The 576,716-nt window shown below is 43.3% G+C and overlaps 4 protein-coding genes and 2 long non-coding RNA genes across 17 annotated transcripts; 3 read left to right on the plus strand and 3 right to left on the minus strand.

Moving 5' to 3' along the window:
* Positions 1–15,262: 15,262 nt before the first annotated feature.
* LOC128351518 (uncharacterized) lies at positions 15,263–18,083 on the minus strand. The gene is made up of 2 exons (XR_008319817.1): positions 17,907–18,083; positions 15,263–16,895 (listed from the first exon to the last, which is right to left on the minus strand). It is a non-coding gene; the product is annotated as an uncharacterized LOC128351518 (long non-coding RNA).
* Positions 15,868–61,002, plus strand: SLC15A1 (solute carrier family 15 member 1). 6 transcript variants are annotated; one of them, XM_053311104.1, is made up of 23 exons: positions 15,868–15,994; positions 22,955–22,983; positions 23,616–23,700; positions 24,258–24,399; positions 27,023–27,142; positions 27,879–27,978; positions 28,221–28,311; positions 31,949–32,032; positions 33,403–33,485; positions 35,033–35,119; positions 36,435–36,524; positions 37,035–37,079; positions 37,343–37,375; positions 37,481–37,569; positions 39,731–39,812; positions 41,343–41,465; positions 43,310–43,456; positions 46,368–46,417; positions 49,808–49,915; positions 52,738–52,831; positions 55,074–55,220; positions 56,745–56,852; positions 60,298–61,002. In XM_053311104.1, the coding sequence occupies exons 1-23, from the start codon at positions 15,991–15,993 to the stop codon at positions 60,484–60,486; spliced, it is 2,130 nt and encodes a 709-aa protein (XP_053167079.1). In that variant the 5' UTR covers positions 15,868–15,990; the 3' UTR covers positions 60,487–61,002. The 6 variants fall into 6 exon arrangements, with proteins under 6 accessions (XP_053167079.1, XP_053167084.1, XP_053167080.1 ...); XM_053311109.1 differs by lacking the exon at positions 15,868–15,994 and adding an exon at positions 16,437–16,813 and having other exon boundaries at positions 23,620–23,700; XM_053311105.1 differs by lacking the exon at positions 15,868–15,994 and adding an exon at positions 16,438–16,813.
* Positions 61,003–71,463: 10,461 nt separating this feature from the next.
* STK24 (serine/threonine kinase 24) lies at positions 71,464–121,105 on the plus strand. 3 transcript variants are annotated; one of them, XM_053311110.1, is made up of 11 exons: positions 71,464–71,826; positions 80,917–81,147; positions 98,310–98,366; positions 100,329–100,437; positions 100,525–100,682; positions 101,309–101,494; positions 104,398–104,543; positions 105,713–105,836; positions 106,859–106,927; positions 108,767–108,903; positions 114,587–115,054. In XM_053311110.1, exons 1-11 carry the CDS (start codon positions 71,782–71,784, stop codon positions 114,702–114,704), a joined length of 1,380 nt encoding a protein of 459 aa, XP_053167085.1. In that variant the 5' UTR covers positions 71,464–71,781; the 3' UTR covers positions 114,705–115,054. The 3 variants fall into 3 exon arrangements, with proteins under 3 accessions (XP_053167085.1, XP_053167086.1, XP_053167087.1); XM_053311111.1 differs by lacking the exon at positions 114,587–115,054 and adding an exon at positions 115,580–121,105 and having other exon boundaries at positions 71,649–71,826; XM_053311112.1 differs by lacking the exons at positions 71,464–71,826; positions 80,917–81,147 and adding an exon at positions 85,662–85,754 and having other exon boundaries at positions 114,587–115,051.
* An 8-nt stretch (positions 121,106–121,113) lies between these two features.
* FARP1 (FERM, ARH/RhoGEF and pleckstrin domain protein 1) lies at positions 121,114–389,281 on the minus strand. Of its 4 annotated transcripts, none has more exons than XM_053311101.1 (28): positions 388,558–389,281; positions 359,104–359,191; positions 328,387–328,581; positions 218,234–218,338; positions 215,204–215,246; positions 208,020–208,098; positions 203,060–203,157; positions 196,461–196,575; positions 193,291–193,438; positions 192,567–192,662; positions 187,239–187,402; positions 174,423–174,491; positions 173,159–173,234; positions 171,396–171,630; positions 157,616–157,806; positions 155,477–155,566; positions 154,594–154,727; positions 142,513–142,594; positions 140,936–141,173; positions 137,921–138,051; positions 135,180–135,248; positions 132,939–133,028; positions 130,618–130,700; positions 130,229–130,341; positions 129,067–129,230; positions 126,019–126,126; positions 123,962–124,113; positions 121,114–123,204 (listed from the first exon to the last, which is right to left on the minus strand). In XM_053311101.1, exons 3-28 carry the CDS (start codon positions 328,555–328,557, stop codon positions 123,123–123,125), a joined length of 3,126 nt encoding a protein of 1,041 aa, XP_053167076.1. In that variant the 5' UTR covers positions 328,558–328,581; positions 359,104–359,191; positions 388,558–389,281; the 3' UTR covers positions 121,114–123,122. The 4 variants fall into 4 exon arrangements, with proteins under 4 accessions (XP_053167076.1, XP_053167075.1, XP_053167074.1 ...); XM_053311100.1 differs by lacking the exon at positions 359,104–359,191 and adding an exon at positions 379,553–379,616; XM_053311099.1 differs by lacking the exon at positions 359,104–359,191.
* On the plus strand, positions 388,333–400,130 carry LOC128351517 (uncharacterized). The gene is made up of 3 exons (XR_008319816.1): positions 388,333–388,539; positions 394,526–395,591; positions 399,379–400,130. It is a non-coding gene; the product is annotated as an uncharacterized LOC128351517 (long non-coding RNA).
* Positions 400,131–418,687: 18,557 nt separating this feature from the next.
* Positions 418,688–530,522, minus strand: IPO5 (importin 5). Of its 2 annotated transcripts, none has more exons than XM_053306531.1 (26): positions 530,269–530,522; positions 528,183–528,263; positions 525,764–525,956; positions 524,569–524,671; positions 523,955–524,051; positions 523,291–523,395; positions 511,359–511,481; positions 511,139–511,259; positions 496,486–496,573; positions 492,237–492,343; positions 480,310–480,434; positions 480,136–480,225; positions 479,884–480,057; positions 479,473–479,691; positions 477,449–477,532; positions 476,372–476,504; positions 476,172–476,293; positions 475,466–475,562; positions 464,645–464,817; positions 454,446–454,557; positions 451,877–451,932; positions 447,463–447,585; positions 446,039–446,258; positions 433,791–434,019; positions 420,593–420,734; positions 418,688–419,397 (listed from the first exon to the last, which is right to left on the minus strand). In XM_053306531.1, the coding sequence occupies exons 1-26, from the start codon at positions 530,362–530,364 to the stop codon at positions 419,311–419,313; spliced, it is 3,300 nt and encodes a 1,099-aa protein (XP_053162506.1). In that variant the 5' UTR covers positions 530,365–530,522; the 3' UTR covers positions 418,688–419,310. The 2 variants fall into 2 exon arrangements, with proteins under 2 accessions (XP_053162506.1, XP_053162508.1); XM_053306533.1 differs by lacking the exon at positions 530,269–530,522 and adding an exon at positions 529,600–530,076.
* Between the last annotated feature and the right edge of the window lie 46,194 nt (positions 530,523–576,716).

The following is a 576,716-nucleotide window of genomic DNA, read 5'->3' on the forward strand; positions in this document are numbered from 1 at the left end:
AAATTGAAAGGCTGTGTCAGAAAAAGACCAAAATAATCCCAGTGGTAATTGGCGCCCTGGGTGAAGTTCCAAAAGACCATGAAGAGCATCTCAACATCATAGGGGCCACAGAAATCATCATCAGCCAATTACAAAAAGCAACCTTACTGGGAACAGCCTATATTCTGCGACGATATCTATAACAACAACAACAACATTGACAATAAAATTCAGCCATCCCAGGTTCTTGGGAAGGACACGATGTCTGGATAAAACAAACCAGTCAATAACACCTGTCTGACTGCGTAAATAAATAAATAAATAAATAAATAAATAATAATAGCCCCACAATCTGCTGTCTCCATGTGGTGGGAGAGAGGGAATGTCCCTGTTGGAATTCCGATATTTCTGATAGCCCTGGCCTATTGGGAACCCTGGGGTTAGTTATTTCCATTAGTTTCTTCTGACTCTGGCTAATGTCACTTAGGATTGTTGCTAAAATTGTTCTTAATTTTCTTATATAAAAATGTCTATGTTTAGAAAGTTTTGGAAAGAGTGCCTTTAATCGAAGTAAAATCACAAGAGTGTTTTGTACATCCCTTTCCTAATAAGCTGTGGGAAGTTCAAGGCAGCTTCCACCATGTGAGCTGCCTTTGGAAAAGAGGGTGCAGGAGGTGAGGGTGCTTTGTTATGATCTAATGATAAAGGTACTGGTTCAGAAGTCATTGCAGGGGCATAGGATCACACAGAGAAGACCACACAAGTCCCCTAGAATCCCAAATTGACTTCTCTCACTGCCAAAGTAGCAAATCTCTAGCAACTTTGGCAAACCAAGTAAAACTGCTTGATTCCATCCTCTATGCAAGTTGGTGGGTGTTACTCAAAGTACATTTCAGGTGCTTGGAACAAAATGTTTCTTGCTGCAGCCCACTGTGTCCACCCAAAGCCTAAAAGGGAGGGCCATGTTATCACAGGACAGCATGGCTTACAGTACAATACTGTGGGGCAGAGCTGAGATCTGTGTGCCCCTGAAGACATCCATTTTCTGCAATAGGGCTAACAGAGTACATCATAAATTAAATCATTGTCCTTTGGACTGCCACATGTTCCACACTCAGCAACTCTCCAGGTGCCGGATGGTCCTGGGCACAACATATAGCAATGAAAAATAAATAGGAGTAATGTGGAGCAAGCGAGCCCTATTCCTCATCTTGATTATTGTTCTTGGCAATAAAAGGTGATGTTTCAGGAAGTGTGAGGCTTTTCCCCAGAAGAGCAGAACGCCACCTGAGAAAAATCACCTTTCACTGGGATCCCTCCACCTCCCTCTCCCCTGACAAACACTTACCAAAAGGTTAAGGGGATTAAGAATGATCTGCACTGAAACGGTATTATCTGAAAGCAGGACACAAATGTACAGAGGTGGTTTCCCCATGAGGCCAGGGCCTTTCCCAGACAGCAGGCTTTACCGTGGAATTAAGAGTGATGAAGTACTGTGAGTTACAGGGCATGCCAGATATTTTGAATTTGCCCAATAAACCAAAATAAAAAGCGATTTTTTTAAACTCCAGACATGTATCGGGTAAAACTCCAATGTGCAATGAAAAACCTGAATCGTGTGTGGAGTGCTCCTCGATAGCTCGCAGGGACTTTGATGTAAATCTGGACGATATGTGAACACACACCTGCCTTTCCTGTGGTGAAGGAAATTAAAATCACCGTCTGGGAATGGCCCAGGTGAGATGACAGCCTTACACAGGAAGTGCACAATGAGGCATTGGATGTGGGCACCCTGTCCTGCTCCCTGCCACAGGCCCTCTCTCACTTGCCTACTCAAGCCACCCCTGCCTCATCTGCACTGCCAGGGCCCGATTTCTAGTCTCTCTTCCCGCCCCCCCACCAGCACTCCATCCCCTTGCTTACCCCACCCCTCATTAGCTCTGTCCTCACCTCCTGTGCTGGACGTGCTGCTGCCCACTCCTCTTTTTGCACTCCACCTAGTCTCAGCTACTGGGGTGCCGAGAGAAGGAGAACTACCCCTGGTTTTTTCTCTTTTCCACTACACTGCTAAAGGAGAAGTCAGCAATAGCTCTGCTTCCCCCCCCTCCCCCCCCCCACCTTCCATGGTGTCTCCCCTCCAAGCATCAAACTTGTCCACTTTGGCTCTAGACAAATTTAGTGCTGAAGGAAAGAGAATGCAGAAAATAAAATGGGGAAGAGCTGCTGAAGACCAAGGAGAGGCCAGCTGGCATTGCCAGAGGCACCACACTGTGCAAAAAGCCAGCAGCAACAGTACGCCTCTGAAGCTGAGGTCTGGCATTGAGCTGGGAAGAGGGTTGGGCAGTGCCTGAGCTGGTGAAAGAAGTGAAGCCAGTGAAGGATCTGGTAGTATCTGCGCTGGTTCCTGCCCAGGGGTAGAGCCTGCAAGGGGGCCAATGTAGCTCACCATTTGCCTCAAGCAGCAAATGGCAATGGGCTAGCAGTGCAATGTAGCTACTGCTTCAGTCTGTATTTCTTCCAAGCCAATGGATGTATAATTTCTTTCTATAGTTCACTGCAAAAAAAAAAAAAAAAAAAAAACCAACTCTGCTATTTAAATATATGATTTGGATCATTAATAAAAGCCAGAGGGCTTTTATCCCCTCTTACACTTGCACAACATAGTAGTGCTTCCCTAAGTCACGCATGTATCTAAAAGTGCCATGAGATAACATATTCATACTGCTGGCAAAGTCATGGGAATTTCAGAGTCGCACCTGCAGCATTAGCCTACCTGTGTGTTTGCCAGAGGTAATGTTACTAGGCATACATGTTTCTGTATTTAATATCTGCCTATCATTTTACAATATCAAGTTGATCTGTTGCTGGCATGGTCTTAGATTGGCATGAACTGTTACTTATTTCAGGTCAGCGAACATTGGTTCCTTGACAGGGATTCAGAATGTAGAAAGTTTTTCAGAAACACAGGGTAAACAAATGATATCCACATGTTATGACTCATGGAGCAAAAGGCTGCATAATTGGAAAGGTGCCTTATATGATTTTGTGATATCATGGGATACATCAGATTGTTAAAAAAAATATTTGCTTCATCTTCCTCCTCCAAGATGGTGTCTTCTAAATGCAGCTTACCAACTAGGAGCTAGGCATAGAAGAACACACTCCTATTTTCCCTTCTCCTCATGATCTATTGCCTTCTTTCTGTAAAGTTTTAGACATAGAATTTGGATGTGGGAGATTTCTTATGACAGAGAAAAGGGAAAGTAGAAAGCTGATCCCATTTGAAACAATACTTCATCATGCAATTGCAAAAAAGGGACATCTGAAATGACTTACTGCATTGAGGCACTGAATCTCCAAAGTCTAGAGTACAAGATGACAATAATGAAACACTGTTGAGTCACTGTGCAGATACCTCTTCCAAATTTCACTTCATGAATGGTGAGTAAGCACAGATTTAAGAAGGGAACTCCTTTGTGCTGTATTAGTGGTGACTGGCCACAGGTAATGACTGTTTTTAATATTTGATTAGCAGCCTGCTTGTTTAGGACTCACAACACCCCAAGATGTAGGCAGACATAATTGCCGTCTTTCCACAAGTGGATATTCTGGTTCATGCATGAAGAAATTAACACCATGCCACAGAGTAATTGATTTCAAGAACTACAGGATTATCATCCAGGTAAGAGTGCTTCAAACATTCCAAAGTCTATGCCAGAGCTGAGTCGGGTGGCAGTCAGCTCTGATCAGCTGTTAATGAACAACTTGAAGCAAGAGCCAAAAGAGCTTCTGCAGAAATGATTTATTATACATCTTCAGATATGCCATTTGGTGAAGGCATAGGGGCCCCCTCTGTGTGTCAGGTGACAGGTCATAGTGAAGATTCTTCAGAAGCACCTATATTTTTTATCAGTTCATTGGTTCTGCCTGCAGAATGAGTGCTAATACCAGTTCAACTGAACTATATATTAAAATGGCGCAATGGGGAAGTACTTGCCAAGGGAGCAAGAGGTTGCTAGTTCGAATCCCTGCTGGTATGTCTCCCAGACTATGGGAAACACCTATATCGGGCAGCAGTAATATAGGAAGATGCTGAAAGGCATTGTCTCATACTGTGCGGGAGATGGCAAAGGTAAACTCCTCTTGTATTTTACCAAAGAAAACCACATGGCTCTGTGGTTGCCAGGAGTCAACACTGACTCGACGGCACAATTTTACTGTATATATTAAGTGTGCATGGTGAAAATACACATTTTGCTTAAAATGGGGTGACTGACCTGATTTAATAACATTGCTATAACTGGGGATGCTTCCTTGTTTAGGAATGACACTGGCCTGGGTTCCATTTCTGCCACTCACTTGGCCTGGTTTGGGGGTATCAACTCTCCCCAATGCTGTAAACACGACTTAGTTTTTAAAACAAAAGAAGTTGGAAAGCTGGCTTCGGTAGACTCCGCCAGAGAAAGCCTAACAGTTTACTTGGTGGCAGTGGTTAAACTTAAAAATCACAGGGCTAGTGCCGACCAGGCCGTGACACGTGGTGGCAGCATGATGCGATCTGTGACATGCCCCTGAATTCCTTGATGAAAATAAGAGTTACAGTACCTACTTTCCAGACCTATGGGTCAGAACCTGATGGTAGGGACAAGTTACATATTTTTGCTAGGAGATCAGCAATTTTACATCTGAGTTCCTTCAGAACTTTTGGGTGGATGCCATCTCACCCTGGCGATTTGTTATTTCTTAGTTTTTCAAGACAGTTGAGAATATCCTCTCTCGTCACCTCAAATTGGCCCAGTTCTTCAGCCTCCAAACCTGTGAAGCACCATTCTGAAGCGGTCAGTATCCTCCGCTGTGAACTCAGATGCAAAGGACATATTCAGCTTCTCTGCAATCTCCATATCCTCAATAATCCCTTTCATGCCCTCATCATCTAAGGGCCCAACCACCTCCCTGGCAGGTTTTCTGCTTCTGATATAGTTTTAAAAAATGTTATTCCCCTTGAGATATATGTTCATCAAACTCTCTTTTAGCATCCTTTATTGTCTCTTTGCATTTCTTTTGCAAGAGATTATGTTCCTTTCTGTTCTCTTCATTTGGGCAGGACTTCCATTTTCTGAAGGAAGTCTTCTTTCCTTTCATAGCTTCCCTGGCTTTAATTGTTAGCTTCACTGGTGGAATCCTGAACTTGGTGGTACCTTTCCTCCTTCTTGGTATACATTCCAACTGAGCTTCTAGTATTGTGGCTTTAAATAAGTTCCATGTTTCCTGGAGTAACTTCCCCTTTCAGCTTCATTATTACCAGTCCCCTCATTTTAAAGAAGTTTCCTCTTCTGAAGTCCAACGCATCCGTGTTGGGCTTCCTTGGCAATACTCCACTCGCATATAAGCTGAATTGGATCACACTATGGTCGTTATTCACCAGTGGTTCTACAACTCTGACATCTTGCACCAGGTCCTGGACACCACTCAGGATTAAGTCCAAGGTTGCCTTCTATCTGGTTGTTTCTGCGACGAACTGATTTAAGGCACAATCATTTAGCATGTCTAGAAAATCTGGCCTGTCAATACCCACACATGAATTTGCCCAGTCTATGTGAGGGTAATTGAAGTCATCCATTATTACAGCTCTGTCTCTCTTTAATTTGCTTCTCCAACTCCAGGTAACTCTCAGTTTTTTGATCCAGGGTACGATAGTATATCCCTAGTAACACATTTTCTTCCAGTCCTCATATTCTCACCCATGTTGTTTCTATGGAGGATTCCGGTCCTCCTAGGTTTTTTAGTTTGTTGCATTTTATCCCTTCTTTAACATACAGTTCTATTCCACCCCCAATCTGCCCCCGCCCCACCCTGCATTCTGTAGAGTTTATATTCAGGAATAATAGTGTCCCACTGGTTCTCACCATTATATTATTATTATTTTACATTTTATATCCCGCTCTTCCTCCAAGGAGCCCAGAGCAGTGTACTATATAGTGAGGTATTATACCCACTAAGCTATGTTTTCATTAGCAACCAAGCACTGCAGCTTGTCCATCTTGGCTCAGAGGCTTCTGGCATTGGTGTATAAACATCTATACATTGAGTCTCTTACCTGGCATTGACCTGTGCTATCTCCCTTACTGGCATTTGATCTTTTTGATAAACTGTCATGTACATCTGTCTGCTTTACTCCTGGTTCTGCTCAGTCCCCTTCATTTCCATTACACCTGAAATGCACAGGTGTGTTAATTTAAATTTTAATTAATTTAATTTAATAGGTGCCCTAAAAATTGACCTCACCCCCCCCACACACCAAGTCACAGTAGGTTCGACCCACCAGGGCATTTGAATTGTGCACCCCTGACTTATTACATGCAAAGGCATTCCTTATGGTGTATTGAAATGAAAGTGTTAAGCATCTCCACAGGCAGTAATGTCAGGAATCAAGAGCATTGTCCTTGGAACAATTACCCAAACTTTAGATGTGTAGACATCATGGAACCACTCTGCAGAACTGGAAACATGTTGCTGGCCCTCAAGGTCTCCTTACATGCACGCTTCATTAGTCAGGATATCAGCCCATGTTACCTTCAGTTGAAATGCTACCAAAAGCGCTCTTATTAACTTTATGGGTTACAAAGTTCTTATATTCTAAGAACAACTTCTATACATGAAAGAATTGTCATTTGTGTAAGAGGTCTGCTATTGCAGATTATGTCTGCAATTTTTAAAGATGCAGTTCTGCTTTCCATGGCAAATGTGAACAATGTATGTGATACTTAAAATGTCTGTGGTATACATACTTGGTGAACACTTCTTCACTGCTGTCATGCAGAATCCATCAGATCATTTACAACAAATTTATTTCATTGTGTTTACCAACTTTTAGTTTTTCTTTGCTTGCACAATAAAAAGGTATTTTTATTGAGAGTTATTACATTAAGAGCAAAAATCAATCATCAAGTGTACTCAGCAAACTATTAATTGTATATATTGCTATTTACAGATAAATTCTTTATATAGAAGCTGCTAGCATCTATTTCACGAGACAATGGCTGGCATACAGCATGTTACATGCACGTTGCAATATAACATTCACACAGTTATGCAAGAGCACTCTTGCACTATCACAAAAATTACAGAGTCTGTGTCATCGTGCAAACACTATTCTTGGAACTTGTCTGATTAACTGTAGAGGTCTAAGCACATGTAACCCCTGCTAACTTGGCAAAGAGGCACCTTTTAACATGATAATCAGGGGCATATCTAGGGGTAGGGCAGGCAGGGCACGTGCTCCGGGCGCCACTTGAAGGGGGGCACCATTTTGTAAAATTAATTTAAAAAAAAAAGGCTCCCAAAAACAAAATGGCCACCGTGCATGCTCAAATGGCCTCTGTGGGGCTCTAGGTCATGCCAGGCTTTGCAGAGGCCATTTGAGCATGCGCGGTGGCCATTTTGTTTTCAGTGGCCTTTTTAAAATTTAAAAAAAAGATTATTTTTAAAAACGGCCACTGCACATGCTCAAATGATCCCTGTGAGGCCCTACAGGTGAAATTCGGAAAATTAGAATAGCGTACAAGAGTCCATTAATTTCAGTAATGCAAATTAAAAGGTGAAACTGATATATGAGACAGACGCATTACATGCAAAGCGAGATAAGTCAAGCCTTAATTTGTTATAATTGTGATGATCATGGCGTACAGCTCATGAAAACCCCAAATCCACAATCTCAGAAAATTAGAATATTAAATGGAACCAAGAAGACAAGGATTGAAGAATAGAACAATATCGGACCTCTGAAAAGTATACAGTGCTTGATTGTCCAGCAAACTCGCCTGACCTGACCCCATAGAGAATGTATGGAGCATTGCCAAGAGAAGGATGAGAGACATGAGACCAAACAATACAGAATTGCTGAAGGCCGCTAATGAAGCATCCTGGTCTTCCATAATACCTCATCAGTGCCACAGGCTGATAGCATCCATGCCACGCCGCATTGAGGCAGTAATTGCTGCAAAAGGGGCCCAAACCAAGTACTGAATACATATGCATGCTTATACTTTTCAGAGGTCCGATATTGTTCTATTCTTCAATCCTTGTCTTCTTGGTTCCATGTAATATTCTAATTTTCTGACATTGTGGATTTGCGGTTTTCATGAGCTGTACGCCATGATCATCACAATTATAACAAATTAAGGCTTGACTTATCTTGCTTTGCATGTAATGCGTCTGTCTCATATATCAGTTTCACCTTTTAATTTGCATTACTGAAATTAATGGACTTTTGCACGATATTCTAATTTTCCGAGTTTCACCTGTAGAGGCCAGTGGGGTGAGGGGGAATCTTTGCAAACCCCCCAGCCTTTAGGAAGCCCCCCAAAGGGGCTACAGGTAAAAATAATAATAATAAATATTTAATATAAGACACTGTACACATATTCAGATTGGCACTATGTACAGAGAATCAGGGCTTGTGAATACTGAGCTGACGCTTAAGAACTAGGATTGTATTCATTTGCTCTTACTTTGCTTCTTGTGATAAGTGAGTTAAATGTGATGTCTTGCTAATATGGCTGTTAATGGTGAGTTTGTCTTTGAATCAGTGTGAAACCCTTAATATTAAGGCCCACTGGGAGTTTCTTGCTCTCTTTCTCTCATTTTAACTTTCAGAAAGACTAGAATATATTCCAAGCAGTGACACAGTTTACTCTGCATATCCTTTAATTATTTACAGAGTATCTGGGAAAAGTCAAATTCTCCATTGATTTTTAAAACTTGTGTAATGGTGATGCTACAATGCATAGGAGAAAATTAGACAGGCACTTCTGTTTCGTTTTCCAAGTACATCTCCACATAGTATTTGGGTATTTCATGAGCCCCCACATACTGAAATTTCTAGTTTTCCAGCCCTTTTTGGTCTGGCTAAGTCCACTGCTAAATAGTTTTTGAAAGATAAAAAGATTAACAAGCTTGACTTGTATTTTTCAGCTGATATTATGGTAAAGTTATCTGAAAGATGGGTGTCAGATGCTTGGACAGGGGGTGCAATTTCAGTGTTTGCCCTAGGCGCTATTTTCCCTAGATACGCCTCTGATGATGATTCTCTTTATTTAGCAGGGGGAGAGTAACTGGCCCTATCCACCCCCAGCACAGTACTTCCAGTGACTGTTGCTGGTGTCTGTCTTATGTTTCTTTTTAGATTGTGAGCCCTTTGGGGATAGGGATCCATCTTATTTATTTATTCTTTCTCTTTGTAAACTGACCTGAGCCATTTTTAAAAGGGAGCTATAGAAATCGAATAAATAAATAAACTAAATAAGCTTACACCTTGTGGTGAAACAAATGATTAAAAAATGGTCTGAAATCACTACACCACACATTATTTCCAAGGCACACGGGCCATTTCCTGGTAGATAAAGCAACAATATCTTGTCTTTCTCCGAAAATAAAAGATGGAATAGCTCATCACTCACAATGTTGACAGTTTGCTTTCTGGACAAATTTACCACAGATAATTTTGAAATAATTTGGTATTTATATGAATTTGATTGGGATGAAATAAAATACTTTCCTTTTCATGGAAATCTGCAACATATTTCTTTTTATCATTAGCACTCACACACCAGGAGGGATAGCCTGAGTTGCAGGCAAGAGTGTATTTTGATGTAAGTAGAAAACAGCACATCAGACTTTCAAAATGCTACACTTCAAAGATTTTCACTGTTTTGTTACAGCTAAAGTGAGCTCCACAGTGCACCAAATCCCCTTCATAGCTCTCTCATCACAGTGGGCACTAGTTTGCAGTTATGGGTTTTCAGCCCACGACAAAAAGGAAATATTAGTTTCCCACACACCCTGGCAAGTAATACAGGAACCACACTGAGGGCAATTCCAAAATAATTTGAGAAGGACCACATCAAGTGTGCATAATTTTAAGGTGGCCAATAGGGTCATTTTTCATTTTTTTGATAAATGGATGAATGCTAATAAAATTGTTCTAGTGTATTTCCCCCTATTATTTAGTCATGTCTTAGAGGTAGTTAGCACTGTATGTCCCCCCCACCCCCAAGAGAGCATCTTTCAGTACTAGAGGCTCTGGAACCTGGGATGTGTGTGGGTAAAACAAAAGCAGTCATCTGTTTTTAGCATGCACTTCCACTCATGTTCCCAAACACATCTGAGCCCATAACCTCTTGTTTTCATATAATCTCCCTTCAAGTCATCTCATTAAAAAAACTCTTAAGTTGTACCTGTCATTGTATTTACAGGGGTATTTAAGAGAGAGTCTCCTTTGTCATGAAGCCTATTAAGATCATCTGAGGAGGTCTGGTTACGGTTGCCACCAGCTTGTTTGTCTAAGGTGAGCTTAGGAGTCCTGTTCTGACCTAAGCAAAGTAATATCACAGGGCTAGAGGCAGATGATGTGCACTGGCATAGCTAGGGCAGCATGGGCCTATGTCCAGCCCTCTTCCCCCGCCACCAGCAGCACAGGTACCCTCTTCCTGTTAGGGTGCACGCTCTTGGTGCATGCCTTTCTTCCTTAGCAAGGCCGCAGTGATGACGATGATAATGACGGCAATAGATATTTATATATTGCTCTTCCACCAAAGTTCTCAAAGCGGTTTACATAGAAAGATAAATAATACATAAATAATAGGGTCCCCTGTCACCAAAGGTGTCACAATCTTAAAAAAATAATTAGGCAACATCCACTGGAGAGATGCTGCCCTGGAGGGGCTGGATAGAGCCAGTTGTTCTCTCCCTGCTTCATACAAGAGAATCACCATTTAAAAAGGTGTCTCTTTGCTGAGTTAGCTGTGGCTGCCCTGCTCTGCAGGTGGCCACCACCCACCCACCATTCAGCACCGATATCCAGTGCCGGGAAGTAGGGAGGATCCATTTTGTTCCATTCCTCTCTCCAGAGAGTAATGGAGTGGAACCTCTCTGGCTCTCAGGGCCTGACATGCTGTTTTTTATAGTGTCAGTGGCTGGAGAAATTTTAGAAGTCATCACTGTGGCTTCTGGAGCTTTAGGAGCCATTGCAATGGTGGCGGCGGCTCCTAAGCCTTTTCTGGCCACTGGCACTATAAAAGCATCATGGCATCGGGTCACGATGTCTTAAGGGCCAGCAGCTGCGAAATCCGGCTCCTGGAGCTTTAGGCACCAGTGGTATTGCGATGGCTCCCAATGCTCCAGAAGCTGCACTGATGGCTCCTAAGCTTTCCCAGCTACTGGCCTTTTAGAGACATCACAGCCCAGCATCTGTAGCCTGGCCGTGGTGGCAGCAGCTGGGGATCGCTTAGGAGCCATCACTGCAGCACCTGGAACTTTAGGAGCTGCCACGGAGGTGGTGAGTGAGCAAGTAGGGGGGACTGGAGGATTGGGGGAGGGAAGAGGCAGCCTAGAGTACTGGAGGTGGGGGAGAAGCAGCGTAGCAGGCAACCAGGGAATGGAAGGGAGATTTAAATATATGTGTCTTTGAACTTGCTCACGGTTTCAAAGGTTTTGGAGAGCATTTTTGACATAGTGCAAGCTACACCTCAAAACAGGAAGCCGGTAAGAAATGGTGTAATCATTTTCAACAATCGTTAGATTTAATGAGATTTTAGTTACTCTTGTATTCTAGAAATAGTAGAAAGTACAGGACATAGTTTCCGCAAAAGACCATACTGGATTTTAATTAAAGGTTCACCTTTCACTGACAAAGAGGCAAACTAGCACAGTATTGATTTGTGTGAGTGTTGAACACAGCTCAGCAACAGAGAGCAGATGGGATCAGCCCAACTGTTTCAAAATGAGTTATTAAGCTTTGTTTGGAGTTGAGAAAGCATCTTACCAGCAATATATACATGCTTAGGAAATATCAAAATACTTTTGCAATAATAGTCTACTTTTGCTCCCTCCAAATAATATACTATATACTGCTATCAGTGAATGGCCTCGTAGAAGTTTTAAAGTATACAACAGTAGCAGAAGCCCATTCTTAAACCACCTCTGTTTCTGAGCATATTTATTTATGAACTCATTCCACCTATTTCTCATGCACTAGAGCAGTGGGTCCCAACCTGGGGGCCTCCAGAGGTTGCTGAATTACAATTCCCATTAGTCCCAGGCACAGTAAATTGTACTTAGGAACATAGGAAACTGCCATATACTGAGTCAGACCATTGGTCTATCTAGCTCAGTATTGTCTTCACAGACTGGTAGCGGCTTCTCCAAGGTTGCAGGCAGGAATCTCTCTCAGCCCTATCTTGGAGAAGCCAGGGAGGGAATTGAAACCTTCTGCTCTTCCCAGAATGGCTTCATCCCCCGAGGGGAATATCTTGCAGTGCTCACACATCAAGTCTCCATATGCAACCAGGGCAGACCCTGCTTAGCTATGGGGACAAGTCATGCTTGCTACCACAAGACCAGCTCTCCTCTCCTTTAAATTGTAATTGTATAGTCACCTCCAGTGACTGTTGCTGGTATCTGTCTTTTGGTTTCTTTTTAGACTGTGAGCCCTTTGGGGACAGGGATCCATCTTACTTTTATTTTTTTATTTATTATTTCTTTATGTAAACCGCTTTGGGAACTTCTGTTGAAAAGCGGTATATAAATATTAGTTGTTGTTGTTGCTGCTATACTGTCAGACCTTTGGTCTATGAAGCTCCGTACTGTCTACTTGGACTGGCAGCGACTCTCCAGGATTTTAGATCTGATCTTTCATAGTTTTAGCTGGGAATGCCAGAGACATGCCTGGAGCCTTCTGTATACAAAGTACATGCCAAGCACTGAGCTATGGCCTCTACCCCACCAGCTTAGTCTCAGCACCCTTCAGTCCTGCAACCGTCAGGGAGGCACAAAGGGATTGGCAAAGATCACTCCTTCACTTCTGTGCATGCAAAACGTTTTTCAGCGCATACAGTGCTAGTCCGACTTGATGGAGTTCCAGTGCATTGACCTTTTGCACCAACTATCCTAATGACCACTAGGGGCATTGGGAGTAGAGATTGTGAGTAAGGGTCTCCCTAACAGTTCTACCTGTCTCTACTCTATGACCCCTGATAGGACTCTACAAGTATTTCCTGTGCTGATGAGTCAGAATCCCTTCCTTTCCTCTTAGAGAGCACTGCAGAGCAGATGGAAACATTTATATATCTCCCCACCACCACCTATTCATTATGTCGTTTCTATAGATTAGGATTAGGTATTTCCTATCCAAAATGTACTTCACCAATAAATAATTAGTATTTAGTTCTACAAGAAACTCCAAGTGTCTTCTATAAATAGCTGCAACAACTAAACTCTGCATTCTACTCTGTAACTGGAGTGGGTAGCTTCTTTAGTGCTCTGCTAATTAACTGGGGGATAAAAATTACACCCCTCAACACGAATGGCAGCCAGTGTCTTTTTGTTACTAATTCTACCTCAGACAGTCTTTAATAACAAGACAATGACTGGGCTCATTTTCATTTATATCCTGTTTTATGATATCTAAAATTTTGATCCAAAATGTATTAATAATCTAGCAAAGTTGATCACAGTGGTACTTACCCCTTCCAACCAGACACCTTTTAAAGTGGTGATTCTTATATTCAGTACACGGAGAGCAACTGGTCCTATCCAGCTCCAGCACAGCATCCCTCCAGTGGCTGTTGCTGGTGTCTCTTATGCTTCTTTTTTCAATTCTGAACCCTTTGGGGACATGCAACCATCTTATTTATGTATTTTCCTATGTAAACCACTTTGAGAACTTTGGTTGAAGAGTAGTATATAAATATTTGTAGTTGTAGTAGCAGTTGTACTAAGGGTAAGCTTTCTCTTTATCAGAGCAATATCCTGCTGACCTTAAGGTGATGATTTTGGAAAATAAATGCAACATTTACACTCAGTACATAAAGCAAATTTTGTAAATGCACAGTTAAAGCCATTAGATCTGTTGCACTTGTTAACAGAGCACAGACTTGATGACTTGTTTCCAAATGTTTGTGTTAGCTTAAGAATACTATTAACAATTCCAGCAACAGTAGCTTCTGCAGAGAGGTCATTTAGCAAACTCAAGCTGATTAAGAATTATTTAAGGTCTACAATGTCTGAGGAGCGTCTTGTGGATTTGGCCAGGCTAAGTATTGAATCAAACATTGCCAGAACAATTAATTTTCATGCTGTCTGTGATTCAAATTTTTTCGCAAAAAAGGCTAGGAAAGCTCTTTTTTTTTTTTTAAAGTAAATACTAAGCCTATCTACCTTATTTTTTTTACCATCTGTGACCATCTTGTTTCAGACCTACCATGAAGAGAACAACCAATAGGGTTTTGTAGTAATTCCCACCACTTAGGACTGGAACTCAACAGGTGGTACACAGTTTGAATCATTCTGGAAAAGGTTATTGCTTCAGGTATGCATTCAGCAGCATCATTTCTACATAAGTTGAGTGTGTGACAACCGCAAGGTGAAAACATTGCTGTTGAGCATTGTTCTTGTATTTTTGCTTGTGCGCCGTAATATTTCATACCTATTTAGCATAGCATACCTACTTAAGTTTCTTTGTAGGATAAAATCATTGACTTATCAGAACATACAATATGTGATGCCTGATCTTTTGAATAGGCTTAGCCAAGCAGGCGATCATAGTTATCATCATTAGGCCACAAAAGTTCTATAGATAAGCTATGAAATGTTGCAATAATGTGTAATATAGGTTACAGTTAATACTTTGGCTCCCGGGCACGATGTACTCCCTGTGCCCCCCTAGCATAGGCCCTGTCTACATGTGTTTTCTTCAATATCTACATTTCCCCTCAAATTAACTTTTTCTTTTTTTCGGTGGCCATATGCATTTTCTAACTTATGTTACTCTTAGACAGAGCTACCAATGGGGGAGACAGACTGCGAGCAGCCCGTGTCCGGCCGCTGCAGCGGCCCCGCACTCCCCACCCCCTGCGTCTGACATCAGATGCAGGGGGCGTGGTCCAGTTCCCGAACGGGGCCGCGTGGCCCCATTCAGGAGTTAGACCCAGGCCGGCGCTGTGTTCACAGCGGGGCCAGGAGCGGCTCTTCCCTCCCTTAAAGGTAGGGAAGAGCCCCTCCTGGCTGCGCCACAAATGCAGCACTGGCCATTTAACTCCTGAATGGGGCCGCGCGGCCCCGCTCAGGAGCTAAGCCAGCACCCCCTATGTCTGACGTCAGACGCAGCAGGGTGTCGGGCCCACGAGGCGCGGCCCCTGAGGGGCGGCAGCCTAAGTTCTTTGTACCCGTTCGCCCAATGGTGGCTTCGCCCCTGAGAGCTACAGACAGAATTGTAAAATAAAACCTCTTCGATACGCTTGTTTATTTCTGAAAAGGAATTATTTGTACATGCCTTAAAAAAAAATTACTTTCTGTCTACATGTACAAGCACATTTCTTTACTGTCTCTACCCACCCCCGTCTCTTGCCCACCTTATCCCCTGCTTTGCACTTATAGCCCCGATCACCTGTATTCCCTTGCTAGGTAGGGTCCCTGGATGACAGGGTGCCTCAATTTCAGACTCAGTGAGGGAGAAACTTCACTTCTTGAATTTCTGTCCATCATAATGTTGGTAAAAGAAGCAGGACAACTGCCAGGGGGGAAAGCGGAGCACACTATGTGTCATGTTTCTGCATCTGAAATTTCTAATCTCTTCCCCAGCGATGGTGTGGTGTTCCCTTTTTTGTAGCCCTCCACCCTTTCCTGTGCTGCTGATTTCCCTTTCTGTCATTTTCTTAATGGCCGTAATAGGTCGCTGAGGTCAAAGAGGACTGCCACCTCCCATTCTCCACCTCCTGCCCTCGAATTGAGAAAAGTGCTGCCTTTGGTGTGGGCGTGTGTTGCCCTCGGGAAGAGGGCAAAATCCAGCCCCTTCTCCCTCTTGTCTCCTCCCAGTTTCCTTGCCCAGGTAGTGGGGTAGGACTTGGGCTAAGGCCAAGAGTGGAGGCTTTAAAGAAAAGCCTTCGCCCTGACCTCCTTCCCTCTCCACCTAACCCTTGTTCAAGCAAGACAAGCGGCACCATCATCGGCAACACAATGGGTATGTATGGGAGATATGGGTTATGATGGGAATGGGGCAGCTGTGTGGACGCAGGAGGGCTTCCAAAACGGGGGGTCTTTCTGCCGGTGGTGGGGTGGGAGCTGACAGACGGGAGTCTCCGAGTGGCTACAAGAAGCACACACACTGACCAAGTGGTAGCTTGCCGCGGTGTGCACGTATGGGGGAAGCTGGCAGGTTGCATTCGCTCGCCCAAGCGTGAGGAGACTATGTCTCGGCGGCTTCAGAGAAGAACTCTTGGGAATCAGAAGAACAGCCTCCCTCACCGCTTCGTAAGGCACGCAGCAGGCTTGCCGAGGGACTCCGTGTCCGTGCACCGCCCCGTGCTAAGTTACTGCTTGGTTGGTAAATGGCTCTCTGGCTTGGGAAGGGATTTCCTGCTGTGTGTGCGGGGACGGGCTGGGTGGGTGCTGAAGGCAGCGCTGCGCATAAGACTACGGAGCAGGGGCGCTCGTTGCAAGTAGTACCCGCTACAAGAGAGCGCGGGAATGGACAGAAGCGATGTACTCGACCTGTGCCGCGCAGAACTGTCGGGTGCACGGAAGGGCTGTGAGAGGAAGACCACGGCCAGCGGCACCTAGGTCTGCGGTGGCTGCCCAAAGAAACGCTCAGGCAGGCTAGCAGCGGGGAAAGCGCGGGTTCGGGGCCGCTCCGCGTCTCGTCGAGGTGCTCTGCTGTTGTGGAAAGCGCCTTTTTGCCTCGCTCCTGCTCCGACGCAGCTATTGGATGGCGCTGTTGTTCTCTTCCTCCGAGTGCGCGACAGCCTCTCCGCAGAAGCGAAGAAGCCCACACACTGAGGAGGTGAATGCTCATTTCACTAAGATTGATAGCGGTCCCGCACGCACTTCTTGCCGGGCCTCTGCTTCTTTAAGAGCTGCGGGACCTGTGGAGAAAGTCGTCAGGCGGAGCTGCAAAACTTCGCCTGTTGGATTTCTGCACGGCGCGCACATCCCCCCCCCCCCACAACTGCTGGAAGGTACGGCAACCTGGCAGAAGTGGGCCGTGAGGGGAGAGGGGCTCATGATAAGCCAGAGCGAGACGGTGTCGCATTCCCCCCTCCCCAATGTCACCATCCTTCTTTAAACGAACGCCACGACGCCCGGAAGCAACTGCTTCCCCCGCGTTGCCTTTGGTGTGCCACTGCCAGCTTAAGCGGGAATGGGTGGGCTTGGGGAGCCGCAGCCTTACTTTGCTAAGGAGACGTGCACGAGGCACTTCCTTCGCGCAGGGCTGCAGACTGGCTGGCTTTTCGCTTTCTTTTTGCACCGCCGCGGCGCCTCGGATCTTTGAGCTCGCGTCTGCTGCTCTGTCGGCTAGAATAGCTGACCACGGGGCTGCCACCACCGCTTGCCAAGCGGTGAGAGACCTGATGGAGCTGTTTGCATCAAACAAACTACCGGCAAGGGGACGGCTCCAGTCCTACACACTGTAGATAATATAAGCTTCGCTGAAATCAAGGAAACTGCCTCCCACGTAAGGTATGCCAAGGATTGCAGTGTTGGTTTTCGCGTGCTCACGGATCCATGCATTTCCATTTCAATCTCTCCCACAAACGAGGACGCCTCGATAATTAAAGGCGGAAAGGAGGCGTGCCCGTGTAGCCTGTGAACCACAGTTTCAGGCTTATTGCTAGGTATGTATTTTAGTGCTCCTATAGGTAACTTAAAAACATCCCTCATTCCTGCCATTTTTTTCCTTGTTGTTTTCGCTTTTAGTTCAGTTAAGTAAGTTTAAGAATCAAAGCACAACTCGGTGAGAAACTGCACGTTTTAATTTGTTCGGATTCCGGAAAATAGCCCAGCCTAGGCAGAGCATAACCAATCCTTAGAAGACATGGGGACTGAAGTGATGCCACGCTACCTATCCCAAGATAATTTTGCTTTGGCACACTGACCTGGTGCATGCAGGGTTGCCATAATTCTGGCAGGGCTTCTGTGTCTTCGACATCTGCGTGATAAGCATAACCTAGATCAGCCAAGTCCTGTAGCAGACACACTCTCCAGTAGGGTGGAGGCAGCATCGGCTGAGTTTCTACCTGCTAGCTGATAAGGATCCAAGAGCTTGACTGGGGAAGTCCTTATTGTGGAGCAAGAACGGTTGCCAAATCCCCACTACCTGTCTCCTTAAAAACAGCTGGACCTGCAGCAATTAATGGGTGAAGATGTTAGTGTGATTAAAAATGTCATCAGCTGAGTTTGGTTTACTACGCCTCTGGTGAAAAGAGAGTAGTAGGCCAGGCTGTTTTCCTTCTTTTGCTGGCTAGTTGACACAAGCCTAATGGCCAGTACCATGAAATTTCTTACACTACATGTATGAATAAAATTCAGTGGACTCCAGTTGCATTTATACTCATTCATGTCTGTTTTGAACTGCACCAAAACCTTGTCTTAATAAGATCTATGCTCTTATAAACTAATAATATAAAACAGTAGGCATGAGCACAAACAACAAAAACAGGATACAATTTTGACTGATTTGGGGGCATATTTGGTTCTCTTCAAAACTTGAGTGCAGACCTTCAGGGAAGATGCATAGGGGGAGAGATTCAAATATTGGTTAAGGCTACAGGCCAAAGCATATTGGTTCCATTGGTGGGACTTCTGAATAAAAAAGTTTGGGTTTGATCTATAAGGAATATACCTTGTGTGCACTTGTGGGATCATTTTGTTATTGGATTGGATGTTAATAGAGGCTGTACTTCATGATGGTTACTTCAAAGTGTTATACTGCAAATTCTAAGTTGGAACCCACGCCTCAGCTGTGTAGCACTTCGTGCAGACTGATTGTGTGTGTGTTCTTAAAGATGCTAGACTCAAAACCATCTACTTGTTTAAATGTATGTAGAAGTGAACTTTTCTCCTCCCCTTTCCCATCAAGTATGGGAGTGTAAACACGCTCATTTGTTGTTCCTCCTCCCTGTTTCTGCCTGCTTGTTCAATGTTTTCCTCCTACACCGTCTTCACTGTTCTTGTACATGCAATAATGTCAATGCACTCACAGTTCATCTTGCATTGTGGTGGCTGATGAAACCTATTGGTGGATACAATTTTTGAGGAAGAGAAATGAGTGTTTTCTCTTTGCACTACTGCCAAGTATTCTAGTGATAAACTTTCCTCTCAGCATCCTGCATATTTGTATTCCTCCTCTTACCTCATTAGAATGCAGTGGTGAAAGAGCCCTAGATTTCAGCTAATGCTATCCCATTTACAAGAAATACTTAACATCAGATTTTATTTTCTTGTATCAAAGCAGTGGTCCATATTGTGCCTGTTCAAATATTTGCCAAATATTTTTAAAAGAGGCCATTTACACACACACACCCGGGAAAAACAACAACACCAAGCTCAGACGCTGCCCTTCTATGATAAAGATGGAAACTGAACAAGCTCTGTTACCATGGTTTTCATTTTAGCATATTTAAGAGTTCTAAAGTGTCATCAGGATGTTTTTAGCATGTGGTAGTTCGTGATGGGGGAAACATGTTCTTACTTCTCAGACATTTGCAATGGTGTGCCAAAAGTGCCCCCCTTCACTTGCTTATAGCAGGGATACCCAATCTTGGGTCCCCCCAGTTGATGATGTTGCTTCAGCCTTTGTAGCCAGGAGCTGTAGATGGGAGCTGTAGTCCAACAACATCTGGGGTTGGGACCCAAGACTGGGAACCTCTGTGTTAGAAGATGCCAACAATTAGCTTTCCATGGGCTGGGAAGTTTATGTGAGTAAGGCTTCTTCTATGGGCACCATCTACGGAAGAGGTTATCATGTACTGAAGAGGTTAAAGAGTAGGATCTGAATCTCCCTTAATATTTTAGTTTTGGTTTTTTGTTTGCACAGCATAACTCTGTACAGTATAGAGTAGCCCACTGTACTGCCAGTTTGTGTATTGTGAACTATGGACTATATGCTACTGGAATAAGCAAAAACAAAGCTTTTATTTCATAGTGATAGCTACCTATTGCAGATAAGCTTAGTTTACAAATTAGAGTTCTAAAGTACAAGTCCTTCTTGTGCTTGAGATTTATCTTCAGGATAATGAAGCTGGGTACATTGCTGACATCAGTTTCACTGTCATGCAAACTTTAACAGCAAAAAAAAAAAAAAAAAAAGAGGGAAAAAAACCACCCAACAACCCCAGAGGCTTGCATTCCAGTTCACCATACTATTTTAGCTGAGCTTTGCTCACTGGAAATTGTAAAGCTTGAGAGATCTTGGGGTGGGAGGGAAGTAAGACTATTCTAGCACATGACCAAACACAATGGCCATGGTCCCATTAAAGTCTGTCACTCTTGAGTCTCATTGAAATGTCAGAGACAAATTGGCCAACTTGATTTTCAATGGAACTTGAGTATTACTACCTTTAGTATAACTGGGGCAATGAGTGGCAAAGGACATCAGTGTGGGTAAATTCTTTTTCTTGGGGATATTAAAACTGGAGTTGCAGTACAAATAAGCCAACTGTATGTAGAGTGATTTGCATGCGCGATGTTCTGCACAATCATAATCCACAGTCGGACACCTGTATTCTGTAATGTAATACAAAGTTAGGTATTGGTTGCAGTAACCCTGCCTATACAGCAGTATGTAGTGAATATGATGGGTGGCTTCAGAGAAGGGTTTTTCTCCTTTCAGAAGCAATAAATATAGTAGTATTATTGTAGTTTAATCGCCTAGAGATGTAAGTTTGGGCGGGGTATAAATTTAATAAATAAATAAATAAGCTCTGAACTAATGATCAGTTTAGCGTAGCTACAATAATGTTGAACTCAAACCAGTGAGATCTGGAGTTCAGATCTTCACTCAGGCATTGGGCTCAGGGAGTGACCTTGTATGAAACTCTTTCTCAGCCTTGCCTTACCTGTCTTACAGGGTTTTGAGGATAAAAGAGAAGCCAGGGGAGAAAACCCACCCGGAGTTGAGATGGCTCAAATTTGCACAACATATATAGCTCACAGAATTTGGCTTTTCATGGTTCAGTATCTTGAGTTTTTGTGTCAGCACAGTGTTTTCAGATGCTCATGATCAGATGTTTTTCAGATGCTCATGATCTGCACTGGCTGCAAGTAGTATTTCCTGTGGAGCTTTGCCGCTCTTTTCAGTGGAGAGACAGGCAATTCACAAGTTGGGTTGTTGTTGCATGCAGACCTTTTAACCATTCAAACAACTCCTTTCCTGCCACATGTGTTTGCCTTGTATTTCATATTTACAGAAAATTGGCGCTGATATAGTGTTCTAATGCAGAATTATTTTGAAAGGGGTTGATGCTACTGTAATTGCTGTCTAAAATGGATACTTCATGTGTATCAGCTAGTTAATGCACCAGTTAATTTGCTAAAATTGGGAACTGAAGTAACCTCGGTGTTACAGATGGTGGTGTCAGTCTGTGTATGGAGAGCAGAATATTTATATCACACTTTGCCAATTTAAAGTGTACTATAGTCTTTTTGCTACAGTACACTTTATAGTCCATGTCCATAAAACCATTGTCATGAGGTAGATAAATCTTATTTTTAGCGATGATGAACTGAGCTTGCACATAGTAACTTGCCAAAAGCAAAGGAGCCCATAACTGATACTACTTTAAAACGATTATTTTAGTTTTAGGGAGCCAGCGTGGTGTAGTGGCTAGAGTGCCGGACTAGGGCCGGGGAGACCCGAGTTCAAATCTGCATTCAGCCATGAAACTAGCTGGGTGACTCTGGGCCAGTCACTCTCTCTCAGCCTAACCTACTTCACAGGGTTGTTGTTGTGAGGAGAAACATAAGTATGTAGTACACCGCTCTGGGCTTCTTGGAGGAAAAGCGGGATATAAAATGTAAAAATAAATAATAATAATAATAATGATTTTTTTAAATTTTAAAACTTTCTGTGCAACAATTATTAATGCCTTAATTTCCCATCATTTACTCTTATCCACAACTGCTCATTAAAATGTTCAGCCCAAATATATGCAAACATTGTTAAAGTATGGAAAGGAACCTGTAGAGTGGGTTGAGAGTTTCGGGTGTTTATACTGAACACCTAAAGACTCCTTTATTTTTCATATGGGTTCAGGAAGACCAATCAGATATGTTCTCTACTCTCTCAAACCTCCCCAGGGACTTTTACATACAGCAGGCTTTACTGCGGGTTTACTGGGAGGCTTTACTGTGAACTCAAAGTTGTCCCAAAAAACTGACCCCAAAAAGTGGATTTTTTTTACCCTGGATATAAATCAGGCTACACTCTAACGTGTGGTTGAAAAACCCAAATTGTCTGTGAACTGCTCCCCGATAACTCACAAGGACTTCGGGGTAAATCTGGCCGATATGTGAATGCACCCCCTCCATTCCAGAGGAGATGCGAGTTAAAAGCCCTGTGTGTAAAACGTCTAGTGCCATTTCAGCTTTTTGGTAATGGAGATGAAATATTTTGGGGAGAACATACAAGATTATGCCCTTCTTAAGACACATCCATTTCACCAGGCATTTACCCTTTAATTTTTAAAAAATTGATTGTTGTTGGTATTTCTGTTGTTCACTGCCTAGAGTCTTTGGAGGAGGCGGTATATAAGAAGTTTCAATAAAATAAATAAATATTACAAATATTTATATACTGTTTTCCAACAAAGTGGTTTTCAAAGTGGTTTATACAAAAGATAGAAGATGGTTCCTGTCTCAAAAGGGCTCACAGTCTAAAAATAAGTACAAGGTAGACACACGTTGGAGTTATAAGTTGGTGGCATTTCTTATAGTTCATGAATTTCACATATTCTTTATTTCATTAGTAGTCACACTTTTTAGGAATACATCATAGAAAGACTCTCTTTGAGGTCTGGTTTATTTGTCTATAATACAGACAATCTCATTTTCTCAATAGTAAAGCAATGGCTTGTGTGTGCTCTATTGTCTTATTTAGGTTGCTTCCCACCCCCTAATTTCTTCTCTCACTTTTTTTCCAACCTAGAGAAAAATAAGGGACCTGGCAAACATGTGGTAAGTGTTTTACATAATTTGGAAGCCTCATATTTGATAGTAGTTATTCCTCTCTCTCTCTCTCTCTCTCTCTCTCTCTCTCTCTCTCTCTCTCTCTCTCTCTCTCTCTGTATGTCTATATGAATGTCATACCTCTGTGGTATGTTAGTGTCCTGTTGCTTTCCAGGCAAAATGGAAAGTGTTGCTTCTGATGCATAGAGTCCTAAATCCCTTGGTTCTTTTAGGGATAGCTTCTATTGTGACTTGTCATTGAAACTGCAGTGTTTTATAGACTCTCTTCACAGTGTCCCCAATACAGCACATGTGAGTGGCAAAGTGTTCTTTTTGAGTTCTACTCAAATAATACTAGCTGCTTTACAGATCTGAAATTCTCTTCATTTAAATCTCTGCCAAAGGTTAAGCACAATAATGCTTCTTTGAAGTTTTAAACAGGCTGTTTTAAGGATAAGTTTGGAATACTTACAGGTCATTGACAGAAGTGAAAACTGGGTCCTACCAAGCTTTGGGAGCTGTATGTGCTGGAGATTACAAAAATCTATTTCACTTTGCTGTTCTGTGCTTATCTATTTCATCTCCCCACACCTTTGGAGTGACACTATAGTTTATCTTCTTCTGTTTTTCTTCTCCATCAGCCAGGTTGCTGTGGCTACCCACTCAGCATTTTCTTCATTGTCATCAATGAATTCTGCGAAAGATTCTCCTACTATGGAATGCGAGGTGACTCTCTTTTTACTGTGGTTAGATGCTTGTGGCCAGTTCTGGATTCAAGCTATATAAGCTATATGGTTGAATCCAGCTCGGGATTAAACCATTTTTTGGCCTCTGAATACCAAAAAAATGACTAAACTAAAAGATTTACCTAAGTGATTGAAAAATAAAGGAGAAAAACCCTCTAAAACTTATTATGCTAAGATAAAAATACAGTATATGGGAACACAATTATTTATCATAATTAGTATATAAATCTGTGCAGAAATAACTGTAAACTATATTGAAAATTTCTTAGTCCAGGGCCCAGTTTAGACCAAATGCCCATCATCATGGTTGCAGGCATGGTTAACCTCTTCAGATGAATGCTGCTGTAACATGAGCAGCACAGGGAGTGGGCGGTGAGTGACACACCAGGGCAGTTCTCTTGACTGGTTTTGTGATGCTATGGGAGCTTTTAAGCTTTATATATTTTAGGACCTCCGCATGTCATAATCCAGCCCTGCTTGTGACTACAACTGCAGAGTGTTGCTTGTCTAATTAGTCTCATTGTTTCCTTCCTACAGCTGTGCTTGTCCTCTACTTCAAGTATTTTCTCTCATGGGATGATGATCTTGCTACATCCATTTACCACACATTTGTTGCCCTCTGCTATCTAACGCCTATCCTTGGAGCAATTGTAGCTGACACCTGGCTGGGAAAATTTAAGTGAGTGCAAGTATGGAATACCAGTGCAAATCTGAAGATATGAATGATTGAAGATATCCAAATTACTTCATTTGGACACGAGTATTTTTTGGAGGGGTCATTGGAGTGAGTTAGTGGCTGATATCCAGACTTAACGTGCACACCAAATAGTGTTGTGTGTGCAGTGGGGAAGGGGTAAGTTTCATCTGTCTCCTTTCCCTATGCAGCTCTCTGTCTCTCATGAAAATTAGTTCTTGAAGGTCCCTCTACTCTCAGACATATTTTTGGGAGGCACAGAGGGCTGCAGAGGGAACTGGGACATTGGTGAAAATCAGCCCTTCCTTACTATGCATGCAAAACATTATTCAATGCATGTAATATTAATCTGAATGTAAACTAGTTTTATTCACTCCTATAAGGAGTCATCAAGTATTAGCCAGTTTTTAAAAAGAGAGAGTTCCCTTTCTGTCCCAGTAGATGCTCTAAGTTCTTTGCCAACTGCAAAGCAGGCAAAAAGGGAATCTAGTATACCTTAATCTAGTATATCTAGTATGCCCTCATATAATCTAGTATACCCCATCATACCAGTGTAATGATAGAATTAAACAGGTGTATTCCCTCGTCTATCTTTCTTGCTTCTGTAAAGGTACAGAGATAACTGTCAGAAAAAAAGGAGGCAACCTTAAATTTGCTGCTTCCTTCATGGAAATGTATAGTTTCATTTATAATGGCTCATGGGGCTACTTACATGCTTGTTAGGAATCCTTTAAAAATATCTTTTCAAACTCCATGTTTCAATTTGTAGCCCACTACATATGTTATGGTAAGTTTTTGTTATGGAATATAACATAAACGTCTTGTTTTATTCATAAAATGTGCTTCTTTACAATGTCAGAGTGTATTATTCAAATATCATATACATATAGAAATTTATTTAATTGCAGTAAAGATAACTAAAGAATTGTATTGAGAAGAAGGTAGAATGCAAGAGCTTGTTAATTATAATAATGAGTATCAGGCAAGTTAGCTACAATAATTTAAAGGATTCATTGGTCTCATTTTGTCAGTTTCTTCTCTGTTCCACTTATGTAACCTCCAAAGTTGCTCCCACACTATAATTTGATGGACTGGGAATTCTGGTTTTGTATTTGACAGTGGATGCCATATATGAAATCTGCTGTGTTCAATTTGTACAGTAGCAATTACATAAGAGATAGTCTATTTAGATATTTTTGTTCTTGTTGTAGCAAATAATGTTCAACAATTTATTTATCTGCTTCCCCAAAGTGACCACTCATCTTTCTGAAATGTTTTCTTTAAGCATTTGAGTACAGGTAGCCCTCATTAACCACAGGGGTTCCGTTCTGGGCTCTAAGCATGAATAACGAAATTGTGGATAACAAGACTTTGAGTCAATGGGAATTGGGGGTTAGGTTCCTTAAGGTTAAAAAAGGGCTTAAAGGTTAAAATAAATAACCTTTATTTTAGGCAGAAATAAGTGAAATAAAGTACCATACAATGCTCTCCAGATGTCCAGTAATACTCCCCTCAATTCATCCAGTTTTCTGCAAATAAATAAATAAAATAAAAATCATGGGGGTGTGTGTTTTCTTTTATTATTATTATTTTAAAGGAAGAGCCACAGAATGGCTCTGTCCTGCAAAATGGTGGCCGGAAATGATATCCTGACCACCCAGGAACCACGGATAGGCAAATTTTGCCTATTTTTAGAACTTCAGATAGTGAGTTTTGTATATCCATGGTCAGGTATATCCTGACCATGGATATACAAAACTGCGGGTGCCGGGACCTCAGATAATGAGGCCCACCTGTAGTAGTAAAACAAGCAAAGAAGATGTAACAATGTAGCAAGCAAACGAGAGAGGTTTTCCTTCCTGTATGCGGTAACTTCTGTTTAGCATTTACTTTTAGCGAGATACGTTTTGAAAGTCCCTTCTTAAGTATGATTTTGTGTAAAACAGTCCTTCTACAGAGTTGAAAAATCACTCCAATGCAGCAAATGCAATCTGGGTGCAAACAAGCCAGGGTTCCCAGATGCATGTATATGGGTGTTTAAACAAGCACAATGAGATTAACAGCTCAGCCATAACTGTGCTTGCTTGCTGTAAGTATACTGGTGTTTGCTGCAGGAAACACCAGTATATATACAGCAAGCAAACATGATTAGGGCTGAGCTGTTAATCTCACTGTACTTCTCATTTAGCATATTGTATTCACATATAAAATGTGTGAGAGCACAGAGGGATACTGAGAGCAGAAATAATACAAGAGTCAGGTATTGAAATGACATTTGTGTCTGGCCAGTAATAACATGCTCACATCTTCTTGTCATGGTTTACTTGTTCAAACAGAGTTTAGCACAATCCAAATAGAGTTAAATACAGCTTACCCTAGTCCAAATAGCGTTAAATGGCTTTCAGATTGCACTCTGAAAACCACATGCAAACGATCTTTTTCAGTATGTAACTTTTGTAATCTTTAGTATAATTTTAGAGAGAAAATAATATATGACCTGCCTACCTGACAATTGCCAAATCAGGTTACTTTAATGTATCCAAGAATGCAATGGGAGTTGTACTGTGTGGCTAAAGATGAATTTTCTGTCTGCTTTTTTAAATAACAGGACCATTGTTTACTTGTCGATTGTGTACACAATTGGGCAAGCAGTCTTGTCAGTAAGTTCTATACATGACTTGACAGATTCCGACAGGGATGGAATTCCAAATCAGATTCATGTACACGTGTAAGTTGCTATACTTATTTCTGTCTTTCACATGAATGTACACTGGAACATTTTTTGAGATTAAATGTTCTACAAATCCTATGTTTACTGTGGTTTTAACTACTGGAACCGTGACCTCTCTGTTGGCATCATCATATTACCCTATTGTGTGGCAAAGTACAGAGCTTTTCTCAGATATATCAATAAGGGTGCATATCTGCCCTGTCCTGGAAGGACTTCAGTTCTCATATTTAATTGTAAAATTAATAGCATGCTTTTAATTGGGAACTGTGCTGTTATTTAAGGAATTATTCCTGATGATGATCAGATTATCTGATATTTTGTGTGTTTGCTATCTCACACGAAGACATGAGTCAAAACATATTTAGATCATTTTGAATTATTCTTGTGATAGATCTGGCCTTGTGGGCCCTCCACATGGATCCTTCCCAGTCCTAAACACGTAACTATACATGCCATTATGGGACTTATGGATTCTATGTAAGATATTTAGGATCAGGATGCTAGTTAATCATTTTGTTAAATAGTACATTTTGCATTTCATAGAGCTGCTCCCTCGCCACTTGCAGTGATGTATACATATCTTATGGGGTCATAACACATGGGATCATAAGAATACACATGTCTGAGCTATTTGTTCACATAACACATGCATCCTACCATCACAAAATTTTGTGGCTGGAAGAAAACATCAGGTGAATAGACTCATGTTCCTCCATCCTTTCTTCTGTTGCAGCATTCTCTCTATGTTGGGCTTGATTCTTATTGCTTTTGGAACGGGTGGAATCAAGCCCTGTGTAGCAGCATTTGGTGGAGATCAGTTTGAAGATCATCAGGTAAACAGTATATCTAAATGTGCAGATTTTTTTCACTTGTCATGGTAGCTCTGCAAAATCATGCTTATTTATAGCAGCCCAGTACTTTAGCATCTCTGATGTTGAAATTCATACAGCAGACACATAACCTTTGTTTTCTAGTTAGCACTAAGTAAATGCTGAATTGGACTCCTGTATTCTCTATATGGAAAAATAATTTCCAAGAAATATGTCTTATGCTAATTTTCTTCTTTGCACTTCAGGAAAAGCAAAGAAACAGATTCTTCTCTATATTTTACTTGTCCATCAATGCTGGAAGTCTTCTCTCTACTATAATCACCCCAATTCTCAGAGGTAAAACTTGTGTAACTAAATCTCCTATACTCTTTCTACAGGAATCGACCTCCTTTCTATTACTTTTCTATTAACTTGATTTTTTTCTCCTTAAAAGCAAGGAGTTTGGAAAATGTGTGCTTGAAGGTTGGGAAATTTAGGACTGACAAGAGGAAGTACTTTTTCATACAGTGCATAATTAATCTATGGAATTCTTTTGCCATGGGATGTGGTGATGTCCCCCAGCTTGGATGGCTTTAAAGGGGGCTTAGACAAATTAATGGAGGACATGTCTATCAATGGCTACTAGTCTGGTGGCTGTGGGCCACCTCCAGCCTCAGAGGCATGATGCCTCTCAATACCAGTTGCAGGGCAGCAACAGCAGGAGAGAGGGTATGCACATACCTCTTGCCTGTGCACTCCCCAGAGGCATCTGGTGGGCCACTGTGTGAAACAGGATGCTGGACTAGATAGGCCTTGGGCTTGATCCAGCAAGGCTGTTCTTATGTTCTTATGTAAGGTATTGGTGGTACCATATAGGGAGACCATGGGAGTCTTCCCTTTGTGTTAGTGGTGATTCCTCAGAAGTACCTTTTTGTCTGTAACCAACACAATCCTAAGAACTGCAAGCAGATGTCTGCTCACAGAACAGCATTCTTCCCTCCTGCTGCAGCCCTCTGTGCCTCTGAAAACCTGGGGGGGGGGGATTTGGCATAATTCCAAAATCAGAAATTATCCATGATCTGATTGTGGTTGAGGGAGACGATCTGGTGTGCCTTACAAAGACTGGGTTGGGAGAGGCGAGTGGCCCTGTTTGGTTCCAGCTTCTCCCTACAGGATATTCTGTTGTGGAGCAAATGAGAGGATGTGGGTGAGGAGGTGGAGTGGCCATGGTGTATAAGAACAATATATCCCTTACCAGGATTCTTGTCAGAGCAGCCATCGATATTCCATCGAGTGTGTACTTGGATCTTGGGACCAGGGATAGATTGGGACTTCTGTTGGTGTACCAATCACCCCACTGCCCAACAGAATCCCTAACCGAGCTATCAGATTTGGTTGCAGAGTTGGCATTGGATACACCCAGGTTGATGATGGTGGATGACTTCATTGTTCACTTTGGGACTGAATTGTCAGGAGCAGCTTGGGAGTTCATATTGGCCATGACAACTATGGGTCTTTCCCAAGTGGTCTCAGGTCCGTGCATGGGGACTCCTATGATTTCCCCATTGTCATGGATGGACCACCACCTGGTGAAGGTTTAATTTGCAGCAGCTAGTCACCTCTGCAGGGATGAAGGGCTTATTAGGATGGTCCGCCTGAGGAGACTATTTGATCCAATAGGATTCCAAGGAACCGTGGTGCTTTTTAATGTTGGCTCTGCCAGTGATCTTGTTGTCACCCTGGTGGAATATTGGAATAATGAGCTCACTAGGCTGATAGATTCAATCACTCCTAAGTGTCCTCTCTGACTTGCTTCTAAACTAGCTCCATAGTATATAGAAGAACTATGGGAGCTGAAGCCGCTAGGTAGATGACTAGAGTGCAAATGGAGAGGGACTCGACTCAGATCTGACAGATTATAGCACAGAGCACAATTAAAGACCTATTCTCTGGCAATGTGTGTGGCAAGGACACAATTCTTTGCTGCACATATTTCGTCCACAGGTTCACGTGCAGCAGAATTGTCAAGGGTGCTGAGGGAACTTATACAGGCCCCTTCTGCTCCATCTTTGGAGCCATCAGTTAGCCGCTCTGAAGCTCTTAATAATTTTTTTGTGGACAAAATCTCTTGTATTCGAGCCAACTGGGATTTCATTGTTGGTGCAGAGTCTATAGCAGCAGGTATCCCGTAATTCCTCATGTGTGGTTAAATTGGATCAGTTTGTGATTCCTGAGGACATGAACAAGCTGCTTGGAACTGTGCATCCTACCACCTGTTCTCTTGACCCTTGGCCTGGTTGATATCATAAATGCTTCTCTGAGGGAAGGTAGGATGCCTCCTTGTTTAAAGGGGGCAATTATTAGACCTCTTTTAAGGAAGCCTATGCTTGATCCCTCAGGGTTAGGTAATTATAGGCCTGTCTCAAATCTCCCGTGGTTGGCCAAGGTGATTGAGAAGGTGGTGGCCTCTCAACTCCAGGCAGTCGTGGATGAAACAGATTATCTAGACCCATTTCATACTGTCTTTCGGGCAGGTTATGGGGTGGAGACTACCTTGGTAGGTCTGATAGATGATCTTCAAAGGGAAATTGACAGAGGGAGTGTGACTCTGTTGGTCCTTTTGGATCTCTCCATGGCTTTCAATACCATCGACCATGGTATCCTTCTGGATTGCCTGGTGGGACTGGGCATAGTGGGCACTGCTTTGCTGTGGTTCCTCTTATACCTCTCAGGAAGATTTCGGAAGGTGTTACTTGAAGACTGTTGCTCTATGAAGCGAGAGCTTTTGTATGGTGTCCCTCAGGGCTCCATCTTGTCTTCATTGCTTTTTAATATCTACATAAAACCACTGGGAGAGATCACCAGGGAATTTGGTGCAAGGTGTTATCAGTTTGCTGATGACACCCAAGTCTGCCTCATCAGGCAATGGCATGACTTTCCTAAATGCCTGCCTTGAGGCAGTAATGGGCTGGCTAAGGAATAACAAACACAGAGACTGAATCCACACAAGATAGGGGTACTCATTGTAGGAAACGGCAGTTCAGGAAATGGGATAGATCTGCCAGTTCAGGATGGGGTTATCTTGTGTCCACCATTTTTAGCTGTTTTACAACTGTTTTATGCCCTATAGGAATGCAATCCCCAAATTTACATTGACTCAATGCATCATTATTCATGGTTTTGTCATCTGTGGAAATCGGCAGGAATAGAACCCCCACAGATAACGAGGTCCACCTGTTTTCAGCTTCAGATGCACACTTCTGGGGCTCATAGTGCTCTCCTCCAAAAAGGGGTTTGTGCATTGAATGCCCTTTGAAATCTTCTCTTACAATCCAAGCTAGAACAGAACTCCTGGCTTTTCCATCTGCTCTGCTCCTCCCTCTTCATTTTAAACCCTTGCAAGGGTGGTAGCACTCTAGTACAGTGAAGGGTGTCCCCTCTTTGCCATGCTCATAGTAGACTTCAGAGAGAATGGGCTTTTGGAGGTTATGCAGTATTCTCAAGGTGGAGGTGTTGATTGATGGAGTGAATTTGGATTTGCTTGGATAAAATAAACGAAGCTATTTCTGTGTTGGGTTGGGGCTTGGCTTATTTCTGAGCAAATCCAGTGTCATTGAACAGGCCTGTATTTCTGTGTAAGATAAATAGCACTGGCTTTCAGTCACACTAAAGAAGCACTAGTCCTTCATCAGAAGTGCTGATGCTGCCATGCTGCAGAGGAACATGGCGCTTCTGGTCACCTGGGGGGTGGGTGGAGGTTCTTGCTGGCCTCCCCCAGCTCTAGAAATGCTCCCTGTGACCTGGAAGTACATTGTCATGCAGCCTCTGGTGCTGGGGGAGATTTCAAAAATCCCTGTTGTGAGTGCTACATTAATCCAGAATGGGGCGGCAGCAGCAGTAGTGAGGCACTGGCGCTTCCTCAGTGTGGATTTCAGCCTGCATAGGCTTCTGTTCCAGGTAATAGTCATGATGTCTACTGCCCTCTCTTTCTTAGGTGAAGAATGTGGAATTTACACCAAGCAAAAATGTTACCCTCTAGCATTTGGTGTTCCTGCTGCACTAATGGCAATTGCATTGAGTAAGTTACAACTTCCACCTGAATTTACCATACATATTTGCTTTATTCTAATTTGCACTTTTAAAAGAGAGAGAGAGAGAGAAATTGAATTCAGAGCAAATATCATGTTGCAAACTGGATTCCAGAGGGAGTAGTCACGGCATTGATTTTCTGTGTTGCGTTTCTGCTGGGGGAACTATTGGTAACTAATTAACTGTATTCATATTGTGACTTAATGTCAGTGCTACTATATAGAAAGATAGATAGAAATATGTCGCAGTTTAAAGAGGAGGATTTTAAAAAAACTGTAGTAACAATATAAAACTAGATAACAGTTTAAATCTGTAGAAGATCTGGTTCATGTTATTATGCCATGCAAATACTGAAAGGCAGTTACATTTAGGGCACATTCTTAAGAACTGTATGAGGATGCTTGCTAATAACACAGTGTTCTATTTGTTGTGTGGTCAAGATAAATATATAACAGCTAAGACTGCTTGTTTTCTGTCCACAGTGATTAATGTTAGAAGTACTTGAAGGAAAATGCTGTTGCTAGTTGGGGAGGATTCTGAATTATAAATTGTGCTTAATCTTGTATGCTATTTTAATTGTATGTTTATGTAATCTGTTTTTTTAACTGTGTATTTACTAATGGCCTGCGTGCCCTTTTTTGGTATTTTTGTGTACATTGTTGGATTTAGTCCATTTGTTTTGCTATGGTCTAATGAGTAAATGCATCTCTATTACTATTACTAAACTAAATAACAAAGATACATACCATTCATGTTCTTGTAGTATCTCCTCGCTGAATACAGGAGCTATCTAAAATTACCAAGTAAGGATTTGATTATTATGCCTTGTTCTGAGAAAAGGCACATCAAATCAGCTTCTGAAAACTTATTGGTGATGAAGCTTATGGTCTGCCTATAATTATTCCTAAATGGCATGCAACTCCTATGGTGTTCATCACATATGATCATGTGAATATGTATTTTGTTGTTAAATATCCTGCTGTATGATGATGCTTCACAGACATACTCTAAATGTAAACTGTTGGTCGCATATTAAGCAGGTGTCGTAAGGGGATTCCCTAGTTCTCTGTTCTTGTATCTGCTGACAAATTTGTGCCTGTATAATAAGCAATGTGTAACAAAAGGTGAAGTCCATCTGTGCAAGTCTTCCTTTCAGCCCCAAATGTGCATGAAATTGGTGCAGAGTTCCAAAGTCATTTGTTCCCTAAGACTGCTATATTTTCTTGGGGGTGAGTGGGCGGGAATCATGGGAGTACTGTTGTTTTTCCCCAGTGGGGGAAAATTGTATAAGGTGTTAAGAAGGGATGTGTGTGTGTGCCTTCTCTTAAAATTGATCTACTCCGTTGTTTGTTTCTACAGTTGTGTTCATAGCTGGAAGTACAATGTACAAGAGAGCTGAACCTCGAGGCAATATACTGGTCCAAGTTTCTAGGTGCATAGCGGTAAGCAGTATACCACTTAATGCCAGGCTAGCATTTTCAAGGAAAAGAATATTCTGGGGAAATGTGTACCTCATCCTTTTAATAAATCTTTAATCTAACAGTAGTGATATACACTTGCTTTATTTTATTTTTTAACTTAATAGGATGCATTTTATTCAGTTGTATAATCTGGAAATTAGGTAAGGGGAACTTAAGACAAAAAGAGGTATTGGCAGACACAGATGTGACTGATTAGAAATGCAATTTAGCCACATATAGTAAATATTATGCCTGAAATAATACAACATTCTTTGTATTACTGTCTGAAAAGTGAAGTTGTGTGAGTTTCTGCATTTGTTCTTGAAATATGTAGCTTGATCACTTGTCATTTAAAAAAATATATCAAAAGGCATTAAAAAAATTGAAACAATGATTTCACACTATTGTCTTAATCAATTTAGTATATTTATATATGAACAAATTGGTGACTTTAGCTAACATTGACACTGCTTTCCAGATTAATTGCATTCACATTGGCAATAGCTATTTGTTGTCTGTAGTTACTGCAAAGCTGGTGAACTGCTTAATATTAAATTTCTACAGTGCAATCAATTTGCTTTAAAAGCCCATTGTGGTTGTGTAACACTAGGAGAAGTGGTACAACAGGGTAAATTCAACTTCCTCTCATTTCTGTTGTATAACTGACAGATTTACATATTAGCAGATCTAATAGGAGTTCAGTTGTCAATGTTGCTGCTTTCTACATGCTTCAGGTGGACTGTCCACTTAGCTTTATTTATGTGTATTTAAATGTTCACTCATTTCCTAACCACCCCCTCACCCTCAAAAAAAGCATGTCCAGTTCAAAAAGAATTGCAGAACTGTTTTGAGAATGGGAGTGAAGGGTTTTTTAACATCAGGGCATTTTCCAGATTACATGCTGCCACGTGTCCCATAAGTGCCCCTCCATATTGCCAGTGTTTTGACATAGCGCTCGCTGCGCTGTCATCAGGGTGCCAGCATCCATATTTCCGATGCCTTGTTTCAAATTTGAGTCCTCGATGCTGAAGAACTGTTGATTCCATATTAAGCAGCCCACCCACTGAGACCTGGGGAGTCCTGCTCAGAGTTCCAGTGCCTGCTGAGGTGAGGCTGGTGGGGGACTCAGAACAGGGCCTGCTCTGTGGAACTCACTTGCCCTGAGGCCTGTCTGGCTACTTCCATTACCCTTTCATGGATTGTGAAAATCTTTCTCACGGAGCCTATGGCTGGGTGTAACTGCTTGCTTTTGTTTTTTGAGCTCTGTAGCTGCACACTTGTTTTCATAGGTCTTTTTTTCAGCATTAATATTTTGGTAATATTTTCATGTTGTTCACTGCCCCAAGTGTCTGCAGAGGTATGGGGTGGTATTCTAATAAATAAATGATCACTGAGTAACCACATCCAATTGGCAGGTGGCTTGCACACCATTTTGCATTTCAGTCGGTTAAACTGGGAAAACCTACTCCTTTTACTCAGTTCAATTTTTTAAATGCTAAATTATTCATTCACACATTGTTTCTTTGCAGTTTTCCATTGGAAACAGATTTAAGCATCGCAGCAAAGAATTCCCAAAGAGGGAGCACTGGTTGGATTGGGCTAGCGAGAAGTATGGTGTAAGTTGTGCTATTTTGCTTCATAGAGATTGACTTTTATTAGAGAATGTTTAGCATATGGTTTACAAAAGCAACAGTGAATAGAATTTCCCGATAAAACAAGGCCGCGTACTAATGAATGTGTGGTTGCAATGGTAGAGAGAATATAGCACTGTATGCGAGTTCCTACGGGTTTGGGTTACTATACTTGATCTTAGCCAAAAGGCCAAGAAGCGATACTTTATAGAGAGCTTTAGAAACAGAACCCATTATAAGACGTTGGATTTAGACCTTGTGTGAGCGGAAGAAGGCTAATGCAAGCAGAGTTGACTTCTTTATAAGATAAATTGGTGGTTGCCTCTGAGGGCAAATTACTGGGGGACATTACAGTACTCCAGTAGTAGTAGTCCAGTAGTAGTCTGTAATCTATTGGTCTACAACTAGTAGGAGAGCTGGTCTTGTGGTAAAGGTAAAATGTGCCATCTAGTTGGTGTCGATTCCTGGAGGCTTTACAGACAGGGCTTCTACTTATTCACACACCAGCCAAACTTACCCCGAAGTCCCTTTGAGATCCTTGGACCCACTCCACACACGTCAGGCTTTATTTTTTGAATTCTAGCTTATCTCGAGGTATTTCTGGGTTTTTAAAATCCCCTTGGGGGATGGGGCCATAACACAGTGGAAGAGTATTTGTATGCAGAAGGTTTACCAAGTTCACTCTCTGGCACCTCCCAGAGCTTTTTGGATGGAGACTTTACCACAATTTTACTTTGGGAGGGTGGGTGTGCATTCACATATCAGCCAGACTTACTCCAAAGTCTGTGTAATCTTTCAGAGAGCGCTTAGCACACGATTCGGGTTTTCCCCTCCATATTGAAACCTAGCCTGATTTGTGTCCAGGGTGAAAAAAATCCTCTTTTTGTGTTGGAGAATCTGTTATTCCCCAAACGCACATTAAACCTGTGGTAAAGCTTGCTGTTCGAAAAAACTCCGGGAAGGAGTGGGAGAGACTTCTGCCTGTAACCTTGAAAGCCACTGCCAGTTAAGGTAGACAATACTGAGCTAGATGGACTTGATCTGACCTTGATATAAGGCAGCTTCCTATGTTTCTAAGGCATGGAATGTAATGAATCAGCCCCTCCAAACTAACTTCATTTGACAATGATAACTGTGAAAACTTTTTCACAGTTGCTACTCCCTTCTTGTACGCCTCTGGGTTAGCAGCTCCTTAGAGGGTAAGAGTTGTTGGTATCTACAGTAATCTCTGTATGAAGAATCTTGTCATTTTACAGAGAGAATGCTTAATTCATTTTCTGGAATTCTTCTCTTGTCACAGAAACAGCTTATCGCTCAGACTAAGATGGTCTTGAAAGTGCTGTTCCTGTATATTCCTCTTCCCATGTTTTGGGCACTTTTTGATCAGCAGGTAACTGAGGGAGGGAAATTATTCACTATTTGGGGTTGAGTGTCAAAACACTGTGGAGAAGGTCTCTCTCAGCACAATTGCATTTAACAGATGTACTCTTTATTTTACAGTTCTGTTTTTTGCAGAAAAACCTTTATTTATTTATTTATTTAAACACCTTATGAAGCCCCTAACAGACATGCTCATGTGCAAAATAAGCTTCATCTGACAATGTTTCCACAAATGCTATTTGCCAGTGTTTGGATTTATCTGCAACATATCTATGCATCAGCAAAAGCTTATTAAAGTGAGCTTTTTGTCTTTGCTGATTTTAATTAATAAACATTAAATAATTTAAATGCCGTATATGTGTTTCTTTAAAACACAGACCCAGTGGTTGTGGGGCAGTGTGTGTGTGTGTGTGTGTGTGTGTTTGTGTAATTGTGTGTATAATTACATTTGTGTGTGTGTATTAAAATTGATATTCTGCTACATATTGAGGATATTTCAGGTTGTATTTTTGTGTTTAAGGGATCAAGATGGACATTGCAAGCCACAACTATGGATGGAGATTTTGTAAGTTTACTTTTTAAACTCATGTACTCCAATCCAATTTCAGTCATGCATTTATAAAAGTATTTAGGTGTGACTACCTGTACATCGTACTGAAAGTACATTTAATGTATGTGCTTGGTGCCTAATCCAGCAAATGAAAAGTCTGCTTATTTGCATGAATGCCCTTTTCTGGATTGGTGCAATGATCTTTAAAACTTAATTTATTAGTGTATATAATCTCTTACAAGTAAAACATCCATATCTTTTCCCCCCCTCCACTTTAGGGCCCTGTTCAGATTAAGCCAGACCAGATGCAGGTACAGTATGCTTTTACATCTGTGTTGTCCTTTTCAGCTATTTCCAATAAATATTTTAAATCTGTCTTGAAAATTCCTAACTTTATTTGTTGTTTTTAAAAACAGACTGTAAATCCAATCCTCATTGTTATAATGGTCCCAGTTGTAGATGCTGTGATTTATCCTTTAATCAAGAAATGCCACATCAATTTCACGTAAGCAATATATATTTTTGAAATAGCTTTTAGGTTTGTGCTAACAACTTGCATTTAATTCTGGTGTGTATAAGAAGTAAGTCAGTTAAACTCAGCACTGAGTGCAGAGGGAAAGGTGTGTGAAATGATTTTTCAAAGCATTCATTTGTAATTGGATAAAAACTTCACAGGGGAAAGTGGCAAAGGAATCCTTATTTGTATCATCATCAATTTTATTACAGCCATTGGCCAGCAGAAATAGAAATAACAAACATATCCAATACAATACTAAAACACAATAAAACAAAATACAGTCATTTATAAAAAATTAGTTTAAAAAGCCTAAATCCTTATTTGTAGCTAACTGAGCTACCTTTTTCTACCCTATTAAACACACAGTTGTGCTGACCTAATTTTGTGATGTTTTTGTCTGGATGCAATTGCTTCCTCAAAGACCAGCTTGGTTTCTAACATATATAAGAACAAAAGTGTACATACAGACCAAGCATGTGGGCAAGATTCTCCCCCCCCAACCCGCCCGCCACATTAACTTCAGTGTTTCGGTTGACTCTTGAATGCGCTGGGAATGAATAGAACTAATTTGATAGTGAAGTAAATCTGAAGTTCATGCAGTATCTCTATATTCATCCTGGAGCTCTGACTCAAGCTCTGCAAATTTTACTAATAGTAAAATAGTAAAATCCCTGTCAGGTCTCAGGTAATTGTAAAAATACAGCTTCGTTGCTGAGGGCCACAAACTAAAGCTCAAGTACCTCTTCCATGAGGCAATGCAGCACTTATCTAGGGATGATTTTGCAGTGTTGGGAAGTGGCCTGAGGGGAGTCTTCAACCTGCTGTCATTAGGGTCATATTTAAATCCTGTAAAAAATGTAGCTGCTTCAAGAGTTTGACTTAATAATGAGGTTAGAACTAGATTTAGGGGCAGACAATTGCCTAGGTGTTGCAGGCATTTTGGTGTTCTTTAAATAAAAAAGCTTCTATAAGATCGGAGGAAGTTATTTTCTTTGCTTATGTATAGTATGAACAAGTAGAGGTTTACAGATCTACACATGCAAATGTATCATCTTGTATGATAAACCATGCATAATTTATTCCTGTCATTTATCAGCTATAAGATTTATTGCATATATACAATGCAATGAAAATTTCAGGTATTCAGAAGTTGAGGGATGTTGAGGAGACTCCTCACCTGGGCACAATTTGGGCTATAGCTGGCCTTGAATGAGCATTACATCAAGGGCCAGACTACATGTTAAACATGTCATTTGCCCCCCATGATGATGGTGGTGGTGGTGGTGTTAAATAGCCAAGGTAGGGGTGGAGTTGGGATCAGGACTATGGTACATCGGGAAAGGGTCTTTAAACTTTTGCACCCAGGGCTGTCCTTGGAGAGCCCTGGTGGAGTGTGGGGCCCAGGGCAAATCAGCCAATGTGGGGCCCCCTTCCAGTTAGTTCTAATGAGGGTTAAAAGAGCCGGGCCCGGGGTGGTCGCCCTGCTTGCCATGCCCTAAGGACAGCCCTGTGTGTGCCATGGTCTTGATGAAAATCATGCCTTTGTAGAAACTGTTGGCCCCAGGAGGGAAGCTGAATATGTGTGAGGGCAGCACATGCAATTCTTTATTGCTCACAGCTCACTGGAAATGCCCAGGGAAGAAAAACTTAGGAAAAAAACAAGTACAGCTCATCCGAGAACTCTCTGTAGTTTCTGGTGCATCTGGACCTGAGCCCCTGAGGAGTTTGGTCAACCAGTGCAAAATAAAACTGTGTTTTCCAGTTCACCCACCTGACTCATCTGGAGGCCTTTTGAAAGAGTTTGCCTTTCAGAGAGGTAGTGCACAGCAAGGCCACAACTTAAGAAGGAAGGTTTAAATATCCCCGATATGATTTTTCCCCTGTGGCTGCTATTTATCCTAAAACAAAAATCCAGGGCCAGCTACGCATTTAACATTGCATAGTTTGGCCCCAGGCTGTGGTGATACACTAGTGACTGGCTTCTTGCAAGCACAGCAGTTTAGTGCTAAGAGGCTTGTAAGATTACTATATGTGACCTTAAAGGGAAATTGTGGTCCTACTTCAGAGACCTCATAGCAGCAGCATGTTTGATCACAGCTGAAAGTCAGCATGTTCCTAAATGTATGCTTCCTCCTTCTTCCTAAGCCAGGCCTCTGAGGAAGATGACAGTTGGCATGTTCCTGGCAGCTGTAGCTTTTGTCATTGCTGCTTTGGTGCAAATTCAAATAGACGTAAGTAAAGATTCAACCAAGTGGCTTTCTGTTTAGCTTTCAAAACTGTAATATTGGTGTTGATTTCAAAACATAATTTTAAGAAAGCAATTTAGTTTTGATCCTGGGGTGGGTGTGTGTGTGTGTGTGTAACGGTGAGACTGATGTCTTTTAAAATGTAAAAATTCTGCATTTGGAACAAAACGTGCAAATTAGAGGTGCCAAAAACACACAAATATGTGTCTAGAGGTTAGAGTAGATATTCATGCAGTTGCATGCTGGAGAGGTAGCCTTCCAACCAGAAATGTGTTTTTCACCAGAAGTAGCCATTGCAGCCTCATTTCTAAGCAGGACAGTGGGGTGTGGGAGGAGGCGGCCAAGTCCTTCTCCTTTGTACTGTTTTTCTTTCAAAAGTCTCTTCCCTCCTCTTGGTGGCTGGTTGCAGCAAATAGCCTGTTCAGAGGACTTTGTCTTTTTTTGGGGTGGGACAGCAGTGCAAAGGGGAAAGTTAATCTTCCCCCTTCTCGTGGTTCCCAGCAGACTCACCCCGCAATGGTTGTTTTTGGTGAAATAAGAGCTACTTCTGCTTGGAAGCATGTGAATGGGTACACATTTAGTTTGATCCTAGAACTGCAGCCTAAAGTGAACTAACCGTTGGTTACATCTAGATTTATATCTACTAAGCCCTTTCTCTAAATTGTAGAGGTCTAGTCTTATTCTATATGCTTTATTTATTGATGTAACTGCAGATAGGTTTTTTAGGCTGCTATTTTTAATTGCATTTTATTAGTAAATTTCTTTTCTTCTGTTTTGTTATGCTTGGTTTTTGCTGTGTTTTAATGTTTTCTTGTGTTTATGACCAGTGGTTACAAAAATAAATAAATTTACTCAACCATTGGTTTATTGCCAGGAATATTGCTAGAAGTGGCTCTATTAATGTGTCCACCCATGCCTGCAGTTCTCCTGTCTCCCTGACTGCCCCCTAGTCCAGTGAGAAATGAACCAGTTCAGCTTCCACAGCACCTGAAGCATGGTTTTAGTTAGAGGCAACATATGTGACGTGTTATAGTTTCAAGGCAGTTATACCAAATGACCCATGGAAACGAAGGAAGCATATAGAAGCAAAAGTTGTAAACTTGTGGTTTAGCACATGTTTGAAGTAATAAAGCTTTGCCCTTATTCTTTCTCGGGAAAGAAATGTGGTGACAATGAATGTTGCCATCAGTAACAAGAGGCTTACTACTTTGACTATCCTTAAGAGCTGGTTTGTTTCCCAGAATATGGAACACACATACATCGGGGCAGCAGCGATATAAGAAGGTGCTGAAAGGCATTATCTCGCACTGCGCAGGAGGAGGCAATGGTAAATCCCTCCTATATTCTGCCAAAGAAAACTACATGGCTCTGTGGTCACCAGGAGTCGACACCGACTCGAGGGCACAACTTTACCTTTAAGAGCTGATTAGAGAGATACAATCCTTCATCTGATCAATATAATTTTGATAAGCCATATTTGACATAGTGACACCACTTTTCCCCCTCTCTCTACAGAAAACTCTTCCCAACTTTCCGGGAGCAGGGGAGTCCCAAATCAAAATAATAAATCTGGGGAATGCTAATGCAACAGTTCATTTTAACACTGGGACGTCTTTTAGTGTGAAAAACCTCGCTTCAGTAAGTTTTTAGAATTAAGTTCAAAAACATCAGAATGAATATTTATATTTAGTGAATTAAGCTATATTAATTTAAAACCAATGATCTTACTTTCTTACAGTTTGAATCTCTTACATGTACTGTCCTGTGATCTTAAGTGATAGAACAATTTTATATACTCATTCATGTTTTATTGTGTGTTTGCTGCTTTTAGGATTAAATAGGCAAAATGTGACCTGTAACAATAATAAAATTAATTTACACTCCACCTCTGTGCCCAGTAGTTCCTGAAGATGCCATGAGGGCGCAAACATAAAGCAACTGTTGTTAATCTTCCCTGTTACAACTCAAACATTTCTAGACTGTTGTTGGCTGGCACCCCCAGGCCCCAATAAAGACAGGACACATAATTGGAGAAAAATAGGGCCACTTTATTAATATTACAACATAGAACCTGCAACAAGGAACTTAAACTAATCAGAGTGCAGGTACTCCACCCATGTGGGTCAACCTCATAAGGAGGTCTGTGCCACAGCAGGGTGAAGGGCCATGTGCCGATTCAGCCAGGCACCAAGTCCTGGCATCGTCTCACCACGGGGTTTATCCCCACTGAGGGGAGGGCAGCCTGATCCACTGTCACCCAGGCTGCAAAAAACTGAATGGTGAAGCCAAGCCACCCTCAGAGTCGGGGTGGATCCCAGCCAAAGGGCCACAAAACCTAGAGTGGCTGTTTCTCGGCCCATTTCCACCTTAAATGGTCCTCCACCCCAACAGCATTACCAAAATAACCTACCCCAAACCTGTACTCTCCTGCCAAGTGACCAAAGTTCTTAAATCCGGTGGAACCGCGATCATCAAACTCAGTGAGAAGTAGGCAAAAAAAAAAAAAAGCCTCACCTAGTGCCAATCAAGTTTGACCCCCCAAAAATTCCTACTTGGCCCCAGATGGCAACCGTATAGCCCTCACTGAGAACTGGGTGGGAGGGTGGGTACCTTACCCGAGAGCAGCTGACAGAAATTATTAAAAACCTGCTGCTTATACAAGCACTACCCACTCCACATTGGCCGGCCTGCATCATATGCAAAGGGGTAGCAGGGAGAAAACAGCTTAATTGGCTGGCTCAAATCACATGCCAGGGGAGGCATGATGGCGACCCCCTGTGTCTGTCTATGGAGCTGGGAGCACAACCCCACCCCCCGTTGGTATGGCAGTAGGGAGCTGCATTTCAAGTCTAAGCCTCTCCATTTTTTTAACCTGTTCTGTGATCATTTGACGTCTGAATTATTAAACATCCATGTTGTTTTGCAACACCGTTCCAAACTGACCTTAAAATGTGATGATTGAAATGTAAGCAGAATGTCCTAAATAGAGCATAACCACCTTGTACCTTGGAGTGGGAGCTTCTGTTGTTAACCATGTATCCCAAAATGTATATTGTGTTGCTTCTTTTTCTTCATGGACTCCACTGTAACTTCAGGATTTTCCCAGCTGAATTACAGCAAATCTGTTTTTCCTTCGTTTGTGCATGTATGTGCTGTGAAAAGAGTGGCCTGAGTGTCAGTTTAGTGCCCCTCAGGAAAGAAGACACAAATGCAAAACCCTTTAGAACTTTACAGTCCTCTTGTGTTGCAGCTGAAATGCTTAGTATGTATAGCATTAGAAGCAAGCAAAGATTAACAGAATGTTCTACTGGTTCAAATTTCAACAATTCTGACAAACCACGAGAGTGAGGATTTTGTTTCTAGATTTCACAACCAAGTAGGAGAACTCATAATGGGAAGAAATCCTATGTACTCGCAAGACAAACCCATAGGTATATGAAAGGGATAACAGATGTTTAATTGTACTTTGCTCTTATTTACAGACGGGCTACACCACTTTTGAGACAGCACAGTTAAAAGACATCAATGTAACCTATGGAAATGAAACTTGGAGCAATAAATTTACCCACATGGAAAAAGAACGCCGCACTCTTGAAATAACAAATAGAGGCCATATCATTGCTGATCTGGTAAATCTTAAATGGCCTCCTAGTTCACTGTTATGTGTTGGTGTGGATGTGAATGAGAGAGAGAATGTGGCATATAATATACGTGTCTATGTGAGGCTTGGGAATCAAACAGGTGCTTTCTTTCAGGAACAGTACCACTGAGACTGGGTGCAAATGATAGCTTCTTAGCAAACTGAAGAAGGTATGATAGGGCCGCTGTTGCCTTATGTGTACACATGTAGTCTTTAAAGCCTGCAAAAATGTTTCTACGGAGATCACAGTGGAGCACTATGAAGGTGCATGTGCAGTTGTGCGCCCATCACACTATCTTTAGGCTTGTGGAAAAACTAACTTCTGTACATGCCCCAAGAGAAGCGGAGAAGGGGTTGCTGCACTTGCAGTGCTCCTGGCTAACTCTTTACCTGACATGAACCAATGTTAAGGCTAACCAGGGCTCTTTTCACCAGGCTTTAAACCATGATTTACCGCTGGCTTCAAATCTCTATTAAGAAAGCAGCCTGTTTGCTCTAACAGTAGTTAATGTTGGTACTTATGTATGTTGCCTCACCATAGCTGAGATTGGTGTTCATGTGTGTATGGCTGCATTCAGGGGCGTAGCAAGGTTGGAGTGGGCCCAGAGACAAGATTTTGGTTTTGTAAATTGTGAATGATGCAAGTCATTTAATGGTACTAAAGACATGTTGTTCTGGTAGTTCCAGGTCTTAACACTCACATCAGTTTTGGAGGATGAATACAACTGAAGGAAGCCCGGGTGTGCGGTTGGGGGAGTCAGTCATGTGACGTCTCTGGGCCTCCCCCCCCAAGGCAGTGGGCCCTCAGACAACTGTCTCCCCCTGCCCTATTATAGTTATGCCCCTGGCTGCATTCCAAAAGGGCATGTGCAGCTTTAATCCCACTCGCACACGTGTATACAACATATCTGTGCACCTATGCTTTTGGATCAACCTTGGGGACTATTCTTGAAAACAAATTTGCGAGCATGAATAACAGACTACAGTCTAAACAGAGGCAAGTTAGGGGTAGCCCAGAGGAGCAACAGATTCGGAGGCAAAACCTTTGACAACAAGATAAAGTTTGTGCCTCTGCAGCTTACAAATAAAATAGAATATGGTAATTGGCAATATGGTACATTCACAGCTGTTCAGGGAGTGAAGACAGCTCCCATGATAAGATAAGGGGGAAGGGAGGGGGAGTGAAGGGTTTAATACCCTGGTGGTGGTTGGCAAGTGTTAGAAGGTGAGAAGAAAGAGGAGGAGAAATAGGGGTTGGCTGAAGAGCAGCTTTGATGCCTGTCCTCAGTCTGCTTTTGAGCACATTGACTAAAAGGTGACCCAGGGAAGATCAAGAGGGGTCCCACAGCTGCAAAGGTTTTTCAAAAGTGGAGGACAAGGAGAGGCAGGGAAGTGCTGGCACGGCACTGTATTCCCAGGTCTGTGGCAACTCCACTTGCCCAGTAGGGGTAGGCACGGAACCGGCTGGCCTGGTTCGGTTTGAGTGCTAACTGCACTCAAACCTGACCAGACCAGTTTGGTCCGGCCCCCCTTCGAACCTGGCCCCCCTTTGAACCCACCGCGCCCCCCCCCCCGTTTGTGAATTTTTAAAAAAATATATCAAAAAAAATTTCTTTACCTCTAGCCCCTTCGGGGGGCTTTCTAAAGACTAAGGTGGTGGTGGGGTCCGTGAAGGTTCCCCCTCCCCCTGTGGCTGCACTTTCTGGCCCGTTCAGGCCTCCATATACCAGAGGTCCTCACTCAAGCCTAGCTGATTCACAAACGACACAGAGTGGGTATTTTGGGCCTCTGAGCACGTGCAGAGGCCCCAAATCATCCACTCTGTGTCATTTGCAAATTAGCTGGGCTTGAGTGTGGATTAGCTGGGCTTGAGTGCCCAACCTCGCCTCCTGTGATGGTTTAGGAGGCAAGCGGAGTCTCCGCCACTACACAGTGGCATTTTTAAAGGTTAAAAAAAATTTAAGTTTCTCTCCCCCAGGAAGCTACCTTAGTCTTGTCCCTGGGGTGGCAAATGTTTGGCTGCCTATGGTCAGCAAAAATATTAATCCCCCCCTGAGCACAGCATGTATAACCATGATAAGATTTCTCACAGAAAGCCAAGCAGAAACGCCACAGAAAACAAGCAACATATATGAGCAGAAAGGGCTTTTTATAGAGTGGTTTGCTCTGTGAGGTTCCAGAGGCAGGAAAACCTTGAAAGACAAAGGGGAACTTCTCAGTGCTGGACTTGAAGAAAGCCATGCGTGAGGTAGCTGCTATTCAAATGAAACACAGAACATAAGGGCTGCATTGTGCTGAATCTCCATAACTGGTTTGGGACTTGCCTTTGATTGCATTATGGGGCGTGCTTTCCATTTCTCAGGATGGTCCTTAATCATCTTTGCTGTGTCAGGAACTCTGGCTTCATTTATACATGGAATTTTCTGGGATTGGGGGTGGATATGCATTGCCGTTTAGTAGGTACTTCTGTACCAGTTTAAGATTTGTATGAGACAGCTTGACTCAAACAGGCCAGCTTCCCTCCTGGCATCAAATGCATGCCCATGCTTATTTAGGTCAGCCTTGCTTCTATGGGAAGCTGGAGTTTCCAAAGTGGGAGCAGGGAGGCTGTCTGGCAACACAACCTGTGGCCTCCTTCCAATTGCATAAGCGTTAAGTAATTGGAAGCATCATAAATGCACTGATTTGGAGTGGCGCAGTTAGAACAAGAATTATTTATATATGCTTCATTTAATTGGCCTTTGTGTAATACATTCTGTTCAGATTCATCGCAGTATAAAATATACTTGATTGTGTTTAAAAAAAATAAAGGAGATTATAAATATTGAGAACTCAGCTATCCTATATATTGCTAGAGATTTTGGACACTACTCCATTAGCATACATTTCTTTTTCACCAGCTTGTGGATGATGTAACTGCAAAACCAGAACAAGGAATGAATAAGATCAGGTAATATATTTTTCAATTTTATGCTTAAGTCTAAGGCTGGAACTAGGTGTTATGGTATCCTGGCCAAAGTGGTGGGAGGTAATATGAGAGAGCCTAGAGATTCTAACTGCTGAGAATGGCAATAAGGCAGTGCACGAGTGTCCCACGCAGGGCTTATTCAGAGCTAGTGATTATCTCCATTTTGGATCCGATGAACCAGGATTCCAGCATGGGTTCTGTAGCCTACTGACTTCAGCTCAAGGGGGGAAGGATTAAGAGCAAAACTGGCTCTTGGTATACCCTTATGCTAACTACTGCCCCAGAATCAGGTCATCTATGTGAATTTTATCTCCTGATTTTTAATAGCTTTTTAGTATATGCTTGTGGTGGTGTTCACTCACAGGCTTTTAATATTTACTCCTTTATAACCATAGTTTTATTTTGAATTTTACTATCTTGTATTCAGTCATTTATCCACAGGCTTTTAATATATGCTCATTTATGTAATGGCCCTTTTTACTTTATGCTGGTCTAAGACAGTTATATTGATTGATTGATTGATTGATTGATACTGCCCCAGAGCAGCATGGGCCACTGAATTCCCACAAATCGGCCACATAAGAAAGCTGGGTCTCAAAAGCAGCATAAAGGAACCATGTCCTGACCCAGAGCTTCAAGCACTGACCAAAGAAGGCTGGATCTTTTATAGGGTTTTGGGCTCGGGGTAAATCTAATAGTGGTGAAAACCTGGAGGTTCAGTCCCCTGCTCAAACAACCGTAGCTGGAAGAGGTGTAGGCCCTGGGTCTCCATTTGACTGATGACCAGAACAGGACAGGGTGCTATTGTTCCCACTCAGCATTCTTAAGGAGAGCTCCTTAGGTTGATGATGTTTTGAAGCTTATCTGAATAGGCAGGGCTTCTGGTAACCTTGAATAGGCTTGGGACATTAACATTTCCTTTGACCATTGGAATCTTGGCTTCCTCTAGGATGCTCTGGCAACTTTTAAAAAGGTGCTGAAGATACATTTATTCACCCAGGCTTTTAATTAGATTTATGGATTAAATATTTAATGCTGGTTTTAAATGATTTTAATGTTAATGTGTTTAGTGCTTAAATGATTTTAATTGTTTAATTCATTTAGTTTTGATTTTAATTGTTTTTATTTGTTGTAAACTGCCCGGAGCCATTTTTGGAGGGGCGGCATATAAATAAAAAATAAATCATTCATTCATGAGTGAATGAATAAGTAAGTAAGTAAGAATGACAGACTCCATTCAGGTGGAACTTTCATTCGGCCAAGCTCCTGCTGCCCAAATATGGCTATATAATCTGACCCTTTTCAAGGCTAAAGTTCTTAGGTGTCAAATGCTGAATCTTCCTGCTAGCCATGCTCCTGGGCCAAGCTTCTGGCTCCCAATGGGGACAAAGCAATAGGAAGAGGAAAAGCAGGCTGCCCACTAACAGTTGCATTAAGCGTGGTACCAGCTGAAAAATAAAAAGTAAACTATTCCTCTCTTTATGAGATGGCGTAAAATAACAAAGGAGGCACTGGAGTACATGGCACACCCAATGTTGTTGGCATTATTCGTGCAGAAATTGTTTGGGGGCATAATGTACCTCATCACTTTTAAATATCAAAAGACTCATATGTGTTCCTGTGTGTGTTAGTAACACAAGCTGTAACAAATGGGAACTTACTTTGCCCATGCTAAATAATCAAAACACAAAGAGTACAATCACCACTGCGTTAATTCTCAAGTGGAGTATTATCAGGGACATAGCAGTTCCGTTTTTGAAAAGCTTCAGCCAGCTCTGAAGCAGGAAAAGGTGCTCCTCGCTGCTGCAGCAAACGTGGTGCTGGCTCTAATTTACTCGCAAACAGGGAACGCAGCCCTATTTGCAAACGTGACCATTCCCCCTTCACGTCTGTTATCAGACACAGAGGCATGGCTAAGAGGCTGCTGGCTGTCGGTGGCAGCTGAACACAATATCATCTGCCCTGTTCCCTTCCAAGACAACATGTCAGAGTCGAGTGAGGTATTGTGATGTAATTATGACTCTGATTTAACCTCCAGCCCGGGAGAGTAGAATCCATAGTGAGCTTTCTGACTGAGAATTGCATACCTTCCACATCACATTCAGAACTGACGTCAGAACTTTCTTCATGAAATGACTGTTCCAGTCATTCAAGTTCAGCATGCCCATCACTTCTTTCAGATTCAAACTTACTGTCTTCATCTGTTACCTCCTCAAAGCCTTGCAGATGCATCCAGGTCCCTAAACCCCTCAAATTCTGATTGATATTCACAGAGTTCTCCTCTGTGAATATCTTTCTAAACTGTTTGCCATGCTTGTTAGAAGCCACATGTAAGTGAAAATGGGAGTATGGAAGACTCACCTGTGTTTGACTTGCTGGAGAGAGAAGTTCCTATTTCCCTGGGGAAACTAGTTTTTATTCTCTGGCAAGCTGACTGGCATCTCCTTCCCAAAACATCCTTGCCAGAAGTTCAGGGTGATTTCAGTAGTGTTAATTGCTTTCATTATGGGTTAGGATTCAAAACACTTTGTCCAGGGATAATCACTATGTAAAGAAGGTGGAGTTCCCTTATGGCCCTTCATTGTTAGGTGCCAGAGAGCTGACTACCTGGAGGTTTTACAGACAAGGCTCCCTCCTCTGTCCACTCCTGATTAGAGTGTGCTGGTCCACATATTCGCTGGATTTAACCTGATCTCCCTATCAGGGACCAGGACAGACAGGGCTTTGTTTTTCTCCGAAGGGAGGTTGCGAATTCTGGCTTAGCCTGAGTTATGTCCAAGGTTTAAAAATCCTCTATTTCCAGCAGCTTTTGAAAAAAATTCTGGGACTTCTGCTTTCTCGGAAGGTGTTGATGGAGGTGCCGATGGCTATGTGAAGGAGGTGCTGATGGCTATGTGAATGGTCCATCTAATCCCTCAAATTAAATGCCTCGAATCTGCTGTGAAGCAGATTCGCTCTTCAGATACCCCGAGACATAGAGCCATGTGTGAAAAACCTCCTGGTGTTAATTTGGGTTGCTCCTATGGGTTTGCAGATGCAATGGGGTTGTGCTTACTCCAATACCTGAATGGTTAACATGAAATCTGTGAAGAGCTATGATTTAAATAACAGATTTTGATAGTTCACAGGGAAGGTTCTAACTACATAAAAACGTAGTTGGAACCTTCTTTGAGGTGCTATTTGCCCTGAAACTGTTTGTAGAGATATTGAGATGTGTGAGCACTTGGTCTATTATAAATCTATAAAAGTTCTTGTGTGTTCAGTCTCTGTGCTCCTTTGCTACAAGGCTTGGAAGGAAAAGAAGCAAGGAAGCTCCTTGCATATCTTGTTTTGTTTTTAAAAAGCAGTTCTGTTTTTTTTTTTTTTTTAAAGGTTCATTAACAACTTGAATACAACAATTAATATCACAATGGATGGCGTTGAGTTTGGAGAAGTAATGTATTTTGCTGCCACAAACTATACCTCTTTTGAAAGAGGAGCGTAAGTATTACTGCTATTTAATAGTACCTTTTAATACCAACATCCATCTTATTAAGTGGGCCCTAGCCCATGAAAAATTATTATGCTTCTGAACAAACAGTTCACAAAGTGTTTTACAATGCAAAAGGAATGAGAAAATGCTTCCTTGTCCCAAAGAGACTTGGAGTCTTGAAAAGAAGGGGGTAGGGATGTGCACAAACTGGTTCAGAAACCATTTTAGAAGCCTCCGAACTGGTTCGAACACCGGGGCCAGTTTGAAGTTCGAAGGCCTTGGGGTGCTCCTTTAAGGGCAGGGAAGGGTGCACTTACCCTTCCCACTGTATTTCCCCTGCCAGCACACGGTTGTATTAAACCCCCTCGGGGCGGCAGCATACCTCCCTGCTGCCCCGTTACCATCCTCGACGGGAAGTAGCCATAAGTACCGGGCATGTACACGCTCATTGCGTGCGTGCGTGCCTGAACTTCAAACCGGCCCCAATGTTCAAACCGGTTCGGAGGCTTCTAAAATGGCCTCCGAACCAGTTTGTGCACATCCCTACCCACTTCTTTTCAAGACTCCAAGTCTGAACCACGGAGGAGCGGTTCCATGCACATCCCTAGAAGGGGGTGGGGTGGGAAGATGTGTGTGCGCACACACTCACCCACACCCCAGAACAACTACTGGAGGGATGCTGTTCTGGATTGAATAGGGACAGTTGCTCTTCTGCTGCTGAATATGAGCCACCACTCTGAAAGTTGTTTCTTTGCCCAGTTAGCAAAGGTACCACAGTACACTTGCTAGTATTTAAGGTAACATAGAACTCACAGAAATATTTGACCAACCACAAACATTGGGCCAAACTACATTATATGTGGAGAGCCATGATTAGATTTTACTGAACTATGGCCACAGGGTTTGGACTAGTGCTCTGAATTTGATTAGAACATCGGCACTGGAGGAGTTGGCTTTTAACCTTCCTCCTTTCACCATTTTTCACAGTATTAACTATGTGCCTTTTGGAGGTTTAGAAACTGAAGGGAAACGATGTGGGGAAAGGCTTAAATGCCTACTACTAGATAGTACTTCTGCTACAATCAAATTTTGAGAATCAAAGGTCAAGAATATATATATATACACACACACACACACACACACACACACACACACATTAATGCTTGTACTGAGAAAAATCACAGTTTCATAGAATATTGTACATAAGTGCTTTGGGAAAATATGTGTATGCAACAAATATTTATATACCACTTTTTAACAAAAGTTCCCAAAGCGGTTTACATAGAGAAATAAAAATAAATAAAGATGGCTCCCTGTCCCCAAAGGGCTCACAGTCTAAAAAGAAACATAAGATAGACACCAACAACAGCTGGGGATGGATAGGGCCAGTTGCACTCTCCCTGCTAAATAAAGAGAACCACCACTTTAAAAATGCTCAGTATATTTGTAAACATGAAGATATGAATTGTACTATTCTATTGAGTCAAGTGGGGAGAGACAGAAAGAGCCGTTACTTTATATAGGCTTTGGAATGCGCTCCTTAGTAAAATAAGAGCCTCCCCATCTCTGACATCTTTCAAAAAGTCTCTGAAGATGCATTTCTTCACCCAGACTTTTAACTGATATTGTTTTGATTGTTTTATTGTTGTTTTTAGAATATTGTTTTAGAATTTTAAATTGTGTTTTATTCTTGCTTTTAATTTCCTTAATGGTTGATCAGGATAGTCTTTTATTTTAAAAATATTTTGGAACGTAACTCAGTCCAGAAGGGAGCTGATGAGGAAAGGTTGCTAAGAAGTTCCTGTACAGTGTTTTATTTTATTTATTATTACATTTATATCCTGCTCTTCCTCCAAGGGACCCAGAGCAGTGTACATGGTTATGTTTATCCTGACAACAACCCTGTGAGGTAAGTTAGGCTGAGATATGCATGACTGGCCCAGTCATCTAGTGCAGGGTTTCTTAACCTTGGGCCCCCAGATGTTGTTGGACTACAACTCCCATCATCTCCAGACATGGCCTTTGTGGCTGAGGATGATGGGAATTGTAGTCCAACAACATCTGGGGGCCCAAGGTTAAGAAACCCTGATCTAGTGACTTTCATGGCTGAGTGGGGATTTGAACTCAGGTCTCCCTGGTCCTAGTCCAACACTCTAACCACTATACCACACTGACTCCACACTGACTTTTAAGGATCTTGTGTGGACAGTTCAGGCTTTGGGTTTAGCATGGCCTGAAGAGTGTTATTTGCTTGTGTGTCCCCCGCCCCACCGCCATTGGCTCAACCTGTATATTTGTAAACACACACCACAAGTATGTAGTAAACATTCCTCTCAAGGAAAGCAGCTTGACCATATCAAGCTGCTCTTGATGTTTGTACCACTCATAGAAGTCAGAAATGTGCAGGGCTACAGAGAGTTGACCTAAGGCAAAACACAGTCTTGGAACTCTTTCCCTGCACCCCACCAGATGCTGTCAATATGAACGAATATGTTGAGGATCCTCAGCCTTGTGAACTCCCAGGGCAGTTTGCCCACTCTTCTTTACTGCACCCTTGGGAACATGGAACAATACAATCCACTTCAATCACTAACAATATCAGTACTGTGGTCAGTATATACCACCCTCCACAACTTCCTATCAGAGCAAGTTCTAGGATCAGGAATTAAATTGATTAACTTTGTGCACATGCATAATTAGGTTTTGGGTAATGCACATAATATGAACAAGCCATGTGTCTGCTCTTAATAATTCCTTCAATCTAAAAGTAATCTCATTTCATTTATAAGTCTTATGTACATTGTCTGAATTAGCTTCATTTCCCTCCCAGAAAAGATATTGTTGTTGACACTGGTCTTCAGAACTGCACAGCTAAGTCTCGGGTATTTGGTTATGGCAGTGCATATACCCTTGTAGTAGAAACGGTAAGTTATTATTTTTTAATTGGAATATGACAATTGTTTTGTATACCTTTCCTTTAGGAAAAAAAAGTTGAAACATAACCAGCAACTGACTGAAAGTGGGTTTTTAAAAATCTGTTTATATGACTTGGCCTTCTCATGTTCTGTTCCTAAGACTTGCTATACCACCACACAATTGGGATGTTAAAGGCCATGCCATAACATAACAAACCTAAGCAAATCAAAGGATGCTTTTTTAAAGTATTACTGTTATTTTAAGTAGAAAAGGTTAGGACTGAAGTGTCAGTTTAGTTTTATGTTAGAAACAAGTCAGTAAGAATGGGATGTATTTGTGTTTTATTTATTTATATTTATATATTTTCATTCATTCATTTATTATTAAATTTATACCCCGCCTTTCATTAAGAAAATCCCAAGGCAGCTCACAATAAAATTTAAAAACAAGATTATAAGAGTATGTGGTCACCTTTTTGTAATGCAAAGGCTTTTGGTTTCAAACTAAAATATACCTGAACAATCTGCCACACGCTGAAGATTTCAACATTTGAGTCTCTGTCTGGTAGTCACTGATTTTAAAATTCGATGAATCAAGGTCACCTGTATATATTCTGTATGAGTTGGCATCATTTCCTTTGAGGGAGTGGAAATATTCCTGTAGTACTTGCAGAACTGTATCTAGGGAAAATAGAGCCTAGGGCAAGCACTGAAATTGCGCCCCCTGTCCAAACATCTGACACCCATCTTTCAGATAACTTTACCATAATATCAGCCGAAAAATACAAGTCAAGCTTGTTAATCTTTTAATATTTCAAAAACTATTTAGCAGCGGACTTAGCCAGACCAAAAAATGCTGGAAAACTACAAATTTCAGTATTCTGGGGCTCATGAAATACCCAAATACTATGTGGAGGTGTACTTGGAAAACTCAACAGAAGTGCCTGTCTAATTCTCTACTGTGCATTGTAGCATCACTATTACATAAGTTTTAAAAATAAATGGAGAATTTTACTTTTCCCAGATACTCTGAAAATAATTAAAGGATATGCAGAGTAAACTGTGTCACTGCTTGGCATATGCTCTAGTATTTCAGAAAGACAGTTAAAATGAGAGAAAGAGAGCAAGAAACTCCCAGTGGGCCTTAATACAGTGGTCCCTCGACTTACGAAGATAATCCGATCCGAACGCACGTTCGTAGGTCGGAATTTTTGTAAGTCGAAAAGCGCATCCACGGAGGTCCAGAACACTCTTAAGTCGAGGAAAGCGCATCTAAAGATTCGTAGGTCGAGGAAGCCGCATCTAAACCAGCAATGACTTCCGGTATTTTTTGTCGTTCGTATGTCGAAATCTTCGGATGTCGAGTGCTTCGTAAGTCGAGGGACCACTGTACTAAGGATTTTACACTGATTCAAAGACAAACTCACAATTCATTGCCATATTATTAAGACATCACATTTAACTCACTTATCACAAGAAGCAAAGTAAGAGCAAATGAATACAATCGTAGCTCATAAGCTTCAGCTCAGTATTCACAAGCCCTGATTCTCTGTACATAGTGCCAGTCTGAATATGTGTCTGAATATGTGCTTCCTAGAGGCCGAAGCGGGGGGTCTGTAATGGTTCCCCCTCCCCTCGCTGGGCTCTAGGGCCTCACAGGGACCATTTGAGCATGTGCGGTGGCCATTTTTTAAAAAAAAATTTCTAAGTGACCGCTGAAAACAAAATGGCTGCTGTGCATGTTCAGATGGCCTCTACAAGGCCTGGCATGGCCTAGGGTCTCACAGAGGCCATTTGAGCATGTGCAGTGGCCAGTTTGTTTTCGGTGGCCATGTTTTAAAAAATGGCACCCTCTTTCAAGTGGTGCCCGGGGCACATTCCCTGCCTCCCTCACCCTAGATACGCCCCTGAGTACTTGTGTATGTAGAGCTGTATCTTCCAGTAAAATGATTGTGGAGTCGGTGGTGGTGTAAAAGTTGCGTATGCTTGCCTAAGGGGTCTGTGCCAATCTGGAGTCCTTGAAGAGGTGCATCAGAAGTTATTTTGTTGTTGCTGTTAAATGTATTTGTTTAGCAACTTGGAACTTTAACTTTTCTTGCTTTTGGCTTAAAAAGAGCTATGCTTCATTTGTGATTCTGATGTCTTGTTTTCATGACTCCCTCTTTTTCCGTGTTGTCTCTTTGTTGTCTCGCAAAAATATAAGGTGTATTAGTATTGTGGTCATTCATGTGATGTCTGGCTTTCCTTTCAGTGTAATAGCAATGGAATGACTCTCACATACATTGAAGATATTCAGCCCAACTCTTTCAGTATGGCTTGGCAAATTCCCCAGTATTTCGTTATAACATGTGCTGAAGTTGTCTTCTCAGTCACTGGTCTATCATTTTCATACTCGCAGGTGAGTTGACTTTGCTTCACAAAGATCTCGGTTGCAATTATATTTCTGAGATATTGGTAAGCAAGTAAACATTTAGTTCATTTCCAAGAAAAGCTGTCAGTAGGACTTGGAATAGGTTTGAGGCACCTGTTTCCCATAGATCTTAACCTATTGTCCAAGCACAATCCTAGTAACTCCTAGTGAAATTAAGCATTTTCCATGAAGTTTCTTCTTCCTAATTTAAACTTACTTTATTATGGACTTTGACCAATAACACAACATCTAAAACAATATAACATTTTAAACATAGCCATATTAATAACATAACTGTACATTGGATTTAACCATTAACGAGCAGAGTGCAATGAACTCGTATTGCAGAACAACAGAATTTTGCAACTGTGTATGAGATAGACGAACTCACATCTATAAGCAAATACTTGATGTAGAATTCATCCAATCGGCCTGGCAGATTATGTAAAAGAGGGTAAATTAACCTTCACCTAAGGTCTGTATAGAAGACACACTGCAGGAGCACATGTGCAACTGACTCAATCTCATCAGTTACAGGGGCAACATCTCTGCTCATTTGGAATTCTACTGTACCTACCAGCTAAAATTCCCAAAGGGAGTGCATTCATATGGGCCCTAGAAAAGGCCCATCTGTGTTCGGGGAAAGGAGAAATAGATAATCTGCTGGGCGAGTACTCATCCCACCACTGAGCAGGAGGAATTACCTAGATGTCCTCAAGAGGTCATTCTGAAACTCACTATCTCAGATCCTTCGTTTAATAAGTTCTTTGGCCCTATCCAAACCCACAGAGAGGACTGCCTCAGGCGAAAGACCATAGGTACTGAGTTTCCTGACACAGTTCTCCCATCAGCACAAGCAGTCCCTATCCTATAGTAACAACGGAAGGAGACCAGAGGGCAATAAGTTGATTTTTGCCCAGTTAGTATTACATACCAAGCTCTGGCTTCCATCGAGATAACACTACTTCCTAATTTGTGTATTGTGCTAGGCATAACTTGTGCCATGTACAACTAATTTCAACAAGGGCATGAGAAAATAAGACTATGCTATGTCTGCACATTCTGCCCCTTTTAGATTTGATCCCATATTTATGCTCTATTCAAGAACATTTATTATTTATTATTTATTTATTAAAACTTTTATACCACCCTTCCAAAAGGCTCAGGGCGGTTTACATGAAGATTCTTCTTCCTAATTTAAACTCACTTTATTATGGACTTTGACCAATAACACAACATCTAAAACAATATAACATTTTAAACATAGCCATATTAATAACATAACTGTACATTGGATTTAACCATTAGCGAGCAGAGTGCAATGAACTCATATTGCAGAACAACTTGTATTGCAGAAACATGTTTCTTAGTTTGCCCTACCTTTGGGGGCAACAGGTGGGAATCTCCCAACCACCATTGGGATCCATTGTGGATCAGAAACAAAATGCTTTTATTTTGAAATATTGTATTAGTGTACAAAGCAATGCAATTAAATTTACTTTTTTTGTGTAGGCACCTGCCAACATGAAGTCTGTGTTGCAAGCTGGCTGGTTGTTGACTGTGGCCGTTGGCAATATCATTGTTCTTATTATAGCTGGAGCTTCAAAACTGAATGAACCGGTAAATCAATATCAATACAAAAGTTTTAATAAATGCTGTGTTAGAACACAAGTTATGTATTTGTATGTATTAGTAAACACTAAGATATGAGAGAGAACTTTCTCAGCTAAGTCACAAACACAGCTGTGTTATGTCAATATGATATGTGGCACAAAACAAACCCAACATTGCATCCTTAAGCCCCAACATTGGTGTAGGTTCAGTGGCTGACATCCTAATGAAGCACACACTCGTGCAGTGTTAATCTGGAACTCTGCAGAAGCACTGATGTTACACTGGTGCTTCTCCTGTTACACTGGTGATCAGCATTCCTCCAGTGGCTGTTGCTGGTATCTACCTTCTGCTTCTTTTTAGCTTGTGAGCCCTTTGGGAACAGGGAGCCATCTTTAGTTCCTATTTTTCTATGTAAACCACTTTGAGAATTTTTGTTCAAAAACAATATATAAATATTTTTTTGCCAGAACTTAGTATTGTCATACTTTATTTTTATTAGTTTTCTGCATACCAATGTGACTTCCAGTTCATCTTTCAACATAGTTATACTAAAACATCCATATTTGCTCTGATGTAAATATTTTCTTCATATTTATATATCTAGTTATTATGTCCTAGTTCTTGTTTTCACCACCATAGTAATCTTTTAGTTTCATTACTATAACAAATTCCCCAACTGTTATTTTTACATTTCAACCCCCATTAATAAATCCAAATTCACATTGTTTTTCTTATGCCGCAAAAAGGGTTTCCAATCTTCTGCAAAACTTTCTGTATGACTATCTCTTACTAATACAGTAAGTTTTGCCATTTCTGCATATTCATATGCCTTCATCAACCATTCTTCTCTTGCTGGAATTTCCGCAGATCTCCATTTCTGAAAAAGAACCATTCCAGCCGGTGTCGTAAGATATAGAAATAAATTTCTATTTTCTTCTGAGATTTCTTCATTAATTATGCCCAACAGAAAGGATTCAGGTCTCTTGTGAAATACACATTTTAGAATCTTTTAAAATTAATCATAAATCATATCCCAAAACCTCTTTACCTCCCTGCAGGACCACCACATGTGGTAAAAGGACCCCTCGCTTTCTTTACATCTCCAACACTTATTAGATACATTTGTATACATTAAAGCTAGTTTCTTAGGTTGTTAAGTACTACCTGTACATCATTTTAATGTAATTTTCTTTTAAATTATAACATGCTGTAAATTTAAGGTCTTTCTTCCATAGCTTCTCCCAGGCCTCTAAATTAATATTAAGACCTACATCTTGTGCCCACTTTACCATTGTTGATTTTACCACTTCATCTCTTGTTTCTTCACATAATAACAGATTGTACATCTTGATAATTAGTTTTACATCACTTTCACATAACTCTATTCAAATTTTGATCTCCGCTCTTCAAAGCCTGTTTTCAAATCTTTTTTGAAAACCTCATTTAACTGATAATATTGAAACCAGTTAGTCACTATATCTTTTAGCTCGTCCTCCTTTTTCAATTCCCATTTATTATTACATGTATTCAACACTTTGTTATATGTCAGTCATCTGGTTTTCATATTCACTTCTTTACACATAACAGCTTCTAGCGGAGATAACCACAGAGGTACCTTGTTTTCTAAGTATTTCTTATTTCTTTCCCAAACTATTATCAAACTTCTTCTAATGAAATGGTTAAGAAAGTCCCTATGTACTTTGGTCTTATCATAAAATAAATATGCATGCCAACCAAATCTTCTTTCTTAGCCCTCCAAATCCAAAATTTTCGGGTTTCTTAACACTATCCATTCTTTCATCCATACCAAACATTCTGCATCAAAATACAATCTCAAATTTGGGAGGGCAAGACCTCCTCTTTCTTTAGCATCAGTTAAATTTTTAAAATTAATTCTGGGTCTTTCCCCTTGCCAAATAAAATTAGTAATATCTTTCTGCCAACATTTAAAACTGGTCAAAGTATTTATTACAGGTATCATTTGGAATAGAAATAACATCTTTGGTAGTACATTCATTTTAATAACAGAAATGCTACCCAGCAGCGATAATTTCATCCTATTCCATCTTTGTAAATCAACTTTCACCTGACCCCAAATAACCCCATAATTATTTTGAAACAACACTGAGTTTTTATCAGATAACGAAATACCCAAATATTTTACCTTCTTTTCAGTTGACTTATTTCATACAACTTACTTTTGGCTTGCGTGTTCATATTTTTTGTCAGTACCTTAGTTTTTTGCCTATTAATGAAAAACCTGCCAGTTGACCATAAGAATCTATTTTCTCTAAGCATTTGCCCAACCTTTCAACTGGATCTTCTAAAAAAAAAAACTACATCATCTGCAAATGCTCTCAACTTATACTCTTGTTTACCAATTTTTAATCCTTGAATCTGATCATCATTTCTGATACTCCTACAAAGAACCTCCAACACCAATATTAAAAGTAAAGGTGAAAGTGGGCACCCCTGTCTTGTCCCTTTGTGGACTGAGCATTTTTCCGAGAGTTCCCCATTCACTTTAATTTTCACAAATTGTTCTGAATATATTACCCCTATCGCTTTGTTAAATTTCTCCCCAAAGTTCATTTCTACCAATACCTTCTGCATGAACTGCCAAGAAATATTATCAAATGCCTTCGTGGCATATAAATATTTGTTGTAGTAGTAGGATGTCAGCCAGTGCTGACATGCTATACAGGCTTATGAGGGTAGAATAAGGGGTCCATTTTTGCAAACATCCAGAAAACTAAATGTGTGCAGGCTTGCCTCGCAACACTGCACATGGGGAGGAGGGAGTTATTTCTCAATTCTCTGTCCTTCCCTTTTAAGAAAAGCCCTTTTTGCATCCAGGAATATGTCCCATGATGGCTACGCAGCCCTCACAGATATATTCCTAGATGCAAAAAGCACTTTTCAAAGGAGGGGAGAGGAAGTACGTGAAAATATCTTTTCCCCCCTCGTCCCTGTGTGGTACATTGCTAGGCAAGTCTCACACATTTAGTTTCCTGGCTGTTTGCAGGGACAGAGCTCTTGTTCCACGCTTGTAAGCCTGCATGGTATATCGGCCGTTGTTTTTATTTATTATATTCACAATAGCATTATTCCCTGTACATTCTCTGCTAGTTTACGTGTGGTAAATTATACCTCAATCAGTTAATAACTTATTGTTGTGCATAACTTTGGATGCTTTATCTTGTTATATGATTTGCAATCTATGGTTGGAATATCGCAGATAGTGGATCAAACCATCCCCTATTTTGGGGTTGGGGGTGAGTTTCTAGTGAGCCAGCAGTATCTTCATCTGAAATTAATTTTAGCCCTAAAGTATGACTTCTGTTCATTTTTTTTTAAAATTGTCTGCTCTTTGAACTAATCCAAGAATGTGTATCCATTAGCAATAAAACACCATTTCGTATATTTACAACATCTTTTCCTTCTTTCACAGTGGGAAGAATACATTCTGTTTGCAGCTTTGCTTGTTGCAGTTACTGTTGTGTTTGCCATCATGGCTTATTTTTACACCTATGTGGACCCAGCTGAGGTTGAAGCTAAACTTGTGGAAGAAGAAAAGAAGGAAAAGCAACCACCTGTTTGGGGAAATGGAACTGGACCTGTTGCACAGACTCGGATGTGAATATGTATTTGGGCTGAATGAGAATATAAAGGTTAATTGGACAACTGCATTGCCGGTCTGAGACCCAGAAATTCCAGTCATTGGACAATCTGTCTTACCGGACGCAGCTGAGTAGAGAGCCTAGTCAAAAATACGCACTTCCTTCTGAGGGCAAAGATCAGGAATTCTCTTCTCCTGTGAAGAAAATAAGAAAACTCCAGAAGCTCATGCTTGGCAGAACTTGCACTTTTAAAAAAATGTAAGGGATCTGAATCTACTTGCACTTGGCCATATTGAAGAGGTGTTAAAGTATTATTTTTATAGGGTACTACTTTAATTTTATATTGTATAAAAAGTACTCCCATATAAAACACTTCTTTCCCATACAATGCATTGGCCCAAGGGACTTAGAACTGTTGTTTTTTTTAATGATGCCACACAAATGATGAATGTATTTATATTTGTAATTCTAGCAAATGCAAACCTGAACCAGCTGAATGTTACCATCTTGTATTGCATTAGAGACTTCTTCCTTCACGTTTCTCTGTGACAATCTGCCAGGGGGGAAAAGCACGTGCAAAAAAGGTTTTAGGTGGCCATTGTGGTGGAGATGAACAAAGAGGAATTGCATTGTGAAGAAGCAATGCAAAGTGAAATAAAACTTAAATTATAAAAAATTAGAGTTGCTTGAGTTTTATGAAGGAAAGAAGAATCTGGGTGAAGCTTCAGGCTGGGGGAAGGTGGTGGAGGCGCATGATAGTTTTATATCCCTGCTCTGGGAAACACACTTATATGGTTCATATATACCCTGTATTAACATCTAAAGCAGATACTTTGCAATTGAATTTCTTCTTGAATGGAGGTAGAGCAATGTGTTTTTTAGTCATTCCCCTCACCCCCCACAAATTTCAGGTAAGCTACAGTGATAGCAGGCAAGAATTTTAGGAGACTGGTTCTTCTGGCCTTGTCAATATGCTGTGGCATCTCTGATTTGTCTTTGGATTGAAGATGAAAATCATACAGTTATCCACGGGGGGGGGGGGGGGTGAGGGGTTATGTTTTCAGCTGCAACAGCGAATAATGGAATCATGGATAATAAGACATTGAAGCAATGGGAATTGGGAGGTTAGGTTCCTGGAGGTTTAAAAAAATCAGAGAAATAAAGTGCTATATAGGGATGTGCCCGAACCATGCTTCAAAGCATGGTTCGAGCACTTTTAGGGAAATTAAAAAGGGGACTTTAAGAAAAAGGAGAGTAGGTGCTTGCCTGCTCTCTGCTGCCCCTTCCTGGTTCCAAAAAGCCCCTTGTGCCATCAGCACACACATGGCGTCTGCACCATGCCCCTGCAGGAAGCTAGAAGGGGTAGGGGAGAGCAGGTAAGCACTTACTCTCCTTTTTCTTAAAGTCTCTCTTAATTTCCCTAGAAGTGCTTGAACCATGGTTTAGGTACATTCCTAGTGCCATACCATGGTCTCCAGCTGTCCTTCCACATATTTCCAAGGCCAGTTCTAAAAGTAGGCAGCAATGGGAAAGCATGAATAAGTAGCAAACCATTGTTGAGATTTAGAAAAAATTACATCCAGTTTCACTTCTCAGCATACAATACTATTGATATTTGCAAAAGAAAGAATCCATTTTAAACACGTGTGGTTTCTTTGAAGCTTATTTTTGGGCTCAGAATCCTACATCCAAAGCAGTTCCACTGAAATTAACATACTCTCTCTGTACTTTGAGCAAAATATGTGCACAGTACAGGTGAAACTTGGAAAATTAGAATATCGTGCAAAAGTCCATTAATTTCAGTAATGCAAATTAAAAGGTGAAACTGATATATGAGACAGATGCATTACATGCAAAGCGAGATAAGTCAAGCCTTAATTTGTTATAATTGTGATGATCATGGTGTACAGCTCATGAAAACCCCAAATCCATAATCTCAGAAAATTAGAATATTACATGGAACCAAGAAGACAAGGATTGAAGAATAGAACAATATCGGACCTCTGAAAAGTATAAGCATGCATATGTATTCAGTACTTGGTTTGGGCCCCTTTTGCAGCAATTACTGCCTCAATGCGGCGTGGCATGGATGCTATCAGCCTGTGGCACTGAAGAGGTATTATGGAAGACCAGGATGCTTCATTAGCGGCCTTCAGCAATTCTGCATTGTTTGGTCTCATGTCTCTCATCCTTCTCTTGGCAATGCCCCATAGATTCTCTATGGGGTCAAGTCAGGCGAGTTTGCACATGTTGCTGGTCATACTCTTGATCTGATCTTTCATTCTGATCAGGGTGGTGTTCCGTGGGTGGGGATTCTTGTGATTTCCCCATTGTCATGGACGGACCACCATCTGGTTAAGGTCGGACTCACAGTTGTGTCCCACCTCTGCAGGGGTGAGGGACATTTTAGAATGCTTCGTCCAAAAAGGTTATTCGATCCAATAGGATACCAAGAAGCCTTGGAAGGATTTAATTAATAATGATTAATGAAGGATTTTAATGGGTTTTATCTAGACCCATTTCAAACTGGTTTTCGGGCAGGCTATGGGGTGGAGACCGCCTTGGTCGGCCTGATGGATGATCTCCAATTGGCAAATGACAGAGGAAGTGTGACCCTGTTGGTCCTCTTGGATCTTTCGGCGACTTTCGATACTATCGACCATAGTATCCTTCTGGGACTTCTGAGGGTGTTGGGGGTTGGAGGCACTGTTTTACAGTGGTTCTGCTCCTACCTCTCAGACAGATTCCAGATGGTGTCAATAGGAGACAGTTGCTCTTCAAAATCTGAGCTTAAGTATGGTGTCCCTCAAGGCTCCATACTTTCTCCAATGCTTTTTGATGTCTACATGAAACCGCTGGGAGAGATCATCAGGGGATTTGGAGCTGGGTGTTACCAGTATGCTGATACACCCAGATCTACTTCTCCATGTCAGCTTCTTCCGGAGTTGGCATATCCTCCCTAAATCCCTGCCTGGAAGCAGTAATGGGCTGGAGAATAAATTGAAGCTGAATCCAGATTACTTATTGTGCGGGGTCAGAACTCTAGAGATGATTTTGATCTACCTGTTCTAGATGGGGTCACACTTCCCCAAAAGGAACAGGTTCACAGTCTGGGAGTACTTCTGGATCAACGCCTCTCCTTGGTTGCTCAGGTTGAGGCGGTGGCCAGGGGTGCTTTCTATCAGCTTCGGCTGATACGCCAGCTGCGCCCGTTTCTTGAGATCAGTGACCTCAAAACAGTGGTACATTTGTTGGTAACCTCTAGACTTGACTTCTGTAATGCACTCTACATGGGGCTGCCTCTGTATGTAGTCCGGAAACTTCAGTTGGTTCAGAATGCGGCAGCCAGGTTGGTCTCTGGGTCATCTCGGAGAGACCACATTACTCCTCTGTTGATGGAGCTACACCGGCCGCCAATAGGTTTCCGGGCAAAATACAAAGTGCTAGTTATAACTTACAAAGCCCTAAACAACACAGACCCTGGGTATTTAAGAGAGCGTCTTCTTTGCTATGAGCCCCACCGCCCATTGAGGTCATTTGAGGAGGTCTGTCTCCAGTTGCTGCCGTTTGGTAGCTACACCAAAATGGGCCTTCTCGGCTGCTGCCCCGAGATTGTGGAATGTGCTCCCTGCTGGGATACGAGCCTCCCCATCTCTGGCAATTTTTAATAAACTTCTGAAAACACGTCTCTTCAACCAGGCTTTCTCAGTTTTTTAAAATTTGTTTATTTAACTATTTAACTGTTGTTTTATGATGTTTTTAATTGTTAATCATTGTTTTAATGCCTTTATAATTTTTGTTTTAATTATTAACTGATTTTAATGGTGTTTTATGTAAACCACCCTGAGCATTTTGGAAGGGCAGTATAAAGGTTTTAATAAATAAATAAATAATGTTGGCCCTGCCAGCGATCCGGTTGATGCCCTGGTGGAGAATTGGAATAATCAGCTCACCAGGGCAGTAGACATGATCACTCCTAAGCGTCCTCTCTGACTCACTTCAAAAATGGCTCCTTGGTATACGGAAGATCTGCGGGAGTTGAAGCGGCTGGGTAGGCGACTGGAACACAAGTGGAGGAAGACTTGACTCGAATCCGACATATTGTGACATAGAACATATTTAAAGATCTATGCTCTGGCTATACGTGCAGCAAAGAAGTGTTTATTTTCTGCCCATATTGCTTCTGTAGGCTCTCGTCCAGCTGAGCTATTCAGGGTTGTGAGGGGGCTAGTAGGGCCCCCTATTCCTCTGAATCCAAATTTGGAACCATTCAGTTGCCCGCTGTGATGCTTTTAATGAGTTTTTTGTGGACAAAGTCTCTCGTATTCGGGTCGATCTAGATTTAGACTCCACAGTTATTGCAGTGTCCGATGCAGAGATATTCAGCAACTCCTCTTGTGTGGTTAGACTGGATCAATTTCAGTCTGTGACTCCTGAGGATGTGGACAAGCTGCTCAGAACGGTGCGTCCTACCACCTGTCTGCTTGATCCTTGCCCAACGTGGCTTATACTATCTGGCAAGGGAGTTGTTGTGGAGAGCATGGTGGCAATTATAAATACATCTCTGAGGGAGGGCAGGATGCCTCCTTGTTTAAAGGAGGCAGTTATTAGACTTATTCTTAAGAAGCCTGCCTTGGACCCCTCGGAGTTTAGTAGCTACAGGTCTGTCTCCAACCTCCCATGGTTGGGCAAGGTGATTGAGAGGGTGGTGGCCTCCCAGCTCCAGGTGGTCTTGGAGAAATCTGACTATCTAGACCCATTTCAAACTGGTTTTCGGATGGGCTATGGGGTGGAGACTGCCTTGGTCGGCCTGATGGATAATCTCCAATTGGGACTTGACAGAGGAAGTGTGACTCTCTTGGTCCTTTTGGATCTCTCGGTGGCTTTTGATACTATTGACCATAGTATCCTTCTGGAACGTCTGAGGGAGTTGGGGGTGGGAGGCACTGCTTTGCAGGGGTTCCACTCCTACCTTTCTGGCAGATTCCAGATGGTGTCATTTGGAGACTGTTGCTCTTCAAAATCTGAGCTTTTATATGGGCTCCCTCAGGGCTCCATACTGTCTCCAATGCTTTTTAATATCTACATGAAACTGTTGGGAGAGATCATCTGGAAATTTGGTGCTGGGTGTTATCAGTATGCTGATAACACCCAAATCTATTTCTCCATGTCAGCATCATCAGGAGAAGGCATATCCTCCCTGAATGCCTGCTTGGAAGCAGTAATGGGCTGGATGAGGGATAACAAACTGAGACTGAATCCAGACAAGACGGAAGTACTTATTGTGCGGGGTCGTCACTTGGGAAGCGATATTGATCTACCTGTTCTAGATGGGGTCACACTTCCCCAGAAGGAACAGGTAAGCAGTCTGGGAGTGCTTCTGGATTCACGCCTTTCCCTGGTTCCCCAGGATGAGGCAGTGGCCAGAAGCGCTTTCTATCAGCTTCGGTTGACACGCCAGCTGCGTCTGTTTCTTGAGGTTCATGATCTCAAAACAGTAGTACACTTGTTGGTAACCTCCAGACTTGATTAGTGCAATGCGCCCTATGTGGGGCTGCCTTTGTACATAGTCTGGAAACTGCATTTACTACAAAATGCGGCAGCCAGGTTGGTCTCAAAGAGACCATATTACTCCTATATTACAGGAGTTGCACTGGCTGCCAATAAGTTTCCGGCCAAAATACAAAGTGCTGGTTATAACCTATAAAGCCCTAAACAGCTTAGGCCCACGGTACTTAAGAGAGCGTCTTCTTCTGCATGATCCCAATCGTCCACTGCGTATGTCAGGGGAGGCTTATCTGCGGCTACCTTCATGTCGTCTGGTGGCTACCCAGAGACGGGCCTTCTCTGTTATCGCCCCGAGACTTTGGAATGTGCTTCCTGTGGGAATAAGAGTCTCCCCATCTCTAGCAGCTTTAAAAAAGTGTCTAAAGACTTATCTTTTTACCCAGGCCTTTTAGCTTTTTAATTTTTTAACTTTTTAAATTTTGGATTATTTATTGATTTGTTTTAAACTGTTTTTAAAATTTAATTGATTTTAATGTTTTGTTTTTATTTGTTGTGAACTTCCCTGAGACCTTGGGTTGGGGCAGTATGCACTAAACAAACAAACAAACAAACAAACAAACAGTGGGGACAGAGACCATTAATCTTTTTTCCTAAGGAAAAAAACACTCCACTACCCTTAAATATCTCAAATGTACTGTTGTTCATACATAACTACTATGTGGTCTCTAAAAGGAAGAGCAGCTGCTTCAGGTCTGATCTTCTAGTAAGCTGGAGCATATGTGTTTCATATGTATTCCATTATCCAGCACTCTAACCACTGCACCACACTGGCTCTATTAGGAATGTATTGCATAGATGCCCTTCCTGCTTTGTGCTCCCTGGCTGGTGCCTTTTCTACTTCCTTTCTCATTGAGCTGTAGAGCTTTTTCACTGTGTTTAAAATTGGGTTGCGGGAAATATTTCCAGGAATTCTCTCAGTTTGAAATTTTGTTGTAGGAAACAGCCAGTGACTTATGCTAGATGAAATACAGAGGGAAGAGTCCTATTAGAAGTCAAAAATCATGGGCTATATTTTGAGTCTAGATTACAATATTGTGAATATCTTAATACGTTTATGGAGGAATGCCAGCTAAGAAGTATTATACTGGGTTGTAGCATTGCTGCTCTCTATCCTTTTGAAATGGTCATTGTCCAGTCGACAATCTAGCATAAATAATACAGATTCTTGGCATGAAAGAGGATGTTAAGATTATTCATGAACACAGTGAAGAAGGGTGTTGCTATACATTTCTTCCTTGGCTTCATCAAGCCTTCCCTGGTCCCATTAAGTCTTTGCAACCTGCTGATCACTGCCAATTATTTTAATTGTGAAAGAGTTCAGGTTGTGGGTGTAACACAAATTCTAGGTTAAGCAGAAACTTATGGACTGATCATCCCAAGAAAGGAATGTGACCTAATGAAGAGCTGTTATGAACAGGCACAGATCTTTTTCTTGCTTGCATCTATACAAATACATACATTGAGAACTATTTGGGCCAGGTCACGTTTTCCACTATTTTGGCTGCCTTTGTTAACTTGGCCAATAGAGAGCAGCAGAATGGGAAACCTGATGCAAGTTTACTTCCCTGAAGCCTACCTGTATTTGGGAAGCGATTAGTGTGATCCTACCCTCCCTTCCATCTGTGCTTTCCTTTCTGTAATTGCATCCTCCTTTTGTCCTTTAGGTAGTGAGTGTAAAGTAGGGTTGCCATATTCTGGCATTCCAAATCCGGGTACTTAATTTGCATATTATGTAAATTGGTTTGAAAATAGTTTTCGAGCAGAATAATGTCTGCACGTTTTGCTCCATAACTCTGCTCCTACAAGGGCTTGAGCTTAGGTTTTGTTTTTGTTTTTTTAATGAAAACTGAAATCCAGGTGAATCTGGGTGGGCTAAGCAATTTGAGTGAGATGCTTAAAATCCGGGTGAAACCCAGAATTTTGGGGTGCACAGCAACTCTAGCCTGAAGAAACTCTTATAAGCATGGACAGCAGCTGAAACATTATTACTAAGGCAGGCTTGCAAATAGCCACTTGTCTAATCAACTGTAATGAGCAAAATCAGGCAGAAAGTTTTACAGTAAGTTAGATGGTTATTTCCTTTTATGCCACACAACTGTTTGGCAGAGGTAGGGGTGGTCTGCGCAGGGCAGGGAGGCAGGCTGGCAAGTATTATTTGTGTTAAATTTTTGCAAATAAGCTTGCTGTAGGGGAAAACATCTGCTGACAATATGAAAGAATCTTATAGATTCTCTAAATCTGAGCTCTACTCAGACAACATGTTTTATATTGTAACTGTGTTCAGATGTTTGTACATATATATGTGTTTGTGTTAATTACTGTACTTGTGTCCATTTTAAAAATGAATCTGGGTACAGAGAAGAAGTGTACTGTACCTGCATTCAGCATAATATGTGCATAACTGTACAGATGTACAATCCACATAGATTGTATAAATGTTGAACATAATGTGTGAAGTATTATTTTAATATCTGACAGTAGCATCTTATTTAACCCTACTTGAATTTTTTTATTTTTAAAATGAGCTTAAACAAATAAAGTTATACATCTACTTATCACACAAATCCAACTGTAAACTGTATTGCATACCTACATGTAAAAATCCTAAATAATGGAAAAGTATAGTTCAGCAGATCCATAACAACAAAAAAGCATTAAGTCTAAAGATGTAAATTCAGATGTAATAAATCTTTTTGTGCTTGCATGCAACATACAATGCACAGCATACTAACTATACTTTTTATACCTCTTTTTCTTTCCATCGGTAGACATATCAGATAACAGCATTATTTCTATCTCAAAGTTCCCACCACTACACTCTTCTCACATTCCCTGCAGTACATACTGCAGAGATCTTTTACCCTGCAAGTTCCCATACTGCTTTCTTCACAGCTATGTAGGCAACTGCCCCCAACTTCACAATAATTTCTATTTATTTCTCTCTTAAAAGCTGGATGACAGAAACATGTCATGTAATTGTTGCTGATGCAATACTAAGAGAAGGTTGTGGGGTTTGGAGGCTTTTTTTTTTTTTTTTTGCATTTTTGAAAGTTATCCCACTTAAAAGTGACATACAGATATAGAGTGAATGAGGTGTCTTCTGGGTGAGCAATAGCTGTACACATAGAAAGACCCAGGAAAGGGAAAAGACTCCTGTTCCCTTTGACTCAGCTGCACGTACTTTCTTCTGCATCCTGTTAGTGGTTCTGATAGCATTATCTTGTTAGGGAGAGTGTTCAGGAAATAAAATGATCAATTTATTACATCCCCAGAGATTACCAAGGTGCTCCTGCTTTAGGCTGTGTCTGCATTTCTGTGCAGGCTATCTGAAACAGAAGTACAACCCTTACTATACAGTCTGCTCAGTGGCCTACTTCTATATTGCATCCTCCCATTAATGTCTGTAGTGGGTCAGAGTTTGAGGAGGTGATGTAATACTGCTGGTATCAGGGCACAATTATGTCTCACTCTACTGTATTGGTTTAATGCTTCCCCCAAAGTAAATAATGTATCCTCTCCTTCTCCAGATTTGATAATGGCTTAATGGAGGGTGGGGTGTGTGTTTCTGTGGGTTTGTGGGGTAGAGCCTTACATCTTCTTGATAAGCACAATTCCCCATCTTCAAAGGAGCCCTGTTCAGCAAAACAAAAAACTGCTGCAGATCCTATCTGCAATCACCTGAGGCCTGTCTGGTTTAGCTCAGAGCTTACTCTTGGAAGTCATTTCACAGATTATGTCAGGATTCCTCCCAAACATAGGAACATAGGAAGCTGCCATATACTGAGTCAGACCACTGGTCTATCTAGCTCAGTATTGTCTACACAGACTGGCTGCAGCTTCTCCAAGGTTGCAGGCAGGAATCTCTCTCAGCCCTATCTTGGACATGCCAAGGAGGGAACTTGAAACCTTATGCTCTTCCCAGAGCGACTTCATCTCCTGAGGGGAATATCTTGCAGTGCTCACACATCAAGTCTCATTCATATGCAACCAGGGCAGACCCTGCTTAGCTAAGGGGACAAGTCATGCTTGCTACCACAAGACCAGCTCTCCTCTCTCAGGTCTCTATTCTTTCTCTCTGTCGTGGTTTGAGACTCCAGTACTCTCTGCTATACTGACTATGATGGCCAAGGGCTTATCTAGCTTTAGTGGCTGATGTGTATGGTAGTCTTATTTTATTTAAATAGAAGGGGCGAGTGAGGCTGCAAGTTTAACTGGAGAGACTGCTTAACTCTTTCCCATTCTGTTCATTTCCCCCTCATGAATTGCTCCTGCCAAAGCTGCTGTTCTCCCTATGGAAGAAAAAGGGGGTTTGGGTGTTGTTGTTTTTTAATGAATATCTTAGAGACTACCTCCTCCCATACACATCTGCACATCTTTGAGATCTTCTGTGGTGGCGGCGGAGGCAGGTGTATGTCTTTGCTCCAACTCTTCTCCCCACTTTGAGGTACACCTTGGCGTGTGCACTGACACCGCCTTTTCACTGGTGGTAAGTGTGTAACCCTGGGTGTAATGCTGGACACCTGCACTTGGGAATTCACGGTTCCTTGAGGTTTGCCAGGTCCCGAGTCATTTTCCTTTTGCAGACAAGTTGGGACTGCAGTTCTGTGTCTAGCGTTTTTATCTTGGAATATTTTGGTCTGCTGCTGTGTGTATTTCAGATGCGGTTGGTTGTATATAGTTGGCTTTAAATAATTGGTTTGGTTATATTTTACACTGTAATTTTTAAAGGCCTATTGTACACCGCCCTAAGTTCCAATTGTATGAAGAAAGTTCGTATATAAATATAACAAACATATAAAACAGACAAGTCTGGATCTTACTCTTCCCGAGCAAAAGAAAGACGCCGGTCCATATTATAAAGATATAAATAAATCAGGGATGGCCAGTAAATTGTAGCGCGGATGATGAGAGTTTTAGTGTAACAACAGCGTGAAAGGCTCAGGTTGGCCATCCCGTAAATGGGCTTCGGTTTGGGGGTCAACTTATTTGGTGGAGGTCTCTAATAAATTGCCCCTCAACGTCAATGGCTGAAAACTCTCGCAAAGATTTTTTCTCCCGAATCTCGCGAAGAGCGACGAGACTTCACGAAAAGACCATTCCGAAAAGATGCCGAGCCCCGCCCATCGGCTCCTCCCAAGAATCGGAGAGTCATCCGGCGGATGGCTCCGCCCCCTTCCGAATGGCCCAGGGTCAGGAAAGGGGAGGGGGGGCGGTAAGCGGAAAGAGCGTCATGTGCCTTTATTTGAATCTACTAAAAGCACAAAGCAGCGATCTAGCTTTCACGTAGGTCTTCCTAGGGGCTCGCTGATCACAATAGCAAAAATATGAAGGGAACGAGGGTGGGGAGAAAAGTCGTTGGCATTCGCTTGGTGGAAGGCGGAGCTCTGACAGCGATGGGGCGGAGCCACAAACTGCCGTGTGAATAGGCCCAATGGGCTGTGAGAAGAGTTTGACTCCTCCCCGCCTCACCGCGGAGGCTGGACGGAGTTAGCTCCGCCTTTTTCGCCTCCTTCCCACCCGGCTGTTCTCGGCGCGCGCCTGCGCGTACAAGCCGTTGGCCGCACGTTCCTTCCGTAGTCCGTTGGTAGCCTTGGTGGTGGTGGTGGTGTTTGGGGGAGGAGAGGAGGGGGTGATGGGGCTGAGGTGAGTCTGTCCCTGGTGCTGCCTAAGGGAGGGCGCGAGCGCGCGCGCGAGCGCAGAGGAGGGGGGCGGCGCCGGCGCGCGCTGCCTCTGCCGCTTCCGTCATCATGGCTCATTCCCCCGTGCAGCAGCCCGGCCTGCCGGGGATGCAGGTGAGACACCAGCAGCCCCCCCTACCCCCGCCCCCGCCCCCGCATTATCTCCCACCCCTCCCTCTGCTCTCCTCTCCTCCGCTTGGGCTGGAAACGGCTCTCGAGGCCCCGCGTGACGAGGAGGAAGAGGGGTAGTTGCTTCTCTGCCTTCTGACAGGGCCAGGCGCTGGTGGGGTCTTCCCGTAGACCACACTCACTTCTCTCCCCCCGCCCCCCCGGCTGCTTGGGGGGGGCTTCTTGGGGGTGGTTGTGATGGGCAGTCGCGGGAGATGAAGAGGGGAAGCTGGTTCGGATCTAGGGAAATCGGAGGGGAGGCTGAGGAGCCCATCAGGGGTGGCGAGAGGGCAAAGGAAATGGCTGGGTGTCGATGGAGGAAGAGCTCCTCACTCAGGCTCCCTTCCCTCAGCGTGGGGCGGGAGGAATGGTGTGTCATCCTGCCCAGTTTAGACTCCGGGTTATCTACTTCTTATCTGAAAGCTAGGGCCCCCTTTCCTTCTATTGACTCCTGAAGTTCCATTGGTGTCCTGTCCGCTTCTGGGGCCTCCAAGTAACTTAATGGCAGTTTTGTCGTAAATATTATTCTTAAAGGGCGCCCCACAGAAACACTGCTTTGATCTAGTGCACTTGAGGAGGATGGCTGACCTTCAGGGTGTTCTGTGGTATCCATCTCGGTAAGCCAGGGGTGCTGCCTGAGGAGGAGGAGGCGGCAACTTGCAGCTGATCTGTGGAGTGGTGGCTTGCCTGTGTGCATCCATCTCATTTTTCTTTCTTGCTGTAGGGGTTTGTTAAGACTAGTTTCTTTCCCCTGTTCTGTTTTTGTTGTTGAAGTCCAGATATGGCAAGTCACCACTGATGGCAGCTTTGAAGTAACTGTTGTGATTGTGTAAAATGGTAATTTGTAGGATAGTTAAAATGTCAGCTGTTTCCTCCTTTTTCCTCTTGTGTCTTAATAAAGGGCTTGACTTTGATAGTATTTCTAGTTACCCATGACTTTATCCTTTTGTGAGCAATAACTCGGTTGCTCAAAATTTGTTTTGCCTACTCATTTACTATTTGAGTGGATAACAAAAAGAGAAGTTATAGTTAGAAGCTGTGTACTGTATTTCTAGTATCTTTATTTTATGATAAATCTTAGTACTTGTGTAGTTCTTCTTGAGTGTGCAAAGTGCTTCATGTGCTTGCCCCTTCAACCACTCTGTAAGGTAGGTAAGTATGTAGTACCACCCGCACCCCCATACTGCAACTGATGAATGGAGACTTGGAAGGAATGGCTTTCCTAAGGCCATCTAGTGAGTTTGTGGCTGAGATGATATTTCAATAAATTTGAAGTGGCAAAGTTCTGATTTGCAGCAATCTGTCAGCCAGTGTATGGTGACTCAAATTTCTCAAACTCTTGAGCATTGCCTTTTGATGGGCAAATGGAAGGTGTTGGTGAATAGCATACAGGCTTTCTCCTTTTCTCCCTCTTTCCATACACAGAGAAGTCTGCTGATGCTGCTATAGCCTGGGAAGCAGGAATGGTGGTAGGAGGGTCCATGGCAGTGTTCCCTCTAAGGTGTGCACACATGCCTGCGCTCACAAGTTTTTTGCTGTCCGCTCAGTTCATTTCAGATCCCGCTCAGCTTGAATCAGGAAGGCCCCATTCTGAATGCATGTGTGCACACACTGTCTTGATACTCCCACCCAGAACAAAACTCATTCCACACACAGACAAAAAAAATATTAGAAAGAACACTTTGGCCATGATCCATCATATAAAGAAGTTAGTATAGCTAGTATTTGAGGGTAATTCTGGAGTGGATTAGGGTGAACAAACTGAAGCTTAATCCAGTTAAGACAAGTGTGCTGGTTGAGGATTCTAATTATCTGGGTGGAGGTGCTCAGCCAGTTCTGGACAGGTTTCCATTTCTCCTGAAGGAACAGCTTTGAGCTTGGGGGTACTCCTAGATACTGCATAATTGCTGGTTGTTCAGGTGGGAACAGTGACCAGGAGTGTCTTTTATAAAATCTGGTGTGCCAGTTGTGTGCCCCTTTCCTGGAGGGAAAAAGATCGCACTGTGTTAATTCTTGCCCTAACCATTTCCAGGTTGTAATAAATTCTTTGTGGGACTTCCTTTGAAGACAGTCTGGAAACAAGTCTAAAGTGGGATGGGGTGTGGTGCCAGGTCAGATTAAGCCTGTCCAATGTCAACTGCATTGACTACCAATTTGTTTCTGGCGATGGCTTTGGTCTTTAAAGCTCTAAATGGCCTGGTCCCAGGCCAAGTCAAGAATCACTTCTTCGTATATGATTCTGCTCAAGAATCTTGATCTGCTTATGAGGCTTTTCTCAGTGTCTCTATGCCTGCAAAGATGTGACTGATGTATAAGAGACAAGACTCTAATTGTGGTACCCAAATTGTAAAGTGATACCCCAAGTGAGGTGTCTGACCCCTGAAATGCTGGCTTTTAAGTGTACATTGATGTTGTTTTATTTCAGGCATTTTCAGTTAGAGCCTTTTAAATATGTGTACTGTCTTGCTGCTACTTTATGATTTATTTTTGATTGCTTCATTGTATTTTCTTAAACATTTAAGACACAGAAACAAGATATAATTTATTTTATTTAGCATATTTATATTTTCTGCCCCAAACTTACATCTCTAGGTGGTTTACAATAAAATAACAGGAATTAAAACAAGAATTAAAATATTAAAAATTAAAACACTTTAAAACAATGACAGATTCTGTAAATCTAATTAAAAGCCTGGATGAATAAATGTATCTTAACAAATATTTTAAAAGCTGTCAGAGCCGGTAGAAAGGCTCTTAGTTCTGCAGGGAGTGTATGCCAAAGCCTCGGGGCAGCAACAGAGAAGGCCAGGCGAGCTGGTGCGAACTACAGATGGACCTCCCTGGATGATGTCCGTAGGCGGCAGGCTTATAATGGAAAAGGCATTATCTTAAATAATGTGGGACTAAGCTAGAACTTTAGAGTTGGAAGGGGTCTTATTGTCCATCCACTGACTCAAACTGCTACAGCACCCCTGACAGATGCCTGTCCAGTCTCTGTTTGAAAATCTCCAGCGAAGGAGAGCTTATTACTGTATGTATGTTTCACTATCAAACAGCTCTTACAGTTAGGATGTGCTTCCTAATGTCTAGCCTAAAGTTTCTTCTTTCTAATTTCAACCTACTGGAGCTTTGCTTAGGCAGGGAGAGAGTAGTCTTTCCCCACTCACAGCAGAATCTGATTTACCTCTACTTTGATTTCCTGCTCTTCATACGCTATAGCAGGCATGGCTTGGCTGGTGAGAAAAGTTAGGTGTCTTGCCCTGTGCAAGGTTAGCCACCCTGAAATATAAAATATATAGTCAGATTGGGCTGAGGAAAAGAGTGTGCCATCTCACTCTGAGTACCTGTGCCCTTGTCTAACAGCTGGCTTGCACAAAATGGAATGTAGCATCTGTCTTCATGAGATCCAGTACAGGGGGATATTGCAGAAATCAGAAGGCAATTATGCAGTACTAGCTTCTGACCAACTTGAGCAGTCCTAGGAATATAATACATGATGCTTGTGATCAACTGGATTAAAGATCACAGAGCATTCAGTGGGGCATGTTTTGTATTTTAGGTGAATATTGTTGACCAAAACCATGATGAAAGTTGCATTGCTGCAGGTCCAGAAAACAAATAGGGTCCCCCTAGGGAAAATATAATTAAGAAATTCTGGTATTGCACAGGTTTTGTTTACTGGATTTAATATTTGTCATGTTTCAGGTATTGAAGTTCACTTTAAGTTGCTTGTTTTATTTGTATTTTTAATCCACCTCATCTTGCCAAGCGAAGGATGGGGGCCACTTTTAAAAAAGCTTCTCTGGAGGCGATTTTTACTTGCAGCAGGCAACAGGCTAGTTAAAAATATAAAAAATACGAGCACAATGGCTTTCATTAAGCTATGTGTATCTGCGTGTGATTCTCTACTGTTCTGCTGTAAAGATTTATTTATTGCTGTTTATTTTTGTTTGTTTATTGCTGAAACTTTATTGCTGTTCATAACAGAAACCTTGCTTACCTATAGGAAATGCATATGTTGACTTATTAGGATCATTGTAGATCTTTTTTTTAGCATTTTGTGTTGTCTCACATTGAAGTTCTAGATCTAGATAGCAGATAAACTTTTATGTGGGTCACTTTTAAAAATGGATGGGGATATGGGTTGGGAGGTACACACAGATCTTCCATTCTCTTTGATACTCTTGTGTGTTGCCTGCATGCCCATGCACTCACATTGTTGGGGAGGATTGGGGGGAATGCATTCTGACCTCTGTGGTCCTCTGTATGGGGTTCTTATTTATAAATCAAAACTGGCAGACATGTCTTCGCTTCTTCCTCTGTTGTTTCCCCTGTGTTGATTTAGAAATTGTAAGTCCCTTGAGGCAAGGACCTATCCTTTAAAGTGCCTTCCACATATATATCAATAATACATCAATTATATTAATACTAATAATAGTGTATAGGATGCAATTACTGGTCCCAAGATAAGATGTGAAGGCACATGGTATAGCAGCCTTGCTGAAGATAAGCATGTCTGGAAGGGAAACCACCAGAGAACCCTTTATGTGATGTCTTTCTTGATGGAAGATTTGAATTTTATTTGATTTTTTTAAATAAGTTGGAAACTTCAGCAGAAATTAAAAATTGGTTAATGAAGCCTAAAATATGTCAAACAGTCTCTTTTCATCTGTTTTGTGTTATGAAACTATTCCTATTGCTCATAACCACAAACTCTAACTTCACCTACACATTTCATTAACATTTTCCGTTCTTCTTTTCTGTTTTTTCTTACAGTCTGCTTGAGCATTTAACAGAGCAGCTGCTAATAATAGTTTCAGAAACAAAGGTTGTCTTCTAGAGCAGAATGTGTTTTTCTGAGACCCTCTATTCTCATTTAGAATTCTACTATTCTGTAATTTGATTTATTAATGTCAAGGATGTTGTATATATTCTCCATGTTCTGTGTGTAGAGTTGGAAGCTAACCAATAAAAAAATTATGTTCAGTCGATTGGTCAAATAATAGATACTGAAAATATTAAATTATTTGAATAGTAAAGATAAAATTAGACTAATTATATTTTGTGCGGGGGGACCTACAGAAGATTCCAGTTCTTCTTAGAAGCTTTAGGGTACTATGCCAGACCTCATCAGGGTTCTTCTTCTGTACAGCAAATGCAGTTGACACAGTGGGAGTCCTGACTGGCTAGGGGCTTGTGACCTGTGCCACTCTTGTTTGTAAACAAGTAGGTACCTTGGGCCCAGTATTTCTGAACACATGCAGAGCTTGGCGCCAAAGCATGGAGGGTTGCTTTTTTTAAAGGACCAAAGTCATTTTGCCAGAAGGCAAAATGTCCCAGAACGTTTGCAGAGTATCTTTCTTTTTGAAGGAAATACTTGTGAAATCTCCTGTTGTATGGCTCAGATACTGTGCTACATAAGCAGCAGTCATTTGAACGAGGGAAATAGGCTTAGATTCTACTTGGGGTATGGTGGTTTGGACTATATTCATCTGGGACCAACATGCAGTCTCTTCAAAATAGTGTTAGTCACATCTTGCGGATATAGTGAGATAGAGTTGAGTCTATTATGGAGACAGAACTTAACACATCAGAAATGAAAAGATGGAAATCCAGTCTGAGACAATTGCTTTTAGAAAATGAATGCTCAGGCAGGCCATTCATATTCAATAGAAGGAGTTCAGTTTATGAGACTAGCTGTTTATTGGGGGCTTAGGTGCAGTGAGCAAAGTCTGTGTCTTTGGGGGTGCAGAATGTGCAGGCTCTTTTCGCAGTAGGGTGCAGTATTACATATTATATTCTTACACCACTATGCAGTACTTCAGGGGTGCAATACAACAGGGAGAGAAAGAATAATTGGCAGTGCTATATTCCGGCACTGCTTATGTGTCCCTAAGGATTGGTGTCCTAGGTGACTGCCTAGGTCTGACTAGTGGACGGACCGGCCCTGGCTATTATCTGGGGGAACTAAGCTGTTCTACTGCATTTTGTTTCCCTGTAATCCTGGCTGCTTTTGAAAAAATGGAAGTTAGATTATAGGCTTCATGGTTTTGAACAAAGGCTGATAACGTGCTGGTAGTGTATGTTGAAGGTTCCATAATCCAAAGTAATTTAGGGGGTGGAATTGTGATGACTAGAGCAGAAAAACCTCTCTGCCTACACAGTGTTCTTTTCTTTGCAGCAACTTTTGGTCCCTGGCTGCCTTCTACCATCATACACGTTCCTTGCCTAAATCATCTTTTTTTTTTTTTTAACCCAGTCACAGTATATTGCAATTTGTCTAATTTTTAAACATAGACTGAGCATAGAAATTTGATTTTCATGATACATCATGTGGGTTCTTTTAGGGTCTTTGTTGTGTCATTCTTGCAGTGAAACGTGCTCCCTGTATTGTGGACCTGAGGCTTAGTTTCATAACCTCAAAGGGAATTGATCAATTCCAGATTGCAGTAGGAAAAGTCCATTGTGAATAGGCTACTGGAAATAATGGTGCAAAAGTGTGTGTGTGGGGGGGCATATCGACCTCGCGGGTTGGGGGTGGCCAGAAATGACCACAGAGGTCATTTCCGGCAACAATTTTGTGTTTCGGAGCCTCAAAATGGCTCCATAAGATTAAGATTAGGAGGAGGATAAAACTGACAATTTTCAGCTGATCTGGGGGCATTCCAGGGCACAGTGTAACATGGGGGAGCAGCTAAGTGTAGTAGGCAGCTTCCCACTGCATGTCCCCCACCTCAACTAAACTTGATTTTAGAGATCCCCCCCCTTGCTGGTAACATAAGCCACAATTCCCCATTGCTGCAGTGACTCGATATTCATGGTTTCCATATCTGCAGTTGTACCATGGAATGGAACCCCTGCAGATATTGAGGTCTTCTTGTATTGTATTGTATTGTATTGTACTTGGATTTCATCTCTGCACTTACTTCAGTATCTGATGCAGAGGTATCCAGTGACTCCTCTTATGTGGTTAGGCTGGATCAGTTTCAGTTTGTGACTCCTGAGGATGTGGACAAGCTGATTGGAATGGTGCGGCCCACCATCTGTCCTCTTGACCCTTGCCCAACATGGCTTGTTCGATCTAGCAGGGAGGCTGTTGTAGAAGGCCTGGTAGAGATCATAAATGCATCTCTGAGGGAAGGTAGGATGCCTCCAAGTCTTAAGGAGGCACTTATTAGACTGCTTCTAAATAAGCCTATCTTAGATCCCTCCGAGCTGAGTAATTACAGGCCTGTCTCCAACCTTCCATGGCTGGGCAAGGTAATTGAGAGGGTGGTGGCCTCCCAGCTCCAGACAGTCTTGGAGGAAACGGATTATATAGACCCATTTCAAACTGGCTTCCGGGCTGGCTATGGGGTGGAGACTGCCTTGGTCGGTCTGATGGATGATCTCCAACTGGGAATTGACAGAGGAAGTGTGACTCTGTTGGTCCTTCTGGACCTCTCGGCAGCTTTCGATACTATTGACCATAGTATCCTTCTGGAGCATCTGAAGGGGTTGGGGGTGGGAGGCACTGCTTTGTAGTGGTTCCGCTCCTACCTCTCAGGCAGGTTCCAGATGGTGTCCCTTGGAGACTGTTGTTCTTCAAAATCTGGACTTTTGTATGGTGTCCCTCAGGGCTCCGTATTGTCTCCGATGTTGTTTAACATCTACATGAAAGCGCTGGGAGAGATCATCAGGAAATTTGGTGCGGGGTGCTATCAGTATGCTGATGACACCCAAATCTATTTCTCCATGTCAGCATCATCGGGAGAGGGCATAACCTCCCTAAATGCCTGCCTGGAGTTGGTAATGGGCTGGATGAAGGATAACAAACTGAGACTGAATCCAGATAAGACGGAGGTACTCGTTGTGCGGGGTCGGAACTCAAGAGACAATTTTGATCTGCCTATTCTGGATGGGGTCACACTTCCCCAAAAGGAACAGGTATGCAGTCTAGGGGTGCTTCTGGATCCAAGTCTCTCCTTGGTGTCCCAGTGGCCAGAAGTGCCTTCTATCAGCTTCGGCTGATATGCCAGGTGCATCTGTTTCTTGAGTTAGATGACCTCAAAACAGTGGTACATCTGCTGGTAACCTCTAGTCTGGATTACTGCAATGTGCTCTATGTGGGGCTGCCCTTGTACGTAGTCAGGAAACTACAGTTGGTGTTTCCGGGCAAAATACAAGGTATTGGTCATAACCTATAAATCCCTAAACAGCTTGGACCCTGGGTTTTTAAGAGAACATCTTCTTCGTTATGAAACCCACCGCTCATTGAGCTCATCAGGAGAGGTCTGCCTGCATTTGCCACCAGCTCGATGGGCCTTCTCCGTTGCTGCCCCGAGGCTTTGGAATGCGCTCCCTCGTGAAATAAGAGCCTCCCCATCTCTGACATCCTTTAAAAAGTCTTTAAAGACACATTTCTTCACCCAGGCTTTTAATTGATATTGTTTTGATTGTTTTAAATGTTGTTTTTAGAATATAGTTTTAAAATTTTAAATTGTGTTTTAAATATCTTGCTTTTTAATTTTTTTAAAAAATTAATGGTTTGCTTTTTAATCTTGTTGTAAACCGCCCAGAGACATAAGTTTTGGGCAATGTAAAAATATGATAAATAAATAAATAAAATAAATAAATATTTTCTACGCATACTGGCAGTGACTTCTCCAAGGTTTGTTTAATGTTGGTTTGTATGTCTGAGTCTCTGCCGATCAACAAATTGTGGTCTGTCTTGGGCAGTCAACCCACTAGTTGAACTCAAGATTTGAAACTGATATGTTTGCCCTAACCATGGTCTTGTGTGATATCTGAACCTGCAGTTTATTTTATTTTAGTAGCTCTACCTTCAGAATGCTCTTGTGTAGAGTGAGGCAAACCTAGATCATGGGAGGTAAGGAAAAGGGATGGGACCTGAACCAACCAAGATGTGGTTATCTGTTAAATAAATCTTGGTTGAAACAAACTGTAGTTCTTCATGATGTCTGAACATATGCATTGGAAATTAGGATATTTTATTCAAAAGATTTAAGTTGTCTGTCTTTTCTGTATTTCTACCAGAATCTGAAAGTGGATCCAGAAGAACTTTTTACAAAGCTGGAGAAGATTGGCAAAGGTTCATTTGGTGAAGTTTTTAAAGGAATTGACAATCGAACTCAGAAAGTTGTTGCTATAAAAATTATTGATCTGGAAGAAGCTGAAGATGAAATAGAAGACATTCAACAAGAAATCACAGTGCTAAGTCAGTGTGACAGTCCATACGTTACCAAATATTATGGATCATATTTGAAGGTAAAATGCTCTTTGTTCTTAAATATTTAAAATATGCGTATTTTATGAATCAAGCTATGAAATGGAATAATTTCCAGTGAAGGAGGACCTTCTTCAGACAAAAATGACTTGTCAGATTTGTGGTAAGAGTTTAAAAAGACAGTATTTGTATTTTTTACCTTGTTTGTAAACCGAACGTTTAGTAATGTTGGTCAAAAAGAATTTTGAGTATATCAAAAAGCAAAGTGCACACATTCTTAATAAGAATTGAATATTTTGCTTTTAAGGGTATATATTGTATACACTACATTGCATTTTATAGTAATAGATTTATCTTTTAAAAATACAAAGAGAGTGAATGAGTATTCTCATACCAGTTTAACTCTTATGGCTTTCCAAAACATGTCCAGGGATTTATAGTTAGAGAGTTCTGAGAACTTTGTTTCGTGACTCTGTTTTGCCCGTATGCCATGAATCTGATGTTTAGAAGTAAAAAACATTGGAGATTTAGCTAAGATGATGATGATGATGATGACCTTTGCTTTGGCTTACATATTCTGTTTGAAGAGATTTATCATTGGATTGTTACAAAGCTTTTAACATACCATTGTTATATTTCTCTTTTAAAGTTCTGCTTATTGGCAAAAATTATGCTTGTAAATAGCTAGTCTCCCATTTCCACAGTGCTGTTTTTGTGCCTGGGTCCAGCTTCTCCCAGTAGCTGCCTAGAGCTATCAGCAGCAATACAGGTGGGCATGGCAGGTGCAGTTGCTGTACTGTACCTTATATTAAACATGGTAACCCTTTGGGGGAGCTCATCCTTCTAACCTTCTGAAGAGTGATGGTATGTTCTAAGGCCAGAAGGTAGAGGATAGGCATTGTACTTTGAGGGCTGTGATTTCAAACATAGAGCTATATCTAGTTGCTTAAATGAAATTACCTTTAAGGTAACTACCCAAGTGTTAAACACAAGACTGTACAAAAATATATGTCTATTAGTGTAACAAATATCAACTAGTGGGTCCGGGTGCAGAGCATCTGTGCCTCTATTTTGGCCCAGCCGGTGCGCCACCCCCCACTCCCATGCCGGTGTGCCTGGCTTTCTGGCCAGTCGGCCAGCCGACAGGGCGTTCCACCCCCCCCCCCCCGTTTCTCTCCCCACTTTTTTGCGGGCCGGCTGCCCAGCCTGCTTCCTCTGCCCTGTCCTCCTCATCTTGGTGGCCAGGCCAGGGCCCGCTGCCGCCTCCTCACCCCGGCGGCCAGGTGGGCCAGGGCCAGGCTGTCCCGCCACCGCCTCCTCCCAGCAGCCAGGTGAGGCTGGCCCTCTGCTGCCTCCTTCGGGCGGCCAGGCCAGGGCCCGCCGCTGCCGCCTCATCCTCACCCCAGCGGGCCAAGGCCAGGCCAACCTGCTGCCACCTCCCACCTCCTCCTCCCAGTGGCTAGGTTGGCCCGCCGTCTCCTCCGGCTGTCCGGGCCAGGGCCCTCTGCCACCGCCTCCTCATCACCCCGGCAGCTGGGCTGGGCCCACCGACACCATTATTTCTTTCTGACAACGGCGGCAGCTACCTCAGGAACTCTCGCAAGTGGTGCCGCCACTCTCACGAGAGGTTGCCATACATCCAAGACGGACCGTCTTGTAGAATTAATTATATAGATATTTGTATGGGAGTTGTGAGGTTGGAAGGCTTTTTAAGATCACTTTGCATTTTGTTAAGAATATTTTTTAATAAATACAATTTAGATTTTTTTTGTTAATGTCAATAATGTTTTAAAAGTAGTACCCTCCTACAAACTTGTAATATCCTGGATTTGCCACTTCATAGCTTGGACTGCAGAAATATAGAATAACAGTGGTGCACCTAGGTCCTGTTGGAGCCTGAACCTGAAGGTAGCATTGGTTTCACAAGCAGTGTACAGATACCAACTCTTATAACTTCTTATGATGTCTGTCTGATACTAACAAATGAGAATTTTTTTGGCACAGGCTGGCTGTTGGTTGATTATTTTCCTGTCACTAATGATCACCCCAAGCAATACATCTGGTTTATTCAAATTTTATGCAAGAAAAAGTATAATAATTTCCTTGAAGCAAACTGATGGTGAATGTGAAAATAAAGGGACTGTGTGTAGTTCTTTTGTGCTGTCTGACATATTGCTTCAATTAGGTGACAGAATGTCTAATGACATGTTGGGTTGGTGTGTGGGTAGGATGATGAAAGGATTACACCTGCATATAAGAGCTAACTGACAGTTTTTACACTCATCTCTTCATCCTCGCTTTCTTTAGACTGCTTGACACCAAAAGGGCTTGCTTGACTCAGACACTTTTCCTAATTTGCTTTTTATAAAAACTAGAGCAGTGTTCTCTCTAATTTTCTTCATCTGTGTGCAGAATGAGTTTTGTTCTGGATGGCAGTATCAAGGCAATGTGTGTGCACACATGCATTCAGAGTGGGGCCTTCCTGATTCAACCTGAGCGGGATCTAAAATTTACTGAACAGGCATCCAAAAACTTGTGAGCGCGCAAACACGTGTGCATGCCTTAGAGGAAACACAACTAGAGCAAGCTTGGTGCTGCACGTTCAGGAGATGCAGCTCCCAGAGAGGAGGAAATCCAACCAGAAAGAGGATAGGCATAGGGAACAAATACACTGGATGACATTCAGACTAACATCACATATACTGAATAGTTTTACACATGCAATGAGGAGGTGTGAATTTCGCTGATCCCCTGTCCTTCTGCAGCCTTCTGTGCTTTCTCAAAGTGTCCCTGAGTTGCAGGACCATCGAGGACATATTTTTGAGAATGGGGATCAGCAATAATGCCCACCCCAAGTTGCTTATGCAAAACTTTATTTGGCATGCACAGTTTTAATCTGGATGTCAGCCATTAAATGTAACTATATCCCATTTTTGTTGCATTCGTATCCTGCCTGTCTTTAAATGAAGAAGGCTTATGAATAAGAAATACAGCTTAAAACCCCTGCTAAGAGCAAAGAGGTACCTTTTAAAAGTGGTTATTCTCTTTATTTAGCAGGGGGAGAGCACCTGGCCTTATCCATCCCCAGCACAGCATTTTTCCAGTGCCTGTTGCTGGTCTCTCCTATTTCTTTTTTAGATTGTGAGCCCTTTGGGGACAGGAATCCATCTTTATTTATAAACCTTTGGAAAATTTGGTTGAAAAGCGATATATAAATATTCATCGTATTTGTAAAAACACAATGGAAAATAACAGGTTAAAAAATTGGAAATTTAAAACATCTAGAAGGTAACTTGGTTATATCTATACTTAGCCTCATCACTGCTGCTTTCTCAGCTGTGTTGGTAGTTTCTTTTGTTGTTTTTAGTTCACTAAAAACTGCTTACTGTTAGGTTCTGCTTTCCCCCCATTTAATATGTTGAATGATCAGCAATAAAATTGTGTTTTTTGTGTGTGAGAGCGCACTGTAGGCTATACAGTAGATAAGTGATTCTGTTGCTCTTCTCTCCCCTAGTGAGCATGTTTAAAAAGCAATGTAAGTCATGACTGATGTCCAGTCATAACAAGTCCAAACTCGCAGGAAAAGTGAGAAACTGGTGCAAGAGTTGGGTGGATAGGATGGGGAAGAATCAGGTTATGCTCTCCTACAGTATCCTGGAAGCAGTACTAATTTATTAAAATACATCATATGGATCTTCTGGGCTGTAAGGTGGAATCTCCTCTGTCAACAAAGCTGAAGTTATAATCGGCTGCCTTTCAACTAATAGATCTGGATCATGATCCGTTGACATTCATAATAGTGGGTTCTGTATCTGCACAGGATCATTCTTGTAGAATTTGTTAGCTCCTTGTGGTGCTTAGAACCGCCCCTTGCACATGTTGCATGTTCGTTACCTTTGGCGATTCAGTGCCATTTTCCCCAGTTCCTTTTCGACTGCCAAAGCATTGGTACCTCGGTAGCATGGCTCCTCAGATTGGTTCATTTCTGTTCATTTAAGAAAAATAGTTATCAATTCTTCGCTTTTAACATGCTACTGACTTTGGACTGCTTCTGTTTACTCTGAAACTTAATGGACGTTGGCATCGGTAAACTGTTTGTTGCTTTTGGCCCTATGGACTGCAAAAAAAACCCCCTTTAAACATTGCGAAAAGTGTAGGGAAAATCTCCCCTCAACTGATTGGCACGATCTGTGTCTGCTCTGCTTAGGGGAACACCATAACACCAGCATGTGCAGAATTTGTTTATCCTTCTCACACCAGACCTGAAAAAAATTGGGCTTTACATTTAAGGGCTGCATTGTATGAGGATACCTTAAGACCGGGTACTCCGGTGCCTTGATGTTCAGTATTATCTCCATTGGTGTTGACATTGAAGTTGGTGCCGAGGGCTGCATCCTAGATGCAGTCTAAATCCTCAACATCCAGAACTTCCAGTTCATATGCAGACTCAACTCAACCTATTTCCCCCTTCTTTATTCATGATAAAATAGGGGCTTTAAGGGATAAAATAGGCAATTTTGTCGCCACTACAGAAATGAGTTGCCAGCAACCAGGCACCATGTCACCAGCTGCTACTATTGTCCAGAAAAGGAGAAGCTGTAGATAGTAATACTCAATCAGCCAAAGACGTGCCTACTGCTAGACTAAGGTAAAACTCAAGAGCTAGTTAGTTAATATTTTTGTATTTTGTTTTGAATTCCTGTGTGCTTTTATTTACTACTAGTTTCCTCTGTTCCCCAATTTCTTATTCTGTGTGTAACCCTTGTTAAATAATAAAGTTAATATATTTAGAAGTGACTTCAGTCTGATTTAACAGGTTCTGGAGGTTACTAGCAGGACTCTTCTCCATGTGCCTCATAAGGTCATTTGCTACAGTTGAGTTGTTTCCTGATTAATATATTGTCTACAGCTGGGCTGTGGTGACTCCAGCTGTACTGTGCCTGTAAGTCCTAAACCAGACAGTTCTAGGTTGTTGAATTTGTGTCTAAGCCTAGTCAGTGGCTTTAGATCAATCTTCAACTGGTGACAGCCTGCCTTGAATGAGCGGTGTGCTCCTGGATTGGGATCAGAGCCATCTCTCTACAGAGGGTAGATCCCAGGAAAGCGTAGTAATACCCATTTCGTGTCACACTCCCTCTGTCAATTCCTAATTGCAGATCATCCATCAGGCCGACCAATGCAGTCTCCACCCCATAGCCAGCCCGGATGCCAGTTTGAAATGGGTCTAGATATTTGATTATTTTATTTATTTGATTTGATTTGATAATCAGTTTGCTCCAAGACTGTCTGGAGCTGGGAGACCACCACCCTCTCAATTACCTTGCCCAGCAATGGGAGGTTGGAGAGAGGCCTATAGTTGCTTAACTCTGAAGATTCCAATGCAGGATTCTTCAGAAGATGTCTGATTGCCTCCTTGAGACAGGGAGGCATCCTGCCTTTCTTCAGAGAAGCATATATAATCTCTTCTAGGCCTTCCTCAACAACCCTGCTGCTAGATAGTATAAGCCATGCCAAACAAGGGACTAGGGATGTGCCCAAACCGGTTTGGAGGCCTTTTACAAGCCTCTGAACCGGTTCAAACCCTGGCTGGCTCAAAGGTTTAACGGGGGTGGGGGATGGCTTTAAGCGTGGGGGAGGATGCACTCCCCCCGCCACCGCATTTCCCCACCAGCGTGTGATTCCCCAGAAGCCTGTTGGGGCAGCAGCATACCTCCCTGCCACCCTGTCCCAGTGTTGACCGGATATAACCGGAAGTACTAGCTGCACCTGCATGCATGTGTCGTGCTCGTAGGCGCAGCTAGTACTTCCGGTTATCTGTTCAGAGTCGGGATGGGGCGGCAGGGAGGTTCGCTGCCACCCCAACAGGCTTCTAGGGAATCGTGTGCCAGTGGGTGAAATGTGGCGAGGGGAGGGTAAGTGCATCCTCCCTTGCCCTTAAAGCCACCCCCCTGCCATCGAACCAGACCCTGCCGGTTCTGTGCACATCCTTACAAGGGTCAAGAGAACGGGGGTAGGCCACACTGCTCCAAACAGCTTGTCCATATCCTCAGGAGTCACAAATTGGAACTGATTCAGCCTAACCACATCAGAGGAGTTGCTGGACACCTCCTATTCAGACAATGTAATAATTGTGGGGTCTGAGTCCAAGTCAGCCTGAATACAATAGATTTTGTCCAACATTAATGACCAACAACTCATTAAAAACATCACAGTGGCTAACTGATGACTCCAAATTCTGATTCAAGGTAGGAGGCATGCACTAGCCCTCTTACAACCTTGAACAGCTCTGCTGGATGTGAGCTTGTGGATGCAATACAGGCAGAAAAGAATTGCTTCTTTGCTGCACGTATTGCCAGAGCATATCTCTTTAAATGCACTCTGATGTGATCTGTCAGATTTGAGTCGAGTCTTTCTCCACTTGCGATCCAGTCGTCTACCTTGCTGCTTCAGCTCTCATAGATCTTCCATATACCAAGGGACCAATCGTGGAGCAGGTTAGAGAGGACACTTAGGAGCGATCATGACTACTGCCCTGGTGAGTTTGCTGTTCCAATTCTCCACCAGGGCATCAACAGGATGACCAGCACAGCCAACACTAAATCCTTGCAAGATTCTTGGAATCCTATTGGATCCAATAACTTTTCCAGGCAGACCATTCTAATAAGCCCCTAACCCTTGCAGAGGTGGGATGTGATTGTGAATCCAGCCTTAACCAGATAGTGATCTGTCCATGACAATGGGGAAATCACAGGAGTCCTCACCAATGGAATATTGCTCTGATCTGAGTAAAAGACCAGATCGAGTGTGTGACCTGTAACATACGTCGGTCCCTAGATCACTTTGGATAGGCCCATAGTTATCATGGCCGTGATGAACTCTTGAGGTGCCCCAGACAAATTGGTCCTCAAGTGAACATTGAAGTCCCTCAGCACCACAAGTCTGGGAGACTCCAATGCCAACTTGGCAACCAAGTATGTAAACTCAGGGACTCTGTCCCTAGTAGGGTACATCAAAAGAAGTCCCAATCTATCCCTTATCCCCTGACTTAAGTATGTACAATTGATATGATCAGATACTTCTACAGGGAGCCCGCTAAGGGAGATGTTACTCTTAAAGACCACTGCCACTGCACCTCCCCAGCCATGTCCCCTCACATGCTCATAGGAAGCTGCCATGTACTGAGTCAGACCATTGGCCCATCTAGCTCAGTATTGTCTATCCAGACTGGCAGTGACTTCTCCAAGGTTGCAGGCAGGAGTCTCTCTCAGCCCTATCTTGGAGATGCCAGGGAGAGAACTTGGAACCTAGATGCTCTTCCCAGAGCGGCTCCATCCCTTAAGGATTAAGACCTTAAAGTGCTCACACATGTAGTCTCCTATTCATATGCAACCAGAGTGGACCCTGCTTAGCTTAGGGGACATGTCATGCTTGCTACCACAAGACCAGCTCTCCTCCCTACTAATCTACAGAGTACCCGGCGGGGAAGAAGCTGGGACCAGGCTTGTCCACCAGCCTCCCCCAGCCAAGTCTCTGTGATGCACACTAGGTCAGCTCTTTCATCCATAATCAAATCATGGATGATTTCTGGTTTATTCTGGACTGACCTGGTGTTACAAAGGAGCAAGGTGAGGCTCTGTGGGTAGTTAGCAGTGCTCCCTGAGGTCAAAATGCTGGCAGGACAGCTGGAACAGGAAGCAGCTATTAAATTTTTATTTCCCTTCCCCTGTAATGGCCTGCTGACCTGCCCATGTTACTTCTTCTATTTGCCGCCACCACTGGAATAGCTGCTCCATAGTCAATGGACATGCCCCTTGTCCCTCCATCTCCAGACAAATGCAAACACATTACAGACTAACTTTGCTCAAGACTCTGACAAAAGCTAGCTAGACAGCAGTTTCAGGTCCTACAATAGCCATAAAGAAATATAATTCTGCTCCAGCGCTCAGTGATGGCCTACACTGAAGGCCCAGCACTAAAGATTGGCTGCTGGCCGAGCCACTGGCACAGCCCCCTTCCTTATAAGCCCCCAGTATCGCTTCTCTCAAAGCCAGGGGAAGAGGAGTATTTCTCCTCTCAAAGCTGGCGCAGTGGGGAAGTAACTTGCCTTGGGGGCAAGAGGTTGCTGGTTCGAATATCCATTGGTATGTTTCCCAGACTATGGGAAACACCTATATCAGACAGCAGTGCTATAGGAAGATGCTGAATGGCATAATCTCATACTGCACGGGAGATGGCAATGGTAAACCTTTCTTGCATTCTACCAAAGACAACCACAGGGCTCTGTGGTTGCCAGGAGTCGATACAGACTCGAAGGCATAACTTTACTTCTTACTTTATCTCTCCTCTCACAAGAGATTCTGAGGCAAGGATGGCCCACAAATGTTGATTATCAGGCACTCAGGATGTGAAAGCCCCAAGTCAAGGCTGCAGAGCTGTGCCAATGTTCAGGCTGTCCTGGCCAAGCAAGAAGTGTGGAGGCCACACTGTTAATCTCCTGACAGTCTGGCAGGAGAGAGTTGATTGGCAAAGTCAAGATCCCTCTGGTCTAGTACTCAGACTGTTGAGAGGGGCATTCAGAAGGTTGCTGCAACATCCAGATCTTGGGGCTCAGGAAAAAGGCCAAGTGCTACATCCAGACTTGTGAACCTTATGCCTAACAGAGTGGAGAATAGGCTTCTAAATGAGAGTATCTTAAGTGACAAGAAAGCTTCCACTATATGAAATTATAACTGCAAGTGGAAGTGTTTCAATGAGTATGCATCAAAACGTAATTTCTTACCATACGCAGCATCCATTTGTGATGTACTGCTTTATTTGACTGACTGTAAAATTAGTTTTGGCTAATGTTTCCATCAAAGTTCATCTAGTCGCTATCTTGGCACATCATTCTGGATGGGATAGTAAAACCATATTTTCCCATCCTAACTCCAAGAGATTTTTGAAGGGTATGAATAATTTGTACTCTCTTGTTAGGAAGCCTATGGAACAGTAGAGTCTCCCTTTAGCCCTGCAGCATTGACTACGCACCCATTTGAACCAATGGAATCTGCTCCAGCCAAACTAGTGACTCCAAAAACTGTATTTTTAATAGCTATAACCAAGAGTGAAGAAATGTTGGTTTAGTTTCAGTCAGACAAAATATTTTACTCATTAGAAGGTTCCTCAAGCTATATTGGTACATTACCCATCAGGTCTTTTTTCACATGTCATAGACTAGACGACTAGTGGATTTCCTGGCTATAACTGCAGTTGGAAGAGTGAGTGAAATCAGTTCTTTGTGTATCGATGTCCCCTACACCAAATTCTATCCAGAGAAAGTAATAGGATGGACCCAGCCGTTCGGCCAATGATTATGACTGATTTCCACATAAATCAAGATATAATACTACCTATGTTCTTCAGACATCCAGAAATGCTGTTAGAGAAATCCTTGCATTCTTTGGATGTGCATAGGTCCCTTCTCTTTTACTTAAAAATGACACATTCATTTTGGAAGATGAAATATCTTTTTATAGCCTATAAAGGGAAAGTGCAGGGTGGTAATATTTCCAGACAGACATTCGCATTGGATAGCTGAGTTAATGTATCTCACATACAAGTACTAGAAGGTAGATCCACCTAAAACTATTAAAGCCCATTCCACTAGGGCCTATGCATCTTTTGTGATGCATCTGTCTGGCATAAGATTGAGGGACATTTGTGAGGCAGCCACTTGATCTTCGGAACACACATTTATCAAACATTATGCACTGGATCTTTGCTCTGCAGTGGAGGCTAATTTTGGGAGGAGTGTTCTTAAGCGGGTACTCCCATAACATACTGCTTCCTCCTCCAGAGTGACAGCTCGTTAGTCACCCAGTTTTATGAATGCCAAAGGATCACGATCCAGATAAACAGGTTGCTTACCTGTAACTGATGATCTGGAAGTGATCCATTGCAATTCATAAGACTCTCCCAGCCACCCTGCTGCAGTAAGTGAAGTCTGACATTTGAACTGATATATTTTTAAAAATAAGAAACCTCTGTGTGTGTGTGTGTACATGTACATATATAATCTCTGTCTTATGTGGAGTAGCACTTACCTAGAGTAGCACTGTTGACTGCCACTTTGATGGGCAGCCTCCAAGGAACTGAAGGAAAATGGTGCTGCACTGCTGAAAATAACGAACTTGCTGCACGTGCAAGGGGTGGTTCTAGGTGCCATGGGGAGCTAATGAATTCTTCCCAAATGGTGCAGAACCCACTAATGAATGACCACAGATCGCTTCTAGATCATCAGTTACTGATAAGCAACCTGTTTTTTCATGAAGCATCTCTAAGGCAGAAGTTATACAGCATTCTTGGAGCCCTATAGCATTTTGAAACTTGATTACCTTCACCACTTGGCTGCCTGAAGAAAAAGCAGAATAACAGGCTTATATTATATGTCATCAAATCATTGCTTTAGGGATGGGGTCGTAGCTTAGTTGGTAAATCTTCTCCTTGGTTTGCAAAAGGTCCCAGGTTCAATCCTTGGCATCTCCAGATGAGGCTTGGAAAGACTTATCCCTGAAACCCTGGAGTCTCACTGCCAGTCAGAATAGGCAATAATGAGCTAGATAGACCCACATTTGCACTTGGTAGAAGGCAGCTTCCCATGTTCCTAGGTTACTTATGATATACAAAATCTTCTATTGGTTCAGTGTTTGGTGTAAAGATATTCAGGCTTTTGTCTTGCAAAAGTATTTTTCATTCAGCAGATCAAGTGGATTAGAAGTCAGTGAAAAAGTAGGTCCAATGAAAGCTATTGCATTATCTGTTCTATCTTACTTATTATTCAGAGCCATCTACAGCAGTTTCCATCAAACTACTATAAATCTATTGACAGGGCTAGAAATATCACCATAGCTAATAGCCTTAGGAATATGGCATATTTGTGTTGGTATTTGCATCCCTAGTGCAAGTAATAGCTGCTTCTGGGTGGGCACACTGTTACATGGTCAGCACAACCAGGAGATGACTGGGTCGAGAGACCCCCACTTCGAGAGTAGGAAAGTAGGTTGAGGTAGGAAAGTAGGTTGAGTAGGTCGAGAGTAGGAAAGATCTCCTTTGCCGCTTAGGTGGACTGAGGAGGAGCTGTCCACTCCTGATGCTATGCTAGACTTTGGATCCTCCTTTCCTCTTATGCCTTTTCTTCTTCTTGAGCTCCCCATTGTGAACTATTTGGCTTTATTTTTTGTTTCACTCTGGTTCTCAAATTAAGTGTTACAACTTAAAAATGTAGTAGTAGTAATCGCTGAATCTATTCACAAATAAATGCTTTGCATCTCAGTGTGAGTGTTCTGTGGTGAAGGGGACAGAGTATGCACTATCCAGACTTGTTCTCCAGGAGATAGCTGGAGACAGAATCAGCTCTCTAATTTCTAGAAAGAACTCTGGCTTTTTGTATCTTTGCATCTCTAAGATAAAATTATTTTTAACAGCCCTGTATTTTATTTTATAATCCTCATCATTTCCCACAAGTCAGACTGAAGAAACCTGTTAAGACACCAGAGTAATACTACCATTTCATCACTAGATGGCCCAGAATTGTCAGCACATTCTATGCAAAAAGGGTTTAACATCAGCATTATTGACTAGCCAATTTCCTTTTAAAAATAAACTTGTATCACTTTATACTCAGATGGAGAAAAGGCTTCAATTGCTCATTCTGTCTAACCTTTAAGGTTCAGGGTGAGTCACAGTAAAGCTTATAAAACTGTTGAAAATGCTACTCAAAACCACGACTGAATTCCAATAGGTCTAAGGCCCTAGCTGATTGGAACCAGCCTGTCCACTGGATAGATGGTAAGTCTCCTATCCTGGAGACTTGCTGAAGGAAATCAATAGCTATCTATCAAGTGGAGCAAGATAAAAGGAAAATTCATAGTCTTAGGAGTGGAAAGCAGAGGGATTGTGGTTTCTAGGGGATAGGAAAGGGTTTTTTTTTTAGAAAAATGACACAAGTATACACAGGAAAGTGAGAGAAGGAATTTGGGGTGCGGGGGTGGATTGTTGAATATTGCACTTGTGCAGTTTGGTGCAAATAGCTTAAAAGCTATTTGCACCAAAAGCTATTTGCACCAAAAGCTATTTGTAGCTTAAAAGCATACTGTGTAAGTGGCATCTTTATCAGCCTATCAGAAGATGTCATTTCCTTAAAAGTAGTAACAAAAATCAAACAAACAAACCCCAAACAACCTATTACAAAAGTGTTAAACAGTGGCAAATTTCATATACTATTCCCAGAATACACAAGGCTTACTTGTCTCTGCTTCACAACTTTTCACCTCAACAGATTATTTTTGCTTTTGTATGCAGTTTTTGGCATGCCTGGTTACTCCCACCAGTTGGAGGTATTTTATTTTGTTGTTTAAGTAACTCTTTCCCATAGTTGCGGTTGTCTAGATTAATGTCAGCTAGTTAGGAACATTAAATATTGGCAGAATTTTTATACTTTGCACCCCACAAAAAATTCTGCACCAAGGAAACAATGTTAAAGAAAGATTGTTTCCAGCAAATTGTATGCAAAGAATCTTCAGGGAATAGTAAGAGTGCCATCTACACTATGACATGAGGTAGTAAAATCAATGGAGGCAGGCTGAGGTGGTCTGTCTCAGGCAGCAGGTTATGGGGCACCCGAAAAGGGCAGCAGATATATTTTACTTATTTATCAAACTTCTGTACTGCCTAACCTTTCATCTCTGGGCGGTTAACCTCTGGGAGGTTTCCTCCAAGACCGTCTGGAGTTGAGAGGCCACCACCCTCTCAATTACCTTGCCCAACCATGGGAGGTTGGAAACAGCTAAAAACTGATTAAACAGAAGCCCTTTAGCCCTCACCCTCATTCTCCCCCGAAGTGGCTCCTCCAAAGGGGTGACCCCACCGGTGGCGGACCCGCCACTAGAAGCAGTGTTCCTATAGGAACATAGAAAGCTGCCTTATACTGAGTCAGAGCATTGGTCCATCCAGCTCAGTATTGTCTTCACAGACAGGCAGCGGCTTCTCCAAAGTTGCAGGCAGGAGTCTCTCTCAGCCCTATCTTGGAGAAACCAGGGAGGGAACTTGGAACCTTCTGCTCTTCCCAGAGCGGCTTCATCCTCTGAGGGGAATATCTTATAGCGCTCACACTTCTAGTCTCCCATTCAAATGCAACCAGGGTGGACCCTGCTTAGCTAAGGGGACGTCATGCTTGCTACCACAAGACCAGCTCTCCTCTCCTATAAAGCCCAAGGCTGAGCAGATGAGCCGAGGAACAGCTGAGTCACTTAGGGGCTGGTCTCAGTCCTGTACACACTCCCCACAGATATTAGCTAGAGGCAGCAGCCTGACAGGGGAAGCAGGAGCTGGCAGGCAACAGCAGAAGGAGCCCTCAGGACCCACCTGGTCTCTCACCCCAGGCAGCACTGGATGGGAAGCAGATGGACTTCTTTCTCTCCTCCGCTGGGCTTCTAGCACCCAGAAGTCACAAGCAGCATTCCTATAATGCTCAAGGCTGAGCAGATGACCCAAGGGATGGCCGAGTAACTTAGGGGCTGGTCTCAGTCCTGCACACGCTCCCGACACACTCCCCACAGAGAGAGAGATAAGTTTATTTGGTCATTGACCAGCAAATACTCCCCACATATGTTACTAGAGGCAGCAGCCCCACAGGGGAAGCAGGAGCAGGCGGGCAACAGCAAAAGGAGTCCCCAGTCCCTTGGTCTCTCACCCCAGGCAGCACTGGGTGGGAAGCAGATGGACTTCTCCCTCTCCTCCGCTAGGTTTCTAGCACCCTGAAGTCACAAGCAACGTTCCTATAAAGCCCAAGGCTGAGCAGATGTTACACTCCCCACAGATGTTAGCTAGAGGCAGCAGCCCCACCTTATTTATTTATTTATTTATTTATTTATTTATTTATTTATTTATTTCGATTTCTATATCGCCCTTCCAAAAATGGCTCAGGGCGGTTTACACAGAGAAATAATACATAAATAAGATAGATCCCTGTCCCCAAAGGGCTCACGATCTAAAAAGAAACATAAGATAGACACCAGCAACAGTCACTGGACGTACTGTGCTGGGGTGGATAGGGCCAGTTACTCTCTTATTTATCATGATAGTGGCCACTATTTGTGTTTTTCTTCTTGGAAACACAATATCAAAATGTTAGTCCCATCTAGCTATGAATAGAGGGCCTATCACAATCATTTAATAGTTTGCAAATTTAAAGCTTCAAAATAACGAGCCAAAATGTATGACATGTTTTCATATTATATTGTACAGCTATTTGTATTTATAGATACATTGTTAGCCTATAATTTTGAGCTTCATCAGTATTCAAGTGAAATTATTTCTGCCATCTCAAGTGTATTTTCCATTGCTTTTCAAGGTATGTGTGGACGTGTTAGATGGTTGGAAAACTTTAATGAAAAGGATGCATTTGCCATGTGCAAAGTGATAATGTTTTTTTTAAATTGCAGGGATCTTTTGTTCAACTTGTAGTAAATATTTTTGATTAGCAGATAACATTTGAGCAATTTGTTTCTTCTTCGAAGGAATGCAATCTAGGGGCCATTAGCATTCATCATGATACCAAGTTTCTTCAAAGGATATAAGCATCTCAGAAATGCTTACTGGCCAAATGCTTTATCAGTTCTGCATCATGTCTTGGGAATGATCACCAGCTCATAATCATAAACATTTAGAACATTTCTCAAATGGCTCTTTTGGGGGAAGTAATATAATTCCTATAAACCTCGATCATATTTTTCTGGTTCTAGGCCTTTTATTGTTCAAGGTAGTAAGCTTTATTATTGGCTCACTTAATCCAGCCACCACAAAGAAAAGGAATTAATTGTTTCCATATTTTAAGTAATTGAAATATTCTTGGCATTTGTATTTGAAACAAAACGTCATCTTTTGAGTTTGGATTTGCCTCTTGGATTATGCATCTTGCACTATAAATGTGGAGTCAGAAAATTAGAAGTGAGAAGTCATCTCATTAGCTGCTTTTTGCTCTCTCTGTATCTCCTTTGACCATTTCAGTAGTACTGGACATGGTGTTTCAATGGTAAAAACAGAATAAACATTCAGTTTACTTGTGCATCTGATGGAATAGGCTCTTTCATACAAAAGCATATCCCAATAAATCAGTAACTCTTTAAGGAACTATTAGCCTCTGTATATGTGTTCTGCAAAACTCTAACATGCTATTACATAAATTAACATAACATAAATTAGTAACTCTAACATAAATTAGGATGACTTTGTTTAAGGTGCTATGTTACTCTGTAGAGGGGTGGGTGGGAAGATAGTGTTATCTTGAGAGCTGAGATTCAAAGCTTGAAGATATTAATCCAGGGACATATAAAGAGGTGACTAAGAATTAAGTAATCTCTTAATGTATTATCAGATAATTTGGAGGATTTAAGTTATTTATGAAAAACATGGAAATACGAGGGGCTTGTTAGTCATCTGGTGCAGGGCCCCATCTAGCTGCAAGAACTCTTGTCCAAATCAGATTGGTTGGAAAAAATGATCTACTTCCAACCCCTGAGACAGATTGCCTTCTAGAATACAGGACTGTAACTGACTTTGAAAAAATCAGCCAAGATACTCCTCTTGCCTTATGGATTGAGTTCACTTAATTAACTGTGTTTAGCATGTGTTTACACTTCTAGAGCTGAAGATTTGACATTGATTCAGGCAATGTGCCTACTTCAATCTTTCAGTTCAAAAATGCTTCCTAAAGTTCCACACAAATATTTCTTGCCTTGCCTGTAAAAGACACAGAAAGCTCATTCACCATGCTCTTTAAAACAACATTGTTACAAAGTCCTCTGTCAGATTTTTCTTCTCTAAATGAAAGCACAACTCCTTGGGTCTTTGATCCAAATAGGTCATAACCTCCAGACCCTGATTAATTTTTGTTGCTCTTTTAATTCTTTTCATTTAATTAATGTCTTCAATTTTCTTCATTGAAGACATGAAGATATAAAATGAAGAAGAAATAAATATGTTTAAAGTAAAACCAACCTGTTTTTAATTTGTCTGGTTTTATTAGTATTTTAATAATACTGTAGGTTATTACTTCTAAAGGATCTGAGAGCTCCCTGGCAACTATACAGGGATTTCTCAGAAGTCAATGTGGGGAGGGGTCCCTAAAGATAAGGATGAAAACTTCTGCTTTAGCATGCTACAGAGTATCTAATTCTTTAATGATGTAAGTATCGAATGCCCTACATTGTGCTACAGAAGTAATTCTCATATATTTTTCCAGGGACCTCTTCCTACATTGTCTTGTATGTTGAGAAATCCCTGTATCTCTGCCAGGGAACTCATGCATGTTTCAGATCATTCTGAGAAATGTTTTTTAGGGCCTCCACTCAGCTCATTCGGGGCACTGGTCAGGCCTGTTGTGCCATGCTATCATTCTGTGGGAGCTGAGAGTGAAGCCTAGAATTCACACAAAACGCTGCCTAGAATTCACACAAAACGCTTCTGTGTAGCTGCTTACTACAGAGGGAGATGGCTTGCTGTGTGCAGGTACAGGTAAGCTGTCTTTCAGGGACTTTGGTCAGTCATGTCAAACTTGCTCCTTGAGCAACCCTGGTAAGCTGTTGGGCAACCCCATGGTTTCCTGGAACATAGTCTTAAACTGCAACTCAGCACTGAAGTAATGAGACTTTAGCACAGTGATGCTAGAATACTGAAAAACTACATTTTAAAAATGAGATTTAAGATTATTGTCTTTAGGATGAAAGGGAGAATAGCATGGTACATATGACTATAAATTGTGCCTTCTGACTTATCACTTATTATTGGATTGGTCCTGCAATGAAGTCAAAGTATCTGGTGATTTTTTCTAAACCAAAACACATTTTTTTCTGAGATTTGTGGTACTTAATATGATTACTTTATGGCATGCTATGCTTTTTGACTAAAAGTATTTTGATAAGTTTTGTTTGTCTTTAAAACATGCATTTTGAAAAGAGTAAAAAGGAAATGTGCTGTTTACAATGTTAATTATTGTAACTTTTCATCTAACTTCTCATTTGCTTTGCTTTTTCAGTCTGTTCAGATTTTACGTGTGTAACACTTTAGTGGGAGATGAATTGCACATCATGTAGCAAAACATTATCTGAAATAACATAGAACTTTTACAGTTTTTCTCACCATTAAACAGAATTTTGTTTATTTAAAGGATACAAAGTTATGGATAATAATGGAATATCTTGGTGGAGGTTCTGCTCTTGATCTTGTAAGTAATTAACTTTAATATAATTAGAGATTATTTATATTTCATTTGCATTTGTTCCTTTGGGGCATTCTGAGCTTCACAAAGTCATTTTAGGAAAAAAATCACCCTAATTAATTAGTAAGAATGTACAAAATCTTTTGCAACCTTTTAACATTCTTGGCTTAACTGTATTGCAAACTTACTCTAGTTGGTTGGGGTTTTCACTTTTTTACTTTTTGTCACCACCCCATTATTTATCATGTTTCTTGGACAGTGAAGAGGCTCTGCATAGGCAAGGAAAGGAATCTAGTAGTTGCACACAACCCCAATCTAAGGCCAAAGCAGGGCCAAGGCGCATGCCCTAGTTTCCCCATAACTTCCATCCGCTGTAAAAGGAGAGCCCTAAGAAATTTGGGGAGGAGCTACTGAGAATTATTGGGACCAGAGAAGGAAATGTGGAGGTTACCTCCAGAAAGATAACACTTTCATATGCGGTGGGAGTTTCTGCTACAAGCATTTTGGAAAGCTGCAGCTGCACAAATGGAATAATAGTGAAACACAATATAGAAATTAATCTAGCAGGATCGTCTTTGAATTAGAAAGAATTATTCAGCAAGGATGCTCATTTAGCAACCAATATGTGGAAGAAAACAGACCGCGTTATTAGATATTAGAAAACAAACCACGTTATTAGATATACTAGTTATTTCAGGCCCGTTAAAATAACGGGTGCTAGGGGAGTTGTGCACTCCAGGCCCTGCGCCTCCATTCCCCCTCCCGCCGCCGTCAGCCTCCATGCCGCGGCCGGTCTCCCGGGCCGGGCAAGGGCCCCCCGCCACCGTCGGCCTCCCCTTTTCTGCTTCCCCCGCCACCTCCTCACCACGTCCGGCGGTGGCGGCTCTACTGCCGCCTCGCCCGGCTTCTTCCTCTCCCTTCTTTTTTCGCCGGCCAGGCAAGACCCGCCGCCGCCTCTCCTCTCCCCGCGGCTTTTTTGTGGCTGGGCTGGTTCTGCCGCTGCCGCCTCTGCCCTCCCACGGTCTCCGCTTCTCCTCAACTGTTTTAGCGGCAGGGCTGGTTCCGCCGCTGCCGCCTCTGCCCTCCCCGGTCCCCGCTTCCAGTTTCTGCTGCTGCCAGATGGGAGCCAACATGGCCGCCGTGTCCCTGCGGCCGTATCTTTCTCGGACGTTCTGGGCATGCGCTCTGCGCATGCCCAGAACAGCCGAGAAAGACACGGGCAGGGACACGGGATTACACTCAAGGGCTTTATTATAGAGGATTAGATCGGTATTGTTGACCCAGACTGGCAGCGGCTTCTCCAAGATTGCAGGCAGGAGAGTCTCTCAGCCCTATCTTAGGAATCTCAGGGAGGGAACTTGGAACCTTTTGCATGCAAGCGATCTTTCCAGAGTGGCCCCATACCCTGAAGAGAATATCTTACAGCGCTCACACATGTCTCCCATTCAAATTCAAACCAGGGAGGACCCTGCTTAGCTAAGGGGACAATTCATGCTTGCTACCACAAGACCAGGTTAGAAAACTGACATGAGATCAAAACTTGGTGGAGACTGGTGTTCCCTCTAGCAGGGATTCCCAGATGTTGTTGACTACATCTTCTGCAGTGACTTTTGCTTGGGGATTATGAGAGTTGTACATCGGTTGCAATGACTTTTGCATTGTAGTTGTCAACATCTGGGATTCCCTGTTAGAGGGAACACTGGTGGAGACTAAGGAAAACAACTCTGTAAGTTAGCCTCTGAAAGAGTTTTCATTGCTAAGTAGGAAGTCAGTTAGAAGTTAGAGGCTTTCTGTGTATCACTTATATTCCAGGAGAGCATTAGAAAAACTGAAGGAAGGAGAAACTTAAGATTTGTAAAACAATGAACTTAGAATGTGTTTGTTTGTTTTTTAGTACATTATGTGGTTTAAGATTTGTTACCTCTTATTTGATGTTGCCTTGATAATAATCAGTTGTTTTTCTTCTAGTTAGAACCTGGTGCTCTTGATGAAATCCAGATTGCTACAATATTAAGAGAGATTCTGAAAGGACTTGATTACTTGCATTCAGAAAAGAAAATTCATAGAGATATTAAAGGTAAAATTGTAGGGTCTCAGCCCTTCAAGCTTAAACACTGAAGCCTAAACATGCACATTGCAAATTTCTTCTTTTAATATTTTCCAGCTGCTAATGTACTGCTCTCAGAACAAGGAGAAGTAAAACTTGCAGACTTTGGTGTGGCTGGGCAACTAACTGATACACAAATAAAGAGAAACACCTTTGTGGGTACGCCATTTTGGATGGCTCCAGAAGTAATAAAGCAGTCAGCTTATGATTCAAAGGTAATATTAAGGTTGGCTGCTTAAAATGTTAGGGCACCACTGTGATCCCCATCCTTCTATTTTTATGGTAAATGAAATCCTCTCTGCTAAACTGGGTGGGAATTTGCTTTATGCGGGTTTTTATGACTTAACTGGACCCCTTTGTATGGTCGTTGTTTCATTGTGTGTCTGGTTACAATAGTCTCTCTTTTCCCAAATGTGTGAGGTGTTGTAGACATAGCCTTGGATCTAAAGCTGCATTTGCCTCAGTAGAAAGGCTCTTCAGCTTGTGAAAGGTGACGTCTATTTCTCTTGCTGCTGCAGTCCCTGTGCCTCATTCTTCACCATTCTGGAGGGCCCCCCAACTCTCCAGAGAAGCTTGCAGTGGCAAGGGGGTTTATGGAGCTGTAGTGTGAAGAAACGGTGGGAAGCCCCGATTGTACAAGCAGAGTTGCACTTTTGCAACTTTGGGTCCAAGGTGTAATCAAGTAGATCCCACATTTAATCTTAGTGCTCTGCCTAAGATTGAGATGCAAAGGGAAAATGGGTTTGTTTTAAATAATCAAATGAAGAAAATCTTGTATTTGATTTCAGTGGAAGACTTTCTTTTTCCTTTCTCCTATTGAAAGATTGCTTTTGCGTTACAGGCAGATATTTGGTCGCTGGGCATAACTGCCATAGAACTTGCAAAAGGTGAGCCACCACATTCAGAACTGCATCCAATGAAAGTTTTATTCCTGATTCCAAAGAACAACCCACCAACACTGGAAGGAAACTACAGTAAGCCACTGAAGGAGTTTGTTGAAGCCTGTTTGAACAAGGACCCAAGCTTTGTAAGTGTCCTCTCTCTGTTCCCTCCCCCCTCCCCCATTCTTAGGCGTTTTACTTAAAATGGAAGAAAGCAGAAGACTAACTGTGGGTTGCTCTTGAATGCAATAGACTACCAAAAACATTTTTTTTTCTGCTGCAGCCATCATTTATCACAGAGCTTAATCTTGGAAGTATATACAATTATTTGAATATATTTCTTCCTGCTTAACATGTCATGTTTATTTGAAAATATATTTCATAGTGGTCTATGAATGAACTTCAAAGCAGTTCATTAACAAAACCTTTCACTACTCTTTTCTTTACTGTTTAAAGAAAAAAAAGAGAACCGAGTGGGTTTCACATTTAAAAGCTATATAACAAGTAATGCCATCTTCACCTAATGTATTCCACTCTCTATCACAGCCTGTTTAATGTTTCTGCTTTGTCTTTCTGACCATATTTTGCCCAGGTTGCATGTGAACTTGATGACAAACTGTCATCACTTGCACAGAATTACATAGTTTTAAATTTAGGACCCAGTTACCAGAAACCAGATGAAGTTCTGCTCACATTAAAAACAAAACAATTTTTTTCCTGAGCTTTCTATACAGTGAGGGAAATAAGTATTTGATCCCCTGCTGATTTTGTCCGTTTGCCCTCTGACACAGAAATGACCAGGCTATAACTGGAATGGTAAATTTATTGTAGCTGTGAGAGACAGAATAACAACAAACAAACCCTCAAAAGCCCAGTGCCCAAAAGTCAGCGATGGATTTGCATTGTAGTGAGGGAAATAAGTATTCGATCCCTTCACAAAAGATGTCTTAGTACTTGGTGGCAAAACCCTTGTTGGCAATCACAGAGGTCAGACGTTTCTTGTAGTTGGCCACCAGGTTTGCACACAACCCAGGAGGGATGTTGTCCCACTCCTCTTTGCAGATCCTCTCCAAGTCAGAAAGGTTTCGAGGCTGATGTTTGGCAACCCGAACCGTCAGCTCCCTCCACAGATTTTCTATGGGATTAAGGTCTGGAGACTGGCTGGGCCACTCCAGGACCTTCATGTGCTTCTTCTTGAGCCACTCCTTTGTTGCCTTGGCTGTGTGTTTTGGGTCATTGTCATGCTGGAATACCCATCCACGACCCATTCTCAATGCCCTGGCTGAGGGAAGGAGGTGCTCACCCAAGATCTGACGGTACATGGTCCTGTCCATCGTCCCTTCAATGCGGTGAAGGTGTCCTGTCCCCTTAGCAGAAAAACAACCCCAAAGCATAATGTGTCCACCTCCATGTTTGACGGTGGGGATGGTGTTCTTGGGCTCATAGGCAGCATTCCTCCTCCTCCACACACGGTGAGTTGCGTTGATGCCAAAGAGCTTGATTTTGATCTCATCTGACCACAACACTTTCGCCCAGTTCTCCTCTGGATCATTCAGAAGTGCATGGCAAACTGCAGACGGGCCTGTACATGTGCTGCCTTGAGCAGGGGGACCTTGCGGGCACTGCAAGATTTCAGTCCTTCACGGCGTAGTGCAGGCCTGCTCAACTTAGGCCCCCCAGCTGTTTTTGGACTACAACTCCCATAATTCTCAGCCACAGCAGCCAATAGCCAGGAATTATGGGAATTGTAGGCCAAGATCTGCAGGAGGGCCGAAGTTGAGCAGTCCTGGCGTAGTGTGTTACCAATTGTTTTCTTGGTGACTATGGTTCCAGCTGCCCTGAGATCATTGACAAGTTTCCCCCGTGTAGTTCTGGGCTGCTTTGTCACCGTTCTCATGATCATTGCAACTCCATGAGGTGAGATCTTGCATGGAGCCCAGACCGAGGGAGATTGACAGTTATTTTGTGTTTCTTCCATTTGCGAGTTATCGTGCCAACTGTAGTCACCTTCTCACCAAGCTGCTTGGCGATAGTCTTGTAGCCCAGTCCAGCCTTGTGCAGGTCTACAACCTTGTCCCTGACATTCTTCGACAGCTCTTTGGTCTTGGGCATGGTGGTGAGTTTGGAAGCTGAGTGATTGCTTGCTTCTATGGACAGGTGTCTTTTATACAGGTACTGTAACAAGCTGGGATTAGGAGCACTCCCTTACAGAGGGTGTTCCTCATCTCAGCTCGTTACCTGCATATAGTGAAAAGACACCTGGGAGCCTGAAATCTTGCTGGTTGACAGGGGATCGAATACTTATTTCCCTCACTACAATGCAAATCCATCGCTGACTTTTGGGCACTGGGCTTTTGAGGGTTTGTTTGTTGTTATTCTGTCTCTCACAGCTACAATAAACCTACCATTCCAATTATAGCCTGGTCATTTCTGTGTCAGAGGGCAAACGGACAAAATCAGCAGGGGATCAAATACTTATTTCCCTCAGTGTATTTTATTTAATATATTTCTATATTGCCCAAAACTTGTGTCTCATATCCCTTTCCAGCAAATAGTTTTACTATTGAACCACTTGTGGAGTGGATTGGGTTTACGTCACTGGAAATTCAGAGTAAAATATTGTTTCCTTCAGTACTTCTTCCTTTCCACATCTCTTCCTTTCCATCTCTTCCTGTTGCCTGAATGGTTGTTTCTGGAAAGTGCAGTAGGGAGAATTTTGATTGGCAACTCAGGGATTCCAAGGTGTTTTCCTCCAGATGCTCTGGCCATATCTTGCATTGATGAATCTAATCATAAATAGTAATGACTCTATACTTAAAGGTTATTATAGTCCATCTTCCCCTCTGTAATTATGTTAACTGAAAGCAATATGCTTGGAAGGGAAGAAAATGAATACTGAGGAAGTATTTCTTCAATAACTATGAGCAAACATCTTTCAAAATACTGTGCCTAATGTTTAGTATCTGTGGACTTCAGTCTTTCTCTCCCAGTATATCCCTGCAAGTTAACTGATGTGTATTTAGTAAAAGAACTTATTTTTATCTTAAAGAGACCAACGGCAAAAGAACTCCTGAAGCACAAATTTATTATACGAAATGCAAAGAAAACCTCTTATTTGACGGATCTCATTGACAGACATAAAAGATGGAAGTCTGAGCAGAATCATGATAACTCCAGTTCTGAAGATTCAGATGGGTAAGTGTGAGAGCAGGAGTGCTGTTTCAGATATTGTGGTGTGTTTGGAGGTGGGGGATGTTTCAGCCACCTAATGGCTCAGCGGGGAAGTAACTTGCCTAGGTAGCAAGAGGTTGCTGGTTCGAATCCCTGCTGGTATCTTTCCCAGACTATGTTTCCCAGACTATGGGAAACACCAGCAGTGATATAGGAAGATGCTGAAAGGCATCATCTCATACTGGGCAGGAGGAGGAAGTGGTAAACCCCTCTTGTGTTCTACCAAAAAACCCCACATGACTCTGTGGTCGCTAGGAGTTGACACCAACTCAACGGCACAACTTTACCTTACAGTATCCACAGACTTCCATTGTCAGTGCTATTACTGCTTTTTTTAATGGCAGCCATAAAGCTGGGTTTTTATGGTTCCTTAAGGAACTCTTCTCACTGCCCATGATTTTAGAAGGCAGGGCATATGGTTGTATGGTAATGGGGGCCATCTATTATCTTGCTGATTAACAGTTTATGTCCACTGGCCTGTCCTTATCCTGGCTTGTCCTAGAATTGCCTTATTATCCCACTCCCAAGCTATGTCTGGTTTTGGGGGGTAGGGAGAAAACTTGAGGGATTTAGCATCCGATTGTGGGGTGGAGTGGTGGGTACTAGCTTAGCGGGATGTCTTCCAGGCTCTTCCCCACAGTATAATCAGAGAACCGCTTTAATAGGCTTAGACACTGGCAGTGTATTGTGGAATACAACCTGACTGAGACTTTTTGTGGGATCTGGCTTTCTGTGAGTATACCCGATAAAGGCCTAATTTGAGCTTGAAGAACAGATTGGGGGAAAAGATGACATTGGAACATATTTGGCATATTTAAAATGTGCATGCTTTAGCTTTTTTCCTTTTCAGAAATGGAGTCTCTGTGTTATAGGCTGCTAAGGTGTATTATGGTAGAAAAAGGTAATGGAGAGAGTCTGTAATTTGTGCTAAATAAAGTTGTCCTAGCCCTTAACTTCTAGAATTGTATTTCAGATCATCTCTTGCTTCCAAAGTAGTTTAGAATTTTGCTAATCAAATGTTTTGCTTTCAAATACTCATGCTTGAATTTGCCAACTTGATGGCATTGTCAGCTGCTATTAATCAGCTAAGGAAAACTACTTTGTAATAATTCATAAACTTATTTGTGTTAAAGTGAAACAGATGGTCAAGCCTCAGGCGGCAGTGATTCAGGTGACTGGATATTTACAATCAGAGAGAAAGATCCCAAAAATTTAGAGAATGGAGCTACCCAGCTACATGAGTGGGAAAGAAATAAGGTATTTTTTATTTTAGATGTTGCAGGAAACTAAAAACTGAAATACATTTTCCAGTGTGTGTTGGTGTAACTTGAAGTGTTTCAAAGTCTGCGCTGAATTGTGCACATTCAGAACTTTAGTCTCTGTCAACGGCACCATAAATTAGTCAAAGTACAGATTCCACACACATTCCTTTGAAAGGAGTCATGGCATTCCAGCATCAGCACTGATGGACTGTTACATATTATACTGTGCACACAGGTAAATTTCCAGCATCTTAAATTTAGCAGTAAGGGTGCCCCTCTGTTGCTCTAACCTCCCCTGTATTTGTGCATACTAAGTTGTGTGAGTTGGACAGGGCCAGCCCACTGTGTTCTTACCTGTAATACAGTTGAGAATAGATGCATACTAAATTAGGCTGGGATCCAAAAAATTACAAGTCTGCCTTTGTGTAGTCACCAGAGGACTCTCAAGCCGCACCCCCTCCAGTAGTCTGCCCTCTGAAAGGCCTTTTCTGATTGCTAACCTCCTCTTCCCTTGAGCACAGCATTTTACACAGCAGATGTAAGCAAAAATTGGCAGAGTTCTGTGTGTGCACTTATGAATTAGGCATGTAAAAAAAGTAGTGCTGAAGTACTGTAACTGACACCACGGTAGCTGCAGTGCCTTTAGGATGCCTGGTACATGAGCTATTCTCAGTCCTGCCCCACTAACACGTAACATCTCTCCCCAAATCTGTGTCTCATAATAGCTCTGTGGAATACTATGCTTGAGAGTCGTAGCTGTGAGCATTGTAATAGTGCTACTTATGCATATTCCTGGGCCAGTATAATGCTCTGGGTTGACTGCTGCTGCAGCCACAAGTTGTGATGTGTGGCACTGGTATAGAGGTTGTATGCCATCCTCAGCACTTACTTGCTGGTTCATTTGTATTGTGTACAGATGTGTGTTCCTGCAATGATTTCCCATACTTTGTTTCTTGCCAATACAGATTTGCCAATGTATTATTTTCACTTAGTTTGTTCTACCTTTTTTCCTTCAAGGAAAACACCATTCAGAGGCGGCCTTTGTCTCGGTGCCTGTCTACAATTATATCACCTTTGTTCACAGAGGTAAGTTATCATTTGGATTCATCATTGGTTTGGAGATTATATGGACATGTAGGAGAAGGTGCAAGAAAACACCTTCAAGTTTGCTCAGACAGGGAAATGCAGTGCTGTGGTGATCCTTTTCTCTTGCCTCCCATTCCCTTAATGCCTGGCATTAAGGCCCAGGGATGGGGAACTAGCAGCTATGGTTATCAGCTGCAGGAAAGAAGCAGTGCCAGCCCTTGATAAGGCCACATGAGAAAGAGAAAGTTCCAAGAGTGGCAACTGCTGTGGTTCAGCCTGCATTTCCCCAAAGAGGATGCTAGGGGGCGTGGGGAGATAGGAACACTGTGGTGTGTGTGATGAAGTCACCCACTCCTGAAAACATAGGTGCAAAGCTGTTTTAGTGTGTTTTCATGGGGTATTTCATTTTGCAATGTTCAACTTTTGAGTTCTCTGCATGGATAGGCAACAAATGAATGTTCTCATATGAAGGGGTTACTTGTAAACTTCTTCCTGTTGCTCACAGTATGAAGACACCTTCTTAGCTTAGCCTGAATATTTGTAGACATTTTAGGTAGCCATGTTGGCCCATAGAAAAAATTTGTAAAAGCCATAATAGGAATGCTCTTGCTAGTAACCACATGACACACCATCTTGGGCAAGCTTTTGAGTTTACCAGAACTTTATAGCAGTCTGGATAATAAGACAATAATAAAAAGGGAGAGGGGCTGGGAAGCTGGGCCTGGTGATAAGATCTCCATTTCAAAGTCTGAAGATGGTCAGGATGGGGTTTTGCAGACTCCTGTTGATTCGCCTCACTATGTTGCTAGATAGAATAACAACGAATGTACCCTTACTTTTAGAAAATGTAAAATCAAGACATTTACTCAGTTCTGTCTTTAGCAGTAATTGAAACGAAGAGTAGTAGTAGAAGAGAAATGATGTGGTCTTTTTTATAACGAGCAAAGATGGAGATTAATTTCGGTGTTCAATAGGTGAAAAGTCAATAGGAGCCACATTGGTAGAATTAGTCATGTGAGGGCATGCCATCCTCAAAAAAGTGAAGTTCCATCGTCAGGTAGCTGGATAGTTAAATGTGTTCTCCATAGTCCATAAAAATTGTAGGTAGCCATGTTGGTCCATAAGAAAAAAAAAGTCAAAAAGTGACAATCTAGTAAGTACTTCAGTTATCTTTGCAATGGCATGAGCCTATCTTCGATATCTAGTGGAAGCAGGCTTTGTTATTGTAACTAATAACCATTTACATGGAATTCAGATTTTTCTTATTTCTTTCTTGATAGTAGATAATGCCGTCAGAATAAATGAAATCATTGGTTCTCAAACTTAGATCCCCGTTTGTGGTTGCTCAACACCCATGGGAACTGTAGTTTGTTTATTTTATTTTTACATTTATATCCCACTCTTCCTCCAAGGAGCCCAGAGTGGTGTACTACATACTTGAGTTTCTCTTTCACAACAACCTTGTGAAGTAGGTTAGGCTGAGAGAGAAGTGACTGGCCCAGAGTCACCCAGCTAGTTTCATGGCTGAATGGGGATTTGAACTCGGGTCTCCTCAGTCCTAGTCCAGCACTCTAACCACTACACCATGCTGTCCAAACCACATATGTCCAAACTGTACTAGAAACTGTAGACCCAAGTTTGATAACCCCTGCATTAAATGATTGAGATTTATTCTATACATTAGCTTTTGATTGATTAAGTGCCGTCAAGTTGGTGTCAACTCGTAGCGACATAAAGTGCAGCTTATGATGATGATTAATGTGTTTTCCCCTACGAGCATTAAATATATTACATAAATATTTCAGATTGTTACATAGCGAATACCATTTTGATTTTTAGCTGAAAGAACGGAGTCAAGCTTGTGGGGGGAACATGGGTTCCATAGATGAATTGAGAGAGGCTATTTATTTAGCTGAAGAAGCGTGTCCAGGCATTTCAGATACCATGGTGACAGAGCTTGTACAGAGACTTCAGAGGTAAATTACTTTGAATTTGGTCATATAGAAAACTGCTATACAAATGTGTACTTTTTGTCATAAGCTTGATATAAGTTAGGGCCAGTTTGGACGAGACACAGCTTAGCGCACGTGATCAGAATGGGGTCACCCTGATGTCGAGAATGTGACATGCTGTATGACACCCTGACGAGACCAACAGATATTTTGAGTGTGTGTAAAGGGGCAGTTCAAATGAACACCCTCCTCACACAGTTAAAGGATGCTGTGACAGAGCATCCAGATGCCCTGTGTTGTTGGGGGAGCAGTGGTGGGTTGCGCCCTGCCAAACTGTCCCTGAAATGGCTCAAGGGCATGGTGTAGGTTCAGTTTTCAGAAAATCACAGGGAAGGTGTAGCTGCTTAGTTCTTATATTAAACTCAAATGCACATCAGGAAACTTGTTAAAATGTATGGAATTAATATTTTCATATTCATTTTAGTGGGAATAATCTAATGAGATAACATAATCAAATTCAGGATGGCTCTAAGATGTATCAGTTTTAGGTACTTAATCCCACATAAAATAATTTGAAAGTTGAATAGTTCCTAGCTCAGGAGATAGGATTCACAGGTTGGATAATGTCATGCATATTTGATTTAGTTACTGAGCTATATTTATGTAATCAAGGATGTCACAGGGTATGAGTTACTATCAGAGCCACTTACTGTTCTTTTATATAATTTAAAGGGAACTGCTAAGTCATGTGACCTTGAAGTTTTAATTAATGTATTGTGTGGTGCTAGAATGAGTGTAGTGGAAGGTTAGGGAAGTTCATAACCCTGAGTTGTGAAGCTGTCTTACAAGAAGATAAATTACAAAGATGGTTTAATCATCAGACTATAGTATGTGATAGATCAAGGTGGCCAACTTGTTGAAAATTGAGCAATTCTTTGTAAATCTCTGGAGTAACATATAAGCCAAATGAGGAAGGAAGGAATCCTGGTTTCCTAAACCAGCTTGATTTCTGAATTGGGAAACTCTGGTTTAGGGATGTGCACAAATGTTTTGGTGGGACAGGAAGTGGAATCTTTAAGCATGAGAAAAGCAGGTCCCTACGTGTTCCTCTGCTGCACCGCTGCTTTTCTGGGCACGTTGCTGCACTGCTCAGAAGTCTGCGTGTGGCCGCGGGGCTTTACCCAGCAGCTTGCTTGCAGCTGTGTGTGGAAGACACATAGCCACCGTGCATGTGCAGCGGCCATGTGTTTAATCAGTGTGGTGTTGCTGACCATGCTCTTGGCCACTGCACATGCACAGTGGCCATGTGCATCTCACCACTGCACGCTTGCTGCTGGGTGAAGTCCCGTGGCCGCACGCGGACTAATGTGTGGCACAGCAGGTTGGTGGAGAAGCAGGTCCTTACTGCTGCGCAGAATCGATTTGGCAGGCCCCGACTGGACGCGCTGAATCGATTCATGCACATTTCTACTGTGGTTTTAAGCACTCTGCCCAAATCAGAATCAAATTATGGTTTGACCATAGTTTATTGCATCAGGTTAATTAAGTCTGCTTTCAGCTACAGAATGACGGTGTTGAGACCTTATAATTATTTAGAGACATTACATAGATTTAAACCTACATCTGTTTGTTTGCATTCATCTTAAAACGTATGTTGCATTCCAATATTTTCTTATATAGCTTTATAAGTAAAACTCTCAACATTCCTAAATCTCAGAATACCTAGAACTATATTTTTCTGTTTACACAATTTCTCCCTTTCGTTATAAAGAGTATCTTCATTTAGAATCTGCCTAGAACTGAAACACTACCATAACTTATTGAATTGTTTCTTTAACAAAAGTTATTGCAGAGTACTGAATTAAAAAACAAAACGGAATCTGGGAGAATAGAGATTAGATAGCCAGAAGTGGTGGTTTAGCTGCCAGCTTAAAAGCTGTTTTAAAGCCATTCATGAGTCAAGTTTGTGTCCAATGATAAATTTAACAAAACGAAATGGTGTATTCACATTGGATCCATAATGATTGCTCCAGATTTTAGACCCATTTTGATTGCTTCAAATTTCAAGATATTTCTGCTTGAAGAAATGGGTTCAGTTATTTGTTTCATGTGTAAAATATATATTTATTTTTATTATGCCACTTTTCAGCAAACAAGTTTTCAAAGCAGTTTACATAGAAAAAGAAATAAAAATGCTATACTTGCCTTTCTGAGTTAACGCTAGCAGGATTAAGTTTCTACATCTTTAAGTCTAGGATAAGGATCTGCTGAGTAGCTAGCCCTGTTTGGACATTATAAAACAGAGGTGTTAAATGTGCTTATAGCACTGAAAGCAGGTCAGAAGTCCTGCCTGGCACATCACTTATTCCCACTCACCCCGCCCCCATGCGCTGCTCATGGTTACAGCAGCATTTGTCTGAAGAGGGAGATCTGCCATAACCACGATGGTGGCTTCTTCCATAATCGACAGCTAGAGCTGATCAGGCTGCTGATCATAGAAGCATCCACCAGCGCAGCTACTGCGTTTACCTATTCAGATGAGCGCTGCTTTAACTGAGCAGTGGGGTGTGAGTGAGAGGTGCACTGGGATGGGACCTCCGACCCGCTTTCAGCACCTTCATTTTATAATTTTCAAATAGGGCTCACCAGATAATGTAGAATCAAGGTTATATACACATCCCTTCCATTTGAATCAATTACATGTGTTAGAGGCTTCAAGAGATGTACTCTAGTGGTAGTTATCACATTTGTATAAATAGACCTTGAATGCTGCATATTCAAAAATTGTGCAAGTACATCTGAACTTTTCTGTTTGCATTCTGTGTTTCTTTTTAATCATCTGTTTGTTTGTTTGTTTGTTTGTTTAACATATTTTTATACCACCCAAAACCTGTGTCTCTGGGCGGTTTACAACAAAACCAAAAAAGTTAAAACAGATAAATGACAACAAAGAAATTAAAACATTGGTTAAAATAAATGACAGCAAAAAGTTAAAACATTACAATTTAAAACCTTAAAAGAATATTTTTTTAAAATGTTAAAACTATTAAAATGGTATTTAATTAAAAGCCTGGGTGAACAAATGTGTCTTTAAATATTTTTTTAGAAGTTGTCAGAGATGGGGAGGCTCTTATTTCAGCAGGGAGCATGTTCCAAAGCATCGGGGCAGCAACTGAAAAGGCCTGTCCTGAGTAGCCACCAGACGAACCGGTGGCAACTTTAGACGGACCTCTCCTGATGATCTCAATAGGCGGTGGGTTTCATGATGAAGAAGACATACAAAGGCAGTCCCACATAGAGCACATTGCAGTAATCCAGTCTGGAGGTTACCAGCATTACCACTGTCCTGAGGTCGTTAATCTCAAGAAATGGACACGGTGTATCAGCCGAAGCTGATAAAAGGCACCTCTGGCCACCGCCCCAACCTGGGACACCAGGGAGAGGCTTGGATCTAGAAGCACCCCCAGACTGCGCACCTGTTCCTTCTGGGGAAATTTGACCTCATCCAGAACAAGCAGATCAAATCCATCTCCCGAGTTTCGACCCTGCACAATAAGCACCTCCCTCTTATCTGGATTCAGTCTGTTTGTTATCCCTTATCCAGCCCATCACTGCCTCCAGGCAGACATTTAGGGAGGTTATGCCTTCTCCCAATGAGTTGACATGGAGAAATAGATTTGGGTGTTATCAGCATACTGATCGCACCCTGCACCAAATCTCCTGATGATCTCTCCCAGTGGTTTCATGTAGATGCTAAACAACATTGGAGACAATATGGAGCCCTAAGGGACACCATACAAAAGTTCAGATTTTGAAGAACAGTCTCCAGAGGACACCATCTGGAACCTGCCTGAGAGGTAGGAGCGGAACCACTGCAAAGCAGTGCCCCCCCTTCCCAACCCCCTCAGTTGCTCCAGAGGATACTATGGTTGATAGTATTGAAAGCCGCCGAGAGGTCCAAACGGACCAACAGAGTCACACTTCCTCTGTCAATTTCCAATTGGAGATCATCCATCAGGTCGACCAAGGCTGTCTCTACCCCATAGCCCTCCCGAAAACCAGTCTGAAACGGGTCTAGATAATTGGTTTCCTCCAAGACTGTTGGGAGCCACGACCCTCTCAATTACCTTGCCCAACCACGGAAGGTTGGAGACAGGCTTGTAGTTACTCAACTCTGAGGGATCCAAGGCAGGCTTCTTTAGAAGTGGTCTAATAATTGCCTCCTTAAGGCAAGGAGGCATCCTTCCCTCCCTCAGAGAAGCATTTATGATCTCTACCAGGCCTCTTACAACAATCTCCCTGCTAGATAGTATAAGCCATGTTGGGCAAGGGTCAAGAGAACAGGTGGTAAGCCGCAGCACTCCAAGCAGCTTATCCACATCCTCAGGAGTCACAAACTGGAACTGATCCAACCTAACCACACAAGAGGAGTTGCTGGACACCTCAACATCAGACACTGACATATTTGTGGAGATTAAGTCAACCTGAATACGAGAGATTCCCCCCCCCCCCAAATTCATTAAACACATCACAGAGGGTAATCAATGGATCCAGATTCTGATTTAAAGGAGGAGGGGCACATACTAGCCCTCTCACAACCCAGAACAACTCTGCCGGACATGAACTTGTGGATGCAATATGGGCAGAAAAGAATCTCTTCTTTGCCACACGTATTGCCTGAGCATAGATCTTCAAATGCACTCTATGTTGCAATCTGTCGGATTCAAGTCAAATCTTTCTCCACTTGCGCTCCAGTCATCTACTTTGCCACCTCAGCGCCCATAGTTCTTCTGTATACCAAGGGACCAATTTTGTAGCAGGTCAGAGAGGACACTTAGGAGCAACCATGTTCACTGCCCCGGTGAGTTTTCTGTTCCAGTTCTCCACCAGAGTATCAACAGGATCGCCAGCATAGCCAACACTAGTAGTATGTTTATTGTGGTCACAGAACAGATTAACAATAAATAACAATTAATAGCATGGAGCCAACACTAAATCCCTCCAAGGCTACTTGGAATCCTGTTGGATCCAATACTCTTCTTGGGTGGACCATCCTAATAGGCCCTTCAGCCCTGTGAAAGTGGGAAATGATTGGCTAAAAATTGCAGTTTTCCCCACCACCACCACCAAATGACCCCCGAAGTGCCCTACCATGCTGAGTAAAAATGGTACCAAAAATCAATCGGAAATCACAGGTTTTGCCATTTCCCCCTCAAATTAGCAAATTAGCCACAGAATGGCTCTGGTGCTCAAAATGGTGGCTGGAAATGACCTCGTAGGTCATTTCTGGCCACCCTTGACACGCAGATATGTGGGTCCCCACATGCTTTTTTCTGCATATGCTGAGGTCAGGTGCTAATTATCTGACCACAGATAACACGAAACTATGAGTACTGGACCTGCGATTAACGAGGTCCTCCTGTATTCCATCTTCTAAAGCCATAATATGGGCATAGGAAAAACATCACATGAACTGTGACAAATAGTAACATAACTTCCCCATGCTAAATATTTGGAACATCACACAGAAGTGAAATTGTGCTGCTTTAATTTTCAGAGATCCACCCTAGTTGCTTTTTAGGGGTAAGATAACATGTCACGAGTCAAGTGAAGTAATGTGGTGTAACCCTGAGAGAGCAGAGCCCACAGATAACCCATGGGTTTCATGCCAAAGTGAATACGTACATACCTACCATGTCACTTTCAGAACTGTCGTCAGAACTTGCTTCGTGAAAGGACTCTTCCACTTCAGCATGCCCATCACTTCCTTCAGAATAACTTCATCTGTTATTCTTCAAAGGCTTCAGATCCAATCAGAATCCTGAACCCCTCAAACTCTAATTCAGAGGTTTCCTCTGCAGATATCTTTGAGCTGTTCTGACATGCTTGTCAGAAGCCAAATGTAAGTGAAAGCTGCAACAATTCAGGTTTGTAAATAGAGTACTATTTCCATCCTTGAAGCATTTGTAGACAGAGAGGAAAGGAACAGGTTCTGGTCTAAGTATCTATAGACATACCTTTCCCTGCAAGATCCACACTGCTCATTAAGATAACCAGGAGAGGTCTTACTTGGAGTGCCACCAATTCATCTGGTTGCAACCTGAGATTAGGCCTTCTCAGTTGTGGAATGTGCTGCCCATGGCTATAAGAGGCTTATCTTTGGAGGTCTTCAAGAGATCCATAAAGACTGATCTTTTCAGCCTGGCTTTTAATAATGTTTACTTGGGCGGTATAAAAATGAAGCACACGTTCACGCACACTAAATAGTACAACAGTATTATGTGGGGTCTCTTTGATGCTTAGTGCCATAAATGCATAGTACTCTAATTTTCCCATGCAATAGGGACTGTTGATACCCCAATATCCATATTAGTATAAGTGGTGACTGTAGACAATATTACAAGGGTGTGATAGATGAAACACTAGAGGGTACTTCACCTCATTGAAGCTGATTCTGACCTAGAAAATTGCAGGACACTGAACAAAAAAATATTTTATGATTCTACCCCGCCCCCCTCAAATGAAGTACAATCCGCTCTGATTTTGATCAAGAGTTAAATCTATGATGGGATTAAAGAGAGAATGCTGAGACATTCCAAGATTCTTTCAGTCTTAATGGTTGTTCATATCTCTAGCTCTGAAGAATTTACTGCCATAATGAAATAATAATTTGAGCTCTCTTGCTGTCATTCCCACCCAGGTATTCAGTAACTGGAGGAAGCACATCATCCCACTGAAGTGTTGTTTACATTGCTCAGTTGGTGGCGCTCCTGTATGCATCTGCACCTTTCCTAAAGGCCTGCCACTGTCGGTCAGTGGTGTGATTTCCAGTATGTGGACATTCCTGAAGGTGCAGCAACAGAATTGGGTGTCTCAGCAAGGGCATTGTTTTTGAGCTCTGTACTGTATAGTTTTTTAAACAATAATGCACATATTCAAAGGAGGTATCTTTTTAAATCTCTGAGATGTATATTTAGGATTGCAGTTAGGAAATTGAAGCTATTGTGAAATCTCAGGTATCTTGCTTTAAGTCATTGGTCTTCAACTAGTGGATCAGGACCCATAAGTCGGTTGTATCCCAGCCTAAGGTGGGTTGCACCAGTGGCACTACCACTATCTTCTTTGTTTTTAGGGTTTTATTTTAAAAAGTGGATTAAAAAGAGAGTGCGGAGTGGCAAAAAACTAAGTGGATCCATATTATAGGTTGGAATTAAAGGTGGATCCCCCAGTTCTCAAAAAGCTGAAGACAACTGATTTAAGTCGGTGAATCTGTGAATTGGAAAACGTTCTATTGCCCTGTATGTACAGATTTGTATATAGTCACTTTTTTTTACTGAAACTTGATCAATGTGCATATGGGATTCCTCTGTACAAATGGCCAAGTGCTTCTGTAGATAATGCTGGCAAGGTAAATATTTTGGCAGATCACAACTGATTATTGGCTTGCCTTTGTTATATGAACATTTTGAATTATGACAATGGGTTTGATTTGACCTTGTATTTGTAGGTCAAAACTAATTATAGCTGTGCTACAAAATTCCTGTTTGTACCTCAGATGCGGAATTTCATTTTGTTTTGTCAAACAATGTTCTTTGTATAATTGAGAGTTTATTCTCTAATCATGGTACGATTTTAATTTACTGCATTTTGTTTGAAAATTCTCTAATTAGCTTTCTTTGGGTGGCTTATATCTATTCAAAATTGTGCCAATTCAAACTTTGAATTTACTTTTAGTAGTTTTATTTGAAGCTAGGTGTAAAATTTGAACATCCTATACTACTAAATTAAATTGTTGTTTTGATATACCTCCTAGAAATCCTGGCTGAATTCTGACAATTTTGTAAGATGCTGGTCTTAAAAATTATTGAAAATATATCAATAGCTTGTAATCATATCTCTCGCTGTAATAATCACTGAGATAAAAATTTGGTTTTAACTTGGTATCCAAGATCCCTTCTTGACGGGGGAAATCCTTGACATTTCATCAAGACTTGAAATTGAAGTTCTCACTTTTGTGGCTTCTTCTGGATGATTCAGTCAAATATTGTATTTTGGTTGTTGGATCTTCTTGTGGTTCATTACTACCATCTTTGGTCTACAAAATTTGTCTGCTGCAAATCACTTTTTGTGTGAAGTATCTGACTAGTTGCTCATTTAACTTAAAAAAGAAAGAAATTAATTCCTGGAGGCAAGTGGATACCATTAACAGTAGGGATGTGCACCAAATTGCTTTGGTGCACATCCAAGAGTGGCGAGGGGTTCCCTTAAGGGGCAAAGGGGGCAGGTCCTACCTGCCTGTCCTCCAAGCGCCCGCCACGGCACTATTACAACGGAAATACCTCCATGCAAGCGGCAACTTGTGCCGCTTGCTCCTTTAAAATGCCACACTGCAGTGATGGGATGCATCCCTCGGTATCCCTTGCGCGTTAGCTCGTAAATGGCGTTGGCACATGTGTCAATGCCATTTGCAGGGTCAGCAACAGCATGCGCCGGTGCTGCATGAGGGATGCCTGATGCATCCCATCGTCACGGCGTGGTGTTTTAAAGGAGCAGGTGGCACAAGCTGCCACTTGCACGGAGCTATTTCTGTGCCATGGTGGGGGCTTGGAGGACACGCAGGTAGGACCTGACCCCTTCCCCTTAAGAAAACCCTGCGCGGAAACATTTCAGCACCAGGGAGCCAAAGTGTTTTGGCACCTCTCCAAAGAGGGCTCATCCTTAATTAACAGTGTAAAGAAGTGGTTTCTCAAGAGTTGCTAAAGGATCTCTTGTTGTTTCCAACAGAGCAACAACGAGCTGTTGTCATTGACAATGACTTGGTTCAGGGCTGCACAACTTTGGCCCTCCTGCAGATGTTGGACTCCAACTCCCATCATCCCTGATTATTGTCTGCTATGGAAGATGGGAACTGTAGTTCAACAACAGCTGGAGGGTCAAAGTTATGCAGCCCTGACTTCGTCAGTGAGCAGAGCCCAGACTAAGTTGCTCATGATTTAGCTCCATTGAAATAACTAACTTAATCAGTGTAAGTCCCATTAATTTCAGTGGAGTTTAGACATGACTCCATTAGTGTGGACCCTACCCACTTTAAAAGTAAACATGAACCATAAAGAATACTTTAGTCTTCAAAAATATTGGTTGACCCTCTGAGAATTGGGAGACATTTGGGTAGATAGTTTTGGGAGGCACAAGTGGCTACAAAGGACAGAGGAGATTTTCACAACTTCCCCCTCTGCAGTGGGAAAGACCTGGCATGTCATTGGGAGGTCGGGTTGGTTAGTCTGCATGTCAGCCATTAAAAACACAACTTAATGTTAGAGTCCATCTTGGTCTCAAACTTACCCGTTTGAACTAAATTATTCATGATCTAAACCTTGCTTCATGATATTATCTTGGTAAAAGAATGGAAATGGATGAAGGGTACATAATAACTTCAGTAGTTAGCCTGCTATGGAACTGTTCTCACTACATTTTCTGCACATGTACCATCTTCTCCCAGAGATTGAGTTTGAAGAGGAGCCTGTGTTTCTGGCTTGAGCAGAAGTTGGTTTGCACGGTACTGATTGTCCAGGTTTTGTGTCTGTCTCTGAGATGGGAACAGTGTTAATTGGTTCAAACTTGGGTCAGGCATGAAGCTGCCTTCTCTCTCAGCCTTGTCATTGGAGCAGTTTAAAAAGTGTAAAGTTTTAGCGGGGAAGGGCAGACAGCTGTTCAGGGGACGGGGTCGGGAGGAACTCAAAATCTAAGTGGATAGGCCCCCTGAGGCATGGAGGAGAGCAGACTCTGGATCAGAGGCGAGACATGTGCCAGGAGTTAAGGGGGAAAGAAGCAGAGCTCATCGCACAGTACACATCCCACCCTGCCATATCTGTGTGTGCCACTTAAAACCCATCAGCTTCTTTCAAATGGAGCGAATGATCTACTGCTGTGAGAATAACTCATTTTGTTAGGAGTTTCTGTTTGAAATTTCTTAAATGGGAGGCAGAAAATTTTCCTTGGAGACTTTATTTTCCAAAGAGATATTTGCTCTCAGCTTAAATTTTGAATCAGGGTTTTGTGTGTGCGCTTGTTTGTATAGTTTGACAAAATTAAATTCTTGCACCAAATTGACTATAACAAATGGGGTTTAGACAAAGGTTGGTTAAAAAATGGTGAATATTCAACCAATTTGTAGTCCAGTCCTATGCCTCTTTACTCAGAAGTCCCACTGAATTCAGTTAGAGGGTCTTCCAAGTAAATAAGCATAGATATCAGCCTCTGAGTTATTGTTTGATACAGGAAGTTATATACGGCACATTTTCTTTTCAGTGGACTTGAATCATGGTTATTTGAAACTGCAGTTCTGAGCTGATTGTGATAGAATTCAGATTGCTTAATCCCAATACATATTTTGAGCTTACATATTTACTTTGGACTTTTAAATTAACATTTATGAGCTTTAAACACAAGTGTCCTCTTAGGAAATGGAGCACTGGGAATGTATGTACGTGGGCTGACCTATGTGATGGTTTAGCTAATGCAGCTTTTTGTTCTTTGACTAAGAAGATGAGGGTTCTGTCCTAAAAGCTCTTTCTAGGAAGCATCAGTCTTTTTCCCTTATAGATCTTGGAGAAATTTCCCATTTAAAAAAAATTAAGGTGCTAAGCAAAGCTGTAAAAGGTTAACCAGGTTTTCAGAACGGAAAAGCGCCCTATTTTAGGTGTCGGGTCACCTTTAAGTATTTTAGCTAGAAATTGATTTCTGTTGCAGTTGCGCTCTTGTGGTTGAGCTAGAAGATATAGATGGCCGTTGTGTTGGTGCACAGAACTTCTAGTGAAATAGTGAAAGTGTCGCCTAGTTTCTCACTAACTGCCATGGCCTGTTTTGGCTCCCTAGTAAGTGGGTCTTGGTCTTGTTTGTCCTCGGTCTTCATGTAGCATTTTGTATTTTTGGTACCATGCAGCACTGATATTTTTGTAACCGTTTTAGACCCAGTTTAGTAATATCCTACATGCAGCATGGCAGACTTTGGGACTGCCCGTCAGTTTCTGCATATAGGAGGCAACAAGTGTACTGGTTTATGATGAACACTTGATTAAACACAAACTACCATTTTTCTACCCACTCCGGAAGAGGAAGAAGTATGGCAATTGAATGAATGTAGTGCATGAAGTCTATTCCTACACCCCACCATACAATAGGCCATTTGTCAGAAGCACAAGTATTTGAACCTGGCCCTTGTATTTTTATTCCTTTGAAGGTTTGCTACTGGATTGAAATGGTAAACGCACAATAAAGTGGCAAAAGCAACAGATGACTAACAGATTTGTTTTTGCATACGCTTTTGTGGACTAGAGCCCAAATTATCAGATAAACGACGCATTATCCTCAGTTAGCAGAGAGACATTTTAAAGAGTGGGGCAAGAGACCATGAAAGGCAAGAAGCAGCAAGCCTGAGTCTTCCTCTTGTGTTTAATGGTCTTTTGGCCCCACTGTTCCATTTTGCGTTTTGTTTATGTGTAACTCTGTAACTTCTTGCATCTGAAATTGGCTCTAGTCCATGGAAGTTTATGCCACAATAAACCAGTTAAAATGCCACAATACTCTTGTTTTTGCTACAAGAGACTAAAGATGTACTTCTCTGGACAGTAAACCTTTAGGGTGTTTTCATAAACACAAGTATAAACAGATGTTTAGGGCCTTGGAAAATAATTTTTTTACCTGTTTTTGTAAGGCAGGTGGGTCTTCACATATCCATTTGTGTATCAACCGCTATCATATGCTAAGAACATGTTGCATATAAGGAGTAATTACTTGTGTGGGAAATAGGAAGTAATGGATAAAATATCATCAGGTTGCTGCCCTCCTCTAGGCATGTATTGATACTTTTAAAAAAGACAATAATTAAATCTAAGAACATAAGCATTTCCTTGCTGTGTCAGAACAAAGGTCCACTTAGTCCGGCACTCTGCTTTCAGCAGTGGCCATCTAAGCTGCCTTCATTAGCCTGTTTTCCCAAACATCCAGTAATTGAATATTTACTGTCTTTGTACATAGAAGTCCCATTTTTAGCTATCATGAGAAGTACTCAATGGCGCACTTATCCTTTTATCAAGCTCCGTTTTCTTCTGTAATACTGCTATCTATTTATAATCCTGTGTAAAACTTTGCTTCTGTCACGCATCAAGATACTCTTCAATTCCTTGTAAGTTACATGACACAGAAATAAAGGAAAAATGAAACAAAATACTGATGTCTGATTAAATCATTTATGGGGGTCTACTCATGAAATCACCATGTCTGTGTGGTGTCCCCTCCCTCCCCAATAACTTTTGCATTTACAACACAATACAAACACTCTCCTATGGAACTGTGATGGGGGTATTTTAAATGTCCATATATTACTGCCAGAAAAACCCATCCTCATAGTCATGGGACAGGAGGAGTCCCCTTCCCTGTCCCTCCAAGCTACTTAATATGGCACAAACCTATTGAGTGGTGATGATCTCCCTGTGCCCTGGCCAGAGAAGATGAGGCAGTTACTAATTGAGGGACCATAAATGCTGGGGGAAATGTGGAGGGGAGGCCGAGTGACCATTTTTTTCATTCAGTAAAGCTAAGCAATGGGAAGGGCAGAACTAGTCTATGAGTAACATTTCCCCAGAAGGGAATACTTGATAGTTCACAGTTTACTATTGTGCATGTTCTCTGGGTTCTTGCAGCAACGAGGCAATGGTGCAGCCTGGCTAACATGGCATGGCCTGAATAAAATGGACAGCTGCATAAGACACTAGCAACCTAATTGACTTACGCCTGTTTATGCAGCAGTGAGTTAATTGAACTAAGCATGAGCAGGCTTGCAGCCATATGCACATAGCCAAGGCATGAATGCAAAACGTATGACCGATCAGCCAGTTGTCTCCCACGCTGATACACCATTGTTCCTACCATTTGAAAATTATACAGTACTCTGAAAATATAAGACAAGTTGGTTGCTTTAGAAATGCAGTGTGAATTTAGGAACAGAGAAAAGCAGCAAATTTTTATTATCTTAAAACTGGGGCGTTTCAATGTGTTGAGGTATTTTATTCCTGTTTATAAATTTTAGCCATTTTCATACATTGTCGAAAGGGCACATTTCCGCATAAGCTACTTAGCAGAACAGTAGTTAATTGAGAGCCTCATTCTCTTGGCAGGGTGTTTGTAACCTTTGTTTTCTCTTGTTGCTGAATGACACTCTGTGTGGTACATGTGGCTGGAACCTGTGTTTATAGCAAAGTAAATGCCTTAAAGATATATATATATATAATTGCTCCTGTATCTGTATACATGAATTGTGAACTGGTTTGTATTACCATTGATAATAAAGGTGCAGAAATACTATTATGACAATACTAAAAGTAGTTAAACACAAAGATGCATTACACATCTGCACTGGTCCTTACTGAAACACTAATTTACTTGAACCACAAATTAGCGTCACAACTTTTGTACTACACAGGTGGTGTCATAGACCAGTAACCACAGCTTTTAGATTCCCCTTATACTCACCATTCACAAGACATCCATAGCCTAAATATTGCACAGAGTTATTGTGTAAACGGTTCACTTTGCAAGTTTTTACATAATTTCTTGCACCATGGAGTAGACAAAATCTTCGGACCATTTTAAAAGTACTTGTAGCTTCAAAGAGTGAGACAAAATGAGTAAGCTACACACGTGGTAGTTTAATTTTTAGAAGCAAATTGTGTAGAAATACTGAGAATAAGGTATGACAGTTAACCTCTTTGCTTTGAGACTGCTCCTTAACGCACACTTATGCTGAAGGCCGTTGTATATGTAATACAGAGGAAATACATTTTAAAAAATCAGCAGTCTATTAAGTAATCATTTTGAGGGCTTTTCTTTCAAAGAAGAAAAGGCATTTTGCTTTCCAGAAGATACCAAATATGAAGTTACTACAAAAATTGTACTATATTTCTGGTGCAAATTTTGAGGCAAGGAAATGTCTTTTGGCATTTGGCACTCCAAGGACAATATTTTAATACTGGCACAAGCTAGAAAACCACACTGAAGGACAAATACGAGACATGAAACCGTCACTTGGCCGATAATAGTAAACAATTCTGCTGAGGCAATATTACAAAAAGCTGCTCCAAAACAATTTAACAAATTCATGTTTTACTAAACTTTAAAAGGAGAAAATAAATTCAAATATCCTCTATAAAAGCAGCAACTGCTGGAATGAACTTGGAGTTGAGTCGTCAATAAACATGTGATTCTTCATGACTTAAAACACGGATGCGGGAGGCAGGGCTAGTGGCACTTCGGATCACCTCCATCCACCTAAAAGGAAGATGCAGAAAAACAAATGCTTATCCTGAAAGGTACATTTGAGTGACTGTTTTCTGTTCATTTTGCCACCAAGATGCCTGTTTTACTGGGCACAGTTTGAAGCAGTGAAAGAGGAATGAATTTGTTCCTCTAGCAAAAGGGTTGCTTGTGTGCTTTTTCACTGAACTCTTGAAGACGTGTGTGAGTGTGTGTGTGTGTGTGTGTGAGTGAGAGAGAGAGACAGAGAGAAAGGCATACTCACACACTCGCTATCTACCTGGAATACTATAACAGTGTGGTGAGTAAAGAAGAGTTGGATATAATGAGGAATCTCTTTAGGTTGTCATTTTGACATCTCAGCTGTGGGACTAAGAAGAAGTTGTCTGTGTCTACCACAACTACTGAGAAGGCTGAGTGGAGCCTGTATTAAATTTTCCCTTTCAAAGAAGTGAATGCATTTTGCTCAAGCGCTGACAGATGGTCACCGGTGAGGCTGTTTTATCTAGTATGTTTGCTATTGAATTCCAGATTGTACAGAATGAACAGAGAGGAGGACTGATATATGGTGCATCCATTGGCCCAGCAACAGGGGCTTCAACAATGGCACGTTGGAGCCTTTTATGACAACTTGCTTTTGCAGCTGTTTTTTAAGATAACCCAAATCAGTTAGCTTAACTATGTTTAACAGAGTTTATACAGACTCTTGTTTAAGCATGTCTGACTGTACAGCATTTTCCGGAATTTCAGTTATCACAGAAAATCCACGTACCTTTCAAATGTATATTCACTTTCTGCCCTGAAATAGTACACATGGGATTTGAAGTGAAGCTTAAAGACATAGTCTTTATGAATGTTCTCGGATTCAGAAGGAATGGTAAGAGAGTACCCCAGCAGAGGAAGGCTAGCTAAAGGATGATTGTCCTAAAAATAAAAAGACAAAGGGCTGTGAGAAGAGTTGGGGGAACATTCTATGCCATGGCCTTTGCCCCAATAGACAAGGCTGCATGTGGGTTTATTTTAAAATGGTCTTTGTGCTCCCAGACCTAAAAATGCCCTCCTGAAAGCAGGAAACTGTGAGTGCTGGAGGAGGTTATGTCTGTACTGGGTTCGAGAGCAGAAGCGTGTCATCAGGGGCATAGCAAAGTTGGAGTGGGTCCTGGGGCGGAAAGTGAAGATGGTTCCCTGCCCACGCCCTCTTCTTCGGGGTGGTGGTGCAAATACCCGTAGGCCTTCCTCTCTCATGCCCAGAAGCATTTTTCCTACTCAATTACAGATATGCCCGTGCCTCTCATAACCCCACTGATCTCTCAGGTGGGAAATAGCTGGGGAAACTGGACATCTGGACTCAACCAGGAGCTGTCTTTTTTATATCAGATCAGCACTATAGGGGGCATCACTGTCAGCTGATTGGTGAGGTCCCCCTAGTTCCAGATGGCCAGGTATCCCCTTGTCCTTGCTACGAGGAACTTCAAGGAAACCTCCCACTCTACTGATCTCATATCAAGGACAGGTTGCACAGGCTACAGCTCCAGTGTGTTATGTACACATGGAAGCAGGTTGCTGGAAATGTGGCATTCATGCCTCTAACAACCTGTTATTCCCATGTTCAAACAGATTTGCAAGTGGAAACCTGTTGCTACAAGTACTTCCTCTTGTTGGACACCATAAGGGATGTGAGCTCCACAGAAATAATTGTCCTGCTATTGGTTTACATTGTTCTGTGTTTATCTGCTAGGCCCCACTACTTTCCATGAACAACATAGCTGTGTTGATTTCAATTTGGACAGGTAATTTCAACTTATCTTTCCTTCTTATGAAGCACCTAACTTGGAAAACAAGGTGTGGGACCTCCCCCCTCTCCATGAGGTGGGTGGTGGTGGTGGTGGAAGTGGGGTGGTGGTGTCTGCTGATGTTCCCCCTCCCCCTGCTGGCCTTCCCACCTTAAAAAACAGCCCCGTTAGAGTTCTGGCCTTTCCCCATGCGTCGGTTCTGTGCACACCCCTAGAAAATACTAGCAGGACTTACGGAAAATAAAACCCAAATGTCCTATTCAACCACTCTAGTGGTTTGGCGCAGCAGGGAAATGGCTTGACTACCAAGCCAGAGGTTGCTAGTTCGAATCCCAGCTGGTATGTTTCCCAGGCTAAGGGAAACACCTATATCGGGGAGCAGTGCTATAGGAAGTTGCTGAAAGGCATCATCTCATACTGCGCGGGAGGAGGCGATGGTAAACTCCTCCTGTGTTCTACCAAATACAACCACAGGGTACTGTGGTCGCTAGGAGTTGACCCCAACTTGATAGCACACTTTACCTTTAGCGGTTTAAAGTATTGTACTATTTAATGCCCCCAACTCTCTTATGAAGTGCTTCAGCAGGATGGTCTGTCAGAATTAATGTTCTCTCCCCATATGGTTAAAATAATGGGCAGTGACCAAAACTAATAGCTGCTGGTTTTTCTTCCAAATAGTACAGAGCTGACCTTTTTGCTGTGAAGACACTGGGATGGTTTAGTTGTTAGAGCAGGACTCCATACAGTTGTGACACAAACATTCTGGGGCTCACACTGATGTGAAGAACTGAATGGTATTCCCTTCACTGGTATACAGGTACTTGCTCAGCTACAATCATGGTCACACAGTTTCCAACTCCTCTGCTTACAGAGATTGCTGCCAGAAAGTTAAGGCCAGCCTTGGAGGCTTCAGTTCATACCATTCAGCTCTCCACATGAGGGATTTTGGTAACAGTCAATGGTGTATTGGGTCGGTCTTGCACATGTGGGAATGGTTAATAATGGATTATTCTCTGGCCTTGGAAAATCAGTTTACCTGGTGGGATTTGTAGAAAAACATGCAGAAGTTGGTAAATACTACCCAGAGCTTCTGCCACCCATTGCTGTTCTTGAATTTTCTCAAAAGGTTTCCAGAGAGTTGATTCTGAAAATAAGAGAAATAGTGCAATAGACTGAGTAATTCACATGCAGAGGATAACAGACTGATGGAATGCAGACAAGCCTCATGTAAAATGGTATTTTTCTATTGAAACTGGATAATCCTTTCTCTTTTGGTCATTTTAACGTGACATTCAGATTCAGAATTTGCTATCATTCTTTAAATGAGGCTTGCCTGTAAATTGATTTGCTAAGGAAAGAAATTATCTGCTGTTACCTCATTAGATGCAGAATTATTTTTCTTGGGGAGGGAGGGGAAAATGATAGTTTGATAGATTCTCCTAAATTACCAAGTTAATGATCTATTTAAAGTTAATTATGGGACAGGTTTCTACACAAATGATTTAAATCCTGCACATAGAAACCACTGTTTAAAATTGAAAGGAAAAACTGAAACGTCTCCCTTTTAATTAACAGAAAACACCAAATAGAATGTTTGACCAAGGTTACACTAGGAGTTAGGCCTTTCCTCTCTCTAGGCAGATGCACTGCAGATCAACAGAAAGGCAGCTTCAGTGGGTTGGCTTTATCAGCCATTTCCTGAGTATCCACCTGCAATTCCTTCTGCCCCTCCTCCTCTCGAGGGGTGAGCCTGGGACTTTGGCTATGTCATTAAGGGTCAGGGGCCAAAAGAAAATACTCCCATACACATGCATACGCATGCCCCTAATAGTTTGTTTCACTGGATTTTAATTGCAAGTTGCTTTGGGAGCCAGCCCTTACTGAGAGTGGGGCATAAGTATACTAAATAAGAACATCCACCTTGGCAGTGAGAAAAATGGCAGACCGTGCCTCAAATATACATAAACACCTCAGTTTCCTCTCTTAAGAAATGAAGCAAGCAGCTGCTAATTTGAGAGGCTTTTGGTCTGGTTAAAAGAAGCTGTGCAGTACCTTTGGGCTTTCCAATCTTTATTACGGTCATAGACCAGAGTACAGTATCTTTGGTGGGATGGTGACCTATCGGATACTGAAACATGCAAGTTGTCTGACATACTATGACAAAGTAGAGATTCTTCCTATTAATATCTTTTGTTCTGCCCTGTAAGCTGTGTCTGGTGGAAGAAGCTATACTAGTGGAAATTGCAAAGGGATTAATTCCATTTTCCTCTATCTTTCATAATTAGCTATCAATAACTGACAAGATTTTATTTTAGTTCTTTTTAAAGTCTTCATTTTAAACCAGGCCATTTTAAATATCTGATGGAGTGTGTCTATTAGCATAAAATTGACACACAAGTGAGTATTCCTTTTAGTTGTCTAATTTCCGTTTTGGTTACCTCATCACTCTGGAGGGTATCATAAAAGGAGAGGCTTTGCATTCGGTACCAGCAGACATATGAAATGGAAACAGACCGCTGATCACTGATCAGTCCAGCAGGTAGGGAAGAACAGTCACTGACAGTGAGAGGATCTTCTACCACAAGAGAGAGAGACAGAAAGGAGGGAGAGACACAGAGAGAAAGCATAAACTATAATGCTGATGTGACATTACCCATTGAATTTGGCAAGTATGATTGAAACCTGTCTGCTATGGAGACAGCTGTGGAATTGAAGACAGATGCTTAACGTGTGAGGATCTGCTTCTAGGTTGCTTAATAGTTCATTATGATCTCAAAATATATCATGAACTTAATGCATAAGGCAAAGCTTTCTCAAAGCAATCAAGATGAATATTTTGTAGCCTGTTTATTAACAAACAGAGCTATCAACTAAAAGATACATTGAACCTAAAGATTAAATGTCCCTATTAGACATATTACACAGTATATATAACTCAAGCAACCTAGAGGCATTTTCTGGGAAATGGGTGTCCGCAGGTACCTTGAAGAAGCTAAACCAATTTGCAATTTACTTCAAGTTTGGTGATACTCTTTCCTCTAGAATCAGTTTTACTGATGATATATTTCTGAATGGTTTCTTCATTCCATTCTGCGGCCATATTTATGTGCTCTTTCTTTATGGCAGAGTAAATTATCTCTTCAAATAGCCTCTTTGCCCTTTGTACACCCGTTGAACCCCAATCGTGATGGGGATCGGGGATTGCAATTATTCCCCATGAACGAGCCTCTTTAAATTGGAAGAATTATTAAAGTACCACATGAAAGCTGAAATTGGCTTTATTCAAATGTAATAAATGCATTCTGCATTTCTATGAGCCAGATAATTTTTATCCAATATTCCACTGATTTGTGCACAATTGGTTTAGCTATAGTCAAATGTATCGTCACACACACACACACATCTCTGTGACAGAGGAAACAAGTGAGGAAGGCAGATGAAACTGAGAAGAGAGCATTCTAAGATTCCAAAGGAAAATAAATGGCCTAAAATAGAACAAAACTGTAGAAATGTAGGTTCCAAACTGCAGCAGCCAGAGTCAGGGCCAACATCCTTTCTCAATATGGTGAGGTAAAATAAGTTAACAGCAATAAAATGTTCCAAGGAAACTCACTGACATGATGCACAGCATGGTGGTGACACTGTGCCCTGGGGCTGCTGCAGACTCATAATGCAGCCCTGATGCTGCCCTGAATGGCTGGTTGCACAGTGGGGAAACCAGCTTGTGCAGCTGCCTATTCACAGTGTTGAGGCTGCCTTAGATGTCTGCAGCAGACCCGAGGCACAGTGCTAAGTCTCTAATGTGGCGTATTATGTGGGTCACGCTCCTTATCTCAGTATCTAGGAATTAATTTAGACTGTGAAGAAGGCCAGAAAGGTATCAAGATAATTAACATTTGCTAAATAGTTAATTAAAAAGATGTAAAATTTAACATCATTTGAACGGGTGCTGTGCCACTGTCCAAGAACCCACGGAGCTCACTGACGGATTGATTGCTGCTTCCTAACATGAGGGAGAAAGGAGATTGTCACTGAAGAGCAGTTCTCTCTGGGGCTGCAGTCCAGGTTGTTCTGTGGCAGATACCTCCACGGCAATACTAAAGTCGACCATGGAAACGCTGGTATTTCTGTGCCAGCAAACGTGCACCGTAGTGTTGCCACGGTGAGGAGCCTGACGTTCAAGAGAGGTGCGGGATGCATTGAGGTCATCTTCCGATTCCAGGTCTACAGTGGATTCTTCAGGGGACTCTATGAAACGCAGGAAAAACCATCTCTTTTTCCCCCTTGTATAAAATATTGACTATAAAAAACATTACGCAAAAGACTTGATCTGATGAAGCTTATTTTGCCCTAACTGTGAAAGGACAGTGTTTTATGGATGTGGGGGGGGGAGAGGAAAAGAATTTGGGGGGAAATATCCCATGTTCTACAACTAGATATAACTTATGATGACGCAGCACAGAGCTGAGTGTGCTAACAGTCTCACTTCCCATGGAGGCATGCTTAATTCTATGTTGTACTGTAGCAGACATAAAAAAAAACTTGCATACATGTATTTGTTGTCAGTGGCTGACAAACCGCAGACGGGATCGGGATGTCCATACTGTGTGCGCGTAAAAACCACGACTGGGGCTGCACAGCAGGGTAGCGGTGCTCTTCCATAAGTGCTCCGTGAACACAGTTGAGTGACACACCTATTGGAAACCATGGGTGTTGCACTGCACAAGTGCATTCACAGAGTGCTTACAACAGAACACTGCTGCCCTGCAGTGCAGTCCCACTGGCGGTGGGCACCTGTGCACAGGGGTGCGGATGGTGCTCCAGGCACCTGCATCCCTTTGTGCAGCATGTCAGCCTGTGTCTGGTTCTGAAGTCCAGCAGATCCTGTACGGAACACGCCAGATTCTGACCAGCACGAAATTCTGATAAGTTACAGAAATGTATGCGAGAGGCGAAAAAGAAAAAGAGAAAAGAGAAAAGGAATAGTTTCAGAACAGCAAGGGTATCTTTGCTTTTCCCTTCCCTAAAATGCACGTTTGAAATAACTGAATAAAAACAAGCAAGACAATTTCCATGCAAGCTACCTGAACTGAAAGCAAATAAGAAAATGCTGTAAATCCATTAAAATGCACTTAGATGGAAGAGCCAGTTATAAATGCACTGTTAAGCGCTAGATGTTATTCCTCTATGGTTTTAAAGACGTTCTCTGCATTCTGCAGCCTTGCCTTGCCTCATTCTGTACTTACTAGTGTCGGGCGGGCTACTCCCTAGAAATTCAGCAGCCGGGCCATTACAATTCTCTGCCAAGTCAATTGCCATCTGTATGTCCTCAGTCCACTTGTCCATTTCAGTGCGGCTGCTAAGAACAGGAAGGCAGATCTCATTCAATTTATTGCAAACAGCAACTCACTTCATGAGCTGGTCAGATATAAACTGAATTTAGTTTTAATCCTATATTCTCATGCCATACTTTAACCAAGTTAAAGTTGCATTAAAACAAAAAACAAAAACAAGGTGATTTTGCCACACCTGTCCCGTCACATAATGATTTAAAATGTATCTCGAACTGCTTGTGGATTATTCCCTAGAATCGCTAACAAGGTGCCAAGTGAAGTGCACACTAGAAAGGAATTACCTTGCAGCAACAACAATGGACTGCTGTTGACCTCTCAGGGTAAAGCAGTGAGGGACTCCCCATTCTTCTTCACTCTCTTCTATCTGAGAATATGAATACAGACAGCCTCACACAACAGGCACAGCAACTGGCTGACACATGCATGACGACAGTCTTTGCAGAAGGCAACCCCAACTCAGCAGTGGGTGATTTTGTTTCTGTTGACATCCTGCCCCAGCACTAAAGACCTTTCGGCAAGAAAGGTGTGGCAGGACTAAACAAGCCATGCTCTTCTGACCTTACTAGCCTTCCCTAGAAACTCCAGAATGCCAGGCAGGAAATAGTACAGGTAGCACTATTATATAATAGTACAGGTAGTATTACGAGGAAATAGTACAGGTTTTTCTGAAGCAGTCCATATGGATTGGGGTGGGTGGGAAATCACGATTAAAAAACAAAAACAAATGGGCTGCTGAGGGTGTAGTGCTCAGTAGCAGATAGACAATGAATGTGCACATCATTAGCACATCCCTGACACCGGCTGAAATAGGCGGCCCTTTTGTCTCAGTGGAGAGTGTCAAATTAAGGCAAGCTTTTGGATCTTTAAAAACAAATATTGCATGTTTAAAAACAAATATTGCATGTGGATAGGGCCAGTTACACTCCCTGTGATAACTTGGCAAAGAGGCACCTTTTAACGTGGTGATTCTCTTTATTTAGCGGGGGGAGAGTAAATGGCCCTATCCACTCCCAGTACAGTATCTCCAGTGACTGTTGCTGGTGTCTATCTTGTGTTTCTTTTAGATTGTGAGCCCTTTGGGGACAGGGATACATCTTATTCATTTACTATTTCTTGGTGTAAACCGCCCTGAGCCATTTTTGGAAGGGCGGTATAGAAATCGAATTATTATTATTAATAAAGATTGCACAGACTGACTACAAACAAAGGCATGGCAAGGTAGCAGGGATGATACACTGGAACATCTGCAAAAAATACAAGCTACCTGTAGCCAAAAATTGGTGGGACCATAAAATTGAAAAAGTTGAAGAAAATGAAAATGCAAAAATATTATGGGGCTTCCAACTACAAACAGACAAACATCTGCCACACAATACACCAGATATCACTGTAGTTGAGAAGAAAGAAAAACAAGTTAAAATAATCGACATAGCAATACCAGGGGATAGCAGAATAGAAGAAAAAGAAATAGAAAAAAATCACAAAATACAAAGATCTACAAATTGAAATTGAAAGGCTGTGGCAGAAAAAGACCAAAATAATCCCAGTGGTAACTGGCGCCCTGGGTGCAGTTCCAAAAGACCTTGAAGAGCACCTCAACACCATAGGGGCCACAGAAATCACCATCAGCCAATTACAAAAAGCAACTTTACTGGGAACAGCCTATATTCTGTGACAATACCTATAATAACAGCAACAACATTGATAATAAAATTCAGCCATCCCAGGACCTTGGGAAGGACTCGATGTCTGGATAAAACAAACCAGTCAATAACACCTGTCTGACTGTGTGAATAAATAATAATAATAATTAATCTATTTCTAGTGAATCCTCTAGGTCTACACTTTGCCTTGAATTCATCAATTGCTGTCACGTGGGTCCCATCAGTCAATGGAACAGCAGCAGTCTCCACCAACACAGATTCCTACAAACTGAAAGGATGGCAGTGGTTTAACCCAGACTGCTAATATTCTAAGCCATTCAGTCCCCAGAGAAGGATGAGGTTCTTGGTTTTTAACGTGCCTCTCAGAAATGCTTGAGGCAGTTTACATGTCACTAAGAACATATGTAAAATCATTAACAAAAAAAGCAGCCAGACTCAGAGCCACTGAAATCAAGGAGACAAGTTAGTTATGACTAGTAACTAAGTTCCATACATTTTAATGGGACTTTTTCTAGATGCTGCCCATTAACCAAACTACTACAACCGAAGAGGCAGAGCAGGGTTTCTTCTCCATTGAATTTTTATGTTTTAAATCGTTCTTTTGAGGCCAAGGTGAGAGTTCTATGGGAGGTTTGAGGTTCATTTTTTTCTCTGACGATTAAGATTTAGTTTTCTAGATGTACCCCCTATTTCTTACAGATTATCTTAACTCATTCAAGTATACTTAAATATTATTACTTTGCACAAGGCTTTCCCCCCCTCTTGCTTTCCTTGCTGAGGATGAGCCATTGCTCTAATTCATGTATGATTATGTCAATCTCAGAGATGTAACCGGTTTTATTTCGATTACTAATAAAAGCAAAAATTCTATTAAAAAAAAAAAAGAGGCAGAGCAGGGAAAGGAGGAAACCAACAGCCTCCGCTCCACTTTTACTTACCATCATACCATACAGCAGGAGCTGCCCATGGACTTTAAACTGATTTGAAGATGTCAGGCCTCTGCTTGTGTACATCAAGACATCATTGAACTAAAGACAAAAGCAAACATGAACAACACTTGGTTGATATTAACAGATTTACGGCTGGTTCGTTGATTGGCCAGCTGGAAGTAGCACCCAGGCCCTACCTATACTGGATAGTCCCATGCTGCAATACATGCACTATTTCTTGAGGGTCAATGCTGTGAGCCAGCACTTAAAGGGTATGAAAAATACAACCTAAAAGATATCTCCTGTACTGGCCTTTCCCTCCCCATCCAGGGGCATAGCTAGGGGAGAGGGGGCCCATGTTCGCCCCTCTCCCTGATGGCCCCTCAGAGTGAGGGCGATAATGAAGAAAATAGGGAGGAGTGGACCTGGAGGGCCCTGAGGAACTGGGGAGAGGGGCTGCGTTCTTTGAACCCATCCGCTCAATTATAGCTACGCCCCTGACCCCATCCCTTGCCTACATGAACCCAAATGGCCCTCAGCTCTTGAACTCCCAACTAGTGTTGCATTAGGACAAGTTCATAGCATAATGACATTGTACAAAGAAAGCAACCTCTTTTCCAGACTGGTTGTAGTACTAGCGGATGTTGTTGAAACCTTACACAACCATTGCTCAAGCCCATATATGTCCTAGAGAAGGTTCTTCACTAGCAGTTGCACAACATTGTGGAGCATCACAAGTTGCTTAGAGGTCCATATCTTTTCAAATTACATGACTGCACAGTTAGTCTCAAGACAGGTTACTGAACACATGTTCAGAAAGACCTCTGCTAACTCATCATTCACTAGAGATCCAAGCGCTAGAAAGCCAGCACACACCCGCCCCCCGCCCCCGCAGAAGGATTTGGTTTTTTGTCTTAAGTGTTGCACATTAATGAGCTGGCAAATTCTGGTCATATTTCACCTTTTGAATCTCACAGCAAACAACTATGAAATCCAATGGTGAAAATCACGGACAGCAGACTAACCTTCTGTTAGAGGAACCATATAAATGTGTGACTGAAAGATAGAAATAGCAGCCAGTGGCTCAAGGGGGCGCGGGTAGCCTAAGCACAGCCCAGGCCCCTGTGCGCATGTAAACAGCTGTGAGGAGACTGTGCTGCAGGGCAGCAGCGCTCAATGGCAAGTGCTCTGTGCACAGAGCTGCATGCTGCACCAGTAGAAATTAAGTTTATGAAACTACTGGATTGTGACAAGTAGGAAAGAACAGATGATGATCCTAGGGCTGTTTCGAATGGTATGTGTACTGGCCCTCTCAAATACATGGGCAAGCACGTCTCTCCCCCATCTGGCATGCGGTCTCACCAACGTTCAAGTGCACAGAGAGTTTTTTCTGGACAGCTCCTCAATGCATGGATAAAATACGACTTTAAAATAGTATTTTATCTGTGTGTTTAGGGACAGTTTGTATGAACCGCCCCCCCACCACACACCCCCCCGGGATTAAGAAGCAACGAGACAGTAGGCCAGATTGTGGGGAGAGACATGCGTGTCCATTTTCCTGCTCCTCGTTTGAGAGCATCAGCGGACATATCGTTCAGCTTGGCCCACTGCAAACCAAAGAGCTGGGATTTAAGCTGATTTAAACCCAGCCACATCATCACTTGCACCTAAGTATTTTAACTCTTTTTCATTGTTCTGTTCATTGACCCTCTTCAGTTCATTAGCCCTCTTCACTCCTAGCCAAATATACAGAGCTGTATACACTGCACTATTGTGTAAAGTGCAGAAAAAGCAGGATGTGGTTTGGGATACCAAATTCAGCTCCTGAGAATCTTACCTTTCCATGTCAAATCAAAGGCAAGCCATACAAATAATGGAGGTTTCAAAAAAACTGGAAATAGTTCTGTAACACTGGAAAGGGGTGCTAGTCAGCATTCCCTCTAATAGGGAATCCAAGCTACGGTTGACTACAACTCCCAGCATTCCCAGCTACAATGGCCTTTGGCTGGGAATTATGGGAGTTGTAGTCAACAACATTTGGGATTCCCTGTTAGAGGAAACACAGGTGCTAGTAAGCTTGCATTTTTCTTTTACAAGGAGCAGAATGCACTAAGCACACTTCCTTGGATTCTTTCACCATTCACATCTAACACCTTTTTGATTATTTGTTTTATTTATTTATTTATTTATTTATTTATTTAGCAAAACTGTACATAATTACACAGAACACAAGGCATTCCTGTCACTTACCAGGAAGAACATCCGCTGTTGTAAACCTTTTCCAGACAACTTACTAAGGCTGCCTAGTCTAATAAATTCCTGTATAGGAATAAACACAAAACAGGAAGTATCAGTGCTTTTTTCAAACATCTGGCTGACAGTCTGGGACTAATGTTGCAGCTCTGACTTAACTATGTTAGTTGCTATGCCTGCCTGCTTCGTTCAACTACATTCAGGTGATGTTCAAAAGGCCCTTTTAGCCTTTCTATTCAAGATGGGCTCCTTCTGATGTAACCTTGGCATGGGAGCTGCTACAGTGTCTATTCTCCTCATTCCAGTCGGCAAATATGAGAGCTCCAAGATCCCTAGGGAAGAGCTTACACCATGGCTCTTCCCGCAGTAATTCTGGGGAGGGGGATGTTGGTGTGTGGAGCACCCTGGTCTCAAAGGCTATTATCTAGGAGTTCTCGTATCACCAGAGTGACACAGGAAGGGACACACGGCAGCTTTCATACTGTACCCTCTCTTGGTGGGTTTCAAACTTTCTACCTGCAAGGAACACTCTTCACACTGACTGATTAGCAAAGGGACCCTGCATGGCTGATGCAGAACTCCTGCGCTTTGTGGACAATCCTAGTAGAGTGTGCTCCTGTCACACTACTGCCTGGGGGCTTAATCGCTGCCTTGCACAAACTGAGAGTGTGCCTCAAAAACAAACAAACAAACAAACAAACAAACAAACAAACAAACAAACAAACAAGGTTCCTCAGAGGCTGCACACTGCAGGGGATATGTAGTGTGGTGAAGAATCTTCCCCCCACCGCCCCAACATAACACAATAGTTCCAGTGTGGGGTAGAAGTGCAATAAATAACTGAGAACCAGGGTGGCACAGTGTTGTATTGCAATGGTGCTGAGGAAACTTAGGCTTCAGAATTGCACAAAATTAGGAAAGGCTACATCCAGGGGGGAGCAGCAAGAGGCTGTGAAGGGTTGAAGAGTAAGTGAACTGCCAGTTTCTATTCTAGGCATTGAATAAGGGGTGGGAGGGGGGAGAGAAATCAGAGGACAGGATGGATGCAATTCATCAATAAAAGAGATGGTAATGAGCAATAAACTGAACCCAGGGACAGAGTTATTACAACATAATCTCATTTAACAAAACTAAGTCAGAAGGGAACCAAGCAAACCAATCCTTTCTGTACCTCAGTGAGAGCTTCTGCAATATATTAGAGAGGAAGGCTGCACAAAAAGCTTTGCTGAACAAACGCCAGCTCAGTTTGGTGATGAGAACAACGGTCTCATCCTCAAAGGGTACATTTACATCAAGAGTGCTTCTGCATGTTCTCCTAACAGCAGCAGCAGCAGCGAGACAGGATGTGAAACAGGAAGTCTCTCATTAAAATATATTCTGTGATGTAGGCACTTAGAGCTCTGCCTTCTGCACTGATCCTGTTAATCCATCCGCACTTGCTAACAGGTAGACCAGAGGCCACTTGAAACCCTCACTCAGCCATGTAGCGGGCCATAGGCAAGTCAGCGTGCCTCAGTTTAATCTACCTCACAAAGTTTTGGGGAAATAAGTAAAGAATGGCAAAGCACTTTCTACACATGCATGGGTTAAGGAAATGGCAAATAATGAAGAGTGAGATACATAAGTACAAGTTTAACTGCACAATAATCTGTATAATATACGAACAAAAAGTTAGGGGAAATGTGCCAACAGAAATGTGGCAGGTGCATTCTATGAAACGAGTGCTCTTTCCACCTTAGCACCATTTCTATTTAGAATGTCAGTCTATTATACAAAACTCCCCCTGACTTATTCCAGATGTGCCACAGGGCTAGAATGTCCTAAGTCTGTTCTTTCTTCATTGTCCTATGCAATTACAGAAGCAGTGTGTTTTTCCAGTACATGGCATGTTGCCCTATTTTGCCCTAGGAAAAACATCAGCAGCAAGGAAATACCTTGCACCTGACGGAACTCCATAAGCTAAATTAAGTAATTCAGGTTTGTAGCTTATTTTCAATGTGATGCTCACCACTTCCTAGAGAAAAGCCACCTTACACAGACATTTAAGCTCCTAAATCAAAAAAGATCAACTGGCGAAGAAGATTGTGATATAACTTCAAGTGTTTTCTGTCTGCACTGGTTTGCCCTTGATTTGTTTTGGCTGAAAGAAAACAGAGAGTAGCCAATCTAGATATTCAGGAAAAAAACTGTGTGCTTTTTATGTGGGACCGTAAACTTTCAGAACATACACAGAGGACTACATATTTTTATGGGTTCTCTCATGAAAAACTTCCTCTTTCTGGAAAACTAGCACGTGAGAGAGAAGAGTTCTAGTTCAGTCTTCTTCCTGATATGCAAGTTCTCTTTAACACATGGGAAACATCAAACATGCTATCCGTCGCTTGTGGTTTGAAATGGTACAGTCCCCAATTGGTTTGTTGAATAGGTAGACAAGCTCTCAGTCAGTAATCCACCGCAAAGTTGCTAGACTTGCAGAAGTCTGAAGCACCCCCTTGAAACATATTACCAGAATCATATTTATATAGCGGTAAAATATATATTTCAGGATTTATACCCTGCTTCTAATTAAATTTCAAAGCAGCATTCTAAGCTTGTATTATTTCATTTCCATACATCCTAGTCAAAGAGCACAACCTATTTTAACTCTTCCTCATCTGCAAAGACAGTGGTATACTAAAATAATTCTTTTGACGTCTATCCTGAATGTACTTTATCCTAAGGGGTATTCTTTCACTTACCCTTCCTGGAACCACCAGATTGTCAATGCCTATCAAATCCTTTTTCAATTCATGCAACTTCTGGAAATTCTCCATCTTTAGCATACTGCTGTGGAGTTGAGCCACCATTTCTGAAATCTCTGCCAGAGCAGCTATTAAAGGGCGAGGGGAGGCGGGGGAAAAAAGAAAAAAAAGAATTAACTAATTGCCTGTGCTTGTGTCTCAAGTACTGCAATATATAAGGAGCCTGTGCTATAATTCGGACAGGAGATTATTCTTACTGCAATGAGTTACAAATGCACAGGGTTTCCAGTTGTATTTATTTATGTAACAAATGTCTATACTGTCTTTCCTCCAAGGACACCAGGGAGGTGTACAAAATAAAAAGATGCACAATTTAGGCTGAAAATACTGCAACCAGAATAGAACATTTCCCCATGCTAATCCCACTGCTTCCTACTGGGAAGCTTTACTTCCCAATGACACTGCAGGTTTCATGTGTACTCTTTTATTATGCTGGCACCCAGATCAATTTTCAAGAAGAGTTAACTCTTGGCAAGTATCTTCAGGCTTCAAGATTAGGAGATATTTTCACCCTGAACCTTTTGCTTATGCTGAAAAACATAGTACACACAATTCCTAACTTTAAACACACACACACACAAAAACTTTTTTCTTTGCAACATTTTGAGCATGTTTCAAATCAGAACAGATAGCTTCTGTTCTATATTGAGCATCTCATATTTAAGCTACCTTTCCCATCCACTGGTAGCCACATTTCTCTGGAGGGCTGCCCAGAAATTTCATAAGAAGCTTGAACTGATAATACACATAAACAATGATTTGCTTTGTGTGTTTTTAAATCCTGGTGAAGCCCAAGCTGCTAGGTACTTAAAAAGCCCGGGCTCACAGGCCCTGGCTCAGGCCCAAAGCCTCCCCACACGTTGATAAGAAACCCTTTCATGCTCTCCAAAGGAATCCAACACTCTTTCTCAGTTTTCGAAGACATTAATCAGCAGGATATCCTTGTCTTATCTGGCACACTTTGGCCAGAGGTACTGCTAGGGTTCTATTAGGACTAGGTCCTGACCCACAGTCCTTGCTTAATTTTCAATTTTCCCTCCTCTTTGCTATTACTTCTTGAGTGGTCTTGTCACTCTGTAAGGCTCTACACACGACACATGTGTAGAGCCTGGGAGGGTTCTGCAGGCTTAGCCTGCTCTCCCTGCAGAGAAGCAGTCACTTGTTGCTGGGCGGCTGGATCGGCCACTCACACGACTACTGGCTCCGTCACAGAGCCAATAGGGGCTGCAGGGATAGGAGGCTGCCCGGCAAGTGCACGGGGCATCCTGAGGAGATGCATCGGGAAAACAGGGCTAGCAGAGCACTCGCTCTGCTAACCCTGTTCAAGCCCAGTGGTTCTCACGATGGGAGAAAACCAGGCTGGGCTCCTTTAGCCCAGTTTTCTCCTCTTGTGAGAATAGCCTCTGTGTGAAATTTCACTGACTAAAATTTGAGAGACAGTGAGGCTCTCCACATGAGCAGTGTGGAGACCCTAACCGGGCTCTGCAGGGAAAGCAGACTTAACCTGACTCTATCTAGAATCTTGGCTGATCTAGCAGGGAAATTGTTGGAGACGGCCAAGTTAAAACCATTAACATATCGCTGAGGGAAGGTAGGATGCCTTCTTGTTCAAAGGAGGCAATGATTAGACCACTTTTAAAGAAGCCTTCCCTATATCCCTCAGTGAGGGACAGTTATAGGCCAGTCTCCAACCTCCCATGGTTGGGCAAGGTGATTGAGAGGGTGGTGACGAACCAGCTCCAGGCAGTTTTGAAGGAAACTGATTATCTAGACCCATTTCAAACTAGCTTTAGAGCAGGCTATGGGGTTGAGTCTGCCTTGGTCGGCCTGATGGATGACCTTCACCAGGGAATTGACAGAGAGAGTGTGACTCTGTTGGTTCTTTTGGATCTCTCAGCGGCGTTCAGTACTACCGACCATGGTATCCTTCTGGATCTCCTGAGTAAGTTGAGGATAGGAGGTACTGCTTTGCAGTGGTTCTGCTCCTATCTCTCAGGCAGGTTCCAGATGGTGGAATCTGGAATGACTGTTGCTCTTTGAAACGGAAACTATTATATGGAGTCCCTCAGGGCTCCATTCTGTCACCAATGCTTTTTAACATCTACATGAAACCACTGGGTGAGTCATCTGGATATTTGGTACAGGGTGTTAGAGCATGCTGATGACACCCAAATCTATTTCTCCTTATCATCACAATCAGGAAATGGCATTCAGATGTCTGTACACTCATACATCTGTTTGTGTGATTGACTGCACCCGTGTTCATTTTAAAAGTGAACCTGGGTACAGATGAGAAGTTTACTTCTGTACCTGCATTTGGCATAACATGTGAAGACTAGACCTGTGCACACTCCACCTTAAGTGGCGCAGCAGAGAAATGCTTGACTAACAAGCAGAAGGTTGCTGGTTCGAATCCCTGCTGCTCCTATATTGGGCAGCAGCGATATAGGAAGATGCTGAAAGGCATCATCTCATACTGAAATCATCTCATACTGTGAGGGAGGAGGCAATGGTAAACCCCTCCTGTATGCTACCAAAGAAAACCACAAGGCTCTGTGGGCGCCAGGAGTCGAAATCAACTTGACGGCACACTTTACCTTTTACACTCATTGTACAAGTGTTGAACATAAAATGTGAATGGGTCTTATGTTACACACAAATGTGTATACTGTAATTGAACCCTGCCAGTCTCCCTTCCTCCTTAAACAGGGGAAAGCTGCTTCGGAAGGGGACAGTTTTGAACAGAGAAGCAATGTCTATATGTGTGTGGGGTGTGTGGCGGTGCTTAATCCTTTCCTCATGCATCATTTCTCTGCTTCAAATCAACCCCCTCCAGAGACAGTTTTTCATTCCAAAGAAAGGCTATCAGGATTCCGTGACACAAATTTACATGCAGCTTGTACCTAACAGAGATGAGTCTGCTGCCTGGGGGTGATCTTCCCAAATGCTCACCTCTGGAATCCCTGAAGTCCACATTATTTGGTGGATAATGTTTACAGAGCCTTTCCATTATTTGTTTGTAGTGCATAAGCCTGTGCAGGGGCCTGAGCAGGAAGGTATTGAGGGGCAGGTAGCAGACTTTCTGCAACTCAAAGTCCCTGCACAAAGTTTCCAGCTTGCGAGAATTCTTGATTGCATTCTCCAGCTCAACCAGAACCTCACTGTGCTTCCACAGATGAATTGTCAGTTGCTGAAAGAGAGAGAGAGAGAGAGAGAGAGAGAGAGAGAGAGAGAGAGAGAGAGAGAGAGAGAGAGAGAGAGATGAGCATACACAGGAATAGGACCATGTTGCAGTAATAATGAACAGCAGTAGTCCCTTCTTGTCATGTCTGCACATACAATGCAACTACCATCAACTCCTGTCAAATGGGCTAGACCAGGACTGCACAGTTTTGGCCCTCCTGCAGATGTTGGACTAAGCTCCCTTCACCCCTGACTATCGGCCACTGTGGCTGGAGACAATGGGAGGTGTAATCCAACCACAGTTGGGGGCTGAACTTCTGTAGCCCTAGTCTAAACCCAGGGTCTATTCAGCGATCCTCCCTCCCTCTGGTCCTTTTAGAACACCCGGTGAGGTCCTCCCAAAGTTTGGCTGGTGACAGCAAGGGGCAGGCCATTCTCTGTCGTGGCACTCTTCCCGCTCAGGCTCATATTTGGCAGGATTTTAGGAAGGTTGTGAACAACCTTTGGCACAAATGCACGCAGTCTTTCCACACCAGTGCCCCATGCCCTGACTACCTTTGCAATGGAAGGAGCTGCTTTGTGGATTTAGCCCACCACATGGTGTAACACATAAGGCCCAGCATTACATCATGTGGAAGTGCTTTACCGCAACCACTGCATGGGGCTCGAGATGTTTAAATTAGCTATTAAAGTCAGACTTAAGTCAAGGCAATCTTTGTCCACACTGCATGTGATGTCTCAACACAGACATGGTTCTCTGGTGAAAAGTAAGGAAAGGTGGGAGTGTGGTAGGCACATCAGTACTCTTTCTGTTCAAGTCTCATTTCAGCAGGTCTCACTACTAAGTCCAGTTCCTCCTGGCTGCCCCAGTAGACCACAAGCCCACTCATCCTCATGCCTATGAGCCCAGAAGCATGGTGGGCTCTTATCAAACATCTTTGTTCTGCATCTCAAAAAGTTAACTGTACGGTTCCATAGATATAAAACTGAGATGTAAAGGAACAATCTTATCCTACTAGCAGGTCAATACAATGTGAAACCTTAACATCAGTTTTTAATGGCATGTGTTTAAAGCCTCATAGAAGAAAGGTGACTTAAACATGTTAAAAACAGCATTTCTATGAAGTTTTGGACAGCCACAAAATCCAGAGGTTTGCAATTGCAGACTCTCTAGCAGAAATTCATTTTCTGTTCTAGTGCACCAAAACAGCAGCAACTGCATATGAGAGAGAGAAAGAGAGAGAGAGAGAGAGAGAGAGAACGAACACACACGCATGCGTATATATGCACCCCACTCCCTGGATTGAACCCATCTACAAGATTTAAAGGCTATATGTAATTTATACCTTCATACTCTGAATATTCTTCAGCATAACATCCCCAATTCTTTGGTAATCTCCTTTCAAGTGGGCATGAGAACGGCCTTCCCTGCCAGCAACAACAGAATGAGCTATGTCAGTCAAGCATCATAACAGAAGCATGATACAAGTGTCATCACTCACAGAATAAATACTGCACTTGGTCTCCCTACACACACCTGATTTGTGCTGCAATTTAGAATAAATCTTCTTAATGTGTGATTAACTCCCGCATGAAGCATGCTCTTCATTTGCAATAACTGGTCCTTGTAACACTGCAGAGGCCAGCAACTACAAAGCTATTAAGCTTTGAGGGCAAAAGGGAAAGAGCAGCAACGCTTTGAAATTGACAAGCACAGACAACCCGAGGGATAGAAGCAGAAATTGGGAGCTTACAATGCCACACACCAGGAGAGTTGACATACATATCTCAAGAATACTTTTAATGTTTGATTCAAAGATTCAGTCCAAAAGAATCACAGACTATCTTGGAGAACTACTATTATGAGAAGACTCCAGGGTTTCTCCAAACTGATTTCTTGATTTCAATCCATATAACACATTATGTTGTATATGCCATGACTTTCAGACGCAATGTTTGGTCCTTTCCAATGACCCCATCTGGGCATCCTATTCACCTAGAATCTGAAACGCCGAAAGCAAGCATTATCCATTTTGAAATATTAGTCTATTCTTAACCGTCATAACTTAATAGTGACAAATATAAGTGAACCAAAAGTAAAAAATTAGGATCCTTCTTTCTTGACACTACAGCCAAACCAGGCCTGCTGTGAATTAGTGCAATTCCAGAGTGCAATTCCTCTTTACTGAAGATCAAAATGGTGATCAAAATGCATCAAGAAAACTAAGAATGATTAGGCATTTGCTTTAAAACTCAACTTAATGTGATAATCATTAAGTTTATATGATAGACAGAAAAGTTTAAGGAAATGTCTATTGCAGTAAAAATGAATGCCAAACCTACCTAGCATGATGTCTCTCCTTAATGTGTAAATTCAGTAAGGAGAATTACTGAATCTTTCTGGCCAACATCCAGACTAAATGAAGTACCAATGCAGTGAGTGAAAGTACAGCATATGCTTTAGGGGAGGAGCGATATTCATCAGCCTCCTCTTCCCTCCGTAGCCAACTCTGGCTCCCAGAAATATGCCCCTGAGGGCTGCACGTCTCTCAGGGACATATTTTCAGAGTCGGCTACAGAGGGAAGGGAGCTTCATGAAAATGCCCCTTTCTTGGAGTATGCATAGTGTTGATACACATGTACTTTACTGGTCTAGATGCAGGACAGTAAGTGGATGAAATATTCCTTCATCTACCTGGGGCCTTGCTGCTAGAATGCAAAATCAAAGCTGCAACAATAGCTATCAGTGGCTCCAGACCACAGCTCACCACCATCACCACCATACTGGTTTGGCATACAAGTGCCATACTAGGGGCACTGGCAGAGGAAAGGAACTTGCAACAGCTCTGTACACATCATTCGCATAATCCTTTTCTGCTTTAGCCAAAGGCCATTGCCGGAGGGGGATTATGCACACACATGATCCTAAAAGCCTTCCTGCCCCAGGGTTTGTTCACTGGCACAACCCTCCATTTTTTTTCCCTTAACAGTGAGCAGATTTAATACCAAGTGAATCTGAGATGTACGACTCCAACCAAAATAAACTGCCTTAGTTCCACATCTTACATCTTGGGCAGCTAAAGCAGATTTTAGAGGATCAGAACTTAAATCCACAACAGTTAATCCAACACCTATGGATTTATGCTGAATTAAAACCCAATTTGCAGTAGTTCTCAGTGACTCTGATGGGGACAAATGAGCTTAAATTCAAGTCCTTTAGTTCAAAGTTCCAGGATTAGAATGCAATACTAACCACACCTACTTAGCAGTCAGTTGGAAATATGATTTATGGTTTTCAACACAAGCAAAATCCACAAGGGAAGGAGCTTCAAATACCTATGCTTAAGTGGCTTAAGGTCACAACCAAGAAACCAATTTACACCCCATCTTTAGCGTTAGTTTATCACTAACGCAATAAAACACTGTGACTGGAATCCAAAGAGCTTGTCTAGGCAGGCTCAAGAGCTGCCCACCTCTTGAAATTTGTGACTGTCTTCTTTGAACAGAACACACCCCTTGTCCAGCCACAAACAGCTATTGCAGGTCCCATCAGCTTCAAAAGGTGATATTGCATGGGTTGGGTAGATGGCGGGTGTGTGTCTGTGTGAGTTGCTGTTCAAGAAACAATCCAAATTCACTTGGGCACACAGTACTAGTTGCTGGGTTGTTTGACCCTTATTTATTTCAATAGGGCCAACTTCCAAATAAGTATTCTCAGAATTGTGGTACAAGCTCTATTTTCTCTTGAATCCAGATGGCCAACCCATGAAAGAATAAGGATGTTCATGCACTTCTTGTTAGTGAAGGAATACACATGTGTTGCTACAATTTACTACACAGTCTCTGGTGTACTGTTTTCTAGCTGGAGAAGCAGAAAAGAAAAAAATGATTATCCCAAACAGAAGCAACTACTGAATTATCTCCATACAGCAGAAAACATTTTCAAAAATCCATACATAATAAGTGATGGTGCTAAACTGCTTCATGTTCATTTTTAGTGGACCAGAGCAAGCAGCCAGCTGTTTCCTAAGTCGACTGTCTTATATCCCAGAATATTGCATCTCCAGCTTTATCATCAAACACTCTGAGACCTGAGCAAGCAGAACTTCCATCTATAAAGAATGTTGTTATCTGAAACCAAAAGTGATGCTTACATTATAAACAAAATCTAGTTTTGTGCGAATGTTCTTTTTTAATGTAACAAACGTCAAAAGCTTGTCCTTCGGTTCAATTCCACTCAAGCAGCTGAAGCATTAAAATCTGAGTTCCCCTCTGAGACAGATTCATCAGTATATTTTAACTGTTCTGGTCAGACAGCAACTTTAAAGAGTGGTTAACCAATAACCAATTTATATGCAGAATAATATCAAACCCACAATAGATTTAAATTTATAAGAAGGTGATTGAAATTGCTGTTGCTGTTTTTGTCCCCTCCTATACTCAGGGTCAGCTACAGTATGCACCACCCTCAAGCAAATGCTGGTGTCTCCAAAATACCAGGAGGGCCTATCATGACTGATTACCCTGTTAAATCTTTCCTACTGATGTATTTCAGGGGACAGGGCATGGTGAAATGGCACCTCCAAATTCACTGTCACTGAAACATGGGTAGGGTAGGTAGAACTAATTTGCCTCCTTGCACAGCTTTTGTAAATAGAGCTTGCTAGCTGCTTGCAACATCATTTAAAGTAATTATATGTCAATTTTTGTTTGTGTGGTATAGCATAATACCAGTCCTGCTGGAGGCAGGACTTGCAGGTACACTCAGGAATGATGTACACGGGTGTAGCAATCCTCCTCACCCCACCCCTGCCGCCATCTGAACAGAGTTTAAGGGATGAATGAAAATGATTTCCTTCCTGTTTCTCCACTGACTTTTAGCAGAGCAAATGTGCTGATATGGGTGTGGGGGGGGAGATATCTCCAAAGGTCTATCATTACTTCAAGAATAGAGTCCTTTCTCCTGATTAAATAAATGTTAGTCAGTTTGTCAATCCATTCAATTTACATACAATATATTTGCATATGGGTAAAAACAATAGGCCTGTTGCTATAAGCATACTTTGTTTTTTGATGATGTATGCATATGCCATGGCTGGTATGATCCTTTGGTGTGAGAAAAGGGGGAATCACCTTCCACCTGCATCTTCTGTAAGTGGCTAATATACTGAGGAAAGTTATTCAAAAGTAGTCGCATGGAAATTAAAAGGACAAGTAAGATGCGTGAGCACAACTCTCCTCTCCTTCACGGATAGAGCTTTTACCAGTGTGTGAAGAGTCTGGATGCTGCCTAGTAACTTTTAAAGAAGTCTGCTGCTTGTTTAAACAGAATATCTTTTAAGTCCATAATTTAAAAACACACACACACAAACACAAAAACTTAGTTGTAGTGAATAAGAGTTGTCTCCAGGTGACCAGGCAAGGAAATGTTAGTAAAACAAGGAGGAGATTGGTCCTTTCTTCTTTTAGACATCAGTGTGTCACAAATTGTGAACATGGGTACGTGTGTGTGTGTATTGTGTGTGTGTAGGCTAATACAATTGGGAGGGGCTAATAAAAATGTTTACGGGCTAGTCACTTTTGTGGACTAATTGGCAAAGCTGGAGAAGAAGAACAGAATGTTAAATATTTTTTAAATATCCATGTAGGAAGGGCGGGGGGAGAGTTCTCTCTACGGTTAGTTTATTCTGGAAAGTCACCAGAATGCTTCTTACTGCCACTGTTTTGCTTTGGGGTTTTTGTTGGTTTTTTACATAAGTAAGGATTAGCTGGAATCAAATAGTGAGTAATAAGATTATAGAAACCATTAGCTTCTTCTGGCATTATTCTACCTCTCTTTTTCAAAACAGATTTGCAGTTGAATGTGTTCTAATTACAACTAAGTAAATATGGGAGTGGGAGCATGGGGTAACTCGGACAGGGATTAGAGGCTTACCAAATTGGGATGAACTCAGAAAGAAGCAAAACCATTTCCCTTTGGGGGTTATTTCCGAGCCAAAACAATGAGTGTAAGGGAAGGGTCACCTCAGTATCAGTGGCATAAAGTAAACCTGTTAAAACTGTAGCAGCCACCCTGGAACAAGCTTCATCACTCAGTAGCAGAACATATGTTTTGGATACATAAAGGTTCCAGAGTTCTATCTCTAGCATCCCCTGTTTAAAGGATTTCATGCAGCAAGGCTATCTTTGCCTGTGACTTTAGGGAGCTGCTGCCAGTAATGGGCTAAAGTGAAAGCAATGGTCTTACTAGGCAGCCCGTTTTAACAAGAAACTGAAAATGAGTTTAACAGCTGCAATGGTACTTTATGCACATCCTTTGAACAGTTCTTCTTTCTTATCTGCTTCTAGGCGGGCTTTTGTGCAGTAGCTTGAAGATTGTGACAGTTTTTAATTAATAATTCTAGTGCTGCCCTATAACCTTTTAGTTATAATATTATTGGTGGGGTAGACTGTGTTGACTTGTTATCTTTTTAATTGTTATTTATATTTTTATTTTAATTGCACTTTCCCCCCCTTGTTGTGCTGGTCATAGACCATAATATGAGCCCCTGGTGGCGCAGTGGTAAAACTGCCGCCCTGTAACCAGAAGGTTACAAGTTCGATCCTGACCAGGGGCTCAAGGTTGACTCAGCCTTCCATCCTTCCGAGGTCGGTAAAATGAGTACCCAGAATGTTGAGGGCAATATGCTAAAATCATTGTAAACCGCTTAGAGAGCTCCGGCTATAAAGCGGTATATAAATGTAAATGTAAGTGCTATAATAAACTTTGAACTGAACTGAACTATCTGCTTCTAAAACTATGACAGCTACTTTTAATTTTGACCTTCAGGGCAATCCGTTCACATTGATTCATCTGCCTAGACCCATCTATTATGGAATCCCTCCATGCTGCAGACAATCATGTTCCAGGTTGATCCAGCTAGCGGGGACTAGAGATAGGGCCTTTTTATTGTGGCCCCTCATCTTTGCAACACCCTCCCAGGAGAACTTCACCATGCTCCCTCTTTCAGTGCTTTTTAAAAACAATTAAATACATACCTTTGAAAAGAGCCTTTTAATGTATTATCTGCTGCTCATATCTTATAGGTTTTTTAGTTCTTTGTTGTTTAGCTTTTTATTAATAACATTTAATTGGAAACTTTTAAAATATTTTAAATGTGGGTTTAGCTTGGCCTTTTAACTTGTTTAATCGTATTAATCTTTAACCTTATACTGTATCTATTTTATTAATGTTTTGAGCCGCCCCAAGCAGTAGTGTATTGGAGGAGTGGTATAGAAATATTTTGAATAACTATGAATGAATGAATGAATGAATAGGGTGCGTGCAGGGTGTTACTGGATTTCGTGATCAGTAGTGTTCCCCGTAACAGGGATTGTTGACCACAACTCCTATTATCCTCAGCTGCAATGGCCTTTGGCTGGGGATTATAGAGTTGTAGTCAACAACATCTGAGAAGAATCCCTGCTACAGGGAACACTGCTCATGATAGCCTCCAGTAAACTGAATGGACTGTGAGCTGAATGGACTGAGTTGTCTACAGCTGCATCTTGCAAAGGAAGATCAGTAATGGTGGATTTTCTAGGCAGCTTCCCCACCATTACTGATCCTCTCATTGGGGAACCCAATAAACCTCCAGGTATCATAGGAAACCACTGCCTTTGAGTGACCTGACAGCTAGGGTAGAAACTTTAAATAGGACTGTGGTTTCTAGTGGATCCTTTTAATAGGCCCTTTTAGCGTCACTGTGGCACCATGCACTTTCTGGTTTTAAGGATGACTGCTTGGCAATCAGACCAGATCTGTCAAATGAATATGCCAATAAAAAATGCTTTATAGGTAGTTTTTATCCTCCCACATTGCAATAGTGTAGAATTATTTCTTGAGACTGTGCAATGGAAATAATTATTTCTGGATAGGTGTTTAACATACTGCAGTAAAAACTGCAGCTGTTTGTGGGACTATGAAGGCATATTCTCAGGGAATGCCTAAAGAACCAAATTCTTCTTCAAGTCCTTGCAGCAGAATCCCACTAGGTCTCAACAAGAATGGCCCTGAAGGACCTCGAACTTTAAGACCTCAGACTCCTCTAACTTTGCACTGCAAAGACTTCCCTTTTATCACCACCACATCAGACATATGGTTGCAGTTAATCTACATCTTAAAACCTCATCAATCAGCAGCTCTTCTTTCTTAATACCTGGGAAATCCTTTGCAGATTATGAGAGCTCTCTTGCTTAAAAACAATGCCATTGCTCCATGAAATTGGATGCAAGGTACAACTTATACAAATCAGGTACATGTACCCATTTTCCTACTTTATTCCAACAATGAAGTCTGGATTTTTGTAGAAGTTGGACATTTTTGGCAGGAAGGGACACACAGAGCATTGAAGGGTGTGGAAGGGTGTGGTGAAAGAAGTTAGAGGGCAATGGATAGCACAGAGAAGTATGCAGATAGCACATATCTTACCTCCTGATCACTAGAAGGTCCACATTGACCTCTTCTGGTCAATGGAATAGTCCTGCCTCCAAAAAAGATCACAGAACCACGTTCCTTAGAAATCCTTCAGGAACAGTTGGAATAAGTATTTGGCAGAGGCAGTTGAAATGAGTCCTCTTACGTGCTAATGAATGGCACTGCCATGCAACTGGGAACACTATAATGTACCTATAAGATTCTCTGCAAACCAGTAAGCAAAATACTTTGCAGAAGACTAACTAGCTTGCAAAGGGCTTGTCTGAGACGTTGGAAGGGTCTCCCTTTGAACTAGTAAAGCAGGCAATAGCAGACAAAGGCACAGGCCAAACCTTTAATAGGTACTCTTAACAGCAACTAGGAAACTTGTGCACTGCTTTGGAAACTTCTAAGGTAAGTTAAATTGAAAGAGAACATAGGTAAAGATGGAGAGCAACAGATTGTGGGGGAAAGGAGTTAAATCTTAAAACTGGGAAAGCAGGCAAGCATAATTCCTGCCTCAATACAGAAAGTTGAAATAATTGTACTTGAGTACAATTCTGGACAACACATCTAAAGGAGGACATTGTAGAACTGGAAAAGGTGCAGGAGAGGGCAACCAAGATGATCAGTGGCCTAGAGCACCTTCCTTATGAGGCAAGACTACAACATCTGTGGCTTTTTAGTTTAGAAAAAAGACGACTGTGGGGAGACATGATAGAGGTCTATAAAATCATGCATGGTGTGGAGAAAGTGGCTAGAGATAATTTTTTCTCCCTCTCACATAATGCTAGAACCACGGGTTATCCCGTGAAATTGATTGCCACAAAATTTAGGACCGACAAACGGAAGTACTTTTTTACACAACACATAATCAACGTGTGGAATTCTCTGCCACGAGATGTGGTGACAGCCAACAACCTGGAAGGCTTTAAGAGGGGTTTGGATAACTTCATGGAGGAGAGGTCTATCAATGGCTACTAGTTGGAGGGCTTCAGGCTACCTCCAGCCTCAGAGGCAGGATGGCTCTGAATACCAGTTGCAAGGGAGTAACAGCAGGAGAGAGAGCATGTCCTCAACTCCTGCCTGTAGGCTCCCAGAGGCCTCTGGTGTTCCACTGTGTGAAACAGGATGCTGGACTAGATGGGCCATGGGCCTGATCCAGCAGGGCTGTTCTTAAAACTCCTTTTCATCCCTTTAGGTACCCCCAACACACACTTCTTTGTAGATCTGAACACGCTGTTAGACAATTCCCGCCTCAGGATTCTGCCTGGATTAAAAATGGACTTTAGCCTTAAGGGCTCTTTGCCCATTCCTTAAATAAAAAAAAAATAACAGAGCCGTGAATGATTAAATTAGGAGTGGATTTAATTCTGCAGTATCAAACAACTGGTTTACTCGCTCACTTTTAATAGTAAGAGCAGCATGGAGAAAAGTGCAAGTCGACTTCATGTTTGATTTCCCCCAAGATGCAGTGTCTGAGTGGGGGATGGGGGGAGGGGCACAATCTGAACAGGGGACAGTAGCATTCATGAAGCAGAGGAGTCAGTCATCCAGATTAATGCTGCAATAGCACAAACATGTTGCACTGGCTAGTTCTGCTAAACTGGGACCCAAGTTCCAGATTCGTGTTGCATTGCTACAATAGGACACACTAGTGAAACCTGTGACACACCTCCAGCTGTGAAACCTCCTCCCCATACATGTTGCAGGGAATGATGCAAAGCTATCCACTACCCTTGTGGCGCACAAGTGCAATGCTTGTGCAAGCGGACCAAGAACACAAGAGGCTGAGCTACTCGGAGCATCTGCTCAGCTACAGAACCTTCTTAAGTGGGTGCATCTTTGCTTATTGCACTAGTACAGCATTTGTCTGGGTGTCAGCCAATATCCCCTTATAACAGTCAGGCTCTTGTGGTGTGGAGGAGGAATATTTACAACAGGGAGGTCAAACTGCCAGCCCACGGACTGGACCAGGACCGATGAGCTCAGCGGTCTGGCCTGCGTGAAGCAGCCCTGGGGCAAGGCCCTGTGACCACCACTGTTTTCTTCCTCTGCGGCTCACCAAAGAGGCTTCAATGTCTCCCTCTCTGCCAGCCCGCCAGCCTCTTTCCTCCTTCTCTCTGCCATCACCACCACCAGTGGCAGTATTTTATCTCTCTCTCCATCCTGGGCCACTTTCCTCCTTCTCCCTGTCTCTGGAGGGAGTGGTATTTCTCTCTCCTTCTCTCCCCTCCAGGCTCTGCATGGGCTCTCTATCTGCCAGCCCAGATAGGAGGAGAAAGAAAGAGAGTGAGTGAGTGGGAGAGAGATGGAGGAGGACGAGGAAGAAAGAAGGGTGAGTTGCGGGTAAGGGAGAGGGCAAGAGGGGTTTCTGCTTTTCTTGGGACATGAAGTTGCTTTGAAATTATTTTGTGGTTGGTTTTTTAAGTCTGATTATTGATCTGCTTGTTGTGTGTTAAAAATCTGTCGAGAACACTAACAAAATATGATGGTTATGTTCAGAATTTCTTCTTCTTCTTCTTTCAATAATTTCCCTGAACATATTCTACTATATTTAGCCAATTTAAATGGCAGGGCAAGGGAAGGAAGAAGAAGGAAGAGGGAAGAAGAAAGGAAGAGAGTGAGAAAAAGAGGGTGGAGGTAGAAGGAGACAGAGGGTGGTACGCCACGGGTGCAAGAAGGTGGTGTGAGAAGCTGGTGCAAGGCTGTGTGCAGCCACCCAGAGGCGCATTGGAATCAAATCCAGATTTGGGTTTGACACCCCTGATTTAGAAGAAACGTTTCGTTAAAAGGTGACATCCCCAAGAAAAACAAAATTTAAAAAATGCAATGCCTACTCAACATCTTAATATTTCACTTTTAGAAGCACTAGACTCATTCACCTTTGTTTGCTTTTGTTTTGAATCATTGATTAAAGCAGCATTAACTTGATTAGGATTTGTCAGATCTGATTGCAAGTGCATTGTGATATGAAGTGAACGGCAATCTTACAAATGAGGGCTGGCAGCCTCTCCTATTCTATAGCCACACCAGTGGCAAGAGAATAAAGCTTATGAAGAGTGATGGGATTGCAAATATGTTCCGATAATTAATTAGATTTCTGCTAGCACAGAAACATCATCTTTGATAAATATTTCTTACAAGTGGAGTGTCTCTCTGGATGAGTATTCTTCCATTGCTATTAGGGCTAACAGGTTTTTCCCCCAGTTGATTAACTGTCTTGCTTTTAATCAATACAATAAAGAACTAATTGAAACACAGTATCTTTATAAAGGCAATTTTGAAGATATTACAAGTAACAGTTTTGGTGTATCAAATAATGCAGAAAAATAGTACTTGGAAAACAATCTTGTCTGAATTCAGAGATGTGCACAGATACAATTGAATCAGTCCTGGAAAGCATTTAATAGAGCTTTGACTAAATTCAGTCAACTCCCATTTTATAATCTAGAGTAATCAATTTACGGATTAATGCTTTCATCTTTAATTGCTATGCTATAGCATTACATTCTTATGAAAAACCTAATAACTTATTCCAGATTATTCCTACTGTTTTCAATGGGACAACATCTAAGACACTGCTTTTAGCATGATGGTCTCCAAACACCTATACCTAATTATTTTACTCTTGGTAAACATCATATAGAAGAGTGAAGAGAAGGCACAAGACGTTAGCAATACTGCGTCTGTGTCTAGGTAAAGACACAGATATTCAGGGTAAAGAGCCCAATATTCAAATCAGTGCAGTGTAGCTTTGTAGTTCTATCTGAAGCATGCCTGGAGCAGAGAGCGGGAACAGAGGCCCTTCTGTGGCTGTCCTGCACCAAATCGCTAACAAGACCTCAACCCACATACCCCAAATATCCCAAATCTCTCATGTTCCCTTCTCAGCTACCTGACTCTCTCTGCCTCTACCATTCTTTTCCTGGAATAACTGGGGACAGCAGAATGAGGTGGCAGAAGGAACCGTAACACTTCCAAGACTACAGGTGTTACTGTTGTATTTTACATGTTATACTCCCACATAAGGAACTTACTGCACACAGAATGTTAGCACATGAGAGACAAAAGCTCTAGTTTAGCTTCTTTTGTCTTCTATGCTTGTTTTCTATTTGCAGGAATTTTTAATGCAGCAGGGCATTCAAAATGTGATCTCGTCCTGCAGTCTAAAATAGCACAGTCCAACCTCACATTTTTATTCTAGCCCTAGTCATCCAGTCTATGCACATGGGCAGAGTGGGATTGTGGAATCAAGTGTTGCCCTCACCACACACGGGTTCATTTGCATGCTGGCTATGCATGCACAAAATGTATACCCACAAGTCAGGGACTGTGCTTTTTGCAAAATTCCAACAGCACATCTAAGCTTACATATGTAGGAGACATGCAGACACACAAAGGTGTAGGTTGTAGCCACAATCCTGCTCCCCCTACATGCTGACTACTCACATGTAGGCTCATGGGAAGAGAACTACTACTGCAGAGGCCAGATTTTGGAGAGGAGGAAGAAAGATGACAGAGGAGAGTGGGCCAAAAAACATGTTGTGGGCTACAACCAAAAAGGGGATGACAGAACAGACTACTCTAGAAACTTGAAAGTGTGGCACTGGTCCTCCTTTCATAGAGAATAAGTGAGGGGGGGGGAACCTGGCTGAATAGAAACATAACTTTTGCCTGTTTGGCCTTTTTTGCTCCCATCCTACTGGGCAAAATTGCTTTGTTTGCAAAGTCTGCATGATAAAAGTTGCATTTTAAGCAAGCAAGTAAAATGTTTTCGCACAATTTGATATGGCTGACTCAGATCATATTATAAAGGTATTTTAACTGCACAGATTAAAAAGCAACTTTTAAAAAATTGCATTAACACTTACAATTTATAACAAGCTCCACACGGAAAAGTAGCCATCCCACTTTGAAGTTAAAATTAGAAACACATAGCCCCGCAAAGTAAAAGGACTGGAATCTTTACCAAAGGGCAAGGCGCTGCTCTATTTCCTTTAGAAAGTTGGTGTGAAATTTGTGCAATGGTTCAAAGCTGGAAAAGATGAGATTCTTCAGTGCTTCTGGCATGCAGTCATCTTTACTCACTGTGCTCTGGAACCACTACAAAGACCAAGCAAAGTCATCAGGCAGTCCCTTGAGATGGAGTCTTTTCAGTTCACAGGGTCACAGGGACCAAGATGGCCGGCAACCTGCTTACTGTCACATTGTGACCACAAGTTTGTATCTTATTTTGTTGCATTAAGTGACAAGGAGTGTCACACATGACAGAAAACAAGCACAGCAGCCCTCAAACAATATCAACAAACTTCTACATTTAGGATGCCTCAAGCTGCTAATGCTGCAGTACACTAACCAGCGCTATACTTTTGCAGCCTATAAGATTTAGAGGGTATTGTTAGATCAGTGTGGCAGACATTTTCAAATGTTCAAGTGATTCAAAAAGTGGCGGAAGATTTCCTGATGAAAACAGCAGCCGATAAAAAGTACAAAAAACACGGCTCTGAAGGTGGATCAGCAAGACTGGAAGAGAAAATTACAAAGAGGGTCCAGCTGAATGTAACTCAAAGTTCAAAATATTAAAAGAAAAAGGAAGGCAGTGAATAGCACTTGTAAAATGAAAAGAAATTAAAATAGTACAATGTATATTAAAGAAATAGAACCATACAAATGAAACATTTGTCTCTTGTTGGTTGGGTTGCTGAAATTCCTACTTTACCACAAACTGCTTCTGGCTGCAGCACCCATGATGTAGTCAGAAAATAAACCTACTGTAAAAGGCGAATAGACACTGTTGAAAGGGACAATGGACAACAACTACAGGTTTGTTTGTAATGCAAAAACAAACATACCGATGTGATGACTTCAAGGTCTTTCAGGTAAGTTCGTTCTGTGGTGGAAACTTCTTTAGCAATGAAGTATGCTTTGTCAGTTGGAAACCTCTGAAAATTGCAAGGGGGTGGGGGGAAAGGGACAACAACTTTTGATCTGTACTCCAAAAGCCAAGCTCTAAATAGTGGATAAGTCACAAGGGCAAAACCAACAGGAGCATTACAAACTAGGGAATGTTGTATGAGTATAAAGTGTGGGTTACTACAAAATTGTGGAGAAATACAAAAAAATCTTGGCTAATATGACAGACTAGTATTAACTCCCCCCCCCCCTAGCAATATCATGAAATCTGAATTACAAAATGATACCAGGATGATATTTTTGGGCATTCCTCTTACTATCTGTTTCTAGAGCAAGGTATGTTTCCAAAATATACTTGGCTCTGTGTGTTATCTTCTTATGGAATAAAAAAGATTTCTGAAGTTCAAGACATTCTTCCATATGGAAGATAATGAACATAAATAATCATGGAATCTGGTGTAAAGTTATCCATTGTGGCAGCTCCAGAAAGTATTGTTCCCACCACAGCAATAAAGTGTAACAGGATACATACACTTAGGCTGTTCTTACAAGCACCCAAGACCGGGCTTGACTGCCCGTGAGAACCGCCGGTAGCTGCGAGGCTTCCGAAACTGCCTTGGTGGCAAACACACCTAGGGAGCCCACCACTTAGCCAAGGTTAAGGGCATGTACCCTGAGGCTAACTGTCTGTGTGTCAGTACTGCCTGCTCCCAGAATCTTTCCACAGAGAGATTGTAATACAATCATTGTATGACCAGATGCTCTGCACACTGGTGTCTGCAAAGGCCAGAGGAATCCACAGCTGGCTGGCAGAAGTGCCAACAATATGCAGGTCTGAAAATCAGCTAGCAGGCTTTGGTGTCATTCTTCCCCTCTTACCTTGCTAGTCTTACTAAGGAAAGAAACTGAACAGCTACTGTATGTGCACCATTAAAATGATCTAGTCCACAGGTTAAGATTAGTCCAGTTGTAGCTGGCCACTCAGGATAGCACTTCTGCTTCTCAAAAGGAGCAAGTTACTAGAAGAAGAGTGTGTGTTGCTATTAGGTCAGGAAGGGACAGACAAGGGGGATCCCAGTAGGATGGTAACAGAAGAAAGCAGGCAATGCATCTGAACGGTTCAGAAATCTGTGTACATTTGTGGGGTGGGATGGGGAGGTGTCTATTCCCTCGCATGCTATTTTTCTATCTGTAGGGGGTTTCCCATGCCACGAGTCTGAAATGGTACAGCCCAGTAAGAGCTGTAAGCCTGTACCCTACTGTTTGTGAAACTCACCACCAGAGGATCTGCCAAAGATTCTTACATCCAATGTCCTGACTGAACCATCACAGCCAAAGGTGGTGGCTTACATACTGTGCCATGCAATGTGGATGGTTGGAGCACTGCTCACACGGCTGTGCACCTATAAACACACTCAGCTGTACTGTGCAACTGTATTTGTGCAACTTTATAACAGAGCAGAACTGCCCTGGGATGCAACACTGTATACACAAGTGCAGCAACACAGGCAGTGCTCCAACCACCCATAAGCTGGTCTTGTGGTAGCCAGCATGACTTGTCCCCTTTGCTAAGCAGAGTCTGCCCTGTTGCATTTGAATGGGAGACATGTGTGAGCACTGTAAGATATTCCCTCAGGGGATGGAGCGGCTCTGGGAAGAGCACCTGCATGCTTTAAAAAAATATATTATTTTTTAATTTTTTTTAACATTTATATCCCGCTCTTCCTCCAAGGAGCCCAGAGCGGTGTACTACATACATGAGTTTCTCTTTCACAACAACCCTGTGAAGTAGGTTAGGCTGAGAGAGAAGTGACTGGCCCAGAGTCACCCAGCTAGTTTCATAGCTTGCATGCAGATGGTTTCAAGTTCCCACCCTGACATCTCCAAGATAGGGGTGAGAGACTCCATAACCTTAGAGAAGCTGCTGCCAGTCTGTGTAGACAATACTGTGATGGACTAATGGTCTGACTCTGTATAAGGCAGCTTCCTATGTTCCTATGCATAATTTGGCATGTGAGCAAGCATTGCCAAGGATTAAGAGGAAAAAATTATCATGAGCGCAGAATCAGCATTATTACCTTTCTCCTGACCTCTTCTTCATCATCAGTCCGGACACCAGTTTGGTCATTCAGCAGAGGGCTGACCAATGGAGAAGCCTGCCTGTTATCAGGACTCAAATTAGGAGACAATGTCATATTTGCCACAGCTGTTCCTCCTTGGGAATTGATTGACAGTTCTGAAAGATGAGGGCTGCCAGCAAGGGAGCCTGCTGAAGGAACAATACAATACAAGTTAGAACAGGGACACCTGGAACAATCCAGAAGCATGACATCGTAACATTAAAAATATGAACAATTAGATCCTGGATCCTCTGCCTGTGCAAACGGACATGATTCCATCAGCAGAGCCATTACCCTTTACAAGTGCTAAGTTCTCTTTGAGGCTGGTCCTTTTAAAAGTCAGTTTGCACAATTATCTGTGCACACAGAGAACTGTTTTGAATTTGGTCTACACTGAATGTGGCAATGGTGAAAAAGAGATCTGCTTATTTCAACACCGGCCAGCTTCCTAATATGTAATGAACAGACTTAAAACAGTTCCAGACATTATGGGAAAGTGGCTATGGATGATGCATTCAGTTCACACTTTGCTGTAGACTTAGGGTTGTGTGAATTTGGCCTGAGCTCAGCAAAGTAATAAAGTTAGCTGATCTGCAGCCAATTGAAAAGTAGATAGGTAGACAAATCAATTCAGAAGGTGTAGAAGTGAGTTTAATATTAATGTTATGATTTAGAATATCCAGAGAAACATATACTGAAAGACTGTTGTCCTGTTTGAATTTTGTTTGCTCCACCACCTCTGTGGCTGGAGGGAGTGGCAAAAGGTTTCAGGACTTCTCCCTGCCTTTGTGCATTTGAGAATACAGGGACTCTTTGATCACTGACTTCTTCCTGGAAAGACTAGTGAGTTTGGATTAGAAAGTCAGAAAAAGCCAAAATTTAAATATAGCTAAATATTCAGATTGAGGCGTAACCTTCTATGCAGGTGGGAAGGGCAGGGAAAGAAACATCCATGTTTGCACTCATCCTACATAACACTGCATGTAGTTTAGGGAAATGAATAGTGCCTACACAGAATCTTTGTCAAAGCTGTTAATTTGTTCAGTGTTCTACTATTAGTTTTAGTACACAATAAATGTAGCAATAAAGTAAGTTACCCTACAGTTACTGGAGTTTTGTCACACTCCTACAAATTTAAATTCCAAAAATGCAACTCATTACTTCACTGGGTGCTAAAGAAGAGGCATTAGAAGAGACAGAGTCTAGGGGAAAATATGATTTGCTATGTCAAAGTCACATCTAGAACAGAGGGAGGAAACTACTGAGCCCCCTCTTGCTACACACAACAGAAGTGAAGGACAGTGTACCTTGTCGAGTTATTCCATGCTCCTCTGGGGTGGAAATGCTAGCATTACATTCACATAAAAGCTGTTATTTTGAAAAGCATGTAATAGGACAACTTCAAACAGTCACAGTCACCAAGCCTCATTACATTTATAAAACTGAAGAGAATGTACCATAGTACACTTTGATGACTATGTGAAATACAAGTCTAAGAGATGCTTTGAACGGTGGTTGCACTTTCTGAGAAGGCGGTCAGGTCATGGATAGTGCAAAATGGATAAATAAATAGTCTAGAGCTTAGTGCGGTCACAATTAAGCTAGAAGACAACTGAGGAGATAAACCTACATGTCTTGTATCAGTTTTGATTACCCTTTGTTTTTTCTTCATGCTTAAAAAAACTTTATTAAATAAAAAGAATACACTGTCACGCTAGTGCAATTAACAATACTCAGAGTAAAACTGTAGGTAATGTGTGCCTGCAAGAGCAAATGCTCAAAAGGGATAGGTCGTTTTCTAAAAACGCATTTAGAAGTTTAATCTGCAATTTGAAACACCAGTAAATCATGACACAATACCAGAAATTTACACAAAGAGAGTAAATTAAATATATTTTTCAGCAAGGCAAAAAGTAAATACATTTTTAGTCAGCCCAGTAAGATTATTTATCGTATTACCTTTAGCAGCATCAAGTCAAATTTTAAATGCTTAGAATATGTTATCAGTATTGCAGCTTATAACGTAGAGCAAACAGGATACATGCCTGAAGGAAAGACTTTTTGTCTTAAATGAAATACGTTTACCCATAGTTCCATGCTAAATGGATGCTCAGAAAAATCTGAGAGAAAAGTCACAGCTTGTTACACAATGTCAATTTTATTGACACTAGTACACAACTGTATACAATATTTTCATAATAAAATGAATGCATTGTTAAAAAAAAAGAGGCAGAGGAACCCCTAGTCATAAATTTTACTTTCTAGCTTTACAGAAGGTGTGTTTCCAAACTACATATACAAAAGACCTACAGAAATGCTGGTATTCCCTCAAATATGAAGTAAAAATAGGAAATTCTGGCACTGTGCCTGTCCCATGACAGAAGATTAGAACATCAGCATCTGTGTGTGAAGTTACCTATTTGTCATGCATCAGCATTTGGAGCCTAAGTTCCTAACCCTTACAGAATAGCCAGAGCTCTCTAAAGTGTCAAGTGTAGGTGACTTTTAAAATTCATTTAAACCATATCCACATTTTTAGCAGTGTACTGGCCATGATTGATGAGGTTACCCACACTGTAGCCTTGTTCAGATATTCCGTAGGACCCACACCAACACTTGTATGAGTGTATAGGGCTGCTGCCAGGTTCATTATCCAACTGGAGGCTTGAAATGCATGAACTGGCAGCCCCACATGGAGCTATATGTGCAGCCATCACAGCCTATGGCCCTAGTTGCCACTAAATTAAGAACTGGTGTTTAGCAGTTATCTGAAACATCTGTTGATGTTTATAGTGAGTTCAAATCAAACCCATCAAGGAGGTCTAATTACTTGAGCACTTCAATAACTATGCAAGAGTATCCAGTCACTGCAAAGTGTAATTAAGTTGCATTTCTAGCTACTTATTGCAATATTTAGCACCTTTCAAAAATACTGGCCAGCATAACGATGCGCTGGTGCTTCGTTAGTTTGGATATTGGCCACCGAGGCAAGAGGAGACTGATAAAGAAAATGGAACATTAAGGTAACTGAACTATGTGTACAATGAGATTTTAAAAGAACCCTAAAGGTCAAATATTAGAAATTAAAATTGATTAAAAGGTACTAATTTCCACCTCCCACTGCATATGAGTCATGTTAAAACTTGCCATCCCTTTAAGCAATTCTGTTTATTCCTTGCATGCCAAACAGATGCACTCCTTTGCTCTTATCAAAACCGTCAAAATGACAAGAGACAGACATTTTTCAAACCCTGGAATTTCCTCTTGTAGATAATCATTATATAAAGAAAACACATTAATAATATATGATTTGAAGTGTACATTGGTGCACTTTCTGAGAGGTGGGGAAAACATAACCTTTGTGCAGTACTTCAAATGATGCACACATTTTAAAACCACATATGTAGATAATCTCTCTGGAGAAAACATTTACAGACAACCCTAAAATAGCCTTAGAGCTATAAGTAGAATTTGAACTCTAGCCTTGAAATGGTACACGTTTTTCATTGTAAGAATGTAGAGAAATCTACCATGGAATTAGAATTCCTTGGAACTCTTCTCCCTCATTTCGTGATAAGCAAATACTCAGCTGACAAAGGACTTATAAGGGTAAGTTAGCACTTAACCTCAAGTGATTTAGATTGCAATTACGTATGTAAATACACTGTCATCTCAGCATGTTATGTCTATACCAAAAGAAAAAGAAAAAAAGAAATGTTTTATATTTAATTGGCTAATGTAGATGAAGTATAATGGACAACTATTCTTTCAAAGAGAAAAATTTATGAAGCTTCAAAATAAGGTAAAATATTATTTTTGATTTCTACAACTAAAAAAATGTACATAATTTCAATGGATCTGGGACTGGACTTTGCATGCTTATCTTAAAATACTTCCCCTAAACTTTAGTAATACAGCCTCTCATCATGTTTGTATTGTTTATGGAAATGAATAAAATACATTTTTAGAAAATCCTAGATAATGTTACGTTGGACCTCATAAAAATTTCAATTAAAGTTATTCCAAATTTTACTTGGTATATACTAGACACATTCTGGCTAGACAAAGAACATTGATAGAAATCTTTGGGAATATTTCCAGTAAATCCAGTGGATTTTGGATCAGGTGCACAACTATTAAGTGGCAGGTGAGGACTTATTTTGGCTGCCAATCAAACATGATTCTACAGCCTGAAAACCAAGCTTTGTTCTTGTCATTCTTGATTCACCAGCTAGAAAACAGGGGTTTCAATCAACATTGGAAGTGTCAGGATTGAGGGGTCAGGACAAAATCCACCTTGCTTTCCATTACTTGATTGGCTTCCATACAGCTAGTTTTAATGTAGAAAAGCAAAGCAAAAGCCTAATGAAAATTTCTTTTAAATGTGGAACTAAACACATACTAAAAACTGAATAGAAAGTGGAAACATTCTGTTTTAGGAAGTAGCAGCTACAAAACCAGAATGGAAAAATACCAAACAGTCTCTTGATGACAGTAGCTAAGAAAGTGGTTTTCTTAAGCTCCTCACTGACCTCAGGAACACATTCTAAGTGTTCATTTATTTCAATGAGTCTCTTTTCAAAATAATACTAACACTAATACTACTACTGATAATAATAAAAGAAATCTGCAGGAGTTAAAAGGAAGGGCAGTTTCACATGGTCCACAGAAATGAGAAAAGAAGCATGAATGACTTGAGCATTCACCCTCAAGACCCCCTTCCCAAGTCTTGTGCAAAGGATGAGGGCCAGAAAAGAGTTATGCATGTCTTTGGGGCAGATGCCTACTTTGTCCCTGAATCAGGAGAATATGCCTCTCCCCAGCCTTTGCCTGAGACCTAGAAGCTGCACACTGGGCAGTGGAGAACATGGGTGGGGTGCTTCCTCTCATCACTTTCATGGAACAGTTTCACCCTGGATAAGTTCCTGGGCATTTAAGTTTACCAGTGAGAAACAGAGATAAATAAGTGTTACATTATTTCTATATGAGCAACCTTGACTTTAACAATAAATCTTAAAAAAACAAATCATGCATTTCCAGCATTGATAAGGAGCAAAGGCTGTTCTGCCCAGGGAAGCAGAAGAGGAAGGAAGAAAAAGTTTGCTTTGATTCTGAAGGCCTGAAATAAACTCCTATGGCAGCCGTGAAAGTGAGTGATTTGTGAAAATGTATCATAACAATGAACATGTTCTTGTGTATTTCAGTCAAACTTTTCAGCCAGCATCCGCAATTAAGCAAGGGAGAGTTTAACAGCACAATACCAGTTAGAAAGGGTAAAAGCCTTCAGTACAGATAATTAAAAAAAAGCAAAACAAAATTAATGTCATGCATACATAGGTAAATATATAACTTTGGTTTGACATGCTTACAACAGTTACCAAATTCAGCATTAGGTTTAGTAGTGAGGAACCCCTCTTCTTGGGTACAGAGTCCATGCTAAATTGATAGATAATAGTATTAAACAGGACAGGTAGAAAACTGGACAGTAACTGCAGCTGCTGACCAATAACAGAGCATTTTGATGGAAAAAATATAGACATTACAAACTGAGCAACAGCGTGGTAAGGTTGGGCAATTTTAAAGGGATGGGGGTGTTCCTCTTTCCTATCTTTGCTCTTTCCATCACTGCAAATACAGAACAAAAAGGAATGGAAAGGCTACAATCCCTTAAAGCACACATGCATATGAAAGGATTATTTATTTTAAATAAAATGCATTTTAAACAATACTAAATATAATTGCCTACACATTCTAGAACGCTCACCCTATCCATACAAAAGATCACGCTGCAGCTACTGTCCATTTTGGCTTAACATCTCCCCAAGATAGCAGTGATCCTGCTTAAAAGCAATTTTTAAATTGATTCAATTATTCTAAGTGTTGTCTTCACTGAAAAGTGAAGGGCAAGCTGGTTCCATGTCACCACTGTGCTCCCAATATTTGTGATTAAAGTCACCTCCATTTGCCCATTGATTCACCCATACTTGTTTCTATTTTTGAAATGTGCAAAGTAGGTGACCGGGGTGGGGGGAATTCTATATACAAATGCAGGATCACTGTAATGGGAAGATACAGATGTTTCCATTATCAACTGGGCTATTTCCACCTCAGGTAAAGGTACACTGGGGTAGTGTAGCCAATAATGCAACGAACAGAAGATACACCATGCTTTGAGTATAAAGACAGAACAGTGTGGCAGGAATGGCTTTTTCCTCCCACAGAGGTACATGCTCACAAAATGGTGCATACAGTGAAATAAAAGGTTTCTTAGAACATTGTTAAACAAATGACAAGAATGAGAATGAAGACCCCAGCAATATTTGAATTTGTCTTTTTTCATTTTTTGACACCCACACTTATGTTTTAAAGGGGTAAAATATTCCAGTAGAGTGTTGGATGATGGAACTAGAACCAAAGTTTCTGTATTTATTCTTTTTAAATTGGTGGTTCAAGTCAGGATCATCATAAAAAAGCTGGGGGGGGGGACACACGGTATTGTAGCGGTTGCATGAAATATTTCATGCCCTTCCTGAAAAAACAAATGTTTTGACTTAGGGGACTATTTCACATTTTAGATTTTCTAATCCAAAGATTAATAATCACACCAGAAGTTCTGAGAAAAAAACAAAAACAAAAACAAAAACAGGAAATGTTTCAATGGTGGTATGAGTATTTTGGTGCGGTAACAGTAAGCTTGCATGAAAACCTGCTTTCTAATGTCTGTATAAAGATTAATAGTAATTTTGCTCTTTACATGTTTCTATCATGAATGTTAAAGCTATTTTGACTGAGATAGAACAAGGGTGATCTCTCTCTATAGCTTTAGAAGTAGCTTCTCATCAATGAAACAGCAAGCCATTGAAAGGGTGGGTGAACCAACTTACTTTACAAAAAAAACCAGCAGAAAAATTATTCTTATTGGATATATGCCTAGGTTTTGTCAATTTTTTACTGTAAAAACACTTGTAAAATGGTAACACTATAAAAGTGTTTACATGTTTTAAAAAGTATCCTCTCTGATGTTGTATTAGCACCCAAAACTGCAGGTATTTCTAAGCAGCACCAGACTGCGTGCAACTGCACATGAGAATCTCCATATCTGTATAACAGATTGCTGGTGGAGCCAAAAGAGAGACAAGTATGAGGCATTGCTACTTGAGTAAAACAAACTCTCCAAACAGCTGAAGAACAAAGTATCTTGATATCCACAGCTATTGCCCTAATGGTTGAGGAAACTACTTCCTTACAAGGAAGTGCCATTTTAAAAAGTTAAATATGGAAATGTACTGAAACATATTTTACTTGATGGAAGATGCCTTTGTCCAAGCACTACAAAGTATACAACAGACTCAAGGGCAAACTTCCAAAAAAAAAAAAAAAAAAGTAGCCCAGTCAAAATTTGGGGTTGCCAGAATCCTGCCTCACTTCTTCAGTGCTATCTCTATACATGTTCACTTGCAAATCCCACTTTATTCAATCTGGCTTAATCTCAAGTAAGCATACACAAGATGGCTGTCAGTCTCAGCTCAGGGACAATCTCCTGCAAAGGGTCTAGCATAACTGCAGGGATGATCCTCCACTCTCTCAGCTCCAAACCTAGTAGCCAGATAGAACCACTGGGTTTGTTCTGGAGGTAGGTGGGAGAGGCACTCTTTGCCACTGCTGCATACCACCCAAATGAGCAGGCCTAACTTTCTCCTTTAAAGCCCTTGAAAAGCTGGGGGGGTGGGTATTTTGGTGTTGTAAGAAAAGGTGCTCCGAGTGACACTGCAGGCCACCATCAAAACAGCCAGTTTGCCTTCCTCTCCAGCTTGAACCTGGGGGCAGGGATGGGTATCTTCCTTGTGGGTGTACTGTTCCCCATCCCCTTCTGAATACCAAACTAGCCAGGAAGGTGGGGCTTCTCCAAAGGGGGATGGGACACCATGGGAAACAAAATGTGGAACCCTGCTCAATAGGAAAACCATGTTACTCTAAGGAAATTTGACTGACGGGCACTTTTGTATATTCAACAGGTGACGAGAGGAAAAATGAGTGAGTTGGGTTTCTTCTCTCCATGCTTCTGAGTCTCATGTGAAAGTGGAAGTGGTGCATTTTCCAGATGATAGGAAAGAATATGCATCTTCCTCCTGGGCATATGTTCCCTACCCCTCTTCACACAAGACCCAGAAGTGTGTAGTCAGAAACTACAATTCACTAACACTTCCTCTCTTGCCACTTTCACAACATATTCAAAGTGACCCTGTGATCAGAATTTGCCCTAGCATCAAAAGTAATTATTATGTGCTTTAGAAAATTTTTTTGATTTGACCCTAATTCAAAAAATATATATTACAGAAAGTAGCCTGATATAGACAAGAAGAATTGTAATTGGCAACAAGCCCTCATTTTTCATATTTACAAGTTACGAGCGGGGATTGGTTGAACTTAAGTTGATACCATTCATATTTTGTGTAGGCCACAATGCTTAATGTGATGATAAATTTAAGTTGACATGAGCATGATTTATGTGGGTGAAACAGCAAACACCAACTGTGATCAGTGGTGGGAGAAATGCATTCAGATTGTGCTGATTCTTTCTAGGATATTCTCCTGAGAGTCTATGGATGCAATACACTGTTAGCAGGAAATTAACAGCTGTTGCAAAAGATCAGCTGGATTCGAATCTAGTTATGCAGCTAAAGTCAGCTAAAGTCTCCATCATTTGTTACTTTTAAAAACACAAACAAAATACCAGTTCTCTTTTGCAAAGGAACATCACAGCCCCTTGTATTGTTTTGAAATGTTTGATCAGTTTCCATGTTAAAAAACTTGTGTATGAAAAAGCAGGTGCTTCTTGCCAAGGATGAGAACATGGATCTGCTATATGCATCATGACTGGCTACTTACATGTCCCACACATTAAAAATACCATGGTTTTTAAGACACGATGAATCTCTTTGTTAGTAAAACGTACGGCAATGTTTACCTAGATCCTAACTAGTATGTTAGAGACCCAAGAAAAAGTAGAAGGATGTAAAACAGTCAACTAGGCTTAACTGTAAATCACAGTAGAGAGTGAAGAAAGCTCTGATGATAGTATGTGTTAGGAACGGGTGGGGTGGGGGTGGGGACTATATAGCAGCATATCTGAATTAATGTAAGTTGAATGGGCAGTATTCATAAACTGGCACAAAACACACTTACCTAAAAGGATGGAGAACAAATAAGTATTAGTAGCATGGACAGGGAAATACATATATTGTACAGTAAATGTGCATAACCTCCAAGGGATGTTTGATATATTTCACATTCATGTGCTAAATGTGAACAGACCCCAAGTGGAGTAACTGGGCAATGTATGAAACACCCTGTTTATGATGTGAACTGTGCACATTGTCCCACTATCATTTGGAGACTATCTACGTTGACAGGAAAATAAGCAAAACCCTGTCCCTGCTATACATTTCTGCACATTCTCTACAATACTCAATCAATATGCACAATAGCTGGTGTTTACATATATTCCTGATTCAACCACATTAACTACAACACATGCATTTCACAGATCAATGGCCACTTCTAATCACTATAAAATTAAGCTTCCTCCCCCCCCCCAAGAATGAAATTAACTGCTATATAAACTACTCAAGAGTGCTTGGAGGTGGGGGGGAACCCCTGAAGCAACTAGTGCTTATGTAAGCCATATCACAGGGTATTGCTCTACAACACATTATTTCTTAGTAGGTCAACATTATCATCATAAAAAATCAGCATACAAACCAATAAAGGACACACTGCATACGATCTAACTACACTTCTAAAATGGGCCTCTATCTTTCCACACTTTAATTTTAAACATTCAGAAGATAAAGGCAATGGTCTGAGAAACTATTCTAAATCCATAATACAGACCACTCTCGGCACACTATTAAATAAAACCTTCCCTTTAATCTATTCAACCATGCTGCTATCTACCCACACAGGTTTTATTATTTATTGTTTTGTCTACTGTTTAAACAAATATCTGAACTGCTTTTTCTATACATTAGTATGCATTAGCATAATACAACAGAAATGAGGGGGGAAATAGACCAGATTAAGACTGGGCAGGTCAAATTCTATTTATATATGGGTCTTCAAAGGGGTGGACAGCATGTGGCAAAGGCTTTTTAACACACACACACACACACACACACACACACACACACACACACACACACACCTAATTTCTTTTGATTTTGTTAAAATCCTGAATATTCCATTATATAAAAAGTAATTTTCTAGCCCTCATGATCGCAGAAGTTAAGTTTGCTTATGCAATGACAAACATTCTGAATTTCTGATGCAGTCTTTAGTGCAAACATGTTTCTCATCCTTGGTTTACCTTGTTCAACAGACACGTGAAATACCAAAGAGAACTAGACAACTACAGAGTGGGCTCTGTCAAAATATTATCACACACAGACTTACCACATAACATGTCTTGATTCAAGGCATCAGAGAAAGGTATAAACATTGCTTATTTTTGTTCCTATAACAATCTAGCAAATCTAAAACCATTAAAATATAGAATGGCTCAACTTTATAGATATCCTGTAACTGCATCATCTGCTTTCATGTGGATAAACACATGTTTAAAATCAACTGCATTCAAAAAACCCTCCTGTGTTACATGATCTATCTGATACCATTGAATTATTTTAGATATCTCTATAAATGTACATGGAATGGTTACTCACTACTTGCCTGTCACTTATCATCCTTGCTTTCACCCTGCATTTGAGAAAACCCATAAAAATTATCTATGGAAATATTAGTTAGACTAAAAAGTGCTACTTTACTCTTTTTCTGCTCTTTTTGATTGTTTTCTATACTGTAACTACATTCTGCATCAGTTAGGCAGTTTAACAAAAATTCTGATTGGAGCATTCAGTTGCAGATATGCAACTTTCAGGGAGTACTTGATCCACCTGTATAAGTATGCAGCAACTGGTCAGGGTTGCATGCTTAGGTTGTTCTCACAACCAGACTGGGGTAGGAGGGGGGCGGGGAGGCAGGCTCCTACCTGCCTCCTCACAGACAACCGGCGGCTCTTCCTTACTCTGCTGATTGCCACCAGATAACCAGCATGGTGGCAATCGGCAGAGCTGGGGTCTGGGGAGGAGGAAGTCCTCTGGTATCCCACACTGCGGGAATTCCATGCTTCTGAGTGCTCCTAACGCCCAATTCTATGAAAGCTCTGGCTGCCAGCAGCCCAAGCTTCCACACAACTGGGCGGTGAGGGAAGAGAGTGTGTGCATGCCCTCCTATCTTACTTTTAGCTGGGGTACAAAACTGCCAGAGGTATGCCGGGATCAGGACTGATCCCAGTGGTTCTCATGATCAGCCCTACCTGTGCTAATGCTTCCTTACTTGGGTAGGGCTGGTCGTGAGAATGACCTCGTAGCCTTTTTACAAAAGCAGCAAGAATACTTAGCAACCATTGGGCAGTCAGGTAACCTAAATCCAGCATCCTGTCTGACCAGCTGATTGGTGCTATAACTTTTTCTTGAAAGGACTGGATTAGGATATAAAATGCATGTGTGGAACAACTGGCACATATGGTTCCACATCCAGCTAGGAATGTGGGTACAGAACATCCCTGCTTCTACATATGCATGCTCCTCAACTGGATCAGGGCACCTGTCTACAGCTAGCTCCATTATAGTACTACAGACAAAAGAAAACGTGCTCATAACCTTGTACCCTCTGCAGTCCTCTGGGCCTCCAGAAAATATGTCCTCAAGGGCCCCACAATCCTCAGGGACACATCTTTGGGTGGAACAGGGGGAGGGGATTGGTGAAAACAGTTGACCTTCACTCCCTAGCATGTGCAAAACTTTATTTATTATCTGTACACATGATGTTAGTCTGGAAGTCGGCCACTGATATTTAAATCAGACAATTAATACTAGCAACAATATCCTACAGAGTTCAACTGAGATTGCTTCCAAGTAAGCAAGCTTAGACGGGCAGCTTAAAATCCAAAGTGGTTCCAGCTATCCTGTCACTCACATCTTTTTTAAAGTTCAGATATGACATCTTCTCTCTTCAGCATGTCTAAATAGGTTCAGTGTTAGTTTACTGAATAAAAACCCAGCTTTTTATACTTTCAGCACATAAATAATTTGAGATATTAAAATGAACAAAATGTAGCAGTGGTTCTTGCAAAAAGGTGTCAATAAGCTTTTTTAAAGGATTCACCTAGATATGATATGAAATATCAACTTTCTTGCAGTATAAAACTTTAGCTCTAAACTTAATGAGGCACTGAAGAACAAGCTCTCCTTTGGAAGAAGAGAAAAGCACACTTGTGTACCATGATTTCAAATCATGTCAAAAAGGATTAAGACGGCTTCTTATCTCATTCAGTATCTACCCTGCACACACTTCACTAAGTAAGATATACAATTAAGAATACAGAATTTTTTCCTTCTTAATGAAAAATCTACTACAAAGGCTATTGTATCAGGAATAGTCCCGTCTTCCAAAAACCAAGCAACACCATTAGATTTTGTTGCAAACTATAATATCACTATCACCATATTAGCAAGAGCTCCCCCTAGCTTTTCAAGAGGATCATTTTGCTTTTAAAACATTGGCATGTTGTTTTATTTATACTCCCGTGAACAACCTTCTAAGACGTGGCCTCACAGGAACACTCCTCAATCTATACCTGGAAGTGCTACTCAGATTGCTCAGCAACTGAAGACATGGATACCTTCTTCCTCACTAAGGCCTAAAGACACATCCTCCACCTCCTCATCTAGTTGGAGACTGCCAAAAGAATATTTTTTCCTTGACATAGGAGATGAATTCAACACTATGGGATTCCCAAACACAAGTGGGTGGGTGAAAGGATTAACCATTTCTGAATCTGAATCACTAGATTCTGTCCCACTGCTGGTAGAACCTTCCATCATTTGGATGGTGGACATATGGTCCATCATGCCCCTAGCATACAAGGATTGCATAACTGGACTTTGCTTTGACTGCACAGTAGCCGGTGCACCATTTGCCATACTTTTGCCTTCTAAAGGAACCATTTTAACCATTCCCCCTTTATAATACCTGTCTGATCTATATTCTTGACCTGGAGTTGAAGACATCTGACTCAAAATAAATGGATCTGTTTCAGATCTGTTATGTGCATGCTGAATCATTTGCAAATGTGGCCTTTGCATGATCGGGGAACATTTGCTATAACTATGGCAGCTATATGTGTGCATATTGCCATTGTCACTCTTAGCTCTGGTATCATGTCCATTTTCAGAGATAAAGTTCTTGGAACCTGCTCTACTAAAACTCATGTGAGGGCTTGAGCCTTTGCCACCAGAAGGCAAGGGAGTAGCCAAAGGACTACGGGTATCTGGACCTCTAAACATCTCATCAACCAGAGTGCTGTGCCGTGGGATTCTGGGGCTCCCTCCAACATAGAAGGACATACTAGTAGGGCTGTCATCAGTAAAATCTTCTGTGATATGGTAGGATGCCTTTACAGAGGAGGCAGAGGAATCCCTATATCTCTTCCTATTAAGATTTTCATCTCTATAATCAATACAGGCACCACTGGTTGAATCACCCTCATAATTGTCATTTGTTTGGGAATGTGACCGGGTTATTTGCCCTCTGAGGAGATCATACTCGCTATCTACATCACTGCAGTCAATGAAAGGAATTGATGTGCTACTGCCACGAGCAGCTCGGGATGCAGGACCTGTGCTCGGTTGCTGTGTCTGAGATCTATTGTGTTGTGATCTGTCCTTTACGACATCCTCTTCCTCCTCTGTTGTTGCCATCACTGCACCATCCAGTCTCCTGCCTTCCTTTGGGCTCTTCTTTAGGGAAGGGCTTGTGCCACCATCTTCCACTAAAGCTTTTAATTCCTTTCCCCGCTGGCAGCTTTGCACCACCGGGGAGTCAGCACCATCTCCATATGTAAAACTACAGCTCTGGAAAGGAAAAAGGAAGAGGAAAAAGGGGATGAGGAAAAAAATAAAAACAGCACCATCTTAACATCAAATGTTGTACAGTCATGCTTCATGAACATCTGCTACTATCCCTGATAGCACACTAAATCAAATGAGTTTCAAGTCAAGAGAACAAGAGGCTAACATACTTCTTTGACCTTCAAAATCAACTTGCTATGTGGCACAGAGGACTCTTGTTATAAAAAATGCAAAACAAAGTCAAAAGTCCTACTTATAGATGTGGGGTTTGTCTCTGGATCATGGTCTGTCACCAGGAGTCATGAGAGCATTTAGTCTGCTCTATTATGACTATTAATCAAACAGTTCTCCTGAGCCAAAAAAAAAAAAATATTCTGAATTAAAAGGCTTTAGCCAAAATGTTTATAAAGGTCACAATCGGCCCTTTTCTTAGCAAGATGTTCTGGTTTTTTTCCACCTGCACATAAGTGGAGTCCCATCACTAACTTTTTCCCTTCTTGTAAGCTGATTCTAGGCAACAGATCAAACTGTGTTCAGAAGCAGGTAGTCTAGACCAGGGGTTCTCAACGTTAGGTCTCCAGATGTTATTGGACTTTAACTCCCATAATCCCCAACCAAAGGCCACTGGGGCAGGGGATTATGGGGGCTGAAGTCCAATAGCATCTGGGGACCCAACGCTGAGAATCCCTGGTCTAGACCACAAGTTATGAAGAAGATGGTGCTGGTCTTCTTAAAGCTTTCTGATATACCTTGTGGCTTTTTATTATGTATGTATGTATGTAACATATTTTATACCACCCAAAGCACAAGTTCTCTGGGCGGTTTACAAAACAATAAAAACAACCAATAAAAAGATTAACACATTTCAACAATAAAATTTAAAAAGTTAAAACTATTAAAACAAAATTAAAACACAATTAAAACAATATCTAATTAAAAGCCTGGGTGAACAAATGCGTCTTGACTGCCTTTTTTAAAATTGTAAGAGATGGGGAGGCTCTTGCTTCAGCAGGAAGTGTATTCCAAAGCCTACAGTTCCAAAGTTTAGAAAATAAATTTGGAGGCAGTTTCTTCTACCTTATTGGAAAGTATGATGGTATCGCTTACAAGGGTCATAATGACCAGTCCAAGTAGCTCTTTGCCTTCTATTGATCTCCATTCACTTCCCTGATGCATCCCATAGACCTTTTCTGTAAACCCTGGAGATTGGAAACTGCAGTCTGCTAATGCACATTATGTACAGCAGTGCATATCTGCATAATTTAATTAACTCATCAACGGGTAATATATGCATTTGATAGGGACACATTTTCAAAATTTTCATTTATAAAGTTTCCCTAAATGCTTACACTTTGGTCATTTGAGAGTATTTCAAACCTGAGAAAAAGATAAGACTGCTTAAAGCCACAGCATTGCTATGCATTGGCCTCTCCTCACTGTGACAGCACATAATACTGTACTAACAAGGCCCAGGCAAGACAAAAAAGGGCTATCAGAGCTATTGCTTGCAAACACATGAAATACAACTTACTTGTTTGGGCACCTCTGAATGCTGTTCTGAAGGCTTTACAGTCAGACTCCTAATAGAGTGGATCTTGCTGTGTTTCCTGGGGAGAATTTTTTTTTTTTTTTGCAAAAAGTTAAAATCCATATAATATTTCCCACACCAGCCACCATGTCTAAATTAACTGCAGACCACTGCATAGCTAATCAAGAGCTCTCACTTCAAACAGCCTTCTTGCCCAGAAACAGATTTCCTCTCTTATTGTGTATTTAAGTTTAATATGAATTACGTAAACTTCATAAAAGGAAAGGACATGGGAACTAAGAAATAATTCTAAAAGATGACTCAGACCAAAAAGTCTGTTGCTATGGTCATTCTACAGTTCAGCAAAACACTAAAACTGCCAGGACACATGTGTTTAGAAACAACTGGGCAACAGCCTGCAGGAATCCACCTTTCCATTGTCTTAACAATTCACTACTACAAGTTAGTTGTGTCAAGTTATTGTATATCTTCTGTCTGTTGTTTTCTCTTGCCTTTTTAAAACTAAGTAAAAAAAACCCACATACAGTATATTAGTACCTTCATATAGTCGTCAGTTCTCAAAGTATAGGGGCTGACACTCGAATGAAGCGCTGGTGCTTTGGACATGGTGAGATGTGTTGATGCTGTGGATGTGATTGACTAACTCAGCGGTGGCAGGGGGGATTTCAATGACATCCCCTGAAGCCCCCGCCCCGTCACCTGAAAATATGTCCCTAAGAGTCATGTAGCCCTCAGGAACGTATTTTTTGAATGACAGAAGACTTCCAGGTGAAGGTGTTGAAATTACATCCCCCACCTACCATGTGATCATCACTGCCGAGTTAGTCATTCATCTCCACAGCACTGGCACTTTGTTAGTCACTATGTTGGACAGGGTTTTTAAAATTAGGGAGTATGTGGAAAATAAAAGAGAGCATGAGAACAAGAGTGCTGCTCATTGGCAAGTGCTATTCTAAAAAAATAGCTTATCCCCTGTATGTTCATAGTCACAGCAGCAGCAATTTGAACAGGTTTCATGGGACAGGGACATAACTGGAGCAGGCCCAGCTAAGATGCTCCAATTAAAATCTTAGATTCACAGCTAAAATGCTCTAATTAAAAATCAACAAGAATTAAGCAGGAGTTATTTTACCAATTGAGAGTTATGTGAGTAATTCGGAGGCAACAGCAATATAATTAATTGTTAAGTACACATACAAAAAAATCAATCCCATTAGACCCATTATTGTTATAAAGTATCTCTGACCTTTCAAATTGTACTTTTTTGTGTCCTCCTTCTTTAACATAGTCAAGAACCTGCTTCTGTGTCCGACCACTGGGAAGGAGATAAAAACAGAGTTTAAAAATAACCAAATTACAGGGTTAGTTTGCAGCATCACTTTGACAACTATAAGGCATGATCTGTCTTGCAGGCAAGTGCTTAAAGCATTTACTTCTGGTGCAGATTTAAAAAAATAATTCATCAACATACCTGGTATAAGAGCAATCTAAATTAGATTAGACTTTTAAGGGAATAAACAATACTTGTTTCTTTCTTCTCCACAAAGTTTTGCACAACAAAACCAAATGCTTTTATGCTTTCAAGAGTTCCATCTAATTCATTACATTAAAGCAGGCATTCACCACTGGTGACTCACCAGGCTATGTATGGTGGGTCCACAAAAACAGAGGGTTGTCAAGCCAAATATACAGCTGGATTTGGCTACATATTTATATATTTGGTGCACTATAGGTTCTAGTTCTCATCAGCATTCTATCAGGAGATATAACTATATCAAAATTAATAATTATGCTATTAAAGACATCAAGTGATCTGTTTGTGAGTATCCTAAGGCAGGATACATTTAACATAGTAGAAATGTTACTGATATATAATTTAACCTATTTTGAAACAGCAAAAGCAAACCTTGGTAACTTTGAACATTGTCCAGCCTCTCTCAAAGAGCTGAGAAGCTGGGTGATACTCAAAACATTAGCAAAATCTTGTTTCTTGCCATTCAAATCCCTTGTTAAGTCAGCGGTAAACTTGAAGTACAATGCTATCTTGCACTCTGCATACAATATCCTGCGGTCACAGAATGTTGGGTGTGGATAGAAGAGCTCTGTGTTCAAATCCCCACTGAGGACTTGCCCATACCTGGGGCATTTCACACTTGACCAATGTTCTATAAAAATAGGAATACCATGTAGGAAATGTAAGTTATTCTACATGCAAAATATCATATAAGATGAACCAATGAACACATGCCTTGTTTGGACTGTAACCTGTCATTTATATGACCAGGACAGATTTCCAGGTCTATGCTTTCTTCTCTCACCCCCATGCTGATTTAAGAATGGTTGTGGATTTCTAAGAATACTGCTGTTAGAATTCTAAATTCTTACTGCTCCAGGTTAGAAAATGTCCTAGCTGGTGATATTCAGTAGCTGACATCCAGAGAAACTGAATGTGGACATACCAGGAAGATGTGTCCATAATAGGGAGAGCTTCCCATGACTGCTGAACCTGTGTGCACAGTGGCGAGTAGTGAATGTTGACAGTCCGCTCTGCTCCAGAAGTACTCTGTCAGCCAAAAAATATCCCCAAGGGCTGTGCGACATATCTTCAGGTGACAGAGGGGACTAACAGAACCATAGCAAAACACTGATATTCACCCCTGCACTCCTGATGTGGATGAAGCAGTAGTGGGAAGCTATCCACAGTGTGGACATGTCCTCCTGGGGTGTCTGCGCTCAGTTGTACTGGATGACAACCATCGTCTCTGATTTTGTTTTCTTCCCACCACCAGCAACATTCAATAGCTGAATATGCTTTACTGTGTTATGCTACAGGAACAGAAAAACAGAAATTTATTTTAATAAATAAATGGTTTTTTAAATCATGTCACTCTGCTTTACTTGCTGCTCTCTAGCAGGCTTATTTCGGGCTTGAAAATATGCTTAAGTTTTCAAAGGAGAAAAGAAATCACTACATCATTAAATGCTATTTTAATCATCTATATATTTAATTCTCTTGGGACATGCGTGCCTAAGATTTGGCGGCGGAACTCTCGCGACACGCTGCGAGAGTTCTGAAGTGAGGATTGAGGAGGAGAGGGGGAAGAAAGTGCTGGCGGTGGCCAGCCGGTGGGCGGAGGAGGGGGGAGAGAAAAGCAGCAGCGGGCCACGGGCGGGGAGAGAGAAAGGCGGAGGCGACTGGCGGGAGAGAAAGGTGGCAGCAGGAAGTGGGCGGGGGGAGAGAAAGGCGGTGGTGGGCAGTGGGCGGGGGGGGAGAGAAAGGCAGAGGTGTGCCGCAGGCGGGGGGGAGAGAAAGGCGGTGGCGGGCAGCAGCTGGGGGGAGAGAAAGGCGTCGGCGGGCAGCAGCTGGGGGGAGAGAAAGGTGGCGGCAGGCAGCAGCTGGGGGAGAGAAAGGCGGCGGCGGGCAGGGGAAGAGAAAGGTGGCGGTGGGCAGCGGGCATGGGGAGAGAAAAGTCGCGGTGGCAGGCAGACGGGGGAGAGGAAAAAAGGCAGTGGCGGGGCCCGTCTTGGCTGCTCGCTGCGACTCTGTGTGTGGGGAGGAACAGGAGGGGAGGAGGGCTGGAGAGCGCAGGGACAGAGGGAAGGGGAAGAGAGGAGAGACCGGGGAAGGAGGAAGAGGGAAGGGGAAACAGCTGGCCCCAAAACGCCACACAGATGCTCTGTGCGGGGTTGGCTAGTAATCAATATATTTTACATGGGTGTCCCTTTTGCTCCTCTGCATCAGTAATGCTTGGTGCCAATGGCAGTTGGTGCCTTCATGGCTGAGGGCGGGGCATGGAAGGCAGGGCATAATAGGTTGCAGCTGGGTCTCTCTTTCACTCTTCCTGCCCCACCACAGCTGCCTCCTTCTGTCTCTCTTCCTGGCCCAACTTCAACTTGAGCTGTGCAGGCTGGTCATTCACTGGGTTGAGTCATGCTGGGTGTTCATTCACTGGGATAAACCCACCAGATATCCAGCATGTGTGGCTCAAGTTAAAGCTGGACTGGGCTGAGAGAAGGAGAGAGAGAGAGAGAGATAGCAGGGGTGGGAAAAGAAAAAGAGAGATGCAGCTATGGCCCATTCTGCGCTCGCCTGCCCTGCCCTCCACTCCCCGGCCCTGGCTGCCACTGCTTGGGGCACATGCACCCACTGTCTCACCCTAGCTGCACTATTGCCTGTTTCACCACCTGTATTTAGTTGCAGAAGCCAGCTATTATGCTGGGCTTCCTGCTCAGGTACACACGGCAAAAAAAAAATTAAAAAATCCATATCCATTCATGACACACAATGATGTACATGTTGTTGCTTACAGGGACACAATATGTCCACATGTGAAGCAGCTTTCAAAGTTTAGTTCTTTGGATAAATAAAATAAAAAAACAGCAAAGGACTCTGTTTATGGTACTATCAAAATTTCCCCAAATATTTTTTGTTTCTTTTGCATCAAGCAATCACTTATTCGGTGGATAAGAAACTGCAGGTTACTCACCTGTAAGGTTTGTTCTTCTACTGGTCATCTTTACCCTTCTGATCTCTGCGCCTCCTCAGAGACCATGTCAGAAACTCCCAAGCTTCATCTCCTACTTTGTTTGGTGGGAACTCCGCCCCCAGACACTATATGCAGCTGCGCCTCTCCTCATCCCCTCAGTCACGGAGTCTGGCTTCAGTAGACCCAGTGGGGAAGATGGGAGGGTGTGTAAAAGGACAGATGACCACTAGAAGAACAAAACTTACAGGTGAGTAACCTGCTGTTCTTCGACCTGGTCTCTGTCTTTTACACTTCTAGGTGCATTACAAGTTGTTCTGGTGGTGGGTGTCAGTCGAAAACAGACTGCAGAATCCTGCCAAACATCATGTCTGCCAAAGATAGTATCTTTACATGCCCTTGCATCAGTAGCATAACACTGAATGAAGGAATGCAGCAAGGCCCATGTGGCAGCCTGGCAGATAGTCTCGAGAGGAACTGCACGATCAAAGGCAACTGAATCAAGGGCAACTGAAGAAGCCATCGTTCTTGTGGAATGAGCTTTGACTGTTACAGGGAGTGGTTTATGTGCTAAAGCTCAATAGTAGAGACTATCCATCTTGACAAAGATTGGGCCAAAACCTGCAGGCTTCGCCTAGGACCATAATAGAACACAAGAAGGGAGGTCGCCTTTCTCCATGCTGCAGATCTCTGAATGTAAAAGGCTGTGTCCCTCTGCACATCCAGGCGGTGCAAACTTTGCTCAGCAGGAGAGGAATGATTCTGGGAAAGGGCTGGTAATTTAATAGGCTGGGAACGATGGAAAGTTGAGACGACCTTAGGTAGGAACTGGATGTCTGGGCGAAGCACCACTTTGTCCAGATGGAACTGCAGGTAAGGAGGATCGGATCGAAGCACCTGGAGCTCGCTCAGGCCAAGCCGAGGTTATAGCAACTAAGGCGGCAACCTTCCAGGTAAGCAATTTTGGTTCGATCATGGCCAGTTCTATTGTGGCCAACCGTTTTTACCTTCTGTGGTCCTCCTTGGGCTAATGAGCTTGCCAACCAAATGATAGTGCGGATTTGTGGTCCTGGTAGAAAGACCTTCTCTTGGATGGTATTGAAAATAAGGGCTATGAACTGTAAATGTCTAACAGAGGTCAAGTAGATTTCTTGAAATTGATTTGTAGGCTGAGGGTTTCCAACGTGTCTACCGTAGCACATAGAGCAGCTAGTGTAGCTTCTGGAGAATCTGCCACTAGCACCCATTTGTTCAAAATTGGGAAAATTTGGACACCTCACTCTTGCAGAAAAACTTCAACTGGGGCCAAGCATTTTGTAAAGACCCTGGGGGCTGAGGCCAGACCAAAGGGGAATGCCTTGAATTGGTATGTATTCCTACCTGTTTTGAATCTCAAGAACCATAGATGCTGCTGACAGATTGCTAATATGTGTCAAGAAGGTCTAAGGAGAACATTCACATGCCCTGATCTAGGAGAGAGAGAATTGTTGGAATAGAGAGCATGCGAAAATGCCTATAAGTGACATATTTGTTGAGTTCCCTGAGGTCCAATATAGGCTGGAGACCGCCATCCGGCTTTGGTACTGTAAAATACCAGGAGTAGAATCTGGCAGTTTGTTCGTTGGTAACCTTCTCTAATGCATCGTTTAGGATGAAGACTGAACCTCTTCCTCCAGGATAGGAGTGGAGGGAGTTGTGATCACCTTTGATGGAGGAGGTGTCTGCCAGAATTCCAGTGCATAGCCTAAGGCATATGATGGTGAGGACCCACTGGTCTGTGGTAATCCTGCCCCAGGCTTCAGAAAAGGGGGCTAAACGCATCCCGAAAGTCCAAAGACTGGAGTCATTGCTTCTTCTGAAAGGAAGATGGCCTCTGTTACTGTGGAGCTGACTTGTTAGACTGATAAGCTGGTTTAGGTCTGGACTGGAATCTTTTGGGTCGAGAGAACCAGTCCATAGAAGATTGCTGGGAATACCGAGATGGTTGATAGGGAGCCCATCTTGATTGTTTCTGCAGCTTAGTCATGCTGGAGGAGTAGGACACGGACTTAGCAGTGTTTTGCGACTTCTGCATGTTTTACAGAGTTTCATTCCCCCCACCCAATCGAAGAGGTCTTGGCCCTCAAAGGCAGGTCTTCAAACCTTCTGCGGGCCTCATAAGTCAAGCCTGAGGATCTTAGCCAGGTGTACCTCCTGACAGCCACTGAAGTGGCCATCACCTCTGGATTACATTCCGAAGTGTCCAACTTATCCTGTGGCAAGAGATCCAAGAACGGAGCAATCTTTTCCCACAAGAAATGACTGTAGCGAGCATTATAAGCTTGATAATTTGTAATCTTCAGATGCAGTATAGATACAGTGTAGAAGCATCTCCCAAACAAGTCGAGCTTCGGCCTTCCTTATCTGCAGGGTTGGCGTTACCCTCAGCCCCTAGATTTTGCCAGGGATGTTTCTGCTGCAACTGAGTTAGGCGTGGGGTGGTTTTGTATGAAGGTTGTGTCATCACCCTGCATCTGCACCCTATAGAAGTCTTCTAGTTGGAGAGTGGGTTGTGGTAGTGTAGAAGGCTTCTTCTACCTCCAGAAGAGCCTTATTCAGAGGCAAAGAGGAAGGGACTCTAGCCTCCGTGTCAATCAGGCCGAATAACCGGTCCAAGTTCCCTTTTTGTTGAACATCAAGGTTGAAACCAAGAGCTGTGGCCATCCTGGCAACACAATCCGAATATTATCTAAGATCCTCAGAAAGCAAAACCGGTTTATTGTCTAATGAAGTTTCCTGCGAGGAGGAGACCAGGGATGCATGTTCTGAGTTAGAAGAATGGTTTTCCTCCTCCCCGTCCTCCCTGGAGGACTCCTGAGGTGTAGGATCAGGGTCCTCCAACTGAAGAGGCTGCTCGGGCAAGGGTTTTAGAGCAGGACACGATGGTTGCAGTTCAGATGCATTTAGTAATAAGAGCCTTGGTATCACAGCTGGTACCAAGGGAACAACCCTCACAGGTTTCTTAGGAAGAGAGATCTTCTCCCTTGGCTGCTTGAAATGGTTGTGCAGTGGAGAGCGAGGTCTAGCATACGGCCAAGAAGGGCTGTGGTGGAGAAAACTACAGTGATCCACATGTCTCCAGTCGTAATACTCCTCCTGGTACCGAGGTTTGTAGAGGTATCTAGGCGACTCAGAAGAGTGGTAAGCAATAAGCACCAGAAGATCTAAACAGGTTATGAGGTTCCCCTTCTCTGTGCCACCTACTATGGAAGGGGAATATAGCAGGAGAAAAAACAAACTGAATAGAGAAAAAACAAACAAAGCTTCCCTTCTACTCTCTGTCTTAAGCCTGAAGTTTCCGATGAAGTCTACTGAAGTGTGGACTATGAAAGACTGAGGGGATGAGGAGAGGTGCAGCTGTATATAGTGCCTGAGGGCGGAGTTCCCAACAAAAAAAGTAGGAGATGAAGCTTGGAAGTTTCTGACATGGTCTCTGAGCAGGCGCAGAGCCCAGAAGTGTAAAGGACAGAGACCACGTTGAAGAACCATGACTAAAATGCCATTTTAATCGTCTGCTATGAAGCTGTCTCCATAAATATCAAATGAAAGTGTTACTAAAGAATGGGGGGGGGATCTATTTCTGTTGCCATGAAATTAAAACAAAGCAATATGGCACAAAAAATGTGTGGGATAGATTTCAGTTTACTAGCCCATATGTTTGGCAGTGTTAGGAGGCAGAACAAAAGCTGCACCCGTGCAGTGAAGCTGCTGCAGAACTCAGCCAACGGCTCACCCTACAGGAGTGGGGAGCAATTTTTAATGCTCTCCTCTACTGCCAAAAAAATTTGTTGATTTTTATAAATATGTGCCTAAGGGTTGCACAGCCCTCAGGGACATTTATCTGGAAGCCAAAAAGTACTTTTAGAGGCAGGGGAGAGCAGCAAAGCTCACTCCCCACTCCCACTCCATGCAGACTTGGCTGATCTCCACAGCAGCCTCCCTGTGAGCTCTTGTTCTGCCCTCCTAAGTCTTTGGAATATGCCAACCACTACTTTGATGTCTTTAAAAAAGAGAGAGAGCATGCTAATTTCTTACTAATCTCTTCAGAATACTACAGAGTACTATGTATAGACGAAAACAATTTTATTTAGACAAACAGCTTAAAACAGTGAAAAACACTCTCAGATATGAACCTGCCCTCCTTATAAGTCAGACCAGTCACCAATATTGTGTGGCCAGGAAGTAGCTCTCTCAAGTTCTTCTTCAGGGTCTTGGGCAGAGGTTGTTAATAGACTAGCTACAGGAAATCCATTAACTGGTCATTCAAATGAACTTTCTATATACTAAGTCTGTGCTCTATCACTCAATCTCTTCAAGTTGGGGATAAAGTATCCAGCAGGCAATAAAACGGTCCCTAGATGTCAAGATACTTAAAGCAGACTTTCACTATGACACTGAATAATTTCTAGGATATTCAGTGAGAAGTGTCAAGATCAGCATAAAATGGCTACCACAAATTACATGCTTCAGAAATTGCATCCTCAGCAATCCTGAAAATAAGCATGAAAAGCTCAGTATGCAAACGAACAATCACAGGTCAAGATATACTGGAAGAAGGGAAAGCAACATATGCAGTGTTGCTGAGATAGCAAAGCAGATACAGAAGGTCAGGCACAAAAGAGGCTAGAAGTGAGGCACAGGGTTTTTAAAAATTAATTTGAATTTTTATCCTGCCTTTTACTTAGGCAGGTAGGATAATTTTTTAAAAAGCTACAGCATACAAAGTAATTTTTAAAATATACTCAACAAAGCACAGGAGTCCTGCCTCCAAATAATCACTAGGAAAGATTTAAACCCCAAACAAATTCTACTCCCCACAACCTACTCCCAGTCTAAAAGAAACCATTCCCTAAAGCTGTTCACATTTGCTCAGGCCTGAACTCAGGCAAGCCTTAAGAGGAGACAATTGCTTTTATATAACTTTACAGCAGGGAAGTAACTTGCCTTCGGAGCAAGAAGTTGCTGGTTCGAATCCACGCTGGTGTTTCCCAGACTATGGGAAACACCTATACTGGGCAGCAGTGATATAGGAAGATGCTGAAAGGCATCATCTCAGACTGTGCGGGAGGAGGCAATGGTAAACCCATCCTGTATTCTACCAAAGACAACCACAGGGCTCTGTGGTCACCAAGAGACGACACTGATCTGACAACACAACTTTACCTTTGACTTTACTATATGAAGAAGATCCTAGGGCTGGGATAGTGATTATTAATTGATCGTTCAGATATCTTCTTTAATGAGCAATACAAGTTTAAAAACATTCAAAAGTTTAAAACTTAAAAACTAAACCACAGATGTAACAAAATAGCAAACGTTTTGATGTAAGACATAATCTTCAGTGCTATACAAAGGTGGTTGAGTCTTTTTCTTAAATACATCTCCACACCATGATTCAGCTAAAGAACTGAAGGCAATCAGCCAATCCTGTGCTGCTCCCAATATCACATACAGAGGAAAAAACAATGGAAGGAAGGAAAAGAACACAAAAGCATGATGAAGTACATGCACTCAATAACCAATGAATTTCATTGCTTCCATTACCTCTTTACATTTACAGTTGGGTGCAATTGTTCTATCTATCTATCTATCTATCTATCTATCTATCTGGCTTCTCTGATTTTTTCGTTTCCTCACATCTGTCTCCACAGCCAAGGTAACTATCTTTGTATTCACTGCTCTGCCTTGATATTGTTCTTTAAGATGCACTGCCCATGGTTTTGTTCTATCTCTATGGTGTATGTCTGCCAAATGTTCCTTATATCTTTTTATCAGGGGTCAACCTGATGCACTCCAAGCATAACATTTTATATATCACCCCTTTTGTCTGTCACCTCCCCACTTTATTCTCACAAATTAGGCAGTCTTCAACTTTACATTTATTATCATACAGTCTTGATTTTACTAAGTGCTGTCTCAAGGTCAATGCAGACAAGCTGCTTGGAGCGATGCGGCCTACCACCTGTTCTCTTGACCCTTGCCCGACGTGGCTAATACTATCTGGCAGGGAGGTTGTTATAGAAGGCCTGGTAGAGATCATAAATGCTTCTCTGAGAGAGGGAAGGATGCCTCCTTGTCTAAAGGAGGCAATTATTAGACCACTTCTGAAGAAGCCTACCCTGGGTTCCTCAGAGTTGAGCAATTATAGGCCTGTCTCCAACCTTCTGTGGCTGGGCAAGGTAATTGAGAGGGTGGTAGCCTCCCAACTCCAGGCAGACTTGGATGAAACTGATTATCTAGACCCGTTTCAGACAGGCTGTGGGGCTAGCTATGGGGTGGAGATTGTCTTGGTCGGCCTGATGGATGATCTCCACCTGGGAATTGACAGAGGAAGTGTGACTCTGTTGGTCCTTTTGGACTTCTTGGTGGCTTTTGATACTATCAACAATAGTATCCTTCTGGATTGTCTGAGGGGGTTGGGGGTGGGAGGCACTGATTTGCAGTGGTTCCACTCTTATCTCTTGGGAAGATTCCAGATGGTGTCTCTCAGGGACTGTTGTTCTTCAAAAACTGAACTTTGGTATGGTGTCCTTCAGAGCTCCATATTGTCTTCGATGTTGTTTAACATCTACATGAAACCGCTGGGAGAGATCATCAGGAAATTTGGTGCTGGGTGTTATCAGTATGCCAAGGACACCCAAATCTATTTCTCCATGTCGACATCATCAGAAGGCATAACCTCCCTAAATGCATACCTGGAAGCAGTGATGGCTGGATGAGAACTAACAGACTGAGACTGAATCCAGATAAGACAGAGGTATTTATTGTGCAGGGTTGAAACTGGGAGATCATTTTGATCTGCCTGTTCTGGATGGGGTCACACTTCCCCAGAAGGAACAGGTACGCAGTCTGGGGGTGCTTCTGGACACAAAACTCTCCCTGGTGTCCCAGGTTGAGGCAGTGGCCAGAGGTGCCTTTTATCAGCTTTTGGCTGATACGCCAACTGCGTCCATTTCTTGAGATAAATGACCTCAGAACAGTAGTACATCTGCTGGTCACCTCTAGATTTGACGACTGCAATGCACTCTATGTGGGGCTGCCTTTGTACGTAGTCCGGAAACATAGTGCTGATATGTTTCCGGGCAAAATACAAAGTGCTGGTTATTACCTTTAAAGCCCTGAACGGCTTAGGTCTGAGTTATCTAAGAGAGCACCTTCTTTTACATGATTCCCACAGTTAGTCCAGAATGCAGCAGCCAGGTTGGTCTCTGGGTCATCTCGGAGAGATCATATCACTCCTATCTTAAAAGATCTACACTGGCTGCCGATAAGTCTCTGGGCAAACTACAATATCTTGGTTATAACCTATAAGCCCTAAACAGCTCGGGCCCTGGGTATTTACTGTAAGAGAACGTCTTCTTTGCTATGAACCACATTGCCCACTGAGATCATCTGGAGAGGTTTGTCTGCAGTTGCCACCGGCTCGTCTGGTGGCTACTCAGGAACGGGCCTTCTCCATTGTTGCCCCAAGGCTTTGGAACACACTTCCTGCTAAAATAAGAGCCTCCCCATCTCTTACAACTTTTAAAAGGGCAGTTAAAACGCATTTGTTCACCCAGGCTTTTAATTAGATACTGTTTTGTGTTTTACTAGTTTTAACTTTTTAAATTGTAATTGTTGAAATGCTTTAATCTTTTTATTGGCTGTTTTTATTGTCTTATAAACCACCCAGAGAAGTTTCGTTTGGGGTGGTATAAAAACATTTTAACTAACTAACTAACTAACTAACTAAATAAGTTCATTGGAGCTGTACAAATAACATTTACCTCCAAGCCATGTTTCTTAAGAATCCGCTGTGCCTCCCAGGTAAACCTTTCCGTCACATATGGGATTTTAGTACTGCATACCCTTCTCTAAATTTAGTATTAGGTTGATCGTTTTTGAGGGAGCCATTTAAGATAAAGAGATTGAGTCTGGTAGCCATTTGAGCCAGGCAGTCCTGCCTAGTTTTATTTAAGGTAAATGTTAACAATTAGTAGGGAGAGGTGTCTGAAAAGAATTGTCATTGCCATGGCGTAATGCTTAAATGGAGGGAGTCTTGCTGATGTTGCACATCAGGTGGTAGAGATTAGCATCCCCAGTCCACCTTTGGGCCTTCCCCATCTTCTGCTCCTAATGAGTATGAGCTGAATCCACTGAATGTTAGATCCCCCATTGTCCAGTTTTCCTACACCATTATGATGTCATGTTTGTAGATGTTTTGATGTCTGTGAAGGAAACGTCTCTGCAGCTGGCATGCCAGGCTGCCACATTCCAGGACAAAAGGGAAACCCTATGCTTCTCTTTTGAATGTCAAGAGCGTAATGCTGTGGGCTGGAGCCAGTATGGGAGTTCCCAGTGTAGTATCCTGGGTAGAGGTGGGGGGAGTGTGCAGGGCCATTAGATCACTGGGAATATTCATGGGGTTGGGCTCTGAAGCAGTTGTGGCTCCAACTGCATTCCAGTGGGCACACTGGGCGACTGTTGCTATTGTAAAAATGGAAGTGGTGATACGCATGCATGTTGTTGAGCTCTCAACTTGGGGGCCGCCAAACCTCTCTCTGACCATGAGGACTCCACAGAGGAAGTCGGCAGCTCCCGCATCTCGGGCAAGCAGACTGGGGTGATTAGTGCAGTGATGTCATCAAAATGGGGATAATTGGCAAACAACATTTCAGGGCCCACGATCAACAAGGCAGCATCCCTGGGGGAGTGTTTTTAATATTAACCCTGAAGGGACTCTGAGACATATGGAGGGTGGGGGGAGAATAAAACCAGCTAGTATGGACTATGTCTACTTGATTCCATCCTGCTCTTTAAAACAGAAATCACAGGGTGTAGCTCAATGTCACTTTCAACTTCTATTCCCATCTCCAAAAGGTTTTCAGCAGTTTCCCCCCACTATACTTTAATGAACGTTCATCAAGCTAATAATGACAAAATCTAAGCCTCGTGGGCATTTATACTGAACAGTAAATTAGGGACATTAGCTGACATCCTGACTAACCAAGTGTGCGGGGTAATGAGGGACTGTGGGGATGCGACTGGGGTTCCCTGAAGTCCCTCCCTCATTCCCTCTATATGCGCCCTGTTGCACAAGTGGACAAAATGGCCCTGCTCTGCCCACATTCCAGAAGAGAGGAAACACTGACCCTCAGAGTGACCTCAGAATGCTTCTAGAGCATGGGCAGAACCGGAACATTTGGCCTGCTTACACAACATGTGTGTAGAGGCACTGAGGCAATTGCGTGTGAGCCCCAGTCACATCCCCAGAGTCTTTTATAACTCACGTGTTTTGTTGGTCAGGATGTCAGCCACTATCACTTTGGATATCATTTTGGATACTAGCGTGTGTGTGCACACATGCTAGCATTCAGTACAACAGACCCATGTGATGCTTTTTGAAGTTCAGTCCTTGGCCCAGAGCTGATGGGTGATGGGATAATTAAATACAAGTTGAATAATAAACAAAACAAAAATCAGCCCTCTCTCTTCTAGTGCCTCCAGGTAAACGAACCCAGCTTCTCATGCAGTACTACAGAGAAGCAAGTATTTCTTACCTGAACCTAAAGGACGAACCTCTAGTAAAGAGAACAGGTTTAGGTTTTGGTTTGGGTTCTTCAAATAGTCTGAAGAAGGCATGGTGTTCTACACAGATCTTCCAAAAGGCCTTGCAAAAATCCCGACTGGCCATCAGGAATTCTAATGTGTCTTGGAAAGAACTCTGAAAGAGAATGGAGAAATATGTAATGCTGGGTTGAGGGGGTGGGATGCAGATTGTACATAATTGTAGCACATTACCCTTCAGACTCTCTGGCCTATGCAGATTTTCATATATGCAACCTTTCTGAACAAAACCCAACAACTTTCCATTAGACTACGAACATGGAGATTATTCATACTGGCTAGATTACTGATATGCAACAAAGTTAAGACACCTCTTCCAAAATTATTTGTTTTAGAAATCAAATAGCCATTATAAGTATGTAGTACACTGCTCTGGGCTCCTTGGAGGAATAGTGGGATATAAATGTAAAATAAAACAACAACAACAACAACAAGGTCAATATTTGCACAATATAAGTGGAAAATCAGACATCACCAAGACCTGGCAATGGCTTAAGAATGGTTACTTGAAGAAAGAAACAGAGGGTTTAATACTGGCCGCGCAAGAACAGGCACTAAGAACAAATGCAATAAGAGCAAAAGTCAAAAAATCCACCACAAACAGCAAGTGCCGCCTTTGTAAAGAAGCAGATGAAACCGTGGACCACCTAATCAGCTGTTGTAAAAAGATCTCACAGACTGACTACTAACAAAGGCATGACAAGGTAGCAGGGATGATACACTGGAACATCTGCAAAAAATACAAGCTACCTGTAGCCAAAAATTGGTATGACCATAAAATTGAAAAAGTTGAAGAAAATGAAAATGAAGATGTAAAAATATTATGGGACTTCTGACTACAAACAGACAAACATCTGCCACAGAATACACCAGATATAACTGTAGTCGAGAAGAAAGAAAAACAAGTCAAAATAATCGACATAGCAATACCAGGGGATAGCAGAATAGAAGGAAAAGAAATAGAAAAAATCACCAAATACAAAGATCTACAAATTGAAATTGAAAGGCTGTGGCAGAAGAAGACCCAAATAATCCCAGTGGTAATTGGCACCCTGGGTGCAGTTCCAAAAGACCTTGAAGAGCACCTCAGCACCATAGGGGCCACAGAAATCACCATCAGCCAGTTACAAAAAGCAGCTTTACTGGGAACAGCCTATATTCTGCGACGATATCTATAACAATTGACAATAAAATTCAGCCATCCCAGGTCCTTGGGAAGGACTCGATGTCTGGATAAAACAAACCAGTCAATAACACCTGTCTGACTGTGTAAACAAGATAATAATAGCCGATTCGAATGGTCCGCCCCCGGAGGCTTATGAATCCGCTTGGATTCTAGACGGCCCTCGGGGAGTTTCCAGTCCAGAGCTGGTGACCCTGTTAAGGCCCTAGTTGATCTCTGGAATGGAGCGACAGCCTAGGCTGTTGACACGGTTGCTCCTAAACACCCTCTCCGGCTTGGTGGAACCCGTGCGGCTCCTTGGTTTTCCTCGGAGCTTAGGTCGATTAAACAACTCGGGCGACGGCTGGAACGACACTGTAGGAAGAGTCATGACGAATCCGACCGAACACGGGCTAGAGCCCATTTTAGGGACTACTCTGTGGCGGTGGGGGCAGAGAAGAAATGCTTTTTCTCTGCCGCCACTGCATCTGCTCAGTGTAGACCAGTGGAGTTGTTTCGTTGTTTCGTATAGCAAAGATACTGCTGCACACATCTCCCCAGGTAATGGGGGATGAATCATCTACAGCCCGCTGTGATCAGTTTGCGTGTCACTTTGCAGATAAAAGTTGCTAGTATCCGTGCCGATTTGGACTCCAGAGTTTTGGCAATTCCGGCAGATGTGCCTCTGGTACCATCTGGTCCTATTGTGTTGTATTATTTTCAGTTGGTGCGGCCTGAGGATGTGGACAAGATCCTGGGCAGTGTGCGGGCGACATCGTGTGCTCTTGACCCTTGCCCTTCATGGCTAATAAAAGCTGCCAGGGAGAGGACAGGTAGATGGTTGGAGGGGATTATTAATGCCTCATTAAGGGAGGGCAGGATGCCATCGTGCCTCAAGGAGGCGATGGTAAGACCATTATTCAAAAAGCCCAACCTTGATCCCTCCAACCCGGACAACTATGGACCGGTCTCTAACCTGCTCTTTTGGGGCAAGGTAACAGCATGGGGTGGCGTCCCAGCTGCAGAGGGTCTTGAATGAAATGGATTATCTGGATCATTTTCAATCTGGCTTCCGCCCCAGATATGAGACTGAGACTGCCTTGGTCGCTCTAGTGGATGACCTATGCCGGGAACTAGACAGGGGGAGTGCGTCCCTGTTGGTTCTGCTGGACCTCTCGGCGGCTTTTGATACCATTGACCATGGTATCCTTCTGGGCCGCCTCTCGAGTATGGGAATCGAAGGCACTGTGTTGCAGTGGTTCTGGTCCTTTCTTGGGGGGAGGGTCCAGAAGGTGGTCCTGGGGGACTACTGCTCAGCTCTGTGGCCATTGGCCTGTGGGCTCCCACAGGGTTCAGTCTTGTCCCCCATGCTGTTTAACATCTACATGAAACCGCTAGGAGAGGTCATCCGGGGACTTGGACTGAGTTGTCAGCAATATGCAGATGACACTCAGCTCTATCTCTCCTTGTCACCTGATCCTAGGGAGGTGGTGGATGTCCTGAATCGGGAGACTGGAGGCCGTGATGGGTTGGATGTGGGCTAATTAACTGAAATTGAATCCGGACAAGAAGGAGGTAATGTTGGTCAGTAGAAGAGCCAATCGGGATGAGCAGATTTTATCGGTTCTGGATGGGGTTGCACTCCCCTTGAAGGAGCAAGTACGTAGCTTGGGGGTATTACGGGACCCGGCTCTGCTTTTGGAAGCTCAGGTGGAGGCGGTGGCCTGGGGAGCCTTTGCACGGCTTCGGCTAGTGCATGAGCTGCATCCCTTTCTCGAGAAGGCAGATCTGGCCACAGTTACCCATGCCTTAGTCAAGTCATGGCTGGATTACTATAACACGCTCTACGTGGGGCTGCCCTTGAAGAATATCCGGAAACTGCAGCTACTGCAAAATGCGGCAGCTAGGGTTTTATCTGGAGCTGCCCGATGGGAGCACATCACACCCATTTTGAAAGAGCTGCACTGGCTGCCAGTTTGTTTCCGGGTCCAATTCAAGGTGCTGGTTTTGACCTTTAAAGCCCTTTAATGTTTTGGGCACTGATGGTATCTGATGGACCGCCTGCTCCCAAAGGTTGCTGCCCGCTTGATGAGGTTTGCAAGAGGTCATCTGAAGGGGCTCTGCTCCGGGTGCCGACAATGAGGGAGGCTCGGTTGTCATGCATGCAGGACAGGGCCTTCTCTGTTGCTGCCCCTAGACTCTGGAATACTCTCCCAGTGGTTATTCCTTCCTCAGTCTCCATCACAGCTTTTAGAAAGCATGTTAAATCCTGGCTTTTTACCCAGGCTTTTATATGATTATCTCTGCTGTTGCTCTTTCTACTTTGTATTTTGTATTGTTTTAATGCTTGTGTTTTAAATTTTTTAATCAGATTTGTTTTCTATTTTTAGCTTAATATTTCAATTGTGTCATTTTTACAATCTTGTTTTTAAATTCTGCTGTAACTCGCCTTGGGATTGTTTTAATGAAAGGCAGTATATAAATTTAACAATAAATAAAAATAAAATAAATAAATTAAATTTACTCGGCTCTTTGTTATTGTTTTCCAGACCAGCATCCACCCCCTCCCAAAAAAAGCCTCCATAAAAGGTTAAATGTTATTCTTTATGGTGCAAGACAAGAACACATGGTGTGTAGTAACTTTCCTGACATGGTATTATAGTGGGAATATCTAGTATGAAGCCTTTCAGCTAGATCAACACATCTGTCACTACTAAAGTAGTGCTTGATAATTTCTATTGCTGATCTATTTCATCTTCCCTAAACCCTTTAATCTGATTTGATGCCAGCCTCAAAACATTTGTTTTGTGTAGTGTAACAGAAGTGACACACAATATTTTAGAATGGTGAGAACTCCATAAGCCATGAAGGTTTCCTGGGAATAAGAATCTGCTGAAATACTAGATCTTCATATTCAGGATTAAGGCAAAGACACAAAGATTTTGGTCTAGTAGTCATTGAGGTGGTAAATCTGTGTGCTTTAGACTTCAGGTAGGAGAAATCTAAGTCTCATGTGATTTAATGCTTCCCTGTACAAAACCATTCCCTCTGAATAGAAAACTAGATCCAGGAGAGAAGGATTCTAGGCTAGTCTTCTCACCTTTATCTAGTTTTTCTATGTGCAGAGAATTGTTTTATTATTCAGCCATGTGAGGCACCAGCTGCAGTATGAAATCTAAGACAGGCATAGGGTTGAGTATTTGTACTCCAATTTGTCTGCAGGTAGTTGGACACTATGTTTTGCTCTAGGAGGAGATCACTATCAAGATAAAGAGGAGGAAAAGATTAACCCACACTTGGTTTTGACAGCAAGGGGTATGAAACTGAATGACAGCAACTTGCCCAAGGCTACTCAAGTTAATTTTCAGGACTAAATAGAGATATACACTTGTATCTCCCAGAGGACCAAGTACATGCCCTATAATATACAAACAAAATCCCTTCATTATTAAATGTGTATTTGGGTCAAATAATGCTTTTCTCCATGAGTAGGAAAGAATATTAGCTTCTCTCACCTTCCTACCTCTGTTCCTTCCTAATCAGCCTTAATCTTTCAAGACATCCTTGTCTCTTCAATCAACCCTCTCATGTAATGTGCTCCTGCACCAGGGAACATTTTGCAAGAGGAATTGAGGGGTCTAGTCCATGAAGGCTTATGCTACAATAGATTTGTTGTTGTTGTTTTACCAGTAGACTAACATGTTCACATCCTGCATGTTTAACAGAACAATTGTGGGAGGTGATATTATGGGAATATAGCAGAGATATCTGAGATGGAGATGACCAGCATATCAAAACAGCCCAGAAACTGACTGGCATAGAACAAGAAGCTCTCAACTGAACCCAGAAGCTTGGGGTGATCTTTTGGTGAGCATACATGAACATTTCCTAAGCAAATGTTTAACAATCCAGAGCTCATGGGATGGAATGAGAGAAAATTTCTTCCCCCCCATATGTAGAGGATTTAAAGAAAGCAAACAGTATGAAAAACTGCATGAAAACAATCAATTTTAGAATTATTTCAAGTGTCTCTACAATGAAGGAATTTTCCAAGGAGCACTGCTGTTCCAAACTGTCTTGTACCATCCTAGGGACTTACATTTACATCTGGCCTCAGCTTAATAAGAAAACGCTTCCTCTTAAAACTCAGTTTTCGAACTTTAGCCCAGTTGAAGGCATTGATCTTGGTGTGACCCTATAAATAATAAAGAAAAAGAACATTTATTCTAAGTTCTCCCTCCCCCCGCCACTCCCCCCAGCACCAAGTACACCAAACAGTAATCTGAAAAGCTAAGAACAGTGGCTGACATGATGAGGAAAATTACTCTTAAGTATTCTAACTGAATTTTAAAAACAAGCTAGGCAATGGGACTACTTTGAGTAATTTTCTTCATTCGGTCAGCCAGCATTTTTAGTTGCAGTTCAACATTTTGCTCTAGTTTTTTTTAATCTGACTGCCTAGACAGTCCAAACCAAAAGGGGGAGGGGGGAACCACTTTCAACAGTACAGGGAAGGCAATGCTGGTTACGATGGCCTAATACCATGTTTTGCTTAGTCAGGCAATAATAAGGCAGTAATAAACAGATGGAAACTAGATGTCTAGGTAGCCTTGTGCCCCGCAACTATGTCCCAGTGAACCAGGAGATGATTTATGAGACCTCTTCAACAACATTATTCCCATTCTCCCCAAGTCGAGCTAGAAGAGCTGAAGTATTTCTTGCCATGAAATTTTACTCTGGGGTTCCAACAGGAGACAGCAATTATGAACTGACAACTGTTGTAAGCAATTTGGACTGAGCTATGACAAAGGCCACTCACATACCTGAAACACCAAAATGCCTGTATGAGCAACTGCCAAGTTGATCTTAGTTCCTTCTCTGTCCTTGGCTGGATGCAATCGAATTCCATACATTTCCAAACGACGGGCAATCTCAAGCAGCTGAAAATCTGATTCTGCTGGTGTTTGTCCACTGAAGGAATGATAATTGATTTTTTACACAGGATGAAGAAGGTTTTAAAAACCATTAGAGCTTTTCATGGCAGATGTATTTCCTGCTCAAAACTGCATACACTTAGTTAGGCACTGTAAAACGGACTCTAGGAGCAACTTTATTGTTTGCATGACCTACGGCAAAACATAAAAACTGTTGTAGCTCCCTACAGAACAAGGGTAAAGTCATACTTTGTAACTTTTCTGTTGGAGCAGCTAATCTGCACAACTGATCCTAACCACGTATATGCTATACACTAATAGCTGTAACAGACACAGAATCAGCAGGAAGTACAACCACCTTATGCCTCCTGTTGTTCTTCAACAGTCCTTCATATGAAATACAACTTTGTAGCTCTCTCCCAACGTTAAAGATGCAGACTTCCAACTTGGGATATGAGCTTTCTCCCAGTAATGATTGAACATCATTTTTCATTGGCAAGCAAATTTTGTTTTTATGTGATGTGACACCTACATGTGATTTTTTTCTAAAAGTGATGAGCCTATAGCATTCTGAAGCCACCACAGAAAATAACGTGCCATAGTTTATTAGGTTTTGACTGTCAGTACTTATGATTACATAAAGGCAAATGCCTTGAGGGTCTGGGTAGAGCCATAAAAGTGGGGATAAATTTGAAAAACAGCAGTAACAAATATGCTGGGGGTGGGGGGGGAATAAGCTGACTCCCCTATCTTCTGTCCTACTTCAGCACTAGCCTTTATGCTTCCTAGCCTGCTAGTCCCTACATCTAGAATTTTCTCCTTCTCTTCATTTGTCATATGTTGTGTCTCTCTTTCTCCAAATTCCTCCCCTAAACCCACTGCAAAGTCTTACCAGGATCTCCTGAGTTTGCTGCTTCTGTGCTTTCTGCTACAAGTTAAACCTCCTCTCACCTAATGGAGCAGTGACAATGCCGACAATGAGGGAGACCCGGCTATCGTGCACTCGGGACAGGGCCTTCTCTGTTGCTGCTCCTAGACTCTGGAATGCTCTCCCAGTGGCCATTCGTTCCTCAGATTCCATCACGGCTTTTAGAAAGCTTTTAAAGACTTCGCTTTTTACCCAGGCTTTTACATAATCATTTTTACTGCTGCTTCTGTGTGTTTTTATCTGTTGTATTGTTTTTATGCCTGTTTTATATGTTTTTAGCTTGATGTTTTTATTGCTTGATGTTTTTATTGCTTTTTATTGTATGTTTTAATTTTTTGTAAACCGCCTTGGGGTTTTCTTTTAACAAAAGGCGGTATAGAAATGTAAAAATAAATAAATAAATACATACATACATACATACATACATACATACATACATACAGTATGGGAGGTGGCAATGGTAAGCCCCTCCTGTAGACAACCACAGGGCTCTGTGGGCGCCAGGAGTTGACACCGACTCAACAGCACTCTTTACTTACCCTATCTTCACTACTTCATAATCAACTCTTGTCCAATCCCTGTGCCTCTTTCCTTCCTTTCTTAGATGCAGAGAAGTGGGGTTCTTAAGCAGAGGAGTGGGATGGAAAATTTTCTATTTCTAAAATTTCTACTTGGCTACTTGAAAAATGTTTGAGATACAGCAAGGGGAAATTATATGATGGAGTGTTCTAGTTCTAATGCCAGGGTGTCAAACTGTTTGCCCAACTGAGCTCAACTAACTGGCTAGCATGAAGGCACCAGCTCCAAGACAAACCACCACTTTTCTTCTTCCTGCTGAAGATATCCAGAATTTCTTCAAAAAACTACTAAAAAATTATTTGAAATTTCCCTGAGCATATTCTAGTGTAAAAGTAGTACATTCAGCTAATTTAAGTGGCAGGGCAAGGAAGGGAGGAAGAGAATTAGAGAAAGAAGGATGAAGAGGAGTGTAACTGGGCCCCTGCATTCATTAACTGTGGAGCTTTAGCTTCTAGGTTTTGCAGCTCCCTGCAGTCAGTGTTTAGTCTAAATGTTGCAAGCAATGCTTTAGCTGATTTGACCAGTTCTGTAATAATAATGAGCCCTGCTCAGGAGTGTTTGCTGTGTCCCAGGGAAATCTGGCTTAAAAGGAGGAATCAGGCAGCTTGGAAACACTGAGGTGCTTCACATGACATGTGTGAAGCGCCTGATGAGGTTCTGTGGGCAGCCCACAGCAGAACGAGCAGCCGCTCGCAGATGGACTGCTGGATTGGCTGCCTACACAGCTGCCGGCTCCATCACGGAGCCAGCGGGGGCTGTGGGGGGTCGGGGGCCATGTGCCTCCCGGAAGTTCCAGGATGCCCTGCGCAAGTGCGCAGGGCATCTTGGAGAGACCCCCAAGCCCGGGAGGCTGCTTGCAGCCTCCTGGTCGGGGGTCTACTCATGTGCCACTGTGCGCTGCTGCAACACACGAGCAATGAATGAAGTTAACAGAGAACTCGCTCCGTTAACCTCATTTAAGGGGAGGGTCTTCTAGGCGGGCTAGCAACCTTGGGAGCACCGATGGTTCCCACGATCCACGGAAAGCGGGCTTAGCCCGCTTCCCATTGATTGTGGGAATAGCCTAACTGAAGATTCAGCAAGACCTCCTCCTGAAGTTGAACACCAGAAATGGGAATGTTAGGCTAGTTAGTGCTTTAAATATCCTTTGGTTTGTTGCACGGTGTTGTTAACCTCTCCTCCTCCCTCTCCACTCCTTTTAAACCCAAACCCTTATCCCTTTGTTCCAAATAAACTACCCTTCTGTTAGTAACTCTTGGTCTGACTCTGGCTGCCTGATTCTAAATCTCCATGGCCTAGCAGCTCAGGGCATGTTTTAAGGGCTGTTACAAGGAGGAAGACAGAAGGTGGTACGAGGAAAATCTGTACAATAACCCTCTGGAGAGAAAAACTGATGAACATTCTATGCAAATGAGGGGGAACTTTGCATGGGAATTTCAATTCAAAATATTAAGGAAAATCCACATCTCTGGTATTAAGTCCTGGATAAAATCCATACTTTATATTCCACAGCACTGAACACACCACTGGCACTTAAGTGTTAAATACTTACATATGAGTACAATGAAATTCCATGATTTTGTCTTCTAATGCTTCTTGCTGAGGTATATACTTGTTCTTTGCTAAGTGTTCACGATCAATGGTTTCATCAAAATCTCCAATCTCAGCTAGAGAGAGAGAGAGAGAGAGCACTCAGTAGGTGTAATTCAGATCTAGAGAACACATTTAATTGCCACTGCAGTGTAGAAGGCAATATTTCTATGCATGTGTCATTGAGAATTAGGAGTGTAACATGTTAAATTATAGAAATAAATTACTTATAATATGTAAGTCTGGTTCTTCAAGGGCCAACTTGTCTTTAGTTCTAAGGAGCAAGGTTGCATGTAGCAGCCATTTGTTCCATTCTAGGAACTGTATATGTCCAGACTTGCCCTGCTCTAGATCCTAAACCAGAGAAATATTAAGAAAGCAGGCTATTGCTTTTGCTATGGATTCTCTGTTCCCATATAGATATAATTACTTGCCTATTGTCAGCTAGGACAATTATTAGAAACTGGAACCAACATTTTGCTCCATTCATTTCCTTGACTGCAATTCTATCTTCTTTGTCAACTGGTGTATTCTGAACCAGGGGAAGAGGAGGGAGGATTCTAACATCTTATTTCATTCCACATTCACCTGTTGGCCCACTCAGCTGAATTACTGAAAACGTATACTAACACTGTTGGGGAGGTGGGTGCTTTGAGAAGCCAATGGAGATGCAACTCTCTCCCACTTCATACAGATAAGTTCTACCATTCTTTAACTTAGTAGGTGGTCAGTTATTAATTCTTTGAGTATTTTAGGATGGATTCAGTCTCAGTGGTAAAGCTGGATCAACTAGGAAACTCATCTAAGTAGGCTTATCAGTGATTCCCTGCGGTGCTAGGTTAAGGAGACAGATAATGACCGCAGAGATGTCACATGCCTGTATAGAAGCCTGTATGCCTGTTTAGAAGCAAGCTCACTCATGTTAACAAGACTCCCTTCTAGATTGTCAGGATTTTTATGTCAGGGTGACACAAAGACATTAAACTACTGGAAGATGGTAGTAAGCAACAGATAGCAGAGCACAGCATTACTGATACATGTTTATGTACACTTCATGTGAGGGATTCACAGCAGGGATGAAGGAACTCAGGCTAGAGGGGCTGTTGTAAAATAGTACAGCTGCTGTCTCGTTTTGTTTTTACTAGCTAATTAAAAGGTTTCCCATTAGGATTAGATTGCAACAGTGTTAATTTCCACCAATGATTTAGCAAATTACACAACCACCCCTGGTAATGTAGAGGTTCCCAGCTTATTACAAAGCATGCTATACAACTGCTCCTCTCAAATCTTCAGTATTCCTTGTTGAGGTAAAAAATCCAGACAAAAATTGATCTTTTTGGAAGTTGTAAAATATAGTAATAAACTATATAATTGACAATTTGGTGCCTTGTAACAATGCCCGAATATCTGCTGACTTGCCCTGCTTAGGACTGGCCTGAATCACTATAAGCTTCGTAATAGCTTCAAGTTAGTCCCTGCTAACTTGGCAAAGAGGCACTTTTTAATGTGGTGATTTCTCTTTATTTAGCAAGGGAAGAGTAACTGGCCCTATGCACCCCCAGCACAGTACCTCCAGTGACTGTTGCTGGTGTCTATATTTTTTCTTTTTAGATTGTGAGCCCTTTGGGGAGAGGGATCCATCTTACTTATATTTATTATGTGTAAACCACCCTGAGCCATTTTTGATAGGGTGGTATAGAAATCAAATCAAATCAAATCAAAAAACAAACAAACAAATAAATAAAAGCTTCCAATTTAACCCTAATCCTGAAATAATTGTGTATTTCACTTCAGGGGAGTGCAGTGGTGATCCCCTCCCATCCCAAGCATTGTGCCCTGGGTGGCTGCACAACTTACTGAGAACATGAGTTGCTAGATAAGAAAAATGAACAAATCCAACCCATCACTAATGAGAATGTAAACTTCAACATCTCAGTTCTCAGGATATCTGCCAAAAGGACACACTGTGACTTACCGAAAGGCAACCATCATAGGTCTGGTACCTGGTCAAGTACATTCTACAAACCAGGCTCCCATGATTATCACATAAATGTTTTTTTGGTTTCCAGTCAGCTATCTTTGGGCATACACTTCTTGGGTACATACAATACCACCATCTTCTGCCCTTTCAAATCCAACACAGAAAACACAGTGGTTTTCTTTGTTCCCTTTGTGAATATAATTGCATCTCAGGGGGGTTATGTCTGGCTTGTTGTGTCTACTTGGGATGTGCAGAAGGTTCCAAGCTCAAAACATTCTGACTCGAAATGGGCTGTTTTGAGTGTTCCAAGCTAAAATGGAATACCCTTCAAATGAAGGGCTGTTCCCGTCAGAACAATCGGCTCGACCAGTTGTTCTGACGGAATATTCTGTTGTTCTGACAGAATATTCCGAATATTTGCATTCTGTTTCAAGTTCAGAACGTAAAACAAATCCTGTTCTGTGCACATCCCTAGTGTCTACATAGATCAACGTTGCTCGGGAGAGTCTCTGCCAACTGTACACTGGGGGGGGGAATATCCACCACAATCCTCCAGGTGTTGTTCCATGGCTGTACAAGTTGGTGTGCAACATGCAGGCCTACTTGTATTTCCTGTGGTTCTCCAGCTTGCTTCCCAAGGTAAACATCTACCTGTCAGCAGATGGAATGTTTCTGCATCACAACATACTTTCAAACTGTACTTCTTTGGTTTGCTTGCCATGTATAGCCAGAAGGGACTGCTCCCTCAGAACTGCTCAGCAACTGTTAGATTGGACCCAGGAATGTACTGTAGCACCACTGCAGCTACTGCACAAACAAGATCTAGATACTACTAATGGGTGCTAGCTAGAATCACACTTCTCACCTGTGTTGTGGCTTTGTCATCAAACCTTAAATAACTTTTGTGATGCCCTGAAAGCATGTCAGCTGCATTGTTGCACAGAAATAGGGATGCTCCAGACATGCTGCCTGCTGCCCCTGCAGAGCTTCATGACTGGCATGAAACATACTAGCCAGGATTAGCATGCCAAGATAAGTGTTCAGTTCTATCAGATTGCGGGGCTTCCACATTCATCCCACCCACCCCACCAGATTGTTTTCATTCCATTGAGTGAATGCTCATTCAGTCTCTCTATGGATTCCCTGGGAATGATGTACAACATATATCTGGTGACCACAAACATAAATGTCTCCTCTTGTGTGTCTCTGTTTCACACACTCCCCCTGTGTGCTCATGTATAATGTCTGCAATATGCCAGTGATGGACTGGTTGTGATCCATCAATCTTCTGCCATTCTTGGCTGTCATGTTACCCATGATCTCAGTATCTTCAGTGTAAAGTGAGTGAAGTTCAGACAACTCAGTGCTACACACTGTACATCTACATCTTTTTGCTCTCTCCACCTGGAACCAAGTTCCATCTCCATTTCATTGGACCATATTCCATCAGGAGAAGTGGTAAAAGACCAGAGATGATGCCAGGTTTAATGAAGCGGAGATGCTGCATGTGCTGCCTGTTGTGATCCTCCTGCCTTTGTTCTGCTGGCTAAAATCCCTGCTTCTGTGCGGTCAGATGCTTCTGAATGATTTACTCATTCCAAACACTAAATGTGACATTCTGGGAGGGGCTGCTTTAATCTACCCAAACAAGGGAGCACAGAATTATGCAGTGCTTCAGACTATTGGCCAGATACATATTGACTTTGTAGGATCAATTGAGCTTGCAAGGAGAAACAAAAATTAAGTTTCCAAAGAGAAACAGGACTTGCACTCCTATTCCAATTTACTTAACAGGGGAATGGGATAGAAACCACTCCAATGGAGAAATCCATGCAGTTTGGGGTGATTTTTCTCTCAACTGACTTAACACAGGCTGAGAAGGGAACTACCCCTCTGTAGAGAGTCCTACCCTGTGTCATGTTCTTAACAACAACAAAAATATCATAACTGGTGAGTGGCCATTCTTTAGGATATACCGAGGCTATGCACACAACCGGAGGTGGGATGGGGTGGGGTGGGGGGAAGGCCATGCTAACCTTACCCTCCCCCCTCAGACGATCCTAGAATGGTGGTGGTAAACATGGACTGCGCTCCCACATGAACCGTGTTGCTGCACACAGCGCAGAACTCTGAAGGCTGGGGCTCCACATATCCCACAATGCAACATGCAATGAGAAGTGGGGTGGCCCTATAGAATGGGTACTTGAGCGGTCACACGACCTCGGAACCGGGGTTAAGGGCGCACTTGCACTCTTAACCTCAGTAAAAGGCTGGGTCCAACAGGTGGGTTAGGAGCCACGGCAGCGCCGGAATCGACCTCAATCCTGGTGCTGCACACAAGCAGCCTAACCCCAGCTGGGATGCCCTAGCCAGAGTTGGGCTGCTTGCGAGAACAGCCTTACTGTCTACCAAGTGCAGGTGACATATAACAAGGACATAGCTAGAAGTACAGTATTTTGCATGTTTACATACATTTTTAGTGCCAGAGGTAGGAATACACTCCATAATTCAGGATGAGGGTTAAATGTCCCAGGGGTGGGAATAAAGGACCTTACTGGGGAATGTAGTTGAGAAACAATTAAAGGTACTCAGAGGAGAAAAGGTTTTACAAATACTGACATGCAGTTTTCACTGCACTTTACTGGGACATGTCACTTCTACATTCACGAGGAAGGAAAGGTATAGGATTTCTGGAAGAGCACAGACAAGATTAAACTGAAATCATGGTTTTCATGACTTCAACATAGATGCAACAGTAGATGATTCAAATGAATATCAACATAAATTAGTTACAAATCTAGTGAAGAAATTATGAATGAGGGAAACAGGAAACAATTTCTACCTACATTCTCATTTATGTCAAACTGGATGGGACAGGGAAGTCCCTTTCTGAACCCCATAGCATGTAATCAGAGGTATGTATTTGAAAACCACTTCCAGTCACTTTAGCTTTAAAAATAACTTTTCCAGGCTACACACTCTGCAATGCAAAATTGGAACGGCAAGGATGGCAATTAATACTGGAAATAAGAAATGCCAATTACCTTCTACTACTATTATAAGTTTGACCCTTACAATTTGAAATGTAGTATCTGAAGAAAAGTTAGACATTGGCTGACATGCCACACAGGGTTATGGGGGTGGAGCAAGCGTTCTGTCTATACAAGCAACCAGGAAGCCAACTGTGCTTGAGGGTTGAGGTGCAGCACTGTGTGGGCAGAAGGGGACAGGGAAACTATTTTTTTTTCTCTCTCCTCCCCACAAAGCCCTTTAAAATCCAGAAATACGTCTGTGAGGGCTGTGCAGCTCTCAGACATATTCCCAGATGCAAAATGGGCTTTTGCAGGGAGGGGAAATACCGTATTTTATGGACTATAAGACTCACTTTTTTCCTCAAAAAATATCCGCCAAAATTCAGGAGCGTCTTATATGTTTTAACAGTTTAATATGTTAAAACTCTGAAAAACTGGATTAAAATTAAGGTGCGTCTTATAGTCCGTAGCGTCTTATAGTCCGTAAAATACGGTAAGTGAAAACTGCTGCCCTCTCCCTATGCTCTGCATTGCCATACCAAGCCTCACTGTGATATCAAGCCTCACATGCAGTTTGTTTCCTGGCTGCTTGCAAGAATGGAGTTCTTGCTCCATCCTCATAAGCCTGTGTGGCATGTCAGCCAGTAATAAGAGACTCTTCTTAATGATGCCTTCACTTTGAAGCCCTTATTTCAAATTCTGGTTCAGTAAGAACCCTGGTTAGTCTTAACCACAATCAATGTGGCTAACAACAATGGGTGAAGACATGAGAGAACAGTTTGCTCCCAAGAGGGAGGAAGCTGGTGAGGTGGCGAACCCAATTCTACCATCTACTCCTGGTCTTTTAACTAATGTTAAGAGTATATCTGCACCATCTGTACTGTGCAAGAGCCACCTACCGATTCACTCAGATCTAGGAAAATTCTAGAATTCAGTTTCTACTGCAAAAGAAGTTTTGTACAGCTGCAGAGAACTCACAATGGGGTATTTTCAGTATAGTCTGTCTATTAGCAATAAAATTTTCTGTTCCATTTCTTTTGCAAAATAAGAACACGGTGTGCCCTTATCACTTTTGAGAAAGAGGGGAAGTTCTGAGGGCCAGCATACATTGGAATCTGGTAGTATTTTATGTTTTATTTCATAATCTACTGAAACTATGTTTAAAGAGGAGAGCTGGTCTTGTGGGAGTAAGCATGACTTGTCCTCTTATCCAAGCAGGGTCTACCCTGGTTGCATATGAATGGGAGACTTGATGTGTGAGCAGCACTGTAAGATATTCACTTTAGGGGATGGAGCCGCTCTGGGAAGACCAGAAGGTTCCAAGTTTTGTCCCTGGCATCTCCAAGATAGGGCCGAGAGAGATTCCTGCCTACAATCTTAGAGAAGCTGCTGCCAGTCTGTGTAGACAATACTGAGTTAGATGGACCTATGGTCTGACTCAGTATATGGCAGCTTCCTATGTTCCTAAAGTGAGTATTCTATAAGAACCAGACAATGGACACTTTCCCCTTCAAAATTAAGAATAGAGGATGAACATGCTTTACTTACACTGTACAATATGTGAGATTAAAAGAGCAGCACTGGTGTCATTACAGGTTAGTCTTCCTTGTGCTAAATCCTGCTTTACTTGTAATGCAAATAGGTACCTGTAAAAATACAAAAAAGGAGATAGAGAAATGAAAAATACTGCAATAGAGCACAATGGACAGCTGTAAATGCAACTATTTACTCATTACTTCATACTGACCAATATCCAGACTAAGGAAATGCCAGTGCTACATGAGAAGTGGCAGTGCTCCCCATGGGTTCCTGACTTATGCAGTATTGGTACTTGCACAGGGTCATCACTTAGACAACCTCTCTTTCCCCTGAAAGCACTCTGTGCCACAAAAATATATGTCTCTGAGGACTACATGACCTTCAGGGACATATTTTCATTTGGCACCAAGCCCTTCTGTGGGAAGGAGAGATATCAAAGTTCTCCAGCCTCCATGTAATCACCACTGCTGAATTAGCTGAAGCCCTTAAAAGCATCACCCTGAGTGGAATTGTAGTCCCGCTCAGAACTTCTAAAATAGGAGATGTTCTGAGTGGGACTACAATCCTTAGAAGCCTGCGTGTCCTTCCAGCAGCCGTGGGGGCTTCCCAGGCTGCCTAGTGACACTCCCTGCTCACCTCTCAAGCTCCCAAACATCTCTGTGCTGCCCCGCTGCCCCAGTTCTGGATGGGCAGTTAAAGGCCACCATTACCTGAGTAATGGGGCACTTGCCCAGCACTCTGATGCCTCCTGATGGGAGGGTGGGAATTCTGATGAATCCCCCTTTTTCCAATGTGCACAGTACTATTCTATGCACAGTAGTATACTATGCACGACACCACCTTTTAAAGTGGTGATTCTCTTATATTTTGCAAGAGGAGAGCAACTGGCCCTATCCAGCCCCAGCACAGGATCTCTCCAGTGGCTGATGCTGGTATCTGCCTTAAGTTTCTTTTTAGAATGTGAGCCCTTTGAGGACAGGGGACCATTTTTTAAAATGTATTTTCCCTTGTGGAACGCTTTGTGAACTTTGGTTGAAGAGTGATATATAAATATTCATACTAATAGTAATAGTATTGTACACTCTGCACAGTTAGAGTCATGTCTACATAGGACCACTGCACTCAAAGTGGTACAAACACTGTGCAAATTGAAAATTCGGGCAACAAGTAAAATTAGGATTCAATTTCAAGAAAACGAAACAGCAAATTCTAAAAATTCTGATGTAAAATTCTGAAATTTTACTTTCAGAAGCATAACAACAATTATTATTATTATTATTTTAAACTGTTTAGAAGTATGTAGTCAGGATGCAAATTAATGGTGAATTCTCAGCATGGAAAATTCAGAGCTAGAAACTAACTGGACAGAAGAAGCTGTATTCTATTTAGGCAGAAGAGCAGGTTGCTTACCTGTAAAATTAGTTCTGGTGATCAACTGTACCTTCACACAAAATGGGCTTTGCACACACGTGTTAGTTCAATCAGGAACATTCCAAGCTCTCCAAGTCTTTTGGCGGTAGCCCCGCCCCTACCCTGCATGAGAGCAAGGCTATTCCCCCTCCATTTAGTCCTGGAATCTGCCATATTAAAGATACACTGCTCACCTGTAGAGGGGAGGATGTGTGTGTGTGTGTAGTGTATGTATGTGTGTGTGTGTAGGTACAGTTGGCCACCAGAAGAAGAACCTACAGGTAAGCAGCCTGTCGTTCTTTTAAGTGGTCACTGCACCTCACACAAAATGGGTGCATGCCAAGCTGCCTTTACTGGTAGAGAAAACAGGTATCCATGACGGTGGCATCACATAAAAACGGAGCTGAGAAGTGCTTGGCCAAAGGCTGTGTCTTGGCAGGCCTAAGCACCCAGAGCGTAGTGTTTAACAAAAGCGGATTAATTCAGCCACATTGCAGCCTGGCAGATATAGTCCAGAGGGATAGCCCAATCAAAGGCTGTGGAGGTAGCCAGATCATGCATAAAATGAACCTGCAAGCTCATCAATGGAGTCTTGTAACCAAGTTCAAAGCCCAGCTTGAGAGTGGCCACAATCCACCTTGAGATGGATTGGGCAAAGGCTCTCCTTCCTCTGTCATTGGTTTTAGTGTCACCATAGGTAAGAAAAAGGAACTTCGAGGTGTGGATGACCTCAGTCCATTTAATATAGAAGGCTAACACTCTTCTGACATCTAATGTATGAAGCTTCCTCTCTCCTTTAGAAGTTGGATTAAGATTTAAAAAAAAAAACTGGAAGTGATAACGGTTGGGACCTGTGAAATGTGGAAATAACTGTAGGCAGAAACTGAAAATCAGGGTGTAACACCACCTTGTCCTTATGGAAGACTAGATAAGGGAGGACCGAAGCACCCTCAGTTTGCCCACTGTGCAAGCTGAAGTTATGGCAACAAGGAACACAATTTTCAAGGTGAGGCACTGCATGTCGCAGGAGGCCATAGGCTTGAAAGGCTTTCCTGTGAGACCGAGAAGGACTAGTGGTGGATCCCACCGGGGAGAGCCGCTCGATACATCCGGATTCAGATTATCCAGGACTTTCATGAATTTCTTGATCATAGGGTCCGACCATAAGAATGTCCTCATAGGTGCTGTCCAGAGAGCTGCTATGACTGCAAGATGCACACGGACACATTGACAGGCCCAATTTCTTTAGTTCTAATAGTTAAAACCGTATATAAGGCTTAGGTGCATACTTGGGGAGCACCCCTTTTTGCATCGCATGTGAAGAGAACCTCTTTCTTTTAGCAGTGTATGAACACTTCATTGATGTCTTCCAGGATGCCACTAGCACCGAATCTACCTTCTAAGACCACTGCTCAAGATTCTCCATACCATTCAACCCAAATTTGATGCCTCTGTCGTGATGCAGGTCGAGGGCATAGGGGAACAAAAATTCATAGGTTTCAAAGGAGTGTCCACCACTGGACTGCTTGGTCTACATGGAGTGGCACTATGAGGATAGTTGACTGAGGTTGACAGCAAAGATTGCATGCGTGGGTGTCATTTGCGTCGTCAGCAACCATATGGATGCTGGCGCCATGTGCTACTAGGAGGCGCCCCAACCCCAGCAGGGCAGCAGAGAGCAGAGAAGGTCTCCTTTTTCTTGATCTCCTTTTTCTTAAAGTTCCCAGTCAAAATTCCCCAAAAGTGCTCAAACCACAGGTCGAACCATGGGTCGTGCACATCCCTAATGCCAAACACAAAGAAGAAAAAACTAGTGACGAGCAAAGTTGGGGGCAGGGACCCAAAACTAAACTAGAAGAGTGTGAATTGTAAAGAAAAAACTTAGAAAGCTGTATGGAAAGTTTACTATCAATGGCGATGTGAAGTGTGCAGTGGACGATGAAGAACTGAAGGGAAAGGAATAGCCTCTCTCAAGTGGGGTAGGAGTGGGGCTACCACCAAAGGACTTAAAGAGAGATCAGAATGTTCCTGATTGGGCTACCATGCATGCACAAAGCCCATTTTGTGTGAGGTATGGTGACCACTTATAAGAACTTATAAACATACAAAATTCATTCAAAATTTGAATCCAAGCCTTACATTGAAGAGAACTAAAATAGTAGATAATTTTATTTTCTACTTGACTGAACATTCAATCAAAAGAAAGCCAGTAGAGAAAACATTTGTAGAACAATGGAGGGCCTTGTTAATTAGAATATGCAGGTTCAGGTGCCTTAATGACTATGGCCTAATTCTGCCCCTCATCACAGGTATACGGAGATGCATTCTGGCTAGGATCTCACAGGTCAGGTTAGCTTGTGAAAGAGAACTGCAGGTGAAGGCAGAATTTCTCTGAAGTTTCCACTTAAGATCTATCACATTTCTCCTATTCAGAGACAGAGTTAGCTTCTTAAAAGAAGATATAAGATAATATAGCACAATTTACTATCCATGAAGCCATGTGCCTTGCATCCCATTAGCTATTTTCTTCTGCTCATTTTTGTTTGTTTGTTTCTTTGTTTAATATGTGCTCTAGGACTTCAACTACTGCTGAAGTTACCTGGATCACTTTTCTTGCCTTTCTTGGATACAGAGACAAGAAATATTCTTCAGGCTACTGCCACCCCCTTCCCACTTCTCTCAGTAAGTTAATTTATTTAGCAGTGGGTTATTTTAAGAAATAGGAGATCACGGAAGAAAAGTAGGAGGAAGAAATTCAGTACTGATAAGTACAAAGATAAACATACAAGAAACGGCAATGCAAATTATTAACACACAATGGTGGTTTGAAATAAGATGGATACTAGAACTCACAATATTAGGGAGCAGTGACAATTCAGTGTAAATACATTTCAGAATGCTAGGAGCATCTGACACAGGAATAAAAAATATTCTTCAACACATGCAATTTACAAATCCACTGAAGGCCTACATTTTGAATTGTATACAATTCTTGTCCAGCCCCCCATCATACATTTTTTTCTAAATACAAGAACTCTCAGGCAACTGTTATGAAGACCACAGTTTCATGTCGACCTTGAACACTCCTGTACATGCACAATAAGTCCAGAGGAGCTAGCTATCATAAAAGCAGCCGTTTCCATGACACACAGCTCCCTGGATGTCCTGCCTATGTGGAGGAGCATCCATAGTTTCAATGAAAGCTGTGACTTCCATGTCACAACAGTGTTCTTGGGCTGTCCCTTCTACCTCTGTTTACATTACACATGGTGCATGTCAGGGAGGGCCAGAGCTGTGTCATGAAGGCTGAGCAGGTTCTGAGGCTTCCAGGCCCTGGGAAGTGACAATTATAGCATGACTTTACACCAAGGCCTAGACATAGCAGGTAGCGGCCTGCGTCAATTTATTCTGGGTCAGACAGTCTGGAATCCAATTCAGTATACACTCCTAGTCCACTGCCATAACCTGGTTTATTCCAGAATCTGGTGATACCTCTACGTTCAGTATGTTTCTTCCCTTCTTCCGTGAAGTGTAAATGAAAATGGATGACAATACTAACCTTGTTAACTCTTCTTGTAGCTGAGCATGATCAGGTGGAAAGAATTTCACCACAAATTTTAGAACTACATGCTTAGGTCCTAGGGGAGGGAAAGGAAAGAAAACTAAGCATTCTGAGTAAATGCTTTCATAATTGTCACATGCCAATGATGTATCCCTTGGTCTGATCTCAAAAGCTATTGGTTTTTGCCACCTTCTATTAGATAGCTACGTACTTTGCCATTTTAAAACTGACATTTCAAAATAAAATATAACAACAACAACAACAACAATTTAGTTTGGAAAACAAATTTCATTGGCTAACATCCAGACTAACAAAGCATGGTACTACATCAAAAGTACCAGCGCTGCTGCTGAGTTCCCAACTAAAGCAGAACCAGCGCTTGCACCAGGTGGGGATGGGACTGACAATCTTTCCTTCCCCAGAAGTGTTCTGTGCCACCCAGCAGTCAGGAATGCCTCTGCAAAGCTTCAGCTGGTGCACCAGATACACTTCAAGCTGCTGGTTATTACTTTTAAAGCCCTAAATGACTTGGGCTCCAGGTACTTCGAGAAGTGTCTGCTCCTACCCACCTGACTAGGTTTGTTAGACAGTTCTGCTGAAGCTCATTTGTGAGCATACAGAATAGGGATTTCCTAGTTGGTTTTAGCTGTGTTGTTAACTCTTAGTGTACTTTTCACAAAGTTTTATAATTATATGCTTTATCAGTTTGTTTTTAATTTGTTGTTCACCAACAAATGGGGGTTCCAGTTCAAAGGATGGTATATAATGTAAACAACAAAATAAACAAATGAGATTCATTTATGTCTTAACTTCTAGACTTTTCATAGAAGAAATCCTGCATTTCATAAAAAAATCACAGACTGCTATGTATTTGTTGTCTTTTCCCAGGAAAATTCTTCAGAACATCATTGGATTTCCCCCATCACTGTTTCAAATGAGTCTGTTAGCTTACCCTAACCCTAACCCATGGGATCTCAATTGGACATTTCTTTCTAGATTTTATTTCTAAATTACATTAACTTCTCATTAACTTCTCAATTACACTAGCCCGCATTCAGATTTAGAACCATTGCAATATTTTGTTTTCAGTAATGCCCTAGGCTGAAATCCTAAACACAAGCAGGGATCTTGCTAAATTCAGCAAGCAAGAGCCAAAGTAGGCATTACCTCAGCGTTTTTGAACTCATGCTCCCCCTTCTAAACTTACTGTACTTTTTGCCTCCTCAACCCAGCACTAATAATCTGTTCCATATATGAAGTTGCAGACATCTCTGTCAGTAACTGCATGCATGAAGCATATTGCGGATATGAGGATCAATGAAATAAGGAATTCACACCGGCATTAAAAGAGAAATAAATACGTGTCTTTAAAAGTGGCTAATCTCAGAAGCTTTAGATTACAAACAACAGTTACTATTAAATCAGGCTGAGATTGTGGAGCAGTCAGTATCAGTTACTCCCACAAATGTCATGCACAAAGAGAGTCCTCTGTCGGGAAGTAGTTCCCCAGGGCACTGTAGGGGAAGGGGGAGGCTCCACCTAACTAAGGATCATCTCTCCTCCTAGATCTTTGTGCTTCAGAGTCCTGTGCCTGTCCCACAGCATAAAAACAACTACATCACACATTATGCAATGGTGGAATTCTGGATTATAGCACTTTGGACAGCAAATGGGAGACAGGATTTTTAAATTCTCCCTGCTTGTTAAAAAAAACCCCAACAACCACACCCCCTCCTTACTACATGTAAACTAGCAGATCAGAAACAGAGGTTAGCATCACTCTCTTGCTGATGTAGTAATATACCATTTGTAGGGAGCTTTTTGTATGGGGGGATTAAAAATAGAAATGGTCCAGAATTTCACCACCTCATTTTCGGTAGATTGCAGACAGACTGCTATACTGCCTGGTGTTTTTAACTTCCTGTTGTTCCTAATCTCTAGCGCACCCCCCCCCCCCCCGCCACACTCCCTGGCTCATTCTATGAACGTCTATCTCTTTTATCCTACTGTATGGTTTTCACTTGGGAATTAGCAAATGATTTTAATGCATGTTATTTCAAAGGGATGTTGACAGAATTTGAAGCACGTTACAGGCACCCAAAGAGAAACGACTTCAAGCTACAAGTCAGCATTCATATCCATGAGTATAGCTTGCTTTGCACAAGTATACATAAAGTTGCTAGTGGCTATTATTGAATTATTATTAACTGAAATTAAATAAGCAGCTTGTTGAATAATTTGAAAGCATTCTACTGGAAAGGTTAAATATAATACATTTCATCATCTCAGACATGTATTCAGAAGGAACCAGAATCCCCCTGCTACAACGTCAGGCTGCTTACCTATAACTTGGGTTCTTCTAGTGGTCATCTGTAATCTTACACGAATGGGCTTTGTGCTTGCGCAGAGACCTCGTCCGAGTTTCTCCAAGCTCAAATTCTTTACAGCTTAGGTAGTAGCACCTCCCCTACGGTGATGTGCGAATGTCCTTGTGATCCCCTGCTCAGTCTCTGAGGATGGCAACCTGAAAGAAACTTAAAGGGGGATGGTGTGTGGGCGTTTAAGAGCACAGATGACCACTAGAAGAACCCAAGTTACAGGTAAGCAACCTGACATTCTTCGACGTGGTCTCTGTGCTTTACATGAATGGTCGCATGACAAGCTGCACCCTGTGTCATTCTTACCTAGAGGAGGATATTCAGGAGAAGAGCGATTGTAGGACGGCTGTGCCAAAGGCCGATTCTTTGCGGGTGTGCACATCTAAGGCATAATGGTGCATAAAGAAACATAAGTAGCCCAAGTAGCCACTTGGCATATAACACTGAGTGGAATCACCAGGTCAAAAACCGTGGAGGTTGCCACTGCTCTGGTTGAGTGAGCCTTAAGGGAAGTAGGTCTGTCTTTCTTGGTAATCTGGTAGCAGAATTCAATAGTTTTGACTACCCTCCTAGATAGGGTTTGAGTCGAGGCCTGCTTGCCTTTATTGGGGCCGGAATGGGTCACAAATAGAGATTGTGAAGTTCGCCACGAATATGTGTGATGAACATAGAAGGCCAAGGCTCTCTGGACATCCAACAAATGAAGATGATGCTGGGCAGAATCCGTGGGATTAGAGAAGAACACTGGCAAGGTGAGTGGCTGAGAGCAGTGAGAAGAGGAGACTATTTTAGGCAGGAAGGATACATCAGGCCTTAGTACAAGTTTATCCTTGTGAAAAATGTGGTAGAGGGTATCCACTTTGAGGGCCCTAAGCTCCCTGACACGTCGGGCTGAAGTGATGGCGACCAGGAAGGCCACCTTAAATGACAAGATCTCTATGGGTGCAGAGGCCATTGGTTCAAAGGGAGGGCCCATGAGGCAAGCTAAAACCTGGGAGAGATTCCAGGTAGGAGCCACAATAGGTGCATCTGGATAAAGGTGAGATAGTAGAAAATGCTTGATTATGGTCTCTAAACCAAGTCGGACAGCCTGGTGGTGAGTGAGTTACAATGCCGCTAGGTGGACTCCTAAGGAGGACAACTTTAGCCCTTGTTTCTTCAAAGAAAGGAGGTAAGAAAGTCCATGAGAGAGACCTCGAGTGGGGATAAACCCCTTGTGTTAAGGAAGTGAAGAAAGTGTGTACACTTGGCCGGGTATAATTTTATCATTGCAGGTTTTCTGGTCATGGAAAGGACTCGTTGGAGGGCCTGGGGGAGTGAGGATTTATCAGCCACACTGTGAGACATAACCTGTGAATGTCCAGATGCTGTAGGTGGCCAGAGTGCTGAGTGAGAAGGTAAGGAAGGATTGGGAGACAGAGATGTACACCCTGTGAGAGACGTAGAAGCCAATGGAATCAGAGACATCTGGACCACCAAGGGGTAATCAGGATGCAGGTCAGTCCTGCCCGGTGGATTTTCAGAAGAATTCACGGAAGTAGAGGTATTGGAGGAAATAGGTATGCCTGTAGACCAGTCCAGGGAATGACAAAGGTGTCCACTAGGGAGCAATGGCATTTCCCAGCCCTGGAGTAATAGTGTCCACACTGGGCGTTAACCTGAAAGGCAAAGAGGTCTCTGTCCGGGACGAACTAATGGTTGAAGAGGGAGCAAACTATCTGGCGGTCTAGCTGCCACTTGTGGAAGTCCACACCTGCCCTGTTGAGAGCGTCCCCCTGTACGTTGGCAGTTCCTTGAATATGTACCGCTATGAGGGTAATAGGGTGTAGGAAGCACCACTGCCAGATTTTGATGGCCAGATATAGAAGCGCTGTTTAAGAGGTGTCCCCCTGGCGGTTGAGGTAGTCTTTGACCATGTTGTTGTCTGTCTGAACTGTGACCACAGAGTCGGCTAGAAGTGGCAGAAACCCTTTTAGGGCTTTGAAGATAGCTAGTAGTTCGAGGAAATTTATATGGTACGTCTTTTCTTTCATGGACCAAGTACCTTGGAGGTTGTTTATGTGAGTCGCTCAGCCAATTTTGGAGACATCTGTGGTAAGGGTGTGGCACGGCGTTGGAAGATGGAAAGGTGATCCCATTGTGAGGTTTTGTGGGTAGGTCCACCAGAGCACCGAATGCCTGACTATAGATGGGAGGCGTAGCCAATGCGATAGGGTCCAAGTACAGATGGAAATGGCATAGGAACCAGTGTTGCATGATCTGAGAGTGGATGCGGGTATGGAAGAGAACATGGTTTGTGGAGGCCATGTAACCCAGAGTATGAGTGCGGTGATGTGGCTAGGGAGGACATGACATGCATGACAACCAAGTCTCCCTCATTGTTGGATTGTGAACGACTCAGTAGGCTAGGGAGGACACGACATGCATGACAACCGAGTCTCCCTCATTGTCGGCACCCAGAGCAGAGCCCCCTCAGATGACCTCGTCGAGCGGGTGTCAGCAATCTGGCCACCCAGTAGTTAAGTCTAGGATGATAGTTCACCAAAAGACCAAACTGGGATGCAGAAGCGAAACACGGCTCGGAAATATTTCTCTCTCTCTGACTCAGGCTGAAAGCTGTCGACACCAGGGATGACATACGTTGTCTTCCAGCGGCTAACTGCAAGCTGTAGACGTGCTTTATAGTCCAAGCTGATAACTCTCAGCTGGCAGGGATTCAAGGCTTATCAGCCCTCTGCAGGAGGCGCTTACTTCTCCTGATGGTTTCCAGTTGTGCCCGCTGTCTTGTGACGCACCTCTGCTGTGCAGTCAGTGGGGGGTTGCCTGCTTAGCTCATCCTCCGGTTCGTCCATCGCTGTCTCTGCTGCCTCGGACAGCTGTGCCTGCTCTGAAACATCAGGCAGACCTGCTTCAGCCGTCTCTTGGGAACCGACAGCCAGGCTCTGCCCCTCAGGCACCCCTGCATCGGCTGAAGGGCTGTCAGCTTCCCCTTCCTCCTCACTATCTGAGAGCGAGGGCGTGACAGCGGACAGAAACCCTTGGGAACAGGCAGTCCCTCAGGTATCCCGGGCCCAAACCATTAAGGGCTTTAAAGGTCAAAACCAGCACCTTGAATTGGACCCAGAAACAAACTGGTAGCCAGTGCAGCTCTTTCAAAATGGGTGTGATGTGCTCCCATCAGGCAGCTCTGGATAAAACCCTAGCTGCCGCATTCTGCAGTAGCTGCAGTTTCCGGATATTCTTCAAGGGCAGCCCCACGTAGAGCATGTTATAGTAATCCAGCCATGACATGCCAGCCATGACATGACTAAGGCATGGGTAACTGTGGCCAGATCTGCCTTCTTGAGAAAGGGACGCAGTTAGTGCACTAGCTAAAGCTGTGCAAGGGCACCCCTGGCCACCGCCTCCACCTGAGCTTTCAAAAGCAGAGCCGGGTCCAGTAATATCCCCAGGCTGCGTACTTGCTTTTTCAACGGGAGTGCAACCCCATCCAGAACCAGTAGAGTCTCCTCATCCTGATAGGCAATCCTGCTGACCAACATTACCTCCTTCTTGTCCAGCTTCAATTCAGATAATTAGCTCATATCCAACCCATCATGGCCTCCAGCCCCCGATTCAGACATCCACCGCCTCCCTAGGATCAGGTGACAAGGAGAGATAGAGCTGAGTGTCATCTGCATATTGCTGACCCGAATACAAGTCCCTGGCAGAACCGACAGGGACACACTCCCCTTGTCTAGTTCCTGGCGTAGGTCATCCACTAGAGCGACAAGGCAGTCTCAGTCCCATATCCAGGGCAGAAGCCAGATTGAAAAGGGTCCAAATAATCCATATCATCCAAGACCCTCTGCAGCTGGGACGCCACCACACGCTCTATCACCCTGCCCAGTTTTGTTCTGGGCAGCAGTATCAAGGCAATGTGTGCACACATGCGTTCAGAAAGGGGCCTTGCGTTCAGAAAGCGCGATCTAAAATTAGCTGAGTGGACATTAAAAAAATTGTGAGTGCTGGCATGTGCGCACACCTTAGAGGGAATACTATAAAGAAAAACTCTAATGGAAAGAGAGCAGACAACAAACTTAAAAGTAAAGATAGCACTAAAAGAAGTTAAGGAAAGAATAAGCTAAAAGGTACTTTTGATTCTGCAGGAGCTCGGAACAACTGAGAATGAAGCTAGTCTGTCGACGGATGAAGAAAGACTGAGCAGGAGAGCACAATGACATGCGCACATCACCGTAGGAGAGGGGCTACTGCCTGTTTAAGCTAGAAAGAATTTGACTTAGAGAAACTCTGACGAGGTCTCTGTGCAGGCACAAATCCCATTTGTGTAAAGCACAGAGACCACACCAAAGAACTCAAGTTAACTATGGGCTGGATCAGATAATACCCACCCTGGATCTGTCCCACAATCACAAAGGGTGGGTGGGGTGTGAGTGTATACCAACCCACTCAACCATTGAGTGTGCCTGCTCCACTTCCAATTCTGAACATTTAGGAAGGGGTGTAATGTCTGAATGGGGTTTATGCACAAATAGTCCAATACACGTATTAGTTTTGTGAGGTTGCTATCCCAGATACTAAGTAGAAATTGACCATCCATTCAGGGACTATGTGTGTAGGCCCTAATCAAACATTAGTCATCTGCATGGACCTCTAGGGATGCTGCAGGTGTGGCAGACACTCCAGGCTGGCATAACAGACAGACACACTTTTACTCCCCATCACATATATGGGACAGATCCAAGGACAGGCATATCTGATCCAGCTCTATCTTTATATCATAAAAAAATTATTAGTCCTTACTTCTGATTTGTTTCACAATGGGCTTCAAAAGATCCAGCCACACCTGGGGGGGAAAAGCACATAATCATCATCTCTGAAAACACAAAAGGAAACACAGTTATGCAGTACAGGCCACAACTAAATTATTTAAAATACAGGCAGCATTTTCCAATTAACAGCTAGTTTGTCTCCCAGCGCTCTACCACTTTCTCTGATAAGAAAAACTAAATGCCTAAATTGTCATTATACCACCACCAAAAGCAGCAATACATATAGCTAATTGGGACAATACTCTTTCAGATACTTGGGGGCATATCTACCCCCAAGCCCACGTGGTACACTGTTGTCTAAATTGGGGAGTGGTACATCCAAACCACCCCTCAACATACAATTTTAATACTATTTTAAGGTAGCATTTACACTATATGTTAAGGGAAGATTCCAAAGAACCTCTTCCCGGCGGCATACTTAGGCAATAATGGGACAGCATGCTGTATGTAGAGAAGATGTACACACCCACACTCCCATGCATTTAGAATGCATTCTCCCATGCATTTAGAAGGACCAGTACAGTGTAATCTGAACTGGCCCAAAGGCACAAATAATCTTAATGTATTTAACTAAGTAATTAGAAGCATCCAAGTGTGGAATTTAAAGCATACAGCAAGATTTCACCTAATGGAAAAATGAACAGTTGATAAACCTACTGTCAAGAAGGAACAGAGAAACCCGCTTCTTGTTTATGGAACGGCATAGCTGCGGCTACCCCATAGCTCCATTCCACACTCTCTAGGGATGTAGAAGCCACATAGCAGGGAGTGAGCAAATGGGAAGAATCACAGTGGCATCAGTGTCAGAGAATTGATCAGAGGCATGGGAGAGGGACATTACACCATGCTCTCTGCCTCCATTGTGGCTTTTACACTCCAATATTACTGAAGCAGCTTACACAAAGTAATAGGGAAAGCAGAAATCATGCTGTTCCTGTAACATAAGAATGGGCGTGAACTAGATATGTTGAGATCTCTAAGACTTTCTGATGCATAAAGAGGTGTGGATAGAAGTGGATAGATAGATACTATACATGCACATTATAGTTATGTGTAGTTATGATTAGGTACAATGTGTGACCTATACATGTGCATACAGACAAAATAAAAAACTATAAAAACATTTTCTCACAAAGAGAAAATCACTATTTTTCTGGAAGATAATGAGGAACAAATGGATTGTTAAAAGAAATACACGTGCAAGTTAAATTTGACCTTGAACAGCTTTTAATTATGCAAAAACAGAAACATATCTCCAATGTACTTGTTACAGAAGCATAGCCCTAAGACCCAGAGTGGGGGGGAAACAAGAAACTGGAAGAGATATGTTTAAATTATTCTGTTTAAAATTTGTTCTCAGCAATGTGCTTTCATTACTATATTATTAAAGGGATACAATAGCAAGTTAACAAAAGATATTTATTCCAAGGTTCTCTACACAGCCATCTGAAAATGCATCAATAATTCCTTTTAGATGTAATTTGAAATACAAGATTTTTAAAGCTGTATTTTGTTAGTAGATAAAAATCTTTAAGCCTTGGTAACTTACTAAGTATTCAAGTTTGGGGAAAAGAGAGTTTCTGATGTTAAAAAACACACACACGTCTTGATGGCTCCTGGCATTTCATTAACTCTATGTCTTGTTTTTGAACTTCACACTTGGCACAATGAAGGATGTGTGCACTGCCAAATTTCCAAAGAAAATGACTAAGACATAGCCCAAGCTACAAATGACTGGGCACCCTGCACTACACACAGGAGTAGGTGGCTCTACCCTGTTATTTTTGGCACTGAAATTATACCCTTAAGAGGATAACAAGCAGCTCAAACCAGAGTCTCCTCAACAGTAACATGTGATGTTACCCTAGTTGAAAGGCAATATATGAAGTAGCTGCCAAGCTACAATAGTCCCCCCACCCCCACTATTTCCCCCCAGCTATACTCTGCTAGTTCATGAGAAAATGAAGGATGAACATATAATTTGGACAAAGGACAGTGCAAATTATATGAAGTCCACTCAACTCATAATATATCATCTGTGTATCATGACAGGAGTTTCCTTGTTCAAACAGATTAGAAAAAATAACAAGGCAAAAAGGGTATCTGGTGATTGTATCAAATACAAGGATGCAAATACCATATACAGTATTTTGGAAGGAAAATATTTTGCACACTGAAGAGAGCAGTTTTTTTGGCCTTCCAATATGGCTTATGATTCTGTTCTACTACTCTCTGTGTGTACACGTAGCCATGCATCAGCATACTATATTTTACTGAGCTGGGAAGTAAAGAAAAAAACATGCAGTCGTATTTTACACATGTTCTTAAATACAATATACCATTACATGAATGTGTACTCATAATCAATGTGATCTTAATTAAAGAGTTATCCAGGATTGCTGAGCCCTGCAGAGCTGGTTGTGAGAATGCAGATTTCTAAGGCAAATCTGGTCAAACTGCTGTGGTTAACCCGCATTTAACCAGGATAGATAACCAAGCCTGATCGTAGTTATCTATCCTGGTTGAATGTGGTTTAAACACAGTGGTTTGACCAGTAATCCTGATTAAGCCTTTAACTAGGATCGCCATGATTGTAAGAATGCAGCCCAAGTTCACATGTAATTTTGAAACATATAAAAATGGGAACTCCTGCATGTGCTTAAGTTTGAGCAAACCACCCCTGGTTTCAGTAACAGAACAACAAAACTGGTAAGTATTTAAAATTCAATTACTTTTTTTAACCCACTAAACAGCATCCAGACAAATAAAACATTTAAAAGGAAGTGGAGATTGACAAAAATTGCCCCTCCCCCACAGGGGTAATTTTTTGTCAATCTCCACTTCTCTCTGAAGCCCACTGTGACTTTTGAAAATATGTCCTTGAGGGCTGCATGCTTTGTTAGTCTGGATGTTGGCCATTATTTTCACATTCAAGAGGATAAAAACTTGTAATGCTGAGAAAATGTGCATAATGAGCTTTACAAGATGCTGCTTCACATACCATGATCTTTTTATGATCCAAAAACTCAAGGCCAAAATAGTCACCTTCAACAAGGTTCAGGTGATTGCAGACTGCATCCAACAAAACCTTTCCTGGAGCTCTTTGCTGTAAGTAAACACAATAAAAAAGGTTATACACTGTATTACCTACACCAACAGCTCTAAAAAAAGCCTTATTTTAAAAACATAAAAACATATAAAAACACGTTGTAGTCTACACATAAGCACAAACTACATGATTATGTTTTAATCTTCAAAGAAGCACTCCTACTTGTCAAACTGCCGGAATACTGATTGAGTTGTAGATTTGCTTCTTCTAATTTGTATTTCAAGAATATTGTTGGAATTGGTTTGGAAGGCAAATTATGTTTTCTACCTCTATATATCATTCCTCAAGAGCTGTACTGCTGCTCTGCCTTTAAAAGACCAGCAAATTAAATGACAGCTTGAGCATATCTAAGTTAGAAGAGCACCCAGTGCCCTATGGTCATTCAGCAACACATTCTAATCAATGAAGGCAAATTTTTACTGATAATAGATTTCTAGGCCCAGAGTCATAAGTCCAGCTTGTAACAATTCCCATGAAAAGTATTCATTAAGGTCATTCACACAACCTGTCTTCTGGGAATTTGGGGTGGGCTTGTGGGGAGACAAGCTTCTACCTGCCTTCCCGCACACAATCACTGTGCAAGTTAGGGCTTTGCTGATCATCGCGGCACATGATTGGAGCTGCCATGAGCGGTAGAGCCAGGAGCTGGAGGAGGAAGTCCTCCAGCATCCCACAACCATACATGCCAACATTTCAAAATGACAAAAGGGGACAATGCTGCACTATGCGAGTATGCCACAAAATGTTTTAACTCCTGCTGCCCCTCGCCAGGCCCATGCTTCTAAACCAGACCCTGTTCTGTGGGTATATTGATAATATGAACAGGGGAAACAGTCCGGAAAGGCAAAGCTTGAACTTTGAAACCAGACCCTGTACTGTAGGAATAGTAATAGCAATAGCAATAGCACTTACATTTATATACCACTCTATAGCCGGAGCTCTCTAAGCGGTTTACAATGATTTAGCATATTGCCCCCAACATTCTGGGTACTCATTTTACCGACCTCGGAAGGATGGAAGGCTGAGTCAACCTTGAGCCCCTGGTCAGGATCGAACTTGTAACCTTATGGCGGCAGTTTTACCACTGCGCCACCAGGGGCTCCAAGGAGCCCAGAGCGCTGTACTACATACTTAAGTTTCTCCTCACAACAACCCTGTGAAGCAGGTTAGGCTGAGAGACGTGACTGGCCCAGAGTCACCAAGCAAGTATCATGGCTGAATGGGTATTAGAACTCGGGTCTCCCCGGTCTTAGTCCAGCACTCTAACCACCACACCACGCTGGCTATACTTGAATAGGAGTGAGTGATCACAAACTCACAAACTAATACCACTGAGGTGTCCCTATGTGTACCAAATTTGGTTCAAATCGGTTAGGCGATCCACAAGTTAGCCCACTTGGGCCTCAAATGTTTACATGTCTGCCATCTTGAATAGGGGTGGATGACATCATCACAAACATCGCCATTGAAGTGTCCCTGTGTGTCCCTACAACTGTACCTGATTTGGTGCATATTGGTCCAGGCATTGCGAGATTGATAGTGTGCGATGAACACATGGACAGACACACACACACAGAATGCCAGGTGAGCTCATAAACTTACTGGAAAGTCAGCTAACAAAAAATAGGACTGGAAACTTGTCAGGTGCTCAGTTTCCTGTTGTGTATGCGTTTGCATGTGCTCATACAAACATGCATGTAGTTCTAGTACCTATTATTAAGAAATCTGAAATATTGTTCAAACACAGCACAAAAACATTTGTATATAAAATAAACATTTTATATTTAAAAACATCTAGTAATTTAGTAACAACCATTTCTAGAGTTGTGTCATCAAGTTGTTGTCGACTCCTGGTGACCACAGAGCCATGTGATTTTCTTTGGTAAAAATACAGGAGGTTTGGGTGCTCATTATTCATCTGTTCCATAGCCACATTTCCAAGTGCATTCCCATCACCTGATGGATATCTCACTGGTAAATGTGGGAAATATTTTTTACACTGGAGGAATCCAACCCTTAAAAAGGCCTTACGATATTGTTTCAAAAAGTATTTTGAACTGCTCTTTCAGTTCTATGATGTGAGATATATCTCTATATCTATATTTATAGATATATAAAGCTGCTTGGGTCTCATTCACTCACTGACATGAAATTCCCAGACCAAACCACAAAAGATAGAAACATGCAGTTTCCCAGGTAGGTTCCAAATCTCGCCCACACTAACAGAAAAATAAAAAACTCAGGGGAAAATCAGTATTTTCCTGGAAAATCTGGAAAATGTGGGAAAACTCTCCCATTGCAAAGGCATGGGAAATAATGCCTTCTAGCAAACTGGCAGTTTTCTTGGGTAGAGATGTGCATGGACCGTTTTCATAAACCAGTTTGGTTAATTTGACTAACTGGACTGGTTGGTTCGATGTACCAACTCAAAGTGGTTTGCCCATAGGGAATAATGGGTGCCTTGCAATAATTACTGGAATAATTGCACCTTGCAAATGCAGAATCAATCAGATTGCAGAGCAGACCAGAGCAGTGAGTGAAGCACAAGGCCAGAATTATGAGAAAAGAAAGGAGGTTTGGAACTCTCTCTTTTTTGCTCTCCATGTCTTTCCCTCCCCACCCATCCCCACCACCCAATGAGGGCAGAGCTACCCTAACAACATTTGATTTTGAATGATAACAAAGCCAATCCAATCAAGAAGAAAGGAGATTGAAAGCCAACTGGAGATTGCAAGCCAATCAGGAAGCAGTGGCAGAAAATCAATCAGCAAGAGGGAAAAAACAAGACAACAGACTTCCAAAATGGCACCCAGGGCATCAAATACAAATGCAGCAGGTGGTAAGATTTAGAAGAACGCAAGGAGACAACACCTTCAAACCAGTGAACCCTTTGGGGACAGGGAGCCAATTTATTTATTTATATTTATGTAAACTACTTTGGGAACTTTTTGTTGAAAAGCAGCATATAAATATTTGTCATATTTGTATTTGTATTAGATTTTCAGCAACCTACGATACTGTTGAGACATTGCACATAATGTGCACAGACCTTTCTGGCTTTTAGACATAGTTTATTCAAGTTGCTTGGATTAAATTAAGTTTCCAACAACCTTTATGTCTGCTAGCCAATATTCACTATTTCCAATTCCTTCACACACTTGGAACAAGAATGTTTTTTTTTTTTCCCACTGGGGAAAGCTTTCGGGTCTTTAATAGCGTTAACATTAATCTGACCCTAAATAAATCCCTGATCAATAAACAGTTGGTCTTCTTCTTTAATCAGAACTGTAAGTGTGTCACTCATTCTTTAACATCTTTCCAAAGAGAAAAAATGTACTGCAATGTTAACAGAACCCATGTCCTAGAAGTCTGTTATCTCCTGTTTCTTTAAGAAAATTGATTTTTCTAGTTTACACCTAATCAACTCCCCTAGACTTGGCTATCAATAAATTGTAAAAGATTAAGTATTTCAGCAGTTTTTAATCCATCAAAGTGATCTCAGATCAAGATTTTGTAAGAAAAGATTTTCTTATGCTACTACTAGATCCATAACCTTAAAAAGAAAATGAAAGTTACTTAGATACATTTTTAAAAAAATAGCCCAGACACCATTCTAAATGGAGATAAAAGCTAATTTCACATAACAGAAGGGATATAAACATTGCTTTCTCTTCAAGTATATCATTTGCTCTTTTAACATTCATTATTAATTTTATACTGATAGTGGCTTTACTTTTTTCCTTTTGATCGCATCTTTATACTCCCCTTTTTGATACTAACAATTTACTAAGCATAGATTTCCATTTTGAATTCTTTCAAAACAATACAATGTACATGAAACACCAGCATTAACACACTAATCTACTCTAGTCCTCCCAATTTACAACTTCTTGTTGCTATGCTCCTGTACCTTCTTCCTCTTCGCTCATTCTTTCTATTCTTTGGCCCAAATATACAAGTCCTCTTAAATTCCTCACTTTCTTTTTCCTCAAGCTATTGCAAAAACTTGCCATTTCCAACTTTTACACATCATTAAAATCCATTATTTTGTAACTTTTCTTTTACAGCTTGACTATTGTAATTCTGTTGTATTTTCTTTCTGCAAGTAAAATGAACCTATACATGATTTTATATTATAGCATAAATGTCAATGCACTTTTGCAATTTTTTACTTGGAAGGATGGCTGGCATGTAATTGAATTATTATGATGGCTTTTTGGATATAAGGCCTGAAGATCTGGTTAAATTTGTTTAAATCCACATACATTTGTTTTTAGAGCTAGTGGTATTTTTGAGCTTTGTTTAGATGAGATTTATAAAGGTTTCTGTTCTAAACCCATTAAAAGTTTATATTAAAAGAGTTATGGAACATGCACTTCATGCAATTTGTGGCTGAGTTGTATTTTATGTCATATGTTAAAGATAAAGTGTGCCATCAAGTTGGCGTCGACTCCTGGGGACCACAGAGCCCTGTGGTTATCTTTGGTAGAATACAGGAGGGGTTTACCATTGCCTCGCAGTTTACCATTGCCTAGCGCAGTAGGAGATGATGCTTTTATGCATTTTCCTATATCGCTGCTGCTTGATATAGATGTTTCCCATAGTGTGGGAAACATAGTCTGGGAAACATTCCCATAGTCTGGGAAACATATCAGCAGGGATTTGAACTGGCAACCTCTGGCTTGCTAGTCAAGCCACTTCCCTACTGTGCCATTAGATGGCTATGTCATATGTTACATGAAGTAATTTAAAAAAAAAAAAAGCACCTTTCCGGTTTTGTCCTCTCTCTCAGATTTACCCTCTGAAGATTCAGGATGCCTCTAAATTCCAGTAGCAGGGCAGCAACAGCAGATGAGAAGATATGCCTTCATCTCTTGCCCATGGGCTTCCCAGAGTCATCTGGTGGGCCACTGTGTGAAACAGGATGCTGGACTGGATGGGCCTTAGGCCTGATCCAGCAGGACTTATGTTGCTGCCCCTCTTTAATTCTGCTGCTCAATTGTCTTTTTTCTATATGCCACTTTTATTCTGTTTCTCCATTGTTCCACTTCCCTCACAGAGTTCAGTTTCCTTACTGGGAAAACCCTTCTTACTTTTGCAAATCCATTTTAAATATGAAATCTCCTAAATTTTTTCATATGAAATGTCACTGCTCATTGCAGAGGTTTAAGAAAGGTTTAAGGTTTAAAAAAGTTAAAGTTATCTGAAGAAGTCTTGGTCATTCATGTGCTTTAGAATGCATGAGAAACAGATGGATTTAAAAAATAAATAAATAAATCCCTGGACAATTTCTAACAGAGTTAGTTACAACTGGAAGATGATTGTAATCAAGAGGAGAGTTGTGACTGTCTTGAACTTTAGAAATACAAGCATAGTTTTTCTGGATGACCAATAATAAACTAAACTAATCCAGTGTTCCATTTCCAACACTGTCAAATAACTCTGAAAGCTCACAACCAGGGCATGATGGCCATATTATTTTTCTCCCAGAGAAACAAGATACAGGACTCTGAAGTATACTATTTAGAGGTATACTGCTCTTTAGCATGAGGGCTCCATTTAGCTATCCTGGTTAAAACCAATGGAAGACTCTGCTTATTATTTTTCTTGAAAAACAAAACAAAAACACACTCAAGTTAGTGACCTTGACCACTTCTTGTAATAATAGGCTGACATTCAGTCTAACAGAGCACAGGTGCAGCAGGACTGAATTCCAGACTACTGTAGTGCTGTTGCAGGAATGGGGAAAGAGGTGATTTTCAACTATATTTCCTTCCCTCTGAAGCCCATCATGTGTTATGGAATATGTCCCTGAAAGCCACATAACTTTATATTTTGGAACTCAGTATTCCTGCACCTGTATAGTGCTAGGCTGGATGTTGGCCATGGATTACACGCTCAACCTTTAAAAAACAAGTATTGAAAACAATTCCCTGGTGATCGCTTTAAATGCAGCCATGTGGAAGTTACAATACATGGTAAAGTAGTTGTGTATGTGCGTGTGTGCATGAACACACAGACACACAATCATGATGCTCACAGTATGAATCTCCTGATTTTCAATATGCCACCACCACAAGCTGCCAAAAATGATAGTATGGCAAATATGGCAAATCCAAATGGCAAGGGGGCTGCAGAAGCCACTCATCACGAGAGGTCTTCATATAAGAGAGCCAGCGTGGTGTAGTGGTTAGAGTGCTGGACTAGGACCGGGGAGACCCGGGTTCAAATCCCCATTCAGCCATGAAACTAGCTGGGTGACTCTGGGCCAGTCATTTCTCGCTCAGCCTAATCTACTTCACAGGGTTGTTGTGAAAGAGAAACTCAAGTATGTAGTACACTGCTCTGGGTTCCTTGGAGGAAGAACGGGATATAAATGTAATAATAATACTAACAACAACAACTGCCTGTAAAGTGTCCTTTACAGTAGAAAAAAAAATCTGTTTGTCATCTAATCTGCTCTTCATGATGATAAACATACATGCCACAATAAAGTACCAAAAGCAGCCACAGGCCTCAACAGAAACCAAAGAGAGCCACACCAGCAACTCACTAAATTATTTGTCAAAACAGGGAAACCTAAAAGTAAAGAGGTACAGGCCACTCTGGGAAATATATTCCATAATTAACAGCCCAGATTCCCACAAACAGCAGAAGTCACAATATAGAAGCCCATCTAGAGACCTTGCCATTTGGCAAATTGTTGACATAGGCAGCTTGGTATACAGACCCAGCAGTTTGCAGAGGAGTGCTGAGAACGACCAAACTTGTATGGTAAGGCACACATGTATGACTTCTCCTCACACATGGCCTAATCCTCACATGGCAGTGCTTCAGGTGACCACAAGATTGCTAATGTTCAGTGGGCCAACCCTCCTTGACAGTGGTTACCCCCACTTCTCAAGGGCAAGTATAAATCTGGCAAGCTCCAGATTTAGCCGTACCTGCTAGAACAACAGTTCTGCACTCGCAATAAGTCCCTCAGCAAGCAGTTTGTTGCTCTGAATGTTAGTTACAGAGTTTTTCTTGAGAGTTCTCTGAGGAAAGCTGAGCTAATTACATGGCAGTTAGGTTAAAGCCTACCCATTGCTTACCCACACATTACAAAAAAGTGAGGAGCATCGGTGGCTGAAGGCAAATCGATCCACTTCACAGTGGGCATAATCAAAAGCCAAATATTTGACAAATATTTGCCTGCCATTTAGAGGAACCTCAAAGTCTGCTACCTGAGGTAGGCCACCTCATCTGCCTAATGAAAGAACTCACCTTGGAAAGTACAATCGGACAGAAAATACTACAATGTTTTCAGTAGCCTGTGAAGTGAAGTGATATCCGAGCATCTCAACTACGAGGAGGTTTGTCAAGCTCCAAGGAGGAGGGGGGACGATATAATTTCACACAGCCAATTTTTTTAAATTGGATTCTTTTCCTGAAAGGCTAATTTCATAATGAGTATATGCAAGTTATACAAAGAACTGATGCTTGTTTTTTCTTCCCTGATATTTTTTGCAAGTACTGAATGAAGTATATCCCCCCCAGGACTCCAAGCTATTCAGAAACACACTGTGTCCCTTGTTTCTTCACTGGGGCTGAAACTAGGTTCAGAATGCTCATTAAAAATACTTCAAACTGAATTTCATAGTCCACAACTTCTGGAGAAGCACATAATAGTGCCATTCAGATTAGTTTAGCAATGTGGCAAACACTATTTAATAAGGTATTGATGCACACATGCTGCAAAACCAAATGTGCCTCCAGTACTGGAAGGAAGAAATCCTCCAGTTTCATTGTTGTAGATTAATTTTATGGACAATTTACGGCTTGCAGAATGTTCATAAATAATCTCAGCAGATTTTGGTTTTAGCCTTCCTTTTCCTCCTGCATGATTGTCTCCTTGATTTGAACAAATAATAGTTTGGTTGTGGAACGAAATGACTAATATATACTGCATATGTTATCTCAATGGATATAGCAGAATATTTACAGCACATGCAATATCTGGAAATAGTCATTATGGAGATAGTGGAGGAAACAGTAGCCAAGCAACTTTTCTTCTCCTTGTCCATGTAAAATTTACTAAACTAAGATACAAGATGCAATGTCAGTGCATAACCAGTTTCTCTGCAAATGGCATCCAGTGTGGTAGAATCACACAAATTCAGATTTAGCTCTATCCAGCCATAATTGGTGTGCACCACCAAACCTCTCTCTTCCCTCAGATTCTTTACTGCCGCACAGGTAGAGCCTTATGAGAGAAGTGGATCTTCTGCCATTTGCACTGGTCTGGGAAACCTCTCTTAGTGCTCAGAAAGGATATCTGCTGTTTCTTATGTTCTCAAAAATAGCAGTGGAAATGAGACCTTGAATAAGGAGACAGGGTATTTTTAAACTAATAGTTGTGTGTCCAAATGGACACCCAGTCCTAGCTAGTGGACACCCAGTATACATGATTTGGACACATAACATTCATAAAATGAAATGAAAATAATAATCTGAGACATTTTAAATATGAAATGAATTGTATCATGTAATAAAACATACCACTTTTTGGTAACATTTAAAATGAAGTCACAGATCTTATGTCAAGCAATATTAGTAGCTGCAGGCTAACTATTAACGATGTCAGCAGTTATAACTAAACTTATCTTTACTTATAGATTTATTTATATTTAGTTATAATATTTAGTTATAGATTTTGATCTGTTCCTCCATACCAACTTCATCAGGAAATGGCATGACCCCCCTAAGTGCCTCCCTGGAGGCAATATTGGACTGGATGAGGGATAACAGGCTGAAGTTGAATCCAAACAATTCGGATGTATTGTCTGTAGGGGGCTGAGATCCAAGAGATGGTTTAGATCTGCCTGCTCTGGATGGGGTTACACTCCCCTAAAAGATCAGGTTCGTAGTCTGGGAGTGCTCCTGGATCCCAAATGCTCCCTGGTTTCTCAGGCTGAGGCTGTGGCCAGAGGTGCTATTTATCAGCTTCGGCTGATAAACAAGATACGTCCATTTCTGGAGACAAATGACCTTAAAATGCTGGTACATATGCTGATAACCTCTAGGCTTGACTACTATAATGCACTCTACGTGGGGCTGTCTTTGTACGTAGTTTGGAAACTACAATTGGTTCAGAATGCAGCAGCCAGATTGGTCTCTGAGTTTACCTGAAGGGACCATATAACACAGATTCTAAAAGAACTGACTGGCTGCCAATATGTTTCCAATATTAGCCAAAAAAGGCTAATGTGATTCTAAGCTGCATTAACAGAACGTCTCCCCCCCCCCCTTTTCCTCCCTCCCTTCCACTTGTCTGCAGTCTGTATGTATGGACATTTGGCAGGGAAGCTGTGCTAAAATAATTTAGGTGCAGGTGGGTGGCTAGTGGGCAATGGTGGCAACTGTCAAAAAAGCCTGTAGTCCCCTGAGCCGCCTCTAAAAATTTGGTTATGCCTATGGTGCCGAAAAAGAAAAAAAATGTACATGTTCACTTATGAAACACAGGCCTGTTCGGACCTTGCCACATCACTGTTCTGAACAAAATATATTTATAGAGCGAGAGATCAGGTAGCAGATATATATAGAGAGATATCTTTATTCTTGTCTTTGTAAGAATTCTGCTACAGTGGACATATTTGAGGAGAAAAACAGAAAATAGAGCCACATCACAATATATGGAAACAGCGGACACCCAGTGAAAATTTCTTTTAAAATGCCTTGTTTGGAAATCTGTGTGGTGCTGGATGTCCTGCTCACCCGAAGGCTAAGAGAACTCACCACTGGTGAGCCAGCATGTGGATTTGTAGATGGCTAGACAGAGTGATTATATCAATTTACATATTTTAGTTAAGTAGACATTAAGGGGGAGAGAAGGAGATGCAGGTTTCCTGTTCTCAATAGTTTCAGTCTGAAAAAAGAACTCTGGGGGCAGACATCAGATGGGTACACATGCTGAAAGATATGCACGTATGCCTGCTCTCTCCTCCCATGTGCTGATGTAAACTTCTCCAGTCTGTATACAAACAAGGCACCAGCCCTCTGCCCAAATATGATGCTCACATTGATGGGGAGCCTGAACGTTGGAGGAAAATTAACGACCTTCTTCAAAAATATTATTGTGAAAATGAGAGAAGTCTAAAATATTTAATGAAAGAAAGAGGACATTCATGTATATTCTGTTCACCACACACAGAATAAACGAACAAGTTTTTAGAAGCTTTTCAAAATCCAATGAGCCAGCTTTGTAATGATTTATTGATAACTGGCGCGTGTGCAGTGCATTCTGGGTAAATATGATGGTATAAGGCTATTCAAGCACATCAGAGTTCAGCAGGGTGTCTAAAAAAGTAGCTTGAGAGTTTAGAGGATCCCACTCCAGATCACACTTCAGAAACGAATTCACTGGGCGGTCTCAGGCTGGCCATGACTTTCTCACTTTCCTTAACCAATCTGTAATGTGCATATAATCCTTCCGCACAGGATTGTTGTAAAGATATCTGAGCTTATATATGTGATACTATTATAATACTATTATTGTTTAACCAATTCAGTTTCTTTTTTGAGTTTATTCAGGATATACCATAGAGAGGTGGGTCTCATGATGAGAGAGACCCACTTTTGCCGCCATTGCGGGGAGAGCAGGCTAAGCCTGCTCTCCCCGCAGACAACTGCGGCGGGAGACCTGGGCGGCCGGATCAGCCGCCCACACAATTGCCAGCTCTGCGCAGACGGCAGGGAAGGGGGCGGGCGGGTGGAAGGACATGTCGCTGCCGCCCGCCCGAGCGCAGTCGGACTCGGTCCGGGCGAGATTTAAGGGGGCGAGAGAGCTTCGAGGGGGCTTCAGCGGCAGCAGGGAAGTATCCTGCCATCCGATTTTTTAAACAGGAAGGAGCAGCGCGGAGCCACGGAGATAGAAGTGGGCGGGGAGGGATCCTGCTGCCCAGATTTTTTTTTATATTTACGGCGCCAAAGCTGGAAAGGGCGGGAGGGGTAAGTAAAGCCCCCCCCCTTAATGGAACCCCCCACCCTAACCCTCCCGAACCAAAACCACCCCACGTCCGGACCGGTTTGGAGGCCAGTAGAATGGCCTCCGAACCGGTTTGTGCACACTACTACCCAGTTTTTCCTCCTACCTTGCTTCCACACAATCACTTCTCCCTCTTCCTACCTAGTTGTCTGCACAACCAAAATACACAACCCAAAATTGGAAGCACACACAGCTCCCAAACCTGGGTAGGACAATTTTTGGTTGTGTGAATGACCTCACTGTGAATTAAGCAAACTGTCCCCAACCTTTTCTCATACACGAGTTTCATATGCTGGAAATTATACTTTAGAAATAACCTTTTACAGGTCTTAAACTGCTGAACAAGAAGTACAACTTGGAACCTGAATTAAAAAGGAAAATGATTTAAAGACTAAAACATGTTTTTATAATATTTTAAAATACCTGCTGCTACTAAGGATGCAATGAACCCAACAAATAATTGCAAAAGTAGAGAGAGGTGAGTTATCAGTTTCTTCGCACTATTATGGTTAAACCAGATGTTCTGTTAGTAGACTCAAGACTGGAAACCCAGGTTGCCACGGAATAGCTGCAAAGTAGTGTGGGGAGGGTAAACTGCGTAAAAGAGAAGCGGTAGATGAGTAGGAGATCCTTAATCATGCCACTTTCACCCTGCAACCCGCTTGCCCCAACCAGAGTTTGAAGTAAATGTTTTCTGTACCTTGGGGGAAAGTCTTAAAGGGAAAACCAGCAAGTGGATTAAATTTCCCTTTCCTGCTTTACCACTGCGACTCACGTTTTCCTCTCACAGCTTTGCAGGTATTCACTGTCTAGTATGGCCCTTAGTTCTAAATGGAACAAGAGGCATGATGTTGCTTGCCAGGTTTACTGACTACTGCTGCTAATGTTTCCATAATGCAAAGTGGAGAAGAGCTCTTTCCCCTATAAGGGCTAGCTGGTGACTTGCACACATTCTAAAATACTGAGGCAGTAAAGATGTTTCAGACTGAAAGTATGAGCTGTTTGAAATAGTTTTCACAGCAAAGTGCAATTAAAAGCCCAAGAATTCAAAAGAGAGCTGTGTTTTTCCCACAGGCAAACAGATTTTGGAAATGAACGCCACACTGAACTTGGATAATAAAATCCTAGGGCTTATGAAACATTAATACACTCTAATAATAAGGAAATAAAGCTAATGACAGCACATTTATCTACTTTCATGTTTAACTTTTGTTTCAATGTAGCACTTAGAGCCTCCACCTCCTCTCTCCAAGTCATACTTCAGCAAAGTATGAGTCTTCACAACTGGCTCATTAGGCTTTCGCCAGAACCAAACCCTAATCCTTCTCCTGGCCTTTCCAACATACAGCACCAGAATGGTCAGAACTATCTTTGTAAGTTAAATCACTACTTGAGCTAGGTTGGCCAAATGCTTAAACCAAAAATGCATTCTGCAGACAGAAGCAGGTGCAGGAGAGAGAGAGAGAAACTATGGGCCTGATCACACACAGGAAGGGTAGGAAGAACCTCCACACATCCATATGGAGAGGGGGGGAAAGAGGCAGAATTTCCTACTAACGGCAGTGTTGGTGGTTACCTCTCTGTGGCCATGCTAGAGGCCTGCCTACCGAGTAGAGGGCGGTTTCTTGGGGAGTGCCTTGTGGCTACTGCCACAAGGAGGAACCAAAGCCCCCTTACATGTTGCTTTTGATCTCAACTACTGAGTTTATGTTCACAAGCTCCCAGTAATCACATAACTACCTATTCATTCAGCCTAACAAAGAATCCTGCGCCACTTGAAAGCACTTTCAAGAACAGGTTGAATACAATTTGGGAATTTCAGTTGCTACAAGAGACCTGACAAATGTTCTTTCCTCTTGATGCTTGTGTTGGGGAAGGGGTGATTTTCTATTATCTTCCATTCTGTTTTATAGCTGCTTCCTTCACAAACAGAAAGTAATCTTATACAGATTTAACTAAGAGTTTATTCAGAAACAACTCCAATTTCTTCTTCTCCTTTCCCTCTCTTTTCTGACTCCCCCCCCCACACAGACTCTCTCTTTAGGATCCCCACTGGGACTAATTTATACAATACCTTCCCTCTGAACTCACTGTGCATCATGGAAATATGTCCCTGAGGGACACATCATGGATAAAAGGAACCACGTGCAATGGGTCAGCAAAACTCTCAAGAGGTTGTTTTTTTGTTCAGTTTTGTTTTTTTGCAGGAAAGGAGAAGGTAGAGGAAACACCTGCACTTCTTCAAGGGGGTCCAGCCTTTGAGGAGGAATTGCCTGGAAATTCTAATAACTGAAAAAATGCTACTGGAAAATGACAACATGCCCATAACAGAAAGTACTGGCCTAGAACACCCTGATAGCCCAGAAGCAGCTACCAGTGACATTTACTCATCCTCTGAATATAGAACTCGAGTGACCAGAGAGACACAAAAGCTCTTTTGGCTTGCAGACTATGAAGTCTTCACTTAATACGTGAAGAGTTTAGTTTAGAGGAGAAAAATTGTAATGATTATACGAGCAACACCACCAACCAACAGGTGGTGCTGTTCCTTGTTCTTTCTATTGAATTAAGGTTCTTTAAGCAAGTGTTCTTTCAGACCCCACAGCTTCTGAGCTTCAGAATATCTGTTGCATCTGACATAGTACTCTTTAACATTAAAATTCTTGATATATCCATTACCTTTTTCCTCCGGCAGTTTCAGCACATTGCTGCCACAGAAGGAGTTCAGCTTTTGGATTCTGTCTCACTAGCTCTGCTGACAGTAGCCTGCACTGAATTATTAATAGACTCAATTCTACCAAGTGAACAACTAGGAGATTGTGTTTGGGTTTGCCTACTTGTTTTGTACTGCCAGTGGGAGAGACGTCTATCCCCCCACCCATCAATTTTTGCGGCTAATATTGGAAAATTTCCACACAGTGGCTGACATCTATAAGAAGTTACTCAATAGTACTTCTCAGCAGTTACTCTAAATGATTTAACGTCAACTATATAAGTTAATAAATTAAACAAACAAACAAACTGTAATTTAGTCAGTATGTTAGCCATTCTTTAAAATGTAACACTAATGTAACTTAATGTAAGAATTAAGAAGCTTAATGTAACTTTGAGATTACTTCATCTCTAAGGCTCAGAGATGCTTATACAATCAAACAGCACGATAAAATGATTTTATTATAAATCAACCCCAAATACTAAAAACACTCCCAGTTAAAAGACTGACTATGATCACTGAAAGCCAGAACAAGTATGTCTTCAACACTTCCAAATGACTCTGACAATTAAGGGACAATCGCAATAATGCATGTCCCTTATTCTCTGGACTTTGCACACAGATTGGTTAAGAACTATTTTTATTTATCTATCATATTTCTGTACAACCTGATATATACATCTCTTTTTAGCAAGAGAGAAGATAACATGACAGGGTCTAATCAAAAGGGAATTTCTAGAACATGCAGAGCACAATTACATTTAAATTGTCATCAGTCATCAATACAGGTTGCAAAAGCCACCTAATGGCACAGCAGGGTAATGACTTGACTAGCAAGCCAGAGCTGTATGTTTCCCAGACTATGGGAAACACCTATATCGGGCAGCAGCAATATAGGAAGATGCTGACAGGCATCATCTCATACTATGTGGGAGGAGGCAATAGTAAGATATTCCCCTCAGGGGATGGAGCTGCTCTGGGAAGAGCAGAAGGTTTCAAGTTCCCTCCCTGGCAGCATCTCCAAGATAGGGCTGAGAGAGATTCCTGCCTGCAACCTTGGAGAAGCCGCCACCAGTCTGTGAAGACAATACTGAGCTAGATGGACCTATGGTCTGACTCAGTATATGGCAGCTTCCTATGTTCCTAAACCCTCCTGTATTCTACCAAAGACAACCACAGGGCTCTTTTGTAATCACTGTGGTCTAAACACTCAGTGGTCTCCAGGAGTCAACACCAACTCTACAGCACACTTGTACCTTTTACAGGTTGCAAAAAAAAAAAGGGGGGGGGGAATTATAGAAAATTCCATGCAAATTTGTAGCATACATTGAGGCTATTCTCACGGGCAGCCCAACCCAGGATAGGGCAGCCCAGCCTGGGTTAGTCTGCTCATGTGAAGCACCAGGATTGCTCCTGATCCCAGTGCTCCCACCTGCCCAACCCTGCTTTTTACCCCAGCGCCATGGTTGTGTGTATGTTTGGACTATGTGCACCAAGCTGGGCGGCAAGTGCACACGGCTGAGACAGGACCCTTCAATTTCCCATACCAGGAGTTCCTCCTCAGGCTCCCTGTCCCTGCTCTGCCCTCTTGCTGTGATGCAGCTTGTGTGCTGCATGAATGGCAGAGCCTTGGGGATAATTTGATCATGTGCGAGGAAGCAGGTGGGAGCCTGCCTCCTTGCCAGCCCTCTCTGCCCGCCCAGGTAAGAGGTCATGTGCACGACCGCATTATATAAAATAAACCCAAAATATCTGCACTTCAAGCAAATGAGAATAATAGGTTGGTTCAGACATAACACAGAACCACATTTAAGCCTGGTCCCACACGACATTGCCAAGACTTGGGAGCCTACAGACCCCACTTCCATGCCTGCATGAGCACCCATTTCTGGTTTAGGTAAGAATAAAACATGATTGGTTGTGTCATCCAAATCAAGCAATCTCTGTTTATTCCAGCCTACTTTCTTCAAATAAGTTGAGATCTGCACCCAAGGTTAGGAGTGAGTTACAGATCTCAGTTTATGTCAAGCAAGTAAAAAATGTTTAATGCTGGATGACAGATATCAAGAAGCAATAAAGGATGCTTGCATGGTTGCTGAGAAACCACATAAAAACTAGGGATGTGCATGGAACAATATTTGCGTTCCATTCTGAGCAACCAGTTGAGCTGGTTGTTCCAACGGAATGAGCTAGGAACACCTGAAACGTTTTGAGTGCAATTTTGGACTCCAAAATGGTGTTCTTCTGGCTTCTGTGCACTTGCAGCAGCCATTTTTGTGTGGGTGCTGACCATGCAAATGGCTCCTGTGCATGCACAGAGGCCAAATGAGCACCATTTTGGTGTCCAAAATGGTGATTGGAACACAGAATGTTCTGACTCAGAACAGGATAATTTCGTTCTGAGCTCGGAACAGGCCCTTCATCAGAATGGCATTCTGTTCTGAGCTCAGAACACTCGAAACAGCCTGTTTTGAGATGGAATTTTCCAAGCTCGGAACATTCTGCAAATCCCTAATAAAAGCATAAGAACAGCCCTGCTGGATCAGGCCCATCTAGTCCAGCATCCTGTTTCACACAATGGCCCACTAGATGCCTCTGGGAAGCCCACAGGCAAGAGCTGAGGCATGCCCTCTCTCAGAAAAAGAAGTGTTTCTGAGATCCAGATAAAGTGTTTCTGAGATAAACAGAAGTGATTCACCTTATTTCCATTTTCTCCTTTCCATCTCACATTAACTGGTTCTCAATATAGGTAACTGAAGTTAGCTAGAGATTGGTCACTTCCAACATCACCGACCAATCGGTGGTTTACTCTAACCTAAATTGGAAACTGACGCTTCTGTAGGCATGGGAGTGGGGAGCATGCATTCCTGACTCTCAGAAATGTTGTGCAAAACCAGGCTTAATTGTGGTTCCATGTTACATTTAAACCAACAATTCTTTTATCTGGCTAAATAGAAGTGGCGTTACCTAGCACTATTGCCATTATGGAAGGGTAACACTGTTTAAAAATAGACAGCATATTGAAATAAGTATTCATACGAATGATTATAGACTCATATGTAAAGCTCAACTGATCTCAGAAATTGTATTTTGTTGTCTACTGAACTTAACCCAAATTAATCTCTGGCCTTTTGGAGAGCTCAGATCAGAAAACAGAAAATCACATGGGTAGCAAACAGTATAAATCCTATTTTGATCCACTACTTTTTCATTTTGTTCATGTTCAACAAAATTATGCCCACATAATGCATGCCTTACAAAAACATGTGCCATCTTCTTAAAAAACAACAACAAAAACACAGTTGAACTCCCATGATTGGTAAAGAGCAGGACAGACAGACAAGATTTACAAATGTCAGTATATTGCGCCAAAACCTGTCACTTAAGAAAGATGGCACTGGCAAGACTAAACGTTGTTAAAAGCCACTTTGAAGGGAATGTTTGCTTTGAGAATTTGTGGCATTTCCCTCCATGCCCATCCTCCAGAGAGTGGGCTCTGTATTCCACATAAATAACTTTTCAGTCGCATAAACCTCCCACTTTAAACCTCTGAACAGGTGTCTTACTTAATAAGTCTTGCAACCCAGGACCCAGAATTAAATCCCTTTTTACAAAGATAAACAAGACACAAACCAGGGCCAACTATAAAGGGGGTGGGGAGAAGGGGGGCATTTAAAAAAAGAAATGTTTGTCTTTTAACCCTGAAAGAACAGCATCCATAATCCTAAATTATGATAGTCTTGAAAGTCTACAGCACTTCAGTCACCACCTCCACCTCCATTTTAAAATACTGTATGACAAATTTGAACAGTGCAGACAATGCAAATTAGCAGCAGTTGTAAATTGGTGCTATGCACTATTCTCCTCCCTTGGTATTTTGCACAGGAATGTGTGTATGTCTATATTTATAAATACAAACAAATATAAATAATGAATGCTTCAGATAAAGTTAATTCATTCTAGAACTGAATTGATTTTTCCTCTGGCAGGGTGGAATCAGCAAGCAGCAGGGTTTAAACAAGATGATTGACATTTCGTATCTCACACATAAGATCTATGGAACTATCTGTAGGAGGAAGCAGTTATGGACAACAGGATAACTGAATGCAAAACTCAGACACATATCTTAACATCTTCTTACTCTTCATAAAGGCAGACATGTCAACTCTACTCATGTTACCTTTTAACACGATTTTATATACATGAATAAAATAAGAGAGCTCCCCCATTTAACGGAAGCACAGCTCAGGAAGTGGCACTCAGCTTGAGGCTAGGAAAGTACAAACAACAGCTAAAAGTAATCCAAGATACGATGGACCAGAAATCAGTGTTCCACGTGCAGATTTTGGACTGCAGCCACCATCTAGTCCCAAGCAGGGCAGCTCCACTATCATGGTCACTTCAAGTGGCAGCTGCAACAGTGGCATAACTCTTTAGCTAGCTATATTGAGACACAGTTAACATGAGAAGGAAAAGCGGAAAGGGAAATAAGCAGAATAACTTGATTCTGTGGTTTCTCAGCAACCATGCAAACATCCTCTATTGCTTCTCGATGTCTCCCATCCACCAATCTTTACCTTTCTTTGGTGGAGGACACAATGGAGATTATTGCTCCAATTGAAAAGAGAAGGAAGGGGGGGGTATCAGAGGAATATTCAGCCCTTCTGATTTCAGAGTCTTCAGGGAAGGCACTGCCTTGGGTTTCTTGCCTTCTGAAGCTAGGTGGTTTTTGTGGCCTTTTCTCCTGTGATGATGCCATGTTTGTGAACATGGCATCATCACAGGAGGAGTTCCTTTCCTTCACCGGTCCACCTGTCTCCCATTTGCATGCCTTTTAGGTGTCACATCAATCAAAATTATTTTGTTTGCGTGGGCTTTTGCTGCTGCTGCTGCTGCTGCTGCTGCTACTACTACATAAATATTTATATACCACTTTTCAACAGAAGTTCTCTAAATGCTTCATGCAGAAAAATAATAAAATAAATAAAATGGTTCCCTGTCCCCAAAGATCTTACCATTCAAAAACAAACAGGTTAGACACCAGCAACAACCATGGAGGGGGTGCTGTACTGGTATTTAATGGGGAATGGTAACTCGGTATTTTGTTGTTGCTGCTGCTGTTGGGTGGTGGTTTTGGTTTATTTATTGTTTTATGTGATTTTTAGGTTTCTGTTTCATGATTATATAATATTGCACTGAGGTTGAAAAATATTTATATTCATGTCAAGAGTAAGTTCCCTTTTAGGAAAAGAAATTGTAAAAGCTAAACTACTTCTGCATATGCTTATTATAGAAGCAGGGTACTTTAAACAGGAACATATGCAATTTAAAACTACCTTATGGAATACCGAGCCCCGAGTAAGCAATTGTGAGAACAAGGCCTGGATGAGGTAGACTAATAAAAATTGGATTCACTAACTTTTGTGGACTTGTGAGTCTACCTCAAATATATTTATAAAGTATGCACAGTACATAGCCTACTTTAAGCTCCAAATAAGGAAGGAGCTTTTCTTCTGAGGTAATATTAGTATGCAAAGCATGAACAGCATGATTTTATTCTGGTTTATCTTGTATTTGGATTTCTGAAATATCATTTTTTGTTATGAACCTTATTTGTAAACACCCAATTTTCTCTGCCAGTGAAAGCAGGAAACTGTTTTGAGAGATCTGTACATTCCTGTGTATACATTCCTATCACAAACCTCAGGCAGTATAAACCAGCATTGCTTTTGAGTCCCATGTTATCTTAATATATGCTGTGGTGAAGTTTTTAATGATTGCATCTTTTGTGGCACCTTAATTATGACACTTAGTGCTTCTATATAGTGTTTGACGTTCAGATTACTGTTACCTCACAGGCATTAACAATTTCATTTAAAATTAATTGTGCCTTCTGTAGAGTGCGTTTAAGAGCATTTTACAAGCTTTGCTGACTGCCCACTATCTCAGCCAGTCAGATTCTCATTTGCAAGTGCCAATCCAACCAAGTTGGAATAGGACCAATTCAGAGAGAATGATAATAAAACCAGTAGGCTGTAATTCCCTTCAATTTCTAAATTTTTATTTTTAATGTCACCTCATATGAGTTGCATTGCTGGGGAAATCCAGCGTTCATCTCGTTTAGTGTTGGTTTCTGATAACCTATTGCCATATGCTTTATAAAGCATTCATTTGTATAGGTCTCTGGCTGACAGTTAGATTGACCAGGCTCAGTCTAGTACCAGACACTAAAGCAATTCACACATGCAGCCCTACTTGGGCTTCCACAGCCCTATCCAGGTAGGACTGCTCGTGTGGAGTGCAGAGTAGCCTGAGTGTTTTTACCTGGGCTAACAGTGAGGTAGAAGGGCGTGAATGCACCCTTCTACTCCACCTCCTGGTCATGTGAACACTTAGGCTGCCTGCAGCCCAAGTGTCCACAAAGCCAGGTGGCAGGAGTCCCCGGCAGTGGGGGAATCCATGCACTGTGTGCCTGGCATGGTGCACTGTGGGACTCTGGAGAACTTCTGGTTCCCGGCTCTGTCACTTACTGTGGCGCTGTTGAGCTGTAAGGGAGATTGTATGTGAGGAGCAGGTAAGGAAGCTGCCTCCCTGTCAACCCTCCCCAGCATGGTCATGTGAATGACCTTACTGAGTAGATTCATCCCCCCAACACACACACACACACACCCCTACTCACTGGGGGCAGTCAACAGGGAGAGGACCTGCTTCAGCAGCTGTTTCTACCCCTTTAAGAAGTATCATTGGCAGAAGTGTCCATCTTGGCTTCTTGATGGCTGAGCAGAGGAATGGATTTCAACATAGCCTGTAATGTCCAACCCACTGCTGTAAGCAAAGGTTGTTGCTGGACTCCAGCTCTGGTGGGAATGAGAACAGCAGGAGGACAGAGCGTTTTCTGTCTCAGTTAAAAAGCTCTGGATTTAAAACAAAAGGCAAGTTCCTTCAGCTATTCTGTTTATAGGCAAACAAGGGAGAGATAGTACAAGAAGTTGATAGACAGACTAGATAGGTTTTGAGCACCATAGAGATGCTTGCAACCCAAAGCAGCTGGATTTTGCAGCTGCTCCGAGATAGCATCTCTGTGTGGAGCAACCCTTGGAGGGAGAAATCAAAGAAACAAATTATGATTTATTCTGTGGGTGGGTTCAGATATAATGTGGAACTACTGCAGGGGTAGGCAACTTTGGCTCACAATTTATTGTGGCTAAGGATTATGGGAGTTGTAGTTCAACAACAGCTGGAGAGCCAAGGTTGCCTATGCCTGAACTACAGTTAGGCTTAACTTAGGCACATAAGCCAACTTCAAACTCAGGGTCCAGTTCTTGGTTAGATGGCCATAAGGACACCGTTAGTGCCATGAAATAGGTTCAGAAGGTAAAAGCAATCTAGGTTACATGAAATAAACCAAGGTTTCATGTGCTGACTGACCTGGCCACACCCCTGTAAGAAATACAGAAAGGCTGGCAATGCTGGAACTTCATTAGGCAACTCTGAATTGCTTTCAATTACTTCAGTACAACATTTTTAAAATATAGAGGCCTTCGCAGCTGTATGTATTCCCTTATTTATGGAAATCTCTGGCCATTCTATTTGTGGCAGACTAATTTGATCACAGAATGCAATAATCTGTCCCAGATAAGTTACATTCCTAGAAAGGGGAAACAGGGATGCAAAACAGAGGCTATTCACATGAGCAGCCCAACCCAGGCTAGGACAGCCCAGCCTGGGTTGGGTGCCCATGTGGAATGCCGGGATTGAGAGAAATCCCAGTGCTTCCTCCAATGCACTGCACGCACCACACGGTACACTATGGGATTCCTGGAGGCCTGGACTCATTTCCCCAGCCTCCAGTAAGCCATGCTGTTGGGAGCAACGCCGATTGTCTGAGTGTGTGCCTGCATGCCAAAGCAGAGCTCTTTGCTTGTCTAGAGGGGAAGGTAAGTTCAACCCTGCCCTCCCCCCACCCCCCCACTACCGGTTATGGTTGTGAGAACAACCTTATTCTATCCATCATGTTAAACCAAGCTGCATAACCCAAGTGGTGGCTCACACGAATTTTAAGAAGCTTCAGCAGTATTTCATAAAGCAAATAAAATGCCAGGTCACAGAGAGCTTCTGCCAGGATTTCTTTTTTAAAAGGGGGGGGGGGTGGAGGAGAAAAACAAATTGCTTAGAAAACTCACACCTACATACAAAGTGTTTATTCAAAGCTTGTATAACAGCCTTACAAGGCAGAACAATAGAACTACTATGCCCACAGCCATCTTACTTGGCAGCCTGAAGTGCCCATCTTTTTAGAACCAGCAGAGCGTTCTACTTCTGGACCACACAGGACACACTGCTTGCTTTCTCACTGGTCGTGAAGGGGTAATGTTGAAGATTTAAATGGCTAGGAGGTGATTGGAGTAGAAAGGTAGGTTGTACTGAGGTGGCATCAATCATGCCTAAGACCTAAAATCCTGAAATGTATTGTTTTCTGGTATCTGAAAGATAAGATCTAATCTAAAAACCATTTGCCACAGTCTAAAACAGCTGTCTGAAGGATCTGAACCAGGAAGGTGGTGTCAGATTTTCTCACAAACTGACCAAAGGCAAAGGAGGCATGCAAGCATTGCAGGGGAGCAGCATGAAGAGGGAGGCTGCACCAAGATTGATGAAAGAATACAGAAGCCAACTGGGTTTTTCTACCTGAGGTAGAAAAGGGCAGAAAGGGAAAAAAGACAAGAAGATGAAAGTGAGGTTGAGATGGATGCAAAAGGTGGAATGTGATCAGTCCTGCAGCCATATATGTTTGGGGTGGACTGGATATTAAATGCAAAATTAAAAAAATTAAATTAAAAAAATTAAAAAGTAATATGTAAATTCTAGAATAAAATGCTTCAAAACATTTTTATTTACTTTAAATGTCTCTTTAAAATAACCTAGTTTGACCCTTGATCAAAATTGAGGTGGATCAAACCCCATTTGAGTAAGGGTGGTGGTGGTGGTTTCCAGTTCTTGTGTGTTCAGTCTCTATGCTCCTTTTCAACAAGGAGCTTTCAACAAGATAAGGAAGGAACAGGTTCTGGTCTAAGCATCTATGAACATTAAGTGTGCTTACAGTATTATGACATCATTCAGGGGGGGGGAGATCCTTGATCCTCAGCGCTGTAAGCTCATAGTACTTTTAATTAACAGTCAGTCCAATAGAGGTTGTCGATACCACGAGATCTATATTATATATAATATTATGGGGTACATGTGGATGACCACAGGGCACTAAACCTCATTAAAATTGATCCTGATCTGAAAGGTGAGAAAGGTTAAGTACACGGGAGAGGAATTGGTGGGGCAGGGAGGCAAACAGAGAAATAGGTGGATGAAAGTAAGGTGTATTAAGGATTTCTTGGGGTGGAGGCGGTAAGGGAAGGATCAAACCCTGTAACATTTTTTTTTTATTTTTTATTTAACATATTTTTATACTGCCCAAAACTCACGTCTCTGGGTTGTTTACAACAAAGCAAACAAACAAACAGAAAAAGTTAAAACATTAGTTAAAATAAATGATAACAGAAAACTTAAAATATTTGTTAAAACAAAATAAATGATACAGTAAAAGTTAAAACATTACAACAATTTAAATTTTAAAATAGCATTTTAAAACAATGTTAAAACTTTTAAAACAATATTTAATTAAAAGCCTGGGTGAATAGATGCATCTTTAAAGACTTTTTAAAAGTTGTCAGAGATGGGGAGGTTCTTATTTCAGCAGGTAGTGCGTTCCAAAGCTTTGCAGCAGCAATGGAAAAGGCCCATCCCCAAGTAGCCAACAGTCAAACTGGTGGCAACTGCAGATGGACCTCTCCTGATGATCTCAATGGGCGGTGAGGTTCATGACGAAGAAGACGTTCTCTTAAATTCCAGAGCCCAGGTCAATTAGGGCTTTATAGGTTACTAGCTGACCTGGCACAGAGCATCTGTGCCCCTAGTCCTCCCTGCCACCCCGCCTTCAGCCCCATTTTGTTCCCCCCTTCAGCTCCATTTTGTTCCCCCCACCTTCAACCCCATTTTGTTCTCCCCCCCACCCCAGTTCATTCTCAGTGGGCGGCCAGGCTTCTCTTCCCTGCCCACCGCCACTTCTCCTCCCTGCCTGGCAGCCAGCCAGCCTGTCCTCTAATTCGCCGCCACTTCCTTCTTCCCCGCCCGCCTCTGCTGTCGTTGCCTCACCAACCCACATGCTTCTGCTACTGTTTTCCCCCGCTTTGCACACCCACTACCATTAACACCATTTTCTTCCCGCCCATTCCCTTCCTCCTACCCGTCGGCCGACCACTCCCCCCCCCATCGCACTGCCGCTCGCCTGCATCTTGTTTTTCCAACAGCCAACCAGCTGGCTACCGCCGCCATAGTTTCCCCCCCTCCCAGCCGTCCCATCGCTATCCTGAACTCTTGCAAGAGCTACCATGCATGGGATTAGCAACAGATATGCCTAGGAGAAATATATATATAAAGATAACCAGCACCTTGTTGTATTTTGGCCGGAAACCTATCGGCAGCCACTGTAGATCTTTCAATACGAGAGTAATATGGTCTCTCCAAGATTACCCAGAGACCAACCTAGCTGCCTCATTCTGTACCAATTGTAGTTTCCAGACTGCACACAAGGGCAGCCCCACATAGAGCACAATGCAGTAATCCAGTCTGGAGATTACCAGCATATGCACCACTGTTCTGAGGTCGCTTATCTCAAGAAACGGACACAGCTGGCGTATCAGCCGAAGCTGATAGAAGGCACTTCTGGCCATTGCCTCAACCTGGGGCACCAGAGAGAGGCTTGGATCCAGAAGCACCCCTAGACTGCGTACCTCTTCCTTCTAGGGAAGTGAACACAGGAACATAGGAAGCTGCCATACTAACCTGACTAATCTGTAATGACACCAGTGCTGCTCTTTTAATCTCACATATTGTACAGTGTGAGCGAAGCATGTTCATCCTCTATTCTTCATTTTGAAGGGGAAAGTGTCCGTTGTCTGGTTCTTATTGAATACACACTTTAGGAAAATAGGAAGCCTCCATATACTGAGTCAGACCACTGGTCTATCTAGCTCAGTATTGTCTTCACAGACTGACAGCGGCTTCTCCAAGATTGCAGGCAGGAATCTCTCTTGGCCCTACCTTGGAGAAGCCAGTGAGGGAACTTGAAACCTTCTGCTCTTCCCAGAGCAGCTCCGTCCCCTGAGGGGAATATCTTCCAGTGCTCATACTTCTAGTCTCCCATTCATTTGCAACCAGGATGGACCCTGCTTAGCTAAGGGGACAAGTCCTCTGTGACCCCATCCAGAACAGGCAGATCAAACTCATCTCCTGAGTTTGATCTGTCAATAACATTCCCAATAATAACATCAGGGGCATGACAGGATCCAGAACAGACTCAGAATTTGATCTTTAAAAAAGAAACCTGCTATTCTCTAAGTTGGGAGGGATTTGTTTTGGTAGCATGCAACTGACCATAGTTTCCCATTGTGTGTCATTCCATTCTCTGTCACTGTAAGCAGCACTTAGTGATATTTCATCACCTATTTCTTCACTTGCAGAGATTCAGTAGTACTAAATTCAGAATCCTTGCATTTAAAAAGCAAAGCTGCAAAGGAGGGAAAAGTCCCAGAAGGGTCACTATGCATTCAATAAACCAACTCTTTATCCCAGATTGATCTATTATTACAGAACTGAGGGATTAAGCATGGCAGGCAATGTGATAATCATCAACTGCAAGTGGAGTCACAAAGTTGTCTGACATATAAAGAAACTGCATCTTTAAGTAAATTAGGTAATTAAACTGAATTATTATTCAAAGGCTCAGTACCTGAGCCATTTTGGAAGGGCGGTATACAAATCAAATAAATAAATAAAATAATAAATACTACTTCAACATTAAAGCAAACTGTCACTTTTTTTAAAAAAGCTTAACACACACAAACTGCCAAGTCCTTAAAAACACACTTGGGCCCTTTAAGTTACTTGTAGTTGTATGCCATTTCTTTGAATATCAGTCTCAACAAGATAATGCTTTGGTAACCTCCTCCCCCAACACACACACAGGCTAGGACTTTTGCCAAAATGCACTCTGCCTCATCAAATAATGAAGTCACATTGTTTTATTACTCTGAGAACACCTGCAAAGCAAGTTCAACTGGTCAACATGCCCAAGGACCACTGAGGTTAAACAGAATTAGAAACAAATTGGAACTTTTATATATTCCAGAGAGACAGTCTGATCTACAGGGTGCCATCTTGCAACTGACTTGAATGTCCCACGAACCCATGTGCTGCTAGATTCTAATGGGTGATAGGGTCTCAGGGTAAACATGTCGTAATCCTGTCAATAAACACAGACTTCCGTTTCAAACTCTAAACTTCAAAGCACTGCTTGAGTTTTCGTAGGGATTAGAGTTACAGCTATTTCTCTTCTGGCTTTATAGAGTCACTTGCCAGTTTTATTACAGGAATCCTCGCTTGTAATTACAACCATCCAACTGCAGTAAAAAAAAAACTCATAAAGGCAGGCTTCCTAATTAAGACATTTCTTCTGGCCGTGCTCTGCAGTGGCACTTTAAAACTTAAGGGAGGAAATAGCTATCAATTTAGATTGCTTTCCACTGTCAACTCTAAAACATACAAGACATTCAACCATATATTTCAAAAGGTGAATATAGATAAGACAAATTCTTCTTTGGCATCTAATACCAATTCAAGTCATTCACCACTATTTTAATCAAACCAAAGCTACATCTATATTAATTTGAAAACTGCTGTTTAAATAACCTCTCAATATCACTATATTTCTTTGTTACAAGAAAGATGTGTCAATAAACATAAAGAGGGTGTCACCTGAAACAGACATTCTGATTTTTCATATTTTGCTCAGTGAAATCACTCAGTGTTTGTTCAATCCCTTTGCTGAAGATATGTAATATAGTCTAGAGGTAAAGAAAACTATAATAATAGTTGCTATAATATAGATTTTTCACCTCTAGACTATCTTAAAATTTTAGAGAGACTTAGAAATGTAATTGGGAATATAAATGGAAGAAAGGTATTAAATTTACCCTCAGCAATAATTTGTGGGAGAATTGGTATAAAACTTTTTTTGGTGGTATGTGACTCCTATAACTATTCATAACATTGATAGCAGTTTCCCAAAAGAGTGTTGGAAATGTAACCATCACATAGGGACGTTTTATCATATGTGGTGGACATGCAATACTGCACAGTCATTTTGGAAACAAATACATTGTAAAATGGAGCAAATTTTAGGTATCAAATTTCCTTTTCTACCAGAAATCTTTCTTTTAAGTTTGGCAAAACCTTATATTCTGGTGAAGTATACTGAATTGTCTTTATATAACCCCTGCCAACTTGGCAAAGAGGCACCATTTAACGTGGTGATTCTCTTTATTTAGCAGGGGGAGAGTAACTGGCCCTACCCACTCCCCAGCACAGCACCTCCAGTGACTGTTGCTGGTGTCTATCTGATGTTTCTTTTTAGATTGTGAGCCCTTTGGGGACAGGGTTCCATCTTATTTGTTTGTTATTTCTCTGTGTAAACCGCCCTGAGCCATTTTTGGAAGGGCGGTATAGAAATTGAATTAATAACAACAACAACAACAACAACAACAACAATATATATATAATATATGATCACTGCAGCGAGGATTCTTTATGTGGCCAATTGGCATTCTTCTATAATCCCCTCTTTAGCTGATTGGTTCATTAAATCATGGGACTATGCCTCTGTTTCCAAAGTTTCAGCTTATGTGAATAACTCCCCATCAGAATCTTTTTTATTAACTTGGGAACCTTTCATAAAATATTATGTTCAACAAGGTCATTGTTTGTTTCCAAGATCTGGTTTTGATTTGTGATCCATGATTTCGTGATTGAAATCCAGTTGGTGTAAGTTGTCTTTCTTGTTTTTTTAAAAATTTATTTCTCTTTTTACTTTATTCTGACTGTTGACTCTTGGCATAAACTCTGTATGCTTTGATTTCAAGAGATGTAAACTTTTTCTTCTTTGTAATAAAAAATAAATAAATAATTTATTTGTTTGTTTTTTTAAAAAATGCAATAGCATTCCAGTAGAATTTTCACATTGTCTTCTTAATTTAAATTAGCTTCATTGCTAAAGTTCATTCACCAAAATGTGTCTAAATGAAATGAGTACAGGATCACGGAACTATGATCCCTGTGAAATAATTGTCCTGCTTTTTACACAGTAACCCAATTGTTACTTTTATTAAAACAAGTAGGGGAAGAATGACAGGTTGCTTACCTGTAACTTGGGTTCTTCTAGTGGTCATCTGTGCTCTTACACGAATGGGCTTTGCGCCTGCGCAGAGACCACATCGGAGCTTCCAAGCTAGAGAACTGCTTTTTGGCAGTAGCCCCGCCCCCTCGGTATATAGTTTGGGCTTCCCTCTCCAGTCTTGTGGGCTTCCCTCTCCAGTCTTCTGAGTCTGCAATCTGAAAGAGACTAGCAGAAAAGACATTAGAAGAGGGGAGGATGGGTTGGCGTGTAAGAGCACAGATGACCACTAGAAATAACCCAAGTTACAGGTAAGCAACCTGTTGTTCTTCGACGTGGTCTCTGTGCTTTACACGAATGGGCGCATAGCAAGCTGCACTCGTGTCATGCTCACCTGGAGGTGGGATCAGGCAAAGATGGATTGTAGCACTGCCCTGCCAAACGCTGTGTCTTTTCTGGCATTGACATCCACGGCGTAATGGTGTATGAAGGAGTGCTTCGATGCCCACATAGCCACCTGGCAGATGACATCTAGAGGAATAGATCTTTCAAAAGCAGTAGATGCCGCAACCGCCCTCGTCGAATGTGCTTTAAGAGAGGGTAGAGGAGGTTTCTTGGCAATCTGGTATGCCAGGGAGATGGTGCGGACCACCCATCTGGATATAGTCTGAGCAGAGGCTTGTTTGCCCTTGTTAGGGCCGGAGTGGAGCACAAAGAGAGAACTGGAGGTCCGAAAGGAGGAGGAGGTGCAGTCAACGCAGAAGGCGAGCGCCCTTCGGACTCCAAAGCATGGAGGCAGGGTTCGACCGCCGTTGTCGGCTGAGCGAAGAATGCAGGCAAAGAGATAGGTTGGGAATGATGGAACGAAGTGACTACCTTCAGAAGAAAGGCAATGTCCGGCTGCAGGACGGCCTTTTCCTTGTGGAAGGTGAGATAAGGGGGGTCAACTCTAAGAGCCCTGAGTTCACTGATCCGTCTGGCTGAGGTGATAGCCATGAGGAAGGCCACCTTACAGGAAAGGTGATCGAGAGAGATTGTAGCCATGGGTTCGAAGGGAGCGTTCATCAGTGAAGAGAGGACCAAGGTCAGGTCCCAGGCCGGAGCCATGACTGGAGGATCCGGATAAAGGTGAGTGAGACCTTCAAGGAAACGCTTGACAGTGGGGTGCTGGAACCACGAGGGTGTGGAAGAGGGAGAGTTAGCCACTATGGCTGCCAGGTGGACCCGCAAGGACAGGATCTTAAGTCCGGCCTGCTTGAGGGATAGCAAGTAGGCACAAATATGTTCTACAGAAACAGAGTGCAGGGGACTTTCTCTGTCGTTTAGGTAGGTTTGAAACCAGATCCACTTGTGGGAGTAAGAGGAGACCATGGAGGGTTTGCGCAAGGCCTGGACTATTCGTAGCAGGTCCGCCAGGAGAGAGGGATTATGTGCCAGGCTGTAAGGTGGAGACGTTGTAGGTCTGGATGGAGAAGGCAGCCGTTCTGCATGGAGAGGAGGTGAGGGACGTTCGAGAAGCGGTGGTATTGATGGTTGGATAGACGAAGGAGTTGGGGAAACCAGGGCCACCATGGGGCGATGAGGATGCAGTGCGGGAGGTCCTGGGAGATCTTCTGAAGGACTCGAGGAAGTAGAGAAATTGGAGGGAAGGTGTAGATGAAGCGGTTCGTCCAAGGCAGGGTAAATGCGTCTCCCAGGGAGTTGGGTCCGATCCCGGAACTGGAACAATATTGGTGGCATTGTGCATTTGCTTCTGACACGAAGAGGTCTATTTCTGGGAGGAACCAATGGCGGAAGAGGGAGCGGAGTGTAGGGGGGTGTAGCTGCCACTTGTGAGATGTTGTTTGGGTCCTGCTCAGCCTGTCCGCCATGACACTGTGCTGTTCTTGTATGTGAACTGCCAGAGGCGTGATATCGTGGTGAATGCACCAAAGCCTTAGGTCCATGGACAGGAACAGGAGGGGGGTGGAGGAGGTGCCGCCCTGCCTGTTCAGGTAAGCTTTGGTGGTAGTATTGTCCGTCTGGACGACGACATGGGAGCCCTGTATCAGTGGAAGGAAGGCCCTCAAGGCTTTGAATATCGCTAAGAGTTCGAGGTAATTGATACGATGGGAGGCTTCTGCCGGGGTCCAGATGCCGTGGATGTTATGATTGTTGGCATGGGCACCCCAACCATCCAGGGTTGCATCCGTGGTGAGTAGGAAGGCTGGACAGGGAGGATGGAAGGGGGAGCCGACGATGAGGTTGGCCATGTCCATCCACCATAGAAGGGAGTGCAGAACCAGAGGCGGAAGCATCAGTTTGACAGTGAGTGAGTCCTTGTAGGGAGAGAATACAGAGAGAAAACAGTGCTGGAGAGGTCTGGCTCGTAGCCTGGCGTGAGGGAGGACATGGGTGGTAGAGGCCATATGTCCTAGCAGGATCCCCAGGGATTCTATGGTCTTGGAGGGGGTGAGCTTCGATTTGTCGTAGTTCACCTAGAGGCCCAGATTGGAGAGGAGGGTGATGACCATGTGAAGGTCTCTGAGGAGGGATTGTAGGTTGTGAGCCACCACGAGCCAATAATCAAGGAATGGTAAAATTTGAATATTTTTTTGTTGTAGGGCTGCTACCACCGGGGCCATGCATTTGGTGAACACCCGGGGCACAGATGCCAGTCCAAAAGGCAGTGTGCGAAATTGATAGGTGTTGTGTGCTATTTGAAAATGGAGGAAACGACGATGCTGAGGTCTGATGGTAATGTGGTAATATGCACCCTTGAGATCGATGGAAACAAACCACTGGTTCTTTTGACTGTAGGAATCGTGACCATACGGAACTTGCGGTAAGTGATGTAAGAGTTGAGTTCCCGGAGATCCAGGATGGGTCTGGCTTGGGAACAGTGAAGTATCGGGAATGGAATTCCAGGGTTTGTGTATTGTGAACCAGTTCTATTGCAGATTTGGAGAGAAGAGAGTCGACTTCTTGCAGGAGAGCCGGGGTGGGTGGAGTGGACAACAGAGGGTTGTATGGAGGGGTTGATGCAAACTGTATAGTATAACCCATCCTTACTATGGTCCAGGCCCAGGAGTCCATGGTGATATTCTCCCAAGCGGTAATGAAGGGGGACAGCCTGGTTCCCCAGCGGGGCAGAGGGTGCAAATCATTGTCCCTTGGCTGGGGGTTGAGATCCTTTGGATTGGAGCAGCATTTTGGATCCGGTGAAGTTGGAGCGCTTTCTGTAAGGTTGATATCTGTTGGAACAAAAGGTCTTGTCCTGGGGTTGCTAGTACTGTTGTTTAGAGGAGTATGATTGGCGTCATTTTTGAGATTTATAGTGACGGGTTGAGGAATGTTGAAGGCCCATGGAACGGGCTGTATTTCGGAGTTTCTGTACTTTCTGATGAGTATCATCCGTTTTCTCTCCAAATAGGGAGGAACCATCGAAGGGCAGATCCTCGACTCTGGATCTGGCATCGGATGTGAAACCTGAAGAGCTAAGCCAAGCATGGCGGCGGAGGGCGGTGGAAGTTGCCATTACTTTTGCAGCCCCCTCTGTGGAGTGGCGAATTGCATGCAGCTCTTGTTTAGAGACCTGCGTGGCCTCTCAAAGGAAGGCCTTGGCCGGGGCCTGTTGTTCTTCCGGAAGGTGGTCTAAGAAAGGAGCAACATAGTCCCAAAGAAAAGTTTGATACTTGGCATAGTATGCCTGGTAGTTTATGATTCTGGTCAATAAAGAAGCAATTGAGTATAGTCGTCTTCCAAACCCATCTAATTTCTTTCCCTCCTTGTTGGGTGGGGTGGAAGAGGTATAGCCCCTGAATTTGGAAAGGGAAGATTCGACCACGATAGAATCCGTAGAAGGGTGCTGTTTTAAGAAGGAATCATCCTGTTCCATGGAGGCATGAACCTTGTAAATGGAGTCCAGCCATTTAGAAGTCTGTGGGAGAGAGGACAGTTTGATCCAACAGGTCTTGCCCACTTTAAGAATGGACGGGTTCAAAGGTAACGATACTGACGGATGGGCGTCCTCCTCAATTAACTGAAAAAGAGGGTCAGGCTCAGATTTGTCTCCCTGAGCCAGTTGGACTCCAAGGGAAGCTGCCATACGGGAGACAAAGTCCGTATAAACACAGAAGTCCTCCGACGGGGAGCTGGGTCTCGGGTCCAGCAATAAAGAAGGGGTCGAAGAGCCAAGAGATATCTGATCGGATAAGGAGGATTCGGGGCCCTCTTCGTCTGAAGACATGTCTAATGAGTCGGTCGATACCGGAGGTTGAAGGGGTCGAATCCGGAGTTGAGGCGCAGGTCTCGAGTCGGGGACAGTAGTAGCCATGGCTGCCTGCACTGGCGAGTTTCTGGGTGGAACCTGTGGAGGCAGAAGAGATGTGGTCCAGGGAGGGGGAGGGGGAGGCAAAGTCGTCAATCCCGAAGGTGGGTTCGGAAGTGGAGTTGAGGCTGAGAATGCCAGTATTGAGGATCGAGAGGAGGCCGACGTCGAAGGGGCGGCTCCGCAGCCATGGAGGCACGATGGCGTTGGCGAACTTCTTGATGAGCATAGAAGTAGTCAGCCTCTTCTTCAACTTGTCTGGCATAGCACTCGTCGAGAGTAGTTTCCAACTCCCGGTTGGTCCAGCGGCATGGTTGTTCGGGAGGGAGCTCCTCAGGCTGAGAGTCGTGTTTGGACTCGTACACAGGATTGTGTGGGCTGGAGCTGTAAACGACCTCGGTATCTAAGACCATTTCAGTGTGTAGAGTTCGGGATCGATGTTTGGTATCATGCGTCAACCTGTGCTCTTTTGCTGGAGGTTCAGAAGGGGCATGGCAGTCCTTCTTTCTCTTCTTCTTTTTGGACGGCTGGACAGAACGCGGTTCAATCAAGGCCATCGAGATCGACACTGCCACCGAAACCTTTGGTATCGATGTCGAAGCCTGAGCCACGGGATCGACGGGCACATTCACCTCAGGGGTAGTCGCCGAGACTCCTGGAGGGACAGAAACGGGCTGTAAGCCTCAGGCTGCAGGAGAGGTATTGGACGAAGCCTGCATGGTGGACAGTTTATCCGAGCCCGTAGGCTGGAACGACCGTTCCCAAAGCCAAGAACGAAGCCGAGAGGCCCGATTCTTACGCGCCTGCTTGGTAAAGGCCACGCAGTGTATGAAAGAGCCAACTTAGTGTGACTAACCAAGGCAAAAGAGGCAGATTTTGTGGCCGTCAGTCAAAGGGATCTTGGATTTGCAGTGACCACACTGCTTAAATTTTGCAGTTTTTGCCATAGGCCGAAGAAGAGAAATGCAGAGAAGCGGAGGCGAAGGATCCGCAGGACGCTGGGCCCGAAGGCTGCGATGAGGTGGAAAATGAAACAGAGGTTTTTTTCGAGGGGCGGAGACTGGAGGTGAAATAAAAACGCTAAAGAAGGGAAGTACTTAACTAAAATTGAGGAGAAAGAGGAAAGGAGAATGCAGTACTTGCGAAGCGTCTAGCAAAGAAGAGCTCACTTTGTGTCTTCGACTGCAGACGAAAAAAGACTGGAGAGGGAAGCCCGCACAGCCGCCTATATACCAAGGGGGCGGGGCTACCGCCAAAAAGCAGTTCTCTAGCTTGGAAGCTCCGGTGTGGTCTCTGCACAGGCGCAAAGTCCATTCGTGTAAAGCACAGAGACCACATCGAAGAAGTCATCTTTTTAATGCTGAACTTACCCCTGTTATACTAGCTGACACCACTGTGCTGTATCAGGCACATAAAGATTCTTCACAATGACCAATCAGAAGTAACTCTGAGACTGGCATAGAGTCAAGGTACCTGGTCTCAGTGTGGGCACCCTTGATAAAGCTATGTCCATATTCCTGTTTTAAATACTCCAATAGATTAGCCAAAGTGGTAAAGACAATGTGTCTTTATGTCCCTATTCCTGTTCTAAACACTACAATAGATTAGCCAAAGTGGTAAAGACAATGTGGGACTTCTTAGAATAAATACAGCAGAACTTTGTAATCTTAAACACTAATTCCGTCTCCATGCGAGTGCCGAAGCTGCACACAAGCTGGAAGGAACAGAATTCAGCCGCACACAGCCTTTGATAGAGAGAGTGCTGCAGCAGGAAAAGTGGCAGAGGAGCAGGTAAGGACCTGCTTACCTGCTTCTTAAGGGAAATGTTCCCTGCCCCGCCGAACTCGTTCAAACTGCCCCACCAAACCTGTTCGCCCGCCGAATCTGTTCGATGTTCCTTAAGGGCACTGAACAGTTCAGGCGCATCCCTAATTTGAGTGTCATCAACAAACTGATAACACCCTGCACCAAATCGCCTGATGATTTCTCCCAGCGTTTTTATGTAGATGTTAAAAAGCACTGGACACAGTATGCAACCATGTGGGATTCCATACCAAAGTTCTTATTTTGAAGAACAACAGTCTCCAAGCAACACCATCTGGAAACTGCCCAAGAGATAGGAGTGGAACCACTACAAAGCAGTGCCCCCCACTCCCGCCTCCCTCAGATTATCCAGAAAGATACCATGTCCAATGGTACTGAAAGTCACCGAGAGATCCAGAAGGACCAACAGAGGCACACTCCCTAACTCCCAGTTGGAGATCATTCATCAGGCCAATCAAGGCAGATGAGAGTACACTGTACACTCCATCCCAAAACCCACCCAAAAGCCAGGTTTGAAATGGGTTTGGAGCATTTATTTCATCCAAAACTGTCTGGAGCTGAGAGGCTACCACCCTCTCAATTACCTTGCCCAAACAGAAGGATGGAGACAGGCCTATATTGCACAATGTCCACTAATACAACTTTTTGAAGCAATAGATAAGAATACAACAGCACTCTCTTAGTGTATCCTGTAACTTACTTACTTGTTTATATATAAGGTTTATATCCCACACCTTCAGAAAAAGCACAGTCCCAGTGTTGTTTACGAAAGTTAAAATTAACAATAAAACCACCAATAATACAAGGTATCTATCTAAAAGCTTGCCTAAAATCTTCTTCACTCGCCATCTAAAACAAGGAGCAGAGGGAGGGGAGAGCACCAACACAGCTTACTTTTGGAGTGCATTCCAAAAAGAGGGTGTCATAGTAGAGAAAGCCCTACCCCACATGGCTGACAGACAATTCCCAGCTGGAGGAAGTACATGCAGGAGGCCCTCTCAACATAGTCAATACAAGAGAAGGCAATTTTTACCTCTCTGTTGGAGTCATGATGATGTGTATTCAGCATCAATGAGGGCAAAGTCATGTGGGAGAAGGCAGTCCTTGACCATAGTCCTAAATTTGAAGGGCTAAGGTAATCACCATCACCTTGAATTGTGCCCGGAAACAAAATGGTAACCAATGCAGCTACTGCAAGGCTGGTGTGATATGGTCCATGAGTCAACTCTCTCTGCTGCATTTTGGACCAACTGATGCTTCTGGGGGGTCTTCAAGAGCAGCCACATGTATTGTGTATTATTGTGCTGGTATACCATCCCAAACATCAGTTCTCTAGACCAAAAGAGCCTCTGTCTTGCCCAGATTTTATTTCAGTTTGTTAGCCCAAAAACCAGTTCAGCACATACACACATCTCAAGCTGGAGATAGCACAGATATAAAAAATTGGGTATTATTATTATTATTATTATTATTATTATTATTATTATTATTATTTTACATTTATATCCCACTCTTCCTCCAAGGAGCCCAGAGCGGTGTACTACATACTTAGTAGGTTAGGCTGAGAGAGAAGTGACTGGCCCAGAGTCACCCAGCAAGTCTCATGGCTGAATGGGGATTTGAACTCGGGTCTCCCCGGTCCTAGTCCAGCACTCTAACCACTACACCACGCTTAGCTGCATATTAGCGACACCCAATGCCAAAGCCCTGGGTGACTTTGCCCAGTGGTTTCATATTGACGTTAAACAGCATGAGGGACAAAATGCGGCCCTGCAGAATGCCATAAGCCAATCAGGGCTGTCCTTAGGGCATGGCAACTGCCTCGAGTCCCACTCCTTTAACCCCTATTAGAATTAACTGGAAGGGATCCGCGCATTGACTGATTTGCCCTGGGCCCCGCACCCCGCCAGGGCACTCTAAGGACAGCCCTGAAGCCAATGGCCATGACAATGAGCAGGAGTCACCTAACTTCTGGAACCTGCCCTGGAGCCTACCTTCTAACCCCATCCCAAGATGGTCCAGAAGTATATTATGGTTGATGGTATCAAAAGTTGCTGAGAGGTCCAGCACAACCAACAGGGACACACTTCCCCTATCTAGTTCCTATTGCAAGTTATTCAGCAGAGCAACCAATGCAGTTTCAGTCCCAAACCAGGACAAAAACCAGATTGAAAAGGTTAAAGACAGTTTACTTCATCCAGGAACTCCTGGGCCTGGGTCGCTACTACCTGCTTGAGCACTTTGCCCAAGAATGTCGAATTGGAGACTGGCTGATAGTTGTCACAGTTTAGAGGGTCAAGGGATGGCTACTTAAGCCGAGGAAGAATCCATTGCCAGTTTTAGAACTGATGGCACAACTTCCCCCATGAGTGAAGCATTCAGAATTCCCCAAAGCCAACTGGCCATCCCCCTCATGGCTGCCTTTAGCAGCCAAGCAGAGCAAGGGTCAAGCACACAGGTGAACACCATCAAAGTTCCAAGGATCCTGTCCACATCCTCTGGCAAAGCAAGATGAAAAGGATCTCAGACAACAGGGCAAGCAGATGCCACTGGCACACCCTCTGGACCTGTCAATGTGGTGTCCAAGCAGTGTTCCCTCTAACAGAAAATCCCAGATGTTCTTGACTACAACTCCCAGCATCCTCAGCCAAAGCCCACTGCAGCTAGGAATACTGGGAGCTGTAGTCAACAACATCTGGGATTCCCTCTTACAGGGAACACTGTGTCCAAGTCATAGTGGATCTGAGCAAATTTTATCAACAAAATGTTTTGCAAACTGGTCACAGTGGGTCATGGAAATATTCTCTAAGGAACTAGAGATGTACAGATGTAATAGGCCCTGCACCATCAAAAAATCCCAGCTGCAGATACAAGGGTGGCAGAAAAGTAGTTTCTCTTTGCTGCCATCATCACCATGGAATAGTCCCAATAATGGGCTCTTAACCCATGTTTGGTCAGATTCATTGTGAATTTTCCGCTGCACTGTCTCCTCAGCACTGCTCGCAACACCTCGCTGAACCAAGGAGCTCATCAGGCTCCATGGCTGAAGAGAGGGCATTTAGGTATGATTGTATGGATGGCCTCGGTCACTCCCTTACTCCAGAGGTAAACCATGGCCTTGGCAGGATCATCCCACAATGGTAAGAAAAATTACCCAAAGCCATCAGGAGTCCCTCTGGATCCATTATTTATTTAGCATATTTCTATACCGCCCAAAATGCAAGTTCTCTGAGCGATTTACAAGACAATGAGGCTATTCTCTCAGTCATGCAAAATCGGGCTAAGGGAGCCTTGCCCGATTTTGCATTCGTGTGGGAACCACCAGGCTCACAGCTGAGCCCAGTCTCACAAACGCGAGTCACCCACTTAAACAACCCTCCTCTAAGCCCAGGTTAGCAGAGCGAGCGCTCCACTAACCCAGGCTTTCTGATCATAAGTTGCCGCACCGCAGCAACTCATGAGTAGACCCCCGACCAGGAGGCTGAGAAGCAGCCTCCCAGCTCGGGGGTCTCTCCAGCATGCCCTGCATGCTCACACAGGGCATGCTGCAGCTTCCGGGGGCCACATGGCCCCCGATCCCTCCAGCCCACGCCGGCTCCGTAACGGCAGTTGTGTGGGCGGCCAGTTCGGCCGACCAGAGCAGACTGACTGCTCGTCTGCCCGCAAACTCCATCCAGGCTCTTCTCACTAATTGTGAGAAGAGCCTCAATAAAAACAACCAATAAAAAAGATTAACATATTCAACAATTAAAATTTAAAATAAGCCTCCAAGGATGTACTATCTGCAACCAGTCAAACCCTGCTTGGAAGTGACCTGTCCATGACAAAGGAGAATTATTAATCTCCTCCACTAACAGATCCCCCATTACCCTCTCTGCAACAAACACGACGTCCAGAATGTGTCCTGCCCTCTGAGTGGCTGACAATATTACTGATATTAGAACGTGGTTGTCATAGCAGTCATGAAATCTTGGGCAGTACACAGGGTGAGATCTCTGGCATGAACACTGAAGTCACCCCATAATATAAGCCTAAAGTAGTACACAAGCAAACCATATGGCAGTACACCAGAAAAATCCCAATCTTATCCCAGTCACCCAACTTCAAGTACAAATACTCAGACACAGTTGGCTGCTGGGGAGGATACCTGGATTGGGGGATGGACTCATGATAATATTGCAACACCACTTCTTTGTTTTGTTCAAAGAAATATTAACAACAGAGCATCAGGTATTATATCCAATACATTCTACCTTCTTGCAAGAGTCAAATAATACCTCTAATATATATTTATTTGTTTCTATGTCAAATAAACAAATAGTAATGAAATGAGATAAATCCTATTTCCTTCAATAGCAGCCCTACTCTGAGCACAGATCTATGCAACAATTACAAAAAGCGACAGCGAGTACACAGGTTTTCTTGTGTGCAACCAAATTCCATGCAACCAACTGTAACAACTGGTAATGTGGCCCTCATCATACCTTTGCTTAGAAGAGAAATTCAAGACTTATCTTGACATTTGATCAACATTTGCTAAATTTGTCCAAAACTTGCCAAAACAGGAGAGGGAACCCACTGCTTGTGAGTTGGGAAAAATTCCCATCATAGCAAAGCTGCTTCAAATGATTGCAAGACAGATTAATCCCAGGGATCAAATGGTACTTTGCTGCTAACAATGGGCAAAGTAGGTTTCCATACTTCACCCACTATACAGCTACTCTTTTCATACAGCCAAATACTTTCAATGGCAACAACAGGCTGTTATTTAGGACACATTTTAATAACTCTTCTGGTAACATTGCAGGTTTAGAGATTACCATTGCTGCACACTGCAGTCATTGCTGGTATGGAAGTATGGTGATGTTTTTGAAAAAGCTTCTCGCACACACTGCACACAAAGACAGTTACACATATATTACTGATGAGAATATTAATTATTGAGAAGCAGTAAGATAAGGAGAATAGACTGGTTTATTTAACAGCATTAATTAGTGGTTAGAGACAACAGAAATGATTTGCAAATTAATGTGCCATTAGCAAATCTACTATCTTTAGTCCTGCATTAACACTCATGATTACTGGGTGATCTTTAATACTGAGACATCAGCTGGCAGCAATGTGAAAGTTGCTTGTGGAGCATATACCACAGTATTACCGAGCTTTCTTTCCTTTACCAAGCAAAACATTTGAGCTAAAACTGAAGATGTCAAGAGAAAGAAAATCGCTGAAGAAAATTTGAGAAGGTAGAAAAGAAATCTGGCAAATTCATTTTCCATTACATTACAAAACTGTGGAAGTAAATTCCACTTAACTCAGTGGGACTTCCTTCTGAGTAAACATGCACAGGATCAGTCTGAAAGTCTAAAATAAAACAAGAGTCGCTCTCTATATAACACAAACTCAACCAATAACCCTCACACACTAACACGGTTTTAATGAATTACTGGTCCACCTTTGTAGGGAAAAAATGCAGACTTTGAAGAGGGTCTATAAGAAGACTTTTGGGGGCATTAATACTTCTACCCAACCTATAACAGGTTTCCTCCTCCATCTCTGTTCTATTATTGTCTGTAGCTTTCTCTGTTTTAATCTACTGCCACATAACTACTGTATTTTTCAAGTTTGCATCTATGTCACAGTTCCTTATAAGTGGATCCTGGGTTTGCCAGCTATATGCCAAATGTCCAAAACATTATGGCCCACCAGGGCCCTTCTACCTATGACACAAACAGTGTGTCAGTGACAGGAAAGATAAGGTCTCCTTTCTTCCCCCTGCCCTGGACAAGTAAATTTTACTTACAGGGAATGGGGAGACGATTGGGGTGGAGTGGGCTTATTTGGATTTGCCTTGGAAATAAGATGAACTATTTTCTAATTTTTAAAAAAACAGTTTGGCTTATCTCTGAGGCAATCTGACATGAATCAGGGCAACCCATCCATCTGAGTTAGAATCGGTTATATCAGTTTCCAAAAGGCAGCTTTATATCAATATAAAGCTTTATATAAATATATAATATAAAGCAATGGCAACATCAAAATTTGTAAGTTTTATCAAATAAAAACAGCTTGGCCACTTGGTCATATATAGAAGGCTTTAGCTGTGATCTTGATAACATGTCATGGATATGAAGGAGATAATGAAATTAATTAGCCATTTATGCCTTAGGTATATAGGCATATGGTTAATGGGTAGGGACACTCCAAAAAATTAAATAATGCTTCAGTTCCATTGAATTCAGTTCCACTGAATTGAATTTAAGTTTGGTATCATGGCCACAATCCACCCCTGCAGGGGTGATGGACCTATTAGGATGGTCCGCCCAAAAAGCCTGCTGGATCCAGTAGGTTTTCAAAAGGCCTTGGAGGGTTTTGAAGTTGGTGTGGCAGGTGATATCTGTCAATGTCCTGGTGGGAACCTGGAATAAGGAACTCACCAAGGCAGTAGACATGATTGCTCCTAAGCATCCCTCTAGACCTGCTTCAAAAATGCCCCCCTGGTATACCGAGGACTGAAGTAGCTGGGTAGGCGACTAGAACGCAAGTGGACAAGAACTCGACTTGAATCTGACAGGATGCAGCACAGGACCCATTTGAAGGCTTATGCAGTGGATGCATTTGAAGGCTTTTTGCAGTTATGCAAAAAGGGATTTTGCCTCCGCGGGTTCACGTCCGGCAGAGCTATCCCGGGTTGTGAAGAGTATAATTTATGCTCCTTCTGCTCTAAATCAGTACCAGAAGGTGCTCTGTTGTGACGCTTTTGGTGGGTTCTTTGCGGACAAAATCTCCTGTATTCGGGCCGACTTGGACTCCACTATTTCTGCAGGGTCTATGAAGGAGGTGTCCAGCGATCCCTCTTGCAATGTTAGGTTGGATCAGTTTCAATCTGTGATTCCTGAGGATGTGGACAAGTTGCTTGGGGTGGTGTGGCCTACCACTTGTTCTCTGGACCCTTGCCCGACTTGGCTGCTTCGATCTAGCAAGGAGGGGGCCTAGTTAATATCATAAATGCATCGCTGAGGGAGGGTAGGGTGCCTCCATTTTTGAAGGAGGCAATAGTTAGACCTCTTTTTAAGAAGCCTTCCTTGGATCCCTCAGTGATTGATAGTTATAGGCCAATCTCTAATCTCCCTTGGTTGGGCAAGGTGATTGATAGGGTAGTGGCTGACCAGCTCCAGGAGGTTTTGGAGGAAACTGACTATCTAGACCCATTTCAAAATGGCTTTAGAACAGGCTATGGGGTTGAGACAGCCTTGGTCGGCCTGATGGATGACCTTTACTGGGGAATCGACAGAGGGAGTGTGACTCTGTTGATTCTCTTAGATCTCTTTGCAGCGTTTGATACCATCAACCACGGTATCCTTCTGGGTCGCCTGGGGAAGTTGGAGATTGGAGGCACTGCTTTGCAGTGGTTTCGCTCCTATCTCTCAGGTAGATTCCAGATAGTGGAGCTTGGTGACAGTTGCTCCTGAAAGCGGGAGCTGTTATATGGAGTCTCTCAGGCTCCATTCTATCACCAATGCTTTTTAATATCTACATGAACCCGCTGGGTGAGGTCATCAGGAGTTTTGGTGCTGGGTGTTATCAGTGTGCTGATGACACCCAAATCTACTTCTCTTTTTCATCTGCATCATCAAGAAATGCTGTTCATTCCCTAAATGCCTGCCTACAGGCAGTAATGGGCTGGATAACAAATTGAAGCTGAATCCAAGCAAGACAAAGGTGCTCATTGTAGGTGTTCAGAATCAGAGGGATGAGTCAGATCTCCCTGTGCTGAATGGGGATACACTCCCCCAGAAGGAGCAGGTATGCAGCTTGGGAGTACTACTGGACCCAGGCCTCACCCTGGTATCTCAGGTGGAGGCCGTGGCCAGGAGTGCTTTCTATCAGCTTCGGCTGATTCGACAGCTGCGTCTATTCCTTGAAGAGGACGACCTCAAAACAGTGGTGCACCAGCTGGTAACCTCCAGGCTCGACTACTGCAATGCGCTCTATGTGGGGCTGCCTTTATACGTAGTTCGGAAACTTCAGTTAGTACAAAATGCGGCAGCCAGATTGGTCTCTGGGGCAACCCGGAGAGACCATATTATGCCTGTTTTGAAACAGTTGAACTGGCTGCTGATATGTTTCCGGGCAAAATACAAAGTGCTGGTTATTACCTTTAAACGGCTTAGGTCCAGGTTACCTCAGAGAGCGCCTCCTTCTGCGTGATCCCCACCACACGTTAAAGTCATCTGAGGAGGTCCTCCTCAGATGTCTCCAGTTACCACCGGTACGTCTGGTGGCGACTCAGAGGCGGGCCTTCTCTGTAGCTGCTCCTGGGCTGTGGAATGCACTCCCGGCAGAAATCCGTAATTTGAACTCTTTTTTGCCCTTCATGAGAGCCCTTAAGACTTATCTGTTTCGCCTGGTCTTCCAGGATTTTTAAATTGTTGTAAGGGGTTGTTAATGTACTGGGTTTTAAAGGATTTTTAAATTGTCTTTTAACTGATTGTTTTATGGTATTTTAGGAGTTTTGTTTTTGTTGTTGATTGATTTTGACTGTTTTTGTTTTGTATGTAAACAGCCCTGGGCCAAATTGGGAGGGGCGATATAAAAATGCAATAAAATAAATAGATAGATAGATAGATAGATAGATAGTATCTTAAGCATATAGATTAGTACAAGTCTTACTGAATTCAATATGACTCAAACAGGTTTATGTTTCTCTGAACTGTGTCATCAGTCTATTTCTAAAAATGAAGTGTAAACTTACTTACCTAGAAGCATATGCTATGATTATGAGGCATTCTGAAAGCTGGTATCTATTGCATGGGCCCATGCTGATGAGACTTTTTTAAAACCAATGACACCTGTTTTCAAAGTTTGGCTCATGTGATTGCAGTCTCCCGAAGGGTAAGATTCTCATGCTGTGCATTGTCAGTCACAATAACTGAGCAGGTGGCTTGGATGGATACTAGAGTGCAGCTTTTATGGTCTAAAAAGTCATGACTATAAACTCAAATATGTTATGTTAGTTATGTGTTATGTTGTGTTGTTCATGGGAACAGATATAGAGAATATAGAGCACTCTTTGATGCTGGGACAAGAAATAAACAAGCAATCTTCATGATAGACCTGGGAGTGAAAGTTTTAAAAGCAAAGAAACAAACAAACCATGATATGCAGAAATGAGAAGGTGGGCCCTGAACAATAACAACTTCTGGCTGCCCTGTCAGCTCCCGGGGAATAGTTCCAATTCCCCACTGAACGTAACAATGCTCTTTTGTAATGCCAGGTTTGTTCAAATTAAGATTGAAATCATCCATGATTTGATCATGGATGAAGGAGCCAACGTGGCTTGTATAACTGAGACCTGGTTGGGAGAGGCTAGTGGTGCTGTGTGTATCCAACTTCTTCCCCCAGGGTACTCTGTTGCTGAGCAGGTTAGGGGAAGTGGGCGGGGAGGAGGTGGAGTGGCTATGGTCCATAGGAGTAACATCTCTCTGACCAGGAACCAGAATTGACTTATATTGAGTGTGTGTACCTTAGGCTGGGGACTCGGGATAGATTGGGGAGTCTGTTGGGGTACCGTCCACCCTGCTGCCTAACAGACTCCCTAACTGAGCTGATGGAGCTAGTCCCTGAGTTGGTCTTGGAGTTGCCCAGGCTTTGGTGCAGGGTGATTTTAACGTCCACTTTGGGGCTGACTTGTCTGGTGCTGCTCAGGAGTTTATAGCAGCCATGACAACTATGGGCCTATCCCAATTAGACCTAGGACCTACGCATGCTGCTGGTCACATACTGGATTTGGTCTTTTGCTCAGATCAGCGGGGGGTGGTCCATGGTTGGTGTCTCCTGTAGTTTCTCCATTGTCATGGATGGACGACTTCCTGGTTACATTTGGTTTTAAAGCCACATCTGATCCCTGCATGGGTGGTGGACCTATTAGAATGGCCCACCCAAGAATGCTGTTGGATCCAGTAGGATTCCAAAGAGCCTTGGAGGGTTTTGGAGTTGGTTCTGCCGATGATTCTGTTGATGCCCTGGTGGATACCTGGGATACAGAACTTACATGGGCAGTAGACACGATTGCTCCTAAGCATCCTGTCCAACCAAATTCAAAATTAGCTCTGTGGTATATGGGAGATAGAGCCTATTGAAGGCCTGTGCTGTGACAAAATGTGCAGCAAGGAAGCGATTAAATTCTGCACACATTGCGTCTGCAAGTTTTCATCCAGCAGAGCTGTTCCAGATTGTTAGGGGTTTAACTCAAGCCCCTTCTGTTTCCAGAAACAATGTCTCTCTGTGATGCATTCAATGAGTTCTTTGCAGATAAACTTTCTTGCATTCGGGCTGGTCTGGACTCCAATATTTCTGCAGGGCCAATTAAGGAACTGTCCAAGAATCCCTCTTGCAAGATTAGATTGGATCAGTGTCAGTTTGTGACTCCTGGGGATGTGAACAAGTTGCTTGGAACAGTACAGCCTAACACCTATTCTTTGGATCCTTGCCCAACATGGCTGATTTCATCTTGCAGGGAGGTTGTTGAAGCTGGCTTAGTTGATACCGTTAATACCTCACTGAGGGAAAGCAGGATGCCATCTTGTTTGAAGGAAGCAGCTGTTAGACCTCTTCTTAAGGAGCCCACTCTGGATCCTCTGGTGATGGATAATTATATGACAGTCTCCAGCCTCACATAGTAGGGTAAGTTGATTTAGAGGGTGGTGGCTGACCAGCTCCAAGCTTTGTGGAAACTATTTATCTAGACTTGTTTCAAACTGGCTTTAGGGTAGGCTATGGAGTTGAGATGGCCTTGGTCAGCCTAATAGATGACTTTTGCCAGGGAACTGACAGAGGAAGTGTGACTCTGCTGGTTCTTTAGGATCTCTCCTTGGCTTTCGATACCATTGACCATGGTATTCTTCTGGATCACCTGAGGGATTTGGGGATAGGAGGCACTGTTTTTCAGTGGTTCCTCTCCCATGTCTCAAGTAGATTTCATCTGGTGGTGCCTGGTGACAGTTGTTCTTCAAAATGAGAGCTACTATATGGAGTCCAATGCTTTTTAACATCTACATGAAACTGCTGGGTAAAGTCATCAGGGGATTTGGTGCTGGGTGTTATTAATATATAACAAATATCAATAAATATAAATATATCAATCAATCAATCAATATGTTAATGACTCTCAAATCTATTTCTCCTTGTCATCAATATCAGGAAATGGCATTAGCCCCTTAAATGCAATAACGGGCTGGATGAGGCAGTAATGTGCTGGTTGAGGGATAATAAACTAAAGCCGAATCCAAGCAAGACAGAGGTGCTCATTGTTGTGGGTCGTAATCTGCAGGACAGGATAGAACTTCCTGTTCTGGATGAGGTTAAATATTTTTATTAGCCTACTTTCCAGTAGGCTTATGGGATCACCCGGCATTCTGTATATGTGTCCGTGTGTCCCCTATCAACTTCACAACACCTGGACCAATATGAACCAAATTGGGTACAGTTGTAGGGATTCAACGGTGTAGTTTGTGGTGATGTCACCCACCCCAATCCAAAATGGCAGACGTGTAAACTTTTGAGGAGCAAGTAGGCTAACGTGTGAACCTCTTAAGCAAATTTTAAACCTCTGTAGCAAATTTTGCTACAATAAACCTCTGTAGCAAATTTTGCTACAGCTGCAGGAACACATAGGGATGCCCAAATGGTGTGGTGTGTGATGAGGCCATCCACTACAATTCAAGATGGCGGCTGCATGAACATCTGAGGTACAAACGGGCTAATTTGTCTAACCCATTTGAACCAAACTGGTACAGGTACAATGAGTGACACACAGGGATACCTCAAACGGCATAGTTTGCGATATCATCCACCCCGATCCAAGATGGCAGATGCGTAAACCCGTCGGCTGTCCGCTTCCTCCTAACCCTCGCCACCCACCCTAACCCTAAACCCCTCGCCACCCACCCCGCAACCTTCTGGGGCAGTTTGCTTCTCCCCCTGCCTCTCTGCAAGTGTTCCTTGCAAGAGTTTGGCAGCTCTCACGAGTTGTCCCCGACGCATTCCCCTTCATCCATGCATGGACTGTCTTAGTGAAATAAATATATAGATAGAAGATAGGTAGATAGATAGAAGATAATTTTTATTTTTTGGAGGATGAAAGAGAGTGATGCGCCACCGCTTAAACTGGTCTACTGGTTATGCATCAACAATAAGTCATTTGCAATAGATGGAATATATCTTGCAGCGGTAATGCTGGTGGCAAAACATTGAGAACACACTGCATATTTTGCTTAGTTAATGTCTCACTTTGAGACTGCAACTGAATAACAATCTCAGCCAAAAATAGCTCTTCCGTTATGTCACTTCAAAGCTGCAAATTGAACTGCAGAAGCCAAGCACTTCTCAAAGATAGGGGTGGTGGGGAGAGGGAAAGCTGCCCTATTTCATATGGAGAAAGTGTGGGAAGTCTCAGGGTAGGGAGAAGATAATTCATTGTCTTCCAGGATTGCAACCTTCCTTTCCCCAAAAAATATGTTCCTGAAAACACTATTCTTCCTTTTTTCAAAAATGAATATCATCCAACAACAATTATTATGCATCTATCTATACATGGTATGTTTCCCAAACTATGGGAAACACCTATTTCGGGCAGCAGCAATATAGGAAGATGCTGAAAGGCATTATCTCATACTACGCAGTACATGGCAATGGTAAACCCCTCCTGTATTCTACCAAAGAAAACCACAGGACTCTGTGGGCACCAGGAGTCGAAATCAACTTGATGGCACACTTTACCTTTATACACAGAAAACACAGGAAAGACACTCAAAAAGTGAATCTCTCTTACTGATACATCATGGGGTGTTAAAAGTCTGATGCCTCACATTAGCCTCAGGCTGTTTCCAGACATTTGTTTTCCCATGGCCAATTTAGCATTTTAGTACTGAACCTAAAGAGTGAGAATATGGAGAGGGGATGTACCTCAAAGAAGAGGTATAAACTAGTATTATAGTCCCAGTTTTTAACTGAGCTACCCTTCTATCCCCTAGTCTGCCATTTACATCATCAACCATCTCCACTGGGATCAGCACAGTCCATATCTGGCTTGCAAGTGACTGATGTACTGAGGTAGAATGCAGGCAACTAAGCCTCCCTCTTCTTATATTACCTTTGTGGCATGTTGTGGCTAGGGATGTGCAAACAGTTTCAATGCCGAACATGTTCAACATTGAACCGGTTCAGTTGGATTGTTTGGGGTCAAACCGAACCATCCCCTGTTCAGTCCAACCCTGGACCGAACCCCCATGGGGGTTCATGAGTTTTTTGTTTTATTTTTTAAAAACTTACCCCCTCTGGGGGAATTGTCTGAGGCAGTAGGAGGGTCTGCAGAGGTCCCCCCTCCCCCTGCCAGCCTCCCTTATTCCATTAATTGGCCGCTCTTCGGCCTTTCCCCCTCGGCGTGGCAACCATTTTGGAGGCTGCCGCACCTGCGCAATAGGCTTCTGTGTGGCCTGGCATGACCCAGCAAAGACTTCAGGGCCTATCTCATGAGCACGCACTTTGGGGGGCTAGTAGCCAACTGGGGAATCCCAACTGCTGCTATCAATGAGATCATCAGTGGCTGAATGACATTTGCTGGATGCCAGCCACTTTATCAAGGTGCTAAAGTGTCATACAATTAAGGCATCTGGTTAATACTTGTTGACTGGGGAAAGAATTAACATTGACTTAATTACTATCTTATGCAATTCACGCGAATTGGCACACTTTAAAATGCTTGCCTGTTCTGCAAGGAATTGGCAAAAAGATTGCCAATTCCTTGTCTGACATTGATAGACTAGCCACCTACAGAAAGAGGTGTTTACCTTTGTTGTGGTATATGCAACTCATTATGGCATAATCCTGTATTTCCTACATTCTTTCGCTATTTTAAAGATGACACACTTGTGCTCTACTATGCTTATTCCATTTACTTCATCACATTAATCGCAGAGCTGAATTCAACTTAATTAAATAATTTGTGTTTAAACTTTTAGTACAATCAATCTCACACTGCACGGGAGGAGGCACTCCTGTATTGTACCAAAGAAAATTTGGTACAATTGTATTAGTATTGTACCAATACAGGAGTGGTAAACCACTCCTGTATTGTACCAAAGAAAACCACATGGCTCTGTGGTTTTACAATTAAATGTACCTTTTTCCTACCACTGAACTATTTGGGGTTGCCCATCAATACCTAGTAATATGAGATATCCTATATTCCTTTCCTATGGATATCACAACCAGAGATCCATACCAGAAGGGTCTTCATCTTTCCCTAGTGTAGCAGCTACTTAGTAACTGCTATGATCATTCTAACTGAAATGGCATGAAGGGGAAAAAACAAAGCAGATGGTTCCAGAATTCAACTTAGTACTTTGGTACTCCAAAATTCAATAACTGGGTAGGTAGAATGTCCTTTATAGATGCTGCAAAGGGCAGGGGGAATCCAGTGAAAAGCAAGAACTGCATATACAAGTACTACAAAAGCCAATGTAATACAAAACAGATATTACTTCAGAAACAGGCTTGTTACTAAAATAGATATGCTAAAAGACTCAAATACAGAGCCACATTTCCACTAATTGCAAGCAGTTATACTTTTCCAGTTATAACTTTTCTATTCTCAGTGTCAAGCAGAATTTTCTAGTTTACCAAAAATTAATTAAATATTTAAATTACAGATGACAAACTTCTATTGTTCTCTATTATCCAAACAAAGGTCTTCAAATGAGAACTGTATTTTGCCATGTATGAACCACCAGTAAAACTGCTGTCATCTGTTAGTAAATGTTCATAGGTATGGATTACCACATGCACTCTGGCATAGCATTAAATACAGTTACATCTAAAATTCCAAAGAGAAATGTAATATTTAAGTGTGAAATAGCTGTATTTCTTTTTTTTTTTTAATTCCACATCATGGACGTTTTTTTTAAAACCAAATGTGATTAAAACACAAAAAAAAATCTGCTGGGACTACCAGGGGCCAGATAATATTGCAACGGGACAAATTCAGCCTACTGGCCAGCAGCTCACCATTCCTGATTTAGATCAGGAATATATTATATTTTGTACAATATTTGGTAGCATCCACAGTTGTCCTTACTCTGAAGCAAGAAGTACTATTCCAGACTAAGGAGAACTGTGGATGGTATCCACTACACTACACACTACATATGCTGACACTGTACTACATCGAGAGCACATGGATACAATCAGAGCTTTACACTGTTCAAGCCTGGATAACATAGATTCTAGTGTGCATTTGCTAAAACTCCCTTTTCAGTCAGGTTAAAAACTGAACTTCATAAAATATATTACAATTCGAATAAGAAAATGAAACCTACCATTAACATTACCACTAGAAAAATTGATATTTATAACCAGGTACCTGGTTATTCTACATCTGCCTTAATATTTTCTTGTCAGCACCAATTGTAAAATTGGATGCCTGACCTGTCCACTGAAGCGAACTTTTGAGAAGATCTGTCTGAGTGCTTGGCCTTCACTCAAGAGAAATTATTAAGCTAGCAAAGCACTGTGGCTCAGGTTTCCAGAATGCCTCATAAAGTATGCTTTTCGTGAAAGCAGCAATGAAGCCTAGCCTCCAAGTTGGATCCTTGCCATACACTGTTCTTCTTGTTTGTATCATTAAGGCAAGTATAAAGCAACGCTTATATTTTGCACATTATTCTGGTTTCAGTGGGAGAGCATCGTAAAATAGAAAGGTTAGACCGGGCCTTCTATAGCTGCATTCTTACTTGTTTTCTATTTTACTAACTGCTGCCTAGAATTTGCCTTCAATACACTTCACAGGTTTTCTCAGCTTGAAATACAAACTGTCATGCAAGATACATCCTGTCAGCTTAATCCACTCATGCAGCCAGCTGAATAACCCTTTTCACTCATTTTAAATAGTACTTTTCCACAGTATGAAAAGGTGGTCTTGTAGCTCCTGCTTGCCTATCACTTCCAAGCTGCTGGGAGCATTTGTACACATGAATAACACTACCTTGGTCCCTCTTGTGTAAGTTACTTACATGTAAACACATATAACATCCACCTCCTTCCTTCTCAGTTTGTACAATATTTCTTAATTCCTTCTACTAGCCTTATAAAGAATGTGGTCTTTGAAAACACTTCTAGACAGTCTTAGGAAAAAAGTGAATTGTACTATTGTAAGTACATCTGTTCTTGGAAGACTGTTTCGAAGAGTATTACTTTTTCTTTTTTTGAAGATTCAAACATTCCCTGTAAAGCAATTTTTAGTAGTTCCCCCACTCGAGAGAGAGAATAAGAGGGAATGAAAGAAAAAGAAAATTAATATTTTGAATTTTCATACAGGTGACTAACGTTCCATATTTGTTCTGTTCTCTCATTTTAGAGAAAAAGGAAAGCAGGATATCAGCCTGCCCTGTAGAACAGTGGTTTTATTTTAAAATAATTGTTTGGTTTTCGATGACTGCTACAGCAATATTCCTTAAATAGACATTGCAATTACATATTACTAGAGCTGCAGTATTCACAGTACAATCCTATGCATGTTTACTCAGAAATGAATCCACTGTGTTCAATAGAGTTGGCTCCCAGGTAAGGGCATAGAATTGCTAGCTTAACTGATTAGATTAATAGTTTAGAAACCTTTTGTTCAACTTAAGATACGTCCTGGTAAATCAGACAACTTTTAAAAAGAAAATTATTATAAATGTTAAGTACTTATAAGCAGCCTCTTTGGGGAATTTCTTCTTCCTCACACATATAACTTTTTAGATAGCACATTATTATGAAAATGTGTGTGTGTGTATATATATATATATATATATATATATATATATATATATATATATATATCAGATCAAATCTCATATGATCAAATCAATTTTTTTAAGGTGATAGCCCTTCATGTTACAGTTTCCAAATGACACTGCCATGCAACTTTACACTTGGGAAGCAGCCGTGATGATTAAGGTTGTGGCAAGCCAGTTATAATCAGTAGCAAATCTTTTGAAAATTAGATTAAACAGGCACAAGTCTACACAATTCCTCGTGATCAACACTTTGTCCACAGGACTCCGAAAGAAGTTATGCAAATATATTCTCAGGCTTTCCAAATTCTGTTTATAGCATATGGAGAACACCGGTCCATGGCTCTGCAAGAGCTGCTCCGAGATAGTGATACAATGGGAAATGCCCCCCGCCTCCACTGGTGAATATTGCTCTCCAGATTCCTATTTGCGGTGCAACTTGAGTGGGAAGTGAGCGGAATTTTGGGACGTTCATACTGCATGAACACTGCCCATCTAACCTCAAGGAGCACCCACAAATAGTTCTGTTCATTACAGTGCTGTGGCATTCCATCCGTACTGATATTCTTGTTTGAAAACACATATAACAAAGACAGTCAATTCTAGAGAAGTAAAAGAGGATCCTTACCCCTTGAGACCAGATGAAAAAGCTGCAGAGTAGTGACAGTGGCAGGCAGCATCAATTATCCAGGCCTGTCCATTGCCTCCTGATACATGCCCTTTCCACAGAAGTCCAAAGTGATACCAATAGCAGGGAAAAGGAGGATAGTCCATCAAAATTCAGTAAGGATTATCAAAGCATGGAAAAAAGATTTTGGCATGCAATTCAACCTTGTGGAATCTAACCCATGAATGCAAAAAAGGTGTTGCAGGGGAAAGGCAGGGGGATACCTTTTGGAAGCACATGAATGGTGCTCCAGAATTGTATGAACAACAGACATAGGGCATTCAAGCGGAGATACCACTGATCAGAGCTTTTGGCATACACTGCTTTGGCAGAACTGATCATAGCAGGAGGAGGGGGGGGGAAGATTGCACTGGGTTGCACTGATTTCTGCCTAACAGCTACAGATATCTGTTCAGAGGGAGAAACTCTTGCATGAAGGAATGGGGATGTAGCCCACTGCTATATAGAAGGAATTCCGGACTGGAACCACAGAATCCAGATTATAAAGAATTACAGATTAGCAAAATGTGGGTAATCACGACTTTCTGAACTTTCTGAATTCATCCGGATATGAATTAATGACAGAATCATGCATGCATTCAGTGTTCTGAGGAACATTAGCATCTGCCATATTACTATCATTATAGTTTTCTTAGACAGTTAGCCAAAGAAACATCAAAGGGGAAAGGTGCACACCATTCGAGGCAAGTAAATCCAAACACTGATCTAAGATTCTAAAAGATTAACCAGGAATCATGTATAGAGCTCCTAGACTCAGATTTTCTGAAGAGGATGTAGGACAGGGCTAGACAACCTTGGCTATCCAGCTGTTGCCGAATTACAACCCCCATCATCCACCAGCACTAATGATGTGGAGATTGATTGTGGTGCTATTTAAAAAGCTTCCTTTTGTTGGCAGAGATTTCTTGAGTCTGGAATATGATCAATGTTGATCTCAATACTATGACACTTGTTATTTGGAGTTTGTTCTGAATAAAGACTAAAATGCGTTTACAAATTATCTCTCTCAGTGGTGCGGTCTTCAGAAAAAGAACCTAGATTGGGGAGTGGTGGGGAGTTGAGCCACCTCTTCTCCTAAACCCAACTGGGATATGAATAATCATATTTATTCCCCTATTCCTTTCATCCCCCCGCCCCAACCACCTCCTTCTTTCAAATTGATGAGCTAGCCAGTTTTAGCACCATATCATTTCCTTTCAATGGGAAAAGCTTCCAAAGGAAGGCTCTGAGAGAGGTAGTGTTGGCTGGTTCTGAGAAGGAGCAATCATAGGGTGAAACCAATTTCTACAGGTAACTTGTCATAAGGCGTTTGCCAGACTATGCCACTTGAGATTGCAGGTGGTAGTTTAGATGTTCTCTGGTGAAAAGAAAATCCTCCATGTATACAGATCCAGGGTCCATTTGCAACAGGTTGCAACCTTGTTGCTTGTTAATGTTGTTGCTAGTGTAATAATATCAGAGAGCACTACAACTCTCTGCAACTCCACAAATTTAAATGTGCACAACTTCTTTCACTGTGGCAGTCTTCAGTCTCACTTCTCTCACTGTGGTAACCCTAGTCCGGATGTCAGTCTCTGTTCCACTATTCTTACTGTGTAAGCACAACGCTTGTGCAAGCAGACCAGGAATGCAAGTGATTGCACAGTTTTTAACATCTGTGTACCTATGTAACATTCTTGCATGTGTGCATCTTTGTTCGTTGTGCCAGTGCAGTGTTACTGCATGTTACTCACTGTCTCCAGGTCAATAATAGAAGAAAGGCAAGATATAAATGTGAAAAATAGGGAAATGACACGTGAAAAAGAAATCTAGGCTGAACTCATCGCTCCAATGTGCTACTTTAGGATGTGCAAGGAGCTTCTAGATAAGGGGAATATTTAGGCATGCAACCCCCCACTGGCCAGCCACCTCTCCAAGAAACGTTTTAGTAGCTGATTCTGTGGATTATAAAAATTGACCCTCATTCTTTATAAACTGAAAAACTGATTCATGTTTGACCTTCAGACATTATAATCTGCACTGTATACAAAACTGTTCTCTTTACATGTTGTACAGTTTTAAAATAGCTAATTGTAACAGCTTGGGTTGCAATCTGTGTTCAAAATAATATAAAGGCAGTGCGGGCAATGCTTGTAGCAAGAAAGAGAAGAGGATATGTTCCTGTCTGAAAATACAACATGAGAAACTTCTGGTTAGCAATAATATGGAAGCCCTTTATATTTCCAGCACTACCGTATGTATGTAAAAATAACCACTAGTCAAGAGGCTGAACACTTTAAAAACAAGGTTTAATAATTTACAGATTTTCAAATCTTTCCGTGAAAGTAACTTTTACTGATTAACAATTGCTGAGCTGAATCACTTGAGCAATAACCCTTAAGTTGGAGGTGTATAAAATAAAACAAAACTGCTAATTCAGGTGATCAGACTGCTGGGATCAATTCCAATTTTATCAAATTAAGATTTCAATTACAGGATCAGAAAACAACTTTGGTACATAAGCCATACATAAAACATATCTGCATCTAAATCTAATGCTAAGATAAAACTCAGAATTATAAAAATTAATACTGGTGGAATATGTGCTTGAACTTAACACCAGCCCCACAGTTTGTGGAGTCTCACACATCTGGGGCCCACAGTTGTCAGGAAAAGTGGGAGTAAATAAAGCTAAAGGTGACTTGATTTGGATTTTAAAAAGAGCCATCATAGCCCTGCACATTTCAGACAAGTAGTTTGCTGCGGCTGAAGAGAATCCACAGCAGTAGATCATAAGACAGTGAGAAAATAAATGTAAGAAATTTTGATTAGAAGGGTTTTATGGCGAAAAATGCTGCAGTTTTTCTCAGCTAATAGCCTATATTAATCTTGGGACATGGTTTTTCTCTCCAATGGTTATTTTTTCCAAGAACAGAAAGCACATTAAAATGGTTATAACATGATCTCATTTTGTGTATGTGTATGCATGTACACCCATGAACACACACACACAAACTAAGATTTTTCAAAAAGCTTCCAGGCTTTCATTGATGTTCTAACACTACTATGTCACTAAACGTCAACTACAATAGCAAGGATGGAAAAGATATATATTTCAGCCTTCAAAGATTTTCTGCAGAGCCACTCAAGGCATTAGTCTGCATTGCTAAGTTTGCTTTGTGTTTTTGAACAGAGTTAATGGTTGCTTCTCAACTATAACAGTTGCACAATAGGAGCTTCCCTTCCCAGGCATACAGCAGTTGTGGGGTGGGGAGATCTGTTCTGGGACCACAGTGGGGGCAAAAGGTTAAAGCCCACTTCTTCCGTGGCATGGTCCCAGTCTGCTAGAGCCCCAATTTAGCTATTGAATAAACAAGCACATTCGTGTTAATTATGTGCTTACCATAATGTATAATTTGATGCTAATTCAGAGGTAACCTACAAACAGCACAATACCACTGTTTTACCATTTTGGCACAATCAGAATGCTTCTTACAAAAACTTAACTTTTGGGTTAGTCTGGAATGATTATTTTTCAAGTTTGACATTAAGATATTTGCCCTGAGATTTGTGGACTTTGGAATTCAAACTTCATTCAGCCATTCATTTACTATTTGTTCCATTAAGGCTACAGTTGTAAGGCTGGTTACCAGGAAGCAAATCTCACTGGATTTGGTTACTCGGTGGGACTTCTGAGTAAACCTGTTTAGGGCCAGTCTGAATAATACAGACCCAAGGTTTCTGTTTGTCCCTTTCTTTGCACTACCAAATCCTCACATAATACTGCATAAAAGTGGCAGAGTAATACATGATGTATGTCAATACAGTCATGAATAATAGACCTCCAAACAGAGTTGATTATATTATTTAGCCTGCACAAATGATAGGTGCCAATAACAGTTTAGTACATATATAAACCGCCTAACACTAGCTTTCAAGACAGTGTGTACACAACTTAAAGCACAATGCCTGTTATTGGTTTGCAGATATCATAGGAAATGAATCAATCTCTCTCTCTCTCCACACACACACACACACACACAAACACACACTCTTTTCTTGAACTAGAATACATTTTGAAGCATACTGCTCTCTACTTGCTGGTCTTTCTGTGGCTGCTAGTGGTAATTTTATCTCATCTGACCCTCTTTGTAATAACTGTTGACAATCCCAGATGCTTGGTGAGAGCATCTGTTTGCCTATTGAGGATTAAGTTAAACTACTTACTACTTAGCCTTCTGTATAGTAAATCCACCTCCCCTACAGATTGCCGTAAGTATGCTAACCATACAGATAAAAGCCAATCTTGTCTTGCGATCATTCCAATACCAAAAATTAAATAATATACACAGGAGCACAGCAAGTTTGGAATGGGCCCTGGGACAAAAGGTAATGATGGGCCCCTGCCCCTCCTCCTCCTACTTCAGAGAGGTATGATGAGGAGAGCAAAGAGAAAACTGTCACAATGCTAGTGGGGTGCCCCCAGGTGCCAAGGGACATTTGTCCCCTCCCTTGTTCAATTGTAGCTACACCCCTGAATACGTATTTTCAAATTAGTCTAAGGTGGGGGAGTATTGCATCATCCACCCCTTTCCTATACTTTGCCTCACTTACTTGATGCTGCAGTTTATCTTAGGAATCTATGAAAATAGTCAACACATGGAATTGCAACTCATTACAAGAACCTTTGACATGTATCTCACATCCGTGCATAGTGTTCAGACAACACAGACCAACATTCTCAGTTTTCATGCAAATAGTGAGTTAATTTGGACAATATTGTCTGACTGGCCACACACTGTGCAAGGAGAAGGGTGCACACATACATCTCCACCTCCCCACCTGGCATGCTGTTCCATGAGGGTGAGGGGACTGAATGTCCAAACCACCACCTAATCATGCAATTAGAATAGTACTTTAAAACAATATAACATAACTATGCAGAGATGAAGCAGCATGCCAGGTGGGTAGGAGACATTTGGGCACACATTTTCCCTCATGCAATGGGCAGTCAAGAAATACACCACAGACTAGCACTTGGTAGGATTGCAATGAAGGCCTTGGAAAGGATATTTAGAGGCCGAGACGTGTCAATACCTACAAAGATTAGAATCGTTCAGACAATGGTTTTTCCCTTGACACTCTATGGATGCAAAAGCTAGACTTTGAAGAAGCAAGACAGAAAAAGTATTGACGCTTTTGAACTTCGGTGCTGGAGAAGACTTTTGAGGATACCATGGACAGCCAGGAAAACAAACAAATGGATCGCAGAACAAATCAATCCAGAATTTTCACTCGAGGCACAAATGACCAGACTCAAACTATCATACTTCGGACACATTATGTGAAAACCCAACTACCTCGAGAAGTCTATAATGCTGGGGAAAGTTGAAGGAAAGAGAAGAGAAGACAAGGACGACCAGCAGCAAGGTGGATGGACTTGATTACGACAGCCATGAATGCACCATTGAGAGACCTTAAAGGCCAAGTTGAAGACAGATCATCCTGGAGAGAATCTATCTATGTGGTCATTAAGAGTCGACATTGACTTGACGGCCCTTAATCAATCAATCAATGGGTGGGATGGTTGAATGGCATAATCTAAATGGGCCCCAAGACAGAAGTGAATGAACAACTGGGAAAGTTAGGGATATATCATGTTTAAAACATCCACTTGGTAAAACTGAAAAAGGACTGTAGCTCAGACCCTTGGGCATGGAGCCATAGCTCAGTGGCAGATATATGCTTTCCATGCAGAAGGTTTAAGTTTCAATTCCTGGAATCTCCTAGGAGATGTAGGAGACCTACTACCAGGAAGTGTTGATAAAACTGACCTAGATGGACCAGTGGTCTGATTCAGTATAAGGCAGTTTCAGATGTTAAATATGTTTGAAAGTTCAAAAATTAAAAAAAAGTTTGATGGGGACATGTGTTGGAAAATATATGTGCTAATATTAAAAACATGCACATATCAGGGAGCCAGCAATTGGGTGAGGCTCCCTGTTGTATGCACACTTAAAAAAAAATTCCTTTTGTTTTTCACAATTTGTGAAGCTGCTCTTAGAACCAAATACAATTAAGAGTTTACACTTTGACCTATATTATACCACTGCACAATTTTTCCTATGTAGTTAATGCAAATTTCTTTTAGCTTTTTTTAATATCTTGCCTTCAAATAAGCATTGAAAATTAAACTCCTATGCCATAGAGACTCCAGTGTAACTGGATCCAAAGTAGATCTCCCTGCTCCTCCACATTTAATTAAAATTAATTAAATTTATTGATATTTTAGCTAACAACTCATCTAATATCCCTTGTGGATACATTATTGGTATAATTAAGATAAGTGTTGTATTCGAGGAAGATTTGAAAAATGAGACTCTAAGGCTTTGTAACAAACAATGCCAAGTGTGAGCCAGCAGGCATGCAGATTTCAGGATCAAAATGGCTCGAGAAGCAAAAAGGGATCTCAGAAGGGAGATAATCACCCTCCCAGTACAGCTGTGATGAGGACAGCAGGAATAACCAAAAGCCAGCAGGAGAAAAGAGGAGTAGCACACCTGGGGCAGATTAGAGCAGAGGCATGGCCTCTTGGGTGGGGCATGTTTATCTCCCCCTAAGAGGAGGAAAGCAAAGGCTGGGTTATTTGAGAAGGAAATAGAAGGGAACAGTAGTTGAGTTAGGGAGTGCTTCCTAGTAGGGTTCGTGAGGATAATACCACCAGTGTTCATGGTGAAACAACAGGACCTGTGGGGAGGAATCACTGACTGATGCCACGAGGGTGAGGTAATTGTTGAAGGGGAGAGTGTGAGAGTGCTTGTGAAGTTCTGTTGTTTGATGTTGCTAAATAAGACTATTGTTCATCTGCAATACTGCCAAGTGGTCCTCTGTTGACCTCATACAATTGCCAGCAGACCTGAGGCTGTTTGATGTGGAATGGCTTCCCTGGGGCAGAAGAAAGAGTATTATACCAAGTTAGAAGAAAATGGGAGCATCAGACTCATTCCATCTTGGAAGAGATAACCACTGTATGAAAACTAGTTTAACCTACAAATCAGAAAATTGTGCTTTAAATCTCACCTCTGCTGCGAACTCTCTAGTCTAGGTGATCATAGGCAAACCATGACTTCTGCCAGTCTCGGTTCCCCACTTGAATTGGGGATAATTACTACCTTGTAGGACTGAAATTCTTTGAACATGCAAGCACTTTATGAAAACTCTAAATATTGTTACATTTTAATAACTTAATTTCTGAGAGAGATTAAGATTATACAACTCCACCTTGGGAGTAGCTACTCCACTTTGGGACTAGCTGCCTTGGGATTTTCTTAATGAAAGGCAGGGTATAAATTTAACAATAAATTAAAAAATAGTCTATCCTTTAAGTGCCAGAAAGAAAAGCTGATATGATATTAAATGTCTCCTTAGACAGAATGCATTGATTTAAATCATCAAGAAAAAAAACCATTTGGATTTCTAACTTAAAATCAAAGTTCCCATTTTGCAGTTTGTTTGTTTGTTCATTTAATTTGTACACTGCCCCAAACAACTGTCTCTGGGTGATTTACAACACAAAACAAAAAGAGACATAAAAACCTTAAAATGATTTAAAACCACAAGTCTCGTTAAAAAGCCTGGGTGAAAAAAATGTGCCTTTAAAGGCTTCTTAAAAGTTGTCAGATGGGGAGGTTCTTATTTCAGCAAGGAGTGCATTCCAGAGTCTTGGGGTTGCAAAAGAAAAGGCCTGTCCCGTGTAGCCACCAGACAAACTGGTAGCAACTGCAGATGAACCTCTCTGGATGATCTCAATGGGTGATGGGGGCTCATGGTGAAGAAGATGTTATCTTAAATACCCAGAGCCTAAGCTGTTTAAGGCTTTATAGGTTATAACCAGCACCTTGTATTTTGCCTGGGAACTTATTGGGAGCCAGTGTAGATCTTTCAATACAGGAGTAATATGACCTCCTTGAGATGACCCGGAGATGAACCTGGCTGCCACATTCAGTATCAATTGCAGTTTCCACACTACGTGCAAAGGCAGCCCCCCATTGTAGTCAAGTAGTTGCAGTAGTCAAGTCTGGAGATTACCACCATATGTACTACTGTTTTGAGGCCATTTATCTTTAAAAAAGAAGACACAGTTGGCCCATATCAACTGAATCTGATAGCAAGCACCTCTGGACACCACCAAAACCTGAGACACCAGGGAGAGGTTTGGATCCAGAAACACTCCCAGACTGCATACATATTCCTTCCGGGGAAGTGTGACCACATCTAGAACTGGTAGATCAAAATCGGCTCCTGAATTCTGAACCCACACAATAATACCTCCGCCTTGTCTGGATTCAGTCTGTTTATCTCTCATCCAGCCCATCACTGCCTCCAGGCAGGCATTTAGGGAGATTATGCCTTCTCCAGATGCTGACATGGAGAAATAGATTTGGGTGTCATCAGCATACTGATAACACCCTGCATCAGAACTCCTGATGATCTTTCACAGTGGTTTCATGTAGATGTCAAAGCACTGGAGACAGTATGGAGCCCTGGGAGATGCCATATAAAAATTCACATTTTGAAAAGCAATAGTCTCCAAGTGACACCACCTGAAACCTGCCTGAGAGGTAGGAGTGGAACCACTGCAAAGCAGTGCCTCCCACGCCCAACCCCCTCAGACACTGCAGAAGGATACAATGGTAGATAGCATCGAAAGCCGCCAAGAGATCCAAAAGGACCAACAGACTCTCGCCCCCTCTGTCAATTCCTAATTGGAGTCCATCAAGCTGACCATGGCAATCTCCACCCCATAGCCTGCCCAAAAACCAGTTTGAAAGCTAGATAATCAGTTTCCACCAAGACTGTCTGGAGCTGGGAGGCTACTACCTCAATTACCTTGCCCAACCATGAAAGGTTGGAGACAGGCCTATAGTTGCTTAACTCTGAGGGATCCAATGCAGGCTTCTTCAGAAGGGAACTGATGATTACCTCAAGACAGGAAGGTTTCTTGCCCTCACTCAAAGAAACATTTATAATCTCTACCAGGCCTTCTACAACAAACCCCACCCCTGCCGCCACCAGATTGTACAAGCCATGTCAGATAAAGGTCAAGAGAACAGGTGGTTGGCAGCACCATTCAAAGCATCTTGTCCACATCAAGTCAAGATGAAACTGATCCAGCCTAACCACATAAGAGGAGCTGCTGGATACCTCTGCACTAGAATCTGCAATAATTTATTTATTTATTCAATACATTTCTATACTGCCCAAAATGACTGTGGGGTCTGAGTCTGTCAGCCAGAATACAAGAGATTTTATCCAAACAAACTCATTAAAAGTGTCACAGTGGGTGAGTGATACTTCCAAATCCTGATTCAAGGGAGGAGGAACATGTACTACCACTATCGCAGCACTAAACAACTCCACTGGACGTGAGCTTGTGCATGCAATACAGGCAGAAAAGAATTGCTTCTTTGCCACACGTATTGCCTGAGCATAGGTCTTCAAATTCACTCTATTTTGTAATCTGTTGGATTTGACTTGAATCTTTTTCTACATGTGTTCCAGTCATCTACCTTGATGCTTCAGCTCCCACAGTTCTTCCGTATAACAATGGGCCAGCTTAGGAGCGATCATGTCTACTTCCCTGGTGAGTTTGCTGTTCCTGTTCTCCACTAGGGCATCAACAGAATCACCAGCAGAGACAACAATCCTATTGGATCCAATAACCTTCTCAGGCAGACCATCCTAATAGCCCCTCACCCCTGCAGAGGTGGAATGTGATCACGAGTCCAACCTTAACCAGATAGTGGTCTGTCCATGACAATGGGGAAATCACAGGAGTCCCCACCCATGGAATACCACCCTGATGAGAGAAAAAACCAGATCAAGTGTGTGACCAGCAACATGCATTGGTCCTGAGAACACTTGGGATAGGCCCATAGTTGTCAAGGCTGCTATGAACTCCAAAGCTGTCCAGGAAAAATTGGTCCTAAAGTGATCACTGAAGTCCCCCACCACCATAAGCCTGGGAGACGCCAACGGCAATCCTGAGACCAAGTCTGTCAGTACAGTTAGGGGTTCTGTGCAGTGGGGTGATTGGTACACCAATAGGAATTCCAGTCCCCTACTTTAAGTACACACATTCAATATGATTGGACATTTGTGAACAATTTACATATTTCCTGAGCTGAACTAATTGGCTACTGAAACAATTAAAATGTATTTGTTTGAAACTAAATAGCATCTCTGTAATACCTAGGAGAATAATCAAATCTGTGGTCATGCTGTGTAATTGCAGTTCACAATTATATCTGTTTAGAGACAAAGAAATAGGGGTGCGCATGAATCAAAATCTGCAATTCAGTTTGAGGTCGGACAGAATTGCAGATTCCCCTGAATTGATTCATTGAAAGTAACCAGCTTGGCCAGTTGCCTCAACAAATTCAAATCTCCTGAATTGATTCAAGTGATCCAAGTGCCATTTGGAGGCTTGTTTTGCTGGCATCAAATTTTTTCCCCAGCAAAGTGGGCCTCAAAATGGCACATGGATCAACCAAATCAATTAGGGTTGAATTGGGTTTTTTCTCCTTTATACCAAATCAGGCCCTCTATTTTGAGGGTGATTCAGTCTGCAGTTGAATTTTCAAATCACACTCGATTCAGCAGCAAATCAAATTGCACACCCCTATTAAAGAAATAATTCTGAAACTAATGGATTTGTATGTCTTCCGTGGTGTAGTGGTTAGAGTGCTGGACTAGGACCGGGGAGACCTGAGTTCAAATCCCCATTCAGCCATGATATTAGCTGGGTGACTCTGCCAGTTACTTCTTTCTCAGCCTAACCTACAGCACAGGGTTGTTGTGAGGAGAAACTCAAGTATGCAGTACACCGCTCTGGGCTCCTTGGAGGAAGAGCGGGATATAAATGTAACAGTAATAATACACAGATGCTAGGCAAGGTAAATTACCTAAAGACAAAAGCTCTCTTTAAAGACCTATTAGGTTTGCTGCCTTGTAGACCAAATATCTGGAATTTTCTAGAAGCAGGGACTCCTGAGACAGAAAGTAAATGTCCATGCTATTTGGTTGTTAGGTTCATAAATATCAACCAGTTACCAATAATAGATATAATAGAGGACATATTGTAACATTTATAACTGATCTTAAAATTAATTTGCACTTCTCTCCCACGCATTAGGTCTATTACATAAAAATACAATTTTTAAGGGACAAACTGCACATTTTGTGAAGTGTGCAATTGTAGCATACACACTTGCTCCCCCCCCCCCCAAACTGCAGCTAGACTGGCCAGTGGCCGTCTCTGTGGATTGAGACTATGATGTGGAGAAGGTGTAATCCTACCCCAGCAGGATCCTGGTCCAGATCTCCCTACGGATTTATGTTGGGTGGGGGAGGGGGGGTCCCATTGACACTAATGGGAGCTCTTTCCCAGACAGTAAAAGACAGCTGCAGGGCCCTCAAATCTGAACTGGAATCATGATGAAGGGGATTAAAACCCTTTCCCCATGCAGCAGGCCCAATCTGCAGAGTTGGTCAATCCGACTCTGTAGTAATCTACAGGAAAAAGCTAGCAAGGAGGCACTAGTGACAAGCTTCTTGTAATATGTAGTTCAATTTTAACTTGGTGGCTGACATCTGGATTGGAATAGTGCATGTTCAGCAGTGCACATTCTGGGCAGCTGCTTGAACAAAGGAAAGAGTGATTTTTGACCTCTCTTTTTATTAAGCCCACAGTGCATCACCAAAATACGTCCCTGAGGGTCACACCTATGTACACATGTGCATCACAGTATCTAATTATTTAACACTGCCGTGTTAATAAAAATTGTAACACTCAATTAAGATTTAGGGCCAGATTAGTTAGCTGCAGGCTGACGTCAAGGCTAACCCTTCACTGATGTGTCAGAGTTTTCTGCCACACGAGGTGAGGGGGTGATTCCCTTTCCTTTGCAGCCACCTTTGCTTCCCAAAAATTATTTCCCTGATGATTGGAGACCCTTGGGAATATATTTGGGAGGCACAGACAGCGGCAAAATAAAAGGGATGTCATTGAAAAATGTCCCTTATGTGACAGAAAATCCTGGTGTGTCTGTGCAGGGTTAGTCTGGATGTAGGTCATTGTCCCTATGTCATCCTAACTCCCATTTTAATCCATGATTTTTTTTTAAGTCAATCAACAGAGTACAGGTGCATCAAGCCCAAATTAAGATCTTCCACATCTTTGTGGGAGAAAAGTATGGAGCACATGCTTAACTTATCCATGAAAATCAATGAGCAATTTTTCCTGGTATCCAGGTAGATTTTTCTGTTCAGCTACCTGAAAAAAGCTTTTTGCTGCTGAGTGCACATTATGGAGAGCAACTAGAGACAACAGGACATGGTGCACATCTGGTACGTCCACAGCCTTAAATAAAGCCAGGGAGTGCAATTTCCACTGCTTAGCATGTATACTTTCCTATCTTCCTTCTTGGAGCTTCTTCTACCCTTTTCTTGATTAATGAGAGTGGAAAGAGAACAGCATGGGAACCGCTTTGATGTAAGGCAATCTCATGCTGCATGTTGTGTATGTAAAAAATGTGACCATGTGGGTGATGCTGATCATCTGTTCACCACAGAATAGGCATACTCGTTTAGAATGTGAGCAGAGGGCACTTAAAAGAATTTACATGTGGAATTTCCTGGACAGATCACCAATTTCATATTTCCACTGCCTGAGATGTACCTGCTCATAACACTGTCAACACTGATGCTCTTTCTGTACAATAGCAAGGGTGTGTGTGTGTGTGTACTAAGAGCATGTCCATTACAAATGTTTATGAACCCTTCAGGCAGGGATCTGTATTTTGTTTCAAATATTGTACAGCACTTAGAAGATGGTTTATATGCTTAAATACTAATACGTTTACACTTGCAAGACTTTCTAATCAATTGGAGACACTGCTTTCCATTTTCTGACCCTTCACAATCTCTTTTTAAGCTTCTGCAGAATCGTTTTAAAAAATTATACAGGTTAGGAAGGCTATAGTTCTAGGATTGCATTTATTTTAAAACATATGATAAATATTTTGCAAGTAACTGGCAATACAAAGCACTGAACTGAAGCAGAACTTACTTGCCAGTCAACAGGTTTCCTGTCTATTTATTCTACATGTACAAATGTGTCTTTTTCTGTGCACAAACTATGCCTGGCAATTCCCTAAATATTTCATAAAGAGACATTACAGGAAGAATGTGACACTGCATCATAAATTGACAACTTCCCAACAGAAACAGACTAGTCCTCTGTTTGTTCCTATTTATAAACTCTAGTTTGCTTTTTAAACTTCCAAGAGACTAAAAACAAAGAAACCATGAAACAGATTTAAATCTCCATAAATCAGGATAGTGAGAATATTATCAGATCGGCAACAGAAGGGGCCATTGTTCATTGCAAGATACCTCTTGTAGGCTGGGCATTAAACCAAAAGATTCCCAATGCTAAAATGGATACAACTAAACATTCTTCAGGGCAGTTCTACAAAGGACTCTCTGAGCAGAGAGCAAGAGGAGGTCCGGATACAGGGAAGGAATCTGGAAAGTTACTGATGTAATACAGGTAGGCTCATAAGTAGAATATTTTTACAATCAACTTGTATGTGTCCCCCATCCCCCCCGGCCAACACCCCCCCCTGGAAAATATATCCTGTGATTCTAGATGCATCCTAATTCATTGTATGAATTTTAAACCATATCCTCTTTTAAACATGTTTTTGTCCAAAGGGGTAAGGATAGGACAGTCATACACAAACTTTGTATTTTATTAAGAAAAACCACATTGTGTATGTAATTTCTTCTATAATAATACAACCCCATCAATGTAATCAGGATACATTAAGAATTTATACAAATTAGATTATAAGAGTCTGGATTCAAATGGTGTAGAAATAACATGCTTCACTGTATGGTTATGGAAAGCAAAACCTTTGACATGAATGCCAGTGAACCAATAATTAGCGCATACTTAACCCTAGGGGCAAAACCCTCACTATTCCAAAGGAGAATATGCAACCTTTTAGGAACTAATGCTACATTATCATAATTTGCAGACCAAATGTCATCATAATAACTTTTATATAAAATTGTGTCCCTGCGCTGTAGCAATTCAAAGGTCTTGGGGACTATCTATGGTTGAAATCATAGATTACATCACATGTGGGTTAGAAGTATTCATAATGAGATACATGTTTTAATCATATTAAAAATTATTTTAAAATATATTTAACAGGAACTATGAATCCCATTCAATGGCTTTGGTATTTATTTAAGTTTGAAGAAACAATTAAATTCCTTACAATTATACAGAATGTCTTCACTCACTTTCATGCACTCACATCTCACAACTTGTTTTTATTTTTTTTATTTAACATTTCTATATATTATCCAAAAGTTGCATCTCTGGCAATTCAACAAACAATTCTACATTCCCCCAATTCTACATTTACTGTTCATCACAATAATACTGACCCCAGGGTCAAATTTTCTGTGATAGTAGTTAATGAACAGCTGAGTCTGTCTGTCTCTTCTCTTTACCATCCAGCTGGCCATTAACTGACAGGAAATTCCGAGCAGGAAGGTTTTTCAATCAGAAAGCCTTAGGACTTTCGGGGGGGGGGGATTTGATTGCTTCAAACTAGGATAATTCATCCTGATTGTGACAGCTTGAAAATCTTGAAGCTTATCAAATATTCTTCCCCACCAAAATACAGGATTTTTCTTAAGAGCCAAAGCACACATAATGTGGGAGCTCTATGATTTAAAACAAATTCTATAGGTTCTGAATTGAAAACAGTGGTGGTGGTTAACCCTTTGCTCACACACCATTTCCTTAATCTAGATTCACAACTGCTATTCGCTCTGTGGGGAAAGAAATGCATGTACAGCATTTCAACCTGCAAATTCCCCTTTCAGGCAAATAGCAGTTTGAAGGGGTGGGGTACGAGGATTTAAAACAGGGGAAAGGTGCCAGGAAACCCCGTGTACCTCCTTGTTTTTTAAATAAGGCAATCTGATTGTGGCTCTCCTACATCACTTATGGTTTGACCCCAACCATTTTCTTTCATCTACTAAATTGTCGGGCAAATATACATTTACTAGTGTCAACTTTTCAAGAGTAATGTTATCTGTGCTTCAAGCTCAAATTCTGTTTGGGAATAATAAGTAATGAGGAGTAATCAGAATACTTCCACAATGCTTTGTTTTCCCATATATACAAAAGGACATGTTGCTTCAAAGAGAAAAATAAGCTGACCTTGTACACACTAAACTTCAAATTGAAGTAAGAATGGAATTTATTCAGTCATGCAGGTGAACAGAAATCAAAGCATTTTCCTCCTTGCTTTTTTTTCTTCTTTTAGCAACCTCTGTCCTAAATAGCAGGTTTTCAACATCTAAACTGGATTGTGGGGGTTGGTTTTTATTTTATTATTAAATTGATAAAACATATGTGTGAAGAATGTCTTGTTTGAGAGCAGTACCAGAATAGAGCTAGCTATGAAACCAAACATGTCTTCCTAGAGAAAAAACACACTTATTCTGAATGACAGCTAGGTACTGAAATATCAAACACACATACTTACAGCGAAAGGAGTGACAATGGATTACCAAGAATGTGCTATGGAAAATACAAGTGCCTATCAGGACAGTTACAAATAGGTCATGGGTGGGATTGCAGTATCACTAAGAAAAACCCAAGTGAAATTCTGGATAAATTACAGAGCTCTAAGGAAGACAGAAAGACTTCCTTGGGAGGTGCAGAATGTTGGTGTGTGTGTGTCTGCAACGTAAGCTCTTTTTTGTCAGAATGTCAGCCTTGCTCCCTGTTGCTCCCAATCCCAAAAAAGAAGCTCCTTAGCTCCTATCTCCAGTTGGTGCTGGATGCTGCCACTGCTGCTCAAGTCTGGAACTATGAATGCACAAACAATAGCAAATAGGAGCACAAACAATAGCAAATACAAGCAAAATTTAAAAGGCCTGCAGTTCTGAGAAGGAAGCTAGAACTGTTATAATGAGCTTCCAACTGACAACCTCCCATTATATACAGTCCAACTGTGCTTTTGACTTGCTCCACTTTGAATGAGCAAATTAAATTCCGATATAAATATAGTCTCCCCACCCCCACCCCAACAAGATCAGTTAGTGAGGTAGGTGGTATCAGGACTCACTCCTAGCCCTCCTCTGTTACATCATTGCTGTCATGGCAACCACATCCAGCAACAGCCTGTTTAGCTTGGTTTCAGCTTCACAGCAACACTATTGGAAAAGGAGGTGGCGGCAGTGACTAGTGGCAGGCAGGTCAGCAGTTGATCTGTGTTCTTGCATCTCCCCTTCTTTGTTGGTTTGGGGCTGGCCTTGGCTGATGCAGTGCTTCTGGTCAGTCTGCTCTGTTGGACTGAACCCTGGCCTGTCTAAACGCAGCTTCTGTCCTGTTCTAGATCCTATGGAGACTTTTGCAGGACACTTTGCAAAGAACACCATCTTCAGCCCACTGCTTAACTGAGGCAAGCAAAGCCTCATGGATAATTTTATGGGGAAAGGAAGGGTTTTTTTAATAGGACAAAGGGTGAACCCCTCACAACCTTTTGTCTACAAGCACACAGAGTGGTTTAAGTGGTTGAGTTCTGAAGTACCTGATTCACATGTTGCCTTAGCCATGAACTCACTAAAAGGCCTTAGATAAGCTGCTATTTCTCATTCTCAACACCTCAACTACAGTACAGGGAGAATAATACTGACTTGTCTTGCCTTATGGGATTCCATTAACTAAGTATTGGCAAAGTTGTTAAAAGTGGTTTTCAATTATTACTGCTTGATCTTCTGAGATATATGAAGTGCCTAGGTCATCCAAAATGGATTACATAGCTACCAGAACCTTGTTCTCATTTTCCACTTCCAAACTATCACTTGATCTCATGACTTCTGTCCCCCATCCTAACTCCCACATCAACCTCCAAAGCAGAACCATGTTCTGAATTGTGTTCAACCCAGTTTGTCTACCATGGGCAGTAGTTGCAGACACTTGGGAGAAAGCTGCATGAGTTTGCAAGTGCATACTTGAGAGAGGCACCAAAAGGCTATGTACACCCATGCCTTCTTCTCATTGCATTGTGCATAGAGTTATAAACCTTCTTTGGCCATGACTGAGAAGCGTCAGCCAAGTTAACATTACTAATTTCCATTTTATAATCCCCAAACCCATTTGAGGGACAGTCCAGCAAGCAAAATGATCATCATATGGGGTATGTATGTATGCATGCTGAGTCTTTGGTTTAGGCCTGTGCCACACACACGCAGAACAAATCTGTGTATTCATTTAGTTAGCTTTTACCGTTTGAAAGTCTCAATTTGAAAATTCAAAGGCTCTGTTTTCTGACAGAGGGATGGTTACTCAGCTCCAGTGCATGTTGCCATTCCTGCCCAGCTCTAACTGGCCCAGGTGGCATGAACATCTGATCCCGTTACCATGGTGGGATCATTTAAGATTTAGAGAGGTAGAACAAAGTCTGTCTTTTCCCAGGATAAGCTGACTAGAGTCTTTCTAGGGCATGAGGGGCCTAGAGAACCATGAAGCCAGTGCCATTCGGACTTCTGATATGCTTTAAATAAAGGACTTTAAAGGAACGGGTTCCGAGAACCTCTTTGTGTTCATCCTAGCCAAACAATGAAAAAAGGCAGCAGCTTTTATTGTACTACTTTTTATGCTATATATTCTAAATCAAGTTATGCACAGAGTTACAAGATTTTATTACCCTTTTAAGAGGGTCTACAAGTTACATTAGTAAACCAAAATACAGTATGCAGTGGTCTTCATATCAGATTCCTAGGCTCTCTGTAGCAGCAATTAGCACAGAATGAAATTCTGAGCTATTCTACTGAGCCTCTCAGCTTTGTAGGTGATGCCTTTTCAACCTGGTTATTTGCGTTCACACACTGAGCAGGGGCAGATTTCAATAATGGCATTACACCTAAGCAGCAGCTATTGATAGCTTCACACCCACTTGCACATACATAGCACATGGGCTTACACAGGCCTACAACATTCACAAGCAAAAAGCAATAACAGAACTGGAAGAGACAACAGAAGAGCAGGAGTCATTAATAAAATGAACAGCTATCAACAATATTTTTACAAGTTTTAAATGGAACCAAGTATGACCTTGAGATACTTTTTTTCAAAAAAACCTGGAATTCAATGCTCTTAAGTATTACTTTAAATCAAAGCAGACTTTTTAGTTTGCCATGCAATTATAGTATGCTCAGAATGAAATTATTAGTGTGTAGAAGTTGTCTAGACAGTTAAGCTTGCTCTCCTAAAACCCCCAAACAATTTTCATTACTCAATGTTCTGTTAAACATAGGTATGTGCACCATCTCCACTCCACTAGCACAACACTCAGCTTTTGCAGAAATGTGATGCAAACTAAGCAATTAGGAAGGAACATAGGAAGCTGCCGTATACTGAGTCAGACCATTGGTCTATCTTGCTCACTATTGTCTTCACAGACTGGCAGTGACTTCTCCAAGGCTGCAGGCAGGAATCTCTCTCAGCCCTATCTTGGAGATGCTGCCAGGGAGGGAACTTGAAACCACCTGCTCTTCCCAGAGCGGCTCCATCCTCTGAGGGGAATATCTTACCGTGCTCACACATATAGTCTCCCTTTCATATGCAACCAGGGCGGACTCTGCTTAGCTAAGAGAACAAGTCATGCTTGCTACCACAAGACCAGCTCTCCTGTCCCAATTCTTTACCAGGGTACAGCAGTTCATTAGAGAGTGTCTACAATCAAAATCTTCCCTCAGGTTTTTATACTTCAGTTAAATCCAGCCCTGGCATTCTACTGCTGGGTTTTCCACATCAAATGAACCCTTATCACTTTAAGTAATGTTTCCTGTCTCTTGAACCTCTTTAGAATTCTTGCTGCCAAGATGATTTATGCTAGCTGTATATTTCTTGACTGTCATCTGCAGAAGGACCCACTGTAACCATGAGGGAAGGTGCTTCTATGATCAGCAGCCCAGAGAGATCCAGGCTGCTGATCATGGAAGCACCTTCCATCACGGTTACAGTGGGTCCCTCTGCAGACAACCACCGCTGTAACTGTGAGTGACAGTTGCAGCGCAGACCTCCTACCAACTTTCAGCGCTGTAACCATTAAGGGGCGGGGGGCGGAGCGCTACAGTCTTTGCTTGAAACACACCTGGTCACTGAAACATGCCTGATCCCTTTTCTTAGAGATACTAGGAGGCACCAAGATTTATATCATATGCTTCATATCTGTTTGTTCCTTTGGAGGTTTGAAAAGACCTGGAGAGAGCATTCTACACATTTCAGTCTACTACAATCTTCTATGTAACCGGCAGATATTTTCCTTCTAGTTCTGCTCTTGATTTTATCAACTTGACCATGATTTTGTTGACATCTGAGATCCCCTGACACTAGTCATGAAAATATTTTCCTTGGATTTCTTTCACAAAGGGCAGCTTCAGACTTAACACAGCAATTAAGTATGGGAGAGCCACTGGTTGCCTCTTTATAGCTTGCTTTATTTATAGCTTGCTTTATTTAAAACTACAAAACTGATTCTTTGTTGTAGATGATTTTCCACGTATGTACTAGTTTAATTTTTGACAATAGTAAACTTTATAAATTTTTAAAAATCTTAATGTAAATATCCTTAAACATTTTTAAAGAATGATGTATAAATCCTGGGTTATCAAAGCACATTCTCCTCCCCTCCTTCAACCATTAGTTGAAGTTCTGACTCTTAAAGTAAAGTTGTGCCATCGAGTCAGTGTCGTCTCCTGGCGACCATAGAACCATGTTGTTTTCTTCGGTAGGAGGGGTTTATCATCTTCATCTCCCACACAGTATGAGATTATGCCTTTCAGCATCTTCCTATATCGCTGCCGCCCAATATAGGTGTTTCCCATAGTCTGGGAAACAAACCAGCAGGGATTCAAACCAGCAACCTCTTGCTCCCTAAGCAAGTTACTTCTCCACTGCGCTGTAAATGCTTACTGTGAATGCACACTCTTGCTTTACATTCACATGCTGCTTCCTCATGTCATCAGCCCCCATTCCCAGGATCATATAGAGGTCAACCAGTGTGGTTAGACTGCGCTGAACTAGACACATGGAGACCCAGATTCAAATCCCTGCTCGTCCATGAAACCAAATGCATGACTTTTGGCCAGCCACACAATCTCACCCTAACCTACTTCACAGGATTCTTGTGAGGATAAAATGGAAGGGAGGAGAATCAGGAATGCCATCCTAGGAGGAAGGACAGGATAGAAATTTAATAAATGAATGAATTCATTCATTCTGCACATCTGACCCTTGAGTCCCCTCTTTGTGGCAGAAGGACAACATAATAGGTTGGACAATCACCACCCAAGTGAGATATTGGAATACAGCTGTCAGCTAATTTTCAGGGAATTATAGGTCTCTCATCTCCCATACACACTATCCATAGACCGCCCTCTGATTCCAATCCTTAGGGACTACCAGCAGTTTACGGAATGACAGTCACAACTGGCCTCCAAAACCACACTAAACAGAGCAAACTGAGGGATCAAGTCTGTCCAAACAGCTGTTCAGGAGCACTTGACTTGGTGAGAAGGCAGAATACAGACAGATTCTCACTCAATTTATAGGAAAGGCTTGTGGTGTGTGTGAAAAAGGAGGATTCGGGGAGGAACCCGTGTATTTCTTGGCACCACTGCAAGTTTTTAGAATGTCCACAGCTGAAAATTAAGAGAACGACCTATACCCATGGTCACCAAACTTGGATTTAAAAATTCCATAGTGTATTTTAATGTTAGCAGTAGCCCCTAGCCTAACACACACACTTAAGTACAGTGAACAGTCAGCAGTACAGAAACAGATGTAGACATATCTTGTAGAGTAATATTTAAAATTTGACACGTTATATGCTGCAGTTCTAATTAACAATACAATTGAAGTTGAGCAATACAAAGTCCAGATATGGTTAAAGCATGACCTAATTTTCTGCATTCCAAACAACTAGGTATGATCTCGCACATTTCCACTACAAGCCCTTTTTTGAATTTAACAAACCATAAATGTAGGTCTAAGGCTGCAATTCTTTAAAAAAAAAATACTTAAAATGAAAGTAAGTCCAAATATGCAATATAGATAAACTTTACCTAGACTGTTAAAAACAGACAAGAAGAAATTAAAGAGAAAAATCAAGCAAACAGAAATGCTCAAATAAAATCAGCCATGCAAGATTTCTAAACTCCTTTTACAACATGGGCTATTTGTGTGGGAAGTTATGTGTGTATAATTTGCAAGGAGATTCCCAGAGGATCAGAGTGAGAAGTGTAAATACACAGTATGATTTGCTTAGAAAAGGCTGATTTGTTTCACTTCTGACATCTGAAACTACCTTTAATACAAATACAGGATAGCCCAGCTCGGTGGGTTCAGGGTGGAAATAATACAGTGAATAGCTTAACAAAATTATTTTTTCTCTTATCTTAAAATTTATCTCTTGGTAAAACCATGTACTGTCAGAAAGATATGGAAGACAATTAGCAAAAAACTTGCCAGAAGAAGGGGGGGAAATCAATACTGTCTCAATAGAAAGTAGATTAAGTCTTGGCTTACTACAAAAATGTGCAGCACTGTTTTGAGGGGGAAAGCTAAAATCCGTCACAAAGCAAGTCTAAGGTACTGCATAGTTCTGTGCACCCAAGTTAGGGCAGATGAAACCAGCCCCTCCCACCATGTCAAACCTAGTGTTTGGAACAAGTAAAATCAGTCAGAAGCAACTAACCTTATAGAAGCAGGGATTTTAGCCAGCAGAACAAAGCCAAAAGGATCAAAACAACAGCAACCACAACATGTCAGCTTCAGTAAGTCTGGCATCAGTGGATCAACGATCCATAGTATATCTCTGGTCTTTTCCCATTTCTCCTAGTGAGACACAGCCTCAAAAAAGGACTGTTGTGGCTTTGATGTTATTGTGCGTGCAGAGCTGTGTTCATCTGAAACTGTCCTCAGAGGATATTTTCCCAGTATACATCTGGCAGAGGCTCTCCTAACCAAGGGGTTGACCTATACAGGCACCATGAGACACAACAAGCCAGATATGCCCTCAGAGATGCAACCACATTCACAAAGGGAACCACAGTCATCTGTGTTTGGTTTGGATGGACAGAAGATGTAGGTTTTGTATGTATACAAGAAGTGTGCACCCAAGGATAGCTGACAAGAAACTAAACAAAAGATGTGATGGATATGGAAGACTAGCTTGGAGAATGTACTTGACCAGCTCCAAGACCTGTAATGATTGTCCTTAAGTCAGTCACAATGAGGCTATTCACACGATTGAAGAAAATCGGGCTAGCCTCCGCTAGCCCGATTTTCTTCAATCGTGAGAACCACCGGGCTCAGCTGCGAGCCCGGTGGTTCTTGAGCGGCTAACCCACTCAAGTAGCCCGCCCCTTAGCCCGGGTTTGCGGAGCGAGCACTCTGCAAACCCGGGCTATTGGATCGTGTGTAGCAGCGGCACAGCTCTACGGTGCAGCTACTCACAAGGAGACCCCCAGAGGGGAGGCAAAAAGCCACCTCCTGGCTCAGGGGGTCTCGCCAGCATGCCCTGTGAGCTTGTGCAGGGCATGCTGGACCTTCCAGGAGACAATCGGCCCCAGCTCCCCCCAGCTCCACCACAGAGCCGGCAATCATGTGGGCAGCTGATTCGGCCGCCCAGGGCTCCCTCCCTGCACGTGAGCTGGGAGAGCGGGCTTAGCACGCTCTCCCCACTCACCCTGTTGAACCGGGTCTCACTGATCGTGAGACCCGCTCCAATGTGTCCTTTCAGCTGAAATGCTGGGAATTAAGCTGTTGAAGCACGGATTCTCATTAGCATTGGGTTTGAAATGTTGATTTTTTTCTCAAGCTAACAACTCACATTCTCAGTTAGTTAGTTGTGCAATCACACAGGGCGCCATGTTTGGAGTGTGGGGTCACCACTGCACTCCTCTAAAGTGAAATGTTATCGTAGATTCTGCAGTCTCTCAGAGAAATATTTTTCTGTCCATCCTCATCAAAAATGAAGAAGAGGCTTGTGAAGCCTTCAGAGACATTTTTTCAACTGGCAAAGAGAGCTTCCTGGGGAAGAGGAGGTCATTAAAAATTGCTTCTTCCATGGTGCACCAGTGTTTTTAGTCTGAAAGTGCTGATAGTTTGATCCTCTCGCCAGTGGAGGAGGAACGTGCAGGGACGGAGCGCCAGTAATTCTCTGTTTCTCTGGCTGATGGGGTGGGCATGGCCATGGCGGCTGTCATGGAGAGCATCTGCACATCTGAATTTGCTACTACATCACGATCTCTTACTGCACCAGTGCCTCCTTGCTCTGAATGTCAGTTCATGTTTTTGGGAAGCTACTTTAAATTATATATCTAGTTTTCTATGACCACCTGGACCCCCCCCCCCAACCACCTCAGGGGTTCATGGACACCAGGTTAGTAGCCCCTGCCTTAGAATGTGTACCAGAAGTAGAGATGTGCCCAAACCACAGTTTGGACACTTATAGGGAAATCAATAAGAAAAAGGAGAGCAGGTGCTCACCTGCTCTCTGCCACCCCCTCCAGTTTCCTGCTGGGGCAGTGCTGGTCCCAAAAAAACCCACAAACCATCAGCACACACATGGTGTCCATGCATGCGCAGGCATCATGTGTGTGCTGATGGCATATGGGGCGTTTTGGAACCAGCACTGCACCAGCAGGAAGCTGGAAGGGGCAGTGGAGACCTGCTCTCCTTTTTCTTATTATTTTTCCTAAAAGTGCCCAAACCGCATTTCAGGCACATCCCTAACCAGAAGATCTGGAAGCCATTGTTAGAACTGATTCTAGGAAGATTAGTATATAATTAGGCTGGTTTACTTTTCTATTCTTATACATTTTCATATTATTGATGCCTCCAGAGAATATATGCTATCTATGAAAAATTAAAGATGTGTCTTACAGGCTTATTAGATTTAGTGTGAAAAATGTGTAGAGATAGTGATCACAGCAAACATTCACAGGGAAAGCTTCTGTACTTCCCTTCATGAGATTTAGGCTGCAATCCTCTTAAGCATCCATTGAAATCAGTGGGATTTACAGTCAAGTAAGATCAACTTCCACAAAAAAGGAGACTTTAATTCTTCCATACATATGAACCTTGAACATCTCATGCTTACAGCTTAATTGGTCTTAACAGAAACAAAAGTATACACTATTTTGTTATTTACAAATTTTATATCCTGACCTTTGACAAAAAGGATGGATTGTGAAGTACACCCTAGCAACAGACAGACCTCATAAACACTGAAGAAATGGCTACAAAAAGGCAAACTATGTGGACTATATAACCTCTTTTCTCTTGTTTGCTTTCTTTGCAATAGAGAAATCTGTTTTGCTCTCTACTCAGCAAGCCATATGCTATGGTACTTGCTTAGTCCGGGCTGGCTCTAGGCTGGCACCCTGTGTGAAAACTGAAACTGGCAGGCCCAATCCTGCCCCATGGGAAAAATAGGAGCTCTTTATCATAGTCTTTGATAATCCATTAGTGATGTGAAGAAGGCTACCAGCCAGCACTAGCTATCATAGTGCCTATCAGCAAATCAAGTGCATGTTTGGTTCCTAACAGAAAACAAAAACTGCTTGTACAAAGAAAACTAGCATGTCAGGAAAGAGGGTTCTAGTCTAACCTCCTCTCTGACATATCTATTTTTTATGTGTAAGAAGTCCTGTCTATTGGCACATGTAGGATAAAAAATCCATACCAAGGATGACCTCCAACACTGTGTGGAAAATAAGGGTAATACAAGAATCTAAGCATGCAAATGGCTTCAGAGGGGAGGTGGCATCCTTGAATATCTGGAAAACATTGTCAGCTAAAAGTCTCAATCTATTTAGTAACAATGAGCACGGACATTGTCTGAATTTTACTCTACACAAAGGCCTACTAAGGTTGTGCACATGACCAAACGATGGGTGGGGGAAAGGTAGGGTTTCACCTAGCTTCCCTCTAGACTACCGATGGAGCTCTTCTTTGGTGCACCACCACATGCCCACATGATCCACACTGCACCATGCAGGGCTACTTCTGAAGGCCAAGACTTGTTTTCCTGGACTCCAGGAAGTCCACAATGCACCACATGACAAACGTTAGGGGATTCCTCTGGGGGTCGAGTGTTATGGCGCCCAACTGTGTATGCTCAGGCTGCATGCAGCCCATGTGTAAGGTGTGCTCGCACCCTTAACCCTAGCTAAAGGCTGGAATAAAAAGCCGGGCTAGGTGGGGCAGCACGAGCAGTCTAACCCAGGCTGGACTGCCCTAGCCTGAGTTAGGCTGCTTTAAGAATAGCATCATTGTCTTCCTTTTAATTTAACCTCACCTGTTATGAGAGAAGAATGCAAAGACTAGTTAAGCTTTCTCCCTGCCCCCACATTTTGCATATTAGTTTGAATTAATATTTTACCTGTTTTAAAACATTGCTAAATATCCAGGGCCTTCAACAGGCTGTACATTTATGCATAAGAGTTTATTTACTGCTTGTGCTATTGCGCACTGTGTTTTGCCTTTTCTCTGACATCCTGACTTATGAAACACACATACAGCAAAGGAAGCATGTATGAATTTGCTGCTCCAAAGAAAAGCACTGTGGGCAGCTGCGCAAGAGCAGTGTTCCCTCTAAGACGTGCGTATGCATTTTAATGTCCACTCAGTTAACTTTAAATCCCGCTCAGGTTCAATCAGGAAGGCCCCACTCTGAACGCATGTGCACACACATTGCCTTGATACTGCCACCCAGAACAAAACTCATTCCGCACAGATGAAAAAAAGAGAGAACACTGTGCAGGAGCGGGGTTGATTAAGTGACCCAAAAAATATGTCCCTGAAGGTAGCACAAATGTCAGGAACATATTTTCAGGAGTCACAAAAGGAATTCAGCAAATTCATGGGTGTATCCTTTGCTGCCTGCATGCTTCATAAGCCAAAGTTGTTGGCTGCTGAACCATAATTCAGGTCAGGATGCAAAGAGCTACTTACAAGTGCATCCAAAGTCTTGGGCATTCCCACTTCCATACTGTACCACAAACTGCTCATGAAACTCCCCAAAGTTTCAAAAGTGGTTTGTATACAGGGTTTCCTGTTCAAGAAACACAACTCCAATCCTTCCTTGGGCATATTTTATTCTTAAAGTCAAAACTTCCTTGCTGTTCAAAAGAAAACATTTAATTTTACAACAGATTTTAGTACTTCTAAACTACATAACATGAACTGCTGGCCCAATGTATGTGTATAGTTTTCATTAAGGTCTTTGTCTAGAAGCAGACCAGGGAGGGTATAATAACCAAATAAGCAAGGTGAAACTAGTTCTCAGATGGCAAGAAAATTATATGAGTTATACGAGATAATTTAGTAAAGATATGTTTTGTGCCAAAACATTTTTAATAATTGTCATTCCGAATATTGTTTGTTTTTCCTATCACGTATGTTTTGGGTAGATACTATTTACAGAATCGATCTTTTTCCCAAACTGGCACTGTCAATCCTCCCTTGGGAAAACAAATATAGGGCATTGGGGTGCAGTGCTGTGTGAAAAGATAGGGCTATATTGCCATCAGTAGAAAGCCAATTAATGCAAGCTCAATGCAATTAAGAGAGCAGTTAATTGGTGCTGGTGAATATAAAACTATGTAATAAGTATTGTCTTTGATTTTGAAGCCTATGACTTTCAGCCCTCTCAATTTTATTTGAAATAATAGATTAACATGGGGTGGGGGGCATTTGTATGGTTTAAGTGGACCATATGTGCTTGCACTTGGGATTCTCTGGCTAAGCAGTATTTAAAGACATTAGCTATAGTAGAGTATGCTCAGCCAAGAAAAAGAGCCAATGCATGGCTGAGTAGATGACTTTAGCAATATAGCACTTTCTAGAACTTTGGCAAGATTACATGGTTACTCCCTAAGTTAAGGAAGGCTAAGTAAATGGAGGCCTGAGCCCTAATACAGACCCCAGAATAGTCCCTTTTCCCACCACCACCCTTTGATAAAATGAAACCCAGGCCTTTTACCTTATAATGAGACAGAGGCAAAGGGCTCCTTATCATCCTGCTGCTACTATGAAGTAGTGACAGAGGCTCTGCCAGAGCAACTCTGGTACTCCTCTAATAGAAAACTTCAGTTGTTCTTTCCTGTGCATTAGCTAATAGACTGGGAATGGAAGTGGGTAGCCAAGATGGATAAGGGGTAAAAACCCTGCTAAACCACAGCTGCCGATGACTACAGGGAAGAGAGGAATTAAAGACATCTCACATCCATACAATCCAAGACACAGGAAGTGGTGTGGGAATGTGCATGAAATTCACACAAATCGATTTGATTTGGAACCACTGAACAGAGTGGAGATTTGTTTGAATAGATTCAAATTCACCCAAATTTGAATCGAAGTCAAGCGGATTTGCCCAAATTCTAGTCCAATTTGGGCAGTTTCAAATTGAATCAATTTGTGCGAATTTCATGCACATCCCTAGAATGTTGCTTGCCCTTCAACTCTTGTGGAAAATATTGCACTTTAGTTGCTGATCAGGGATATAAAATATGCCAGGGAGAAAAATCTTGGCCTGGTTTCCCTCCTCCCCCTGCCCTTGCCCCTAAGGCTAACGGTAATTGGCTCCATTCTGCTTAGTAGAGTGTGAATGATAGGTATGTGTATCCATTGATATTTTCTACAGGGAGCCATGACCCAATGGTGAATGCACTGGCACTGTTTTTTCCTACAGGCTATTAATTATTTTGATATTGGGTTCAAGAGAGTTGTGGGGACAGAGTAAAATTTCATTGTGAGATTTTATTATTCAGTTGCACTTTTGTAAAGATTAAAAAATCCAAGTTAATGCCATGCTTTTTGAGACTATCAATATATGTAAGTAAATTCATGTGTGTATTATTTACATGCACACATGTTATATTTTTCTTTTAAAAATGCTTAATTGGCAAGCTTGAAATGTGTGAGGTTTTTTGCACACAAAAATGTCTGCACTGAACTGCTTTGTGCTGAATCATACTGGTCTATCTAACTCAGTATTGTTTTCACTGAACTGGCAGCAGCTCTCTAAGGTTTTTTGACAGGAGTCTTTCCTGGTATTACCTGGAGATGCCAAGATTAAACCTGCAACCTTCAGCAAAGCATGCACTCTGTCACTGAACTATGACACCTTCCTGAATGTATTTTAATGTACAAGGTAAAGAATCATACTACAACTGTTCTTTTCAAGTGCATGGGAGAGGTTCATGCTGCTTCTTTTCAAACAGTTATATGTTTGAAAATAGTGAAGGAATAGTGAAGGAAGACTATGCTTTCAATATGCTCTTGGAAAGCAAGAGTAGGTGGATTTTTATCAACACATAGGCCCTATTCAGATACAAGAACAAGCAAGTGCAAGGTTTGGGTTTGCATGCTTGCTCTTCTCCTTCTCATGATCTAAAACATTTTCATTCTATGCTACTTTATTTTCTTTGAATGAAACTTCACAGCTGAGCAGGCAGGTCTACTGACAACCAAACAGTCCCTCCTAAAGATAATGAGAAACCCTGCACACGCATGTTTCTGTACATGAGTCTGTATTACTGAATCATGACGTTGTGCCAACCCTGCACAGATGCGATGTTACTACTACAGAAAGACACAGTACAGTAAACACCTAATAAATGATTGATGAAATTATTTATTACATTTTGAACAGATGGAAAAGCAACTTCATAGCTATGCTGAAAGGATGGATTTGTTACCATCAAATAATGAAATTTCAAAGACGAAGAAAGCATATGGTCTAGATTGTAAAATAATGAAGAAAAAAGAAAAATTCGAGAATGAATCGACGAGTGTTAATTATCATATTACAAACTATATACCATTTTTTTTCTTTCCTTTTATAAATATTTTATTCAGATACTTAATTATCCATTAGCAGACAAATTCTTAATTAAAACAAAGTTAGTAGTTTACCACTGAATTGATTTGAAATTAGTGTGTTTTATCCCAGAACTGCTTACGGATCATTAATCATTATCATGAACATAAGAAATTCTTTATCTAGTTGAGTTTTCTCCCACCAGAATAGGCAAATTAATTCACAAGAAAATTGAGAGAGGAGAGGGGAAAGAAAAAGAAAAGACAAAAGGGAAAAGTTGGTTTTCGGCTCACTCCCATTTGCTAAAATATTTACCACTTCAAATTTGAGAGGTAAATATTTTGTAAGGGCACCTCTAAATTCTTCTGGCAAAATATTTAAATTTACTTATTTAAATAGAGGCACTTTCAGAGTGGTGATTTTCTGTATATTAAGCAGGGGGAGAGCAACTAGCTCTATGGAACTCCAGCACAACTTCCCTCCAGGGGCTATTGCTGGTGTCTGGCTTTGTGTTTATTTTTAGACAGTTGACCATTTGGGAACAGAGAACCATCTTCTTTTTTCCATGTAAACTGCTTTGAGAACGACAAAGCAATACATAAATAATCATAGTAGTTACTCATAGTGTTTTTACTGACACAACTTAATCCATATTTGTAAACAGCAACTTCCCTGGCTACCTGTGGAAAGGGCCATAGCTCAGTTTTCGATTCTTTGGATGTATGAAGGTCCCAGGTTCAGTCCTTGGCATCTGTAGGTAAAAAGATCTCAGAGCGCAGGGGCAGGAGTTATTTCTGCCTTCAGATAGCTATTGCCAGCCAGAATGGGCAGTGTGTACAGGCAAGGAAGATTGACTAAAATTGGATTTTTCTAACTCAACCAAATACCAAGATAGACATGTGTGACAAGGCAGGCTAACAAAAATATATGGGGGCTAGTAACTTTTATTCACTTGTTTATGAGGGTGACTATCTCTTATCCAGAGCTCTATGGGTGCTTCAATGTGCAACCGGGACTCACACATGAGCAGATTCTCCCAACTCACTCCAGTGAATGGAACTACACTAAAGAATATGCCTAGGTAGCTTCATGAGAGTATTAGAAGTCACACATGCACAAGAAGCCACCTGTACTGGAACAGGTGGAACTGGTTTTCATATGGTATTGTTTGGTTGTTGTTGTTGTTGTGGGGTTTTTTTTGCTGGAAACTTATTCCAAAAATATATCACATTTAGTATTTATTCTGACAAAAGTATTTCATATTGGAGGGAGGGGGAATGAAAAGGGAGGGGGATGAAAAGGAAAAGGGAGGGGGAATGAAAATGGCAAAAGGTATTAAGGTTATGGCACTGAGACACTCATCCTTGTGAATCCCCACACAGATACTCTTTGTTTGATGTGTCAGTTTATCATAATATATAGAAAATTGAGTGTAACACATTCTAGCTCAGCTTGAGAGACTGGAAGGTGTTTTACTACTGAGGAAGTTTACCCCTGAGAAAGGGTCAGGTGTGTCCAGTCAGCATTCTTTTAAAGATGAGGAAACAAAACCGGGTCTTTCAGTTCCTCTTCTCATGTACTCAGTGAATCACTACTGCAAAAATGGCCAAGTAAAAGTCATAATAAAGATATGGTAAAAGTGCTATATGTTATGAAGATGAGATGAACTCATGCTTGACTGAATATCCAAAACTAATTTATAAATGCTTTTTTTTAATTTAAAAAAAACCACCCATGGTGGCTAAGATCTATACTTTGAAAATAATCAAAGAAATGTTAAAACATATCAAAGTTAAAACCAAACAGGAACACCAAATAAGATTACCAGCAATGGATAACCAGGTATAATTAGATGCCAATCAGACTGCAAGTCTGCTCAAACACAAAGGTCTTCAAATGCCATCCAAAAAATATCAGGGGAGATATTTCCACAACCTGGGCACCACATAGGGGAATTTCCCTTCACAAGTTTTCCCCAGCCACATCTCAGATGCCCGTGTTTTCCTACAAAAACAGAGCAATACCTTATCCATAAGACTTTCTCTTTCCTCTTAGAATGTGCATGGCTCCAACTGCTTCAACTGGATCAAGAGTTATAAAAGTTAGTACTGTGTTGAAAGCCAAGAGGCCAGAGGCAAATTATTAATAACTAGCTGGACCGGGAGCAGAGCATCTGTGCCTCTAGTTTCCCTCAGCCGTTATGTCTCCCCCCACCACCCACCCACTGGCACTTATTTTCAGCCAGCCGCCCACCCTCCTCCCGGCTGCCTCAGCCCGCCACCACCTGCAGCCCGGCACCTCACTGGCTAGCCGGCCCGCCACCACAGTACCTCCCGGTGGTCCGCCCACCCCCTCCTCCGGCCCGCCTGAACGCTTCCTCCTAGTGGTTGGCCAGCCCATTTCCTCCAGCATGCCAGCACACTTCCTCTCAGTGGCCAGCCGGGCCACTTCTTCTGGCCCACTGCCACGCTTCCTCTCAGTGGCCACTCCAGCCACCTACCTGTCGGTCGCGGGCACTCTGACTGCCCGCCCGCCGGTCGCGGCTGGCCACCCACCCGCCTGCCACTGTCTTCTTCGGTCAGCTGGTCACCACCACCACCACCACCACCACCATATTTTTTTCTCTAGCCTGACCTGTAGCTATCTGGCAGCTCTCTGAACTCTTGTGAGAGCTGCCTCACATGAGATTAGCCACAGGTACGTCTTAGAAAAATAAATATAAAGAAGATGATTGAACAGAAAATGGGAGTCAAGATGCTTCTGAGAAGTACAGTCAGGGTTGCACAGACAGAATCTTCCTTCCTGTTGGATAAACTGCAGTGGAAGACAAGCAGTTAGAATAAATGAGACCAGGGAAAATGGAATGGGCAGAAAGGTGGGAGCGTGTATTATTTTGCCCACTTCTTTTCTCCACATTTGTGAGAGATGGACAGGCAGATGTGGGGTACAGTTTGAAAATCTGGAACTGGCCTACAGTGTCTAAACCTCCCACCCAGATATCTGTGCTGGTGAGTTCTCAAGTTTCCTATCTAAAGTCTGCATTTTCAGTGCTGGCCCTAGGGTGTCCTTTTTGGTGTCCTAGGCAAAGTTTGACTTGGGTGCCCACTCAACTGTAAAGTGCGGATCTCCAGCTTCAACCTGAGCTATGCAGACTAATCATTTGCCAGGAAAGGAGAGAGACTGGGATAGGAAACGTCCCAATCCCAAAGCAAGGCAAAGTTTGATTTGCTTGTTTTTCTCCCCCCATATGCCTCCCACATTCCCCCTCCAGGGAGGAGAGTGAATGAGCACTCTTAGCAAGGCAAACATGTCAGTGGTTGCTTGGAGAGGGAAAAGGAAGCATGTAGCACCCCCACCCCCCAAATTGCTACCCAATGGAATTGCCTAGATCTGTGCATACACTATATGTATATAACTGATCTAGGAAAGTTAAAACATTATTTTCAAAAACTAAACTGTTAGCAATCAGGAAAGCAATGATAATATAACACACAGTGCTCCTCAGCTCTCCCAATATCTATGCAATATGAGGAGGTGGTGGTTTCTTCAGGTCCTCCAGTATTTGTCTGTGATGCTAGCCAAGCAGATAATGAATCAAGGGAAGCTAAATGCACACTCTTTTTCTTTCCAATCCTCACCTGGTGTGCAGACCCAGAAAGCTGCAATGCATTTGCCTTCTGAAGTGTATATTAAAGAGGTCTAATATTAGGGATGCAATTCATTCTGCCTCCCCCGCAATTCAGTAACACCAAAATTAATGGCTTGAATGTAATGGATAAACCTGCCTATGAGGTGGGAGGAGGCCACTTTCAAAGTATTGTTTGACTTTCTAGATTCTGTAAACAATTCTAGATATGCCAGAACACTCAATTTATCAGAAAGTAAATTCAATGCATGGAAACACCAGTAGCATTCATTCGTATATTTCCAACAAGTTTTTAAAAACTGTTTTCATGTGCATATAGAATCTGAGCTCTTGTCTGGAACACATGAGACACATACAATTCAGAATTGCAGTGAATTTGGGTACATGAAAATTTGGGGGTATGAAAGGGAGAGGAAGTTTCATAAAACTTCCCCTTACTGTTTTTGCATGCTCTCTGGCACTTGTTCACAACTGCTTGTTTCCCCAATCTGCAGGTTGAGTGCCATTTTAAAGACCAAGCAATCAGGGGCTTCTTCCTAAGGCGACCCCAGCCACTCAGGGATTACAACATGTCACCACGCAGATAATCAGATTTGGCTATCTGACATTGGTACAAAGCCAAAGTAAAGACAGAAAACACTGTGCTCGCTATGAACTGATTTCCTGACAACACCTCATAGCCAATCAAATTTGGCTTTGTGATGATGTCACAAAGCCAAAATGCCAAGGTAAAGCGTCTTGGCCTCATTCTGAATCAATGGCTGCCCTAGCTATTACGCTCACCTGGCCTCTGCACATGCAAAGCTGCCATGCGGGATGCCATGCGGGGCACTGATATTCCCAGCGTCTTGCAGTTAGGAAATGACTTTTTTAAAAGGTACCTCTCGCCATGCCCCCAACATCGCCCTCACCAGCCACCTCTGTTAAACAAATATTTTTGCTTAATTTCTCTGCCACTCCCACTAGGGGGGGGGGGAAACCACACCAAAAATCACTCCTCTCCCCTTCTAAACCCAGCCCTTATACAGAGCACATGCAGATCATCAAATGCTCTATTTCTCTCTTTTAGAAGTAACCCAGGTAGGGTTTATATAACAGATCAAGTAGGACTGCCACTCTGATTTGTACTGCTTGCAATGAGTTAAGAACACTATGAAGCTAGTCACACGACCATGTGAGAGTGGGCTAATGCAGCCCAGCCCGCTCTCACGGAGTCGTGAAAATCAAAGCAGTTGTGAAAACCACAGGGTTTTTGGGTTGCGAGGTGCTGCAGCGTGTCTCTGCATTGTGATGCCCAGCCTGGGGGGTCTCCCCAGCATGCCTCGCATGGAGCATACTGTGAATTCCAGGGGCTAAGAGCAGCCGATCTGCTCGTGTGTGGGGAGAGTACACTAACCCTCCCGGAGCGTCACACTATTAATTATTATTATTATTATTATTATTATTATTATTATTATTATTATTATTATTAATTTATTCGATTTCGATACCGCCCTTCCAAAAAAGGCTGAGGGCGGTTTACACAGAGAAATAATAAATAAATAAGATGGCTCCCTGTCTCCAAAGGGCTCACATTCTTTAAAAAAACACAAGATAGACACCAGCAAAAGTCACTAGAGGTACTGTGCTGGGGGTGGATAGGGCCAGTTACTCTCCCCCTGCTCAATAAAGAGAATCACCACGGTAAAAGTTGCCTCTTTGCCCAATTAGCAGGGGATCACACTAATCGTGTGAAGCACTTCTATGCTTCCTTCCCGCTAAAGAATGGTTAATCCATACAATAGGTCAGTAGTAGTTGCATGCAGATGATCCTACATTCAGTCCCTGGCATCTCCTTTTTAAAATATGTTAGGCTTCAAGCTAGCAAAGACCCTTGGCGAGCCACTGCCAATCACAATGGACAATACAACAAGGCTGGTTGGCTCAACAGTTTGACTCTGTAGTAGGTAATTTAATTTTTGCAATTAAAACTGGACAAGACAAGGGTTGGTGCTCAATAGGAAAGCCAATCCAGAAATGAGAGTTGCACCTGCTCTGAAGAGAGGAGAACTCCCCTGGAAGGACCAGGTGCACAGCTTTGGGGGTGGGGTACTCCTGGACCCAGCCTTGCTACGGAATGCCCAGGTGGTGGCGGTGGCTAGGAATGCTTACGCACAGCTTTGGCTTGTTTAGCAAATGCAGCCTTTTCTGGAGACAGTAGATCTGCTTGCTGTCACCCACATCTTGGTTGTATCAAACTAATGAAGCGCTGATGCTACATGAGACATGCCAGTGCTGCCGCTGGGTTCAACTAATGCAGCATTGGCATTTGTTCACGTGAGAATGAATGGACTACTTCCCCTTCCCCCCACCCACCCACTCACCAAGTTCCTAATGGAAGCAACACCTGCACTCATGAAGGAAGAATTTTGACATAGCCCTCAGGGACTTATCTTCAGGCAATAAAGAGAGCTTCCGAAGGAATGTGAGGTCATCAAAATTCCTCCTCTATGAGTGCCAGTCCTGCTTTAGCTGGGAACTCTCACATAGCACCAGCACTTCATTAGTCTGGATGGTGGCCTCTATTTTTTTCACGAATTTAATTGTTCTTTTGATTTTTTCATTGCTGTACACAAGTTTCAGTGTGACGTGCAGAAAGGTGATATATAAATTCAAATAAAAATATGTATACAGTCAAAATCTAAATCATCTTAAACTTAGGCATTTGTAAATAAGAGCATGTATAAAATACTGTATTTCAAAAGCTTGATGCACAAATACTATGCATGAAGCCTCAATCCTGCAGAAGTCTTTCAAAAATGATGTTTCACTAGCACATGTAAAAAAGCATGTAACCACAAGCAGCTGGTCACATTCAATCCTGACATAAATAGACTCAACATGAAAACATGAATTCCTAAACTGCTGAGGATTCAGAATCCTGCTTCACTGCTGGGATTAATTTATTTTCAATGAGCTGGCTGTCTAGAGAATTCCCATAATTCTGTAAATGAAAACATATGGATGTGTTACAGCCAAAAGTGGGACTACATGGAGTATAACTGATGGATATTCAAGGAACAGCTACATACAGAGGAAATCATTGGTTTGGCAGCTATTGGGGGACTGAACAAGAGCGTATAGTAAAAGCTTTCCTGCATACTGCTGTTATTGCCTATTCATTCTGGCACTTTATACATACTTGCCTAGTTACTAGACAGAAGCAGGAGTAAAGGTTATCCCTTGCAAGCAGGAAGTCCTTTTGTACAAGAACTAAGCACTAATGGAGGGAAGAATGATCTCCACCTACCTCTAGTCCCAAAACAGCCAACAGCTGTGTCTGTTATGCAAGAAGAAAATACTTTAATCAGATAACTGAGAATGAAAAAGTGATATGAGTGAAATAAACAGGTACAAAATGGTGCAATGTACTGGTTAAGCTTATAGACCAGAAGGCAACTGATTCAAGTCTTCCCTCAGCATAGGATTGCCTTGTCTTGAAATAAAACAATCCAGCACCAGGGGTGGCACCCAGTAGCTTTTTAGCTGCTCAGAAGGTAGACGGCATAAAAGCCAGGTAGTCATCTAAAGCAGATGATGGGAGTTGTAGTTCAACATTTGGGGACCCAAAGTTGGGAACCCCTGACCTAAGGTATATCGCTTTTTAAAAATGTCTGAAGGGAGCATGGAAATTCAGCCTTAACCACTGTTTTTCTTAAAAATGGCCCCAAAACAAAGCAAACAGGAAAAACATTGAGCCCATTTTTTTCTGGTAACCCTGCAATAATCTGGTAACCCTACAATAGCCACAGTCTGGTGGCCTGAAGGAAATCATTATTCTCAGAGCTCCTAACTGCAATGTTGGTATGACAATGATGGACTACCTTGCAGTTTTCTTGAAAATATTAATAAGACAATAAGGTTGTTCACATGACCAAAAACGATGAGGTTCGGGAGGGTGGCAGGCTCCTGCCCGCATCCCCACACACGATCATCATTTCCTAGAAGACTCTTCTGCAGTGAGTGGCAGAGCCAGAAGCAAGAGCAGGAAGTCCTCCGGCATCCCACAATGCACTGTGACAGGAGAGAGCTTTGTGCATGCTCGGGCTGCAGCCAGCCTGAGCATGAACGACCAGGCAGCGGGGTAGAAGGGCACGCTCGCACCTCAAGGTAGGCGCTCACACCTGGGATAGAAGGGCATGTTTACCTGGCATCCACACATGTGCAGAGGCCATGTGAGTGCAGGAGCCACGTGGACTGCTAGCGCGGGTGTGTGTGTGTGTGGAATGCCGATGCAGCAGCTTGCACATGTGGCAGTGCCACCAGTGAGCACCTTCTCCTTTCGCTCATTTAGATTGGATCTAATGGGCGCAGCAGAAGATCTGGCTGATCAGGTTGGCCTTCCTTTCCTCTCTCACCCGCCGTGATGGAATGTGCCGGATTGGTATGCTTGGGAGTTTGAACCATCGAACCAGTTTAAGCTGGTTCATCAAACCGATCGGCCAAGCCATTTCAACCGAACTGGTTTGCAGATTCACGGTTTGGTCCAAATTCAGACCAATCCACGGAAAATGGTCCGTGAACACCCAGAATCTGGAAACTACAGAGATCTGTAACAACTCCCAAAAGGTCTGCTGCTCTAGGTTACCTTTTACCACAAAGAATGCTAATTTGAACAAGTGAGACCTAATAGGAAAAGTTAATCCCTTTTCATCTCTTATGTGAAGTCATAGATCAAGATTTTGCTTCCTCATTAATTACTCAGAAAAAACCTCCCAAAAATAGTTTTCCATGAAGAATTTATTGATAACAGCTGTGTTTTCTTTTTTCTATTCAAGAATGTAGACTGTAAAACATTAAAAAAAAAAAGACAAACTTGAAGCAGGAAGCATCTGAAGGCATATACTGTTTCAGTGAGTGCTGGTTTGGGCAGTCTTGTCGTTTTGTTCTTTGGCCTATAAATGTATCCTACATTTTTAAGGAGCATCAAACACTACACCCCGTAGCACTAAATGACTTTCTTCTACTTTTGGAACAGAACACAAGTGTTTGCACGTGCACATGCACACAATGCAAAATTCTGACATTAAATACAGCTTTTTAAATTTCTGCTTTCAGTTCTCAATATATAGATCAAAAGTCTAGCATCTAAAAATGTACATAGCTTCCATGCTCCACTTTTAAACAGCAGCTAAAAATCTTGTTTTACTCTTGATAATTCCTAGGGACTATTTGAACTTAGCTGGCATTTTATTCTTTTGCTGTTTCACATTGCCACACTGTTGTGGGAAAACTACTTCTGCCCAAGAGAACCATAAAACTGGTATTTGATTTTAATTTCCTCTTTCAGATGGGCATCTAAAAACACTTACAAAAAGTGGCGGGGGGGGGGGGGAGAGAGAACCAGGGAAAGAGCAAAATGACCGATAGGCATTTTAATCTGCTGTATTTTAAAAGGGAACTATGTTTATTTTTAATAGGTCATAGGTCGTTTCTCTGTGCCACAGATCCAGATAGAAAGCAGTGTTAAAGAAAAAGAATGACACTAATTTTGAAAAGCCATCTAATGGCGCAGCGGAGAAATGACTTGACTAGCAAGCCAGAGGTTGCTGTTTTGAATTCCCGCTGGTATGTTTCCCAGACTATGTTTCCCAGACTATGGGAAACACCTATATCGGGCAGCAGTGATATAGGAAGATGCTGAAAGGCATCATCTCATACTGCACGGGAGATGGCAATAGTAAACCCCTCCTATATTCTACCAAAGACAACCACAGGGCTCTGTGGTCACCAGGAGTCGACACCGACTCGACGGCACATTTTACCTTTAGTTATTTTGGAACATCTTCTTCCTGACAGATTGTCTAACATATATCCTGCACAGAGCTTACAAGGAAAAAATACTGTACGCGAAAGCCAATGCAAATACCTGGCTTTAAAAACAAAAAAGTTTTGTTTCCATCCAGATCTATAATTTTCACTCCACAATGGACCAGATTTTTTATGAACCAGAACTGGTTACGGTGATTAAAATTAAGCCTATGTTTTTTTAAAAAACAACAACACTTCATTCTATCACATATGTACTTCTATAATGGTAGGATGTCCACAACACTTGAACAATCTGCCTGTTTTAAAAAGCACCTACACACATCCTACCAGTTGACAGTCACAAGTAGCTCAATACATATGGAAAAAATTTCTCAAAGCATTTGGAGAAACTAGATCACTGCTAAACTGAATTAGGATAGCAAGACCTTGTGGTCTTAATTTGGCCAACCTTTGCCCGTACACTGCTAGCAACTGGGTGGATAAAAGATGTATCCTAGTAAAGATAGTAGAGCCAAAAAGGTTTTCAAATATTATTGATCTTTTTGTGTGTGTTTTGTCCAATGTTACAGTTGTTGCAATGATCTTAGCTAATAATAAGAGCATAATGATATTTGTTAGCTATAATCAAAATCTGCTGTAGCCATATTTAAAAAGCTGGAACAGATGCCAGAAATTGTTGGCTGGCAATATTAAAGCATATTATTATTATATTGCTTCAAAGCTTCTCTGACCAAAACATAATGTTTGCTTCATATTCACACATTTCAAGAGACACATTTTCCTTCAAAAAGCAAAAATATTTGTTTAGGAACAGTAATAAGCAAAGGAGCACCTGTGTTCACATGTACAACCACAACTCACACCCAAGACAAGTTCACTGCATGGGAAACAAATGTTCACATCGGGTTACTCAATCAGACATTAGTAGACCAAGACACTCTCTCATTTTAGACACAACTATATCCAACCGATACATGAATGGACATCCTTCCCACGTTACAATGCTCATAAGAGAAGCAGGAGCAATGCTATGAAAACTGCAGCATGGGAGGACCCTTACTCATCCAGCCCCTCTCCCACTTGCCTTCATTCCTACTCCACTACCATCCACCCCCCACCACCACTTTAAACCTTCTTTATCATTTCTTCAATTCTTGCTTGAAAACTGGAAAAAGCCAACAAAATAAATAAATAAAATCCCAATTGTGCCATTAGTATCAGCTATGCAAATTTACTGGATGTATACACATCTTGTCTTGTATTTACAACTTTTATTCTGAAAACATAATTTGGGCAGAATTTTTTTTAACAAAGTTCTTGACCCTTGTTTCTTTTTTACTAGCCAGATTATTTCAAGCTGGGGTAGGAGTCCACTCTTCCTTCTCTCCAGCAAAAGGCTTGGCTGGCTTGTTACCAGTCCCTCCTTCCTGGCCATGAGGGGGAATAAGTACATCCTGTTGTTCTCAGCCAGTTGGCAGCCTTCTCCACCTCAGAGATTTGGCGTAGAACACTGCCATAAAGTGTTCGGCTGCAGCTGGACCAGGGACAGTACTTGGCAGCCCACTTTTTCTTCCTCCAAATTCAGTTCTCTTTAGCAAGCCCAAAAACATGACATGCCAACAAAATGAGGGAGGGTACTTGAATGTCAGAGCAATTTCTAAAGGAAAAGAAATCTGGAAGGAATGATAAACCTTGTGCTAACAAAAGACTGGAGCTACTTTCAATAAAGTATAGCTTAGTTTTATCTTTAAACATTCCTGAATAATAAGATGACCAAAGAGCATTCCAGATTTGCGGATCATGAATGTTTAGTCCCTGAATTTCTGCAGACAGATTAGACTCTTAACTTTAAACTTTAAAATGGAGGTTTTCAGATTATTCAGTTCAGATCTCATCCAAAATCTACATCATCCTGTTGTGAAGAACTTACATCATTGCTAATTTAGAAATAACACTTAATCTTCACTCTTAAAAAACAGAAGTATTCACCATCTGCATTTAAATGCAACTATTACAAAATCTGAACACTTTGAAGAGCAAGGACCTGCTCTCCTTTTTCTTAAAGTTCTCCACCCAATTCCCCAAAAGTTGGTGCACATCCCAAGTTTACAACTGTCTCTTAAGTAGAAACAATAATTACAAGACAAATATATCAATATGAAATGTAATGGACCAATCAAAGAGAAGTTATTGTAAGCCATGCAATAACAATTTTTTTTCACTCAGCTATCTATCATCCAACCATCACTGTCAAATCTTCAAGCCAAACAGAATGCAGATTGCCAGACAACAAGAGTCTCAGAACACACAACAGTCCTCCAAATTATGTTTAACCCCTGTAGGAAGCAAGGGACTCCATACTGAAAAAATACAGTGGAGCTGGGTGGTGCTATTGCGAGGCGTGAATGGAACAGAGTGAAGATGAGTGGAATTTACTAGGCCAATTAACAGCATTAGGCAATCCTGAAATGCTTTATTTTTAAGAAATCCAGTAAAGATATCCACCTAATTAGCTAATGTAGCAAGTGTAAATTTAAGGGTATTTATAGGAGATTTTCTCATCTAATTACAAATGATATGGGACTTAATACCTATAGACCACAAGATTGACCTTGTGAGGTAAATCTTGCCTCACAAACCTTTTGGAGTTCTTTGAGAGTGTCAACAAGTGTGTGGATCAAGGTGATCCAGTTGACATAGTATACCTGGACTTCCAAAAAGCTTTCAACAAAGTTCTTCAACAAAGACTCCTGAAGAAACTTAGCAATCATGGGATAAGGGGACAAGTACATGTGTGGATTGCTAACTGGTTGAAAGACAGGAAACAGAGGGTAGGTATACATAGAGAGTTTTCACAATGGAGGGAAGTAAGAAGTTGGGTCCCCCAGGGATCTGTACTGGAACCGGTGATTTTTAATTTATTCATAAATGATCTAGAATTAAGGGTAAGCAGCGAGGTGGCCAAATTTGCAGATGATACCAAACTCTTTCAAGTAGTGAAATCCAAAACTGATTGTGAGGAGCTCCAAAAGGCTATCTCCAAACTGGGAGAGTGGGCGACAAAATGGCAAATGCGGTTCAATGTTGGCAAGTGCAAGGTGATGCACATTGGAACAAAAAACCCCAACTTCAAGTATATGGTGATAGGATCTGAGCTGTCAGTGACTGACCAGGAGAGAGATCTTGTTGTGTTGTGTTGTGGTGGACAGCTCATTGCAAGTGCCGACTCAATGTGCAGCAGCTGTGAAAAAGGCCAATTCCATGCTAGGGATCATTAGGGAGGGGATTGAAAATAAAACTGCTAATATTACAGTGCCCTTATACAAAACTATGGTGCAGCCACACTTGGAGTACTGCGTACAATTCTGGTCACCAGATCTAAAAAAGGACACTGTAGAACTGGAAAAGGTGCAGAAGAGGGCAACCAAGATGATCAGGGGTCTACAGCACCTTTCTTATGAGACAAGGCTACAACACCTGGGGCTTTTTAAGTTTAGAAAAAAGACGACTGCGGGGAGACATGGTAGAGGTCTATAAAATCATGCACAGTGTGGAGAAAGTGGACAGAGAGAAATTCTTCTCCCTCTCACATAACACTAGAACCAGGGGTCATCCCATGAGATTGATTGCCGGGAAATCTAGGACCAACAAACGGAAGTACTCTTTCACACAACGCATAATCAACTTGTGGAATTCTCTGCCACGAGATGTGGTGACAGCCAACAACCTGGATGGCTTTAAGAGGAGTTTAGATAACTTCATGGAGGAGAGGTCTATCATCAGCTACTAGTCGGAGGGCTATAGGACACCTCCAGCCTCAAAGGCAGGATGCCTCTGAGTACCAGTTGCAGGGGAGTAACAGCAGGAGAGAGGGCATGCCCTCAACTCCTGCTGTAGGCTTCCAGTGTCATCTGGTGGGCCACTGTGTGAAACAAGATGTTAGACTAGATGGGCCTTGGGCCTGATCCAGCAAGTCTGTTCTTATGTTCTTATGACTGGATTTAGCTGCATCTCCATTCTACAAATATTGTTATATACACCTTTCCAAAATGCATCTATAGACACACACAATGAAGCTATTCACACGCGCAGACAAAGAAGCGCAGCCCAGTTTTGCCTGTGCATGTGTACCACCAGGATTGGGGCCAATCCCGGCAGCACCTCGGCAGTAAACCTGCCTAGGCAGCTACCCTCCAAAATGAGGTTAGGGCTTCCTCCCCACTAACCCTCTTCTCTTTTCTCACTGCTCATAGGAACATAGGAAACATAGGAAACTGTCATATACTGAGTCAGACCATTGGTCTATCTAGCTCACTATTGTCTTCACAGACTGGCAGCGGCTTCTCCAAGGTTGCAGGCAGGAATCTCTCTCAGCTCTATATTGGAGAAGCCAGGGAGGGAACTTGAAGCCTTCTGTTCTTCCCAGAGCGGCTTCATCCCCTGAGGAGAATATCTTGCAGTGCTCACACATCAAGTCTCCCATTCAGATGCAACCAGGGCAGACCCTGCTTAGCTATGAGGACAAGTCATGCTTGCTACCACAAGACCAGCTCTCCTCTCCAGATGATGATGATTGATGGTCATTTGGGTTGTTCTTATTTCCTTTCTTGCATTTGTTTGCCATAATGAATACCCCTGCTAACTTGGCAAAGAGGCACCTTTTAATGTGGCGATTCTCTTTATTTAGCAGGGGGAGAGTAACTGGCCCTATCTACCCCCAGCACAGTACCTCCAGTGACTATTGCTGGTGTCTGTCTTGTGTTTTGTTTTTTTAGATTGTGAGCATTTTGGGGACAGGGAGCCATCTTATTTATTTGTTATTTCTCTGTGTAAACCGCCCTGAGCCATTTTTGGAAGGGCGGTATAGAAATCAAATAAATAAATAATAAAATAAATAAAAAATAATTGGGATTTCTGCTTGGGAATTTCAGCCCCAGTAGGAAGGAAGTCCAGTTTTAAGGTAGGAGCTTGTGAACAGTGCTGCTAACTTGACACCATTAGTTAGAGACAATTAAGAACAGGTTCATAGATTTTTAAAAGCCTAAGTATTCTCCAGCCTCCCTTGGGTGAACAAGGTAAGTGAGAGGATGGTGGCTGATCAACTCTAGGCAGTTTTGTAAAATATTGATTATCTAGATCAGGGTTTCTTAACCTTGGGACCCCAGATGTTGTTGGACAACTCCCAGAATCCCCAGACATGGCCTTTCTGGCTGAGGATTCTGAGAGTTGTAGTCCAACAACATCTGGGGGCCCAAGGTTAAGAAACCCTGATCTAGATCCATTTCAAACTGGCTTTAGATCAGGCCATGGAGTGGAGACAGCCTTGGTCAGCCTGATGGATGACGTCTACCAAGGAATGGACAGAGGGAGTGTGACCCTGTTGGTTCTTTCTGTGGCTTTCGTTATTATCAACCATGGTATCCTTCTGGATCGTGGTGCCAGCGTGGTGTAGTGGTTAGAGTGCTGGACTAGGACCAGGGAGACCCAAGTTCAAATCCCCATTCAGCCATGATACTTGCTGGGTGACTCTGGGCCAGTCACTTCTCTCTCAGCCTAACCTACTTCACAGGGTTGTTTTGAGGAGAAACTTATGTATATAGTACACCACTCTGGGCTCCTTGGAGGAAGAGCAGGATATAAAATGTAACATTAAATTAAAATTAAAAAATTAAATTAAAATCATCTGGAGAATTTGGGAATAGGTGGTACTACTTTGCAGTGGTTCCAGTCATATCTCTCTGGTAGATTCCAGATGGTGTCGCTCAGAGATAGTTGCTCTCTGAAACGAGAACTATTGTATGCTGTCCCTCAGGGTTCCATCCTATCTCCCATGCTTTCCAACATCTACATGAAACCGCTGGGTGAAATCATCAGAAGTTTGGGAGCAGGGTGTTATCAATATGCTGACGATGCCCAAATCTATTTCTCCATGACATCATAATCAAGAAATGGCATAACCCCCTTAAATGCCTGCCTACAGGCAGTAATGGACTTGATGAGGGTTTATAAATTGAAGCTGAATCCAAGTAAGATGGAGGTACTCTTTGTAAGGAGTCATACTTTGAGAGACGTGATATATCTTCCTGTTCTAGATGGCATTGCACTCCCCCGAAGGTACAGGTATGTAGCTTGAGAGTGCTTCTGGACCCAGGCCTCACTCTGGTTTCTCAGGTTGAGGCTATGGCCAGGAGCACTTTCTATCAACTTTAGTTGATATGACAAATGTGTCTGTTCCTTGAAGATAATGATCTCAGTACTGTGTTTCAGTCTCTGGTAACCTCTATGCTTATATACTGCAATGTGCTCTACATGGGGTTGCCTTTGTATGTGGTTTGGAAACCTCAATTGGTCCAAAATGCAGTGGCTAGATTGGTATCCGGGGTTTCTCAGAGCTACCATATTATGCCTGTTTTACAGCAATTGCATTGGATGCCAATAGGTTTCCAGGCAAAATTCAAAGTACTGGTAATTATCTTTAAAGCCCTAAATGGCTTAGGACCAGGTTACCTGAGAGAGGGCCTTCTTGTGCATGGTCCCCAAACATTAAGATCATTGAGAGAGGCTCGTCTCCATATGCCACCAGCCCGTCTGGTGGTGACTCATGAGTGGGCCTTCTCTGTAGTAACACCTGGGCTACGGAATGCGCTCAGAATAGACATTCCTGCTTTAACATCTTTACCAGTCTTCAAAAGAGCTCTTGACACATTTTTTTAGCCTGGCTTTTAGTAATCTTTGAATGTTTTAAATTGCTTTTTATTTTTTTTTTACTGTGTTTATTTTTGTGAAGTGCCTAGGGCCTTTGGACCCAGGCGGTATATAAATTTAATAATATAATAATTGTAATGATTATTTAAATGTGTTGCAATTTTAAATATCAGTATCATACCATCTAAAACATGTCTTTCAAATATTCATAGGCTGTATAAGTTAATCATAAAGCTATAAAACTAAGAATGACCTTGGAGGTCATTTCTGGCCATCCCAACAACATTGATACACAAGATTAAGTATTTCTTAACCTGTTTTTTTCCCATTTATGCCAAGGTCAGGTGTCAATTACCCGACTGCAGATATGCAGAACCGCAGATGTTGGATCCGAGGATAGAGAAGTTTGCCTATACTTGCTCTATGTCCAACGTTTAAACACATGTTTCTGGGGATAATATAGGTACAGTTGGACTGAAAGGTCATCTATTACATTGTGTACTCTAACTGACATCCTTACTAATGAAACATCGGTACAACAGAAGCAGCACAGGTGAAAAGTTCCAGACTAATGCTGCACCAGTCTTAGTGTGAGTGGGTGAGGAATTTCAATAACCTCTACTTCCCTCAGAAACCCTCTTTATCGCCCAAAAATATGCCCCTGAAGGTTGTATGACCCTCAGGGATATTTTGTTTGATGTCACAGTGTGCTTACTGGGAAAGGGGAGGTTGTTGAAATTTGCCTCCAACACTGAGCCAGCGATGGAGCCAAGTTAGCTGAACTTTTCAGAAGCATCAGTGCTTCTATCGTTGCACTGGTACTTCCTTAGTCAGGACAGCAGCCTGTATGTACCCATATGTGCTTTCAAGTGCTTTTTGTGTCTTCTGATCTTTCCTACATACAGTTAGTTACAAACATATTTAACACAGGATAAGAAACAAATGGTTAAATTCCTTGAGAATATACAGCTGGATAAGTGAAAGATTTCCCTTCCTCTATCACTCAGTTAGTTTACAATGTGTGTGGCTATCACAGGGAAAGTGACCAATGGGTAGTCCTGCTACGCTTGCAAATGCATTTTTAATATACTAGAGCTATATTACTGTGAACTAACTTATTCTTTATTTCTTTTAATAAAATAAGGTGATGAGTTCTTTTAAAATAAGGTGATGAATGCATTATCATAAGCTGCTGTCATTTCAACAGTGATATTAAACACAGAGACACACACAAACACAGTACAGCAAGTGGGCAGTTTGCATGCATGGGTTTGATTTAGTATACAAAGCAAAAATAAAAGAAACAAGCAGGTGGGAATGATGAAATGGAATCCCATCAAGGCATTATTTATTTTTGCAATGTGCAAACAGAACAGCAGGTTCTGTGTAGATGTATATAAAAGTGAAGTCCCTGCCCAACAAAAACAAGCACATAAAACAGTACAATTAGACAACAGCCTGAGCTAATCTTGCAAATGTCAGTGGGGATGGGGAGAGGGGAAGGAGGGATTGCTTTAAAAAGCCCTTGCAACATACATAGTTTCAGACTTTTCTTGATAGCATTTCAAAAAGGAAGCCTTAAGAAATGCAGAAGTGGGAAGAAAGCCATAATATATGGCATCAGGAAAAAAGAGGTCCTTTCATTCAAAAGTGTATTGCACACCCACTCTCCCACTTCCCATCCCCCCCCCCCGATTATTTCTTATCTGCTGCTCAGCTCCATTAACAAAAAAGTCATCAAAAAAGCACTTTCAATTTTCCATACGGTAGAGAATAAGAACAGAGGGCAAGACCACACTATAGTGCATGATACTCTAAATACAGGAAGGGGTAAGCAGCCATGGCACTCCAGCTGTTGTTGAACTACAACTCACGTCATTCCCAGCCAAAACATCAGCCCCACTGTGGCTGGGGATGATGGAGCTGAAGTTCAACAAGGTTGTCTACTCCTACTCTAATCAGAAGTAGAGATGAAAACAGTTTGTACACACAATTTGTAAGGGAGTTGCCATACCCAGAGGTATTCCAGAAAACATCCCAGATAATGCCACTCTTTGACATACATAGCTAATCGATTTAAACAGATTTAGTGCCCTCCATGAGGATAGTGGGAAGAAAGAAATAACGATCTCTTCTGTTCATGAGGCGGGGTAGAGGGAAGTTGCAGTAACACATGGAAACACAGTGGCATTATGCGCCAGCCCGCAATTTAAGATGTTGTGCTTGAATATATTACTTGCATTTTCAATCTACACTTTTTACCTATTTATACGTAAGAAAATGCAATAGTCGTCTTGATCACAGAACAAAAAGCAAAACAACACAGGATTCGATTACTCTTGTTCCTTTCTTCCATCCCATTAAAGGGCACCATTCAGTCTGGTTCGTACAAAAGCTGAATATTGAGTTGCTTACCATTTGGCATTAATCCAGATGTATTTTATTACAGAGGCTGTTCTCATAAAATCCTGATATTTCTCAATATTCCTGAAATTGTGAAAAATGGCAGAAACATGCAATGGCAAAGCCAGGAAGGTTTTAAATATGTCATGCTTGGCAGTGTGGTTACTGCCATAGACTCAAACCAGATGGGCTCCTCTCCATATGGTTAGCTGCTTGTAGAAATAGACACCCATGTGGTTCAGGAAAACAGTTCTGCAAATCTGAATTAGACACTGGCTGTGCACAGCACTGATTGGCTCCCCATGATGTCACTGAGAATTCTCTTCTTATTCCCCGGAGCAGTTTTGCGATTTGAAAGAAAGTGACCTCTTTAAAAATTAATAAAGGACAACTGAGCAGAACATACATATAAATGTTAATGTGGTACATTTTAAAGAATAAACAGGCAGGCAGACCAACTGAAGCATGTGAGTAGGGACAAGACTGACTGCTAAGCCAATATTCAGTTCACTGGTTTGCATGTCTGTCATTCTAGTTATAAAGTTTAGTTCACCCTGTAATTTAGAGACATGCTGTGGGCAATCTTTTCCCATTAAGCCTGTCTTCTCCCCATCCCTATATGCTATAGAGCAGGGCTGCAAAACTCCAGCCCTCCTGTAGATGTTCGACAACTTCCATCAAAACACAGAAGGGCAGCTAGCATTGCCCGAGCTGTGGCAAAAACCAGAGTTCCAGTAGACTGTGCAGTATGATGAGCAGAACAGCTATTAAATCTACAGCAGACTATTTAGATTAGTAGGAATGGAGAACAATAGATTCTTCTGTGTGTATTTGGCTAGCCTTGGCACACTTGTGAGGGTGATGACAAGATACATGTGGGATTGGCTTTCTCAGTGTGGTCCAATGAGGGGTGGGGGCTGTACCCTTTAACCAAAAATAACTATTTGAAGATTCTTCACCACTTATTCCAGGGGTTGACTGAAATGTAACTTCCTCTCAGGTTATGCTCACAACAATTCTCTGAGGAAGGTTAGGCTGAACGTTGCCCAAGGCCATCCAGTGAACTAATCTATATGACCAAACAAAAATGTGAATTTAGGTTTCCACATCCACACACCATTCTATCCACTATAAACAGGGTTTTTTAAAAGCGAGACAGCCCCTCTCTGTGGCTCAACAGGGGCTTGTTCTTATCCAGTAGCCACAAGGGCAGGCTCTGTCATAACTGATCCACTTCTAGCCATCTACTGATATGGCTTACATTTTTCATTTTAAAATATAAGAGCCAGAACCCAAGACAACTGGTTCTGTGAGCTCAATATGCCTTTGGACTTGTTTTTCCTCAAACAGCACTCACCCTAAACACACCACATACAAGCTCCTTTTTTAAACTGAAAAGTTATTCTTTTTGATGAAGAATTTCAAAAATATTGTGATATGCATAAAGGTCACAGGAAAAAATGTTTAAAATCTCACTAAGGTAAAGTTGTGCCGTCGAGTTGGTGTCGACTCCTGGCAACCACAGAGCCATGTGGTTTTCTTTGGTAGAATACAAGAAGGGTTTACCATTGCCATCTCCCACACAGTATGGGATTATGCCTTTCAGCATCTTCCTATATCGCTGTTGCCTAATATAGGTATTTCCCATAGTCTGGGAAACATACCAGCGGGGATTCAAATCAGCAACCTCTTGCTCCCTAGGCAAGTTACTTCTCTGCTGCGCCATCCCACTAGTTGCATATAAACCTTTCTATGTAAACCCTAATGTAGTTATTTGGATTCTGACCAAAGTGTTTTGTTAATCACAGATAATGGACTTTGGCTCAGGCCATAATACTTCATACCTTTGAGTTCTGTACAATAGCAAGGCCACATTAAGTATAGGCAGAGTTCTCTTTGGAACCATTCACAAACAGAAACCTGATTTTTATTTTGGCTTTTGTATCATCAGTTTTGGACTAGAAAGCAAGATCTCCTTCTGTACTTATGGTAGCTATTTTACTGTTTTCTTTCATGAGTATTGTTTGAAAAGTATAAAATAAGAAATATAGAAAAATAAATCAATCAATGTCATTCTAAACTACACAACTAAATGTGACCAGGAAATAAACAACATAACTTCAAAAAAAAAAAAAAAAAAGATCTTGCCATCAGTTCTGACAACAGATGCTTTTCACATCCTTCCCATGGCACTACATGTTCCTAAAAAAAATTGGTTTTTAGTGAGAATAGCTAACCTTTGCCAACTTTCCAACCCTAACTTTGGTCCTTGGGACTGAAAGGACAAGTTTCCTGGCACGATAGGAAAGATCTAACACATCAAACAATGTTCTATTTTTCACTGTCACAGCATACACTGAATAGTGGCGAATGAGGACATGTGTTCCTACAGTTGATCACTGGATTGCACAGCAACACTGTTCAGCATGACCTACTATGGTCCAGACTACTATAAGCCATGACTGACTTCAAATCCAAGCTGCTGCAATATTAAACCCTTGCTAACTCAGTCAAAAAGCACCTAATTAAGTGGTGGTTCTCTCATACTTAGCAGGGGAAGAACAACTGTCCCTATGCGTGTAGCACAGCATTTCCTCCCAGCAGTTGTTTGCCGGTGTCTCCCTTTTGTCTAGATTTTAGACTGTGAGCCCTTTTGGGACAGGTAACCATCTTTTCATTTTGTTTCCATTTGTGGGGGGGACTATGTAAACCATGTAAAGAACTTTACTGAAAAGAGGTATAGAACTATATTCTTATTTTATCATCATCATCAACAACCAGTCTTGAACCACAAAGATTTGTTTTTACCTATAGCAGAGCAAACTGTAGACTGAGCTGCAACAGCTAAACTGACATATTATTCTTGGCAACAGGATGGAGCTAACTAGCTTTGACTCTGGTCAGGGAAGCCACCCAAGCATTTATCTTCAGAAAAGCCATATATGGGATTGCACAGGCTTTCCATTGGCCCCAACAACTGATAAGGCTGCTAGGATGCCCTCGAGCAGACTGTCAGCAGCCCCACCTGTAGCAGCACAGTTCAGATACCTAAATGCAGTAACACCGTGCTGCACCAGGGCAGGCAACCACCACTGGTGCTATACTGCACTAACGGCTGGGTCCCCCCAAGGTTTCCTAGCACCAATTATGTCCATGCCATGCACCAGCTTTTGGGCTCTCAAGCCAAATCCTAATCACTCCAGCAGCAGTGTTCCAAACAATAAGGTCAGGATAAATGCAACCATTCAGGTACCACTCACCTGTCTGAAGAACCTAGAAAGACTATCTAGTGTTAACTTCAGTGAAGTTCAATTTAAAACTATCTCAGTTCACAAACACACAATTTATAAAGGGGTCCAAGGATATCTGTTCAATTTGCTTAAGTTAAGTGACTTGTGGTGAAACTCTTAAATTTTTTTTTAAAAGGTCTGAGGGTGCAGAGAGAGCTATAACAACCACCACCAGGCACACAGAAATGTGCTACTGACATCTAGGAATGCAAAATATTTATTCAGCCCTGTGAAGGGCTGATATCTAAAAATACGATGCTGGGATCTAAGAATTTGAAACATTTCCCCAGCCCTCTTGCAGGCATTTTAAAAAATCCGATGGAGTAGAGAAACAACACAGAGATAAAATAATCAGACTAATAACAAAAAAAGTGTGCAAGTTTTAAATGAAAGAGTCTGTATGCAACACACAAACACATATTCAGTAAAGAAATCAAGCTGATAAAGACTTCAGGGGACTGAAGAGGTAAGAGAAAGTAATGGGAGAGAAACAATCAATGGCCAGATGTAGAAATCAAGACCACACCCCCACAAAAAATACAGAGGGGGGAAATTAAGCTGAAAAACTATTATTAGGCTTCCCAAAAATAGTACCGTATTTTACGGACTATAAGACGCTACAGAATATAAGACGCACCTTAATTTTAATCCAGTTTTTCAGAGTTTTAACATATTAAACTGTTAAAACATATAAGACGCTCCTGAATTTTGGCGGATATTTTTCAAGGAAAAAAGTGAGTCTTATAGTCCATAAAATACGGTACCCAGTTTTTAAAACCCAGGCATATTAAAAATACATTTAATAAGAACAACATGGATAAGGGGGGAAAAATACAAAACCAGGCAGCAAATTCAACTGGAGAAAAGCCACTGAATGGGCTGGCTGAGATGTAGGTCACTTGAGAGAAAGGCAGCAGCAGAAAGAAATGAAAACACATGGCTTCTGCTTTCTCCTGTCACATTACTCAGGTTTTTCTATCTGGCATCAGGCTACTGAAACACAGACTGGCACAAGCCTCAGCAGAACATTTGCTATTTGTACTGTAACAGTGACACTGTTTTGCAAATTCTGAGAAGCAAGAGCGCCTTTCCTGTTGAAGATTGCTTCGCGACCACCTTTTCCATCTCCCCCTCCCCACACAGACTGCCATATAAACCAGCCTCTCATCTGCAATATGCTTCCTATTAAATGAGAGCTGATTTTACAATGACCTGATTTACAGGATGCTGTGCTTGTATAAAGGCCAATGTCGGCAACAGCCACCACTTGCCCATAGACATGGCCACAGCCACTCCAAAAGGTAATCAACCTTTTTTTTCCTTTTGCGTTACAAAGAAATGCATATGCACTAAGCATGTGAACATTCTGCCATAATATCACTGCATGTTCCTGCATTATGCGTTATAAGGTGATAGCTGCACATCTACCACCACCCAGCACATGGAGCTCATGCATGTCTTCTGCAATTTGCACATCTCAGTGAAAAGATGTCCAACTTTTCTTGTACAAGCAACACAGAAGCACTAAGCAGGGAAGTACAAGTAACTCTCAATTCCTCTTCCCCAAATTGTTCCCAATTATGCAAGGTTGCTTTCGCTTTTCAGTTATATTTACATAAGTATATACAAACAGCCTTGCAGCATTAGGCCCAAGGCCCATCTAGTCCAGCATCCTGTTTCACACAGTGGCCCACCAGATGCCTCTGGGAAGCGCACAGGCAAGAAATGAAGGCATGCCCTCTGAAGAAAGCCCTCTCTCCTGCTGTTACTTCCCTGCAACTGGTATTTAGAGGCATTCTGCCTCTGAGTGTGGAGGCAGCCTACAGAAATCTAGCTGACACTGAACACTGAAATGAATGCATGCATAAACTTGAACATGCAAATTACATTGCTGTAAATGTATGTGATTGGCATCTTTGTCATTGTCTGAAGCCAGACTTCCCCTTCTCCAACTAACTCAGTGAGGCTATTCACACGATGGGAAAAAATCGGGCTAGTGGAGGCTAGCTTGATTTTCTCCCATCATGTGAACCACCGGGCTCGGCTGTGAGCCCGGTGGTTCTTCAGCGGGTAACCTGCTGAACTACCCCTGCCCTTAAACCAGGTTTGCAGAGTGAGCGCTCCACAAACCCGTTTTTTTTTACTCGTGTGTTGCTGTGGCAACTCATGAGTAGACCCCCGACCAGAGGGCTAAAAGGTCTCTCCAGCATGCCCTGTGCACTCGCACAGGGCATGCTGGCGCTGTCAGGGGCCGCGCGGCCCCCGATTCCCCCAGCCCCTGCTGGCTCTGTAACGGAGCCAGCAGTCATATGGGTGGCCAATCCAGACACCCAGGGCTGCCGCCCTGTTCATCTGTGGGTAGAGCGGGCTAAGCCCACTCTCCCAGCTAACCCCTTCACGGATAACGAGAAGAGCCTCAGTGACAGAGTAAGAAGGTTAACTGCAAGGAGTTCAAGAAAAGGTGGGGAGGGAAGTGTGATAGTGGCTGCATTTAGATATATTCTCAAATCCACCAAACTCTGGTGTGGAGGATCAGGAACGAGGTCTATATTTGTGCACCTTTTGGGTATTCAGCTTAGTAGAACTTTCCAGTTTCACCAAACCACAGTTGGACATTATATTCAAACCAGCAAAATGTGGTTTGAGAAAATCCTCCAAACCATGATTATAAACTAGTACGATCCTAGTTTGCAAGGCTCACTCAAACCACAGTTTGCTGGTTTGGACATAACAGCCAACTATGGTTCGAGCAAACCTGAGGGTTATGCAGCCCCCAAGGACACATTCTTGCATGGTAAAGACTGCTTTGGGGGAAAGGAGAGATAAGTGAAAATTACCTCCTCACCGCACACCCCATGTGCAGGAACCTGTGCAGTAGGAATCTGGATTACTAAATGCTGTGGAGGCACTCTGCATGCAGAGCCTCTGCAGCATTTGTCAGGATACCAGCCAGTGGTGCTTCTCACCATAATAAGGTCTAGCATAGCCCTTCTACGGGCTTTGGAAGAACACTGAAGAGGATGATTGTGGGAACCAACCTGGGAAAATTTTAAAGATATCTAATATTTTAATTTGGATTCCCTTTTATACAATTTGTTTCAGATAATGCAGCATCCAATGCACTTAGAAGTTAAACTAGTCATTATTAGCTTATGTTTTCTCATTCTGGAGAAAACCTTAATATTTTAAAACATGGGACATAGTGTCTATGCATTTCAACAAGAGACAATCTAATTATATTTCAGTTAAAACCAGTCTTTCAAAAGTCTATGACAAGGGGGTACTACTGGGAATTAAAACTACTGCAGTTCCTAGATGTGAAAGGAAAATGTCACTGACTTTCTTCTTAATTTCACAAGACTAGGCTTGGCTGATGATACTACTCAGTGAATATGTAAATGTCCTACTTTCCATTGGGAATAGTTTTGACAGTGATGGCCACATAATTTCAGGCAGAGAGAATAAAGCCTTAGAATGATGAATAGCTGACACTTGACCTGCTGTTCATTTCCAAAGTTGGAGGGAAAGGCAACTTTCACGTAGCAGTTAAGGCAAGCACAGAAAGCTTAAAACTGTTGCTTTGTTGTTTCTGCCCAGCCTCCATTTCTGATGCTTCTCCCAGACTTGTATATTGAAAGTTTTATAAGATAAAATCACTATAAGGCCCATCTACATTACAGAGGGGGAGGCTGGGGGCGGAAGAGACAAATGCTTTGAGCAAAGACAGTTGTAAACTAGGAATTTTGTTTGAACAGAAAGTAATGGGCACTTCATATGAATGAAATATATTTCCAGTCCTGTGGTCGGCATTTTTAACATTTCTGGGTGCCAGCATACCACCATTATAAAACCACATGATATCTATCCTTCTGATGCATGACCCACATTAGCTCGTGGATGAAGGGCTTGGTATGAAGCAAACATTACTGAAGCCTTGGAAAATTGAGGGGTGAGGAAAGGGAATAGGAGGAGAGGTTGGGGACCTATGGCAGAGCATCACCACAACAAAGAGCATCTCATCCAACACATATCCACAATCAAATCTCAATAAACTATATATCGAGCCCTTTTTCACAAGCAGGGAGAAAGGGCAAGAGGGCTAGTGGGGAGGAAACCTTAAAAAGCTTAACTCCCCACAGACAATCAGGTTCTTCCCTTTGGGCGGGCAGATTGCCCACCCAGATGATTACTGGTTGCTGCCAATAGCTCCAAGGATCGGGGTGCCAGACGCATTGTCCCACGCCACCCTGCCCCCTGGAGCTCCTATGATGTACTGCTCAATTTCACAGTGCATTATGGGGAGTCCCCCTATCCTCCCCTCCCCAAAGCCAACCGGGAGCCTCGGAGTCGGCCAGCCATGGCTGCAAGCAGCCACGGCTGGTAGATGATAGTAGAAACAGGCATTCGCCCTCCTAACCTCATTTTGGAGGGTGGCTCTGTAGGGAGGTTTGCCATGGCAGCAGGACTGGGCCCGATTCTGGCGTTAAACATGTGTGTGCAAAACCAGACCGGGCTTCCTTAACCCGGTTTTGCATGTGCGTGTGAATAGCTTCATCATCATTTAACAAGTTACACAGAGTTAGCCATAGGCTAATGTATATTTGTACAGAAGGACAAGTAATTAATCAGAGCATGACTGCATCAGAGGCTAACAAGTAACTTTCTCTCAAATTCTGCTATAAACCCATGAAAACAATTTTAAAACTACCCATTTCTGACAAGAAAAGAAAAACGACCACCAGTACTATACGATTTAACATCTCCCAAAGTCTTAATAAAAGGAGGAAACCTTGACCACTTGTAATGTATCATCATCCTAGTTCCAATCAAATCAATGTCAGCAAGTCTGTGGAGCGTAGTACAGTCTGTGAAGAAGGTATTAGTTAAACATGGCTTCATGCATTAAATCTTAGCATGAGAGAGTCACTGCTCGCACTCTGGAGACAAGCTAGTCACTGAACTGGGATACAAGTAAATAGCTAAGCAGAGAAGTACAGTCTCAAAGCAGCTCAAACCATGCATGAGCAACAAATTGCTCAGACCGAAGAGCCAGGCCTAAGTCAGCAGAATTATAAGACCAAGTGTAGTTCCATTGGCCCATTCTGTCGCCTGACCTCTGCCAAGGTTCAAATAGCACGGTAGAACAGAGAGTAAGATGCCTGGATTCTGCTGTCAGAATCCCCAACTTAAGTCTCCTTAGTGCCTCACAGATAAAGCCCATTCACACGACCAGGCAGGCTGCGGGGGAAGGCAAAGTCCAACTTACCTTCCCCCCAGATGATCAAAGAAATGCTTCTGTAAGCATGACCCACACTCCCAGAATGATCCACGCCACTTCAAGCAGTGCAGATCTCCAGAGGACGGGACAATGTGTTCCAGATATTGCACAATGCACCATGCTACAAGCGCAGTCCAGTGGGCAAGGCACCCATTTTTGTGTGCGCTCGGGCTGCAAGCAGCCGGAGTACACACACAATCCTGGTGGGCGGGCAGCACTGAGATCTGCACAGACCCCCGCACTGCACACAAGCAGCCTAACCCAGGCCGGGCTGTCCTAGCCTGAGTTAGGCTGCTTGTGAGAACAGCCTTATAGATTAAAGTCAGTTCAACGTAACAGTCTTTTCTGTTCACTTTCTCTGTGCAACACTGCTGCCTGCCACACATGTGGGAGGTCCCGAACACCAGCATTCTGTTGTTGTCTGCCTGTAATTAATTTGGGAAATACTCTGAAATATCAGGACCTAATTATATTAAATCTCAGTGGCTGATGTCCCCTAGCATAATAAAGCAACATGTGCATATCACAAAATGGATTTAAGGGATTTTGACAAAATATCCTGGGTCAAGAATGCAGACAGTTGCCTGAATGAGGCTACTGGTCCATGTGCAAAGCTTTTGCTTTCTCACTGAACTATGTTCTCCTCCCTTAGTGAGCTATATGGTTTAGATCTCAAGGAGTGATGTATAAATATGGTGGGAAATTACAAAAGGCCCTATCATGGGTGTTTTTTCTGTTTGCTTCTGTAGTTGTAGTAATGGTGCTGTGGCATGGCGTGAGAGGCCCAGGCTCCAGTCCTGCTTTGCTTTATATTTAGAATTTATTATTATGATCAGGACATCCAGAAGGTGGGCTTTAGCTTTTAAAGGCCAGTCATCTTCCCAGGGTAGAATCTGAACTCACATCTCCCATTACACTGCCCTTTCCTGCTGAGTTACCAGGAACTCAGTGCTCAGCAGTGCAGGCTTAATGTAATAACTTGCAATCTTCTTTATCCATTCATCTACCTTACCTCTCCTAGCAAAAATTTTGTTCCCCTTGCACAGACATCAATATAAATTTGCAGTGTGCAGTTTATTCGTACGGCCAGTTTTGGAATCATCAGCAATGTTACTGAACCTTTCTCCTGTGAAAGCTTTGCCACTGTCAACTAACATTGAATGTATTCAGTTTTATGTAAGTGACATGTATTCACATAATAGATTAGAGTGATCCCAGTGTGACATTCCTATGTTACAGTGTGTTGCCTAGTGCCTTCCCTGCAAGACTAATATGGGTGCATCAGCAAGTGACATATGATTGCTGAGGATCCAGGGGCACCAAGGAAGTATCTGACAGTGTTGCCACATTAGCTTTCGTTTCTGCAGCTACTGTTGTGCTGTTGACTTTGCTGCTGGCTGAGCACAGGATCAAGATTAGATTATGTTTGCATTAGTGGCCGACGCTATAGTTGGACTATAGGATCACCGTGCCCATGTTCCAAAATGACAAGAATTGCATTAAAAAGACAACAGCACTACAAAAGCAAATCCCTGTTTGAAACAGATGGAAAGTCAATCCTATAAGGCCGATCAACTGCCCTCAGGTCACATTGTAAGCCAGCAACAGAAAGTGAAAGAGTGCAATTGTAAAGTTTCAGACATCCAGAACCAATGCTTACCCAGAAAATCAACACAGACTGAAATTTTCAAACATTATATAAGACTGTTAAGAAAGAGCAAATCAGTTTTTTATAATACATTTCACCATATATGATGCATATTAAGGAAAGACCATACCTGCAGTTATGCTATTACATCATTCATCTTATTTAGATATAAATAGTAATTGAAGGATCTTCTTGTGCAGACACAGTTGCAGTCTCAGTGAGGGGATGGCAAGGAGGAGAGGACTTTACTCCAGGCAAAGACCTCTTGGGCATGCAGAAAAGTATTCAGGGTAAAGACTATACCCTTGCAGATGCAAGATTCTATCCCATTCATGCTAACAGAATTTAATTAGCTTATCCCCCAGTATTGTGGTTTAGCTGGTTTGTATTGAGAGTACTTGGATGTTAAGTAGAAGAAAGCATGATGCAGTAGCAGCCCAAAATGTTAACTGTTTTTAAACATTCTGTGAATGTAGAGCAAAAATAGTTAACTTTATTCTGATCACAGTTTAAAACCATGGGCATAATTTTTAAAAAATTACAAACAAATACAAAAGTACTTTTGTTCACTGTAAAACAGTGACCAGTCAGCAATGAACCAAACTCAGAATATCATCTTACCGGAACTTCAAAAGCTTCCTGCATATCATCCAGCATCTGGATTTTGATAGAAATAAGTTTTCCTGTAGGTGTCACTGGTAGTTTTTGTCCATGTTCCAAAGTACTGATCCCAGCATTCTCCTGAACTCCTAACCGGGATCCTGCTGTTGGCTTCTGCTCCACTTCACCCATGTTTGGAATAACAAGCTTCTATTTCTGATAGAGGGAGAAACAAACAAACAAACAAAACCATGAGGTAACATTATTTAAAGGTACTCATAGGAAACAAAGGATGCAAGAATTTATCATACTGTGAAACTGTACTTCCAATAATATAAAGCATTCCTTTTCCTTTAGAATACTAAGGGCATATGCCCAATGCTTTTCCACAAACATGTGTGAACTTTACATACAAGGGTGTTTCAATCACCTCACATTTCTATTTGATTTTCTGAATTGTACTAGCTAAATATTAAAACTTCTAAAATCTGCTGACATTTTAGATGATGAAATTAACAGGAGTAGGTACTTGAATATCACTGCTTTAAAAAATACTCAGTAAATCTCCCTGTATGCCAAAAGCAGGAAAGATCAAGAAAATATATAGCCTAGAGACCTTCGGGATTCCATGAAATTCTTGTGCAGATGTGTATGCCAAATACACATTGAGCCCTTTCTCATGATCGTGTGAGAGGGCTTCTGGGTGGGCGGCGGGGAAGGCAGCCGAAGCTAGCCTTCGCTGCAGATGATCTGGATGCTGGGTCTGGGAGGGTCAAGGCATGCAATCCCGCATGCCCACATGTGCCACTGCTCCCCCTGGCTGCACAGAGGTGCAGGGGTCAGGATGTATCGTCCCAGCCACCGGAACTCCCACAATACCCCCAGCGACCGACAGGCGCCCATCAATGTTGCAGCATCGGCTGAAAGCAGCCGGCAATGCACATCATCAGGAAAATGGGGCTAAGGGAGCACTCACTGCTTTGACATCATTTACAGGTGAAACTCGAAAAATTAGAATATCATGCAAAAGTTCATTAATTTCAGTAATGCAAATTAAAAGGTGAAACTGATATATGAGATAGACGCATTACATGCAAAGCGAGATAAGTCAAGCCTTAATTTGTTATAATTGTGATGATCATGGCGTACAGCTCATGAGAACCCCAAATCCACAATCTCAGAAAATTAGAATATTACATGAAACCAATAAAACAAGGATTGTAAATAGAACAATATCGGACCTCTGAAAAGTATAAGCATGCATATGTATTCAGTACTTGGTTTGGGCCCCTTTTGCAGCAATTACTGCCTCAATGCGGCATGGCATGGATGCTATCAGCCTGTGGCACTGATGAGGTGTTATGGAAGACCAGGATGCTTCAATAGCGGCCTTCAGCTCTTCTGCATTGTTTGGTCTCATGTCTCTCATCCTTCTCTTGGCAATGCCCCATAGATTCTCTATGGGGTTCAGGTCAGGCGAGTTTGCTGGCCAATCAAGCACAGTAATCCCATGGTCACGGAACCAGGTTTTGGTACTTTTGGCAGTGTGGGCAGGTGCCAAGTCCTGCTGGAAAATGAAGTCAGCATCCCCATACAGCTCGTCTGCGGAAGGAAGCATGAAGTGCTCCAAAATCTTCTGATAGACGGCTGCGTTGACCCTGGACTTAATGAAGCACAGTGGACCAACACCAGCAGATGACATGGCTCCCCAAATCAACACAGACTGTGGAAACTTCACACTGGACTTCAAGCATCTTGCATTGTGTGCCTCTCCATTCTTCCTCCAGACTCTGGGTCCTTGGTTTCCAAATGAGATGCAAAAGTTGCTCTCATCAGAAAAGAGGACTTTGGACCACTGAGCAACAGACCAGTTCTTTTTTTCTTGAGCCCAGCTAAGACGCTTCTGACGTTGTTTGTTGTTCAGGAGCGGCTTGACAAGAGGAATACGACATTTGAAGCCCATGTCCAGGATCCGTCTGTGTGTGGTGGCTCTTGATGCACTAACTCCAGCCTCAGTCCACTCCTTGTGAAAGTCCACAACACTTTTGAATGGCCTTTTCCTGACAATCCTCTCCAGGCTGCGGTCATCCCTGCTGCTTGTGCACCTTTTTCTTCCACACTTTCCCCTTCCACATAACTTTCTATTAATGTGCTTTGATACAGCATTTTGGGAACATCCAACTTCTTTTGCAATTACCTTTTGACGCTTTCCCTCCTTATGGAGGGTGTCAATGATGGTTTTCTGCACAACTGTCAAGTCAGCAGTCTTTCCCATGATTGTGATTCCTAATGAACCAGACTGAGAGACCATTTAAAGGCTCAGGAACCCTTTGCAGGTGTTATGGATTGATTAGCTGACTGGAGTGGGACACCTGGAGCCTAGACTGTTGAACCTTTTCACAATATTCTAATTTTCTGGGATTGTGGATTTGGGGTTCTCATGAGCTGTACGCCATGATCATCACAATTATAACAAATTAAGGCTTAACTTATCTCGCTTTGCATGTAATGTGTCTATCTCATATATCAGTTTCACCTTTTAATTTGCATAACTGAAATTAATGAACTTTTGCACGATATTCTAATTTTTCGAGTTTCACCTGTAGTAGGTAGGTTTGCCACCGAATCACCGCCAGGACTGGGTGCAATCCCAGTGGCTCTCACATGCATCCAAGAGCAGGCTTGCAGTCAGATATATATGCACACCCTCTTAAACTTACACATCACAGGGATGGGCGGATGGTGGCCACGCCAGCTGGCCAGCAGGCCATGAGGGAAAGCGGCAGCCAGGCCAGCCGGCGGGCAGTGAGGGAAAGCGGTGGTGGGCAGGCGGCGAGGGAAAGCGCCGCCGGAGGGCAAGGAGAGAAAGCATACTGGGAGGGGTAGAACCGAATGGGGCTGAAGGGAGGGGAGAGAATGGACTGGGGCTGAATACAAAATGAAGGGGGTGGTAGAGACAGGTAGAACTAGGGGCACAGATGCTCTGCGCCAGATCAGCTAGTATGAAATATTGCTCCTTTCTATGCAGTATTAGAAGCAAGTTGTGAGGTGAAACCATTGCTAAACACAAGATTAGTTCCTTATACAGTCGTCCTTTGCTAACTGCAAGGGTTCTGTTCATAGCTGGAAAAATCGTGGTTGGCAAGACTATGTATCAATGAAAACTGGGGTTAGGGGAACCGTCGTAGTGTATGCAGCTCAAAAACAAAGAGAAATCATTTGAGAATCACTAAAAATCACTAATCTTAGCACATTTACTTAGGAGACATCCTGCTGTTGAAATGAATGTGACTTGCTCTTTAGTAATTGTATGTATGGTAGTGTGCAGCCAGAGTCTATGCAAGTTGACATGGACACTGCACATACTCAAGTCACATTCGGCGAGACCACCATTTGTGCGTCCTCAAAGCCTCATTAGACGAATCTGCGGTTGGTGAGGGACAACTGTATGTCACTTTTTTATCATGAACAACTAAGCATATGTAAAGGCAGAAAGCAGGAATATATATAGCATTATGATAAGAATGTAAACTGGATTTATTATAGAATCTTATGAAAGATCAATGTACCTTATCATATGAAGAACTGACTGAAGCTAAGGAAGGTCAAAGACAAGTAAGGTTTCATTACCTTCATGCCAGACAAACTATTCTATCACTGGACAAGAAAGATGAAAGAGTAAGAGAGATAATCCTCTTTGAATTACTAAATGGTGCTGGAAACCTCACAAAACTGGTCAGATATTTGTTATTGCTAAAATTTAATAAGTAATCCTGAAAATTTATTTAAAAATGAGGAAAACACATATATGAAGAGGTACAAATGTTGAGTGGACTTGGATCTGGATGAACATACCAGTTAGATTAATGTCAGCTGCTTTAGACATTCTCTTAAAAAAATACAGATTCAACTGTATTTAACTCTACATAAATAAAACCAAATGTATAGCTGAACTCAGGATATTTGTTGTGATGCCAAACCGATCATGCAAATTCATCTGATTTGGACATGTTCAGTACTTTTGGACTGGTATCTAGGACATGGCTGTAGCTTCTAAATTACTATAATCTGGGACATGGCTGTAGCTTCTAAATTATTAAAAAAATTCATAATGGATGAACAGATTATTTGAAAAATGGACCTATTTGTCATGCACTGAAAAGTCTCAAGACAATGTTCAATCATATGTCTTTCTCCCCCTTACAATGAAGATATTTGGATGATCTTTTGGGGGAACTGTATATCTGTATAGGTATATATTATGTAGATATTATTAGTAGTAAAGTTTTTTGGTGGGGGGAGATAGAGCTAAGCAGTAAGGAGGAAAGATCTCCACTTTTCCCTATTGCAATAAGAGTTAAAGTCAAATTATGTTTGGCAAGTTCACTTAGATTCCAAGAAGTAACATGTATAAGAACTGTATGGCACCAAGAGAGCTACTATTGTATAAAAACATCAATTAATTCTGCCAATCTCCAGCTCTTCGATTGTAAGAATTTTCTCAATAGCCACTCAATACTGAGGCAAGGCTAATCCCAGAACAAGTTGGCTGAATGTAGCAGGAATTGGACAAATACTGCTAGATATTGACACAACATAATTAGTTCTGAAAAGCTAATAGGAAAGTAACAACATCATTTTGAAAGAACACATTCCTGTATGGCCTTTTACTTAGATTACAGAAAACTAAGGATTGTATACTTCAATGGAAACTCAAGTATTCTAATTAGTTTACTGGTCTTAACTTTAAATGAATTGCTACTTGAATTTCCAATTGCTCTGCAGTCTCACATTCTTTCTATTCTCCCAGGAAAGAACAATTGTTGAGATGATGCAACAGAGCATGACTTTTCATTAATTGTCTTGCTTTACAATTTGATACATAATACAAGGGTCATTAGTTTGATTTGTCAAATCACATGCATCATCTCAAAGTTTTATTTCACTTTTTTCCTTTGTTATTTTGACAGACTGTGTTTCAGACCAAGCCTGCTGCTACTGTCTAGTTGGGTAATTGCCTTTCCATCCCTCATGCATTTATGCTCCGATCAATGATCATTAACAAGCATGCAACAAAACAGAAGGAACAGGAATGTTACTTTCTGGATGAACAAACATACACTAATGATAGACCCAGTCATTCTGTGCATTTCACGACATGGTCAGGGCACTGGAGGCCATAAGTAGGAAACACCAGGAAGGAAATGCCCGTTTCTAGGATTGCCCATCACTGCTCCCCGCCCTTCTGCCATATTAAGTTAAGTTAACAGTGCAACAATATATCAGGGGAAAGGCAACATTTACCAGTGAGACATTCTATTCCTAGAGTACGAACACCACTCATGCTGATCTGTGAACGCAGTGGTATACATGCAAAAGGAGGATGTAAGTTAGCAAGTATGTTGTACACCAGTGTTTTACAAACTGTATTCTGACAAATCCTGGGACTCTTCAGAAGCCCAGAAAAGCTTCCTCACAACGAATATATTGGTGAACAAATTTATCTGACAGATCAATAGTTCAACACTACAAATTTCTCTGCAATGGACAGCCACATGGGACTGTTGAGTTGTTGCAAGATGCAGCATCAGTCACTTGCAGTGACAATGAGGCCTAACAGGCCTGGTCAGCATCCTCATGAACTAGGTCTGTGTCCTAGAACTCTCCCCATAATCTGCAACAATGGCCCACATTCTCCACAGCTTTACGAGGGTGGAGCAAGATTCTGCCCTTGCAGAGAACCAGAACACTAGTTACATTGCAGCACTGTTCCACAGACCAGCACTTCTCTCCCTTTCTTGCAAACCCCTGTTTGCTGCCAGGAATCTGTCCCTGAGGGCTGTGTATGTGAGACCATGTTTCACAGATATAATAGTTTCACAAATTTGAAAAGCATTGTGGAAAACTACAACACAGCTACTATCCAGGAGTCCACAAAGGTTCTTGTTCTTTTACCACTGGCAAATATTATTTATTCTGGGGAGATCCCCTGCGCTTCTCCAGATCCAACCTGGGGATATGGCATTTCCCTAACTTCACACCGAGCCTTGGAAAATAGTGAGGCATTTCACTGCTTTAATCCTTTACAAAGTTAGCATGAGGTGCCTCAGATTCTTTTTCCCTTTTAGAGAAACACCTTTCTAGGGTTTCAGACAGAGGTCTTTCCCAACCTCACCTGGAAGTGTCAGAGATTGAACTTGGAGCCTTCTGCATGTAAAGCATGTGCTCTTCCATTGAGCTGCAACCTCATCCCCACACTGTATTCAGTGGGACACACCAATTAAAACCCCTCCCTGAGCATAAGTGGTGAACATGTGGTACAGCAAACTATCAAAATTTGTAAGCCCTTTCTGCTATCCATCATTTGTATAGTCCTGCAATATAAGCCCACCTGACTAAAGATGATTATATGCTGTTGCTCAGCACATGCTGGAGAGATCTGTAGTACATACTCTTCTGATAGTACAAGCTACACCCTGATGTAAAACACATGTAGGGTTCCAAAGACATTTCATTTTATATTACAAAGCCTCTTTTCTTGGATAAGAAATATGTTTAAGTCTTGTATCACTGTAAGCAAATACATTATTAAGGGGAAATTAAGGGCTGTTATCTTTTTGTAGGATGTTTTGCTTTGTTTTTTTACTTAATTAGCCAGACATACCTGAATCTTTAAAGGCAAAAAGAAGAGACTCTTGGTCCATTTGAGATGAAACTAGAATATTTTCTGCCTGGATATTTAATGAAGCTGATAAGGATAAGGAAGCAACTCTCTGGCAGTGAATAAGGACTTCATTGAAAGAATGGCACATCTATTAAGCACAGCACTATGCAACCCAGAAAGCCACCCACTCTGTTTCTGGTAGCTTCAAATCTAGGATCCTAGAAGGACATTATTTTCCCCACTGCACTGCCCCTGAGGATAGATCAGGAGCAGACAACACATTCATGTCTTCCCTCCCCAGAAAGAGGTAAACAACAGAAGTGAGAGATCCCAGTTATTGGTCTCCTTTGATCCAGGCAGATTCAACTATTTTTAGAAAGGGTTTATCCCCCAGGGTCAGAAGAGATGTGCTCACATCTCTTTGGACAGTTTCCAGAGAGCCCTGAGATCTATCTCCCTCTTCAGCGATTCACTTCTTCCTGCAATAAAAGGAGATGAGAGAGGAGAAAATACAACCCAAGCCGTTCCTATTCTCTATACAAGGATAATGCAGGTTAGGGAAGAAATGTCTGAATAGCCCTTAGGTTTCAGAGGATCAGCAGCGTATGAATATATGAAGGGGATGAGTGTGAAGAAGTGGAAATCACTAAATGTGAAGTTTTACTTCACATACTGACATGGCCACCAACAGTAAGTGTGCACTTATCCATGTTCTTAACTTGCATAATTACAAGCAGAAAAGAAAACACATGAGCAGAACAAACAGGAAAAACCAGAACTCTTAAACAATACTTGAACACATATCTTGCAGAGCAAACAGGACCTTTGTCAAGATGTGTTTGCAAGAAAAGGGGAGAAGAGAAATTTTAAACATGAAGCTCTAAGCAACAGAGCCTCCTTTCCACTCCTTCCAATACGGCGAATCTTACAGCTATCCCCATTACGATATCCTAGGACCCCCTCCGTACTGTAACTTTGGTTTGTATAAGACAGTAAATGCAGAGTAATCAATGAGTGTTGCTTAAAATATGAGTAGCTACCATCTTGTTTCAATATGGCAGATCAGAATAAAAGTACTCCAATCAGGATCCCAGAGGAACCACCTCTCATGTAAAAAGGATTTATTACAGACAACATGGTAATCTACTAGGAATAGTGCATTTGCAATGGTAGAACCCTCTTTTGTGAAACTCTTTCATGAGGAACACCACCTAGTTCTGAACTCAGGCCTCCTTTCGAAAAGCAATAAACCCCTTTGTATTCTGTCAGACTTTTAAAACTTTTTATGCTGCTAGTTTTTTGGATGATAGTTTTATTATGTTTAATTTTTACTGCTTCAGGAACAACAAACTTGAATTGTCATAATAAAATGCTGGAGTTTGAGCAAGACTTGTCATTCGACTGTGGGACCATGATGATCACTGTTGGACTGTTTCCAGACCCTAAATCACTTCTTGTCAGCAGTCTCCACAAGCAGGTTCTCCTATCTAGAGCCATATTTTCCAGTCTTAAAAGGCATCCTAAAATATCCTCTCTCAAGGAAATGCTACATCTTGTTCGGTCCGATTTGTAGCCTACTTTCTGAAGGAAAGTATCCATGTCTGTTATGGCTATGTGTCCCCTTCTCAATAACTTTTGTGTTTATAGTTTGATACAAACCAAATTTACATTACAAGGGATGAATCCCTTTGGGATCCTGAGAAGGATATGTTTATTCTTATCTTGTTTCAAGATGGCAGCCACTCTTATGTTTCACTCACTCCTTTAGAACTCGTGTGTTTAAGTTTGGTTTGTATCAGATCATAAACCCATGAGTGCTTAGGCCACTTTTGCAACCTATCCCCCCACAGATCAAAATAAGACAAGCAGGTGTTGGGGCCATAGGTCAGTGGTAGAACATGGGACTTTTCCATGGAGAAGGCCCCAGGTTCAATCCCTGGTATCCCCTGGTAGGACTGGGAAAGACTCCTGTCTGAAGCCAGTCAGTGTACACAGTACACTCCTCAGTACATAGTACTGAGCTAGAAAGATAAAGCAGCTTTATAGGAGCTTCCTGTGAGGGTGCTATGACTGGATTTTCAACAGATCCCACAAGCTTTAGTATTTCAGAAGTTGTACAATCTTGTGCCCCCGCCCCCACCAGACACACACATTTGGGATTGTAACCTCAAGGCCACGACAGGGTGGGTGCTAAAAGCCTCCATCAGTCAGTTTATATTACAAAGATTCATTATGCAGGAACTACAACCTCACAAGGCATTCATCTTGCCCAGCAAAACAAAGAGGGGATTCTTCAGGGGTTACTATACCGAAATATTTTTCCTGCTCAGTAAGAAATGCAAACGAGAAACACAGGGATATGGGCAATGATATTCAGATCAAGACGAAGTGTAAGCGATAAAGAATTTTGGGGAAAGTACAAGACATCTATTAATTATTGTCCAAGGTTTAAAGCTCTTAAGAGATAAAAGTGAAAATGTGAGAATAAGTTATACTAATGAGCAAATGGAATTAAATTAAAAAGCAATGGCAATGAATAAGCTACTTATGAATTTTTACAGTAACCTGAAGATATTGATAGAATATAATAGGATTTAAAGTTCTGCAACTAAGAAGCATATGTAAGAACCTTTGTAAAAGGTACATGTTAAGCGTTTCAAAATTATTTTTTATGAATTCATTTAAAACTAGTGAAGAAACTAGGAAGAAAACAGAGGATTTTTTTCTTCTTTAGGTAAGACATGCTTGTTTTAGCTTTCACCATTTCAAAAACTCAGGATAAAAGTGATATTTTGAAAACATACTGAATAAAATAGCCACTATAAATTTGATTTGATAACCTGCAGTACATGTTCTGAACATACACCAAAAGTCAGTGCTCAGTAAAAAGTTCTTATAATTTTTTTATTTTTAAAAAACTGTATTATTATTATTTACATTTTATATCCCGCTCTTCCTCCAAGGAGCCCAGAGCGGTGTACTACATACTTAGGTTTCTCCTCACAACAACCCTGTGAAGTAGGTTAGGCTGAGAGGGAAGTGACTGGCCCAGAATCACCAAGCAAGTATCATGGCTGAATGGGGATTTGAACTCGAGTCTCCCCGGTCCTAGTCCAGCACTCTAGCCACTACACCACGCTGGCTCTTCCTAGAAAAAGAAAAGTTTCCATGTGATGGTGCTGGTGGGCTCCAAAAGGAAATGCTACATGTCTGGACACAGACTATAGGTGGTAGAACTGATACAGCTGAATTCTCCATCAGTCTAAAAGCAGCTTCAGATGTTATGGGAAAGCAGCAACTGTATATGTATCCAGAAGACTTCAGAATCTAGCATCTGCACTTCTGGTGTAACATTCAAATGGGAAATTCATAGAATGCACATAGTGTTCGACTCAGACTTGGAAAACCTAGGTCCAGACCCACAGTTGGCCAAGAACTTAGGCAAGTTACTGTCTCTCAACCTAAGCTGCTTCATGGGGTTGTTGCACAGATAAAATGGAGCAATCCACAGTTAGTGCACAATTCATTTATCTCACTTCACTGCAGGAAGATGTACATAAGATCTTCTCTCAAACTTTAACACAGAAGTGCAACAAGCAAATGTATGAGTAACTCATACATCCTTTTTTGCCACTTCTCCACCTCACCTGAACCTGTTCTTGGAGATCATGATGAAACAAAAGGGCAGGGGGTTCTGTAAATCAAAATGAGCTCCCTGAATATGCCTGGCAGACACAGTTCACCAGAGAAATGGAGCACTGCTGTGAAATACTCTCAGTGACTCACCTTGCCAAGAGGCAGGTCATCATGTTCTGCATCACTTCCAGACAGTCATTAAAAGGCAGCCCCGGATGGAGTGCATTACAATAGTTCAGCCTCAAGGTTACAAAGATAAGCAGCACAATAATGAGGCACAAACGTTCCCAAAAGGGAACAACAGTGATGAGTGATTCTGCTAGTTACTATTTAGTAGCAAGCAACAGCATCGGCTTCACTATCCAAAAAGATTTTTGGTAGTCATTCTATTCCGGAAAAAAGAGAGAGGGGGGATACTATGGTCAGAAAAGGGATTCATGCCCATTGATAGATTTGGAGCCCTGCATATTTCTGACCCTTAAAGCAGAAACAAAGTGGCATATACAAATGTAGCATTGCCTACCACTTCAGTCTACTCCATCCTGTGTTGCCCCTGAAAGTCTTCTGCAGTACACAGTGCTTTGTAAATTCCCTAAAGTTTGCAATATGGCCACTGTTCCCAGTATATTGCAATTAGGGTGCAGCTGCTATTATATTCTGAACCACAGAGAACACTGAAAAGCTTGTGAGAGTAGGAGCTCACATCAGAGAGAGCCTGGTAAGAGAGCTGGTCTTGTGGTAGCAAGCATGACTTGTCCCCTTAAGCTAAGCAGGATCTGCCCTGGTTGCATACAAAAGGGAGACTAGAAGTGTGAGCGCTGTAAGATATTCCCCTTAGGGGATGGAGCCGCTCTGGGAAGAGCATTTAGGCTCCAAGTTCCTTCCCTGGCATCTCCATGATAGGGCTGACAGAGATTCCTGCCTGCAACCTTGGAGAAGCCACTGCCAGTCTGGGTAGACAGTGCTGAGCGAGATGGACCTATGGTCTGACTTAGTATGTGGCGGCTTCCTATGTTCCTGGCCTTGACAACCCCAGCCTATAACCTTCTGTCACAGCTGAATACATGGCAACTGTGGACACCATTGGAGCAGTGACAAAACCTGTCCATGCCCCAGACCTCAGAAAGTGGGCAGTCTAGCATCTGTAAACTGGAGCCTAATGGAGAGGAGAGGAGAAATGTTTCCTATGAAACAGGGCAGTTAACAAATAATGTTTTATTAAATTATTATTTATTATTCTATAGATGTTTATTATGGTCCAAGACCAGAAAATCAACATAAAAACTACAATTTCTTATTTCAGACTTCAGAGATCTTCAAATACCCTGGCCTACATTATCCTTTGCAGAGGAGTTTGTTTGTTTGTTTGTTTGTTTCATCACTGTCACCTACCTAATCTTCAGCTATTCAGAAGGACCGGTACATTTTGTTCCTCATTTCAAGTCTCTACTGAAACATATGAATCCCCATCTTCACCGCTGCTCTATGCCTAAATGCAAAGTCAGACTTCAAGCATAGTTTGTACAACTGTATTTCACTTCAATCCGAAAACCGGTTTTTAAAAGGGAGTACCAAGTTATCAGTCTTTGGGGCGATTCTCATGATCTCCATGAGCTAGTGGGCAAGGGGGCCAGAGGCTCCAAAAAAGCTTACCTTCCCCACAGACAATCGAGGGACTAGTGGGCTTGGTGGGAGCACTGCTCCACGAGCAGTAAAGTACAGAGCAGGGCAAGGGGATCGGGGCCAGCTCCGTGAATCTCACAATGCAACGTGCAACACGTGCGTTGCGTTGGAGGATTCCCCCAAGAGGAGAATCTGTGTCTGCTGCTAGGGCTAAACATAGCCCCTGAGAACACACAAACAGTTGGCATGGGAGAAGGGAGCGCTCGCTCCCTTAACCTCAGCTAACAGCCAGGATAAACAGCAGGGCTAGGCGGCACTGCCCTGTCGGGATTGGGCACAATCCTGGTGGTTCTCGTGCACAGCCTAACTCAGGCTGGGCATCATAGGGACAAAGGAAGCTGCCTTATACCAAGTCAGACTATTGGTCCATCTAACTCAGTATTGTCTACACAGATGGGCAGCGGCATCTCCAAGGCTGCAGGCAGAAGTCTCTCCCAGCCCTACCTGGAGATGTCAGGGAGGCAACTTGGGACCGTCTTCATGCAAGTGTGCGGGATGCAATTCTCAGAGTGGCCCCATCCCCAAAGAGGAACATCTTAAAGTGCTCACACACGTAGTCTCCCATTCAAATGTAAACTAGGGCAGATCCTGCTTAGCAAAGGGGACAATTCATACTTGTTACCACAAGACCAGATCTCCTCCTCGAGGTGTCTCAAGCCCAGGTTAGGCTGCATGAGAACAGACTCTTTGTGTCTCTGTTACTAACTATATTTTCTCAGTTTAGCCATTAGCTAATATTAGCAAAGCTCTTAAAGAGGTTATCAAGCACACATAAATTTGCCCTCTCACCCCCATAGTACGCCACAACTTTAGCCACAGAAATGGGAACACACAAGAGGGAAACGCAGGAACTGGTAACAACACAAAAAGTGAAGACAAGGGACACGGTGCTGTGCAACCGCCCAGAAAGCTGTTTCAAGTTGTTCCACAATGTAGTTGGGGCTGCGTTTCATGTTGCGCAGCCGTCTCAATGGTTCCCCAATGCCAATATTGCATGTATAATATTGCATTGTATAACTGCGTACAATGTTAGGCACAGTTTAAAGATGGAATCTGGTTATGAAACACCCATCACTCTATCGAACTTAACCAAAATGTAAAACAAGCAACCGTTCTTCCAGAAATCTGTGGACACAAGCTGCAGTATTATAGCCCAACCACCTTTTTAGAAGGGAATACAGACACAGACAGGTTTCAAGTTCACCACAGGTTTTTTGGGCAATATTAACCACCACTCTCTTTCAGGAGATGTAATGCAGAATCCAACTCAGGCCCCACATGCCCACTTTCAATCAGCTGAGTAACAAATGTAACCCAGTATCTACAATAAAACACACCACAATGATTTCACCATGGGTTGTGAAAAAGAAGAAGAGCAACGTGTGCAATCTCAGGTGAACTTTTCAACTCAGTGTTTATATGAATGCCTTTTAGTGCAATTAACTAAACTTCAAACCCATGTGATCTTTGGTGCAGGCACTTTTATATAAATAAAACACTTGCACCAGCTGGAAGGTTTTGTGCTCACTCACCCACATAACCTTTTAATGTGAAAGCCAAGCAGGATGTGTTTAAAAGAGTAAAGTAATCAGATTTCTTTCTAGGTTTCAATGAAAGAACTGTGGAAGAATCAAGACATACATGCCAAGCCTCAGAGGCAGTGCAGACACCAGTGGATGAAAGGAGGCCAAACACAGCTTGTGCATATAACATTTGAACTATCAGAGAGAATATTCTCCTCCTGCTCAGTAAAGGACCCTTGTTTTAATGTTTTAAAGAACTTGTTGAAAAGCAGCATATAAATATGCATTGTTACTGTAGTACTAGCAGCAGCAGCAGCAACACTGCAAGTTAGGGTCACATACATACTGTAGGACAGATATTGAGATCCAAAGAGAGCTCAGGGCTGGTTCTTCAGATGCGTTCCAAGACCATCTTCAAAACAAACTGCCATACCAGCAACCCAAAATACTAGCTAAAGCCCTTAAGCCTTGAAATTAATGACCTCCTACACTGTGTGAGCAATTTCTTTCTTTCTTTCTTTCTTTGGTAAGCCTCTCTTCCTAACTGAGACATTTGTGAGAGTGCCAACATAGGTCCACTCAGATCGGTTGTGAGTGCTGAAATGGCATTCATTATGGAAGCATTTCTGTACATTCATTAAATAGTATCTTGTTCTTGCAAAACACTACAAAAAGGAAATTCTGTAAACATTTAAATATGAACACATTTATAATAGCACACGCCTGTGTGAACTAGAACCTAATTGCCAGACGTGTGGTTTAGGAAGTTGGCATGTTTATAGACATTTTAAAATCTCTACAGTTTTGCCATGTGGCCAAAAGACAAAGAAAATGCAAGAGATGATCGGTGTGCCCAAGCCCTAAGCAAAGGACACATGAATTCAGGATTCCATCAGAACAGATATACAGTGGTCCCTCTACTTACGAAATTAATCCGTTCCGAATGCACATTTGTAAGTCGAAAAGTTTGTAAGTCGAAAAGCGGTTTCCCATAGGAATGCATTGGGAACGGATTAATGCGTTCCGGAGCCTAGAAAAAAGACCCAGACCCCCAGTAAGGCTTGCAAACTGCACAGGAACATTTCTTTTCAAGAATAAACAGGCAGTAAACAGGCAGGCAAGTCAAGGAAACCGCATGTAAAATTCGTAAGTCGAGGAAACCCCATCTAAAAATTTGTAAGTCGAAAAAACCGCATCTAAAACCGGATCTAAAACTGCCGTTTGTAACTCGAAAAATACTTATGTCGAGTAGTTCGTAAGTCGAGGGACCACTGTATCGGAATCCAGCCAGATGGCATAGACTGCATCAAAGCCACAACAGCTTGTTTAGTTTAAAAGCTAAACAACAAAATGTTTAGCCTTTAAAGTGCTACACACTACACTGTTTTGGCTTGGCATTGCTATCACCAATCTAGATTTGATTCTGGGTAATAGAAATAGAGTTCCAGATCTTAAGTATCAGCATTAACAGTCAACTGGTTGTGGAAGCAAGGAAGAATTCTTAGATTTTATTAAGTAACAACACGAATACTATTACAGTCGCAAGGAACATGCATTCAGGTTTTTTGTGGGGGCTTCATAATGCACTGTGGCTCTGCTGGCTTGACAAGGCTGTAAGAAATGCAAACTGCTGCTGAAAAGTAGCTAAGCCAAGTTTCAGTCAATTTCTAAAGGGTTAATTTGATATATCAGATGACCAAGTCAGTTACACATCATGTAACTTAAACAGAAGATTAATTTTCATCCCTAACTGTGTGAAAGAATTCTTGAATTGGAAAACAGAAAATAGAAATGTTGGTATTAATGTGAAGTGTTCTTTTTCACAGTATATGGAGATCATCCCTTAAAGCGGGCTGTAGACCCAGCATGCTCTGCAGACAGGAGGACCACATTCAGAGCGAAAGCAAGGCTAGCTTCTGGTGCTCAGCAGGTGCCAAACCCCAGTTCCAGGACCGTTGCACAGAAGAGTTAGATGGAGAAAGAGATAGAACTGTGCGTCAGAAAGCCACCTGATCAGACTGAAAGGAAGTAATCTTGTAATGCCCAATGAAAGGAGTGATGGATGACCTGGTAGCCGCTCTACATATTTCCAGAAGCAGTGCCTGGGCCAAAAATACCGATGAGGTAGATGCACTGCAGGTACTGTGGGTGGTGAATCAGAAGCTTCAAAGACACATAGGCCAGTGCAATGCAGGCCTGGATCCACCCGGAGAATGTGATTTTGGAAGTTTTTGTGCCCAAGGCAGGGGTGGAAAGAAATGAAGAGCAAATCATTTTGCTTTTGGCCTCTTCTCTGTTGGCAGTATGGCATGTCTGCACAGACTGGAGTCCAGGGAGGAGGAGGAGGATTGGGAATAAGTGCAGCTGAAGAAGCACTGGCATGATATGACCAAAATACCCAGCCCCAGTTAGTAATCTTGCAGCCCTGTTTTGGACCATTTTCAAAGGCAGCTCCACATACAACTCATTGCAGTAATCTAAGCAGGAGGTTACCAGAGCATGAGTAACAGTGGCCAAGCTATCTCCATCCAGATAAGATGGATGGAGGTAGATGGATGGAAATAAGATGGATGGATGGAAAAAATCCAGGCTTCAGAAATGCAGTTCAAACTATTACTAACTAAATTCACTGCTTAGTTCCAAGCCATGCAATTCTATAAGATTTTCTTAAAACAAGTTGACTGACACCCAGACTAACATCTGACTAACACAATGAACAAGGATGCACAAGTGCGCGTCCACGCACGCACGCACACACACACAGAGAGTTGCGTAACTATGGAGACTTACAGTTGCACAAGCCCTTGCGCTTTTGTTCTGCTTGCGCAAGCATTTCCCTTGTGCAACAAAAAGTAGCAGAACAGGATATGGGCCATCTGCTTCTGTGCCTTATTATGCAAAGGCAACACTAGTCTGGAACGCAAGCTCCTGACTTAGTGGAATAAGCTGGTGCAACATATTTGCACAAGTGCTGCATTCATCTGGATGCCAGTCCTTATGCATAATCATATTTATCTTGCACATTTTAAAATCACCTAGAGACTTACACAAGCAAGGTAGTTAATTAAATAAACTAGCCAGGCTATTTAATTATGCAGAAATATTGCAACTTCTTTTTGTCCAACTTCAAGGACTCAATGAAACTCAGTTCAAATTCCAACATGCCTCTGAAGTAAGAATTATATCTTGAAAATAGATGGTGGTCAGGCACATTACAAGCCTTTTCCCTTTACAATTTGGGGGGAAACCCAAACTGTTTTTGATGTAAACTGCCCATTTTTGGAAGTGTGGTATATTAATCAAATAAATAAAATAAAAATAAATAATAAAAATATATTTCTGACATAATTAAGAAATAATGGTTTACAAAATGAAGAAACTAAATTTCCTTGGTATGAGTGGTATTATCCATGTGTTGATTCCTTTTAAGAGTGGTAGTGGAGGAAGAGAAAGTGTCTGATTTTATTATTATTATTATTATTATTATTATTATTATTATTATTATTATTATTTCAATTTCTATACCGCCCTTCCAAAAATGGCTCAGGGAGGTTTACACAGAGAAATAACAAATAAATAAGATGGCTCCCTGTCCCCAAAGGGCTCACATTCTAAAACGAAACCGCAACAGTCACTGGAAGTACTGTGCTGGGGGTGGATAGGGCCAGTTACTCTCCCCCTGCTAAATAAAGAGAATCACCACGGTAAAAGGTGCCTCTTTGCCCAGTTAGCAGTGTGCCCAGTGATACATTCAGAACCCCCAAATACACTCTTAAGAATCAAGTCCATTGTTTTCCATGGATACTACTTCCAAGTATGCTGCTTTAGACTATGCACAACCTCCCAAAGTCAAATAGTCAGGTTTTATTTATTTATTTATTTATTTATTTTAACACTTATATCCCGCTCTTCCTCTGAGACGCTCAGAGCCATGGTTATTTTATTAACATGGTTATTCTTATCCTCACAACAATCCTGTCATGTCGGTTAGTCAGTGTCACCCAAGTGAGTTTCATGGTTGAATGGGGATCTGAACTCGGGTCTTTCTGGTCCTAGTCCAACACTCTAACCACTACACTATGCTGTCTCATCAGCAGTTTTGAGCTGCTGATGAAAATATTGTATACTGTCAGAATAAAAAGTATAGACTTTTTATACTGACAGTATTACCATTTGTGGTTAGTTTTTGAACCAGTTATTGCCGTTTTCTTCGTTGTAAGGTCAGGAGGCAGCGGCAGCCCCCAACAACCCTAAGTCCAGCTTCCTGACTAATTATTTATCAGGCCTGTACATAGCTTTGGCTAAAGTTGGATACTCTTCACAGTCTCCCTGGAAACATGCAGAGGAAATGGCTCTTGTGTTGAAGATGCAGTGCTGCACTATGCTCAGTGTGTCCGTGGGGCTCCTCTGAGGAAAAGGAACATTGGTCTTACCCGTGAAGGGTTCTTTTCCCCTGAAGCTGGAGCTCATCATGGATAGGATTAGGTGCCACACATGCTCGAGACAGGCCAGAAATTAATTTGCTGGATCCTTCCACCCGAGGGCGTGACTCCCCAGCTCCAGGACTGTAGTGAGAGTTTGCAGCGCTGAGATGGCGATACCACTAGAAAAACAAGGCAGAACCAACTGCAGAAAAGAACGGTAAAAGAGTTGTACAAGGATAGGAAGGAAGTTAACAGAGGACAGGAAGGGAGATACTAATCATTCCTATTCCCTGGGAGCTGCCACCACCCATAAGTGGACCCCCATAAGTGGACCCCCATGGAGTAGGTAACCTATGTACACTATGAAAAATGAAGCACTTGACTCCAGTCAGGACATCCAGGTGGGTCTGATGAGCTCCAGCTTCAGGGAAAAAGAACCCTTCACGGGTAAGACCCATGTTCCTTTTCCCTCTGAAGTGGAGCTCATCATGGATGGGACATGCCCAAGTGTTATATTCCTGGAGGGAGGGTTCCGATGTCCTCAAATCACTGCCTGGAGCACTGTTCATCTGAAAGCCTCCTGCGGGAGTGAGAAGGACTGAATCTTGTAATACTGAATGTGGATGACTATGTGGTGGCCTGGTAAATGTCCACCAGTGGGGTCTGGGCGGCGAATGCTGCCAAGGTCCAAGGTGGCCACGCTGCGCGTGGAGTGAGCCATAATTCCAGCTGGGGCCGGAAAGTGCTGTGAAGCATAGGCCAGCTTGATGCAGGCCTTAATCCAACCCGCCAGGGTGGCCTTAGAGGCCTTCTGCCCCAGCAACTGCCTTTGGAAAGACACAAAGAGAGAGTCCGATTTTCTCCACTCCTTGGTGCATTCCAAGTAGGCCTTGAGGGTTCGGCGTACACCCAGCTTACACCAGGTCTAATTCCGCTGGTGCTGGGGATTGGGGCAGAAGGACAGGAGGATGATATCCTGAAATCAGTGGAAGATTGTGTTGACTTTTAGCGGGAAGCTGGGGTTGGGTTTGAGGACAACTAAATCAGGCTGGAACAAGCAGAGTTCCTTACGGATGGATAATGCCCCCAACTCAGACATGCGGAGTGCCGAGATGATGGTCATCAGGAAAAGAACCTTGTAGGAAAGGATCTTAATAGGAATTGCGGCCAAGGTTCAAAGGGTGGCTGGATCAGGGCGTTGAGGACTTTGTTTAAGCTCCATGAGGGGAAGCGTTGAATGGGTGGGGGAGCAAGGTTGGAAGCCCCCTTAAGGAAGCGGGAGATGTGAGGGTGGAGAGAGCTAGATCCCAGAGAACAAAGGTCAAGGACCAAGGCCAGGGCTGAAATCTGCCACTTCAGAGTGTTGGGTCTAAGTTGAAGGTTCACGCCCCCTTGCAGGAAATCCAGGACCTCCAGGAAACCCGCTGCCTGGGGGTCCCGCCAATGTCTGTGCGACCACCTGGAGAAAGTCACCCAAGTAGCCCGATACTACGTGGAGGGCCTACACGCTGAGAGTATGGTCTGCTGGACCTGAGTAGAGTAGCCAGCAGCGGTCAATCTCTGGAGTTCAACCTCCCAGCGCATAACTGGAACCAGCCCGGTTCCAGGTGGACAATCGGGCCCTGGGTTAGAAGGTCCTGCCGGGGTGGCAGGGGCCGGGGGGGGGGGCGTGTTGACAGGTTGATCAAGTCCGGGAACCATGATCTCCTGGGCCAGTGGGGGACGATGAGGAGGGCCAGAGGAGGTGGGCCGAGGGACTCGTGGACACTTAGGCTGGGGCTCCAGAGACGATGACAAGGAAGAAGAATGCTTTCAACCCAAATGAAAACCCCTCAGGACGAACTTGCTCCTCTCGAACGGGGGGATAGCCTCCCGACCTGGGCTCAAGAGCAGTGATGAAGAAGAGGAGATCCCGCGGGGATGTGGGTGACTAGGCACGGGAGGAGGCTGGGAGGGCAGTGGAACGGCAGGCAGAGGCGGCTGCGCTAGGAGCGGGAGGCACTCCCTGGTGAAGAACTCCCTCAACCTGCCCGTCACATCAGGTGGAGAGCAGAGTCCACTGGAAAAGGGGCATTACCTAAAAGAAGAGGCTCTCGGTCCCCGGGAGATGCCAGCAGCCGCAGCTGGACTACACTCTCATGCAAGGGGGAGGAGAGAACTGGGGCCACAAGCGCACCTGAAGGTAGAGTGCTGCTGCTTGCTGATCTTTTTGGTTTGTCTGCTAAAGCCTCCCAGTGTGGCCGTGCTTGTTCAGGCACACAGCCTGAACAAGCAATGAGGCTGAGGCTCTCTTTTTCTTTTTGGGCTTGGAATTGCCACCCTCCTTAGCATGTTTACTCCACTTATGCGGTGAACGCCGTGCTTCCAAAGTAGCAGCCGCCGCCGGAGCAAGAAGGGCTTGTGCTTGGTGGGCCGATGACACCGTTTGCAAAGCCTGTGGCATGATAGAACCAGCGTCCGAGGGCTGCGGAGGACGAGAGCCGTCCGATAGGAAAGTGGCCAAGATCTCCTCCACGTGGGCATGCTCCATACTAGAGAGCTTGCTGGCTAAGACTGAGCAACCAAACAAACAGCAAAAACGAAAGTAAATCCAATCTGGCCAAATAAAAACTGAAGACGTTAATTTGGAGTTTTTTGTTACAAGGAACAATAAATAAAAATATATCAGCTTCCTTCTTACCCTGGCACAAGCCTAGGAGGCGGGAAGGGGAGCAGAAAAAAGAGAAGGAAGGTAGCTATAATAGGCCACAAAAAAGCACTGTGAAGAGAAAGCAACTCTCAGTGCTGCCAGTCCCGACCAGGCAGTACCGGAACTGGGGAGTCCTGCCCTCGGGCGGAAGGATCCAGCAAATTAATTTCCAGCCTGTCTTGAGCATGCGCAGCACCTAATTCCATCCATGATGAGCTCCACTTCGGAGGAAATTGAGTCCTCTTGAGCCTCTGCACTATCTTGAAAGGTGCAAACAGAGTTCTGCCCTCCCAGAACTGGGAAGGAGGTCAGCACAGTGGGAAATGCCTCTTGTGTTGAAGATTTTTTGCCAAAGTAGCAACTGCTTGAAAAACAGTGAAGATCAATGAGTTATTGTTTGTTTGTATGTATGTATATCAATATATACATACAATATCTATAAAAAACTTTGTGTATAAAGATTATGAATAGAGTTATTTATCTGTTACAGAACTTGAAAACAGTTCCATAAACAAACAGGAGAAATGAACACAACACGAAAAGCACAAATGAGAATAGTTAGAAGAAGAGTTATAATTAAGCTGGGAACTAACAACCATACACACTCAGATGACGTATCATAGTGAATTTAATGTTAACATTTACGTAAATTTTCTCCAGAGGATTTCAAGACAGCGTACAGAAAACATTTCTTTGGTCGTTTTATACAAGCTTCTAATTTGCCTACAGTTTGTCAGGACAATCTTACTTATACACCATACAATTCTAAAAACACTCAGCATCAATGACTGACAGTAACTCAATAAAAAATCCAGGAGGCAAGTATACCCTCAAAAGTGACTGATCTAAATCTATGAGAAAGAGATTTAAAACAGCTAATGCAGAGCTGACTGGGGGGAAATTGTTTGAATTGCAATAATAAGGCCCCTCTAGTCCAGCATCCTGTTTTACACAGAGGCCCACCAGATGCCTCTGGGAAGTCCACAGGCAAGAGCTGAGGGCATGCCCTCTCTCCTGCTGTTGCTCCCCCGCAACTGGTATTTAGAGGCATCTTGCCTCTGAGGCTGGAGGTGGCCTCAGACCCATAGCCCTCAGACTAGCTGCCGTTGCTAGACCTCTCCTCCATGAATTTATCCAAACCCCTCTTAAAGCCATCCAGGCTGTTAGCTGTCACCACATCTTGTGGCACAGAATTCCAATGGTTAATTATGCATCGTGTGAAATAGGACTTCCTTTTGTCAGTCCTAATTTTCTTGGCAATCAGTTTTATGGGATTACCCCTGGTTCAAGTGTTTTGAGAGAGGGAGAAAAAAATTATCTCTGTCAACTTTCTCACCATGCATGGATTTTATAGACCTCTGTCACGTCTCCCCTCATTCGTCTTTTTTCTAAACTAAATAGCCCCAGGTATTGTAGCCTTGCCTCATAAGGAAGGTGCTCTAGGGCTCTGATCATCTTGGCTGCCCTCTTCTGAACCTTCTCCAGTTCTATATTGTCCTTCCTGAGGTATGTTGACCAGAACTGTACACAGTACTCCAAATGTGGCCACATATTAGAGGTGCCACCGATGAAGCACTGTATGATCTCAAGATACCCCAGCATGATCCACAAGCCATTCAAAAATAATTCAAAAATGATACTGAGGTTCCTGTTGCATTACATTGTCTTTATATCATTTCAATCAACATATGACGATAGCCTCTCAACCCCTTAAAGGATCCTTCTAGTCCAATATTCTGTCTCATGCACCATGTAAAACAATTTCCAAATGTCTAATTTGAAAGTAACATCATGTGTTTTTGTGAGGAGAGGGGAATTCTTGGGAAATGGCACACATTTGAACAACACTACACAACCTCAAAATGTGTCAGACTCCTTTGTCTAAACACAGTGGTCAAGTACAGACTAAATAGACAATTATTTTTCCCAGCAATCTAGTATCAAAGTGACTTTCAACCACCCTATAAATTTAGCATCCCACCACCATCAAAAAGCACTAGTAAAGTAGTAGTCACAGGTCACTCAGAATTAGAAGCAGAAAGGCAAGCTTTCTATGTCCCACAATGCAACCAAAGAATAGAGGAAAGTGTAAGGCTGGACAGAGACAATGGCGTTTGAGAAAGCTGAAGATTTTTTGAGAGAGGAATCATTTCCCATTGTGTATATTCTTATCTCTTTTGTCCACCGCTCAAACAGGTTTTTGCAGGTTTCTGAAACAATACAGAAACCTGCAAAAGCTTTTTATTAGAGGAGAAAGTGGGATTTATATAAGAACCACCTCCTTCATGCAACTTTCAACTCAAAGACACTATAAACTGTCTCTAGTCCCAGAGGTTATAACCATTGACTATGCTTTCTCCTTTTATGGTAATTGTGAGGTCAAAAGGAATATTATAGCTCATTTACATATGGGCATTAAAAAAAAAAAAAGCCTGTTGCCTGGTATTATATTAGGACAGAATTAAAACCATTTGGCTGCAAAGAAATCTCCCAGGCCTGCTTAAAACCAACCAGACTTCATCTCTTTCTAGCAGAACACACACATCACAGACTTCAACAGCCATGAAATTATATACCTCAAATTACCCAAGGAACTGAATGCTGAGATGAGGACAATTTCACCATATGCCCAAAATTAATACCTTTGGCTGTAAAAATCAAATTTACTTCCAAGGGAAAGTTGCTTCCATCTAGGAATTCTGCACAAAATTAAAGGCCCTCAACTGATGGTACCGACTCCTCTCCCCTTAAAATTCAACAATTCTGTTTTTTAAAAGAAAAAAAGGCAGCAATGTAAGAAATCCAAGTCATCACCCATGAATCCAGACTATGCCCTTCCAACATGAGAGATAGAAAAGCCATCTGGGGATCCCAGAAACATAAACGGCCCGCAATTTTTATGAAAAGGGAAAACCTAAATATGTTCTTCATTAAAGACTGGCCACTAAAAACCACATCCAGTATTTACATTTCCTACACAGATACAAGCTGTGGAGCAAGCTAACAACCAAGCTTATATAAACACAATGGCCCACACTGTCTACAGTGTTAGGTGAGTGGAGCAAGAGCTCAGCTCTCACATAGAGCCAGGATACTAGTTGCGCTGAAGGCTTGCTTTGCAGTGCACTGGGCTATGCACAGCCCAGCACATGGGAAGGGAGATGGAAAGCAATTTTTGCTTCTTTTCCCTCCCTGCAAAAACTATTTTTGCTGCTTAGAAACATGTCCCTGAGAAAGATGTCAGGGGCATATTTCTAGCAGGTCTTGCTCTGTTCTCCTGAAACAGGGGTAGGGAACCTTGGCCCTCCAGCTGTTTTTGAACTAAAACTCCCACCATCCCCAGCCACAATAATTGTGGCTGGGGATGATGGGAGTTGTAGTTCAACAACAGCTGGAGGGCCAAGGTTCCCCACCCTTGTCCTAAAACTTCCACAGAGAATGTGGGCCAATACACTTTAAAGCGCTTTGCACAGAAGGCTGGTGTAGCATAGTGGTTAACTGACTGAGCTTCAAATCAGGAAATCCTTGGCTTGAATCTCACCTCTGTTATAAACTTACTAAGAGGCAAGCCCTTCTCTCTCTGCCTCAGCACCAACCTCCACATCTACAATATGGATATAATAATGTTCAGCTTACAAGGTTGTTTAAATGTAAGTAATTACAAATTGACTGCACAGTTCGTGGGGGAGGGAGAATGAATTTTGATTATTTGCTCTAGCTCCAGAAGTACCCTGTGTCACCCAAAATTATGTTCCTGGAGGCTCTCTGCAACTCAGGTACCCAGGGCATGCCTGGAGCCAGAGCAAGTTGTTGAAATTTGCTCCCTCTCCCCATAGCTAGGAGAGTTATCCACAGCACAGGCACATCTTCCTGAAGTGTCCGTACTCCACTGCTCTGGATATCAGCCAGAATTTCTAGTTATTAATAAATACCCCAAACACTATATGATTATGAGCTTAAGCAACTAAACAAATATCTGGTATTGTAGTGATCAGCCCCTCCTCTCCCCTAAAGAGTAAACCAGAACGGAACCCTGTCCTTACAGGCTGGTGAACTCCAGGGTTCAGCCAAGCAGCACACAAGCTGCGTAGGACCTAGAGAGCAATGAGGAGGAAGAGAAGGTCTCTGTGAGAAGGAAGGAGGCTCGGGCTAAGAGCAGGACATATGACACACACCCCTTCTCTGTTTTCTCCCCATGCCGCTCTTGCCAATGGAGCTTTCCCACGCAGGGGACATGCTGGGGGTTCCCTCTCAGAGGGTCCCCTTTTGGAAGGTAAGAATTCATGGCAGGGTGGACATGTGGTGCCACTGGCTCCACGTGTACCGCCTCTTCCCACCACCTCACTCCCCGCCCCCTCCATCATGGCAGAGTCGCCGGCAGCGGAACCCTTGCCAGCAGGGAAGGCACCAAAGAAGACCAGGCATGTGAAGGACAAACCGGGGTCCAAAAAAACAGCCTGCATCACCATCCTGTCTGAGGCTTAGCAAGTGGCTGTTAGTGCACACCGTCTGCACTCAGATATCTCCATGGTGCCTCCAGGCAGCGCCAGAACCAAACTGGGAGGAACAGTGGACGCTCAAGAGACCAGAGGGTGCCAATGCGGATTCTGTGCTGTTGCTGGACATGCCACAGCCAGTCCCAACATTTCTTCATGTGCAGATACCAGCATCGCTGAAGCAGCCAGTCCCCAAACCGCTTCCGGAAGAGCCTTTGCTCCAGCCCGCAGCTCTGGCCACGGGGTCAGCTGGGCAGGTACTGTTTTCCCCTCCTTTACCCGCGGTTCCCAACCTGGCGCTGGGGGGGCTTCCTCAGGACCAAGCCAGGGAGCCTCCAACAGCTCCAAACCCACCAATCCCTAGGGACATGTCAGAGTGGCTTACAGATTTCATCATCAAACAGTGCAACTCCATTCTGCCCTCGCAGCCTCAACCTACACCCGACCACCCCACCCCCCGGGTTCCTTGTGGACCACGTGGGGAAAAGAGGCAGTTATCCTCTTCATCCTTGGATTCCAGCCCCAGGCGGAGGGCAATCTCTTCAGGGAAAAGAGGCCAGTTCATCCCCAGGCACAGGCTGCTGACATGCAAGAGGTGTACCTCTCGCTCCAGGGCCTCAGAACCTCGGCACCCTCCTCCCAAACAGCCAGCCAAGCCGGTACCCAACGAACCGGCTAGGCCACCTGCCCCATTTCCTGAAAAAGAACCCTTCACAGTAAGAACCAATATTCCTTTCTTTAGTGTGTTTTGCATATCCCTGAAACCGTTCTAATCGTTTACCTTTAACTCAACTAAGCTAAGAAAAGCTGAGCCTGCACCCATCCAGCCAGGATGTTACAAAAGACTCCGTAAGCTTTTAAAGGTGCTTTTGTATTTTCTTTCATCCATGTTCTTTGCAACTCGGTAACCACGATTTTTAGATTGTGCGGCCCAATATCATCTGGGATGCTTTTTGAAGTATTCTTATAACCACTGAGTATTTTTGCCTGTTAACTAAAAGCTGAAAGAGCCTCAGATGGAAGCTGTCTGTAGTATTTTGAATAAAGCTTTTTGTCCCCTTTGCATTTTAAGAGCTCTCTGAGAAGTTTCTTGACTCAGAAGAAAGGGGGCTAGAAGGGGGTCTGGCTCTGGTGCACATACACACCTCAGGAGCTCGGCAGCTGTTAGTTTTCTCACCACATGTAGGTTTGCACATGGAAGGTTTTTGTACTTTTCCAACAGCAGAGAAGAGTGTTCCCCTGGGAATTCCACCCAAGCGCATGGAGGGGATGATTCAGCATTTTTCTTCCCCTCATGTGGGCTTGCTCTGAGACAAAGACTTGGTAGTCCGCTACCGGAATATTATATTACATTGCAATAACTGGTTTCCACATGGTCTGAAACTAGAACATTTGGAAGAAAGGAGACCAGGAAGTTCAAGCTTTACAGAAAGGGACAAAGAACTCCAAGGAACAGAAACTGAATTCCCCAACATGTACTCACATCACTTCCTCCCGCATCCCTCCTAATTTTCAACATGCTGACCAGCCTTTAAAATGGCTATCAGTATTCATGTGCTGACTGTGAGGCAGTAATGTAGCATGACATTTTATGTTAAATGATGTCCCAAATCACAGTCACAGGAATATAACAGGGATTGTTCCATGACTGCTATGGCTTTGTGAAAGAATTAAACATAAGACAATCCAAAGATGCATATTCAGGAGGAACACATATGCACCTGGAACTTCATTTGTTATCGTTATGCAGTAATTTTGCTGCTTTAGATGCAAGTACTTTTTAAAACTGAACATAAAATTCTCTTCTACTGCTGTGGCTGAAACAGAAAATGAAGTTCCCTTTGCATGCATGGCTCTCCCCCATGCACACATATCAAATTTCTGGACTGTACCCAATAACTTGAAATTGATTCCACTTTTTGATATTTTCTTTGGAAGAATGAATTCTGAACTCAGTTCCAGAATTCTGCATTGTACAGTATACAAAACAGCCAGGCTCACTTTTTCTCAAATAGCTCAATATACAGCAACATGTCCCAGTATTAAACCTCTACTAGGCACACTGGATTTTTGGCAGCCAGTGAAGCTCAAAATGAAAAGCTTACTTGATCTCTGGCTGTGCCTCAAATACAACTGTCTGGAATGTGACAGAGGGAAGGGGGGAAAATAAAAGCATTAGCTTTCTCTATGAGTGAGTTGGCAATATCAAAGACCCGATTCGAAACACCACACATACTACATCTATATCATAGAATGTGTGAACGTGTAAAAATGGATTCAGTCTATCCAATTAATAATCTATTGTCATTAAGCCAAAAGAGTATTTAGAAATTTAAGAAGATTGGTGGATGGATGAGTGGGTGTATGAGTATATAAAAATAATCCATAGCAGAGGTGAATCCTTAGCCCCAGCACATTAGCAGCATACATATCTTGCAAGTGACATTTGTATGTATTGCTAAGCAACATAGTACTTACTAAATCAGTTGTTTCAATGGACAGGAACAATCAGAGGGGGAAAAACAATACAAGATAACTGCAGATCTCTCACAGACTGATGCATTCTATCTATATCTCCAGACCAAAGTCCAAAAGATACAGCAAAGAGAATAAAAGAGAAAAACATAACCACAAGATACAAAGAGGCAGGGCAGAACAAACAAAGAAATGAGACACTGCCAAGAAAGAGAATCTGCCTCTGCAGATGTTTCAATAAAGAAAGTTTTTCTTCAGATAAGAAGTGAAGAACCTTATGCTTCTGTGACTCTTGCAGTTCTCGCCTAGAGGAAGCAGGACACCTTTGAGCAACTCTGTTCTAACCTAAGCCTCATCACCTTTATCACTCCTCCTTTATTTCCCAACTCCCACCTCCTCATCTAAAACACGACGTTATTGTGACATATGCTCTATGAAGTTTATAGAGGAGGTAAGAACAAGTCAGCCTTAGCATATTCCAGCAAAAGAATAATAAGCGGTGAAAACCCAAAATTTGTATTCTGATGTTTTATGGCACAAAAATGCTACTAAAAAAAAAAGGGGACACACAATATCCTTACTCATTTCTCAGATACCACAGTAATTCCGTGAGAAAGAAACATTTTTGCCACTAATGGTAGCGTACAAATCTCCCTATAACATGTTTCAGTTGTGTAGTCTGCCAAACAGTATTTCAGTTCAGAAGTATTTGTCAGAAATTGCTCACTAAGACTCTCTTTAAAATAGTCTGGAAATTGCTTAAGATTACAACACAGCACAGCAATGTCAGAGTTCAGTCAATAAGATTCTCAAAAGCAGAACAGTCAGCCATAGTTTTCAGGTGAGGAGTACTAACTTTCTGGGCAGCTAAGCTTTCTGAAAGGTCTCAGATGATCTCATCAACAGCAAATACAACCACTAATAAAAGTGACATACCCATTTGCAAACACCTCAAAGCACAAAGTTTGCTCTAAAAATTAGACATACTTTCTCCTGCACATTCTGCTTTCAACAAGATCTAAACTTTCATCATATTGATTTACATTTGAAACTAATTTTGTTAAGTTTATAGATTCCTGACTAATCTTATCCATGCACTTCTAACAACAGTACAGAAGTAGCGCTAGCCCCCTGTGCTTCCGAAGACTGGATGCTTTTTTACAAGAGCATGACTATTTTTGGAGTTCTCCCCACACTCTGAAAATGCTCTGTTACAGTAGAAACACATCTCTGCCCCTTAGGGACATGTTTCTGCTGTAACAGAGTGCTTCTCAGCACAGAGAGAGCTCTGGAAACAGTTGTACTCTTCGGCAAGAGCACTCGCACTTCAGAAGTGCAGCGACTCGTGCGGAAGGCGAATACTATGTGTGTGCTGCTCTTAAAGCACCGATGCAGCATTAGTCATGATGTCAGCCAATGACACTAATTCCAACTAATAAGAACATTTATTTATTTATCATATTTATATGCTAGGGATGTGCACAAACCAGTCCGGAGACCATTGTAGAGGCTTCCAAACCGGTTCAAATGAGGCACAGTTCGAAGGTTCGGCGCGGGGTGGGGGGAGAGTATTTAAGGGCGGGGTGCACTTACCCCTCCCGCCCCTTTTCCCCTGCCGGAGCTCCTTTTTAAAAGACTTCTTGGGGTGGCAGCGTACCTCCCTGCTGCCCCTGCCCCCGACTGTGGCCAGAAGTACTGTGCGAGCACTGCGGACATGCACACGGTACTTCCGGCTGAAAACCAAGAAGTTTTTTTTTAAAGGAGCACTGGCGGATGAAAAGCGGCGGGAGGGGTAAGTGCACCCCCCTGTCCTTAGAGAAGCCCCCCACCCAGCGCCGTAACGCAGACGCGCGGTTCCATGCACACCACTACTATATGCCACCTGATATATACATCTCTATGCAGTGTACACAATCCATATTACAATATAAAAACAACAAACAAAACACAGAACAAAAACAATTAAAAACCATTCACAGAGTGAAACAAAATATTTTCACAGGATAACTATCTTTTTAAAAGCAATCAGAGATGGAGAAGCTCTTATTTTGACAGGGAGTGCATTCCAAAGTCCTGGAGGAGCCACAGAGAAGGCCAAGCCCCGAGTCGCCCCCAGATGAGCTGGTGGCAACCCTAACCTTACCTCCCCAGATGACCTTAATAGGCAGCAGGGTTCATGACAAAGAAGGCGGTCCCTTAAATATCCTGGACCTAAACCGTTCTGGGCTTTATAGGTAATGACCAGCACTTTGTATGCTGGTCTGGGCATACAATCTCCAGGTAGCTCATGTTGTCTGGAGCACCAGAAGCCCTCCACTCTTGACTACTCCAGTCAAGGATAGCCCACCTTTTGCACCTGGCATTTTACTGAGGTAGAACAGATCATAGAGGTCATTCCACCTTGGCAGGTCTATGCGATCACTGCCAGGTAGCTGGGCTTCCCCCCGGCCCAACGCCATTTTGGGTAGCAAGCTGTGGGGTGCTGTGGGGTGCTGGCATGGGGTGCTGGCACGGGGCACACTGGGATGCAGGAGGATTTCTCCTCCCGACCCCAGCTCTGGACGCTGCCTTGGCGCTGCTTGTGTGGGCGCGCAGTGGAGCCCGACAGCTGCTGCTCATCTGTGGGGGAATGCAGGCAAACTACTGCCTCCCCCCCACCAGCCCTCCCAAGTGTGCAGCTGAGGTCATCTGAACGACCTCAATGAATACATGAAGGAGCAGAGCAATTGCTTTAAAGAAAATTTATTTGAAATTCATTAAGATTTAAGAGAAAAGATATGAAGTACAGCATTGGGGAGAAAGCACTGAAGTCCATAAACCAACAAAGAAAACAACACAGATTAAGGGTAAAATTATTCCAAATTCTACATACTGGGTGACCAATTCCTTACAGTGAAGTCACCAGGCAAGAAAAGAAGGTTTCCAGCAAACATTTATGAGGGAGTGGAAAATGAGAAACCTTAACAGAAACCACAAGTATTTGGAGGATGTAAATACTGAAGACATCAGTACAAAAGACTGAACAATAAATAGGTAATAGGGGAAAGGGACAGACCTTACATGCAGAACAAAATTTCCTTTAAATGTTAACCTTTTTTTTACAGTTTACAAAAGCATGAGAAAAACAGTATACTGAATAGATACTAACTTTGCACTCCATGAATTGAAGCCCTTTCCATTCATGGAAGGAGAATTGTGTTCACAGAAGGAGCTCTTCCCTGAGAACAACTCTCCACCTGTGAAGAGAAGGAACCTCATTTCACTTGTCAAATTGTTTTCATTGTGATAACTCCCTTGAAGACTCCCTTGAGGCATCCAAATGAGAGTTGGTGTGCTGATGCTGGACACCGTTCTACACAACCATTTCAAAGCCCATACTGACCGACAAACACATTTTGAAACATATTGTTATGGCACATTTGAAGTGATTGGGCTGTACTTATTTAGCTCTGTTTTAAGATACAAAGAGTTTTAAATATTGAAGCCACAAGGATAAATTCAAACTGAAAAAGTAGGGAAAAGTCACATAACAGACTTTTATTCTCATAAATGTGAGTTTATTTATTTATCAGTCATATTTATAAACCACCTGGTATATACCTCTAGGTATATATCATATTTGTACATAGTCTAAAGTAAAATATAAAAATAAAACAATTTTAAAAAATGTTCACGGAGTAAAACAGTTTTAAATTTGTTTTAATTAAAAGCCTGAGAAAACAGGTTTGTCTTAAGGGTCTTTATTTATTTATCAATCATATTTCTATAATACCTGATATGTACATCTCTAGACTGTGTACAGAATTTAAAATATTTAAAAATCAGCACAGATTAAAATACACAAAATAATTAAAACAGCAGCATAAAACAGAACTAAAAACAGCCGCATAAAACAATTATTAAACTTTATAAATATTAAATATTAATATACTAAACTTACTGTATATACTTACCTATACTTATACTATCTATCTATATCTATATCTATCTAGCTATACACACACACACACACACACTTACTTACTTACTTATTTATTTATTTCCCCCTCTCTTAAAACATACCCGCCGCTAATCTCATGTGAGGCAGCTCTCGCGAGAGTTCATGAGCGAGGGGAGGGGGAGAGGAAGGTGAGTGGCCAGCGAGAGAAAGCGGCAGCCAGGCTGGCCAGCCGCCAGGCGGGGAGATGAAGCAGTGGCCAGGCTGGCTGGCTGCCGGGTAGGGAGAGGAAGCAACGGTCAGCCATTGGGGGAGAATGAACTGGGGCTGAAGGGAGGGGGGAAGGAGAAGACAGGGAGAACTCGGGCCACAGATGTTCTGTGCCAGGTCAGCTAATTAAAATTAATTCTAATTAAAAGCCTGTGAGAACAGGTGAGTATTGAGGGTCTTCCTGAAAACAAACAGAGATGGAGATACTCTTATTTCAGCAGGGAGCATATTCCCAAGCCATGGGGCAGCCAAAGAGAAAGCCTGGTCCTGGGTTGCCACCAAACAAGCTGGTGGCAACCGTAACCAGACCTCTCCAGAAGACTGTAACAGGAGGCAGACTTTGTGACAAAGAAGGCGTTCTCTTAAATACCCGGGACCAAAGCCATTAAGGGCTTTATAGGTAATAAGCAGCACTTTGTATTTCACCCGGAAACATATTGGCAGCCAGTGCAGCCCTCTTAAAACTGGTGTTAAGTGGTCCCTTTGAGTTGTCCCATAGACCAAGCTGACTGCTACATTCTGTACCAGTTGTACTATTAGCCTCTCCTGAGCAGGTCTCCGTAATACATACCAAGTCTGCTCTTTCATCCATAATCAAGTCATGGACCACCTCAGATTTATTTTGAACTGACTGGGCATTACAGAGTAATAAGGTGAGGTTCTGTGGGTGTTTGGCATTGCTCTCTGAGGTCAAAGAGGTGGTAGGCCTTCTGGAAGGGACAACAGCAATTCAATTTCTGAATCCCCTTCCCCTGTAACAGCCCGCTGGCCTACTAATGCCATATCTTCATCGATTCCCCACCTCCACTGGTGTAACTGCCCCAGAGTTGTCCCCCACCTCCGCATCTCTGTTCAACCCAAGACACATACCTGTACCAGGCTGAACTAATTACTAAGCAGCAATGAAGTGACTGCTTCCTTCCAGCAGTCCAAAACGATAGGTTGACCCCAGCCCCAGTCCATCCCCAAAGGCCCCCACCAAAGGCCGGCCCTCTCTGGCGGGTGGCTTTGGCAGCAGCCTGCAGGCAGCATGCACCAATGGCTGTGCCTCAGTGCTGCTTGCCCTTATAAGGGCCAGGAGTTCAAAAGCCTGACCGGTGTAGCTCTCACCTACTAACAGTGTTCCCTCTAAGGCATGCGCGTGTGCGCATGTTAACACATTTTTTGATGTCTGCTCAGTTAAATTTAGATCCCGCTCAGGTTGAATCAGGAAGGCCCCACTCTGAATGCAGGTGTGCACACACTGCCTTGATACTGCCTCCCAGGACAAAACTCATTCTGCACGCAGATGAAAAAAATTAGAGAGAACATTGCCTACTACCAATCAGGCCAGCCTTCCCAGGTGCAAGGAGTTACTGCACAATTAAAGTGAGTTAACACACCAGAGAGCAGCCTGCAAAAGGGAGAAGCACACAGGAGCTGTTGTCAAAAATCCCTCTCACCCGTCCAAGAAAGGGCGGGGAGGAGGAGGCCAGATGAAACAGACTGCTTACCCCCACAACGTGCCTTCAGTCGCCTTCTGGGCTGCGCCTTGGTGCTGCTCGCCCTTCTAAGGGCCAGGAGTTCAAAAGCCTGACCGGTGTTGTTCTCACCTACTACCTATTATAGTATCTGATTATAAAAGCAATCAGAGATGGAGATGCTCTTATTTTGACAGGGAAAACATTCCAAAGCCCTGGGGCAGCCACAGAGAATGCCCGGTCCCAAGTCGTCACCAGAGGAGTAGGCAGCAACCGTAACTGGACCTCCCCAGATGATCTTAATAGTTAATAGACAAAGGAGGCACTCCTTTAAGTACCCTGGACCAAAGCCATTCAGGGCTTTATAGGTAATAACCAGCACTTTGTATTTTGCTTGGAAACATATCATCAGTCAATGCAGTTCTTTTACAATCAGTGTTACATGGTCCCTTCGGATTGTCCCAGAGATCATCCTGGCTGCCGCATTCTGTACCAGTAGTACTTTCCAGACTACATATAAAGGCAGCTCCACATAGGGTGCATTAAGTAGTCAAGCCTGAAGGTTACCAGCATATATACCACTCTTTTAAGATCATTCACTTCCAGAAATTGGCATAGCTGATGTATCAGCTGAAGCTGATAAAAGGCCCTCCTGGACACTGCCTGAACCTGAGAAACCAGAGAGATTTTTGGATCCAGAAGGACTCCCAAGCTATGTACCTGATCTTTCAGGGGTAGTATAACCCCATCCAGTACAGTCATATCTAAACCATTTCTCAGGTCTCGGTCTCTCTCTCTCACACCTCAGTCAGTACATCTGTCTTATTTGAATTCAACTTCAATTTATTTTCCTTCATCCAGCCCATTACAACCACCAGGCAGGCATTTAGGGAAGGCATATCTTCCCTAAATCATTTTCTGATGAGGCTGATATGGAGAAATGGTTTTGGGTGCCATCAAAGAGCCAGCATGGTGTAGTGGTTAGAGTGCTGGACTAGGACCAGGGAGACCCGAGTTCAAATCCCCATTCAGCCATGATACTTGCTTGGAGTACTCTGGGCCAGTCACTTCTCTCTCAGCTGAACCTGCTTCACAGGGTAGTTGTGAAAGAGAAACTCAAGTGTGTAGTACACCGCTCTGGGCTCCTTGGAGAGAGAGCGGGATATAAATGTAAAAATAATAATAATCAGAATCAGAATCAGAATCAGCATATCAATAACATCCTCCACCAAATCTCCTGATGATCTTTCCCAGTGGTTTTATGTAAATATTAAAGAGCATTGGAGATGGTATGGAGCCTTGTGGGACTCCATACAATAACTCTTGCTTTGCAGAGCAACAGTCTCCAAGTGATACCATCTAGAATCTACCAGAGAGGTAGGAATGGAACTGGGTGGATAAAAATCAATATTTTTTTAAAAAATGACAACAATTGGATTTTTAAAATTTAAATAAGATTTTTTAGATTTAAATCAGATTTCTTAAATAAAATGCTTTTTGAGGAAAAAATCTATCTAAAGATAGTTTTCTATTTAAGATACATTAGGAACATAGGAACATAGGAAACTGTCATATACTGAGTCAGACCATTGGTCTATCTAGCTCACTATTGTCTTCACAGACTGGCAGTGGCTTCTCCAAGGTTGCAGGCAGGAATCTCTCTCAGCCCTATCTTGGAGAAGCCAGGGAGGGAACTTGAAACCTGCTGCTCTTCCCGGAGCGGCTTCATCCCCTGAGGGGAATATCTTGCAGTGCTCACACATCAAATCTCCCATTCAGATGCAACCAGGGCAGACCCTGCTTAGCTATGGGGACAAGTCATGCTTGCTACCACAAGACCAACTCTCCTCCAAAGGTATTCATCAAATCCAAAGGTATTCATCATGAAATAAGGATTAGTTTTTAATTATGTAGCATGAGGCTGTATATATGCAATGTTTAAATGTTTTGGTAAATGAATTCCATTAATCTATTCACAATGTCATGCTCTTCCAGAGGTTTCTATAAGATTATTTTGGGCAACTTTTCTATCTAGAAGAGGACCAAAAATGAAACCTTCATCTAGTTGTAAATATTAAGATTATACCAGCAAGAATAAGTCTTTATGTTAAAAAAACCCCATGATTTAAATCTAGTCTTACTGACTAGTGATTTAAATCATGATTTAAATCAATTTGATTTAAATCATGATTTAAAACAATTTGATTTAAATCAAATCTACCCTGGAACGGAAGCACTGTAAAACAGTGCCATCCAATCTCAGGTGACCCAGAAGGATACTATGGCTGATGGTATCGAAAGCCATCAAGAGATCCAAAAGGATCAGAAGAGTCACACTCCCTCTGTCAATACCTAATTGGAGATCATCCATCAGGCTGACCAATGCAGTCTCAACCACATAGCCTGCTCGAAAGCCAGTTTGAAATAGGTCTAGATAATCAGTTTCAAGACCATCTGGAGCTGAGAGGCCACCACCCTCTCAAACAACTTGTCCAACCACGGGAGATTATAAACGGGCCTATGGTTGCCTAACTCTGAGAGATCCAATGTAGGTTTTTTAAAGTAAGGTCTAATGATAGCCTCCTTAATACAAGAAAGCATCCTACCCTCCCTCAGAGAAACATTTATGATATTTACCAGACCCTCTCCAATAATCCGACTGTCAGATGAAATAAGCCAAGTTGGGCAAGGGTCAAGAGAGCAGGTGGTAGGATGCACAGTCCAAAACAGCTTGTCCACATCCTCAGGAGTCACAAATTGAAAGTGATCCAGTCTGAACACATAAGAGGAGTTGCTAGATACCTCCATAACAGACTCTGTCCTATATGTAGAATCCAGTTTGGCCCGAATATGAGAAATTTTGTCTGTGAGAAAATCTTTTTAAAAGTGTCAAGCAGATAACCAATAGTTCCAAATTTGGATTCAACGGGAGGGGGCCCCCCATGGTACTAGCCCTCTCACAATCCTAGACAACTCTGCTGGATGTGAACCTGCAGATGCAATTCAGGCAGAAAAGAATTGCTTCTTTGCCACGTGTATTGCCAGAGCATAGATCTTCAGATGTGCGCTATGTTATAACCTATCAAATTCGAGTAGAGTCTTTCTCCATTTGCACTCTACTTGTCTACCTTGCTGCTTCAGCTTCCATAATTCTTCTGAATTCCACAGGGCTGATTCTGAAGCAGATCAGAAAGAACACTTCAAAGTGATTGTGTCTACGATTCCAAGTTTACACCAGAGCATCAACAGAATCACTGGCAGAGCCAACTCAAAACCCTTCCAAGGCTTCTTGGAATCCTACTGGATCCAACATCCTTCCCGGGTGGACTAACCTAATGGGTCCTTCATCCCTGCAGAGGTAGGTTAAGGTTGCAACCTTAATCAGAGATGGATTGTGGTCCTACCTTAACCAGATGGCAGTCCACCCATGACAATGGGGAAATAACAGTAGTCCCCACCGACAAAACACCACCCTAAAAGACCAAATTGAGCATGTGACCAACAACATGCGTCAGTCCAGAGACTACCTGAGATGGGCCCATAGTTGTAATAGTCACTATGAACTCCTGAGCTGCTCCTGACAACCCGGTCCCACAGTGAATACTGAAGTCGCCACTGCAGCAGTTTGGGCGATTCTAATGCCGACTGTGCAACCAGGTCCATCAGTTCAGTTATGGACTCCATTGAACAATGGGGTGATCGGTACACCAACAGTAGTCTCAGTCTATCCTCGGTCCCTAGGCTTAGGTACAGACACTCAATATGGGCCAATTCCCTAACAGGGATCCTGGTAAGGGAGACAGTTTAGAAGGGGATAATTCCAAAACATCTATTCAGAAGTCAGTACTTTATTTTTTGCTTTTCAGCCAAGAGTGCCCATTGTCATTCTCTGTGGAAACCAGTGCAGAGCTCCCCTGCAGCACAAATAGTTTCATCCATTGATTCAGGATTAAAGGCACTGATAGTGCAACCCTGAATGAAGAATTATTAATCCAGCCTTCAAAGATGAGCTATGTAGTATCTGCAGTTCTCCTTATATAGAAAGACAGAGCTTAAGAAGCAATCCAGGCTTTTCTTTAAAAAGAAAAAAAGAAAAAAGGATTTGTGGTCTATTTATCGATACAAGTGATATGCCACTAACAGAAGTATTCCATTAGCATCATTCTAAGTACTTGTTTCACAGCACAGAGCACTCTGCAATGTGACTTTAGACAGAACTTCTTTATTTGAATCCATTAATACACTGGCAGGCAACAGTTTCCACTATGTTCCACAAATGTACACAACAAGATGAACTCTGAATACAGCAAACACAGAAAATATTCCAAGAGTCCCACTGAGAACGGATTCATATAATACATTTTCCCTCCATCAATTCAATCTTCCTTTGCACATGTGTGCACATACCCAGGTGGTCAGGAAATGGTCAGCAGCAATCTCCATGATCACAGGGGCTGAAAATTGAACAAAGTGCCACAGCAATTACAGAAATTGCTGGTGATGATATCCAGAGTCATCCAGCTCACACAATACATTTGCCCATGTAAACTTGTATATAAGGCTGTCTCTGCTCACATGAGACATGGGGAGTGTATGAGTGGGTGACATCTGTTCTTAGTCAATATTTATCACAGGATTACAATGCCATATATACATTTGGCAGGATGCATAGAACAGCATGCCTAAATTGTCTCCAAGAGTAAGATAGATATGAATAAGCTTTCTTGATGAAAGAAAAGCAAACATTGCATTATACACAAAACTAGGCTGATGATCTCGCTGCAGTTACTTCCAACTGACAGAAGTTTCTGGGTGCAATCCTGTGTGGGGCTAGGCTGCTTAAATCCCACTGAAATCAATAAGATTTAAGAAGCCCATCATCTCTTTGTGTTTCAAACACAAATTGATTCCAGGTTTTTTCTTCACACACACACCCCAAAAAACCCACCACTTGTCGGGTTCAGGGTGGTGGCATTGATTGTAGGCAACTTTGGGATTTATTGTACCTTATTTTTGTTACTGTTATTACAAACTCATTGAATTAATATTACTATCAGTATGTGGGGCTGTTGCTCAATCACATTAACATTAGCCACCCAGAGTCATTAGCTGACTGCTTCCTGAATCTCTGCGGGGTGAGCAAGGACGATACATGAAAAAGGGCAGACATGAACCCCTTAATAATCTACCCAACATGGTTCTCCTTTCACAATCACAAACACTATTTGTAACCTTCATTCCAGTTATAAGAATGTGTGGTGGCAGTGGAAAACATGCATTGTTACTGCTTTTTACTTATACTGACCAACGGATTTAAAAGGTGATGACAACAGAGAAGGGAAAGACAGACACCGATCAATCACAACTGGGTAAGGATTGAAGGAGAACAGAGGATTAAACAGACAGTATGCACCTTGAGAACTGGTTATAGATCTGTGGGGGGGGATCTTTCCTCCCTGTGTACAGTGCAATTGAGTTCTATCCCCAAGGAGGCCCCCTTTGCCTCCATAAGCTGGCTGGCTCTGCCTCTGGAGGTAGCTGTGCTTCAGACTTCATCAACTGGAAAGGAAGGTCATGCTTTAGTGGATGACCGATGGAACTTGGCACAAACTCACTTCCATGAAGTACAGTATTTTACTCCTGACAAGTATTCCTACAAAATAAACTTGCTGAAAGAAGGAAAATATGGGGAAAGTCTAGTAAAAGAAAATGGCTACCCTGCTCAAGCAGAGAATAATTGTATTTGTACATATTATGGACCAATGTATTTTGTACTGCTTTTATGTTTGTGTTTTAATTTTTTTTAAATCAGATTTGTTTTTATACTTTTTAGCTCAATATTTTAATGTGTCTTTTTTATCATTGTGTTTTTAAATTTTATTGTGAGCCACCTTGGGATTTTCTTAATGAAAGGCGGGGTATAAATTTAACAACAACAACAACAATAATATGAAAACAACATCTGTGTTCAGCCTGGAAGAACAAGACAGCATCTGAAGCTTGACACTTGTCTGTTTTGCCCTGGCCCACCCCTCAGCTTTGGACACCGTGCGGGCTGGGGAACCATCTGGAGCAACTGCCAATTGAAAATACATACAGGAATAAAGAAACTAGAGGCACACAATACATCCAGAATAAGAAACTATCTAGATTGGAAAGGGACAAAAGAAAGTGATGCTTCTGTATAACACCCGCGGAGGGGGGGGGGGGAGTCAAGATGGCTCCCTAGTAACAGCTTGGGCAGAGAGCTTTGTGACTGATTTTCATTCTCCTCCCATTCTTTCACTACTGTGTTTGGAACTTTAATTTTAATCCTATCGATATCTGGAGTTGGATAATTATTTCAGTCCACTTGCAGTTGAAACTGAGATATTTACACTGAGGATAAGGACTCAATTAATTAGAGAGAATGGGTTCAAAGAAACGGCAGCACACTTTCCCTGTGCAGCTGGGGCTCAAGGGTAAGAAAGAAAGAAAAACAGTTATTAGATCAATTTCTATCTAGCAAAGAAATGGAGTGCATCACGTCATCGTTTAGCATTGGACTTGGAACCTCCTAGTGCTTCTGAAGAACTAAAACAACTGTTTTCCGTTCTCTCTGATTGATAGATAGATAGATAGATAGATAGATAGATAGATAGATAGATAGATAGATACTTTACAAGATTTCCCACTGAATGAGATGCCGACATTAGCCACCTTATCTAAACAAACTTTCCTCACGACAAACCCTTTTAATTTTGCTGGAAAAACTACAAAATGATGGTAAATTGATGGACTGAAAAAAGAAATCAACAGATTGGTATAACATCCCTCATAGAAACAGGAACAGTCAATATTTGAGATCATAAAGAACAATGAGGACCTCCTAACCAGATAAATGGAGGTTGGTTTTTTTCTGGATTCCTTCCTTTTTTCCTTTTCCTTTTTAACACGAATCCACACAAAAGTACAAACACATCACAATTAAGGTGTTATTTCTTACAGGTATCCTCATTTTACTGCAAGTTCTCTTCCTTTGTCTCCCAACAACTGGGTAGTCAAGAGACACCGACTTCAGTGGGAAATGAATGGGGCACTGCTAGGATATGATCAATGATGCAGTGCTTCATATGGGATTGATGTCTTGCCAATAATTGCAGTAATGTGCAAGCCCACTTAACTCCCTAAATCTTAGTCAGATTATTAAAAGAGCTCTGAAGAAGTAGTCTTCCTTAACCATTTAGAAAGGCCCCTGGCACTGTGCTACTCAGGAAGTTGTATGGTTTCCTATGAGAGTCCACTCTCAACTTTTTAAACGGGGCAGGGAAGAATATGACAACTATGACAGGTAGTACAGCAGCCCAAGGTCAGCAATTACCCTTTTCTTTGCCACTCCAAGACAGTTTTCCTGATTTTTATACAGTTTCAGCATGTTTCTTAGTAATATAGAGCTCAATATGTGTCTCTGTAGATCTAGGTGCTTTTATTCCATTCATCCATTTATTTACCCTTATAATAATTCTATCCATATGTATCTGGCCACTGATGAGTTGCTTTAAATTCTGCTGAAATACACTTTCATACAATATTTCATACAAATACAATACATTTGCAGCCTATATTTTTGTGTTAGATCTTTTTTAGTCACAGGCAGTAGCCTTTGCACAAGGACACATCATGCTCATTCTCTTCCTTGCTTCATCCAAGTTCCTTTTTAAAAGTTCACTAGCTCCATGTCAAAACAACAATCTCCAACTAGTAGGAAGTAGATTTTTACCATTGCCCTGTCAGACTAGGACCAGGGAGACCTGAGTTCAAACCCCCATTCAGCCATGAAACTCACTGGTTGACTGGGCCAGTCGCGAATCTCTAAACCTAACCTACCTAATAGGGTTATTGTGAGTTTAAACATAACCATGTACACTGCTCTGGGCTCCTTGTTGGAAGAGTGGGATATAAATGTAAAAATATAAAGTAACTGCAGCATGCTTTCAATCTATTGCTTAAAAACTACTGCTACAGAACAGTTTACAGAAGCATATATTCACATGCCATTGAACTGAAAGAAGTGCTCTATTAATACAATGCTAAAAATGGCCAGGATGCAAAGAAGTCATCAAACTAGTTCTGTGCATCCAAGGGTACTTTGGATACAATTATTTATCCCTGCTAACTGGCACCTCTCTAAAGAAACACCTCTTTAAAGTAGTGGCTCTCTTATATTTGACAGGGGGAGAACAACTGTCCCAATTTAGCCCCACACAGCATTTCTCCAGGGGTTGTAACTAGAGCCTTCCATGGTGTGAGTGTGTTTGAAAGATAGTGAGTCCTTTTAGGATAGGCAGCCATTTTCACATACCTTTAGCTATGTAAACTACTTTGAGAGGGTTTTCATGAGAAGTGGTATATCACCACCACCACGAGCAAATAGCAGAATCTCCCCACCCATGACAAAAGTATTGCAGAAGAGACAGGAGCTATAAAAGCAGTTCTGCTGTTCAAAGAAAGCAAGACAAAAATCTCAAGGGGTAAGCACAAACCCTTGGATTAGGCTAAAGTAGCACTTTGTGTCCTAGCTGTAAATTAGTTTCCTCTCATTATTTAGGAACACATTACATGGATGCACACTCAGGTTTTCTACTAAATATGGAAAAAAGAAAACACACACCCCACTATGGGCTGCATTCACATGTAAAAGCTAACCGCAGTTAATTGTGGCTGGGATTCACTGTTCCCTCTAAGGTGCGCTTGTGCCAGCCCCCCATGCAGCTGTTTCTGGCAGGTGCCTAGTCTTGCTGCACTCAGGCCGCCCAACTGCCTGCCAAAATCCCAGTTTCCTCCTCTCCCCGGCCGGACTGCTACCGCTGTCTCCTCCCTCCCACCAGGCCTCCTCCTCCTCCGGCTGCAGATCTCATCCGAAGTCTCTCTGGAGATCTGATCCAAAGTCTCATCCAAAGTCCCATCTTGTGAGACTTCTGTCAAGATCTGCAGATGGAGCCAGAGGAGGAGGGAGGTGGAGGTGGAGGTGGTGGTGGCAGCGGCAGCAGCTCCCGCAGCCCAGAGCCTCCTCAGAACCATGCGGTGGCTGCCACAAGGAGGAAAAGGGCACGTTTCTGCCAATGTAAGTGGCAGAATGTCAAGGGGAGTGGTTAAAAAAAGGTTAGAATGTATTCCTTCCTGGTGTGTGGGTGTGTGAGCACTGCGTGGGAGGGCGGGCAGCCTGCTGTGCATTTAGAGGCTTGAGTAGCCAGCAGCATCCCCAGATCACGTCAAGAGCGACTGTTCAGTTCACTAATTTTATTTTTAAATGGGGTTTACCAGGAAATGGCTATCCTCTGAATCCTAAGTTTATAATGTACTAAAACACTCCAACTTCTTGAAAGTGGCTTCACAAATGGCAAAAGTGAACATTAAGCATTTCCCTCTTCCCCACCAAAAAATCTGTTTTTATGCACTTGCTTCATCACAGGAAACTCATTTTAAAAGCCCTTTAAATTCTGATTTGTCTTTAAATCCTAATAAATTGGGGTAACAATATGTTGTTCAGAATTTCTTCTGCAAACACACACAAAAAAAGAATAAAAAATTCAATCCTGCACGCTTGCACACAGAAGATTCTAAATTCCCCTCCCTGGCATCTTCAGCTAGGAATGAGAGAGATTCCTGCCTGCTGTAAACTTGGAGAAGCCGCTGCCAGTCTATGTAGATAATACTGAACTAGATGGACCAATGGTCTGACTTAATATATGGCAGCGTCCTATGTTTATCCATCTTTAAATTACTGGTGTTATTATCTGCCTTGAAGGTTCGAATCAGCTCCAAAAGATGGAACAAAAATGTCCAAATTAATCGATCTACAGTTAAGGCCCTTTGGCAAGCAGTTAGTTTCACTAATCTAAGGCATGTGTTAGCTTCAATCTCCAGGATATTTGGAAGGAAATGGGAAGTCTACTGCATGACTATTAAATTATAGGGGCAACTGAAACTCAGGCAATCAACATTTTATAGGATAAGAATAAGAAAGCATAGATGAACTAAAATTTAAATAAACAAAACTTAGACAAGTTATTTATTATTATTATCATCACTATTATTATTTTATAGGTCACTCTTAACCACCAATGGCAAATACAATTGCTTTTAAAACACAGAATTGTAAACTACACTTCTTTCCTTTCATATTTCTGGTGTGTGTGTGTTTGTGTGTGTGTGTGTGTGTGTGTGTGTGTGTTTTGTATCTCTAGTGGCACATAATAATACACATGTGCACACACTGCCTTGATACTGCCATCCAGAACAAAACTCCACTTCATTGCAGGAGGGGAGGGGAAAATCCACATTTGCTAGCATGGGATATGCAGATGAGGGAGGGCAAAGCATGCGGAAGGGGGCTGTCCCTCCATGACCAGGGAAGATGTCACAAGGGGAGACTCCGACAGAGTATTCCAGGCAGATCCATCACAAACCTGCTGCAAGCAGCTTTCTGCCCAGTGGGCTCACAATCTCATGAGAGGGCCAGTCTATTGGGAATATAACTGTGCTTTGTCCATCAACAGGTGATTCCCACCCATGGACTGCGAGCTCACAAGTCAGCCACCCACTTAACCACCAATGAACCCAAGGAGGCCACGCTATAATGGGGCCCTCAACTTTCTCTGTTGAAAAAACAGAAAAGGTTATCCACGACCTCCTTCCCCCTGAAGCCTTGCATGCACCCCAGAGGAGATCCTCACACCTCATGTGCCATAGCCTGGCTGCATGCATGGCGGTGGAATGGGCCAACGGGACCATACAGTTACACAAATTCAAAAATCCCAGGTCCTCTCCATCTGTGTACTGTCTGCAGATAAGTGGGTGTGGGGAATTATAGGAGAGGGCACCTTCCTCTTTCCCCCCCAGCCCTGGAGCAGCAGGACTGACTGCAGGGGCGGCAGGCGAGGGCACACCTGTGCACAGGTTTGGACGGCCAGGCAGGGGGGCTTGTTTCCATGGCACCTTGGCCACCATCCCAGAGATCAGGAAAGCAGTCTCTGGGATATCCCTGTCCACCACTACCCAACATACAGCAACACAGAACAGCTCTACTTAGAGCACCCATGGACTGACACTCTCGTAAGCAGGTGTAGTCTGCGTGGGCTTTGGTACCCACCATCATCACAGAAGTATCGCGCAGAAAACTGGAGTGATTCTGATTCTGCTGGTCCTGCTCAAAAGCAAGCCTGCGTTATAAACCACATCACAACCCTAGGGGAAGTGGCTGAGCCCCACTTCCCCACCCTTTCTTTGTAAAGAATAGAACAGATCCCCCTAACCCCCCAACCTCCTTCCCTGTGCAGAATTTTGCATACACCCAGAGGACATCTAGACATTCCATGTGTCATTGCCTCGACAGGAAGGGAGGAAGAGGCACTGCGAAAGACCTTTAAACCCAGTCACCATCCTGAGTCCCACTCCCCATCCTGGGTCCCACTGTGTCCGTGCGCTGTATGCAGAGCTGCATGCGTAGTGAATTGTGGGAGGGGGAGCCCCTGTTCTCTGACCACCCTAGGTCAGCTGTTCTGGGGTGCTGCAAAGGGCGTTCATGTATACATGGGTGGGTTTGCTGGCAGGGAGCATGGTCAGGAGCTTGTCTGTGATCCCCAAGACTAGGAGAGCAGTCTCTGGGGCAGCCCTCCCCACGACTCACCCGCAAAAGGCAATCTGGCTCTATTCAGAGCCCCCATGGCCTGACACTCTTGTGAAGGAGATGTTGGGAAAGGGGGATGTTTTGCTGCTTCCATGAACGGATGTTCAGCTGCTTCCATGAATGGAGCATCCTCTCTTACTCCCCTTAGTCTGGGACTCTCATGAGAGCACAGTCTTTGGGATAATGGGCTAGGTCTCCAGCATAGAGAGGATCATTCCTGTACTATGTGAATACCACCTTGTACATTTGCAATTAGTCCCCACAGACAGTTTTTATCATGAACAAGAGCAGGGAGCAAATATCCCCACCTGGGGAAAGGGCTGGGTCCCCCTTCTCCAACCTATGTGTGTGTGTGGTGGGGAAGAACTTTGCTGCTCCAGATTCCCTGCTTGGGTCTGCCTTTTATACCTGGTGCCAGGTCCCCCCTCAAAGCCATTTGCTCCTGTCCTGGCATGTGATGGGGTGACCTGCTTATGTTGACACTTGGAGTGCTTGTGCACATGAATTCATTCATTCGATTTCTATACTCCCCTTCCAAAAATGGTTCAGGGCGGTTTACACAGAGAAATAATAAATAAGTAAGATGGATCCCTGTCCCCAAAGGGCTCACAATCTAAAAATTGTGAATTTACATGACTGCTGCTCCATTCTCAAAGCACTTAGTGCCAACCCTGTCATCCTGTGCCCTCACCCTACCACTTGCCGGGTGGGGGGAGCAAGAGACAATGGGAAGAGGAAATGCCACTCCTAAGATGACAAGCCAGCAATGGAATGTGGTGGCATCCCTGTTGCCTGGCAACTCCATAGCTGCATAGCTGGCAGGAGGGGCGTGGCCAATTTCCCAAGAAGTGCCAAAAGCATGAAACAGCCACATCCTCAGTCGGGTCTGCGACACCGCCTCTATTGTTGGGGTTTGAAAATCAGCATGCAACCATGGTTATAGCTGCGTTAGCAGTCAGATGTAACTAATCGGCTGCAAAACCTTAGGTCTTGGCGGCAAACCTTAGAGATAACCAAAGGTTCAAAATGGAGTTTGGCGAGGCAAACTGGAGGTCAGTTTGGGGCTGTAAGCACAGATTCGCATGTTTGGGTGTAATGGAGTTACAAGCTTGGCCCTGTTTAATTGTCGTTAGCCATTATGTTTGAATGTGGCCACTGTATGTCTTTAGTTGACAGCAATAATAAAACTGGCACTAATGTAGGCCTGTTGCACTATCAATCGTTTGAAGTCTTCTATAGTCTCTAGATCAATATTTTCATAGAATGCCATAGAAAGAAAGCAGCAATGGTAATGGTTTTTTAATTATAATGTTTCACCATAGTCCACCTGAAGGTCAATGTACTTTTCCCAGCAGTGCTCCAGACCACACATTCCGAGAAAAGGCTTTCCTCCTGTTCCCCAAATTACTCATCCACAGAATTAATCACTTCATCATTGTTGAAAAATTTGGTTCCCTGTAGGTGTTCCTTCATGTTTTTGAAGACGGAGAAGTCACTAGGGGCCAAATCTGGGGAATAGGAAGGGTGTGGAACCAACTGGAACCCCGCTTTTTTGATGGCAGCCATTGCAACAGTAGACCTGTGGGCAGGCAGATTGTGAAAGAGCACACCACAGCACAATTTGCCACGAGGTTTATTTCTGATAGTCTGAAATACTTTCCCAATAAACTGTGCACAAAAGTCACCACTGATCGTTGCTCCATGTTGGAGATTGTTGATCAAAATTTCTTGTACATCCTAAAAAACGGACACCATGACCTTGCCTGCTGACTGCAAAACATGAAATGTTGTCAGATGGTGAAGATGTGATTTTCACGCCATGCTTTGCTGATTTGTCTTGGGATCAAAATGGTGAACGCATGTTTCATCCATGGTACTTTGAGTCCTGCAGACTCTCACTTGAACTGTTCTAAAAGTTGCGTTGAATCTTGCAACTGAGTTGCTTTTTGCTCATCCTCCAACCTTCATGGCCCTCATCTTACAAAATCCTTTTTCAGCTTGAGAAGTTCCTTCAAAATCGATTGCATGCCACCATATGAAATGCCAACAGTGTCAGAAATATATCTGACAGTCAATCACTGATTATTTATGAATGAGCTCTCACTTTTGCAAGGAGCTTCTCAGAAATTGATGTTGCTGGCCATCCAACAGCAATTATAATCTTCACACGAAGTTATGCCCTGTTTAAATTTAGCACACCATTTGGCAACTGTTGAGTATGTGGGGGCAGAGTCTCCCAAGATCTCTTGCAAATCTGCATGAACTCTGCATAGACATGCCCTTCAGGCAGAGGTACTTAATGCCCACACACCCGTTTTGTCCATTTGCACTTTTTCCAATGGCATGCTGAAATTTGCTTTGGAGTCCTCCAAAGAGTTGTAGTATGCACAATTTTTAAAAAAAACTAGTATCTGATTTCTTTCTATGTCATTCTATGACCTTATTAATCAACCCTTGTAATTTCTACACACAAGTATAGAAATTTGTCCATCTACTTTTGCCCTCTAAACCATTTTGCTGACACAGGCAGGACAGGTATCATCTTAAAGCTGAGAAGGAGGGGGAAGTAATAGATTGCAGAATCTGCAACTAGGAAAGAGATACCAAATGACCCTTCCCCTATAGTAGGCCTGCTCAACTTAGGCCCCCCAGCTGTTTTTGGACTACAACTCCCATAATTCTCAGCCACAGCAGCCAATAGCCAGGGATTATGGGAATTGTAGGCCAACATGTGCAGGAGGGCCGAAGTTGAGCAGGCCTGCCCTATAGGAACTGAATAGGGAACTATCCCTTGCTTTAGACAGCCATCAGTGCCTAGGTTACATCAGGTAAAGGTAAAGTGTGCCGTCAAGTCGATTTCGACTCCTGGCGCCCACAGAGCCCTGTGGATTTACTTTGGTAGAATACAGGAGGGTTTACCATTGCCGTCTCTCATGTATTATGAGACAATGCCTTTCAGCATCTTCCTATATCGCTGCTGCCCAATATAGTACCAGCGGGGATTCGAACCGGCACCCTTCTGCTTGTTAGTCAAGCAGTTCTCCGCTGCGCCACTTAAGGTTACATCAGACATAACATTGATTCCTGCCTTTATATGAGACCTATTTTCATGCCTCACAACCAAGACACTTCTCACTAAGAAAAAGAGTAAAAATGCCATGTCTGGAAACAAGAAGGGTCAAGAATGACTGTGAACATACAGTGGTGAGCAATTATCAGTACTTTTACTTCATACGGATTTAATCATTTGCTGGACATTTCACTAGTCAATGAATAAAGTCTCAAAAAGGACAGTGGAAAACTTGTATATGGGTAACTAGACAATAAGGAAGGGTGGAGCTATTCTAGTGTATTCTGGGCATTCTGAACAGTTTCCTTGGGTATGAGGGTTTGGATTCAGTCACTCTAAAAGAAGCCTGGTAAGTACAAACACAAATCACAAAAGCTAAAATTTTATTAAAAATTAAAGATACATCAATTACAACCACCTTGTGTATGATTAAACTAATAAATTTCTGTCAGGACCAAAAATCTAACACAACACACCAAAAGTTATCATAATACATATTAATATATTTCCTCAATTGGCTTGTTTTGTTCTTTTTCTCTTTTTTAAAAAATTAGGGAAGTTTTCAGATTGTTCATGGAATTAGCAAAGAGTTTACATGCTCCAAACCAGCCTGTGTATGCACTCAAAGAGGTTTCCCCCTGTTTCCTTGACAGAAACAGCTCTGTAAAGTTGCACTGTCAAGTCGGTGTCGACTCTTGGTGACCACAGAGCCCTGTGGTTGTCTTTGGTAGAATACAGGAGGGGTTTACCATTGCCACCTCCTGCGCAGTATGAGATGATGCCTTTCAGCATCTTCCTATATTGCTGCTGCCTGATATAGGTGTTTCCCATGGTCTGGAAAACATACCAGTGGGGATTCAAACTGGCAACTTCTTGCTCACTAGGCAAGTCATTTTCCCACTGCGCCATTAGGTCAAGAATAATAGGCCAGTAGCTCAATATAATTTATTTAGATGTTGATTTTTTAAACTCAGTTTTAATTTTCTAACATCACCAATTATTGGTTTTTCCATAACGCCCAGAGCTGCATTAGAAACATTCTAAAAGATGCAGGAAATTACACCCTGATGGGAGCTGATATCAAGCTGAACTCAGCACACAAAAGTTAAAGTGACTAAACCATTACTGGGACACTGGCGGGGGGAAAGGGAAAATTATAGCAATACAATTAATCATGGCACTTCTTTTGCTGGTGGAGGGTGCGTGCATATAACTAACTAGTTTTGTTTTGTTTTTTAAACGAACGCATATTATGATGGAACTGTAGCTCTGTGGTGAAAACATGGTTTGCAGGCAGAAACTCTCAGGTCCAGTTCCTGGTATTTCCCGGCAGGACTGAGAAAGGCCACCTATGAAAGCCTGGAGAGCTACTGCCTGTAGACAATACTGTCCTAGATGAACCAATGATCTGACGCTGCATAAGGGAGCTTCCTATGCCTTTAATTGTGAGCAGTAACACAAAGCTGAGTATTGTAATCCGCTAGAATAGCAGCTGACATATTAATGCCATGCTATTCTTCTCATCTGCACAGTAATCAGACTAAAGTATTGAAAATACAAAAGGATAACACAAAATGGCTAACTGCAATCGGCTGCAGTGCACCAAATGTATTCAGGAGGAAGTGTGCAACTTGAACATTTCCAGATTTTCACACCATTAAAACTTGACCAGTTATATAGATCAGCATTTACATATTTTTGAATGCCCATTCACTAGCTGTTACTCAAGAAGAAATCTAAAATTCTCCCTCCATGTTTCAAGCCAACTCTTTTCAATAAATAACATAAATCCTTAAAGGTTTGGAAAACCAAAATGAAGTAGGAAGTATTACCCTTAAGATTTTGCATAGTCAACTTTACAACTTCAGAAACCTCAAGAACTACAGCTTTAGCACGTCATTTCTTATTCTAGAGAGAGCAATTGTAGTCAGGTGTTGCTTCATAATCTGTAGATTACCAATAGGCTCTTCAGTTGTTCAATTCAGACATCACACCAAACCATGGATGGAGTGAAACAAATTGGGCACATAGATTTAGAGCTGCTTCTCTGCTTTCATTTTCCATCTGCTCACCACCCATTTCTATGGTGCACTTTCAGACAGAGCTATGGCTGAAGCTATGACTTGTCAATTGAGACATCACGTTTACCCGTAGCATAAATGATGGCTTGCAAACCCATTTCAAACCACATGTTTTGGCTTCTGGTTTGCAACTCAGTTACAAATCACGTTAGTCAATTCAGATATAACTCCAAATCACAGTTAAACTTTCTTAACAACCATCGTTCAACATCATGTTTGAATGGAGCAAATGTGACTAGCTGTAAAGCAAAAATGTTCTCTACCTTTTAGTAGCAAGTTTATATTTTGAATGTGAGCCCGTTACAACTGGCAACATATTTATTAGTAGAAGAGTTTGGAGGGATGGTTAAAACATAGCCTAAGAACATTACTTAGATTGGATTAACTCCAATATCAACAGCTTCTCCCAAGATCTATACTGGATGTGTTACAATATGTCTATGTTCTTAGAAGATAAAACACTAGATCAACCAAATAGTATTGCTCTCTAAACTGTTATCTCCTCGTTCTCTAGAGAACAATCTATTTGAAATATACCCTTAAAAGAGATGACTGAAAAACACTTAACATTCAATAGATCATACTCCAGTTTTACAGACACCAAGAAAAATAAAACCTTTTTTTAAATATTAAACAACCCAAACTGAATACAACCACTATCTTGCTCGTAATTTACAGACTGAGGGAATTCAGAATTTGTGTAGAGCACTTCATGCGAACTATTTAATGAGCAAATTTAAATAATTTTACAAAGTAAACATTGGCCATTTATAAAATACAATCATTGAAACAGAACACATGCTAAAATCTCATATCCATTAAATGTTTCCCTCTGGCCATCAAATGTGAGCACAAATTAAAAACTTAGAATGCAGAGAGAGAGAGAGAGAGAGAGAGAGAGAGAGAGAGATATTCTGGCTTTGGCAGAACTCCAGGGAAATGGTACAGCATTTTTGTGGGGCAGCCACAGAGAATGCTGCTCTTGCATATTGTTGCTGCCTGAACTGAGTTTTTAGAGAATACAGAAGATCATAAATGGGTTATAAAGGAAACTATGATGTCTAAGATCTATGTGAGGTCTATTTTACTCAAATTGCAGGAGCAAACTTACTTTTACCATCAAGAGTACAGTCAACAGGGAGAAGTAGTCAATCCTGACACTCAGGTAAGTGTACCTGTATGACAAAAGCATTTGAAAACACGTTTATCTCATTTGCACCTTACAATTTTAGGTATGCACTAATGGCGCAGTGGAAAATAACTTGTCTAGCAAGCATGAGGTTGCCGGTTCAAATCCCCGCTGGTACCTATATCAAGCAGCAGCAATATAGGAAGATGCTGGAAGGCATCATCTCATACTGCATGGGAACAGGCAATGGTAAACCCCTCCTGTATTCTACCAAAGAAAACCACAGGGCACTGTGGTCTCCAGGAGTCGACACCAACTTGAGGGCACAACTTTACCTTTACTAACAATGTAATGTACGAAGTGGCCTCTCACAAGCCCTTTGGACTTCAGTGGTGTTAACAAAATTTTAAGACATTAAGGAAGCTTAATGGTGGCCAAAATACTGCACAACACAACACTGGTGTTTCCAATCCACCAGGGCTACTGCGCATGTAAAAAGCAGCACTACTGGTGTTTGATAACAGCACACTAGAACAACCTAACAGTGCATAGGCACTTGCATCACGTTACTTCCATTGTTTCCAACAGACGAAGAACTGTGCAACAGCACGTGCATTGTTTTAGGTAGTTGTGCGAGTGTGGTCTTGTGCAACACTGCCAGGAATGCCTTTTATGTATACAGCCGCCCAATGGGTCAGAAATGCCACTGTTGTGTTGCACAGCATGTTGGCCACTGTGCATTATTATGGCCTAGCCTAATCGTTACAAAAAGATATGAATTACCGATGTCAAGCCTAAAAGAAAGAGATGCAGCCTTGTCACCAGGGAGGCCACAGAAAAAGTACTAATTGGATACTATTCCTGCACGTGAATCTATATAGTACTCACAGGATCATTAATCTCTGACTCACAGGGCAGGCTAACTCCATCAATGCTGGGAATTATTAAAGTCCCCTGGTTACAGGTAGGGATGTGCAAACAGGTTCAGAAGTGGACCTGTTCGACATCAAACCAGTTTGGTTCAATGGCTCAATATAGGACCGAACCCCTCCACCCCAGTTCGACACCAAGCTGAACCTCCCGCCACCCTCAGCCATTTTGGGGGGGTGGGTTTTCATGAGTTTTATTTTTTAATTATTTTTAACAGAAATAGAATTTGCCACCGCCGCTCCGGGGACTTCTATGAGGCCATGGGGAGGGGGTCACCAGAGCCACACAGAGGCCCACTGGGCATGCATGATGGCCTCCAAAATGGCCACTGCCACAGGGGTGAAACCTAGAACATGCCGAAGACTACCCGAACCGGGAAATTTGGAAAATAATGGAGGCCAGTGGGGGAGGGAGAACTTCTGGTGACCCCTTCCCATGGCCACAGAGAAGCCCCAAGAGCAAGAGCGGTGAGCTCTATTTCTGCAAATATATATTTAGGGGGGGGGCTGATTACTTGTGAATGAAAGGGTGGGTTTCTGAGGTACACAAACCCAAACATGCCCGATCCGATTATTCTGGTCCAGACTCAAACCAAACAGGACAACCCAAATTGTGCGCACACCCCTAGTTACAGGAGCTGTAACCATCATTATCTCAGTTGTCTATGGATTAAATTTCAATAGAGATAAATGTAGCATCCTACATTTGGGTAAGAAAAATCAAATGCACAATGGTAGGGTGGAGGAGACCTGGGCTGGCAGCAGTATATGTGAAAAGGACCACAAGCTGAACATGAGCCAGCAGTGCGATGCAGTCCGCAAATGTGGTGGTGGCCCACAGATGCTGTTAAAAAAGCTAATGCAAACTTAGCCTGCATTAAGGTGGTAATGCAGAGGTATAGTGTCCAGATATGTAATAGTGATAGTTTCATTCTGCTTATGCTGGACAGACCTCATTTGGAATACAGTTTTAGGCACTACATTTTAAGAGAAACACTGATGAGCTGGCATGGGATCAGAGAAGGGCAACAAATATGGTAAGGGAGATGGTAAGGAAATCAAGTCTTACGAGAAATGGTTGGGGGAGCGGGGCACATTTAGGCTGGAAAAGAGAAGACTATGGAGAGTTAGGATAGCAGTCTTCAAAGATCTGAAGGGCTGTCCCACAGGAGGAGCTGACCTATTCTCCACTGCTCCCGAGGTCAGAACTAGAACCAATTGGTTAAATTTGCAAGGAAGCAGATTCAGGGCTAGACACTGGGAGGAATTTCCTGTTCTATGAGCTGTCTGATGGTAGAACACTCTGCCTCATACAGTGAGTGGGGGGCCTCTCCTTCATTAGAGGTATTCAAAGGAAGGCTGGATGGCCATCTGTCAGGAATATTGTAGCGGGGGGGGGTTGATCTGGAAGACCTCTATGGTCACTTCTAACTCTAAAATGCTGTGGTTCTATGATGTAGTGGTGCAGCAACCAATCATTTCAGACATTTCTTTTTCTAGTCTTTTAATATGTGTGTGGTGTTTGATGGTTAGGAAAAAATTTCTCTCTCTCTCTCCTTTTTAATGCTGGAAGTAAAACCACCAGGAACTTGTGCTTGAAGAGAATGCCCATTCCTTGAAGAAAATGACTTCCAAACAATGATACATCAGCTAGTAAACTGCAGGCTGGACTATTGCAATGCACTCTACATAGGGTTGTCTTTGTACAGAGTCCAAAATGCAGCAGCCAAATTGGTCTCCAGGGTAACCCAGAGAGACCATACCATGCCTGTTCTTAAAGAGCTGCACTGGCTGCTGGTATGTTTCTGGGCAAATTATGAAGCATTGGTTATTACCTTTAAAGCCCTGAATATCTTAGGCCTGGATTACCTGAGAGAGCACCTGTCTCTGCAAGATTCCCACCACTCACTAAGATCATCAGGAGAGGTCCATCTTCAGGTGCCAACACTTCATCTAGTGGCAACTTGGGATCAGGCCTCCTCAGTAGCTGCGCCTAGATTATGGATCAGACTCCCCATGGGGGGGTTATCATCTCTGAAGGCTTCCAAGAGAGCCATAAACACCCACCAGCCTGGCTTTTAAAAATAGTTAAGTGATTTTAATGGTTTTTAATGAATTAGAACATAAGAACAGCCCTGCTAGATCAGGCCCAAGGCCCAACTAGTCCAGCATCCTATTTCACTCAGTGGCTCACCAGATGCCGCTGGGAAGCCCACAGGCAGGAGTTGAGGACATGCCCTCTCTCCTGCAACTAATATTCAGAGGCATCCTACTCTGAGGCTGGAGGTGGCCTATATCCCTCCGACTAGTAGCCAATGATAAACCTCTCCTCCATGAAGTTATCTACACCCCTCTTAAACCCCAGGCTGTTGACTGTCACTACATCTTATGGCAGAGAATTCCACAAGTTGATTATGCATTGTGTGAAAAAGTACTTCAATTGGTTGGTCCTAAATTTCCTGGCAACCAATTTCATAGGATGACACGATTCTAGTGTTATGCAAGAGGGAAAAAGGATTCTCTCTATCCACTTTCTCTACACCATGCATGATTTTATAGACCTCTATCATGCCTCCCCGCAATCGTCTTTTTTCTAAACTAAATAGCCCCAGGTGTTGTAACTTTGCCTCATAAGGAAGGTGCTCTAGGCCCCAATCATCTTGCTTGCCCTTTTCTGCACCTTTTCCAGTTCTACAATGTTCTTCTTTAGGTATGGTGACCAAAATTGTACACAGTACTCCAAATGTGGCTGCACCATAGATTTGTATAAGGGCATTATAATATTAGCAGTTTTATTTTCAATCCCCTTCCTAATGATCCCTAGAATGGAATTGGCCTTTTTCACAGCTGCTGCACATTGAGTCAACACTTTCAATGAGCTGTCCACCACGACCCCAAAATCCCAGTACAGACCCCGGGGGACTCTACTTCTTACTTCCCTCCATTGTGAAAACTCTCCGGCTTCCTGTCCTTCAACCAGTTAGCAATCCACACATGTACTTGTCCCTTTATCCCATGACTGCTAAATTTTCTCAAGAGTCTTTGATGAGGAAGTTTGTTGAATGCTTTTTGGAAGTCCAGGTATACTATGACCACCAGATCACCTTTATCCACACACCTGTTAACACTCTCAAAGAACTCCAAAATGTTGGTAAGGCAAGATTTACTGCTGCAGAAGTCATGCTGGTCTTCTCCCAGCAGGGCATTCTTCTATGCGCTTTACAATTTTATCCTTGAGAATGCTTTCCATCAATTTACACAGAAGAAGCTAACCGGCCTGTAATTTCTCGGATCGACCTTGGATCCCTTTTTGAAAATCGGACTGACATTGGTTACTTTCCAGTCCCCTGGTACAGAGTCTGATTGTAGGGATAAGTTATATATTTTTGCAAGGAGATCGGCAATGTCACATTTGAGTTTTTTTAAGGACTCTTGGATGGACGTTGTCTGACCCTGGTGATTTACTAGTTTTTAATTTTTCCAGACAGTTTAGAACATCATCTTGTCACCTTTATCTGATTCAGTTCTTTAGCCTCTGCCCCTGAGAAGCCTTGTTCAGGAACAGGTATACGCACACTATTCTTTGCTGTAAAGAAAGATGCAAAGAGCTCATTTAGCTTCTCTGCAATCTCCATATCCTCCTTAATAATCCCTTTCACTCCATCATCCAGTCCAACCACCTCCATCACTCCACGGTCCAAGCAGCTCCCTGGCAGATTTCCTGCTTCTTTAACATACAGTGCTACTCCATCTCCAAGGCACCCCTCTCTGTCCTTTCTATAGTTTATATCAAGGGATAACTGTGTCCCACTGCTTCTCACAGTTCCACAATGCTTCTGTTATGCCCACTATATCTATTTCTTCATTCGCAACCAAGCATTCCAGCTCGCCTATCTTGGCTTGGAGGCTTCTGGCATTGGCATATAAGCACCTATATGCTGAATTTTTCTTTTGGCTCTTTGATCTCTTTGACCAGCTAGCACAGCCTTCTGTCTGCTCTTTATGTGGTTCTATTCTGTCTCCTTCTGTTTTATCCAAATCTTTTACACCCTCGCATCTTAAGGGATGGTTTTAGGTGCCACCACTTCATACTGCCCAGTTCCTCTCAGCTATTCCCCAAGTGTCATTTTAAAAGCTGCTCTGCAACCTTTTTTATTTTAAGCACCAGCCATCTGGTTCCATCTTGGTTCAAGTGTAACCCATTCCTTTTGTACAGGCTTTGCTTGTCCCAAAATGTATCCCAGTGCCTAACAAATCACTGTATATTGATATTTTAAATGGTTTTATTTCTGACTGTGCACTTCCCTGAGCTGTTTGTGGATGGGTGGTATATAAATGAATAAATAATAAATCAGTGTTAAGGGGGACAAGTTTTCATCTCCATTACTACTCATGTTCTCCTTAAGACATACACATTTTAAAGCCCGTTACTTACGTTAACTCCTAAGTATACCACTTCTCAAAAAACAATGCAGAAGCCTGGTACTTTAAACAAAACCAAAAAAGAAAAAGAAAGAAAGAAAACCCAGTTCATAGGAACATAGGAAACTGCCATATACTGAGTCAGACCATTGGTCTATCTAGCTCAGTATTGTCTTCACAGACAACGATATTCAAACAAAAAACTTGGTCAGTTGCTGAACAAGTGTTCCTGTCTATGCATATTCAGAGTATCTGTCCACTGTGAAGCAATTGCTTCCTTGCCTATCTAGAGACTGTGCTCGAGACATAATCTCCCCATCTAACTAGAGTAGTGGTGGCCCACAGATGCTACATTGCCTAGGGGGACATGGCAGGTTTTGCTCTGGGCTGGTTAATTATCTGCATGACATGTGGAAGACCAGCACAGATGCATGTAGTCTCATGAAATGTACTTACAAAATGATGCCAGACATGTCCATAGTCCTCTTATTAAGATGCAGATCTGTATGGACCAGCACAGCACATGTGTTTGCACTCACACCATGATGTCTTCAGAGCAGATACATGTTGATCATACTACAAATACAACCATTATTCCCATATACATTGCGACTACCTCAAACCTGTCACTGTGGTGATGGCATGTGTACATTTGCTTCAAGTTTCTTCCTACATGTTATATGCCTGTTCAGACATGCATGCAGTTAAGCAAAAGTCCAACAGAAGAACATAAGCGATATGGCCTAAGTGGAAGGTGGAAAGGCAGAAGCCCCCTGAAAAGAGGGAATTACTGAACCTAAATGAAGTATGTATGTATGTCTGTGTGCTTCTGTGCAACTTCTGCAGGGCTGGGTAGCAATGAGATTGCAATCCTGCTATTGCTACCATTATGATACCATTGGCCAATGCCATAAAGTTTATTAGCCTCCGAGAAGGATCAGGTGATTCCCCTTTTCTCTCCCCTCCCCCTTCCCCACTCATTATCTCTCCACCAGTCATGAGACGGTGTTATCACGTCAAAGGGATTTAACAGCTGGGGAACAGATGAGGTTTTCATCTGTGCTCATTTGCTTATTTAACTGAGGATGGTGTGTTGCACCAAAACATCTTATGTTTACCAACTTTTCTTTTCTTGTGCAATAAAAGGTCTTTTTGTTGAAAGTTGGAGTTAATATGTGCATTGCATCGCCAACATATTGACTGAAACAAAAAAAGAAGACGAAAGAGACAGGCTACCATTTATTCAAGGGTGTTCTGGACTTCATGAATTATTTGACCATAGTCAAATTGATAGTCAGTTGATCAGCATCCCAACCCTAGACTAGCTTGTGTGAAAAAATCACCACAGATCATAAACTACGGGGTATTTAAAAGGAAGGACCATAGTTCAGGGGAAGGACTGTAATTCAGTGGAAGCAGATCTGCTTTGCATGCAGAAGGTTTCAGGTTCAGTCCTTGGCATCTCCAGATAGCACTGGGAAATATTTGTGTGAAATCCTGGAGGGCCACTGACAGGTAAGGTAGACAATACTGAGCTACACAGACTAATGGACTGACTTGGGATAAGGCACCTTCCTATATAGTGAAGGCTCAACTCCAAACCATCAAACTGAACCGGTTCAATATCAAACCGGTTTGGATTCAAACCTGTTTGCACACCCCTACCCTACATGCAATAATATCAGGGCCACAGTGAGAACACACTGCCCCGGCATCACTTCAGGATGTGCTGACACAATCTCAGCATGTCCTTTAATTATGTGTGAGGGTTGTTCATCAAGATCGCCCCTCTATAAGTACTACAAAATGGGTAGTAACACTGGGCAGGGTACATGCTAGCTGCAGCCACAACATTATCTTGTGCAGGGGTCCGTGTTCATCTGAACTGGCTCTATGTGTAACTGTACATATTTACAGATCAAGAATCATATGCACACTGTACACACACTGACTGTAATGTGTAAATAGGGTTCATGTTTTTTTCTTCCTGATATGCCTGAAACCAGCTAGTCAAGGCAGATAAAAGAGGTCACTTACCACATGATCTAATTCTCACACTGGTTAGCTAAACACATTCTTATCCCAATACTTGGGGCTTCTTGTTCTAAATGTCTACTACAACTGCACCCAAGATGCAAGATTCATAATTTACTGGATAGAGAGTAGAGTATCAGGTCACAGGACACTTTTTCCTGCTCCCTTTATTTTCTTTTGCATTTTCTCTTTCCTCAACCCCATTAAGATCAATGAAACATTTACACTCTATAATACACGTACTGAAGTTTGCAATTTGTGGTGGACAAATATATTTTGCTACCCCACTGGGTGTGGGTTGCATAGAACCGTTCTCAGTACGGATTCTTTCATTCTCTTCTAGAACTTTTCAGTTTTGAGAAACGACAACCTTTGCTTGTAGTAGATAAACAGGCATGTGTGTCACGTGTGCACTACTAACATAAATGGTTCCCCGTGGTTGAATGGCAGCAGTCCCATTCCAACCCTGAATCTGTATGCCATACAGTACACAGTTGCTTCCTTTAAACCACAGGTTTGCTCAAGGCTCCCAGAGAAGAGCAAATGTTTCATTCAATGTATACAGGACTAATCCAAATACATTTTAGTTAACAATAGGGGCACTATTTACTAGGAAATTATTTTGCAACACATCACTTAAGATTAACTGCCAGACAAGGGGCTTGTTCAGGAATACTTCCCTTTAGATTGTGCCCAATGGGGCAGACCCGCGCCTGCCCTCTTTCCTTAAAAGCGCCCATGATCTGCTGGCTAAGGCACCCGCCTCACTCACCTTGGCTCATGGGAAGGCCGCCTCTGAATGTTCTCCCACCCTGGCGCCCCTCCCCGCTTTTCCTGAAGAGTCCTAATTAAAGCTCCGTATCCCTCGGCGGGACTCGACCTTTCGCTAAGCGAAACGCTTCCAGATGAGGAACGAACAAGACTGCCCCCCAACCAACCACCAAGTCTGTCCGTCCCGTCGGTCCAACCGAGGCGCTCACTCGGCTTTCTTTGTGCACAGCCAGCTCTGCCCGGATCCACGGGAAGCGTCCAAGGCAGCCCAACAGAAAAGGTTGGCCAGGACGATTACAAGGGAAAGAACTAGAGAGGTTACATTTGAACAACGCTCCGGAGAGGAGAGGAAGCTCAGATCTACAGCCTGCGAAGGGAACGGGAGAGTTTCTCCCTCCCCCAGGACAGATTCCGCAAAGCCAGGGCGGAGGGTGGGAGGCGAGAAGTGAGGAGAGGAGGCAACGAATGCCCTTTGGCCGAGCAACTCGCAGATCATTAGAGAGACAAAAGGCACCAACTTCTGGAAGTGGCCGTGGAGAAATCGCGCCGGGGGCGGGGGCGTATGTCATACCAAGGGGAGGGGGGCCGAGCACCGAACCACACACGCCTCAGCCGGGGGAAGCGGATTCCCAGGACAGGCTCACGCCGCCAGAAGTAAATCCGGCCGCCCAGAAAGAGAAAGAGCTCCTCACTATAGCTTCCCCTTCACAGACCGACACTCCCTTCTCCGCGGGGTCCCCAGACCCAGGAGCCGCCGCCCCCTCAGCTCAGCGAGCGAGCGCCACCCCAGCCCCTTCTTCCCATTGTTCCCAGGTCGGTGCGTCCCCTTACCGTGCGCGGCACTCCTCTCAGGCTCTCGCTCGCGGTGACGGCCGCTGGTGGCGCAGATCAAGTCGGGTTGGGGCCGCCGGAGGGTCCGAGCCATTAAAGGTTCCAGGAGACGACGAAGGAGGAAGAGGCGACGGCAGTGGCGGGAGGAGGAGGGAGGCGGCGGGAGCAGCGAGGGAGCGGCGGGAGCAGCGAGGTCGCCATGGCTGGAGCTCGCTCGCTTTGGAGCGCGAAAGGAATGGAGAGGGGCGCCTCAGCCAAGGGGCAGGGGCCAAGAGCCCCGGGGCGTCCCGCGGTCCAAGAAACGGGAACTGGGCGCTGCTGCTGCTGCTGCTCCTACTGCTTCTTTGCCGGGCTTGATGTTGTCTCCTGCTCCTCCCACTCCCACCACCACTAACCCGGCCCCCGCCTAGAGGGGAGGTGGAGACGCGGCGGTAAAGAGCCCCCTCCAGTGTCCGCGCGCGCGTCCTGCCCCCGCTGTACAGGCCTCCTCCCCGCTTTCTTTTCACAAGCACATCCAAGAAGCACCGCGCGCCCTGGACGCTGCCTGGCAAGCTAAGGCCCTCTCCCCATGCACCGGGGGAAAGAAAGTGGGCCAGCGGGAACCTTTCCTTTAACCTCCCCCAGCTTCTCCTGAGTCCTCACAGACTAGGCTCTGGGGCGGCTTAGGAGAGGTCGTGGGTGGAGGAGTCGGCAGAGACCTTTTACGGGCACGAGTTTAATTCTGTGCCTTCCCTGCGCAAAGAGGCGTGGTGGAGCAGCGGAGGCCACACGTGTTCAGAGATGTTGGTCCCGCTACCGGCTAGGCGGTCGCCTTCAGGAAAAGAAAAGAGGTGGTTAAAGCAGGATTACATTTGACACAGCGGGAACAAAGGAAAAGGAAGCCTCAGAGTCCTCGCCTAGGAAGGAATATTTCGTGTTAGGATCTCCCCCCCTTTTTTTTTATCTCCAGGGAAATCAATCTCTTCTAGATTACGATTGGCCCAGGAACCGACATCTCCAGATGATTATTGAAAACAATCATGGATATGGGGGGCGGGGGGTTGGACAATATTGGGGGCAGGTATTTGGGGGGGGGGATTGTCCAGAAATAGCTTCATTCAGATTTGGTAACCTATAGATGCCTTATTGGAGATCCCCAAATCTCTTTAGTCTACCTTGGGTGGTCTGGTTTGTGCCCTCAAGAACCTATGTGTTAAAAAATGATGTTTAACTTGCTGTGGGGGGTGAGGGTGCTCCAAAAGCCTTTAGGTCCAGGCTCCAAAATTACCTAGTTGCACCTCTGTGCCTCAGTGACCCTTTTTCTCAGTAGTCAGTTGCTTGATTTGCTGGCCCTGCTACATATATGCTTGCTTATTTATACATACATACACCATCCCTCCAGTGCAATACTGCTCAGGGCAACTTTCAAAATTAATAAAATAGATAAAACTATATAAAAGCTAAAGAACCTACCAGATATAAGCAGTAGATAAAATGTAAAAAGTCTTTCTAAAAAGATTGTCTTTATGTCTGTTTTTTTGTTTTTAAATCCTGACACAGAAAGCATGGCAAAGCTGTTCTTGGAGGGTGTTCCAAAGCCAAGGGGCCACAACCCTGGTAACCAATAACACTGCCACAGGATGAGTGTAACATTTATGAAGTGGCTTGCATCTACTAGCATCATGGCTGCATTCTAGACCAGATGAAGCTTCTGAACAATCTACAAGGGCAGGCAGTTCCGCCAGTTCTAAGGCGGTTAGGGTGCATCCTTAAGGGCGGGGGAGGGTGCACTTGTCCCTCTCTCTGCTTCCCATCCCACCCCCCCCCACTGGTGCTCTGTATTCTTAAAGTTCATCAGGATGGCCGTGTACTTCCCTGCTGCCCCATTGCCCCCTTTACTGGAAGTATCCTACACACCTGCACACTCCAGGCACAGGATTTACACGAAACCAGGCGAGGGTAGTTTGAAGGCGGAGGGGTGCATCTTTAAGGGTGGGGGCGGGTGCATTTACCCCTCCCTCTGCTTTCCCCCCGCCGGCGCTCTGTTTTCTTAAAGTCCATTGGGGTGGCAGCTTACCTTCCTGCTGCCCCATTGCCCCCTTTACTGGAAGTATCCAACACCCCTGTGTGCTCTGCATGTCGCACACACGCACACGCCCGACATGCCTGTGCCTGCACACTCCAGGCATGGGCACATGCATGTCATGGGCGAGTGCGTGTGTGCGACAGGAGTGTTGGATACTTCCAGTTACTTCCGGTAAAGGGGGCAATGGGGCAGCAGGGAAGTAAGCTGCCGCCCCGATGGACTTTTAAGAAAATGGAATGCTGGGGGGGGGGAGTGGAGGGAGGTGTAAATGCACCCTCCCCGACCCTTAGAGATGCACCCCTCCGCCTTCAAACCACCCTCGCCTGGTTCCGTGCACATCCCTAGCCCTGTGTGGAGTGCCTTACAATAGTCCAGTCTGGATGTCACCAAACAAGTGACTGAGGTCAGGTCTGACTTCTCCAAGTAAGGTTGCAGCAAGGGTACCAGTTGTAAGCTGGTAAAGGGCACTTGTACACACCACCGCCACCTGAGCTTCCACTCTAGAAGCACCCCCAAGCATCCGGTCCAGAAGCAACCCCAGGCTGCATACTTTGTCTTTCCCTTGGACCCTTTGTCTGTCCTCTTGGACGGAGAGTGTGACCACGGGGGTCACACTCTCTGTGGCCAGATTTACCTCATTACTCGGATAATCTGTTTTACCAACTGAGAGCATGTCTATTTTATCTGGATTAAGTTTCAGCTTCCCCCACCTTTTTTTTTTTTTTTTTTGCCCCATCCAGCCCAGAATAACCTCCAAATACAGGTTAAGAACATCCACAGCCTCCCTGGTGTCTGCTGGCTTAAATGATATGTAGAGGGGTGTCATCCACATATTGATGGCACTGCAGTCCATACCCATGGATGACCGCTCCCAGTGGGTTTCATGTAGATGTTAAACAGCAGAGGGGACAGAACAGATCCTTGCCACCAGATGGCAAGGATCCCCCCTGGTGGCACAGTGGTAAAACTGCCGCCCTGTAACCAGAAGGTTACAAGTTTGATCCTGACCAGGGGCTCAAGGTTGACTCAGCCTTCCATCCTTCCGAGGTCGGTAAAATGAGTACCCAGAATATTGGGGGCAATATGCTAAATCATCGTAAACCGCTTAGATAGCTCCAGCTATAGAGCGGTATATAAATGTAAGTGTTATTGCTATTGCTATTACTATTGCAGCACTCCAAAGGCCAGGGGGTGGAGCAGCCTGCAGGTGTTCCCCAGAACCACCTTCTGAGTACTACCCACCAGGTGGGACTGGTCATATTATGACCCCTATAGGTGGCTGCTTAGTGGCCCACCTCAGTGGGTGCTCAGTGGTGCTGTAGAAGGCTCTGTTACCAAGCCAGGAAGTAGTGGCATGGGGTGTTCCTAGCTTATGTCAAGGGGGGAAAGAGGCACACCCCAGTGAGGTGAGGGGGAAATGAACAGCATGTCACAGTGGGGTGAGGAAGGGTGGTGGCTGTGGACAGCCCGTGAAGTGGTGCCCATGGCAGCAGGGGTCCAGTGCTTGCCATCCCATTGCCACGCCTTGTGCCTGCACCTGAAACAAATACCTCATGCTGCCTCATAGAACCACCCTTGTGCAGATCACCCCTCCCTTGAATCTTTGTACTTTGTTCTCAGTATTATTTTTTCTCTCCCTCTTCTAAAGTAAAGTAAAGTTGTGCCATCGAGTCAGTGTTGACTCCTGGCAACCACAGAGCCCTGTGGTTGTCTTTGGTAGAATACATGAGGAGTCTACTATTGCCTCCTACTGCGCAGTATGAAATTATGCTTTTCAGCATCTTCCTTTATCGCTGCTGCCCAATATAGGTGTTTCCCATAGTCTCATTGGTGTTTCCTATAGTCTGGGAAACATACCAGTGGGGATTCAAACCGGCAACCTCTGGCTTGCTAAGTCAAGTCATTTCCCCACTGTGCCAACCCAAATAAATAGTGTTGTTTTAGGCCCAGTAGTTGGAAGCAGGATGTCACCTATTGTCTTTTTTCCCATGTTGTCTTCAATATATACTGCTGACAAGCTGGTGATATACACCACCAGTGTTCCCTCTAACAGGGATTTCCAGATGTTGTTGACTACAACTCCCATAGTCCCCAAGCAAAAGCCATTGTAGCTGGGGATTCTGAGAGTTCTAATCAACAACATCTGGGACTCCCTGTTAGAGGGAACACTGCACACTACCTTTGTGGGGAGATTAATTGCAACCCAATGTTGGTTTACTGTATAAGAACATAAGAGCAAACCTGCTGGATCAGACCAAGGATGAGTCCAAGGATCCTTGGTGAATCCCGCTTGCAATAATAGCCTGCCAAAATCCAACAAGCAGGACGTGATGGCAACAGCCATCTCCTCTTGTTTGGCTCCAGCATCTGATATTCAGTGGCATACTGCCTCTGAACATGGAGAAATCCTTTAGTTTTCATGGACACTACCCAGTGAAAGACCAAACCTCCATTAACATGTCCTAAAACCATTTTATTGCTCTCTAACCCAGCAGTCATGAACACCTTGGGACAGCAAATTTGGTATATTAAAAATGCATTATGTGAAGTAGTATTTTTCTCCCTCTGACCTGCATTTAATGCCAGCCAACTTCAAGTTGACTCAAAAATCTAATGTTATGAAGTAGATGGAGGAAATCTTCATCTTTATATTCCACTTTATTAACAGTGGCTAACATTCCACACAGTGAAGTGGTGTTAGGGATCTGCTGGTGCTGCCTGCAATACGAAAGACAGTGTTGTGCAACAGGGCAGCTGCAGAAAGTCTTAAAACTGTGTGGAATGTCAACCAACATTATAAGTCTCTGACACATTCTCCCTCTTAGCTCTCCCCCTCCCCCAGCAAACTGAAAGCTTCAAATTATTTATCTTTTCTTTGCAAGGAAGGTGTTTCAATACTTCGATAATTCTAGTTGTACCATTCTCTCTTTCTTCTCCCCACTACCCATACAAGCAATCAAAAATGCTAGGCTGGAAACAGAAGAGCAGTAAGTTGGCTGAGTCTCTGACTTGCACACCGATGGGTGCAATTACAAGTTTATGTACCTTGAGGAGGGGAGCAGTCATTGGAAGATGGAGTTCAAGACTGCTCTACCAAGCATGGCATCCTGGCATGCCTTGATATTCAGGGCATAATGCAAGATGAGGGAGTTCAGTATCACCCAAGTGGCCACCTGGCAGATAGTTTCCAGGGGGAGATTGTTCTCAAAATCCATGGAGGTTGCAATCGCCCTGGTGGATTGGGTGCAAACAGGGGCTGGCAAGAGTTTCTTAGCAAGCTGGTAGGCTAGCGAGATAGTCTTGACAATCCCTCTGGATAAGGTTTGAGAGTCAGGCTGAGAACCTAAGGTGTGTTTCCCATAAGATATGAAGAGGTATTGTGCCTTTCTGATGTGGGCAGTGCGACGAACATAAAAAGTTAGTGCTCTCCTCACATCCAGGTAATGTAGGAGTCTCTCAGCCTGGGATCTGGGCTTGGGGGAAAAGATAGGCAGTGAGATGGTCTGTGATATATGAAAAGTGGAGACCACTTTAGGTAAGAATTATATGTCTTGGCGCAAGTCCATGTGGAAGACCAAGTATGGGAGATCAGCCCAAAGTGCTCATATTTCACTGACTGAGCCAAAGTGATAGTGACCAGAATTGTTTTTCAAGTGAGAAGACAATGATTGCACATGGTGAGAGATTCAAAGGTACTTACCATCAGCTGGGTAAGTACTAAAGGTAAATCCTAAGGTGGGGAGATGCAAGGTGTATCAGGATAGGCATGAGCTGAAAAGTTCTCGGCCTGACCCACTTCCCAAAATCTGAGCGTGATTTTGTCACTGTAGCTGGAAAGAGTGTTCTTTTATATTGCAAAGTGCCAATTTGCAGGATTGCCGCTAAGTTCTGAATCTTTTTCAGATCCTTGAAAGAACCATGTCAACAAAAAGTGTGGAATTTTTAAGTGTTGAACTCCTGGCCGTCATGAAGTTCCTGTTCCTGCAGAAGAAAACTCCAAAGGAAATCCATAATTGTATGATGCAAACATTGAGTGACAAGTGCCCGTCATACTCAACTGCGGTGTGCCAACTTTCACCGTGGAGATTTTGAGACTGAAGATGCGGCAAGATCTGGGAGGCCTTCAACAGTGTCAACTCCTGAAATTATTGATCATTTTCATGACCTGATTTTGGGCAGATAGGCGAATCCCGGCTAAAACAATTGCTGAGACACTAGAGATATCAAGGAAATGTGTTGGGTTTATAATTCATGAGCAGTTGAGTATGCAGAAGCTGTCAGCCCAGTGGGTGCCGAAATGTTTGCATGCCGACAAGAAACGATATCAAGTGGACACCTCCAAGTTGATTTTGCAGCATTTTGAGCGATCTAATGATAATTTTTTGGAACGACTCATCACTGTTGCTGAAACATGGTTACACCACTATGATCCAAACGACAGTCCTTGCAGTGGCAGCACTCGGGTTCTCCACGGCCTAAGAAATTCAAGACCCAAAGGTCAGCAGGAAAGGTCATGGCCATGGTTTTTTGGGATAAGGAAGGTAGTTTGATGGCTGACTATCTTCAGAAGGGCCAAACAGTTAATGCAGAATACTACTCTAACTAGCTGTGCTGATTAAAGGAGGCGTTGAAAGAAAAATGTCAAGAAAAGCAGTAGAAATGTGTTCTCTTTTTGCAGGGCAAAGCACCTGCTCACAAGGCTGGCAAGATGTTTTGAAGGATTTGGGGTTTGAGTGCATAGACCATTCACCCTACTCACCAGATCTTGCTCCATCGGACTATTTCCTGTTTCCAAACCTTAAAAAGAGTATGAAAGGGAGGAAATTTTCAAATGATTTGGAGGTGATAGCAGCAGCAGAGCAGTATTTCAGTGACCAGAAATCAGAAAAATTTTTTGGAAGGGTTAATGAAACTTGAGAAACGATGTGCCAAGTGTGTTGAACTTCGGGGTGAATATGTGGAATAGCATGTAAGTTTCATGGCTCTAGGTCATTCCCTTCTTGGTCGGGCCTAGAACTTTTCAGCACTCCCTTGTAGTCCTTTGAGGAAGTGCTTCACAGTAGGGTCTTGAAAAGACAAAGGTTTGTTATCGCATATCATGTAGAATATAATGGTGGCCAAGTGTACCCAGATTGAGGCCAGAAGTTTTCAAAGGCAAAAGGTAAGAGAGTATATATGAGGTTGTCAGATCTTTCTGTTTATTACCTAGCTGCTTTGGTTCAGGAATGCCTTCCAGAAGTGAAGTATGGGTGCTAACATCAGCCTGGTCAGACTCTGCAGACACTGAAGCTGTGTTCAATTCAACCATAGGTGGGCCTTGATCCAAATGTGGGGCTGATTCTTCCTGCAAACTCAGATGCAAGGGTGCTACTTCCAGAGGCTTAGGAGTCTCTTGTAGCTTCTGGTGAACATCAGAGGATTGCTTAAGCAGGGGCATCTCAGAGGGTTGCTTAGGTGGAGGCAGGTGGGATCAGTTTCTGGGTCTGGATCGAGAATTGGACCTGGACCTCAATCATCCATGGGACTGGGATCGACTGTGTCGGAACTGACTATGCCCATAGTCATCTTCAAGTACGGGATGAGACAGCTATTGACTTCAGTGATGGTAGATCATTTGATGTGGGATTCTGTAATGATAGTATCATCTTCGAATACAGGACAATCTGTAGTTGGGTGATGGAGATCTGGAGTAGACAGTGTAGCTATCATCCCATTCTAGGTTGCAGTGTCTGTGATGGTGATGCCCTCAATCATCATAACAACTTCAGTTGCTCTACCGTTGCAGATCCTTGGTGACACAGTATTTGTCAGAATAGAAATCAATCACTATTATGGTCTTTGACCAGCCTAAGGAGAGGTATCTTCCCCTCTGCCTGAAGCACCCTGGGCTCAATCCTCCAAAGGGAATTGCCATTCCTCTGAGTGGTGGCTATCATGCCTCTGTCTGGCTGGAGACAATGAGCCTAGTTGGAGAGTTCATCTAGCATCGGCGTTGATGAGATGATCATGTTCAATCCTCAGCATGAAGCAGTTTTAACACTGTTTGGGTGCAGTCGGATTTGATGCATCCGTTGGCACCTTCTTTTTCTTAGGGATTTTTTGTAATCCCTGTCCTGCTGGGAGCTTTGGTTTTAAGGGCTTCAGATTTGATGGGATGGAATTGGAAACCCCTTATTTTTCATTTTCAGTGATTCCATTTGGGATCAGGCTTGTGCTTTGATGAAATAGGTGACATAGGTTTGACCAGGTCATAGTTACTCTGCCTTGAAGAGGTGGGGATTGAGGTTGAAGCTGATGTCGATGGGATAGATGCCAGGATTGAGAGGTCTTGAGCATTGTGTTTGGGCCAAGGATCCCCTGAGTGGAAAGGATCCATACTCATGGGGCACACTTCCGCAGACAGTGGAGTCAAAGTCGAGGCCATGAGACTATGTGTAGATAAGGCCTTTCCCCAAAGCGGGAATTGCAACCACAGTGGCCTATTCTTTATGGCCTGTTTTGTGAACTTTAAGCAGTGAGGGCTGGAGTCCACCCAATGTGATTCCCCCAGGCACAATAGGCAACGTGAATGTCCATCTGTCGATGAAGGTTTGGCCTGACAAATCGTGCACCTTTTGTATGTCACTTTACAAGCCATGCAGCATATCCAAGAAGGGTTTTAAAAAATCAGGCTTCTACCCCTCTCTATAGCAGGGAAGGGGTAAGGTAAAGTGTGCCATCAAGTCGATTTCGACTCCTGGTGCCCACAGAGCCCTGTGGTTTTCTTTTGGTAGAATTCAAGAGGGGATTACCATTGCCGCCTCCTGCGAGTATGAGATGATGCGTTTCAGCATCTTCCTATATTGCTGCTGCCCAATGTAGGTGTTTCACATAGTCAGGGAATCGTACCAGCGCGGATTTGAACCAGCAACCTCTGCTTGTTAGTCAAGCATTTCCCTGCTGTGCCATTAGGTGCCATGGGGAGGGGTAGCGCATGACAAATAATGATAAAGGAGGGTGTGACAAAAAGTAAAAAGCAAACTGCAAATGTGAGAAGAGAGACACGAAACAAAAAATGAGGTTAGAATTAAAATATATAATTTCATTATATTAAATTACTATTTATTATATTATATTTATTATATTATTATATTTATTTTATTATATTATTAAATTATTATATTATGTTAATTGTATATTATAAAGTAGCAGAGCTTCCCCCCACCTTTTAATAGAGCTGAAGAGAAGGCACCTCGACAGAGTTGTAGATGGGAAACAAAATATATTTGGTTGTCTAGTCCATTGTACTGCGGTTAAACCATGTTTAATTGTGCTCACAAAGCTATGAGGAAGCCAGTGCCGATGCTGGAGCACTAGTAGAACATTTTCCCACTTCCATTAGAAGGCAGAATAAGTGCCATCCCTGGGTTATGAATCTAAGTGATTCAGATAATGAACCCCATCAATGGTATATACTACTAGTCCCTCCAAGTCACAAAGCCTGCTAATAATTATTTCTTCAGTCTTGACAGGGTTCACTGTGTGCATGGGCACTTGCAGGAATTTCCCCAGGGGGCAGGGAAAAATACATACATAGAAACATATATATAAAATATGTAAACAGAAATTAAAATGCACAAAAGGCCATTATTCTGCTCACCCACACGTGTCCCCCCATGGACACCCATGATTGTGTAGGGAAGTTATTCAGCATTACTGGACAGGTTCTCTAGGACCATCCTTCATGAACAAAGAAGGAGTGGATTAAGACAAAATAGCTTAAACCCCCACAATCTCCTTTAATAATATTTCTTATTCTTCCATGACTATCCCTCTGGAATTTAACTAGACTACAGAACACCAGACAAATATTTAGCTGGTTACTTCAAATCAGTGACTGACATGAATACAATTACTCAAAGTAGTTCCATTTACATTAAAAAGACAAGTTAGGCAATACCTAAATTGTCCTTTTAATTTCAGTGGGTCTACTCTGAGTAATTTTTCCTTATGTCAGCCTTCCATATCTCTGCACTTTTGACACTGCTGTGCTCAGCTTACCCCTCCTCTCTACCTACTGCCTTTATTTCCTTTCCCCCTGAAACTTCTCCCTCTATCCTCCTTCTGGAGCACTCCCCTGTCCAGTCTTTTTTAGTCCCTTTTCCTAAGCATCATTTTTTAACATGCAGGTTCTTGAGGGCACAAACCACACCACCCAGGACAGACTAAAGAGGTTTTGGGGGCCCCCAGGTGGTGTGGAGGCCCTGGACTTCACCCCCAAAGTTCAGAGGTAAGAGCACCTCTGTCTTCCTATCCTGCCTCTCTAAAATACCCCAGAAATCCAGCTGATGGTAGCCAGAAATGCTTCTGACTAGCTCTCCTCTCTGTTACATGAAAGCAGCTCAGCCAATCACTGCAGGGGGTTTCATCAAGATCATGATCAAATCCTTCATTAGATCATTTATTAGGTAGCAGGACTGCAAGCTGCTCCCCACCCCCACCGCCCCAATAAATTTTGCTCCTTGGTTAATTCATGTATCTCATAATAAGTGTTACTACTGAACACCAGGACATAGTCATGTACTGCTTTGAGCATGAGCAGATAAGGGCTAGATTTGCCAAAGGGGATGCACCTCCACTCAATCATTCCTTAAGCATCTGTCTAAATTGCAGAGGTTCTACGCCGTAGAAAAGGGTGGATGGGGAAGTTAATAGACTCATTATTTCTGCCGTTGGTTAGTAACCTACTTTTGCCCCTCATTATGTCATCTCTACAGCCCACAGAGCTGTAAAATGTATCAAACTAACCGCAATGCACATCAGAAGGAAGATCAGAAAAGAGACCAAAATGACTTGTCTAAAACAGTCTTCGAATTACATGAACAATTAAAAGTATGTAACATTTTCCATTTAAACTTTATATATATTATAGACACACCTTGAAAGGAGACTTGAATCTTACTAAAGAGGGTAAGAATAAAAAAATACTGGATAGCAGTCTGCAGATCACACCTCTAGTGCAACAAAGAAAAATAATTCCTATCTATGGGATGGATTTTACCTCTGCAGAATTCTTAAAGGGAGTGGTTTTAAAGATACAAAGAGAACCAAAATATCTTGTACCAATGCAGCTTAGCAGTTGGCTATGGATTGGAAGAGCAAATGGGCCTCAGAGATCAGTTGCACACCCAACAGTATTGTGGAGAATGGTCCTTGTGTAGGAATTTTACTGTGTGACTAAGCATTCTCTCTCTTCTTGCCTAAGGCATACTTGCCTCTGAATGTATGTGTCTATGTTGTATCCCTGGACCTGGAGTGGAGTCAGTCTTCAGTTCTGTTGATTGGTTGTTTTATCAGTTCAGTTGGTTGTGCTCTCCCCCTCTTACAGAAGTGACTGTTACCTTGTTAAGCAGTGTTAAGAAATAATAAATAATTAAGATGTTTCTGCAACTAAAGTTAAGCCTCTTATTTAATTCCTTATAAATCAAGAAATCATTCTGCAACACCTTGCAAGCTCAGAGTTGGGTCAAGCAAAGCCATTATTTTTTTTCTATTAGGATCCAAAGCTAGTTTCCCAACCCATTGGGAAAAGGAAGTTTGTCTGTATATGACAGGATTGCACACTCAGTCTGTGCTGTTAATAGTTACCAAGAACTGCCATATGTTGAGACATCAACTTAACTGATGCAAATAGTTATCCCATATTATCACCCATTTGGGTGATAATGGGTGAAGCTCCTGCTATATATTTTCCATGTCTCAGAATGCTTGAAACATACACACAAAACAAACTCCAAACCAAGATGGGAAATCCCACAAACATTTGTATCCAGCTATCTTCCTGAAGCTCAAGTATTAGAGCAAGATAAGCCAAAATTTCCTATATGAATTTTAATTTTTCCATAATTTCACTGTAAGAGAATAAACAAGGGTTAGTTCTCTCTTCCTGAAGAGGAAGGACTCCAAGGGGCTGTTGTGCCAGGGATTTCCTTGTTCCTCGCTAGGAACAAAGAGGCCCCAACAATGCTGCTCATAATGACTTAAGAGTTTAAACATTCTTTGCACTGCAACCTTCAAAAACCTGCCTCAAGATCTTAACAACAGTCTGATCTGATAGAATGTTTATCTTGCTTTTTGTATTATTCTTTCTGTTTTCATTCTGAACCTTTATTGCCTGTCAATTCATATCTCAACCAGCATCAGACTTCTGTATCATTATGGCACTGCACAGATACCACTTTTTCAGATGGAAGCAATATTGTGGATCCTATAATTTTTCCTTTCCCACTGTGGTCTCTAAGCCTATCAGTTTTGTAAATTTCTGTAGCACTTCAAGCAGTAAAGGTAAAGTGTGCCATCAAGTAGATTTCGACTTGTGGTGCCCACAGAGCCCTGTGGTTTTCTTTTGGTAGAATATAGGAGTGGTTTACCATTGCCTCCTCCAGCGCAGTGTGAGATGATGCCTTTCAGCAGGAAAACTAAAATTAGAGGTGCTTAGATACTAGCCTTGTCCACTGGTAGTGATGTCCTCTGGTAGAGAATCCAGATGGCATTTCAGCTAAACCATTGCATTCCCTCCTTTCACCCCTCTGTGATTCCCATTTGTTTGGGTGCCTTATTGGCCCAATTCTGTTACATTATCCAGGCAGGCTGGACAAGTTTTATGTAAATTTCCTCCTTTCTGACTCTGATGCCAAGATTGCATGGCCAAATTTGCACCACTGCTTGTAATATTAGGCGGGGGAATAGTTAATCCTTCTATTCTGTAAGGTACATGTGTTACTCTGGTAGTGGGCTGGCAGTTTAGTATCATCTATATATTTAATTTTCTTATGGCCAACCGCATAGGAAGCTGTGTCCGGATGCGTCTGGATGCCTGGTGGAACTCTCATGAGGTCCTTCGAGAGTTCCAACCATTGCCTTGGGAGGGAACGGCAGCAAGGGAAGCAGGTGGGAATCGGCACAGCAGAGTCGGGGGGAGGGGGGGAAGGAGGAAGAAAGGAGGAAACCAGAGGAAGGAGGAAAACTGAAGAGGAATTGACATGGCAGAGTTGGGGGAAAGGAGGAAACCAGACCTCAGAGAGGGCGGCGAGACAACGGACACCCGTCATCAAGGAGCAGGAGGAAAATCAGCAGTGGAGGACAACGGAGGAAGAGGAGGCAGAAGGGGGTGGGGGGAGAGGAGGCTGGGGCAGAAGGGGGCGGGGGAGGTGGACAGAAGGTGGGGGGGAGTATACTGTCGCACAGATGCTCTGTGCAGGTTCAGCTAGTTTAGTATTATTTTTATTGTTTAATATCAGAGTTTTTCAAGTTATGTTGCTTGTAACTGTTGATTATTGTAATCGCTGGCTGGTCGTGGACTGTAATAAATTTGATTTGATTTATTTGTTTTGTTTGGGTGCCGTACAGTTTCCCTTACTCTGGGTTGGCCCTAAGACGAAAAGTGCCGTATCTGAGAAGTACCTCCCCTCCTTAAAGTTAGTTTATTGGTGTTGCTAAGTTGTATGGCTTGTTCAAGCTAAGCTCGATGCTGATAGGCACTTGGGGCAACCATCTGGCATTCCCCACCCCCCAAGGCTGGCTCTATGTTTACTCTGGAACAAGAAGTCTTCCTCTGGAGTAAGAGATCTTGTTATGAAATAAACAGAGTAAGACTTCTGTTCCAGAATAAGGAAAGCTATGTATGCCACTCCTGGTTTTTCAATCTGTGTCAACCCAAGTGTTTTATGTTTGTAGCAGTTTTTGGAACTTATACTGGTGCCATTGAGATGTTGGTGCCGGGAGGAGGAGTTTAGATTTGTTAGGTACTGGGACACATTTTGGGGCAAGCAAGGCCTGTACAAAAGGGACGGGCTGCACTTGAACTAAGATGGAACCAGACTGCTGGCGCTTAAAATCAAAAGGGTTGCAGAGCAGCTTTTAAAATGATGCCTGGGGAATAGCCGACAGGAGCTGTGCAGTATCCGGTTCAGCAAATGCTGTCCTTTAAAGTGAAAGGGTGCAAAGGAATCAGATAAAACAGAAGGGGACGGAGTAGACAGAAGGCTGTGCCAGCTGGTCAAAGAAAGATAGCATACACCAGGCCAAAGAAAGATAGCATACACCAGGTAAGAGATGCAGCATATAGGTGCTTATATGCCAATGCCCGAAGCCTCCGAGCCAAGATGGGTGAGCTGGAGTGCTTGGCTGCTAACACAGAAATAGATATAGTGGGCATAACAGAAACATGGTGGAACAGTGAAAACCAGTGGGACACTGTTATCCCTGGATATAAACTCTATAGAAAGGAGAGGGAGGAGCGCCTTGGAGGTGGAGTAGCACTGTATGTTAAAGAAGGGATAGAATCTAACAAGCTAGAAAACCTAGGTGGTCTGGAGTCCTCCACAGACACCCTGTGGGTGACAATACAAGGCCTGAAAGGAAATGTGCTACTGGGGATGTGCTATCGCCCTTCAGTTCAAAATGCTGACAGTGACTGGGAGTTGCAAGACAAAATCAGGGAGGTGTCAAGGAGAGGCAGGGCAATAATAATGGGTGACTTCAATTACCCACACATAGACTGGGTAAATTCACAGTCAGGTAACGACAGAGAGGTCAAATTTCTAGATACGCTGAATGACTGTGCCTTAGAACAGTTGGTCTTGGAACCAACCAGAGAGAAGATGACCTTGGACTTAATTCTGAGTGGCACCCAGGACCCAGGTGCATGATGTCAGTGTCATCAACCATTTAAACTGTCTGGAAAAATTGAAAACTAGCAAATAGCCAGGATGGCATCCTTCCAAGAGTCCTCAAATAACTCAAATGTGAAATTGCCAACCCCCTCCCATCCCTCACCACTCTCTCTTGCCCCCTCCCCTCCCTCACCACTCTCTCTTGCCCCTCCCCTCCCTCGCCACTCTCTCTTGCCCCTCCCCTCCCTCGCCACTCTCTCTTGCCCCCTCCCCTCCCTCGCCACTCTCTCTTGCTCCCTCCCCTCCCTCGCCACTCTCTTGCCCCTCCCCTCCCTTGCCACTCTCTCATGCCCGTCCCCTCTCTCTCTTGCCCCCTCCCCCTCCCACTCTCTCTTGCCCCCTCCCCTCCCACTCTTTTGCCCTCCCTCCCCCTCCCACCCTCTCTTGCCCTCCCTCCACCTCCCAGATCTCTCTCTCACCCTCCTGCCCCAGTCTCTCCTGCCCTCCCCCCTGCTCCTCTCTCCTGCCCTCCCCTCTCCCCCTGCCCCACTCTCTCTTGCCCCCCCTCCCCTTGGTCCTCTCTCCTGCCCTTCCCCTCTCCCCTCTCCTCTCTCTTACCTTCCCCTCCCCCACTCTCTCTTGCCCTCCCTTTCCCCCTCCCACCTCCTTTTTGCCCTCCCCTCCCCCCACCTTTTTGCCCACCCCTGCCCCTCTCTCTTGCCCTCCCCCCTGCCCCACTCTCTTCCCCTCCCCCCTGCCCCACTCTCTTCCCCTCCCCTCCCCCTGCATTTCATTTTACAGTATTTACTGGGCAGCAGCCGCCACCACTCCTCCTCTTCTCCGCCCAGGTGGTGAACATGGAAGTCCCGTCACCTGGTTCCCTCTCACCCCAGACTTCCTTGGGCGTCTGGCCTTGGCGGCCCGTTCCACCGCCTGGCCGTGAGGAGCCTCCGCAGCCAGGCCCAGCGCCTCCGCAGTCTGGCCCGCCGCCGGGCCGAGTGCCGCCTTTGCAGCCGGGCCTGCCAGGCCCGTTGCTGCCGCTTTCTGGCCTCTGAGGCCAGCCTCCTCTCCCCCACCCTCTTGCCCAGGCTGCCGGCCGAGTCCCGCTGCTGCGGCCGGGCCCGCCACCCGCCTCGCCTCCGCAGCCGGGCCGGGCCTGCGGCCACCGTTGCCACCCGCAGCCTGGCCCACCGCTGGTCAAATTCTCCTGGGTGCGCTGCACCAGCCAATCAGCTGGGCTGCCGGGACGCATTTTCCCTGGCACACCCAGGAGAATTATATATATAGATCTCTGCAATCAGGCTCTGTACTGAAGGACTGTAAAGTAGCAAATGTAACACCAGTTTTCAAAAAGGGATACAGGGGCGATCCGGGAAATTACAGGCCGGTTAGCTTAATGTCCGTTCCAGGCAAATTGATGGAAAGCATCCTCATGGATAAAATTGTAAAGCACATAGAAGAACAGGCCCAGCTGGGAGAGAACCAGCATGGCTTCTGGCAAAGGTAAATCTTGCCTCACCAACCTTTTGGAGTTCTTTGAGAGCGTCAACAAGTGTGTGGATCAAGGTGATCCAGTTGACATAGTATACCTGGACTTCCAAAAAGATTTTGGCAAAGCTCCTCATCAAAGACTCCTGAGGAAACTTAGCAGTCATGGGGTAAGGGGACAAGTACATGTGTGGATTGCTAACTGGTTGAAGGACAGGAAACAGAGGGTAGGTATAAATGGAGAGTTTTCACAATGGAGGGAAGTAAGAAGTGGGGTCCACCAGGGATCTGTATTGGGACCGGTGCTTTTTAATTTATTCATAAATGATCTAGAAGTAGAGGTAAGCAGCAAGGTGGCCAAATTTGCAGATGATACCAAACTCTTTCAGGTAGTTAAATCCAAAACTGATTGTGAGGATCTCCAAAAGGATCTCTCCAAGCTGGGGGAGTGGGTGACAAAACGGCAAATGTGGTTCAGTGTTGGCAAGTGTAAAGTGATACACATTGGGATGCAAAACCCCAACTTCAGGTATACGCTGATGGGATCTGAGCTGTCAGTGACTAATCAGGAGAGGGATCTTGGTGTTGTGGTGGACAGCTCGTTGAAAGTGTCGACTCAGTGTGCGGCAGCTATGAAAAAGGCCAATTCCATGCTAGGGATCATTAGGAAGGGGATTGAAAAGAAAACGGCTAATATTATAATGCCCTTATATAAAACTATGGTGCAGCCACACCTGGAGTACTGCGTATAATTCTGGTCACCACATCTAAAAAAGGACATTGTAGAACTGGAAAAGGTGCAGAAGAGGGCAACCAAGATGATCAGGGGCCTAAAGCACCTTACTTATAAGGCAAGGCTACAACACCCGGGGCTATATCGTTTAGAAAAGTCGACTGTGTGGAGGCATGATAGAGGTCTATAAAATCATGCATGGTGTGGAGAAAGTGGATAGAGAGAACTTCTCCCTCTCACATAACACTAGAACCAGGGGTCATTCCACTGTGTGAAACAGAATGCTGGACTAGAATGGCCTTGAGCCTGATCCAGCAGGGCTGTTCTTATGGTGTAGAGATTAACTCCCCCACCCCTACTTACTGGCACTTGAAGCTACCTCATAAAGCTGTTTGGGTTATAGGTTCAGAACTGACAAAAAGAGTACTTCTTCACACTCTGCATATATTTTTGGAATTAACTAAAGTAAGATGACACTAGCATTAAAAAGTATTAGACTAGTAAGATATAATGTTTTAAGAATGGAGACTGCTTTTTAAACAAAATATACATTGCTTCCAGAGAGAGAAAACTCTAGAAAAGCCAATTCTGCAGGGCTTTAGAGTGGTTCAGCTTGAATGGAAGCCTGTGACAAATACCCTTCCCTCCAAGCCTCTGGACACTTTTGCAGCTTTTAAAACGCATGTGAAATTGGACACATATAAGCCCTCTTCAGTCATTATGTTTAACACTCATGGGTGTACTGTACACAGGTACATTATGATGAACATAGGTACAGTAGTATAAGTCCTATATTTACCATGTATTTGAGAGACATGTACAATCACCTTTAAAATGAACACTGGTACAGTATATCACACAAACACATGTATAGCTATACAGACATCTGCACACTCATACAATGGTAGTGTCTGAATACGGTTATACACGTATTTATGTATACTACTTTTTAAAGAGCTTCATTCTAAAGTCTATGGATTATTATTTTTTATTAGCAGCTTTGCCCTAAGCCACGCTTGAGAACTTCGGTTGCTTACCTGTCACTGGTTCTTCTGGTGCTCATCTGATGGCTTCAACTGGAGGGTGAAGGCCTAGTCAGGAGTTTGCAAGCTTCCTCATCCTCAGTCCTGATTGGCTGTCCCTCCCTCCAGTACCTATAAGGTCACCTTACCACCCTTACCTCCTCAGTTGAGAGTCCACCGCAGAAGACGTGCTCTGCAACAGGGAGGATGGGCGAGTGTGTGAATGAACAGATGACTACCGGAAGAACCACAGTAACAGGTAAGCAAATGAAGTTCTTCTGGGTGGTCTCTATCCATCACACAGTAGGGATGTGCACGGAAATGGTTCCCTTCAAGCCAATAGTAGGGCAGGGGTGGCTTTACGGATGGGGGAGGGTGCATCCCCCCTCCCCGCACTGCCATGCTTCTCCCTCCGGAGCTCTGTGTATAAATAGTTCAGCAGGGCGGCAGCATACCTCCTTGCTGCCCCATTGTTTTTCTGACCCAAAGTGCTGTGTGTGTCGTGTGCACACACATACGCACAATGTGTGTGCACTCACAATGCATGCACACAGCACTTCTGGTCAGGAAAACAATGGGGCGGCAAGGAGGCACACTGCCATCCCACCAAACTATACTATTTATAGAGTGCCGGAGGGGGGAAGAGCGGGTGGTAAGTGCACCCTCCCCTGTCCTTAAAGCCACCCTCGCCCACATGTTCAAACCGGTTCGAATGCGGGGGTTCCAAACCCATTCGGCGTTCTAAGACTAGAACACCAAACAGGTTCGTGCACATCCCTATCACACAGATGGGCACATCACAAGCTCTCATCATTGGAGGCTGGGTAGCAGAGACACTCAAGATAAAGTGTCTCTGCAAAATGGTACCTCCGAAGTTGGACTGCAAAATGGTACATCTGAAGGCAGCACCATTCCTTAGTCTAAGGTGTAATGTTTGATGAAGGAAGATGGGTTAGCCCATGTAGCAGCTCGACAGATGGAGTCCAAGGGCAAGCCCCCATCAAAAGCCGTGGAAATTGCCAGAGCATGGGTAAAATGTGCTTTAACAAAAGAGGGTGGCTGCATCCCTGCCAACTGGTATGCCAACTTGATGGTGTGGATAATCCAATTCAAGATAGACAGAGGAGGCTTGAAGCCCTTTAATTTGCTCCCCATAAGTCATGAAAAGAGATGGAGAGGTTCTGAATGATTAGATCCTGGTCAGATAAAAGTCCAGGGCCCTTCAGACATCAAGAGCATGCCAACATCTCTCTTCCTGGAAGGAAGGATTTGGAAAGAAAATCAGTAGAGAGATCAACTGAGATCTATGGAAATCTGAGACAACCTTCAGAAGGAAGGTGACATCAGAACACAGTGTGACCTTGTCAGGATGAAAGTTCAGGCAAGGAGGATAGCACACAAGTGCACAGAGGTCACTGACACTCTGAGTGGAGGTGATCACCACCAGGAAGACAGTCTTGAAGGTGAGCAGACAAACATCACAGGTAGCCATTGGTTCAAATGGCTTTCTCATCAAGCTGTTGAGAACCAACAGGAGGTCCCAAGTCAAGGAAACTATGGGAAGATCTGGGTAGAGGTGTGTCAAGCCCTTCAAGAAGCCCTTCATTTATGGGAGGAAAAAGGGGAGGAGCAGTCTGGGTTGGACCAGAAAGCCGCAACAGCCAGCAGATGTACTCTTACAGAGGCCATAGATAGACCTGAGTTCTTGAGTTCCAAACGGTGGAAAAGGATCAAGGGCAAGGAGGCTGTAGACGGCTCTTCTATGTCATGGCAGAAGGTGAAATGCAAGAAATGCTTCCATTTAATTTGGTAAGACCTGAGAATAGATGGCTTCCTGGATGCGGAAAAGACAACTACAATGTCTGGGGTCCAGGTGGAAGGATCCTTGAGGCCATTAGGTGAAGAGAGGCAATGTCCAGGTGCAATAGGGCCCAGGAGTGTTGGGACAGAAGGTGACAAGGGAGGTGGAGGAAGGTTCTCTGAGACAGGCGGACAGAAGGTTCTCTGCCATGGCTATTATAGTTTCTCTCATCAGGGTCATCGTAGTCAGTTTATTGCCCAGGAGAGGATTAATGGGACCTCCTGTGCTTGTGTGTCCCTCTGGGACTGGAGTAGCCCCTCGACTTCAACCACTCGGAACCACAGGGTTCTGCCTCCGATTCTCACCCATTCCCTACAGGGGAGTAGTGTTCCAACATTGGGGAGGAACTTTGGTGGTCCTGAGAACGATCGAGGGTGCCCCTTGGTTGGATTGGGCTGTTCTGCCGATCTCGTGGAAGGTATGGTGCCTTTTCCAAGCCCATGACGGACTGCTGCAGGGCTGCTCTTTCCCTCCTTCGCTTCACTGGCTTCACTGGGCGCCTGTCAGCATCTGACGATGTTGGCTTCAAGCTGGAGGTAGTGCTTGCACACTAGACTGCAGGTCAGCCTCCTTCGGTGATGGCTTCTTTTTCTTTTTAGGCTTCAGCACCAAGTCTGGACTCAGGCTGGACTCGCTTCTTCGTCTTTTGGAGCTTTTGAAGGCTCCTTTTACCCACCTTCTGGATGGGAAGCCCCCAAAGTTGAGGGGAATGACAAGGGCAGTATCACCTGCCCTGCTGCATTGGGACTGAAGGCAGGAGGCAGATCACCAATCAGAGGCATGGTAATGGAGGTGGGGGGTCAGAGTCCCAGAACCTCCCTGCGGGGCAACCACCACCATGATGGAAACATTGGGAGTTGACTGCTCAATGGTTATGCCTGCACTTCGTTCCATGACTGGGAGTGCTGAGAGGGCTCTTTCCCAAAGGGATAAGCAGAATCTTGAAGCCCTGTTGTGACATGCCAGTTGTGTAAATTTCTGACAGTGCAGGCAACTCCACATGGAGTGAGATTCCCCCAGGTAGTAAAGGCAAAGGTTATGCCTGACAGCGGAAGGGAACTTCACCAGACAGTTTTAACCATAAAGTTATCTGACAGGCCATACACGAAGACAGGCAGGTAAAAGTCCACTCTCCTGAGCTGAGGGGGGAAGATGGGAACAATAAAAATACACACTAATAAAGAAAAACACAAAATTAATGGGGAGGAAATAAACTATAAGCAAACTATAGAAAGCTAAGAGAGAAAATAATAGTAATAAGGCAAAATATATCTTTCCCGAAAGAAGGTTCTCCAAGAGATGATTATTCTTTGGCAGATGAAAAAGAACTGGTTATCCTACATCCAAAATCTGAAGGGCACTGTAGAAATTCTATGCCATAACCTAGACTGTTGATAGAGAGAACCCAATTCTCTATAGTAACATTTTCCCACTTATGGTAAGAGGCATTCCTAGCTTTGAATTGCAGGGGTTTGGAATGTGGGAAGGACTTCTTCCTATACTGAGGGCATCTGTTCTGGTGAAAGGATTGGTCCACTTGAGACTGGGAAGAGCCTCTTGACAAAAAGGAATGTTGGGCCTGAAAGGACCTGTTGTGCCTGGGGGACACCAAGGAAGAGGATGGCCAATGAGGATGATCATAGAATGGGCCATGGTATGAACCCTTTCCAAGATATCATCCATCTTGGGGCTGAAAAGAGCCTGCTCATTTAAAGGCAAGTCCTCGAACCTTGTCCTGGCTTTCAGGCTGAGACCAGAGGAGTGCAGCCATGGATTGAGTTGCAGAATCAGTGACATGTCAAGATGTATGAAGAAGTTGCTTGCTGAGGTGGAAGGCCTAAGCACTGAATCCTTCTGGTCTGAGGAGAAAAAGTCTAGGGTGGTCAAGATCTTTTCCCAGAGCAGATGATTGTAGTGTGACATACACGTCTGGTAGTTGGCAATTTTAAGCAACAGGGAGGAAGTAGAATAGAGGCATCTGCCAATGGAGTCGAACTTCCTGCCTCCCTGTCAATGGGGACAAAGTGCAATTGCAGGATTTGGCCTGTGCCACTTCCACTACAATAGAATTTGGTGTAGGGTGCTGCGGCAGAAAGGGGCAATCTACCAACTGGTCCCTGTAAAAGTTCTCAATCTTTTTACATGTTGGGATGATGGAGGAGGCGTTTTCCCCAACAGGAGCAGGTAACGTCCAATAAGGCTGCATTCATAGGCAAGGATACAGGAGATTGCACATCTGCGTCAATTAGGTCAAATATCGGATTAGAAGAAGACTTGACCTGGTCTTGAACCTGAAGACCCAGAGCAGCTGTCATCCTTGAAATCTGTTCAGTGAAGGAGCAGATCAGAAAGGGATGAAGGTTTAGGGTCCTCAGCCCAGTTGGGAGGTGTAGTGCCAGAGGTCATTTCAGGTACATCCAGGTTGTCAGAGATCTCTTCTGGACTTGAATCAGAACCTGATGATTGGAGAATACGCTCAGATGAGGCAGGGCCTTCCATATCCAGAGAGACAGAAGGGTGCTGGCTTGTGCAGAACCTGAAGGTGCTGCGGCAGGCAGCAGTGGCAATGGCACAGAACCCGGTGAAGTGGTGGGTGGGGCCACTGGAAGGGCCCACAGCCTGTCCTTACAAGCTGGACGGGAGTAGTAGTGGTGGGTGTCATAGTAGGAGCAACACGTAAGAGGAGAACTCCTGGAATGACAATGTCCAGGAGAGCGAGACTCGGACTGTGACCAGGAGAAATAGGTCTTGCCACGAGGAGGAGGACTGGTGTAATGACAACAAGGGCAGCAGGAAGCCTCAGAATAGTAGGGATCCTTATGGTAGAGTCTGTGTGACTCCAAACAATAGGAGTAACAGACTGGGGAGCAGGAGCATGGAGAACAGGCATCCCCATAAGGCTGGTACAGGCACTGGTCCCAAGGAGAGCACAGTACAAGCTGGCCTGTAGAGGGAGTATAGGCCTGTCCATCAAAGGTGGGGAAGGGAGGAGACCCTCCCTCTGAGAGCATAGAGTCCTGTCCCGCTGGAGAGAGGGAACAACTCCGCTCTGGGAAGTGGGGAGAAGACCTGGACCGGATACTGATGCAAAGGCAGGCATCGGGACCGTGGAGGAGATGCCTGGCCTGAGAGGGATGTGCTTTTCTTTTCTTGAGTGCTTGCGAGGTGGAGGCGGGGTGAGTGGCTGCGGCTGCCTTCCTGGACCATTCCTGTGTTTGCCGATGGTCCCAGAATGAGGCGCCTTTCAGTCCGAGGAAGGCGGTGGGGTCGTAGCTGGTGGACATGCACCCGCGTAAACAGCTGTTCGTGCCGGAACTGAAGGAGCTGGGCTAACTGACCCTCTCTGAGGAGGGCAGAAGTGGGGCTGCTGCGGATGTTGTTGATGCCAGTCGTGGATGGTCGGGGGCAAAGATCCAGCAGCAGTGCTTGAGGCATCCGGAGCGAAGGGTCGGGTGGAGGGAGCCATATGTCTAAGAGGACTTTCTCCTACAAAGCCTTGCAGTCCTGTTGCAATGTGCCTGTTTTGACAGTGCACGCAGGACTGAGAAACGTGGGTGCCCCACAAGCAAAAGAGGCAAAGCTGGTGCCCATCAGCGGAAGGGAACTGAGCCCCACAGAGAGAGCGAGAGCAGCGCTTAAACGAAATGTTTTCTGCCATAAAATGGAGCAAAAAATAAACAACCATCAAACTTCCACAGAGGGGCAAAGGGGTGGGGGAGGTGTGTGGCGGCGGCAGCGGCAAAGGAAAGCGAAACACAAAAGAGAAATATAGAGGACTGAAGTATAGAAGGAGGAGAGAGTGAATTAAAAATAAAACCAAAAAAAGGGTAGAGGAAGGTAATGTCTGCTCTTCTCTTCACAGAAAAAGGACAGAGAAGGCAGAATCCACTAAAGATGACAAACTTTCCAACTTGCCTTAAGGTGTTTCTTTGTCCGAAGACTACGAAAAACTGATGCGGTAAGGGTGGTCAGGTGACCGTATAGGTACTGGAGGAAGAGACAACCAATCAGGAGTGAGAATGAGGAAGCTTGCAACCTCCGACTAGGCTGTCACCCTCTGAAGCCCATCTGTGTGACAGACAGAGAGCGCAGAGAAGAAACGAAGTGTCCACCACAGCAGCTTCCGCAACAACGAACAGTGGCTGGGTCTGGCAGTCTACTCAACTTCCACTCACCATCTTTCAAAGCAGACCATTGTAGGCATAGAATGTCCCTTCCCAGGGACGTATCTAGGGCAGGGCAGGCAGGGCACGTGTCCCGGGCACCACTTGAAAGGGGGCGCCATTTTTTTAAATTAAAAAAAGGGCCGCCAAAAACAAAATGGCCACCCACATGCTCAAATGGCCTCTGTGAGGCCCTAGGCCATGCCAGGCCTCACAGAGGCCATTTGAGCATGTGCGGTGGCCATTTTGTTTTCAGCGGCCATTTTTAAAAAACAAAATTTATTTTAATAAATGCCCACTGCCCATGCTAAAATGGTCCCTGTGAGGCCCTAGAGGCCAGCGGGGGAGGGGGAACCTTTGCAGACCCCCCCACAGCCTTTAGGAAGCCCTCCAAAGGGGCTACAGGTAATTTAAATATAATAATAATAATATAAACAACTGTACACATATTTAGTTTGGCACTAACAGAGAATCAGGGCTTGCGAATACTGAGCTGAAGCTTATGAGCTAGGATTGTATTCATTTGCTCTTACTTTGCTTCTTGTGATAAGTGAGTTAAATGTGATGTCTTAATAATATGGCTACTAATGGTGAGTTTGTCTTTGAATCAGTGTGAAATCCTTAGTATTAAGGCCCACTGGGAGTTTCTTGCTCTCTTTCTCTCATACTGTCTTTCTGAAATAGTAGAATATATTCCAAGCAGTGACACAGTTTACTCTGCATATCCTTTAATTATTTTCAGAGTATCTGGGAAAAGTCAAATTCTCCATTTATTTTTTAAACTTATGCAATAGTGATGCTACAATGCATAGTAGAGAATTAGACAGGCACTTCTGTTTAGTTTTCCAAGTACACCTCCACATAGTATTTGGGTATTTCATGAGCCCCAGCATACTGAAATTTGTAGTTTTGCAGCATTTTTTGGTCTAGCTACGTCCACTGCTACATAGTTTTTGAAATATTAAAAGATTAACAATCTTGTCTTGTATTTTTCAGCTGATATTATGGTAAAGTTATCTGAAAGATGGGTGTCAGATGTTTGGACAGGGGGCGCAATTTCTGTGCTTGCCCTAGGAGCTATTTTCCCTAGATATGCCTCTGTCCTTTCCATATTCTTCCATGCTCAGCAGAAGCTTTCCCTCACAAGAACTTGTGTTTTTGTGTGTTTGTTTTTAACATTTTATATCCCGCTCTTCCTCAAAGGAGCCCAGAGCGATGTACTACATACTTGAGTTTCTCTTCACAACAACCCTGTGAAGCAGGTTCGGCTGAGAGAGAAGTGACTGGCCCAGAGTACTCCAAGCAAGTATCATGGCTGAATGGGGATTTGAACTCGGGTCTCCCCAGTCCTAGTCCAGCACTCTAACCACTACAGCACACTGGCTCTGCGTGGGATATTTCCAGAGTGGAACTTGTAACAGGAAAGAAATTTGCCAAAAACAAAACAAAAACACCTTATCACATGCTTTTGTGACATCCAAACCAGACTCAGTGAACTCGTCAAACTTTGCAGGCTTTTTGCATGGCAGAGTTAAGGAAAGAATGTGGAAGAATGTGGAGTGGATGCTAGAAAAGCAACTGCCATAGGCTAAGCAAGTAGTAGAGGCAGGCCTACTTTTCAAGACCAGGCTGTACCTCGTTTACCAAATCCAGACTCCAGCCCTGAGAAAGGTGATGTTCTGCTCTCCTGAGCTGCAGAATGCCTTCGGGGGAGGGATATTGCTCCCCTAGGAGCTAAGTTATCTGTAAGTAGTTCTGTTCCCACTACAAGCTAATCCTAAGTATTGTACTTCACTTTGTCCATAGGAATGAAAATCAGCTGTTTATACAGAGAAAGCAAAGCAAGTGTACTTGTGAACATCATTGAAGTCAACAAAGTCTGTTTAATTTCCCTGTCCCTGAAGTGGCTATTAAGAATCAGATTTGCTCCATCTAACATAACCCCAGACTAGGCTATTTCTTCATCATACTACAGTGCATAGACAATTTCAGGTGTTAACACTGTGGTTGCTATACTGTGATACAGCACTCATAAGAGTGCGCCAGCATGTCTCCCACAACTCTCCAAGCATACAGCATTTGGCTACACACAGATGCTGGCCAACATACTGTGCAACTTTGTCTGCATTCCATGAAATGTGTGCAATTGCATAAGAACACTCTTGCACAACATGGCAAATGGAGTTGCACCATGCGGTTTTTTGGAAATACGTGTTTGGAGCAATTGTATGTGTGCACCCAAGTGTGCTTTTGTGCAATTGCGTGCTTGTTTTAAAAAAAAAATGCTGGCAGAACATGGTGCAGTAGGACAGTGACTGTACTCCCCACAACTGAGAATGCTGGGTGCCTAGTGTTCTGTCACAGGGGACCTCCTCCCAGCTCGTGTTTGTCTACAAAGTCTGAACACGTGGAGAAAAGGTTGATGGCGAGGGTTATGAAGTGCACTGGCCACAGCAGGGCTTGCCAGCATGTTCCTGCTATAACCGTGTACAGGGTACCCAATTGTATCACTCCTGAAAGTAGCTTGTGTCCCCAATATTCTATCACACTTTCCTGAAGTCAGAATTACTCTGCACTTGGCAAGACATCCCTGAATAGAATAGGGGTTAGCCGTAGCGAACCTTATCGCAGGAGTGTCAGTCACAAGAGCTCATGTGGTATGATGCGTTCAAACAAGGGAATGTACTTTGTCTTCCATACTGAATGAGCACAGCAGAATACAGTTATCCCTCACCAACCACAAATTTCCCAATCACCGGAGTATCCGTGGTTTGGTGAGATTTTGGGGACAATTTGAGTTTTGGGTTTGGTTTTGGGTTTTTTTTTTTGCAATTTCTGGGAGTCAGGGGGTGATTTTCAGGGGTTCAGGAGTGATTTTTCTTCTATTTTAAAAAACTATTTTGCAGTCTTTTTGCGACTGCAGTTCCCCTAACCCCATTTCATTGATTTTAATGCCTTGCCAACCGTGAGGTTTCCCCGAAACGGAACCCTTGCAGTTGGCGAGGGATGACTACCTGCATGCTTCAGTTAAAGAGTATGGCTGTAATGTTATATTGCAGATTGCCCGCACATGCAGTTTCACAAAAGCCCTTGGAGTCCAGAGAACTCACTCATCTATCTGATCTTGCAGAGCCCTTTTGGAGTGCAAGGAACACCTGGACTCAAAGGGCTCTTGTGTTACAGTGCTCTTGCAGAGATTGAGGGAACTGCACAAAAGCTCCTGGCATAATCCTGCAATTCCTCCTTATGCACATGCTTCAAAATGTCAGTCACTCTTGTTAAAATGTTAATTTTATATATCAACTCAATCATGCAGCACAAAACTTTGCATAACCAAGAAAAATGTGAATCACTACAAATGTGCACTTTTGAATAGCAAGTGTTTTGTTCAAATAGTTTTATCACATCAAGTTCAATCCTTATCTAAGTTGGGTCAGACTTGCTCCTGTAACTTGGAGTGAGACAGATTCAATGCATGAATTGTATAGCAGTGTTAGCTGTATAAAAACAAGACCAACCCCCTTTCCAAGGATTTTATTAACTTAGATCAAAGATCTACCTACACACAGTGAGAAATTTGGAAGGAATAAGGGCAAGAAAAGGGTATTGTACAAGATAGCAAGTTTTGTACAAAGTAAGTTTTGATGAATGACTGAAACGTGAGTTAACTATCAGAGTAAGTTGAGTGAGACTTTCAGGCACATGAAACAGCTGGAGAGGACAACTAAGAAAGTTTTGGTCATGGAAGCAGTTGAAGTGGAAGTGTGAAGATCTCAGAACTATAGTGAGAGCAAGAAACAAATTGAGGATGGGGAATCAATATAGAACTTAAAAAAAGATGAGGAAATGGGATATCACCAAAAAGGAGTGGAGAACTATTCTAGTAAACAACATGCAACTGGAACTGAATGATGAGGTGACATACATAAAGTGAATCAGGAGCAACAAGGTTTAAGTGTGCTTAGTACAGTCAGAAGAAACACAGACAATAGAAATACACTTGAGACTCCATATTCCTCTATCTACTCATTTTTTAAAAAAAACAAATAAAAAAATAAAATTTTGGATACACAAAGGAACATGGAGTTTCTATTTACTGTCTCTTTGCACTAAGCACAATTCATTCTTTATGACAATACTTCCCTCTTGAGGACTCAAGGGGAAGCATCCTTTCCTCACTAATAGCGGAGTTCCCTCTTCTGCTGTTTTCTATGGCAGTCAGAAGAACTGGGCAAAAGAGGGGTGTGTGTGTGTGTGTGTTACTTCTTGGTGCATGCACAAGAATTTAAGCCAGGGCAAATGGAATGCAAATACAGTTGGACAGCACAGATACATGAAGCAGCAAGTTTTGGGTTTTGTTTTTTTGAAAGGTATACTTCAGAAGGTTGAAGTAGTATTTTGATAAGAAGGACGTTGTTAGGCACATAAAGGATATCAGGACAGGACATGGCTCCTCTCTTTCTGAAACTGCTGTAAAAGATGTTTAAAAACTGAAGAGCTTTCTTAGACTTCAACTGCTCCAGGTGAATGGACAGTACATATATTTCTTTTTTCCTTTCACAATATCCTTGTAAGGCCATGGATTTCAAGTTTAAATCTTCAGGGATAAGGTTCAAAACTTATTAGATAGAAGGGATGAAGAAGTTCTAATTTTTGTAGCCCCTTCCCAATTACTTTGAACGTATGGAAGCAAAAAAAGGAGACTGATAGCAATACTGAAGGTTTAGCTGCAATTGTTCTGCTCCCAGTCTGCATACTACCAGTATTTTGATTAATATGCAAGGTGGTGCTAATTTGTCACTGTCATGCCGAACAAATCAAAACTAACTTGTGTGCTCTCCTCCCTGTCATTTCATGTGCAGAAACATGTGAACAGATATGTAGCAGTTAAATAAGCCAATGTATAATACAGATTTTGTTAAAGCAAACCTGCACTATTTGATTATGGCTATAATCAAATTCTGTTGATTATAGGCATTATCCTTTGTGCTAATTTGGCCAATGATTTTTTTAAATTGTATCCTGATATGAAAAGGATAAAGGTTAGCTGTACTGTACACCTCAATAGATCAATGAAGCATTCATCCTCTGGACCATCCAAAGCCTAGTACTTAATGTGGCTACATGAATCACTATATGAACTTGGGAGGGAGTTGCGGACAGTCCTTTCTCCCCTGAAATCTGCCACAGTGAAATGTAAATACCATCTACATAGTTTCATGAAGGAGCCTGAATGAGCACAAATGCACCATTACATGTACAAAATGGCAAGTATCTGAATACACAGCCCAACATAAGATTCAGGAAAAAATAACTGATTTCTATAGTCAGACTTTTCTTCAAAAACACCACAAACAGGGAGGGAAATCAAAGATACTGAATGTAATTATAGTAATACCTGAAAATATTGGAAGAATGTGGATTAATTACAGCAGCCATGAACAGTCCACTCTTTAGGCCTTAATATGCTTTGCGACACTATTTTCTAAGATAAAAAAGTGAATACAGTTGAAATTTAATATATGAACATACGAGCGTTTGTAGGTTAGAATCTACTTCAGGCACATCATTTAGACTGCTATAGTTTTTCCTCAAAGTATTATTCTAACCTCTTTTCAATTGCAGTTCAATATATTTATGATTTTTAAAAAAAAAAACTGAAGTCAATTTCTGAATCTATATCTATTTCTAAATCAGAACAGCTTTCCTGTTCCTTGGGATACAGTAGTATGAATGAAATGCTCACATGGGAAATCTCATATCAGAAAGGCTTATGTCGAATCATTAGATCAGGTTAGGCTTATATGGATCATTTTGTTTTTAAGAAAGCTTTGAAAAGTCACCCATCTTACTATCAAACTAAGTTACCAATTCCATCAGAAATGTATTATTGCATGTGCAGTTTTCAAATACTGAATTTGTTTTCATCTAAACAGCTGAAATATTTTACAGTTTCAAAAGCCTATATGCAATTAAATCAAAATGAAAAAGTGACATGTGGGGAATACATTTTACTTCCAAAAATATCAAAAGAAAAAATGAGTTACAATCCAGTTTGAAATATAGTACTTCAAAAGCACGTTATCTATTTTCACTTAAAGTAAACAAGAGACCACACAGCATAGGACTTTTACGCAAGCTCTGATTGTATTTCAATGTCATTTATTGAGGAGTGGATGAGATACTGTCAGACATGCCAAAGACACTTCACATTCAAGGGCTGGGAGCTCAATGGCTTTCTTCATTGAGTCACTACAGAAGCCAGTTTCAGAAAACTGAATGCGATATTAAGTCTTCATGCTTGATGTTGCCATCAGTTTATAGTCTCTTAATCTACTGATCTGGTGGGCAGAAGGGTGTTTTCTACCCTACAAAAATACTCACACTCCAATACAAGTTAACACTAGAGGGTAAAAATGCCTGTAATCTGTTATGAGTGTCTACTGAATACCTGGTCTTAAAGCTGTCTTAATTAGTTTATGCTTAATGAAAATTCAACTTGTTTCCCTTTCACCATCATGTGGTTAGTTCATACCATTATAAAAATACTCTTCAGTGCTACTGCAGGGTGTACAGGGAGTTCCTTCAGTGCGGATGGTAGAAATCATTGCAACACTATTTGAAAGTGTTTCTTCCTGCTGCCACTGCTTGTAGGTTGCAGAATGGCCTACATGCACTAGTTTTATCTCTCAAAAACAAAACAAAGAAACCTAAACCAAAGGGTAAACGTTTATTTGGAGTTTTCTTGTGGATGATAATCAAGGCCCTTTATGCAGAATTCAGGAGCTCCTGTATGGCTGCCTTCTGGTCTGCACTGAGCTGAGATATGCATTCTGTCCACAAACCTCCAGAAGTCTAGAAAATGAAGGAGAAATAGTGGTTAAGTTAAACATGCACATTAATAACCTATGGAAATATCAAGAGCATCTACCCATGAATACAAAGACTTTCCATCTTTTAAAGGTATTTAACTTCATTTTGTTATGTATGCCCAATCTGTGGAGATAAAACCAGTATTAGAAACATTTTAAATGAGCAATTAATTGAACACAAATAATCTAAAGATAATTAGCAGGTCAACACTCTTTTAGAGATTTGTTTTTTTTAAAGTGTATGTGATTAGATATAAGGATAAGAAGAAGAAAATAAGCTAATCAGATGTAATAAGATGAAAACCAGCAACCTCTTTCCTATTTTAGGGAATCTTCCGTTTTCTTTTTTATTGTGAATCTCAAAATCTGGTATTTCATTTGCCTGGCATATACTGTCTCAAGGTAGATATTTCAAATGCTTGAAACGTCAAAATCAGTCAAGATGCATAATTCTATTACTGACTACTTCTAAAGTGTAGTTTTATGGTGCTCACTTCAATACCAAACTCTAGCCCCAACACTCCTACTAGGGGTGCGCAGAACCTGGTTTGATCTGAACCAGCTTGTTTCGACAGGCTATGCTTGTAAAGGGGAATATGGTGAGGATTTCTTTTTACAAGCAATCGTGATTCCTAACTCTAAAGGGGTTCAAAGGGTGGGTTGGGTGGGGAGACAGCACCTTAAACCAGTGGCAGGGTGGCAGGGGTTGCCTCCCCAGTAGTGTGGGCTGCCGGCAACCTAGTTCCAGCCCCTGTACCTGCACAGCTGCTGCCAACCTGCAGGGGGAACGCCGGCAGGACCACAATGAGCCACCGCTGCGCCACCACTGGTGAGGTGCCTTCTCACCTGCCCCCTCTTTGAACCCCTTTAGAATTAGGAATCCCCTTTGCTTGTAAAAGGGAATTCTCACCGGATTCCCCTTTACAAGCATAGCCACTCAAACTGGGCTGAACCACTCTGACCTGGTTCAACCACATGAACCAAACTGCCACCCGGTTTGCGGACTGGCGGTTTGGTTCAAATTTGAACTGAACCACCAAGAATGGTTCTGTGCACACCCCATTGCTCATATTTATTCTTCCCACTCAATGCTATTGCTGCTTTGAGAGGGGAAATGGTGTTACAGCTGCCAAGCAAGAGAATAAGCCTTACACATAAAAATATTAATTTACATTCACCTGCACTTGTCGAACTACATTAGCCAGTCGTTTGGTGCATGGATTTTCACGCTTGATCGCTTCATTCACTTCACCGTCTGCAATTATACTGAATATTTTGGGCAGATTAGAGTTGTTGGGTCCCAGGACAATGGGATTATTACTGTTGGAAAAGTGGGGGAAAAAATTAGCATAGTAAAATTAAAGAGATGCAGAATATGAACAAATTATCAGTTTTAAAGAACTCACTGGGTATTCTTAAGGCAAGCCACTCAACAGATGTATACCTTACCAACTGTTGATGGAAGAGGATTGCTCAAAACTCTAGATGAGTGCATCAGAAACCAAGAAAATATAAGCCCTATTCACACATTATGTTCAACACACTTACAGTGTATGCACGTACAGTTATTCATATTATGTTCAACATATGAACAGCAGTACACTTATCTGTATGAGAGGAACCTGTACCCAGATTTACTTTTAAAGTGAATGCATGTAGTGTCATCCAAATAAAAACCATGTACAGACCCCTGTAAGCACATACAGCATAGTGTCTGAATAAGGTTATAGTTTAAGTGGCATGAAATAGAAGCTCAATATCAGCCTAGATATTTTTGTTTCAGTTAATCTGAGAAGATTTTGTCTCCTTATAACTATGTACCTAAACTGCAACCTATTTACTTTGCCCCACAGAACTCAACAGGAGCCACTGAGAACTGAATGCTTATTTTCTCAACTCTGTCCAAGGTAGTGTTTCTTAGTCATGTTAGAATGTGAAATATTGGGAATTGACATAGATGAGTTTACCAAAAAATATGGTTATGTAAACATGATCCACCCAATGAGGTATTGACAAACATGCAGACAGCTTTGTTCTCTTGGCTTGATTTAAAGATTTAAAAAATGCTATAAGCCAATGGACCTCACCTAATGGTGCAGTGGGAAAATGACTTTATCAAGCCAGAGGCTGCCGTTTTGAATCCCCACTGGCATATTTCCCAGACTATGGAATATACCTGTATTGGACAGCCACAATATAGGAAGATGTTGAAAGACATAATCTCATACTGCGTGGAAGAGGCAATGGTAAGCCCCTCCTGTATTCTATCAAAGACAACCACAGGGCTCTGTGGTCACCAGGAGTTGAAACCGACTTGATGGCACATTTTACGTTTACTTTATAAGCCAATGGTTCCCAACCTGGGGGCCTCCCCAGGTTGCTGAACTACAACTCCCATCATCCCCAGCCACAATAAACTGTAGCTGTGGCTGATGGGAGTTGTAGTTCAGAAACATCTGGAGGCCCCCAGGCTGGGAACCACTGCTATAAGCTAAATGGGTTAGGTCAGGGGTCCCCAACCTGTGGTACTCCAGATGTTAATGAACCGCAAAACACTGCAATTTATTTTGGCAGGGGATTATGGCAATTGTAGTTCAGCAATATCTGGAGTACCACAGGTTGGAAAGGTGCAAAGAGGCACCTTTTAACATGGTGATTCTCTTTATTTAGCAGGGGGAGAGTAACTGGCCCTATCTACCCCCAGCACAGTACCTCCAGTGACTGCTGCTGGTGTCTATCTTATGTTTCTTTTTAGATTATGAGCCCTTTGGGGACAGGGGTCCATTTTATTTATTTATTATTTTCTGTGTAAACCGTCCTGGGCAATTTTTGGAAGGGTGGTATAGAAATCAATCAATCAATCAATCAAATAAATAAGATAAAATCCCTAGGTTATGCAATTTGAATGTGATCCTAAACATGAAAGAAATAGCTTAATATATATAACAATACCAACTCAGGTAAGAGCTTCCTGAACTTTTTCAGTAGAGCTGCAGTTGTTAAATATTCAGAGGGAAACTATGAATCATGAAGATAAATCAGCCATCCTGACTGGGAGATAATGAAAATATACTATGTCAATAAAGAACCTGCCCATATAGCATGAATATTATATAAGGTCTTACCATCATTTATAAACGTTTCCTCTCTTATCCAATATTAGAAATGGTCAAACCTTTTGAGCAGTTCAAGGTATTTGACCAAAGAAAAGACAGATACTGACAAAGTATGATCTACCACAGTGTGCTAAGAAGGGAATTCTGCTGTACAGACAGAGTGTCCGGGTACAATGTACAGTTTACATGCAGTTCAAATTTTTAACTGTACTACACCTGAATCAGAAAACCTCTGTTTAGGGTCTTAACTTAACTCGTTTTCCCTGACAAACTCCAACTGGGACCTGAGGTTTTCTCAATAGTTTGCCGCTGATAACTGTGGTTATGCTGCCGAAGCGTTACACCTGAAGGCAGACTCATTCCTAACTGTGGTTAAGCTCCCAACTTTAACTCAATACATAGAGGTGGTGTCCTAGAACCGCCCGAGAGCATGCCTGCAGAATGAAAGCTACTGCCTTTGGTGGCTAGCCCTTGGAGAACACGCTCCACTCACGACCTTCTTCCCTTGATTGCCAGTTCTGCCTGGCAACACTGATGCCTGCTTGTAGTTTAAAGGAGACATGGCCCCCATTGTACTCCCAGCCAAAAAAAGGGGATGGGGTGCAAAATCTCTCCTCGGGACATGCTCGCACCCACCCATAGCAAGGGCACTCTCGTGGAGAGTCACTATGGGAGAACACCCACAACCACGTCTCCCACCTAATGCATCTCACTTGTTTGCATACAAGCACTAGGTATTACAAGCAGGCATTGCCAATGATTAATAATTCTGCTTATAAAACTCATGCACCTTAGGACCACGCTGGCCTAGGTGGCCTGCATCAATGCCAGCTCCCGACCAGGTGAAAGAGGGTGAACCTCATTGGTGAGGAAATCCCACAGATGGGCAGGAAGCACCTTGAACGACCAAAGAGATTCTGCCCGGCCACAGGCCTGGGGCAGTACCCTAGATCTCAACCTTTAAGGCTCAGCATGCTCTTTTGTACTCCTGGATCTGTCTGTAAACAGAGACAGTCTGTCTGTAAGCAGAGTTAGGAGTGGTGGTGGAAAGTGTGAGCAATCACAGCTGGGCCAATCATCCCAAGCGCGCCATCAACACTAAATAGCCCGGCCATTGTCTCAAAGGTCAATCTTTAATGCTGCGGGCGCCAGGGATGGTGTTTTGCTAGAAAGTAGTTATTTTCAGGACAGTTGGTTGTATATTTCAGTCTTTTTCTGCAAACACAATGGGCCACAGTTCTACATAGGGATGCAGCGCAACGCTGTCCTTGGCCTGCCCACACATCCCTAGCAAGTACTAGAGAGGTGAAATGTGACTGTCATCCATCCTTGCCCTAATCTTTTGCCCTGCACCTGGCACATTCATTGATGCGGCCTCTCACACTAGCATCGAATGTAGCAAGAGGCAAGTGTTCGCTAAGACTTCGAGGCCACGAAATCTCCATGTACCTGGCCATCACCCCCATGTCTGTGCCCATTTCTCTGCAACACCCACATACGTCCACACATGCACAGGTATGCACAAGGTGGAAAAATCTGAGAAAATATAGCCTCCAGGAAACATGATCGTGTGACTACTGCTTTCTGAAGGCCACTATACAAGGTGGATAGATAGAAATTGATTCCCAGCCATCATCTTCCTTGGGCCCCTTGGCCAGTGGTGCTGGCAGCGTCATGGGCAGCAGCCAGGCTAGCAAGCGACAGAAAAAGGCAGGGAGAAGACCTGGACCGAGGCGGAGATTGGCATGTTCATGGAGCTGTAGGCCAGGGAGAGAGTCCAGCAGCAACTGAAAACAAGTTTCAGGAACCAGTCCACCTATGCATGGATTTCAAAACAAATGGAATGGTGGGGCTACAGCACATCTGTAAGCCAGCTGAAGGAGAGATCATCAAGTGCAAATTCAAGTCTGTGGAGTTATACAACAGACTTTCTGGGGTGCAGCTGATGACCATGCCGCACTATGAGTTCTGGGGGTACAGGATGGACTTGGTGCCTGGAAACACCTTGGGTACATTTCATGCCGTGGTGGAGAGGTGGGCCAAAGGCCAGTCAACTTGTGGCCCTTGAAGCCACGCGGGCCATGGCCAAGGCATCCTCTCCATCCTCCAGCATTGCCAGCACCCACCATGCAACAGCCACCATCATTGCCTTGGTCATCGAAGGTGTGTCCACTGCCCCCCCGAACATCCCATCCCAGCCAGATTCTCCCAAGGGAGGTGCCCCCCTGCAGTTTTGGTGTGTGGCACCAGCAAGCTGGGCAGAGCTCTGCACCTATGCCCACTTTGGTGCATCCTGTGGGCTCCAAGTCCACCATCATGGAGACATTGAGGCCATAATCCACAGTGCAGAAATATACAAAATCACAGAGGATTGCTGACTGGTAAGAGGGTCAGTACTGCAGGACTTGTCCAGCCACCACACACACCTTTCATGGGCCAGACAGGTTGCATCATTTATGAGGCCCTGCATGTTGTGAAAGATAGAAACGAAGGGAATGAGGATGAGATCAACGTAGAAGTCCTCCAGAGTAACCAAGTCCCACAATCTTTTTCAAAGCAACTCTGAACTGGTCTGTGGAAGAGCCTGGGATCGAGGATGATCTCATTGGCATGCCATGGGCACATGACTTTGTGGATGCAGTCTGCCTGGAGCTGGTCCGTCAACAGCAGCAATGGTTTGAGGAGCCAGATGAGCTGGGCTAGGAAGACCTTGGCTGGGGTGGCCTAAGTGAGTGAATGGCGGTGTTACTCTCCTGTCCCATTGCCAAGGTGTAGGGTGGTGGGTGGTACATGATTTCCTCCAAGGGTTGTGGGGTTTCTTTCTCTCAACATATTTGTGGAGGGAGGAGGTACAGATGGCGGGAAATTAACATGGACAGATGTGCAGCCAATAGTGAACTTCCTCCTTGACATGCTAAGAGAGTGGGCGGTGGTCCACCGAGCCTTGTCCACTGGGCGGTGGCATAGCGAGTGCTAGAAGTTAATGTCTTGCTCCCCACCCCGACACACCAAGGAGGAGGACCCCAAGCAAACAATGACACTATCTGAGGAGCAGCCAGCAGAGCTTCTCCTGCTGTGCGATCTCCCCTGCACCCAAGAAGCCACCTGACTTGCAGAGGCTTCTAAGCAACACTGCACATGTGAGCCGGCTGAGAAACAGGAGGAAGATTGACTGCCTGCAGCTTGCCAACGACCTGGTAGCCCAGCACACAGAGACCACGCAGGCAACTTGCGAGATGCTTTGAGAGCTCGATGGGAGGGAGAACAGAGGACCGGCGAATACTCGAGGTGGCCATGAAAAAGGTGGTGGATACCTATGAAAATACAGCCCAGCATGTCATCATTGCCAAGGGGAAGGCTGTGAGGTGGTGAATGCCCTAGAATACAATGACATGGCTGCAGAGCAGCGTGTTTGACAGGTATTCAGAGCACCTTGAGTGCATGTCCACAGCCATCAAATGGCTATCCAACCAACCACAAGCATTTACTCCTCCACAGCCAATGCACTCACCACAGGCACTCTTGCAAGTACCCTACATAGTACTTGGCCCTACATGCCCAGCCACCCCCAACCCCTCCTGCCACATGGTCATTTGATTGCACCGTGGCAGGACCTGGCAGTGGCACAGATGCCTCCAGATACATCCATGGGAACTCAGAGCATGCTGTAGGAGGAGCACTGGAGCCCGACTCCTGAAACACCACTCAGGAGCCCTTGTCCAGGGGGATCTTTCTGGATATGGCTCTGGAAGCCCTGTGCTAGCCATGTCCCACCTGTTATGAACTCCCACGCACACCACAAGCCTTTCACCCATAGTTGGCCAAAATTTGCAGCCACTTGTTGGCACAGGGGAAGGCCCCCTGCAGCTGTAGCAATGCCCTCTCCACGCAAGGCCACAGCTAAGACAAAATACAGGAAGAACACTCCTCCACAAACTAGGACCCTGACTTGCAAGTCTCCCCTTGGATGTGGGGAAGTGGGTGGATAAAGGATGGGGATGCGGGACCATACAGGCATTACCTGCAGCTCCCCACGAAAACAAAACCCTAAAACAGGGGTAGAAAGTGCTGTGGGAACCTATACTTCGGGCCCAGGCCACCAAGATGAGGTGGTGGGTGGTGTGGAAGTTTGAGAAAGGCCCCCTTGGGGCCCTTTGGAGGGGGCTGGAGTGCAGGACACTCAGGGCCCCATGGATGCTCCAACACAGGGAGACACTGGAGAAGATTCCAGTGGGACAAAAAATTAAACCCCCCAAACCAAGCGCTGCGCTGACTCTGGCAACAATCCACCAAGTATTAGAGTTACCAGTGCAGCTATTTGTTTTTTCAAGTTTTGTTTTGCTATGCACCTCCTCCCAGTGGATGATGGTGCACAGCCAGTTATCCCACCTTTGTATTAACAACCTGAACCTCATCCACTTACAGCACCCCAAGTACAAACACTTCCCTAGTTAAAACATCTATAAAAGTTTAAAGTAATTCCTTGCTTTTCCTAAAGTTTTTGTTATTAGTTACTGTCGCCAGATTTCACCATTTGTGCGCCACATCACTCTAATTTGTGGAGGAAAAAAGCATGGTGGGTGTTGTGTGCTGAGGTGCTGTGTGGGTTCTGAGCCCTTGGGTTTGTGGGGGGGCAGGTGCTGGGTTCCTGCATGGTTAGTAAGGGTGGAGTACTCCTCTATATAAATAGAAAAGGGATAGGTTGGAATGGCCTGCCCAGGAGCTTGTGTGTGCCCAGGGTGAAGTTTGGGTTGTGGGTCTGCTTGGGAGATTGGGGCTGAAGGGTGGACAAGTGGGTTGAGGAAGGGTGGACAAGTGGGTTGAGGAAGGGTGGACAAGTGGGTTGAGGAATGGTGGGCAGCTTTGCTCTTACAGGGACTTTGGGGGAAATCTTTTTACTGAAGTTAAATTATGGGGGGAGGGCAAGAGCTGCTCCCTGTGGTGGGAAAACAGGTGCTGTGTTCCACAGGGAGGCAAGAGATGCTTCAGAGAACAGTTTTAAAAATAATAAATAATAGTAATAGTAATAATAATAATTATTACTATTATTTATTATTTTATCAGTAAAAAGTATTATTATTATTAATTATTATTATTATTATTAATTAGATTTCTATACCATCCTTCCAAAAATGGCTCCGTGTGGTTTACACAGAAAAATAATAAACTAGCTGACCTCACACAGAGCATCTGTGCGCTCTTTGGGGCCGGTGGTTCCCCCTTCCCCACCACCTTCTGCCCCAGTCTCCCGTGCCCTCCCTGATCTTCTGTCCCAGTCTGCGCTGCCAGCGTGCTTTCCTTGCAGTGTCTCCTCGGCAGCGCAGCTCCACTGCCTGCCTCCTCTCACCCACACCAGGTGCAGTGCAGCTCTACTGCCTACCTAGGCAGGCGCCTCTTAGGGGTGTGGCTCCACTACCCGCTGCCTCACTGCGGCTGGCCCAGAGCCCCTGCCTCACTGCGGTCGGGCTGTCACAGCTCCGCTGCCCGCCTAGCCAGGCTCCACCCAGTTGCGCAGCTCCACCTCCTGCTGCCTCTCTGTAGTGGCCCAGCCGCCGCCGCCGCCTCCTCCTCACCGCGTCTGTGCCAGGCCTGCGCGGCATCACTCACCCAGCTGGGCTCCTCTTGGCGGTGTGGCAGTGCCACCCACCTCCTCCTCTTCCTGGTGGGTGCCACGGCTACTGCTGCCTCCCCGCTGCCCGCTTCTGCCCCCTCTTCTTCCCCCCTCCTGGCGACCAGGCCTGGGTCTGCCTCTGCAACTGCCGCATCCCCACGCATTTCCGCCCGCCACACACATCCGACTGACTTAGAGAAATAATTATATAGAAGTTAAGATGGATCCCTGTCCACAAAGGGCTCACAATAAAAACAAACAAACCATGAGACAAACACCAGCAACAGTCACTTGGAGGTACTGTGCTGGAGGTGGATAGGGCCAGTTACTCTCCCCCTGCTAAATAAAGAGAATCATCACGTTAAAAGGTTCCTCTTTGCCAAGTTAGCAGGGTTTAGCGCTTATGCAGGCAGTGTGGGGCATCAGACATTTTTGGTTGAGGGGTGGTTCGGTTCCCCGCGAGAAATGCACCAACAGCAAACAAGAAATAAGGCAGTGGAGGAGTGGGCAGGGCAGGTGGACGTGCTCAAGGGTGGTGGTGGGAGGGGTGGGCAACCCCGGTGGAGAAAGAACGCTGTGCTGTCCACTGCAGGCCAAAAAGCAACAACTCCCGCGCAATGCCACCTCTGTCCATGTGATGGGAGACACTGCAGGATGGTTTCACCAGTGACCATACACCATGGCCCTTTAGAACCCCACCACACCACAACCACATTGCTCTGACAGTGTGTCCCAGGAGCCATTTTTTCTGCCTCAGGCAGACAGTGGAACATTTTTGGCTGCAGCTGCTCATCTTTCCAGGACAAAGCATTGCAGTGGTGGTGGATCCCACACTTTCTGCATCTGTTGCCCCTATGAAGATGGTCCTTCAGAGAATAGAGGAGCTGACGATGGAGAGAGCCATGCAAAGGACACATGTCCTCCTGGCACTTCAGATCTTGGGGCCCACTGGTATAGCCGCGGCCAGTGTGGAGGCCCAAAGATTCCTGTCCTTCTTGAATAGATATGAGCACCTGTTTTCATGCTCTAGGGCGGCTGTGGAGGGAGACACAGGGATGCCCTGCATGAGGAGTGATTGGAGAGTAGGAGGTGGTGGGAACTGCCAAGGTACAACACTTGGAAGTCCATGGAAAATGCCGAGTGGGAGGATGATAACTTCTGTGCAAGCTTCAAGATATGAAGGGCAACCTTCGACTACCTGGAAGGGAGAGGAAGCCCTATCTTATCAAGGAGGACATGGTCATGACAGTCTCTATAAGGAGAAGGGTGGCCATCGCCATTTACAAGCTGGCCTCCAACTCCATCTATCTGACCCTGAACAACCTGTTTGCAGTGGGAAGATCAACTGCATACAAGATCATGAGCGAGGTGGTGAACTTTATTGTGGAGCTCTTCATGGAAGACGTGATCCACTTGGGCAACATGAGAGAGGCGATGGCCGGCTTCCAGGCCAAGGGGTTTCTTGGGATGCTCGACTGCACTGATGCTACTCTCGTGAAAATCTTGGGGGCCCCCAGACAGAGTGAGGAATACTTTGGACGAGAGCATTTTTACACCATGGCGTTGCAAGGTGTTGTGGACTCCACTGGGCGTTTCATAGACATCTACACTGGGGTGTCGGACCGGAGCCACAACACATATATCTTCTGGAGCTCCCCTTTAGCCTCAAAGCTCCTCAACAGGAGATGGGTGGTTTTATTTATTTATTTATTTATTTATTCATTCCTCATTTATATCTCGCTCTTCCTCCAAGGAGCCCAGAGCGGTGTACTACATACTTAAGTTTCTCCTCACAACAACCCTGTGAAGTAGGTTAGGATGAGAGAGAAGTGACTGGCCCAGAGTCACCCAGCTAGTATCACGGCTGAATGGGGATTTGAACTCAGGTCTCCCCGGTCCTAGTCCAGCACTCTTAACAACTACACCACGCTGGCTCCTTACATGTTACAGTTGTGCAGGTGCAAAGAAGTATGGAGAAGCCAGTGACCATCAGGGACCAGGGGTACAGTGTGCAGGCGTGGCTTGTAACTCCCTACCATTCGCCAAAGAATGCCATGGAGAGGCACTTTAACTACCAGCACAGAAGCATCTTAAAGCACAGAGGCTTAAAGCTCAATGGCCTATTTGACATGGAAGGGGACCTGGTCCCCAATGTGCTCATGGCCTGCTACATACTGCACATCTGCAAGTCCATGGGCGACGTCCTGCTTGAGAAGCCTGTTATCTCGGCAGGTGAACCAGATGTCGTTGAATCACATGTCAGTGAGGAAGGCGGTGGTGGCAACCTGGCCTCAATTGCTGCAGATTCGCAGCCCCTCATACTCATGGGAGCTTCAAGGGTGATGAGGGTGGTGAGAGTGGCCTTCACAAGATACACTTGGGAATAACTAGTCCAGGCCTGCTTGCACCCACCCCCACACCAAGCACTGAAAGCAGCATGTGTCAATTTTTCTCTAACAACACAGAAAGGATTGTTTAGAGATGCCAAACACCTGGTCCCCAATCTACATGCGGAAAGACTGGCTGGCTTGTAGCTGTTCTCATAAATATACAACCTTAATTTTGAAGTCTCTGTTTGTGCTGCTATGGGGTGGGATGAGTGAATGAGTGGGGGTGGTGTTTCAGGGGAATGAGTGGGTGGGTGGTGGTGGAGCTGGTGGACTTCTCCAGTAGTAGTTGGCCGGGGGGAGGAAAAAGGTTTCACTTAAAGGGCTCCCAACATCAGTCCTGACAACCCTTCTAGGGGTGGTGTGTGTGTGGATTGCCACACACCGACCGCGTTCTCGGACAGGAGGAGGTGCAGATGTAGGCCGTGGGGTGCTGCTAGATGGGGAAGGAAGGCCAGTCAAGCCTGGCTTACGTTTGGGGCAATGTTCTATTTTCGGGGGTGGGTTTGGTGCAATCTGCTGACTCTAGTTGGATCACGGGCTCTGGTGGTGGGCAATGGAGGAAGGAGCAGCATGTGCAGGCATTTGCAGGCGACATTTTGTGTGATGGCCCACGGCTTTGGGGAGGAATCCATTCAGTAGTCCTGGAAGAGTCCTTGATGTGGGCTGGAAAGAAACTTGAAGCTATAGTGGGGGTGCCATCCACTTAAATGCAATGCTGTACATGGCATGTAATCCCATCCCATACCCTATCGTGCCCTTACGGGGGCAGGGGGAGAGGTTTGAAACAGACGGCTGCCCTGGGCTGTTGGTGCCCACACGCACCCACACCCAGTGGGGATGTGTGTGCCACGGCAGTGGATTTATCTGCCAGCAGTCTGTTTATGGGTGCTCCCTGGAAGAGACAGTGTTGCTGGTAGTGCAGAGAGGAATGGGTTAAGCTGTCAGCAAGGCCAGGGGGCTGTTTGGCGAAGCCAGAGAGAGCCGAGCAATGAGGGAATGCCCCTGCAGATCGTGTCCAATCGCAGCAGAGCCTGTGACGCGGCGGAGCTTTGCCTAGTCTAGACACTGGGCTGGGTAGGATCAGGCTGTGAGGGTAAACGGCAGGGAGGGGCTCCCCTCTCCTTGTAACTCCAGGCAGGCTGACTGAGGTTAGTTGTACATCTGTGGTGCGAATTGCAGTTCAGAATTTTAACTCCAGTTAGTGCTAAATACAGTTAGTTTGTATATGTGAATCTGGCCAGAAAGCAAGCTCAAGGCTGAGGGTCATTCAATATGCTATACTGTGAGAACACACTATTAATTTAGTGTAGGATCAAACAGATGCTAGTAAAATCAACTATTTATTGTATTAGTAGTTGAAAATTTTAGGGAATGTCTTGCAATACAGTACTGAAACAGTATGCTCGTCATACACTTTGTTTTTAACTTCAAAAGTGGTTTTAACAAAAACACTGTGAAAGTTAAAATAAAACAATTATTGTGTATTAAATATGAGTATTCACTTTTTAAAAAGATTGCCATACATTGTTTTATCCTTATTCATCCTTACTGTAATTTCAGTCTCGGAACTAGGGATATGCTAAGCGCTGAACCGGTCCGGTTCGGCACGGAGGGGGATTGTACCTTTAAGGGCGGGGGGGGGGGGTAGTACTTACCCCCCCGCCGCTCTTCCCCCTCCAGCGCTGTGTTTTTTGACAAAGATTCTGGGGCGGCAGCGTTCCTCCCTGCCGCCCCTGCCCCCGTCGTTAGCCTGCCAAAGCCGAAGTAAGGAACACGCATGCACCCGTTCTGGCGTGTGTGTGCACCCGCCGCCGCGCACTCCGCATGTGTCACGCATCGTGTGACGTATGCGGAGCGCGTGCGCGGCAGAAAGTGTGCACATGCGCCAGAACGGGCGTATGCGTGTTCCTTACTTCGGCTCTGGCAGGCTAACAACGGGGACAGGGGCGGCAGGGAGGAACACTGCCGCCCCAGAATCTTTGTCAAAAAACACAGCGCTGGAGGGGGAAGAGCAGCGGGGTGGCGGGGGAAGTACTACCCCCTGCCCTTAAAGCTACAACCCCCCTCCGTGCCGAACTAGCTCAGAACCGGACCAGTTCGGAGGCCTCCAGCATGGCCTCCGAACCGGTTCAGGCACATCCCTACTCGGAACTATGCTACTTTTAAAAGCAAGACTAGCTTCACCCACGCAGAGCATCTGCACACTAGTATTTGATTACTCCCCTCTCACCCCCTGCCACAGCCCCCCTCACCTCAGAGATCTCTCCAACCTCATCTGAGCTACACTCCTGCTCCTCCTCTTCCATCCCCCTCACTCCTCTTGGTCGCGGCTGCAGTGTTGCTGGTGCCTATTGGCTAAGCTGCAGTTCCCTATCCCCAGAGATCTCCCCACCCCAAGGAGCAACAGCAGTGGTTGACGGCCCATCGCTACTGCCATGGCTGCTTGTTCTCTTCAGGCCGCCGACAGGCTGGATCTGTCCCTTGCCTGCCTCCCTCCGCCAATGGCCTCAGTAGCCCTAAACAGCAGTAGCAGTTGACTGGGCCCGTCCTTGCTGCTGCCACCACGGCCATTCGTTCTCCTCAGGCTGCTGACAGGCCCAGGCCCATCCCTCGTCCTCCTTTCTCTCTTTATCTCTCCATCCACTCACTCTTCCCCTCCCTTTTTTCATTCTCTCTCTCTCCCCCTTCCCAAGTTAAAAGATCTTGTTCATCTTGTTTCCTCATCTAATTCACACAACAGCAGCCTCCTTCTCCAGAAGGGGCTCTTTCCTCCCTCACAACCCCTCTCTTCGCAGACCCCTGCCACCCATCCATCTTTTTCATATTCCTCCCCTCTACAATCAAGAACATCTTTCGACCAGTAACAGTTGCATTCCAAGTGACCTTAACCATCACATCCCCTATCTGCTTATGGAATCCCCGCTGCCTAATCACCAGCTTGTATACTGTATACTGCCCAAGCACCATGGTGCTTCTGCTCTCACAGGCTCCTCCTCCCTATCTGCATATGTATTCCCCACTGTCCATTCAGGTGCTTCAGCACGCAAACTCTCGCAAGAGCTGCCACACACAGGATTAGCCACAGGTACGACTTAGAGAATCATATATATATAGATTCTCCAACACAACAGACAGTGGGAAGGTTCAGTAGGACAGGGTTGTGGCGGGGTGTGTGCGCTAGACACCAGGAAGTGTGGAATATAAATGTGGCAGGCAATGAGACTAAGAACATTATACCAAAAGCTTACTTTAGTCTTACCTCTCTATTAGGTCACATAAGTAGTTGAAAGTATGAACCGCTTCTTCCTTGTCTTCATGAAGTGGAAGCCATGATAACCAGTGTGGCAGTACTTCCTCCACGTTTATACAGTCAGGCTTGAACTTCATGATCTTCCCAACTGCTGATATGCAGTTTTCTGTTGCATTGATATTCTCTTTGGCTTTGGCATCCGCTGATTGAATAACTCTCACCAGCAATGGAAGTGCCTCTGAATAGTGTTTGAAAAAGTCATATTCAGTTACAATACCTGGAATGTTTCTGTTTAAGTACACTTTAACATGGTGCAAAGAGTCAAGCCAGAAATATGCATAAAACTAAAAGGGAATATTAGGTCCCAGGCAACATGAATTAGGAGTACAAAAGGCTGGACTTACCAGTAAAACAGGTTGCTTACCTGTAACAGATGATCTGGTAGTGATCCAATGACATTCATAAATAGTGGGTTCTGCGCCTGCGCAGACTGCTTCAGGTAAAACTTGTTAGCTCCTTCAAACGTCCCCAACCGCCGACTGCGTGTGCAGTATGGCTTCCTTTCAGTTTCTGTCAGCCGACAATGTTTTGGGGTTTGTTTTTTTTAGATTAGCTTGTTCTCTGCAGTGGGGTAGGCTGGGTGAGTTTTATGAATGTCGTTGGATCACTACCGGATCATCTGTTACAGGTAAGCAACCTGTTTATCTGGATAGTGATCCAACAGCGTTCATAAATAGTGGGTGACCTATGAGCTTCTATTTTGGAGGTGGGACCCTCCAGTGTATCAGTCTATGGACAAATGGAGTGTCACTAGTGCTCTCCGTATTGAAAGAGAAGCCTTTTGAACCAATGGCAACTACTATGGTAAGATTGGTCACATTGAAAACAATTTTCCTAGTGGAAATAACTAGCGCGAAGCATGTAAATGAACTCCTGGCGCTGTGCATTGATGAACCTTACACCAAGATCCATGTGGATAAGGTGGTAATGCGTATGGATCCAGAGTTCTGAACCAAAATAGTCTCTGACTTCCAGCTTAACCAGGATGTGGTACTGCCAACATCCACCGCTTTAGAGCTCTCAATGCATCTCTGGATGTTTGCAGAGCATTACTGTTCTATTTGAAAAGAACCAGTGAAATAAAAGAAAACAAAACAATTGTTTGCTTTAAAAAAAGTGGCCGAAAGGGCTACACTCTGTCATGCCAGCAGGTGTCACACTGGCTCAGAGAGACAATTATAATGGCCTACAAACAAAAGAAGGTGACTCCACCTAAGTTTATCAAGGCCCACTCTACATGAGCAGACAACCTCAGCAGCGCATTTTTGGGGAATAAAATTCAGAGACATGTGCTTGGATGCGACTTGGTTAACAGACAAGACTTTTGTGAAACATTATGCTTTGGACCTTCGCTCTGCAGAGGTGGCCAGTTTTGGAAGGGCAGTACTAAAAAGGGTGCTGCAATAACTTGTGACTCTCACCACATCCTGTGCTAAACTCACTGCTGATAGATTGCACATCAACCTGCATGGAGTAGCATAGGACCTGCAGCCTAAGACATTGAGTTTGCACCCCCACTCACCTGTTGGTGTTGTGTAGTGTTTTCCACCTTTAGAGGTTTAGAAGTTGATGCGCAATCTATCACCAATGGGTTTGGCACAGGATGTTTCATAAGATACTCATTGCCGTCTTCTTGATTACCGGTAACATTGGTAAGTATACAGGCTTTATTCCCGCAGTCCTTTTCATGAAACTATAAACTGGATCATCCAGATTGGTTGTTTTCTGTTTCAGTTCCAGGCCTAACACTTCAGCCAATACTGCTATTTGCAGATGGTAGGATTTCATTTCTTCAATTGGTGAAATAGATGGGAGTAGTTGGTGCATTTTGGAGTAGTTGGTGCATTAGATTCTTTCCTTGAGGTATCTGAGGCATAATCCTGCACCCTATGCTAGATCGTACTGTGATACTATTCCCTAGCTTGAGCAAGCAGCTTTGTCATTGCTTTCCGTTGTGGAAGAGGTTCCTTTTACAGATGCCCGATCAGACTTTGTACGTTTCTCTATTGTGGATTTCATTGACGCTGAAGTCTGTGTAGCAATATTTCTTGGTTTTGGGACGGTCTATGTCCTCACGGTGTGCTGCGTTAAATGCTCTATTGGCAATTGTGTTTGTGTCTGAGATGATGTCGCTGTATGGAAGTGTGGTAGCGGGACAATTGGCGGAGGAGGAAAATTTGTTTGAATTGCAGCATCCTGATTTTTAGACTGAGGTGCAGTTTGCGTGGTTGTTTGTATTGATGCATCTTGATTTCCATGTCTCAGTGGTTTAACTTTGAATCAACTGTGGAGTTGCCTTTCTTTGCATTTTCCATATTTTAAATTGTGTGTATTCTTCTGGTGAGATGGTAACAGAAGCATCTCCCTATCCTCTTTCTGGAAGCAGACCCTGTATTGGGGTGGCATCATACAAATTTCCCATCGAAATTGAGGGCGTTTTGGGAACTGGAGACATCCGCCCCAGTTCTTCCCCTCTACAATGTCCAGCCTATGGCTTAGGAAGCCCTTGAAAGTGGTTGTTGATGGTGTACTTCCACTGGATTCCACAAATGCTCTGATGTTGCGTGCTGCCGATGGGTTTAACATTGTTTCAGTATCGAGCCTGGCTTCATCATTGATGTCGGAGACTATGGGCGGTCGCAGCACAGGCTTTAACATCGTAGATATCGCTATTGATAGTGGCAATCCTGGAGTTGATGGAGACCATTGAGGGGTCGGCACCGGAGACAAGGAAATTGCTCGATGTTGAGGCTTTGGCGTCAGTACATCTATTGCACGGCTTTGCTCCCTCGATGCTGTCGGGCTCTTAGAGGTCGACACAGACTCTCACATGCTGTAACCCAGTAGGAGAGGGTGTCATTTTGGCTGCCTTTGTTTTATCATGGTGTTTATTTGCTTTATTTTATTTATTGTTAAATTTATATACCGCCTTTCATTAAAACAATCCCAATGCACAAATTTATCTCGATGCTTCTTTGCAGGAGGTGCTACAGTGTCAGCTTCGCCTTTCCTTTTAGACTTGTCTCGATGGGAATGAGACTCTGGGGCAGCTGGCTTTTAAAAAGATGTTCCTGCCTTCAATGTTGTAGCCATAGCCCCTGGCACCAAGGATTTAGATTGCATATTTGTGGCAGTCTTCTGCACCGTCTTCAACATCGAGTCTGATGATGCGGGCGGCTGCAGGATAGTTTCTCCTGGACTCAGTGCAGTCTCCAATAACACCACTTTCAAACGGGCAGCCCAGTTTTTTAGAGTCTGTTTTGAAAAGGGCCTGCAGATTAAGCAGGACAGAGTGCTATGCCCTTTCCTCAACACACAACAAACAAAACTCGTGTCCGTCTCTTGAAGGGAGCTTACTCTTGCAGTTTACACACCTTTTAAAGGTGGTTTACTCCCTAGGTATTTTAGCACTCATGTAAGGCACTCAAGGGGTTTTCAACAATACGAGTAAGCGAAGTCTGTTCTGTTTTCTGCCAGTATTTCCCACCAAATAACAAATCCAAATGTAAGGCGTAAATCTGTTAAGCATTTTCCAAATGCCATATAAAGCATAAATACTTATCTCAATCTGAGGGAGTAGTCTAGCCGGTGTGTAGTCAAAGCTGTTTAATTTTATCTTTTTATCAACTGAAATTTCTATTCTGAAGAGCTAAGTGATTCGAAGAAGTGATCACATTGGTGGTCAGAAAGAAACTGAAAGGAGGATGCCAAACCATCAATATTAATAAGCATGGAGCACACACAGCTAACAAGTTTTACCTGAAGCAGTCTATGCAGGTGTAGAACCCACTATTTATGAACGTTGTTGGATCACTATACAGGTGTTATGTTCTGGTTATTAATGGCTAACATAACATGTTCAAACTAAACACATTTAGGTGCCTACTGGCATACATATATAGCAAAAAATATAACATTCTACCACAGTGTTGAAAATATGAACATAACATTCTACCACAGTCTTGAAAACATGATTTTAATATTTACAGCGTTCCAAAGCACATCCAGTACTTTGTTTATAATACTGCTAAGTATTTGTGTAGTGCTTTACAGCACTGAGTGCTATGGATACATTCAATTACCTTCTAGACAGAAGAATATATGTACACAATTACTTTTGAGATATTGATGTGTTACAGACGAAAAAGCATTTTGTTAACCACAAGTAGCAAATAGCTTTTGGGCTACCACAGTTTGGATTACAGTTTAGAGGCTGCACGTGTATGTGTCTTAATTTTAGAGGGAACAAGTTCAGTAAAAACGACAACCCAAGTTTCAGCACAGCTGTCCTACAATGCTTTCATAGCATGCAATCTGGGCAGGATGATGAACAGCAGTTGCAACCCCATCCATGTTTTGGCAGAAAATCGTACAAAGTTTGCACAATGGGTGAGTTAACAAGTTAGGACTTTCAAAGTTGCTTTTGTTTAACTCTTCCTGAATTCCAACTTCCATAAGCCTTCTATTCTCTTCTTGTATGTAACTTTTGTACTTAATGGATGGAGAAAAACAAGTTGCTTACCTGTAACTGATGATTTGGTAGTGATCCGTTGTCATCCATAAATGATGGGTACTGTGCCTAAGCAGGGACCTTGAGGACAGATTTGCTAGCTCCTCATGGTGCCCGCACCTCAGTCCATGCACTCGGCATATCCGTTGATAATGGCAGTTAGAGCGCCATCTTATCCGTTCTTGGACTGCCAGAGACATGATAATCCATTGCATGGTATGTTTTTTGTTTGTTTCAGTGTCATGTAGTCTATTGCCGTGGGGAGGAATGGGAGGGTCTTATGAATGACGACGGATCACTACCAGATAAGCAACCTGTTTGTCTGGATCGTGACCTGATGGCATTAATAAACAATGGGTGATTAGCAAGCTTCCATTATGCAGGCAAGTGCAGTAGCACTGGAAGCAGTTATTGTAATGCCTGTTTTAACTCACTCCTCCCAAAGCTAGCCTCTGCAGCAGAGCAAAGATCTATCTTGCAATGTTTGATGAAAGGACCATGTGGCCGCAGGACAAATGTCCTGATTTTTGATGTCAAAAAGATGAGCCGCTAAGCTATTGTTTAGTGGGCCCATATGGTTTGTGGAGATTGCATGCTCCACAGTTTGTACGTCAGGGAGATTATCTTGACTAACCAATGTGAGTCTTTGGTGCGAAATTGTGTGGCTTTGGTCTTACCCTTGAAGGAAATTAAAAGTCGATTAGTCTTATGGAAGGCCTTTGTTCTTTTAAGGTAAAATAGAAGGCACTGGTGCACATCTAAGGAGTGAAGCAATCTTTCTAATAGAGTAGTTTAATTTTGAAAGAAGGTGCATTACAGAATGTCTTAATTTAAATGAAAGTCTGTTACAATCTTTGGACAGAATTCTGGGTCCATACTCATGAGGACGTTAACAGGATAAAATCTTGTGTAAGGCATATCAGTACGCACAGCTGTGACTTTGCTCACTCTACGGGCTGTAGTAACAGCACCAAAAAAGTTGTTTTCAATGCTAGCAGCTTCAGAGAAGCAGTGGCTAGTGGTTCAAAGGGTTGTTCTGTCAGAGTGGACAGCACCCAGTGACAAGCTCCACTGTTCAACAGGCCTTCAGACAGGATGAAATAAAATGAGGCCTCTAAGAAGAACCATTTGCAGTTAGGGTGTGAGAAAACTGTCTTACTATTCCAGCCATCATGTTTAGAAGATATAGCAGCAAGGTGTACTTTTACAAAAACGTTGGTCAAGTCTGAGTTCTTTAAAGAGGCCATGTACAGATGTATCTGTCTTATGAATGTGTCCGAGCATAGGTGCAAAACTGCCTCCACTTCAACAAGTAGGTTCATCTTGTAGAAAATTTACAGTAGTTAAGTAATATTTTGATTAGTAGCTGACCCTCCATATTGTCAAGGAAAGAGTACTTAGATTTGGATGAAGAACTTCTCTGTCCTTTGACAGAAGAGTTGTATGTCTGTCTGGACTGTCTGAGACACAAACCATGGTTGGCGGGGCTACCATAGAGTGATGAGAATATACCTTGTGTTGTCCTGGATCAGTTTCACTACTATCATATTGAGCAGTGGATGAGGAAGAAACATGTACAATAGCCCCTTTGCCAATGGTTCTAAAAAGCATCCCCCATGGAGCCTTTCTCATGGACTGCCCTTGAGCAATAGCATGAGCACTTCATGTTCTCTACTGTGGAGTTCCCCATAACTTGAAAACATGTCAAAGGTAAAGGTGGTTGAGTTTCAACTTGTGGTGGTGAAGTTTTAGGATCTGCTGAGATGGTCTGCCAGTATGTTTTTGATCCCCTTGATGCGTATTACAATTGGATGTCTATGCTGTGCAATGCACCAGTTCCAGATCTGGATGCTCAGCGCACATAAACAGGACACAGTCCTCCCTTGCCTGTTAAAGTAGGCTATAGCAGTGGTGTTGTCAAGTGGTAATTGGACACACAGCTCATAGCAGGAGTGAAAGACTTGAGAACCAAAAACACAGTCATGAGTTCTAAAATGTTGATGTGCAGTTGGCATTGGATGATCCACATACCCTGGATCTGGTGTTCTCCACAGTGAGCACCCCAACCTGCAACAGATGCACTGGTGGTAACACACTGCATGAGTAAATGGTTAGAAGAGCACAACATCTCCAAAAGGTTGCCCTCTACCACCCACCATTGCAAGGAATAAAGTACAGAGGGTGGAACGGTCAGAAGCATTTCCTTACCATTGATAGTGGGATGGAAGTTCTGAAGGAACCAAAGTTGGATTTTGCACATTCTTAAATGGGCACGATGCACCATCGAATTGCAGGATGCCATCGAGCCCAGTAATCTCTGTATATGTGGTGTTGGTTTGTTGCAAAGGTTGGTGATCATTACCCAAATCTGAAGAACACGCTCTTTTGGTAAGTAAGCCTTTTTTGGTATGTGTGTTGAGCAAGTTATTGCAAGTTATCTGTTATATTGTGGTTGCAGGTGCAACTTCTTCCAGTTAACCTGGATGCCAAGATCTTGAAGAAGAGTCAACACAATGGATCTGAGAAAGTAACTTCTCTGTTTTGAACTGCCAGGAGCCAATCACCTAGAAATGCAAAAACAACTATTCCTTGTATTCTGAGGTGGGCAATGATCACAGCTATGCATTTTGTAAAAACCACTGGAGCGATGGATAATCCAAAAGGGGAGCACCTTATATTGGTATACTGAATTTCCTCCATGAACCTTAGGTATTTCCAGTGGTTTTCTTGGATCCCAATGTAAAAATATGCATCCTTTAAGTCCAACGTTGCAAGCCACTCCTCCTTGAATAGGAGTAGGAGGATTCCCTGCAACGTTATTCTGAATTTGCATACACTGATGAAAAGATTGAGCCACCTGAGATCCATGATCAGTCAGATTCTCCCCCCTACTTTGGAATCTGAAAATAGCAAGAGTCTAATCCGCCCAGTCTCTGTGTCCACAACACAAGGACAATGGCCCCTTTCTCCAACAGAACCTTCCTCTAGTAAAGGAGGAGTTTCGGGTGAAAACTTCATGCCTGAGAACAATGGCAAAGTTCTGAACTCTATTCTGTAACCAGTGGAGATAATTTGGAGTACCCACTGGTCTGATGTTATGTGGTGCCATGCTGGGGCATGGCTTTCCAGTCTGATGGTGTTGGCAACTACAAAGCTGGCTGTACTTGCTTTGGCAGTGTGGAGTTGATAACTATGGGCAATTGTCCATAACAAAGACTGCTTTGAGGAATCCTAGCTTGGATGGGACTCCTGATTTAGACTTTTGACCAAAACCCTTGTACTGGTAGGTTTTATATTGTTTCCTGTAATCTTTAAGGTTTGCTGTTTGTAAGTGGAACGTTAACGTCCATAAGGGTGGTAACATGAGGAAGAATATGATGAAGCAGCAGCAGTGTGAAAGTATTTGCTCTATATTTGAATTCCTTAAGTTTCTATAGTAATCAGTTTCACTAAGTAGGCGCTTGCTATCAAAAGGTAGGCATTTTATCTTATTTATTTATTGGATTTCTATACTGCCCTTACAAAAATGGCTCAGGGTGTTTTTACACAGAGAAATAACAAATAAAAAAGATAAATAAAATGGATCCCTGTCCCATTGAAGGCTTGTGGACCTCAGCCAGGCAGGTCTATGAACAAACTGTTGCCATCACACGAGACTCAGTCTCCACCAAGTGTTTAAAAGTGCTTAGCAGTTGCCTAGTAATTGCCATGGACTTGGTGTACAATTCACTGTAGTGCTTTAGGAATTCCTCAGGTGACAGATGATGTATTGTGCTGTAAATTGTCCCACAAGGAATGGTTGTAATATGCCATACAGGCAGCATAATTTAGAAGGCTAATACATCAATCTTTCTGTATTCCTTATCAGATGGAGTAGTGTGTCTGCATCCAGTTTTAGCTGAGGATGCACAGCCTATGACAAGTAAATTTGGCATGGGGTGTTTTAAGAGGTGGGCATTATCTTCCTCCTGAAACCTGTAGAGGCTTTCTAGGATGGTTTGGATATCCGTGTGGATGTTTGTATCACCTCCCATGCTGTCTGGGCTGCCTTTGAAATTACAGGGAGCATTGGTTGAGCTGCTGCTATGACATCATAGACAGGGCTCTTCAAATCCATTGTAGGTTTCTTAGTATCTAATCCCCAAACCTCTGCCATTTCCATGATATGAATATGATAGGCCTTCAACCGCTCTGTCAGGGAAGTTGAAGGTTTGGGTGGCACATCTGAAGGTTGATCATTTGTACTGACTGAATCATCCTTTGAATCAGACGTGGAGTTATACCCTTCCTCTGAGGAAGGGACAGCTCATGTCACAGCACCTTGAGGGTCCTCGAGTGTGATGACAGGTGCAGAAAGGATTGGATCTGCTGGTGGTGCAGGTTGAGCAAGCATGGTTTGATCAACTTGAAGCACTGTCATGGGCTTAGGAGCCATTGTGGCTTGTGTCTGAATTGGCATTACTGTGGGTTATGTTGTAGCAGTGTGGGGCAGTGTCAGAAATGTAGAGGTCTGCGTTGTCAGAGGTACTGCAGAAGGCCCAGGTTGTAAAGTAGCTGGGGCTCTTGGGAAGTATGTTGGCATGACTTGCTCAAAGCGTTCAGGGTGCACCTGGAGAGCTGCTGCAACCTGACGTGGTATGCTGTGCCTTCCACAATTGGTACTCAGTGTAGTCATAAGGCATTGCTGGAGAGGGGGAGTAGCGGAAGCCACAACTGTGGATCAATTTGTTGTGACACCTTAAACCCTGGGTGGTAGTGTACTCCACAAGTGATTTTCAAACTCCAAGAGAGGCTAAGGCCAATGGAGTAGTCGATGTAGAAATCATTGTAGCTATAGTATCAGCCTCAATGTTAAGTCTCTCTGTGCTGAAGCATACGGGTGATGTTGACAGGGTCTTTGGGATTGATACCGGGACTTTCTCAATGTCAGGGTCAACATGGAGTCCGTGGCTCAGGAAGCCATGGAAGGTGGAGCCTGAAGGTGTGTTGTCTGTGGAGTCTAAGATGGATTGGAGTGTCTTAGCCATGTTTGGATCCAAAGCTGCACCTGATGTTAAAGGATCTACTACTGGCTTGAAGCTGATGATAGGAACAGCAGGCAATGTTGGTTCTTAGTCTCGAGGGGTTGTTTCCCTTAGAATAGAGGGTGACTGTAACAGAGTTTGAGATGGAGAAAATGTCTGAAGCTGGTGTGGCGTCGGTGAGATGGGGGCTAACGGGGAGTGGAGTTCATCCTTCCATGTCGACACGATGCTGATGTACTATCTTGGTGTTGATGCCAGTGAATGGCATGAAGCCTGAAGAAGCGATGGCAAAGGGGGTCCAGCCTTCAATCTTGGAGATTTTACAGATTTAGACTTGTGCTTCTTTGAAGGTGGAGGAGAGCGCTCCTCATCCGAGGACCTCTGCTTCTTATTGTTTTTGCTGGTGTTTTGTGGACAATTCATTTGGAAGCTCTTTAGGGCATTTGAATATGGTTTCAGGTGCTGAAGTGTTAGCGGATGGGGTTGAGGTTTTAGACTGTGCATGCACAGGTCCTGACACTGGCTTCGACATCAACTCCAATGTAGATGAAAAGTTTAGTCTTGGCATCAGCAGTCAAAGTGCCACATGCGAATGAAGAAACAAACAATGAACCCGTGTAGAATGGGCAAGGTACAAAAATGCAGAGGCACAGTGGAAAGTAAAGAAATAAATAGTACATATAATCTCAAACTGAAGGCATCCAGAAATCAGCAGCAAAAAAAATACAACAATGTAGACTGTTACAAACTCCCCAATGGCAAAAAAGCACTCCCAAAAGAACAATAGTACAAACACTGGTAATATTAACAGACTGATGTAAAGCTGCTGGTGCCAGTTTGCTGAAAGTCCATCCTCCAACATGAAGAGGTAATCCCCTCTGCGTAGACCTTGGAGAATCTGAAAACTTTGCACTGGAATCTTGAAGCTTGGTTAAGTCCATTAAGAGGGTCTAGCATTTTTAGCAGGCACTTTGGTGCTCCGTTTAGTGATAAGTCTTTTTCATATATTTGGTAGGATCTTCCCTTGGAGAGAACCTTACAGCATTTAAGAGCCCATGAGATGCATTCTATGGCTTTCTGGAAATGGTTGTTTCTTTAAGATCAGGGGGTATGAAGATGAGCCCAGCTGGCTAATTATTTTCACCCCACATGTGATTGATTGAGTTTTTTAGAGAGTATTTAACTCCAAGGTTTAGTTTGCTCATGAAGGATTATAGCATGTTTCTGCAGGCACTTTCGTGCTGCTCTTATAACAAGGCTTTTCCTCTAATAAGGTTGGTGTGGTTGCATTTGCATTATATATATGTCATGTTCTTTGCACTGTTGATGTTACATTTTAATGTTCATTGACGTATAGACATTAGGAACTTCTGATGAAGATGTATGTGAAACAGACTATCATCTTGCAGGGTTTCTCATCGTGTGGGTCCCCAGATGTTATTGGACTTCAACTCCCATAATCCCCAGCCCCAGTGGCCTTTGGTTGGGAATTATGGGAGTTGAAGTCCAATTACATCTGGGGACCCACACGTTGAGAATCCCTGATCTAGGGAGTCTGTCAAGTTTTTTAAGTTTCAAGTCTTCATTCAAGCTTCAAGATTCCAATGCAAAGTTTCTAGATCTTCCAAGGTCTATGCAGAGGGGATTACCTCTTCATGCTGGAGGATGGACTTTCAGCAAACTGGCACCAGCAGCTTTACATCAGTTTGTTAACATTACCAGTGTTTGTACTATTGTTCTTTTGGGAGTGCTTTTTTGCCACTGGGGAGTTTGTAAGAGTCTACATTGTTGTATTTTTTTGCTACTGATTTCTGGATGCCTTCAATTTGAGATTATACGTAGTATTTCTTTACTTTCCACTGTGCCTCTGCATTTTTGTACCTTGCCCATTCTACACGGGTTCATTTTATTTGTTTGTTCTTGTGCCCGTGTCCACGCCTTTTCTTGTTTGCATGCGAATGAAGGGCATGATATTTAAAGGTTTGTTTGGAGAAGGAAGTACAAATTCTGCAAACTGCTGGATTGCCTTGTTCTCCCAGGCATAATAGGCAGGCACTGTGGTGGTCAGTTGACAGAAGCCTGCCGCCACACTTCATACATAGTTTGAAAGTTTTCTTAACTTCCATTTGCCTCAATGTAACTGCAGGGTGGTCTTAACAAGTCCAATGTCCAAGATTCAAGGAGTGGTTGTAAGCCATTCTGAAGTCACCAAAAAACCCCCAACCCCAAAGTCTGCTATCCAAAGAGTAGTCTAACGACACGGACACGCCAAGTGCTTGGACTGAGGCACAGGCACCACTAAGCTAGCAAATCCATCTGCGAGGTCCCCGCAGAGGCGCAGTACCCACTGCTTATGAATGCCAACGGATCACAATCCAGATAGAGTTTTCACTTCTTTTGAAGCAGTCTTAATTACCACACTTTGTAGCAGTCAGTTGGGAGAGTAAAGGTAATGTGTGCTAGTACAGGATGCAATTAAAATTTTGAACATTAAGATCTACTATGATTTCCTTCACATTTAGTAGCCATCACTGAGTGCAATACTAGTAACACCCAGTTGCTCTTCCTACTGAAAACTAGTTCCTTAGAAATTCCCTTAGCCAAGTTCTGCTATACTTGTAGTCAGAATGATCACGTTTGGAAGATATCTTGAGGACACGTACCTGTGCAGAAAGGCCGATAGTTGTCCCCACCAAACTGTGCCATAACTCCAACACCATAGGCAGCTGCTTGCCTAACCTCTGGGCTGTTATCACATACTGACTGTAGCATTGGTCTCAAGAAGTACTCTGCATACTTGAATGAGGATGGGCTGCAGTGCTCTATGACATCATCAAAAATGCATAAACCCCACTGTCTGTCCGGCCATGGCCGATGTGGACACTGTAAGGGACATTTTCAAAATAGACAAAATTATATGCAGCTTTCCTTCCATTTTGTCCCCTGCCGCAAGCTCATTACGTCTAAGATAGCGATCATGCTGCATGAAGCACAATTTCTTGCATACTGAACATTATTTAGAATCCTGAACTGCTACATCTAGTCTTACTATTTAGCTTATATAGTGTAATTTTATATTGTTTATAACCAATATTTATATCTTGCCTCTCCAACAACGCAAAGCAGTTTACAACAATCCAGATAAGATATAATGGTTCACAAACAGTGCAACTTTCCATGCACATTGCAATGGAACATGTATACAATCACATAAATTGAACTGTCACTGGAAATAATGGCCACTTATTTCACAATTTTTGTTTTCACAAAGAGCGCATGCATGTTTCACAAACTGCACGAATGTGGGTTATATGCACTGCAATGGGTTATATGTGACCCAATGTAATACAACAGAAACCCAAAGAAGTTTAAGTGTCCAAAATACTTCATAAATCTATCCATATCTATTTCAAAGCCCAGGCTTGCAGTTCCCATCATAAAAGTGCCCAACGTTTAGATACATGCTGCACCACAGCAATGAGAGAAGTTGCACAAGCTTGCAGAGCTCCCCAGGGTTGTTCAACCTTCTTCAAGACACAATCAAGGTTGTTCAATGTGTTGTGCAACATGTCAACATCTTGCACGAGTGCAATAACTAGTCTGGGACAGACGTTCCTTTCTTTGTACAATGTCATGGCACTATAGCCTTGCACTAGCACAGCAGCATTACACTAGTGCATAGTCTGGATATAGGCTAGTGTAGTTCAACGTTAAAATGAACCAATCAGTTGGTTTGAAAAGATCTGATATATCAAGTCTCAATGAATATGCCAAAAATGGTCTCCTCGCTACTGCACGTAAGTTCATTATTATCAACGTTCATCTTTTACATCTCTAGAAAACATTTCTCTAAAGCCTACTAGTATTAAAGTTATTGTTAACAGAAAAAAAAATAGCTGCATTTAGTCAATCACCTGTTGACCACCTGGAAACCAGCTTAATTTTAACCAGAATTAATTTTCATATTAATTTGGTAACCAAGAATTATTTTACATAGAGGATTTCCCACCATCCAAGTGTTTACAATATTAAATATGGGGATTCTCGGTGTCACCCTAGGTCAGTCTGATAAAACTAGGATACTTACAATTAAGTTGACAATTTGTGGTAACAGCTGTTCAAACCATGGTAACACCTTTGCTTTGTAGCTGCTGAATATCGAGTGCAAAATATCCGACACTTTAGTGAGAATGTAGACATCACTATCATGCTGATCAAGAAGAAAGCAACAGAATCAGTAGAAATCTAATTTATTTTGTGTTTGTCTTTTCAGACTAAAACTAATTACAGTTTTTCAGGAAGTAGCAAGAGAGGAGAAAGAATGTTTTAGGCTTAAAGGTTACCATGTGTGCAATATGAGTCAATCAGTGTTAGTTATCTTTCTACTTCACCCCCAACAGACCATTCTCAGATACAGCAACATCTCTCTTAAAGCCCTCAACTCCTAATTAAGCTCATACAGCTCCTCCCTCCAACCAGTTATATGCTGTTTTATTGAAGACCAGCTTGGGATTTCATTTATTTTCTCATTTCCACTCCCTCCCCTGCTCCAAGTTGTTGTATTTTGACAAGTGCCCAGATCACCTCAGGATAAAATTCATTCTGAAGCATTCTGACCATCTGTATTATCATCCTGCCAAATGGATTTGAGCATCACCTTGGCAAACATCAAGTGCAGATATGTGATAAAATGGTCAGCTGTATCCACCCCTCTATCCAGTGGCTCTTTCAATTCCAAAGTGTGGCTGAGAGTAAAAGGAGGGGAACAAAATAAATCTATCATATTAATTTGTATATGTATTCTTCAATTGGCCAGGAGCTGAAGTTCAGTCACTGCTGCTACAGCAGTACTAATTAATGTAAAATATTAAGCTGAAGTTTGGTCACTTCTAAAATGCTATGGCATTAATCTCTATTGCTAATAAGACCAATTAAATAACCCCGAGCAAAAATAGATATCTACATCTGAACCAAATGATCTTGGTTTATTCTAATCAACTTCCTTAAAATAAACCAAGATCCAAATTCAACATTTGAAGATCGAATCATTTCAAGGAAGTTGGTTAGAATAACCCAAGACCAGTCAGTTCAACAAAGGATAAATGGACTACAGACTATTCCAAGTGTTTTGCTAAAACAATCTGATTACAGTATGAATTAAACCGCATTTCTGGCTTGCTACTGCAAAGATGGCCAATTATACAGTCACTATCTTGCAACAGAAACTACATATTTAACAAGAACTATGTGGTGCAAACTCTCAGCATCAGCATTGCTTTTGACAGACTACAAAGATTTTAAAGTTATACCAGTGAGAACACCCTTACCAGTGATTGCACCACCTACAGCACAAATGGTGCCTCCAACATGTATCAAGCCAATGTGCTACAGATTGTGCGAGTCATTTGTAGGACTGCAGGGTATTGTGTGTAATTCATTCATCAATTTGCACATAACCAAACCATGAGAAATAGTCTTACAGTAAGCCACTTTAGGCACTCTTGAGTGGAAGAGGTGGGATAACTGTCCCCTAAATAATTACAATGTAGATAAAATCTCAGTCTCAAATGCACTAAAGGAGGCTTAGTTCAAAGGATTTTGTATCTAATTACAGCTGCAAAGTCTGAGGTATGTAAAACTGACTGGATCACTGCAGGTCTGACAACTAAGTCCTGAAAATGCCAGCCATGCTCAAGTCCAGCACTTCATGAAAGCTAGTTTGAGGCATATCGCTGAATCTTCCACATCTCAAGGAACCAATGTAACTTAAGGCTGAATACACTTGTCATGGCTTATTATGGCTTGTTGCTTCAATCCTAGTGCAATTTAAATGGAAAGTTGATCATTCACTAGAAGTAATGAAACAGAACAAGCCATTCCAAAGAAAGAAACAAGACAGCTAGATTTTCTTTATCCTCACCAGTTTAACATTTAAAACAAATGAAAACATCACTAAGAGCTGAGTGTTCATATGAATTGTCCCTCTCAGCTATCAAACCACAAATGGGTTATAATCCTCAGGCCAGTAGGGGGCAGATTATACAACTCTTTTACACCCTTAAGTTGTAGATACAACTGCTTTTGCAAGCAGTGTTACTATATTGTGTGCTCTGGGAAACCTCCACCATGCTTGGGGCCTGAGGCCAAACTGATGAAATTGGTAAACAAGAGAACGGTGTAGCTGGGCAAGAAAAAACAGCACAAAGTTTTCTAGATTCTTTCAGGTGCCATACCACACCACAATTTTTTTTAAATTGTACCTTTTATACCCCGCTCTTCCTCCAAGGAGGCCAGAGCGGTGTACTACATACTTAGGTTTCTCCTCACAACAACCCTGTGAAGTAGGTTAGGCTGAGAGAGAGTGACTGGCCCAGAGTCATCCAGCAAGTATCATGGCTGAATGGGGATTTGAACTCGGGTCTCCCTAGCCCTAGTCCAGCACTCTAACCACTACACCACCATATTTTATACCATTTGATATGTACATCTCTAGTGGTGTACAGAATTTAACACAATATAAAACAGTAAAAACAGTTAACATTCCACAAAATAAAGTAAAAACAATATCATAAGAGAAAAACAAATTAAACAGTTAGAAATTAATTTCAGTTAAAAAGCCTGAGAAAACAGGCGTGTCCTGAGGGTCTTCCTAAAAGCAAACAGAGAAAGAGATGCTTTTGTTTCAATAGGGCAAATGAAAGGGACTTTGAAATATTACAAAGTCCCGGGGCAGCCACCACAGAGAAGGCCTGGTCCTGAGTTGCCACCAAACGAGCTGGCGCCAACTCCGGATGATCTTAATAGGCAACAGGCTTCATGAAAAAAGGCGGGGCTCTCTGGACCCAAGCCACTGGCAGCTTTATAACCAGCACTTTTTTGCTCAGAAACATATTGGCAGCCAGCACAGTTCTTTCAAAACTGGTGTTATATGATCCCTTCAAGTGGCAGAGACCATCCTGGCCACCGCATTCTGTACCAGTTGTAGTTTCCAAACTATGTACAAAGGCAGCCCCACATAGAGTGCATTACAATAGGTTTAAGGTCATTTATCTCCAGAAATGGGTGTAGCTGATGTATCAGCTGAAGCTGATGAAAAGCACTCCTGGCCACTGCCTCAACCTGAGAAACCAGAGAGAGTTTGGGATCCAGAAGCACTCCCAAACTACATAGCTGATCTTTCAGAGGGAGTGTAACCCCATCGAGACCAGGCAGACCTAAACCATATTTCGAGTCCTGACCCTCTCACAGTCAGTACCCCGTCTTATTTGGATTCAACTTCAGTTTGTTATCCCTTACTGCCTCCAGACAGGCATTTAGGGAAGTTATGACATTTCCTGATGAGGTTAATATGGAGAAATAGAACTGGGTGTCATCAGCATATTGATAACACCCTGAACCAAACTTCCTGGTGATCTCTCCCAGCAGTTTCCTGTAGATGTTAAAAAGCATTAAAGACAGTATGGAGCTTTGAGGAATTCCATACTTTAGGTCTCGCTTTGCAGAGCAGCAGTCTCCAAGTGATACCACCTGGAATTTACCAGAGAGATAAGAATGGAACCACAGTAAAACGGCGCCACCCAATCCCACCCTCTTCAGGCGATCCAAAAGGATCAGCAGAGTCACACTCCCTCTGTCGATTCCTAATTGGAGATAATCCATCAAGCCAATCAAGGCAGTCTCAACCCATCCAAAAGCCTATTTGAAATGGGTCTAAATAATCTGTATCATCCAAAACTACCTGGTTATACTTTTCTCAGGAAAGTAGGAGGCAGATCAATTTAACAAAAATCAAGGGAAGGCTTTTCCTGTGGAACCCTGCACATGATTTTTGGGGAAAGCAATAAGGCCTGATTCTGTATTTGTGCACTCAAAGAGGCTCCTGAAACAGCTGCTGAGGGGGAATGTCTGATTGGTGAGGGTTCTAATGGGGAGTTTTGTTTTATGACTCTCCAAGACCCCCACCCCCCATTTTGCCTAAATTCCATGTCTCATCTTTGGTCACCTCTGCTTTTATCTGGTGCAATCCTGGCTGCTGCCTAAGCCTTAACAGTCTAAATCTCAAGCCTTGGGTAAAAACTGAAGAAGCTGCCATTCAGGATTTTCTGGCTGTTTGTCAGCTGCCATAAAGATGGTCTTGCTGCGTCTAGAAGGTTGCAAAAAAGGATCTGGTGTTTAAGATACCATCTTCAATTAATTTTTGTAATATGATCTGCTTCCTACTGGCCTGAGAAAAGTATAACCCATTTTGTGGTGTGGGGTGTCATCTGAGAGAATCTGGAACACCTTGTGCTGTTTTTTTCTTGCACAGCTGACACCACTCATGTTTACCTATTTCAAACAGTTTGGCTTCAGGGCCACAACATGGTGGAAGCTTCCCAGAGTACATGATATAGAAAAGCAGTTGCATAAGTTTTTCAGTTATGCAGCATTTTCATACTGTTGTGTAACAGAATATTCTCAAACAGTTTCCTGCAACAATGAAAGACTAACTGAAAACTTACTTCATCTTGCAATGACTCTTCAACTTGCTCATCATAGTCTTCATCTTGCCTTTTTGCTGATTAAAAAAGTATAGTGTTAAAAAGTATATTGTTAATTATCACAGCTATTTCCTGAAATATTCAGACTTACTGCAAGAAGATAAAGTGGTAAAAAGGAGCAGAGAGGAATTAGTTGGTATACCAGCGTCAGGCAGGAGAATTGCTGTAAAAAGTAGAGGAACCTTATATGAGGAAGGTATTGTTTTGGAGTAGGAATAAATGGCAACTGGAAAACCAGGAGCTGTTTAGAGAAAGCTGTATCTAGCTTTTCCTGCAAAATACTGCTCTAGGCTAGTGAGGTGAGCATGGAGTTAATATGCATCTTTTTGGAAGCACTTTAGGACCCTTGGGTTTGCAGTTGGTGATAGGAATTCTTTATTATAGATGCTACAGCTCATCCTGCATATTATTTTATGAATTTTTATTCTGAAATATTGATTGAAAATAAGACTGCTAGTATTATAATACCTTTAGACCATGGCACAGCCACATCTGGTGTACTGGGTACAGCTTTGGTCACCATATCTTAAGAAGGATATTGTAGAAGTAGAAAAGGTGCCGAGGAGGGCAACCAAGATGATCAGAGGCCTAGAGCAACTTCCTTATGAGGCAAGGCTACATCTGGGGCTTTTTAGTTTAGAAAAAGGCTGACTAAGAGGAGATAGGATAGAGGTCTATAAAATTATGCATGATGTGGAGAGAGATACATTTTTCTCCCTCTCTCACAACACTAGAACCTGAGGTCATCATATGAATCCGACTGTCAGGAAATTTAGAACCGACAAAAGGAAGTACTTTTTCACACAGCACATAATAAAACTGTTGGAATTTTCTGTCATGGGATGTAGTGATGTCCTCCAGCCTGGATGGCTTTAAAAGGGATAAGTCTATCAATGGCTACTAGTCTTGATGGCTATAGATTATCTAGGCTCAGGGGCAGGATGCCTCTGAATACCAGACCCAGGGGAACAACATCAGAGGAAGGGCATACCTTCCTCTTGGTGGCAGGCTTCCCAGAGACACCTGGTGAGCCACTTTGTGGAACAGATGACCACTTTGTGGACTAGATGAGCCTTTGGCCTGATCCAGCAGGGCTGCTCTTGTGTTCCTATGAAATCCTTCATATTTTTAAATAGAGTGGCTGACATCCCATGCTAGGAATCATTAGGAAGGAGACTGAAAATAAAAATGCTAATATTATAATGCCATTATAAAAATCTATGGTGCGGCCACATCTGGAGTACTGTGTATAACTTGGTCACCCTATCTTAAGAAGAATACTGTAGAACTGGAAAAGGTGCAGAAGAGGGCAACCAAGATGATCAGGGGCCCAGAGCACCTTCCTTATGAGGCTAGGCTACATTATCTGGAGTTCTTTACCTTGGAAAAGAGTCGACTAAGGAAAGACATGATCAAGGTGTATAAAATTATGCATGAGTGTAGAGAGTGGACAGAGAAATATTTCTCAATATTTCTCCCCCTCAACACTAGAACCAGAGGTCACCCCATGAAACTGAAGGTTGGGGAATTTAGGACTGACAAGTGGAAGTACTTTTCCACAGAGTGCATAATTCATCTATGGAATTCTTTGCCATGGGACATGGTGATGGCCACCAGCTTGGATGGCTTTAAAAGAGGCTTAGGCAAATTCATGGACAGGTCTATCAATGGCTACTAGTCTGGTGCCCAGCCTCAGAGGCACAATGCCTTTCAATACCAGTTGCAGGGGAACAACAGCAGGAGAGAGGGCATGCACATACCTCTTGCCTGTGGGATCCCCAGAGGCATCTAGTGGGTCACTGTGTGAAACAAGATGCTGGACTAGATAGGCCTTGGGCCTGATCCAGCAGGGCTGTTCTTATGACATCCAGAGCAGCCTTATGGTAGCACAAAAGGAACATACGCTCATGCAGTGGAGAATTTCCTTAGCGATACTGGGCCAAGCAGCCTTGGGTGCACAGAAGTGGGGAGTGAATTTTGATGATTCACTCTGGCTCTGGGAGTGCCTGGCTCATCCAAAGAGGTGACCCTTGGGGCTGTGTGACCCTCAGGGATACATTCTTGGGTGAGCCAGGGCACACAATTTGCTCCCCGCTATTGTGCACCTGAGAATGTACAGCCCCATGGTAGTGGGGAAGCTCTCCTTTGTACCAATGCAACTTCCTTTCGTGCTACCAGAAGGCAGCTCTGGATGTCAGCCACTGTGTTCTGGCCAGCAACTTTTAGGCCAGCTCTTAAAAACTAGATCTTTACATGTGATGCTCTTAAATCAGGTAATGAGATAGGCCATGCCTGTCTCTCCTCCCTTCAGAGCAAGACAGTCAGGTAGCTCTGCTGTGGCAATTGGAGAAGGGTGGGGACAGTTAGCTGGGACCTGGGGAGCTGGATGATACCTCCTCAGATTCTGCCTGTCTTTTCCACTCAGAGCAAGATGGTTCACAGTGGCTCTGTGATGGCAGGTTGGGGAGGGAGAGGGAAGAGTTATTTTTGAGATGTATATATGTTTGACATTAGAGATAAATTAATTTACCTTGTCTTAACTCTTGATTCTTAAAGTGCTCTTCAAGTTTTCCTTTCAATATTCCTCCAAGTTCTTCAAAGTGTTCATTGTTAAGGCATCCATCTCCCATTACTTCAATACACTAATGAATAAAATTTATAGTCAGCTTGAATATTAATGAAGTTGTTCAAACAGCTACAAGAAAAGTTATATGAGCTGCACAACTACATTCACTTGAGTAAATTATACCACATTATTTACTGTACAAATATGCACAGCAGTGGTAACCTGCATCAGTAGCTAATATGTGAGAGCTGAACAATCTTCCCTCCAATGGTGTTGCCTCTATTGAGCCGGGGGTGGACAAAGACAAAAGCCCTGGGCCACAGGTCTCCAGGGGCTGCCTGATGGCCCCTCCTGGTCCCCTTAGCCCTCTATTGCAAGGAAGACAAATTGGACATTAATTATCAGAAAACTAAAATCTTGGCCTTTTCCAATAGGGGAGGGAAAGAAAGAAAGAAAGAAAATGAAGGATTGACAATCATTATATAGAGCAAGTAAAATGTTTTAAGTATTTGGGGGTAATATTTCAGGATTCTGGGAGGAAGACTACCCAAATTAGATATGCTGCTGCTCAGACAGAGAAGTGTGCCAGCAACTCTCAGCTTCCACAGGTGGCAAGGAGGGATGTTCATTCTAGGGATGTGCCTGAAGTTGCTTTGGCGCCGGTGGGAGTAGTTCTTTAAGGGTGTGAGAGGGTGCACTTACCCCTCCCGCCGCATTTCCCCTACCGGCGCTCCGTTCTTTTCAAGCCCCTTAGGAGGGCAGCATTCCTCCCTGCCGCCTCATTGTCCTCATCGGCCGGAAGGAGCGATCGCTCAGATGTTATATGGGACACAGCTGGGACCCTATGTTAACTATTCCCTCCTGGAGTGGGTACAAGCTAGATTCTTAAAAACATTATTTCTGACCCCCAAATGTATTTTGAATGCCACTCAGACTGGAAGCAGGTTTTATCTCCATAGAGGACAGAGCTTGGTATCTAATACTAATAAACTGGGCAAGAATCAACTTAATGCCTCTGGTCTCCTTCCCTTATTATTGTGTAGGCACTGCTCAAGTTGGTGTGTTAGGAAACTCTGTACCTACCGTCTTTCGCCTGAGGCAATCCTCTCTGTGGGATTGGTCAGGGACAAAGAACTTATTAAATGAAGGATCTGGGATATTGAGTTTCAGAATGACCTGTTGAGGACATCTAGGTCATTCTACCTGCTCAGTGGTGGGATGCGAACTCACCCAGCAGATTATCTATACCTCCTCACCTTTCCTAAACATAGATTGGCCTTCTCAAGGGCCTGTATGAATGCTCTCCCCCCGGAACTACTGGCTGGCAGATATAGCAGAATTCCAACTGAGCAGAGATATTGCCCCTGTAACTCTGAGGAGATTGAGTCAGTTGCACATGTGCTCCTGCGGTGTGTCTTTTATATAAGTCTTAGGCGAAGGTTAATTGACCTGTTTTACATGATCCAGTGAATTCTACGTAAAATGTTTAACAGATGCGAATCCATCTATCATACACACAGTTGTGAAATTCTGTTCTGCAATACATATTCGATGAGCTCTGCGCGCTAATGGTTAGATCCAGTGTACAGATATGTTATCAATATGGCTATGGTTAAATTTTACATTTGTTTTAGATGTTTTGATATTGGTCCAAGACCGTAATAAAGACTGACTGATTGAGGCAGGCTGACTCAAATCTTGCCCCAGGTCTGCTTCACAACATCAATACGCTTCCTAATGAGTTTGTGGCAATGGCAAGATTCGAACGGGGGAAGATTCACAACTCAGTCTCTTAGCTACTATACTACATTGGTAGAATGCTTCTCACCAATAAGAATAAATCAAATTTGAAATTTCCACTGAAATAATTTCATTAGAAGTTTGATAACCATGATCAAATTATAGTGAATGCATTAGCAGCTTTCTGACTAAAAAGAGCTGCCGATTAAAGTAATCTTAAGCTGCAATCCTATGCATCCTTATTGGGGAGAAAGTCCCACTGAGCACAGCTGGACTTACTCTCAAGTAAATATGTATCAGATTGTGCTGTTTATACAGTTGTATGAGTATAGTCAGTCACATTTTTAAAACCATGCTGCCCTTATTTTAAGAGGTAAATCTGTTGCTCAGGAACCATCTTAGAAATAACATCCCCTTGTGAGAGAAATAAGAGAAAATTTTTATATACTGCCAAAAACAAGCATCTCATGGCAGTGTCTTCTAAGATATCTCCCCTTTGAAGGAAAAAAAAAGGAATGGTGACCGCTAAAAGGCTTTGGGATGCTGACAAAACAGGTTGCTTACCTGTAACTTATGATCTGGATGTGATCCGTTGTATTCATAAGAACTGGGTTTCTGCGCCTGCGCAGGGACCTCCCGGGCTGACTAGCTAGCTCCTCTTTGCGCCCCGCCCGTCTGCACGTACCTTGCAGCTTCCGTTAGAATCGACGGTTGGGGCGCCTCTCCTTCAGATTTCTCGCAGACCGCCATATAAATGACGATCCGCACACCAGCATCCACTAGTCCAGGCATTCTGCAGCGGGGCCGGCTGGGAGGGACTTATGAATACAACGGATCACATCCAGATCATAAGTTACAGGTAAGCAACCTGTTTATCTGGATTGTGATCCATTGTATCCATAAGAACTGGGTGTTTAGCAAGCTACCCCATAAGGAGGCGGGTGCAGATGACCCCCAGCTATGCCAACACACGTTTCAACACTGATCTTCCAAAATTCGCCTCCCTAGCCATCCGCAGATCCAAAGCATAATGCTTCACGAATGGTAGATGCGATGACCATGTCGCCGCCAGGCAGACATCTGCCATTTTAATGCCTGACAGATGTGCCGCAGACGTTGCGTAGGCCCTAGTAGAGTGAGCCCGAACCGTCTTTGGCGGTGTTATCTTCTGGCTTTTATAGGCGAGGAAAATCAGTTCCACTAGCCAGTGAGCAAGTCTCTGGCGAGAGATTGGACGGCCCTTGCTACGCCCCCGGAAGGAGAGAAAAAGCTTTTTACTCTTCCTAAAGCCATGAGTTCTCTCCAAATAGTATAGGAGTGATCTACGCACGTCCAACGTGTGGAGGGCCTTCTCTAAGTCTGTCTCTGGACTACTGAAAAAAGTTGGCAGCACTATGTCTTGATTTAAGTGGAAATCTGTTACCACCTTTGGCAGGAATCTCGGATCGAGACGCATCACAACCTTGTGTGGATAGAATTGAGTGTAGGGTCTATCCATCCGCAGGGCCGTCATCTCGCTCACTCTCTTAGCCGATGTAATGGCTACCAAGAATGCCACCTTCAAAGTCAGAAACTTTAGCGGAATAGTCGCCAGTGGCTCAAAGGGTGCCTCCGTTAGGGCGGAGAGTACTAAAGACAGACTCCACTGCTCCATTGGGCTGCGCACAGGAGGGTAAAGGTTATTTACACCTTTCAGGAAACGCTTACATTCCGGGTGGGAGAAAACCGTGGACCCATCCCATCCCTTGTGCTTTGACGAGATTGCAGCCAAATGCAGCTTAATGGAGACATTCGCCAATCCACTCAGTTTGAGCGATGTCAGGTAACGTAGCACATCCCGAGGGGTCGCACGCAATGGCGTGACACTCTTCCCCCTCATATAACTCTTGAAGCGGTTCCACTTGCAGGCATAACTGCGTATTGTCGACGCACGCCTACTGTTTAGTAAGATGTTGTTTAATAGTTGATTCTCCAAGCGGTCAGCTTGAGAGAGTGCACCTCGGGGTGTAACACCTTTCCGTGTTCTCTTTGCAACAGGTTTGGAGCCCTGGGGAACTTGTGGAACACTGAATGAGACATTCCCAGAAGTGTGGCAAACCACGGCTGGCGTGGCCACCAAGGGGCCAGAAGTATGCATTTCGTTTGGTCCCGCAATATCTGCGCAACCACACGGCCCATTAACGGCAGCGGGGGAAAAAGATATAACAGCCCCGTCTTCCAGGCCCGTTGAAAAGCATCCCCCAGGGATCCCTGGCCTATGCCCGCACGCGAACAATAATTGGCACACTTTTTGTTGGCAACCGTGGCAAATAAGTCTATCGATGGGACCCCCCAGATCTCGAACACCCTGTCGAGATACATCGGGTTGATTTCCCACTCGTGTCTTTGGTTGAAACTGATGTCCCTGCTGAGCCTGTCGGCCAAGCAGTTGTCTACACCCTTTATATGTATTGCCACTGGGTGAATTGAATGTTGAATGCACCAGTCCCATATTTTTCTCGCAAGTAGGCAAAGAGACAGTGACACTGTCCCCCCTTGATGGTTGAGGTAGGCAATCGCCGTCGTGTTGTCCAACTCCAGCTGTACTGACCGTCCCCTTATCATAGGTTCGAATGCCCTTAGGCCCTGAAACACAGCCAATAGCTCCAAGTAATTTATATGCTGAAGTCTCTGCAACTGGGTCCATGTCCCCTGCACGCATACGCTGGCGCAATGCGCACCCCAGCCCGCCATCGAGGCATCTGTCGTTATCCGGGAGGTGGGCTCCTTGGACACAAACTCGACTCCTTTGCCCAAATTGTCCATGTCTAGCCACCACCCCAGGCTGGCGAGGACATGTTGTGGTAGTGTCAAGTGCATATTCTGGCCATCCACATTGGGTCGGAAGTTGTGGAGAAACCAATGCTGCAATGTGCGCATGCGGAGGCGCGTGTGTGACACCGTTGCGGTGCATGATGCCATCAAACCCAACATCCGCTGGATTCGAACCGCTGGCTGCCGTGGAGTCCTCTGAAAGTGACGTATGAGTTCGTGCATTTGGGTAATTCTTTCCGCAGGTAAGAACGCCCTGGCCAATTTCAAGTCCAGCACTGCTCCGATGAAGTTCACTCGAGTCATGGGTTCGAGTCTCGACTTCTTCCAATTCACATTGATGCCGAGGCACTCCAACAAGGCTAGCAGCATCTGCACTTGGCGGGTCAGTAAACTCCTGTCGTGGCTCACCACGAGCCAATCGTCTAAATACGGATACAGCCTCAAGCCCTGAGTTCGCAGGTGGGCTACAACCACCGCCATCACCTTTGTGAACACTCTGGGCGCAGTAGAAAGTCCAAATGGAAGCACCACATATTGATAGATCTGTGCCCCTACTGTAAACCGGAGGAACTTGCGGTGACTCTCCTGTATCCCGATATGAAAATAAGCGTCCTTGAGATCCAGAGTAACTGCCCACTGTTCGTTCACCAGCAGAGGCAGAATTCCCTGCAGCGTCACCATCCTGAATTTCCTGGTCAGAATGAAGAGGTTGAGCCCCCTCAGGTCCATTATGGCTCTTATTCCACCGTCTCTCTTTGGTATCTGAAAATACTGGGAATAGTAGCCGGTCAGTCTGTTCGCCCATTGCACCCGTGTGATCGCCTGTTTCTCCAGCAGCACCTTGACCTCCTCCCGCAACACCTCCGTGGCCGGCGTATAGACCAGTCCAGAGAAGGGAGGCCTTGTCTCGAACTCCAACGCATATCCAGTCTGCACTATTCTCAGTACCCACCGGTCGGATGTTATGTTGTGCCATGCTGGCGCACGGCTTGCCAGTTTGATGTTGATCCTGGCAACTACAGGGCCGATGTAGTGGGTCCTGGATTGTAGCGTTGGACTTAATTGGCTGCTGCAAAACTGATGCAGTGGACGAACAGTCCCGTCAAAAGCTCTTGCTGGAAGCGTCCTTGTCGCCTTGACGAGCTGTTTTTCCTTTTTGTTTTTGGTTAAAGCCCTTACCGCGTTGGTAAGGTCTGAATTGTCTTCGGTATTCTTTGCGGTCCCGATACCGATCACTCTTTCTCTGATAATAAGTGCGGCTCCTTGCGGTTGAGCTGGAACCGCTCGAAGGCACCATAAAGGTGCGGGCAGTGAATTTAGATTTTTTTAACGTCTCCATTGACGTGTCCGTGTCCTCATGGAATAAACCTTTGCCGTCAAATGGCAAGGACTCGACTTTCTCCTTCATGTCTGCCTGCAGGGTTGCTGAGCGAAGCCACGCATGCCTGCGCAAGCTCACTGCCGTCACCATTGCTCTCGATTCCGTCTCTGACAAGTGTTTAAATGCGCTCAGTTGTTGGCGCGTTATTGCCGTTGTTCTTTCGTACACATCATTAAATCTCCATTGGAAGTCCTCCGGAGACAAAGAGGATGAATCCTGTAAGAGCGCATCCCAAAGTAAATGGTTATAGCGTGCCATACACGCCGCATAATTAGCAATACGAATTGCTAAACTGGAGGTGCTATAGATCTTTCGACCCATAACGTCCATTTTCCTCCCTTCTTTGTCAGCAGGCGTGGAATGACGGTGTCCACTCTTGGTGGATGAAGCGCAACTGACAACCAAGGAGTTCGGTATAGGATGACGTAACAGGTAAGAGTTCTCTCCTTCAGTCACCCTATACAAATTTTCAATGCGCTTGGAAGTCGGAGCCCCGACCCCCACTGAGTCCCATGCCACCTTCGCAGCCTTGTCTATCCCAGGAATCATGGTGAGGGCAACAGGATGCGAAGTCTTAGACCGCTTCATCATATTATAGACCGGGTCAGCAACGTCCGCATCCGGAGAGCTTACGTCCATGCCCAGGGCTTCAGCGATGTCCCTTATGAGGATATGGTAAGCTTTCAATTCCTCAGTTGGCGAGGTGGATAGTTTTGGTGGCACATCCGAAGGGGGGTCAGACCTACGACTGATATCATCTCTGTCAGAGGCTGGTCCCAACTCATCGTCCTCACTGTCATCAGAGGGTGAAGATGATGGTTCAGAAGGAGGAGGTGTTGCTTTCCTCTTTCTTTTCCCAGCAGGTTTTTCTGGCATCCTCGTCTGGACCACAGGTAATTGTGAATTCTCTGGAATGTAGGTTTGAACTTGCACCAATGGTGTTTGTATAGGCAAGTTCACAGACGGCCCCTGATGGTCTGCATGCTCTGACTGCAGCAGCGGCTGAGCAAGTTGTCCAGCCTGCACAAAATTCCGCAGCCCTTGCACTGGTTGCATTTCTACCTGCGCCGCTTTCCAACGCAAGAACTCTGCATAATCATCCGGCACCCCATGGCGGAAACCGCAGGAATGAGTCGGCTGCAGCATTGTAGAGCACCCGACATCGGTTCTTGGATCCTGGACCACTGCTGGTGTCAGTGAGGCAACATGAGGCAGATCAGCCAGCTCTCCACCTCCAGGACCCTCGTCTAAGCCTGTCGACAGGAAGCCGCGAAATGTCGCACCCGAGGGTGTACTCGAACTCGACTCCAGCAGTTCTCTAAGTCCGTCCCCGTGTGTAGCCAGACTCGGAGTCCTTGGCGTCGAGGGGGACTGTGCCGGCGTCAATACCGGTGACAAAAGATGAGGAATCCTCCTCAATGTCGAAGCCGTCAACACCGATGAAGGAGCAGTGTTCACATTCAATATCTGCTCCGGCACCGTGGACGCCGACGGAGGAATGGCATACACCGCCTGGGCAGTTATGGGAGGCTCCGATGCCGAGACTTGCAAATGTCTCGACGCCGATATCGACGTCGATGTCGATTCCAATGTCGACGCCTGTCCCAGACTGCCTTGGTCGAATCTCGATGTCGGCGCTGGTGTCGACGTCGAGACTAACGTCGATGTCGAAGCCGAGACCATCCTGACCGTCGATACCGGAGGTGTCGACGTCGAGGCTGTAGGGGACTCAGCCGAGTCCACGTCGTAAATCTGTGCTGCCGTCGGTGAGGGAGTTCGATGTCGAGACTCCTCACGATGGCGACTTTCCCTCTCAGAAGCATGACGATCTCTATCCTTATGCTTCCGTTTTTTGGAAACCTCCTTTGGTTTCTTAAACAGAGTGTCAACAGTGGTTTTAGACTGCTTATCAGCAGACCCACTGTAACCCAATCCCGGGGAGCTTGACGCACCGGACTCCTTCGACATCGAAGCTCCCGATGTTGAACCGGAACTCATCGACGCCGACGGACGAGGAGTTGGCGGCCGAAGTGCCTCCTCGTATAACGCAGCTCGAAGCCTGAGAGCTCTATTTTGCCTAGTTTGTTTTGAAAACGAGCAGCATATCTTACATGCCGCCGTGTTATGATTCTCTCCTAGGCACATCAAACAGGCGTCGTGATAATCAGTCGAAGGCAACTTTGCTAGACACTTTTCACATCGTTTGAATGTCTTCTTAGCTTCCATTGTCCAAATGCCGTTCCGAGTCAAATTCAGTAAACAATCTTAGGAACAAACAAAGCAGAGTCCGTAATCAAGTCCGTTCACCGTTCCGAGTCAAAACCGTCCTGTACAAACTTCGAAGTTAGAATCAGAGTCCCAAATCAAGTCCGTTGTTCGTTCTGAAGTCAAACCAATTAATCCGCTCAGTAGAGAATAGTCAAACAGTCCGAAGTCAAAAGTTTTGATAATAATTGAGGAGCAACAGCCAAGAGGTGTAAGCGCTTTGGCGGTCAAGAGAAAACTGAAGGAGAGGCGCCCCAACCGTCGATTCTAACGGAAGCTGCAAGGCACGTGCAGACGGGCGGGGCGCAAAGAGGAGCTAGCTAGTCAGCCCAGGAGGTCCCTGCGCAGGCGCAGAAACCCAGTTCTTATGGATACAATGGATCACAATCCAGATCAAAGTGTTCAGGCCTTAGATGGAATTTTCTGCTACTGTTTTGGCTATTCAAGTACTGTATCATTAGGTATCATTGTCCCTGGGGAGCCTGTAGCTCCTGGCTCTCCCTGGTGGCAGGGGTAGCTTATGAAGGCTTTGGGGAGATGATGGGGAAATGTCCACTCCCTCGGTCTTAGATGCTGGACATTTTAGAAACCCAATCCTCAAACATATTTAATAGGCTTCTATTTTTAGAAAATCTTGTTCAGGAAGAACACATACAAATGAGTTTGTACCTGAGAACCATTTCAATATATTTTTTAATTAAATCTGTAAGTTTGTGTGACGTTAACTTAATCCTGCTAGTAACTGAAATCTCAGCTACTAGGGCAGTCATGATTTTGATAACTACAGATGATCTAAAGGTGTCAATGTGTGAGTGGAAAAAGTACTTCCACTCACACAAGGTATGGCCCCTGGATTTTGCAGATTTCCCCTAATCACTGCAGCTCCCCAAAAGCTGGTCCTGAAGTTCAGGGTTTCTTGAACAGCACAGGATGGGGGACTGCAGCAGGTAGGGGGTATCAGCAAAAAATCATGGAGCCCAGCTTCCATGCCCAGAAGTACTTTGATTCATGCAATGGTACTTCTGAATCCAAGCCAATGTAAGATCAATGCTCAAGACAAACGTATTCCAAGTTAGGAAAAAAAACAATGCAAGTTCTATTTTGGTTGCAAAATGTACAGGTGAAACTTGGAAAATTAGAATATCGTGCAAAAGTCCATTAATTTCAGTAATGCAAATTAAAAGGTGAAACTGATATATGAGACAGACGCATTACATGCAAAGCGAGATAAGTCAAGCCTTAATTTGGTATAATTGTGATGATCATGGTGTACAGCTCATGAAAACCCCAAATCCACAATCTCAGAAAATTAGAATATTACATGGAACCAAGAAGACAAGGATTGAAGAATAGAACAACATCGGACCTCTGAAAAGTATACAGTGTACTGTGCTTGATTGGCCAGCAAACTCGCCTGACCTGACCCCATAGAGAATCTATGGGGCATTGCCAAGAGAAGGATGAGAGACATGAGACCAAACAATGCAGAATTGCTGAAGGCCGCTAATGAAGCATCCTGGTCTTCCATAATACCTCATCAGTGCCACAGGCTGATAGCATCCATGCCACGCCGCATTGAGGCAGTAATTGCTGCAAAAGGGGCCCAAACCAAGTACTGAATACATATGCATGCTTATACTTTTCAGAGGTCCGATATTGTTCTATTCTTCAATCCTTGTCTTCTTGGTTCCATGTAATATTCTAAGTTTCTGAGATTGTGGATTTGGGGTTTTCATGAGCTGTACGCCATGATCATCACAATTATACCAAATTAAGGCTTGACTTATCTCGCTTTGCATGTAATGCGTCTGTCTCATATATCAGTTTCACCTTTTAATTTGCATTACTGAAATTAATGGACGTTTGCACAATATTCTAATTTTCCGAGTTTCACCTGTATTCAAGATCCTAGAAAATTCACTAATAGACACAAAAAGGTGGCTGATACGAAGTAAAATGTTACCTTGGCAAAAGAATGCATAATTTCTGACAGTACATCTGCATCTGGTTCTGTCCCAATGGCCTTGATAAGGGCATCACACATAAAATGCCACATCTGTGTGAGGTAATCTGGGCCACGAACTCTTGCACATTCCAGGAGCAAAGGCATTGATTCTGCTGCTGCCACACGAACACGTTGAATTCATTAAGGAAAATTACCATTTTATACTATAGTATTAGACTAAGAAGAAAACAAAGCTTCCTTCTAAAACTATGATAAAAGCAAAGTCCTACTTTTCCCCCCAGCTCGGAACAGCAGCATTAGATTTTAAATCACAACAAAAAGGTACATTGGTACTCACCGTGAAGGTCTCTTCTGGCTGGTGTAGAAGAGGTCACCCAAGGCCCACCCGGGTTGCTATTTGCTGGATCTCTGTTTCCAGAAGGGGGTAATTTGTTGGGTTCTTTCCTCCGCTTATTCTGCCTCATGTTGTATTAGTTTTTTTGGCTGTTTGGTTCATGTTATTGATGTTTTTTCTGAAGTTTGAGCTACTGAAGGGATCTGCCCACATGCAAGGGGTTAAGGATCTTCAAGTATTCTACTTCCTGCCTTCTGGAGCATGTGGAGGGATGTAATCCCACTTTGGGTGACCTCTTCTGAAGACACCTTCACGGTGAGTACCAATGTACCTTTCTTGGGTGGTGTAGGAGGTCACCCAATGTGGGAGATACCACAGCACCAACCATGGGCGGGAAACAAAAAGACAGACTGGATCTAATGACCTGGAAGGACCCTCTGCAGGACCCTCCGACCGAATGCTGCTCTGGCAGCGTTATGCTCGTCCAATTTGTAATGTCTGGAGAAAGTAAACGGAGAAGACCAAGTCGCCACCTTACAAATCTCCTCAAGCGACACTGAAGAAGACAATGCAGACCAAGTAGCCACCGACCTTGTTGAATGCGCCGTGATCTGACTCGGAACTGGGAGCTCCTGGGCCTTGTAAGATTCCATAATACACGATTTGACCAATCTAGCGATGATTGCTGCCGAAACCTTGGCTCCCTTCTTAGACGCCTTAAAGGCTACAAACAAAGCATCAGACTTACGGAAGGACTCCATTCTATTTAAATAAATCTTTAAAGCCCGACGTACATCCAACCAATGCCATTCCTTTTCTGTAGGGTGTCAAGAATCAAAGCAAAAAGATGGCAGATATATATCTGCCGCCTTATGAAAATAGGAATTCACCATAGGTGAGAACGACAGATCCGGAATAAGCCTTACTGAGGCCTTAGAGAAAATGCACAAGTTGCTCTTCACCAACAAGGCCTGCAACTCCGAAACCCTTCTGGCCGAAGTTATGGCAACCAGGAACGTGACCTTCCAAGACAACATCGATAGTGAAATGGACTTGAGAGGCTCGAATGGAGGAAACTGGAGACCCCTGAGGACCATGTACAAATCCCATGATGGAAAACGGTGGCAAACAAGAGGGGACAGGTGATCTGCTCCTCTAAGAAACTTTCTCAGCAGAGGATGCTTCGCCTGGAACGAACGCTGCTGCGGAAACAGCATCTGAACTAAACACGCTGCCTGTCTCCTTAGGGTGTTCGGTTTCAGGCCCAGGGAGAGACCACCCTGAAGGAAATCCAGTAACTCCCATAATCTGCAACTCCCCGGCTGCAAGGATTGGATGCCCAATGCAGGAAACTACGCCACGTTGACTGGTAAATCCTATTAGCAGAAGCCTTCCAGGAGATGAGAATGGTCTTGATAACCTCCTCTGACAGCCGTTCCTTCTTCAAGATAGATTGCTGCGAGGCAAAGAGGTCTATCCGTGGTCTTCCTAGCCTTTGTGTCACCCATTGGAACACCAAAGGATGAAGGCCCCACTCTACCTACTGGATCTCCTTGACGGCTTAGCCAATCTGCCTGAATGTTGGACACACCGCTCACATCATGGGCCAGGATGGAGAGAAGATTCTGCTCTGCCCAAGTCAGGAGTTCCACAGCCTGAAGATGAAGGAACTTGGACCACTTCCGCCCTTGTCTGTTTATGTGTGCTTTGGTCGAGATGTCCGTGCGCACTAACACTTTTTTTCCCTTGACTGCTGGTAGGAATGCTTTTAAGGCCAAGAAGACTGCCCGCAGTTCTAGCCAACTGATACTGTGATGAGCCTCCTCTGCCGACCACAGTCCCTGCATGGACCCGCTCAGGCAATGCGCCCCCAGCCCGATAGGATGGCGTCTGTTGTCACCAAGATCCTCTTTGGTTCCACAGATAGTTTCCCCTTGTCGAGGTTCTCACGGACTATCCACCAGGCAATCGATTCCCGCAGGAGCCTCGAAGGAAGGATCTTCTTGCCGCGTTTGAGAGCAATCCTGTGTTGAAACGGCAGAAGTGCCTACTGCAGCTGGCGAAGATGAAGTCTTGCCCAAGGCACCGAGTCCATGGCCGCCACCATAAGACCCAGAAGGCATGCAAGCTTCAGGATGCTGACAAATGGCCACTCTAAGACCATGTAAGCCAAAGACATAAGAACCGCCATCCTGTCTTATGGGAGAAACAATCTGCACACTGTCGTATCCATGACCACACCCAGGTGGCGAAGGCATACCGATGGGGTTAGGTGGCTCTTGCCCACGTTTATTAGGAACCCATGCTTTCGTAGCAGGGACATCATCCTGGACAGTGCTGACCCCACAGCCGCCGCCGAGCTTGCTCGAATCAAAAGGTTGTCCAGGCAACAATAGAGGTGGATGCCCTCTGTGCAGAGGATTACCACCAGAGCGCTCAACACCTTCGTAAAGACCCTGGGGGCTGAGGACAGACCAAATGGCAGGGCTCGATATTGGAAGTGCTTGCCCCTGTAGCAGAATCTAAGCAGTGGATGACTGAGCAGATGAATTAGGACATGCAGATACATGTCCTGAAGATCCATGGCCGCCATGAAGTCCCCGGCTTGCAACACTTCCGAGATGGTGCGCAGAGTCTCCATCCGGAATCTCTTTTTTATCACAAACTTGTTGACAGGGCGCAGATTCAACACCGCTCTTGCAAAACCGTCCTTTTTTGGCACCGTGAAGATCACGGAGTAGACGCCCAGGCCCCTCTGGTTCAGAGGCACCTCCTTTATAGCTCCTATGTCCACCAGATGCTGGATTGCTACTAGAAGACCCTTGTGCTTTGCAGTGTTTCTTGACATAGGCGTGAGGAGGAACCTGTTTCTGGTAGGGCTGGAGAGCTCCACTCTGTAACCTAGCCTTACTATGAAAAAAACCCACCAATCTGCGATGGATTCTTTCCAAACGTGCCAGAAATCCAATAAGTCAGCCCCCACCTTGCCGCCCTGGCTGTCAGGACTGCTGCTTGGAACCCCTCAACTGAGGGGTGAAGGACTGATGGGTCTGGGAAGAGAAGAACTGCTTGCCCTGACCTCTAGACCTGTTCCACTGTGGTCTTAAAGAGCGGAAATAGCCGCCCATTCCTCTTTAATGGATGCAGTAAACCCCTCTGGCATCACTGCCCTGTACTGAAGAGTCTTAGACTGAGGCAGAACCAGGGAACCCTTAGAGATTGGGGTATCCTCCTCAGGTGCAACAGGCTTAAGACCCAAAGCCAATAGAGATTGATTAATAACGGGCTGAGCATCTTCCATCACTGACAATCTCTGACTATGTGCTCCAGTCCCCTGATCCTCAGAGTTCGCCCTCTTCACACGAGGAAGACCCCAAATCCTTGTCTCCATGCGCTGAGCCAGCCTTAGATCCCCTAGGCTGAAATATATCCGGGGACTCCCTCGTTCCCGATTCAGCGGAAGAGTGAAGGCCCCTAGACCCTGCATAGGGGGTTACTCTAATGGAGCACCTGAGTCTTTTACACACTGGCGACTCATCACTGGAAGCCGAAGATGAAGACACATCCCCCAGTCTCGTACATACCCTGACCCTAGAGCGACCCGAGAGTTGCATCCAGAGATTTTTGAACAGCCTCTTCAATCCAGCCCTTCATTAACGCTGGATTAAACTGTCCTCCTGACCCACCTGCGGTGGCCTCCCTGACAGAGATAGGTCGGGGGGGGGGGGCTGCCTGGAGAATGTTGCTCCTCTTCCTCACTCCCCTGTGCGGGCCCAGGTCTCACTGGTGCGGCTTCAGGCGGGCTGTCGCCACGATTCAGGTCCCCAGTAGCGTGCTCCTCCTCTGCCCTGATCATCCTCGTCCATGCGCCCGCTGTCTCCACATGTCTGGGGCTTGGGGACCGCTGCCGTTCCTGTGGCATCCCGCCCGCGGCTTGTCCAGCTGGGCATCCAGCCACCGGTGATAGGAGGGGCGGGGATAATTAAGTCGCCTCCTCCCCAGCAACTTCAGGCATGCTCATCAGAGCAGCGGCGCGGCGCCTTGGAGCACCTGGCGAGTGCTCCCTCTCTGCGCGCCATTTCTTCTTTGACTTCTTCCTCCTCGAGAGGGGAGAGTGGAGGCAAAGCTCATGCATGGGCCCTTCCCCAATATCCAGCTCCTGGCCATCTGTATGGGCGGATAGTCGCTGTGGCCTAATGGTGCCAGCAAGGCTCCCCCTAACGGCAGCCATCTTGATATGGCTGTTCGCGCCCTCTCACCGCTTTGGCGGGAAAAGTCTCTGCCGGGCTGAGTGCTCCCTGAGCGCGAGCAGGCCCACACCCTTCTCTGTAGCCATCGATCAGAGGGCCGCTTCAGGGGGTGGGGGAGACGGGGAGAGAGACAGAAAAAGCTGGAGCAGTAAGGAGAATGCAGAAAAAGCAGCGAGTTGAAATGATTCTATAAATTGGAGCTAAGGCAGGAAGTAGAACTGAAGGGATCCGCCCACATGCAAGGGGTTAAGGATCTTCAAGTATTCTACTTCCTGCCTTCTGGAGCATGTGGAGGGATGTAATCCCACCTTGGGTGACTTCCTACACGAGCCGAGAACAGGAAAAGTTCTGATTGTTACTACTGTATTTCATTACAGCAAGCCAGACACAGATCAAGTGAAACAAATGTTTCTATAAACAACACTTATTTTTTGATGAAGTTTTCGACCATTAACACACACATTCGCACACAGGGGTGCAGAAATGTTTAAATGTACATACTGTCATATTGTGTTGCTTACAAGCAAATTAGACAAGAACTGTGCTTATCTTGAGACAGCAGTTTTGCCTCATAATTAGGACAACGTTTAAAGGATTTCCTCTCCGATTTTCCATTTCTGTTATGAGTCAAGCCGAGATGTCAGATGTAAAACACATAAGTAGCACATTTACAGAAAGAATGGTTAAAAGGCAGTCCAGGCCAATAGGAATAATTTTTTTTTTTTTAAAGGAGAACTCTGTCATGAACCGAATCAATGAGGAGCTGTAGTGATGAGGTGTGATCACTATGGCGGCCGAAAAGGAACAGGAGAAAATGGCATCCAGCCTGCCGTTTAGATCCTCCATGCTGAGCATGCAAGGCACTGTGGGCACCTACAGGAATTATAGCATTCGGATGTGAGGTCCCTGCACAGGAGCAGAATCCATATTTATGGATTCCAATGGATCACAATCCAAATATGTTGGTTCCGTCCAGCTGGACGAAGTTTTTACTAGTCAGATAATTCCTTGAGCTATGGCGGTACACTTGCTATTGGGAAGGAGCTACTACTTTTTACTCCAGAAAATTCTCAGGGAAAAGTAGGATAGACTGGCCCAAAGTCAATAGTGGAGTTATTTACCTGGGACTAAGTTCAGCACTGCACCACACAGGCTGTCTTTTGCTACTGGTTCTGCCTCCATGTTCATCAACCCTGAGCCAGGAAGCACAGTCAAACTGTCCTCTAAAATACTCTCCCATCAGAATTTCACCACTTTAACTCCCAGGCTCCATTCCCAAAGGATCTGAGCTTCAGGAGCTGGCAATCCTAGCAGTGATGGACAAACACAAGAAAGACAAGCGAGGCTCTGCCTGCTGCAGACAAAATGGATAATGCAAAGCATGCTTCTTATTGATGCCAGCTTTGATTATAAAAGAGCTTGGCTCAGTGGCAATTAAGCACCTGCTTTTTGAATACAGTAGATGCTTGGTTCAATCCCTGGCATCTCCAGATAGGGTTGGGAAATACTTTGCCTGGAGCCCCAAAGAGCCACTGCCAGCAAGTGAATAATCAGCCTGACAGGCCTTATGCCTGACTCACATTCATGAGGCTTCTGCCTCACAGCTTACTTGTCCCCTTTCCTTCAATGGAAAAACAGGATGCTTACCTGTAACAGGTGATCTCTCTAGTGATCCATGTTCACTCACAACTGGGTCTTCTGCACCTGTGCAGTAGCTCCGTGGAGGAATCTATAGCCCCAATAGGCACTCTCTGGCATGGTCAGTGTCTGTTACAATAGGCAGGAGAGCGCTTCTCCCCTCAATTCCTGAATCAGCTGCTGCAATGTGACTGAAGAATCCAGGTAAAACAGGTAAGAACAGAATACAGTGGATGAACGCCAAAAGTGGGGTCAGCTGGGTGGGTTGTTTTTTTTAGGTGAACATGGATCACCAGAGAGATCATTTGTTATGATGTAAGCAACCTGTTTATCGCTGAGGTGCAGAAGCATAAGAGCCAGTTTTAAGGGAACATGGATCACCTCAGAGATGGGATGGTATAGTTCGAACCCAGCAGAGATTCTAGGCAGTGCTGAGAAGTAATTGATGACACAGGAGATGGATCTAGTAGAGCAGCGCCTCTCCATGTCTGAGCCACCTCCCTGAGGGGAATGGCCAGGTGTTGAGGATGGTGAAATCACACTAGGTGAAGGTAGCTGCGATGGTACAGGAGACATATGTGTACAGGAGACATATGGTACAGGAGACATTTGTGACACATATGTCTCCTGTACAGTTGAAGTAATTGACATCAGTGGCTGGGCTGGCATTGGTGTCAATGTTGTAGGAGTCATGTGCGTCACTGTTGATATGTTGGAGGACTCTTAGGTAGAAGCGCCAACATCGGGGTAGACTGCTTCAACATCAAAGTCTTAGCAGAGTCTGTAAACGTGGAGGCCAACAATTTTCAAGACTTCAAAGAGGTATGATGTCCTGACGCCGATCCCAATATCAGTTTTTGAGGTCAAGGCTTGAACAAGCCCGGGAGCCAGAGAGAATGCCCCTCTAGGCTGTGCAGTGGACGGAGACGGTGTGTGTGGAGAAGAAGCAGATGCCACTCCCAATGGGATCCGGCCTTGGGATTGTTTTTAATGAAAGGCAGTATATAAATCTAACAATAAAATAAATAAATAAATAAAATAAGTTGCATTATAGGATAAAGTTGCCAGTTGATTCAGAGGATTGTTGACATTTGGGCCCAGGCTGGTCACCGATGCAGAATAATCATGCTTCCTCTTCTTATGGTCATGGTGACCATCCTTCTCCACAGTTGCTGGCTTTTTGAAGAGGTAATATAACAGTAAATATTATACAAGTCGTCATCCTTTTGTGGTTACTTGTAATACAGTCTATTGATAAGATTTTTCTATAGTTGAGCATTTCTGCAGCTCCAATTTTACTGAAACAGAAATGGTTCCACCAAAATTGACAAACAACCTGCCTATTCTAAGTTCCTTGTTTAAACCGCCCTGAGACCTTGGGTTAGGGCGGTATAGAAATGTGTTAAATAAAATAATAATAAATAAATAATAAATAAATAAACTTTCCTTTTAAAGCTATTTATATGAAGTATTCCCCTTTTGGAGATACATTGGGGAGGTATGTTTTTTTGAAAAATGTGAAATAGTTTAAATAATGACTGAGATTCATTTCTTAGAATATCAAGAAATGTGAATACATTGGTTTATGTCAACACACAAGACTTATGTCCATCACCACTTGACAAAGAGTCTTTTCAAAACGGAAGTTCATCAGGTCACTGTAGTGTATGTGGACGTTTTTATTATCAATTTGGTTATAGACCTCATGCGCTCTTTTCATGATATACAGTCCGTGGACTTTATCATTCATTTATCTGATTATATTTATTATGGCAAATATTGTTAGTACATACTGTATTGTGTATATTTAATTTATTCATATTGTATATGTTTCACAATATAGTAATTTCTATCATATTGTGGTTTTTTTCTCTATCTACTAGTTATTTTATGAGGGATTTTTTGGGGGGGGGGCTTTTTTATGACACAATTAGATCCCAGTACACAATACATATATCACTTTGTTTATAAGTTCTCGACATCAAATAGATTGATGCAGATGATCCCAACGTTGACCATCGTGGGTCAATCAGAGTCAGCGTGGACATCAGCAGACTCGGCCTGGGTGTCAGGGGACGGAGCATGTTCTCGTAAAGAGCACCTCTGAGTCTAAGTTCTCTGCACTTTCTTGTGTGCTGAAAGAAAGGAAGATTTTATAACTGTTTATGTCGTGGTTCTCCCCTAAATTGATCAGGCAGTCATCATGCCTGTCAGAGGATGGTAAAGTACCTCTGCAGATCTTACAGAGCTTGAAAGTTTTACTAACGTCCATGAGCAATGAGTAGGGAGGCCCGGGCCAAGTCAAACCAGAGAATATTCACTGAGTTGCCAAACTTGAGGGGAAAATCCAACAAGATGGTAGTGGGACCGATAGAGTAAAAAACAAGGGGGTGGGTGGAGACAAAACTGACCAGATAGAGGGTGATTCATAGAGGGCAGTCAAGAAACAGTCCAAGTCAAGCCGAAAACTGCAGTCAAGTGCAGAGGGCAGTTGTAGGCGTCACGAAGAGCTAACAAATTCTAACCGAAGCTGATCTGCGCAGGTGCAGAACCCACTATTATGAATGTCTAGAACCACTATCCAGATCCTTCACATTTCAGCTGGTGCAGTGGACATGAAGGAACCAAGGGGAAAGATGTTCTTCCATTTTAACAGACATTGTTCATGTGCCTCAGAATGCTGGGGTGTGCCTTTCAGAGCTATAGATTCCTCCGCAGAGCTACTGCGCAGGCGACCCAGTTGTGAGAAAACATGGACCACCTCAAAGATCAGAGCACATGTGCAGCAGCTAGCTTTTCCCTCTTCGCTACAAACTGCGCTCCCAGAAGGGAACATTTAAAGGGCTAGATAGCTTAAGGTAAAAAATAAAAATTAGTTGGGGAGTCAGTAGCATGTACAGGAATGGTGGCTTGTTTTAAGGGAAGACTCATGGCTCTGGGTGAGTTCCTTCAGCCAAATACATAGAGTGAGTGTGTTTCTTATGGTTTATGGCCATGCTTGGGGCCAAAAGCAAGGTGGGTGTGCGCGTTCTGAGAGGCAGCTGCTTCTGCCTAGTCACCTGGACGAGTACCACCCACAAGTGCTTCTGCTGGAGAAGGGGCTGCTCTGTTTCAGTGAGGAGGACTGGCTCATCGAAGTGTTGCTGCTGCTAGGGCTGCCACAATAGAGCTGGTGGGGACTGGATGTGGGAAAGGCTGCCCTGAGTCTGATGGAGGCAATGGCAGCGGCGGCAACACTGGTTGAGCCCTGGGAGCTAGCTCTGCCAGTATTAGTAGCTGTGGTGCTGCCTGCCAGGGGAAGCGGGTGGGCGGTGCCACCCCGAAGCAGTTCTGGGACCTGTTGGGCAGGCTGCTCCTTAGCTACACAGTGGGGGCAATGGAAAGGTAAAAAGGATCAAATGGCTTTTCCCGCCTCCACACATGCAGCAATCCACGAGCAACGACACGGCCGCTAAAAACAGCAGAGGACTGGAGTTCTGTGTGTGGATGCACAGCTTAGAGGGAATGTAGCCCGAAGCCCAGAGAAGGAGGCAAGCAACTGCAGAGGAGCCGCTCCACTTGGAGGACCCAATTCTTCACTCATCACAGAAGAGTGGATTCCTGCAGAGGGATGTGTGTGTCTGTGAATGTATGTATGTGTTTGTGGGGATGTATACAGATACAGAGAGAGCACGAGCATGCAAGCACGAACAGTACAGTAGTCACTAGTTTTAAACAGTATTTAGAGATATTTCTTTAGAATGAGAATAGAATTGCTAGGAGTGCATATCATATTCCTAACTGGCAACTTTATCCTACAACGCTGCTTTAACTGCAGAAAATGTTCTTTGCAATACTGCAGTTAAGGTTGCATTCTACACAGGACAGACAGGGCAGAGATATGCTCCTCTGATATACTGGCTGCCAGTAGGTTTCCGGGCAAAATACAAAGTACTGGTTATAACTTATAAAGCCCTACATGGCTTAGGCCCTGGGTATCTAAGAGAATGTCTTCTTCATTATGAGCCCCACCACCCATTCAGGTCGTCCAGAGAGATCCGTCTCCAGTTGCCGCCAGCTCAGCTGGTGGCCACATGGGGACGGGCTTTCTTGGTTGCTGCCCTGAGACTGTGGAATGCGCTCCCTACTGAGATACGATCCTCCCCATCTCTGACAATTTTTAAAAAGCATTTGAAAACCCACCTTTTCACCCAAGCTTTTTCAGTTCTCTAACATTTTAAGGTTTTAATTTGTAAGTGATTTTTAAATTGTTTTAAGTTTTTGTATATATTTTAACTGTTTTATGCTATTGTTAACCGCTCAGAGACGAAAGTTTGGGATGGTGTACAAATTTGATAAATAAATAAATAATAAATAAATAGTGCCTCTGAAAAATCTTTTTAGAGATGGCTTTCAGGATATGGGGGCCATTTTTGCAGCCCTTCAAGATTTTGACTAAGTTGCTATCACTATAGCAGATGTTTCCTGCACAAATGCTAGGATCCTGCTGCTCTTCCAAATATTTTACAAGAGGATACCAAAGTATTTGCAACCATTGTGCATCTTATAACATTAAAACTTAAAGACATAATGGTAACAGTTTAAACAAAAGGATATCATCGTGAAAATAGAATTTCAACAAAGGAACCATCAGTTTCACAACTTGCTCTGTGTATTCCACAAATCCTTCCTTCAGCTCTTTGGCATAGCAAACCTAAAACACAAAACGCAATACCTCAAAAAGTCTGTGCTGCTAAATTGTTAACTGAACAATAAATATAGTTGGCATTTGCAACAGGGATGGGCAATTTGCACCTACAAACCTAAAACAAGAAATAGTACAAACCTTTCCATGTTGCCTGTGATAAGCTGGACTACCAAATGGTTCATGAATATAAAGTTATTTGAATGTACTGAAAAGAAAATCCTCTTGCTTTTAATTACTTAGCCAAGGATATTCCTCATAAGTGTTCCATGTTCCAACCACAATCCACTCTCACAGAATTTGGTCCTATTTTATCTCCTTCCCAACAACTGCAAAGGCTCCCAACCTTTTCTGGCATGAGAAGACTGTTGTGTTATCCAGCCATTCCACCTTTCCCTCTGCCCTTCCAATGGCTTGAAAACGTCTGCACTCTCCAATGAACTACTCTGGAGATTTACCTAAAACTCCTCATAAAATAACCTACACAGATCTCTTCTAACAGTGCATTTTAATTAGGAGCCACATTTAGCTTGTGAGAGCGGTCTAAGTGGCTTTAATTCTGTTGAATACCAAATTCTTTTCAAAGCATGCCATCAAAATAGAAGATCCAATACTCACCAACATCTGGCATGCAGTTGCTTTTTCTTCAAGGCCTGCCGTCTTAATACCAAAACTTTGCTGATCTCCCAGATTTACAAATTCCCAACCATCATCATCACTCATATTTTCCATGTCTTGGGCTAGCAAAAGAAAAATAGGTTTTAGAAGTGTTGTGCCATTTGTTACAAAATAAGGATAGAATAAATGTTAGAACTTACTGTCTAGGAGAGCCACTTCAGGCTTAATTGATGCAGTTTTCATTAAAGGACCCATAACAACAGGAAGGTACTGCTGGAATTCCTTTCCAAGGATCTTGCACATTCTAGCCCACGCAGAAATCATGTACGATATCTGCAAATAATTTATGTTCACCTTTACTGTCTACAAAAATTGTATTACTATCTGAACACACAGTAAAAGTAAAACCCATTTTAAAGATCAACACTTACTCAAGCTTACTGAAATCACTGTTACTAGGTCTGAATTCCTACAAGAAACACTTGAACTGAGGGACCAGGGATGAAAATGCAAGAACATAGATTGCCTAAGGGCTTCTAGCAAGTTCATGTTAGAGGTAACATTGGAAACAGGGACTTCCCAATTTAGAGCTTAGTCTTTTAGTAACTGTGTTACATAAGCTCTCATTAATGATAAAAAAGGCCATACATGCCAATTTTTTTTTACCCCACTCAATGAGTTTTGAGAACTGCACTGAGAGAGAAAAAAGTACTTGTGGAACTGACTTACACTATACCACCACTGCTGGACAAAGCTAATTCCTATTCTGGTATAGTAAGAGGATTTTCCGCATATCTACATTATCCCTGCAGGTGAAGAATAAGACTATAAACACATTATTACAAACATGTGGAGACTGCAGAAACTACTAAAGTTTTAAGCTCAAACTACTCAGTGGTGTTGTGGGTGAATGAGAAAAAGGTTTCAAACTCTCCATCCCACTTTATGAGCCTGTAATAGTTTGAACTAGAATTAGTTCAGTTTCTTTGCACCTGTCCTGGCATTATAGCTACTTTGAGTAAAACCACTAGCATTCTCATCTAGAAAAATGCATATCACAAGCAATGCCACATATGTACAGTGAATCTTAAAATATTTTAAAATTCAAACAGGTCACATTCCCATAGAATTATCTACAGATTGCTTCACAACAGATATAGCTATAGAAAAGTTAGCAATAGCAAGCTGTAATCTAAAGCTAGCACACTGACACACTGCACATACGTCTAATAAAATAATGACTGCAAATGCTTTCAAAGTACAAGTATTTGACATACCTGAGGGTCATCATCTTCCAAGTCATTAAAGTCAGTCTGTGTTTTCAGCAAGAGCTGCATCACATCTGATGCATCCTGCATGAACTAGAAACAGAACATAACCAATTAGGTTATGGTAATAATTAAATATTATCCACAACTTTATACGGATCCTTCTAACAGTGAGGCTGTTCAGACACATCACAAACAGGTGGTCAGAAAGGGAATCAGCATTCTAACTGCTGAATAAACAGTCGTGCTTGGCGCTTAGAGTGCCACGAGGAGCTTGAGAATTCTACCCTGTGAGGTCCTGTGTAAGCATAGTACCCAGGATTATGAATACCATATAGATCACTTAAAAAACCCTCAGGTTTCCGCACATCCTTCTCCTGTGGCATAGAATGAAGTTGTTCATTGGGGCTCACAAGGGGAGAAGAGTGCACACAAAATTGGGGATCTTCAGGGCTCAATTTGGTGGAATACCTGAACAGCCCCACTGTGGATGATAAATGTGCACAAGTTACTACAAGTTCTACAACTAAAGCTAGAAAAGGATGAACGGAAGTATATAATAGCAACCAGTGCAGTTAAATGTTTAAGTTCCACTAGTTTCAAAAGAACTTTAATGAATGGAGCCCCTGACTGTCATCAACTTAAACAGTTACTTAAAAATTCAAATAAATTCATATATAGACAAGATAGGAATTATGTAAACTAGCTGCCTGCATAAAAAGCAGCAGTCTACACATCAAAATATCCTTAAATAGCAGAACTTTGTTTTGTTTTGTCTAGTCATGGTTAGTGTGTACGTCTGAACCTGTACCAGTGAATAAGCCAAGTCAAGATCTGTACTCAGAATCTGAAGTTCATTTGTCAACCTTGTTTTGTTGTTAACTATGGTCTTGTGTGACATTCATTAGTCCTGATTTACTCAGCTACTCTAGGCTGCAAGCATCTCTTGCATTAGCTTGTTCCCAGTCTACCTAGCAACACCTTAGGTCAGTCTCCTACTCTCTGCCTAGTCAAATTGCTCTTTACTTTTTAATGCAGAAGCTTTTAGCTGAAGCAATTTTTGCCCAATACACGTAAAAGAGTGCAGAGAGATCAATGACATCCTGTCAAGATTGTCACCTTGAAGCAAATCACGACAAAAGAGGGGGAAAGGATCAATTAAGGAATTAAATATCTTTTTTTAACCCAAACTGGGAATGGGTAGAACTGCAGTGGGAAAGACTTCTAGGAACTGTATAGGTGAGGTTTGTGGTATAGAAATGTTAAGAGTGTTTGGGATATCATTTTGGGTGATGTCAATGTGATTTCCATAGGAGAGTAAGAGTGGGAACCATGTGTAACAGTGAGCTGCAGCTTACAAATACACTTGGGCTATGCAATGCAGTTGGTAGGAAATGGTTAATAGTGGTTGGTTACTTGGAGTGACTGTAGCTAAGGACAGCAAAGAAAAGGAAGTAGAGTATGTTGAGCGCTGCTGCAGAGCTCCAAGCATGGGTGGAGACCAGTGTTCCCTCTAAGACATGCACGTGTGCGTGTGCTCACACGGTTTTTATGTCTGGCTCAGTTAATTTTAGATCCCACTCAGGCTGAATCAGGAAGGCCCCACACTGAATGCATGTGCACACACACTCTTGATACTGCTGCCCAGAACAAAATTCATTCCGCACACAGATGAAAAAAATTAGAGAGAACACTGGTGGAGACCTCTGAAGGAGCTTTTGCTGATCTTCCACACTCTCTTTCTAGTTGGGACCAGTGGTTGGTGAGTGGTTGACAAAATGAGACAAGGCTTTCCCCGTAGCAAGGTAGAACAAAGCAACCTGGGACTGAATCTTGAAGCTTCAGAGAGAGAAAAAATGGAGCGGGACCCAAATAAACCATGACACAGTGAAACAGATTGGATGATCATTTGTCGTGCCAATCCAGGTTTGTTAAATAAACCTTAGTTGAAATAAACCATGGTTTCATAGGATGACAGGACCTGCCCTTAAGTTACCACATCAAGGATAGCAAACATTCAAAGGAAAACCTACCTTATCTTTACCTACTGCTAGGCCAATTAAGCTAATACATTCAATGGTTTTTCCTCTTAGGAGTCTAAGTTCCTTCTGCACAGCGTTCTCAACAATGTGTTTAAGTGAAGGCATAAATAAATCATAGTATGGAACAAACTTTTCCTCAGCCGTATCAGCAACTGATGCAATGGATGTGACCACTTGTTCCAATACCAGCTTAGTGCCTTTTTCTATCAACTGTGGGGAAAACAAAGTCAAACAAGTTTATGATTTGAATTTACACGGTATAGAAATTAAACAGTTCAGAAATCTATATACACTGTTATTTGTACAAATTGTGGTGTTAACAAAACACAAATGTTGTTGGATACTAGTAAAAAAAAAGGCAAATGTGTACTATATTCACCATCCTCAAGTTAAGCTTCTTACCTCCTGCAGTTTTAACACCATAGTAGAATGAAGATGCTTCACTAAGTTATCTAAATAAGGAATAAGCAGTGATTTGGGGCAGTCTTCAGTAAAGTTGATCAGAGCAGCAGCTGCATGAGCTTGAACACGTTGGTTGCCTTGGTCTTCCATGGTCTGCAGAAGAGCTGCAATTACCTATAACACAGATGGCAACTGTGAGTAAAAGCCCCCAAATGAACTGAGTCAATATATGTTACATAGCTTTCTACTTGCCTTCTCATGGAATTTTTTCTGGAAGCCTGGTGCAAAGTCTGTAGCCATCTGACCAATTGCATTACAAGCTGCATATCTTACTCTTGGGTGCTGAAAAACATAGCTTTAACAATTAGCAAGTTCATAAACACAATAGAATATGAATTCTGAAGAAGCCAAATGCTTTAAACTTACAGGATCCTGAAGGAAAAGCAAAACCAAGTTGACTATTTCATTCAGAATCCCCTCCATCTGTTGGTGGCAGCCTTCTCCAATAGCCGATAGGGCCATCAAGCCAGCGTGCCTGTACTTCCAGTCAGCTATATTGAAAGATATAAAATTGAAGCAAGATTAGCCAGTAAGAAGCAAATAGAAACAAGACCTTTTCACCCAGAACATGGGTTTTACTTGAACTTGCTCTATTGCTTTCTACTAGTCGGAGGACTCTAGGCCACCTCCAGCCTTGGGGATGGGGTGCCTCTGGGTACCAGTTGCAGGGGAGTAACAGCAGGAGAGAGGGCATGCCCTCAACTCCTGCCTATGGCTTCCAGCGGCATTTGGTGGGCCACAGGATGCTGGACCAGATGGGCCTTGGGCCTGATCCAGCAGGGCTATTCTTATGTTCTCCTCCATTCTAGGCTGCAAGAAAAACAGGTTGCTTACCTGTAACTTATGATTTCTGTAGGGGTCCATGGTCACTCACAACTGGGTCTTCTGCGCCTGCACAGAAAACCACGGGAGAATCTTTAGCTCTGTTTAGGCACATGCTGGCCCTTTAAGGCTCAGTGATATTGGAGCCTTAAAGGGTGTCTATAGTACCAGCAGTAGAGCGCCTCCCTCTTTGGTTCCTGAAATGGCCGCTGTGAAGAGACTTTCATCATCCGGAATAGAGAAGACAACCAACGTCACAGCAGCACAGGTAAGTGAATAAAAGAAGCTAAAAGAAGCTAGCAGAGGGCATGGCTGGGCGGGTGTTGTTAGTGACCATGGACCCCCACAGAGGTCATAAGTTACAGGTAAGCAACCTGTTTATCTCTGTTGGGGTCCATGGTCACTTACAACTGGGTGAGTGGCTAGCTCCCATGTAAAAGAGGAGGTGGGTGCTAGCAGTTACAGTATTTTTTTTTCAAGACCGCCCAAACAAATTTAGCGTCTGAAGCAAATGGCAAGTCCACGGCATAGTGACGGACAAAGGGCAGGTCCGAGGACCAGGTAGCAGCCCTGAAAATGTCCTTCATGCTAATGCCCGGCCTGTGGCCAGCTGAGGTGGCTATGGACCTAGTGGAACATGCCCTGATCTTGGAGAGCAGCTGAATGCCTTGCTTCTTGAAGCAAAAGAAGATTAACTGAACCAGTCAATTGGACAATCTTTGTCTTGAGATGGCAAGGCCTTTACTTGTCCCCATATAGGAGGCAAACAGTTTGTTTGACTGCCTGAATATCTTAGTATAGCTCAAAAAATAAAGCAAATGTATTCTCACGTTCAAAGCATGCATAGAACGTTCCAGGGGCATAGCAGGCTCACAGAAAAACATAGGAAATACAACGTCCTGGTTAATATGAACATCCGATACAATTTTCGGATGGAAGTTAGGATCTGGGCGAATGATGACCTTATCCAGATAGAACTTGGTATATTTGGAGTCCACCATCAGAGCAGCGAATTCGCTGACCCGCCTTGGTGAAGTGATGGCAACAAGGAAGGCGGTTTTTAGGCATAGCATTTTCGTGGAGGCAGAAAGCAATGGTTCAAAGGGAGCCTCTGTAAGTGTGAACAGAACAAGGGAGAGGCCCCAAGGCTCAATGGGTGTCCTCACAGAAGGATACAGGTTGTTAATCCTTTTGAGGAATCATTTGGAGTCAGGATGGACGAAGACAGATTTACCATCCCAGCCTTGGTGGTGTGCTGAAATGGTAGCCAGATGCACCTTGATAGTTCACCTGGCTACCATTGCTCACCTTAAAGGTTCCAGCCCTTTAAAGTGAGCATGGTAGAGGAGTATCTGTCGAATCGAGGCCTGGAAAGGGTTAAAACCTTTTGACAAAGCAAAGGATGTGAAACTCTTCCATTTGGATTTGTAGGACCTTCTTGTAAAGGCCTTTCTTTCGTTCAACAGGATACTGTCTAGAAGTTCGGCCTTCACACCATCAGTGATAAGGACCTCAGCGCATGGTGGAAAACTTGTCCTCCTTCCCTTGTGAGGAGATCCCGAAGTGGGAGGCGAAGGTAGGATTCTTTGCACAGTCAAAGAGCAGGGAACCACTGTTGCCTGGGCCATCAGGGACACACCAGAATGCACTGAGTGTGTTCCTGGAGGATCTTCTCTATTATCCTAGACAACAATGGAAAAGGATGGAAAAGGAAATAAAGTCTGCCTTGCCAACATAGTTCGAAGGTGTCTCCCGATCCCTTGCCAAGGCCTGCCTTAGAGCAGGGCACTTAGCATTACCTACTGTGGCAAACAAGTCCACAGTTGGTGTAGCCCATGTGTCAAAGAGGTCCAACAGCACTATGCCATTAAGCTCCCATTCATGGGAAGTAGAGAAGGAGATGTCCCGGCTAAGTGAGTCAGCCAGGATATTATCCTCTCCCTCTATATGAATGGCCTTAAGTGTGATCTTATAACGTAGGCACCAGTCCCAGAGTTGAAGAGCAAGGTTGTTTAAAGACCTAGATACAGTACCCCTGTGGTGGGTCAAGTAGGCAATAGCTGTAGTATTATCAATATAAACTTGAACTGCCTGGCCTTGGAGAAGAAGTAGAAATGCCTTAAAGGCCAGGAACACAGACAGGAGCTCCAAGAAGTTAATGCAGAGTTCCTTTTGTTGGGGGTTCCACAAACCTTGCGAATTCAGAGTTCCAAAGTGAGTGCCCCAGCCCTGCATGAACGCATCTGTGGTGACCAACACCATGGGATCAACAACTGAAAAGGGATCCCTTGTGTTAGGGAATCTGGTTAGGACCACCATAAAATACCATGTAGAACAAAACCACTTGTTTTTGCTGTCTAGAGTTGGCTGGAAGACAGACAGCAGCCAGAGTTGCAGGCTCTTCATTCTGAGGCATAGTACAAGAAGCCATCAGGCCCAACAAGCGCTGGATGAAGTGAACTCGTTATCTGGGGACAGACTGGAAGGCGACCACCATGGAAGAGATGGGCTGTATGCATTCTGCAGGTAAGTATGTACGTTTCTCGCCTGCATCCAACACCCCCAATATACTGTACATCCCCAATGCACTGTAGAGTCCTTTTGAGGAGTCAAAATCAATTTTTTCAGGTTGACAGTGAGTCTTAGATCAGCAAGAAGAGAGAGAATAAGTTGCAAGTGGAACTGTAGAGTAGACTTGTCCCTTGCTGTAAAAAGCCAGTCATTCGAATAGGGGAAGACTGATATGCCTTGAACACGCAGGTATCCAATGACAGCCGTCATACATTTTGCGAAGACTCTAGGGGTCGTACAGAGTCCAAAGGGGAGCACTTTATACTGATAAGCTTGAGTGCCCAAACAGAAACATAACTGGCTGTGCCACGGACGAATGGATATGTGAAAATAAGCGTCCTTGAGGGCTAAAGACGCAAACCACTCCTCCTCCCATAAGAGAGACAAAATTGACTGAAGAGAGATCATACGAAACTTTGCAGTTCAGACATATTTGTTTAACTCTCTGAAGTCCAGGATGGAGCGAAGGCCACCATCATGTTTTGGGACCTGGAAGTATCTTGAATAGAACCCAGCGTGCATGGATGAAGAAAGCATTGGTTCTATGGCATCCTTTTGGAGAAGTGAAGCTATCTCTACTTCAAGGGTAGGAGTTGAGTGGGTGTATTTCATGCCTGTGTGGGCAGATATGGAGTAAAATTCAATGGCAAAGCTATCATGCACTATGCATAACAACTAGGTGTCTGATGTAATATGACACCAGGAAGAGAAGTAGGAGGCAAGGTGGATGTCAACTGAAGGGAGAGGTAAAGACACTTCCAGGTCAGATATCTCAGAAAGACTGTTTAGGCTGATCTCAAAAGGACTTCGATTTTTGCCGGCTCTTTGGGCGCTGGTGGAAAGGGTGCCTGGAATATTGTCTAGATCCCCCTCGGTAAGAACCTCTATCCTGCGAGGGGCGAGGTTGGTACCGTTGCTTAAACAGAGGCTGATACCTTTGGTGGTATGAGGACGACTGCTGGGACTGAGCAAAGGTCTGGGCTGTAAACCAAGATTTTTTGAAGGTGCTCCATGGTCTCATCCATGTCCTTAGAGAATAAGCCTTGCCCATCAAAGTGAAGGTTTTCGATCTTCTCTTTCATACTGGGCTCCAGAGATGTTGAAACAAGTCAGGCTTGACGCCGTAATGCTATGGACCCTGCCAGCACCTTCGACTCAGTTTCCATGAGGTGCTTGGTGGTGCTCAGTTGTTATCGAGCTAAGTCCGCTGACTTTGAGAGCGTAGACAAAAACCTCCCCTTACAGGGCTCAGGCAGGGTGGCCTCCTCCTTCATATTGTCCCACAGGGACTGTTGATACTTGGCCATACAGGCCATGTAATTAGCCACTTTGAAGGATAGGCAGCTCGATGAACAGAACCTCCGGGCTATGGAGTCCAGCTTCCTCCCTTCCTTGTCCACTGGGGCTGAGTGCTTTCGTGACGATCTGGAATGAAGTGCAAATCAACCACCAGGGAGTTTGGAGCAGGATGTTTAAAAAGAAAAGGGAAAGAAACATCTTGAATACAATACAAGTGCTCAAATTTCTTGCATGGCTGTGTAGCTGTCAAAAGAGCAGACCAGGCGGTTTTAGCAGCAGCTACCAATGACGTCAACATCGGGAGTGCTGTAGGGCAGTGTTTCTCAACCTTTTTGGAGTCAAGGACCGCTAAATTCTTCGTGCAGAGTTTCAAGGACCGCTACATTCTTCATGCGCAGTTTCCCGGACCGGCAGTTAGTAAAGGGGTTTCAAATCTATCTATCTATCTACCTATCTACCTATCTATCAGACTTCTATACTGCCCAAAACTTGCATCTCTGGGCAGTTTACAATTAAAATAATATAAGCATTAAAATAATTAAATTTGGAATCTTTTGCAAACATGGAATATTAGGGGTTCTCAACCTTGGGTCCCTCAGTTAAACTCCCATAACCCCCAACCACAATGGCATTTGGCCATTATGGCTGGGGATTATGGGAGTAGAAGTCCACCAATGTCTGGATACCCAAGGTTGAGAACCCCTGAATCTAAAAGCCTGGGTGAACAAATTTGTCTCCAGTATGTCTTCAGTATGTGTGGGGTGGGGGTGGAGGTGCTTGTGATTACTCAATGGAGAGGGGATGTTGGGCCATTAGAAAAATTCAAAAGCTACATGGGGGCAATGAAAACAACGCACAAGCAAGCTTTTGAATCCCCCAAAATGCTTCATCAGGCTGGATGTCAAGCAAAGCAAAAAGGAGGTGAGGAGAGGAGAGCAGGGCAAGCTCAGTAGAGCCGGAAATCTACAGTTTAACCCTCTCATGATGGAGGTGGAGTTTTAGCAGGAGTTGTGTAGTCGCAGGGCAGGATCCAGACAACGTTAGTCACGACCACCCACTGAAATTAATTTAGTCATCTCTCATTTGTGTCAATGCTGCTTGGTCATGATCACCTGACTTGATCTGGATCCTGCTCTTAGATGTGCACTTTGTGAGGTGGACCTAATGAAACCCGTGCAGCTCCTCCAAAACTCGTTAAATTCGTTACATGGCAGGTGCTGGGAATGGGGTTTTTTTAATGGTGAAAGAAAATGTGAAGAAGAGCGGTGGAGACCTGGCATTAAAAGAAAGGGGGTGATTCTGAGATGGCGGAGGGTGTGGGGCGTTGTAGTGGTAGATGCCTCATTTTCCTCGCTGGGGAGACGAGGCACTGTTCAGGGTGGGTGAGGCAATGGTGCACCGGACTGCACTCGGAAGGTCGCCTGGGTCCAAGAGCTGCCGCCACTGTGCTTGCGCACCAGAGTGTAGCAAGTGTTCCCCATCCTCTCTCACAATGTGCACTTCTGTGCCCCCCTCCCAACTCCCCTGCGGGAGCCAATCACACCAGCCTGCCTTTGGGGCCACGCAGCTCACGTGGTCCCACATGCTGCCCGCGCATACCTGCGAGGTGAGCCAAGGCGGCCCTCCTCCCTCCCTCCTCTTCTTAGCCCTCACTGCGGCATGATCCCGGCCAGAGATTGTCCCCCGCACCCGGCGAGGTCATAAAGGGGACCGCCATCCTCCACCGGCGGTGCAGACCAGGGGGTTACAGGGGGCAGAGGGACCACAACACCCCACCGATGCAAGAGGGAAACAGCGTTCCCTCTCAAGGCGCCTCGACCACAATAGGCAGCTGGGTTTCAATCAATCAACCTTTGGCTGCAAACAATGAGCATGCAAGAACCAGCAGCCCTTCAAGTGGCAGCCCTTCAGGTGGCATACCTTCCACACCGCATACAGTTTGAAGCTGTAAAGATAGGGAATAAAATAGCTGTAGGAAGATCACAGCAGCACGTGGAGGCAAGGGACAAGAAGGTGATACTCTTCCTCTTCCGTACCATGTGCAAAATTGAGGAAGTGAGTGCCTTGATTGCAGTTGTTGGGGGGGGGGTTTGACTCCCAGTCAGGGACCGGCGCTCAACCCTTCGGGGACCGGCAGCGGTCCCCGGACCGGTGGTTGAGAAACTCTGCTGTAGGGTATGCAACAGAGGAACTCGAGAGGTAACTATACACTGGGTCTGTCACTGTATCTTCTGGTGGAAGAAGGTCAAGGTCCAAGGTCCTAGCCATTTCCTGTATCTGAGCATGTTAGGACTTGGTTTCCTCTGAAGGGGAGTCCGATGATCTGCTGCCCATATTATCGTCAGGCAATGTTCCTATTGGAACCTCTGAGGCATCAGACTCTGGGTCAGAGGCATATGAAGATTCCCCATCCAATCCCAGATCTAGGGGATGAGGATGTGCAGGGTCTGGGAGCAACAGTGTAGATGGTGACCTTGGGGCCACAGGTGGGTATACAGGCCCCAGATGTCTTGGTGGAACAGGAGATGCCTGTCATTGAGGTCCTTATGGAAAATCAGGGACCGGCATGACAAGCTGCACCAGAGTTGGTGACGGTGCTCTAGGCAACAGTGTGGCAGGTCCTGAACATACTGCAGAAACAGCAGGCACTTTAAATGGGTCTGCAGGAAGAACATGCTCCAAATTCGGGAGTAGATTCCCTAAGGTGCATTGTCTTCCATAGTCTATATTCGTTGAAATCATAAGGAAGGGCCAGGGAACCATAAAATGCACGTGAGTGTGTGTGTTCCCTGTGCCTTAGACAAGGCGAATCAATTGCCCCTGGGGAGCTTCCGTAATCCAAAAGACCAAATTGGGCCCGTGAAGCCAAGAAGTGGTAGCAGTCCCTATAGGGTAACACAGAAGGACACTGCGGAGTCAAAGTGGAGAGACCTCCAGCTGGAGTCTTGGGGACTGGCAAAGGAGAACCTGTCTCATCCACATCAAGGCCTTGTGAGAGTATAACACCCCTGAAGTTAAAACCAGAAGGAGGCAAATTTGCTGAGCCTAAAAGTTTCTAAAGTTCCTGACGCAGCAAGTTTCGCAGAGTTGGTGAATCCAAGAAAGGTGTAACTGGCATGTCTGTTGGACGCTGAGATGATCGGACTGACGTTGTAGTACACGAAATTACTATCGGGGACATAGGTGTTGAATGAACCGGTGACAAATGATGCCCTGTAGACAACAGAATCGGCGCCAGCTCCGCTGCCTGGGCACTTGATGCCACCAGCGGCGAATGCTCCGGTGCCGGGGAAGTGGTTTTCGGTGTTGAAGCGACCGGCACCAAGTGCTTCAACATCAGAAATCGGTGCCCTGTTGACACTGAGGTCGCCTCAACAGTGGCACCGGGAGAGATGAATACGATGTCCCGGGTTGCACTAAGGGTGGAGACAGAGTCTTCACAGGCGTCGAAGATGGAACTTTTTATGCCGAGGCTGAACCTGATGAAGTAGGTTTAGTCTTCGGCAATGACCCCTAGGAGTCATACCTTTTCTCCTTTTTCTCATGGGGTTCCAACGACACTGAGCAGTCACAATCATGTCTATGTCTGTGCTTCTCATGCCCCTTTTCCAACAGCTTTAAAAAAAGGGAGTGGGCGTCAAAGTTGTCGGCGCCAAGGCTGCCGACATATAAGGTGCCGCAACATGAGGGGGCAAAGGCTGTCTCGGTCTGGGGGTTCCTGGACAAAGCATAGTCTCATATAGGGAAACTTTTAAACTAAGTTAAACTCAGTTGTATTTTCTTTTGAAAGCAAAGACACCTTACACGCACTAGTGTTATGCAAGTCTCCTAAGCAGATCAAGCAGTCATCATGTCCATCAAAAGGAAGGGATAGTGCCCTTGCAACCTGAACAGCACTTGAAACTCTTAGAGCCAGACATAGCAGCAATTCCAAAAACAATCCAAGGTCAGTCCAAAAATCAGAGTCAGATAGACAATCCAGAGCAGTAAGCAAAGAGTAGTCAGTAAACAGTCTGAGGTCAAAACCGAAAATCAGAGTCAGAAATAGTCCAGAACAGCAAGCAGAGAGTAGTCAGAAAAAACAGTCCAAAGTAAAAAAACCCAGAAAATGAGCCAAAACTGATATTTAACTCTTACAGTAAGCCGAGGGAAAATAGGAGCATATTCCTCCCGAGGCAGCACAAGCAATGTATGAGAAGGAACTGAAGAGGGAAGCACTCTACTGCTGGTACTATAGACACCTTTTAAGGCTCCGATATCACTAAGCCTTAATGGGCCAGAATGTGCCTAAACAGAGCTAAAGATTCTTCCATGGCTTCCTGTGCAGGTGCAGAAGACCCAGTTGTGAGTGACCATGGACTCCTACAGCGATCAAGGGTTGCCCTGGTGGATGACCAATGAGGGGACAGACAAGGAGAAGTGTGATGCTGTTGATAATCCTTGACCTCTCAAAAGTTTTCAATATCATTTACCATGGTATCATTCTGGGTTGGGATTCCGGGCACTATTTTATGGTGGCTCTGGTTCTAACTGGGGGGGGGGGGGGATATACTCAGGTGATGCCTTTCTATCCCTACATCACTGGCCTATGGGTGCTGCAGAATTCTGTTCTATTCCCCATACTGTTCCAGATATACATGAAACTGCTGGGAGAGGTCATCGCAGGTTTAGGCTGTAGTGTCATCAATAGGCTGAGGACACACATCTCTACCCATCTTTTAAGTCAGCTGACACCAGGGAGGAAGATGATACCCTGAACTGGTGCCTGGAGGCTATTTTGGATTAAATGGGGGTAAACCACCCTGAGATGTTATATACGGCAGTATATAAACACAACAAATTGTGTGTGTGTGTGTGTGTGTGTGTGTGTGTGTATATATGAGAGAATGAATTCTAAGAAGCCATCTAGGGGTGTGGCACAAATTGATTTTTTTGTTTTGATTTGTACCCAAATTGAAACACTCCCGATTTGTTTTGGGTTCGAATCTGACCCCCACCAAATCACCCCAGATTCGATTTGTATCTGAATTTTCTGAATTTGAATCAATTCAGATTTTTTTTAAAAGGGTCCTGGGGCCAAAAGAGTTGGGTGGGTGGTAGTGCCCAGTGGTTGGAAGCTACCACCCAAATTTCAAAGAAATTGGGCAAAGGGGTGACTTTTAAAGTTGGCATGTCTTTGGAGCAGATTCAGGGCAGAAAGGGGGTTTCGGGGGCAGAAGAGTGGGTCAGGTGGTAGTTCCTTTAAGCTTTCCCCCATAGGGAATAATGGGGATTTCAGCAGCCTTAGTTATAACTCCCTGGGGGGGGTGACACCAGGGTGGCCCAGAGTGGGTTGTGGTGGGTGGTAGTGCCCAATGGGTGCAAGGAAGCTACCATCCAGATTTCAAAGGAATTGGGCAAAGGGGTGATTTTAAAAGAATTTTTGAAGTTGGCATGTCTTTGGGGAAGAAAGGGGGTTTTGGGGGCAGAAGAGTGGATCAGGGGTAGTGCCCCAATGGGTGCCTGCTACCATCCAGATTTCAAAGAAATTGGTGAAGTTTTTTTTGTTTTTTTAAAAAAGAATTTCTGAATTTTGTGCATCTTTAAGCTTCCCCCCCATAGGGAATAATGGAGATTTCAGCAGCCCCATAACTCCAGGGTGGCTCACTACCACCCACCACAATCCTCTCTGGGCCACCCCGGTGCCCCCCACATGGATCTATAAGGTTGCTGAAATCCCCATTATTTCCTATGGGAAAAATCTTAAAGACTCGTAAACTTCAAAAATCATTTAAAAATCACCCCTTTGCCCAATTTCTTTGAAATTTGGGTGGTAGCTTCCATCCACTAGGCACTACCACCCACCCCACTTTGGCCACAAAATGGAGGTCTACATCTCTGAATTTTTCGGATCTGAATCGGGGTAATTTGTTTTGTACCTGAATCTGGGCAATTGAGGACAGGGGTAATTTGTTTTGTCTACAAATCACCCGAACTGGCCAGATTCGGTTACAAATCATTTTGTACCCAAATTGTGTTGCAGTTCCCTAGGGCCACCTACATCAGTGCAAACTTAAAACCTGATATGTTGGAATAAGGCTGAATAACTGATCAGATCTCCCTGCTTTAAAAAACCATCAGATCTGCCACAAGGGATTGCTAGTCTGATCAAGGAGGAAGTGCTAGGGAAGAGAGTGTTAAACCCTTCCTTCCCTCCAACCATTTCCCCAGTCTAAAGTACCCCTGCTAACTAAGCAAAGAGGCATCTTTCAAAGTGGTGATTCTCTTATATTTAGCAGAGGGAGAGCAACTGGACCTATCCATCCCCAGCACAGCATCCCTCCAGTGGCTGTTGCTAGGGCCTGCCTTATGTTTCTTTTTAGATTGTGAGCCCTTTGGGGACAGGGGACCATCTTCTTGATGTATTTATTTTTCTATGTAAACTGCTTTGATAACTTTGATTTACAAGCGGTATATAAATATTGTAGTAGTAGTAGTAGTTAACTTGCCCCACTAAAATCATTAGCTCCATTAGATGGAGACACAGGTACTTTTGAGCTTCTATTTCCTGTCCCCACTCCCCGAGGCTAATAGCAGCTGAAAATAAGATAGCAAACACAGAATGGAGGGACAGGGTGAGACATCCTTCGCTTAACATCATTCTCCCAATCTGGCAGTCCCCCCCACCCCGTCCATGGCTTGAAATAAAGTACAAGACACAGAGATCTAATCATGGATCTCCAGTGTTATACATGGTTTGGTCACAATAGCACTTAGCAATAGCACTTACATTTATATACCGCTCTATAGCTGGAAGCTCTCTAAGCGGTTTACAATGATTTAGCATATTGCCCCCCAACATTCTGGGTACTCATTTTACTGACCTCGGAAGGATGGAAGGCTGAGTCAACCTTGAGCCCCTTGGTCAGGATCGATCTTGCAACCTTCTGGTTACAGGGCGGCAGTTTTACCACTGCGCCACCAGGGGCTGGCAAATAAGGAAGGAATTTGTAACTGGCAAATAAGGAAAGACAGACTTTCCTTATTTGCCAGTTACAGGATGCTGCTTCACATACTTTGGCAAAAGCCACCGCACATTGTTAAATCGATGTTTAAAATCTGAACACTAGTTCATGACAGTATACTCATTTTTCAAAACCCAAGTCCAATGCTCACGTTGCTCATATCTGCAATTACGTGGTTGGGTGGCACCTGTTCTATGTACTTCTCTAATGTGAATATACAAAATATGTCTGATAACATCTTTTGCTAAGTTTAGCCACATTTCTTTTCAAGAACATTTAAAATTATGAATCCCTGACTTTGGGGAAGCAGGGAATAGAATGCTATCCTGTGTATCACAATTATGTCAACATTACAGCCAAGGCCTATTTCTCTATTATGTGGTTAGAAAAATTAAGTTTGAAAAGGAAAAGGCCTACATGAATGTACATCTTTCCTGTGTGTATGGTCCTCTCTGGATCCAGGCCACTGGCTGCAAAGTTATCAATACATGTTCTTCACAATACATTTTCATTGATCTTTACCACTCAGCACCCAGAAACATTTCCATTAGTTAGAATATTGTAATATCTGGCAAAGTCCAAAATCAAATTACTTACGATTCTGAAGCATCTGCATAATATGTTCTTTTATCATAGGCAGAACAAGTTTACCGCCTAGGCCACATGCCATTCTGTCCAACGCACTCTCACCAGCAACAGCATTACTAAAGTCAGTTTGTACATTAAAAAATCCATGAGTCCAGCAGAAAATAATAGCAGCCAATAAAGTCAGCACTGAGTTTTATTCCTTCATGCTTCTTAGTGTTTTCAGTTCTGCTAGAAAACAATTTGTTTGCCAACCCTAGCACATGCCATAAGTGAGGTATGGGGCCATAGCTAAGTGGTAGAGCATCTGCTTTACACACAGAAGGTCCCAGGTTCACTACCTGGCACCTCCAGGTAGGGCTGGGAAAGACATTTACTTGAAACCTCGGAAGCCACGGTCAGTCAGTACAGACATTGAGCTAGATGGACCAATAGTTACACTTGATATAAGGCAGCTTTCTATGTTCCTATGTACATGTATCATCTTTCCTCCCTCTTGGCATGTCTTTCCTTCATCACATGGGGGGATGCTTCTTCTGAACTGCTCCTCTACATGTGCGACTACTAATTTAAACTACTATTTGTAGCATGTATAGAGGGGCAGTTCAAGTGAACTGCCCTCCCACATGAGGAGGGAAAGGGACACTGGAGTGCCTGGAGGAGAGAAAGAATGTGCACTTCAGGTGTGCACACATTTTTATTAAGCGAGTTAGGGTCCAGTGAGCCACGAATTGTCCAAACCAGCCCAATGTGTACTTTTGGAGAGAAGAGGTCTTAAACAGCAATTTAAAACATTTTAAAGTTAAAATACTTTTGCACAATTTTTGTGTTTACTCACAACAGAATTAAATTTGCCAAAGTATTTAAAATGCTGAATTCTTAGCATCTGTAATAAGATATCATGTGCTGCATTTAAGACTGTCCATATGTTACTTTTGGTCAGGGCTTACTATAACCGTAAGACTTAAGAAACAGTCATTTATTAAGTTCCATGCTCCTATTCTACACATTCTGCTTAAACGGCTAAATCTCAAGTTATAATTTTATTACTCTATCCCATCAAAAAACTGAAGCATGCTCCAGCATTTGTACAAACTGCTCTAGTAAATATGCTACTACTTTGTTTTTTCTAGCATTAAGGTAATTTATATATTAAGTACTTGCCAAGAGAGAAAAGATATGTGCTAAATATAGTAAAGTGCTTCTAGCCATCTATAAATCACTGTGCTCTAATGGATATGTCAATACATTTGAATGAACCATCTTTTAAAATAATATTTGCAAATGGAAGACCTGTAGTCCCCCCTTTTATGAGATTTACAAGCTATCCCCTTGCAGCCAAAGACCCTTTGTGAAAGCTAGCTCCCCCCTGCTGCCAGGCTATCCTGCCGCTGTTTCCTCCATGCGGCCGGGACAGGGCCTGCTGCCGCCGCTATCTCGCCTCGGCGGGTGGGCCAGGGCATTCCGGTGCTGCCTCCTGCCTCCCAGCTGGCGGGGCTTCACCCACCATCCACCCACCTCTTCTGGCCGCTGCTATTATTTCTCTCTGCTTCAGTATTGGAACTCTTGTGCGCTCTAGAACATCTGTGTGCTAGTACTTGATTGCTCCCCTTATCCCCTGCCACAGCCCCACTCACCTCAGAGATCTCCCCACCCTCACCTGAGCTGCACTCCTGCTCCTCCTCCTCCATCCCGTTGCTTCCATCCCCCTCACCCCCTTGGTCATGACTGCAGCATCGCTGCCACCTACTGGCCAAGCTGCAACCCCAAAGACCTCCTCACCCTCACCCAAACCACGCTGCTGCTCCTTCCCACAGGAGCAGCAGCAGCTGACCGGGCCGTTCCTTGCTGCTGCCATCACCATGGCCGCTCGTTCCCCTGAGGCCACTGACAGGCCCGGGCCTTTCCCTTGCCTGCCTGCCTCTCTCTGACAATGGCCTTGGTAGCCCCAAGCAGCAGCAGTGGTTGACTGGGCCCTTCCTTGCTGCCATGGCCGCTCATTCCCTACCTGGCTGCTGACAGAACATCTTCTGATCAAAAACAGTTGCATTCCAACTTATACCATCGCAGGTTCCTCCTTAACCATCACAAGTTCCTCCTCCTTATCTGCAAATGGAATCCCCACTGCCCAATCACCACGGTGCCACAGGCTCCTCTCCCTATCTGCATATGGAATCACCATGGTGCTTCTATTCTCACAGGCTCCTTCTCCCTATCTGCATATGGAATCCCCACTGTCCAATTAGGTGCTTCAGCGGGGGCGTAGCTTGCCACATCCCCACGCGGCATCTCCCGTCTACAGGAATTAATAATATCAATCATATTTGATGGTGATAAAAACAAACAACTTTGTTAGACGCCCCATAACAAACTGTGCTCTGGACAGTCACAATACAAAGTTAAAACGTGAAATAAAAACACGCAGCACATTAAATCATAACAGACCAAAAGGGAAAAGAAAGCACAAAATAAAATAAAAAGTAATTTAAAAATTCTTTTAAAACCAGTTAAACATCAAATTTTAAAATCAAAATTTAAAAGACCTGAGTGAACAATAAGGTCTTTACTGGGCATCTAAAATAACAAAGTGATGAAGCCAGGCAAACCTCACTGGGGAGACTATTCCATAAATGGGGTGCAACCACTGAAAAGGTCCTCTCCCTAGTAGCCACCTGCCTCACCTTATTTGATAGGGGCATGTGGAGGAAGACCTCTTAAGGTCTGGGTTGGGACATACAGAGCAAGTGCTCTCTCAGGTAACCCAGTCCAAGCCATTTAGGTCAGAACTAGCACTTTGAAGAACTAGCACTTTGCATTGGGCCTGTAAACTGACTGCGAGCCAGTGCAGCTAACAAAGCACTGGTATAATATGCTCAAAACATCCAGTCCCAGTTAATAACCTTGAAGCCCTATTTTGTACCACCTGCAGTTTCTAGACCGTTTTCAAAGGCAGCCCCACATACTACTCATTGCAGTAACCTAAGTGAGAGATTACCAGAGCATGAATAACTGTGACCAAGCTATCTCTGTCCAGGTAAGGTAGCAGTTGGCGTATCAGCCAAAGCTGATAAAAGGAATGAACTACAGGAATGAATTACAGAAGAATTAAATTTTATATACAATTAACTGCACCTCGTAGAGGTGCAAAGACTGCAATTTAAAGATGTAATCAGTATTGCCTTGGATACAGAGAACTGCACACGGAACACACTTTCCCACCCCAACCTCTAGTGCAGTCTCTTGAAAAGCCACTGAGGGCCTGGGAACCTCCTAAAACTGTAGGCAGTGCAGTAAAAGAGCTATAGCCAGGGATTGGGATGTGGAAGAGAATCAACAGAAACCAGCAGCTACTGTTGATCATTTTCCGCTTACACATGGGACACTTGAAGCCATGTTAACATGATATCCCCTTGGATTTGAAATCTTCTCTATGGATAGTTTCCTAATTCCTCCTTAAGAATAATCTCTGCCTGCTTCTAGTTTTGGGAGGGAAAATTCACAAGGACCTGGGTTTAATATAAGACTGCTGTAGAAACTGTTTATTCTTTTCTATATCAGTCTTATAATCTGTTCACATATTCTGGTGGTCCCTACTTGCCTGTCTTGTAATATTATCAGGTTCCGTTGCATTGAGATGTTGTATATATAAATATGTGTCATGGCACTTCAATATGAATGTCATGAGTTCAATATGCATTCAACATGGCACTTCATGACGATACTTCAATATGCTCACATTTGCAACACAATTTCCACAACGACAATACATCAAAAATGTGCTGCTGGCATTGCCAAAATTGCAGTAGCCTCAGCACCTATTAGTTTATTTATTTATTTATCTATCATATTTTTACACTGCCCAAAACCTACGTCTCTGGGCAGTTTACAAGATTAAAAGTAAAACATTAATTAAAAACAAACCAAAAAGTTAAAAGCAAGAAATTTAAAACACAATTTAAAATTTTAAAACAATATTCTAAAAACAATATTAAAACAATCAAAATAATATCAGTTAAAAGTCTGGGTGAAGAAATGCGTCTTTAGAGACTTAAAAAGATGTCAGAGAAAGTAGTTGACAGAACAGCACCTCTATGAAAGTGCAGCCCAGTTCCAAGTCCAATGGTAGGCCCATACACTCTCATAGCAATCATGTGGGGCTGCTGTGACATGTAAACCAACTATAGGTATCAAAGAAAACACAGCTTCAAATGAAAATAGCCTTGAAAAGGCTAATAATGTTTTCTGAAAAAAACTTGTTTACCTGTCAAAGTCATCATCTTCCAGCTCATCTGCATTTGCCCAGTTTTCATCTTCTTCTAAGTCAACCATCATTGCTAACATCTGAGGAACTAAAGAAATTTAACATTGACAATCTACAAAAGGTAGTCCAATAGCAATTGAAAACTTTTAACTTCGGCCCCCATCTCAAAACCTAATAACGCTCCTGAAGGAATATGTCACTTGCACATATTTCATCTTGCCACAACATATACCATCATCACAATCATGAACTGTAATATTCCCACGCAGAGTTGGCAGGGGAGGGGTTTAGTAGTATACTGCATACTTTCACTGCACAGAGTGATGGGGTATTTATAAATACAGATTCAGACACAAATTCATCACAAAAGCTACAGCTGAGCGACAGTCCTGAGTGGGGAGAAGGGGTCACAGTGCGGACCCTTCTGGGATATTCCAGTTCCGTTCCCTAAATTTTCATAACTTTTTTGTTTTAATGAAGTCAGTTTCTAGTCCTTTTACTCACTGAGATAGAAAGGGGGAAATCTAAAAGCAGTATTTCAACCAAGCACAAACTAAACCTGCTTTCAGTGTTATGATGACAGGGTGCAAATTGACTGGTTTTATTATCATGTAAAAACAGGTTGCTCTAGGGATGTGCACGGAACCGCGGAGATGCGGTCCGGCACTGGGGTGGGGGGTTCCAAATAATGGCGGGGGGGGCTTTACTCACCCTCCCAAGAACGGCGCCGTATTTATGTGACTAAGTGGGCGGCATACCTCCCTGCCGCCCACTTCATTCCCCCTCTCAGCGTTCCCTCCGTTCAAATTCTGAATCGGGCGGCAGGGTATCTCCCAGTCCCTGCCGCCCTCTTTAATGCCCCCGCTCGGCTGGCGGCCACCCCATTCAAGCCTTCAAGACCCCTGCCGGCCCGGCCCGGCCCTTCCCTTCCTTTCCCATTGCAAGGGGGACGAGCGGCAGAACTCCCTGCCTTCCCCCTTGCCGGCTGCGCTGCAAATGGCTTCTAAGAAGCCTTTTGCGCGCATGTGCGAAAAAGGCTTCTTAGAAGCCATTTGCAACGCAGCCGGCAAGGGGGAAGGCAGGGAGTTCTGCCGCTTGTCCCCCTTGCAATGGGAAGGGAAGGGAAGGGAAGGGAAGGGAAGGGCAGGGAAGGGCCGGGCCGGCAGGGGTCTTGAAGGCTTGAATGGGGCGGCCGCCAGCCGAGCGGAGGCATTAAAGAGGGCAGCAGGGACTGGGAGATACCCTGCCGCCCGATTCAAAATTTGAACGGAGGGAACGCCGAGAGGGGGAATGAAGCGGGCGGCAGGGAGGTATGCCGCCCACTTACTCACATAAATACGGCGCCGTTCTTGGGAGGGTGAGTAAAGCCCCCCCCCCGTACTCCTGTGGAACCCCCCACCCGAACCAAAACCACCCCGTGTCCGGACTGGTCTGGAGGCCTTTAGAATGGCCTCCGAACCGGTCCGTGCACATGACTAGGTTGCTCACCTGTAAGATGATCTGGTAGTGATCTGTTGAATTCATAAGGAATGGGGTTCTGAGCCTGCGCAATGACCTCACAGATTTACTAGCTCCTCATGACATCCACTCTGACCTGCACATGCTCCATGAGTCTGTTGATATCGGCAGTTAGGGGCGTCATTTTCTCAGTTTCTTGAAGACCACCAAATCCAGATGATCATGCAGTGCCATTTCCATGGCAAGATTTTTGATGATGACAACATCTACTGTTGTGGGGAGGTTTGGGAGGGTCTTGTGAATACAATGGATTACTTTGATTAGCCAGCTTCCAACCAAGGTGGTGGGCACAGTAGACCTGGAAGTCTATTGCAACACCCTTTTAAAAACACTCCTCCCAAAGCCTGCCTACTCAGTAGATTGCAGGTCAATGGCATAATGTTTAATTTTTAATGAATGGCTGCCGTGAAGACCATGTTGCTGCTGTGCAGATATTTACTAGTTGAATTCCTGACAGATGTGTAGCTAATGATATATACACTCTGGTAGAATGCACCCTTACAGTGCACGGCGGATCCACACCCTGCAGCTTATATGAGTCCACTAACCAATGAGACAGTCAGCGGGAGATTGGCTGTCCCTTTGCTCTGACCTTGTAGGCCACAAAAAGGAGTTTTGTTTTTCTAATACTCTTGGTTACCTGCAGATAATACAGAAGAGACCGCTGGATGTCCAGAGAATGGAGTGCCCTCTCCAGTGGTGCATCCAGATTGTGGGAAAAGATTGGTAATGTTATAACTTTGTTTAAATGAAACTGACACAATTTTAGGGTGAAACTGTGGATCCAACCTCATAGCCACCTTCTGCGGATAAAATTGTGTATAAAGTACATCTGTCTGCAGTCCTGTGAGCTCGCTTACTCATCTTGCTGTAGTGATTGCTATAAGGAATGCCATCTTTAGGGTGAGCAATTTCAAGGTAGCTGCCCCCAAAGGCTCAAAAGGGCTCTCTGTAAGGATGGACAAAACCAGTGGCAAAGTCCACTGCTCCATGAGTTTTCTTATTGGCAGATATAGATCGTTTACACCCCTTAAGAACTTCTTGCAGTCTGGGTGGGAGAAGACAGTGGTGCCATCCCAACCCGTATGATTTGGACAAAGAGCCGCAAGATGGACTTTGAGAGACACATTCGCTAAACCCCTGAGTTTCAAAGATGTCATATATAGCAAATCCTGCCACAAAGTCGCCCTATGGGGTTGAAACCCCTGAGTGTTTGCATATTCCTTGAAACACTTCTACTTGCAGCCATAATTCTCTCTAGTCATGAGCTTTCTATTGTTAATTAGTATTTTTTTTCCAGAAGCCTACTTTTTACACTGTTAACTTCAGAGTTTACGTCTGGGTGCAGTACTGCTTGGCTGTCCTTTGTTAGAAGATCTGGCCTCAGAGAAAATCGGTGTAAAATCCCTTTCACTAGTCTGAGTAGCGGTGCAAACCATGGCTGCCACCATGCATTCACCACATGCATTCACTAGAATGCATGTTGAGTCATTTCGCATCAGCTGCGCAAGTACCCGATTTATCAGCAGTTGAGGTGGAAATATGTAAAGCAGTCCCTTGTTCCATGCATGTTGGAACACATCTCCCAAGGATCCGCAGCTCACACCTGCCCATGAGCAAAAACGCGGGCAATTTCTGTTGGATGCAGTGGCAAACATGTCCACACCTGGGTGACCCCATAGATTGAACAGTCACAGGAGGTAGATGATTTTGAGCTCCCATTAGTGATGTTGGTATTGCTGAATGGATCTGCTGAGGTCATCCGTTAGCACACTGTCCACTCCTCAGGTGTATGGCCTGAGGATGCAGACTGTGGCTTATGCACCAATTCCAAATCTATATACTCAAGGCACCAAAAGAACGGGACACTATCCCCCCTTGCCTGTGGTGTTGCAATGGCTGTGATGTTGTCGAGTTGAAACTGCACCACCCTGTTCTGGAGCAGCAGCCAGAATGCTTTCAGTGCCATAAACACAGGTAGCAGTCCAAATAATTGATGTGACAAGTAGGCAACACTGATGTGCTGTCCACAGGCCCTGCACTTGATGTGCTCAGTGTGCTCCCCATCCAGACAGGGATGCATCTGTAGTCACCTATTGAGTGGAGGTTAATGGTTTGAAAGTTACACCCTTTAGCAGGTTGTCCTCAATGTCCACCAGCACAGAGATCATTGCACTACCAGTGGAATTGTCCAGATAATTTTATCTGGCTGTCTATATTTGGGCAGAAGTTCCTGAGGTATCACATTTGTAGCAGCCACATTGTGGATGCATGTAACTTACTGTAGCATTGCAGGATGCCATCAAACCCATTAACCTCTTTATTTTGCATGTGCCCTAAACCGGTCTGCTGGTGAAAAGGCAAACCAGGTCCTTGATCTGCTGGTAACGTTCTATTGGTAAGAATGCCCTTTTTCCTTACGCATCCAGAATCATGCCTATGTAACCTATGCACTTCTGTGGTTCCAGGCTCAACTTCTTCCAGTTGAGATTGATGCCCAGTTCCTTCAGCAAAGTCAGCATATAATAGATTTGCGAAAGTAACCCTTCTGTTGCATCCCACCAGAAGACAGTAGTCCAAAAAAGGAAAGACCACAATGCCTTCTATCCACAGGTGAGCTATAACTACTGCCCTAACTTTTGTGAATACCTGCAGGGTAGTTGACAATCTGAAAGGAAGGATAGCATATTGGTATACTGCATTTCCCACGGTAAACCATAGATATTTGCGGTGATTCTCCTGTATTCCTATGTGGAAGTATGCATCCTTCAAATCTAACATAGCCATCCACTGCTCCTTGTACAGGAGAGGCAGTATTCCTTGCAACGGTGTCATTCTGAACTTGTAAGCTAATATGAACCAGCTGAGGTCCTGTGGGTCTATCATTGCCTGGATCCCCCCATCCTGCTTCGGAAGTTGGAAATAGTGGGAGTAAAATCCGGACAAGCTCTCCATCCACTGCACAGGGACAACTGCTTCGTTTTTCAATAGAACCTGCACTTCCTCTAGCAATGTCTTATGGGAGAGTAGCATACTGGAGACATTGATGGGGTCTTTGTGATCGGGGCTGGAACCTTCTCAACATCAGGGTTGATGTTGAGGCCACTGATAAAAAATCCTTGGAAGGTCGAGCAGGAGGGGGTGCTGTTAATTGAATCTAGCACTGAAAGCAGTGTGTTAGCTGTAGTTGGATCAAGCGCTGCCTCTTCCCCTATAAACTGCTACTCTGTGGTAAAATACACCAATTCCAATTGAGCCGACGCTGTAGCCTCAATACCTATTGTCAAGGGCGGGCTGCAGCTCTGCAATTCAGTAGATGAAGGGGTAGCATCCTTCAATTTGACTTGCTCTTATGTTTCTTAAGAGGCGGAGAATCTTGTTCCTCATCCAAGGAGTGCTTCCTCTTTTTGTCCTTATGCCGATGTGCCTGCTTAAGGATTTCCTTTGGCCGCTTGAACACCACCTCTGTCCTCTCAGTCAATGTTTTAGACTGTGTTTTAGCAGATCCTGACTGTTTTCCTGGTGCCCAAGTTAACTTCGACACCAGTGTCGATGGATCTGTCAGATGAGGCAGCCTTGTCATAAAGTGTGGCATGCAGCCGCAGTGCCCAATTTTTCAGCGCTTGTTTTAAGAAAGAGCAGTATATCTTGCAAGCTGCCAGGTTACACTGCTCTCCCAGACACATCAAGCAGGAGTCATGATAACCCGTTTTATTTAGCTCTACATTCCATACAACGCTTAAAAGTTTTTTAGTCTCCATCGTGAAAGGGGTGCACACTGAGGCCCAGGGCCCTGAGGTACCATGGCAAAAACTAAGGGAGTCCAAAAGCACCTGATTTAGTTCATTCTGAAGAATAGTTAAACAGTCCGTATGTCAGCAGGAATAAAATAGTTTTGTCTTTCTCTCACTTTTAGAATCAATTTGAACCAAGCAGCTGTCTATTTGACAGCTTTGGCGGTCAAACAGAAACTGAGAAAATGGCACCAATTGCTAATTTCAAAAGAAGCACAGAGCACGTGCAGGGCAAAGTGGGTGCCACAAAGAGCTAGTAAATTTATCTATGAGGCCACTGCACAGGTGCAGAACCCCATTCCTTATTAATGCAACAGATCACGATCCAGAGCCTAATTTTACTTAAGTTATGTAAAACAGTAGACTACTTGATTCAAGATTATCTTGACTTATGATGCCCCTTTGAATACTATGTCCTAAGTATTCCCACCATAAGCTTTCCAAGAACTGGCTAATTGACAGAGTTTTGCACCAGCAGTTCATCCTCCTTTAACTAATTGTAGCATGAATTGGTTAATTCAGAGTCTCAAGTGCTCATATGTATACAAATATTTATGAGATAAATCACTAAACGTTCAAAAAATTATAGCAGGAACAGCAATCATGCAGCTTCCAATTTGGTTTTTCATGGCCCAAAGACTATTACAATCCAGAGAATGTCAGTTTTTACTTTAGAAGCCTGGTGGAGAGTTTCAAGGGATCTAACTAAAATTACTTATTCTTCATTTCCATTTATTTCAATGAGAATGATTTAAGCATGCGCTTAACTCTCCAAGTGAAAAGGCAGCCCCACGTACTTAGGGCTGCCATTTCACTTGGGATGTACCATATTTTTAGGCAGAAATGCCGCATCAGCGTAAATGACTGAAGAAAAAAGGCTGATTTTAAAAACACACACACATCAGAAATGCTGCATCACTGTAAACATTGCAGCTAAATTAAGTAAATATGGCCAAGTACCAGGAATCAAGTAAATATGGCCATTCACACCCTCCCCATTTGTGGTGTAGCTTCTAAAAGTATGCCATGAAGGTGCATCCCAAGAACGCACATGTGGCTTGGCCTTGCCTCAGGACTCGCCGTGGGCCCAACCTGGCCATCCTCGTCCAAGTAAGCCCCTTCAGGGGAGAGAGAAAAGGGCCAAAATGCCCCCCCACGGAGTCCAAATAGCCATGTGAAATGTAAAAAGTGGGGGAACAAGCAAACACGGGGCCAGGAAGGCCCAGCTGCACTGTCACCGCTCCTCCGCTGGTGCCTCGATTGCTTCAAGGCCCTCTCAGCTGCGTGCAGCCTCTCATTGGTTGGTTGGGCCCTGCTATGCTGCCACCGTGCCTCCTTCCATTTTCACATAAGCACTGCATTTACTCTCCATTTGCACTAAGTGCTGCATGAGCATAAATGCCTCAGGTGCTGAAAAACAACTTTTAAGAACATATGCGCTGCAGCATTTATGCCAAAAAGTACGGTACAAGTACTTAGTTATCTGGATCATGCCCCAATTTGCAGAGGAAAAAGTGTGCTCTACAGTCTCAAAAGAAAAATCTATTAATTTATGTCCAATTTTATTGAATGACAGATGTTCAATTTTTCCAGAGCTATGATTAAACCTCCTGACAACACACTCGGCTAAGGAGGGGATTTTAGCCAGGAACTGTTATCTGAAATCAGCTATAGTTTATTTTTTATTTATTTATTTCTCAATTTTTATACTGTATTTCATAATGCATCCAAAGGTGGTTTATAAAAATTAAAATACAATAAAACTCCATAAAAATTACACATAATACCTTAAGGTCAGTTAAACAATAAACACACCAAAAAACCAACCACCATAAAAAAGACAAACAAGCAAGATTGCTGAGAGACCTGGCAGACCCCTAAGGAGCTAAAGTTGAATGATCCTCAATGTTTCCTTTACCTAGAATGTTACAAAACAATATTTTTTGATGGACCTAATTATGCCCACAATTGGCTACTTCACTTTCCTGAACTTTTAGCTATTGCTTAAACATTAGATTTTTTTTTTAATGTGATAAAATTCTAGCTAATAGCCAAGCCTGGACTAGATTTACCATGTCTTATTTTAATATACAGTAAACTAACCGTTTGCTTGAGCATTACCCATATTCACATTTTGGCCAACTAATTATCCTAGTTTTTATTTATTTGTTTGTTTATTGAAACTTCTTATATACAGCCTCCTCAAAAGACTCTAGGTAGTGAACAACAGAAATACTAACAACAATTAAAACAAAAATTATTAAAAGGCAAACGCCTGGCGAAACAGGTAGGTCTTAAGAAGGGCCCTAAAAGCAACCAGGGAGGGGGCTGAATGAATCTGGGGGGAGGGAAGAGTGTTCCACAGAAGAGGATAAGTTTTCTGCCCAATAATGCTGAATTTTAGTAATTACAAGTTAAAAAGCAGATGCAACATTTTCTGACTGAAAGAGCTTGGAAGCTTGTGCACTCTTCTCCTTTCTCCCATGTGGATTCTCCTCTTGCTCTTTTTCATTGTTGATCATGGCACAGTCTTACGCTTGTACCAAGAGTTATATGGCAGCTTTCTATGTTTCTAACATAGCCTTAAACACACTTAATAATAAGAGCTATAACTTTGAATATTTATCTGACATCTAACATTGGCTACAGAGAGAAGGGGGGGGTTTTCCTATTCCTGTTATTTTAGTTTAATCAAAAAACTTTGTTTTTTAGTTTTAGTTTAGTTTTACTTTAATCAAAAAAACCGTACAAAAGACCACACATTATTGTGTATAATACACTAATATTATACAATAGAGTGACTACCTATAATTTATCGAACCATTTTTCAGGCCTTGGAATACTTTCCTATTACAATATAATATCTATGTTGAAAATCAAACAGCATTTTCTGATCCAACCATTAGGGGTACATTTCTTATGCTATATAAACTGCTTTGTAACTTCTTTCTTGAAAAGCAGTATGAAGACATTAATACATGGGTGATGTATAGTAAATCAGAAATGCATAGAAGTTCACAGCTTGACATAAGCAACGCCATTATGTTTAACTAAACTCAAGGATCTGCTCTGCTAGAAGGATGCTTACTACTGTGTATTCCCTCTGGTAGTTTTCCGTCCCCCACAGGTTAGAGTGACCATGGATTTAGAATGCAGAACAATTTTAAGATAAGGCTGTCTGCCTGCGTGCATGTTTGTGGTTTATTCCCTAATCTTAGCAAGTCATGACGACGTATTTGCTATGCAGCTGGAGAACAATTTTAAGAGTATAAAATGTATGCTCTCTGCAATAGTCCTTTGTCTTGTTTTGAGCATGAGCCAAACAATACCATTACTACTTGAGAGTAAATAAACCTTTGATCTTGTTATCTTGTCTGGGCTGATGATTATTGGGCTCCATCTGCCCAGGAACGAACCTCCTTATTGGGGACAAGGTTACCCTGATACATCATGGGATTGAGCCCTTTCAAAAAGCTGAAGCATGACCATTCAACTGTTTGGGAGGGGACTGTATTCATTTCTCCTTCCAATAGCCAATTAGTAGAATTTTGGTTTTTAAAAGGGATTTTGGTTTCTAGACCTTACAGTTATTGCAGAGTCTACTGTAGAGGTGTCCAGCAACTCCTCTTGCAGGACTGAATTGGATCACTTTCAGTTTGTTACTACTGAAGATGTGGACAAACTGCTTCAGACTGTACATCCCATCACCTGCTCTCTGTATGTCCCATCACTGTACATCCCATCACCCAACATGGCTCATTTCATCTGGCAGTTACATTAGTAGAGATGGTCTGGTAAATATCATAAATGCTTCTCTGAGGGCAGGAAGCCTCCTTGTCTTAAGGAGACTATTATTAGACCTTATCTGAAGAAGCCTGCATTGGACCCCCTGGCTAATTATAAACCTGTTTCTAATCTTTCTTGGCTGGGCAGTGAGTGAGCGAGTGGTTGCTTCTCATCTCCAGGAAATTTTGGAGGACACAAATTATCTAGACCCATTCCAAACTGCCTGCCATTCCAAACTTGGCCAAAAGATACCAACCGTACAACCAATATCAAAGACGACAAGGCTCTTCTTATCGGCAATCCAATAGGAAGGACTTCAGATGCCCTTTCCAATGTTATAACAACAATAACAATGGCAGGCGTCCTTTCTATCCCAGGAACAAGGCGACCCAATCTGGGCGTAATAAGAGACCACCACAATCCAAGCAGTAACTTTGATCTGGGCCAGAGCCCAACTGCATCCTACGGTGCGCATCTTCAACACCTCAACAACTGCGCTCTTGGAACATCAATGAACATCAGTGCAAGGAACACCATCTCCTTGAATCCCGCCAGAATAACCATCAAACTGGCAAGCCATGCCCAAGTGTGGCACCATATAACATCAGACCACTGGGTCTTGTGTATAATCAACATGGGCTATGTGCTGGAGTTCAAGGAATACTTGCCATTTCTGGGCGTGAAGTACACTCCCGAGACACCGATACTGCGGGAGGAGGTGCAGAAACTCTTGTTAAAGGAAACGATATCGTCTGTGCAGTGGGCTCTCAGCCAGACGGGATTTTACTCCCGGTATTTCCAAATCCCCAGATGAGATGGAGGAATAAGACCTATAATGGATCTGCGAGGCCTAAACCAGTACATCGAAGTGCAGAATTTCAGAATGACAACGTTGTAAGCCATCCTTCCTCTCCCCCACAGGGAGAATTGGATTGCTACGCTCAATCTGAAGGATGCATACTTCCTTATAGGCATTCAAGAGAATCACCGCAAATATCTCCGCTTCACCATGAAGAACGAGATTTATCAGTACAATGTGTTACCCTTCGGCCTAGTCACCGCCCTGAGGGTATTCACAAAATGTGTGGCAGTGATAGCCGCCTATCTCAGATCATGGGAGTGTCCGTATACTCTTAATTCGATGACTGGCTTTTGACAGCCAGAACACAGGAACAATTACTGAAACACATAGACTCAGTAACAGCCCTATTGGACAATCTCGGCATTCAAATCAATTGGGAGAAGTCTTTCCTCCAACCTGCAAAGCGCCTACAGTATGTCGGCACGCAGCTAGATATGTCAAAAGAGAAGGCATATCTCCCGGAGGAGCGCTTCACGCGCATTCGGACACTCATTCGTCTGTTCCAGAACAATCCCATTCAAAGAGCGTGAATGGTTCAGGTGCTGCTTGGTCTCATGGCGTCCTGCACCACAACAGTCCTCTATGCAAAGCTGCGGATGCACAGGCTGCAGCTCTAGTTCCTAAGGGCTTACCAGCCATGGACCGAACCACAATCCAAACAGGCCACACTTCCAGGAAAGATATTGTCCTCATTAGGTTGGTGGACAGAGAATTGAACATACTCCAGGGTATATTGTTTCAGAATCGGCCGCCGACTGCGACAGTGACCTCCAATGTCTCTATGCTCGGATGGGGAGCCCACCTGACGCATTACAGAGTACAGGGTCAGTAGACTCTCGATCAGAGTCTACTACATATCAACTTTCTCGAGCTGTTGGCAGCTTACAAAACCCTAGTCGCCTTTCAAGAGCAACTGGCTGGACAGACCGTCCTATTACAGATGGACAATATGATAGCCATCGCCTACGTAAACAGGGCAGAACAGTATCCAGATCGTTGTGCAGTCTCAGTCTACAGTTATGGAATTGGTACATCCCACGCAGGATCTATCCCGTTGCAACCCATATCAAAGGCACCTTGAACTGCTTGGCAGACTCCCTGAGCAGAGATCTTGTGCTCGAGCAACACAAACGGGAGTTGAATCCAATGATGCTAGAACAACTATTCCAGACTTGGGGCGGGCCAGGAGCGGATCTGTTTGCAACGTTCGGGAACAAAAAGTGCAATCAGTATTGCTCCAGGATGGGAGCAGGCCCACGATCCAAAGGCGATGCCTTTCAGTACCAATGGAGTCAGGAGTTGTTTTACACCTATCCACCGACTCCTCTCCTACCCAGGGTGATAGCCAAGTTCCTTCACAACGAGACACGAGTGATAGTTGTGGCGCCATGGTGGCCAAGGCAGCCATGGTTCATGCAGCTACTCAAACTATCACAAGGCAGATTCAAAAGACTCCCACAGTGGTCAAATCTAATAACAGAGGAAGGTTGATGCACCCCAGCTTATCTGACCTAAATCTCACAGCATGGAGGATAGGCTCCTGAAGAAGATACTCCAACACACTTGCAAACAATCCATGAGACGTAACTATAGAGTGAAGTGGCATAGATTTGCGGCGCACGCAGCCTCCAGGGGCTACGACCCCAAGGAGGCTAGTCTGAAGGAAGTACTCCTCTATCTAACCACCCTTGGCCTGGCAAATGTGTCTATAAAGGTACATATGGCGGCTATATCAGCCCACCACAATGGATGGGACGGAAAAACAGTTTTCACTCACCCAAGATGTAAAGACTTCTTGCGGGGAATCAATAACTTATACCCGCCTGTTAGACTACTGGCCGAAAAACGGAGTCTTTCTTTGGTGCTCTTGTCGCTGACTGAACCACCGTTTGAACCGATGTCAGCAGCAACATTGAAGCACATAACTCTGAAGACGCTCTTTTTGATTGCAGTCACCACAGCAAGACACGTGAGTGAACTGCAGGCACTCCATATAGACGAACCGTATACAAGAATTTATCTGGAACGAGTCGTCATGCGTTTGGATCCGGATTTCCTCCCTAAGGTTGTTACGGAATTTCATCTAAATGCAGAGATTGTTCTGCCAACCTTCTTTCGAGAGCCATCATCTCCACTTGAGCAGGCAATGCATTCGCTAGATGTGCTTAGGGCACTTCTCTATTTGAAGGCCACTGAGCATATTCATAAGACATGTCTGCTATCTCTGGACCTACAAGGGAGAAACAAAGGTGGCTCGCCCACCCACCAAAAGCTCTCCTTTTGGTTGGTGGAGTTGATTAAAATGGCATATGACCAACAGGGCATTAGCTCGCCGGCCTCCATTAAGGCTCACTCTACTAGGGCATATGCCACATCTGCAGCACACATGGCAGGCATTCAGTTCAATGACATCTGTACAGTGGCCACCTGGTCTACACATCAAACTTTTATACAGCACTATGCTATAGATCTACGAACGGCAGCTGCTGCAGAATTTGGACGGGAGGTCCTCAAGAGAGTTCTACAGTGACTTGCGACGCAATCCCACCTCCGTCTGGGTAGCTCGTAATTCACCCACTTATGGATGATGGAACCACTATCCAGATAAACAGGTTGCTTACCTGTAACAGATGATCTGGTAGTGGTTCTATCATTCATAACACCCACCCGTCCATCCCCGCTGCATATATGGCAAGCCACTGTAACACCATGAAACATGCTGACAAGCTGTCGGCCATCAAGAAACTGATTGAGGGGACGCCCAACTGCCACTAGGACGAACTGTAGTCACGGGCACCTGGTGGTTGCCGGTGTCGCGAAGAGCTAACGAATTCATCCCGAAGACGATCTGCGCAGGTGCAGAACCTGCTCCTGCGTGGAGACCATATGCTGCAGCTAGTCGAGGCATCCCAGCCCCATTTCCACACGTGCAGCGTGCTATTTAAGGGCAGCTGGATGCCGTGTTCCTCAGTTCTTGGACGACTGCCAAGGAGAACGACCATCCAGTAGTGCTCATTGATGAACAGGTGAGTTCATCAATGTTGACAGCTAGAACCAAGGGAAACAGCATGCACACAAGTATGCACATAGCAGAGCACTAATGCAGAGGGGAGGCTAGGGAGGGTCTTGTGGATGTTCACGGATCTCTTCCAGATCATCAGTTACAGGAGAGCAACCTATTTTTCCACTCCTATCTTTCTGGCAGATTCCAAATGGTGTCGCTTGGAGACTGTTCAGCAAAGCGAGAGCTAACATGTGGAGTTCCACAAAGCTCCATACTGTCTCCAATGATCTTTAACATCTACATGAAATCGCTGAGAGAGATCATCAGGAGATTTGGTCTGGAATGTTATGAATATGCTGATGGCACCCAGATCTACTTCTCCATACCAACTTCATCAGAAATTAACATGACCTTTCTAAATGCCTGCCTGGAGGTGATAATGGTCTAGATGAGAGATAACAGGCTTAAGTTGAATCCAAATAAGACAGAGGTACTGCTGTAGAGCCACCTAATGGCACAGAGGGGAACAGCTTGACTAACAAGCAGAAGGTTGCCGGTTTGAATCCCCACTGGTACTATATAGGGCAGCAGTGATATAGGAAGAAGCTGAAAGGCGTCATCTTATACTGCGTGGGAGGAGGCAATGGTAGACCCCTCCTGTATTCTACCAAGGAAAACCACAGGGCTCTGCGGGCATCAGGAGTTGAAATCGATTTGATGGCACACACTTTACATTACTGACTGTAGGGGGTCAGGACCTGAGAGATTGTTTAGATCTGCCTGTTCTGGATAGGGTTACACTCCTCCTAAAAGATCCAGTCTGTAGTCTGGGAGAGCTCTTGAATCCTAACCTCTTTCGGGTTTCTCAGGCTGAGGCTGTGGCCAGGAGTGCTTTTTATCAGCTTTGGCTGTTACGCCAGCTACGTTCATTTCTAGAGGTAAATGACCTTAAAATAGTGGTACATATGCTGGTAACTTCTAGGCTTGACTACTGTAATGCATTCTACGTGGGGCTGCCTTTGTACGTAGTTCGGAAACTACAACTGGTACAGAATGCAGCAGTCTGGGTTTACCCGAATGGACCATATAACGCCGATTTTGAAAGAACTGCTGCCGATATGTTTCCGAACAAAATATGAAGTGCTAATTATTACCTATAAAGACCTTAACGGCTTGGGTCCAGGGTTTAAGAGAGCACCTTCTCTGTCGCAAACCCTGTCATCTATTAAGATGGAGAGGTCCGGTTATGGCTGCAGCCAACTTGTTTGGTGGCGACTCGGGACTGGGGCTTCTCTGGGGCTGCACTGCAGCTTTGGAATGCGCTCCCTGCTGAAATAAGAGCATCTCCTCTATTTGCTTTTAGGGGGACCCTGAAGGTGTACCTGTTTCCCTAGGCTTTTAATTGAAATCTAAACTTTAATGTGTTTCTATGTATTGAAATTTTATCTGTTTTATGAATTTTTAACTGTTTTATATTGTTTTATGTTTTAATTTGTACACTGCCTGAAGCTATCTCTCTCCTGCTCTCTCCCTCTCTCTCAAATAAATAAATACATACAGCTCTGTACACAGTGTGTCAGATCAAAGCAAGTGTATTACCTAATTTACAGTCTCTAAGGTGTCTAAAATTCCCCTTCTCTGGTTATTGTCTTCACAGTTAAAATGAAAATGAAGAAAATGGTTACTTACTAGCTTGTGCAACAATGTTGATATGCCTTCTCAGCATAGCAGCAGCAGTCTCCGATAACGTAACTATCACTTCAAGGGCCAGCTGTCGTTGCATATTACTGAGGCTAGTGTCTGCACATAACTGAAATAGATAAATATTTAAGTAGAACACTAAAAATGAGACCAGTTATCTAATAAAATCAAAGTTTAAATTGAAAGGGAATGGGGGTTCCAAACTTACCTTCAAACTCAGTTGTAATGTAGGTTCTAAGTGTGGGCGTAAATATTTTGGTACCGTATCTGCAATCTCTACAAGAGACTTCAGGACTGAATCATCATTTTGGTAACAGGAGTCATTTACTGCCTAGAAGATAATTCAATATCTTATCACCCGTAATTCACACTCAAATCCATCCTGTACTTTAGGAAGATAGTGCTGAACTTTTCAAGTTACTTGCAACAGGGGCAAACACCTAGAAGATCCAAATGGTTGGAGAGTTCAAACACTGAAAATTGCCTCACTTAGCCATTGGAAATAATGTCACTAAGCACTCACCAACCTGACCTGCTCCACTTGCCGGGGCTCCTTCTGACTCCCCAGCTTGATCAAGTGCCAAGGAGCTTGGGAAAGGAACCCAAGATCCTTCCCCTTTTCCTCCTCTGCTCTTGTACACAAATTCCCTCTATTGCCAGAACTAACCATCATCTATACGGGCATTTCACATCAACCATAGTTAGCACCATAGTAGAAGTGGGTTTTACAAGTGGGACAGACAGTTTTCCATCTGGGAAAAAATCCAAAGAAACTTCTCCAAAAGAAACTCTTTCTTTCTCATGTGTTGAGAAATCATGCACTATTTTCAGTTGACAGATTTCTGCATTGTTGAAAAATTGTACTAAATTGATCTGAGTTTCAGGTTGTTTGCAGCTCTTATGTTACAGTTTCAGAAGTCTGACAACATGTTTCTTTCATACAAAAATGTGGTAACTTTTATAGAAAATATGTTTTTGCTGAAAAAAAAAACAGGTTGCTTACCTGTAACAGGTGATCTGGTAGTGATCCGTTGAATCCATAAGTAAATGGGTTCTGCGCCTGCGCAGGCACCTCTCGGGCCGACTAGGTAGCTCCTCGCGACGCCCAACCGCCCACTTGCACGTGCTGCTGCCTGCTATCTATATAGAGCGGTTGGGCGTTTTCCGTTAGTTCTCTGTGCAGACCGACTCTTCCGTGCAACCTGTCATCAGATGTTACTCCACTCTTCTGCAGCGGGGTTGGTTCTGGGCGGGTCTTATGGACTCAACGGATCACTACCAGATCACCTGTTACAGGTAAGCAACCTGTTTATCTGGATCGTGATCCGTTGAGCCCATAAGTAAATGGGTGAGTAGTAAGCTAGACCCCCATGGTGGTGGGTGCAGAAGGTCGCCCGCTAAGGCAACACCCTCTTCAAGACAGCTCGCCCATACTCCGCCTGGCGCGCCATGCGCAAGTCCACTGCATAGTGTTTAATAAAAGGCTGCTGGGATGACCACGTAGCAGCCAAGCAGATGTCGTCCATCTTAATGCCTGAAAGGTGAGCAGCAGAAGTTGAGTATGCTCTAGTAGAGTGCGCCCGTATAGTTTTGGGCGGTGCCACCCCCTGCAGCTTATATGTCAGCAGGATGAGTTCTACCAACCAGTGTGCTAAACGCTGCCGAGACACTGCCTGCCCCTTAAACTTTCCTTTATAGGCCACAAATAGTTTATTTGTCTTTCTATACTGTCTAGTCACTTTCATATAGAACAATAAGGACCTACGCACATCTAACGCGTGCAGTGCCTTCTCCAGAGCCGTATGTGGGTCCTTAAAAAAAGTTGGCAGGACTATTTCTTGATTTAAATGGAAGTCCGTAACTATCTTTGTTCGGAAACTTGGGTCTAGTCTCATCACAACTTTATGTGGGTAGAATTGGGTATAAGGCTTATCCACTCTCAAAGCCGTCAATTCACCCACCCTTTTGGCCGTGGTTATAGCTATCAGAAAAGCAGTTTTAAGCGTTAACAATCTAAGGCTAGTACAATGTAGTGGTTCAAAAGGTCCCTCCATCAATGCAGATAGAACCAACGATAGACTCCACTGCTCTAAAGGTCTGCGTAGCGGAGGATACAGATTATTTAGTCCTTTCATGAACCGTTTACATTCAGGATGGGTAAACACCGTTTTCCCATCCCAACCAGGAAGTTTTGAGGACAGTGCCGCCAGATGCACCTTCAGCGAAACGTTTGCAAGGCCTTTTACCTTCAGACTTGTCAGATAAAGCAAAACCTGACGCACTGATGCACGGCGTGCAACAAACTTATTTGCCCTTGCAAACATTACAAATCTTTTCCATTTACAGAAGTAGCTGCGTCTCGTTGATTTCCGCCTACTGTTTAACAGGATGGATTTTAAGAGGTTATCCTCCATGCTGTCAGCCTTAGTGTCTGGATTTCTGGGTGCAGTATCATGCCTCCCGATCTCTGGAGAAGATCTGGCACTGGTGGAAGACGGAAATGGTTCCCTCTGCATATGCGGAGCAGCAGAGCAAACCAAGCCTGACGTGGCCACCAAGGGGCTATTAGAATGCAGTTTGACCTGTCCCTCAAGATCTGTGCTAACACCCGATTGAGGAGTGGCATTGGTGGAAACAGGTAAAGTAGCCCCTTGCTCCAATTGTACTGAAATGCATCTCCTAGAGACCCTACACCCACTCCCGCACGAGAGCAGTATCTCCTGCATTTCCTGTTCTCCTCCGTGGCAAACACATCCACAGATGGTGTCCCCCAGCGGTCGAAAACTTGTCTGACACACTCCTGTCTGATTTCCCACTCGTGTCTCTGGCTGGTTTGAGTGCTTCGACTCAAAGCATCCGCTAGTTGGTTGTCTATGCCTCGAATGTGTATCGCCATCGGGTAAATGGCATGCATGATGCACCATTCCCACAATTTTCTCGACAAGGTGCAAAGCGTCGGTGAAACCGTCCCCCCTTGTTTGTTCAGGTAGGCTATAGCTGTTGTGTTGTCCAGGTGGACCTGCACAACAGAGCCTCGTAGTTGAGGTTCGAAGGCCTTTAGAGCCAAAAACACAGCCAACAGTTCCAGGTAGTTGATGTGCCTCTGGGCTTGTTGAGGTGTCCACTGTCCCTGAATGCAATCGGGGCCGCAGTGCGCTCCCCACCCCAGCAGCGAAGCATCGGTCGTGACCCATGCTGTTGGAAGCAGAGGACGGAAAGGTACCCCCCCAAGAGGTTTCCCTCGACTAACCACCATTGTAGGGAAACTAGTACCTTCCTGGAAAGGTGCAGTAGCATGTTCTGGCTGTCTATATTGGGTCGGAAATGGTCCAGGTAGCAACGCTGCAGGGGCCTCAACCGAAGCCTTGTGTAACAAACAGTTGTGTTGCACGAGGCCATCAAGCCTAAAAGTCTCTTACCTTTCTTGCTCTTTGAACGGGATTGGCCAGGAATTGTTCCACCAGAGACTTTATCTGAATGTATCTGTCGCATGGTAGGAATGCTCGACATTGCTCCAAGTCCAGAACAGCACCTATGAAGCTCAGCTGCTTCCTGGGAATTAAATTTGTCTTTTTCCAATTTACGTTGAGACCTAAGTCCTGGAGAAGTTCGAGCATCACTTGTATCTGTGTCTCCAGTAGTTTCCTGTCTTTGCCCACCAGGAGCCAATCGTCTAGATATGGATAGATCACCAGGCCCTGAGTTCGAAGGTGCGCAATTATTACTGCTACTACTTTGGTGAAAACTCTCGGAGCAGTTGAACCGTGTACTGATATACTACTTCCCCCACAGTAAATCGAAGGTACTTTCTGTGGTCTTCCTGGATGCCCACATGGAAATATGCGTCCTTCAAATCTAACGTTGCCGCCCACTCCTCCTGATCTAGGAAGGGTAGAATCTCCTGCAACGTTGTCATCCTGAACTTTCGGGCCCAGACAAAGTTGTTCAGTCCCCTCAAGTCCATGATCGCCCGGATTCCGCCATCCCTCTTGGGAATTTGAAAGTAGCGGGAGTAGAACCCGGACAACCTTCTCGCCCACTGCACTGGAACAATTGCACCTTTGTCCAACAATACCTGTATCTCCTCCTCGAGTACTGAGGTCGACCTTGTGAAACGTAGGCCAGAGAACGGTGGAAGAGTGATGAACTCTATTGCATAACCCGTCTCCACAATCCTCAACACCCACTGGTCTGATGTTATGTTGTGCCATGCTAAAGCATGGCTTGCCAGTCTGATGGTTGAGTTGGCAACTACAGGGCCGATGACATTGGTCCTGGCAATTGGTATTAAATGCAGTGGGCTGGCACAGCAATCAAAAGGACTGCTTCGCACCCTCCTTGTTATTCCTAGAGCTTTGATTTTTGTTTTTGTTGGCGTTGTTGTTTCCAAAACCCCTAGGCCGCTGATAGGGCCTATTTTGTCTTCTGAAATCCCTCTTGTCTTGGAATCGATATGACCTTTGCTTATTGTAGCTGAATGTACGAGGGCCAACTGCCGTGGTTGGTACCATAAAGGTCTTGGCCGTAAACCTTGACTTTTTTAATGTCTCCATGGTCGCATCTGTGCTTTCATGGAAGAGTCCCTTCCCATCAAAGGCCAGATTTTCTACTCTGTCCTTCATATCCAGCTGGAGAGAAGTTGCGCGCAGCCAAGCATGACGCCTCATTGTGACAGCAGTCACCATGGCCCTTGACTCTGTCTCCGCCAAATGTTTAAACGTACTTAGCTGTTGCTTTGTCACAGATGTTGTTTTCTCAAATACTTCATGGAGCTTTATTTGCAGCTGCTCTGGAGACATTGAAGTAGAATCATGAAGTAAGTTGTCCCACATCAGATGGGTGTACCGAGCCATACAGGCTGCATAATTAGCAATCCTGATAGCCAGGCTCGATGTGGCATATATTCTTCTCCCTAAAACATCTATTTTTCTCCCTTCCTTGTCTGCTGGCGTTGTATGGCGGCGGCTGCCCTTTGATGTTGATGCACAATCCACCACCATAGAGTTTGGGTCCGGATGGTGTATCAGGTATTTCTCCTCTCCTTCATGGACCCTATATAAGTTCTCGATACGTTTAGACGTAGGATTTGCTGTCTGGACACTGTCCCAAGCTGTCTTAGCTGCCTTTGCGATGGCAGGGATTATTGGTAGGGAGACTGGGTGAGACGACTTGGATTGGAACATCATGTTGTACACCGGGTCAGTAGACTCTGTTTCGGGGAGTTGCAGGTCCAAACCCAATGCTTCAGCCATTTCTCTAATCAGGGAATGGTACGCCTTGAGTTCCTCTGTAGGGGATCTTGAAAGACGTGGTGGGACCTCAGAAGGAGGCTCCACTTGTCGACTGCCTTGATCAGAATCTGAGTATTCTGATTCCAAGTCCTGGTGTGTTGAAGCAGGAGACGAACCCCTGGACGATGGGCTTGGCGGGGGTGGGGTGCTTTTCCTTTTGCGTTTTCCAGCAGGTTTCTCTTGCAAAGGTAGCGTAGCCTGGGGTTGTGTTTCTAAAGATGCAGCTGCTCTCTCTATAGGCTGTTGCGGCTGCATAGCCTTCCATCTCAGGTAGTCTGCGTAATCGTGTGGCAAGGAATGTCTAAAACCACAAGTGTGTGCGGGCTGCGTGGCAGGGTTGCGTATGCTCCCATCAGCTATACCCGCCAATGGCTGCACCACCGCCAGTGGTGATTGGAGTAAGCTCTCAGCTGCTGCCCTAGGAGAAAGAGATGGGGTCTTAGGTGGCAGGAGCCCTTCATTCTCTTCCTCTCCATCATCCTCTCTATCCAACCCCCCACTCAGGAAACCATGAAAAGTGGATTCCGCTGGGGTATTTGGGCCAGACTCCATCAAACTTCTAAGGGCAGAAGTCGCACTACGGTCTGAACGCTGGCCACTCAATTGCTGCGGTGTTGATGGCGATTGTTGTGGGGTACGAGCAGGTGACAGGGAACGGTGTCTCTGAAACTGAGAATGCTCTCTCGGTATCGAGGTAAGTTTCGATGTCGAGGATTCACGGCTCTTTGCTGCTTTCGATGCCGAGGACTTCGATGCCGAGGACTTCGATGCCGAGGACTTCGATGCCGAGGACTTCGATGCCGAGGACTTCGATGCCGAGGACTTCGATGCCGACATTGATGCCGAGGACTTCGATGTCGAGGGATCTATTACCCGCTCTCTGCTCGATGTCAAGGGCTTCGGCACCGATGATCTCGATGTCGAAGGAGGGGTCGATGCTGACAGACCTCTCCTGCTCCCCTCTGCTGGGCTAGATGTACGAGGTTCAGCACTCCACTCAATTTCCGAGCCCTGCGCCGATGAAGGCGATGGGGTCGTATGTTTGCGATTCTCTCCAGCCACAGTCTCTGGCGCGTCTTGCCGGCACCTCTTCTCACGGCGTCTTTGGTCACTAGAGGAGACCTCCAATGGCCTCTTAAAAGCAGGATCAGTGGACACAGTTTTAGACTGCATAGAAGCAGCTCCGTGTCCCTCCGCACCTAATGCCGCTTTCGATGTCGAAGGCGCTTCTGGGCGAGGGGTAGAAGGGCGCAGCGTGTCCTCATATAACGCCGCCCTCAGACGCAGTGCCCGGTTCGTCCTGGTTTGTTTAGAGAAGGCACAACAGATCTTACAGGCAGCCGTATTGTGTTCTTCTCCCAGGCATATGAGGCAGAGGTCGTGGTGATCAGTGGAGGGTAATTTAGCCCTACACTTCTCTCAACGCTTAAAGGTAGTCTTCGTTTCCATTTTCCGTTTCCAGTCCAGTTCATACACAAAATATCCGTCCAATCTTTCGTCAAAGTTATACCGCTAAGAAGTTATCACGTCCAAAGTACAGTCCAGAGTCAAAATTACCAGAAAAAACAGTCCTAAAGTATGCCTAAGCACTAGTAAACACAATAGTTTCTGCTACCGAGGAGCCCAAACGAGGTCTGAACGCTGTGGCGGTCAAACAGAAACTAACGGAAAATGCCCAACCGCTCTATATAGATAGCAGGCAGCAGCACGTGCAAGTGGGCGGTTGGGCGTCGCGAGGAGCTACCTAGTCGGCCCGAGAGGTGCCTGCGCAGGCGCAGAACCCATTTACTTATGGGCTCAACGGATCACGATCCAGAAAAATAAGCAGTAATTTGTCATTAGTTATCTTAGGCAGTGAGAATGTCAGAAAGGACCATGTCGACTCCTCCCAATTGTCATGCCATGGTCAGGGCTCTTCAGGGTCCTAGAAGAAAAGCTGTCCTACTAGATGCCTGAGCAGTCCAGCTACTTCTGTGATTACCTAGACCAATCAAGAACCAAAGTAGGACAGCCAAGGGGGTGGGGATTACTTAAAATCAAGCCTCAACCAGCAAAACAAGCAGCAAGTTCAGTGCTCCCTCTGAAGTGAAGAAGATGTGAGGCAGTCTGTCCCCTGCTCCCAGGAGGAGGGGGGTGGGAGGAGAGGTAGTGGGAACTTTGAAAGAAATGTCTGAACTCTGATGGAAGTCCTGTAACAGCAGCAGGGATCTCAGTCAAGAGTTCTGACTGTTGGAGGCCCCTACCGATGCTGCAAAAATATCTCCAACAATGAACATCAGAACATAAGAGCAGTCCTGCTGGATCAGGCCCAAGGCCCAAGGCCCATCTAGTCCAGCATCCTGTTTCACACAGTGGCTGACAGAGGGCACACTGGCTCCAACATAACTGCACAGCCCTAATAACTGGTATTGAATATGACCATGCCAGTCCTTGCACATAAGAAATACAACCCAAAAGATGACCAGAAGAATGTATAGTCCCCTCCACTGAAAAAAGGAATTAATGGTCCCCTTTGCTGAACCTTAGGTTATGGCTGACACTGTTCAGCTATTGCCTGCTTGGACTCACAAAGGCAACATACTTTGTCTTGATGACCCTTTGGTGTAGTATAGTGTGTATAGTTATGTCCCTTGTGCTTTTGACTCCCTGGGCTGCTTCTCAATCTAAGCTGGATTTTAATATTTTGATTCTGATTTATCTGAATTGTTTTATTTCTTTAAACTTCCTTAAGGGCCCTTATTAGGACTGAATGGTAGGATATAAACACATTCATAAAAATATAATGCCAACCTCAGTTGTACATTTGAGCATCTTTATGGTTTTTATCTGTTACTTATTGACTGATTTTATTACATTTCTATATTGCCAAATCCAAGAGCTCTGGGTGGTGAACAAGAAGTAACACAAAAAAACACCATTTAAAACAAACTGCTTAAAACAATAAAAAAATTAAAACAGTTCAGAGTCATTTAAAACCAATTAAAATACTCTCTGGATTACTTCAACAAAGGTGATAAACAGTACTTTGTATTTTACCTGGAAACATATTGGCAGCCAATGCAACTGTTTGAGAATAGGCATAATATGGCCTCTCGGGGTTACCCTAGAGACCAGTCTGGCTGCTGCATTTTGACCTAACTGAAGTTTCCGAACTACAGACAAAGGCAGCCCCACATAGAACGCATTGCAATAGCCAAGCCTGGAGATTACCAGCTGATGCACCACAGTTCTGAGATTGTTCTCTTCAAAGAATGGACGCAGTTGTCGAATCAACCAAAGCTGATGGAAAGTGTTCCTGGCCATAGCCTCCACCTGAGATACCAGGGTGAGACCTGGATCCAAGAGCACTCCCAAGCTGCGTACCTGTTCTTTCTGGAGTGTAACCCTATCCAGCAAAATCAGTGTTGATTTAATGATATTAACTAGGCCAACTACAACAATTTCCCTGCTAGACAGAAGCAGCCAAGTTGGGCAAGGATCCAGAGAGAAAGTGGCAGGCTGCATTGCCCCAAGCAGCTTGTCCATGTCCTCAGTCATCACAGACTGAAACTGATCCAATCTAATACTGCAAGAGGGATTGCTGGACACCACCTTCATAGACTCTGCAAACACAATGGAGTCCAAGTCGACCCAAATACAAGAGACTTTGTCCACAAAGAACCCACTAAAAGCATTACAGCAGAACATAGTCTACGGAGATTTATTCAGATGGAAGGAGCCTGAACCAAACTCACAACCTGGGACAACTCTGATGAATGCGAACCTGCAGAAGCAATGTGCACAGACCAGAAATGTTTTTTTGCTGCATGCATCGCTTCCACATAAACCTTCAAATGGGCTCTATGCTGGGTCCTGTCAAATTTAAGTTCTCTTCCACTTGTGTTTTAGTTGCCTACCTTGCTGCTTCAGTCCCCGCAACTCCTCTGAATACCAAGGGGCCATTTTAAAAGCTGGTCAGAAGGATTGCTTAGGAGCGATCATGTCTACTGCTCTGGTGAATTCCCTATTCCAGGTTCCCACCAGGGAATCAACAGAATCACTGGCAGACCAATATTGAAACCTTCAAGGCTTTTTGGAATCCTACTGGATCCAGCAGCCTTCTTGGGAAGACCATCTTAATAGGTCCATCACCACTGCAGGGCTGGGTTGTGGCTGTTATAGCAACCTTAACCAGGTGGTGGTCCGTCCATGACAATGGGGAAACCACAGGATCCCTCACCCACGGAACACCCCCTACTCTGAACAAAAGACAAAATCGAATGTGTGACCAGCAACATGCGTTGGTCCTGAAACTAATTGGGATAGGCCCATAGTTGTCATGGCCGCTGTGAACTCCAGAGCTGCACCAGACAAGTCAGTCTCAAAGTGAATATTTAAGTCCCACAGCACTAAAAGTCTGGGTGACTCCAACACCAACTCAGAGACCAACTCCCTCAGCTCAGTTAGGGAGCTGGTTGGGCAGCAGGGTGGACAGTACACCAACAGAATCCCCAATCTTCTTCTCCCTCTCACATAACACTAGAACCAGGGGTGATCCCATGAAACTGATTGCCGGGAAATCTAGGACCAGCAAATGGAAGTATTTTTTCACATAACGCACGATCAACTTGTGGAATTCTCTGCCACAAGATGTGATGACAGCCAACAACCTGGATGGCTTTAAGAGGGCTTGGATAACTTCATGGAGGAGAGGTCTATGAACAGCTACTAGTCGGGGGGCCACCTCCAGCCTCAACTGCAAGATGCCTCTGATTACCAGTTGCAGGGAAGTAACAGCAGGAGAGAGGGCATCCCCTCAACTCCTGCTGTAGGCTTCCAGTGGCATCTGGTTTGCCACTGTGTGAAACAGGATGCTGGACTAGATGGGCCTTGGGCCAATCCAGCAGGGCTGTTCTTATTTTCTTAATCTATCCCTAATTCCCAGCTTCAAAAATACACACTCAATATAAGTCAACTGTCTCACAGGGGGCCTGGTAAGGAAGATGGACTCTTATGGACCACAGCCACTCCATCACCCCCACCCACTTCCCCATGCCTGTTTTACAATAGAGTAACCTGGTGGGAGAAGCTGGGCCCAAACTCCCCCATCCAGGTCTCAGTAATACAAGCCAGGTCGGCTCCCTCATCCACGATCAAGTCATGGATGATTTTGGTCTTATTCTGAACCAATCTGGAATTGCAAACGAGCATGGCCAGGCTCTGTGGGTAGTTGGAACTGATCCCCATGGCCTGAGAGCTGACAGGGCAGCAGGAATTGGAAACAGTTACTAAGTTACAAGTTTTCCTTCCCCTGTAGCAGCCAGCTGCTCTGCCAACACCAATTCTTCAATTCACCACAACAGTAATAGCTGCTCCAGAGCTGCCAGAGGCACCCCCTGCATCACCCTTCCCAAGAGAGCCCAAACACATGACAGCAAAAGGCTTGGCACAACCCACTAAAAGGAGGACTAACAGACTAACAAAAAAAGGAGGACTAACAAACCTCCAACCCCAATTTAATATAACACCCCCTCCAACCTCAGTCCTACACCAAAGGCCAGCCCCCTTCGGAGGCCATCTACAATTAGTCCACTGGCTAGCTGGTGGAGGAAGTCAGCAATCAGGTAGAAGGCACAGGTAGAACAAAAAAGCTAACCAAGCTGCAAGCAAGCTGCTCTTCAGAAGGCCTGTGCTGCAAAAACAAACTCTCTTGGCCAAGACAGGAATGCTTCAGGTAGAGGCAAGATGGCTGTTATTTGTCAGGCAAAGTCAAGGGAAGCTGGCAGAATCTACCCTCTCCTCTCACATCTCTGTCCTCCCAATCCTTTCGGGATAGACCCATATAGCATCTTGAGACATTTAAAAGTCTCCTAATTAAAAATATAGTCATTGACATATTTCATGTTACCCATGTTTAGTTTCCTGCAATTGCATACATTATACATGACCATAATCGCTTAAGTGTGATGGATGCCTTATATTTACCTGAATTCAAAACTAGTTTTTCACCAAGCTTTTTGATATTAGAATTTTGGGGAATCATTAAAATTCAGGGTCCTCTTCCTTTTGGGTAAATAGTATAACCTGTATTTCACCCATATTTTAAGGGGGTAATCTTAAACTCAGGGTCATCTTCTATTCAGGTAAACAGTTTTTCTAAACTGCACAGAATTTTGTTATGCATTTTAGTGACAAAAGGATAAATATGGTGTGCGTTATAGTTCCCCATGCTGAAAATTCCTATTAACACATATGAAGTTTTTAATGAGCCTCACTATGAACACAACTTTCTGAAGAATATTAGCTTGAGGATTCTCTCCTTTGTTGTTGTGGTGGTATACATGCAGTAAGAAGCCACTGTTCCTTAATCAATATATTTCAGATTAAACAAGTTTATAGATTACCCTCTACTGTATAATTAAGATCTAATTATTAGACATACTCTAGCAATCTGGTTTTGATCAGAAGCTTTAAAGAAGCTTGCCAATATGGTAATGGAGGATCATAATGACACATGGTGAACTTGATTCCCCAATTCTCCTCTGCCATGGAATCCCAAATGATTCTTTTACAAATGTATTACTACTAGCACTTGAATGTGGTAGCTGCTCTTGCAAAAGTTCATGTGCCCTAAAGCATACGTGTAAAAAAACACAAGAATTGGTACTTCAGATATTTGAAGTTCATTAGGCAACATTTTATATTTAAAAGAAATTAGTAACTTACTACCACTGATGGACTGTGTTGATGCTCACACTAGAAGGTCACATATTATTGAGTTACATGCAACACTAAGCATTTCAAAAATCAAGCTGCTGTCTATGGGAAATAAAATACATGAGATGAGATAATTTCTGGAAGAGGTCTTACCTGCAAGATTCCAGGTAGCAAGTCTGCAAAATGTTTAAGTAGTGGAAGATTTTGCTCATTTGCTAGAACAAATGCAGCTGCAGCCCTGGCTGACAATGTCCTAATCTAGAAAAAGAATTATTAATGTCACTATAGCACAGTGTTTCTCAAATTGGCCACGTGAGTTAAAACTTACTTAAACTTTTGAACCCCACTCTCCCAAACAGCACCAATCATTTGTTCCACAAACAAGTATCTAGAGATCCCTGCAAACAGCCGGTTACATTGGCATTAGAAGAGGAACAAGACATTCGAATTGCCTCCTCCCCAAAACCATATACATCCTTAGAAGCAACAACTCTTCCTGAGCTCCCTTCTTGCTCTTTGGGATATTTAACCCATAGAGTTCTCAGATGGTTTGAGGCAGAACATTCTGCCCCCCTTGGAACTTCACACTCACCCCACCCCCACCCAATGGGGAGTTCATCCCATGGTTCAAATATCTAGGTAATACTTTAAGAATGCTTTTGCAATTTTCAAACTAACAATTTTACATTATTCAACTAAAGCGCTATGGGTTCATCTTATGTTTTCAAAGTGATACGTTCCATAGTTACACAAGGGTTTCAGGTAGAAACTTAAGTTGACAATGTCTGAAGACTAAATGAAATAGGTTTTGAATTACCGTCGGATTCTCCTGATCCTGCATGCATTGTACCAACATTCGTTTGATGACCTCCAAATAATGCTGCTGCTGATTTCCAAAAATACCAGGGAAGTTCCTAAAGGTAGAGTAAAGCCAAATACATTTATGTACCCTTCAGGCCTTAAAACTTCCATGTTGAGCACTCCCTCACAGACATCTAGAATGCATGAAATAAATCTATAAATCTGTCAGGTATGTGCAAAGTGTTGGAACAATGTTTTTCAAAACATGCCTTTACAGAATACCTTCCACAACAACCTGTCTATTATTGAAACCCTGAGAGTTAGGACTGTGGGACACTTTTGTATGTGAACATTCAGGGCATTGGTGAGGCCAGTTGAATCTACTGTTGTCTCATGTGAATTAGAGCATGCCCTAGGACCCATGTACAGCTGCTCATTCCTACACTGAGAAACCTCTGTTAAGTTTCCCAAGATTCCTCAAAATACACAATTCCCCTCAGAGCCCAGTCTGAAAGCTGCTCTGCAATATTATTAGTTCCTAAAATACCATAATTTTAAAAATCCAAGAAAGGTACTTTTGCACTGCCAGATAAATTATACAAATACACTCAATTAAGATCAGCAGTATACCAAAAGATGTGTAATGCAGCTTCACGCAGTCCCACATTTTGAGAGCTGACTGAATCGAACAAGAATTTCAGACCTTCTGGCCATTGGTTATTGCCATCCTCATCTAGAAGAAAAAATTTAAGCATTAGAATAAGTATCTGAAGCTATTCCCTGCTAAACGAAAACCTATAAAAAGAAAACTGAAGTATTTAACCAAACCAGACCCAAGAATTGGTATTTAACAATCTAACTGTTAAGGGTGATATTCATGCAAAGGAATGAATGCAAGAACAGTCCTGCTGGACCAAGCCCAAGGCCTATGTAGTCAAGCATCCTGTTTCACACAGTGGCCCACCAGATGCCTCTGGGAAGCTCACAGGCTAGAGGTGAGGGTATGGCCGACTCTCCTGTTGTTGCTCCCCTGCAATTGGTATTTAGAGGCATCTTACAAGATGCATAAATATCCTAGCTACTGAAGTGAACAGGAGCACCATGTGTTTCCAGAACACACATGGCTCCAGACTGCAGCAGCCATCTAGGTCTGGTAGATCTAAGTAGCAGCCATCTAGATAGATCTAAAGAGGATCCTAAATATGTCAACGCACATTTAACAAATGTTTCAACACATAATTGGCTGGGCCAAAGCGTGACGTTTCACAAAGATGACAAATAAAACAATATTCAGAAATACTGATAATATCTTTTCCCGTAAGTGCCTCTGTTACTTTCTGCCAGTATTCCCGGGCATGTGCATGCGCACACAAACTATTCGAAGTCCACTCAATTTTACATTCCGCTCAGGTTGAATAAGGAAAGCCACATTCTGAATGCATGCGCACGCACACTGCCTTGATACGGCCGCCTAGAACAAAAGTCATTCCGCACACAGATGGAAAAAATTAGAGGGCACACTGCTCTCTGTTCACTCAGATTTGACAGAGAAGCCCTGCTTTGAGGTCCATTCATTACCAGAGGAACATAGTAGTGGTTCAAAACAGGTCCTTCTCCGTCATGGCACTTCCTTCCCTATTTTTAACTTGCATGTAACACAATTTATCTCTACGAAGGCCTTTATAAATGAGTACTGTCTGGTCAAACACGGCCATTGTCTCAGGACACTGACTGTGCTAGTTTGTTCTCTAACTGTTTTTAAAAGCTGACTTAACTGATGACTTTGTATGGTTTTATTGCAGATGTTATACTATGGCTGAAGTACCTATTAGATTCCTGGCCAGTTCAGCTACAATATCACAGATTTTTCTCCTCATACTAGATTGTGTTTCCATCTGAATAATCAAGAGCAGTTCACTTTTGATGGCAGTTTGAACCTCAGCAGGTAGAGTTGGATAAACTTCCTCAAAAGAAGCTGATAGAAGTCTCCGTAGAAGGACAGCAGCCATTTGTCTAGCCTATGATAGACACACAAAACATAGATTAGAATGTTTGCTAGGGGAAAAAACAAGCTCTAACATATTAAAATGCTGCACTTCTGTTCTTTGCAATGTTTGTTTCCTACACAGCTATAGACAAATATCTAGAAGTTGAGCCAAAGTGCTAACCGTGCCGTACCTATTTTTGGCATCTTTGGTCATATATCTATTCCCCCCCCACCCCTAACTATTTCACTCCATAGTTGGTATAAGAACTAAACAAGGCAGCTGACTCTATGGCAGAAGAACTGTTAACTTGGAAGCATTTAGGAGATAGCAAGGTTCACCAAATTAATTGAAATGTTTTCTGCAATATAAGCTAACATATTGAAATTCATGCTGAAACCATTTGCAAGCTGTCTCTATTTGATTCTCACATTAATATGAAGAACTATAGTGAATGTAGTACAGATTAACTATGCATTAACGCCTCTATAGAAATTGTACAAACTTCTGAATTAATGTGTCAAGTATTTTCTTTGGCAGGCAAAGAACCTAAAATTGCAATTTCCAAACCAGAACAAAACATTACAGTCAGAGCAAATCACCTGAAAAAGTGTCAGTGTAAATATACCAATCACAGATAAAGCAATACAAATCATCCATTATTTCAGTACAAATACTGAAGTTCAGTTCTGTTATGATCAATAGCAGTCCTTTAATTTCTATGCATTAAAGGAACTCAGTACAAGCCTCCTGGAGTAAATAGTGGTGACTTTTTGAACTTGAAATATTGTTCTAAGTAATAGGGAAAGAGGAGATGGCTAACATGTGATCCTGCCAAATGAGCAGCCAAACTGTAGAGGACCAGTGCCTCAGAGACCACAGAAATAGAAAGAGTGGAAGACTGGACAACAGTTTCCATTTGTGTTTTATGGGGACAAGTTTAACACTGTCATGGCCCTCAACTCCTGCCTGTGGCTTCCAGCGGCACCTGGTAGGCCACTGTGCGAAACAGGATGCTGGACTAGATGGGCCTTGGGCCTGATCCAGCAGGGCTGTTCTTAAAGGCTGTATGCATTTTTGCAAAGGTAGTAGCTGAGGACTGGCAGAAATACAAGGTATGATAATTCTCCCTACATGCCTGCCAACATCATCAAAAGATTAATACTGAGAATTTTAGTTGTTGTGCGTAATTCAATTTCACACAGCATTCTTAAGCTGTCATGCCGTATTGGTTTCTTGTGGCTTGCTTCTTCAGAAACATTTGCTATGCTATGGAAGAAAAGCTGCAATCTAATACATAGCCAGTAATGCAAACAATTTTGGTCAGCAAAAACATTTAGAAAGAAACGCAGGAATTTGGGGATTCCAAAACATCACGAACAAAAGTGCATATCGGTTATTTTAGAGATATTCCCTACCAGCAACCCTATGAACAATCTCCTCCCCACTCCCCCAACTCCATTTCAGTTTTCCTAAACTGAAAGACCACTATTAGAGTTTGGCAGAAAAAATGCTAATGGAGAAACTCACTGACTGGCATCAAAGCCCTTGCTGGTGTGGTACTTTATTGTCATATGGTCCTTCTGCTCATGAAAGGAGAGCTGCACTGACACAAGGACACTTTTCATTCGCAGAAGGACTCTTGTGCAACTCTTCCTGTTGATGGAAGGACCTTCAAACAATGGTGTACTGCCAAGACAAAGTTTTGTATGTTGCCCACTGAAAATAATGTGTACTACAGAGGCAGTTTCCTGATTTTATAGACAGTATGTTACTATTTTCTTATGTCTTTTAATTCCAGCTGACAAAAATAAAAACAATGGCATCCAGATTAACTGCATATTACAAAAAACAGGTAGGTGAAAATGGTCTCCTCTTTCCTCCAGTCCACTCTGTCTCCTGGAAATATTCCCCTTAAGGGACGGAGCCGCTCTAGGAAGAGCATCTAGGATCCAAGTTCCCTCCCTGGCATCTCCAAAATAGGGCTGAGAGAGATTCCTGCCTGCAACCTTGGAGAAGACGCTGCCAGTCTGTGTAGACAATACTGAGCTAGATGGACCAATGGTCTGACTCAGTATATGATCGCTTCCTATGTTCCTAAATATGTCTCTGAGCCCCTCCTTTGTAGCACGTGTGAAGTATTAATCTGAATGGCAGCAAATGCTAAATAATCTTAGCACAACAGGACATAAGGCTGCGATTATGATGCTGTCCTCTCTGTTATAAGAGATACTCTAATAACTATTTTGGAAAAAGTACCTCCTCAGCAACAGTTGCATTTCTGACAGCTTGCAAAAGGAACGTAATCTTAGATTGGCCTGGTATGTTCTCATATGTTTCCTGCAAAAGAAAATACCAGAAATGGGTTAGGACTAAAAAATACATAAGGGACATCAAGACTTCACTCCCTTGAAATGCTCTAAATAAATTTTAAATTTACTATAGAAAGCAAACCATAGAACTATTTGTGTCAAAGTTAATTCTATTCAGAGATGCTGCAGTAGAACTATTTTGATTTGCACCTACCTAAGAGGTACTTTCAAAACATCTGAAGCAGTAAGGGAGCCAACCATAGATACTCCACTACAATAGAGAATGTTCATTGAAATTCCTAAATTGTTATATCCTTTCTCCTCAGATTTTAACCAAATAAGCCACTTATATCCATGCAGAAATGTAACATTAATAAGAATATACAATTATTCTTTCCTGTTATTTAATCCCATTCAGTTTCACTTCAAGACAATATGTGAATTTCACATATTGAGAACAGAAAGAAAAGTAAATAAAATAGTATACTATGTATACTATTTATATTACGGTACAGAGAAGAGCTTTTTAAGCAATTGTTCATTATGAAAGAATGTGCTGAACGCTGCTTAACACTGAAGTGATGCAAGTGATAAAAGCCCCAGCACAGTCATCCAGTGATAAAAAGCTAAGCCAGATACTGCCACACTGGCATTTATTTCAATGGAGCAGAGATTCTCCACTAGGTTTTGCAATGAAGAATTTAAAGCACTCCTGGTGGTGCGAGGAAAACATTATCCTAGTTTGTTAATTACTGAAAGATTCTGCAGTTCCACATTTAAGCTAATGGTGAGAAGTACACAGTAAAAAATAAACTTCATTCTGAATCATATTAATTATTGAAGGCACTTCAGATTCAGAACTAAATGAGACATGGAATTATTCCACAATTCAGGCAGCAGTTAAGAAGATCTCCTAAATTTACAAGGGGTGTGTATCACTCTGACCACTGTAAAATGAATAATTACATTAAGAATTCCCCATTAATTTCCTATGCAGAAAAACAAATGAACTGTAATCATTCATAACATTCATTCTTCTTCAGGTCTGAGCCCTACCCCTAGGTAAATCCAGCTCAGTATCCTGGGGAGGACAATCAGAGCAGTCACCTCCCACGCCCCTCGGAATTTCCAAGTACATGTGCAAACAAGAGGGCTCACAAAATAGATCAACTTTAAATTGGTCAGTTAATGTGTGTGCATAGAAAAAAACTGAAAAGTTACTAATTTCTCATAAGCTACCTAAACTATCTTCTAATTCTCATTCTCTTTCCCCTCCCCAGTAAATCTAATGAGGAAGGAGACGGGAGAAACACAGAGGTATAAATACTTCCCAAGAGGAGAACAGGAGTCTGACCCTCCCTTACATTAGGCAAGACTTGATGGAGGCCATCAAGCGGCACCACCTTTGTGTATCTATCTCTCCAATGAGGTCAGGGCTGAAGGAGGGGGATCAGAAATTAAACGCGGAAGGATAACCCACGGCAGAGAGGAGTATAGGGTGAAGAAAGAGGTCAGCGTAGAGAAATGCGGGAGAAGAGACGGGAGGAGGAAATCAGGGATGTAGTGGAAGAAAAAGGAAAGGACAAGACTGGCCGCCGTGGTTTGGTGGGGGGGGCGGGGCGGCCGCACCTCTCCTCGGATGGAGGAATCGGGGAAGGCAGGAAGGAAAGACGGGAGGCAACGCTTGTCAAGGAAGCGGACGGCCGCTGGGGTCAAGGAAGCGGCGCGGCGATGGAAAGAGAGAGAGAAGCGAAGCAACTCAGAGGTGGAAAAGGAAGAGGAGAAGAAGCCGGCCAAGGCTTTGAGGGAAGGGAAAAGGCGACGGCAGTCAGAACATCAAGCCCCGCGGCTGCTTCCCCGCCCGCCAGCCAACGGCTCTAACGGTCGTCAGCCTCCCTGGGAGAGTCTGGCCAGAGCACGTGGGGCCCACTTGGGCCCGACACAGCGCGGAGAGAGGCTGCCGCTGTCAGGGAAAGGCCGGGTCTGGAGCGGGGTGGCGGGAAGGAAGACGAAGGGAGAACCCATTGAGTCACCTCGGCCTGTTTCCGGACGGCGTTGTCCGGGCTGAGCAGGTTGCTTAGAAGAAGGTAGAACTGCTGCTGTTCCTGCTCCGCTGCCGCCGCCGCCATGGCTGCCAAGGGGAGAGAGGCCAGCCAGCCGGGCAGGGAGAGGGAGGAGGAGGAGGGGACTCCAGGCCGCTCGCCGACCAAGGGGAGGCGGAGCTGCCACCGCCGCGCTCTTGAGAGTGTCTCCCCGCCCTCCTGACCAGACAAAGCCCCTCCTGCCGGCGCCGGACTGCCGCTCTCCCATTGGTTGTAGGGAAAAACGCGGCTCTACCCTCATTGGACGGCGGGCCTATAGCCTTTGTGATTGGGCGGGAAGAGCTCATTGTGAAGTCACTTCCCCCGCCTGCTGAGGGGTCTCCGTCTCTCTCCCACGGGGCTGGCAGCGGGAGGGAATATGAGGCGAGCTGAGCGGCTATTGGTGGGATGCTGTGACAGCAGCTTTTTGACTGGGCGGGAAACCCGTCGGGCGGCAAAGGAAGGCGGAGAATGCTGAGAGGAATGGGAGGGGGAAAGGAGCGGGGAAAGCGCGGGAGATCAGCGTGAAGTAGTTCTTTTGCTAGAAAAGCGTGGCGCGCGTGTGTTGCGAGAGAGCCTTTGCGGGGGTGGCGTTGCTAGCTAGTATTCTCCCGTACACGGGGACGCGGGGCGTGTCGGATTGTCACTCTCACTCCCCCTAGTAAGGCAGAAAGGAGCGTGTCTCTGACCAGCTAATGAACGGTGCGTTTGAGAGGAGGAATCCCCCGTGCGGAGATGCTAGACTAGAGCAACGAGAGGGTGGGGTGTTATCCTGAGTTTCCGTAAATACTCGCAGCAGCTGCCCGTGTTTTCCGGTCCTTCTGCTCAGTAAAACACTGCCCCTATGTTGCTGCCTGCTAGGGAAATATCGAATGTATTGCGATATACCCAAGTGTGTTGGCGTTAGTTTGGATGTAAATACGCTCGCTCTTTCTATAAGTTGGGGAGTGTTGCCATGCATCTCTTCTCCACCGTGTGCGCCGAGAGAATTCACATAAAACCTATTATGTTTAGTGCACGAACAATCTCTGTAGAAGGTACACACGTACAGATCTCTATACACATACACGTTAACATTTGACACACGTATAGTGGTACACTTCCTATCTGTACCCTGCCTTTAGGGACATAGGAAGCTGTCTTATACCAAGTCGGACCACTGGTCTATCTACCTCAGGTATTGTCTGCCCAGACTGGTAGTAATTTCTCCAAGGTTGCAGGCAGGAGTCTCTCTCAGATCTATCTTGGAGATGCCAGGGACGCAACTTGGAACCTTCCGCGTGCAAGCCTGCAGGTGCTTTTCCCAGTGATGGTGGTGGATGTGTGTTTTCTACCATGATACCTGCTACTATGTCATATTACCTTACGATAACATTTGTATAGATTGATCAAAATGTAATTAGCTGTAGAGATGTGCATGGATCTGGGCGGGGGTGGCTCGAAAGGGTGGAGGGAAGGATTTTAAGGGCAGGGGAAGGTGCACTTGCTCCCCCCCCCCCCGCCCGCTGGTGCTGGAGTTCTGTAAAATCCTTTGGGGCTGTAGAATACCTCCTTGCCACCCCTTCCCCTCCTTGGCCGGAAGCACCGTGTACACAACACAAACCAATACAAAGAAAATAATTTACAAAAGGTAATGAAGGAGTCATTCCTTCACAATGCCTCTCTGAAATTCTATGCGATTAAAGAGATTTCTCTGCCAAAATCCTTTCTCCAGAGCCTGGAGAAAACGGTGCAGTGGTCTCACACTTGCACAGAGTTGTTCCACACTGTGTAAGTATGAAGCTCCTGCATCTTTATCCTGGCGTATGAGAATGGTGGAAAGATGGCAGAGAGAGAAATCTCAGGGTGGAAAAGCATGCCTGGTACTGGGAGAAGGAAGAGAAAAGGGTTGGGTTGCTGCTGTTTCTACCATGGGTGACAGGTTGGGATGTACCATGTTTCCCCCCAAATAAGACAGTGTCTTATATTAATTTTAGGCCCAAAAAATGCACTAGGGCTTATTTTCGGGTAGGTCTGATTTTGCACACACCTCCCCCACCACGGCAGGCAAGCACAGAACAACTTACTCCGAGGTAGTGCCCCAAGTTTCAACCTCGTCTCCTGCTGTTCTCGATCCCTGCGGCCAGCGCGCGGCCGCGAACTCCCGCCTAGGTCTTATTTTTGGGTAGGTATTATTTTTGGGTAGGTATTATTTTCGGGGGAGGGCTTATATTAGCAGCACATCAGAAATTACTGCTAGGTCTTACTTTTGGGGAAACATGGTAGCAGTGGTGTTAATGAATCTGCCTCGAGGGTGATTGGCCTGCACCCCCAGTTCGGGCAAATGCGGGGAATTTAGCTTAAAAGAGGAGACTGTTCCAATCAGCCTTAATTTGTGCAAGCATATGAACTCAAGAAAACCAGCTTGAGAGAGAGGTTTGAATTAAATAAAAAGGAGTTTATTAAAACTAAAATCAGACTAAATTACTATGTGGCCCTAGTTTAAAGGCGCTACAAATATGCTAAGAAACAGACTCTTGTAAAGCACATTTAGCTTAAAATTCCAAATTATGTGTAAATTCCCGGGCTAGAGAGGTACTTTAAGATAGAAGGGCAAGTTTTCAGAAATAAGAGAAAGGGATAGTTTCAGCCCTGAAGAAGCCGGTTAAGAGGCTCTATCACCTGTTCTGAAGAGGGGAACAGCAAGGTGGTCTGCTAAAGTCTCTTGTTGCAGTCTGATGGGGTCCAGAGTGAGAGGCACAAGGGAACATTGAGATGTTTCGCAGTGGGAGTCCCAGGTGTATAATAATACATGAGGAAGCACACTGGGTCATGGAATTGGGGATACTTATATCCCCAAAAGTGCCTTGAGGGCACTTGTCTTTTGTCCTGCTCTGCTGAACAGGGGAGCCCAGACAACCTTTTTTTGGAATGCATTGTGTCTTAGTCCTTCCTGGGTAGGAATGTGTGTGAATAACCTATGGCATTCAAGGCTGATTGTGAAGACAGTTGGAGTGTGCATGTGCGTTTAAATAATATCCTGTTCTGGGAAGGGCTTCCCAATAATTTTATCAAGAGTTTCGATGGGCACCTCTTCAAAATTACATCACTAACTCATCCCTTTTGTAATGGAGGCTGCAGATAAGAAACTTGTCTTCTCTGTCTTTTCTCTCTGGCCTGATGCCCAGTTATTGTCTCTCTTTGTGAGAGGAAGAGGGGAGTTTAAATTTCATTCCAAGGCTGAAATGTTGCCAGACACTTGCAGTAGCTAGTTCAGGGAGTCTGCTTAGTTGGGCACCCCTCATAGAGAGTGTGAAGCTAATCCCCTTTCCAATTTGTGGGGCTTGTAGTCAAATCTAGGGGCAACCAGTCCACTGCCAACTAAGTGACCTGCCCCCATGTATAACATAGACTGGGAGCTCACATTGTGGTGCAGCTCCTGAGCATAGCAAAAGTGCAATCTCCAAGCCTGGAGATGCAGTTACAACCAGGGAGGCTTCTGGGAGCAGGCAGAATAAGCTCAGCTGGTAACAGTAGACAAATGCCCTCGAGAAAAGATAGCAGAGGTTAGTTCAGGTAGCTGTTGTTGCCACTATCACTGCCACCACTGTGTTGTATTTTGCCTTTGCCCTGGCATCTCGAGGGTATGGATGAATGCCCTCCCCTCAGAATTACAGATATAATAGAATTCCAGTTGAGCAGAGATATTGCCGTTGTAATTCAAATGAGATCAAGTTGGTTGTGCATGTGCTCTTGCTTTGTGCTTTTTACTTAGGCCTTTGGTGAAGATTAAGCAATCCTGTTTTACAAAACCTTTCGGGACAATCAGACAAATGTTGTGTCAAATATTTGCTAACAGATACAAATTCCTCAATCACATTCTCAGTTGCAAAATTTTGTTGTTCTGTTGTTTTGTTGTTCAGAGTACCAGTCCGACGTACTCTGCTTGCTAATGGTTAGAACCAGTGTACATATAAGTTATTATGGTTGTTAATAGTATGGCTGTGTTTATATTATATAATTGTTTTAGGCAAACTGTTACTGGCCAAAGCATAATAAAGACTGACAGACTGTCTGGCCTTTGCCCTGGGGAATAGGTGTGTTACATTGTGTAGATTCACAATTATAATAGTGTATCCACCTAACAGTGGAGGAGCAATGATTCAGCAGTGTTAGAGTCCTAGCATGGAACCAGCACAGAACATAATGGTGGCAATTTTCAAAGAGAGGGATGGTATTGAACTGCTTTTCAACAACAACAACAAAGTTCACAAAGCAGTTTATGAAAGAAAGAAAGAAAAAGATAGAAGATGGTTCCATTTCCCAAAAGGGCTCACAGTCTAAAAGGAATCATTCACAAGGTAGATGCCAGCAATAACCACTGGAAAAATACTGTGCTGGAGTTGGATATGGACAGTTGCTGCTAACAATTATTTATTTATTTATTTACTTACTTACTAGTTAAAACATTTTTATACTGCCCAAAACCTACGTCTCTGGGCAGTTTGCAACAGAATAAAAACAAATTAAAACATTTGTTAAGACAAAAATGCGCTGGGGGGGATTACAACATTTAATTTTTTAAAAAATAATACTTTAAAACAGCATTAAACTATTAAAACAACATTAATTAAATCCTGGGTGAAGAAATGTGTTTTTAAAGACTTTTAAAAAGCTGTCAGAGATGGGGAGGCTCTTATTTCACTAGGGAGTGCATTCCAAATCCTCGGGGCAGCAGCAGAGAAGGCTCGTCCCTGAGTTGCCACCAGATGAGACGGTGGCAAATGCAGACAGATCTCTCCAGCAGATCTCAGTGGGCGGTGGGGTTCATGACAAAGAAGGCATTCTCTTAAATACCTCAGGGCCCAAACTGTTTAGGGCTTTATAGGTTATAACCAGCACCTTGTATTTTGCCTGGAAATGTATCGGCAGCCAGTGTAGCTCCTTCAATACAGGAGTTATATGGTCTCTCCTAGATGACCCAGAGACCAGCCTGGCTGCCGCATTCTGGACTAACTGTAGTTTCCGGACTACGTACAAAGGCAGCCCCACACAGAGCGCATTGCAGTAATCCAGTCTGGAGGTTACCAGCAGATGTACCACTGTTTTGAGGTCGTCTATCTCAAGAAATGGACGCAGCTGGCATATCAGCCAAAGTTGATAGAAAGCACTTCTGGCCACTGCCTCAACCTGGGACACCAAGGAGAGAAATAAGACCAAGGAGGGACACCAATGAGAGCACCCCTAGACTGCGTACCTGTTCCTTCTGGGGAAGTGTGACCCCATCCAGAACAGGCAGATCAAAATCGTCTCTCAAGTTCTGACCCCGCACAATAAGTACCTCCGTCTTATCTGGATTCAGTCTCAGTTTGTTATCCCTCATCCAGCCCATTACCGCCTCCAGGCAGGCATTAAGGGAGGTTATGCCCTCTCCCGATGATGCTGACATGGAGAAATAGATTTGGGTGTCATCAGCATACTGATTGCACCCTGCACCAAATCTCCTGATGATCTCTCCCAGCGGTTTCATGTAGATGTTAAACAACATCGGAGACAATATGGAGCCTTGAGAGACACCATACAAAAGTCCAGATTTTGAAGAGCAACAGTCTCCAAGGGACACCATCTGGAACCTGCCCGAGAGGTAGGAGTGGAACCACTGCAAAGCAGTGCCTCCCACCCCCAACCCCCTCAGACGCTCCAGAAGGATACTATGGTTGATAGTATCGAAAGCTGCCGAGAGGTCCAAAAGGACCAACAGAGTCACACTTCCTCTGTCAATTCCCAGTTGGAGATCATCTATCAGGCCAACCAAGGCAGTCTCCACCCCATAGCCAGCCCGAAGGCCAGTTTGAAATGGGTCAAGATAATCAGTTTTATCCAAGACTGTCGAGCTGAGATGCTACCACCCTCTCAGTTACCTTGTCCAGCCATGGAAGGTTGGAGACAGGCCTGTAGTTGTTCATGTCCAAGGGATCCAAGGCAGGCTTCTTCAGAAGTCGTCTAATAATTGCCTCCTTAAGACAAGGAGGCATCCTACCTTCCCTCAGAGACGCATTTATGATGTCTACCAGGCCTTCTACAACAACTCCCCTGCCAGATAATATAAGCCATGTTGAACAAGGGTCAAGAGAACAGGTGGTAGGCCGCACCATTCCAATCAGCTTGTCCACATCCTCGGGAGTCAATTAGAGATGCTTTTTTGCTAATTTAGCAGGTGTTCTCTCATCATCATGATAGAGATTTCTAAGATATTCCAAGCCTTGTAAAACATGATTGGAACACTTGTATATAAAATATTCACTTGACATCAGCTGACTTCTACTGTAGTTGTAAATTAACATGAGCAACTCTATGTGGTGGAAATCAGTCAGTGTTCCTCATATGAGAATAGCTGGCTCGCAAGTATGCCTTTTAGCTAAAAGGCAACTCTCCGACTATAACTGCTGCATGACAGGCATAAATTCAGCAAGATAATATTTTCCTATTTTTCAATTTCAGTGCTAGGAAATCTATACCTCTGTCATACATGCGATAAAGGCACAGAACCTCTGGCAGGAAAATGATGACAACCCTACTTGGGAATGCCCAGTAGAAATTCATACAATTACAGTTTTAAAACATAGTAAATATATGAACATCCTATCTAGATCACCTCACTGTTCTAAGTTAAAGTTTGTAGTACCAGAATCATACTTCACCACACAGTTGTAACAAAATGGACAAAATGACATTTTTATGCCCATGCCTCTAGTCCTCAGAGAAATTAAGTTTCCTTTTAACTCCTGTGCTAACTTCTGTTTTTGCAGAGTAGTTCAGTTTCTGAGGAGTCTCCATTCCTGATAGTTGTGTTCTTTCCGTTGTCATTGGTGACTGATAACGGCCATCCAATGGAATATTTGCCTCAGAAAATTCTTGGTCACCAAGTTCTGTAATGCAAGCTAAAATCATTTAAATAATAAATAATCAGCATGATGACCTTTGGAAAATACATTCTGTAAGCCTGCTATTCAAAGTTAAGTCTCAGTTGGTTCCCCCCCCCCCTGCAGTCGTCCCTAAAACATGACAAAGGCACCTGAGGTAGCCCATACCTTGTCACAAAGTGCAATATTTATTTATTTATTTAGATTTTTATACCGCCTCACGCAGATGACTCTAGGCCATTCACAAATATAAAAACAGATAAATAACTCATTAAAACGTGTTTAAAATAATTTCAGTACTCACTAAAGGGAAGGCTAAAAATATATGTTTTAGGGCTCTTTTAAAAGCTGCTAAAACCCTTAGGAACATAGGAAGCTGCCTTATACCAAATCAGACCATTGGTCCATCTAGCTCAGTATTGTCTACCCACACGGGCAGCAGCTTCCTCAAGGTTGCAGGCAGGAATCTCTCTCAGCCCTGTCTTGGATATGCCAGGGAGGGAACTTGGAAACTTCTGCATTCAGATGCTCTTCCCAGAGTGGCTCCATCCCCTAAGGCAGTGGTTCCCAAACTGGGAGGCTCCAGATGTTGCTGACTACAGCTCCCATCATCCCCAGCCACTATAAATTGTAGCTGGGGATGATGAGAGTTGTAGTTCAGCATCATCTGGAGCCTCCCAGTTTGGGAACTACTGTCCTAAGGGGCATACCCTACAATGCTCACATATGTCTCCCATTCATAATCAACCAAGATGAACCCTGCTTAGCAAAGGGGACAAGAGCTTACTACCACAAGACTAGCTCTCCTCCCTTAGACCAGCTCTCCTCTTAAGCCTCTAATATCCATAGGGAGCTCGTTTCAGAGCCCAGGAACAGTTACAGAGAAGGCCTGATCCCGAGTTGCTGCCAGCAAGCTGACAGCAGCCGGAGAAAGGCCTCTCCTGATGACCATAAAGTGCAATGGGGATCATACTGAAGAAGGTGCTCTCCCAGGTAACCTGGTCCTAAGCTGTTTAAGGCTTTAAAGGTAATTACCAGCACTTTGTATTTTGCCCAGAAACATATCGGCAGCCAGTGCAGCTGTTTTAAAACAAGCATAATATGGTGTTTCCCAGAAACCAGTCCGGCTGCTGCATTTTGAACTAACTGAAATTTCTGAAAGACATACAAAAGCCCACATAGAGCACATTGAAGTAGTCAAGCACAGCAGTTACCAGTGAGTGCACCACAGTTTTGAGATAATTATCTTTAAGAAACGGTCACAGCTGTATCAACTGAAGTTGATAGAAAGCGTTCCTGGCCATAGCCTCCACAGGGTGAGTCCTGGGTCCAGAAGCACTCCCAAGCGATGTACCTGTTCCTTTAGGGATAGCACAACATTGTCCAGAACAGGAAGTTCTATCATATCCATCAAATTATGACCCCTCACCATTAGTACCTCTGTCTTGTTTGGATTCAGCTTCCATTTATAATTCCTCATCCTTTCTATTACTGCCTGAAGGCAGGCATTAAAAGGGAGCTATGCTATGTCTTGATGATGATGTCATGGAGAAATAGATTTGGGTGTCATCAGCATATTGATAACACCCTGCTCCAAATCCCCTGATGATTTCACCCAGCAGGTTCATGTAGATGTTAAAAAAGCATTGGAGACAGTATGGAGCTCTGAGGGACACCATACAATAGCTCTTGTTTCAGAGAGCAACTATCCCCGAATGACACCATCTGAAATCTACCCAAAAGATAGGAACGGAACCACTGCAAAGCAGTACCCCCTTTTCCCAAATCCCTCAGACAATTCAGAAGGATACTATGGTTGATGGTATCAAAAGATGCAGAGAGATCCAAATGAATCAGCAGAGTCACACTCCCTCTGTTGATTCCTTGGTATAGAGCATCCATTAGGCCAACCAAGGCTGTCTCAACCCCATAGCCTGCTTTAAAGCCAGTTTGAAATGGGTCTAGCTAATCAGAATCCTCCAAAACTACCTGGAGTTGATCAGCCACCACTGATCAACTCAGCCATCTTATTTATTTGTTTATTCAACACTGCCCTTCCAAAATGGGTCAGGGTGGTTTACAATTAAAATCTTGCCCAACCAAGGTGATTTCCCGTAGGAAAGTTAGTACTCTGTGAAATAAGAATTAACTATTCCATAATATCTCTAGCAATGACTAGGAAGGCATCACAAGATACACTGTTCCCCTTCTCTGAAGTTATACATTGCTGTGCCTACTCAAACGTAGTCACAGCAGCATGCCATTGCAAGCAACAAGCTACCATGCTTGTCAATTTACTCCTAAATAGGTGCTGCAGTGTGCCACTTGAAATACAATAACTGTACCACCCATGCTCCTTTAAAAAATCTTAAAACCTGAATATGCACACAGTCTTCTGTATCAACCCTAGTGTGTTCTTAAAGAAAACAAAATGTTATCCTAATATTTGATTGTATCCACCTGAAATACACAAAAGGTGGTGTTGTAGAACAAAGAGAGACAAATGTGAAATTCTAAGCATGCAGTAAAGAGTATTTGTATGAACATACTTGAAGTCCCGCTTTGTGAAAAAATTCATGAATATAGTAGCCTGGCTACAAAACTGGCTTAGACTACAAATGTGTTTCACTGTGGTATATTTGGAAACTGCTGATCTTCTGAATTGTGTTATCTTGTTAAATTTTAACACCCCAAATTACTACAGTTGTCAGAGTGTAGCTCGGTGTTCAAGGTAGTGTGCAATCCCATCCCAAATTCTCTTGCCACTCACCCGCTGTTATGTACGTGTGTATACACAATGCTGATGGCTCAAACAGTTCTTCTGAAAGAATGTTAACAGTACCTGAAATATCATGTGAATCCATCATTTTGTCATGGTTAGACATATTCATTTTGTTTCTGATCTTCTCCGTCTCCTTTTCTTGCTCCTGGGCCAAAAATATGAGGCAACAGGGAAGAGAGTAATAAAGATTAAGAGATTTAGACTTGGTCATGTTGGAAAACACAGACACACGACATATGCTTTAAACCTCATTATACCTCTTAGATGTAGGGCTGGTATCAGTTTTCCCTACGTGTTATCAACACAGATCTGTGTTTAATATCAGCCTGTCATTTTACAATACAAAACTGATTTGGTAATATTAAATACAAATCCATACATGAAATGTGTGTGCATACCTAACCCAAGACTCTGGGAAATATTTGTGAGAAGTATGTGGATATAGCCAGCAGTGACTTCTATTATTGTAAATTACTACCTGCAATTACTTTACAGGGTTATGCTAAAGATTACATCAAGATAGTAAATGTGAAGCGCTTTTGTAGTGAACAACCCCTCCTTTCCCCTAAAGAGTGAACTGGAAGTGTACCCTGTCCTGACTGACAGGCAGTGACCTCTAGGGATCAGCCGCTCAGTACATGCTGGGTGGGACCTTGAGAGCCATGCAGCAGGAAGAGAAGGTTTTCCTTCGTTCAGTTGAAGCCATGTAGCCATGGAGCTGACTACTGAAAAGGATTGCTAATCCTTGAGAGACAGGATTGCAGGATACTTGAAGCTCATCAGGAGAGGGGTGAATTTTCAAGGAAAGCGGGATTTAGTCTAGGGAACAGTTTGCTAGTCAGTCTGTGTGAGAAACTTATTTTCTTTTAGTGTGCCATGCATATCCTTGCAACTGTTCTATTGTGTTTTTATCTGTAATGTAACTAAGCTAAGAGACACTAGTCTGTGCTCAACTCTGCAACTAGGGCATTGCAAAAGTCTCTGTAAACTCTCAAAGGTGCTTTTTATATTTCCTTACATCTATTTTATTTGCAACTGGATGACCATGATTTTTAAAGTGTGCCACCCCAATATTATCTGAGGGTGCTTTCTGAAGTATTCTTGCAACTACCGAGTGTACCTAAAAGCTGAGAGAACCTCAGACAGAAACTGTCTGTAGTATTTCTGAATAAAGTTTCCCTTTATTTTCCTGGTTCTTTGCAATTTTGGATAAGCCTCTTGAGCGGGTTTTTAACTGGGAAAAGGGCTTGCTCTGGTGCAACACATGCCTCAGTTTGATTGCTCAGCAACTCTACCAAGTTTTCTCATCACGTGTAGACTGCACGTAGAAGGATGGTTTTTTGTTTTGTTGTACTTTTCCATTGCTAAAGAGAAGGAGAGTTCCTTGGAATTCCACCCTCACCCAGGGGGTTGTTTAATCTTTGTAATAATTAGGGTGCGGTGGCCGCAATTAAGCTACTGAAGAAACAAGAAAGTTTAAAGAAACAGCCTTTGTGGGTGACAGCATAGAGAGGGGATGATTCGGTAGTTGTCTTCCCCTCAGTTGGGTTGCCCTAAGACAAAGGGTGGGTTAAAGCCACTACAGCTTTGCACTCTAAAAATGGACTATACACATTTAAATATTTATTATTACTTTTATTATTATGTAGCAGCTCTATTTCCAGCTATCATGGAAATTGCTGCAGTTAAACACATAGAACAGGATCTGGTTCACACACTGATATTTTCCCAGGAAACTGTGGGCACAAATTATCTGAGAACAGGCCTTTGTTCTCAGAATGTGGAAAAAAACACGGTCCTTTTTAGAGCAGGAGAAGATTAGCGGGGGAAAGGGGAGATGGCAGAGCATCCCCCCTCCGCAGCTGCCACCGCCGACCTGGACCCAGAAGTCAGTCTGGTTGTTGTTTTTTAACTTAGAACCCTCAAACTGGCTCTGAGCTGGCTTGGGGGAGGGGTGGTTCATCTCAAGGTCAAGCCAGGCTAATCAGCTCGACCTTGAGCCAGTTCGCACATCCCTATTTGATTTTATTACTTTCAGAAACAGTTCTTGGTAGTAGTGCTTTTCTTACCTGTTCCCAAAGTCTATCAAGATCATCTGCATTCTTCTTGCTTTGCTCATCTAAAAAAGGCCATGAGATAAACTCCTTCAATGGGTGCACAAATAAGTGTAAGCTTTCTTGGTAATCAAATTTGTCCATCATTTTTATTGAAACACCAATGTTCTTCAGAAGGTATAGACCTTTTCGTTCTTTAGCATTAGTAAAGAAATATGGTCTTGAAGCTTTTATTTCTATGGATATTTCATTTCTTAGTTCCAAGAAATGTTTTATTTGAGCACTGCATAGATGGCAAGGAGTATATGAAATAAATAATTTTAATTTACATTTGTTTTTGATTTGATTTTCTGAGATGTAGCCTTCAATTTCATTCAAAACTAAAACTTCAGCATGTTTTCCACAAGAATTATTGTATCCGTAGCCCCATATTTGCCAAAAAGGATGGTTTTCCTTCTTTAAACTAAACAACACTAATGTTTTCTTGCATATGACTGTATTATTAAAGTGCTCTTGGAAGTCTTTTTCAGGCAGCAGTTTTCCTAATATCAAAGGCATTTCCTTGGACAGTGCTAAGTCAAACAACTTGGAGAAACTGTTAAGATAAAAAGAGCAAATAAATATGAAATGAAGTATATTGCTTCTATGCACCAGTATTATAAATATGCTTACAAGGTGCCACCAAATAGACTATCCATCTATCTATATGTAGAATTTATTTGAAGTCTTAACCCCACTCTTCTTCAACTCACAAATGTGTTTCCCCTTATAGTAATAACTGACTACACCCTTTCCTAGTTGGCTTTATCTATCTTTCTTTTCTGTGCCCCCTGCTTGCACCTAGATATCCAAGAAAGATAAGACACAAGTGATGGATTTACACTAGGGCCACTTACAACAACTGCAACAAGGTGAACATTAAAAACTCCATGATCACATGGAGTGTGGACAACTACTACTGTGAGATCCAGCTTCCTAGGGCCTGCCAGAATCCCACCAGGGTGAACCAGCCATGTTTGAGGGTTGCCAGCTGACATCACCCCTACTACACAATTATTGTGTTGAGGGAGGATTGCCTGAGTCACCAACCCCCGAGCTACAAAACTCTTGAGTGGGGAGATGAGCAACTCCCCAAAGGGGATCCATTCCCAGCCGACCCTGAGCCCCATAACCCTGAGGGGCTATTCCATGGAATACCCTTCCACCCCAAGATACCTCCAGCTGAACACTGATAATATAATCACTGCCTACCCCAGCCTACACTCACCTGCCAAAGTGACCATACTAACAATTGAGGCAAACACACACACACCCCAACACCAACACCAACCAAGCAACCAGTGGAGAGTAGGCGAAACACCCCCCTGCCATGGATCCAATTAGGTGGGGGGCTAAAATTCCTACTTGGCCCCAAAACTGGTGACCGGCTTTTCTCCACAGGACAAGGGTGGGTGGCAGCACTGATAGGGTCAAAATTGAAAAGGTGAGTGAGCGAGAGAGGCTGCACGGAGAAACCTCCCATCCCGCTCCTGATAGGCCACTGCCTACATGTGTCCTCTGACAATGTGCCTCACTTGACCCTGTCATCCTGGACCTTGGGCACAACCCTGTCTCTGCTGATCAGCTAGAAACAGGTAAGTGGCATTGCACCCAGATACCCAAAAAAGGAAAGACACAACTGATGGATTTTAACTAAGGCCTGAAACTTGGCATTCTTGCCTCTGTCTATTGCTTCATCTATATTCTTACATCAAATACTTGCTTCCTTCCCCTTTCTCCTTCTCTTGTCTTCATTTGTGTAGTGGCCATGTCAGTGATATGCCAACTGTATGGTGAAAGTGTGCATTGAAGTATGACCCAGGGATGAGGCAATCCTTGCATAATCAGCAGAACCTGTTTTTATTTTCGCTAAGGCTGGGTTAATGTACCCCTGCTTCCCCAAGTCTGTCATTCAATTGCATCTTCAAACAGCAGCTGTTCATGGTTCACCTCTGTATGCTGTTCTTGACTCTTTGCTTCTGGGGCCTTTAAACATATTTCTCTTTCCTTCCTAGTTGTTAGATATGCAGATAGGTCTGAGAAGAAGATAGGAAATAGCAGGTGGCTTCCCATGTCATGCTGAACCTGATGTGAACAGCCATTGTCCCAAGAGCTGCATGAGCCTTACTTCCAGTATCCATTTCATTATGCTGAGATTGATGCATTCATCTGTTGTGTCCAATCCTGGCACGTACCACTCTACTTGGGGCAGGGAACCTGACATTTGTAACTTAGAACTGAAGTTGATGATCCCAACCCACGCACTGAATGCCTCTGTTCTTCCTATTTTCCCTCCAAGTGGTTATTTTTCACAATTTTAAAAACTTCTACCATAATTACAACTTGGACCTTCTGGGTCTGACCTGACTATGGCACCACTCCTCATCTCATCTGGGCCGAGAAGTATTTGGTAACATTGGTGACTCTGAGTAATCCTACTTCTCCAATCATAGCATCACCTGCCAATCCCCAACAACAACTTTGCTTTTTAAAAGAAAAACAGCAGTAGCGATACTAACAAAAGCTTTCCCCCACAACTCAGCTGTTATTCTAGAGAAATCTATAGTGAAACTGCCAATGCTTGTTGGATTGACTGGGCTTCCCTCCACTGCCAGAGAGAGGGGGTGGTGAAAAATATTGTCAATTGTACCCAGGTTGAGTATCCCTAATCAGGACATCCGAAATCCGGAATGCTCCAAAATCTGGAAACCACCACAGTGTGTGCCCGCAGCACCGACAAAACATTATTTTCACATGAAATCTGAATTTCATCACCACCTAAAATGCCATGTTTGAGTCTAACATGACCAACAACATTATTGCGTTGAAAATTTTCTCACAATTAGTTTTCATTACATTTACAGCTATCTGTAGGTATCGTACATTCAATGCTTATTTGTTTTATACTTTAAATAAAACCTAAAAAATAAAATACAGTGTACAGTAACCTTTTGTGTTTAGACTTGGATCCCATGCCCAAGATATCTCATTACAGTATGCAAATATTCCAAAATCCAGAAAAGTCCAAAATCCGGAACACACTTCTGGTCCCAAGCAGTTGGGATAAGGGATACTCAACCTGTACTTTAAAAATAACAACTTTGTATTTTGGTTTTCATTTTGTACACTAATACTGATGGGTACACATGGCTTTTGAAGAAGGAAAAAACCTGAGAAGGAGAAGATGTAGAACATTGCTCTTGCTCTTGCTGTAGTGGGCTTTCTTCTTTATGTGCCAACAGCACTGAACAGGACTACTGCTAGTATGGAGTTAGCTGAAACAATGGGGCTATTCTCACGACCAACAAAAATCAGGCTAGCAGAGGCTAGCCCGATTTTTGTTGGTTGTCAGAACCACCGAGCTTGCAGTCGAGCCCGGTGGCTCTGGAGCGGCTAACCCGCTCAAGAACCCCTGGCAAAAAGGTTTGCGGAGCGAGCGCTCCTGCAAACCTGCTTTTTGCGATCGTGAGTAGCCGTGGTGCGCCTTTGCACCGTGCCTACTCATGAGTAGACCCCCGGCCGGGAGGCTTAAAAGCAGCCTCCTGGCACGGGGGTCTCCACAGTATGCTCTACGCGCTCACGCAGGGCATACTGGGGCTTGCGGGGGCCATGTGGCCCCCGCTCCCCCATCCCCCGCCGGCTCCGTCTCGGGGCCGGCCATCGTGTGGGCAGCTGATCCGGCCGCCCAGGGCTCCCTGCCCGCTCGTGAACAGGGAGAGCAGGCTGAGCCTGCTCTTCCTGCTCACCAGGCGAAACCAGATCTCACTGATCATGAGACCCGGTCCAATGACTTTTGTTTGGGAAGCACCATATTTGTAAATAAAGGGATTTCCCCAATCTAGTTGTAAAATCTATTTTACCTATTCTCTTTTGTGAGTATGAACAGTCATGCTAGAAGTATATCTGATAGTGACAAGCATGTGTGTTACTTGGAGAAGTCTCTGGATTGCAACAAACACATTCTCCAAATACATTTTATTGCATATGTTGACAAGCAGCAATCCTGCCACATCAGTGAGAAAAGCCTGGCTGAGTCAGATCAAGGGTCCATTAGTTCAGCATCCTGCTTCCAATCATGACCAACTGGATGCATTCAGAAAGCCCACAGTAAGGCATGAATGCAATATCCCTTCCTCTCTATCTTCCCCTCCACCACACATGCCCTGGTATTGAGAGGAATGCTGTTTCTGACCTAGAGGTTCCAATTAGCTATCTTGTGGCAACAAATTCCATAAATTATGCATTGTGTGAAGTGCTTTCTTTATCTTGCCCTGAATTAGTGTCATTGGATGACCCCAAATTCTAATGTAGCTGGAAAGGGAGAAAAACCTTTCTGTGTTCACTTTCTTGAATCCAGAAGTCTAAAGCAACAGTTCACGATTACCTCAGTTAAATCACCTTGGTTATGTCACTGCAGATGCAATAAAAGTTCTAGTTAAAATACAAGTTCTTCTGAAGCTACTTCCACATACCTTCAGTCAGGCTGCCGTGTAATGATGTCCATCTAAAAAAAATAAAAGATAATTAAAAGATAATCACATCACATTCCAAAACAGTTTTCCAAAATCACTCTATGTGCACAATACAAATCTTGGCAAATGCAAGCTTACCAACCTATGTTCACTATAAGATTGTATAACTGGGTTTTGACGGAACTCCATAGAAGTTTTTGTTGTGACGTTAGCTACACAACTTTTAACTTTCAGTTTCTATTTTTGTTTTGCATATCGTAAACAACTAGAATTGAATCTACCATCTCCACCTAGTGGCAAATGTCATGCAATTACTTGCAGATTTTTTTTAAAAAATGAAATGTTTGTGCTCCCAAACTACCTTTTGTGTCATCATAGCCTTATTATCAGAGCAGCCTCCATTTTGGATTTAAGCATCCACTTTGAGGTAGTGAGACTGTCATGCAGGACAGAAGTTTGTGCCTTCAGGTTGCCAGCCTGGGAAAGGCAGAAACTGCACACGCTGCTCATGTGTGGAGAAAAGCGAATTGTCAGCCATGGAAGTCATGTTCCAAGGGGTTTGAATGGAATTATCCAACCCCATCCTAATGTAATCTGAAGAATTCTTTGCCATGGATTGAAATGGCACAAACAGACTCTCATGTGCTTTCAGTCCCAGGTTGTACTGCCTCATCCCCACAATCCATCACTTAGAATATTAGCATAGCTACCTCACTCACTGACATCCAGATTAAGGCTACCTTTGGACATAGCGTGAAACTCTGGGTTGACAAACCAGAGGTTTATTTCCAAAGCCAGGAATTGTCCCACAGACGATTGGCCAACTGCAGTCTGGCAACCTCTGGCTTCTGGGGAGAGAAGCCCCTACTCTTTCCTGGTCTGGAAGAGAAGCCCCTACTCCTTCCTGGAGCAGAGAAGCCCCTACTCCTTCCTGGTCTGGAAGAGAAGCCCCTACTCCTTCCTGGAGCAGAGAAGCCCCTACTCCTTCCTGGTCTGCCGAGGCTGAATCCAAGACAGCTACGTGCCACTCATGTCACCAGACTGCGGGCAGGGCGTCAGGATGTCAGTAAAGCAGCTACCATTGGGCACAATCTTTAGCGGGCATGCTCAGCGCAATTGTGGCTTTTCAGCCTTGACCACCTGTTCTTTGGCAGTGTAAAGACATTTTAATCCCTTCCTCACATCACTTGAACCACTGCCTTTGTAGGAACTTCCAAGCTACACAGTCATGCAGAAGCACAATTATTGATATCCCAGAATAGCAAGGGGTGCTTCAAGATGGCCACAGGGACTTGGGGGGCACACACAGAATGGCAACCGAGAACCTTGGACTAGGGGTGGATGGTAGGGTTGCCAACATTGTGTTGGCCAAAATCAGGACACAAGGTGGGGAAGTCAGGGGGGAAGGGGGGACGTGGAGTCGGGGACAGGGCCACCTAGGGGTGGGACTTGACCCCCAGGCAGCAAGGGGCTTACTGGTGGTGGTCATGCAGTGGGGATGGTGGGCAAGAGCTCCATGCCTGCCTCCCAAATCATGACAGCCCAGGTGAGGTTGCAGTGGGTGGGCAAGCATGCTGGCAGGCAGACTCAGACACTGAGAGACAGTGGTGAAGGAGCTCCTCCTTGGGGCCCGCCTTCCTCCCAAATGATGCAGATCAGACCAATTTCAGGCCTCATTTGTGAGGAAGGCCCCTAATGAGCCCTTACCTTTCTGGGATTCTTGCCGTCCCAGTCAGCATCAAACTGGAACTTCCGTCAAACAGCACTTCCCATTTGACGCTGACCGGGGCGGCAGGAAAGTAAGCTGCTGCCCCACGCCAGCAATTTTTAAAACAGCACTGGTGGTGTGTGTGTGTGTGTGTGTAAAAAAGCACCTTCCCTGATCCTTAAAGGTACCCGCCCCCCGCCCCAAACCACCAGACCTTCGAACCAGTTTGGCAGTCCGCAAAAGGATCACCAAATCGGTTCATGCACATCCCTACTCCCCACCATCAGGAGGAGAGGATTGGGCCCTCCACCTTACTGTTTAAAGATAAACTGACTGCACCTGGTGATCCCACCCATACCTGTTTGGGACCCTCCCCATCACCCATCCAGCTTTAGCTTGACAAAGGAAAAAGGTTTTCTTAGAAAGGAAGGAGAATGAAGGGGAAAATGCATGTTTCACTCCAAATAAGGATTGTCCCTTTCATGATTGCTGTTCTCCACACCTATCAGGGATGCTTCCTAAACAGAAAGCAAGGCTATATCTCCGTAGGCATCCCTATATACAAGAATTTATATACATCCCTCTATACAATTAGAGGGAACACTGCTGCCCATGTCCACAGTAAATATACAGATAATGCCCAGCCATGGTAGTGCTGCCAGGCCAGAGAACAAACGGAACACCTTTAAAGGAATGCCCCCCACCAACAGATGTGCTTGATCAGATCTTAGGCAACTGATAGGTTTCCCTCTATTTGTGCCTATTATCCTTGTTCAGTTGGGAGCTGTCACACTGTTTCCTATAGGAACTGCAGGTAGAGGTCTCTTACAATTGAAGGAGAGGGAACTGAGGGCGATTGAGATGTGTGTTGTCGAAAGTGCGTTTATGTATTACTGTTAGTGGGGATCATTGTGTTTGTGCAACAAGCACCACAGTGATGAATTCTCTGAGACCTATCCTGCAGTCTCCATCTTGTCCTCCCTGCCCTTTTTTGTCCAAGGGACAGAGGAGGTCCAAAAGATGAAGGGGAAAGCTGGCTGTCTCTAATGTGTGTCTGTCCCTTTAAATGTGGGAAATGTAGGAACATGGCATCCCTGTTGCCAAGAAGTGGTAGAAGAAGAAATAAGACTGCAGGTGGCAGGGTGTCAGCTCCAAGAGGTGGCTAGTGAGAAATGCAGCCGCCCTGGAAGTGATGCATTTTGGGGCTGTTCTGAGCTGGCCTCTTGATGGTAGCAGGAGCGGCTTGGTCACGGAACCTGGGTTACAGTGGCAGCAGAATTTGGATGACATGATGCTGCTTTCAAACCTTAGGTTTCAGCAACAAAATCCACTACAAACTGAAGGTTCAAATTTCGGTTTGGGGTTGAAAACCGACCCAAGGTTGGGTGATGAAACAGTGGTTTCAGGCATTCAGATGATCGCAAAGTCAAACCTCTGGCACATTTACCTCCAGTTTGGTGTTATGTCCGAAGGCAGCCTTTCAAAGCACTGGTGATTCTAAAGAGTTCAACTATCTCAGCTCCACTACTCATGCACTGGAGGGGGATAACATTTTGATGACCTTCCCAGGAGAAGGGGAACACATTGAAATTCATCCTGCCTGTGCAAGCACCAGTGCAGCATTGGTCTGGAACTCTTCGGAGCCATGGATAATATACTGGTTCTGGTTCTTCTCTTGAAGCACCTGTTCTCCATTAGTCTGCATGTCTTTTATCACTCAGAAAGCCCCTATTAAGAAGTCTCCCTGCAATTTGTGTCTTTTGTTTTAATCCCTATAATTGACTTGAACCCCACCCCCTGAGCTTCATGTGCTTTTGGGATCAAACTTGCTGGAGACTCTCTGCCCAATTCTCCCCCAGAGCTCCCAGCTGAGTGCCTGCTCTGGCAATCCTCCTTGTACCCTGGACCCAGCTAATGGTACATGCCATACCCATTTCTGGAATCTTAGAGCCAGATGCCAGCCATAACACTGCTAACTTGGCAAAGAGGCACCTTTTAATGTGGTGATTCTCTTTATTGAGCAGGGGGAGAGTAGCTGGCCCTATCCACCCCCAGCACAGTACCTCCAGTGACTATTGCTGGTGTCTATCTTATGTTTCTTCTTAGATTGCGAGCCCTTTGGGGACAGGGATCCATCTTATTTATTTGTTATTTATCTGTGTAAACCAACTTGAGCCATTTTTGGAAGGGCAGTATAGAATATAGAATTTGGAAGGGTGGTAAATAATAAATAAATAAATAATACACCCATATGCTGCTGGACCCCACTGAATTAGGTGTCGGTCTGGCGATCTTGGAAGGCTATCCAACCCAGTGATGGGCTGCAGCATGAAAGCTGGATCTCCAAAAAGAGATCCAGTCCTCTCCATATGAAGTTTCTCCTCTTCTCAGCAGAACAGGGGAGGCAAACACTGCTCTTGATTCTCCCCCCACATTTATTTTCAACTCCACTTTCACTTTCCTCACAGTATCTTGACTTTGGTCACCCTCCACTCCTACTCCCCAGATTGAAGCAGCCTTCAGATCCACTCTATTACATCTCCAGCAGCCGGTATTCAATATTTGATTACAGTGATGTTCTGTTTTTGTTTTTTTAATTAAAACATTGTGCTTTCTTTTGAAAAGTCTTGATTTTCCAACTCAAATTGCCCTTGTAGTACTTTACACTGGCACTTCACTATCTGGGCCTGATCGAAAGTGAGGCATACTTGCTGGTCTGGTATTTAACTGGGCCTGCTGCTCGACTGGACAAATAGCTGCCCAATTTCCCAAATGAATTGGGGTTCCCCTAGCTTCTGAGTAGTTCTCCCATCTTCAAACAGTAATTATTCAGTGTGGCTCTCCTTTCTCAGGTCCTTCACTGCACCCTGCATAGATCTGGCACTGTAGGTGCTGCCTATAGAGGCGGGCCTCAGAATGTGTGGAGAGAGAGGTAAAAGAGGGAATCCCCTGCCCACGGCCAGAGGCGTAACTAGGGAAAACGGCGCCCAGGGCAAGCACTGAAATGGTGCCCCACCACTGCGCCCCCCCCTTAGGTTTTTCCTCACAAGCGCCTGCCGCCGCCGCCAAGCCAGGCCACTGACTGGCCGCCAGGCACCAGCAAAGCAATGGGGGGGGCACAGGCGGTGCGGAAGGGACCGCTCGTGGGGAAGGGGGCACCGACGTGCTCCCTTGACTGCTGCAGCACTGCTGCACTGAGCAGGAAACATTTGTATTAACAAAATTTTTAATTTTTTTTAAAAAAAATTTGGTCATGGCGGCGCCCCCCACGTGACCAGAAAAGATGGCGCCCGGGGCACGTGCCCCCCCTATAGTTACGCCTCTGCCCATGGCCTGTTAACTTCACAGGCCTATTGGAGTTGCTGCCCCTCTTTCCTCCCCCATGGACCCCAGGGCCCTTGCCATCTCGAGCCCTCCCCGTGCACCAGCCCTTCATCATTGGCCAGCACCCCTTTAAATAAGCCCTGACATCCTGGGCAACTCTCGTGAGATTTTGGCCAACTTCAACAGTTCGTTCTGAGATCTCGCGAGAGTTCCTTCATCCTTCACAAGATCCCGTCTTCTAAGGATGATCTCTCAACCTCCCGTCCTGCAGGCCAGCTGAGGGAATTGGACAGGTTGGATGTGCCGACACCCTCATCCTGAGAGTCTCTCTGCCCTGGCTCTACGAAAAAGGGGTAGGGCTCCTCGTTCTCGCCATGGTCGCTGCCCGTTGCGCCGTCTCCTGCTGTCCCCTCACATTCAAGAACTGATTTAGTCCCTGTCCCAAACATACAAACTAGGTGTGCATATGTATAAGATTTATGAGTCAGAGCAAGTGTGGAAACTAGTTCTTACCTTTTTAAGGCCATAAACTGCTTGGGACCTGGGTATCTTATAGTCCATTTCCCTCGCATCAATCAGTTCAAGAACTGAGGTCCTGTTCCAGGTCTGCCTGCTGATTGTGGTTCAGAGGTTGGAAATGAAGAGCAGAACCCCTCAGAGTTCCTTCCCTAGGGAGGACTGTATGGTCCTCTGTACCATAAGAATTTCAGTGCCCAATGAACATCTGGCTCTTTATAGAGGCCTTGATAAGAGGCTGAACTGGCAGAATTTTCAGTGCTGATGTATTTGTATGCTGTTAGCAGCTCTGAGTTTCCGATGGAAGAACAGTGGAGTGATTTTTTAAAAACCTAAAGAAAATAATATATGTTTAAAAAAAACAGTGCCAAAGATTGAAGCGAGTTAGAGATCACGGTTTATTGAAAGCAAGTAAGTTAGAATAAACCAAGACTGGTTAGTTTGGACATCGTGACTGAAGTTGGTTTACTGTAACCTAAATCAGAAGTTTAGATAGACACTCCCATGTCCTATGATACTCGCACGCAGGGACAGAATCACTATTGAGCAGATGGGTTCAAGGAACCCGGGCCGCTGTCCCTCAGGGGCTGTGCCTCGCACCCCAGACACCTCCCCATGTCTTATGTCAGATCGGGGGAGGGGCATGATTTAGCTCCCAAATGGGGCTGCACGGCCCTGTTTTTGAGCTAAATCTGCCAGCGCTGCATTTGCAGTGTGGCGAGAGCAACTCTCCCTGCCTTTTAAAGGCAGGAAGAGCCACTCCTGTGGCCCCGTTTGAGAGTTAGATTGGCCAGCGCTGTGTTTGCAGAGAGAGTTGCTCTGGCTGCACTGCGAATGCAACACTGGCCAATTTAACTCCCAAATGGGGCCGTGTGGCTCCGTTTGGGAGCTAAACCATGCCCCAATGTCTGCAATGGATACTTGGAGGCATTTTGGAACTTTAAACATGTAGGTTATAAATTCCAACCGTATCCTGAAAAACTTCCATTTCAGTATAATCTGAGAGCCCAAACTACTAGACATGATGATGGCAAACTTCTCTCTTTAAATGTGGGTTTACCCCAATCAAATATAAGGTGGAAATTGGGGGTGAGGTAAGGAGGCTGATTTAAAGAGCAAAAGGTACATGAAAGTATTATTTATCAATTAGAATATTTTTACCCTGCCTCTTCAGTGCACTACTGCTTGTGGCAGCTTACGACGTTAATAATACAACGTTGGGTAAAAAATGAATAAGGTTAAAAAGTTAATAGACCAGGCTAAAATCACAATTAAAATAAAAAACTGAGATTAAAAATTATCAGTAAAAAGCTAAACACTAAGAAACCTACCAGATAAAAGCAGGTGATCAGATATTAAAAAGCCTCTTTAAAAGGACATTTCTTCAGCTCTTTCTTAAAAACACTGAGGGTGGAGCATGGCGAAGTTGTTCCAGGAGGGCATTCCAGAGTCGAGGAGCCACAACTGAAATGTGGGGATACTGAACCCATCTTGCATTTACTGAGTATTGCTCAGTAGTTCTTATCCCCCAGACACTTTCCCAGTTGTGTTCATTTCTAGTATCAGAGCCTGGCTGAGGAAAAAGTTATTCCGGGGGAACAAACTGAAAGGAGGCAAGCTGCAGGGGAAGGGCTCAGCATCTTTTACCCATATGCATGATTGTTAAATAAGCCCCTCCCACAAACTATATGTGATTGGGATTCATCTGCATTTAAAGATACAGGGCTCTTCTTGCTTTCACGTCTAGTTTGGCCTTTGATCATGAACATAGGTAAGCCCAGTCTTATCCTTCAGGAGTTTCTCAAGGTGAAGAGATTGCAGAAGCTCTAAAGCAGGCCTGCACAACTTCGGCCCTACTGCAGATGTTGGCCTACAACTCCCATAATCCCTGGCTATTGGCCCCTGTGGCTGGGGCTTATGGGAGTTGTAGTCCAAAAACAGCTGAGGGGCCTAAGTTGAGCAGGCCTGCTCTAAAGCAACCACCATGCCATTGCGAGCTGAAGGAATACTAAGAGTGGAGTACCATATTACCTTGGCAAACACTTGTTCCTAAATCCATATTTGCTATGCTAATAGATGCACTTGTGTGTGCAAGTGGGACATTCAATCTATAAAAAAGACACAGTATGGCTGTGTTGGATCTTGCTGTTCTTTTGTTATTGCAGAGCACCCTCATGCCAATAAACAGACGACCAGCTTCACTTCTATTATCTATGTGTCTCAGTGCTTTGATAGTCATTTCCTGCAGACTGTAACATCCTCAGATCATATAAGCACCATTTCCTCATTTCAAAGCACCCCAGCTTTATCTGTGAAATAATATATTTTATATTTGGAAGGGGGGGTATAGAAATCGAATAGATAAATAAATAATATTTAAAATCATAGCAGAAGTTTTTGGAAGACACTATTGAAAGCTATACTTTTGTTTATCTTGTTTTCTTTAACTTTTAAGTTAACTAACTTAACTTCTTTAACTTTTCTTGTTAACAAAGAACTGGATGATGTACGCTGTCTCCATCTAGTGGCAAACATGAGATACTCAATGTAGCAAGTATTTTTAAAAAGACTTAAAAGCCAGAAACAAGCAGCAGATTGCCTTCACCCAGTTTAAAATCTGACTTTACAACAGATTCCCTTTGCCCAGGCTAACTGTGCTTAAGGCATTTAAACTCACTAGAATGGATTAATAGAATTATACTTTTTACTAGATGTATTCAATTATCATGACACAGTCCAAATCAACTAAAATTCCATCTGTTGTCAGCAGCAACTTTTCCAGCATGTGCGAGCATTAATGGTGAGAAAATATACATATTATTTTATGTGTGAAAGATCACCACATTAATTAGTGAATTTTGCTTTTCCTTTTGTGTGTGCGTATTTCTATATTGTTCTTTTCACAAGACAGGGGTCCCTATGGGTCTTGATTGCAGTTATTGTAGCTAGTGGGCTGTGGGGAAAAATCTTGTGTGAATACAATCACTTGAATACAGTTAGTTCAGGTTCAATATGATTTCTTCCCCCTTTAGAAAAAAAAGTGACCCAACAGATACAAAATTTTATATAATGGTTTGATGTTGTTTTAGACCACTAGATGGTGCTCTCTGTGTGTTTTAAAAAAAGGTTTCATCCAGATTCCAGCAAGAGGGCTATGACAGTGCATGCATCTGTAACCAAGTTAACCAAGGAGCAAAACATACGCTGGTGACTAGGGTTAGCATTCTCGGAGAAAGGTAGTTTCTTGTTAGTTCTGTTCTTTGGCTAGATCAATGGGAACTCTTTCCACATACATTTCTCTATTGAAAAACTCCTGTGCATATAATTACATGTTTTTTAAAAATTGTGGGGAGTTGAGACAGTGAGCTCTTTCTCACGATCACATGAGAGGGCTAGCTGATGTGCTGCTGGAAAGGCTGCAACAGCCCACCTTCCCAGCAAACGATATCTCCCCAGCTGCTCCTGGCAGTGAGGAGGCACGGGGGCTGGGATGCATTGTCCTGGCCCTCACACTGCCTGTGGCAGCGGTGGAAATCTCACCAAGCACTGTGTGAGTGCATGGTGCATTGTAGGGGTCTCCCTAGCGATAGGCAGGCACCTGCCAGTGCTTCAGAGCTGGCTGAAACCAGCCAACGCTGACACACAGTCAGGTAGAGCGCTCTCCCAAGTGAAACCTAGACCTGAGGAAGGGACATCCCTTCCAAAAGAATCTGGAGAAGCACTTACCTGGGTTTTCCTCAGAAGACACAGTCCTGATTCTGTGAGTAGACCAGAGCGACTTCAAAGACATGGGAGGAGAGCTGGCCAATGGGAGGAGATCTGGTCTTGTGGTAGCAAGCATGACTTGTACCCTTAGCTAAGCAGGGTCCACCCTGGTTACAAATGAATGGGAGATTAGAAGTGTCAGCACTGTAAGATATTCCCCTCAGGGGATGGAGCCGCTCTGGGAAGAGCACCAGAACCTTCCAAGTTCCCTCCCTTGCAGCATCTCCAAGATAGGGCTGAGAGAAATTCCTGCCTGCAACCTTGGAGAAGCCACTGCCAGTCTGTGAAGACAATAGTGAGCTAGATAGACCAATGGTCTGACTCAGTATATGGCAGCTTCCTATGTTCCAATGTTCCTAAACAAAGGAAACTGCTTGTGAGTTGTAAAAACCTCTGAATGATTAATAGAGCTTTAAGTTACTCATATCTGTGCCAGATAGTGATCTTTAGCTGTGTACCAACCAACTGATCCTAACCCAACTGATGTGGCCTCCCTTGGGATAAAGAGGATGTCACAGGGGCTCTTTGGCAAAGCTGTGTGCTGGGTCCTCAATGATATGCACTGCCCCCTCCCTCCATGTTAGCTTTCAGTTCCTAGCAGCAGGCCCTGGGGGAGAACAGGAGGGGTGTGGATTGTTTCAAACCGTTGTTTCTGGCCTGAATTGTTGCTTTGTGGGGGATTTTGAGTGAAAAATAGCACAGGTTGAGTGCAAAAATGGCACAGGGGCATGAGTCCATTGCCTCACCTTGCCTCATGGGTGAGATGCCTCTGTAGGTACCATGCAGTTCATCACAAGTTAGTATGTGATGAATATGCATGTTTAAATCAGCCTTAATTTTTGACAAATTTGATTATGTCCGAAGGGAAACACAAGAAGCTACGTGATAACTAGGTGATGCTTTGTGAACATGAGCAACACCCCCCCTCCATAAAAGAACTTCCTTGAGGAAAAACTCCCACCCCGCTGCAGATTCCTTATAACAGCGAAGTAATATCTGCACATTTTTGAGCAGTATAATATTCATCTGGAAAGGTCACAAGACTATTCTTGCCTGTGTGTGTGTTTTTGCTTCTGTGTGTGTTTTTGAAACTGTCAGTACGGGACAGTTATCCAGCATGTTATGTAGAACAGTGGTTTCCATTGTACAGACTGTGATCCAGTACTGTGCTGAGAATATAGTATTAAACATCAAGTCCCTTGTTGATCAAAATTTGTATGATCTCTTAAAATATTGCCCAAACATTTTTAAAGTTCCATAACAGTCATTCAGATATAGGGCTAAGAACTTGTTTCTGGTAAGGTTGCCAAATTTAAGCTTAGACACCACATGCAGAATGTAGTGATTTTGAATGTAACCTATTAACTAATTGGAATGCTTTCCTACTCAGTACTGGGGAGACATGAGCTATGAAACATAATTAATAAGCCCTGGGGTGGGTGGGGGAGAGAGAGAGAGAGAAGAGTATTATTTTGGGTTGTGGGTATAAGTGATTGCCGTCAACTCAGTTGCAAGAAAATACTTCTGAAAACTAGTAAAATAGACAATGACCATCATATTAAAATGATGGAAATGTGTGTATTCAATTTGAATCATGCAGTAAGCGGCATGATCCTAATCATATGAAGAGATACACTCTGAAAGGTACACCTAATGAGCACAATCATGCCAAAGTTAAGCACTTCTAAGTCTCATTTACTTCAACTGGAGCGATTTGAGCATAAAGTCATAGTTCTCATTGAAATAAATTGGACTTCAAAGTGATTAGGTTTGGCTCAGTTGTGCCTATTATACAGAGAAGAAGCAAAGAGTACATTCTTTCTATCAGAAAGTGCCATAGGGTTCACTCCACACTGTTAAGTATGTGACTGCTGTAAAGATCTGCCAACAATCAGTTTCTATTTCTTAGATCTGTTGCCAGCTGAGCGTATTCTCCCTTCTCCCAGAAGCCTCCCTGGTTGCAACTGCATATCCAGGCTTGAAGATTGCACTTTTGCTATGCTCAGGAGCTGCACCTCAATGTGACCTCCCAGTCTGTTATACATGGAGACAAGTTGCTTAGTTGGCAGTGGACTGGTCACTCCTAGATTTGGCTGCAAGCCCCATAAACTGGAAAGGTGGATTAGATCCACACTCCCTCTTTCTGTAAGGGAGCCCTGGCTAAGCAGACTCCAGAACTAGCTATTTTATTTTATTTTATTTTATTTTATTTTATTTTATTTTAATACCGCCCTTCCAAAAATGGCTCCAGACGTTTTACACAGAGAAAAAAGCATTTTCTTGCTACTTGCTACTGCAAGTGTCTGGCATTCAAGATCATTTTGGACTTGGAATGAAATCTGAACTCCCCTCTTCCTCTCGCAAGAGAGATAACACCTGTTGTTAATGAAGAACTCAGTCCAGGAACCGAAGGCAGATAAGACAGCAGACTCCATTACAATAGGAATGAGTCAGTGATGTAACTTTGAAGAGGTGCCCATCAAAACTCTTGATAGAACTATTGGGAAGCCATTCCCAGCACAGGATATTCTTTAAACGCACCTGCAAACTCCAATTGTCCTCATAATCAGCCTTGAATACAACAGGCGATTCACACACCTTCCATCTCAGGAAGGATGATCAGACGCAAAGCATTTCGAAGAAGCCTTTATGGGCTATCCTATTCAGCAAAGTATAACAAAAGAAATGTGCCCTCAAGACACTTTTTGGGATATAAGTATCCCTAATTCTATGACCCAGTGTGCTTCCTCCTGGGACTCCCACTGCGAAACATCTCAGTATTCCCTTGTGCCTCTCACTCTGGACCCCAGCAGACTTCAACAAGATACTCTAGCAGACCACCTTGCTGTTCCCCTCTTCAGGACAAGTGATAGAGCCTCTTGCCCAGCTTCTTCAGGTCTGAACCTATCCCTCTCTCTTATTTCTGCAATCTTGCCCCTCTGTCTTAAAGTACATCTCTAGCCTGCCTGGGAATTTATACATAATTTGGAATTTTAAGCTAAATGTACTTACAATAGTCTGTTCCTTAACATATTTGTAGTGCCTTTAAACTAGGGCCACATAGTAATTTAGTCTGATTTTAGTTTTAATAAACTCCTTTTTGATTTAATTAAAATCTCTCTCTCAAGCCAATTTTCTTGAGTTTATACGCTTGCACAACTTAAGGCGGATTGGAACTATCTCCCCTTTTGAGCTAAATTCCCCACATTCACCCGAACTGGGGGTGCTGACCAAACACACTCGGGGAAGTTTCATCAACAGATCCTGCCACAAAATGTTTATTCTGTTGGTGTACTGTATGATAGATTTCTTATCTGAATGCTGGATAATTGGTTGTTTCTATGTCTGATCTATTATGATAATGAAGTTATTCATTCACACTGTAAATTCAGTAATTAAAAACCTTCAGTTTAAGATGAGAGCTAGATGGGTTTACATTTTCACTCATGCTCTGAAAAATCATGGAAATTTCAAGTTAAAGTGCCCATCTTAACTTCAGTGTCATAATCTGTAAAAGCTTTGTACAGTCTGGTATATAATTCTGGCTTTAGAAATGAAGTTCCATCCAGGGTTTTTGAGAAGGAAAAAATTCCTGGGCACTGTGAGAAAGGGAAGTTTAATAGTGTCTTTTATCTATGCTGGCTAAGTGGAGCCTCCACATTTACAGTCAGTATATCTCAGATATAAAAAGTTGATTTTCAAAGGCAGAACTCTTAGGTTCCCATGGGGCGGTATGACTCTGGTGTTGAACCTCCATGTTATACAGGTTTAGCAGTGTTGAGGATGTTTAAACTACACTTATACGGCCTTGCTGAAAGTTCAGAAGAGTTCTGCAGCCTAACACAAACGCATCATGAGATTATTTTTTGCAATTAAAATGCAGTTCTTGAATTCCAGTTCCATTCATCTATCAACATCTAGTAAATGTTGGAATGCCAAGCCTTGTTAAGCAAGGTAGCTAAATGGAACCTCTATATTCAGAGGCAGTATGCTTTTCCATATATGTCTTTCCCACAAGGTAAAACAGATTAACAATTTTTAGAAAATATATACATTGGATTCAAATGACTAGCGCCAGATGCTCTGCAGATAGCTATTATTAAGATGTATTAAGTTGTGGAATGTTTAATCACACATTGTTCCCTAACACACACACACACACATCCAGAACCTTAGCATTTACATTTTAAAAAACCACTCCCCTGCCTCCATTACTGCTGCTGGCCATTGCTGCTCTCTGCCCATGCTGACTCCACTCCTCCAACAGGGCCGGATTAAGGCTCTGGGGTGTCCGGGGCAGCCAGATGGGACAGGCCCTTAGCATCACAAGCTTTCTCTAAAGAAGGAAAACGAGCAAGAAAAGTGTGCAAAACCACCAGGAGGAATTGCAAGAGAGGAGCTAACAATAATAAAATCGACAATAAAAGCAGTCCCAATACAATAAAGACACAATACGAACATAGTGGTGCAGCAACCATAAAATAGCAGAACTCATAACTTAGTCTAGCATAAAAACTGGAAATGCAAGCAAGAGAAAATATACCCTGCCCCCAAAACACTCACACACAACTCAAAAGACTTAGTAGAGAAGATGAGTCTTCACTTTGGAAGTCCAGCCATGAAGGGGACAGCCTGAACTTCTGTGGCAGGGAATTCCACATATCAGGTGCCACAATATGACAAAAGGCAGCCCTCTTTATCTGTCGCCACTATTAAAGCTTCTGGTGGCAATGAAACATACAAGAACACCAGCTGAATTCAGGCGACTTCATATGGGAGTTTTTCACACATGTAAATGTTGAGCAAAGCCACTTCAAATAACACTCATGGCATTGAGGGAAGCAGCCCCACCCCTCTGTTCTCAGTTTTTGTTTTTCTAAGTTCACATGGCATGCTTCCGTGTTTTCCTTCTAGCCAATGCAGTGGGAGGGAGGGAGAGATATTACTAAAGAGCTATATCTGCATTTCAAAGACAGTATCTCTCTTATCATGCTAATGATTCTACATTAGTGCCTCTCCCTATTTGCTGGGCATTTTCAGAAAAGCTTAGAACTAGCATTAAAAAAACCCGGAAATAACTCGTGATAAGCTAGAGTTTGCAAGACAAAGCCTGATTTGTGTGTGGAGTGGGTCCAAGGATCTCAAAGGGACTTCAGGGTAAGTTTGTAAAGCCTCCTGGAGGAGAGGTGGTCCCTCGGATATTCTGGTCCTATGCATTTTTTCCTCCAGTCTGACTTGATACTGATCTCCTTTTATAAGCGTACAAAGCATTTATACGTCTTTTTTGGTTACTAATATAGTGTCACATTCCAAGCTTAGCACCTGCTAACTGGGCAGAGGCACCTTTTAAGTGGGGGCTCTCATATTTAGCAAAGGAAGAATAATTGTTCCTATTCAGCCCAACATAACATCCCCCCAAAGGCTGTTGCTGGTGTCTCCATTGGGTTTCTTTTTAGAATTTGAGTCTCTTTTGGACAGGGAACCATTTTCTCACCCTTTTTGCTATGCAAACTACTTTGTAACCTTTTTTGGTTGAAAAGCAGTTTATATACATTATTATTAATAATAATCATACTTCTTTCATCAACGAAACTTTCGTTTTCAGAAAAATACAGTTTTTAAAGCAGTTTACATAGCAAAAAGAATGAGAAAAGAATTATCTAGATACATGAATCCATATATTCCAGTTATTATTCTGGGCACATGAATATTCTGAGGGTTGGTCTTGAATCTTCAGGAATCAGTATCAATGTCTAGGTGGCTACTGAGAGCAATCCTAGATATGTTAGTGGCTTGATAGTATGTGTGGGGGAATATGGAAGGGGAGGCAGCATCTCCCAAAGTGGCTTCAGAGTTCCCTTTCCCCAGAGTGGGGGAAAGGAAGGGCTTTTAAAGGCAGGCACCAGACAGGAATTTTGAACATGTGATTCAAGCCCAGGAACCACTTTTTCAGGAAGTTCAAAGCACCTTGCAGGGCGGGGGGGAGAGGATGTTTGTTATATGCTTTACAGGGATGTTGGAGGTGGGGATTCAATTGGCTTCCCGTTTCCCAAAGCTTCTAGCTCTCAAAAAATCAGAGCTCCTTTACCTTGCATCTAATAGTCAGAAGACCAAGTGATAAGTTTTTCATTCCCTGTTTATCAAAGATAGCCAGCTGGAGCTGGTCTATGGGAGGAGAGCTGGTCTTGTGGTAGCAAGCATAAATTGTCCCCTTTGCTAAACAGGGTCTGCCCTGCTTTGAGTTTGAATGGGAGATTACATGTGGGCACTGAAAGACATTTTCCTTAGGGCAGGGATGTCAAACTGTGGCCCTCCAGCTGTTTTTGGACTACAGCTCCCATAATCCCCAGCCACAGTGGCCAATAGCCAGGGATGATGGGAGTTGTAGGCCAACATCTGCAGAAGGGCCACAGTTTGACATCCCTGCCTTAGGGGATGGGGGCCTGGGAAGAGCAGGTTCCAAGTTCCTTCCCTAGCATCTCCAGATAGGCCTGAGAGAGACAGAAGTGCCTGTCTAATTCTCTACTATGCATTGTAGCATCACTATTACATAAGTTTTAAAAATAAATGGAGAATCTGACTTTTCCCAGATACTCTGAAAATAATTAAAGTATATGCAGAGTAAACTGTGTCACTGCTTGGAATATATTCTAGTATTTCAGAAAGACAGTTAAAATGAGAGAAAGAGAGCAAGAAACTCCCAGTGACCTTAATACTAAGGATTTCACACTGATTCAAAGACAAACTCACCATTAGTAGCCATATTATTAAGACATCACATTTAACTCACTTATCACAAGAAGCAAAGTAAGAGCAAATGAATACAATCCTAGCTCATAAGCTTCAGCTCAGTATTCACAAGCCCTAATTCTCTGTACATAGTGCCAATCTGAATATGTGTACAGTGACATATTAAAAATATTTTTTAAACTTTAGCCCCTTTGGGGGGCTTCCTAAAGGCCATGGGGGGTCTGAACAGGTTTCCCCTCCCCCCATTGGCCTCTAGGGCCTTGCATGGACCATTTGAGCATGTGCGGTGGCCATTTTTAAATTTTTTTTTAAATGGCCACTGAAAACATAATGGCCACTGTGCATGCTCAAATGGCCTCTGTGAGGCCTGGCATGGCTTAGGGCCTCACAGAGGCCATTTGAGCATGTGCGGTAGCCATTTTGTTTTCAGTGGCTATTTTTAAAAAATTTTTAATTTTAAAAAATGGCACCCCCCTTCAAGTGGCACCCGGGGCATGTGCCCTGCCTGCCCCAACATAGATACGCCCCTGGTGGGTACATTGCACAAGAGTAAAGAAGGCTGAAGAAAAGGAGGACCAACAGAAGTAGAAGTAGAGGATCAGAAGTAACCTGATTGGATGGTAGAACCTTTGGACTGGCTAAAATGGCTGTTCAAAAGGCAATACTATTTGTTTGTGGATTGATGTATAACTTCCTGCCTTTTTCCCTTCCAAAATTTAATTGTTAAACTGTCTTATCAGGTGGCAAAAGCTGTAAATAAGACTGACTGTTGGGTATGTCATTACATGCCAGTCCACACAAGTGGGGGGGGCATACCCATGATTCCTATTCCTTTAAATGCTACTGAACTATCTGCTTATGATTATGCCACATGGGGAACTAGACCAAATGCCACCTGGGCAGATATGCAAGATGAAACTTGCTCGTATCTATATGTACAACCCAAAGAGGGAGAGTTTTGTTTCTAGTGCAATGGTTCAGGTTATTCGGTGGGAAATAACTCCTGCAAAATCACCTTCGTAAAGAATGGGGCTAACATAGATGGCTCCTACCAGAAAGGTAAAATCCCCTCAGACTATTCTATTCAAGGTTATTACGAGCTAATAGCTACATACACCAAGACATGCAAATCAGAATATAATAGCTTTGGCGGGACATTATTTTGTATGTAATAACAGAGCCTATAGGACCTTGCCTCCAAAATGGTCTGGGAGATGTTATGTAGTGGCCTGCTGTCAGAAATACTGCACACTGCCCTAAAGGCAGTGTGATTTAGTACTAAGTGAGATTTAGACACCGCCCAGGACATAGTGAATAGCAGGACACCCTTAACACTGGCTGAGGCAACTGGATGGTCCTTCCTACCACCAACAGGGGTGGCCAGAGTTGGAGGTGCTGTAATTCGGCTCCAGGCAGTAGTGGAGGTCGGCAAATGAAACGGAAGTAACTTTCCTCTTCTTAGCAAAGGAACAAAAGATTAGACAAATGACCCTCCAAAATAGGTTGAAGCTTGGACTATGTCCTAGCTTCAAAAGGTGGAGTTTGTGCCCTTGTGGGGAAAGAATGTTGTGTATATATTCCTGACAATTTTGACGAGACTTTTGACCATGTACAAAAGATCCAGCAGGTGGCCTATGTTCCCCCGGATCACACAAAGGACACTTGGTCCTGGCTGACTTCCTGGCTGACAGACCTAGGGACCTGGGGAAGAAAGATTTTGGCAGTGTGCTTCACTATATTAATCTTTATTGTTCTCTTATATGTTGGAGTCATGTTATTAAAATGCTGTATCCCTAGCCTTGGCAAGATGCATAGAGCATGGATAAAGCAGTGGAATATGCCAAAACCAGCACCTAATTGGGAGGCAGAGCAGTATTTCCTTCAGCTACAAAATATGCCCTAAGATTGAGGCATATGGTTCGACCAGAGGGTGAACCAAGCCTTAAAAGAGGGGAGTGATGGGCCAGGGTACAGCCATTACCCCTGTTCCCGCCATATGTAAGGTCACTAAGCTAAAGCATGGACATGGCAGTCAGCTGCCTGCTTTGCTTGCTTGCTTGCTTGCAACAAATTAATTATAAGTGCATGAATCACCACTGTTTCCCATAAGAAAGAAGGAAGAAATGGCTCTTTGTTCTGTAATCGCAGGAGATAACAGAATACACACAACAAAACTTACACTAGGAGCTCAGAGGGAAAGTGTAGGTTAAAGAATGTTTGCCTCAGGACTAGCAGAGATGGGAGGGGGAGAGGGGGGCGCTAGCAGAGTGCTGGTGTAACCGAAACTTTGTAAGCTTTTCTATATAAGACTGATGCTAAGTTTGCTGTGTATGCTTGCTTTGGGAATGATCCTGAGCACCTTTATTCGGTGCAGAATAAACTTTAAAATATTCCCACCCTTGGTGTGTTCATTGGCTCTTGCACGCCAGGCACGAACCCCATTTTTGGGACAACAACTATACTGGCACAACTGTGCCAGTCTAATTCCAGAATGCTGAATAAAGGTTAAAAGTAGTTTGTTGCTGCTAAAACCTAGATGGTGCATACCTGTATGTGAGAGTTCACCAGTGCGATCTTTGTGGCTAGTCACCATTTTTTGTCATAAGCACAGCATCTTAGCATTCTGTCTTGGGGCATGCCTGACGTGCACTAGGTGATGTGGGAGTGACACTTCTAAGAGCATACTGACATTTGCTTTTGAACAGGTATTATGCCAGTTTGTAACATCTTGAGAATGCATAAAATGCAAACTCTACTTCCAAGTCTTGCAAAATCAGCCTGAAAGTGATGGTTTCATCTAGGGGTGTGCACGGAATCGCGGAGCTGCGGTCCGGCACTGGGGTGGGGGGTTCCAATAAGAAATGGGGGGGCGTTACTCACCCTGGAGACAACCACACCGTAATTCACTGAGCAATCGGGCGGCAGGATATCTCCCTGCCGCCCGCTTCATTCCCCGCTCGGAGGCTCCGTCCTCATGTACTCTGAAGAATCGTCCTCCTTAAGCATTTAGACCCTTCAAAGCCCGGCTGGCGCTCGGCTGGCGGGCGCTCGGCTGGCGGCCGCCCCAAGAGGACCCCTGCTGCCCCCAAGAGGACCCCTGCCACCCCCATCCTTAAGAAATCACCTCCCATTGCAAGGGGACGGCAGGAGAGCTGCCTGCCGTCCCCTTCCGCTTTGCCGGTCTGGCTGCAAAGGGCTTCTAAGAAGCCCTTTGCAGCCAGACTGGCAAAGCGGACGGCAGGGAGTTCTTCTCCCGCCGCCCGACTTAAAAATCGGGCGGTGGGAGAAGAACTCTCTGCCGTCCGCTTTGCCGGTCTGGCTGCAAAGGGCTTCTAAGAAGCCCTTTGCAGCCAGACCGGCAAAGCGGAAGGGGACGGCAGGCAGCTCTCCTGCCATCCCCTTGCAATGGGAGGTGATTTCTTAAGGATGGGGGTGGCAGGGGTCCTCTTGGGGGCAGCAGGGGTCCTCTTGGGGCGGCCGCCAGCCGAGCGCCCGCCAGCCGAGCGCCAGCCGGGCTTTGAAGGGTCTAAATGCTTAAGGAGGACGATTCTTCAGAGTACATGAGGACGGAGCCGCCGAGCGGGGAATGAAGCGGGCGGCAGGGAGATATCCTGCCGCCCGATTGCTCAGTGAATTACGGTGTGGTTGTCTCCGGGGTGAGTAACGCCCCCCCATTTCTTATTGGAACCCCCCACCCCATCCTCCCGAACCAAAACCACCCCGTGTCCAGACTGGTCTGGAGGCCTTTAGAATGGCCTCCGAACCGGTCTGTGCACATGACTAGTTTCATCCATCCTCCAGCTCTGCTCAGATGTAACACAGAATATGGAGATTAGAGTATATTAAAGCTTTATGCTTTAATATATAGTTGTTTTTATATCAGTGTCACTATTATGAGTGACTTTAACCACACCCCAAACACTCGGGAGTTGGAGGTTGGTAAGGATGCTGAGAACTCTCTGTTAGAGATACGTGATCCCCCTTTACAGAACAACAGTTCTAATGTTCCTAGTGGAGAGGGAATTATACTTTTAAAACCAGTTTAAGTTTTTCATCCCAAGTGTCAGACACAGACTGGAAAAATGAAGTGGGAAAGTGAATTTTTCAGAGCGCATAAACTTCTCAGCTTAAAGTAAAATGGGTTTCTTTGAATGCTCCAAATGACATGTCCAAAGAGTTCATCAGACATGCTTTCCAGTGCTCTGCTTCCAGAGTTCAAACAACTTTATCAGATACTAACAAAATAGCTTTGCCAGTCAAACAGGAAATTGCCCTGAGGATACGGTTTTTGAACATTTATTCAAGATGTAGTTTGAGTGCTGTTTCAGCTTTTACTTTGAGCTTCTGGCAGGAACAGAGTCTTTCTGTCCTAATCAGAACTTCTTTAATAGCTCTGAAATTTAACTCACGTGCTACAAAAAAAGAAAGAAAGCTGAGAAAAGAAAACTGCAGAAATAATTTAGAAAGCCAGCCTGGGATGTTCACTGTGCAATAAACAGTGTACAATTTACGACCAATACCAAGATGTGTAGAGGAAATCCTGGTGATTTTGAGCAAATAATATTTCTGTTATCAGTTTTATCATCAAGGGTACAACACACATTGGCAAATGACGCTACTGTCAGTTTACTGCATCATAATCTGTAAACACTAAGGAATAATATTGCTGCTGCTGTATCTAAACCACGGCGAGCAGAAGGAAGTCCATGGAAGGAACTTCCATGCCCCACCTCTCCACTGTAGCCCCATGTAATCACAGAAAAGCTGCCCCTGAGGGTCAGGAGGAAATTGGGAACTGGATGGAATATAGCACAGTGGCAATTATTGATATTGGACAGAAACACCTTAGCTTGCAATTTCCATGCCTTTAGAGCATGCATGAAAATTGTAACCATTTAAATTCTAATCGTTAATTGGATTTTTAAAAAAGAACCTTCGGTTTAAGATGAAAGTTAAGGTGGTACAGGGATGGAAGTACTCCATATGTACCAAGTCCCCACATAGTTCCAAGACATTTGGCCAAATGGCTTGCAACTTCTATGGACACTGTCACATTTGCTAAATGCCACCTGTTCATGTGCTGTTTGATCCAGCAAATCTCTCATCCATTGCCCAGTGCTTACAAGTACAGACCTGCTACAAAATATCGCAGCATATCCCTGGTAATATGCTGCAACATATCACCAGGGAGTTATTCGCGCTTGGCTTCAGGCTTCAGGGTAAATGTTGAGCGAAGCCACTTCGAAGTACATTTGCAGCATTGAGGGAAGCAGCCCCTCCCCTCTGCTCTCAGTTTTTGTTGCTGCAAGTCCACATGGCATGCTCTGTGTTTTCCTTCTAGCCAATGGGAGGTGTGGTGGGGGAGAGAGAGTTCCTGCAGAGAGAGATCTGCATTTCTGAAGAGAGTATGCCTCTTATCATGCTAATGATTGTAATGCCCATTTGCTCCTCTGTTTTCAGAAAGAGTAGCTTAAAACCAGTATTTTAAAAACCTGGACATATGTCGAGATAAGCTAGAATTCACATCACAAAGCCTGGTTCCTGTGTGGAGTGGGTCCAAAAATCTCGAAGGGATTTTGAGGTAAGTTTGGCTGGTGTGTGAATACACACACATTCTTCTGAAGGAGATTCAGGGCAGAAGCCCTGTGTGTAAAGCCTCCAGGGAGGGAGCCTGTGGCTGAGCATGCTGAAAAAACAAAAGTCAGCAACAAAGACAGGAGTCCCTGCTCTAACTTGGACCCTACTTATTATGTGTCTGTTTTCTGGGGAGTTTGTGGGTATGTGGGGTGGGGTGGGTGGGGAACTGGTGCTCAGTCTCAGCTCCTTTTCATCCAGACTTCAAGTTTCAAGAGTTATTGGTGAGGGGTCAGTTTGACATTTTGATCAATATTTGCTGAGGTTGTAGGATGGGAAAGAAGTCACGTATAGGGTCAGGGGAGTAACAAGGCTGGAGTGGGCCCAGAGACAAAATTTTAAAATGGGCCCCTCGCTGATACACACACACTTCACAATATATAGTCATGTGACTTGCCTCATGTGACTTGCCTCTCTGGGGGGGTCCTCGAGGTGTGGGGGCCCCCAGGCAGCCGCCTCCTCTTGCCTAATAGTAGTTATGCCCCTGGGCTCTTGTTAAATTCCCCCTTTTTCTATGCCTTCATATTACTCAATGGAGCGTTCTCAGATTGGGGACATGTTAAAGGGCTCTCTATCAGAGGGTTTTCACTCAGACTCTAGGGGCAGGGAGCCTAAAAGGGCTTGTTTACCTGCCAGGAGGCCCCTTTCTGTATCCACTGCCCACCCAGGGAGCAGGGAAAGAATAGCGATCCTGCTGAGAGAAAGGTCATGCCAATAATATTTTGTTTTCACCATGGACAGGTCTTCTGCAGCAAAGACTGGGGCAGGGAGAAGAAGGTGCAGTGTGTGTGTGGGGGTGGTGGGGGTGATTTCTATTTCTTGTCCTAGGGCCCACTCCAACCTTGCTACACCTTGGTAAAGGTAAAGTTGTGCCGTCGAGTCGGTGTCGACTCCTGGCGACCACAGAGCCCTGTGGTTATTTTTTGGTAGAATACAGGAGGGGTTTACCATTGCTGCCTCTCACACAGTATGAGACGATGCCTTTCAGCATTTTCCTATATCACTGCTGCCCAATATAGGTGTTTCCCATAGTCTGGGAAACACACCAGTGGGGATTCATCCTCTATTTTTCTTAAATTTCAATTTAACTGTTGGCATGGTTGATAAGAGAGACAAGAGTAGAATTAACTAGCCATACAAATATGTACACTGCCCCCACCCCCCCATTACTGTATTGGGAGTGGTAGTAGTGGCCATGTGGCTGTTTCAAGTTGCTTTGGAAATCAATTGTCAAAAAGTGGGGCTGTCAGTCTAATAAAGTGTGAGAAAAAGGCTTTAATGAGGAACAAAAAGACAGTTTTCTAGATGGTCCAAGTTATGGGGAAATGCTGAACCTATATGAGGATTTATTCAACATACACTCTTTAAGCTCCATAGCCATATCAGCTGTCTGTGCAATATCAGCAGTCTTTTGTTCTAGAGCGTCAATCTGTTTTTTTTCATAGGGAGTAAAATAGCTTGGATTTGTGTTAATATATCAGACCTCATTTTCTTTATTTCATCCAGTACACTGCCGAGTGTTGGGAGGTGGGTAGGAATTGAGAAGAAGCTTCTTCTGACTTTGGAACTTAATTGAGATGGCAGTAATGAGGTGGGAGTTTTAGGAATGATCAAATACTGTAGTTTTTAATCTCATCCCCCCCCCAAGGGTTCTTACTTGAGAAGGCGGCTAAGAACTCCTTTAAAGAAATACAGAAATACAGCCAGGGGCATACCAAGATGATGCCTGCGAGGGGCCCCAAACCTCCTTTGCTGTTTTCCTCCCCTTACGAGTGGTGCCTGCGGGGAGGATCGGAAAAGTCCTTCTCCCTTCTCCCCCACACTCGCCCCAGCAGAGAGACCAGAGGGACGCGCTGGCCACGTCTGTTCGGGCCAGCGTCTTTAACAAAGTACAGGCGCGCCCGCCTGCGCAGTTTAGAGATCATCGGAGGCGCGCCTTGTTGCAGCAGCAGCAGCACATTGTTAGACACTGGCTTGAACGGATGCAGCCAGCGTCCCACCAGTCTCACTGCCGCTGGGGGAGGCGGGGAGAAGGGAGAAGGACTTCGAGCTGCTCCCCCTCGCCCGCAGTAGGGGGTGGGGGACTTAACAAAATAAAACAAAACCGGAGGTTTGGCGGGGTGGGCACGGGGTGGCTGCCGAGGCCCCCCCCCGGCCATTTGGAGCCCCCACCCTGGAGGACCTGACCAGGTCCCCAAGGTCTGGGGGTTAGTGTGCCTCTGAATAGAGGTAAAGCTCATCACTTACAGGCTGCACACTCTCGAGGGTGCAGACCCTCCGGCCGCGGGTCCGCCTACAAGATCAGCCACCGGAGCTCGACCGAGCTGGGACTGGGTGGAGAGGGAGGGAGGGACGGCAAGGAAATATGGCACGCTCACACGCATGGAGGAAAAGAAAAATAAAATAATTCAAATTGAAGGAGCTGCGGCAGGCGCTGGGTGGGGGGAGGCACGTGGTATGTCTCTGGAGGGCTCCCCCAGAGGCCAGGGCCCCTAGACAGCTGCCTCCCCTTGCCCGATCATAGTTACGCTCCTGTATAGGGTATATAATGGTGAGTGGCGTTAATTTATTGTGTGAGGGTGTTCCCAACCTGCTTTGGGAATTGTTCTTGAAAAGCAGTATATAAATATTTGTCATATTTGTTGATGTATACAGTGATCAGCAGATTAATAGATTCAGTGCACAACTTTCCCTGCTTCTGCAGGAGCATTCACACACACAACATTAAAACAACTGTATTTCAGGTGGTGATTAACCCCCACATCTTGAGCTTTAATGTATCAAATCCCTACCCCTTCAGAAACACAATACTGTGTGACTGGTGAGCAAACAAGAGTTTTACACATCCTTCACCCTCAGAAGCAGAAGGGGTTGTGCCTATCTTGAGGGAGTATTCTTCAAGCTGAGGTTTCTTTTTTGCTCTTTTTGCTTGTTCCCCCCACTCCTCTCCATGGAGTGGCCATAGCTCAGTAGAAAAGCATCTGCTTTTCATGCTGAAGGTCCTTGGTTTAATCCTTGGCACCTCCAGGTAGGGTTGGGAAGGACTCCTGAAACCTTGGAGAGCCACTGCCAGTCAATATAGGAAATGCTGAGCTAGATGGACCAATGGTCTGACTTGGTATAAGGCAGCTGCCTATGTTTCTGAGTTTCATTAGCCCTGCCCACCTGGTTGCCTGTTAAGTGACCTCTGAATCCATGAACATTCCACTCTACTGAGTTACATTAGGACAGTTTTGGGGTTGGTTTTTTTGTCCCCTTAAGGTTTTTTCTTCAGATTTTTGTGAAACTGGCGTATCTTCAGGTTATCCTGAGTCTGCCAGTACTTCCCTCTCGTCTGCAGGTGCTCCAGTTAAGTGTCCATAAGGATCATTACATTTCCAGCTCTTTCAGAAATAAATACAAGATTTGGATTTTTATATATACCTGTAGAAAAAGAGAGACTCCTGCACAGGTGGGCAAATGTTTAAATGATCTATCATATATGGAGCTGATTGAGTAGACTGATTATCTTGGAAAGACCCACACCCAACCTTGCTGCCGTGGTTGTGCCATTCAAATGCAGCTCCCAACTGCATAGGATAGATTTACAAAATATTGGCTCCCACATAGATCTAGATAGCCTAAAGGGCACCCAGATGTGGAGACAGTTGTAGAGTTAGGCTTTGCTAACAAGAAAGGGTTAAAACAGGAAGTTTGGATTTAAGTCCTATTAATCTCAACTGGGGCATGTCAATTTAAATGCATCAATTTCAGCTTCAGTTGCTAGCGGATCAAGATTTGTAGCTTCAGTTTGCAAAGTGACACAAGTCTGTTTTACATCAACATGGCTAATACTGAAGAGCTTGAAAGATGTGTTACCTGTAACTGTATCTGCAAAAGAGACATGTTCCACTGCATTTAAAATCACATAAATAGAGAAGTCTTTGTGAGATGACATGTAGTCAAGCTGGCTAGATGAAACTTGTCTGCAAGCTTTCTGTCTCATCTGTACAATTAATGCCCACATGGGTACTTAATCTTCTAGCAGAGAGCTAAAGTTTTCATTCTGAAACAGAATAATTAAGTTAGATGGGAAAAGCAAACATAAAGGTAACAGGACATAGATAATAAGATCACCTCTAGAATTCAAAACGTAAGGATGAGGCCTGTGGGGAAGCTGGGGATCCACCGATCACACTAATTAAGCGCTAACAAGACGTTTGTCCTTGGTTTCCTAAATTCAGCATATTTCTGGTATTAACTGACTGCTCAATTAGAATTTTCATTCGCAATTGTTAAATTTGTCATCCTTTACCATTACACACTTGCACAGTAGGAGACACAAACAACATACTCCTTTGCTTTCCTGTTTCATGATTTTCTCTGGAAATTGCAGTCTAATTTCCTCTTCAGTTGATACAGTCATGAATAGAATATATTTCTAGCATTCAAGAAAGGTACTTGACATTTGGTTAATTTCTTTCTCATCTGGAAGGAGAAGGGCTGGAAAGGAGTCACGCAAACGGGCTTGTTCACATGGTCCCTACATTCAAAATACTTACGGAAGTTATGTTGTCTGTTGAATCTTGACTATGGAATTCAGGCTCCTCGCAGGTGGTGTTAACTGGGTTAATAATGGGTTCTATGCAGTTCCCTGGTAGCGCTGTTAATGCAGGCCTGCAGCATGGTTTTTCCTAGACTAAGGGAAGAGAGGAAGTGGGGAGTCTGAAGACTGATTGTGTTTAAAGACAGTGCACAGTTAATTCATAACCAAAAGTGGTAGAAAAAATTATGAACAAGGCCTCCCTACCCCACCAAATGTGGTTTTGTGGTACAGTGATGAGTAGGATTACCAAATTGTCAAAAACAACCCTGTTTCTCTATTCCCCGCCCCCAACACACACACACAAGGCATATGGGTGACAAAAGTTAATTTGGGCATTGTTGAGGGCAGGCCACCATTGCTGGATTCTGTCTCTTTACCTGCTGGACTCTAGTCTATGCAATACCAGATTTTGCCAAGGGTTGGCAGTTTTGCAACATCATCAGGTCCTGCCTCAGAAATCTCATTTTTTTTAACCCTTGACATAAGTGCCAGGAGTTAGTAGGGCAGCCTTCTCTTCTTGGGCTTTCTGATTTCTTGTCACTGGGGAATTGAAAGCATATTGTGGGCCCTTCTTCTTCCATTTCTCCTTGATGTGCTCGAGCAGAGAAGAGTTCTATTTAGCATAAGCTTTTGTTGGTATTACAACAAAACAGTAGTTTGGGGAGGCTTATCCAGTTCTTTTCTTGCCAGGTTCACTGTTACTAGGTTCAAGAAGCACATCATCAAGGGGGTTAAGTCTCTTGGTTTATTGTTTCAAGAAGCCCTTAGTAGTCCAAAATGAATTGATTTGCAAACTGGGATGCTATCTAATATTTATCTCCTAAAGTTTTAATTCATCAGTCTTCTGGCCAAAGTTGACAAATGGTCTGAATAAACTGGGTGTGGTGTGGGGGTGGGGCAGACAGAGAGAAAACAAATGGTAGACTTAATGGGTCCCCTTCTCTCTATTGATTGACTGATCGATTGATCAAGTGCCATCAAGTCGGTGTCGATTCTTAGCGACCGCATAGATGGATTCTCTCTAGGATGACCTGTCTTCAACTTGGCCTTTAAGGTCTCTCAGTGGTGCATTCATTGCTGTTGTAATCGAGTCCATCTACCTTGCTGCTAGTTATCTCCTTCTTGTCTTTCTTTCAACTTTTGCCAGCATTATGGACTTCTCAAGGGATCTGGGTCTTTGCATAATGTGTCCAAAGTATGATAGTTTGAGCCTGGTCATTTGTGCCTTGAGTGAAAATTCTGGATTGATTTGTTCTGTGATCCATTGGTTTGTTTTCTTGGCTGTCCATGGTATCCTCAAAAGTCTTCTCCAGCACCAAAATTCAAAAGTGTCAATATCTACCATTCTATCTTGCTTCTTCAAAGTCCAGCTTCTACATCCATAGAGTGTCATGGGAAAAACCATTGTGTGACCTAGGGATGTGCACGAACTGGTTTGGTGTCCTATTCCTAGAACGTCAAACCGGTTTGTGCAGATTCCTAGTTCACACAATGGTTTTCCCCGTGACACTCTATGGATGTGAAAGCTGAACTTTGAAGAAGCAAGATAGAAAAAGTATTGAATGGAGAAGACTTTTGAGGATACCATGGATGCCCCGCCTCCCGGGTGTTCTGTGCACATCTCTAGTGTGAACAATTCTAATCTTTGTAGGTATAGACATGTAACAACATCTAAATATCCTTTCCAAGGCCTTCACTGCAACCCTACCAAGTGCTAGTCTGCAGTGTATTTCTTGACTGCTGGATCTTTTACTGCTGATGGTCGATCCTAAAAGGCAGAAACTATCCACTACTTCAGTGTCTTCATTATCAGTTCTGAGGCTGGTTGCTGTACCCGTTGTCATTAGTTTAGTCTTCTTTACATTGAGTCCCATTTTTCCACTCCTTGACTTTTATTACTAGAGCTTGTAGATCATCCGCATTCTCAGCTATCAGAGTGGTGTCATCAGTGTAGCACAGGTTATTGATGTTTCTTCCTCAACTTAAAAACCACGCTCATCTTCTTCCAATCCAGCTCCTCTCAGTATATGTTCAGCGTATAAATTTAATTGAATAAAACCGCCCTGAGCCATTTTTGGAAGGGCGGTATAGAAACTGAATTAATACTAATACTAATACAAATAATGACCATCAATCATGCTCTGCACCCCTGCAGTGATGTAGATAGGCTATACCTCCCTCGCAGCTCAGGTGGAAGAGGAATGCTGCAAGTCCATCAAAGGAGGAGAAAAGGCCTTGCAGAATATATAAAGGACAGTAAAGAAGATGCACTTAAAATGGTCAATAATGAGAAACTATTCAACACCAATGAAACAAAGCAGGCCTATAAGAAAGAACATGTCAAAAACCGAGCAGAAAAATGGAAAAATAAGCCACTGCATGGTCAATATTTGCACAATATAAGTGGAAAATCAGACATCACCAAGACCTGGCAATGGCTGAAGAATGGCAACTTGAAGAAAGAAACAGAGGGTTTAATACTGGCTGCACAAGAACAGGCACTAAGAACAAATGCAATCAAAGCAAAAGTCGAAAAATCCACAACAAACAGCAAGTGCCGCCTTTGTAAAGAAGCAGATGAAACCGTGGACCACCTAATCAGCTGTTGTAAAAAGATCGCACAGACTGACTACAAACAAAGGCATGACAAGGTAGCAGGGATGATACACTGGAACATCTGCAAAAAATACAAGCTACCTGTAGCCAAAAATTGGTGGGACCATAAAATTGAAAAAGTGGTAGAAAATGGAGATGCAAAAATATTATGGGACTTCCGACTACAAACAGACAAACATCTGCCACACAATACACCAGATATAACTGTAGTTGAGAAGAAAGAAAAACAAGTTAAAATAATCGACATAGCAATACCAGGGGATAGCAGAATAGAAGGAAAAGAAATAGAAAAAAATCACCAAATACAAAGATCTACAAATTGAAATTGAAAGGTTGTGGCAGAAAAAAACCAAAATAATCCCAGTGGTAATTGGCATCCTAGGTGCAGTTCCAAAAGACCTTGAAGAACACCTCAACACCATAGGGGCCACAGAAATCACCATCAGCCAATTACAAAAAGCAATTTTACTGGGAACAGACTATATTCTGCAACGATATCTATAACAACAGCAACAACATTGACAATAAAATTCTGGCATCCCAGGTCCTTGGGAAGGACTCGATGTCTGGATAAAACAAACCAGTCAATAACACCTGTCTGACTGTGTAAATAAATAATAATAATAAAGAAGGAGAAGGTATACAGTATTGTCTTACTCCTTTGCCAATCTGGAACCAGTCTGTTTCACCATGTTCCATCTGGACTGTGGCTTCCTGTCTTGTATATAGGTTTCTCATGAGAACAATGAGATGTTCTGGGATGCCCATTTTCCTAAAGATATTCCACAACTTGACGTGGTTGACACAATTGAAGGCTTTTCTGTAGTCAATAAAGCACATATTTACTTCTTTTTGGTATTCTTTGTCTTTCTCAATTATCCAGCGTGCATCAGCAATAATGTCTCTTGTTCCTCGGCCTTTTCTGAAACCAGCTTGAACATCCAATATTTCCCTTTCCATGTAGGGCTCTAATCTGCATTGGATGATCCTGAGCATTATTTTGTTAGTATGTGAAATTATGGATACTGTGCAATGTTTTGCACAATCTGTTAAGACTCCTTTCATTCTTTAGTTAAAACATAGCCCATTAGTGAGAGAGCCCAGTATTAGAAGTACCATGTGGATACACAGCACATACATAAGGGAAGTTGTTTCTTGGATGTATTTCTAAACATCAAACGTTTATGGGCATCACACAAAAGGAAGCATTGTAATAACAATATAGAAGGCATGTTTCCTGCCATGGTGACATG

Source organism: Hemicordylus capensis, chromosome 3, assembly GCF_027244095.1.
Source record: "Hemicordylus capensis ecotype Gifberg chromosome 3, rHemCap1.1.pri, whole genome shotgun sequence".
NCBI classification, from domain to species: domain Eukaryota; kingdom Metazoa; phylum Chordata; class Lepidosauria; order Squamata; family Cordylidae; genus Hemicordylus; species Hemicordylus capensis.

Coding starts and splice junctions, on each gene's coding strand:
- SLC15A1 (XM_053311104.1), top strand. Junction 27,143..27,878: donor AATCAGATTCATGTACACGT/GTAAGTTGCTAT, acceptor CTTCTGTTGCAG/CATTCTCTCTATGTTGGGCT. Junction 37,080..37,342: donor CAACTATGGATGGAGATTTT/GTAAGTTTACTT, acceptor CCTCCACTTTAG/GGCCCTGTTCAGATTAAGCC.
- STK24 (XM_053311110.1), top strand. CDS start 71,782: ATGGCTCATTCCCCCGTGCAGCAGCCCGGCCTGCCGGGGATGCAG. Junction 81,148..98,309: donor ATTATGGATCATATTTGAAG/GTAAAATGCTCT, acceptor GTTTATTTAAAG/GATACAAAGTTATGGATAAT. Junction 108,904..114,586: donor CTTGTACAGAGACTTCAGAG/GTAAATTACTTT, acceptor TGTCACTTTCAG/AACTGTCGTCAGAACTTGCT.
- FARP1 (XM_053311099.1), bottom strand. CDS start 328,557: ATGGGTGAAGTGGAGCAGAAGCCAACAGCAGGATCCCGGTTAGGAGTT. Junction 203,158..208,019: donor CTACAAGAAGAGTTAACAAG/GTTAGTATTGTC, acceptor GTATTTTTACAG/GTACCTATTTGCATTACAAG. Junction 193,439..196,460: donor GAATTTCATTGTACTCATAT/GTAAGTATTTAA, acceptor TCATTCCTTCAG/TGGACAAACACCAGCAGAAT.
- IPO5 (XM_053306531.1), bottom strand. CDS start 530,364: ATGGCGGCGGCGGCAGCGGAGCAGGAACAGCAGCAGTTCTACCTTCTT. Junction 480,226..480,309: donor TGCTTTTCCTTCAGGATCCT/GTAAGTTTAAAG, acceptor TATGTTTTTCAG/CACCCAAGAGTAAGATATGC. Junction 419,398..420,592: donor ATGTAGTTCGACAAGTGCAG/GTGAATGTAAAT, acceptor TTCATTTTCTAG/ACTTCTGGAGGTTTGTGGAC.